General features: G+C 61.4%; 9 protein-coding genes, 1 long non-coding RNA gene and 1 other non-coding gene across 15 annotated transcripts; 4 read left to right on the forward strand and 7 right to left on the reverse strand.

Annotated features, from left to right (window-relative positions):
* Nucleotides 1–21,323: 21,323 nt before the first annotated feature.
* Nucleotides 21,324–32,219, reverse strand: MYMK (myomaker, myoblast fusion factor). Its single transcript, XM_045562418.1, has 5 exons — nucleotides 32,021–32,219; nucleotides 28,243–28,357; nucleotides 27,458–27,606; nucleotides 22,465–22,581; nucleotides 21,324–22,022 (listed from the first exon to the last, which is right to left on the reverse strand). The coding sequence occupies exons 1-5, from the start codon at nucleotides 32,153–32,155 to the stop codon at nucleotides 21,873–21,875; spliced, it is 666 nt and encodes a 221-aa protein (XP_045418374.1). The 5' UTR covers nucleotides 32,156–32,219; the 3' UTR covers nucleotides 21,324–21,872.
* A 9,366-nt stretch (nucleotides 32,220–41,585) lies between these two features.
* ADAMTSL2 (ADAMTS like 2) lies at nucleotides 41,586–72,614 on the forward strand. Of its 3 annotated transcripts, XM_045563024.1 has the most exons (22): nucleotides 41,586–41,776; nucleotides 43,456–43,546; nucleotides 44,070–44,212; nucleotides 44,966–45,041; nucleotides 46,300–46,402; nucleotides 47,141–47,286; nucleotides 47,405–47,528; nucleotides 49,346–49,426; nucleotides 51,652–51,827; nucleotides 55,110–55,458; nucleotides 56,323–56,695; nucleotides 60,990–61,087; nucleotides 63,398–63,524; nucleotides 64,636–64,849; nucleotides 64,935–65,090; nucleotides 65,586–65,756; nucleotides 66,456–66,632; nucleotides 69,213–69,357; nucleotides 69,889–71,328; nucleotides 71,733–71,898; nucleotides 72,013–72,198; nucleotides 72,322–72,614. In XM_045563024.1, exons 2-19 carry the CDS (start codon nucleotides 43,457–43,459, stop codon nucleotides 70,005–70,007), a joined length of 2,868 nt encoding a protein of 955 aa, XP_045418980.1. In that variant the 5' UTR covers nucleotides 41,586–41,776; nucleotide 43,456; the 3' UTR covers nucleotides 70,008–71,328; nucleotides 71,733–71,898; nucleotides 72,013–72,198; nucleotides 72,322–72,614. The 3 variants fall into 3 exon arrangements, with proteins under 3 accessions (XP_045418980.1, XP_045418977.1, XP_045418979.1); XM_045563021.1 differs by lacking the exons at nucleotides 41,586–41,776; nucleotides 43,456–43,546; nucleotides 44,070–44,212; nucleotides 44,966–45,041 and having other exon boundaries at nucleotides 46,319–46,402; nucleotides 47,141–47,281; nucleotides 72,322–72,613; XM_045563023.1 differs by lacking the exons at nucleotides 41,586–41,776; nucleotides 43,456–43,546; nucleotides 44,070–44,212; nucleotides 44,966–45,041 and having other exon boundaries at nucleotides 46,319–46,402; nucleotides 47,141–47,281; nucleotides 72,013–72,183; nucleotides 72,322–72,613.
* A 1,001-nt stretch (nucleotides 72,615–73,615) lies between these two features.
* Nucleotides 73,616–79,819, reverse strand: FAM163B (family with sequence similarity 163 member B). Of its 2 annotated transcripts, XM_045563064.1 has the most exons (3): nucleotides 79,751–79,819; nucleotides 74,716–74,831; nucleotides 73,616–74,266 (listed from the first exon to the last, which is right to left on the reverse strand). In XM_045563064.1, exons 2-3 carry the CDS (start codon nucleotides 74,806–74,808, stop codon nucleotides 73,859–73,861), a joined length of 501 nt encoding a protein of 166 aa, XP_045419020.1. In that variant the 5' UTR covers nucleotides 74,809–74,831; nucleotides 79,751–79,819; the 3' UTR covers nucleotides 73,616–73,858. The 2 variants fall into 2 exon arrangements, with proteins under 2 accessions (XP_045419020.1, XP_045419021.1); XM_045563065.1 differs by lacking the exon at nucleotides 79,751–79,819 and having other exon boundaries at nucleotides 74,716–75,057.
* Nucleotides 79,820–113,236: 33,417 nt separating this feature from the next.
* On the forward strand, nucleotides 113,237–129,971 carry DBH (dopamine beta-hydroxylase). The gene is made up of 12 exons (XM_045562734.1): nucleotides 113,237–113,584; nucleotides 115,916–116,062; nucleotides 116,502–116,759; nucleotides 117,685–117,861; nucleotides 118,427–118,529; nucleotides 121,371–121,537; nucleotides 123,785–123,928; nucleotides 124,117–124,155; nucleotides 124,682–124,741; nucleotides 128,183–128,310; nucleotides 128,675–128,834; nucleotides 129,748–129,971. Exons 1-12 carry the CDS (start codon nucleotides 113,237–113,239, stop codon nucleotides 129,877–129,879), a joined length of 1,863 nt encoding a protein of 620 aa, XP_045418690.1. The 3' UTR covers nucleotides 129,880–129,971.
* On the reverse strand, nucleotides 123,413–127,718 carry LOC123646087. Its single transcript, XR_006737788.1, has 3 exons — nucleotides 124,712–127,718; nucleotides 124,195–124,321; nucleotides 123,413–123,835 (listed from the first exon to the last, which is right to left on the reverse strand). It is a non-coding gene; the product is annotated as an uncharacterized LOC123646087 (long non-coding RNA).
* A 6,059-nt stretch (nucleotides 129,972–136,030) lies between the features above and the next one.
* Nucleotides 136,031–191,046, reverse strand: SARDH (sarcosine dehydrogenase). The gene is given in 23 exon segments (XM_045562561.1): nucleotides 136,031–136,482; nucleotides 137,996–138,131; nucleotides 140,013–140,181; nucleotides 140,696–140,858; nucleotides 151,481–151,574; nucleotides 155,352–155,499; nucleotides 159,371–159,484; nucleotides 160,764–160,902; nucleotides 166,168–166,281; nucleotides 168,082–168,165; nucleotides 171,076–171,217; nucleotides 173,930–174,020; nucleotides 174,291–174,377; nucleotides 176,230–176,359; nucleotides 177,499–177,603; nucleotides 184,871–184,971; nucleotides 185,166–185,289; nucleotides 186,101–186,280; nucleotides 187,012–187,092; nucleotides 187,094–187,191; nucleotides 188,280–188,630; nucleotides 190,448–190,498; nucleotides 190,900–191,046. Coding segments are annotated over 21 exon segments (2,757 nt in total). The 5' UTR covers nucleotides 188,611–188,630; nucleotides 190,448–190,498; nucleotides 190,900–191,046; the 3' UTR covers nucleotides 136,031–136,356.
* Nucleotides 191,047–196,054: 5,008 nt separating this feature from the next.
* On the reverse strand, nucleotides 196,055–343,084 carry VAV2 (vav guanine nucleotide exchange factor 2). The gene is made up of 27 exons (XM_045562303.1): nucleotides 342,772–343,084; nucleotides 311,267–311,383; nucleotides 265,104–265,162; nucleotides 253,142–253,210; nucleotides 238,294–238,396; nucleotides 234,889–234,987; nucleotides 233,488–233,556; nucleotides 232,395–232,495; nucleotides 226,004–226,103; nucleotides 224,992–225,087; nucleotides 224,251–224,319; nucleotides 221,538–221,624; nucleotides 219,455–219,540; nucleotides 218,536–218,668; nucleotides 215,961–216,070; nucleotides 214,176–214,277; nucleotides 213,775–213,863; nucleotides 213,035–213,051; nucleotides 212,321–212,342; nucleotides 211,179–211,306; nucleotides 210,036–210,110; nucleotides 208,825–208,877; nucleotides 207,518–207,634; nucleotides 204,084–204,171; nucleotides 201,906–202,029; nucleotides 200,159–200,313; nucleotides 196,055–198,038 (listed from the first exon to the last, which is right to left on the reverse strand). The coding sequence occupies exons 1-27, from the start codon at nucleotides 342,973–342,975 to the stop codon at nucleotides 197,991–197,993; spliced, it is 2,520 nt and encodes an 839-aa protein (XP_045418259.1). The 5' UTR covers nucleotides 342,976–343,084; the 3' UTR covers nucleotides 196,055–197,990.
* A 13,613-nt stretch (nucleotides 343,085–356,697) lies between these two features.
* Nucleotides 356,698–358,790, forward strand: BRD3OS (BRD3 opposite strand). Its single transcript, XM_045562279.1, has 2 exons — nucleotides 356,698–356,875; nucleotides 357,169–358,790. Exon 2 carries the CDS (start codon nucleotides 357,708–357,710, stop codon nucleotides 357,960–357,962), a length of 255 nt encoding a protein of 84 aa, XP_045418235.1. The 5' UTR covers nucleotides 356,698–356,875; nucleotides 357,169–357,707; the 3' UTR covers nucleotides 357,963–358,790.
* A 1,703-nt stretch (nucleotides 358,791–360,493) lies between these two features.
* On the reverse strand, nucleotides 360,494–393,470 carry BRD3 (bromodomain containing 3). The gene is given in 13 exon segments (XM_045562280.1): nucleotides 360,494–363,722; nucleotides 364,711–364,839; nucleotides 366,026–366,318; nucleotides 369,479–369,714; nucleotides 370,849–370,965; nucleotides 370,967–371,041; nucleotides 373,824–373,952; nucleotides 376,263–376,634; nucleotides 378,409–378,623; nucleotides 379,417–379,564; nucleotides 380,672–380,809; nucleotides 381,422–381,746; nucleotides 393,358–393,470. Coding segments are annotated over 12 exon segments (2,181 nt in total). The 5' UTR covers nucleotides 381,635–381,746; nucleotides 393,358–393,470; the 3' UTR covers nucleotides 360,494–363,606.
* Nucleotides 393,471–420,752: 27,282 nt separating this feature from the next.
* On the forward strand, nucleotides 420,753–442,541 carry WDR5 (WD repeat domain 5). 2 transcript variants are annotated; one of them, XM_045562304.1, is made up of 14 exons: nucleotides 420,753–420,815; nucleotides 423,756–423,920; nucleotides 424,941–425,049; nucleotides 425,433–425,506; nucleotides 426,056–426,145; nucleotides 426,340–426,429; nucleotides 426,648–426,731; nucleotides 431,255–431,310; nucleotides 435,228–435,274; nucleotides 437,859–437,934; nucleotides 439,335–439,368; nucleotides 439,704–439,778; nucleotides 440,503–440,590; nucleotides 441,767–442,541. In XM_045562304.1, exons 2-14 carry the CDS (start codon nucleotides 423,840–423,842, stop codon nucleotides 441,865–441,867), a joined length of 1,005 nt encoding a protein of 334 aa, XP_045418260.1. In that variant the 5' UTR covers nucleotides 420,753–420,815; nucleotides 423,756–423,839; the 3' UTR covers nucleotides 441,868–442,541. The 2 variants fall into 2 exon arrangements, with proteins under 2 accessions (XP_045418260.1, XP_045418261.1); XM_045562305.1 differs by lacking the exon at nucleotides 420,753–420,815 and having other exon boundaries at nucleotides 423,686–423,920.
* A 3,319-nt stretch (nucleotides 442,542–445,860) lies between these two features.
* On the reverse strand, nucleotides 445,861–445,987 carry LOC123646797. Its single transcript, XR_006738046.1, has one exon. It is a non-coding gene; the product is annotated as a U6atac minor spliceosomal RNA (small nuclear RNA).
* Nucleotides 445,988–528,128: the final 82,141 nt, after the last annotated feature.

Here is a 528,128-nt window from a genome sequence, read left to right on the forward strand (position 1 = left end):
CACAGTAAGGCTGAACCTGACTTTCCAGCCCCAGGTATCTCTAGGGGGAAGGCCAGGAGGTGAGGAGTGAGTGCCAGGGGGTGGTTATGTCATGTGATCCTTAACTTCCCCTGTGGTCTTCTTCACCCCCATTTTACAGAGGAGAAAACTGAGCGTTGGGGCCACTGCCCATGGTCACTTCTGGGGCACCTCATGGCCCCCTGTTCTGGCCTGTGCCCCCCATCAGGCCTTCCCCAGGGTGTGGGACGGGAGGGGCAGGCAGAGGGTGGGCAGGTGGGGCCCTTCGCAGAGGGGCCCCTGCCCTCCGGTTCCTCCTTCCTACAGATGGGCCGCCCAGGGCCCCCCGAGGAGAAGGTCTCTGCCACGCAGCTGTCCAATGTCCCCGACGCCGGCAGAGATGGCCATGGTGATGCCCTCCCTGGCCCTGAAGACTCGGACATGGTGCCCTCCGTGGCCCTGGCTGTGGCCCTAGTTCTGCTGTTCCTCCTGCTCTCGGCCTGGCTGGTGTGGCCCCACCCAGGCCCCCCCTAATGTGGGTTCCAGGGCACGGAGGGGGCGACCCCGGATGGGCCTGGCAGAGTCGGGGAGGCAAGCAGAGTGACACCAGCGACCTCAGGGCGTCGGGCCTCCCAGCCACACTGAGCGGAAGGGAACAGCAGCCCAGGCGGGACCCCAGGGGGCTCCCAGGCCCCCCGCTGGAGCCCCAGATGGGCAGTGCACTCTGCCCTCCGTGCAGAGCCTCGCTCCTCGGCCTCGGGCGGGGGTTTCAGGCAGGTGGGGCTGGAGTCCACCTGCTCTCCCGGCTTCCCGCAGGGCCCTGCCTGCGCCCCGGTGCACGAGCGCCTTTTCCGCTCAGCGTCTCGGGTCCCCAGTGATCAAATGCGGGCGGCAGGACCTGCGTCCGGGCACCGCCGGGAGGGCGACCGGGGGCGGGCACTCTGTGGCCATCTCTGCAGCAGGCGCTGCCCTGTGCGCTGGGCCCTGCCCCGTCTCCAGGGACCCAGGAGACGCGGGGCCGGCGGGCGAGGCAGAGGCAGGACGCGCGGGCCTTGGCTGCCACCTGGTGGCTACAACCAGGATTGCACCGTCTGCTGCGCCGTCCCCTCGGGGTGGCCCCGGTGGGGGCAGAGGCGGCCCCGGCTTTGTATTTTTTAATGTGGAAAACTTTGAGATTGTGGATGAGCACAAATCTCATTCCCAGAGAAAGCTGAGTTTAACATTTGCTATTTATCTTCTTTCTCCATAGTCTCCTTACCAAAAAACAAAACAAAACAAAACAAAACAAAACAAAGAGAAAGAAACCCTAAGGGGGAGGGGAATTGTGAGTTCTCGTGGTCTCTGCCTGGGGACGTGAGTGCCCTGCTGTCTCTGCCCTCCACAAGGAAGAGCTTCATGTTGGGACCCGGAGGCTCCAAGGGGCCCCTGTTGGGCTGAGCAGGTGCTTGTCGCAGCCCTGCTGCGTGCCGGGCCCGCGGGGGACGCGGGGGGGACAGGGCGGACAGGACCCTGGAGCAGCTGGGGTCTGGTGGGGAAGCAGGAAGGCGGCTGGTCGCAGGGTGCTGAGGCCGGCCTGGGGTGAAGGCGGGGTGGGGTGGGGGCAGGCACAGGGTCCCAGGTGCAGGAACAGACCGTGGGGAGCTCAGAGGCCGGCCTTGTGCTGTCCTCCTCCAGCTGCCAGCCACCCCTGGGGGAACCGAAGACCTCTGGAGCACCCCAGAAGCAGCCATGGGGAAGGGGAGTGCAGTGGCAAAGCCACCTGCTTCCAGGTCCCCAAACCATGCTTCGTCCATCCCAGGGTCTGGGACTGGGGTCCTTCTCTCTCCTCCACCTTCCTGAAGCCGAAGTCCAAGCCTGGGTGTCCACACTGGGGCAGCCTAGGGGCCGCGAACTCCCTCTGCCCCCGTCTGCAGCTGGACTTCAGCTGAGTGCCTTGCTGCCGTCTGCCCTGGGGGAGGCAAGCTGGGAATGGGGGCCTTAGAGACACTCTGGGGGACAGGGAGATCGAGGTGCAGCCCAGAGTTTGGGGAACCTCCTGACGCAGCCGGGATGGGCATTTCAGGGACGAGGCCTGGTGGCTAGACCACGTCGTAGTCAGCAGGGCAGGGCGTGGCGGTGGCCCCAGCCTCCTGGCTCACCTGACCATCCTGCCCGCCACTGCCTCCCTCCCCAGCAGCCTGCCTGTGGGGAGGCAGCAAGGGTGGCCCCACCACCCCTGGCCTTCTGCCCTGGGCTCTTCTCTGGGCTCCTCCGCCCACCCCTGCCCTGTTGCAGGAGGAGGGAGGCCCCAGCTCCCTGCTCCATTTCCCTTGGCGTGCCTTGTCAAATGGAGACCCCATGGCCCAGCTTCTGAGGCCGAGGGGGTGGTCTTTTTGCCAGGGTGGGCTGGCTGGACTGGGGGCTGCAGGGGCCCCCAAACCCCACGCCCCTGTCTCTCTTCCCACCATCTCAGCCTCCTTCCTCCCCCTAGGAGCCTTGGGGGGTTGTGGGGAAGCCCAGGAGCCAGCGAGGAGCCAGCGAGGAGCCAGCGAGGAGCCAGCATCCTCCCGGGAGCAGGGCGGCAGGAGGAGGCCTCGGCCCTGCCTGGGGCCCAGTGCTAACGAGAAACACAGGCGGCCAGGGCGTGTGTGTGCATGCTCCGCGTGTTTGTGTTTCTGACCAGTGTCCGTAGCAAGGTGTGTGGTTTCCAGCTCATTCCATCCGGCCTAGCCCGTGTGGCTGTCCACGCCTCTGCTTCACCAGGAGGGCCTGCGGCGAGTGCAGCTTGGCCAGGACGGAATCGCATCTGCAAGGAAAATACCGCTGTATGATTCAGTGACCCAGTTTATGAACACTGTGGTTCCACCCTGGAGGTGCTCCTGAGGTCCGGAACATACCTGCTTTTGGTGGGTTGGGCATTGCACAGTCCTCTGTGCTGGCCCATCAACCCCTGCTTGGGACACTGCCCGCCCGCCCTGGGGTCCCGGCAGGACAGTCCATGCCCGGGCTGGAGTCCTCACTGCGTGTCTGCCCTCCCAGAGCCTCCTTCTGCTCCTCTGTGAAATGGGGAGAGGTGAGCACCGAGCCTGGATGTCCAGTGTACTCACTGTGCCCTTGTCACCTTGACCTTCTGCTCTAGCAGCCTCGGTTCGTGGACGAGGCCCTGAGGAGAGAGGGTGGCTGCCTGGGACGGGGACACAGCTCTAATTCTGACCTCGTGAAGTGAGTTCCTTCCCCTCTGGGGCTTCCCAACTGGCATAAAGGGAAGGGCCAGACCAGGTCCCCTGCCCTGGCCAGGTGCACGGTGACCTTGGGCCGTGACCCTGGGGGTTCATGTCCCCCACACCCCGCTGTTGGGACTGACCAGGCCTGGGGAGACTAGGGGGAGTGAGGGGCTGGGACTACCATCCGGCCAGACACCGGCCAGACGAGGCCCGCGCCCGCCCTGCCAGCCTGGCTTCTACGCCTCTTCCCAGGACGGCCAACACCCGCTCCCGGGACTCCGCCAACTATTTGTGGGCCGCTGAGTAGCACGACAGCTGCTTTTCTTGCTAAAGTGTGACATTACATTTTTCCGGATGGCCGGACGCTTCCTGGCCTGCAGCGTGCTAATTGCCAGTCCCACTGTCCCACCATGCCCCAGCGTCCCTGCCTGTCCCCCACGTGGTCGGGGCCGGCTGGCGGCAGGGTCAGGCCGGCACACTCCTGCCCGTGCTCAGGGCCTGCAGGCGGCCCAGGAAACTTCCCTGGGTTATTTTTGGCCCCAGGCTGGCCTTGGACTCCCCGCCGGAAGCAATCGCGGGTTCTCATCCTGTTTCTTGCACGGTTCAGAGTCTGTCAAGATGCCCCCTCCCCGGAAGACCCCAGGGCACTTGGGCTGTGGGGAGGTGGGGCAGCTGCGGCGGTCCCAGGAACAGACCTTTGGTGTTGCTGGCGAGGAAGAGGGACCCGGCCGCGGCCAGGGCTGTTTACTTCTAGCTGCCACTGGCTGCTGGCTGCTCGTCTGTCCTTGTCACAGCAGTGGGGGTCCTCCTCTCCCATGTGCACGGCAGGAAACGGGCTCGGAGAGGGTCTGCGGTTGCCGCGTGCGGTGCCCCTGGCTCCACACTCTGTTCCGTGGGCTGCTACCTTTCCAGCCTGGAAGGGCTCACCCTACTCAGTGGTGGGCAGGGCTGGGGGCCAGGGCCCGGGGGGCCGGGGAGGGGCAAATCGGGGGCTGCCCCCAGGGTCTCCTCTCAACACTGGAGGGCTGCTCAGTGGAGCAGAAAATGTGACCATTTGCTTTTAAACGTCTGTGTTGCTGCACTGTTCATCTGTGCTGGAAGTTGCCCAAGTGCAGCCCGGTGGGCTCAGGGACTGTGGGCAGCTGGGGGTCGGTGGGGGCTGCCCTGAGGGCTCCCATCCCGCTGCTGGGGGAGCACCACAGCAGCACATCTGGAGCGCCGTGTGCCCACATCTCCCAGACCTGCCATGAAACCGCTGGCCCTGGAGAAGCCCAGGCAGGAGGAGGCGTACAGCTTGCGGTGCCCTGCAGAGGGTGGTGGTCCTCGAGTTTGCACCCTGGCACTTAGACCCCAGCACCACTGCTCGGAACCACAGTGCCCTTCTGGGCCTTGGGCTGGCTGAGCCTGCAGCAGGGACAGCTGTTGGCTCTTGTCCCAATTCTGGCCCCATCAGGTGGACTCTCCTCCGCCCCTTGAGCTCCCCCTGGCTGCCCTGGCCAGAGCACCTGGAGACCGCAACGCAGTCGCTTGCCACACTGACTGTGGGCAGGGGTGCAGGGGAGGCCTGGGCAAGGGGTATGTGCATGGGGGGCTCGGGTGTGCCTGGTCTGCTGGAGGCCCCCTTGTTCCTCGGCTGTCATCTGGGAACCAAGGAGTGTTCGGTGTGTGCTCCTGCTTGGCTGTGCTTGCCGGAGCCCAGGGGTGTTGTGGGGACGACACCTGAGGACAAGCAGGGCCCCAGGCGTGCGGGGGGCAGTTCTGGGGCTGGGTAGGTCCTGGGGCTTAGGGTTGTGCTCACCCTGGGCAGGGTGGGTTCTGCCTGGTGGGCTTTGGGGAGGGAATGAGGGACTCTTTCCATCTGGGCTGCTTGCCCAGGGCACCCCAACTCCTCCTGCACACCTCCTGGGTGCCTGCTGGTCACAGGCTGGGGCAGCAGGAGGGGCCAGGCCACCGGTCCTGGAAGCCCAGCTGTCCTGACTCGGCAGCTCCTACCCTGATCCAGGAGGACACCAGGGGCCTGGCCACTGCCCTGGGGGTGGGGGGTTTCGGACCCTGAGCCCTCTCCCACCCTCAGTGTCCACCACAAGGGGAGTTTCTGGAAGAGGGTTGGGGTGGGACTCTTGGAGTAGGGGAGTTTGGGCCATGTCTGAAGGTTTGCAATTTCCCGTGTCCTGGGACTTCACTTGTCTGCACACCCTGGACTGCCCCACCCGGGTAGGGGGATCCCTGTCCGTGCAGAGCTGGTGCCCACCGCGATTTTCCCACCCACTCCCCTCCGGGAGCAGAGAGCTGCCTTGGCCGTGCCCTTGCCCAGTCCCGGACGATGAGCCACTCTGCAAACAGCTGTGCGTGTCCAGATGCGTGTGTGCAGTTTGTGTGTGAACGTGTGCCGTGCACCTGTGTGGCTGCACTTGAGTATGCGTGTGCACACACAGGGCACACGTGTGTGTGCATGTTGCTGTGCTTTAACAAAGTCCAGCGCTTCCCGCCTGGCAGGCTCGTCCGGCCCCTCTGAGCATGGCCCCACCCCCAGCCCAGCACCAGGTGCTTCTCCTGTGCTTGCGCCCAGCTCGGGTGCTGGGGTGCAGGACAGGCCCTGCCAAGGAGCTCCCGGGCCAGCAGGGGACTCAAAAACTGAAAGCCACCAAGCTGGTAGCAGGCAGGCGAGGTGGAAGTGTGACAAGATACTGGGGGCACAGAGGAGCCAGGGCCAGAGGGCTTCCTGGAGGAGGTGAGGCCTGAGCCAGTGCTGACACCCTTGTGGCCGTGGAGGTGGGGTGAGGGGTCCAGCTGCCCCAGGAGGCGGGCGGCAGGTTTGGGGTGAGTGTGGGGTGTAAGCCGCATGTGCGGCCCCGCCTTGGGAGCTCAGCACTGGCCTGGGTGTGGGTGGCACCTGCAGATCCCAGGTGTCTCGTGTTCCTGTGCCCGCAGGCCCCGGTCTGGCCTGGCACAGGTATTTGTAATTACGTCTGAAATTTCAGGGGGAGAAGGCGGTGGCTGCTTTGCCCCTGTTCGAAGTCTTCATATTGGAAGAATGTAGAATGTCTGAGAGCTCAGCCCACACCAGCCCTGTGACCCGGAAGGCCAGGAGAGACACCGAGGTGGCCTGCTGTTCCACGTGTCCTCGCGTAGTGAGTGGGGCCGCTGTGAGCTGGTGGGGTAGCTGCCAGAGGACACGCTTTTCCGAGAAGCCCCGGCTCCCTCTTGCAGATAAGGAGAGGGATTTGTTTTCCCAGGCCTGGGGGATGGATACCAGGTCCGGCAGGCTCGGCCGCAGGAGGGTCATGCCCCGGGAGCAGCAGGGGGCGGGAGCCTTTCCCTGTGTGGGGCAGCGGAGCCTCCTCTGTCCTGGCACCGTCTTGCTGCAGGGGCTGGGGAGGGGCTGGGAAGTGTGAGGGGGATCCTGCCCCCACAGCTGGGACACTAACCAGCCCTGAGTCCCCAACCCGGCCACCCCTGTGTCCGCCAGGCAGGTGGCCGTCCCCCTAGGGCTGCCTGGGCCTCCCTCGCAGCTCCTGGCCTGTCTCCCGGCCGGTGCGAGTGTGGCCAGGTGAACACACCGTCTAGGTGGAAAGAGGGGCTCGCGGCACAGATGCTGCCTCGGGACAGGTTCGGACTTGAGTGCAGCCCCTGGCCGGGGGAGGACGCCTCAGTGTGCTGCACGACGGCGGTCGGGGGTCCCCGGGGGGCCGGGTCCGTGGTAAGTCTGCGGGGTCCCGTGACGCGCCCAAGGGCCCCCGCTCTCAGGGCCAGGAGCAGAGGCCTCAGTCTGGGACGCCGCCCTGGGTTCCTCCGGGCCGTTGCTCGAGGCCCTCGTCTGGGCATCTGCTGGGATAACAGTCGCGTGCCGCCTCGCGGTGTGTGCCCGAGGGGCCTTGCCCAGCGGGAAGGTCCCAAAGCGCGGGGGCTGGGGTGTGCGCACGTGTGCGCACGCGCATGCGCAGCCCCGGAGCCCCACGGCTGGGAACCGCCGCCGGCGGGTGGAAACCCGGCCGGGCCGGCGAGTCCGTGCGCGCGGTCGGGCTCGTGGCACCCGCGCTTCTGGGCACCCGGGGCGGGAGGTGCTGAGGCTCCTCGGGGCTCGAGCCGCTTCGTGTTCCCTGGTCCGCGAGCCCTGGGTCGCCAGGTGAAAGCCAGTGTCCCCCGGCCCCCTGCCGCTGCCGCGGGCGGGCCCTCCCCGGGCCGCCTCCCCAGCGCGCCCGGCCGTTCTCCCTCCTCCTTTCAGAAGTCCAGACGCGACGTCTCCCTGGAGCGCCAAGCCGGGCCGCCTGCAACCGGCCAGGCGGGCGGTCTCGGTTCAGAGGCGCTCGGGCAGGGCTATGGGAAGAAGCCCGGGATCCGCGATCCGGGGGGAGCCAGCCCGCTCCTCTCTCCGGGGGGCTGAACCTTCAAAACTCACAGCTCCTCAGGCTCGGCTGGGGCGCCTCACCGTGGCGAGGAGGGGACCCCCGGGAGCGCTGCCATGGGGGCCCGCGGCTCCACGACCCTGCGCTTTCTCCCCCGTCCTGCGCGCGCCGTGCCCAGTCTGTGTGCGCTGGCTCGGAGGGGCAGGAGGGTCTCGGGGGACTAGAAGCTCACTGTCCCGGGGCCTCCCGCACTCCCCCCGCAGCCGGTTGGCCTGCAGTGCAGACGCGGTGACCTGGAGCCGCCCCGGCCTCTGGGAAGCCGAGCTGCAGCTGCCTTGGCCTCTCCTCCGTCGGAGCGAAACCCTTGACTCGGCCAGCGGCGGGGGCGGGCCGGCGGCCCGGCCTCCAGGAAGGGTTCCTGGGCCCCGGCGGACAGAGTGGGCAGCCCTCCCGGAGCTCCTGTCCACCCTGTCTCAGCTTGGGCTGGCCTGGTGGCCTGGGATGTGACAGGCTGCAGAAATGACAGTGAGGGGACCTGGAAAGTGTTGTGAGAGCGGGCGTGCTGGGGCGGAGGTCAGGAAGGACAGTGCCGTGTGATCCCAGCCGTGCCAGGAAGTGGGTGTTGCCGTGGCCAGGAGAGGGGCGCTGGTCAGCACTGGGGCCGCGGCCAGGGTCAGAGCCTGCTCCGCCACTGTCCCGCTGGCCTCGCCTGGCCTTGCGCCTCCGCGGCCCCCGGCGGTAAATGGGACGATGACGACCCCCGCCACTCAGGGCTCTGTGAGGGGACTGAGGACAGCAGCCACGCACAGGTGACTGCAAAGACCAAGTCCACAGCTTCTGGGGACTTCAGAGGTCCTGTCCTGTGTATCTGTATGTCTGAGGTTTTCTACAACACGAGTGAGTGACCCGGGCAGTTTCTGAGGAAGACAGTGGTTGCTTTGAGCAGACCTAGAAGCATCGCTGACCGACGTGTTGCTTGTAGGGTAAAAAAGTAAAATAAAAATGAGTCAGAAATGCCTGAAAGCTCTCAGTCCCTCACACACTGACAGGGCGGCAGCTGGCTGCCGTGCTGAGGAGCTGGGGGGAGACCGAGTCAGTGGGACTGTGTCCTGGCTCTCTGGGGACTCTGTCGCCGGGGGAGACGCCCGCAGGGGCGGGACCCTTCCCGAGATGCGTGCCGGGGGCAGGGGCAGTTTGCAGGGCAAGTGAGGGGCCATGCGAGGGGCGTCTGAGCCGGGTCCTGGCAGGCGGGTGGGATTTCGGCTGGGGGCAGAGGGCAGCGTAGGGGTTGACACCTAATGAGGAGGCCAGGCCAGAGAGCAGCTGGGGCTGTCCTGCGAGGAGGCGTCCAGGCGTGACTTGGTGGCAGCGGGTGCCTCGAGAGATTCCCGCATGGGAATGGTGAGCGGAGGCAAGGGGTGTTCTGCCTCCCCAGTGGGGTTTCCGAACCTGAGGACGTCTCAGTCCGAGTGGCACGTGTGCGGGATTTGGGGGCAGCCTTTGCTGGCTCCTCAGATTCCCAAAAGTGGCTCCGGAGCAAGTCGAGAGCCACAGCACGGGTTCTAGAAGTTTCACGGCCCTCTCCAGCAGCTCCCCAGCCACTCTGGGAGATGCCAGCTCCCTGCCCCTACCTGACCGGCAGCACCCAGCCTGCGCAGGTCGCAGGGAAGGGCTCTCATGTGCCTCTGGTGAGGAGCTGGAGACGTCCTCCCAGCCACCGGGCTGAGGCGGGTGGGAGGCTGCTTTGTCAGGCTGGGACGGGGCCAGCCAAGCACCAGGACACGCCGTCCCCTGGCCTGGCCTGCTGGAGTGGGGCCCATGCTGGGAATGGCGTCTGACCCTGTGTTCCCGGCGGGGCTGGGGCAGTGTCCTCAAGATGCAGCTGTGCCCAGCTGTTCCCTGAGTGACACAGTGCAGAAGGTCCACCTCCTCCGTGCAGCTCTGCTGACCAAGGGACCACGCATCACAGGTGTCAGGGCCTTTCTGGGGACCCATGACCCTTGGGGTAGCGGGAAAGAGGCCAAGACCTGCTTGGCTTGCAGAGTTTAGGAAGATGTGTTGACTCCCTAAAGGCATCCCCGGGACACGGGGAGCTAAGAAGCTTTGTCTACAGTCCAAGTCGACGGGACACCCTTCGTCAGGCTTGTGACGTTAGGGAAGGTCCTGGCTTCCAGTGGAACAGCTTGTCACTCCCTCATCTATCTCCTCCAGGGTCATTGGCAGAGAGAAGTCACTGTGACACTTGCCATCCCTGAGTCCAGAGGTGTCCTGCCAGAGGCTCCCCCTGAATCCTCACTGCAGCATCTGCCTTCAAAGGAGGGGAGCGGAGCTCGGGCTCGAACGTCAGCTGAGCCATGAGCCTTGGGAAAGTTGCAAACCTCCTCTGTGCCTCTGGCTCCCCAGTGGCCGCGGGGCACCTTCCTGTGGCTGCCTCCTGCAGGCCCAGGCCCTGTCTTGGGGACTTAGCGGAGGGGCTCAGCCTGGAGACCCAGGGCGGATGGCAGTGTGGGTGAGTGTCTCCCTGCCTGCAGCTCCCCCTGCTGTCTGCACGCGCCGGAGGGGCCCAGGGCACCCCGCACCCCCACTGGGAGGTAAGCCCTGTGGGACAGGAGGCTGTCCACTTCTCACTGCTGTCCCCAGGGCGCATGGACGGCCCTCAGTAGACAGTGATGAACGAAAGAATGAATTCGGTAATGACTGACTCATTTGTTTGTGCGGCAGAGGTTAAGGTGACGGCCCTTAGCACCAGGCTGCCTGGCTCCCGAGGTCTGAATCGGCTATGCTGGCTGTGCAGTTTTGGGTGAGTTACGTGATGCCCCCGTGCCTCAGTTTCCTCATCTGTGAAATAAGAGCAAGAGGTTTCTGTTCGTATCTATAGGGACGACTAAGAAACTGTACAAACCCTCTTGCTAAAAGCAGCTAAAATCTCTGGATAGAATTTTAAAAATGCCCATCTGAGCATTGCCGTGACCCAACTGGGAAGTGGGGGATGTTTAGCCATGTGGGTGGGACGCGGGGCTCAAACAGGGACAGGGACACCGAAGCTGGGTTTGCTGTGGGCGTGGAAGGAGGCACCACTTCTCTGTCTCTGAAACAAAGAGCTGAACTTCTTGTTTGTTAGCCGAGGGAGGGCTGCAATCGGAAGGCTCGGGGTCCCTGGGCGAAGCAGACTGCTGGCCTTGCCTGGAGTTTCAGGCCGTGCGGAGCTCAGGCTGCCAGGAGGGGGGGCGCTCAGGGGCGGCTAATCTTTAGGGAGGGGAGAGCAGTAACTGGACAGTGCCAGCCGACTGGTGACTGAAGCAAGTCGTCACCAGTAGATCGAGATGAATTTCAAGTTGGTCTGCTGTTTACTTGTGCTATATCCAGAGAATAGCCACTCTTTTCTTTCTGAATTTGGAGAACTGAAACTCTTCTATTCTCATAGGTAAATTTGCACATCATTTAAATTTAATTAAAAACATTTTTTTTTTTTGAGAGAGTCTCACTCTGTTGCTCTGCACTAGAGCACAGTGGCATCGTCACAGCTCACTGCAGCCTCCAGCTCCTGGGCTCAGACGATCCTCCTGCCTCAGCCTCCCGAGTGCTACAGGCTCACGCCACCACGCCTGGCTGATTTTCCTGTTTTTTGTAGAGACAGGGTCTCGCTCTTGCTCAGGCCAGATGAGCATCATTTTTGGCTGTCTGTGGGGCTAGAGGGCCGAAGACAAAGTGCAGCGCCTGGCCACGCTAGAGGGTCTGCTGGAAGACCACCCCATCAAGTTGGGGCTCCAGAGTTGGGCCTACACCTCACTGTCTTGGTAAACTGGAAGATTTGTCCCCCCACTGGGTGCTGCACCAACACTGCCTGGCTCAAGCTTTGGCGCTGAGTGGAGGAGGAGAAACATTCTCTAAGAATTCGTAACTGAGACCTGACCCTTGTGTGGGCAGCCTGGACTCACAGTTCCTCAGTGATCCCACAGCAGGGGACTCAGCATGAAGGATTCTTGGACTGCAAGTGCTTCAGCTGTTGGACAGAAGCAAGTGCACATACTCTCTAAAGGAATCTGCCTTTCCCTGAGGCCTCAGAAAATTTCCACAAAGTTCCATGGCAAACGAGCAGTTCTGAGTCAAAAATCACTTAATGCACAAGGAAAGCAGGTACCATGAGTGAAAGCCAACAGTATCAGTAGGCAGTAGACTCAGATCAGCCACAAAACTCAGATACTAAAAGTATCAGGACCAGAAAATAAATATATTTTATGGAAGAAATAAAAGAGGCTTGAATATATTAATGAAGAACAGGCATATTTGACAAAGAGCCAAACATACTCTTAGAAATAAAAAACATGATACTTGAAACGAAAAACTCAAAAGATAGTTTAACCACAGTTTAGACACAGCTAAAGAGGGACTTAGTGAACCGAAGGACAAGGCAAAAGACATCAGGACAATCACACTCCTCAAAGATAAAGACCTGGGAAATATGAAAAAAAAAAAAAACCAAAACATGAAGAATACAGGGCAAAGGTAAACCTACTAATGGGAGTTCTAGAAAATGAAGAGAGATGGGAGGGGTGGGGGCAGCATTTGAAGAAGATTATGGCTGAGACCGTTTCAGACATAATGAAACATAGGAACACACAAATGTAAAAAGTCCAGTGATTCTCAAGCAGGATTAAAAAAAAAGGATCCTGGCCGGGCGCGGTGGCTCACGCCTGTAATCCTAGCTCTGGGAGGCCGAGGCGGGTGGATCGCTCGAGGTCAGGAGTTCGAGACCAGCCTGAGCAAGAGTGAGACCCCGTCTCTACTAAAAATAGAAAGAAATTATCTGGCCAACTAAAAATATATACACAAAAAAATTAGCCGGGCATGGTGGCTCATGCCTGTAGTCCCAGCTACTAGGGAGGCTGAGGCAGTAGGATCGCTTAAGCCCAGGAGTCTGAGGTTGCTGTGAGCTAGGCTGATGCCACGGCACTCACTCTAGCCCGGGCAACAAAGTGACACTCTGTCTCAAAAAAAAAAAAAAAAAAAAAAAAAAAAAAAGGATCCTACACCTAGTCACATCAGAGTAAAAATGCAGAACACCGAAGACCAAAGAAGTCTTGAAAAAGAGACAGGGAGAAAATACAGATTACCTCCAAAGACAGGCTGAGAGTGTACTTTTCAGTAGCAACAATGGAGCTAGAAAACAGAGAAGTGGTATCTTCCAAGTTCTGAGAGCACATGATTGTCGGCCTGGAATTCAATATCCCATGAAAAATGTAAAGATAATCAAAATCAAGATGGTGTCCCACGCAACCTGCTTGAGGAAGTCTCGGATACATTTGAGGCAAAAGGCCGGTGACCCCCCGTGCAAAGACTGGGGTATAGGAAGAGGTGAAAGCCAGAGAGATCGTTGTATATGTTGGCAAATCCAAACACGTATCGATGGTGCAAATGTCACGTGGGGTTTAGATGAAGATGGAGTGAAAATACAAGGTAATGATGGTCTTAAAGTTAGGCTGGCAATAATTGGAATTAAAAGGTTCTAAAGTCCTCGTGATGTCCAAGGGGAAGGTAAAGATATGAATTTACTGTAGACTTTGATGAGGAAGCACTGAAGGAATAGAAATAGTGTGTAAATTCTAGCCCAATAGAGGAGAAAGTAGAATTAAAAAAACCCAATAATCCCAAAGCAGGCAAGAAAGGAAAGAAAAAGAGATATAGTAAAGGCAGAATAAATAGAAAAGACAAAATAAGATGGTAGAAAATGGTCCAACTATATTGGCAACGACAACGTGTAGAACCTAATAGAATGTGATAATTAAAAGACAGTGATTTCAGGCCAGATAAAAAGGACAAAATTCCGCAATAAGCCCTTAAAAAAAAACATATCTGAAACATAAAGATACAAAAATACGGGAAGTAAAAGTTTATGCAAATACTACGCCAAAGAAAACATCAGAAAGACTATAATCGCATCAGAAAAATATACTTTATGTCAAAAAGAACTACTAGAAATAAAGAATTCATTGCTTAATGATAAAAAAGTGTGATCTGGGAAAGTACAACTGTTCTTATCTTGAATGTGCCTAATAACAAAACCTCAAAATGTATTAATAACAAATGAAGCAAAATTAGGCAGAACTACAAGGAGAAAGAACAAATCCACCATTGTAATGGGAGAGTAAAAAAAAATCATTACCTAGTACAAACTCATCCATTGCAAGTTCGGTGAGTTTTGTGTTTATGCTGTTATGTGGCACCTGCTACGGTCGGGGTTGGGGCACCCCGTCAGCCCCCGGGCACTGGCACCATCTGTAGCCAACCCCTGCTCCCATGCCCAGCCCAAGACAACCAGTGAGCTGTTTCTGTCTCTCTTGCTTTTTTAACCTGTTCTAGAAATGGTCTGATTCTACTTATATGAAATTTCTAGAAAAGGTAAAACTACAGCGCTCTGTGGCTGTCTGTCTTCCTGGTGGCAGCCACCCTCATAGGTGGGACGTGACATCTCAATTGCTTTTGACTTGTGTTTCCCTGACGACCGAAGACGTTGAGCATCTTTTCACGCACTTGCTGGTCTCTGGCGGCGGTGCCTGTTCAGATCTTTTGCCCATTTTTAAAATTTGGTTGTTTATCTTCTCATGATTGAGTTTTGAGAGTTTATTTATATGCTGTGGGTGCAAGTTCTGTGTCGCGTGTGTGTTTTGCAAATATTTCCTCCCAGTCTGTTTCCCAATGATGCCTTTTGAAGGGCAAAATTTTAAATTTTGATGGTCTAGTTTATCCATTTTTTCTTTGATGGATCATACTTTTGGTGTCATATCTCGGAGATATTTGCTCAATCCAAGGTTGTAAAGGTTTTCTGGGATGTTTTCTGCTAGCAGTTCCCTGGTTTTCCAGTTAATGGGGGTACGGCGTGAGGGTGTGTGTGTGCGTGTGGATGCCGTGTGTTCCGGCGTCGTCATGGGAGGTTTATACCCCTCGGCAGTTGGCAGCAGGGAGGCCGTCACTCAGCAAGCAGGCAGAGGATTTAAGCAACACAACCAACAAGCTCGACTCACGGCTCCTACGGAGGGTGAGGACAGGTGCTTCTAGGCGCCACGGGGCGGTCACGGAGCGTGACCACACTCTGGGGCGAAGAGTGGATGAGCCACTGCGAACGGCTGTTGTGTCATCACCTGTTTCCTGACCTCAGTGCCAGTTAGAAATCAGTAACAGTAGTGATGATAAAATAGCTTGAAATCCCCCTTTTCTGCAAATTAGGAGAGAAGACATCGTAATGAGAATGGAATGAGGACGGTCCTAGTACCTGCTGAGCGACCTGAGTTACCGTCCGCAGAGCCGCTCACAGCGTGCGGCAGGCGCCAGGAGCGCCGGTGGCTGGCTGCTCCTTCCTCCTGCCCCGTGTCCTGCGCTGCTGTCTCCTGACTCTCGCACTTGTTTGTTTGCCGGCGCTGCCTGTGTGATCAGTCATGCACCAGGCTTGGAGGGGGTGGCCCAGAATTCCCGTCCTGCCGCACGGCCGAGGCAGTGAACCCAGCGGCCAAGTTCCCCGAGTTCCCGCAGTCCCGCAGCTGTGCCCAGTGGCTTGGATGGTCCACAGTGAGGTCCTCCATTGCGCCAAGAGATGGCAGCACACAGGACTGGGACCCCATACCTGGGGCCAGGCTCAGCTCTGTGTGAGGCCCCAGCCACGCTGACACTTAGCTGCCCCTCAGTTTTCCAACCTGTGAAATGGGGACAGCCAAGATGGCTAAGATGATGAGGAGCTGGCCACAGGTGGGAGAGCCCTTCCAGGCCTGCAGTCCGTTGTGGGAGTGGCCACAGGCGGTAGGACGCGGGCACCGTGGGGCCCGGCACAGGACAGCAGGTGTCTGCAGACTTCTCGGGCCTCTTGGGGCTGCCTTTCGTGCTGACATCTTCAGTTCTGCCGTTCCGTGGTTTCTGGAACCGGCAGGCAGAGCCAGTTCCCGCTGTCCCTCCTTCCTCACCCCTGGGAGGCTGGAGCAGCCAGGGCTGGCAGGCTGAGGCCGCGGCTTCCCGGAGCCCTGAGCCGGCAGCAGACGCTTATCAGCCTGGCGTGGTGTGGGGGCGATCTCTGCCCAAACGTCTTCCAGATGTGGCCACGGCTACCCGATAGCCCGGCTCCAGCTGGGGCCCTGGGCCAGCCGGCTCCCGTTGGCCAAGCTGCGAGGAAAACGAAAGCCAGCAGCAGCACAGGAGGCCTGGCTTCTCGGAAGGGAAGGGAGCGATGGGGCAGGAGCCCTGGCCAGGCCCGGCAGCTGGCCCTGAAACGGGGGTGGTCACAGCTGTCTGCTGCCCCCTGGGGTGGGCCCGGCTAACGGGGCTCCCGGCAAGCAGGATGGAGCTTTCATCTCTTCTGCTTCCCCCAGGTCACATCCCCTCACCCCGGACGACAGGGCGGGTGGACGACGTGGCACTGGTTTGCCCGTGGGGTCGAGGGCAGGGTCAGGACGGATCCTCTGCACGGGGGCGGGGGGCCCCTTGACCTCTTTTGTCCCCTTGGACGGCCCGGCAGGGTGAGCAGGTGTCACTACCAGGGCTGTTGGAGGCTGAAGGGCCTTGCCCGAGTTTGCACAGCCCTGGGGGGCACTCAGGGCGGGTTCCTTGCCCGGCGCGTGGGCTGCTCCGCCTGCTGCCAGCGTGCAGGTCAGCGGGGCCGAGGCTGAGTCGCTGTGGTCGCCAACGGATTGTTTTTGAGTGTGGACGAGTCAAGGAGGCAGAAGCCTGCCCTCGCCAAGACAGATATGGAAAAATCCACTCGTCCATTCACTTAACAAATATTTGTGGCAAATATCTGCGCCTGCCAACGGCACGCCAGGCAGAGCGCGGGAACACGGCTGAGCCTGCCGCAGCCGGCGCTGAGCTTCCGGACTCCCGCGGGCGCCACAGCCCGGGGCTACGCCCTGTGCCACGGCTGTCCCTCCCGTCCCCTTTCCCACCCTGCAGAGGATGGGGGAGAGGACGACTGGGGATGTGGGGGTGACCTTGCTCCTGCTGCTTCGCAGAACAAGTCACCCATCCAAGGCCGAGAACTGCCGTGTGGACACATCCTGGGTGCCGTGGTGACTGATGACCAGGCTTGGTGCCACCGGGAGGCACAGGGAGCGGGGAGCCGACGAGGCCCCCCCAGAGCCCTGCTGATGCTGCCCCTCGCTTAGCAGCACCCCTCCCCACGCCCCTCCTGGTGGGGCTGGGCTCCCTCCCGCACGGCGGGGGCCTTCCTGGGCTCTCCCCGCACTGCCCCGCCGGCTTCCCGCCTGAGACCCTCAGCCCCGCAGCCCTCCCGGCCACGTTGGCCCTGCAGGTCCTGCATGGACCCCGTTCTGTCTTTCACCCTCTCCCTGGGCCGCTGTCCCCTTCTCCTTCAGGTCTCCCGATGGCATGGCCCCCCCGCCACCGAAGCCTTTCTCACTCGTCACCTCCCCCAAGGCGAGAGCTCGGCGCTGTGTCTGCCTCCCCACCCGGCTGTGCGTGGCTGGAAGGCGGAGCCCAGGGCCGGCCGGCTCGCCGGAGTCCTGGACGCTGGGGGAACCTGCCCAGCGCGTGGGACCGCCGGGAAGGGCGGATGTTTCAGCTGGAGAGCTGGGCCTCGCTTCCTGCTGTCCGCGTCAGGCATCGGGGAGGGACAGAGAACCCCAGAACAGAGCTGGTGACGTGACCCAGGGCTGGGAGGGGAGGGGTCACGGCTGTCTGCCTCCCAAGTCCCGGTCACATGCCAGCTGACCGCCAGCCCTCCCCGAGAGTCGGGGGGAAAGCCTGGCACGGCCACCTTCTTCCTTCGCCTTTGGCCACAGGTGACTGCGAGCACCAGACAGACTGGGGCAAACTGGGACAAACCTGTCTCTCCTGTCCTGGGGCAGATGCTGAGACGGCAGCAAGGCCAGTGTGCTGCTGGCACCGTTCTCTCCACCGGGGCGGTGGCAGCGCAGGTGGTGGGGAGGCCCGGGGCACGGGGCATGTGCAGACCAGAGCCACGGAACTGTGCCGACATCATAGACGTGGCCCGCGTGCAGGTGTCTGCAGGCTCGCAGGGTCCAGTCGCTCTTCTAGTTTCAGTCTTGCACCTGCCTCTTCCAGGCAGCCTTCCTTGCTTCTTCCCTAACCCTAATCCTTGGGCACTTGAAGTGTTTTGTTTCCTCGGCAAGTGGAGTGTTTGGTGCCTTCACTGTGGCGACTCCCTGAAGGTAAGGACAGCGCCGGTGGACTCCGGAGCTCTCCCTTCCTGCCCTTGAACAAGGGCAATGACCATGGCCATGGCCATTTTAAAATACCACGCTAGGTGCTTTGTATTAAGTGGTCTTGTTTATCTCGACAACATCCATGTGAGGTGGCCACTGTTACAAATGGGGAAACTGAGGCTGAGCTGCCTTTTACACCCCCCAACCCTTCCGATCAGCCGGCTTCTGACTTAACTCACCAGCAGGGGCCCGGGTGGCCCGAGGCTGCTGTTCCCACCCGAAGGTGAGGACGCTGGCTGCAGAGATGGGAGGAGCCGGCCCGAGGTCACCGAACCATCGGCGGTGGCCAGGGGCTCGTGCCCGCCACCGCTGTCCTCAGCTCGCTTAGCTAACCCGCTAACGGCAGGAGAGGTCGACACCCAGGCGTCTTGCCGACTCTGCAGAAACATCCTTGCCCCCCCGCCCCCCCGGCCCTCCCCGCGAAGACCCTGCAGCTGAGCCGGCCCGGCAGCCCCCCTAACGCCAGCCCCGGCCCCGGCAGGACAGTATGAAGTAGATGGGCAGCTGTAAAGCCTCTTTGAAAGGGCAATAAAAGTTTTGGGTTTCAGCTCATCTTACTGGAGAGGAGAATACCAGAGACAGGAAATGTCAGTAGCAGACACGACAAAGGCCACAGCGCGCAGACTGGCCTCAGACGGAAACACCCGGCTTGTGCAAACAGGACGTCCTGGCGCTCCCGCCGTGCCAGCCTCGCACCAGCGGGGGGTGGGGCGGGGCGGCTGCTACAATAGACTGTTTTGTCTACGTTGCTGTCAGTGTTTATAGAACTTGTCCATGTCAGTGCTGCCGAGGTGTGCCGCACGCACCCCCCCCCCCGCCAGCCACGCTCCTGCCGCGTGTGCCAGGAGGGGTGTCGGGTGTGCCTGGGCACGGGCACACGTGTGGTCGGGCTGGGGCCGAGGCGAGGCTGACCCTGGGCGCTGGGCTGGGTGGGGCGTGGCCAGGCCAGGGGCTCTTGCTGGGTCTGCGCCCACCTACCCCCCGTGTGAAACGATCGAGCTCGGAGGACAACACCGTCTGGCTCCCTGGTCCTGGCAGCGAGGCCACAGCCAGGACTGGACCCTGCGGCCCTCTGCGTGTGTCCCCGGGTTTAACCCAGGGTTTCCCAAACCCGTGTGCGCGGATCTGCCCGCCCGCTTCCAGCAGCCGCTAGCCGCACGGCAGCGTTGCCTGACAGAACGCAGGACGCTGGGTTACGTTTGGGTTTCAGATAAACAGCGCATCATTTCTTAGTGCAAGAGCGTCCCCAGTGCTGCATGGGACACAGTTATGCTGCGTGGCCGTCTCTGTGCATCTCAGGTTCACATGCAACTGGGCACCCTGCATTTTGTCTGCAACCCTTCCCATGTGGCATTTAAATTTAAATCAGGTAATATTAATCAACATTTAAGGATCCAGTTTCTCAGTCGCACCAGCCACGGTTCAGGTGCCCAGGTGCCACGTGTGGGCGAGAGGCCGCCCCGAGCATCTGCACCATTAAAGCCAGTTCCAGGGACAGCACGCCCTGGGACTGCAGAACATCCGGAACTCCTCTCCTGGGGGGAACTCGCAGCACTCAATCTCCCTAGGCCCCCGCCAGGGCTGGGCAGGAGAGGGGCTTCCGTCCGTAGCCCAGGGTGGGCTGGGGTGATGGGGAAGGCCCCTCTGGCTTCAGGCGCCGTGATTCTCGGATTCCAGGGACAGGAAGACCCGGGCTCCACAGCACTGGGGTTGGGGGTGCTGTGTTTGTGGGCTGCACGTTCTTTCCTGTTAGCCTCGAGGTATCTGCGTGGCCGTTCTGGGTGTCTACGGAGCAGGGTGGCCCTCCTTCCGGGCACTCGCCTCCTAGGCCCTGGTCAGAGCCCCCCAGATGTCAAAGTGGGCTTCAGTGCCTGAGGCCCCTGGAGGAAGGCGCTGCTGAGGTGACTGGCAAGACTCTGGCCCCGTCACGAACTCAGCAGCCACCGTCCAAAGCTGCCCGGCCTCCTTGGCCCTCGGTGGCCTCATCTGCAAAGTGGGCTCAGGACTGTGCCCTGGGGCCCCCGGGGGTCGCTCTGGGGGCTGACCCTGCTGTGGACGGGGGAGGCTGGGCCTGGAGCCCGAGAGGCCAGGCGGGCCCGTGGCGGGCAGGGCTGAGGGCTGGAGTGCGCCTCCTAATTGTCCGTGACTTACAGACTTGGCCGGGCTCCCAGACGGCCTTCATAAATCAGCGCCGCCACAGCGAAGAGCCGCTAGTGTGGCCCTTACGCACTTGGCAGGGCCGCCGCCTCCCTGCCCGGGAGCACCCTGCCGCCTCCAAGTTTCCATGTGTCGCCACAGAGCGGGCGGGGCTGGCCTGCCTGCTGCGGGGGCGGGGCAGCCGGGAGAGGGTGGGAGGCGGGAGGTGACCCGAGGCCGAGGCCGGCCAGCTTGCATGTACCAGCTCCTGCTGGGGTGCCCCACCACCCCTACCTGCGGGGTCCCAAGTCTGCCGCTTCCCTCTCGCTTGGTGTGGAGACTTACAGCGTCTACGCCGGCCAGAGAGGAGGGCACTGGTTCTAGACAGCCTGTCTCTTCCCGGGGTGTGTGTGGGATGTGTGTGTACGTGTGTGTGTGCATGCGTGTCTGTGTGACATGTGTGCACGCGTGTGTGCACCCCCCAGGCAGAGTGGAAGCCAAGAGAAGCAGTGCCACACCCCCACAATGTCAGGGCACAGCAGCTGGGTGGGCGGACCGGGACGTAGGACATGTCACTGCTCCCCTGTCGGGGTGGCTTGGAGCCCTGACTGTGGAGCCTCAGCTTCCTCATCTGAAAGGCAGGGGTGACGTCCTCCCCTGGCCCCCGAGCTCAGTGAGGACCCCTAGAGCCAGGAGGGGAGGGTGGGCACCAGGCAGTGTCAGTAGCAGGGATCTGTCCTCTGTGCCCGCCCTCTGCTGCCAGGAGGGACGAGGGTTGAGGAGGGGGCAGGCCAGGGCCCCCAGGACACGGGGACTTGGGGTGGCCAGGCCAAGGAGCCACAGCAGACAGTGTGCCCACCCCAGGTGTGCAGCCGGCCCTCCCGAGCCCCTGAGGCCTGCAGGAGGTGACTTCAGGACAACCCCCTCGCCTGTGGGGAGGGGACCTGGGTGGCACCGTCTGGAAATACAAACAGGCCCTGGACAGGTGTAGGTAACTTCCTCCCCGGCAGCTGGGGCCGGGGCCGCTAGGGCAGGGGGGTGGGTGCTGGGAGGTGCAGGTTGTGAGGTGATGTCTGGGAGCCCGTCCCGCCACCCCCGGACTGGCGCAGGCAGGAGCCCAGAGTCTGGGCCCCATGACTCTGCTCAGGGTCACAGCACCCACACACCCCTTTCCCCTCTGGGGGGCAGCGGGCAGGGCTGAGAGCCAGCGTGCAGGGCGAGGGCAGGAGCGGGCGCTGGGCCTCCCGCACGGGCTGCCTCGGCGAGTGCGGGCTCAGTGTGGCGCCTCCCGGCTCTGGCCTTGCGCTCGCTGCCCGCCCAGAGCCCGGGCGTTGGTCTGCAGGACGGGAGCCACATGGCCCCCTGGGGTCTTGTTTTAGGCATTAGGACGTATACAGAGCGTCTGGCACACGGTGAGGTCAATAAATCAAGGCACTTCTTACTAGGTGTCGTTACAGAAACGGCTCAACTCAGCCCGGCTGGAAGGACGGGTGAGGGGCAGGCCCGGGCCGGGGAGACAGCTGGCTCCGCTGGCCCCGGCTTCCTAGATGGGCGTGTTCAGAGCCCCAGGACACAGGACAGAGGGGTGATGCCAGCTTCCAGGAGAAAACAGATGACACGGGGTGGGCACAGGCCCCTGTTCGCGGCAGGCACTGGGTCTCCAGCTGGCGGTGGGTGGGTGGACGCCGGACCCAGGGCTCCCAGGACACATCTGTCAGTCACGGTGAGGCCAGGAGGAGAGAGCCCTTTCTTCCGAGCGCGGTGCGCACCCAGTGACACAGCACGCGGGTCCTTCAGAACCACTCGGCGCAGCACGGTGGGCGCTTCAAGCATCCCTGGGGACCTCTCAGGACACCCTAGAGACCGTGTCTGCTGGGTGCCCAGGGCTGGGGAGGACGGGAGGAAGCCCAGGGAGAGACTGTCGCCAGGGGTGAGCGGTGGGGACGGGGCTGGCGCTGGGTGCCAGGTCAGACGCACGCGCAGCACAGGGTGGAGCAGTCCAGCTTGGCCGGGGTCCCCGCGGTCCCCGCCTTCTTGTTGACCTTGGGCAGCAGCAGGACAAAGGACATGGCCAGGGCACAGTGGTAGAAGCTGTGGACGTAGGTGTAGTCCCAGTCCTGCAGGGGCGGGGAGTCGGTCTGCAGCCTCGGCCACCTTGGCAAGCCCCTCAGTGGCCCCTGCAGGGGGGGCCTCCCCCACCCCACCCAGGGCAGCGAGGTCTGCGCTGCTCTTTGGGCTGCTGACTAGAGGTTGGGCTCCCTCCCTCCCTCCCTGCCTCTGTCCCTCTGCCCCTCTGCCCCGTCCTGCCCTTCCCCCCTCCCCCTCCCCCCTCTCTTCCCTCCCCCCTTCCTCCCCACCCCTGCCTTCTCCCCCCTGACCTGCCCCAGGCCCCTCTCGGGCTGGCGAGACCTCTGAGCCGCGAGCTCCCTGCAGGCAGGTCAGCTGTGGTCTCTACCACCCCCAGGCCCACACAGGCTGATGCCCCTGACGCCACCCCCCCAGCAAGGCCATGCCAAGCTGGCCCGGGGGGACGGGGCACTTCCCCGCTGGGTTCGGTACCTCGAAGAAGAAGCGGAGCATGAGGGCCAGTGCGCCAAAGCAGAGGCCGGGGCCCAGCTGCTGGGTGTAGACGCTGGCGTCGGGGTACAGGCCCTTCTTCTCCCTCATCTTCTGCAGCTGCAGGGAAGGGTGGTCACAGTGCGCCCCCCCCAGGCCTCAGCGCGGCCCCGGAGCTGGCCACCTTAGGTGGAGACGCCTCGACGTGTGCAGGCTGCAGGGCTACTTCTGCCCAACCCGCCCTTCACCCAGGGCTGGGGAGAGCCCAGCCCTGACGGCAGGCTGGGACCCTCTGCAGCCAATGCGCCCCACGAAGACCCCTGTTCCCCTCCCGCCTCTGCGGCATGTGACAGGTCACCCTGCACGCTGCCATCTCCTGCCAGAGGGGAGCCCAGGGACCAGACGTGGCGACTGTTTACAGCGGAAGGGAACTGGTGTACTTGGCACCAGCCAGCCAGGGTGGCCCACGGAGGTGGCACTTGTGGTGGTCCGTGGGACAACTTTACTTGGCCCACAAGCATCGTTCGCTTTACTAGTTAAAGGACCTGTCTTAATCTGTCAGACAAACGCAGCCAGCACCAATTCTCAGATACTGAATCCTCGGACGCTGAGGTTACAGCAGGGCCCAGGTGGGTAGTTAAGCCTAGAAAGATGGGTCAGTGGGCAGAGAAGGGTGAACTAGACGCAGGTCGCCCTCCTGTGCCCCGGGCCTCGGGGACAGAGGCGTTTCAGAGCTCAGGATGTTTGGATTTCAGCAGAAACCATCACACACAGCGTGAGGCGTGGGGTACCCGAAGACCACACAGCCCACGCTCGGCCAGGGCAGGTTCTGCCACCACATGAATCATGAGATGACGCCCAGTGCTCCGTGTTCTGGAACTTGCCCTGCACCAGCGTGGGGCAGCCAGACAGCGTGACCCTGGGTGCAGGTGACCCGGAGCCCCCATCTGACCACCCCTCAGTGGCAGGACTGGGGCTGAGGGTGGGTGCCACTGAGGTCACCCAGTGGGCCTGCCCCACCTGAGGGCACTGCCACCCAGCTCTTATCACTTGTCACTTCCTCCCCTGAGGGTGACAGCTCCCAAACCCCTCCCAGGAAGAGAGGAGCCACCGGGAGAGAAATCCACCCTCATTCCAGGAAACAACTGCCCTTGAACTTCCAAAATAAACTGCACGTTAAATGAGCTAGAAAACATAATTCGAGCCCCAGAGGCAGGCGGGCCGCCCGTCTCCTGTTCCCGTGGCCAGATGCTCAGCTCCAGGGCCCTGGGGGTCTCGTGGCACTTTGTGGGGACAGCGACAAGCGCATCCTGTCCGGCTAATTAAAACCCGAGGAGGCACAGCCCCAGGGCAGAGCCAGAAGTGAGGCGGTGTCTGTCCAGAACCCCGAGCCCTCGGGTTCCACAGGTGCATTACCGGTCCTCGCTCGGGGACAAGTCACATCTAACACATTCCCTCTCCCTTCTCGGGGCAGCCCAGGGGTCCCCTGCTTCCCCAGGGTGGAGAGAGAGAGGCTCCCCTGTGTCACCTGTTCAGAAAGTCAAGTCCTGGTCTGGCCACGGCCCTGCCCTGACTGCCTGTGACGTCGCTGATCTCTCGGTTTCTTCCTTAACCAAATGGCGAAATAAATCCTGTCCTGCTTGGCTGTAGAGCATAGTGGGACAGGTTTTGACAGCTTGCCACCAGAACTTTCTTATCCCTGTCCAGAGCTGTGAAGCAGGTTAGTGGCCCCTTCTGCACGACCCACCCTGCCTGACCCCCTATTCCTGGGACCGGCCCCTCTGGCTGGCGTCTGAGGCCTGGCCATGCCTGGAGGGGCAGTGTGGCTTGGGCAGGACCAGACCAGGTCTCCTCCCAGCACTCAGAGGGGGACCCCAAGACCCCGGGTGGCACCCCAAAGGGGTAAATGTGGCAGAGGGACGTGCACATTGGGGAGAGCCAGCCCAGGCTGAAGCCCTTAGGTCTGTGTGTGGCCCCTGACAGCTTAGCTCCCTCCTGTCCCCAGGACTGCCGTGCCCCAGGTCTGTCCTGCCCCTGGTCTGCCCTGCCCCAGGTCTGCCCTGCCCCTGGTCTGCCCTGCCCCTGGTCTGCCCTGCCCCAGGTCTGCCCTGCCCCTGGTCTGCCCTGCCCCAGGTCTGCCCTGCCCCAGGTCTGTCCTGCCCCAGGTCTGCCCTGCCCCTGGTCTGTCCTGCCCCTGGTCTGTCCTGCCCCAGGTCTGTCCTGCCCCAGGTCTGCCCTGCCCCTGGTCTGTCCTGCCCCTGGTCTGCCCTGCCCCAGGTCTGCCCTGCCCCTGGTCTGCCCTGCCCCTGGTCTGCCCTGCCCCAGGTCTGCCCTGCCCCTGGTCTGCCCTGCCCCAGGTCTGCCCTGCCCCAGGTCTGCCCTGCCCCAGGTCTGCCCTGCCCCTGGTCTGCCCTGCCCCAGGTCTGCCCTGCCCCAGGTCTGTCCTGCCCCAGGTCTGCCCTGCCCCTGGTCTGCCCTGCCCCAGGTCTGCCCTGCCCCAGGTCTGTCCTGCCCCAGGTCTGCCCTGCCCCTGGTCTGTCCTGCCCCTGGTCTGTCCTGCCCCTGGTCTGTCCTGCCCCTGGTCTGTCCTGCCCCAGGTCTGCCCTGCCCCAGGTCTGTCCTGCCCCAGGTCTGCCCTGCCCCTGGTCTGCCCTGCCCCTGGTCTGCCCTGCCCCAGGTCTGCCCTGCCCCAGGTCTGCCCTGCCCCAGGTCTGTCCTGCCCCAGGTCTGTCCTGCCCCAGGTCTGCCCTGCCCCAGGTCTGCCCTGCCCCAGGTCTGCCCTGCCCCAGGTCTGTCCTGCCCCAGGTCTGCGCTGCCCCAGGACCGCCCTGCCCCTGGTCTGCCCTGCCCCAGGTCTGCCCTGCCCCTGGTCTGCCCTGCCCCAGGTCTGTCCTGCCCCTGGTCTGCCCTGCCCCAGGTCTGCCCTGCCCCAGGTCTGTCCTGCCCCAGGTCTGCCCTGCCCCTGGTCTGCCCTGCCCCAGGTCTGCCCTGCCCCTGGTCTGCCCTGCCCCAGGTCTGTCCTGCCCCTGGTCTGCCCTGCCCCAGGTCTGCCCTGCCCCAGGTCTGTCCTGCCCCAGGTCTGCCCTGCCCCAGGTCTGCCCTGCCCCAGGTCTGCCCTGCCCCAGGTCTGCCCTGCCCCAGGTCTGCCCTGCCCCAGGTCTGTCCTGCCCCAGGTCTGCCCTGCCCCTGGTCTGCCCTGCCCCAGGTCTGTCCTGCCCCTGGTCTGCCCTGCCCCAGGTCTGTCCTGCCCCAGGTCTGCCCTGCCCCTGGTCTGCCCTGCCCCAGGTCTGCCCTGCCCCTGGTCTGCCCTGCCCCTGGTCTGTCCTGCCCCAGGTCTGTCCTGCCCCTGGTCTGCCCTGCCCCAGGTCTGCCCTGCCCCTGGTCTGTCCTGCCCCAGGTCTGCCCTGCCCCAGGTCTGCCCTGCCCCAGGTCTGTCCTGCCCCTGGTCTGCCCTGCCCCAGGTCTGCGCTGCCCCTGGTCTGCCCTGCCCCAGGTCTGCCCTGCCCCAGGTCTGCCCTGCCCCAGGTCTGTCCTGCCCCAGGTCTGCCCTGCCCCTGGTCTGCCCTGCCCCAGGTCTGCCCTGCCCCAGGTCTGTCCTGCCCCTGGTCTGCCCTGCCCCTGGTCTGCCCTGCCCCAGGTCTGCCCTGCCCCTGGTCTGCCCTGCCCCAGGTCTGCCCTGCCCCTGGTCTGCCCTGCCCCAGGTCTGCCCTGCCCCTGGTCTGCCCTGCCCCTGGTCTGTCCTGCCCCAGGTCTGTCCTGCCCCTGGTCTGCCCTGCCCCTGGTCTGTCCTGCCCCAGGTCTGTCCTGCCCCAGGTCTGCCCTGCCCCTGGTCTGCCCTGCCCCAGGTCTGCCCTGCCCCTGGTCTGCCCTGCCCCTGGTCTGCCCTGCCCCAGGTCTGCCCTGCCCCAGGTCTGCCCTGCCCCTGGTCTGCCCTGCCCCAGGTCTGCCCTGCCCCAGGTCTGCCCTGCCCCTGGTCTGCCCTGCCCCTGGTCTGCCCTGCCCCAGGTCTGCCCTGCCCCTGGTCTGCCCTGCCCCTGGTCTGCCCTGCCCCAGGTCTGCCCTGCCCCTGGTCTGCCCTGCCCCTGGTCTGCCCTGCCCCAGGTCTGCCCTGCCCCAGGTCTGCCCTGCCCCTGGTCTGCCCTGCCCCAGGTCTGCCCTGCCCCAGGTCTGTCCTGCCCCAGGTCTGCCCTGCCCCTGGTCTGCCCTGCCCCTGGTCTGCCCTGCCCCAGGTCTGCCCTGCCCCTGGTCTGCCCTGCCCCTGGTCTGCCCTGCCCCTGGTCTGTCCTGCCCCTGGTCTGCCCTGCCCCAGGTCTGCCCTGCCCCTGGTCTGCCCTGCCCCAGGTCTGCCCTGCCCCTGGTCTGCCCTGCCCCAGGTCTGTGCTGCCCCAGGTCTGTGCTGCTGTGACGTGTATCTTTAGCTTGGGCTAGTTTGAGTGGGTTTCGGTCCATGCAACGAGAGGGCCTTGGTCCCTCAGAGGCTGCAGGAGCTCTGGGGACGTGTGCGAAGGGCCTGTGGCTGCAGCTCCTGGGTGCTCTGCAAGGGCCATCAGTGGTGAGGACTGCGGCTCGGGCTGCTTCGGCCTCACGCCACACCCTGCGCCCCGCTAGGGCCAGGCTCGGGCTCACTCCCTGCAGGATGTCTTCTCAGGGCAGCCCCGGCCATTTTCAAGCCGAAGCTGCATCTCTAAAGCAGCGCTTGCCCTCACACAGAATGGCCACGGCGCCAGGATGAGGGGACACATCAGAAGGCAGGTTTTTGGCGGCACCTCACCAGGTAGGCACGAGGCTGGGGGCCGGCGACTGGCGCTCAGGCCCGCGTGGTGAGGACAGACAGGATTCCTGCCGTCCGCGTGGCTGGAGCCCCGACGCCGTTTCTGTGTTTCAGCTGAGTCCTGTGTCCAGCCGGCCCGTGAGGGCAGGAGGAGGAATCCCAGCCAGGAGCGGGTCACGGGTGCCCGGGTCCCCGTCCGACCGTCAGCGCGCACGCAATACGCACCCACTTTGCGGCGATGATGAGGACGGCTGTGCCGATGGGGCCCGAGTACACGCCATAGCCAGAGCGGTCGTGGTAGACGCGCACAGCGACAGTCAGGACACCGAACATCACCAGTGTTGACCTCTTGGGTTCGTCGAAGTCAGCCAGGGCTGGGGGCGGGAGAGGCGGGAGGTGAGCGGCTACCCCGGCCCCTGCGGCCTCCAGGGCGCCGTCCCCGGGTGCCCTCTGCGAGTGAGACCCCGAGACCAGCCGCGCACTGAGAGGCTTGAGTTCCCGCCAGTTTTGAAGGAACAGAGCAGGGCAGGGGGATCGGCTCCCAGCAGCCTGTCCCTCTACGCAGGTCTGCACGCGAGGGAATCGGGGCCACGGGGGAGGACGCCGGGAGGCACAGACGGCCGGCTGCTTCCCGGACGGCGAGGAAGCCCCTTGGGTGATGGGGGCTGTGTCTCCACGTCGCCACGGGACAGCGGTGACTGAAACACACATGCAGGAGGTGGGCTCTGGACGCCCGTGTCCTCACGAGGCCCCGCGCTGCAGGACGGCCTGGGCGGAGCAGCGTTCTCCGGCCTCGGCCGTTTCAGTTTGCACAACAAGCTTTGTTGTCATTGTAAAAGGATCTGAGAAACGGGACTCAGGCATTTAAGGGCTGCATGTTCTCTTTCACAACGAACACGGCTCTGACACCCAGAAAAGGGGGAGGTTCTTCGGGCTGGGCTGGCTTGGGGTCGGTGCGGATGGCGGGGAGCCCCCTTGTCGGCAGGGCTGGGCTGGGGGTGACCACTCACCCATCAGGGACACCCACATGCTCAGCGCTGTCCCGTAGATGCTGAAGTACTCCAGGATGTCGTGACGCATGAAGCACAGCACGGACAGGCCCGGCCCGCTGCAGGCGTGGTGGAGCTGCCGGAAAACCCACGGGGTCACAGGTGGGGGGACGGGAAGATGGGGCTGGAGCCCAGGGGAAGGGCTGGCCCCCAAGCCGCAGCCCCCAAGAGCCAGGCCACTAGCTAGCTGAGAGACCTTGGGCAAGGCACTTAATGTCTCTGTGCCTCAGTCTCCCACTGAAACTGGGGGTCCGCCAAGGACTCCCCTCGTGGGGTCCGTGGGGATCAAGTGGAACATGTGCGTGAGGGGTTCAGGGCCTGGGTGCGCCAGGGTCTCAGCGAACGACTGGGCGGAGGCTGAGCGGTCACTCAGGTGGAGCCTGCCGAGGTGGGGCCTACAGAGTGGTCTGTGTGGACCTTCGGCGCCGGCCCAGCATGGCTGCGCTTCCGTCCCCGGGAGCCGGCTTGCTCTCGCGGCCTCTGCGGCCTGACCACACGCGGCGCTCCAGACCCGCGTGGGCAGCAGGGCCCCAGCCCACGGCGGCTGGTTCGGGCGTCTGGGCCGGGGTGGAGGACGGGCACTCTTAGATTCTCAGGGGCTGCGCGGGCACCGCCCGCTGAGAGTTGCTGGTCCGCGGCTTCCGGTTTCTGCTTCTTTAACGTGGAGGACGCTCTCGAGCCTGGCAGGTGTGAGCACGCAGCACCCACCGCCTGCCCGCGCCCTGCGCCTCTGCCCAGCACCTGCCGCCGCGGCACGGGCCGGTGCGGAGGGCTCCAGAGCAGGCAGCGTCCTCCTCACAGAAAACAGCTCTCTCTCCTGTTGCGCTCACATTTCATCATTTTAAGTAATATTTAATTACATGACATAATTATTTTGACAAGTTCAACTGGCATAAACAGGCCTGGAAACCAGCACAATCGACTCTTGGTGAGCCCAGCTCGGCGGGCGGTTGGCGGGGGGGGGGGGGTGGCTGGAAGGCAGCCGGGTCTGGAGGCGGCAGGGACGCCATGGAGGGAGCAGGGCCCGGGTCATCTGGGGAATCGGGCCAGTCGGGTCGATTTAGAGAGCGCCTACTGCCTGCAGTGGTACGCGGCCTAAAGTGACAGTGCACCTGGGAGGCATTAATAGAGATATAGCGTCCAGAACAAGGGAGGAGGTGGTCGGCCCACGTGTGACAGTTCTCCCAGAGAACTCTGTGGAGCTTCAGGCAAAGCGGAGGCCAGAGGAGGGTAACCAGGTGGCGGGCATGACTGTTTAGCTTGGAGAAAGAGGAGCTTCAGGTGGGGCCTGGTCAAGCTGTTTAAACATGGGCTGGAGGAGGGAGGAGGGGGCAGGGCCTATGGTGTTGTCCTGCTCTCCCGGCTCCTTCCAGAGCTGTACCTGCCACTCCCGTCCCGGCCCCCAGTGCCGCTGTCTCTGTGCCGCCCCTTCGTAGCACAGACGGCCATGTGTGGTGAGACTTATTCACGGTGAGATCCTGTCCCCATTGGAGCAGGAGTGGCCTCTGCCTCGTCCTGGCTGCCAGGTGGTGCCCAGTGTCGACTGCTTGCTGTGTGTGTGCAGGGTCGGGAGGCAGCTGGCCCACCCCGGCCTCTCCCCACGGCCCTTGGTTCCCTCCGACCAGGGAACTCAGCTCTGTTCAGCACCACCTGCCCTGTGGCCAAGGGCGGGGCTGGGCTGGCTCTAGGCTCCAACACCATGGTCACCCTGCAAAGCGGGCAGGCCTGGCCCAGCGAGGGCGCTGGGGGAGGGGGTGTGGCTGGGGCAGCAGTTCCAGCAGGAGCTCAGGCACGTGGCTGGCCCTGTGGAGCCTCCTCTGTCGAGGGGGGATGGGAACACTCCCCCGTAGGGCTCGTGTGCACAGAAATGGCGACTGTGGCAGGAGGGTCCTGGTCGGAACTCGAGAGGAGCCCTGGGGAGGGGAGAACTCCGGGAGGCACAGAGTGTGGCTTTGAGGCTGGAGCACATTTGTCACAGGCGGCAGCTGCCCCTGACACTCTGGGTGGGGCAGGATGGGGCCGGGCAGGCCTCTGAGGCAGCTGTGAGGCCAGCCCAGGCCCACGCCGGGGTGGGGGGTGGCCCGGCTGGTGCCTGTGGTTTGCTGGGCTGGGTCTAACGTGGGCCTTGGGGACAAGACCCCGGGTTCTCTCCCTGCCTAAGGCCCGTGTGCCCGCAGAGAAGTCCTGTCTCTGCTCTGGGCCTTGGTTTCTCATTCTGCAGAAAGACCCCACCCCGAGCCCCAACCCAGGCTGGGGCTGCGGAGCAGCACACGGAATGGCATTTGGAAAACGCCTTGCGTGGGCTGGGAGCCCCAGAGCATGTTTGGTGCTTACAGGGCAAGTGACCCAGGCTCTCTGGGACTCAGTTTCCTCACCTGTCACATGAGAATCGCAACACTAGGCTCATGGGGGGGTGAAAAGACTAAATAAGACCCTCGTAGAGCGCCTGGCCCAGTCCCCAGCCCGGACGCTGGCTCGTGGGTCCTGGCGGCTGTGGCTGGTGTCCCTCCCGCCCGGGGCATCTGGTTCCGCCAAGGACCCAGCCTGTCCCAGGTCACTGCTACTTACGGGGGCAGCACAAACCGGAGAGGGTGTTGGCCACCCCCGCCCCCCGCCATGTGCACACTCGGCTTCTTCCATTGCAGGCAAAATCGGACTTGACCGACTCGGGACACAGGCGTGACGTGAATACGTGTCTGCAAACACGCATGTGCTCACGGGCCTCACCTGCTCAGGCTGTCCGTGTGCACACGCGTGCACTTGGCATTCTTGCCCGTAGAGGCCCTGCTGCTGGGCGGGGGCTGCCTGGGGGCTGCAGGTTGTCACAGGGCAGGCCTGGCACTGCCACCAGGAGGCCGGTGGGACGCTCGCCCCCCAGCGCAGGCGTGTGCCGGGGCTGGGCCGCAGGGGAGACGGGTCTGGCGGAAGGCGGGCGAGGGGGAGAGGGCAGGGGCGTTGGAGACAGGTAGGGAGGAAGGAGGGCACGGGGATGGAGAGAGAGGGTAGACGAGCCAGAGGCAGATCACAGCCAGACAGACAGACAGCAGCAAGCTGCGGGATGAGGGAGCCAGAGAGACACTTGCAGGGTCAGGGGAGCACAGCTCGAGAGAGATCAAGAGATTTAGAGAGTAAATGCCATGGGGTTATAGTTCCAGAAATCAAAATAGAACCAGACATAGAAAAGAAAAGGGAGGCAGAGAGAAAACTAGACACAGTCAGAGACACGCAGAGGGAGGGAGCCCCGGGGTGGGGGGCAGAGAGGGAGGGGAGAGGGAGCCCTGGGGAAGTGGGGGGGAGACAAGCGAGGTGGGTGGGTCCCCCCGACGGGGCAGTTCCAGAATCTGGGGCCAGCCCCCATCCGTCGTCCCAGCCACCTGCTCTCGGCCCCTCTGCTTAGCCAGGAGAGAGGTGGGGGAGGGGTGGGCACCCCGGGCAGCCTTGGGGGGCTGGCTGAGGAGGGGGCTCCCTGGAAGGGCTTGTCCTCAACTGACTGACTGTTCCGCGTGCGCTTGGCCTCCCCCACACAGGCAGTAAGCCCAGAACAGCTTCCTGGCACAGGTGGGAAAACTGAGGCTGGGGCAGAACTCCTAGCCCTCCCTCTGGTCTCTGGACCCCACTCTGGGCTCTTTCTTTCACTTCCAAGTCACTTTTCTTCGTCACTCAAGGAAGCGGTGGCAGGACGGCCCCTCTCCTCCATCCCTAGGAGGGCGCCGCGGGGTCTCCCCGGCCCCAGACTCACCGCCAGGAAGAACGTGGTGAAGAGGTAGACCATGGCCTCCATGTGGAACCGCCTCTTGGCGGCTATGCTGGCGGTGGGCAGGAAGGCCAGGCTGCTGAGGGTGGGCAGGAGCAGCTTGGCCACCAGCGTCCCCATGGGCTGGGAGGGAGGCTCTGGCCGGCCGCAGGCCTCCAGGCCCCAGGCAGGGCTCGTGACGGAGAAGACCCCGATGGCAGCTGCGGGGCGCCCGCAGCAGGGTTTAAATGCCCTGGGCAGAGGCAGGGACACCAGAGCACATGTCGAGGACACATGGAGAGGGGCCAACAGCTGATGTGCCACGTGACCAGCACTTGCCTCTGAGGGTTGTTTTTTTTTTTTTGAGAAGCCGGAGGCGTTGACTCAAGGAGGCCACACGGGTTTGCTCTGAGGCCACAGCCTTGGGGAAAGTCCCCGAGCGCAGTCTCTGACTTCCGGACGTTTCCACCCCGGCTGTCTCCCCAGAATGAGGCCAGTGGGCGCTGCTGCTTGGGTCACGTGTCTGCAGGTGGCACGAGGCGAGAGAACCAAGGTTTCGTCCGCTGCAGCTGCAGCAGGACTTTGTGGGGAAGTTCCAGGCACGTCCCACCCACAGCCACCACCCCAGCCCCCTTTCGTTGTGCGGGACTCGTGAAACCGACTTTCTGTCCCACTTGGTGGCAGCGTTTCACACCGACAGTAAACAGACCGGACCTTCCTGTTGGTGCTCCAAGCACAAGACTGACGCTCTCTCCCTCCCACAGTGGCTCCTTGGCGAGCCTTCCGGAAACCACCTTCCCTTGTCGCACGAGGAGCTGGGGAGCTGTCTGGCGGGGTGCCCTGTCCCCAGCCAAGCAAGGGTGGGTGGGTGTGTGGTCCGAGCTACCCAGGCACACTCTCTGTCCCCGGATGGACGGATTCGTTGTCAGCAAAAGGACGGGTCCTGCTTCCATTCTGTTTCCCTCGTGGTACAATTCGCACAGGACAGAATGCAGAGATGCTGTGTAACCCCACATTCCAGGGTGGCCCCAGCAATAGCCGCTAATATGATTCCTGCCCCGGGACCCGCCTTTGCCTGTTCTAGAACTCCACACACATGGACGCGCACGTTTTGGCTCTGCTGCTTAGGCCCCGCGGGTGCGGCGTCTGTGAGCTGCGCCGTGCCGTGCCATGCGGGGCTGGCTCCGGTGCCGGCTGGGGGCAGGTCCGCGCGTGGATGGCCTGCGCGTTCCTTCTCCTGGGAGTTGGAGTCTGGGTGCGGCAGAGGCCGCCCGGTTGCTCCTGCTCTGTGCGGCTTACCTGCTCCTTCCTTCCAGCTGGGGGCCCTGCATGCCTTTCCAGAAACCTCTATTTTGTCTTCAGTCGCTGGAGCCGGTTGCTGTGGTTTGCAGGGAAATGTCTGAGGCGATGCGTCTGGTTGGGTCGTTCTTCCGCTTAAGACCCTTCCCAGGCACCCACAGCCTCAGGGCAAGTCTAAGTGCGGACGGAGACCACCAGGCATTCACGGCCCAGCCCCGTGCCCCAGCCCCTGCACACCGGAGCCCCTCCGCCGCCCCTGCAGGGAGGCACTTCCTGCCCCTCCTCCGTCCGGTTGCGGGTTAGACCATCTGCAGGGAAGGCTTCCACGGCAGACGGTACCCTGCCTCCAAGGCCAGCTCAGGGGCTCCTGTGTCATGTCCCCACGTGCCACGTCACTCCCGTCTTGGCACCTGCCGCCTGTGGCTGAGCTGTTGGTGTTGGGATGCCTGGGCCGTGTCCCCCCCGCACAGCAGGAACCGGGGCCAGGGGCTCTGGCTGGCTGGAGCCCTGCCCTGACCCCCACGCCCAGGCCTGGCACGTGGCGGGTGTTCGGCAAACCTGGCTGAATGAATGACGTTGTTACAGGAATGAATGAAAGCCCAGAGAGTCAGGGCTGCCGCGCAGTCCAGTCTGGTCTGTGCGGAGCCAGCTCCCTCTCCAGGTGGCAACAGCAGAGCCCGCGGTGTGCAGCTCCGGGTGGGAGGCACACGGTCCCCGTGGGCCTGTGACGGCCCCACCCAGTGGGAGACAGCGGTGAGGACACGGGCTGGGGTCGGGCGCTGAGCGGTGCGGGAGAGTGCTCGGAGCCACGGACCACGCAGGGGCGGGAAAACAGCCACAGTTGGTTCTGTGCGTTTGTGCGAGTGTGTGTGTGAGAGAGAGTGTGTGTGTGGGGGGGGGCTGTGTGTGTGTGTATGTGTGTATGTGAGTGTGTGTGTGAGAGAGAGAGTGTGTGTGTGTGTGTGTGAGTGTGTATGTGTGTGTATGCGAGTGTGTGTGAGAGAGTGTGTGTGTGGGAGGCTGTGTGTGTGAGAGAGTATGTGAGAGTGTGTGTATGTGTGTGAGTGTGGGGCTGAGTGTGTGTGTGTGTGAGTGTGGGGCTGAGTGTGTGTGTGTGTGAGTGTGGGGCTGTGTGTTTGTGTGTGTGTGTGTATGTGTGTGTGTGTGTGTGTATGAGAGTGTGTGTGTGAGTGTGTGTGTGTGTTTGTGTGTGTGAGTGTGTGTGTTTGTGTGTGTGTGTATGTGTTTGTGTGTGTGAGTGTGTGTGTTTGTGTGTGTGTATGTGTTTGTGTGTGTGAGTGTGTATGTGTGTGTATGTGTGTGTGTGTGTATGAGAGTGTGTGTGTGTGTTTGTGTGTGAGTGTGAGTGTGTGTGTGTTTGTGTGTGAGAGTGTGTGTGTTTGTGTGTGTGAGTGTGTGTGTTTGTGTGTGTGTGTATGTGTTTGTGTGTGTTTGTGTGTGTGAGTGTGTGTGTTTGTGTGTGTGTATGTGTTTGTGTGTGTGAGTGTGTGTTTGTGTGTGTGTGTGTTTGTGTGTGTGAGTGTGTGTGTTTGTGTGTGTGAGTGTATGTGTTTGTGTGTGTGTGTGTATGTGTGTGTTTGTGTGTGTGAGTGTGTGTGTTTGTGTGTGTGTATGTGTTTGTGTGTGTGTTTGTGTGTGTGTGTTTGCAGCTGTGAACTCCAGGACTGGCCGTCCGCCTGGGAGGGACGGAGGGCGGGGGGTCAGGTGGGGTGGGGGAGCGGTACATGTGCTGCAGCCATTAGGGAGGAAGAAGGGGCTGCGAGGGACGGTCCCAAGCGGGCAGACAGGTGGCCGGGCCGGGGTGGCCAAGGAGCCCCGTGGAACGGCTGGAACTGAGCTGCCCCTGAGGGCCGGAGCGGTGCAGGGCGGGGGTGGCCTGTGTGTGGCTCCCGCCGAGGCCTGGCCGCCTGGACACGGACCAGCTGCCTGCAGGGCAGGCGTCCAGCTCTGAACAGGACTGAAATGACCCTCGGCTCTCCCGGAGCAGGAAGGTGATTGGCCCGGGGAGCTGGAGGGGCAGAGTGGAAAAAGGCTGGCCGGCAGCTTTGGGGGTGTCGCTGCCCCTGGAGACGCGGGGGGCAGGACGGGGCCAGGCTGGGAGCCAACTCGACCTGGGCAGGCTCTGAGCCAGCAGGGACGTGAGCTGGCACCCCGTCCCTCCCGCCCCCGGAGCCCTCCCTCGGCCCCCACCTGCCAGCCCGCTGTGCAGGACCCATCCTCCACCCTCCCCTGCCCCGCCCAGACCAGACCCCAGCACCACTCGCCCTCCGCGCTCTGGCTCTGCGTGGCCTGCCAGCCGCCCCCCGGGTCATCCTGGAACCTCAGCCCCTTTGACCCCCAGTGGGGCAGGACTCCCCCTTCTCAGAACCCCCAGGGCTCTGAGTACATCTTGAAAACCACTTACATGCACGGGCACGTGTCCAGCGCCAGCCGTGTGCCAAGGACTCATCATGCCTCGTCATGGTGGCTGGGGTGGATGCCTCTGCTCTCCCCATTTCACAGAGGCGGAGACTGAGGCCCAGAGAGGAGGGGGCTTGCTGGAGGTCACCCAGCAACCTGACTCCCCTCCCGGCGCTCCCCCTCGTTGTCTCTTCACCCCGCACCCCCAGGCATCCCTCCTCCACCCAGCAGACAGCACCCATCCCAGTGGGACGCGGCAGGCCAGTCCCGGGCCATGCAGCTGCAGAGCGCCTGGTTTATAGAGGTGCTGACAAGCCTGGGACACCTCACAGCTCCCGCCTTCCAGACAGCTGTCTGTCTGCGGCCCACGGAGCTGGCCGCTGCTGCACCTGCATCCGCGACATATGAGCACAACCCCCAGCACTGGGTCACCCCAGAGCACAGTGGCCCTTGTGTCTTGGCTCTTGTGTGGGGCCCACCGAGGCTTCCTGCACCTGGGAGGGGGCGTAGGCTTTGCTGCTCCGACTCCTTCCTTGGGGTCCCCATGCCTGGACTGGCCTTCAGGGCCTCCGTCTCGCTCAGTGCACCATGCGTGCGACTGTGATAACCAGTGATAGACAGTCAGGTGTCTTCAGCTGTTGGTGGAACCTTAGCAGCTCAGGCCACCTCCAGCTCCAGACCACCTGCCAGTGAGCCAGGCAGGGGGCTCCACCCCTCCCAGCCCCAGCCCTTGGCAGGGCCTTTCCTTGTGAGCCTCAGTTTCCTCATCTGCAGAATGGAGCCATCGCGTGCCTGCCTCCCGGGTTGTGGCAGGTACGAAGGGCTCCGGGGCTGCCTGCCCTCGGAGAGGCGGGTCTCAGCCTCCGTCCACAGAGAGGCCAGTGGCTCCGTGCTGGCCCTGCCCGGGGCAGGCTGGGATTCCAGCCCAGGCTTGTCCGCCTGGCACGGCCCGTGCCGCTACCTGCTGCCCTGGCAGCGCCGCTGGACTACGCCTGGCAAGCGCCCTCCACGGGGCGAGGCTGAGAGGGGCCGGCCATACGCCAGGTCAGCAGCAACCACGGCCGCAGTCCCCTGTGGCCCGGGAACCCAGACTGTCACTGCCACAGTGCCTGGGGACTCAGCCTGTCCTCGGGGACAAGACCTGTGGCAGGGGACAGGGTTGGTGGGCAGGAGACCCTCCTCGCTGGCTTTGGCAGGTTTGCCGGGAGGTCGCTCACCTCCACTGTTGCCGCTGCTGGGCCTGGGCAGGCTGTGAAATCCAGACACAGCAGAGACGCGTGCCCGGCCATGTACTGGCCCCCGTGCCGGGCCGGTCAGTCCTGCGTGGCCTGCCCTGCAGCGCAGCGAGCTTGGCTCCCGGCCCACCACGCCACGGCCCCCAGGCCCGTCCTTGCTCCATATCCGGGACAAAGACCCTCTTTGTCATGGGGTCTAAGACCAAGAGTGGCCTGGGCAGCCTCTGCCAGCCACGGGCTTGGGTGCCCCCCCTGAACTGCAAGCCCTGGTCCTACAGGAGCCACTGCTGGCCGAGAGAGCCGGAGGCCAAACTGAGTTCTGTGGTCCGGCCCAGGGGGCTGCGGCCTCAGGGCAGGCTCTGAAGGGAGGAGCGGGGGCTGCTCTCCAACGTGGGCTTGATGCTGGGGAGGGGACACTCCCGGGGGAATGGAGGTGCCCGAGTGTGCGGGGACGATCCTGGAGCAGGCCAGCCCAGCCCCACCTCACAGCAGGCTGCCCCTGCCCCCTTGGTGGGGGCCGTCCCCTCTGCTCCCAGACACTTGGCTGCCCCGCCTGGCTTCTCTACATGAAATCGTCCCCAACAGTCCTTACTGGGAAGCTCCGTGCAGAGAAAGGAGGGCTGAGCCAGGGGATGTGTCCGGGTCCCGGTACTGGGGTCCCGATGCTGGGAGCAGGGACTATGGCTGGCTGAGCACACCCACTGTGCTTGGCGCCTTTGGGACCCAGGTGTGCCCAATCCTGGACTAACAGCGGCGGGTCAGGCTGAGAGTCAGCCCCCAGTCTCTGTCCGGACGTGGCAACACTACCCACTGTGGTCTGGTCGGCATGGAGGGGACAGTGTGCTGGAACACGTGGCCCAGTGTCTCCCCCCACGCCCCCATGCAGCTTAGAGCAAAGCCGCACGCAGCCCCTCCCTCTGCCGGCCACGCAGGCACCTCTCCCGCAGGACAGTGACCCGGCGTGGCCCCATTTCACAGGCAAGCGAGTGGGGCACAGAGAAGTCTGAGTACTCGCCCAAATCCCCCCACGAGGAAGAGGTAGAGTCGGGATTTGAACCCAAGGAGCCTGGCCGCAGATGGACAGTACATGGCGGAGCCAGCGCGGAACCGTGTCAGCCTGGGGTGCAGCTGCGTTCTGCTGGGCCTGTGTCTAAGCCTCCAAGGTGTAGCCCCTGAGTGTGACACCCGGGGCCTGGGGTTCCTGCCTCCCCAGCCCCCTTGTCACCATGGGTCATGTAGGGGCTCACTGATGGGTGACTGTGTGACTGCCCCCCCAGAGTGTCCCTGGCTGGGGGCTATCTCTGGAGGTCACGGCTGCGGGCAAAGGCCCCGAGAGGTGCCGGGAGCCGGGGGCTGCCCGGTGCAGCCGCTCTCAGACAGCGCTCCCAGGAGCCCAAGAAGGGGCCTCGAGGGCGGCTGGGGTGGGAGAGGGCCAGGAGCCCCACCTCTGCTTTTGCCTGGGTCGCCCTTTAGTTGTACTTGCAAGATTTCTGTGGCTGACAGAGGACCTTGACCTTGTCTAACAGACCAGGAGAGTGCCAGTGGCTTTTGGGCTGGGGCCGTCCCCCGTGGGGAGGCCCTGGGGGGCCAGGCGCTCGCAGGCCAGGGGCGGAGCCTGGTCTGGGGAGAGTGGAGGGGGACGCCTCACCCGCTCCCCACAGGATGAGGAGCCCTGGCCTCAGGAACTGCCAGGCAAACCCTTCATGTGTGGAGCACCTGCCACAGGCCGGGCGTCTGTGGCCCTGGAGAGGTGGCCCCTGCTGCATAGGTCCCGGCACCGCCAGGGGGGAGGCAGTGCCAGCCACACTTGAGAAGCCAGCAAAGCGCTGGGGCCCTGGGGGCTTCCCAGAAAAGGTGGCCTTGGAACAGCACCTTGGGGGTCTGAGCGTGGCGAGGTGGGTGCAGAGGAGGGGGCTTCTGAGGGCCGCACGGGCGGGGGCGGCTGGGGTGCAGCTGTCGTTCCCGACAGCCGCTCTGCAGGCGCCTGGACGTGGGGGGAAGTGGGCAGGGAAGCAGCGACCCCGGGGCCGGCTGGGTCATGTGTGGGGCTCCGTGTAAAATGTGGGGTCCCTTGTCCAAACGGCAGGACGAGCTGCTCTTTCTCCCAGCAGTGTCTCTTGCCCCGGCGTGGGGAGTGTCCTCTGCCGCTTCGTGCCTCGCTTTTGTGGGCTCGGGGATGCTGGAGGGTGAGTGCCCACCCTCAGCGGTGCTGGGAGCCCACCAGAGACCCAGCCTGACCCGCTGTCCCCGCACTCGTGCCGAGGCCCCGCTGCAGGCGAGGGCGGCTGCTGTGCTGGGAGCTGGGCCTTGCAGCGAGCCGTGCTCCAGCCCCCACGCGCCCTGCGGGCCCGCTGGACTCGGAGGATGACATGATTCAAACTTTCAAGCCCCAGATGCAGGCCCCTCTGAGCGTGGGGCCCTGTGCCACCGTCCTGGTGGCAGGTCTGTGCAGCTGGCCTGGCGACTCCCCAGGCACGCTGGGCCCGGGGGGCACTGGGGCGCAGAGGTCACCCGAGGGCTCGAGAGAGGAGAGAGGTGCCGCCTGCCCGACGGGGGGCCTGCTCCGGCCTCCTCCCCACGGGGCTGACACATTTGGCTCGTGGCGCAGGCTTCAGAGAGGCTTCCTGCCCCTGCTGAATTCTTTACTGTCCCCGTCCCAAATTCCCAAGGGTTTTCAGGTCCCCAGAGGCCTTCCCCGGCTGCTGGTGTCTTCCCTGAGACCCCCAGGCCATGAGGCCAAGGCAGCAGCCACGGCTCCCTGTGGGCCTTGAGTCTGGGGCTCCCGGAGCCGTGGGCGGTGCTGGCGTGGCCAGCTCCCCGCCTGGGGGGCGCACACCTGCAGGTCACACAGCGGGGGTGGCTGGCCCGCGGCCCGTCTCCCAGGCAGGTGGCCGGGCGGCAGCCTGTGCCGTCCTGCTAGCTGGGAGAGGACACGGGGGGTGTTTGTGTTGGTCGGCTGTGGGGTCCCTCCCAAGGGAAACCGTTAGTCACCCTGGCGCTGGCCGGACGTGGGAGCCAGGACAGCTCGGGGACTGTGCCAGGGTGAGCATGGCTGGCCGTCACCGGAGGGGAGGGCAACGGGGTGGCGGAGGCTTCCCGAGTGAGGGTAATCCAATCACGCGAGAGGGCCCATGTGTGTGTGCACGTATGTGTACGTGAGTGCGTGTGGGTATGCCGGGCGACAGGTGTTGTCACGTCTGTGCTTCAGCACACCGACCCCAGGGGGCAGTGTGGACCCGGGTTAGGGTTGGGATTCGGGTTCGCGCTGGTTCCGTGTGGCCAGGAGCAGCCACCGGTGCCCTGCGGGGGCTGAGCCGAGCAGGAAAGCAGCGTGCGCCGCAGAGACCCAGCAGGCGAGGGGACCCGCACCCCAGAGCGCTGGCGTCCCGGATTTGCCACCTACTAGATGTGTGGCCTTGGGCAGGTCACTCGGGCCCTGAGCCTCCGTCCCCACCTGTGAAATGGGACGATGAGGATGCTGGCCTGGCAGCTCTTGGTACGTGGGACGGGCGCGGCGAACGGTCGCAGCGCCGACGTTTTTACGCTGTTGCTGGTTCCGGCCTTTCTGGTCAGTGGTCAGACACGGAGCAGAACTTTCCCAAGGCTGCAGCTGGAGGAGCTCGTCACCGGCCCTTCCGGCCTGCTGGAGGGGAGGGAGGCGGGAGGGTTCTCCAGGGGCCGCCTTGGGCCATGACGGCTGCTGCAGGGAGGCAGGGGCCCGGGGCCCAGGTGACCTTTCACCCCCACCGCATGTGGAGGAGCCTCTGTTTCCCAGGGAGCGGGCTCTGGGCAGGCTGGTGTGCAGGGTGGGCGCCCGGCCTGCTCCGGGGGCAGGCTTGCAAAGTCGGGGGCTGCTGGGGCTTCCCGGAGGGGCTGCAGCCACACTGCCCGCTCCCTGCCCGCTCTGTGCCCTGACTCAGCAGGACCGAGGCCCAGAGCCCCAGACCTGGCCTGCCAGGGGCTGCCCAGCTGGCCCGGGCCCAGCCAGGCCGCTGTGCCCGGCCAAGCTGGTGCTGAACATCTGCACAGAGCTCCCTCCGCCTCTCCCGCTGGCCCTGGCCATTCTGGCTGTCTGGTCAGCAGCCCACGGGCGCCTCTGTCCCTCCCTGGAGCCCCTCGCTGCACCCTCACTGGGTCTGCCTCAGTCTCCCCACCTGCTCAGGCCCCTGCTCCTCAGCAGCTTTCCCAGCTGGTGACCTGGGCGCATGGTCTCCCGTGGGACTTGGTCTTCCCCTTGTAAACTGGAGCCTTCGGACTGGCCCTCCCGCCTCCCTGACCCCGTCTCAGGAGCGTCAGGGCTTGGGCCCCACTCTGGGGCTCAGCTCTGCCACCGCCAACCGCCCCCGACCTCAGGCTAGCAGTGGCTCCGTCTGGACACCCGACATGTGGTCCCCAGCTCCGGACCCGGGAAGGCCCGGCCTCCCTGCTCGCGGCTCCTGGGCCGCCGCCGCCACCACCGCCTGCAGCCAGCAGGCAGCTGGGCCGGCCTGGCCGGGCTCCAGAGGCGCGGAGCGGGTTAAAGTGTGCGCCAGGCCGGCGGCGGGCGGGGGAGCGGCCTGGAGGGAAGTGTGAGTTCCTCCCCGTCTGCCTGACAGCTATAAAGGCCGCCGCCGGCCCAGAGCCGCCACTGGGCTGCGCCCCTCCGGGAACCCCCTCTCTTGGACGCTCTTTGAAGTGGGAGAGGGAGGAGGGGAGGCAGAGAGGCAGAGCCGTCTGCACGCAGCCTCCTGGCCGCGCACCTGGCCCTCCTGCCCTCTGCAGCTCTCGGCCTTTTCTCTGGGAGGACAACCTGCTGACCCGGGGCCAGGTAGGCCACCGTCCCAGTCCCCGTCCCGCTCACGTTGCAGCCCTCCCAGGGCCAGCCCGCTGCTCAGAGTGCGGCCGGGGGCAGGAGCGCCCCGCACCCTCGGGAGCCGTTACATAACAGGAGGGGCGTGCGGGGTGGGGGCGGCCCCCAGCCCTCAGCCTCGGGCGCCTGAAGCTCTGCCTGCAAACCTCTCCTGCCTCTGGCCTGCCGGCCGGCTGCTGCTTTTGGACCCCAGGGAGGATGGATCCCTGAGAGCAGGGCCTGGCCCCCGGCCAGCCGTGTCTGGGAGCCTTAATGAAAACCAAGTGTGAGGCCGCTGGCACCTGTCTTCAGCCTGCAGGCAGGGCTGGGGCGCCCATCAGCCAATGGGACTGCCGGGGGCTCCTTCTCGTGAGGCTGGGGTGCAGAGGGAGAGCTACGGAGGGCGGCCAGGGGGACAGGGGCAGGCAGTGGGGGGGTCTCAAGCACTCGGCTCCCGGCCCCGGGGTGCACTGCCGCATCGTCTGGGTGCGAGAGGTCTTGGCGTGGCTCCCGGAAACCTGCAGGTGCTTGACCTGCCAGGAAACTCGAGTTGGATGAGGCTGCTGAGAAGGGAGGGGCAGCCCTGGCCTTGGCTTCAGGGCTGGCAGGGGTGAGGGGTGACCTCTATACCTTCTTGCTCTGGCATTAGCTGGTGGGGGGACACATCCCTGACTTCGCTGGTTGGCAGCCTTGCTGTGTGGCTTTGGACAAGTGGGCTTCCCTCTCTGGGCTCCGGAATTTGGGTCTAGGCTTGGTGGTTTCTGAAGCCCCTTCTCTGGCGCCTGGCAAGTGACACTCAGGACCTGAGACAAACCCCAGACAGAGGCCACGAGAGGTCTCTGTCCTTCCCTCTGAAAGGGCAGGGTCCGTGCCCAGAGGCTGGAAGCCCCCCTCCGTTGGGCTGGACCTGACCCTGGCAGGTGTTTTGAGCCGGGGTGCCAGCTGAGCGGGAGGGAGCCAGGGGGCCTCCACCGCGCCCTGGGCTGCGGACAGGCCGGCACAGGGCTCCTCCCACCCCATCCCACCCTCTCCCAGGAGCAGGCGGCACAGGCCCTGGGCTCTGCCTCCCCGGGTGCCAGCTGCCACCAGTGCTACGCCTGAGGGTGCCCTGGGAGGGCCAGGCTGGGGCTGCCCCAGGGCCCTGGGCCAGCCTCGGGTGGGGTAGCTAAGGCAGGGGCTCTGGCACAGCCCACCCCCAGCTTTGACCTTTTCGGCTGCCTCATGCAGTGGGGGGTGGAGGGTCCTTCTCCCACGAGGCCAGCGGCAGGTGGAACTCCCAAGGTGCTCCGGCTGGGCGATGGCCTTGGTGCCCCTGCCCTTCTCTCGGCAGCCGCTCCGCGGGCCTGGCCCCCAACCCCTCAGCAGTCCCCGGTTCTCTCCATGGCTGTTCTGGGAGCTCAAGCCCTCAGAGGCAGCTCGCAGCCGGCCTCCCGCAGGCCTGGGATGGAGGGCCGTGCAGCCCTAGCACGCACACCGCCCTCCTGTCTCAGGCCCCTGCAGGCATCTCCAGTCGCTTGCCGAGCTCCTGCTGCTGAGCCTGCACGGTGGCTCAAGGCCTGGGGCGCTGGGTGGATGCCAAGGGCCCTTCCCAGAGTGCACCCTGCTCTGCTGAAGAGGAACTGGGCCTGGCCTGGGGTGACAGTGGCCTTGCTTTCCAGGATGGACGGCAGATGGCAGCATTCTCGCTGGGCCTGGTCCCTGCTGGCCGTGGTGCTTGTGGCTGGCGGTGCAATGTCAACAGAGGCCACGGTGAGTGGGACGTGGCCGGGCCCTCCCCAGGAGCTGTGCTCACTCCCACATGGGCCGGCTGGGAGGGGCTGCGTGGAGTACGTGCTTAGGGGTCCCAGAGCCCCCCTCGGCTCCCCAGAACTTGTTCACAGAGCCAGTCACACCAGCCCTGGCGCCCCAGCCACCCTCGAGCCCCTGGACACTTGTGGGGGGGCTGAGGCTAGCAAAGGGCCTCCCTCCAGGCAGAGGCCGTGTGGGGCCTGTGGGCGGGTGGGCTGTGCCTGTGGGACGCGCAGAGCGCCCAGACTGTCCTGGATCTGCAGGTCAGGGAGGACCCAGGGCCCACGGCTTCCTGGGAGTTCCCTCTGAGACCACCCAGCACCCAGGAGATTTGAACCCAGGCTGCTGGGCGACCCCCGGGGGGCCCAGCCAGGGGGCCATGTCCTGCTGTCCAGCTGACAGCAATGCCCTCAGGCAGGGGGTGGGGCAGCCCCGACCTGCTGGCACTTGAGCCTTCTGATGTCTGTGGGGGCCTCTCACCCAGGACAACAGCCCAACGTCCAACAGCCTGGAGGGGGGCGCTGACGCCACGGCCTACTGGTGGGGGGAGTGGACCAAGTGGACGGCGTGTTCCCGCAGCTGTGGGGGCGGGGTGATGTCCCAGGAGCGGCACTGCCTGCAGCAGAGGTGGGAGTCGAGCGTGTGGCCCGAGGGGCTGGCATGAGGGTGGGGCAGCGGACAGGAGAGGGTGGCCTGCCCTCCAGCCTGGTGGCTTCTCACCCTGGGAGGGGGCTCAGTCTTCTACGGGGCTATGCTGGGACATGACTTCTGATAGGTCCCTGGCCCTGGTGTCCTGGGGTTCCTCGTGCTCCCGGGTGATGGAGAAGCCTTCCCTTCCCTCACTGAGGGGCCGGCCCTGGCCTTCTCTCCTGGAGACTGGAGGGGAGGCGCGGCTACAGCAGCTAAGAGCCTTCACAGTCAGGCGCGCCTGGGTTCAAATCTCGCCTCTGCTACTTCCCGGCTGTGTGACCTTGGGCAAGTCACTCAACCTCTCTGAGCACCAGTTTCCTCGCCTGTGGCATGGAGAGCATGCTGGAGCCCAGCCTGTGCTTCTGAGGACGTGTGAGCTGATGTGTGCACACACGTGAGTGCAGGCACACACGTGGCTCCTGGCAAACGTGCTTATCACTGTCACCGATGCCGTGTGTCGCGCCCTGTGCTGTGTGCCGGGGACAGAGAGGTGAACGGAATAATCTCAGAATGTCGTTCCTGTACTGCTTGGGGCGGGGGCAGGCGTCAAGTGGGAGGCAGGAGCCCTCTCGGTCAGGGACCAGGGAAGGCGTCTGCAACCCGTGGGGCAGCCCAGAGGCCGTCCCCGAAGCAGGGTCAGGGCCCGTAGCCCCCACCCCAGCCCCTCTCAGAGCACGCTGTCCCCGCCAGGAGGAAGTCCGTCACAGGCGCCGGGAACAGGACCTGCACGGGCACCTCCAAGCGCTACCAGCTCTGCAGAGCCCAGGTGAGGCCGGCCTGGCTGGGCTGGGACACCACCCACCTGCCTGCCCTTCCCTGGGCGGGTCTCAGGGGTCTCCCTGGTGGCCTCGTGCCTCCTGGACGTTCTGTCCCGGGCCTGCCCCTGCAAGCAGAGCCGAGCCGGGAGCAGCGCTGATGTCCTGCGGAGGAGAAGCTGCGGGGCCTGCGCCCGGCCGAGACCAGGGCCTCTCTCGGGCAGCAGACCACGGTTCATGCCCACGCATGCATGGCTCGTGCAGGGACAGACGGACTCACTCTTGCTCATGGACTTCCAGTGCAGCCTTGAGGGTTGGGGTCTCTGGCTGCAGCCCCCTTTGCTCACGACATTCACGTAGCAGGCGCTCGCTGGGGGCCTGAGCAGTCACCGGGCTTTCCCGTCCCCGCCATGGACACCCCCCTGGGCTGGTTTCCAAGCCCCCATGGGTGTCCTCTGCTGCCAGGCGCCTCCGCTCTGGGCTTCCTGGTCAACCTGCGCCGGGCCCCAAGCTCTCAGTGGGGCCACAGTCAGTCCGAACCTGAACACCCAAGGCCCACGGGGGTGAGGCCGGACATGCCGACCTGGGGTCTGGGCCCCCCAGATGGCTTGCTTGGCTTGCCTGGGCCGGGAAGGCTGAGCTGCTGGGGTCTCCCTGTGTCTGCACGTCTCTGGGGACAGGTGCACACACCTGCAGGGAGTTAGGGGCTGAAGGGAGGCAGGTGGCCCCAGCGTCTGTGTTGGTATCGCCCCTCGGTCAGCTGTCCTCTTGGGACGGTGCAGCCAGGGCACAGGGGACACTCATGAGCTCTGGAGTGAGACAGACTCAAGTTCTGGCCCCCGTAGGACTCGGCTGGGCGCTGGGCAAGTCTCTCCTCAGCACTGCGGGCCCATCCTCCTGATTCAGGGCGCACGGCCGTCGCGTGTGCCGGGGCCTGCGGCACGCAGAGGGTCTGCCGAGGACGGTGGGCGGGGGGTGCCCCTGCGGCAGAGCCCCCGTGAGGCCAGGGTGGTAGGGAGGCGGGAGGGCGTGTCCCGAGCACTCAGAGGGCCTGCCCGCGGTGGCGTTGGGGGTCACCCGCTGCTCTTCCGCTCCCGAGAGTGGGTGGGCGCGAGGGGGATCTGGGGAATGGGAGTGCGGGGGGCCACTCGTGGGCCGTGGCCCTGCCCGGCCGTCCTGGGCTGCAGCCACTTCCTGCTCAGCCTGGACGAAAACGCCTTTGTCGGCCGAGTCCCCGCTGGAGCCTCCCGCCTGTCTCCCGCTCCCCAGGAGTGTCCGCCGGACGGGAGGAGCTTCCGCGAGGAGCAGTGCGTCTCCTTCAACTCCCACGCGTACAACGGGCGGACCTACCAGTGGAAGCCTCTGTACCCGGGTACCTGGCCCTGGGGACCCCGTGTGCGCCAGAGTGTGGGGGGCCCTGCCAGACCAGGCCCAGGCCCGAGGGGTGGGCAGTGGGGGCGCTGCGGTGGTCAGAGCCGGGGCAGACCTGGGTCTCCCGTGCCCAGGCCCGGAGGTCGTGCCCCACCCCGACCCGTGGCCCACGACATCAGCCGGGATGGGTGACAGGGCCGCGTGCCCTGCAGGCCCGGTCTCCAAGGGCAGAGGTGACTCTCCCACTTGCTAGGTCCTGGGCACAGACGGGAACCAGCCTAGCTGACCCCAGATGGGGACATGGCCACACTGTCCCACGGGGCCTGGGGTGCCCAAAGTGGCCATTCTCGCTCTCCCTCTCTCGTGGGGGGTGAGGAAACAGTTCAGGCGACAGTAGGAGTGAGTCAGCCTCGCCCGTTCCCCAGGGAGGCCTGGGGCTGGGGTGCCCAGGGCTGGCCGCCAGGGTCAGCGAGTTGGCTCCGTCTCCCCGGACCCTGTGTGGGTCCCAGGCGTGGCCCCTGCTCACAGGGAGGCAGAGGCTGCCCCTCACGGAGCCTGGGCTGAGCCAGATAACCTGCGCCCTGGACCGTTTCTGCCGCTGAGATGCTGGGCACGTCCCTTCTCCTCTCCAGCCTCAGTTTCCCCGTCTGTGCAATGGGCACTGTGTCGGGGAGGAAAGGGGAAGTCCCTTGAATCCGCACTCCCTCCCCAGCTGAGACCTGTCCCGTCTGCCCGCCAGATGACTACGTGCACATCTCCAGCAAGCCCTGTGACCTGCACTGCACCACCGTGGATGGCCAGCGGCAGCTCATGGTCCCCGCCCGCGACGGCACATCCTGCAAGCTCACCGACCTGCGAGGGGTTTGCGTGTCTGGAAAATGTGAGGTTGTTAAACGCTGTAGCAAAAGTACTGCCGGTCTCACTGCGCCTGCCCGTCCGAGGTGGTGGCGGCCCCGGGCCCGGCCGCAGCGCCCTCCCAGCCGCCCCTCCTGCCTTCCTGCAGCCCATCGGCTGTGACGGGGTGCTCTTCTCCACCCACGCGCTGGACAAGTGCGGCGTCTGCCAGGGGGACGGGAGCAGCTGCACCCACGTGACGGGCAACTACCGCAAGGGCGGCACCCACCTCGGTAAGCGCCCGCGCTCTCCTCCCAGCCGGGGTGGGCTGGCCTGGGGCTCCCAGGCCTCTGCTGGGTAGCCGTGATGCGCAGCTGCCACGTGCCCCCACGTGCCCCCGTGTGCCCCCGCGTGCCCCCACGTGCCCCCGCGTGCCTGCAGCTTCCTGGCGTGGGGATCACGTTCGACCCTGCACACTGAGCTTGGAGAGGGAGCCGCCGAGGCGCGAGTCCCAGCCCACAGAGGCTGTGAGACGCGACCCTGGGTCGGGGTGGACCCCCCTCAGCCAGGCTGGCTCAGCCAGAGCCCGGCCTTCCCTGCAGCGCTCGTCCCTTTTCAAAGCCGTGTGCGTGTGGCCACGTGCCTGTGTCCAGCTCCGGCCCTGCCCTCGCGGGGATGGGGCCTGAGCAGGTGACAACGCTTTATAGTTTGGGGACGACGGCACCTGCGGTGCGCAGCGGTAGGCTGGGTGCATTTCTGGGTCTCGAGAGACGCCGGTGGGATTGAGCTGGGCTGCCGCAGCCTCCGGATGAGCAGGCAGGGCCGCGCAAAACCGCCTCACAGGCGGGGGAAACCGAGGCCCAGGCGGGAGTAGCCTGCTAAGGACCCCAGGGAGGCCGGGGGAGTCTGGGCTGGAGCCCATCCTGCTGGGGCCACAGACGACCTGGCGGTCAGACCCTGGTGGGGTCCCGAAGGCTGGGGACCACCCGCACCCCACGTGAGGGATAATCGTGGGGTTCGTGGCAGCTCTGGGAGGCCCCACAGGAGGGCTTGGGTTTGGGACCGGGGATGGGCCTGGGGACTGAGAGGGACAGGCTGGGAGGGGGCGGTGTCCACGGGGCAGCCAGACGGGTGTGAGTGCTGGGCACGAGGGCAGGTCGGGATCTCCAGGGACCTGGGGGTGTGGTGGGGTCAGGGCAGGGTGACGGGTGGATGCCAGGCTCGCCCCGGCGGGCACACGCTCTCGGGCTCTGCCCCTTCCCAGAGGAACCAATGACATGAGCGTCAACCCCCAGGAAAACTTTCATTTCTGCCAGCGCTTCCCAGGAGATTTTCTATCCTAGAACTTAGGATACCCTCCTTCCTCCCTGTCGGCCCCCACCCCCGTGCAGACCCCTGGCTCCTTTCTGTCCGGGGGACTTTGCGGCTGCCCCTCTCCCCCCGCCGGGCTGGGAGTTGTGGCAACAGCCTCTGGGCCTGTTGACGTTGCCCGATAGGGACCTCAGCCTGGGGCTGGCACTTAGGAAGGGCTTGGCGGAGTTGTCAGTTTCTGTTTGCACTTCCTGTACTTTTCATCTGCGTCTTGGTGTGCAGTAAGCCTTTAAAATCAGTGTGAAGTCAGGACAAGCTGGGTCTGATGATAATACTAATGGCAGCGGCAAAGCAGTTGTGCCACTGGGAGCACACAGGCTGCTGGGGCTCCAGCGATTGCCCCAGGTCTCCTGGGTGATAACGTGGCTGAGCCAGACTGAAGTCTGCTGACTCCAGCAGGTTCAAGGTCCCTGTGTTCCTCAGTGTCCCCCTGGCAGGGCTGGGGCAGGCACTGATGTGCCCACCCATGGCCTTGGTAGGAAAGAGTGAGCCTGAGTGGGTACCTGGCATGGTGGGTCGGCCCCGGGGCAGGACAGAGCCCAGGTGAGCCCCACACACCTGCAAGGGGGCAGGCCCGCCCTCAGACCCTGGGAGGTGGTGAGTCAGTCAGGGGCTGACTGCAGTCGGGAGGGGTGGTGGCCTCTGGGCCTCGCGCCTTCCTCGGGATGCACCTCAGCTAGGGGCTCCCCTGCCGCCAGGGACGGGCCGCTGGCTCTCACCGCCATCTGTCTGCCTCCAGGTTACTCTCTGGTGACCCACATCCCAGCCGGCGCCCGAGACATCCAGATCGTGGAGAGGAAGAAGTCGGCGGACGTGCTGGGTGGGTGAGCTGTCGGCCGTGCAGCGTCGTGGGGCATCGTGGGTGGTGGGGACGGGGCACTTGACCCTGCGTCCCCTTCAAGAGGGCACGGCTGGGTGCCGTGGGCATGGCCTGGGAGCCAGGGAGGGAGTCAGCTGTAGGTGTGGCTGCAGGGGTCACAGGGAAGCAGATGTCACCCCTGCGTGTGGAAGGACCTTGTCCTCAGAGCTGCCGACGGCGGCAGGGCTGTGACGGCAGGTGGTGGAGCTGGGGTGCGGGAGCCGGGGTCCCTGCGGGGCAGGGAGTGAGTCTCGGGAGGTGACAGTCAGGAAGTAGGAAGCAGGTGGCCACCCCAAGGTCACGAGTGACAGAGAAGCAGAGGTGGGGTCTATACGCAGGTCTGGGGAACCCATGTTGATGTTCTAGCCGAGGGGCGGTCTCCGCTGGGCAGGTGTGGGCCAGGTGCGGGACGGCGTGGTGGCCTCTAACTGGAGGATCCTGGGACTCTGTGCCTGGTGGCCAAGGCGGTCAGGCCCCATCTTGCTGCCAACTTCTGGAAGGCTCTCTGTGCAGCCGAGCGTCGGCCTGGCCTGTGCCACGTCTGTACCTGAGGAAGTGGCCTGAGGCCCCTTGGGCCATGGTGGTGGGCAGGTGCCGACACCTGTGGCCGCTGTGTGCTTGGCCCTGCCCTGTCCTGTGCAGGCCGGGGACCCAGGCTGTGCGGGGCACTGTGCTCAGGGGCAGGTGTGTTCCCCACCCCGCACTGCCAGGGCCCATCCTCCCGCCTGCCTTGTCTTGGGCCTCAGTGCCCGCGCGGGAGCTGGGCCTGGCAGGGCTGCTGGGAGGGGAGAGGCTTTGCTGAAGACCCTCGGGTGGGAACGCAGCCTCAGGCCCCAACACCCGCCACCCCGGAGCTGCCCCTGGCCTGAGCGGGCGCCGCCTCCCGCCAGGCTGGCTGCCTTGTCACTCGCCTGCGCCTGCGGGGCGAGCGGAGAGGCCAGGAAACCCCGTGCTTCCTGAGCTGGCTGCGCGGCCCCACTCTGGAAACAGACGTGTGGAAGCCCAGGGACAGCTCGGAGCCCTGCGAAGGCCGCAGGAAGCGAGGCCATTCCTGTGGGAGGCAGGTTTGGACAAGGGCCTGGGGTTCAGGCCTGGCACACGCCTGGGAGCTGCGCTGAAGCAGCCGGGCCCGGGCAGCCCCCGCCTCGCAGGACCGGGGCCCTGGTTTCCGTTATCTATGACATCGCCACGCGCAGGGCATCTCTCCAGCAGACACCCCCCCGCCCTGCCCCCGCGCTGTCTGTCTTGTCCCAGCTCCTCTGTTCACGTTACATCAGGGACTTCGGAAGCCGAAGTCCTCTCTTCCCATGGAATTGGCGTTAAGGACTCCCTTTGGAAGACAGAGCGTCCCCGAGTGCCCGGTCTGTCCCCTCCCTCCTGTCCCAGCCCTGCAGGCTCTGCCTCTGCTCACGCCCGCAGTCCCGGGAGGACGGGCACCCCAGACAGTCACAGCGGCTCTGGCAGCTGCCCCAGCTGGCAGGGCTCTGCCGCACACGCCTGCTGTCCTGAGCTTCCCTCAGGCTCTGGGAGTGTCCGTCCACCCATGCCTGGTCAGGGCCAGGGTGGCTGAGGATGCCAGGCCACCCTCCTGCCTGACGGGGCCCCGCAGCCCGGCCTGGCCAGCTCGGAGTGGGCCCAGGAAGGCCTGGGGTGTCGCTCCGTGTGGTGCTGCGAGAGGCCTCGGGGCCACCCTCGCCGTCCAGGTGGGGAGGCTGGCGGTGGGGCCTCGCCCGGGCCACACAGCGAGTGTGCACAGAGCCGGGCGGTGCCACCCGCCCCGTACCTTGTCCACACTGGCCGTCGGACACGCACCTGCCACAGGCGCTGCCTCGCCTGGGCCGGGTTGGGCCGCCTGGTCCTGGTGCCAGTGTGTCACTTCCCAGCCCTTATCCCCTTCCAAGGCAGCTGGAGGAAAGGACCAAGAGGATCCCCAGACAGCTCTGTTCAGTCGTGTAGACACGTCCCAGGTGTCTGTTTTAGGCCGAGAGGAAAGAGCGTTAGCATCTCTGGGCCCGTCCCTGGCCAGGACCCCGCGCTGGCTCAGGCAGACGCCGGCCCCCGGCGCGAGGCCCCCCTCCCACACAGGCAGCGTATCTGGGGCAGGACTGGCCGTGGCCTCCGAGGGTGCTGTGCTGGTGTCTCCCCAGCCTGCCTGGCCCGTGTGACAGGCAGCCGCGCCCTCTCAGCCCTTGCAGACGAAGCTGGCTACTACTTCTTCAACGGCAACTACAAGGTGGACAGCCCCAAGAACTTCAACATCGCCGGCACCGTCGTCAAGTACCGGCGGCCCATGGACATCTACGAGACCGGCATCGAGTACATTGTGGCCCAGGGGCCGACCACGCAGGGCCTGAACGTCATGGTGCGTGTGCTGTGGGGGGGGACCATGCAGGGCCTGGAGGTCATGGTGTGTGTGCTGTGGGGGGGGGACCACGCAGGGCCTGGAGGTCATGGTGCGTGTGCTGTGGGGGGGGGGGACCACGCAGGGCCTGAACGTCATGGTGCGTGTGCTGTGGGGGGGGACCATGCAGGGCCTGGAGGTCATGGTGCGTGTGCTGTGGGGGGGGGGACCACGCAGGGCCTGAACGTCATGGTGCGTGTGCTGTGGGGGGGGACCACGCAGGGCCTGGAGGTCGTGGTGCGTGTGCTGTGGGGGGGGACCACGCAGGGCCTGGAGGTCATGGTGCGTGTGCTGTGTGTGTGGGGGACCACGCAGGGCCTGGAGGTCATGGTGCGTGTGCTGTGGGGGGGGACCACGCAGGGCCTGGAGGTCATGGTGTGTGTGCTGTGTGTGGGGGGGACCACGCAGGGCCTGGAGGTCATGGTGCGTGTGCTGTCGGGGGGGAACCACACAGGGCCTGGAGGTCATGGTGCGTGTGCTGCAGGGAGCGGGGATGGGGGGTGGGCCTGCTGCCCCACACGCTGCACCTTGTTTACACCTGCAGACACGGTGACGTCTGTGCCAGTCCTCAGTGCCGGGGACCAGGCAGTGCCCCCTGGGCTGTGCGGGGCTTCTGGGCTGGGGCTCGGGCCAACGGTGGCAGGAGAGTTTGGGCCTGTTGTGCTCAGCTTGCCCCGGGCTCCCCCAGGGCAGCTGGTGCCCCAGCACCTCGAGTACGTGAAGGATGCGTCACTGTGGTCAGGGAACATCGGGATGGGTGGTTCTAGTGCCGGCTCTCGTGGTGGCTGGGGGCAGTGGCAGGGAGACAGCCCAGCCCCGAGCAGTTTTGATTTCCTGATGCCACCAGGGTGGGTTTCGTTGCCTGAAACTTGGTCACAGATTGGGGAGTCACTTGCTCGGTGCCGGAGTCGGGAGCAGCACAGCTGGGTGTGGACCAGGCCTGCCCGGGGCGGAGCCCGGCCCTGCTGAGCTGCACCGTGGGGGCCTCTAGTGGGGCCCCCGCCCCACGCTGCCTCTCGGTGGCAGGGCCTCCCTGGGCGCCCCAGAGTCTATTCTGTGACTGTGCTCACCTGACCTTCCCTGGGGCTGCCCCTGAGGTCACCTGGCTGGCTGGGTCACTCCCAGTGGGGGGAGCCAAGCTGCAGGTCAGAGTCCCTGCGGGTTGCGGGAGGAGGGCTCTGCGGACGGTCGGGAGTGCTGGTGCGGGCGCGAGGGTGCAGGACTGCACCAGGGGCAGCTCAGCGGGTGCCACCAGGGTCCCTGTTATCTGAGCAGTTCCTGGTGTGGCTGCCCCGTGGGGGGGCACGACCCTGGGGGAGACGGCTCCCTGTGGCCAGGGAGGGGCTCAGCTGTGCCCTAACGGCAGGCCCCACCCCGGGAAGCTCGCGGAAGGGTGCGGTCGGGCCCTGCGCAGGGGCTTCGTGCAACGAGCTCCCCTGGCAGGAGACGGCTCCTCCAGGATTCCGGCGGTTTCCTTCCCGGGAGCCTTGCGGGGGGCTGCTGGGTGACTGCAGCTGCCAGGGCTGCATGCGATTCCCCTCTCCTGCCCGTGCTGGGTCCCTGTAGCCTTGCTGGTGCCTCCGCTGGCCCCCGTGGCTCACCTGGCAAGGTGACCCTGGTCTCTGTGCCCTTCCCTGCCCCAGGCTGCTGTCCTCATCCAGTTGCCATCACAACTGGGCAGGGGATTGCCAAGAGACGTCCCAGGGGACCCACAGGGTACCAGGTCCATTCTTGGCCCCTGGGGTCAAACAGCGCTGTCCTCCTCCTGATTAGGGTCCGTTGCCCCTGCGGGACGCCCCCCGCCTTCCTTGCTGCCAGAGGGCTCTGCCCTGCTTCCTCAGAGGGAGGGAAGAGAACATGTTTCCAGACCAGGGGCTGCACAGGGCCAGCCTGGGGCCACGCCGGTCTGCTGAGGAGGCGGCACAAGGCGCCTCTGCAGGGTTGAGGGTGTGGGACGCTGCTGCACCCTGATGGCAGATGCGAGGGTCTGTCTCGCTGCTGCAGGTGCCAAACTGCTGCATCAAGCGCAGGTCTGATGGGCTCGCCGCCCTGCGCCCGTTAGGCTGGACTTGGCTCTCTCTGCGCTTCCAAGAGCCGCCCTAGTAGCACATGAGCCGCGTGTCCCAAAGTTCTCACCATGTGCGAATCCCCCACGTCCCTGTTGGCAGCCCGGGATTCTGTGGTGTGTGGTCCCTTCTCTCCCAGGACTGAGATGTGACCGGGCGAGGAGGGTGGGCCCGGTCCAGAGAGAGTCCAGGGGGTCGAGGGGCAGAGGTTTCCAGCGGGGGCAGTGCCGGCCATACCAGGGAGGAAGGGGCCACTGTTTCAGGCCCAGAAGATTGGAAGGAATCAGGGATTTGAAAATTTTCAAGCGTATCGACTCAGATCCCCACACCCCAAGTCCCAGGGCCCCACTCTGGCTGGACTCCGTGCTGGGCGTGGCAGGCCCGGAGCCAACCTCTCTGGTCCTGTCCCCTGCTACAGCACACGGCAGCGGCTTCCTCTGCCATGAGCAGGCCTTTCGGCCCAGCCGTCAAGGGTGGTTAGGTGGGGGCTCCTCCCCTGTCCTCGGTGTGGTTCCGAGGTCCCTTATGACCTTCTAACCCCTGTCCCTGTCCCCAGTGGACTCGCATGCCCTTGTGCTATTACCCCAATAGTGCATTTCCTCTGCTGGTGTCACCTCCCCATTCCCCATTGGTGACCTTTTTCTCTGTGCCCATGGTGGCTCCCACCGTCCTGCTGGCAGGTGGCCCTGCTCCTCCAAAACCCCATCCTAGAGTCCGCGTCCCAGGCCTGCCCCCACTGACACTGCTGGTTTTGGCTGGAGTCCCTGAAAGGAGACGGAGGACGCTCCCCGGGAGGGGCTGCAGGGGTCTGCCTCGGCCCACCCTACAGGACGGCTGGAGCGGGGCAACCTTCGCTTGTCCCAGCTGAGGCGGGGCCTGGGGCTTTGGGCACCGCATTGGCCTGCCGGGCGGCCCTGGCTCGGAGGGTGGCGGGAGTGTGACACGGTTATCACGTGGGATTTCTGGCGCGTGGCGAGAATCCAATGCTGGTCATCGTTTGGATGACAGCCGCTCCACGCCGTGTGTCCCACATCGCCAGCCCCCAGGCGGGCCCCTCCTGCCGCCCCTTGGTGTGCTGGCCCCGGGCCGGGTGTGGCTTGGCGAGGGACCCGGTGAGCCACAGCCGCTGCAGGGGCTGGCGGGAGGGGCCGGGGTCCCACTCCTCCTCCCTCCCCAGGTGTGGAACCAGAACGGCAAGAGCCCCTCCATCACCTTCGAGTACACGCTGCTGCAGCCGCCGCACGCGCACCGCATCCCGCCCGTGTACTTCGGCTTCCCCGAGCCCGGCTCTGACAGCACCGAGAGCCAGGAGCTGGACGGGGCCGGGCCGCTGGGCTTAGTGCCTCACAACGGCTCGCTCTACAGCCAGGCCTCCTCGGAGCGGCTGGGCCTGGACAACCGGCTGTTTGGCCACCCGGGCCTGGAGCTGGAGCTGGGCCTGAGCAAGGGGCAGGAGACCAACGAGGTGTGCGAGCAGCCCGGGGGTGCGGCCTGCGAGGCGCCAGCCAGGCCCAAGGGCTTCCGAGGTACCCAGGAGGGGCGGGGCGGGGGGCTCCAGGGACGGGGCCCCGGGGAAGGGTCTTCAGGCCCCTCTGCGGTCTGCAGAGAAGGTTAATGGGCCAGGAACAGCAGACCCACCCTAGGCAGGCACAGGGCAGGGGACTCCAGGTCTGTCTGTACCTATAGGCCTTCTCTGTGCCGGATGTGATTGTCCCCAGTGGACAAGTGGGGAGACTGAGGCTTAGAGGGTGGGAGTGACTTGCCCAAGTCACACAGTCTCTTAGGGAGGATGGGCTGAGCCCACGGCCACACCCTCGCTCACTTCTCTGTGTCTGTGTGTCCCCGAGTGTCCTCTCTTATGATAAGGATGACAGTCTTTGGATTTAGGGCCCACCCCAAATCCATGACGATTTCATCTGAAGATTCTTAGCTAATTACAGCTGCCAGGACCCTGATTCCCAATAGGGCCGTATTCTGTTTGTGTAGACGTGTGGGTGTGAGCACAGTGTTGTTCCGTGCACACGTTGAGCCATGGTGAAGTGAGGGCTTTCAGGGGGGTCTGTCCCCCAGACACGTGTGCTGCGTCTTGTCATCCACCCTCCCCCCGCCACCCTGCAAATCTCCATCGGTCCGTCCTGCCTCTACGTGCACACACGAAGGCTCCCGCCCCAAGGTGCCCACTGCGGATGGTGACTGTCCCCTCACACGGCACCGTCCAGGCCCCCACTTGAGGATCTCGGCCAAACCGTGTCCTTTAATTGGGCAGAAACCTGCCTTTTGGGGGCTTCCCAGTCCAGCCGCTTGAACTCCACTTGTCTAGCCCGTCCCCCGGGCAGCCCTGACCCGCAGGGCCGGGAGGCTTGGGCTGAGCCGCCTGTCTCCCTCTGCAGCCCGCAACACCACCGGGACCGCTCTCGCGGGGGACCAGGATGACCGAGAGGCTGATGCCCGTCTCGCCTCCCAGGAGTTCTTCTCAGCCAACGCCATCTCCGACCAGCTCCTGGGCGCGGGCTCCGACTCCAGGGAGTTCCCGCTCAACGAGACGGTGAACAGCATCTTTGTGCAGGGCGCCCCGCGGAGCTCCCTGGCCGAGAGCCTCCACGCCGACTACGAGGACCCCGAGGAAGCCGGTGCCTACCTGCTCAACGGGTCCTACCTGGAGCTGAGCAGTGACAGGGCCACCAACACCTCCTCCGAGGGGCCCGTCCCCAGCATCAGCACCAGCCTCCCCACCTCGGCTGGGAACAGGACTCACAAGGCCAGGTAGGAGGCGCTTGTCCCCAGCCCCGTCCAGGGCCCTGTGGGGCGGGCTGGTGCCAAGGCCCGGTGGGCAGCGAGGCCACCCTGCAGGGTCTGGCCGGGAGGGCGGGGACCTAGAGTTAAGTGAGGGAGGGCCACTCCTTCCCAGGGCCCCACCTGCCTCCCCGTGGATCTGAGCACGAGGCCAGAGGCTGGGCTGCAGCGCGTCCGCCCCAGAGTTAGGTCCACGGGTCTTGGCCTGTGCAGAGCTGCTGCCCGGGGCAGGAAGCCAACAGCGCTGAACACCCTGCGGGAGCCAGGGACAGGGCTCCACAGTTTGCATGTGTGCAAACGTGATGGTTGCCACGACCTTAGCGGGGCTCGGAGAGGGTGCGTGATGTACTCAAGGTCATAGAGCCCGAGGATTTGGGGCCCCTGGCTGTCGGGCAGGAGGCGGGTGCCCCAGGAAACCCTCAGGTGCACAGTGGGCCAGCGCCAGCCTCCAGCGCAGGCAGAGAGAAGGTGGAGAAGGACCCAGGGGCTCCTCGCCCGGAGGCCAGACCCCAGTCAGGGACTGAGAACGAGACTGGCTGCAGCTGGCATGGCCGTGTGAGACTCTACCTGGGGCCAGGCCCCCAGAGCCAAGGCCGCAGCTGGGGACACCTGGGCAGTCACAGCTAGGCTTGGAGGGGCCTGAGGTTATGAGCCTCCCTGGGTCAGGCGCCCACTGGGAGCAGGTGGTGGGTCCCAGACCTGGTGTGTCCCCACTGGAGGACGGTCCCTGGTGATCAGCCCCCTGGGCAGAGGGTGGCCACCTTGCAAGTCCCTGCTCTTCTCCCCAGCAGCTCAGACGGGCCAGGAGGCTGTCTCTGGTCAGACCGAGCCCGTGCCGGTCCCCACTGGGCTGGGTGGGCCTGGGAGCAGGGGTGGGCCCACTGCTGGTTGCTTTCTTTTGTTTTCTGAGCACCCACCCAAAGCTTGGTTTTAGACCCAAGCAGGATTTGACCCCAGCCAGGCTGGGGTGCTGAGGTGGCCTCCTTAGCAGGTTTGGGGTTTGCTCTGGAGGTGATGTGGTTTGGGGCACCTCTCATCCATCCCTGGCGAGCCAGGAGCCGGGGTGCCCGCCCTTTCTCCGAGTGCTGGCTGTGGTCTCTGGCTCCCATGGGATGCCGGGGCTACAGGGCTCGGGGCGAGTCCAGGGCACTTCCGATGTGCTCCCGGCGGACAGAGTGGGGCCTTGGAGCCTCCTCCGGCTGCCCCTCTTCCCGCACGGGTGGCCCCAGGCTGTCTCGTCAGCTGCCCCGGCACCCCCAAAGCCTGCAGGGAGGGGCCTCTGGCTGGTGTGGGGGACTCGGTAGCTGGCAGGGACGGACGGGCTTTGTTCCGGGGGTGCAGGATCTCAGCCTGAGCAGGGTGCCCAGGCTGGGGGGGGGGCAGAGTCTGCCAGCCCTTGGCTGTGTGACTGGGTGTCACTCAGGCTGTGAGCCTGGCTTCTGCACCATCAGAGCGGGTCACGTGTGTGCCGAGTGTGACACACGGTGGGGACCCGGGGAGCAGAAGCTGGTGACATTGACGATGAATAATACACTGAGCCTTGCTGGGGGGGCTCCCAGGATGTGTGGCTCGGGTGGCAGAGCCAGCTACTGGGCCTTGTCAGGGTGACCAGGGTGCTCAGGGCATGGGGAATGCAGGCAGCGACCCCGTGTGAGAGGGACACGTCCCTGCCCTCCTCTGGGCCTCAGTTTCCTCATCTCTCAGTGCAGGGCTTGTGGGGGGGGGCTGCCGGCTCAGATATTCAACGATGCCCAGGATGGGGGGTGGCACGGCTTTCAGACCCTTAAGCCACATGTTTAAGTCTGCCTGCCCCACCGCCTCACCGCGGGGACAGCAGTGCCGTGGGGACAGATTGGTTTGCAGGGCCTGTCTGGGGCGCAGCATCAACAAAATAGGCTGTCAGCGCTCGGAAAGGCCCGGCCTGGGGAGGCGCAGTGGCTCCCCCCGCCGGCTGCCATCAAAGGATGCCACGGCCGCGAAGATGTTCTGGAGAGATAAAGGGCAGAGGGGAACTGCCAGGCCGAAATAGCCACGTCTCGGCCGAGCTGTCCAAACACAGGAAGTCGCGTCTGCTCGCGGAGAAGGCGGCCCAGAAAGGAAGGGCTATTTTCATCTTCCCAGAAAGGCTTCCAATAATCAAGGGAGGGGCCCCTGTCACCAGACTCAGACATCAGGAGCGAGCGTCTGAGACCCAGAGTCCCCCAGTCGGGGAGGGACAGACACGGGCACTTTCTGTTTCGTTTATAAACAAACACGGTCATCTCAGAGCCGCTCCCGCGCGGACTGCCTGAGCCTGCGTCTGGCCCGGGCGGCTGGGCGGGGGACCCCGTGCGGCGACAGGCCACTGGGAGCGTCGTCCCAGCGACCCCACAGCCGTCACCAGCCGCGTCTGGCGGCCCTGACTCTCGCGGCTGGGGGGGCCGTCTCCTGCCTCCCACGCGGGCGAGGGAAGGGCTGGTGGTTCTGCGATTTCCTGGGTGTCTTCTTCTTGGTGCCACTTCCAAGAAGGGGCCCGTGAGGCGCTGCGCTGCTGTGCGAATGTATGCAGGGTTCCGTTCAAGAGCTGCACGTGCCACGCCGCACACGCGCCCGGCGCCGCGGAGAGTGACGAGTAGGCAGCCCCTCCAGAAATACCTTTGGTGCTTGACATCCAGAGGGTTATTTTGAACCGGGCGGCTCTCTCGAGCCGAGGATGAGTCACGCTGCCTGCTGGCCCCGGCGTAATTAGAGAAAGATGGGGCTTCTCCGTGGCGGGTGGAGGGGCAGGGCTGGGATCCTTTCGTCCCTTTTCTTGCTGGGGAGGATTTAAAGCTGTTGAAAGCCGGGCGGGGGCCTAATCAGCAGGGTTTGCTGTTTTCTGAATGAAGATTAGGGGCCAGTCTCCGGGCTCCTCCTCCCCAAAATGATCTGCTCACCGGGCCGGGTGCGCGCACGGATGTCCCCGGGCAGCTCTGCGAGTTCCCACAGCCCTTTGTGCTGACGTGACAGGGTCTTGGGACAACCCCATTTGAAGAGTTTCCTCTCATTTTTACACAGGGGAGAGGGCCTTCCCTTCCCCTTGACACCTGGAAAAGGGCTGAACAGGCTCCTGGTTTGCGGCTGCCGGGTGCGGGAGGCCCGCCTGGCTGCGGACAGATAGTGAGACCAGCCCCCAGCTCGCCGGTCCCCCCTCCGCTCTCTTCTCCCGCCCTGAGTTTAGGAACCTCATCGGTGAGCTCGCTATTTAAGCTCCCGTCGGTGGGTCATTCCCTGGGTGGCAGAGGTGCTTTAGGGCAACGTCCATCCCTGAGGTTCGCCAGCCCCAGGCCGCTCTGGGAGGGACAAGCAAACCTGGGAGCTCTCCCCCCGCCGACTGCCGTCCCCAGTCTAGAGCAAGCCGCGGTCTCCATCGCAGAGTCAGCCAGGAAGGCTTTCAGGACGGGACGCCCCATAGCACCCTGAGCCTGACCGCCCAGGGGACAGAGTGTCCCGAGGAAAGGACCTGTGAGGGCCGTTAGCTCGCGGTCGTCCTTGGCCAGCCGGGCTACCCGGAGCAGAGGGGGGCTGGCAGCACGGCTTCACGGCGTCCGGTTTAGCATGGAAGGAGAAGCCTGAGGCCCTGCTGGCTGGGCCGCTCTGGGGACAGAGCAGACACCCGGCCACGGGGCTGGTCTGCTTCCCTCCTTCCCTGCTGAGTCCCAAATGCGGCTGGGCCCGGGCACACCTACTGGTTCAAAGCAGCAAACAGTCCTAACAATAGTGGCTTTGGCTGCCCGAGTTCCGGCCAAGAATCATAGCTGGTGGCTGGCCGGGACTCAGCCTGCCACCCCCCCCGGGGGCCGTGCAGCCTTCGCAGACCTGAGCCACCACGCGCGCCCTGGCCACGCCCCGTCTGCAGCCGGGTGGCTTTGCTTTGATCCTTGGAGGCTGAATGGCGAGTGTCCCCCTCCGTAGGTGTCTGGGTGGGCCGGAGCTCTGCCTGCCCAGGCCCCCTCCCGGGAGGGCAGGAGCCGCCAGCGGTGCAATAAGGTGACGGCAGAGGCCGTGCGAGTGGGGTGTCACCTTGCTGGCCCCGCAGTCTTCAACGCGCTCCCCGCGCCCGGGAGCTCCGGCCCCTCGGTGCCGCTGTGGAGTGAAAAACTTGCCAACATCCGCTCAGCCCTGAATGTGCCCCCCCCCGGGCGCGTCACCCCTGCTGCCTTGGACAGTGGGACTCGCAGGGGCTCGGGCAGACCCCCGGTGGGCACCGGGGTTCTCACCACCTTCTCTCCGGCCTCCCGCCCAGGCCCAGGCCCAAGGCGCGCAAGCAGGGCGTGAGTCCCGCGGACATGTACCGGTGGAAGCTGTCGTCCCATGAGCCCTGCAGCGCCACCTGCACCACAGGTACTGTTGCGGGCCACCCAGGTAGCGTGGGTGGGGGCTGGGGGCCCACCCTCCAGCCTGGAGCCCCAGACTGCCCTCAGGGCACTTGTCTGGTGGCTTCCTGACCCAGGGGCAGGATGTGATGGGAGTTAGGGTGTCGAATGAGGGGACCCTAGTTCTCATGGTGCCACGGCCGGGCCTGGGCCCCGGGGGGCCACCCAGCCACCGCAGTGACCGCTCATCTGCTGCCATTCATGTTGCATCTCACTGGGGCACACGTCCTCTGGGTTAAAAGTGAGAGACCCAGGCGGTGAGGACTTTTGTTTACAGCAAGCGTGGGAAGACAGAAATAGACCCTGTGATCTGGGAGTGACCGAAGAATCAGCCATATCCTAGGACCCGACCAGCAGGGGAGGAGTTGGGGGGCAGCGACCCACCCTCTGGTGGAGCCTGGACAGACACACACCTGCGGTTGGCAGCTGTCGGGCTGGGATTTGAGCCCACGTCTGTCGGGCTGTGGTGTGGCCGGCCACCCACACGCTGTGACGCTGGCCGAGGCTCTAGGGCAGGGGCTGCACCTGCCGCCCCCCCCAGCTCCCTCCCCCAGGGGTGCTGCAAGGTTAGATGTCAACCCCGGCCCAGGATGAAGGGGCGATGGCGGGGAGAAGACGTGGGGAGAGCCCGAGTGTCGGCTCTGAGGTCACACGTCCACCTGGGACTTCATGTTTGTGTGTAGACGATGCCCGGCCACCCCGAAAATGTAGGATGCTCTTGGCACCCCGACTGGCCAGGGCTTGGCCCTGCATTCTCTGAGGCTGCTGGGCCGTGGGTGGTCTGGGCTTGACGCACCCCCACAGCTGTGCCTCTCAGGGGCTGGGCCCGCAAGGGGGGAGGAGAGAGGTGGCCCCGGCGGCTGTGAGCCCCAGGCTCTGCTCACACTGGCCCTGCCGCTCTCTGGCTGGAGAAGGGGGTTCTTCTCCAGTTCCAAGAGGCTCCGAGCAGGGTGCTGGGCGCAGGGCACAGACATGCCCAGCCTGTCCCCGCACTTGGCCTTCTGGAGGGGAGGGGCCGGCTTGGGGGCTGCGGGTTGAGCCCTGCTGCCACCACCTGGTAGTGGGGGTGAGACGGAGACAGAGGGACACACGGGGTGGGGGGCAGAGCTTCCACGCTGTCATCAGCTCCTGCCCCTGCGTCTCACAGGTGACCTTAGTAGAAGGTTCCGTTTCGGGGGTGAGCAAGTGAGGCCTGAAGAGCCTGGGGGTGGCTGTGTCACCCCCGGAGACGCTGAGCTGGGACTCGAATTGCAGCCTGTCTTGACCGAGGCCGGCTGTGTCTCCACTTGCCGGCGAGGCAGGATGAACAGTCAGGCTCCTGGCGGGCTCTGAGTCCAGCCCCGAGCCCTGGGCCCTGGGCCCCAGGCTGGTGTCTCTGAGGCCCGGAACATTCCAAGCAGGCTGGCCAGGAAGCCGTCTGCCCTCAGAGAAGGCTAGAGCGTGCACAGCGCAGCTCTGGCGGGAGAGGAACCAACCACGCTCGCAGCCGGGCCGGCCTGTACGGAAGGAGAAGCCCCGCGGCAGCGGCTTCCCGGGCCGGGCCGCTCCGTCCGAGCTGGGGCTGGGGAGCGGGACATGCAGCCTTCAGACACGCCGCTGGGAAGGGCACGAGGCTGGCCCCTCCACGACAGGGAAGCTGATTTCCTCCTGGGGGCGTTGGCACCCGCAGGAGCACTGCTCCTCGATGCCTGTCACCCAGGAAGGCCGGTCTGTCTGTCCCTCCCGCGCACGCACAGACACACAGCAGCAGCGAACCCCAGCCCCACGCAGGCAGACACAATGATGACTCGAGAAAGGCTGAGATGACGTTTGTTAGGGACTGAGAGGTGCCACGGGAGGGCAGGGAGGGCTGCAAACCGGGCACGACGTCTGAGAAGCTGGCAAGGGCTGATGGCTCACCCCCCACTCCCCCACCGCCCGCAGATGGTGGCTGCTGGGTGACAGAGTGGCACCTGCTGCACTTGACTCTGCGAGGGCCAGTCTGGGCTTAAGGCCCCGGGGTGTGACAGGGACCTGGGTGCCCAGCCTGGGCTGGAGGGGCTGGGTGGGCTGCAAAGAGAAGAGTCAGACCGTGGGACACAGCAGGCGGCCAGCTGAGGCCACAGAGCTGTCCCTGCCCAACTGCCCCAGGAGTTGGTGACTGTCATGACCCTCAAACCAGGAAGCCGGGCAGGCCCTGAGAGGTCAGGTGACTTGTCCGCGGCTCCCAGGTCTGCTGGCCTCCAAGGTACTGGCTGTGAACCATGTGCCTCATGGGCCCTTCCCTGTCCTGACCCAGGGGTCATGTCGACATACGCCATGTGCGTCCGCTACGATGGCGTTGAGGTGGATGACAGCTACTGTGATGCCCTGACCCGTCCCGAGCCCGTCCACGAGTTCTGCGCGGGGCGGGAGTGCCAGCCCAGGTACCTGCCGCGAAGGCCGTGGGCGGGGGTTGGGGGGCCGCGCCAGCTCTGCTTCGCCCTGCCCGGAGCAGCAGCTGGACTCAGCGTCCTGCCCCTTAGCGGTGCGCTGTGGGCAGGGCCGTGGGGGCCTACAAGCAGGGGCACAGCAACCCGGATTTGTGTCACATCTGTCACTGTGCCTCGCACACAGTAGGTGCTCGGTAAATGTTTGCCACTGGAGATTTAGGAAACATTGTCAACGTCACTCTGGACTACAGTCCTGTCTTTGCCCCCCAGCCTACTTGGCGCATCTTGGGTATTTACAAGCTAAAGGGGTCACCCCTGAAGCTCCGTGCCAGCTGCTGTCCCTCGGATGGGGTGGAGGCCACGGCTCTCTGGCCCCCAGGCCTCCCACCTGGCCTGGCAGGTGCAGGCTGAGCCCTGAGCACACCTCCCTAGTGACGACCAGGGTCCCCAGATGAGCCCGAGGGTGCCGGTTCCAGCAACAGGAGCTGTCCCTCCTCAGAGGCCGCACACTGCTGCTCCCGCAGGGTCACACCCCCTCTGTCCTTCCAGCCTGTGCCAGCCCCCTGCACATTTTCTGGGGAGGACAGAAGGCCCCAACTGTCTCCAGAGCGCTGCCTGGGCCCACCAGGGTGTGGTCCGGCTGGGCCTGTCCTTCCGCTCCGAGCCCCACTGGCTTGGCCCTCTTCTTCCAAGTCCCCCTTCCTGGAGGACTTCGGGGTCTTGTTCACAACCCGGCTGACTTGGGTGGGGACGAGGGGTCTGTGCTGGCAGCTGGCGAGGCCCCTCTCTGTTCCCTCCCCCGTCACTCAGCCCTGTGGGGGCCGTAGCCACCTGTGTCACTCAGCAGGGCGTGAAGGCCACAAAAGTCTAGTGCAGGCTCGGGCTCCCACCCACCACCCCACGTGGGTGCCCCCTGGAGACCACCGGGTGTGTCACAGCAGCAGCCCACGCCGCTGGGCCTCGCCGCCTTCCCGCTGCCTGGCCTGTCGTGGTTTTGGACCACAGGGGCAGGGGAGGAGGGGCCGCATCATCTTTGGGGGTGCGGGGCTATAGGGGTCCTGGCCACGAAGTGGGGGTCGCTGAAGGCCGTGCCCGCCCGAGGCAGGTGGGAGACCAGCAGCTGGAGCGAGTGCTCGCGCACGTGCGGCGAGGGCTACCAGTTCCGCATCGTGCGCTGCTGGAAGATGCTGTCGCCCGGCTTCGACAGCTCCGTGTACAGCGACCTGTGCGAGGCGGCCGAGGCCGTGCGGCCCGAGGAGCGCAAGACCTGCCGGAACCCGGCCTGCGGGCCCCAGTGGGAGATGTCCGAGTGGTCGGAGGTGAGCTACGCAGGCGCGGCCGGGGCGGGCGCTGGCAGCTCCAGGTCGGGCGTCCGCGTCATGCCTGCCCCCCCCTTCCTCGCAGTGCACGGCCAAGTGTGGGGAGCGCAGCGTGGTGACCAGGGACATCCGCTGCTCGGAGGACGAGAAGCTGTGTGACCCCAACACCCGGCCTGTCGGGGAGAAGAACTGCACGGGCCCCCCCTGCGACCGCCAGTGGACCGTGTCCGACTGGGGGCCGGTGAGGGCGGGGCCTGTGTTGAGGGGGGCATGAGGCTAGTGAGAGGGGACCCCAGAGCTTTGCCTTGATGTGCCTCGGTTTCCCTATTTTTCTGGAGCAAAGGCGGGAAGGAAGAATGCCTGCTGGCCTTTCTCCCCCACTATTGTAAGAACCAAAACCTTTATCTAAAAGCAAGTGGCCACCAGCACATTCCCCTTTTATAAGCTTTCCGTCTGCCTCTGTCTCTCACCTGGGAGGGACAGGTGCTCAGGTGTTTGCTAGGGTCACCTCTGGGCGGTGCGTGCACAGATGACCCTTTTAGGTTTGCTTTTCTCTGTGTGTTTTTCACTGAGCACGCATTATTTCTGTAATTAGAACAGAAAATGCTATTTAAAAAATGGTTACTGCGGCAACCGCTTCCCCACACCGCCTGGGGAGCCAGTCCTCCCCCGGGGCTGCCGTCTGGGCCGTGTGGAGTGGCCGCCGCCCCTCACCGCTGCCCCGTGCCCCCTGCAGTGCAGCGGTAGCTGTGGGCAGGGCCGCACCATCAGGCACGTGTACTGCAAGACCAGCGGCGGACGGGTGGTACCGGAGTCCCAGTGCCAGCTGGAGACCAAGCCTCTGGCCATCCACCCCTGCGGGGACAGGAGCTGCCCCGCCCACTGGCTGGCCCAGGACTGGGAGCGGGTGAGTGCGCCGGAGCACGCGGGCCTCCCTCCGTCCCGAGCGCGGCTGCTGCAGCCAGGTGGCTGGGAAGGCAGATGGGGAAGATGAGGAATTGATTGCACACGACGGAGGCAGAGTCGCTAGGAGTTGATTTAAACCACCAAAGGCCACACAGGTGCAGATAACTTACAGGTTCCCAGATCGGAATTGGCCTGGTCTGGGCCCCCCGACTTCCTGATAGTTGGAAAACCGGGGAGCGGGTTGTTCAGCTGTGTGTGCTTTTGGCCCGAGCAGCCTTTCGTCAGTCAGGACCAATTTGTCCTCCCTGCCCAACCGTCATTGTCACCAACTTGTCATTTCAGACGACTTGCTCTCAGACAGATTGCTTTCAACCGATTGTTCCAGGCAGATCACTGTTAACCAGATAGTCGTGGGCCAAATTGTTTTCTGCTAAGTTGATTTTGGCCAAATCATCGTCGGCCAAATTGTTGTTAACAAATTGGTTCCAAAACAGATGGTTTTGTGTTAAATTGCTTTTGATCAAATCCATCTGGGGCCAAACGGTTATCAAACAGTTCTCAGCCCGTTGCCGTTGATCTGGGCATTTGCACCTGCTCGCCGTCGACCACACTGTTAGCAGCAGAGTCGCTGTGGGCCGTGCGTCTTGGTCGTCCGGGCTCCGGCCGCCGACCCGTCCCCTGTCCCCCTGCCCCGCTGCAGTGCAACACCACCTGCGGGCGCGGGGTGAAGAAGCGGCTGGTGCTGTGCATGGAACTGGCCAACGGGAAGCCGCAGACGCGCAGCGGCCCCGAGTGCGGGCTCGCCAAGAAGCCCCCCGAGGAGAGCACGTGCTTCGAGAGGCCCTGCTTCAAGTGGTACACCAGCCCGTGGTCCGAGGTGAGCTCCCGCCTGGCCTGAGTGCCCACCCCGCCACGGTGCCTCCCCTCCGGCCCCAGATGCCCCGAAGTGCCCCAGCCTCTGTCGTGGCTGTCTGTCCGGGAAGCCCTCTGACCTCTGCCAGTCAGCTGGCACGAGGGCCACTCGCTCCGGAAACCATCCTGATCTCACCCTGGGTTCCCTGCGGCGCCCGCCCTGGGTCTGTTTCGGCCTAGTTGCTCTGGCCTTGAATCGCGGCCTCCAAGCTATGCATTTGGCTGCACGTGTGGCTGACGCGCCACGGGGCAGGTGGGCCCCAGGGGTCACTGGGGTCGTCCAGGCTGAGTCAGACACAGGCCTGGCCCCTCGTGATTCTATGGGCTCCTCAGTCCCCAGATCCCGCTGCCTTCAGGATGTCAGGTGGGGCGGGCTGAGTCTCCCCTCTCTCTGCAGAGGGAGCAGGGCCCCCACCTGCAGGGCCCCCAGGCCTGAGGCAGCCCAGGCTCAGCTTTTGCCCCCGGAGTCTTCTCTCTCCCCAGCGCGCCGTGAGGAGGGGCCCTCTGCCCAGTTCTCAGGGCGGGAACCTGGAGTTCGGAGATATCCGACCACTCAGGGTTCCACGGTTCCTGGGGGGACGGACGCTGGGGCCCTGGTCTGTCTGTTGCCCTGGGGCCAAGCCCAGGTGCAGTGAGTCATCTGCAGCGGGAAGGGAGGCCCCTACCAGCCTGCCCAGGGTCCAGGCAGGGAGCCCGAGGTGGGCGAGAGCCCTGGCTTCACGGCCTGGCGGGCAGAGCGCAGCAGCGGGTCCACCTCTCCGGCCCCTCCTTGCGCGGCTCCGGGGTGTGTGAGCCCCGAGCGTTCCTGGCACCGTGGCAGCAGGCGTGTCTGGACGGCAGTGCCCACAGCGCACGCCAGACACGCCGCACAGCCTCCTTGGTGGCAGTGCTGCCCGTGCCCAGCCGTCCCCGCCTGGCAGGGCCGTGTGCTCCAGGGGCCCCTGGGGAGGTGCCCGGCTCTGTGAGCGCTACTGGAGAGCAAGGGCCGGGGCCATGTGGCCAGGCAGTGTGACCTGGGCCTCCGCCGCCTCTGGCCTCAGTTTCCTCACACCCAGGGACAAAATAGGTGTGTTGAGGGGACTTGGAGCCCATTCGTGCACTGAGACACTCCACAATGTGTCCCAGACCCTGGCACCCTCGGCCGCTCTGGCGGATAGATGCCAGATCCTAAGCCTGGGAGCTCAAGGGGAAGATCCCAAGAGTCTGCAAATGGGGCGAGTCTGGGACCCCAAGAGTGCTGCTCCTACTCGGGGTGTGGGGGTCCAGGACCCCCTGCTCCCACCCAGGCCTGGCATCTGGGCCCCGCCCTGCCCTTACCACACGTGCTTGTGCGGGGTGACATCTATCCCTGTGGCCCACAAAAGGAACCCTAGGTGAGGAGGGGCAGGCTGGGGTGCTGGGGCTTCCCGGGCAGAGCGGGCCCTGCAGGAGGAGCAGGTGCCAGCCCAGAGCCAGCGGCAGAGACCGAGGCGAGCCGGGAGCGAAGGTTCCCTCCTGGAATTGAGGAGCCCAGGGGAGAGTTGTGCTTGGGAAGAGCGTCGGCTTCAGGTTGGGGGCCACTGTGGGGTGCACGTATCTCACTACGTGCTGGACTACGTGCTGGGCTGGGGCAGGAGGGAGAGCCGTGAAGGGGGGTACCCCAAAAAGGAGGCCAAGGGCTGTCCCAGAGGCAGCCCCACTGCCCTGCGGAGGCGGCTGGCACAGATGCGTGGAGGGCACGGGGGCCTCTGTCCCTTTCACCCCAGTCGGCTGCCCCCCCTTCCCCCATGGCTGCCCCCACCATGGTGCTGGGGCACAGAGTGGCTTGGTGAGTGTTTGTGCTTGCTACCCCACCCTGTCCACTCCCTTGGGGATGGAGGAGCTGGCACCAGGGCCGGCCAGGCGTGCGTGGTCTCCAGGGGCACGTCCAGAGGTTCCTTGGGGCTCCCGGCTGCGCCAGCTCGGAGCGGGCAGCCTTTCTGCCCAGTCGTGGCGGGGTCTCCCTGCGCCTCTGCTAACAGAACTGGAGCGGGGCCTGGGCTGGGACCTGCCACCCTACCCGCCTGAGGCGACCGAGGGCTTGGGTCCCAGACGTGCCTGGGTGACGTGGGGTCACTGTGTTGGGAGAGTGTGAGGGAGTCACCGCCCAGGATCTTGGCAGGACGGCAGGGTGATCGGTGTCCTGGGAGCTCAGCCGGGTTTTCCGAGGGGAACATCTGGACGGGGGAGCCGCGCTGGGGTGGTGGCCTTGGAAGACGTGCTTGGCCCACGACGAATGCTCTGCGTCACAGACCCAGCAAGCGGAGTTGAGGGAGGAGGGGACACCCTCACCGTGCACCGGGGAGACCGAGGCAGGCAGGGCGGGACGAGCGTCGGTCTCTGGCCGCCTGCACGCGGCACTGGGCTGCGGGCTCTAGGTTCAGATGAGCTTCCGCAGGCCCCCCGTCAGCCTGGGAGCCGGCAGGGCGGGGAAGGTTGACGCCAGGCAGGGTGGTGGGGTCTCCTGGCCCAAACCCCTGCCCCGCCCAGCCGGGGGCCTGGCTCATGCCACCTGTCTCCCCACCAGTGCACCAAGACCTGCGGGGTGGGCGTGAGGATGCGTGACGTGAAGTGCTACCAGGGGACAGACATTGTCCGAGGCTGCGACCCGCTGGTGAAGCCCGTCAGCAGACAGGCCTGTGACCTGCAGCCCTGCCCCACGGAGCCCCCAGGTGAGGAGGGCCGGGATCCAGCAGGACACACCTGGGACGGCCAGGCGCTGGCACTCGGGGGCAGGGAGGGAGGGCTGGAGCAGGTCTCTGGCCTGGGCACCTGGGAGAGGGAGGAAGGTGCCAGGCCGAGGTGGGTGCAGGGCAGGGCAGGGCGGGCGATGAGTCCTGCTTTGGGCGTGTTGCGTGGCCGGCGGGGGAGGCGCCTGTGCACTCCCGGGGGGTGTTTGGACCCCTGGGTGAGACTGGCAGCTCCTCCCCCTCCTGGCCCCTGGGGGTCACCCCGCTGGCGCACAGATCAGACCACTTGGCAGGATCTGGGACATCCGGGGAGCAGAAGGGAGCGGGAACCGGGGCCCCGTCGGGGGCAGGCCCGGCGCCCTGCACCTGGGCACAGGCACATGGGGCCAGCTGTCCAGGGGTGCTGCTGCCGGGGCCGTCCTCTGGCAGTGGAGGGCGGAGGCGGAGGGTCCCGGGGGTGCTCGCCCATGGCCGCCTCCTGACATGCCTGCCCCCACCACGGTCCTTCCGCAGACGACAGCTGCCAGGACCAGCCGGGCACCAACTGTGCCCTGGCCATCAAGGTGAACCTGTGCGGCCACTGGTACTACAGCAAGGCGTGCTGCCACTCCTGCAGGCCCCCCCACTCCTAGGCCGGCAGCTGCAGCCCCTTGGAGACTGAGACAGAGCACCCCACCCTGGGGCTGCTGCAGATTTGGGGGGCCCTCCACAGGCACCCTCCCGCAGGGCGCCTGGGCTGCGAGTGTGACACTGCGCCTCGGCTGTCGAATGGGGACACCCCGCAGCTCACGGGCCTGTGCGGGGGTCCCAGCGCCCATCAGCCCCTCCCCGGACAGAGCCGCCCCGGCTGTGGGAACCCGCACATCTTCCCGTGTGGCTCCTGGGCTGTGGTCCCCACCCCCAGCCCGGCAGTCCCAGCCGAGGGGCCCAGGCCCGGAGCCCAGCGGTGTGGGGGTGGCCGTTTGCTCTGGGGGGGCAGGGCCTTCTCAAGGAGCCTGCAGGTGACCCCCACCGGGGAGGGCGCTGGGGGTGAGGAGGGGGCTCGGGCAGCTGAGGAGGCCAGGTGCACTCCTTCCAGAGGATTCTCTCACAACTTAGCCTCTGCTCGGCGTCCCCTGTGCGGAACCTGTGTGTGCGGCGGGGCCGCCACACGCCCCGCCCCGCGGGAGGCTCTTCCCCACGGTGCGTGGTCATGGACAGCGGGCTCCGCCCCAGCGCCGTCGGTGCTGGTCTGTGTATGTTAATAAAGTGGTCGTATTTATGGCGGCATTGTGGGCTCTCAGTGGCTTCTGGCCCGAGGGGTGGGCGGCCCGGGGGATGGGGAGCCCGAGTGCGGCCACGCGGGTCTGTCCAGCTCGCCGAGGCCCGGTGCAGGGCAGGCGGGCGTGCGGGGACTGCCGCACCTGCTCCAGGACGGCATCGGGAGCAGAAAGGACAAAAGGCAACAAGAGAGCGGGGCCTGCGGGAGCAGCGTTCGGGGGCATCAGGATGCGGGGCCCGGAGTCTGGAAGGAGCTGAAACCGCAAGTCCATAATCACGGGTGCTAGGGGCACAGGGGTGACCTGGAGGGACGTGGCAGGAACTGCTGCCCCCGAGCCTGACCCAGGAGCTCCCCCTGGGGGTGTGCGGGAAGAACAGGAGGTGAGAGGTGGCCCCGGGCCCAGAGGCAGCAGCCACCACTGTGTCCTGGGCCTCCCGGGGCTCCGGACCCGGCCTTGCGGGCGCAGGGCCAAGACGCTCGGAGCCGCTGTTCCGGACAATCCCGCAGCAGGAGTGGCTTTTCCCAGACCAGAGGGTGGGAAGAATGTGAACGGAAGGAAACAAACAGCTGCCACAGAGCCTCGTGGAGGACGCAGTGGACAGAGGACCTGGCAACCCGCCACGGGACAGCAAGTCCGTCTCTGGGCCGAGCATGGCATAGAAGTGTCTCCTTTGGGCGCCGGCAGCAGGGAGGTGAGGGCCACCGGGCCACTTGCTGTGATTTGGGGCCAGCCCATCCCAGACGGGGACCTGCACGGGGTCCATCACGCACTGTTTTAGAAGGACGGCTTTCCAAAGGACTTGGGGCTTTGGGGAAACGGAGGCAGCAACCCCCCCACCCCAGTAGTTCTTGTCTGTGTGTGCCCCCAGGGGGCCGCAACCGGGTGAATGCCCTTGAAGGTTCTTTTCAGTCCCCAAAGTCCAGGAGTTGGAGGCCGGAGGGACGGGCCTGCCGCAGGGCAGCAGCGTGGCCTGCGGGGGGGGGGCTGAGCACCCGTGGCCCAGGGCTCTGGGGCGTCTGCCCACACCTCCTCCCTGCCCGTCATCACCCCTGCCCCCCTTTCTCCCCCTCCCCCCCATTCTCTTCCTTACTGTAGCTCTCCCTCCCCACCCTCCTTTCTGCCAACACTTATTGTGCACTTGCTGTATGCCGGGCTCTGTGCCAAGCACTGCGTCGACACTGTCTGGTTTCATCGTCCTAAGAGCCCCGTGAAGCCAGTGTCATCTCCATCGTGTGGACGTTAAAACTGAGGCTCAGAGGAGGTCAGTCACATGTCCCAGGTGACCCAGCTGGTCACCCCCAACCTGCTCTCCAGGAGTCCACGCTGGGGGGGGGATCCTAATCTTGGAAGATCAACACAGCCACCTGGGGAACAGGAAGCCAAGCGTGGCGTGCTGCAGTGGGCCCTTGCCCGACAGCCCTGGCCCGGCCTCCCACCCCGAGAGGGAAGGCGGACGCTGCCCAGCACCAGGTGGGACAAGGTACCGCCCGGGAAGCTCCAACGGGCTCTGGACTGGCCCGCACCCCGCACACTGAAGACTCGGCAGGTCAGTGGGAGACAAGTAAGTTTTATTGGCTTTCGTTTTCCTCGGGGAGCCAGCAGCTCCCCGGCAGGTCCCCACGGTGGAGCGGGCTGGGCTGGATGGAGCTTATGTCATTTCAAAGGGGCCTATGTGTCTACACAGAGAGGACAGAGACCAGAGAGGACGCAGGAAAGGGAGACAGAACAGCCGCAGGAAGTGCCACCTCCAGGCCCCCGCCCCCCCCGGGCTGATGCATCAGAAGCAAACTCCATGGGGAGGGGACCAGAGAGCAAAAGCCCCAGGAGGGGCTCAGGGCCTTGGGATGAATCCATGAGCATGTCCCGACCAGGCAGGAGAAGAAAAAGGAAGAAGAGGAGGAAAAATCGAGAACGCCACACCTAGCAAGTCTTCCCCTGCGCCTCTGCATCTTGGGGTGAGAGCAAGAACCGTCCTGCTCCGGCCACCCCCGGCTCAGGGAGGCCGCAGCCCCAAAGCGTGTCTCTCAGGAAGGGGTTCCAGGCCTGAGTGCCAGGAGGGAATGGTCCCTCCCTCTGGGTGGGGGAACCATGCTGCCCATGCTGGTGCCTGGGGCTGGGCCCGTTTCTTTAGCCGGAGGGAGCTGGGGATGGGTGGGCATTCCCCGGGAGCCCGTGGCCCAGCTGGAGCTGGCAGCGAGCGGGCCGGCTGGGGTTTCCACGCTGGCTGCCGGGGGCCATCCTGGCTCCCAGATACTGCCGAGGAGCCGGAGCAGGGGGAGAGGGTGACCTCGTTCCGGATGAGAACAAGGGCTCGAAGGGCTGAGACCAGCCCCTCACCACACAGGGGGGGAGACCGAGGCCCAGGGACAGTTGTGGGGGTCCTTACCCCTGGGCCATGGCTCTGCCCATCCCACCCAGCCTCAGGCTGTCTCCTGGGGGTCCTACCTGTGGGCTCCAGTTGGGGCTGAGGACCAGGCGATGGCCTTTCAGCCTCTTCCCTGTCCCTGTACCTCCTTTCACCAAAAAGCCAGTCAGGCTGAGCATTCCAGAGACCCTGCTGCCCTGGAACGCTCCCTCCTGGGGGGACCCATCCACCTGCAGGGGGCTCAGCACAACCAGCGTCTCAGCCCTGGAAGCTGGGGGCATGTGCACGAGTGTGTGTGTGTGTGACTGTGGGGGCGGGGGGGTGGATTAAGAGAGAGGGAGAGATGGGGAGAGCAAGGGAGAAAGGAAGGGCAACAGAGGAAGAGGAGGGGGCTCACGTGTTTGGGACTGGGGGTGCACAAATCCTCGGTGCAGGGTCCCAGGGAGGCCGTGGCTGCAGTGGGCCCTAGTGTTGCTGAGGCCGCCCCATCCTGGAGCAAGTAGGAGGCTGAGTCCCAGGGTAGGGGTGTCACACCAAGGCCACCCAGCGATGGCCGGGTGGTGGGGCTGAGACGGGGCCACACTCCCACTGCACCCGCACGGTGGCCTCAGTGCCTGAGTGCCCAGGCCCACGCCCAGCCCCCTGCCTCTGCAGTGTCACCTGGGCCTATGTCCCCTCCAGCCCCTGGCCCCAGCTGGCCCTACCCTCCAGGACAGCCTTATCCCCGCAGGGTGCCCGGGGGCTCCCAAGCCTGGGCCGGGCTGAGGACAGGGATGCAGGTGCCGGCCCAGGGCCAGGCTGGTGCGCCACGGAACCCCGCCATGGTCTCAGGGTGCCTGGGCGTGGCGCACGCCCGTCACACGTCGGTGCTGACGCTGCGGCTCCGCGAGAAGGCCTCCCGCATGGCCGAGAGGCGGTTGGGGTTCAGCGCCTGCAGGCCTCCGAAGGCCGCGGGGGGCAGCCCCACGTCCTCCTGGCTGAGGCTCTTGTAGACCACACGCTCGCCGCCGTTGAGCACGTCCTCGTCCTCGTCCTCTGGCTCCTGCAGGAAGAAGGCGGGTGGCTCGCGGTGGGAGCAGCTGCGGCAGAGGGCGCGGGCCTGCGGGGACCGCTGGCTGAAGGAGGTGGAGGCGGCCGGGTAGAGCGCAGGGCCGTTGGTCAGCACCAGGTTGCGGTTGGAGTGCAGTGGCGGCAGGTGCGAGTGCACCTCGAAGTCCGGCTCCTCCTCGTCCTCCTCGGACCCGTCCTTCTTGCAGCAGTAGTACTGCGGGCAGGGGAGGGCTGGTGACCGCACCGCCTGCCACAGCCCGTGCTCTGCCCGTGGGAGAGCAGCCCAGCCCAGACACCTGCTCGTGTGCACTGGCAGGGGTTACCCACCAGGCAGCACCCAGCACTTGCCATCATGCTCAGCCCCCACTCCATTGTGCAGGTGGGAAGACTGAGGCAGAGAAGGACAGGTAGCTGAAGCCACAGAGCCGGGTTTGTGGGCAGTGGCGGTGCGCCCGGCCCTGCACGGAGGGCTCCCCTGCCCTCCCGGGAAGACGTGGGCCGGGGCAGCCTGTGCCGTTGGCCACTCCCTTCTCCGCTCGGGCGAGGGTGTCCGGCGGCCTGGGCCCTGCCGGGGCTGTCTGTCCTCACCTCTCCGCCCCCTCCCGCTTCCTGGACCTCGAACCTCATGGCCTGGGGGCTCCCGCTCAGGGCCCCGGGCAGTACCTGGAGCCGGCAGTAGCACAGCACGGCGATGATGCAGAGCAGGATCACAGTCGCCAAGATGCCCCCGGTGATCACCACCGTCCCGGCTGTCATCCGCCCCCTTCTCCATCAACGGCCTGCAACACACGCCGCGGCCTCACAGCGTCACCCTCCTCATTGCGAGGGCCCCGCGCTACTTTAGGAAACTGAAAGGACAAGGCTGAGGGGAACAGGAGACACCCCGGGACGCATGCGGGCGGCAGGAGCTCGGCCGGGCCTGGCGCGGGAGGAGAGCCAGGCCCGGTCTGCCCTGCCGGCCGCTCCCCCTACCTGCATCAGTTTCCACATTCACAGAGGTGGGCGCTGAGGGCGTGGGTTCCCCGACACTCACGGGCGCGTCTCTCAGCGCTCCGTGGCACACGGGCGGGACGCGGCTCTGCAGACTCACACGCCGTAACATTTACCCAAACGCATCAAGCTGCACAGACGGTTTTGCAACCCGCTTCCCTGCATTGGCACCGAACGAGATTACCCTTATTGTTCCATATCATTCAATCTTCCTCTGAACATAATTTCTAACCATATTCCACTGTTTAATGTAAGCGATACCATTGCTTTTGAATTTTTAATTGTGGTAAAATACACATAACATTTCCCATCTGCACCGTGTTGAAGGGCACAGTTCAGTAGCACGACGTCTACGCACACTGCTGTGGAGCAGATCTCCAGCCTTCTTCCTCCTGCAGAACGGAAAACCAACGCCCTCCTGTATCTGGGTGGCTCACGTTAACAAATACTTCCAGCAGTGTTTCAATTGGCAGCTTTGCAGCTAAGCAATGTGAGCTGCTTGAAGTACAGAACATACTTCAGTGACTTTTTCAGGGTAAATTCTTAGCAGGGGGTTCGAGGCCTGAGGCCATGCGGTGTGCAAACCCTGCTATGGGAACGCCCAGTACACGCAACATGGCAGGGCCGGACAACGCTGCCCGCCGCCGCTGTCCCGCCGTGTGCGGAGGAGACGCGCCCCGACCTGCAGGAGTAGCTGCTTCCTGCCGTGGGTGTCCATGCCACCGCCTGCTTCGGCCGCAGTGGGCTTGCACGGCCGGCTCACAGAATTCCGGAACGTGCACGGCCGCTGCTCACGGCCAGGGGGAGCTGGTCCCTTCTGTCACTTCGATCCTCTGGCCTCACCCTTTCTCGCAGGGCCTCGGTGCAGGGGTGACATGTCAGGGCCAACCAGTTCACCCACAAAGGCTGCGGTGCCAGGTCTCGCCGATGAGGCCTGTAAGCAATGCCCGGTCTGCGTTTAGCGTTTTCCTGTCACACCCAAAATGCCTTTTCATGTTTGGTGCATCCAAATCAGGCTCTGGTGCGTCCAGCCCCTTTTGCTCGAGACCCGTTCAGCTCCGGCTCGCCCTCCTCTGCCTGGTCCCAGCCACTTCACGTTGTCCACCGAAGAAGCCGGTTGTTCATCTGACGGAGTTGGCTGGGTTTCCCTGCGCGGCGTCCGACGTGTTCCTTCCTCGCTGTCTCACGTCACACCCAGGGGCCTGATGTCCCTCTTGTCATGACGTCGAGGTTGCCCAGTGGACTCAGCCGCTCCCGGCCGCGTCCCCACCGGCCTCCCGTGGAACCGCTGCCGTGATCCTCGTGCACTGCCTGGAGCACGACGTCCTGGGGAGTCACAAATAGTGACTTTCCAAATGCTGCCATTTCTTCCACACTTATGGGCTCTGGATCTTCTTAAAAAAAAAAAAAACCCTAAAGAACTTCCCCTTATTCCCTACATGGTTACCCTAACATGTGGTCTGCAGAGGAAAGGCGTGGACGCTCAGCGCTGACTGCTCTCGGTCTTCAGGGAGGCTGCGAGGTTTGCGGTTGTTTTGCAGCATCACTGTGACCTCACGGATTTTGTAAAAATACCTTCAATGTGTCTCAAGCCGCTGCCTGCCGCGCGGCCCCCGTGTCACTCGGCGACACCCGCCACGACTCGGCGGGCTCTGCCCGAGGACAAGTGGCTCGTAGAGAACACGGCGTGGGCGTCGCTCCTGCTCCCGCGGTTCTGGGTGTTTTCAGCGACGGGGGAAGACTGTTTCATTTTTCAGAAAAAGAAAAATGAACATGAGTTCATACTAATATTTCCGCTAAAAATTAGAGATTACTGGGTTACTTGTTAAAATTTGATGTCTATGTGACTTTTACAGTGAAAATCTTGTTCCTAATAATGGGAACCTATTTACTCTTTCCAATGACACACGATAATTTTGAAATAACTTTACCAATATCTTTATTAACAAGTCTACTGGGAGGAATCTGGTTTTCCTTTACCCTTTTTGTTCTTATCCCTTTAGAGATATGTAGTAAAAAGACTGTTTCAAACTCATTTGAAATAATTCTTAGTGTGGTTTTTCCACCAACTTGATACTCACAGGTTTATCTTTCAGTTTGTTTTTAATTTTAAAAATTTATTTACTTTTGCTTTTTAATTGTAGAAAATATTTGGTTCCGAAGTCGGAGCATCCAAGCAGGTGCGTTCAGAGGGGTCTTGCTTTGCCCCCACCCTGCTCCGCCCCGGAGGTCACAGTTCTCCTTGGTGCTGGGGTTCACCCTGCCCTTGCCTCTTGCTAGAAATATAAGCAGAGACGTGTTTCCCTTCCCTGACACTTCCTTCCCTTCCTGCCGCAGCCGGCCCCGCGATGTCACAGCTGTCCTCGGCGTGGGACGCGCAGACCCCTTCACGGCCGCCTGTGCCCTGCGTGTGGGGCAGCCCCAGCACGCGCACCGGGCCCCTGGGCGGGCACTCGAGTGGTCCCCCGCTTTGCGCTGGTGCCAGAACATGCGAGGCAGAGCTCTGTGGGATGCACATTTCTAAAGTTTTTGGTAAATGCTGCCAAGGCCTTGCTGGAATTTGGGCCAATTTATCCCCTTCCTGGAATGTGTGAGAATAACTGACAGATGGGGTTTTTGTTTGGAAACTCAAGGTCTGGGTGGTGGGCGGGTGGGGACCGGGGGTGCGGGGAGGCATGTGGGGGAGGTCGCAGGCATCGTGGTATCCCTGCAGACTCTACAGCCGGAGCTGGGAGGGTCGCAGGCCTGGGACGGCCCTGGGCAGGCAGGGAGGACGGGCGGGGGGTGCGGACCTGGGCTGACACGGGACTGCCCAGGCAGGGCTAGACCCGGACCCCAGATGGAGCGGCAGATCCACACAGGCCCGGGGCAGAGGCAGACACAGACGGAGAAGGAGCCCCAGGACCCCGCTTTCCTGGGCTCCTCGGCCTCCCGGGTGGCCGTGGCCAGCTGGCCCGCCGGGCCCTGCTGAGGGAGCAGGGAGCAGGGAGCAGGCTGACCCCGGGACAGGCCCCAGGGAGCCGGGTGTGCGGAGCGGCTGGGGAGGGGCCCAGAGACGTTCCACGCTCTTCTCCAAGGACAGACAGCACAGCAGGCGGCTGCTGGAGCGCAGGGCTCTTCCCTTCCAGGGTCCCCAGGGACACTGCTGCAGCCCCAGGAATGTGGGCAGCCTGGGGAGGGCAGGGCCACCCACGGGTGACAGAGCCAAGCCCCAGCACCCCCAGGGCAAGGCTGGTCTGTGTGCGTCATCCTGGCAAACGGCCCCCTCACAGCTGAAAGCCAGGACATCAGGGCCACACACCCCACATGGGCACAGAGGCCATTGCCGACCCTGTCATCCCATCCAGCACCTGCCGGCGGGTCCTCCTGAGACCCCAAAGCAGCCCCAGGGTGTGTGGCCCACTTTGAAGACGCAAACGCCACGGCCTGGCGAGGAGATGCAGCTGCCCAGGCCCAGGGCCAGCAAGGTGAGGGGTCGGGTCAGGGCCGGACCCGCCGCTACCTTCCCTGAGCGCCGCCGAGCCCCCTGCCCCCGTGTGAGCGTCCCGAGTCCCGCGGCACTTTTAGGGGAGCACACTCTGTGCCGGTTTGGGGGTGTAGCCAGCCCCAGCCGTCTGCTCTGTGCCCTGCCCTGAGCCAAGAAGCGGGAAGCCGCCTCTGCCCACCTCTGCTGCCCCTGTGTCTACAGCCGGCCGGGTCGGCACGGACGTGTGCCTGGCTGGGCCATGTCCCCGGGGCATGGGACACTGGCTGGTCCCTGTGGTCACCTGACCTTGTGGCCAGGCGAGGCATTTTCAGCCGTGTGTGTGGAGAGCCAGAAGGAGCCAGTCCAGGCAGGAGAGGGGAGACACACGCAGGGACGCCGGGCTGTGGTCCTCGCGCCCGGCCCGACCCCCGCACTGCAGAGTGGCGCCTTCTGCTCCCTGCACCCGGACAGTGAGGGTCCCGCTTCACCCGTGAGGGTCCGGGTCCTGTCTCAGGGCCCTGAGGGAGGCGGCCACACTCCCAGAGTCTCCCTGCCAGGCCCGAGACACAGAGGGCCCAGTGCGCCCCCGGCACTGCAGGCCCCAGGCCGCGGCTGCTCTGGGCCCAGGTCCCGTCTGGCGGCGGGCGGCCTGGCGGCGTGACGGGAAGGGTGCTGGCTCGGCCGGGCACCCAGGGCTGTCAGCAGCCACCCTCCGACACCCGGGCCCGCCCAGCTGGAGCGTCTCAGCCTCGCTCTGCAGATACGCGCAGCAACGCCCGCGGCGGCGCCGGGTCCCAGGCCAGGCCCGGCCGACAGACGCACCCGCCACTGGCAACTCCGCCGGCACCGGCCTGACATCAGTCCACAGTCAACTCCCAACAGCCCGGAGAGTGACACAGCCCCCGGGACCCCACCCTCCTCGTCCCCACACTCGGGACGCCCTTCCCTCCTGACCTACCCTGGCATCAGAGCCAAGCCCGTGCCTTCCTCCTCCAGGAAGCCTCCCTGAACTTCTCTCATGCACCTCAAGTAACCTCAAAACGCCAGTGCCGGAGGGACCACGTCCCCCACCACCTAACAGGGAGGCAGGACGCCGACCCTGGGCTGTTTCCCCTCCCCCGCGCCCTGTGGCTGCTCTGAGCCTGCAGACCTCGGTGGGTCCTGGGACTCCACCCGGCTGCACCCCATGTGACATGAGTCCTGCCCAATAGGGCAGCAGGTGAGGGGTAGCCGGACACATACCTGCTGGTGACGTGGGCGGGGGCCTTTGTCTGGGCTGTGTCCTTATCTGCAAAGTGCGTCTGGGGCGGTTTAGGCAACTGACTTCCCCTGGCTCTGCGGGGCTTTATGGTTTTAAGTAGCCCAGGGAGGCTCCAGGTGATGTAGATGCCCTAACAGGGTTCGAGGATCACGTGAAAACGTGCCCGCGGTGAGTCACGATGGCCCCTCCCAAGGGTCGGCAGAGGAGGAGTCAGCTGCAGACACTGATTCATACCTGCCTGGGGCCTTTCTCGGTCAGTGGGGCTGACCCAGTGTCCCAGGGACACTTGTGTTCTGAGAATGCTGGGTGCCTAAGAGAGCAGGGGGGATCCCTGGGGCTTTGGGCTGCAGATGACGGTAATGGGTGGGGGGTAAACCAAGGGGAGCTTCCTGGAGGAGGAGGCTCTGACCCAGTCCTCGAGGAGGGCTGTCTCGACTGGCTGGGCACGAGAGTGGGGAGAGGGGCTGTGGGTGCAGGACCGGCACAGGCAGAAGCTCGGAGGCAGAGAGGTGCCAGGCAGGCCCAGGGACGGCCTGGCGGGGGCTGCTCTGCTGCCTGGTTGCACCCGGGCGCACCCTCCTCCAGCTCGTGCCAGCCAAGACGATTTGGCGAGAATAGCGCTGAATTGTTAATCTGCCCCCTGGGGCCATAAACGGTTTTTAAAGCTTTATAAACGGCTTTGCTTCCCTGTTCCCACTTTGGATTTTCAGAGACGGGTTGTGAGATGAGCCCTTCTGTGCACCCCCTCCCCCCAGAGTCTGGGGGGCAACAGTCCCCTCCGATAGCCCCGCGCCTCCTCCCGTGGCTGGCGAGGACGGCCAGCCGCGTTTACAAGCCCGGGTTGTCTCCCGTGGCCCTGGGGACCACATGGCGCGGGGCTGGCGCGGCAGGAAACACCTGGCCGCAGGGCCAGACACCGGCCTCCACCTGCCCCCCCGCAGGCCCCGCACCCCTTCCCCTGGCAGAGCCCCACCTCGCCGCCATCTGGACCACACGTCCTGAGCTCAATTCCAGATGCTTCCATTTTTCTGTCCCTCTCACTGCAACCCCAGCCCTCACCCGCCCTAAAGGCAGAGGGGGCCGGGCCTCCCCGACTGCTTATTTTGTGCCAAGGCCCAGCCGGTGCCTTGCGTGGCGCAGGGCAGGCAGCCATGCTCAGTGGAGGCTTCTGTCCGCCTGGTGCCCTGAGACCCAGCGCCCTGGCAGGCGCCCAGGGGAAGCCACGTCCCGCACCCTCTGCGCTGGCCAGGCCCTGTGGCTCACCCAGCCCAACGACTTCCACACCTGCCGGTATCAGAGCGGGGCAGCCTGGCAAACACGCCGGTGCCCAGGCACCGTGGGCCCTGGACTACGGCGGCTTGACATGCGCCTTCCAACCAAGCATGGAAAGTGTGGCTCATGTCCAGACGGGGAAACCAAGGCCGGTGGAGGGTTGGTCCTGGGGTGCGGGCGGAGCCACCTCACACTCAGACTCTGCCCCAGGCCGGCGTCTCTCCGGGGCTTGGAGGCCAGGACGCCTTTCCCTCCACACACGTCTGTCTGGGCACAAAGCGCTCCTGCTACCTGGAAGCCCAAGGGCCCCGTCGCCCGGGTGCGGAGCGCGGCCCACAGAGTTCCTGTCTAGACCTCCTCCACATTTGTTCCTAATTTCATGCTCCGCGGGCTCCCGGATTCCTGCGTTCCGTAATAAACAGGCGAGGAAGTCTCGGCTGCCGCGGTTGGTCTGGAGACATTACCCAGGGCCCAGCGGGGTGGGCTGGCGGGGGGCTGGGGCCGGGACGCAGCTGCCAGCTCCCGAGCGTCTCCCACAGGCCCGTCCTCGGCCCGAGCAGGCCCTGGGCTCGGCCGTGCCTGTGCCGGGGCGGGAGCCAGGGACGCCAGCCATGGCCCGACAGGGCTGGGCTGGGGGCTGGGCTTCAGGAAACTAGCGGGTGCCCTGGGCCGGCCTGCTCGGTGGCCCGGATTCCTTGAGAGCCCCCCAGAAAGTGCACAGGGACACCATCTGCCGCTTTGTGGGTGCTCTGCACCACGTGCCCTGTCTGCTGTGCTGACCTCACGGCGCCTGGGCTCCCCTGGGGGAGACAACCTGCCCTGGTGGCGGAGTCAACTGAGGCAGGGTGCAAAGCCACCAGCCAGGGACATGCCCTGGGCCTTCTGGGGAGCCAGGCTTCGACACAGCTCTGCGGGGAGCTGACCTGACACATCTTCCAGGCAGTAAACGGAGGTCAAAGAGCAAGACCATCCACTCGAGGAGCAGAAAGCCGGCCTGACAGACACCCTGTCTGTCCTGCCCCAGGAGCCGGGCTGGAGCTCAAAGCCGGTCCTTGTCTGGTGACCAAGCCACAGAGGACACGCTCAGGGCCAGCTCCCGCTGCCCAAGGCCAGAGCAGACCCAGGGCTGGAGCCCTGCCTGGCCCACCAAGGACATGGCTTGGCACTGGGGAGGGGAGTCTGGTGGGTGCTGTGGCCCCAGAAGGGAGGGGCCGGTGCAGACCCCAGGGCTGTGGGTGGCCGGAGGCCCCGGTCCCCGACCAGGAAGCAGGAAACTGGAAGGAGCAGGTGTTTGACCCACCTGGGCTGGCCCGGGGGGCTCAGCCTCCCACTACTAGGGAGAGAAGGCACCCCAGGTGGGTGGCCACCCCTCCTGGCACAGTCCCCAGGCAGTGACTATCCCCCAACCTCAGGAACCTTGGGGTGGGGCAGCGGGTGTCAGGAGCAGGCCCCCCGGCTTCCATCACGGGCTGCGCCGAAGCTGCGTGGGGCTCCCTGGTCAGGGCCTGTGCAGCAGACCCGGGGCCGCTGCCTCCGCCGGCCACCGCGGGTACAGAGGGCCCGGGCAGGTCACGCCGGTGGGAGCCCTGCTGCGGGGCCCTTTTGTCAGGCGGCTGCCATGCCATTTGAAGCCCTCAGAACAAGGCCCCGCGAGGTGGCTCACACCTGTAATCCTGGCACTCTGGGAGGCCGAGGCAGGATCACGTGAGGTCAGCAGTTTGAGACCAGCCTGAGCAAGAGTGAGACCCCCCTCCCGCCCCGTCTCTAGTAAAAATAGAAAAATTAGCCTGGCATGATGGTGCACACCTGCAGTCCCAGCTACTCCAGAGGCTGAGGCAGGAGGATCACATGAGCCCTGGAGTTTGAGGCTACAGTGAGCTATGATGATGCCACGGGACTCTAGCCCAGGTGACAGAGTGAGACTCCGTCTCAAAAAATAAAAAATAATACAGCCCTCGAAACAGAAATCTTGGGAGATCCTGCAACAGCCAAGCTTGGGCTGTCACCACTGCTGCCAGGCCTGGAGCTGTGGCCTCTGGCTGGGGTCCTGCTGGCCCGGAGGGCAGCCACTGGGCTGTGTGGTCCAGGAGGCTGGATCCTCGGCTCTGCAGCCAGGCCCAGTGGAAGGATCTAGCATGCTGCCCACCCCCTCGTTGTGCAGATGGGCACTGAGACCCCAGAGAAGGGGCTTGCCCAGGTCACCTTGCATCTCCGCTGCAGAGTGAGGGCTGGACACAGCCCAGCCAGCCTGAACTGCCTCCGGCCCCAAGGTGGTGGTGGGGGGGTAGGAGCGGGGAGGGGACAGGCTCCTGGGTGCTGAGCTCAGCAGACTCTCCCAGAAGTCCCCAGGGCTCCCCTGGTCCCTGTACCTCATGGTCCGATGTGTTTACGCACGTCCAGGAAGCAGCTCACGGTTCCTGCCCGTGTCTCTGGCCAGCCCTTCAACCGCTGACGCTGTGATCCCAACGGCGCAGAGAAATCTGCTCTCAACAAAGAGAACGCTCAGAAAAATCCCTGGGACCAGGGTGATGCCCTGACTGGGGCTCCTGCCCCTGCCATCCTGCGTTGCCCCATGGGGGTTCCTGAACCACAGTCTGGACAGGACGCTGCCTCACTCAGACGCCCTGGAGGGCTCCCAGTGCCTCTTCCTAACAACAAGCACGTCATCCCGTACTGAGCAGCACTGCCTCTGTGCCGTGGTGGGTGACGCCTGTCACCAACGTCTCCTTTAACCCCCAGGACCGTCCAGGCATTTTGCAGACCAGGAAACCGAGAGCCAGGGAGCTCAGCATGGGGAGTCCCCCGGTGAGGGCTGGGGCGCCACGGGGGTGAGCAGGGTGCGCTGCCCCAAAGCGGACGTCTCGTGCCCCCACCCCACTTGTATGCAGCCGGGAGGGTCGCGGGTAAGCCCCGCTGCCCCGCCCCCCACAGCCCTGGGAAGGGGGGCCCTGGTTTCCCACAGCTCCTAGTCCTCCGGCCGCCAGGGGTGGGCGCCCACCAGCACACAGTAGGGCTGTGCACCCGCCGGGGGGTCCTGGCAGCTCTGCCGAGCTTCCCAGGGGTCCCGCCATGGGCCAGGCCAGGGCGGCGTGGGGGAAAGGCCGACACAGGGCCCTTGGACAGCAGAAGTGGGGAACAGGGAGCCAGACAGGTCCTGGCTCGGCTGCGGACGCGCTCGCGTTTTCTCCCCTTAAACATGACTGCGGGCAGGAGCTGGGTTCTCAGAACGCTTTCTCCTGCAGGACTTAAGTTTTCTGTTGTTTTTTTTCCTCAACTTCCCCTTCCGAGAACAGGGCCCGGAAGGCAGACGGGAGGGAGGGTCGGGCCGGGACCCTGGGGTGGTCAGAGCACCCTTTACCGCACACTGTGTCCCATGCTGGGCTGGGGGCTGCGCCCGCGTTGCGGTCGGAAGAGGGACCCGTGGGGCCAGGTCGAGAGAACCCTGGACACCACTGCTACCTTTCAGAAAGGAATCGCACACGGGGGAGCCGGCTCTGCACTAGCGCCGCCCGCCTATGGAACGTGGCAGGCAGACCCTCCGCCAGTCCCCCCGGTCCCACGGCAGGCAGGCAGCTCTGGGAAGGGCAGGCCCAGCTCCCGGGACGCCGTCGTCTGTCGTCCAAGGACCCTTCAAGTGCCCCGACCTGCCCAAGCCCGGCCGACCCTGCCGTGAACATCTGTCCCTCTGCGCCTACCGTGACGGTCGCTGCCAAGCACTTGTGAGGCAGTATCTGCTGCGCCTTGGCACCGGCCCCGCCTCCCACCCCGTCACCTTGGTCCCAGCACAGGGGGCTTTGTGTCTCGGGGGGACACCAGGCTACGCTCAGGGTGCTGCCCACCTGCTGCCGGGGCAGGAGCTGTGGCTGAGATGACACGCGCAGGTCTCCTGTCCCCTCCTGGGTGGTCTCCTTTTTGGGGACTCTGCAGGGTGTGTGCACGGCTGGTATGAGCCTCTCCGGGGATGGGGGTCTGTCTAGTCCTCCCCGGGCCCCAAAGATGCTGCTCCCCGTGCCTGGCCGTGCATCCCCCGAGGGCTCTGAACCCCGACTCGGAGGCCCAGGTGGGCTGAGAATGCACATTTCCTGCACGTTCCCGGGGTCCAGGGGCCGCACTGACAACCGCCTTCCGTGACGATGGGTCCCACAGCGAGTCCGGCTCAGCAGTGGCTCCTCTGAATACGTCCTCACCCCTTGGGACCCTCCCTGACCCTCACCCCAGGCCCGGCCCCTGGGAGCTGAGCACCCGGGAGGGGGTGCCCCCTCGTCTCCTGACCTCTGAGTGTCAAGGGCCCAGGGGCACCGGCCTCAGACACCCCTTTCCCACATCTGCCCCCCTGGGGGTCTTGCTGGCTTCACAATTTCCAGACCATCTACTGAAACGCACCCCCATCTCCACTCCTGGGCCTGCCGGGTGTGCGCCCTCGGCCCCCGTCACCTCACTGGGACACTTTCCTTCACGGCCCGTTTCTTCCCGCTGGAGTCGCAGCTGCTGAGGGCCGGGGTTAGGCCTGGCCTGCTGTGTTCTGGTGCCTGGACCGGCGTCCCTGCCCCCGCAGGTGCCCGGCACCCTCAGTCGATGAGGGACGAAGGAATCCGGGAGGCACCTGGGTCCCTTCTGCACTTGGAGAAGCCTCTGTGGCTGCCGGGCGGACGCTGCTGTGGTCACCAGGTGAGGGGGCCGGGGCCGGTGGGGAGGGGCACTGACAGGGCTGGGTGGGGGCCACAGGGGGCGGGGAGGAGGCCCGGGAGGTCTGAGGCTTCTGGCCCAGGGGCTGTGAATGGGGCCACCGAGTTGGCCACTGCTGTCCGGGAGGCAGTGGGGGGACCTGGGCGTGGATCTGGGCTCACAACACCTTGGGTGGGTTTCTCAACTCCTCGCGCCTAAAGTTGACAAGATGGAAGTGGGACTAGGAGTGACCTCGTAATCAGGACTAACCCTCGTCGAGAAAAGCAGCATCAGCTGCCAGCTCCGGCCACAGTGCAGCCCCAGGGACCAGGCCTACCCTCCTGTGGGAACAGTGTGGCACCCAGGACAAAGGTCTCTGGAATGGCCCTCAAGGTGTTGGACATCAGGTGACAGAGGACAGTGAGCCTCACGGGATGGGAAAGAATCGAGGCCCCGTGACTGCCCCGCTCCCTGCCCGGTAGGAGTCTCTGGGCTGCAGCACAGGGAACCCGGGCAGAACCTCGTGACCTGCAAGCTGAGGACAGAGAGCTGAGGGGCCACGGAGGCCAAAGTGGCCGGAGGCCGCAGGACGCAGACTGGGCAGGAGAGAGAGAACCAGGGCGCTCGGCACCGTGAGCCAAGCACTGGTCAGTATGTGAGCAAAGCCACCAGAGAGGGGACCAGCCGGGGACACCAGGGACAACATTTGAAGCTTGCACAGGTCCAGGCATAGCTCCTGTCCCCACTGACCCGCCAGGAAAGTGGCATCGTTCACAAAGCTCTGGTGCCCAGGATGGTTTTGACTAGAAGCTGCTCTGGTCTTGTATAGCCAAAAAGCGAGACCTGAAAGGGTCCGACTGTCCCATGACTGAACCGCAGCCCGGAGCAGAGCTCACGGGGACGTAAGGAACACAGAACACCCACGGCCAGCAGGGTAAACCCACGACGTCCGGCAGCCACAGGAAGTCACCGGCGTGAAGGACCAAACAGTCCACAGGGAGGGGAAAACCTGTCCCCGGAGCCAGCAGAGACGGCGCAGGAGACACGGGCGTGAAAACAGCTGTTCACCGCAGCCGCGGGTTCCAGAGTCTACAGGAAAACTGAGCACGTTGAGTAGAGTCACGTTAGATATTGAAAGGAACCAGACCAAACTTCTAGAGATGAAAAAACAACAATGCCGCAGATGAAAAACACACTGGACCTGACGTGACCTCGGATTAAATGTCGCCAAAGACAGGACTAGTGACACGCAGGCAGCAGCACAGACCGTCCGACGTGAGGCACACGGAGGGAAAACCCTAAACAAAAGCTTCCGGGAGACGTGGGCGACTCCGGTGTCCCCCGCACGTGGAACTGGGATCTCACAGGCCTGTGCAGGAAGACGATTCAGAGAACTATTGGCAGAAAAATGTCCAGGTTGGGTGACAATGACAGACCCAGAGGTCCACAAACCTCAGCAAATCACAAATACAAGAAACATGAAGAAAACACCACCAAGGGATATTATAACCAAACTGCTTAAATAGGCTACAAAGAGAAAATCTAAAACAGAGAAAGGGGCGCACGACCCACAGAGGAGCGAGGATGAGGACGGCGGCTGACTGTGTGTCGGGGACAGTGGAAGCTGGGGACAGTGGAACAATGTCCTTCCAGTACTGCAGAAGGAGCCGCAGCCGTCAGCCTGGAATGTGCTCTGCAGAGAAAAGTCGGCGACTTTCCACAGTGAACGGGAAATAAAGAGGCACATTCGTGTCTTCTCCCTTCTAGACTAGCGCTTTGGGGACCCTCCCGGTGGGTTCCCAGTGGGTTCAAACACTTTGGACCCATGCCTGGTTCTTACTTTCTCACCAGGTTTGGGTTCCCAGCGGCCCAACCTGAGCAGTGGCAATGGCATCCGAGTGGGCCAGTCTGGGGCTCCCTGCCGGGCCTTCGGGCCTCATGAACCCCAGTTCTGTGGACCCTCCAGGGAGCCAGCTGGGCGCAGCTCTGCTCACGGGGCCCTGGGGGCAGTGTGGCTTGTCTTGCGGAGGCCGGGTTGAGGGGATGGCCGCTCTGGAGGGGCTCTCCCTCCGAGACCCCGGCCCTTTGCCCTGGGTCCTTCAGCGTGAGCGTGGTGTAGAACAAGGTGGAGGGCTTGGGGCGCATGGTGACCTCGTGCCTTACACGTCAGCCAAACCCGTCACCACAGGGGCATGAAAACAAAGGAGACACCCATGTAAAACATTTTTTAAACAACAAACAAAACAATGTATATTTTAGCTATTCACGAGGTTACAGGCAGTTTCCATGGCTACAGCCGCGTGCCGCGCGGGCTGCAGTGAGGAGGTGGGGCACGCTGGGGCGCTGGACAATCTCTGCTGCTGGAGGCGGAGGGGCCACTTGTCCCCAGGACTGTGACGTCAGTGGCTAATTGGAAACACACCTGTGTTCCTCAGCGCTCTGCAGTTCCAGCGGAGTTTTCGGGGGTAGCATCTCCCTGGAGAGCAGCCCCGAGGGTGAGGGAGACAGGGGTCCTCACCTTACCTCACAGGTGGCACTGGGAGGGGGACGGAGTCACCGGCAAACAGCAGACGGGGAAAGGAAAGCCTGGGCTGCTCGGCACAGACAGGACGCCCTGAGGTCCCTGCCGCGCCGCAGAGAGCCCGGGCAGACGAGGCTGGCATCGCCGGCCCTGCGGGATTCGGCCGCGCCTGCCCCAGGGTGCTGTCCCTCCCCTCCCTGGGAGCAGCCCTGCACCCTCCGCCTGCACCTCCCGCTGCCGTCTCCACCGGCCTGGACCTCCCTCCCTCGGCTTCCACCCTCGCCCTCCTCTGGGCCCCACTCCAGGCTCCAGCCTCTCGGCCCTTCTGCGCGGCCCCGGCCCTGCCTCCTCGCCTTTGCACTCGCGGTTCTGCCCGCCTGGAGCCGCCATCGCCCCTCGCACGGCTGCCGCGGGCTCTTGCTCGGATCTCAGCTCAGACGTGACTTCGGGGAAGCTCTCCTGCCCTCCAGGCCTCCCTGCGCCGTACCCAGCGGAAGCTGTGCCACGGGACCCCATTCCAAGCCTGGCAGCCGCTGAAGCCTGCGTGTGCCTGCGTGTCTGTGTGTCCGTGCGTGTCTGTGCACGTGTCTTTGTGTGCGCGAGTGTGCGGTGCTGACCCTGAGTGAGAGGCAGAGGTGACAGCGGAGTTGGCAGCCTGGTCCATCCCAAGGGACTGGCTGGCCGCCTGGCAGCCAGGGCAAGGGTGTGCACCGCGGGCACCGGTTTCCCAGCTTCGCCACCCCACTTGAAGTTCAGTGGACTAGCAGGGCCACCCCAGCAGGACCCTGCAGCTGGGACTCGGTCTGAGATCTTGGCCTTGGCTCCCCCCGGGGCCACCCACCCCCAGCTGTGCCCAGAGAGCCTGGAATCCAGCGTCACACACCATTGTCACACGCCCACCGGGCGTCCGGGATCATCCATGGGTGATGACAAAGCCGCATCACCACCCTGCGGGGGAGGCTCCGCGCCCGGCTCTGCAGACGGAGAATCTAGGGCACAGAGAGGCTTAGCAGCCTGCCCGCGCTCACCAGCCGCGAGAGCCCCGGGCGGGTCCCACCACGGGGGCCTCCTCAGGGCACCTGTGGCCCCTTCTCCTGCCTGTGGCCCTGCCCCTCCCCTGCGCCTGCCCCGGGGCTCCCGGGAAGGCCAGGCCGGCAAGCCATGCGGCCCAGCCCAGTGGCGATAAAAACAGCCACAAAACTGATTTCCCAACACGCCGTGCGGTAAAACAATTTTTTTTTGAAATGTAATTAGAGGGAATTCTTGTGTGAGAAGTTCATGAAGGTAAAATTAAAGTTGGACTGACTGTATTTTTAATTCTGCAAATGGGTCCCCGGGAGCCAGGAGCCCTGCACGGGGGCTGCTCCGGCCAGACAGACGCCAGGCGCAGGTGGACAGCGGCGGCTCACGGCGACAGCGCCGCGCACGGAGGCCGCCGTCTCCCCCTGAAATATCAGACCCTTCTTTTCACCGTCTTCCGACCCACCGGAGTGGGCCCCTCCAGGCAGCGGCCGGCTGAGGCGCTCAGAATGGCCTGAGACGGCTCCTGGTGCGTGCAGGGTGCGGACGCCCTCGGCCGGCAGGCTGGGCTGGGGAAGGGTCCACGCCGTGCAGGGAAAGAGTGTCTGGAGGGCACCTGCCTCTGAGCCGCAGAAATGAACATCTTCGTGTCGCCTCAGGGAAGCTCCTGGTGCCAGCACAGCCCGGCACGGGTGAACGGTGCAAATGGGACGTTTCAAACACCAGGGCGAGGCCTCTACAAATGCGCCGCTGCTGCCCCTGGCGGCCCTGGCATGGAGGGTCCGCCCCTTCCCTAGGGCTCCCCACCACGACCTTTTCCTTCCCTGCCTCCCAGCGCTCCTGGCCAAAGGAGGAGCTGACGCCAGGGGGATGGTGGCAGGCCCTGGGGGGGTGGCAGGCAGGGGAGTTGGGCTGAGGCAGAGCCGGGTACAGGGCCCCTCGCTCCTCTGCAGTGGGCAGGGGGCGGTGGCAGGGGCAGAGGGGCAGGAGGAGGGGAGCAGGGGACAGGGCAGGGGACCCAGCCTCAGCCACAGCACGGCTGTGAGACGGCAGGAAGTGGCCCGCTGCTCCCTTTCACCCTTAAAGGGAGAGGAGAAAATCCAGGGGCGTCTCTGGCAGGTCACCAACTACCAGCCAACATCAACAGACAGGTCCTCCTGCCCCTCTCTGTGCCACGCCTGCTCCTCCCCCTCCACGCTCATCCTCAGGGCGCAGCTCCAGCCCTGCCTCCAGGAAGCCTTCCTGACTGCTCCAGCGCACGCTGCGTGTGCCCTGGGCTCTGGCCCTCTGCTGCCCACAGAGCTGCGCTGGCACTGCTATTTCTTTCTGTTCACAAGTGCACGTCCCCGCCCAACACGGCACCCCGGCCTGTTGCGATCACACCCCTGACCGAGTCTATAAAACGAGCACAACGGAGACCAAAGCCTGTGGGTGACCCACACGCCCGTTTGCTGACAGGGCTCCAGGCAGGCTCACGGGAGAACGGCTGTGGACACGCAAACACGACCGAGACCTGTCAAGGCAAGGGCAGGAGGCAGCACGCACAGCCTGGTCCCTGGTGCCCTCTGCAGCTGACACACAAACTGCCACGGCGCCAAGCACTGGGGTCCACGGCCAGGAAACGGGGCCTCACTCTGCAACCGACCGTCAAATGCCGGATTGCCCGGCTTTTCTTGTACAGAAAGCATGCATTCCTTTCATCGAAAACCCTTCAGTATATTGTAAAGCTTAATGTTACTAATTAATCACGTAAGTAGCATGAAGGAGACGCGGTTCCCCACAACAGCTTTGTGCAAACAGAACCACCCTGCTGTGGGGAGCACAGCGCGTATCACACTTCACGGAGCACAGGAATCACCCACGGCTTGTTCGGATGGGGCCTGAGAGCCTGCATGTCTCGCAGGTTCCCAGGGACACGAACGCTGCTTGTCCTCGGGCCACGTCTGCAGTAGCGCCATTCCGGATTTATAAGACACATGCAACTAAACACAGCACACACGAACGACGACAGTAAGAGGGAGGTCTATTCTCCAGGGACTCGGGACCTGCCTGCAGGCCCAGCCCTCACCCAGGGCCAGCCTGGCAGTGCCCCGAGGGGCCAGCTCCGCCACCCATGCAGAAACCATGACCCGGTAGAAGAACCGAGACGCAGGAGGCCACGGCTCTGCCTTTTGTGAACACCGTGGTCAGGGAGCCACGGCCGTCCCACAGTGTGGGGTGCGCCTGCTTGCAGCCCGGAGGCCACCTATGGCCGAGCTGGGAAGGGAACGCCGGCTGGGGCTGTCCGAGGCAGACACGGCCTGGGAGAGAGGGCTTTTCCAGAGCTCAGCAGTGCATGGACGCTCCTCCCGGTCAGCTGGCCCAGAGGTAAGGTGGCACATCCTGCAAGGTGGATGCCATTATTGCTATTTTATGAATTAAGAACCTGGGGCCCAGAGAGGCTAAGTAACTTCACTGAGAACACACAGCATGGGCATAAACACAGCTGTGCTTTTTTCCACTTGGCCACCCTGCCACCCTCAGCAGCCAGGGAATGTGACTGACGAGGCTGCAGCTCTGGGAGCCTGGCTTCTTCCCGGGCCACTGCCCAGGTCCCTGCCAGCCCCCACCTTGGCCTCCCAGCTGGTGCAGCCTTCTCCCACCTCTGCGACCCAGGAAAGCCGAGTACAGGGTACAGGTGACTGGCTGGGCCTGGCCAGGGCACCCACAGACACCCTCCACGGCGGCTGGCAGCACCTGGCCAGGCGGGATGCACGGGCTGGCACGTGGCTGCGGCTGAAGGAGGCCTCCTCCCGCCCTCCCGCGGCATCCTCACTGCTCACGCGTGGCCATCCCTGCCGTCCCCCGCCCCGTTCTCTGGCCAAGGTGGGCTCTGTCGGAACTCGGTCTGCAGGAGCGTCACAGAGGGGGTATTTGCTCAGTCCCGGGCCACTTCCCCTTGCCCCAGCACACACGTCACCACCCGTGTGCCTGGCGTCTGGCCACCTCCTACAGCACAGCCCAGGTCTCCACGTTCCCCTTCGGGCTGATGCAGAGGCCTTGAGCCTCCCCGCCCCACATGCTCCCTCCCTAGGTGGCCTCCCTGTTGCAGCCTGAGCCTGTTCCCTCCAGGCTGGAGCTGGCTGCCTCCCTCCCGGGCTCCCGAGGCCTGTGGCTCCTGTGGGATCTCAGGGCAGGGCTGACGGGCGGCCTGATCCCGCCTCCCCAGCCCCCGTCCCCGTGTGAGGCCCCAGGGAAGTAGGGGCACAGTCCCCACGTCACAGCCAGGAGCCCACAGCCAGGGAGCAGCAGAGCTGGGCTTTGAACCCCACCTCACTCCTCGGTCTGCGGGTCCTTCATAGCCCCCTCCCCGGCGCAGGGCGGTCCCCCCACCGCACCCCTCCACGGCAGCAAGGGAGTCTGGGCCAGGGCTGGGGATATTCAACAGCTTGAGCCTGTTCAGGGTCCTAATTCCGAAGGGAACAAAGCTTTGGGAAGGGGACCAGTGCAGCCCACGCACGAGCCTGCCTGACCCGCAGTGGAAGGGGGGCCGGCAGGGCTGAAGACAGAGGACCTGTCCAGTCCCCGCTGGAGCAAGCCCAAAGGGACGGAGGCCTGCAAGGAAAACCAGCGCCAGGAACAGCAGCAGAGCCAAGCTGAGCAGCCCCCAGGCCCCCTGCGGCCCCAGCAGGGTGGGCCCTGACACTGAGTGCTGGACGCCCACAGCCTCGGGCCCGGGTTCACAGTGGCACCCCCAGGATCCCTGCAGATGGGGGTGCGGAGTGACCGGCCCAGGGTCTGCGCCTGGAATCCACTGTCCACATGAACTGCCGTCTCACTGACACACAGATCAGGACTTGCGACTTTGGAGAGGTGGGTGGCAGTGGGGCGGGAGCTGAGTGGAGAACAGGGCGAGGGCCGGCTGCCACCGTGCCCCGGGAGGTCAGAGTCAGATGTAACTGCCTGAGATGTAATAAATCCCTCCCGGCCGAGTGCTGCAGAGCAGGCCCACGTGGCAGGAGCCAGAGGTCCCCCTGCAGGAGTAGGTCCCCCTGCAGGAGTGGGTCCCCGTGCTGAGAAGCCTCACCCAGGACCAGCACCAAGAGCCAGGGATTTGCAACTGGCCCCAAACGTGCAAAACTGGGGTGATCCCGTGAGTGGGGAGTGCGATTGGCAGGGATTGGGGGCTTGGACTCAGGTCAGCCCGGAGATTTCAAAACCACTCAGCACCCCAATACCAGGGCAAAAAGAGAAGGATGGCACTCGCCCGCCTCCCCCACTCCCCCGAGGCTGAGAGGGACAGAGCTGCAGTGACCAGTAGGGACATCAAATGATCCCCCTGATCATCTCATAGAACTGAGGTCTAGAGAGGGAAAGTGACTGGTCCAAGGTCACCCAGCAAGGTGGACAGACCTGGGCGGAACGTGACCTCTCCATCCGTGCCCACCATTTCCCAGGCACCCGTGTTCGTGCTCACCGGCTGTGCTGGCAGAACCCGCGTGTGTTTGGGGGCTCAGCCTAGAGGCCGGGAGGGGCTCTGTGTGAAGGTGCAGAAGCTGCGCACCGCGTGTGCCGGTGTTGGCATACCCCGGGGGCCAGCCGGTGCTGCCTGGAGCTCCCGCCACCGTCCCCGTGATCTGGGGTGCTGAGGCTGGGACGGCCTGTGGGTCCTTCCCAGACCCCGAACCCTTCAGCAGGCCCTTTCCAAGCTTGCCAGGTGGGTCCAGACCAGCCAGACCCATAGAAACCAGCTGACTGGCAAACCAAAGCCCAGCGGGGTCCAGGGTACCAAGACCACCTGTCCGCCTTTTTCACAGCATCATGTAGTTGCTCAATAAACCTGCGGTCACACACAAGGACGAGTGAACAAACCCCCACGTTTCCTGAGCCCCCTGCCTCGAGGCGGGAGGGATTTTTCCCAGGCTGCCAGCCCCAGGCTATTTAGAAAGCTTGTAGTCAGCGCACAGAGCAAAAGCCACCGGCCCCAGCCCAGGGAGCACTGTGCCCACCTGCTCAGGTGGGAAGAGCCCTGGTCACCCTGGCTGCGCTCCACTCGCAATTCTGTTAAGCAGGGAAGGTGGGAAGATGGGCACGGGTGCTTCCCCAGCCTGAACTTTTGGGGCGTTGGAAGTTCTCACTGTCCCTGGGAGCCCCCCAAGAGCCCAGGCTGGCAGGGGAGCAGGGGAACGCAGGGAAGAGGGCTGCCGGAGCATCTCTCTGGCACTCCCGAGCTCCGGCTTCCTGGGGAAGGTGCCAGGGGGACATGCTGGGCTCTGTCTCCAGGACACTGTCCTCATCCTAGAGAAGGGTCCATGAACTTGGCCCCTAAATTTCTTGTCTCAGAGCCCCTGGGGCTGCTGCCAGATGCTCTCTGGCAGGGCCACTTGTGCCCAGGTAGTCCCTGGGCACAGGATGACAGGACACTGAGCGGGGTGAGGCGGTGGAGCCCGAGGATGGATGTGAAATCTCTCTTGGGTTTTTGTGTTTGGTCTTTTCATTTCTGGCTGGGAAACCCCAAAGGCCAGTCCGGTGCCCCCTGCCTGCCGGTCAAGCCCAGAGTCCAAACAGACCGAGGTGGGTGTGAGGTGGTGGTGACAGGCTGGTGGGTTCGAGGCTCGCTCTGCCCCTTACTCTCTGTGCGACCTTGGGCAAGAGACCAAACTTCTCCGAGACTCAGTTTCTGCATTTGTGAAGTGGGGCCAATGTCCCTTTTCTCACGGGTGTTGGGTGGGTTGAATGGGGGATGACAGGCAGACCAAGTGACCAGGATGGGGTCTGGCAGAGGCAAATCTGGGTGAATGAAAAGGTCTCAGCTCCTGGCAGGGCAAGAATGGGGCCAGGTCACCCGTGGGCTCTTCTGGGAAACTTTCCCTCCCCAGGACCCCCGCCCCAGGCCACTGCTCATGGAAATGAAGCCTCCCTTCCTACCGTGGGTCCCTTCCTCTCCCTTAGGCCCGCGCTGCCCTCCCCGGGCTCAGCCTCCGCCACAGCGGTGCACTTTGAGGGGGGCCGCGTGGGACGGGTGACGCGGCGGGCAGCTGCGCAGGGCAGGGACCTGGCGCACGGCGGCCGGGCAGGCTGCAGTGGGCGCTCCAGACGTGGGCACCGGGCAGGTGCTCCCCAGCCTGCGTCGTCCGCCCCCACACCGCGTGACCCGCGCGCCCGCTCGGCCGGCCCTTACCTTGAACCATGGGAACGGTGCTGTCCCGGCGGCGGCGGGGACCTGGGCGCACGTGACGGGGCGGGCGGGCGTCTGTCCCGGGCAGGGCGCAGCTAGTAGCGGCCGCTCGTGCCCAGGCCGGGCTGTGGCGCCTGCTGGGGCCGGCGGGCGAGGCGGGCGCCGAGAGGCCCCGGGAGGCCCGGGGAGGCGACTGCGTGCCCGGGCGGGAGCCCCTGCCAGCTGCGCGCTGCGGCCCCGCTCCGGACGCCCGGCTGGCTCCTGCGAGCGGCGCGCGCGGCTCCAACCCAGTCCCGGGCGCAGGGCGCGCGCTGGCGGGGAGGGCGCGCGACCGAGGCCGGCGGGAGCGCGCGTCGCAGGCCCCGCGCGCGCGTCGTCGGGGGATGCCGGGAGCGGCTGGGAGCTGTCCCCGGTGCTGACGGCTCGTCCTGCGGGGCTGGAGCCGGCGACCTCCTGCGGGACCGGGGGTGCCCCGAGCCCCGCCGCGCCCTGCGGGCTCCCTCTGCTCCGCGCCGCTTTCGTGGCTTTTGCCGCGTTAGGATCTGGAGTCGGGCCGAAGCCTAGCCACAGTGCGACCCTGGGGCAAGTCCCTTTCCCTCGCTGAGTTTCTGCTTCTCCCCTTTAAAATGGGGTTCACAGCAGCACCTCTGATGTTGGTCTGAGAATGAAATTCTACCCTGTCTAGCGTCCCCGCACAGCGGAAGTGCTTAATAAGTGCCGTCCCGTGTGACCGGGTTCCATTGTCTGGGTCAGCAGGCCCGGCCGTTGGGCCAAGGGCGGTGCTACTTCTGCCCTGGCCGCGCGGGTGTCCCGGGCAGTGGCTGCCCTCAGACCCCTCCGCATCCGCCGGGAAGGGGGCAGACCTCTCCCGCCTGGCCCAGAGTGCAGAGCCGCGGCCACTCGCTGGAGGTTGAAGCAAGGCAAACCTGGGCTGGGGACAGGGCAGAACTTTCTGACCCCAGGCCTTTCCATCTGAAAGAGGGGCCCCAGCGAGAGGCAGTGGCCTCTGTTCCTGTACGTACCCCTGCAGGGGCTGCAGTCACAGGGACCCTGGACTGAGCAATCTGGCATGAAAACGGCTTTGGAGTCAGAACATGTGAAGTACTGAGGGCTGTGCCTGGCACACTGGGACAATATGTCAGTGTCTGCCTCTTTGACTGTTGGGCTTTAAGTTCTCTCTGAGACGCTGTGTTCTGGTAGTGCCCACAACCGTGCTTCACGCCCATTCTAGAGATGACAATGCTGAGGGCAGACAGGGGTGACGTTACTGCCTGGCGTCCATCTCCCCTTCACAGCTGGGCTGGGCACAGGAGGGTGAGCAACGTGCTCAGGTGCGAGCGGTGGATGCTGTCACACCAAACAGGGCACGGACAGACATGGGGCGGGTGCCCGCCTGCCGCCCCCCTGCTCGGCCCCCAGCAAGGGCCCCTGCCAAGTGTCTCAGAGCCGGTTAGGTCACGTTGACCATGGAGCATTTCCTTATGGCCAACTGACAAGTCCTTCATTCCTCTTAACTAATGGGAAGAGCTGGCCCCAGCCCTGTGTGTATCTGTGTCCCTTCCAAGCAGGGTAATTAAAGTCACCTGCCTCATTTCCCAAGGGACCAGTGGCTGTTTGATTCACTAATCAACTGTGAGCAGTACCTGCTTCCACCAGACACTTGTCTCAGGATAAGCACCTCTCATTATGCACTTAATACATTCCAGACACGAGGCTGAACACCGCGCACGGGCTCATTCAGTCCCCTCAGCGACACGATGAGACGTCAACACTGTCGTTACCCTGGGTCTGCACATGGAAACTTCAGGCTTAGCAGCAGCAGCCCTGAGCCGGGTCTGACCGGCTCCCAAGCATTGCTCCTAACACCCTTCCTCCAGAGCTCCCATTTTCTCCCCAACTACTGACACCTAGAAAAAACAGTGGTGAACACTGGCAGAAATTCCATATAAGGAGAGACAGAGAGAGAGCGCGCAAGCACTACTGCCGGGGAAGACGCACAGCAGCAGCCCCGGCCCCAGGAGTCGGCGCAGGAATCCTTTAAATCAACATTTTTAGTCAAAAGCCCCATTATGACAACTGAGCAACTTGTTTTTTATTTTGGGGTTGCTTAGATCCTGGCAAACGTGTGCCAAGAATTTTAAAAGTGGCGTTGCTGCCAACCGTGTCTTCGCCATCCAGCCCCGGCGCTGTGCTGCCGCGTCTCGCCGTGTGCGCTTTTCATTCACCCTCTGCAGACTCGCGGCTGTGGGTCTGCGTGGCTGAAACCTCTGCAGAACCAGCCTGGCGTCTGGGCGCCTGCGTTTCTTTCCCGCGCTGTGCAGAGGGGTGTGTTCCTGAGGCCTGTGGTGACGCAATCTCAAGTAAGCGATCTTACTTAAAGCCGGGCCCACTTTGTCTAAACCAGGACTTAATATTACCCAGGACACGGAAGGTAGATGCCTGTACCATCTTCACTTTATAGGCAGTAACAGAGGGATGAAGTGACTTACCTAAGGTCACACAGCCCGCAAGGAGGTGGCCGCACTCAACAGATGTCATTTGGGTAGTGGTGCCGGAGAGTCACCACCTCACTCATCCTCTGTGTACAAAAGCATGCCCTGATTTTAAGCAAAACTCGATTTCCAAAAATAAAAATGGGTGGGGGGAGACAAGAAGGAGGCTTTTGTCTGGCTCGACAGAGACAATTCACCACCAGGTTTCCATAAATAGCCGGTCCTCCTGGTGTGCGCCAAAAAGGGTTCCAGTTACGCGCAGTTCTTTCGGGTTGGCCAGAAGCGGGCCTGGGGGCGGAGAAGCAGCATTCTGCCACCCTGTTGGCACCCCTTCCACTACAATATGCTTTTCAGTCTCCTGGCAACTTGGGCGGGTGGCAGCTACTCTGTCCTCACCCTCAGTGTCTTTCCACAACACAGCGCTTCGTGGATGTAACCCAAAGCCAGCAGATGGCCAAGGCGGTTGAAAAAGCCCCAACACGTGGGAAGATGTGGCGCGGTTTACAAAGGTTCGTTTTCCACTCAGGGCAAATGGGGCTTCTGTAAGATCAGCCTGACACTATAGAAACGGAAGCTTTGTGTCCGCCCATTTCCCGGGGGTGAGGGGGGATGCCCCATCGCTCACAGGCTCACGACCCCCGGAAGGGAGGCACCGCGTCTGTTTCTCTGGGGGCTCCCTGTGCTCTGGGTGTGCGGGGACCCAAAGCCAGCGGTGAGGGACCGTGACCGCCAATCACACCCGCATGCCACGCACGGCCGTGCACACACTCGTGTGGAGGGGGCTGGGTTCTTGGGGGCAGAGGGCAAGTGCCTGCTGCTGTTTACGACCCACAGTCTCATTCTGCAGAGGCAGAAGGAGCAAAGTGCTCAGGGAGTACAGCTCCTGCCAGGATCCGGGGCACCACGGCCAGGGGCTCTTCCAATTCCCTCTCTGGAAACCCTCGAGAAGGGGCGAGTCGCCATCTCTAGACACGTCCAAGCAGAGGTGACCATCCACCGTGGCAGGGCTGGCACCTGGGGACCCCTCCAGTGTGGGGGTCTGTGAGGTTTCAGAAGGGGAGCGTGGCTGGCCGGTGCTGGGCCGCCCTCCCTGGCCTCCGGTCCGGCTGCTGGGCTGTCCCGTGCTGAGAGAGACGCCCGCGGGTTTCCAAGTCCTTCTTCCCCCAAACTGGCGCCAGGCCAAAGGCAGAAGCGGCTGCTACTTATGGAAATTGCCCATCAGGCAGTTACTAAATTAACCTTTGTTTGGCCATTGAATTGTTCTCTTATCTCAGTCTGCAGTGGTTGGGGTTCAGCAGCTCACGCACTGGGCCCCGTGGTGGGTCCATTTATGTCACTGAACCTGGGTCTCCCCAGCTCCGGACGACCTGCCCAGGTCCAGCCCATTTTGAGAATAGGTGGGTTTTTAAGAAACACTGGGAGATGGGCAACGGCAAGAAATCTAGATTATTTTGTGATGTTTGGTAGAGCGCACTTTGCCTCCCAGGTCAAGGCTTTTAGGTCGGGCATCCTTTAGGCGGGACAGGAGCTGAGGCGCAAAGCGTGCGAGAGGCCGGGTGGCAGCACGTGGGCGTGCGTGGGAGTGCGGGCTCACGTGCGGTGTGTGGCGTGTTTCCATCACCCTGGTTGGGAGGCAGCCTTCCCTGTTTGAAAAGAAATTACTGGCGGTTTTTAATTACTGCAACAATTTAAAACGTTGTGACAGCGGCTTGATACATTCATTCTCTAGACATCATTGCGGATGATGGATGAGGAGGAGGTGGCGCTGTGCGTGGCTCCCGGGATCAGTTAGGGGCTCCCAGGCTCCTCTGGTGAATCACGGCTCGTCCTGACAGGTCCCCACGGCGCGGGGGAGGCCGCAGTGGGAGTTACGGAGGATTTATTGTTTCAGAACCGCTCTCCTTTTCGGGCATTTTTTTACTCCAGAGAAGCACCAACCGAGTACTCCCGGTCTGTCTCCACGTTCCCGGCCGCACCGCTCCTTCTCGCACGAGCAAAGCCAGGCAGTGCATTCATTCATTCATTCATTCGCCACACACCGTGGGTGCGGGGACAGAGGCCGGAGTCCTCGGTGTCTGGGAGCCCAGGGGTGGATGAGGTTTCCCGAGGGCGTCCCCTGAGGTGAGCAGGCCCAGGGCGCGCGATTGGTAGCTCACACTTGTCTTGTGACTGTCACTAATCTGTCCTGATGGCCAGTGTGGCAGGAGCTGTCTATTGCTCCTCCCACTGCCGGCGGGGACCCTGAGACTTGGAGAAGGCAGAGACCTGCCCGATGCCACACAGCGGCCAGGACCCGCCGGCCCCGATGTCCACACTGACCACATATCTGTGCCCGAGGCACGACCCTGAATCTATCATGACAAAAAGTAAGAAATAAAGATAACAGATTGCCCATTTGGACAAGGCAAACCTAAAATTAAACAGTCTCCCTGCAGCCTTTCTGCGACTGTCAGCGCAGGCTGGCAGAGGGTGCTGAACCCGGCTTGTTTGCTACAGGATGGAAATAGAACCCCCTCCGTGACCGACACAGGCCAGCACCATGACACGACAGCAAAATGTCAGCAGGCCTGACACCCTTTCATTTCAAAGGGGAGGGAGCAGCTCCTCCCCTCAGGACAGAGTCTCTGAGAGTGCCACAGTGGCCCTGCCACCCACTCACCCATCCCACAGACGTGGTCTCTGCTCGGGCACAAAGGACAAAGACCTGGACTTGCCCCCGCTCTCCTGTCAGAGTCTGTCAGAGCCACCAGCCCCGGTGTCCGGCTGACAGCAGCAGATTTGGAGCAGGGGGAGAGGAGGGCACAGGAGGAGAGAGAGGGGATGGCGGGGCCGACAGTGGGATGCCAGGGCAGCATGGCAGGGCAGGGACGCAGACCCGCGCCAGGGGTCAAGGGGCAGCCAGAGCTGTGGGGGCCTTGGGGGCCGTGGGGGCCTGAGCTCCCCCCTGCTCTGGCCTCAGCTGCCACCTCCCTCACCCTTGGTGGCCTGGGGCAGCTGAAGGAGCACCGGTCTGTGCAGGAGTGGGTGGCCCCCGTGGCTGGGCCAGTCCCCCAGCTGTGAACCGGGAAGATGCCCTGGGGGAGAGCTTGCACTGGGCTCTCCCTCCAGCCTCTGCCTGCACCGCGCCTGCGCCTTCTCCTGACCACCCCGGTGCCTCTGCGGCGGCCATCCGTCTGCTCCTCCCCTCTGCTCTCTACCCGCGGGGCGGGGGCGTCGCTCGTGCTCTGCTGGCCCCCAGCACGAGCCGCACAGCTGTGTGCTGAATGAATGAATGATGTTCTCCTGAGAGAGCATCTGGCCCAGGCTCTGTGGAGTTGGATGCGGTGTCCCCTGCAAACACAGGTGGCCCCCGGGTGCCCGTCATCCAGATGTGTGTACCCCACTCTGGGGCCACCAGCCACCATCATTCTTCCTGTTGGAAGGAGGGGGACACCGAGGCAGCAAGGGGCAAGTGACCAGCCAGGCGGATGGGGACGATGAGCAGCCTGGCGGTGACTGCAGCCCAGAGCCCGTCCCCACACCCCGGCTCCCTGGAGAAAGGGCAGAGCCAGCTCAGTCAGCTGCCCTGGGGACACCGGACCATCACCAGCCCCCCAGGTGGTCTTTGGTGCCCCCCACTGCCTGTACCCTCCCTCACCTCCCCAGCCCTTCCCCCACGTGTCTGGAGCTCCCTCAGCTGAGGACCCTCCCCTGCAGGAGCCCTTGGCACCTTCCCCCACCAGGATGGAGTCCAGCCCTCCGCACGCCAGTCAAGGCCCCACCGCTCCTCCCCAGGCCTGGTGCCCCAGCCACACCCAGCAACTGGACATCCCCAAACTTTCACACCTTTTGGGACCCTCTGCCAGAGACGCCCTCCCTGCCCATCCCTACCCAGTGGTGAACTCCTATCCACCCTGCAAGGCCCAGCTCCAATGCTGCAGTCTCTCGGAGACCAGGAGGGTCAAAGACATCACATAACGCCTTGATCAAAATTTTAACGTTGCCTTTTCTACTACTGTTTAACTCTGAGCACGAGCACCTTAAGCCTAGGACCAAGAAGACTGACTCACACATTTGTTGAGCACCTACTGTGTGCAGGCATAGTGTGGGGGCTGGGATGCAGGGGTGACCAATCTTGTGCTCTCAGGGTGAATCCCATGGATGTGCCGTGTCTCCTCCCGGCCTGCCCTAGGGTTTGGCCTGCACTTGAGGCAGGTCTGGAATTTGGGCCTGGAGTTGCAGATCTGGGGGTGCCCACCCCACCCTGGGGCAGTGCAGTGGGAAGATGGGGCGTGGAGTCCAGCGGAACAGGCTCCAGCTTGGCCCCGATTATGAGACAGGTGAACACGGGTCCTTCACTCAGCGTCCCCGAGCCTCAGTCTCCCCATGTGCAGTATGAGCTGCGCAGGGTGGTGTTGCGGGTGACCCTCGGGCTCACTGGCTTGGCTGGGGCTGACCCAGCAGGTACCATGTCGGCCAGAGCTGGAGGACGACCCCGCATGGCAGCAGGGGCCACACTGGGCCCGAGCCCCACCTCTTCCTCCTGGTGCTCCTGCCACCCCCGCCAGTGCTGGTCTCAGCACCCCGTCGTCCTGAAGAGCTTGAGGGGTGGGACCTGTGGGGGCCTTGGCAGACGGCGTCCGTGGCTCTGGCGGTGGGCTGCCCTGCCCCTTGGCCCTCTGCCCTGGCACCCACCCACCCACCCACGTGGACCCTTGGGGCGCCCCTCCTGCCCCCCAGGGCCATCCCTGCTCTCCGGGCTACAGAGCGGCCTGTGCATGCTCCGCCTTCCCCGTGGCAACGCTCTGGCTCCCGCAGGCGGGGGTGGGGAGCAGCACACGCCTGGGGCGCTGAGAACATCTGGAGGCGCAGGGGCGGCGCGTGGGCGGGTGAGCTGCTGAGCATGGTGGCTGTGCCTCCGTGGCCAGCTGATGCACGGGCTCCCTGCCATCCATCTGCCCTCAGCATGCGGCAGGGACGCGGGAGCCAGACAGGAACCTCCGCCGCTCCCCTCCCCCCACCGCTCAGCTTGGTCCAGTTGCTGACCCATTGTCACCCCCCAAATAGGGTCAGCGCATTACAGAGGGGGGCCGACCTCACACATGGGGAGTGAGCGCTCTCGCTACTAGAGCTTCCTGCCCCTCCCACGCCCCCCAGGCACCGTCCCTGTTAGGAAACCAGAGTCGCAGCCAGGTGCCCCCCACACTGCCCCCCCCCATTCCTGACGCCTGCCCAGCCTTTCCCAGGCTTGCTGTTGCTTTGTTTTGATGACAAGTTTGGGGTCATTATATCCCCCCAAAACCAACAGAACCACAGCGTCTTATGAGATGTAAGCTTCCCCCTCGGAGTGGCCAGGGAGGGGGCTCTGCGGCCCAAGCCCCCCATTTCCCTGGAGGCCCTCTCTGGGGCTCCCTCCTGGGCCTCGTGTCTGGGACTTGGACCAGAGGGGTTTCCTGGGCTGCCCCTGAACTCCCTCCCCCACCTCCTTGCCATGGTGACTGGGCTCTAGGGTGGGTGACAGCTGTCCTGCGAGCAGGTTAGGGACGGACGGCTGCTTTCTGCCCGGGAAGCCGTCCTGTCTGGACGTCATCGACTGGCTCCTGTGGCTTCGTCTCCCCCTGGGCGCGGCTGATGGGGACCCCACAAGAGATGAGTGGGGGAAGGGAGAGGGGGAAGGGGAAGGGAGAAGGGGGGTGTTTGAGGTCCCTTCTGGTGGGGTTGCTGCTCTTGACCCAGGATGCTGCATCTGGGCTCTGGCAACTTTCCTCCCTGGTAGCGTGGTGACAACGTGGGTGCCTGGCCCCACTCACTCCTCGTAAAAGCCCGGTTCACTAAGCCCTCCTGCTGTCCTAGCTTGAGTGATCTGAATGACCCGTCTGTTTCCTCCTGGGAGCCTCCGGCACCCTCACCAGCGGGTGTCACCAGTCCGCTGGGGGGACAGTCGCCTCTCAGGGTGGACCTTGCCTTGCGTGTCTGCTACTGCAGATTCCCTCACACACCCGCCGGCTGTCCCTTTTGTCCCCTTCCTCTGCGTCTTCACGCAGATCTGTAGATACTCTGATGTTTAGTTTTTAATTCATCCAGGATTTTTGTGGGTAGAATGTGAGTCAGGGGTTTAACTATTTTTGCTTTTATTTTGTTTTGACACATAAATAGCCAGTTGTCACGTTTTCTCTACTGAGGTGAAAAATCGCGCTCAATCGTAAACCACATTCGCTGCCCGCAGGGCGGGTCTGGACGCTGCATTGCCCGGTCTCCTCTCCCCACCCCCACCTGCAACAGGTACGCGACATACAGGTATGCAATTGCAGCTCTGCCCAGCGAGGTCAAGGTCCCCGGCGACGTTCTTTTATCTGACAGATTTTTCTTGGGTTTTCTTTCTGAATGACCTTCATAGTCAACTTGTGAGGCCGGGTAACCTTTCGGGGCTTTAATTAAGATCAGCTTGAGTTCCAGATTAATCTGAAGGAGTTTGTTCCCCCGAGGGGCGAAGCAGAGTGGCAGAGGCTCCGGGACCAGACGCTGCGCTGCCGGGCTGGGCGATCTGGGACGGGTCGCTGCGCGCCATGCTCAGCTTCCACACCCGGGCGATGGGGTCACACCGTCCCGGACAGCACTTGCAGGGCTGGTGCTCGGAATAAATAAGCTAAGATATGCACAGGGTGTATTAAACCAGACATCATCTCTTCTAAGATGAGTCATTGCATTTACTCCCAGAAGGCAAACCTGCTGCCAGGTGAGCTACGACATGCCCCATTGTAGAACACGTCTGGGTTTCAGAGCGCTCCAGCGTGGAAGGAAGAGGTGGTGTTAGAAACACGTGCACCACGTTACAACAGCCTCCCGCCAAGGACTGGAGGGTTTGTCTTGATGTATTTAGGTTTTCTTTTTTTTAATCCTTCCATAAAACTGTATAATGTTCTTTATGTAAGTTCTTTAGGGTCTTCAGTAATTTTTAGGAACAGGAAGGAGTTCTGAAGCCAAGAAGTTTGAGGTGAGCAGAGGTCCGTGAGAGCAGAAGGGCGGGGAGGCGTCCGGACCGTCTTGGCAGCTGCCGAGCAGTGTGGGCACCGCCAGTGATGTGAGGAAATGGAGAGACCCTCGCTAGCCTGGCACAGGGCACCCAGTGGCGACCTGCGGCGGGCGTCCTAGCAGGGAACGCCGACGTGCTCGCGGGGACAAGCTGAGCTGTGCATCAGCCATGGCTAGGGCGAGGGCACCCTGGCGAGGGCTCGAGACGGAAATGGGCGTGGAGGACGCGGCATGCAGCCGGAGGAGCGGTTCTGCGGCCGCTCACTGGCACCTGGACGACTTCATTTGGTGAATTCAAACAAACCCGATGAAGATTTATTAGGATAATTATGAGTCTAGCAAGTTGGCCAGATACAAAATAAAGATACATTTAAAAAAAAAATCAAAGTTTTTATACCCATTACCATAACCGAATTAGACATGTGATGAAGAATCGATTGCATTTGAGAAGAAATACAAAAGGGACTCAATTGAATTTGATTTTTTTTTAAATAAAGCAAATAGCATAATAAACACAGGGAGCATCTGGGAGGTGAGCAAAGGAATATTTGTGGTATCATTCTCTGTATTTTTCTCATGTTGGAAACGTTCATACAGCAAAGAAGCAGGGTGGACGGCAGCCCCGTCTGTCAATAGAGCCCGAAGCCACAGATAGCACCAAACCCTGTATATGCCACGCACGGGTTTCTTTTTCCTTCTTCAGTGTTTCGTGGATAAAGAATTTGTTCTTACCATTGAGAACTTTCACTTTCTCACTCAAAGGAAGCACTGATGGCTTTCCTGTGGTGCATCTGAATTGCCAGTGTCACCACTCTGTGCTTTGGGGCCGTTACTAAGTAATAAAAGGGTGACTTGAACACAAGCACCACGATTCCTGGACAGTTGATCTGATGACCAGGACGGCTGCAGACTAGACGCGGGACAAGGGGAGGACTCACGTCCCGCCCTAGGTGGGATGGTGGCAAGATGTCATCACACGGCTCGGGATGGTGTGGATGAGGGGACCACTGTGGGTCCTACTCCGGATGGCAACAAAATTACTTAGACTTAACTCTACATTTTGCCGGATTTTTCTCTCTCTAATTTCTTCTGTCCCTTGGCTCCCTCTTCCTTGGGTTAAGATTTTTGTTTTGTCGGAATACATCCTTGAGTAATTCTTTCAGAAAAGTGAATGGTGGTAAAATTTCTGAGCCCTTGCGTGTTCAAATGTTTTCATTTCACTCTCAAACTGGAACGCTGGGTTTGGAATCGCAGACTCCATAACGTTTTCTCCCTGGACTTGGAAGGGGAGGTCGGTGGTCTCCTGTCACTAGGGGTGGCTGATGTGAATAAGCTCATACTTCTCCACAGGCAGCCTCTCTGCTCACGCCCATTCTCACTCTCATTCCGACTTTGGCTCTCATGCGCCTGCCGTCTCCTCCTTGCCCTCTGTCTGGAAGCAGCCAAACCCTCACGCTGTGTCTGGTTGCCTGGCAACGGGCCGCACTGCATCCACTGCAGGCCTGTGTCCTTTTGCTCCGCGTGGCACCCGGTGGGTTCACGGACTCTGAAGATGGACGTCCTCCCATGGCCTGGGGCGCTTGGCCGTGTTCTCCCTCCCACCCCGCCGCTCTCCCCTTTGCAAATGCCCATTACGCGGGGGTGGGTACCTGGAGCTGCCCCGTCTCCCACCTCTTCCCTCTAATTTCCCACTTCGCCCTGTAAGTTCCTCGAGCAGCACCTGCTGTTCCCGCTCTCTAATTTGCTCCGCAGGGGTCTCTTGCTGCGTTTCAGCCCGTCTATTTTAAATTCCCACGATCCTAACTAGCTCTATACAAAAGCCCATTCTTGCTTCATGAATAAGATAACCTCTCCCCGCTCTCCAAGGATAGTAATTAGACCTATTTTAGAGCTTCCGCTGACTGGATCAGCACGGCCTCCTTGGGCACGGAGTCTCTGAGACGACAGCTCTGCTCCGTGGCTGCCTCTCCGGCACGGCGGCCACGTGGGCGGAGGCCTATCTCTGCTCCGAGACACCCCGGCCGGCTGCCTGGGCCGCCGTGTCTGCGCCACGCCCCTGGCGGAAGATGGGGCAGCACGTGTGACCCATCGGGTGGCGGGGAATCACTGTCCCTGGATTGGGGGTCCCTGTGCTTCCCGGAGGTCAGCAGCTACCCGGCCACTGCCCTGCTGTGGTGCCCACGCTCTGCCTCGGGCTGGGGCTCAGGCTCTCTGCTGCCTGTCACAGCAGGGGAGAGCACAGGGCCAAGCTCCTGATGCGGATGTGACAGCCAGATGTGACAGCTGGACACGCCACCCCGACCGTTGTCCCTCCCACCCCCAGCCCTTGTCCACGGCTCTGGAGAGCGAGCGCAGCGGCGTCCGCAGCCGTCTCCCAACGCCGTCTGCCACGTGGTTTCCCCCAAGTCTGTTTCTCCACATCCTTCTGTGACGCGTACAGAAGCCTGTCGAGCTGAACAGACTCTTTCATTGTTTAGAAATCAATACTGTTATGAATGTTTTTCTCTCAAAAAATATTCCTGACATTCTGTAGGACTCTGGGGGGAGTTTGCCCTGACCACAGCCCCAGAGGATGTCACTGAACACACCCGAAGGGCAGGTGCGCGGGTGCCCGGGGGACCCCTCTGCAGGGCGAGGGGGGCTCCCCGGGGTGCAGGTCCTCTCGCTCGGTGAGGCTGGGGGCTGAGGGACACGCTGAGACGCACAGCAGGAGCGACACCTCCCCCGGCACCTCCCCCTTCGTGTCCCCGCCCACCCCAGACTGTCACCTGGGTCTAGACACCAAAAATGCTTAAAATAGAAGCACAGCCGATAACTTCCAGGGCCTTTCTCTGAGCCGGGATGTGCCGTCCCCTCCACTGCCGGGGACGCCAGCTCCCCGGGGTCCCCTGCCCCGCAAGGTGCTGTCCCTGTAGCTCCCACGTCTCCAGATGCGGGGAGGGCTGTGGGTGTTTTGGGTTAAAAAGCCGCCTTTCCGTTCCATGCTGAGATAGTGTCAACAGCAATGGATGATTTCGGCTGTGGGGGTGACCCTGTTGACAGGCCAGACAGGGAGGCCAGCACTGGGGTCCCCAGAGCTGCTCATCTGCAGGCCCTTGGAGTGGGCCAGGAGCCCGCAGCAGTGACCACGCGGTGACCGGGGCCGGCATGAGACGCCGAGAGATTCAAACACAGACTCGTTCTCCCAGGACGGAACAGACCCTTGGCACCGACGCCCCGTGCCATGCCCGCCCGAGACACGCCGCGGGCCCGGGTACTGACCAGGTGCCACCCAGAGAGCGTCCTCACCCACACCCGGCACGTGCCGCCTCCTCACTGCCTACGTGCGGCAGACGTCTCTGTCCTGGTCACTGTAATTCTCCCTGTCCCCGAGGCGGTGTGGGGCCGAGCATCTCCATAACTCGATCAGCGGTGGGGAAATTGGATCAGGGTGTGCAGGCCGGGCTGCTGCGCCTCTCACTCCGCGAATGTCAGAGCCCCCGGGGCGTGGAGACTGCCCGCTGCCTGCATCTCGACTTTGAAAAGCAAATGGCTTTATCAAATTTGTGCTTACGTATGTGATGCACTTGACTGTAGCTGGAGGGGGACTGACTGGTCCAATAGCTAATTTGGCCCATCAACAAGGTTTAGACCTACTTACCTGCAAGGAACTATTTGTTCCATGGAGGCAGTTAGGTCTCTGGCCGGCGGCAGAATAGCCATTCGCTGACATCCCCTTGGCCTCCCCTCTTGACCCTGGGGGCTGACTTCAGTCAGGAGGCGCCACTGCCTCTGGCTCCACCGTCCACGTCCAGGAATCAAGGACCCAGGATTGGCGCACAGGGCATGAGCTGCACCCTTGTCTGTAACAGTTTAACAAAGAGGAACCCGATCCACACGTCTGTCAGCCGCTGGCCGGACCCACGCGAGCCGTCTGTCGCAGCACACGCTCCGCAGATGTCCCAACCCTGCACGGAAACGCCAGGCAAACACTGTGCACAGCAGGCCGTCGGGAAAATGGTGATGGTTCCTCAAAAATCAAAAACAGAATCACCATATAATGCGGCAATTCCATGTCCGGGTTTACGCCTAGAGGGATCGGAAGCAGGAGCTTGACACCCACGTTCCTGCAGTGCAATTCACAGGGGCCAAAAGCGGGAGCCCCAGGCGTGCACGGTCAGGCGACGGGTCATGTGTGGTCCGTCCACACGACGCAAATTACTCCGCCTTTCAAAGGAAGGGAGTGCTGACACATGCTGCGACCTGGGAGGACCTTAAGGACATTATGCCGAGTGAAATGAGCCAGATCCAAAGGACAAATGCGTGAGACTCTTCCTCTAGGGGGTCCCCAGAGCAGTCAAAAGCTGGAAGACAGAGAGTAGAATGCGGGGGCGGGGCCGGGGGCGGGGCGTCAGTGCTGGGAGGGGCAGTTTCAGTTTTGCAGGTGCCGAGGGTCGGAGACATCTGCACCACAGCGGAAATGTCCTTGATGCCCCTGAGCTGCAACCTTAAACAGCGGTTAGACGCCAACCGCTAACTTCTGAAGCCCTGGTGGGTCTGTGGGGACCGAGGTCCTGGACACAGACAGTCACTGTGGCCTCAAGAGACGGCAGCCTGAGCCCATGGAAGCCAGTCGGGGCGAGACTCCTGGACCACTCGGGGCCTGCTGAGGGGGTGTCCCCCGGGGCCCCAAATCCCAGCCCCTTCTACAGTCAGGGACCCCTTGCCCTCAGCACAGAGCTTCAGGCCAGTGGGCACCTCCGGTCCTGCAGCCTTGGGAGGCCTCGCATGGCTGTGTCCCCAGGCCCGCGAGCTGATCCCCCGGGGGCCACCCTGCTCCAGCCCCAGGCCCCAGATGTCTCAAGCCATGGCTTGTCCCCTGTGTCCGTAATCTCAGGGCCATAGCACCTGTGCACAGGTAGGAGAGTGGCTCGGCCTGTCCTGGGGGACACCTGGGAGGACACACCTCTGCAACCTCACGCCGTGGCCACGGTGCTCAGGATGAGGGAGGGACACAGGCCAGCTGTCCCGAGCTCCCCAGGGGGAAGAGCTGCCCTGCAGGTGGGCTCTGGGGTGGGTGGTGTCGCACTCAGCCCCTCACACCAGGTTCACTGCCACCGTCAGCCTGATTGTCGGATTTGTCCCTCTAAGGGACCCGGCTGTCCTGTGCCAGGCCCTGCTGTCCCTAGGGAGCAGGCTGGCCTCTTCTCCACCCACCAATCGCTTCGCTCCCGGGTCGTCTCCGCGGAGCTTAGGAAGCCGCCCGGCCGGCCTCGCGTGGCGGAGGTGACGGCGCAGCTGCAGCTCGTGAGGCTGACGCATGAGTGACGCGGGGACGCGAGGGGCTTATTAAATGCTGAAGTGGTTGTAGATGAGGTCAGCGTCAATGTGCCTTGGAGGGAAGCCAGGCACTGAGCGCCAGCGAGCAGGGTTTACTTCCTGATGTGGTGTTGGTGACACCCGCGTGCCCCAGCCCAGCCCCGACCTCTGCAGGGCGACTTGCACCCGAGACCGCAGAGCAGAGCCGGCCGGGGCTGGGAGCAGGGGAGACGGGTGCTGTGCCCCCACCCCCAGAACCAGCGCCCCCGCCCTGCAGACACCCCAAGGAGGCGAGGCCAGCTCAGCCCTCTGGTGCATACGACAGAGCACCTGGGCGGCAGGTGTCACCTCTGGCGAGGAAGGGCGCGGGCAGGACAGTTGAGGGCTGCTTCCTTAGCCCGGGGTCGGGTTGCTCCTGCCGAAATCGTTAGTGCAGGGAGGGCGGGCGCAGGCCACCCGATTGGGCCGCTCCCCGCTGCCGGCCCAGCCGCTGCAGATTTTCCTCTGTGGTTGCACTTCTTGTCCGAGCGTCCCTTCCTCCTGACGCCAGTGGAATTTTTCTGACCTTGGCTGCCACAGCAAACTGTCCCCTCCCGCTAAGAGCACTGGCCTTGGGGTCCCTGCCCTGGGCGTCGGGCCTGCCCTGTCCAGATGGCTGTGTGACCTCAGGTGTGTTGCCTGACCTCTCTGTGGCGCCATCTCCCTCTGCATGGGATGGGGCGACCGCAGATCCCGCCACCAAGGCTGGTGAGGACGAAGTGGAGCCACGCGGCGGGGCTGGGCCTCGTTTCTGTCTTTTGCTAGTAGCTAGCGCTTGCTAATTATTATTTCTGAAAACAGCTGAATCACTGCTGCCGCGTTCGAGGGGAAGGCCGGCGTTCCAGTTCTGAGTCGGAGACAGAAAAGGTCTTTGATTCCTGTTGAAAATAAACGTGTGTGTGTAGCACTCTGCTGTTCATGGCCGCACGGCCTTCCCGCCTCGGGCTCCGGCGACCGTGGTCTCGTCCTGCGTCCAGGAGGGGCGAGGCCGGCGGGTGCGGGGAGCCCACTTGGGTCCGGCTTCTGTTCCTGGGCTTGCCCGGCCTCTCACCCACAGGACCGCTGGGCGGGAGGAAGCCACAGGGCCTGTTTTCCTTGTCATCTCCAGGTGGGGCGGAGGCTGCGTAGGCAGGTGCTGCTCTGAGGATGGCCAGCCGGGCACCAGGAGGGCGGAGCAGGATCTGACCCCAGAGCTCTGACCCTGGCAGGGACGCGATGACCCCTGACCGCTGCGGGGCAGAGAGCCCACCTCCAAGGCCGGGGAAGGCTAGAGCTGTCTCCAAGTCCACATTCACGCACAGACACGACTACTGCTCTTTGTGGCGTGGAGCTCGGGGCAGCTCCAGCTTCCAGGCCTGCCCTTGGGAATATCTGAGCACTCACATGTGGATGCCACCCCGCGACATTAGTGTGCTCCCGAGGCTGGATTCTTGGTCCTTCCAGAGGGAGGAGGAAAAGAAGAGAAAAAAACAAAGAAGAGAGAGAAGGGGGGGGCTCTGAGTCCAGCGGGAGTGCTCTGTCCCCCGAGTAGGGTACGGGGTCGGGGCCGGAGTCCTGAGGATCAAGCAGTGTCTTGAGGCGGCTGCACATTTGGAGTCTGCGCTGCGGGAGAGGGATGGCGGGAGCCAGTGCAGCCATGAGACTGACGCTCAGGGCTCCCGGGGATCCGTGCAAAGGCCCTGTGGCCAGTGTGGGTGACACAGTGCGGGGGCCAGCTGCCCGGAGAGGGCTCAAATTTACACCAGGTCCATGCTAGGCAAGAGGAAGCTGTGGGTTTGGGAGCTTCAGAGACAGGGAGGCCTGTCACCTGCTTTTCTTTAAGGCTGTTACCCCAGCACTGCACCCTGTGGCCTGTGCATTCGCCATGCACCTCGCTTTCAGTCTGCCCCAGAGATGCCCCCACCCCAGCGATGCCCCTACACCCACCTGCCCCCACCCCGAGATACACCTACACCCATCTGCCCCCCCTACCCCAGCGATACACCTACACCCATCTGCCCCCCTACCCCGGCGATACACCTACACCCATCTGCCACCCACCCCGGTGATACACCTACACCCATCTGCCCCCTACCCTAGCGATACACCTACACCCATCTGCCCCCCACCCCAGCGATACACCTACACCCATCTGCCCCCCTACCCTGGCGATACACCTACACCCATCTGCCCCCCACCCTGAGATACACCCCACGCCCACCTGCCCCCCAGCCTGAGATACACCCCATACTCATCTGCCCTCCACCCCGGCAATGTACTCCACGCCCATCTGCCACCCACCCCGGCAATACACCTACACCCATCCACCCCCACCCTGAGATACACCCCACGCCCACCTGACCCCCACCCCGAGATGCACCGGCTCCTTCTGGAGCAGCCGTGGTGCCAGCTGGAGTCTGCGGGGACACAGAGAAGAGACAGCAGTGGAGCAGCAGCCGCGGGGAGGGCATCTAACCACAGGGACTATTTGGAGATTGTCTGTTATTTGGGGTTGGAATCGGCCGCCCTCTAGTATCGTGGACACGGCAGGGCTCGCTGGGCCAGGCCCGCAGCAGCGAGGGGCCCATCACTCACTGGCCACCTGGGGGCCCTTCGAGCCTCACCAGCTCATCCCTGGGTGGGGCGGCTCGGGCCCATCCTGTCGGGGACTGGGCCAGGCCAACTGTGAGGTGGCCGCGGGCCCGGCTGGGGGGCGTCTGCAAGGCCTGCCGGCTGCAGGGGAGACCTGCTCCTGGGACAGCTCCTCGGAGACGGGTCCGAGAGGACGGAAGGAGCCTGTCTGCTCCAGCTCCCGCTGACAGTGTCCATGTGTCATTAGTGCCAATTAGGGGAGGCGGAAGGCAGAGTGCTGGCCTGGGGCACCGGGGGCGGGAGGGCCGGCGGGACAATTGAATTGCCCACCAGACAAATGCGATTACCGGTGCAGCCTGGGCCCACCCCGTGGGGGGCCAGGGCATAAATGGCCAGGCGAGGCCGGCGAGCTCACCCCGCCATGCAGGCCCCCAGCCTCCCGTGTCGCTGGGCCAGCCTGCCCAGCCCCAGCGCGCGCGAGGCGGCCTCCATGTACGGCACGGCGGTGGCCGTCTTCCTGGTCATCCTGGTGGCTGCGCTGCAGGGCTCCGCGCCCCCCGAGAGCCCCTTCCCCTACCGCATCCCCCTGGACCCCGAGGGGGCCCTGGAGCTCTCGTGGAACGTCAGCTACAGCCAGGAGGCCGTCCACTTCCAGCTCCTGGCGCGGCGGCTCAGGGCCGGGCTCCTGTTCGGGATGTCGGACCGCGGGGAGCTGAAGAATGCCGACCTCGTCGTGCTCTGGACCGACGGTGACAGCGCCTATTTTGCGGTGAGCCTCCCTCCCCGCCAGCCCTCCCGACCTCGGCCCCAGCGCCCCCGGGCCTTCTCTCCACACCCCCTATCCCAGCAGAGGGAGTGTTTCTACCGCCTCCCGCGGTTTGCCTTACTGCAATCCGGGCCAGGTCTGTGTCCCAAGCTCGGGTGTCATGGGGACGCCAGTCTGAGGACAAAAAGGGAGATGGACGCTTTCCATGGTCCACGACGGCACAAGCTAACAGCACGCCCGATGGTGGGACAGCCCCCGGGCACTCACACAACACTTAGGCCCCCGGAACCCCACAGCTCACCCCTGTGAGGGCACAGCTCACCCCGCGGCCCCCACGCTCACAAACCACGCCCCACGCTGCTCCCCAGCGCACACACGCCACAGACATGGGCCGGGGGTGGCACGTGGCCAAGCACAGCACGCAGCTGTGCAGCCCGGGCAGACCTACTGCGCTCGCACACGCGGGTGAGCTCAGCGCTGGAGCTGAGCGGAACGGTCGGGTGGCTCTGCACACCCTCCTCCAACACCGCCGTCCCCTCCTGTCCCAGGGGTGGGGAAAGGGCAACATCTCCCTTCAGACGGGAGAGGGCGTTGGGCCCCCCACAAGCTGCAGGGAGTCCCCAGAGGAGGGAGGGCCCTTGCCCACCGTCCTCCCCAGGTGGGCCTGGCCAGCAGGGCCTTGCAGGGATGAAGCGCGACTCCCCCCACGAAAACAGACACAGGCAGCTGCGACGTCCCCTAAGTCAGGCGGCCTCTCTTCCTCTGCGGAAGGGGCTTTGCTGCCACAAGGACTGACAGTGAGTCCCGGCCGAGCAGTGGCTGCCGGCCCCGCCTCTGTCGCACGTCTAGACGTGGGGACAACCCATCCACCTTTCTGGGTTGCGGTGAGTGCGCAAGGAAGGGCCCACGGTGCTGACCGCTCCGGGGCTGAGTGGTCCCGCCAGTCCCACAGCTCGGCCCTGCCCACTTCCAGGCCAGGCCGTGAGGCTGGGCCAGCCGGCAGGACGGGGCGGCACAGCCTGGGCAGGGCCCTGCTCGGGCCCCGGGGCTGTCCTGCCTCCCGCGCCGGAGGACACTCAGTGACCCAGGGGGTCCCCACAGAGAAAGACCCGGACGCCCCGGTTCTGAGCCGCCAGCAGTGGGGGCAGCAGCCGAGCCCCGTTGCTCACACCAGGGTCATTTGTGAGCCCGGCTCCGAGGGGCACTTGCTCCTCTCAGGGCTGCTCCCCCCCTCTGCCTGCCTGCTGGCGTCCACTGGCTGCTTCCAGGGAAGCAAGCTGGGGTGGCTTCAGCCTTCGCACTGGCGAGATTAATTTGCACAACAAATCCCTGTGAAAGCAAATATCAGACTTGTGGTTGCTCCTTTAGCAATGCGTGCAACTGATGCATTCTGGGCTCGGCTGAAACGTCACACGCGAACTCTCTGCCTCTGTCTAAGGCTGCTCCCTCCGCAATCAGCCACGTCCCTGGCAGGAGCCGCACCGTGTTGCTTCTCTCGAGGGAAAAGTTTGCAAAATCTCTCGCAGATTTGTATTTTGTCAAGGAAATGAAGAAAACATGTCCTAGCCGTGGATATAGGATTAAACAGAAATAACCGAAAGTCCTCACGGCCGAGGGCCCGCGGTGTCCCGAGAGGGGAGCAGGGCTGCTTGCTGGCGAAGGCTCTCTGCTTCCCCAGCCCGCCCAGAGCCCGCTGTGTCCCTGCGCCCTGGCGCCTGTCCAGGGGAGCAGTGGGGCTGGGGTTCCAGATCCCGGGACACACCCTGGGGAAACACAGCAGGGCCGTTTCCTCCCCAGGCCTCAGTTTACCTTCTGCGACAAGGCTAGGACCAGGGTGAGCGGCGAGGTGCTGGGTGCAGCATGCCATGTTTGCAGGGGCTCACTCTCAGGCCCGTGCACTGTGCCACCTTAGATACCGTGCCCTGGTTTCTCTTGTCCCCCGTCCTCATCCGTCCTGTCTCCCTTTCCTGAGGAGCCGTCACAACCCCTCCCTGTTGGCAAACGGCGGCAGGGCTGGTCTGAGGCCACCCTGGCGAGGCCTAGGAAGCCTCAGGCACCTTCTTAGCAACACAGATTCCTGTGTCCCATCCCGCCTGAGACCTGGCAGGCATCTGAGGGCCGGGCTCATGGCTGCAGAGGGAGTGAGTGCCCTTGGGGTTGGGCTCTGCTGCCACCAGGCAGAAATGGACTTAAGAAGTGTGAGTGGGCCCCCAACCCAGGCAGGACCCCAGATCCACAGGGCGTGAGCCCGGCGGCCCCCCAGCCCACTGGCGACACACAGGGAGCTCGGCCAGGTCAGAGCTGCAGGTCAGTGCCCAGCACCTGTCTCTGCAGGACGCCTGGAGTGACCGGAAGGGGCAGGTCCACCTGGATGCCCAGCAGGACTACCAGCTGCTGCAGGCACAGAGGACCCCGGAAGGCCTGTCCCTGCTCTTTAAGAGGCCCTTTGCCACCTGTGACCCCAAGGATTACCTCATTGAGGTAGGTGGTGGCCTTGAGTGCCTAGGACAGCGTGGGCTGCGTGGATCACGCTTACTTCCTGGGCCAGTGTCAGGCTGTGACCCTTTCCTGCCCGTGAGAAGTCTGGGGCCTGGGCCTGGGCCAGTGACAACAGAGAGAAAGCCAGGGGGTCACCCAGAGGCAGCTGGCCAAGGTCGAGGCAGCTCAGGAAGGACCAGCTCTGCTGTCAGCCCCCGAGCCTGGGAGCAAGCAGCTCCTCGCTGACGCGTAGCACTTAGCGAGACAAAGCGCGGCCGACACGCGGTGCAAGTGGGATCCCGGCAGGGGCCACGTTGAGCCTCCAGGGTCCCCTCCCTCACAGAGGCCAGAGCGAGGGGTGTCACCTGGCTGGTGTGGGCGGGCAGGGACACGGCGTACACAGAGTCGCCAAGGAGCCCGGCTTGCCGTGTCTCTGCCTCAGGACGGCACGGTGCACCTGGTGTACGGGATCCTGGCGGAGCCGTTCCGGTCGCTGGAGGCCATCAACACCTCGGGCCTGCAGACGGGGCTGCAGAGGGTGCAGCTCCTGAAGCCCGACATCCCCACCCCGCCAGTGCCCTCGGACACCCGCACCATGGAGATCCGCGCCCCCGACGTCCTGATCCCCGACCAGGAGACCACATACTGGTGCTACATCACCGAGCTGCCCAAGGACTTCTCCCGGCACCACATTGTCATGGTACGCGGCGGGTCCGGGGCCCAAGTCCTCGCCCCAGCTCTGCCTCTCACCCGGGGCCTCAGTTGTCCCCGACCCCAGGGAGCTGTCCGTGGTCCTAGTTGGACCTTCAGCCTGAAGTCCTGCAGGATTAGCAAGTGTCCTCTGGCCCCTGCCACCCTGTGCACCCTCAAAGGGCCTCTGAGCCCCCCGCTTCCCTGCCTGAACCAAGCCACCAAGATCTTGGTTTCTGCACCTTCCCTGGGGACTGGAACTGCTGTCTGTCTGTCTGTCTGTCAGGCCACGTCCCCCTCCACGAAAAAGCAGCTCAACTCAGAACTCCGCTGCTCTAAAACACCCCCCGGAGCTGTAACAGTGATGACAATAGCTGCTCAGTGTCCACTGTCTGCCCGGCCCTGGGGAAGGGCGAGGTGGTTGCCCACTTCGGCACAACAGTGCCCAGCACCAGGCATTGTCCTTGTCTCCACAGAGGAAGTGCAGCCCAGAGAGGTTGTGTGAGTAGCCAAAGTCACACAGCAGGGAGTGTGCTGGCCTTGGGGTTGTGCCTGGGGTGCAGGCTCTAACCTCAGGACCACCCTGCCTTCTGACGGAGCTGCAGGCAGCTGGCATACTTGCCCGGCCGTTGCCCCAGACAAGCGAGGACTGCTGTCCCCACTGCATCAGGCAATGTCCCATCTGGACCCTCGTGTCCTTCGTTCTGGGGCTTCTACACGCCTCTGGCGGATTCTGCCTGGTTCCAGGTGGTGACTCCACCCTCCAAGCCCTGAGCCCCGGAAGTGCCCTGGAAATTGCCTCGCCCATCCCTCCCATTTTGCAGATGGGAAAACAGAGGCCCACGGAGGGGAGGAGCTGGACAGAGTCCAGGCAGCAGTGGGGGGCGGGGCTGGGGGTCCGGTCGCCACACTCAGTGGGCCGCCTCCCGCTGCAGTACGAGTCCGTCATCACCGCGGGCAACGAGGCCCTGGTGCACCACATGGAGGTCTTCCAGTGCGCCGCCGAGTTCGACAGCTTCCCCCACTTCAGCGGACCCTGCGACTCCAAGATGAAGCCCGAACGCCTCAACTACTGCCGCCACGTGCTGGCCGCCTGGGCCCTGGGCGCCAAGGTGCGTCCCCGAGACCCCGCAGGTCTCCCAGGCCTCCTCTCGTGTCTCTGGGGCCTGGGCCCCCCACACCTCTGGTTTCCAGCTTCACCATCCGAGAGGCCCCGGCCAGGGCCCCGCATCCTCCGCGATGCTTGAAATCCCCCCAATCCCTCGGGCCGCCTCCCAGCCTCTGTGACTTTGCTACAAACCCAAATGCCCATGAGCTGACGCACCTCCCGGTCCTGACTGTGTTTCCCACTGGAACTGGAGGGTTTTGTGCACAGGGTGGTCCCAGGGCTGGCTGGGGGTGCGGCCCGTTGTGGGGGCCTCCATGGGCCTCATCTGGGAGGGTCTCATCAGCCCCCTTCCACTGGTCCAGAGAAGGGGGCTAGGGGGAATTGGGGGTGAGGCTCCGCCCAGTGTGTTGGGGGTGGTGACGGCTGCCCCTCGTAGGAGGGGGTCACTCCCATCCCGCGGCCCCTCCACCCCACCCACAGCTGGGCCCCCACAGCTGGGCAGGTTTGCTCCCAGCCCTGTCTGGAGCTCTCATGACACACGGACCCTCTGACACCCCTTCCGCCAACAGGCATTTTACTACCCTGAAGAAGCCGGCGTCGCTTTTGGGGGCCCTGGGTCCTCCAGATTTCTCCGCCTGGAAGTTCACTACCACAACCCGCTGCAGATAAAAGGTAGGTGCTCTGCCGCCCTCCCTCGGAAGCCCCAGGGCTCTGCTGTGTGGGGGCTGGGAGGAAATGTCGCCTGGGGTCCGCTCAGTGCAGACCCCACTGCTCACAGTCTGAGGCTCCTGGATGGCCCGGCCAGCAGTGGCCCTGCGGCCCCTCCTTCACTCCCCACTTCCTGACTGCGGTGGGCTCCCAGGGCAGGGCCTTGTGGGTCCCTCTCTGGCTCCCCAGCGGCGGTGGAGGGCAGCCTCACACCCCCCTCCCGTCCTCCCTGCCCGGTCAGCCCATCGACACGGTGCTGACCCAGGGACCACCCACCTGGGAGTGGCCAGGTGGAGGTTTCTTGCAAACCCATTCTGCAGTTGAGGAACTGAGGCCCAGAGGTGAAGGGACATTGCCAGCAGGCAGGGATTCGAGCTCCAGCTCTTTCTGTCTCCACGGCCTCGGTCACGAGGCCTTGGGAGGGCTGAGCCCGCACTTGACCCTGGCTGCCACACTGCCTCTCCCGACCGGGACCCCTCAGTTGTCGGATCAGTCTGAGTTGACACCCCGCCCCGCGCCAGCACCAGCCAGAGCAGGAGGCCGGCCCTAGGGCACTACCCACAGGCCCAGGCCAGTGGCGAGAGGTGCCCGGCTGGAGCAGAGCCCGGGTGCCCCCGGCAGTCTAACATCTGCGAGGCTGCTCAGATCCCTGATTTCTCCTCTCTAATGGGGTGACCTGCCAGCACCCACGTGCTATGGCTCTGCCCTCCCCAGACCAGGCTGGGCCAGCACAGGGCACCTGGTGCCACGGTAGGATGGCAGGGTACAGCGTAGGGATGGGAGGGGAGCTGGGGGCAGACAGCAGTGGCTGCTGGATCGCCCCGTGCCTGATGGTGGAACAGGCAGAGTTGGTCTTTAGGATGGCAATACCAGTTGATACCGAGTCAGAAACTCCCTGTAGCACCAGCATCTTCCCCCACGTATAGTTTCTCTGTTTTCCGGTGACTTATTTTCATTAGTGCAAGCGAGGAGCAGATAGCCTGACAGATACGAGCTTCGGCTCCAGGCTGGGTCCTAGCCTGTGCCCCACCGGCTTGGTGGCCCTGCTGGGTGACCTGAACCCCGTGCCCATCCTCTCACCGCCCATAGCTGCAGCGCAGCTGGGAGAAGCTCACGCACGCAACACCCCCAACTCGGAGTGGGCACGGGGCTCTGCTCAGCTAATGTCACGGGCAGTTTTTTCCAGGTGGCATAAGTAATGCTTCTGCCACCGCTGGCGTTATCTACACTGCGCACAGAGACAGGCATAAGTCAGCGTGGGCCCTAGCATGATACAGGATTTATTGCTCATTTAAAACCTGAAAGCAAATGGATTTTTGAAAACTCCTTAAGCATCAGTGAAGTCTGTCTCCTTCTGATTATCTGGCTGTATTTATGGATCCTTTGCCAAATGCAAAGACATTCTTGTCACTTCACAAATCCTGAGATGGGCTGCTTTTCTATAAATATCAAAATCCCACCATTACTTCATTATTTAATCCCCATCTGAATTCTAACCAACTGCAGCACCGTTTATTATTATCTCTGATGTCATCGGCCCAGAGACAGGGAGCCGTGCGCGTCTGGACGCTGTGGGCGTGTGGGGTGTGGGAGGCGCAGGCAAGAGGAGGCGCCCGAGCTGAAGCCCTTGCCACGTCCACACTCCCTGCCGCCTGGCGCCTTCCCCACAGTGGCCCGGGGTGCAGAGTCCCCTGACCACTATCCACCTCTGATGCGCATACAGGGCTTGGGGCCGGGGCCAGGCCTTTAACCCCGCCATGGGCTCAGCCTGGTCCCTGAGCCTCGAGCTGGCAGGTCACTGGAGGTGGCAGTTCAGGAGGGGGGGACGCATGCTTGTGGGGACTCCCAGCGGGTGCCAGTGTCCCTGGGCCTCTGTCCGTCAGCTCTGGGCGACGCGGGGAGGCCTGCCCAGGGAGCTGCAGAGACGCTCCAAATGGCAAACTGCAAGGACTGGCGGGTGTGGCCAAGCCTCAGGCAGGGACAAGCTCAGTCTCCGTGACTGGAGGAAGCGCGAAGTTTCCTTTGGAAGAGGCCCTTGACTGTGAGCTGAGGTCCAGAGAGGGACAGGGAGTCCCCGTGGACCAAGCGGGACCCGGACTGTGCACGAGCCAGGGCACAGATCTTTCGTGCTGGCCCCGCGCCTGGGGCCACGTTGCTGCTCAGCTTCTCCTGAGATGTGGGCTCTGCGGGCGGCTCCCGGGTCTGCCCGGTCCCGCAGGACCCAGCAGCCAAAGCAGCAAAGGGAGGCTGTGCTTTCCTGTCACCCTCAGCACGGAGATGCGCTGGCACTTGGCCGTCTCTGACGTGAGTCCGGCTGTGCGAGTGGGGGCAGACGGGCGCCCCGACCTGCTTCGCCCCGACCACGCCCTGCGGGTTCCCACCCTGCAGCTCAGGTTCCTCTGAGCGTGGAGGAAGGACACCACGGCCCCTGCCAGCAGCCGGGCGCAGGCCCAGGCTGTTCACCAGCCTCCCGAGCCCACCGCGGGCATCTCACCTGGTTCCACGGCGTCCTAGGTCCCCGGCTGTCTCGGGCCGATCCACAGCGCTCAGCTGGTTTTCGTAGAAAGAACAGCTCTTTCTTCCCAGCGGGCATCGCGTGGCCGGTGTTGATTGATTCTCGCAGCTGCCTGGCGCCCACAGGTGTGGGCACAAAGGCGGCGGCTCTCGGAACCCCGGCAGGTGGGAGCAGGTGGGGGTGACCGGCTCCGCCTCCTGGCCGAGGGCGGCTGGGGTCTTGGGGCTCTCAGCAGGGGGGCTGAGAAGGCCTCCAGCCTCGCCCACCTCCATCCCCGCCTCTTCTCCCAGACCGGCGCGACTCCTCGGGCATCCGCCTGTACTACACGGCCACGCTGCGGCGCTTCGACGCGGGCATCATGGAGCTGGGGCTGGTGTACACGCCCGTGATGGCCGTGCCCCCGCGGGAGAGCGCCTTCGTCCTCACCGGCTACTGCACGGACAAGTGCACCCAGCTGGTGAGTGGCCCCGCCCCCCCCGCGTGCGCATGCGCGCGAGCGCCCTGCCCACGAGGCTGCTTGTGCCTCTCGCCCCACCCAGCGCCAGCCACGCCCCGGGCCGGCTTCTGCGCCTGCGTCTCCAAGTCCGCCTTCGCCGCGTAAGTGACAGACGCAGGCCCCGCAGCTGGAGGGAAGGTCCCGGAACCACCTGGCCTCACCCTGAGCCATCTACTCACTGGCTCTTTGTGTCCTTCCAGACTTTTCTCCTAGATGTTTCTCCCTGTCCTCACGGGTGATGAGGACAGGTGTTTTTTCTTTTTTGAAAAATCCATATTGAACAGTTTGCAAATTATTCAACAAATGGAATCATCTGTCCTGTGATTTGCCTTTTCACTGCTGCGTAGTGCTCCGCAGCCCGGGGCTCTGCACTGTGTCCTTGACCACGGGGTGCCGTGGCGCGAAGTCTCAGGGGCACCGTCCTCGGGCCGCGCACAAGGTGGCGGCGTAGATTGGTGGGTGGACTCCAGCACCAACGGGGGCCCTGGTTCTGGAGGAGCCGGACGTGACTCCCAAAGCCTGTTCCTCCGTGCCGGGCCTGCCCCATCTGGATCCCAGCCTGTGCACACCTGTTCCCTACCGGCCGCTGTCCAGCAGTGGTCAACGGTTCACAGAGGGAAAGAAGGTGCCGGAGCCCTTGTGCAGGCACCATGCTGATTTCTAGAGGTGAAATTGCTGCTCAAGGACGTGAACTTTCCTGGAATAAACCTTGCAAAACACCCTCCAGAAAGCCCGGTCCATGGCACGTGACGCGAGAGGTGCCCGGTTCCCCACACGCTCACTGACCCATCGGCTTGTCAGTGGGTAGAGTTTTCCCAGGCGTTCGGGAGAAAGACGTTCCGCCGTCATTCAGCTTGAATTTTCTATTTGTGGAGTTTGGGGATTTTTTCCTCTGCCTCTTGGCCGCAGGTTCTGTTCTGTAAATGTCTGTTCCTTTCTTCGCTCCGTTTCCCAGCGGGCTGTTTTCTCTCTTTCTGTACGATGGCTGTTATTTCACAGTCCGTCGTGTGCGTTGCAGTACTTTCTCCTGCACTGGACTGTCCCTTCTCGCGGTGGCCTGCCAGGTAAGCGCTGTCTGCCCACGTCGCAGATGAGGAAACTGAGGCTTGCCGCGGCCCCAGGCCAGCAGGCACAGAGCCAGGGTTCAACACAGGTCTGACTTTGAAAGCCGCGCTCACGACAGCAGATGCTTTGTGAGGAGGCTTACAGTGGACTTTCCCCGCAGTGGGTCGGTCCGCTGGGATTTGTTCTGCAAGTGGGTGAGCCCAGAGCTCCCAGCCCTCCTAGGGTTGGGCCGGCGAGGTTCCCGGACGCTGGGGAGAGACGGTGCCGTGGGCCGGCAGTGCACACATCCAGCAGCTCCTTTCGTCTGAGACCGGGATGAGAAATCTTACCCCACACTCTGCGGCCGACGCTCTCTCACGCTCCCCAAGGCCCTCCGTGGTGAAATGTTTGGCCGTGTCTAAGCTCCGTGGCCAGGGCCCGCAGGGAAGGGCCCAGCAGCTATCACTGCCCGTCGCAGGGACACAGTGGCCGTGGGAACAGCTCTTGTGCCTCCGAGCGCAGACCTGCCCTCCGTCGCCGGCGTCCTCGAGTGCTTTACACGCAAAATGCGTGTCTTGTCTCTTCTGCAGCAGGCAGGAGGGGCACAGGGTCTGCAGTCAGAGGCACAGGCAGATGTCCTGGTCAGAACAGTCAAAAAATGCAGCTGAAGACACTGGAATGTTCTCTGAAATGATGGAGAAAATATTAACGACGCTGATATCTCGAGGGGTCAGTAAGTCCACAGGGAACCAGGCGCCGTCTTGTACTGCGTGTGGAAGGAAGCCACGGAACTGGAATTGTGCAAGATTTATTCGAAGGAAAAAGAAAAGAATATTGTTTTGGCCCCAGAAGAGCTTATTCCTCCCTGCACTGCCAGGCACCCGCATCTCCGGGCCAGCGGTCGGCCTCTGGGGGCCACAGCGCCATCGCAAGGCCCAGGCCCCCGTGCGGGCTTGCCTCGGAGGCCTGCTGGCTGAGTGGGGGTGAACCGACCTGCCTCTCGGGGCTCAAGAGGGGCTCAAAGGACCACGGGGGTTCGTCTGCTTCTGAGCGTGCCTGGGGGGCCCCGGCAGGTGCTGCCTCGCTCTGCAGGAGCCACTCTCTGCCGGGCTTTCTGACGGGCGCCGGGGGCTGGGTCCTGACGCTGCGGCTCCTGCCCTGCAGGCTTTGCCCCCCTCGGGGATCCACATCTTCGCCTCTCAGCTGCACACGCACCTAGCGGGGACAAAGGTGGTCACGGTGCTCGCCCGGGACGGCCGAGAGAGGGAGATTGTGAACAGGGACAATCACTACAGCCCTCACTTCCAGGTAGGAGCCCCCTGCCCAGTGCACTTGACCTTCTTGCTCTGGTCTAATCCCCTCCCGGCCAACCAGGAACAGACACCCCAGATCGGAGCCTGTCCCCTGGGAGGGCGCAGAGCGGACGGGGGGCTGGGTCGGGCCTGCGCTCCCTGAAATCTCTTCTTCCCTCCCCATCCCGGCTCTGCCCACCCCAGGAGATCCGCATGTTGAAGAAGGTCGTGTCCGTCCACCAGGTGAGTGCCCAGGTGGGACAGGGAGGCCACTTCACTCACTGCCACCAGCTGGGAGCCAGGAGGGTCTGATGCTGCCTCCCAGGCAGGCTCATGCGGGAGTTCCCAAGGGACACCAGACGGGAAGGAACCAGATGGCATGGCGGTGACCTGCGTCCTCCAGCCTGACCTGCTGAACCACAGATGCTGAGCATTTGGAGAGAGAAGCCCTCAATCATACAGAAGGGAAAACCCGGGCCAGGCCCACCCTTGAGCTGTGACACGACCAACCAGCCCACACAGCCACCGGCCTGGGCCCTGTCCGTGGCCTGTGTCCTAACGGGCTGGCACCCAGTGGGTCACAGGAGCAGATGGGTAATGGCTCCCTGGGACACCCAGATTGTGACCCTCGTGTTGGGGGCCAGGGGCCACCGCTGGGTTCCTCGTAGCGGCTGACACTAGCAGGCGCTGTGGCACGCAGTGGCGAGGTCCCGTGGGCTGTCAGCACCAGGTGGCAGATGCTGATGGGGTCTGTGGGCTCCTTCCCCAGGGAGACGTGCTCATCACTTCCTGCACGTACAACACGCAAGACCGGGAGCACGTCACCGTGGTGAGTCACCGCCCTCTCCCTGGCCCCAGGGCTGCGCTTGGCCTGGGGCAGCTGAGGGAGGATTCTAACACTCCCTCGGGGACCGCAGTGTCAGCGTGGCTGGGAGCCTGTGAGAGATGTGACATCTTGGGCTCCACTGAGACCTGTTGAGTCAGAGGGGTGGGTGGCGATACCGCAGTCTGTGCTTGCACAGGGCCCCAGGTGACGCCTGTTCCAATTCGAGAGCCAGAGCTCCAGCAGGCCTTTCTCAGCTCCGGTGCTCCGCCTCCCCGGCCCGCGAGGGAGGGGCCCTGGGAGGAGAGGTCGCCAGTGCCCCAGGCGCTCAGGGCCAGGGAGACAGGGCTGCATGCAACACCTGCAAAGGTGACGGCAAAACTGACAAAACCCAAACACCAGGTCAGGAGCTGCAGCAGAGCAGGGGCACCTGGCCAGGGAACTGGCTGCCATGTGGGTGCAGAGCAGGTGCAGGGGCGCGGGGTGGGGGAGGACATTCTCCAGGGGGAGGGGAGCTCCGGGAAGGTGGAGAGGTGGCGGGGTGGGGACGCCCAGCCCACAGGCGGCTGGCGGGGCTCGTCCTGGCTGGACGGGGACAGTCCCAGGAGGAGGCTCTGGACCTGCAGTGGGGCTCTGCTGCTCGCTCGGGCGCAGGCGGCCCCAGCAGACAGGTGGCCAGGTGAGGTGTCACCTAAGCCAGCTGCTCGCTGTGCCAGCAGGTCCCTGCCAGGTGTGGCGCTAATCCCTGTAGCTCCAGCAGTTCTCCTGTGCATTGTGAGGTTCAGAGTGGGTCAGCCCCCGGCCCCGAGACCCCTGCCCTGCCACGGCACGGTCCTCATGTCTTATTCCGTGGACCCAGCTGCAGGGTGTCGAGCTCTGGCCGTCAGCCGCACTCACCTCTCTCGGCGGCTCCACTGAGATACGATCCACGAACGATCCACGTACTCAGAGTGTGGCTCAGTGGCCTTTAGTGTGTTCACGGACACATGTGACCATCAGCATAGTCAGTGTTAGAGCAATTTCATCCCCCAAAAGGAAACCCCGCACCCACTGAGCAGTCCCCATCCCCTGTCCTCGGCCCGCCCCCCGGAAGCCGCTGATCTACTTTCCATCTCTAGGGATTTCTGGACATGTCGTAGACACGGAATCAGACACTGTGTGGCCTGTGTCTGGCCTCGCTCAGGCAGCACAGTGCCGTCCGGTTCCTGCACGCGGTAGCCGGGTGGCGCCGCCTTCCTTGCTGTGCCGGATGGTGCCCCGCTGTGTGGGTGGACCTCGTGTTGCTTATCCAGCCATCCGCTGATGGACATTGCAGTTGTTGCCACCCCTCATTTACTAACAGTTTTCACGTCAGTCTCCAAAGTAGGAGTTTTTGTGTGTCTGTGCACAGCTGAGCTGTGAAGGCTCAGAGAAGGCAGGCACCTGCCCAAGGACACACAGCCGACAAAGGGCGGAGCTGGGATTTAACCCAGGGCTGTGGCCTGAAGAGGTCTAGCCACACCCACCCTGTCTCCCTCTGGATTTGGGTGGCAACTGCTCTGGGCCATGGTCACAAACGCAGGGGGCAAGAGAGTGTTGCCAGCCCTTCGTTCTGTGCGGAGGAGGGGCTCTGTCTCGCACAGCAGCAGCTGATGTGGCGTGTTCAGCACTGCTCTAGTAACATCCTAACCACGCTAAGCCTCACCCGGACCTCTGAGGCAGGTGCCACCAGCAGACTCAGTGAGCTCTGAAACCAAGAGCACACAGCTCCCAGGCAGCAGGTGCCAGACAGCCTGGCGCCCGAGCCCAGGTGCCAACCCCGACACGTGCTGTCAGCAGAGCGCTCTGTGCGATGTGGGAGCCGAGCTCTTGCAGGTGGCCCCACTCTGCAGGTGCAGCCGCCGGAGCCAGGGCGGGAGGGACCTGCTGGGCATCCAGTGAGCAAACCCTGACCGGAGGCCCCTGGCCACCCCTGCAGTGACGCTCCTGCCAGGGCCACGCTCCCTGCCCACGGCTTCACGAGGCTGAATTGATGCCTCCTCCCAGGACCTCCAGGGCTGGGGACGCTGCTGGCGTCTCAGACCCTTCGGCTGTTCTGGGGCTCCCCCTGCCCACGCCCTCCTCTGGGGTGGCCGCAGCACTGTGCCAAGCCCAAGCGGCCAAGCACTGAGTGGATCAAAGGCTCCGGCAGCTTCCCAGGCAGAGCCGAGCCTCTCACTCTCCACCCCTCCCTGCTGATCCGAGAGACAGGGGCCTTTGAAATTTGATTTTCTCCCCAAGGTAAAAGACAGGAGGAGGACAGGCGTGCTGGGGTTGGGACTCAGTTCCCCTTTGATGTCTGGGGCGGCAGAGGGGTGGGGAGGGAGGGAAGTCAGAGGAGGGTGACCCTCCTGACCTGACATGTGCAGGACGGTGACAAAGGCTGGGAGATGAGGAAGCAGGGCCAGGGAACTCTGTGCAGCAGGTGCGCTCCAGGGACCCATCCGAGCCTGGTCCCGTTGGAACTGCGCCTTCTCTGTCTCCCTGGGCGGGGGAAGCCGAGAGAGGCGCCCGCTGTGCTCCCCGCGGTCCTCTGCTCCGCTGTGAGGCAGTGAAGGCCCTTGTCCCCTGGAGCATCCACCAGCCACAGGCAACCCCCAGACCCACGCCCACAATGGCAGGTGCAGGGTTGCGCCAGGGCCTGCCCACGGGTCAGCCGCCCGCGTGCCAGCTCCCGCCAGCCCGGCCCCTCCGCCCTGCCGCAGCCTCTTCCTCCCAGCCAAGGTTCCGCGGGCACCAGCTGTGACAGCAGGGACCCAGCCAGGGGCTTCACGCTGGTGGTGGGGACTCGGAGAAGGCCTGCTCTTCCCCCCACGCTACGGCCAGGTTGTGGGGTTGCCTGGGAGGCTGGAGGCCATTGTCACAGCCTCTAGTCAGGGCCTCTTCCCTGGGACCCCCTGCTCCTTCCAGCACAGTTCCAGGAATGACGGGGAAGGGCCCCCCCGCCATTGTCGGCGGAAAAGAAGCCAAACTCTGTAAAATGACTGTAAAATCTGTCCTGAGCCACATGTATTCACACCGCCCTCAGCTCCAGGCCCTCACTGCAGGTGGAGGTCGGGAGGCCGCGTCCGCTCCTCCTGCACCACTGACTCTGCGGCCACCACGGGGCTTGCGTTTGTCCTGAGGCTCAGTTTCTGTGCCCAAAAATGGGCGCAGCAGTGCCCGTCTGCCTGCCCGCTTGCATTTTGCTTCAGGACATGATCGCCGCCCGCTAGTTCACTGGTCAGAGGCTTGTAGCCTCCCCCTCCCCCAGGGTGGGACCCACGTGGGCAGGGACGCGGTCCCCGTTCCTCCCGGGGCCCAGCACATGGCCGGCTCCGTGCGGTGCATGAACGGACGGATGCAGTGAGCAAGTGGAGGTGGGGAAAGCCGCTGGCCAGCAGCATCTGAGAGCGACAGGCCTGGTGACGGGTCCTCTCTGACGTGCAGGGGGGCTTTGGGATCCTGGAGGAGATGTGTGTCAACTACGTGCACTACTACCCCCGGACGGAGCTGGAGCTCTGCAAGAGCGCTGTGGATGCCGGCTTCCTGCAGAAGTACTTCCACCTCGTGAACAGGTGAAGCGCCCACTTGCCCTCCGTGCCCGGGACCCCGGCACAGACATCCCCGGCCCTGTCAGGCAGCGGGGTGCCCGGCAGGCGTCCGGGCTAAGTGCTGGTGCAGGGCGGGCTGGTGTGGCCGCAGCCCCCGGCCCCTGACCACCTGGCAGCGCCTGTGGCGGGTGAGCCAGGCAATGCCGTCCCTCGAGGGGATTCCTGCCGAGCCTGAGCGGCTGTCACCAAGCCGCCATGGTGACAGGAGACCCGAAGCCCCTGCTGGTGTGGGTGGGGGGAGGCAGGACCTTACCCATCCTGCGGAGGCGTCTGTGCCCTGTGGGGCTCCCTGCCTGTCCACCACGGCCCAGTTGCTCGTTCCCGCCAGGTTCAACAATGAGGACGTCTGCACCTGCCCTCAGGCTTCCGTCCCCGAGCAGTTTGCCTCTGTCCCCTGGAACTCCTTCAACCGAGACGTGCTGGAGGCCCTGTACGGCTTCGCGCCCATCTCCATGCACTGCAACAGGTCCTCGGCCGTCCGCTTCCAGGTACGCCCGCCGCGTGCGCCTGCCGCTGGGGGACGCTGAGGCCGCCCCGGACGCAGGCCTGGCCCCTGGGCACGTCCTCACCCCGTTTTGGTGCCTGTGGACGGGTCCCACAGCTGCCCAGGCCTCTGTGCCCAGATCTCCGAGGAGGAGCCCGCTGGGGCGCGGGGGACTCGCTCCAACCTGCCGGCAGGAGGCAATGACAGACAGGCGGCTGCACAGGGAGCGTGGCCGCCTCTCCTGGGCGTCTCTGCTTGGGATTAGTCTCCTCAGTGGTGTGAGCAGGACGCCAGCAACCTCCCCCAGAGCCTAAAAATAAAGCGCTGCGGGAGGGGAAGGTGAGGCCTGGGGCTGGAGCTGCCCCCCGGCTCCCCCTGCTCCACCCAGAGCCGCCGATTGGAGGCAGCTGGGCCGGCACTAAGGCCCATGCGGGGTTGCACGGAGCGCTGCAGCGTGGCCACCTGGGAAGACCTGTCCCGGAAGCGGAAGTGTTTGAGAGCTGGATTAACGGCCAAACCAAACACTCCCAGCGCGAGGAAGGGCTCGTGCTGGCGTGCCGGGCAGCGGCGTGGGGCGGGTGTCTGACGTGGTTGGAAACAGCATTCGATGTAGCCATGTCGGAGAGAAATGGCCTGTACCCTGGGGCTCCGACTGGCACGGTGGGGGATGATTAAACTGGGGTGGGCAGGGAGGGGAGAGGCCCGAATGGCCCCCCCCCCGGTTCCTAACTAGGTGGTGGCGTCCCCAGGGGAGGGGACACTTACTGAGATGGGGACCCTTGAGGAGCAGCTTGGGGGAGGAGGGCGAGTCCATGTGGGACAAGGCGAGTTTGAGGGTAAGAACCCAAAGGCTGCTGGGCGATGGCAATCTGACGCACTCTCCAGCCTCAGTTTCCCTCCTGGTCCCTTCCTCGCAGGGGGATTGGAACATGCAGCCTCTGCCCAGGATCGTCTCCACGCTGGAAGAGCCCACCCCGCAGTGCCCCGCCATCCGGGGCCCCAGCCCCGCCGGCCCCACCGTGGTCAGCATTGTTGGGGGCCAACGTTGAGGGTCCTGCTCCTGCCACCCCCGCTGCCCCGTGGGCTCACACCAGCTCTGTGCACCCCGCTCCGCCAAGTTCCCTGGGGAACAGCTCTGTGTGCCCAGGATGAGGGGCGGACCGACCCCTCCCTGAGGCCATGGTGCCTGCCAGCCCCCCCCACTCAGAGCCCCGCATGTCTGAGAGGCCCCAAAGCTCCCACGGCCGCCGGGACTAGCTGGACCACGGTCCCCCCCACCCCGTTGCTCACTGTCAGGATAACCCCCCGTGGTGGCCCAGGCTCCAGCGCAAAGCCTGGCCTCCCTTGCTGGGTGGGGCTGGTCCTCCTGGGACAGGAGCTGTGGGGGGCACAGGCTCGCCCCACATGGCCCCGCCCAGCCGGCTGGTCCTGGATGAGTTTTGCCGGTGCCGAGCCTGCTGGTGCCAGCGCTGCTAAGCGTCTCCCCGCGAGCGGCTCCTTTCGCAGTGGGCGGCTCCCCTGCCGACGGAGGCAGGACACGGCACTTAGCTAGTTAGAGACTCGCCTGTGGAAATTGCTCTGTTGCAGAGTAAATAGATATTTCCGCCCACCTAAAGGGAAGTCCTGACAACAGCTATCACCACTGCCACAGCCAGACGGGGTGATCCCGGCTCGGCTCCCGGGCACGGGCTCGGGAAATGGACCTGTCCTGCCCAGGCTGCGGCTCCTGGCGGGACAAGCGGGGCATAGACCTGGCTCTGGAACCGACCGCATTAAAAGCCTGGCTCTGCCACTTATGGAGCTGTGACTTATGTCATCTCACCTGCCTGACCTTCACTTTCCTCCTCTGTTAAATGGGCTGATGGGATGACAATGCACACACAGTGGCACCCAGGGGATGTGGAGACGCTGGCCGTCAGGGGTCGTTGCTCCGTGAGTGCCTTGTCCCGAGCCACCTCCCTGTGCCAGGTGGTGCCATGCGCTCTGCCCGCAGCACGGCTGACGCTACCCTCAGGCCGGTCTGGGTGGCTCTTCCCTCCCTGCCCTCTGGGCCGACTCCGGCTAGGGATGGTTTCTGGGGGGAGCGAGATTCCACTCCGTTGAGCCAGGTCAGCAAAACACACAAGCTCTAGGGAGAGGGAGATGGATGGGCCTGGGGTTCCCGCCCGCCCCCGACAGCAGCTACGCGGCTGCTTCTCCTCCCGTGGGCACTTCATCACAGACGGGAGCTGTCGGGCCAGACGCGTGCTGTAAATCACAGCTGCTCGTGGCCCATGAGTCACGGGGCGGAATCGCTGTGAGATGCCAGCGCGATGCAGCCTGGGCTCCAGCCCTCTGTCATCTTTACGACCTTGGTGACAGGTGGAGGTCTGTGGGGGATGGGCGGGGGAGCAGCCTCTGGCCTTGGTCCTCTGGCCCGAGAAGCCCTTCCCCTGACCCCGCTGACTGTAGCCAGAGAAGGGTCCTGGGCCGCCTGGAGCTCCAGGAGAGGGCAGGGGAGACCTGCGAGCTGGGGGCAAGGTGACCTCCTGCTCCCCGAACACCCAAGAGGCCTTGTGGCCGGCCAAGCTCATGGATGAGGGAAACCGAAATTCACAGAGGGGAAGAGCCTCGCCCAGGTCCTGAGAGATCAGTGACCAGGAATCCCACCCGGGGTTCAAGGGCCTCCCAGCGACAGCCCACCCCCCTGGCTCTCCCACGCAGCTGGTCATCCGCTTCCCCCAGTGGGCAGCCCGTGGGAGGACCCCAGAGACCATGCCCCACCCCCAGCTGCAGCAACGCCCACACCCCACTCTGGGTCAGCATGGGCCACCATACAGGTGGGAGCCATCCCCTGTGCACCCCAGCTCTGGGCCAGTCCAGCACACCTGTGAAGGCTGCTCTGTCTGCTCCCCTCGACAGGTGCAGAAACTGAGGCCTGGAGACCCAAAGTGAGGTGCCAGGGTCACCCAGAAGTGAGCCCAGGTCTGACGCCAGCATCTGGGCTGTCAACCCCCACCTCTTATTGATGACCAGGACTTGCCCCTGGGGCCCTCGAGGGGATTACATAGGAGCCGTGGGGCCAGTGCTGTTACCCGAACGACCTGTCAGGGTGAGAGTGCTCCTGCCCAGGTCTCTCCTGTGTGCCCCAAGCCAAAGGGACTCCAGGCCCACCTGTCCTCTGAGTCACAGGGGTGGTGGGGGGAGGCTGGGCATGAGACTAGCAGCCCAGTCCCCATTCCTACCTCTGCTGTGTGACCCTGGGTAAGCTGCTTTCCCTCTCTGGGCTTGGGTCTCCCCATTGTGCCCTGAGGAGAGGGTTCCCTAGTCTCCCAGGGGAGAGGGGTGCTAGGGTGGCACAACCCATCAGCTGTGAAGTGCCAGGAGCTCCGGGTGAGGAGGGCTCATGGTCAGTGTTGGGGGGCGTCCCAGGGCAAGGCAGAGGTGTCCGTCTGAGCAGGTCCCAGGGTGCTCTGGGCCTGTCCTGTCTGGTGGCCGATAGCCTCATGTGGTATTTAAGCTTAATATTAAGTTAATTAAAATGATATAAGCTGGGACACTCCGCTTCCCGGTCACATTGGGCCGTCTCAGCGCTCAATGGCGACATGTGTCCCGGGCTGCTCTACCAGACAGTGCAGGGACAGAGTGTTTCCACTGTCACGGAAGGTTCCGCTGGGCGGTGCTGGCCGGAGTGCGGCTCCAGACAGCGCAAGTCGGCCGAGCTCCCCGGGCCAGGCCCCCGGCGGCTTACGCCGGAGCCCCCAGGCAGGCCTGACTGCGTTAGGTGAGCGCTGCCCGGAGGCTGCCTGGATGGCCGCGGGCACAGGGCTCTCCCAGGGCATCTGGGGCAGGGCCAGCTGCGTGGGAAGGATCGCCCCTCGGGCGAAGGCTCAGCCCCCTTGGCAAAGGGTCAGCAGTGCCCCCACTGGCCACTGCAGCCACCAAAAGGCCCCAACAGGCTTCCTAATGGCCCGTGGAGAACAGGCTTGGGACAGAGACTCTTTCGCTCCCCAGCTGTGACACGATCTCCCAGTCCCGGCCCCCTCCGGCCTGCTGAGCAGGGGGAGGCACTGAGCCCCGGGCTCCCTGGGTGCTCCCACCTTCTCCGTGCGCGTGGCAGCTGCATGCAGACCCCAGCCCAGGCGGGGCGGGGCACGGCCCTTTCGAATGCACTGAAACACGGGAGGGTCCCTGGGGCCAGGTTCCCTCTCTCTCCCCGCCCCCGTCCTGACGTGCACATTCATTCACCTGCGCTTGCTGCATGGTCGGCCGCTGGGCCCCGTGAGCCCCAGACCAGACACTTCTGCTTTCCTGGAAGATTCCCACTGGGGCCTTGGGGAGCTTTCAGGGAAGATTCTAGAGTGAACCCAGGCGGCTACAACACCTCACTCCGAGTTTCCGAACCTCAGGGGGGCTGGGTCGTGGGCGCCCCCAAGAGCCTGATGTAAGTGGTGTCCAGAAACTGCCCCAGCTCATTTCACGCACGAAGAGAGGAGGTGTCCCGCTCCGAGGCCATTGCCCGAGGCGGCCCCTCTGCCCCAGACGTCACTCTGGCCCTGGTCTCAGCCCCTCATGCCACCACGCCTCGTCCAGCCTGAGATCTTGTCGAGAGCCAGTGTGAGCCAGGCCCCATGGCAGGCACGGGGACAGCCCCGGGAGCAAGACCTGCTGCCGTCACGTGGCTCATGTCCTAGTAGGAGACAGCTACAGACGGACACAGGAAGAAGGCCTGGGGCAGGTGGTGCTGGGGACGGGGGTCAGGAGGGGCCAGGGTGTCGGGTGCAACTTAAATTGGGCTGCCAGGGAGAGCCTCATGGGCAGGTGTGCCCTCAATACCCTGAAGGGGGTGGTATCTGGGGGAGGGTCTTGGGGCAGAGGGAGTGGCCGGCCATGCAAAGGCTCTGGGGTCAAAGGGTTGCAACCGGGTGGCAGAGTCCAGCAGGACCAGCGAGGTCACCAGAGGCCAGGGAGGTCCAGTGGAGGTGAGAGATGGGACCAGGCCCAGGTATACTTGGAAGGCAGAGCCAGCGAGAGGTGCCGGCAAACTCTATGATGTGAAAGACAGAGGAGGTGAGGGCCACACTCACACAGCCCTGCATGCAGGACAGGAGCACTGCCCAGGTCACACGGCAGGTCAGCCCCGCCCCGGGACCTTAGCACCACAGGCTCGTTGTCCACCACCACTTCAGTCTGTCCTTGTGCCTGTCCTTCACCCCTGTCAGCCAGGTTCTTCCCCGTCTCCCACAGGAGGGCCGGGGCCATTGCGTGCTACCCTTGCCCTGATGCATCGCATGCTACCCTTGCCCTGATACACGCAGCTCATAGGCTCTGACAGGGAACTGGGACAGGCGTGTTCCTGACATCCCTGGTGCAGCCAGCCCGGGCTGCCTGCTCCAGCTGACGACAGCAGGAGCCAGCAGAGGCCCCGTGCACCTGCCCTCCGCAGGGGTGGGCGAGAGGGGCCCGTGCACCTGCCCTCTGCAGGGGTGGGCGAGAGGGGCCCGTGCACCTGCCCTCCGCAGGGGCAAAACCCCACCCAGGCCCCTCCCAGGGGCCTCGGGACCCCAGGCACAGTGGCGCTGGCACGGGGGCTGCGTCAGAGGCTCAGGCCCCTTTTCTCCTCCCTTGACTTCCAGCCAAGCTCTGCCGTGACAATTAGGCTCCTTCAAAGCACAGTTTGCCCGAAACTCCTGACAGGTAGGACTCAGCCACAGTGAGGGTCACGGCCCTCATTTTTTCCCAGAAAAATCTTAGAAAGTAGAGATATGAAATGGGGTGTCTTTAGAATAGAGCCCAGGAGGACCTGGCCCAGGACCAAGGGCAGTGGGTCTTCCAACACCGACCCTGCCGCCCGCTTGGGGGCCGTGGCACGGCCAGACTTCCCGTAGCCGGAGCTGCGGACCCTGGGAGGTGACGCCTGCGGGCTGCTCTCACCGCTGGGCTATTTGTCCTCAGCTGAGGAGGAAACACAAAACAGGGGGCAGGCACAGGACAGCGTGTGCCCAGCTGCAGTCTGTGACAGCGAGTTGGGTGGAACCGGGGCTCGGACCTCCCTCATCCTCAGCCTCTCCCGGGATAGCCCAGCCCAGGGTTGTGGCCAAGCCGCAGACGGGGGGAGCAGGCCAGGCCATCTGGGGAGCCGCCTCCCTTCCCTCCCTTCTCTGGCCGCGCACAGCCATCTCCTCGCAGCCAGGCCTGCCTGGGAGCCGGGGCGGCTGCAGGTGTCCCCAGCCTGGATCGCGTGGAAGGCAGAGGCCCCCCCACAGACTTGGGGGCAAATTCTCTTTCCAACGGCCATCTGTAACCCACACTCCTTCCCACGGCTTCCACTTTATTTGCCTGGCCTGTTCCAGCGCAGCCCCCAGCGGGGGCCGTCCAAAGGCGGCCAGGGCCCACCAAGGACCACCTGCACCCAAATCCCCTCGCTGCTGCTTGTGTGGTGCTGTGGGCACCGGCTCCACTGTCCCCTGAGCACCTGCCACCCGCCCTCATTACACCGCAGGGCACGCGGGCAAGACCACATGGTGCAGCTTCCCCAGGGCTGGCCTGGCCCCTTGGTGGCCCAGTGGGCAACAATGTCCTTCCACCCTGAACCAGGGCGCGAGGGCCAAGGATGGGGCTGGGCTCACCAGGGACAGCAGGGGCACCCCTGAGCAGGCCAGGTGCCCCTCATACCCGGGCAGGCCATAGCAGGGACAGCATGCAGGGCAGTGCCCACGACCGAGTGCGGCCCCAGGCCCAGCGAGGGTGGCGTGGGCAGGAGCTGCGTCCCCATCAACAGCAAAGACAAAGGTCACCCAGGAGAGAGGGGCCATCAGGCTCTTGCCCAGCGGCACGCCCCTGCACCCGGGCCTGGTGAGCGAGGGGCTCCAGGGGAAACTAAGGCAGGAGCCTGCACTTCTGCGTGGGTGAGGGCGGGCATTAGTCTGAGCCCCCACCCCCTGCTTCTCACCGATTTCACGGGGGAACAGGGAGGACAGGCAGGGCGAGAAGAGCTCCCCGGCTCCCTCCCCAAGAGCCGAGAAGCGACCACCTGCAGCACCCGCAGCGGCCTTGATCTCAGGGGCAGGGCGATGCCACCCATGCGGTACCCGTGGCAGACGGTGCCTGTCAACTGCCGTTTCTCCCCGACCACAGACGCCACCGCATACCCTTTGACCAAGCCCCCCGGGCGGCCCCCTGCCCAGCGCAAGTCAGAATGAAGCTGGAGCCTGTTGCCTCTCAGCTTTTACACTTTTTATAAGCGTCTGCTAAGCGCCTCCTGGAAGCTCCAGAAGACTGAAGGCACGATCCCCGAGCCCCTACATTTACGGGAGAACGGGGGTGGGTTAGAGCCCACCCTCTGCCGTGACCACAGGATGGCCCACCTTGGTCTCTCTGTTCGTGTCTGGTTTGGGGGTTTTGGCAGGACCAGGCCTAGACTAAGCAGGGCCCAGGTTGTGGCCGGGGTCCAGAGCTTGGGACCCAGGGCCATTTAGGGCCCGTGCGGTGCGGGAGGCGTGGGCTGGGGCACCAGGTTTCTGCACCAGGTCACAACTGCAACCCTGTCAGTAGATCCCCTTCACCCTCTTGTTCTCGGGGTCGAACGGAGATTTCAGGTGAGCCCGGGCAGCATAGGTCACCCCCATCCTCTCCAGGGCATAGTCACCACTCTTCACAAAGTCTGGCGAGACCTAGGAGCAGAGGCCAGAGAGGGTCACTCGGTGCTGGCGGGCGCGGGGCTTCCCCCACCTGCCGCCTGTGTCTGGGCCTGGCGCCCCGCCCTGCAGGCAGACTCGTCCCTGGGCCAGAGCCTCCCGCTCAGAGCCCAGCACGGCCCAGAGCAGGCAGAGCTCGCGCCCACGGGCCCTGCGCGGGGCTTGCGGATCTGGGGTCCGGCACAGCCAGGTCTGGTGGGGGGCAGGATTCGCCTACAGGACAACAGCCTCCCACCCCAGCGATTCCGAGTCCCTGGGAACGCAGCAGCCCGTTTCCCCGGAACCTGGGCGAGCGCAGCGGCTGGAGCACTGCCGGGAGGCCGGCGGCCAGCGGGCTGGACTCCCGGCAGCAGGGGTGGCTGGAACGGCTTCCCAGACGGCCTGGGCCCCGCGTGCCCCACCCCACGCCTGGCTCGGCCTTCCCAGCGAGCCCTCGGGAGCGGCCAGCCCCGTGTTCCTTGGGCAGGAGGGGTGCCACGGCCAGCCTGGCATGAAAGATGAGACCCGGTGCCTGCTGCTCAGGGAGCCTTTTGTCCCTGTACGGCACCTAGACCCGGCCGGGGCTGCAGGGGTCTGTCCTGGGGCTCTGCCCTGGGAGTTAGAGGGCCCCCTCATTCCTGGCAGCTCAGGGCTGGATGAAAACAACGAAAAACAAACAGAGCCTTTTGCGCCCGGAGCTCCAGGAGGGTGCTCTGAGCTGTGGGTACACCTGCAGGCTGGACGCTCTGCCCTGCCCGGCGGCCCACAGGCAGGGGACACGGGGAGCTGGTGGCCTCAGATGCCGGAAGGCACGTCCAGGAGCAGATAACTCAGAGCTGCCACATGGTCCTTGCTAATAAGTATCCATCAGGCTTGAAATTCTGCCCCTGCCTTCAGTGGCTGTCCCTTCAGTCTTGTGCAGAAATGTCCGTTGCCCCTGGTGTGCTAGACAATGTTGAACTGCCAGCTCTTGGAGGGTGGGAGGGGACTGTGGTTGTAGCTTCTGCCCCTTTCCCTGGTGTAAATGCTCCAGACACAGCGGGGGGTGGGGGTGGGGGGGTAGGTAGGGGGACAAGCACACAGTTGGCTCTCGCTGCTGGCCCGAGCCGCCTGGGCAGGCCCCAGGTTCTCCCCAAGTGTCCTGGGCCACCTTTCTGGCCACTGCTGAGCCTTTGCTGACCGGCAGGAAAGGCGAGTGTTGTTCGAAGAGGCAACTCAGCCTTCACTGCACTCTGGCGCGGCACCGGGCTGGTGGCACCACCTTGCTGGGACCCGGGCTCTGGTCTCCCCAGGTTCCAGAGGGGCCTGTCAGCGGTGGGATCACCCCATCACAACCCTGCTTACTAAGGCCATCTGGTGAGGTGGGTGGCAGGCTGTCCCCATTGTAGAGACAAGAAACCAAGGTTCAGAGAGAGGCCCTTTGTCCAAACTCATCGAGCAAGTAAAGGACAGAACCCCCGAGGTGGTGACATTAACCTGTGTCCTGAGTCTCCCAGGGAATGGGACTCACCGGCCCGCCGTGGGGGTCGCGGATATAACCGTAGGCAATGGTCTTGTCCATGGCGAACCCGAAGCCGGCCCTGCGGGTGTGGCCCACCACCTGGCCGTCCCTCCAGATGGCCTCCAAGCCGAACATGGGCACCTTCCTGGGGGGAGAACACACACAGCTGGGTCCCCGAAAGCCCGGGCGGAGACACGTCTGCTTCGGCCTGCAGGAAGGGGCAGGGCAGCATGGGGGCACGGGGGGTCTGCAGGGACCCCGCCCACCCCAGGGCCAGCCTGGCACCGGGCCAGGGTGCAGCTCTGCGTGAATAGACTGAGTGGACAGAAAACAGCGAGACCAGGACCCTGCTGGAATCCCGGGAGTGAGCGCTTGTGTGCGGGGACGGCGGCCACGCTTCCCGTGGGCTTCTGAGCCGCGGCAGCACCAAACCCCGCCGGGTGCTCGGCTCTGGCTCATCATCACTCGAGACGCGCCCTTTATGGAAAGGGCTTTATTAGGCGCGATACGTGATCGCTCACTGTGATTTTTGCAAATTCACAGTAGGAAGGTCAATGAAAGATGCAAACTAAAACCCGCAGACGCCGGTGTGGGCGTAACTGCCGACACCGCGGTGCCGGTCTGCAGGCTTTGCCTGAGGTCTGGTCCTCGCAGCTGGACTGCGGGAGGGAAGCCCACGCGGAGTCCAAAGCACCCGGCAGGGTTCAGTTTGCCTCCTGGGCCTGCACGAGTCAGGGATCAGGGCGAGGCTCGAGGGAGGTTCGGTGACGTCCCTTCCTCCCTTTGGTCTCTCCCCGGCCCACAGGCAGGCGCTGAGCTCACTCTCCAGGTGCGGACACGGCCCAGAGCAACGTGGCAGGGCCGCTCTCCGCCACTCCACCGCCAGCACCTGACCCGGTCTCTCCTGGGGACCGTGACAGCCCAGAGCTGCCACGCGGGTGCTTATCTTGCAGCCTGACATGAAACCCCTGAGTAGAGCTCACTGGGCGGGGACAGGTGCCGTGGAGGCCACCCCCGGAGCCAGGCAGGTCGCGGGGGGTCGGAACACCAGGGCCAGGCAGGCGGAGGGGCTGCGGGGACCCTGCTGTGCCCGAGAGCTGCTCCCGGGAGATGTGTGAGCACCGTGTGAGATGCAGCCCGACAGCGCCCAGAGGAAGCCATGGGACGAGGACGGACCACGGCTCGCTCCTCTCCCCCACGCCTCACTCCCGACACTTCTTTAGAAGGTTCCAGAAATCTGGGAGGAGCGGTACGGTTTGCAGCTGGCTGCCAGCTATATGTCAGCAAAGCCCAGAGACACCTGGCCTTCCTGCTGCTGCTCAGAGCCCTGCGGGCGGCACAGGTGGTCTCCAGGCCCTTATCGTCTCAGAACTGCCGGAAGCTCCCAGGGAGACTCGGGCCCGGCTCTCATCAGCTCCAGCCGCCCCTCAGTGGGGGGAGCCAGGGTCAGGCCCCCCAGGCGGGTCTTTCCTTCCACCTCTGCCGTGTGGCTGGGCCTAGTCCCTGTCCCTTGGCTCCCCGTGGCTCCTCTGCAAGGGTGGATGGCAGCCCCAGCCAGGCCCTTTCACCCCGTCGCAGGGCTGGGGGAGGATTAACCAGAACAGGAAGGGAGGTCCCAGCGTGGTGACTGGGAGGCCAGGCTCCAGGGCAGGGCTCCCCCGCCCACGGCACTCGGCCACGACCCACGCACGGGGGGCTGGCCTGGCTTGGCAGAGCCCTCCTCTCTTAAGATCGGTGTTCGAGGAGGGTGTGGCTTCCCCACGGCCCCACACCTGCCCCCGGACTCTGTCCTGCCCCTGCCTGGCCCGGGAGGGGCCCGGGTCTGCAACCTCAGCTTTGGAGTCAGACCAGCCTGGCTCGAAGCCCAGCTCTGCCTCTGACAGAGTGGGACTCGGTTTCCCCATCTGTATCGGCTGTCGTGTGCACTCTGGGGGGGTGTGGCTGGCCCGTGGGACATCTCGGTACCGGGGGCTTTGGCTGCCATGGGCGGTCACTTCCCGAGGGCCCAGGACCCGGGGACACTCACTCCTCCACCGTGAAGCACACCAGGCGCCGGCGGAGGCCCACGGCCAGCTGCTGCTCCAGGGCCTCGCGCCCCAGGAAAGGCACGGGGGACTTGAGCTTGCAGGTGAAGGCCAAGCCCGCCTCCAGGGGGCTGTCGTCCGGCCGCAGGTCCGCGTGCCAGTGCCGGTAGCCTGTGGGAGGGGACAGCAAGTTGGTGGGAAGACACAGGCAGATGCTGCCAAGCCCACCCGCCTCTGCCCCCAGTCCCCACACTCAGGGCGGCCTTGTGACCTGCACAGCCCAGGCACGTCCGCTCCAGAAGGTTCCCCTGGGCGGGGCAGCACCCCAGCCCTTGGCACCATCGGGCCGGGGGCACCAGGTGGGACTTGTGAGGGGCCTGGGTGATGCCAGGGGAGCTGCCCCTCCGTGGGGTGAGGGAGTGGGCTTCGTCCAGAAGCTGCGGCGCCTGCTCTGACCTGCAGGTCTCGCAGATCCCAATGGGGCTCTGGCCCCGCCCCGGTGCCGTCCCGGTGTGTGCAGGGGTGGTGACCCCAACACCAGCTCTGGGCCTGGCATGGAAGACCCAGCTCCTGGGCAGCGATGAGGTCTGGGGGCAGGAGGGTGGGTGTGGGGGAGGCAGGCAGCCGGAGGGGAGTGTCGAACAGCTGCCTGGCCTCACCCGGGCCGTCCGGACCCCGCGCTCACCTTTCTCGATGCTCAGGGAGTCGATGGCGCGGTACCCCGCGTTCACGAGGCCGTGCTGGGCTCCCGCCGCCATCAGCGCCCGGTACACTGGCACGCAGGACGCCCTCGGCACGTGCAGCTCCCAGCCCAGCTCCCCCACGAAGGACAGCCTCACGGCCCGGACCTGGGGGACGAGGCCACAGCTCAGACACCCCAGGGCCAGGTGACCGAGGCCAGAGGACAGTTCCTGCCGTCACCCTTACGGCAGCGGGATGTGTCAGCCAGAGGACCACCGAGAAACGCAGTCTTCCCAGGAGGGCTCACTCCAGCCGCCCTGGAAACCCTTAAGGGGAGGGAGAGACGGAGACGGCGGTTTTGGGCTCCCCCTTTGCAGAGCGCAGGTCTAAGTGGGTTAGTTTTTTGTCACAACAAATGACCACAACTGGGTGGCTTAAAGCAACAGAAATTAGCTCTTAGTTCCGGAAGTGCAGGGGCCACTCTTGCTCGTCCACCCCACGGAGCCCCCAGGGGCAAGGCCTGAGCGCTCAGCCCCGGGACCACTGAGCTCACAGAAGGGCCACGGGGAGCCCCGACGGCGGAGGAGCCCGCGAGGTCTGTGCAGGAACACGGAGGCCGCTGTGCCCCCGCAGACCGGCTCCTTGTGAACCTGACACGTTGATCGCACGGCCGCCAAGGGGCTGGTTCTAAACAACTTCGAAACAGCATCAGTTTGCTCTGAGTTCCCATTGGCCCAGACCTCTGAAAAAAGTCAAAATTGATACTGAAAATGTACTGTTGACATTTCCCTGCGTCCCTGGTGCAAGCTGTAGGCCCCTGACAAAGATTGCCTTGTCGTCCGGGTTCTAATTTCAGACAGTGTATGGAGGAGCTTAGGGCTCGAAGTCAACCTCATCGTGAAACAGGAAAAATAATTTTTAAAGCCACGCCCATTAACGCCCCCGCGATTACAGATTCCCGTTCAGACGCACACTCCTCACCTCACCCAGCCAGGCGACGGGGCTGGCGCTCAGGGGTGGGACGGAGCCGTCCCCTCTCCCGGCTCCCGGCAGCGCAGCGAGGCCGGCGTCAGCTCCACAGCACCCTGTGCACAGCCGGCCCACGGCAGGCACCCAGGACAGACCCTCACATACAGTCGAGTCCTTCTCAGGGACACCGAGACCGCTCAGTGGGGAAAGGACAGTCTCCCCAACAGACGGTGCCGGGAAAACTGGGTCTCCATGTGGGGAGGCGGGAAGCGGGGCCCTTGTCTTGTGCCACATCCAGAAATTTACTAGAAATGGAACAAAGACCTCACCATGAGATCTACGACTGTACAACCTCTAGAAGAAAGCGTAGCGGGACCAGAAACGGCAACGGTGTTTGGAGTGTGACACCACAGCCAGGCAACGGAAGCAAAAACAGCCAGATGGAACTGCATCAAACATAAATATTTTTGTGCCCGAAGAAACACTAACAACAGAGCGAGAAGGCAACCCACAGGAGGGGAGAAAATATTTGTGAATCATGTATCTGATAAGGGTTTTTATCCAGAATAAATGAAAAATGCTTATAATTCAACAACCAAAAAAATCAAATTCCCCCATTAAAAAAATGGGCAAATTACTCAAATAGACATTTCTCAAAGGAAGAAATACAAATGGCCAGGAAGCGTATGAGGAGAGGCTCCACGTCCCTGGTCACCAGAGAAACGCAAACTAAAGCACCGTGGGAGATCCGCCCACAGCACATCAGGACAGCCACAGGCGGGAAAAGAAGATAACAAGAGTCGCCGAGCTGCGGAGATCGGAGCCCTCGTGCACGGCTGGCGGGACAGCGCAAGCGCCGCGGAGACAGCAGCACAGAGCTGCCCAGCGCCCTGGCGACCGCGCTCCGGTGTGACGCAGAGGCAGGGAAAGCGGGGTTTTGAGGAGGTGTCTGCACCCGCACACAGCAGTGTCACTCACGGCAGCTGGGGGGGCAGCCCAAGCGTCCATGGGTGGAGCACCGTGCAAAGCGCGGTCCGTCCACAGCTGGGATGCTGTCGGCCTCACACGGGAAGGGCGTCCTAACACGGCTGCAACACGGACGCACCCGAGGACGTTGTGCCGAGTGAACCGAGCCAGCTCCAGAAGGACAGACGCCGAGAGACCCCACCTGCGGAGGGCCTGGGGTCTCCGACTTCGCAGGAATAGCAAGTTGAGAGGGATGGTTGGGCAGGGGGCAGGGAATGGGGACTTGTTCCGTTTTACAAAATGGAAACGTTTTGGAGGTTTGTTTCACAACAATGTGAACACACTTGACACTACTGAACTGTTCACTTCAAAATGCTTAAGATGGTAAAAGTCAACCACCGACCAACCAGCCGGCCACTGACCACACCCCTCTTCTCCATGACGGGAAACCGAGGCCGGAGGGACTGAGTGACCTGCACTTTTGCAATGTCCTCATCCTGTCCAGGCGCCAGGGACAGAGGAGCAGGGAGGGGCCTGGGACGCGGACGCAGGCGCTGTCCCTCCACAGCACAGAGAATGCCGCCCGCCCCCGGCACTCACTGCTGGCGTGGGACAGGTGGGGTGTGAGGCCACCCCGCCAGAGCAGGCAGTGGAGTGGCTGGGGGCTCTGGGGAGATGCAGACCTGCAGGGTCTAAGTCCAGCCCACGTTTCACCCCTGCACCTGGCCTTCCCTTCTGTGAAGCCAGGCGCTCGGGTACGGCCACCATGGGGCTGCGGGATGCGCTCAGCATGGCACTCACTGCAGATGCAGCAGGCGCCTGCTGCTCGGCAAGGCAGGTGCTACTGGCACCCCCACTTTACAGACAAGGAAATGGGACTCAAGAGGTTATGTCACTTGCCCAGGCCCAGGGATGTCCTGGAAAATGCTTCACATCCAGCTCCGGGGAGGGCGGGGGGAGTTCTGCAGCATTTACCGATTTCCGTGGTATAAACTCTCCCGCCCTGGCTGATTTCAAGCCACCAGGAACTCCCAGCCAGCTCGCTGGTTTTCCTGTAGGTTTAGCTATTTAGAGCTGGCGTGGCGGCCAGCACTCGCTGAGAAGGCCTCGCCGTGCTACGGCAGAGCAAGCTTCAGCCAGCTGCTCCCAGCCCTGGAGCTGGAGCCGGCGCTGCGGACACTCTCCCGCCCCTGACTTTGAGCATTTCTGGATGGGAGAGGATACGCTCAGGTTTCAGTAAAGCACAGGTCTGGGGGATTCAATGCTGGGCATGTCACTGCACTTTATGCTAGCTGTGTGGTGGCGAGGACTTGGGATCCAGGAGATGCCGGCCCCAGCTTCGGCTTGGCCCCAGGGCCATGCTGGCGCCCTGGGCGGTGGCGGTGCTCTGGCCACGTGCGTCATTGGAACCGTCCCGGAGTGTGCCTTTCTGGGTAAACACCACAGGAGGGCTCGAGCAGATGTGCCCACAGACACAGGCTGATGTGTCCGACCTTTTCAGATCACATTAGCTCATGCGGTTTTATAGGGTTCCAGGGCATTTTGTTGTGTAACAACACCCTCGACACAGCAGGCGTATCCTCCAAACTTGGTCATCTCTGAGGATGGGAGGACTCCGGGCACCCCGGAAATAAAGGTGAGCAGAGATTAGAGCATGTGCAGCCTTCTGCAGGGTCTGGGGCTCCAAACCCACAGGAGAGGAGAGAAGCAAGTTGGTGGTAGGATTGGAGGAGCTTCATTTTCCAACCTTCTGGAGACTCCCCAGACACCCGTGATTCTAAAAGCATCCCACTGGGGGAGCGCTCGCTGTCTCCCATTTGTCTGGTGCAGAACTTAGTGTGTAGGGGGAGGTGATGAAGGGAATGATGGTAGTAATGACATTGGCAGTGGTGGTGATGGTGGTGGTTGGTGATGGTGACGGTGGTGGTGGTGGTAATGGTGGTGGTGGTGGTGATGATGGTGATGGTGGTGGTGGTGATGGTGATGGTTGTGATGATGATGGTGGTGGTGGTGGTGGTGGCGGTGGTGGTGATGATTATGATGGTGGTGGTGATGGTGCTGGTGGTGGTGATGATGGTGGTGGTGATGGTGATGGTTGTGATGATGATGGTGGTGGTGGTGGTGGTGGCGGTGGTGGTGTTGATGGTGATGATGGTGGTGGTGGTGATGGTGATGGTGGTGGTGGTGATGATGGTGATGGTGGTGATGGTGGTGATGGTGGTGGTGGTGATGATGGTGGTGGTGGTGATGATGGTGATGGTGGTGGTCGTGATGATGGTGATGGTGGTGATGGTGGTGGTGGTGATGATGGTGGTGGTGGTGGTGATGGTGATGATGGTGGTGGTGGTGATGGTGGTGATGGTGGTGATGGTGGTGATGGTGGTGGTGGTGATGGTGGTGATGGTGGTGGTGGTGATGATGGTGGTGGTGGTGATGATGGTGATGGTGGTGGTGGTGATGATGGTGGTGGTGGTGATGATGGTGATGATGGTGGTGGTGGTGATGATGGTGATGATGGTGGTGGTGGTGGTGGTGCTGGTTGTGATGATGATGGTGATGGTGATGATGGTGGTGGTGGTGGTGGTGGTGATGGTGATGGTGGTGGTGCTGGTTGTGATGATAATGGTGGTGCTGGTGGTGGTGGTGATGGTGATGGTGGTGGTGGTGATGATGGTGATGGTGGTGGTGGTGGTGGTGCTGGTTGTGATGATGGTGATGATGGTGATGGTGATGGTGATGGTGGTGATGGTGGTGGTGGTGGTGGTGGTGATGATGGTGGTGGTGGTGATGGTGATGGTGGTGGTGGTAGAAGTGATGGTTGGGGGGGTGGTTATGGTGGTGGCAGTGATAGGGGGGATAGCGACTGGATAGTGACCAATTTTCCAGGAATAAGAATAAATAAAATGTGTGATGCTCAAACCACACTCTGTACACTTAAACGTCTCTGAGGATCTGCAAGGCTGTCCAGGAGCTGGTCAACCTCGGGGTCCATCTCCCAGTCCTCGGGACCGCTGGGTCGGCCACAGACTCACCTCCAGTCATCCGTCAGAGGACAGCTTATCTCCCCAGCTGGCCCTGTCCCCAGAATCCCAGATTTCTCACAGCTGGTCAAAGCCTTGGGTAACCCCGGGACACCTGTGTGCACTCACAGACCACGGCAGTGGGCTGCAGGGTGGGAACCTGGAGAGGAAGGACTCCGTGCCGCCCTTGATGAGCCCTGGAGTCTCTGAAGCATGCGCCTGGGGTCACCCAGGGACACCCAACCTTGTTCCAACCAGGCCTCGTCCTCACACTTTTATAAAGCACGCAGACTTCACTATCTCTCCACTGGAGCTTGAACCGTGGCAGGGCACATGTGCCACCGACTGCAGCCACCAGTGCTTCTCAGCTGCATCACGGAACCTGCTTGTGATGTCACATGTCTGTCTAAGGCCTTGGCAAGGCTGTGCACAATCCGCAAAGCGAGTTTTTAGGTGGTGGCTGAAACCCAATTGGCACATGAACGCTCTGTGAATGCCGCGGCGTCTCTGACTGGCGTGTCATGCTTTATCTAATGTGTGTGGGCGCGAGACTGCTCTGTCCTGAACTAATCGAATCCTAACGGCATGCCGTGGCCAGGACTTCTCACCGCCGGGAAAAGAAATCCAATTTCCTTTTGAGCTGAAATTAATTTTCAGAAGAAAATCGCTTTATCACTGCGCCACAGGATGAGTTCCCGGCGCCTGCTGTTTGCAGAGGGGCCCTGTCCTCGGCGAGGCTCCGGGAACACCGTGTCTGCACAGGCTGAGCTCTGGAGACGGCAGGAGAGCGGGTCCTCGCTGGGAATCTCGCTGGCCCCGAGGCAAATATTTGGGGAGTGAGGACAGCGGGGCCGCTGGCTGCGGGTGGACAGTAACTGCTCCCAGCCGCCTTGTCCTCCGGGGGTCCAAGGATCAAGGAAGCCTGGGGCAGGTCCAGGCAGCTCCGAAAAGGATGCTTGTAAAACAGCAGCCCCGGACATGCAGCTGGGACTCGCGCCCAATCTGTCCTGTGAGCAGGGACCGCCGGGTGGCAGCAGGGGTTCCGCTGTCCCACCAGGGCCGGGGCTGCAGCTCTTGGCTCCTGCCACGACGCTCCTCGCGGTTCCTTTCTGCCGGCGGGTTGCCGACTGCGCGGTCACACACATTCCTCTCCCGCAGCTGCTTGGCTGGGGTCCCGCTGATCTCCTATAAATGCTTGGCCCTGCCCCATGGTCCGGCCGGCATTTCTTCACATCGAGGGATATGTCGTCAACACGTTTTTAAGCCAGCACAAGACATTATTTAGAAGAAGATGAAATTCTCCCTGGATTCAGAGAATTCAGTGTCTGGACAGACTAATGGGTGGGCCAGAAGGAATTTTAGACATTGTCTAGGCTTTATGTTACAGATGGGGAAACTGAGGCCCGGAGAGGCGTCCCACAGAAGGCTGGGGCAGGTCTAGAAGCCAGGTTTCTGGCTCCCAGCTCTACTGAGCGCTGGGCTGACAGGGAGGCTCTGGGCCCCAAGACCCGTCAGTGTCTGTGCTGGCCCAGCTCCAGCTCCCACCTGCCTGGGGGACACACCGTGGGACAGAGGGCGGCGCCGGCCCCAGTGTCCACAGCCTGAAGTCCTGCCAGTGGCTCAGTCCCCACCCTTGCTGCTGGCCAGGGCCTGGGGAGGCCACGTGTCCCAGGCTCAGACCACCGAGAATGTGTGGCCTAGGCCGCCCTGAGGGACAGACTTCCAGGCCAGGAAGATGTGTGACATCAACACCAAGGGACCAAGGCCCCTGCTCTCCTTTCCCCATACCTCGCTCCGGCCCTTGAGGTGGCCACAGCGGACAGGATCCCGTGGCCGGCCACCACCTCAGGTGCACACCATTCCTCAACGTCCCCCGCCCTCACCTCACGGGAGCTGGACCCCCCAGCCACCCAGCAACTCCAAGCCCAAGACACGTGCAGACCCCACCTCCCATCCCCCCCTGGCCGCTCCGGAGAGCCCCAGGAGGGCGGGAGGAAGAGGATGGGAGCCGGAGCTGCCGCCCTGGCGCAGGGTCTGTGGGTGAAGACGGTTAAGTTCAGCACTGCCCCGACCTGTCCCCGATGGCCTCACAGAGTGCACAGACATGAGCAGTGAGTGACCCCACAGAACTGGCCACTTAGCCCTGGTGACAGTAAATCGTGTGCTCTGAGGTTAGCTGGCCTTCCTAAGGATAAGGCCCAGGGGGTGCCGGGGGGGTGGGGAGCGCTGGGCTGAGCTCTGGCCGAGGCCGGGACAGTGTCCCCTTGGCACTGAGGCGTCCGTTCTTCCAGGCCTGCCAGGGGCCCGGGTGGTGCTGGGTGCAGGGACGGGGCCTGGGTGCTGGGTGGGGCAGGGGGCGGGGCAAGGGGTGGGACTTGGCCAGCTGCTGCGGCCCCGGGCTCACCCACCAGCCCCGTCTGCTCCGTCCCAGGGCACAGGGTCCCCCGCGACAGGGGCTGCCAGGCCTGAGAGAGTAGCACTCTCTCTACCGCCTCGTCCTCCTCTTGCCACAACCCCATTCTCCTCTGTGACTATCTCTGGGGACTCTCCCCTCCACGACAGTTCCTTGGCCAGTGGTCACCACTCACTCACCCAGTGGCACTCTGCCGTGCAGGCTGGGCTGAGGCTGCGGCTCCCTGCCGGGCCCGGACTCGACTGGGGCGTGTGCCCACGGAGGGCAGGGCCCCTGAGCCCGGCGCCCAGCGGGCTCCCAGCCAGCGTGTCCAGAAGTCACGCTCGAGCCAGGCGACGGCCGGCGGAGGGAAGCGTGGGGGCAGAAGGCTCAGTACGGGGAAAGGACCCTTCAGTTCAGAAGAAAATGCTAGAACTCAGCTGAAGGTCCTACAAGGTCCTGCAAGGTCCGGCCGGAGCTGACGGTGCCTCGGAGACTGCGTGGTCCAGGCTGTCACTGTTCCCCGTGGTCTAGCCTCTGCCACCTGGACCCTCCGCAGCCTGCGTGCACCGGGCGGCTGCAAGGGAGGAGCCCACGCTCCCCACACGCGTGTGTCTATTCCTCCGTAAGCGACACTCGTGTCTGCCCTGCCCTGTGTTTCCAACCTCCCATCACCACGACCCCTCCAGCCAGGGACCCCGGCCCAGAGCTCTGTGCCCGTCTCCCGCCTGCCAGAGACCTGGGACCCCTCTGTGTACAGGGAGAGGCCCAGCAGACACCAAAGGACAGAGAACACACCATGGAATGACCTGGAAGGCTGGGACCACGTCCGTCCCTCAAACATCTGACTCGGTGGACCCAGTTCTGATCTCCATCTTAGGTTGATAACCAGAGACCCATGAGAGGCCGTGTTCAAGGCAAGCTGCTCACAGGGCTGTTTCCAAGGTGAAGAAGTGGACCCAGCGAGCACGTCCAAGCCCCGGGCACTGCCCACGTCGCCGGGAGGTGGCTTTCAGGGAACTTTTAAAGGGATGAGAAAACGATTGTGACATTCCAAGAGAATAAAGCAGGGTGCACAAACTATGTACAGGTTGGTCCTGATTTTGTTTTCAAATATCTAGACGTGGGCCACAGAAGGTCGCAGGACAGACACTCGACCTTTAACCACGGTTTCTCTGAGGTGGGGCTGGGGCTGCACGGACTCATTCATGCTCTGAGAACGGCGCGAATTCCGCAGGGAGACAGGCTGGCCACCACGTTCTCAGCCAGACGGCCGCCGGCGAGCTTCACACAGCATTGCATGGGGCCTGGGGACCTCCGATCCGCATTCTGGGGCTGACGAAGGCAGGCGCAGAGAGGCCAAGGTCGTGCCCAAGGTGGGCTTGCTAGAGGTGAGGCCTGCGCCGGGCCCTGCACTCTCAAACCCATGGCGCACGGTCATGCTCGGACACAGAGCACCGAGCCCTCCTTCATAAAGCCACGGCGCACTTAGTGTATGACACAGTGAGCTAGGAGACAGCCTCCCGGCACCCCGCCTTGCTCCTGGCCCTGCCTGTCACCCTGGAAGCGTGGCCTCTGTGCCAGCTCGGCCAAGACCTGGCCTGGCCTGGCTCCTGGGCCCCACAGGGGCAGGTGGCTTCAGGCAGCTGCTGCCAGGCAGGGCCGGCCCCTGGGACAGGGGAGGCAGCTGGAGCCACCTGTCTGGGCTGTCTGAGAACCAGTCCCAGCGGCTTGCTGGGGGCTGGGCCTCGGGTGGGAGCGGACGCGTTCCCACCTGGTCTTCTCCCCGTCCAACAGCCAAGCCACACACAGGCTGAGCCGACGCCAAGCCTCCGCAGGGTGGGAGAAACCCACCGCTCCCCTCCCTTCCACGGATCAGAGCTCAGCCCCGAACAAAGCTAGACGCTGCAGGGACCCCACAGGTGGCCCGAGCTGGAGTCGGGGCAGTCTGGACGCCACCACGGCCAGGGTCGAGCTGTGCTGCTCTCTCAGAGAGCCCACCCTCTCTGGTCCCGGCAGGCAGCTTTGCACAAGGAGGCAGGAAGCGAGCTAGACAGGGCGGCCCGGCTTCCTGCCACCGGTGCAGCCTCTGGAGCGCGGCTGCACAGCTGCCTTTCCCTCCTGTCCCTGGCAGCCTCCTCCCCGCCGTCACCACCGCACTGTTCATTTGCTAGCAGGACGCAGACTTGTCCCCCAGGCCCTGCAGCCCTCTGCAGCCAGGACCTCATCCCAACCTTCCTCAGCACCGAGTTCTCAGATGAACACACGGGCCGTGGACGCGGGGGAGGCGCACCCAAATCCAGCCACCCACCCCTGCAAAGCCACGTCGGTTTCAGCCACGCGCACTGTGGCTCTGGAGCTGGCATTAGCTGGGTGGCCTTGAGCAGCCAGACGCTGAGCTCAGTCCAGGTAATGCCCATCGCACGGGGAAACGTCTCCTCCTCCGTGAGCGCTGGAGGGCTCCGCAGGCCCGGCCGGCCCCGAAGCCAGCGCGGCCCACACCGCGGCCCACACGCAGGGCAGTCACGTGCTGAGGTCCTGCCCCCGGGGACCTTGGCCTCGTGGGGATACACTGTGGTTGCCACAGCTGGGGGTGCTGCCGGCACCGAGCAGGCAGGGGCTGGGGAGGCCGCAGACACCCGGCCATGTGCAGGAGACCCGCCGCAGGGGACATCGGCTCCCACACGCCAGCCGTGCTGAGGTCGGAGACGCTGCGACGGAACCTTCCACGTCACGAGGGCCACGGGGGGAGACCGTGTGCAGTGTTAGAACCGAGCCGGGTACGCGGGAGGCCCGCCCCTGCCAAACAGGGGCTGGTGTCATTTCTGCCACCCTCACCTTGGCCTTGAGGAGTCAAGACAAGGTCGTGGTGCTTCAGGAAAGTGCCGCCCGGGGGGGCCAGGCTGGCCCAGAGCTGCAGCCAGGACCCCGACCCCGGTCTCAGGAGGGGCTGCCTCGGCCCAGGCCCCGGACTGTGTGGAGCTGGTGGGTGGGGGTGGCTTCGGGGGCCGGCCGTGACCCCCTAAGCAGCCCCTCCTGCCACGTCCACAGTGCGGGGTGGGAGGGCGCTCGGACACGGAGACCTGCCCTGTTACTTGCGGGGGATCTCTCTGACTTGGGGGGCTGCCCGTGCCTGCGAGGAGGGGGACACGGAGCGGGGTATGCAGACGGCCAAGACGGCCCTCCCTGGGGCCGAGTCCCTGGCACCTGCTGGGTGCCGGGCGGAGCGGGGACGTTGCTGCGACGGTGGCCCCGGCACCCTCTGAGTTCCCAGCAGCCTGCAGGTGGGGCTGCCTGGTCCCCACCGTCCCTGCTTCACAGTTGGAAACTGAGGCCCAGGGAGCTACGGGGACTTGCCGAGGGCCCTGGGCTCCCAGGACCCAGCCGAGTTTGTCCCCTGCTGCCACCCACCACCCAGAGGACGCGGCCAGCTGGTACCTACCTGGTGCCCGGCGGCTCTCACCAGCTTGTGGGTGGAGAAGGGGAAGGCCTCATTGCCCAGGTCCGTGTCCAGCACCTCCTGGAGGACGGCCCGGCTGTGGGACAGAGCAGAGGTGGGCTGTCAGCCAGCCGGCATCACCCCGCGCACTGGGGGCCTGGGCAGGGAAGGCCCTGGGGGCTGCAGCTGGCAGGACAAGGCCCCCATCATGGGGCAGATGACACGCATGGATTAATAGAAACACCCAGACAGACACATGCCACCAAGGCCATCAGCTGAGAAAGCCACCGTCAGCGGGACCATGCTGGGACCAGCAGGACCTTGGGCGGAGGCCAGACCTGGACACCTCTCTCTCGGGGTGTCACTTCTCGGGAGGCGGAACTGAGGCCAGGGCAGTCATCTGCCATCACACGCGCCCAAACCCCAGTGGTCGGGAGGAGCAGAGCTTCCAGGGGGGCTCACGGGTGCCCCCCTGCCCCGAGAGACGCTGGCCATGGGGCCTCCGTGTTGCACAAGGCTCAGAGTAACCTGTGTGAGGCTGGGCTGGGTCAGAGCCGGCACCTCCCACGCCCAGCAGCAGGTCCCCTCCCGGACACGTCCCTGAGTCTCCCGACCTGACTCTCCCGCAGGCACCTTGGCCCCCACCCTGTCCCGAGGTGGGTGGGAGACGCTGACACTGCAGACTGGGGGGAAGGGGAGCACCAGAGACAGACCGTGCATCCCTGGGGGACTGTCACATAAGGATCCTGGTGGGCTGCACCCCGCTGAGCACTCAGGCTGGCCTGGGTGGCGGCTCCTGGCACCGTGGGGGGTGGGGTTGGGGTTGGCTGCACAGGGGTGGAAGTGGGGGCCTGCCCTGCTGTGCCAAGCCAGGGCGCTCTCAGTCCGCCAAGATCCTTATGCGACCCCCACCCAGCACCCACGTGGTGGGGACCCTGGAGAGTGACATGGGGCTCTGGACCTCAAGCAGCATGCGCACACGGAAGGGGCCGTGGCCGGGGCTGCTCGGGGTGTTGCCCAGAGGGGAAGGAGCCTGGGCCGCACCAGGGCTCGGACCCGGCTGTGGTCTGCATGGGCACCTGGTCCACCGAGCCGGAAGCAGGAGGCAGCAGGTGGCCGGAGGGCACAGGTGTCCCAGCAGAGACCCGGGCTCTCGTCCTGGCTCCTTGACTTCCCTCTCACCCCACCCAGCCCCAGTGCCCCGTCCGCTAAATGGGGACAGTGATGCTGCCCCACAGAGCCATTGCAAGGGGTCCGTGTGGAGACACACGCAGAGCACCGCGGTGTCGGTCACGGTCACGGGGCCGCTCAGGTCTGGGCGGAACGATGTCGCCTCCACTGGCCACGTGAAGCTATTTGAATTTAAGTTCACTAAAATTAAAAATCTAGTTCCACTAGCCACGTTTCAGGGGCTCAGTAGCCACACAGGGCTTAGTGGCCACTGTACTGGGGCTGCTCGGTTATGGAACATTTCCAGAAAGTTCTGTGGGGCAGCAGTTTGTATTGCACCTGCCACGGTCCAGGAACAATGCTAAGTGCTTCCCGACGCCAGCTCAGAAAGCCGGGCTCTCGTCAGCCAGCGGTGGCAACGTTATTATTCATATGAGACTTTGGGTTATTTTTGAAAGAGAGAGGACGTTTTCGAGGAGAAAGTTTAGAAATTTCCAGAAGGAGGCAGCTCTCCCTCCCCCGGCAGCTGTCACTTCCTGCCTGGAGCGGCTAATAATTAGGCTGGAAGAAGCCGCTGTCCCCTGGGGCTGCACTTTGATCTGCCTGTCTGCCCCCTCCTGCCCACCTGCCCCCCCAGCCCACCTGCCCCTCTCCTGCCCACCTGTCCCCCAGCGCACCTGCCCCCTCCTGCCCACCTGCCTCCCTGATGCTAAAAATAGCCCCGTTCCCAGCCTAAGGTTGCCGTGGCAATGAAGCCAAGGAAGCCAAGCTAGAACATTCCTAGGACCCAGCTCAGCCACCAGGCACCCCCTCCTCCCCAGAGAAGGGCGTTGGGCCCACCCAGGGCAGGAGTGAGAGCCACACGCATGGTGACAGGGCTTTCTGAGGGCCACACGGGTGAGCTCTCAAACTCCTCTCCGGCCTGCTGCCTCTACCACTGGCCCAGCAGCAGATGCCCTGCTGAAGCCACATGTCCCTTGAAGGAACAGCCTCCGGACCATGGGATGTCGTCTGCCACCCTCTGGGCACACCCCTCCTGCCCTGCGCCACCTGGCCCTGACGCTCTTGCTCAGGTACGCAGGCGTGTGCCTGCCCCAGGCCTTGTGCCTGCCGTCTCCCCTGCCAGGAACTCCGTCCCCCCAGAGAGCCCAAGGCTCGAGCCCTCCTTCCCTCCAGGGCTCTGCCCAGATGGCACCTCAACACGCGGGTTCCATAGCAGCCTTAAGTCAAACGTTCAGCGGAAGCGGATCGGGGCTAACGTACGTGACCGACTGGGTTCTATTCATCCATGAGCAAGTGTGCGCCACGTGTCCACCGCGGGCCTCTGGGCCAGGCAGCGCACGTGCACACGCCACACCTCCGTCCCCGACCCCGCTCGCTCACAGCCGGGAGGGGACACCGGCCAGTCCAGGGCTCAGCTGGGGGCCGCGGGTTTGCTGGCACCAAGGTGCCAGGAAAGTGGACCCCGTGGCAGGGTCCCAGCAGGACCCCAGGCTGGCAGGACGTCACCCAGACACGGCGAGCTTTGCCAAGGTGCTCATCTTGGGGTCTTCTGCTGGGTCGCGGCTCTCTCCCCACCTCCCGCTCCCCCCGCACCCCCGCTCTGGGCAGCTGCGTCCGCCATTTTCCAGGAATGTGTCTCCCTGTCACCCCCCCCAACCCAGTGCTGTCCCTCCAGCCTCTTCCTCCTGCCCCGTCCCGCGGCGCCCACCGCCCTCCGGCCCGAGGGAGGCCCACGGAGATGGCAGGAAGCACCTGGATGAGTCCCCGGCCCCCGAGGTGGGACTGGGCCCTGGTGGGCAGTGGAGAAAGGCCTAGGCCAGAGGGTTTTAACTGCCAGGAGGGCGGCAGTAGGAGCGTGTCGGTTTCTGAGAGCTCAGCGGGGCCACAGCCCCTCAGGCTCGAGTACTCGCTAGCTGTGTGACCTTGGGCAAATGTCTCCACCGCTCTGGGCCTCACTTTCTCCAGCAACACAAATAGGAAACACCGTAACCACTGCCGACGACTGCTACTGGGATTGGAGATGTTGGCTCAGGGCTTGGCAGGTCACGGGTGCTCTGTTGGTGGCCATAAACTCGATGTGCTGCGCCCTCTGTCCCACTGCCAGTCCCCTCTCTGAAGCTCTGCCAGAGGGAGCTCTCCAAAGGGCACACCTGCTCGGGTGGCCTTGTGCCTAAGCCCCTTCTGTGTCTTGCGCACAAGCCAGCGTCTGCGGGTGCTCACGGGGTCCTGGCCCCTCGCAGGTGGGGAACACAGCGCAGCAGCTGCAGAAGGACGCGGGACAGAGTAACCCGCCCGCAGACCGGGCCGGGTGGTGCTCAGGGAGGGCCAGGAGGCCTGTCACTCTCTCCAGGGTAGCAGGTGGACCCCTGGCCTGGCTCTGCCCACTTAGCGACGGGGGGCTGAGGTTCCCAGGCTGCTTCAGGGATCCAGAGACCGCCCCTGCCCCTGGGGTCCCTCCACGACACATGGATCCCCAACGCCGGCCACTGAAGTTCAGTCTGATTCCCGTGTCAAGCGCTTGTCCGGTGCCTTGAAGACGATTTGTCCAGAGCCACATCTCTGGGCTGACCAGAGCGGTTAACTACTCAGAGTGCCCCATTCTGGGCCAGTAAGTTGTGCCCATGGCCCAGCTGGAGGGCCTGGGGCCAGGAGCCAGCTGTGCCCAGGTGTGCCCAGGTGCTTGGCCCCGCCCTCTCCTCACCTGGCTGGGCCCTGTATGCTGATCATGCCCAGGTCCTCAGAGCTGTCGATGAGCTGGCACCGGAACTTCTGGTCCTGCAGCACCGTGGCGATGTGGGACCAGTTGTGCTGGGCCACAGCCCCGCCCACGGCCAGGTAGTAGCCGTCCCCTGGAAGAGAAGCACCTGCACTTAGAGCAGGACTGCAGGGACGGGGACGGGGACAGTCAGGGTGGCCTGAGGGCCGCCCGTTTCTTGAAAGTAAACAATAAAAGCCAGAGCTTAGCGACCCCCCAAGGGGCCCTGGGTTCCCACGGAAGAAGAACAAAACTCAAAACTCAGGTCCTTCGCTGAGGCCAGGCTGGGGCGCGGGGCTGGGACCCCCGGGACCTACACAGGCCAGAGGGGGCGTCTGAGGCTCGCACCCGCTTCTAGGGGCTTCCTGATCCAGACAGGTTGAGAGCCCAGTGCCACCAGGGTGTGGGGAGATTCTGTCCCACCTCTGCCCCCAGGGCTGGGGGACCCTGGATTGACTCTTCCCCTCTGAGCCTCAATGTCCCCACTGGCCCCCTTCACCCTCTACTCCCACAGCCCCAAGTCTCTAGGTTCCCTGCCTTGGCCATTTCAGGGCTTGCGGGGCCGGGCTCTGGGTCAGGGCCCTCACGGGCAACACCCTCTTGGTCCTACTTGGGATGCTGAGTCATCACCATCCCTGGGTCTCAGAAAAAGAAACTGAGGTTCAGAGAGGTTACACATGGTGGGAAAAGGTGGAACCCCGTACAGCTCAGATCCACAGCTGTGAAACACCCACTGGGCCACACTGCCACCCAGGTACCCACACTCAAAGGGCAGCCCACCTCAGCCCAGCATCCTGGGGGAGCCACTGCCCGGGTTCTGTGGCCTCCTCTCCACCCCCTGTGCTCTCATGTGACACTCGGCTCTGACGAGCTTCATCCTGGGCCCGAGCAGGTGCCCCTCGGGCCTCACACTCACTGCTGCCCCTGCAGGACCTGGGCCACCCCTCCCCCCCACAACCGGCTCAAACACCGTCTCCCTGGGGAGTCCACCTGCCCCTCCCACCTGCAAAGCACTGTGGCAGCCTATGCCTCGGTGTGCCCGGGGACCGTGCCCCGCACAGTGTCCTCTGAACCATGGGGGTGGGAGAAGGGCCTCTTCCCAAGCCCTCACCGCCCTCTGGGGACACCTCACAGGGACACTACCCCATCCCTGGGGGGGTGCTCTTGGGAAGCTCACAGGCCGTGGCCGTCCAGGCCCAGAGGCAGTTCTGCAACTTGCTGGCCTCCCTTCCCACCCGCTTCTCTAAGCCTCCGTCTTCTCATCTGTAAAATGGGCAGAGCCACAGCCTCTGGCCCACGGGGCTGTCAAGAGCATCCACTGGATCAGGGACCTGTCAGGGTGCCAGCCAGCCTCCTGCCTCCCTTTCTCCTCTTGACACTAATGAGCACAAAAGGGGACTGAGGCCAAAACCACAAGCCAGTCCCCACGGGCTCCCTGATCCCTGGGCTGGGGTTACGAGAGGACGCTGGAATGCCGGACAGCATCCTCGGCCTGCGCCAGACAGACACGCCTGGCCCAGCCCCGCACACGCGCACTCCCGTGTGACTCTGGCACCTCCACTCCTGTGTGGCCCCACCAGTCTGCGGCCACCCGAGGCTGAGCCAGGAGCCTGTCCCCATCTGGCCGGCCTGGGCTTGGGGCTGAGGACCTGCCTGTGCTTCTCAGCACTGCTGGGACGTTTCCCAGCAGCACCAAGGCCTTCTGTGACATTTTTAAAAATCAGTAAAGATCATTTAAAGTGACTCTTAAGATTGACAACCGCTTTGTACACGGCCTTGATCACATGGAAATCATCACGCTCCCTGACCTAATGGATCTGACATAGCACGTATAATTAGCACGCATATTAAAAGCATGCATATTTAACACACATGCATATTCATGACAGAAATGTGCAGTTTTTAAGCCTGAAAATAAAACAAAGTCGCAGCGGTTTTCTCTTGTTTAGCAGCGTCCCCAGGACCCACAGAGCCACCCTGGGGGACGTGACTCATTTCCCCGTGCCCGTCACAGCCACGGAGCACAAGCCTCCCACAGCTCAGCGCTGCCCAGACTGCAGCCCCAGGAATCCAGCAGAACCATCTGGAAAGGCACCTCGCTGTGCACTGCTGCAAGGTGGCTCTGTTTGCAAAGCGCTTTCCTGACAGCTTCCCTGCGGGGGAAACTGAGGCCCAGGGAGGCGAGTCCCAGAGCCAGGCAGGGCAGCACCTGGGTCAGGGCTTCGGTGACCTGCATCGTCACTGGGGTCCCGCTCTTGGGCCTCCCTGCTGGGCCTGCTCGGTCAGTCGGCAGCTCTGGGCCTCCTCCTCTGGGCCGCCCCCACCTCCTCGAGGGCTCGCCCCACATGCCACATGCTTCTAGCTGGTGGCTCCCGCCATCCCTCAGAGCCTGGGGCAGACACCGCCTCCTCCAGGAAGCCTTCCTCACCCCGAATCAGCTGCTTCCCAGGCCACCCCCTGCACTTTCCTCCTGCACCCGTCTGGGAGTCCACTGGGGGGCCCTGAGACCCCACCAGCCTCGTCTTCTCCTTGCACCGTCTGCCCCGGGTCTGCCCGATGGCAAAAGCCCCGCTGAAGGAAGGAAGGAGTGGACATGTTCATTAACGAATTAAGTACACATGCTCAGGCTGAGCCTGCCGCCCTGCAGCCTCCATGACACCAGCGGAGGAGGAAGGGCCCCTCACGCACATGCGCGGCCACGTGTCCCCGTCAGCCTTGCGTCTGCAGGCTCATCGCATCACGTCTTGTTCCAGCCGCACCCGGAGGCCTGGAGGCCCCCAGCCCCGAATCCACCCCGAATCCACCCCTAAGGCCCCTGGGCAGTGAGGCCACCTTGTCCCCCCCACGGCCCCAGCCTTCGCTTTCCTCTTGCCACATCTAATACCCTACACGGTCCCCTCATTCTATTTCCCTAACCCTGCGTCCTCCCATCACAAACGTACAGTCCGCACAGCCGGAACCTTCTCCAGCTCATCACTGGGGCCTCAGTGCCCCAAACAGCCTGGCGCACAGTAGGTGCTCGGGAGCTGTCGGGGATGCAAGAGTGGCTGCCCCGATACATGCATGAGCCCCCTTCTCCCCGGCCTCTCTCCCCCCATGCCCAGGCCCAGGCTCGGACCCCCAGGGGACGCTCGCTGGGGACATAGCACCCAGTCAGGCCAAGGCAGGAGGCCGCTGAGTTTTCTGAATGAGCTGAGCCCTCCCTGCTGGCCGCGGCCTGCCCCGGACGGCAGCATGGAGAGCACAGCGGCACCTTTCCCTCTGCAAGCCCAGTCGCTGGGAGGTGGCAATGGCCCTTTCTAGAGAAAGAGACTGATTCCCACTCTGCTCTTTCCTCCTCCCCAGGGGAGCCGGGTTACAGGACTAGAGACCAGGTCACTCCCGTGTGACCCAGGACACAGGCTCAGGCAGCTGAAGCAACGGGAGGCAGACCCTGGCTCAGGTAACAAACAAGGAATGAAGGTGCTGAGCCACCCATCACCCAGGGCATGCAAACAGAAGTGGAAGGAGGCAGAGGGTATCAGCGTGGACTCTGAGCCAGACACCCTCTAAGGACCTGGCCAGGCCTGAGACTGGGGGTCACGCAGGGACCGGAAGCCGACCCAGCACGGACGTTGGCAGCAGAAAGGAGCCGGCTTCCCGGGTTGGGGGTGCAGCCTTGTCCTGGCTCACTGTGTTCCCGCAGCCGCGCTGAGCACGCCCACCCTGGGGCCACTCTGCAGTGCCGCGGTCCAGACAGGTGCAAAGACACAGTCACCGCATTCTCGGAGGCCCAGCCTCTCTGCCCGAGCAAACCCAGCATTAGCTCAAACAAGACCTGCAATCTCCCGGGCCCTGGCACGGCGGGCGTGACAGCCCATCACAGAGCAGCCCTCAGCAGCCCGTCCCGTCTGGTCTGCCACCGTGGCACCGGTCCCCAAGAAGGCTGTAGTCACAGACCCACTGCACCCAGAAGCAGCTCTTACCTTCGAAGGCGGGGGCCAGTGGGGAGGCCTGGGGGCCAGGGGCCAGGCGGCTGACAGTCAGGTCACTCTCGGTGCCCCCGCCGCGGTTCAGCATGCAGGTGTACACCGTGGAGCCTGCGGGCAGGAGGAGGAACCCAGGTCTGTGCCCGCCCGGAGCCCAGAGCCACCCGCCTCCTCGCAGAGCCTGGATACCCCTGAGCCGGAGGCCCTAGTGGGAGGTGACCTGGAAAGGCCCTAGCTCAGGGAACCCACTGTGGCTGCGTGACCCAGAGAGGGCCAGTGACGGGCAGGTCACCCCACCACCGTCTCCCTTGGGGAAGGAACCTTCTTTCTTCCTGAGATGCCCTAACACTGGCTCCCCCCCGCCCCCCACAGCGTTCACGTCCTGCACTCATCTGGGCCCCGGCGCTGAGCCCGGCACAGCAGGAGACCCTGTGAACGTCTGTGGCACAAGTGGCTGTGCCGACGGAGGACGGATCCACGGAGAGAGGGAGGGGACATGCGGCAGGAGGGGAGCGGGTGCGAGTGGCCGGCAGGGCTGGCAGCAGGCGCACGTGACGGGGGTGGGCTCGCTGGCTGGGCAGCCCCCAAAAAGCTATGTTGGAGTCCTAACCCCCAAGACCTAGGAATGTGACCTCATTTGGAAATAGGGCTTTGCAGATGCGATCAAGTCACATGAGGTCATCGGGGTGGGCTCTAACCCCATACGACGACTGTCCCTAGGAGAAGGGGAGGGTGCAGGGAGAAGCTAGGTGACAACAGGCAGAGGCTGCAGTGACGCAGCTGCCAGCAGAGCAAGGCTGAGGTTCCCTGCCACCGCCAGAGGCCAGGGGAGGGAAGGAAGGATCTCCCGGAGTCTCAGGGACAGACACCCTCACTTGGACTTTGGCTGCCAGACGGGGAGACGACACATTTCTGCCGTGTGAGCCGCCCAGTCTGCGACGCCCTAACGCAGCCCCGGGACCCTCTGAAGACGGGGATGGGTGAGTTTCGGGGTGTGAGGGTGACAGGAGGGGAGATGAGGACCACGAATGTTGCTCAGGATAGACCCACGCTGAAAAATTATTCATTATTTATCTGAAAAATCAAAACAGCATCCTGTGTTTCTGTTCAATTCTGGCAATGCCACTCGGGGGACGGCTGGGCCCTCAGTCCCAGGGCAGGAGACTGAGGGCCAGCTGCCACGCGTCCTTCCTGGAGCAAGGACGGAGGGACGGAGGTGGGGGCAGGGACGGGCTTGGGGCGGAGGGGACTAGGCAGGGCCCGGCCCAGGCCGAGGTGGGGGAAGCCACGTGCTCAGGTTGCCCGAAGAGGAAGGGTCAGCTGCCGGGTCGCCTCAGCGCCCAGGGCCCCTGACGTGACAGGACCGTGCCCCCCAGCCCTGGCGCCACACCTGGGGGTCGGCTGACATCCGCAGAGAAGAGCCAGTCGGCAGCCTTCCTGGCGTCCGGCCCCAGCAGGTAGAACTTCCCGAAGTAGGACATGTCGAACACGGCAGCGGCCCCTCTGCAGGCCAGGCACTCCGCCCCGATCTGAAAAGGCCGGGAGGCGGGACGCTGTGGGGGCTCCTAGGGTTGCTTCCTCCTCAGGACCGTGGGGGCCGGGGGGGCTCCTTCCAGAACACCTGCTCTGAGCCTGCCCTGCCACCCCGCCCGCCTGCTCAGGACACGTCAGGGCAGCAAACACTCCCAGGACAGGGCACGTCCCAGGCCGCAGAGCAGGGCTCAGTAGCTCAGACGGACTGAAACCACACCAAGCACGTCATTTAACCACAACGAAACTGAATCAGAAATCAGTAGCAGAAGAAAAATTGGAAAATTCGCAAGTAAGCGGAAATTAAACAACACACTCCTGCAGAACCAACGGGTCAGGGAAAACCCACAGGGGAAGGAGAAACCGCTTTGAGATGAAGGGAAATAAAAACACAACACACAACCGCTTGGCGGGCGGGGCGGGACACTCACGGCCAAGCCCGGGTCACGACAGGAGATCCCAAATCAACCCAATCTTCCTCTTTGAGAAACTGGGAAAAGAGCAAATTAAACCCAAAGCAAGAAGGAGGAAATAAGTAATACAGATTAGGACAGAAATTAATACGAATAGAAAAATAGAGAAAATCAACAAAATCAAAAGTGGATTCTTCAAGACGACAACAAAATTGTCCAAGCTTTGGCTACACGGACAAAGACGACCCAGCGTGACAACTCTGGCGTGAAGGCAGCACGTCACTGCCACTTGCAGACGCAGGCACCGCGGGAGACCACTGCGCACACGTGCCCACAGACTGGACACGAAACGACACATGCCCAGAAACACGCAAACGCTTGCACTGAGACAGAACGAAGAAGTCACGGAAAATCCCCACATAACTGTACCTCAAAGGAGACTGAATTAGTAATTCTAAAACTCTCCATCGGCCCAGGCCCAGACGGCTTCGCTGGTGAATTTTACCCAACATTCGAGGAAGAATTAATACCAATTCTTCCCAAACTCTTCAAAACATGTAAGAGCAGGAAATACTTTCCAGTTCATTCCGGGAGGCCAAGGCTACCCTGCCACCAAAACCAGATACAGATACAAGAAAACCACAGGGGACTGATATATCCTCTATGAATACAGACACAAAAATCCTCAGCAAAACCCCAGCAAACCGCATCCAACAACGTAGGAAAAAAGATTACACACCACGTCAGTGGGATTTATCCCAGGAGCGTGAGTTAATAATTTAGCATCTAAAAATCAATTGCTGTCACGCACATTTGGGAACGAAGGACAGAAACCACCCGACAGATGCAGAAAAAGAATTTGACAAAATCCACCTGTTCACGGCAAAAACACACAACAAACTGGGGATACAAGGGAGCTCCCTCGCCCCGACAAACACCACAGAGCTAACGTTACACTTAACGAGGAAAGACTCAATGTCCCCCCCAGATCAGGAACAAGATGGGCGTCCGCTCTCACCACTTCTATCCGACATTGCACTGGAGGCCCCAGCCAGGGCAATTCGGCAAGAAAACAAAAACCAAAGGTATCCAGAATGGAAAAGAAAAGAAAAAATATCCCTATTTGCAGATAACGTGATCTTACATATAGAAAATCCTAAGAAATCCACCAAAAAACTGTTAGAACTAATAAAATAGCTCAACGAGGTTATAGGTTCCAAGGTCAGTACGTAAAAACACAAACAAAAAAGTATTGTATTTCTATATTAGCAACAAACAATTTGAAAAGGAAATTTATAAAATAATTCCATTTACATTATCATCAAAATAATAAAATCCTTAGAAATAAATTTAACAAAAAATTGCAAAACTTTGAAGGAAATTCAAGAAGACCAAAATAAACAGAAAGACATCCCACGTTCATGACACAAAAAACTAACTATTCTAAGTGCCAACACATCCCAAATTGAGCTACAGATTCAACACAATCCCTATCAAAGTCTCAGCTGGCTTCTTGGAAGAAATTGACAAGCTGATCTTAAAATTCCTATGGAAAAGCAAGGGACCCAGAATATTTAAAAAAACAATCTTGAAAAGGAAGAACAGAGCTAAAGGACTCACACTTCCTGATTTGAAAACTTCCTGCAAAGCTACAGCAATGAAGACCATGTGGCCCTAAACATGGGTAGACGTAGAGATGAATGGAACAGAAGTGAGAGTCCAGAATAAACCCTCATGTTTATGGCCAGTTGATTTTCCACAAGGGCGTGGAGACAATTCCACGGGCAAAGTGGTCTTCCCAAAAAACTCTGCCAGGATAACAGGATAGCCACGTGCAGAAGAATGAGGTTGGACCCTTTCCTCACACCATGCACATAAATAAATTCTAATCAATCTTAGACTTACATGGAAGAGCTAAAACTATAAAACTCTTAGAAGAAAACATAAGAGTCAATTTTTGTGACCTTGGTTTGGTTTCGTAGACATGAAAACAAAAGCACAAGTGGCAAAAGGGAAAATACAGATGAATTGGTCACTGCTGAAATTTAACAAGCTGTGCTGCAAACGACGCCATGCAGAACCGAAACCACCACCACAGGGCGGAGAAAACGTCTACGTGTTCTATGTCTGGTACGTGACCTGTACCCAGGCCACACGAAAGGCTTTCACTGCTCAATAATAAAAGCACAACACGATTTTAAAATGGGCAAAGGATCTGAACAGACGTTTCTCTGAAGACGACACGCAAGTGGGCAACTGGCAGGTGAGAAGTGTGCACCATCACCAGACGTTACAAAACGCAAATCAAAACCACAGGAAGCCACGTCACGCCCGGCAGATAACAGCAGGCATTGGGAGGCCGTGGGGAAACGCAGCGTCGCGCATCCACTTAGGAAAGCAGTTGGTGTTTCCTCAAAACGTTCAGCAATCACCGCATGACCCAGCTGTCCCGGTCCCAGTTATGCGCCCACAAGATACAAAAACACGCGTGCAAACAAAACGTGTCCATGCGTGTTCACAGCAGCGCTATGCATAAGAGCCAAAAGTGACAAGACCTCGGTGTCCACAGCTCATGAGTGGCAAACACGACGTGGCATATCCACGCCACCGAAAGGGAGGAGGCGCCGGCACCTGCTACCGCACGGGTGGGCCTTGGGAAAGTCCTGCTGAGCGAGAGAAGCCAGTGACAAGGGGGCACATGTGTTATGATTCTGCTTCCATGAAATGCTCGAACTGGGCACATCCACAGAGACAGACAGCAGATGAGGGGCTGCCTGGGGCTGGGGTGACTGCTGACGGGTGTGGGGTTTCCTCTGCCCGGACACAAAAACGCTCTGAAACCAGCCGTGGCAGATGCACAACCCTGTGAACTCATTAAGAAACACTGACTTGTACCTTTAAGTGGACAAGTTGCGCGGTGTGTGAATTGTATCTTAATAAAGCAGTTTACAAAAACCACACATCTCTCCCTAGTTCCCTCCCCAGGGCCTCAAAGGCCCCGGCCAGGCTTTCAGAGTCTCTTGTCATCCACTGTTATTCCCTGGTCCTCCCTCTCATTGTGGGGCACATTGCCCGCCGGTGAGCAGATAGCCCCCCTCGTGGTCAGTATCGAAAATAAAGATGACAGCAACAGCCACCCGGTCCCAGGCAGCTGCTGTGTCTCATCTCCTTCCAGACCCACCGCCACCCCCCAGGCAACCTCCATGGGCCCCTGTGCTGGGCACTCCCTGGGGCTGGGGGCTGCACGGCCAGGACCTGTCAGTGCTGCACCTGCCGGGCCTCGCAGGTCCCCTCCCACCTCCCCGGTCAGCGAGCCACGCTGGCGGCTGGGACTGGAACCGGCGTGGGGAGAGCATGTACATCACGCCAATGGTCCCACGCTGCAGACCCCGCATCCCCGCAGGGAGCTGGTTGTCACACAGCCACCAGCACACCACGGGGCTGTCGCCCTCCGCGCCCTGCCCCCGGCCGCTCCGGCCCCACCAGGCATCGCTGTCCTTTAAGGAGCTCCCACCCTCTGTCGGGCACCTCTGCTGACGCTGCTGGGGCTGTCACCAAACCCAGAACAGCTCCCTGGGCCGACGCGCGTCTACCCGGGCTGGGGAGTTGCCAGCGCTGAGAACCGGGCACGCTTCACGCGTTGCGGCTGCTGCCGGCGCTTGCGGAGGCTGGATGGAGCCACAAAGCCAAGTTGGCATCTCCCCCGAGCTCCCACATCCTGCAGGGCCACGAGTCCCCCAGGAGGTGCCAGACGGAGCCTGTGCTCTCCCGCGAGGCGGCCGCGAGAGACTGGGGCGCTGAGAAGGCCTGGCGCGTGGCGCAGTCCCCCTCCCGAGGCCGGCAGCAGGTATTTTACACTAGAGCCAGCTTCGGGGGACGTGGTGGAAATAAATGTTTCCTTCCTGCAGGACCGGCGGCAGGGCTCACAGGGCCCGGCGCAGACTCGGAGCCTAGCGGCTCGTTTGAAAAGCACTAAGGGCTTCAAGGCAGCGACAGCAGAGCATCAACCCCCGTGCGGGGCCATCGGGGCGCGGGGCCCCCGAGTGACTGCGGTGTCCAAATTCCCAGAGGCCACTCTTGCTAGATGCCTCCCAGCTGCCCCTGGGCTCTGCTCCCACATCAGACACTCGCGGTGACACTTCACACCGTGTCTCCGTGCGGGACACGCACACAACAGCGAGGTCCCCTCAGTGATCGCGTGACTCAGTGGCTGGGCAGGCCAGGCTGGACGCGGGCACTGTTGGCTCTGCAGAAGCTGCCTGCGATGACACGCCTGTGCAGTGTGGACGCTGGTGGGGTCCCGGTCCCCAAGACTTGCCACCCCCACCCGGCGGAAGGAGGGAGCCAGGCCCTGGGGGAGGCAGTGGGCGCCTGCTGCCCGTCTGACCGGCCTCACACGCCCACTTTCGGAACAAGAGGCACAGTGAACAGACCACAGGCCACAGCGCGTCCCCAGCTCTGGTCTCCTCGTCCCCTGGGGGGCCCACGTTGTCCTGGGTCTACTCTGCAAGAACTGCCGGTGGTGCCCTCTGCCTGGAGCCCCGGGAGGGACGGAAGCCGGTGCCGGCCTCAGAGCAGCTCCCGGAGCCCCACGGCCCGACTTGGCCCCAGCCCCTGCCTGGCGGGAATGTTCACCCCAGGCCTGACTGCCCGCAGGGCCCCGTGCAGGTGGGGGGAAGAGAGAGAGGAAACATCACGGGGTTCCTCCTCAGAGCCGAGCCAGCCCCAAAGGACGGTGCCCACAGAGCTCGGGGACCCCTGGGTGAGAGCCCCGCGGGCCCTGGGGAAGCTCAGGGAGCTTTCACTTTCACCGGGGACCGGGGACGGGGACGGGGACCCTGGCCTACGTACCGTGTGGTGGTGGGGCGGGAAGTCGAAGGTGTACTCGTCCCCGAGCAGCCTGCCGTAGGCGTAGTCCTCGAGCGCCCGGTGCCCGTATGCGCCGTAGTAGTCGTACTCCAAGACCTGGGAAGAGGAGGCGTCGCCACGGCCCCTCCCGGCCTCCTCCCTCCCTCCGCCCCCGAGCCGTGTCCCGCAGACGCTGGGACACACAGGACAGGCCTGGCCCTGCCCTCAGGGCCCCCCGCTGCGGGCGAGCGTGTGGGCACGGCGAGGGGCGTGAGGTGCTCAGGCACAGAACGTGGCACAAATGGCACCCGTGGTGGTGGGGCTGAGAGCCCGAGTCACGGCTCAGGGCCCAGGAGGCTGGTGGAGAAGCCTGGTCACCGTGGTGGGGCTGGAGAGGACCTCGGGGGCCACTGTCAGGCCTCCCGCCCGACGCCCAGGCTGTGGGATAGAGCCCGGGGGCAGCTGTTGAAGGAGGCGGGCGGGGTGGGGGGGTGGTAGGTGACCACAGTGACAGCTCCAGAGGCTGGTGCGTGGCGCCCACTCGGGGCCAAGCCCTGTTGGACGTGCCTCACACTCTGTCGAGGGCAACCCTTGCTACAGATGAGGAAACTGAGGCACAGGTTAAGCCTTGCCCAAGGTCACAGACAAGTCCCTGACAGCGCAGGAGCATGAAGCTGGGCAGACACATGGGCCCCAGGGTCTGTCTTCTCTGCTGTGGCCTCAGCCCCCCCACTGCGATCTGCCCGCCTCTCTCAGATGCCCCCCACCCCCTGCACCTCCCCCGCCTCTGCCCCCTGCCCTCCCCTTGCAGCGCACAGGTGTGATTAGAGGTGCGGGCAATTCTTGCCTCCCAGAGCCGCAGCCCTGAGCTGCACCCCCCCACTTCGCAGGGAGGGCCCAGTGAGGCTGCTCCCCCTCCTAGCTCTCGCCCTGGCGTCCAGGGAGGGCCTGCACTGGCATCCCTGCGGGGAGTCCTCGCCTCGCCCACCAGGCTCAGCTCGCCCTGGCCCCTGAAAGCCCAGCAGGGACGTCCCACCGCTGCAGCCCTGCTAAGGCGCTAGGGATTGGGGAGGGTCACCTAGTGGCTCCCAGGGTGGCTCCGGGGTGGGGGTGCAAAGTCTGCCTGTCTTGGGACCAAGGGCGAGTTCCTGACTCCCACACTCCCCACCCCCTGCCCAGGGCAGACCTGGGGGAACACGGGGCTGTGCCTAAGGCAGGGTCTGGCAGGCCCACCCTCCCCACATGGTCCCTGGGCCAGCAGCAGAAGGGACAATGACAGCGTGGCCAAGGACACCAACCCAGAGCTGACGCCCATTAGCCAGCCTTGGCTCCCGCCTGCCCTGGTGGATGCCCCGGGCTCTGGACCTCGTCCTGGGGCGGGGATGGAGGGGATGGGGGTGACAGCAGCAGGAAGGAGATTTTAATTGGTCCAAATCTGGATCAAACGCCACCCCAGGCTGGCCCTGGAGTGTCACACGGCTGGTTCCAGAGCCCTGCCCAGGGTTCCCAAGCAGGACCGTTTTATTCTTCTCCCCACGACCTGGGTCCCCGGGAGGCCCCAGAGGCCAGGACTCGCTGAAACCTCAGCTGAGACACGCAGCGCACTGAGCACAAACCCGCCCACGCAGCACCTCCCGGAGCACAAACTAACAGCTGGAGCTGCCAAGAATAGACGCACAAAATTATGGGAAGATGCACTTGATTCCTCCTCTCCCGGGGGTGGGGGGCCTTCTGCGCTGTCCCCCCAACATGGTCCCCCAACCCCAGCTCAGCCCACGGCGCTCGCCTGCACAGGCCGAGGAGGGCACCAAAGGGTGTGCGGGCAGGTCCGCGGGGCCTGGCTTCCCGTGTGCAGAGTAACCGACCCGCCTCCTGGGCCGGGTGGGCTCCACTCCACGTGCAGCAGGCGCTACTCACCGGAGCCGTGCCTCGCGGGTGAAACCATCCCGGCCGCTCCCAGCCGTGCCGCTCCTGGAACACGCAGCCTCGTGCGAGGAGCTCCTGGCAGGGGGACAGTAGCACCTTCACGCCCCGCCAGACACCGTGGAGGGCGGAGGCCGGAGGGCGGCAGGGGCAGGCGGCAAAGGCCCTCGGTCTCGGGACCAGGACGCCAGCCCAGGCTGAGGCACCCTGCAGTGCTCCCCAACACCCCTGCCGCGCCCTAGGGCCCCCCATCTCTGGAATCCCATCTGCTATGGACTGAGCTGTGCCCCCAAATCCCCATGCTGAGGCCCAGCCCCCAGCGTGGCTGCCTTTGGAGACAGGCTCTTTACGGCCAGGACGAAGGTTAAATGAGGTCATGAGTGTGGGGTCCTGGGTCGGGTGCCCCAGAAGAGGAAGAGACGCCAGCGCTCCCTCCCGTGTGAGGACACAGCCGGGAGGTGGCCGTCCTCGAGCCACGGGAGCCCTCGCCAGGTACCAAATCCACCAGCACCTTGATCTTGGGCCTCCCAGTCTCCAGAGCTGAGAGGAAACATTTCTCTTGTTCAGCACATTGACTGCCACATGAGTTGCATTTAACTCACGCTAGCTTTGAGCCCGGGGCCTCGTGAAGCACCTGTAGCTACAGTCGGTTCATGAAAATCTTACTTGTGGATGTTCTTACTGTTACAATTAATAGTGATAATTTGATTGTATGTATTAATAACTCATATACAGAAAACAATAAAAAATAATAAATGTTCAATTGAACTAGAAACGATCATTTTGTTTTTGAAGTTTTTATTCCATTTTCTTAATAAAACACTGTGGCCCCAAGGACAAAACTTTTTTCTCGTGTGGCAGTCAGTGTGCTAAACCCCTGTCCATGGCTCTCTCAGACCAGGGCACCTCATGACCCAGCAAGCCCCCTCCCGGGTGTGCCCACGAGGATCAAGAGAGGGTCTCACGCAAGTACTGCCCACAGCTGCCCACAGCCACCGAAAGGTGGAGACCAGCCAGCAGCTGCCCCTGGTGAGAGGATAGACCAGTGTGGTCCACGTGGACGGTGGAATGTTATTCAGCCCACAGGGAAGGGAAGTTCTGACACGTCCTACAGCGGGTGAATAGAGAACGTGCACTATGCCAAAGACGCCCCATGCAAAAGCCCACACGCTGGTCCATTCCTTCTGCACCAAGTGTGCGAACAGGCAGGTCCACAGGGAAGGGCGCTGGCCACGGCCAGGGCTGGGCAGGGCGAGGCGTGACCTAAGGGCACGGGGTTTCCTTACGGGGGATGAGCATGTTCTGGAACTAGGTGGTGGTGGTGGCCGTGCAGCGCCAAGTGTACGTAATGCTGCTGGCGTGCGCTTCAAAAACAGCCAAAACGGAAAACTTGGACTTGCGTACTTTCCCACAATAACAAATACAGTGGGCATATAGAGTAATAATATAGGGGCCAGTTTCTTTGAAAATTAATTTGGTTTGCAGAAAAGAATCCCCACTCTCAGGGCTGGAAGGGCCCTGCTCCAGGACCACCGCGTGCGACCAGCCAGGGGCCCGGAGCCCAGGGCTCGGGGGGCTTCGGAAGCTGAGTCTGGCGCGAGGGGCAGGGAAGGCAGAGTGGGGAGACCAGAGGGGAGGAGAGGCTCCCAAGGTCACGATGCCAAGTAGGGACACCTGACAGGTCCTCTCTGCACCTGGGGACCCAGAGGGCAGCAGTGGAGAGCACAAAAGCCACCCCCTCAGGGAATGGCGGGGACACCCCATGGGGTACCTTCCCAAGGAGGAACATGCTGGTCTCAAGATCCCACTGAACGGGGGTAGGTTCCTCTACTTAAAAAGCAGAAAGACAGACAACAAGCTTAGGTGGCTGTTAAGTGTCACGAGAAGGACCCCAGCTAGGAGGGAGCGAGGCATGCGGGGAGGGAGCTTCTGCTCAGAACTGCGCGGGCAGAAGGGCACATCTGAGCCCACTGCAGGGTGAGTGGACCCTCGGTTCTTTCAGGGAGGCTTCTGAGCTGCCAGGACTGGCAAGGGGTGGGGACGAGCTTGGGGACAGACTGGGGAGCCCCTGAGGCCATGTGCGGCTTGAGATCATAGTTGCCCCCTCTGGCTGGGCCAAGGGCCAGGCAGCCTGGGAGCCGGCCTCTACCACTGATGTCCCCAGGTCTCTTCCTGGGAGGTGCAGCTAATACTGGGGTCCCTCTTGGGGCCAGGCACTGGAGTCCCCGATGCGGGAGGCCCTGAGCCCCTCCTCAGTCTATGCATTCAACAAACTTTCCCCGAGTGGCTCAGTGCTCAGGAACCAGTGTGACCGACACAGCCCCAGCTCCCAAGTGAGCAAAGCAACAGGCCTGCAGTGCCTGCTCACTGCTCATCTGCCATCCCCAGATGACCGGGGGCAGTGAGGGGGACGGAGACAGGGCTGGGAGCACAGGGAAGGAGCACCTGAGTCTTCAGGGGCCCACGAGAGTACACAGGGGCAGACCTGAAGGAACTGAGGGAAGGGCACTTGACAGTGGGTTTCATCGTATATGTAGAAGCTCACCAGGGTGGAAGAGCACCCCCCCCCCCACCGCAGGGTGTACAAGCAGGGTCCCACCTCCTCAGCACACCATGATCTGGCTGCTCCCCCAGCCCCCAAGGTGCCACTGCACTCGCCCACCGTGTGCCCCCCACATAGAACCTCCATCGGGCAGCGCTGTTGCCAGCTGCCAGGAAGGCCCCGGGTGTGTGTTCTTGAGTATGTTCTGTCTGCTCCGCTAGACATTAGCCCCTCAGCGAGAGGGGGCCATCTGCACCGTGTCCCCCAGGTGTTCCCAGCCCTGAGCCCAGCGCCCGGCACCTGCGTGGTTGGTCAGTCCCTGGGGAACGAGCAGCTGCCTCGCCACCTGCGGTTGGGGTGCCCCTTGCATTGCTGTCACCCCGGCACCCCGAGGACATCCCAGGGAGTCCCGGCAGCTGGCACATAGCGGGAGCTCATGGGGGTACCTCGTGCAGGGGGCCTCTCCGCATGTTGCGCCCGGCCAGTGGCTCGTCATGGGGGAACACGACGGAGTAGTTCTTGGCGTAGGACTCGTGGCTTCGCTCGCGGATCCAGCGGCGGTTGTCCGTGAGGGACTGATGGAAGCGCCTGCCGTGGATGAGGGGCCTGGTCACTGCTTTGAGGACAGCCTACCAGCTGGCCAGGGACCCAGGGAAAACCCGGGCGCTGTCCCCCACCGGAGGCCCCCCGGGCCAGCATCCTGGCTCTCCAACTCGGAGCTCAGCATCGTTATCTGCAGCCCCACCCCGATGGCCCCAGGAGCAGTGAGTGGACAGTGCAGGCCCAGGGCCAAGCCGCAGCCCCCATCCCGATGGGGGCAACATCACCTTGCTGTCTCCTGCCCAGGGTCCAGTGTTGGGGAGTCCCAGGCACCCCCACACCAGGGGAGGGAGGGGCCAAGAAGCCCGAGTGATCCAGGAAGGTCAGTGTGAAGGACCTTTAACGTTTAGGGTCGGCGGCATGTGGGGACGCCAGTCCCCTCCCTCTTGGCAAGAGACCCCCTTTCCCCCCACCAGCGTGGAGGAAGGGGCAGGGGTGCAGCCCCTCCCGTGAGGAACCCCCCGTCTGCAATTCCAAACTCCAGGGGCCCAGGAGGCCCAGTGTCTCTGGGAGAAGTCGCAGCTGTGTCTGGGGAACAGCTGCAGAATCCAACCCCTGGGGCCAGAGATGGTGTGACCATGATCATTTCGGGTTGTCCCTTGAGGCTGGGGACACAGCATGCAGCCACTGAGCCCCCTGGTGGTGTCCAGCTCCAACCCGGCGGGCCCCACGCTGCTTCCCACTGAGCTCAGAGGCTCCGAGGCTGCACCTGTGGCCCAGGCCTCTTCGCAGCCTCCGCACTGGCAGAGCAGCTGCCCCCACCGCTCCCACCTGTCGGACTCACTCATCCTTATCCTCCTAAGCCCCCTCCTCACAGCTGCGCCCTCAGTGGAGTGTCTGTCCTCAAGGACGCCTGTCCAAGCCTTTTCAGGGCCGACTGACTCTTGGTTTGCACATAATTCTAGCAAGCGGGTGGGGGCGGCGGTTGCTAGAACCCCAATGTGAGGGTTGTGAGTCATTATATCTAATGAGCTCTGACCCAGTGCGGGCCGGGCTGCGTGCCACCGGCAAGGGGCCCTCCCCATCAATCCCCCGGCTGCCTGCTGCAGGGCCCCAAGTTTGACTCATTTCACATGAGAGGAAACTGAGGCCCAGAGGGGTCCCACAAGTGTTCGTGGTCCCACAGTGAGGCCACGGCAGAGCCGGCCTGCACCTGCGCCAGGCGACGCCGGCCAGGAGCTGGAGGCGGGAGGGAGGGGCCCGTGAGGGCCGGGGCGGGACTCGCGGAGGAGTGGCAGAGCACGCAGCGGGTGTAGGATAGGGGCAGAGCCAGGCAGCCACGCTCTTGGGTTAAACAAGGAACGGCCCATCCCTGGCTAACCCGGACCCCCAGGACTTTCCCTGGAAATGGCGCCCATGCCCCAGAATGACCTCCACCCTCTGGCAGGCACTGGGCGCAGCATCTACATGCAGGGGCCTCGGACGCACTCTGACCGCTGCTCCCATTTCACAGGTGGAGAAACAGAGGCTCGGGGACGGGGAGGGACCGGCCAAGGGCCACACAGCTAACAGGTGTGGGGCTGGGGCAATGGGACCCGTCTGACTCCCAAGGGGGCTCACAGGAAGCCACGTGCGAGGCGGCTGCCGTGGCCTGAAGCCAGTGGCGCGGGGTCAGCCCTGGGCCGGGCACATGCGCCCAGCGCGGGCTCTGACTGCCCGTCCGCCCGGCACCTCCCTCATGGAGGGTGTCTCCTGGGTGTCAGAGGAAGGAGTGACACAGGCGTGTCCTGCCCTGCCCCCGAGGTCTGTGAGCAGGGGACAGGCGGGGAAACGTGGCCGTGGGAAGCTGGCGTTGGCTCCCGGTGGGCTGAGGCAGCCGCAGAGCAGACCTCACAGTGCCCGCGCTGGCACCTGGGGAAGGTGGCAGCCAGGGGACCTCAGCGTCCGTCTGAGGGGTCAGACACCACCTCCCCAGGGTGCAATGTCCTCACCAGGCCAGCAAGGGACGAGGACGGCAGAGGTATGGGACACCTTCTCCACGCGCCCCCTCCGCCTCCGGGCGGCTGTGCAGAGTGGGCTGGTCGGCCACCGTGGGGATGAGATGCAGGAGCCCGGGTCCACCAGCCACCACCCGCCAGACCCCGCCTGAGTCAGGGAGCGCCTGTGTCACCATCCTGCGCTATTTAAGAGATGGTTCTGACGTGCAGAAGGTCACCAGGCGACAGACGCCTCCCGGCTGTGGCCATCAGCACCCCGGCCCGTACCCAGCTCTGGTTACTCAGTGTTGTGTCCAGACCCAGCACGAGCACCCACCACACAAACACGTCCCCACGCCTGCAGCCACCGTCACTGCCCCATGCTGCAGACCAGGGACTCGCCCAGCCTGGCTCTGACTCACTCCTGCCGCCCTGTGACCGCACAGCGGGGCAGCACGGGCGGCCGGCGGGGCTGCCTGGCTCCAGGGCGCCGCACGCACGATAGTGATCGGCCCAGCCCAGCCCTGTCCCTCCCGCTCCCAGGCCTCAGTCTCCCCTGTCGTAAAGGGGATGGCTCCAGAGCTGTCCACAGGTCAGGCAGGACCCTGGGACAAGACAGCCTGGAAACCGCACAGCGCAGTGGAGCCGCCAGCCCGGGGCCCTCAGCGCCGCCTCCCGCTGCCTCTCCCGAGAAGCCACGGGATTCCAGGGAAGGCTCCTAGTTGGCCCTGGCTGTTTACCGCACCCCACGCACCCTGCCCGCGGGCCCCCCGGGCACACTTGCCTGATGTCGTAGCCGTGCATGTCCTTCTCGGGGCGCCCGTGGACAATCCAGTGTGCTAGCTCCTGCCCACAGCCGCCACCCAGCATCATTCCTGGCAGGGGAACCGCAGGCCTGAGGGCTGCTCCCCGTGGTCCCCGGCCTGTGCCCAGGTCTCCACGGGCACACACAGGCCGGGCCCTGAGCCCACTCCTGGGGAGCTGCGTACCTCCTAACCGGACGGCACCCCTCCCCGCCAGCCTCCTCCGCCTCTCCTGTCCCCACGGCCACCAGGGGCCTCACTGCTCCTGGGCCTGTCCCCCGGGAGCTCTGAGAACTGGAGGACCACGCACGGGGTGCCAGGTGGGCTGCTGCCCTGACTCACCTGCACTGTTGAAGCCGCAGCCCAGGAAGAAGCCACGGAGCTCAGGAGCCTCCCCCATCAGGGGCTTGTGGTCGGGCGTGAAGGATTCTGAAAGGGAAGGGGAGGCTGGAAGGGCCCTCCAGTGCGCATGCCTAGGGGGCGGGGTCTCCCGGGAGAGCAACTATCTGCAGGTGGCTCCTTCCTCCAGGTGCCCCATCCTCAAGACCCAGCTCAGTGCCACTTCCTCCAGGGAGCCTCCCTGATTGCCCCGGCCGAGTTCCCCAGGGCTGCTCGGCATTTGCCAGAGCCAGCGACTATGAGTGACCAGGCTCTCTCTTGGGGTCTGGCTCTGTCTCACGGCCATTGCTATTGGACAAGGACCCTTCGCTGACCTGGGCACAGGCTGTGCTCCTGTCACATACCCTGCTGTCACCACCAGTGACTACGCCAGGGGAGGGCCAGGTTTTGCTCACCGCCCTGTCCCGAGGCCTAGGCACAGGCAACCCGGCAAATAGGCTCCTGCCGCGTCCTCTGAGGACGCAGGCCCGGGTGGTAGGTTCTCCAGGAGAGGGGGCCGCGCCCTGCGCTGTCTGCTGCCCGCGGCCTCTCGTAAAGAAGGCGCGGCAGGGTGAGGTGCCGGCTGCTCCCAGCAACCCGTAACGGCGCACTGTGCCCACCGTCACCAGCATGTTACGGTACCAATGAGGCCACCATGGGTCGTCGGGTCTGATGCGTGCTGGTTTCTCTGTGTGTGGGGGCATGGGGGTGGCCGGCCGGGCTGGTGCTCCAAGCCCGTGTGGTCAGCCCTGCACCTGGACCAGTGGCAAGTGTCCTCCTGCTCCCTGGGGGGTGACCGGGAGCCATGGGGAAGCTGGGGAAAGCTCCCAGGCAGCAGGAGGGGACAGCCGCAGGGCAAAGGGGCAGGGCCACGTTCAGTCTCGAGGGCAGGGGCTCGAGGAGGGCAGAGACCCTGGCCAAGTGTTCCGAGCTGCCCGGGGCCATGAGAGGCTGGGCTGTGAGGGGCACGGGCAGGGGGCAGAGGCCAGAACGGCCAGAGACGGAGGGCTCTGGAGGAGGCGCTGTCGGGTGGGAAGAAGGGAGCCTGGGTGAGGTCTGGGGACAGCCAGGGCACTTCTTCGGCAGGGCTGGGACTGTTTGCGGCCCAGGGCAGGCAAGAGGGGCCCTGAGCAGGCTCCCAGGGAGCTGGAGGACAGAGCCAGCGGGGCCAGCGGGAGGGCAGCTGCGAGGACAAGGGTCTCTGGGATGTTTCACAGATGACTCAGCGGGATTGAGCAAGCCGGGGACGCGTGGGCCTCCGGGCAGTGAGGACGGGCTGGGCTCGCGGCTCCCACCCCCACCAGCCCTGACCCCCATAGTCCCAGACCGGGAGCTCTGCTGGCCCTTGTCCCCCTAAGTCAAGGGGGCCTGGGACTTCCCTGCTCTTTTCTGCAGGCCAAAGGCCACTGACCGTGCCTGGCGAGGAGAAATGCTGATTTTCCCAGGAAACCTCCCAACCCGACTGGGAGACCAGACACAAAACGTCCTCGCACGCACGTCTCCCCGACATAGGGCTTCTCGGGGGCGACGCTCCCCAGGCTAATTAGAACGAGAGCCGCCGGTTCCGCGCACCCCTGGGATTCTCCCAGGCCTGCGTTTCTCACTGCCAGTCCCACGAGGCAGAGTGCGCTGGGGGTGGGGGCAGTGAGTCACGGCCCTCAGCGCCCACTCGCACCCCGCACGCTGTGCCGTCTGTCCCCCACCCCCGCCCCCGGCAGCTGCACCTGGCAGCAAAGGCCGCCCCGGGAGCCGAATGGATGGGAGAGGCTGACTGGGCCAGGACAGAGGCCACAGCCCCCTGGACCCCTCCTGGCACAGCCGGCCTCAGCACGGGCATCGCACCGACGGTCTCAGCCCAGAGAACCCAAGGATGTCGCACCCCAGCTCCACGGCGCCCACTCACCTGGGCCGCAGACTGTGGACTTGATGCCTGTCTTCTCCAGCACGGGGACACGGTTGATGGCACCTTCGATGTGCTGGGTGAACACGTCCCAGTCCAGGTCGAAGAGGCCGAAGGCAAACTTGTCTGACACCTGCCGGGCCAGGGCAGGGCAACGTCTCCTTTGGCCCTGAGAAGGGCGTGTGTCCCCGCACCAAACCTGCCCTGTGACGGCTGCCCAGGCCCCGGCTGCCAGGTGGGGGCCAGGCCAGCCTCGCTGGGTCAGATGAACCCGAGGGGTGGTCACCCACAGGTCCCCGCAGTTTGTCTCCTGCGCATCAACAGGGGGCCCGTCTGTCCCCTCCCCCAGCCTGCCCAGGTCCCACCTGCTCTGCCTCGAGTGTCACAGTGGCCTCTGCCTGGTCTCCCTGCTTCCCCACCGTCCTTCAACCCCTCTCCTAAGTCACACTGTGCCCTCCATGCTCTCAAGCCCCCTGGGGATCCCTGTGGCCCCCAAAGCCCTACGTGTGCCAGCCTTGCCCGCCTCTACTGCTGGCCCCGCCACTCCAGGTAGACAGAGGCAACGTGATCACAGACGTTGGGCACGTTCTGGAAGGCAGACCTTCCCAGTGCTCGCCGGGAATGGTGAGCTCAACCTGACTCAAGGCCTTCACCTCTCACCGGGCACCTCCTCGCCAGACCTGCCCGTGCTGGCTTGTCCTCTTGGTGCAGGGCTCCGCTCGGTCCCCTCCCTGGGAAAGCCCGCCCTGACCGCCCGCCTGAAGGGCATCCTTCTGAGCCAGTCTCCAGGCTGACCCTTCCCCAGCTAGCTGTGCTCAGTGCACAAAGTAGCCACGTGGTCCTTCAGCTTGCGGACTAACTGCGGAAATGCAGGAGGGGCCGCGGGGCCTCTGCCCCCTAAGCCTCCAGGGGAGCAGCCAGGCTGGGTGATGCTGCTGCAGGCAGTGGGTGGGGGAGGTCACAGGGTCCCCTGCTGGTGGACAGAGGACTGAAGTGTCCTCATGATCTCAGCCTGTGCAGCCTCTAACTGCCGACGCTTTGAGGCAAAGCCCCCGCCTGCCCGGTTCTAGCTGTGCCTGTGTGCCACATCTTCAGGGGCAGGCCAGGGCACCTGCGGTTTCAAGCCCGGCAGGTCCAGGGCACCTGCGGTTTCTCAGGTGTGCCCCGAGGAGCTTCGGGAGGGTGGGCTTCCTGGCAGAGGCCCTCTCCACGCTGAGACGCAACCCCAAACCCTTCCCACCGCCCCAGCCCCCTCAGTTCCAGATGTCTCACCTCCTCCCAAAAGATGGGGTTGGCCTCATAGCCACCCACAGACAAGGCATCCCCTTGGAGGCGGAGGTAGACAGAAGCGTCGTGGTCACGGACATTGGGCATGTTCTGGAAGGCAGACAGAGCGGCCCTGCATCAGCAGGGCTGGGTGGGGCTGGTTCCCGGAGCCCTGTGGGCCCAGCACCTCTGCCAGGGAGCATGGGCCCAGGACGGACCCGCGGCGCTTCCTCCTCGTTTTAGGACCCTGAGGACAGAGGGGACACAGGGCCTGAGTTACACGCAGGGGAAAGACACTCCCACTCAAGTCTCTGCTCCCCCAAATCCTGCAGCACAGCAGCCAAGGAGCGAGGAGGAGGAAGGCTGGATGTGGGGGAGGAAGAGAGGAAGGGGGAGGGGAAGAAGGTGTGACCCACAAAGACAAGGAATAGGACACACTGTGGAGGAGGGAGGGTTGGCCACACGGAGGAGGGAGGGTTGGTCAAGAAAGAGGTCTTTAAATTAGATACGATAGTCAAAATGCAACAGAACGGTCAGATAAGGCTGAGCCCATCATCCAGCTATTAGGCTAAAAGAGATGAGGAAACGGAAATTAGGAAGGGGAAAAATAAGAAAATCAGGTCAATCCTGAAAGTCCAACGTCCATCTTACAGGGTTCCAGAAAGAGAAAACAGAAAAACAGAGTTGAGGAAAATGTCAAAGCAACAGTCCAAGAAATCTCAGATCGAAAACCACGAGTCTGCATGGAGTGCCCACGAGTGCCTGCCAAACCCTGGCACTGGGCAGAGCCCGTGCCCTGTGACACATCAGGACACCAGTGACCAGGAGGGTCACAAACAAAGTGACCACGTCGCTGGAGACTGGAGACATGGAGAACATCTTCAAAATCCTGATGGACACTGATTTTCAATTCCAGACCCCGTCCAGCCATCAGTCACGTGTGAGGAGAGAATGAAGACTTTTGCAGACGTTCATGGACATAAAACATTTACTTCCCACGTGCCCCTTCTTAGTAAACTGCCAGAGAACTGCTTTGACAAAAGTAGGAAAATCAACTAAGAAAGAATAAGCCACGGCTAACAGCAGACCCCACCAGAAGGGGAGGGGAGAAGGTCTCAGGTGACAGCTTAGCAACAGGCAGAGGTGGTCAGTCCCCAGCGGAGCAGGAGATCTGAGTCCTGGGAGGGGAGGGGACGAGATTAGAGACTTGATGTGATCTATCTGGTGCGTGTGAGCATTCAGAAAACACTATCAGTTTGACAGAGTTGTTGAAACATCTGGGGAAAAACAGTGACAGTTATCAATATAAATGCAAATACCCTCAACAGAACACTAGCAAAGTGGATCCAGCAGCATATAAAAAAGGGAGGACACTGTGACCAAGTGGGATTTGCCCAGCAATGCAAGGTTGGTTTAATGCATGAAAGCCAATCACGATAATATTACACATCACATCAACAGCAAGAGACAAAACAAATAATCATTTCAATAGATGCAGGAAAAGCCTTTAACAGAATCCAACACCTTTCATGATAAAAACCCTCAACACACACTCAGCAGACTTGGGATAGAAGGAACCTCCTCACTTGATAAAGGGCATCTACAGAAAACGCACAGTAACGCCAGACTTCATGGAGGAAGACCGGCTGACTTCCTCTAAGACTGGGAATGAGGGCAGGGTGTCCCCTCTCACTTCTGTTCAACGCTGTGTTGGAGGCTCCAGCCAGGGCCGCAGGGAGGTGACAAGAATAATAAAAGGCATCCGGATTGGAAAAGAAGAAGTAAAAAGATCCCTATTTACAGATAACGTGATCTCGTACATAGAAAATCTTAAGGAACCCACTAAAAAAAAAACTACTAGAATTAATAAAAGAGTTGAGCAAAGTTGCAGAATATAAGGTGAATTTACAAAAACAAAAAAACCAAAAACTATCATATTTCAATACACTAGCATTGAACAATGTGAAAAGGAAATTAAGAAAATAATTCCATTTACATTATCATCACAAATAATGACATGTTTAGGAATAAATTTAACAAAAGATGTGCAAAACTTGTACTACTCTAACAACCAGAAAATATTTTTGAAAGAAATTAGAGACCTGAATATGTGGAAAGGCATCCCATGCTCATGAAATAAAAGACTTACTGTTTGTTGTTCAGGTGACAATGCACCCCAACTTGACCTACAGATTCAACATGACCCCTATCAAAATCTCAGCTGTCTTTCTTGCAGAAATTGACAGGCTAATTCTAAAATTCCTAAAGAAATGCAAGGGACCCAGAATATTTTAAACAACCTTGAAAAGGAAGAACAAAGCTAAAGGACTCAATAGTTTCAAAACTTACCGCAAAGCTACAGTAGACAAAACAGTGGGACTGACACAAGGACAGACATTACCTCACTGGAGTAGGATTGAAGGTCCAGAACAGACCTTTGTATTGACGGTCAATTGATTTGCAACACCAGTGGTAGGAAAAGATAAAATGGTCTGTTCAGCAAATGTTGCCGTGACAACTGGATAGCCACATGCAAAAGAACGAGGTTGGACCCCTTCCTCACGCCATACACAAAATCTGACTCGAGATGGATCCCAGACATAATCGTGAGAGGTAAAACTAAAAATTTCTTAGAAGAAAATCTTAGGTGTAAATCTTTGTGGTCTTGGGTTAGAAAACATCTTAAATACGATATCAAAAGCACAAACAGCAAAAGGGGAAAAATAGAGATGAATGGGAAGTCATAAAAATGTAAAACTTGTGCCGTAAACAATACCATAAAGCAGAAAGACAACCCTCAGCATCGGAGAAGCTGTTTGTAAACCGTGTATCTGGCCGCGGACCTGCAGCCAGAACACGTAAAGGACTCTGACAACTCAGTAAAAAGACAAGCACCTCTCTCTAAAGACGGGCAAAGGGTCTGAGCAGATGTTTCCCCGAAGAAGGTGCCAAATTGCAACAGGCGCATGGGAAGATGCTCCCCGTCAGCAGGGGATGCAGACGGATGTGATGCCACTTCACACCGTCTGCGACGACCAGAATAAGACAGACAGACATCAGCGAGAGCTGGCGGGGATGTGGGGACAGTGGATCCCTCCTGCACCACCGGTGGCAAAGTGGTGCAGCTTCTCCGGAGAACAGCACGGCGGTTCCCCAAAATGCAAACACGGAGCGCCACATGACCCTCACTCCCACTCCTGTGTCCGGGTCCAGAATCCCGAATCTGGACTTCGTGGGACCAGAAGTGTTTTGGATTGTGGTTTTTTTTCATATTTTGGAATATTTGCATTATATGCTTACCAGTTGAGCATCTCAAACCCAAAAAGCCGACATCCAAAATATCCCAGTGCGCACTTCCTTTGAGCATCATGCTGGTGCTCAGAAAGGTTGGATCTGGGAACACTTCGGATTTTGAATTTTTGGATGCCCAACCTACGTATGCTCGAGAGAAATGAAAGCATACGTCCCCACAAAAATTTGCACACTTATATTCACAGCAGCACTATTCGTAATAACAAAAAGTGGAAACCACTCAACGTCCATGGATGGATGAACGGATAAGTAGTAACAAAACGTGCTGTATTTGTACAACAGAATCCTGTTCAGCCGCCACAAGGAGTGTGGTGCTGAAACCCGCACCACCTGGTGAGTCCCGGACACCGTGCCGAGGGCAAGACCCCAGACGCCACGTGAGATTCTGTCTGCAGAACGTCCGGAGCCAGCAAGTCCTGGGGACACGGTGGGGAGTGGGGAACGCCTGGTAGTGGGTGTGGGTTTGGGGCATGAGGATGACGTCACACACACCTATAGTGCTGTACACACGCGTGTGTGTGCACACACACATACGTGACAGTTATGCAGGAAACTGAGCAGCTGGGAAACCGCAGGAAACACAAAACGCTGGACGCCACTTGTTCAGGAGATAACAGTATTTTTGCAGCCGTATGTCACACGCAGGCCACCAGCCTAACAGCAAACAGCAGAACAAACCACGTAGAAGACAAGCCCGCGTGGGAAGAGACCACCGCCACGGTGGCTCCTCTGCGTGTGGGGAGCCGCCTCTCCTCAATGTCTCCTCACCACCCCTGCCCTGGACAGGAACGCGTGACCCTGCGTGCCGGCTCTGAGCACAGACGGGGGTGCCCTGGCAGATGCCCCCTCCAGGCTCCGCTCCTCTAGAACTGGAGCAAGAACATCCGCATAGAGGGACGGTTGCCAGGAGGCACACTGACATTCTCGGTAACTGATTGCTGGTTAAAAATAATAAGTTACAGCATTGCCTCCACCAACACGACTGCTCCAAAGACCAAACAAAGGAAAGCCCAGCACTCCCTGGAACAGGGCGGTGGGGACACCTGGCGGCCAGGGAAGCCCCTGACATTTGTCCCAGCAGGACCAGTGTCCTGACATTCCTGCCCTGGCACGGCCCCGCTGCCTCTGAGTGCCCAGCGTGCCCAGCTCAGCACCAGGGTGTCCACCTGGCACCTGGGCTGCTCTCTCCATGCGGGAGCTACCCTGCTCTGGCTGTCCCCAGTACGGCCCTGTGCCATTGACGTCCCTGCCTCCTGACCTCAGCCCACTCCCCTCCATCTGTTCCTGCTTCTCCCCCACCCACCCCATCCAAGTCCCGCCTGATGGCCCTGCCTTCCTTGGCCTCTCCCGCCAAGGCACTGGCCGACTGGACCGTCCCCACCCTCGGTCATCGTCAGGGGCAGCACAGCTATGACCTCGTGTGCACCTGCTGCAGGCGGGCACCTTGCTCAGCTGCCTCACTCCACGCTCCCCTCAGCTCAGCCCTATGCCACAGCAACAGTGATTGCCCATTTTGCAGAAAAGGAAACTGAGGCTCAGAGTGATAACTGCACTTTTCTGGGCTGGGCAATGGAGGGGTCGGCATTCCAATCCAGAGCCCGGGCTCTTGCCCACCACTCTGCCCTGGGATAGAGCTGCCACCCTTGCTGGGAGGACGGTTGGCATGGGAAACGTCTGGGAGCCCGAGCCCACCTGCCTTAACGGAGGCAGAGACCAGAGAGGGAAGGGAGTGGGGACAGAGTGCTGGGACCCAGGCCCGGGATGGCTCCTCAGAATGGAGGACGCTGAGACAACAGCCCTCTGGCTGCCCAAGAGAAAGACGAACAGTGTGTGAGCCCCGAGCCCTCACCTGCCCTCCGGAGCCCCCATGCCCATGCTGTGAGGTGGCGTCTGGTCTGGGCAGACCGTGTCCCCCAGCACAAGGCCACCAGCCAACAGGGAGGGGTGGACACCCCCCCCCCCCCCGGACACCGCCTGGCTACGGGACCTGCCTGGGCATGAAGAGCTTGTTCTCTGGCCTGTCTGGGGTCAGACCACGGAGGTGGGCAGGTCAGAGTCAGGCCGCTCCCCGCCCAGATTCAAACCGACTGCCCCCTGCAGCCTCTGGAAGCCCAGACTTCCAGACACCTGCACGTGGCCAGCGGCTGCAGGGGGCTTGTGGGACTTTGCCCAAAGCCCCAAATCTCCAATCTTCTCCTACTGAGTCTCAGAGGTTCTGGGGCTCGTAGCCCTTTCCTTGTGCCCAGTCCCCAGAGGCACATGGGGATCCCAAAGGGCTTTGTAAATAACACCCCCAGCTTGGCTCTGACCTTGAAATTTACAGGAGGGGGCGGCTGCAGAGGCCCAGGCTGAGTGCCGGCTTCTTCCCTGAAAGGTGCCCCCAAGGCAGGAGTTGGGGAGTCCAGCCCGGGGGCTTAGAGCTGCAGCCCTGGGCTCCGTGGACACCCTGCGGCCATGCTCCCTGCAGCCCCGTCCCCAGGACTCAGCCTCTGCCCCGCCCTTCGGGAGCCTGCTGCGGTCTGAGGGCGCCCCCTCGCGGCCACCTGGGGGAGCGGCTCTCCCCATGGACCCCACAGAGGCCTCAGCGCTCGGCCTCAAGCAGTGAGGTGGCTCTTGGCCCTGCACACCCAGCACTGCACCAGCGGCCCTCCGTGGGCATCTGCTGGACGTCGCACTTGCTCTATGATGGGGGCTGCGTCCCGGGGAGGGGCTTGCCCGGCGCACACCAGGACCCAAGCCACCCCACCCTCTCCATGGCTCTGGTCTACGCAGCCCCCAAGCGTGGCGCCTCTGCAGCGAATGGAGGGATGCCAGGCTCACGCAGGGTGGCGACGGGCCGCTGCAGGCCTGGGGCTCCCACTGCGGGTCCAGGCACCCCGCTTTGCTGGGCTGACCCTAGCGAGGGCAGGCTCTCACACTGTCCCCACCCTGCAGTCTCGGCCCTGCCTCACCCGGATGCGGCCTCCTCCTCCGGGAGCCGCCCTGGTCCATCAGGGCTGGGGTCCCATCAGAGCCCCTGCGGCTACGATTTGGAATTGCCTGTTCGCTGGTCGGTACCCTCCCCAGCTCTTGTCCTGTAACGGCCACAGTTTCTAGAACACAGCCTGGAACACGGAGCTCACACAGTCGCCACTGGATGGAGAGTGGGAGGGAGGTTGGGTGGAATAGTGGGGAGACGGGTTCTACGTGGGCAGCAGGGAGGGATGGATGAAGGGAGACCCCTTGGAGCTGGCCCCCAGCCCTCAGGGTGCGGCTTCTCAATGACGTCCAAACCACAGTCCCCGAGCCTGTCCTGCGTGGTGCAGCCCGCCGAGCTGTTAGCCATGCTTTGTTCCCAGGAGTTTCAGAGACCCTGGCATGCTTGGATGCTCCCAAATGTGCCCGGTGCCTGTCTCAGAGGGCACCGATTCCTGGCACTCAGAACCTCTCCGCAAGCCCTCCGCCAAGGGAGGCCGGGGGGCCGGGGTGCACCTGCCAGCACCTGGGGCTGGGCGCCTCCTGCCCTCTCTCCTCTCCTATCCTCAACTCCCCTCTGCTGTGGTGGGGGCTAGGAGCTTCCTGCCCACTGGCCACCGGCTCTCCCTCCATCCATCACACAGCCACTTGCTCCTACCCGTCTCTGCCCCGCCCTCCCCCATCCGTCTCTCCATCCGCACGTTCCTCCTCCTGCTCGCCCCCTTGTCCCTCCCTCCACAGATCCACCTGTCCACCAACTCCCTTCCCTCTATCCACCTTGCCATCCTTCCATCCACTCTGCTTCCCTTGGTCCCTCCCTCCATCAGTTCATCCACTTACTCAGCTATTCATCCACCCACGCGTCTGTCCGTCCCCTCTTCCGTACTTCCTTCCACCCACCAATCTACGCATCCTTCTAGCCGTCAATTCATCCCTCCCTCTACAGCCCTCTCAGTCACAGCTGAGGTGACTGAGGCTCAGGGCAGTGAGGGAACCCAGGAGGGTCACGCCACCTGCATGTGGCCAAGCTGGGATTCAGGGCCAGTTCCCTGCGCCACCACCACCCCCACCTCCCGCCCAGCCTGACACAGAACCTGGGCTGTCCACCTACCTGGATCCCCTCGATGCGCTCAGTGACGACGTAGGCATGGTGCATGGCCACCAGCGGGACCTTGACTCCAGCCATCCGGCCCACGGCACTTGCCCACACTCCTGCAGGCAGAGCAGAGCCAGCTCAGCTCCGCGGGCACCGGGTGGGGGCTGCCGCCCCGCTGGGCCATGGGTACTCTGCAGACCTGTCTACCTTGCAGACTCCCTGGCTCAGAGAGAGGCCCTGCAGGGGTGGGACCAGGTTTAGGGGGCAGCCAGCATGGCTACCCGGGAGTCAGGAGAAATGCCATTCCCACCTGCACAGTTGACCACGCAGGGTGTCTGGATGGAGCCGTGCTCTGTCTCCACAGCCGTGACCCGCCGTGCCCCAAAGTCATCTGTCCGCACACGGATGCCAGTCACCGGGCAGTTCTCAATGACCTGGGATCAAGAGGGACCACTTCTAAAGCCACACCGGGCTCCCTGAGAGGGGCTGACCACCTACCCTGAGCAACCTCCCCTCCTGGCTGGGACCCGAGGACACTGTTCTGCTAGCAGCAGGTCTCATGGGATACTATCCGGGAAATGGGGTAATCACGGCACCAGAAAACTAAAATCCACCTGTAATTTGACGGGTGAACTTGCCACAAATGGGGGGACCCTTTTTCATTATGTGAAAAAGTAGCCAATTTTCTTTTTTTAAGCAAGACATTTGATTAATGAAAAGACGTCTGTGGTCTACTGTTTGTTCTTTTTTTTAAAAAATAAAAAAAGTCCCCAAACCATGTAGGGCTTGGTTCCATGTTGTACACACAGGTCTTTACAGAAAACAACACCTGGAGTGAAACACACTAAACTGTCAACACTGGCTACTGCTGGGTGATTTTCACTTCTTTTTTGCTTGTTTGTCTTCTTTTTGCTTATTTTAAATGTTTTACTACAACTACCTGTGTAATTCGGACAAAGGAAAATAAAAATTGCAAGAAGGGATTTTAGGGGGATTCACTCGTTCGGCAGAGTCAGACGCAGGGGAAGGAGGCAGGAAGGGGCTGCACCCGCGGACGGGACTGACTCTCCAAACAGACCCCGGGCACGGCCTCCCCGCTGCAGGAGTGGATCAGGAGGCCCAGAGAGGTCCTAACCGGCCCAGGTCACACAGCACTCAGAGAAGGCGCCTGCCCTCTTGCCTTCTGCTCTCGGGGCTCTTAGGCAGGAGGGCGGGCTGGGAGTAGGGGACCAGAGCCGCCGGTACCTGCGCTCCCCGCGCCGTGGCCGCCCTGGCCAGGGCGGTGCAGGTGCCGGCGGGGTCCACCGTACCGTCGTGTGGCACGTGCAGGGTCCCGTAAAGGTCGTCCACGTTCATCAGCGGGTACAGCGCCTTGGTCTCCGCGGGGCTCAGCACGTGGGACTCCACGCCATAGGCCTTGCCCAGCTGGGGGGACCCCAGGGGATCGCCCAGCTGTGGGGAGCACGGCCGCAGGCCCCTCCCTCCTTCCTCCCAGGTGCCTCCCGGTCCCCACGCCGCCCCCACGCCGGCCGTCCCTGCGTCCGCTCGGGCTCCAGGCTGGAGGAATGTCCCCTCCGCTCAGACACGCAGAGCTGCTGCAGGGGCCTCCCCTCTCCCCGCCTTCGCCCGCTTCCTCCCGGGAGCCTCCCGGCCCCCACGCCCCGGCTGGAGGAGGGTCACCCGGCTCGGACATGCGGGGCCGGGGACCCGGGCAGGTGGCCTCCTCCACCTCCCGCTATTATGTCATCGACAGGAGCTTGGGCCAGTGCGTGGCACGCGGTCTGTCGTATGAAATAAGCCGCCCACAAGCCGGGGAGCCCAGCCCGGCATCTGGCTCCCGGTCACCTGGTTCCAGGTAGACCACGCCCCACCACACTTGATTGGCGCAAGCACAACCAATCAGCGTCCTCAGGTGTGGCCTATCAGGACAGGCTCCGCCCACTCAGGGATAAGCTCGGCCAATCAGGTTCTCCGGGAATTCCGAATAAAGGGTGGCAAAGTCACTTGCTCCCGGTGGCCCAGCCAGCAAGGGCAGCGCGGGGTTGGAACCCAGATCTGTCACCTGTCGAGGCTCCTTCCCCCGGGGAGCGCACCCCCTGACGCGAGTCCCCCCCAGGGAGCGCACCCCCGACGTGAGACCCCCGGAGCGCACCCACCGACATGAGCCTCTTGTACTCGTCCAGGCGCTGCCGTTTGGACGCGATGAAGAGGCCCCCGTTCTGGATCCAGCCCGTGTGGCAGCCCCGTCTCCTCCTCCAGCTCGCGGCTCACCACGCGCCGCGTGTGGGCCAGAAGCTCCACCTCCACGTCGCTGGGCCGCAGCTGCCACAACAGGCCTGGCCCGGGAGGGAGGAGCAGCAGGTCAGTCCCCAGCCCCCGGTGAGGGGAGCTGCACCCCTTCCCCACCCCTGCAGCATATCCCGCAGCCCCCCGGGAGCCCAGAGAGGCTGTTGGGCGGGAAATGACTGGGTCAAAGCTGAATGTTAGGGCGGACCCCCGCCCCTTGAGTGGAGAGTGACAATATCCACGCTCCCACTTGGGGAGCACCTGCTGTGTGCCAAGCCCAGTGCTGAGCCTGTCCCGGGTGATATCACCGAACCTATGGGGGTGGGCATGATTATTTTATAGATGAAATGAAGGTGGCACCAAAGGGCTCTGTCCCAGGGTCAGAGAGCAGGTGGGCAGTGGGCAGCTCCCAGCCCACATTTCTGCTCTTCACGACAAAGGCTGCTCCCTTCAGCGGCTGAGTCTGGGCAGTGAGGCTGGGGACGTCGCTGGGGTCACGTCAGGGGAGAGGCTGTGACAGCCCGCTAAGATGGGCGCGAGAGGGCAAATGCAAGGCCTAGAGGCAGCAGAGTATGGGAGCGGCTGGCGTCTCTCTCGCGAGTGGGTGTGCGCCTCTCCCCGGCTCCGCGGCCAGTGGCCTCACACTGGGAGCTCGAGGTTGGCCAGGGGCAGGGGGGTGTTTACACCACAGGAACCGGCAGGCGCTGCAGACCAGGACACCCTGGCTGAAAGGGTTGAGGCAGAAGCTCAGCTGCCCCAGGGACTTGCATACCATAGGTGCTAAATATATGCCCACTGGTTAATGAAGTGGCCCTGTCTGTCCTCCCCTGCTCCCAGGACAGTCTCGTCCCTGGTGGTCCATCCTGGAAAGGGGCTTCTGCTCTTAGTGCAGACACTGCCTGGGGCTCCTGGCCCCTCCAGGGCTACACGGGCAGCGTCTGCTCTCTTCTGGCCACGCAGCTCTTCAGAGACCTGGGGGACAAGCGGTCCCCCAGATGTGCGGCCTGCAGACTGACCACACAGCTTTTCTCAGCGGTCTCTCCCCTCCGGCTCAGCTGCCTGTGACAGGCCTGTGGTTGTCAGCCCAGGCCTGGCCCCTTGCTGAGTCCTGTCCCTCCCCCCGGCCCCTGGCTCCTACCCGCCGTGTGCCAGGTGGTCCCAGAGGTCAGCCGCTCCCGCTCCAGCAGCACCGCTCCGCTCACGCCCAGCTTGGCCAGGTGGTACAGGGTCTGGCAGCCCAGGCTGCCCCCGCCGATGACCACCACATTGGCCGTGCTGGGCAGAGGCCGGCTGGGGCCTCGGGCCACTGCCGAGGGGTCTTGTGCATCCTTCAGGGTCTGCTGATACGGCACACTCTTCTCAGCCGTGGGGCCGGCTGCACGGGTCGGGGGCCGCAGCCCCAGGCCCCGGGCAGGGCTCCAGCGAGGGCACGCAGCGGCCACACGCAGGGCTCGGCTCAGCGAGGCCATGGGGACTCCGGGCTTCAGCACTGCAGGGAGCCGGGGAGAGAGCCAGACTGGGTAGGTGCTGAGGGGACACAGTGGGGGCTGTGCAGAGCGAGTGCCCAGGGGAATTGGGCCCCCGTGGGGATACCTTCCAGGGCCTTCCTCCTGCGGCCTTCCAAGACATTTGTTCATTCATTCATTCATTCTACATACACATTTTGAGGGCCTGGTGTGCAGCAGGCTCTGGCTGCGCCCAAGGGTGACCATGGTGGGGCCGGGCCTCTGCCGGCCCCCGAAGACAGTAAGGTCAAAGCTGGGGCCCCAGGAGAGGCAGAGAACAGGGCCTGCCGTGGCTGCAGTTGTCCCACGTGAGGCCTGGGGGAGTGGGGCCACTGATGAGGGAGGGCAGGGAGGACAGAGGGGCCGGGACAGAGGACCAAGATCAGCAAACCGGGAGCTCCGTTCTCGTGGGACCCTCAGCCCCAGACCGCAGTAACGGATGTCGGGGGGCAGCTGGAGCGCGGAGGGGCCCATCCGCCAGCCCTAGAGCACCAAGATGCTCCCGAGTGCCTGTGACCCACACGTTGTGGGGTGGGGGTGGGACTGGGGAGGCAGGAGCCCCAGAGGAGACAGTGGTGACAGCCCAGCAGGGCTGGGGCTTGTGGTGAGGGTGGCATCACCTGCACACACACGGGGAGACCGGGAGGAGGGAGAGGTGGTGTGGGCAGGGAGCCGGTGGCCCAGGGCGCTGGTGGCAGTCTAGAGACAGGACACCCGACCCTCAAGCATGGAGCCAGCACGTTCCCCGGGCAGCCCCTTCCCAAGCCCAGGTGCGAGTCGTTTCTCCCTCACTGGCGCCAAAGCCCCCGGGTCCCGAGGTGGAGGCTGATATGGTCCTAGCCCCACCCTCCCAGAGCCACCCCAGAAGCCGGACTGAGGGGCCTCCCTCCTTCAGCATCTTTGCGGCTGGCCTTCAGGGCTTGCCTGGAATCCCTCCTCCTTCGGGAAGCCCTCCCAGACCTCCCAACCAGAAAAGTCTAATAATAATGAGAGAAGGAGCAGGGGGCCCCGTCTCAGGAGAGAAAGTGCCACCTCCAGGGGTGGGTCCTGCCAGACATGGGGAGGAAAAGGACCTCAAAGGGCTTCCATGCCCTTCTCTGGGCACACCAGGAAAAGGGAAAGGGGTCTGGCTGTGACCCGAGGTGCCCAGGCGGGCTGTGCTGTCCACACTAAGCGTGACGACTGATACGGATCAGCCAAAGAGTGGAGAAAGTCGCATCCCTTTCCCAGGGGGGACCAAGGTTGAGCACGCTGTACTCGCGCTCGCTGGCCACCTGCAGTGACAAGACTAGTGTCCCCGTTTCATGGGGAGAAGTCTGAGGCACAGAGGGGCTCCCTCAGGTGGCCGGGGCCACAGGGCCACCATGCCGCTGCACTGGGGCACAAGGCCAGGCCTGCGAGGATCCAAAGGCTACACACCTGCGCCCCTCCCCCACCACCCTTGGGGCTGGTTTCGGGGAGGCTGGGGACCCTCTGCCACACCCTGTCCCACCTGCACCTTGGGTGCTACCCGAGCCCTTGCTGGGCACCGACCCCTGTCCTGGGCACAGTGGGGGATGAGGGAGGGGCCCAGCTCTCAGGCTGCACGGGGCTGCCCTCAGTGTTCCCCACCCCCCACCAAGGGGAGGCAGCTGTGATCCGAGGGGAGGGGCCTGAGGGGGTTGCTGGCGGGAGCTCGTCCTCAGCCTCCCAGTCCCCATTCTCAGCCACCCTTCGCCCCACAGTGTGACAGCCCGCCTGCTTCTGCCCGCAGAGGTGGCCCTGGACAGGGAGGCACGCCCCTCTGCACCTGTCTGCTCACCTTCGGTCCTTGAAGGTCCTTGGTCTCCCAGGAGCCCCGACGAGTGGTGTCCTACTGGGGGAAAGTCGTGGTCACCGAGGAAGGCTCTCCAGGGCCAGGACCTGCCCCTCCTCCCCACTCGGCTGAGCAGCGCTGCCCGGGGCACAGTACACCTGCTCTGCTTCTGGGCCAAGCCTCCTCCCCCAGCACCACTGCCAGCGCAAACACTGCTGGCCGGGAGCTGCCACTCGCCCCTCAGGGGTCTCTCCTGGCCTGGGGCTGGGCCTGGCAGTGGCCCCAGTGCTCCTCCCGCCTCTGCCTGCCCAGAAGCAGCTGCTTCAACATCTCCCTGCCCTCCTGCCCCCCCCAACTCCCCACCAGCCCAGGAGTGAGGGCGCGGGACAGCCCTGAGCTTGGGGTCAGGCAGACGGTGGGGGCTGTCACAGGGTTGAGGCCGTCGGCAACAGCTTAACCTTGTAGAGCAGGCAGCACAGATGTGCCCTCCTGGCAGGCTGCAGGAGGAAGGGTCAGGCGAGGAAAGCCTGCCCGGTGGGGGAGAGCGGAGGGGTGCCAAGGCCCCGGCTGCCCACCCGCCAGATGGCTCCGCAGCCAGAGGCAGCTCCCGCCAGCTCCAGGCCAGTCCCAGCCCCGCCCAGCCAGGGAGGCCCCAGCCTCACCCCTCCCGGGGCTGTACCTTGGGCCAGCCCCCTTGGCCCCCAGAGCCACAGTGGCAGTGTCTGTGGTGCCCTCAGCTTCTTCCTTCCTGAGCAGCGGCCTGGCCGGAACCCGGGCAGCCCCCGCCCCCAGCCTCACTGCCAGCCCCATGTCACCGCCCAGATGTGGGCGGGGAGGCACCGCCCACCACCAGCGAGGCCTCAAGGTAGCCGAGCTGCAGCCAAGTGGACAGCCCGAGGGCCGCGGGGCAGGGCTGTGAACCCTGCGCCCCGGCTGCCTGGGTGACCTGCCGGGTGACCTCCCCATGTGACCCTCACTCCCTGGTCTCTAACCAACAGGGGTCGCAGGGTTGCCGCGGTGAACCTGTGCACCCCTGCCTGCCCCAGCTTGCCGGGGAGCTCCCGACGCCCCAACGAGCCCAGCGCAGGCCCGGAGGGCAGAAGTGCAGCCCTGTGCCGCGGCCCTCCGCCATCGCACCGGGGCTGCCGTGGGGACGACGTCTCGCACGACTGTGCTCCGGCCTCAGTTTGCTCACCCCAGGGAGGGGGCGCCTGCCTCCAGAGGCAGGTGAGAAAGTCCGTGTCAGCCTCTTTGGGGACAGTGCCCTGAGCTGTCTGCACCCCATCCTGGGCTCCTGGGTTCCCCCCGCTCTGGCGAGTGGCCCTGAGCCACTTGCTTTTTGGCTGCACAGAGCCCAGGCCCAGGGCGGGGGCTCCTGCCTCCATGTGGAGGTGAGGGGACAGCAGAGCCACAGACGGAGACAGCTTGCTCCGGGCCACCGGCGGAGGTGGACCAGAGGCTTGGGTCTGACTCTCAGGACGAGTGAGCAGACACAGCCTGCTGGGGCCCCCGAGAGTCAGAGTCGGCACCGATACGGAACAGACCTCCCGCCACCGGCGGGTCCAGTCACTAATGCGGCGTGCCGCTGCCAGTGCCCGAAGTGACCATGGCATTGACGCTGCTGTAACTCATGCTGCTCAAATGGTTGTGCTGTGCTGTGCACTGATGCCACCTGCCTTGCTGTCAGCTTGTCTGTCTTCTGCATTTACTGAGCACCTAATGTATACAAAGCACTGCTGGGGAACCCAGAGACACCCAAGGCCCAGTCCCTGCCCTGGCGGAGCTCGGGGTGCAGGAAGCAGAGAGATCCGGGCAGAGGAGACACCACATGGCTGGCTGTGGCCGCTCTGAGGGGGTCATCCTCCCTTCCGGCGGGCAGCCCAGGAGGGCCTCTCAGAGGAGGGGGGCCTGACCATGTGCTGTCCCTGCCCCGAAGGCAGAGAGACCACTGCCTGGTCCCCTGGCCCCGCCAGTCTGAGGCTTCCCTGGGGTGTGTGGGGGTCCTGGGCAGGGGAGACTGGCCTGGCCCGTCCACCCAGCAGCCCAGGTAGGGCCGTGCTCCTCAGCAGGGCGAGGAATGGGCTAGACAGGGCGGGGGAGGAGCGTGGCCCGAGTCCCCCTAGGAGCCGCGTAGGGGTGCACAGGCAGGAGACCCCGCAGTCGCCACAGTCCAGGCAACGGCTGGGCGGCCCACACTCTCCTGGCCCTGAGCTCAAAGACAAGCAGAGGCTATTGCAAAACTCACAAGCCAAGCAAGCAGTGCAATCACCCTGGACTTCGGACGAGGGGCGGTGGCTGGGGGGCCGGCCCTGGCTGTGTCAGCATCGTAGGATCCGTCACCCACCAGGGCCGCTTAGCGCCCTAAGCGGGTACGGGATGGGGGAAAGGCTGTCTCTCCCAGGGGGCTGGGGACGGCCAGGCTCTGACCAGGGAGCCCGAAACAGGATCCTATCACCAACCCAGACGACTTCGGGCTGTTCTCATCACCTCTCCCTTCACAGAGACTCAGTTTCCCCATCTGGGATCAGAGGCTGGAATCCCTGCAATGTCAGTTTCACAGGAGTTTTGTGACTTTCCCTGAGTGCTATGACTTTCTGCTTCTGCTTCTAGTGTACTTTGAAGAAAACTGGTGCAAATCAAAGTCACAGGCGATTTTACTTTAGGGGTGAGGGCTCCTCTGGGCCCACAGATTGGAGCGGGGGCTGTGGTGGGCTCGGCCCTCTGCCTCATGGCCTGGACACAGGTGGGCCAGCCTGAGACTGTTCCTCTGGCTGAGGCTGGCCCTCTCCGCAGGCCCCGGCAGCCCTTGGCCCCCACCTGCTGTCCAGGCTCCCGGGGCAGAGGATCTGCAGGACACCCTCTGCGGGCAGGTGTCCGGGTGGGACGGGAGAGGTCCTAAGGGAAGAGGCTCATCCACCAAGCTCCGCGTGTGCCCTGCGAAGGGAGCACCAGACAACACCCCGACCAGTGACCCGCGGACGTCCTGCTGCCGGAGAGGAAGGTGGCCCTGCGGGGGCAGGCGGTGGGCTGGGCACTTCAGTGTGTCATCTCAGGTGAGACAGGAACGGCTGCTGCCCACTGTGCGGATGACACAACCGAGGTAGAACACAGCCAACGGGTGTCAGCCCCAGGCAATGCACGGGCCAGGGAAATTTCCAGAACAATTTTCAAGACTGGGCTTATACTGCCAAGATTTTATTTTCCCTATGAGAATCTTAAAAGAAAATCACCATATCCCCGCGATTTCATGAAGATGGAATGTTGTGTCACCCACCAAAGCAGAAGGGACACACGGTCCCCCCTCTGCCTGACACCCACACAGGAGCAGGTGGACGTGGCTCAGGGCCTGTGGCCACCTGGACACTGGCATCCCCAGGAATGAGCAGCTGAAGTGACCCCCCCCCGGCACAGTGGGAGGGGCAGCTGTGGGGCCAGCACGTCCCGGAGAACCCGTTCCCTCCTTGACCAGTTTCCAGCGTCACCCGAGTGAAACCAGCGTGGCAGTGAAAGGTCACCCCCGCGCTGAGCCTGTGCGGGGCGGGTGCCCAGCCTGCCTCGTAAACCATCAAAGGGCACTGTGTCCACAGCTGCGGCCACTGCCGCAGTCCCACGGGGAGACAGGACATGAAGTTTTGGCGGGGCATCCTGCCCCTGGTGGGTGGCTCTGGGCTGTCCTCAGGCCCAGGCACAGGTCCCCAGTCCACAGGGGCGTTTGGAGGGAAGGATGAAGCAGCAACTGAGACCCCACAGCACCGCCCAGACCCCTTGGCCAGCAGCCAAACCCTCCAGGGCTCTCATGCAGGCCGTGGGCAGGGACCCCAGGCATGACCGAGCTGTGCTTCTCATCTTACTGTGTCACCTCCCAGGTTCCCAAGCTTCTCCGCCCACGGGGGGGCCCACCCCTTGTTGGACACAGCGGGCAGGGCCCATCTTGTCCACTAGGGCTGCCACCCTGCCCTTTCATTCCCCCTCCCCGCTGGCATCCAGGAGCTCTGCCTGTCCCACAAGGCCTGGGACACCTGGCTGCAGGGTCTCCTGTGCAAACTGTGGTCTCACAGGGAACACAGGGTGGGAGACCTGGGGGCCGGCGGGAGACAGGCAGCCCAGTGCCAAGGAACAGAGCCACAGCCCGAACAAGAGCGGGGGCTCTGGGGCCAGGCCGAGCTGGGCAGAGGTCATGTGTGACCTTGGAAAAGTCGCATAACGTGGCTAAGCGTTTCCACCTCCTAACACGGGCTGTTTCCTGCGTTCCTCCCGGGAGTGTTTCTAAAGCTGACACAGTGGCCTCCAAGGCTGTGCCAGCCCCTGCCCATGGGGAGTCCACGGTTGCCAGAATGAAGGGCCTGGGGCCCTGGTCCCCCTGTGACCCCTGCGGGCAACAGTTCTCAGTGAACAGGGGTGTGTGGCTCTGACCCTTTCCAGTGTCACGGCTGAAGGCACTGCCGGGGAGTCAGGAGCCCAGGGTGCTGGCATCCCCTCCCTGCTGGGCCTGTGCCCTGCCCCGGGTGGCCCTCCAGCGTCCCGACTCCCGGTCTGGGCTCGGACCCTGCAGACGCCTACCCCAAGCTCCCACAAGCCCCCGGCTCTCTGCTCCTCAGCCTGGGGTCTTCTCCAGGGCTTGGCTGGCAGCTGGGAATGCCCACCCAGGGCTGTCCAGCGAGTGTTCAGTCTCCCCATGTGTGGGCCCCAGAACTCAGAGCTGGAGGCTCCCAGGGAAGGTGCTGGAACAGGTGGGCCTCTTGGGCCTGAGAAATCCCCCCAGGCCCTCCATGGGGGTACAGGAGAGGGGCTGCCCTGGAGCAGGTGGGGCCTGAGCCCGGGTCTGTGCTGACCAGGGTGGAGCAGTCTCACCACTCTCTGGCTGTGCCACCTTGGAAGCACAGCCGGCCTCCCCGTGTGTAGCCAAACACCGACACTGGCCCAGCACTTGGTCTCCCGTGGGTCGGCCTGAGGCAGGGCTGCTGGTCACTCGCCCCAGTGGCCACGATCCCGTCTCCTCTCCAGGGCGGTGCAGGCTCAGCGCAGACCCCACGTTCTCGTGGCCACTGCAGCCGGGAGTGGCCGCAGGGGCCCCTGCTCCCTCCAGGGCCTCCAGGCAGGTGCTCTGGCAGCCTTGGACCTCGGCTGACTGCCAGGGAAGCCCACGCTGAGGGAGGCCGGGAGGGAGGAGCTGGGGTCCTGACGGCAGGGCCCAGGCGGTAAGGCAGACCACCGGAGAGGAGAGAGGAGAAATCCGTCTCTGCTTGGTTCTCCTCTGTCATACACCGTGGCCCCCGCCCTAGCGGAGAGATTCCTCCCCCCTCACACACACGGAGGAACAGAGGCTCGGGAGGGGACAGATATCCAGGGGTGGGGCTGAGATTGGGCCCCCGTTGCTGCCCATGCGGCATCCTGGCGGGCTCTGCAGGACGCTGCGTGGGAAGCCCGGGGTGCTGTGCCGGCAGGGGAGGCGCCGGGCTGGCGGCCGTGGCACCATCACCTCCTTTAGACCCATGGCCTCTGCGAAGGCCAGGCCACCCTGAGGCGCAGCACCCGGCCAGGACAGACCCTACTGGGCTTAGGCGAGGAATCCAGCCACTCCCTCCTCCCCCGGCATGAAAGGCTGACCACCGCTGCAGAAAAGAACTAGGTTTATTTGCAGTAAAAACTGTGGTCTGAAAAAACCCATTGGCAAGTGTACAGTCCGTGTTCCACTGGGGTCACCACCAGCCGCAGGGGCCCGGGGCCCCCGGCCCACATGCAGCCACTCCTCTGTTCACAGCTGATGTCGGCCCCAGGTGCTAAGCCCCCCCCCGCCCGGGGACGTCCCCTCTCTTGCTGACACTGCGTCCCAGCCTGCCCCAGTCCTCCAACCACCCTGCTTAGTGCAGTGCAAAACAAAACCCAACTGAACACAAATTTCAAAACAAACACAAAACAAAAAGATTCACAAAATCCAGGGTTCTAAATTATTTTTCTCAGTCTTTCGTTATCATGACGACTTGTTTCCTGACAAACTAAAATATACATCATTTTCTTGCCATTATAAAATCTCTTCCTTATTATTCACAGATATATCACGGGAGATTTGGATGAAATAATTACAAACTTTTTTCCCCTTAAAAAACAAACAAGCCAAACAAAACACAACAAAACAAAAATCCCAAAACCAACACACAGGAACTTTCTGACAACAGTAAACACAAAGGGGGCTGGCTGGTCCCCCTGCCGTCCTGGGCTCACGGCGGGGCTGAGGGTCCCTCCAAAGTGCTCCGTGCACGCGACACACAGGCCTGGGCGTGCGCTCCCCGGCCAAGGCTCCTCCACGTCTCCAGCCTTTGCAGGGCGTCTCCCCCCGCTGGGCGCCCCCACCCTCCTGACCCTGCCACCTGGTGCCCAGGCCCCGCCCTCTGCAGGGACCAGTCTCCCCAACACCTGGCCTTGACTTGGTCCCCTCCTCCCATAGGCTGCGCAGGTGGCTGAAGGAGGGGGCCCCAGGGAGCCCAGGTCTCAGCAGAAGCTTTGGCTCGGAGCTGGGAGGGAGATGGTGTCCCTAGGTCTCATGCAACATTAGGGTAGAGAAAACAGGGTCTGGCTAAACCTGCCAGAGGTCAAAGGCCAGGAGTCGTCAGGAAGGGGGAGCACCCCCAAGAGCACTTATTCTGGGTTGGCCACAGGCCCAGTGTGGGCTGCAGAAGCCCCCGGAAGCAGGTCCCGCCACGCTTGAACCGACATCTCTTACAAAGGCTGGGCAGGCCCTCCGGGACCACCTGGCAGGGAGAGGAGGCCCAGACCGGCCACCCCCTGGACAGGCCCGTGAGCCGCAGGGGCCTCTCAAGGGAAAACTCTGTTTCCTTCCCTGCCCGTTTCAGGGTCTGCAAAGACGTATATGCCTGGCCTCAGGGCGGGGCAAGCAGGGCAAAGAACAGTACCATCGACTGGGCAGCAGGTGCAGCGACAGCCCCTTCCTGAGCCCCTCCCGGGAGAGGGGGTGCCGTGGGGTCTCTGCACGCCCCTGGCGTGGAGGGAAGTGAGGGGGTCTAGGCAGCCCGGGGGAGCCAGGACTGCAGGGCCCCCATGCAAGGCTCTCTCCTCCCACGCCCAGGCACAGCCGGGCTCCCTTTGCCTCTCCAGGCCCGAGGCCTCCCCCGGAGCAGCAGGAGCAGCAGGCTGAGGGCGGAGGCTGAGCAGAGGGGCTGGGGCAGGTCCCCTTTGCTGTCCCCAGGCCTCCTTGGACAGATCTGCTGTCTGAACTGAGGCTCCTGAAGGCCAGCTCGGCCCGAGGGGCGAGCACCGAGCTCTGTCACCCAGGGCCACACAGCACTGCCGGCGCTTCGGCTCCTTGCACTCTGGGGGGCTGGCCTAGGTTTCCTCTATGTACAAGTAGCGCACCCAGCGGCAGACTGATGGTGAAACGGTTCGTATTCAGAATTTTGAACACCCTCCCCCTCCCTGTGGGCCGTGGGAAGTTGGAGAGCGTTTCCCTCTGAGTCACGGTGGAGCTGGAGACAGACTTCTGAGCTGGAGCAACTCTCCCGAGGAAATCCGCGAGGCTGCTGCGCTCCTGTGGTCACTGGACGCCCTCCTCTTCAACATACGTCGACGGAAACCAACCGATCTGGAAAAGATGGCAGGATCATGTGCGTGTGCGTGCGTATGTCGGGGTGGGGTGAGTAGAGGCTTGTGGACATCAGGGACCCTTCCGGAGCCCAGAGCTCTCAGCCAGGGCCGCCACACAGAGCCCGGGGGAGCCACAGCCCCGGCACAAGAGCGACCCACGAACACACCAGCCTTGGCCGGTGGAAGGGGATCTGCCTGCCCTCCCGCTGCCACTCAGAACAAACGTGAGTCCTGTTGAGGAAAACGACATCGTCCAGAACGTCTGTATGTGACCTTGGCACTCAGTCTGGACCAAATGACAAAACCGAGAGAAAAGCAGGCACAGAAAGCAAGCCGCAGGGGTGGAAGCTGTCACGGGATGTAAATACTCCAGTTTGTATGGTTGAGAGAACTGATGGAAAGGTACACGGTTTTCCCAGAGAACTGAAATCAGAAATTAAATAGAAATCCTAGAGCTGAAAAATACAATGATTGAAACTAAGTCTCCAACAGAGGATTTAACAGCAGAATTGACAGAGCTGAAGAGAAGATGAATAAACTGGAAGACGGGTAGATAGAAAGTACGAGATGGAAAACCAGAGAAATAAACAATGGCGTGAAGAACATAGGCCACGGTAAACAGATCTGCCACCCATGTGGATGGAGCCCTAGGGGAGAAGAGCAAGACGTGAGCAGGTGCACTACCTGCACGGACACTACACCGGCTGGGGAATTTCTAAAACCAAGGGACACTGAGCCACGGATTCAAAAATCTCTGCAAATCCCAAGCAGAGAAAATCACACCTAGGAACACTGTAGCAAAACTAATGAAAAACAAAAGCTTGTTTTTTCTTTCCCACATGGCCCAGTGGGGTGTGGAGACTTTCCTCGAAGAAGCGACACTGTGAACGTTGACTGAGGCCAGGTGCAGTGGCTCACGCCTGTAATCCCAGCACTCTGGGAGGCCAAGGTGGAGGCTCACTTGAGGCCAGGAGTTCGAAACCAGCCTGAGCAACATAGTGAGACCCCATCTCTACAAAAAATAAGGGAATATATTTTTAAATAAAAGAATCTACGCTGACTTTTCTACCAAAACAATGGAAGCCAGAGGACAATGGAAACATGTCATCAAAATGCTGTTAATAACGTGAAGCACCTGCCAACCTGGATTTCTACACCCAGTGAAAATATCCTTCAAAAATGGACTCAAAACAAGTCCTCACCAGGAAGGAACTAGGTCTCCTCAGGAAAATGGCTGGTTCCTGGGGAGAACTGAGTCGGAAATGCCCCTTTCCAGCCACGATGGTGACGGTGGGGGAGAAAATGACTGAAGCGAGAGGGACGTGCGACGAGGAACAGGATGCGTACCTAGTCTCAGTGTCACCCTGCAAACGACTTATTAATTACAGCAACGTCACAGAGGCAGGACCTGGCAGACACCACTTTACCCAGGTGGTCAAAGGTGTTAATGTGTCACAGATAGTGGGACACACTGAAGCACACACCTGACAGGACACCGAGAAGAGACAACCTGCCATCGTGGGCTGCCACTGTGACCTCAACCTGACCACGAGGAAACCTCAAACCAACCTCAGCTGAGGGACACTCTACGAACTCTTCAAAAATGCCAGTCGTGAGAGACAGAGAAAGGCCACAGGGCAAGTAAATGCTACTCAGGATCCCAGACAGGGCCGCGGAAGGGCTGGAGGAGACGTTACTGGGACAAGTGGGGACAAGTGGGGACACTGAGCACGGATGGCAGATCAGATGATTGTCTTGTATCGAAGCGGAACATCTTGACCGTAGGAAAGACTGAGGCTAAACGAACACGACTGCTGTGACTTACTCTCGTGGCCCAGTGGAAGACAGGTACACATGGAGCACAAGTGACAGTGAAAGTGCGAGTGACAGGCAAAGCACGAGTGCATCAACGCAAATGCTCAAGTGCACGGGGCAAAACACTCGAGATCGGTAAATCTGAGCGGATGGGAGCTCTTCATGCTTTGAACCGTGTCAAAATTAAAAGTTACAAACATTTTAAAACGAGAACATGACAAAACAAAGTGAAGTGAAGGTGTCTGTAGATCCACCAGGAACTGGGGATCCGTGTCCTGCAGACAGATCCCGGCGGCCACTCACCCGTCCGCTCGTCTCGCCCTTCCACCAGCCCTGGTCCCCGCCGACGCGGCTGTAGATCCGCACCACGTCGCCTTCCCGCAGCGAGAGCTCCCGCATGTCCCGCGCTGCGAAGTTGTACCTGGCCACAGCCGTGCCGATGACCCGGGGTGTGAACACTGTCGGGGAGACGGGCAGCGTCACACGCTGCAGGAGGGGCCCAGGCAGGGCGGGGACAGGCCCTGGGCTAGGCTGGTCTCCCTGGTGCCCACCAAGAGGCTCTGGGGGGCACACTGGCCTCCGTTCCCAGGGCGCGGGCCCCTATGTGGGCGGGGGCACGTGGCATATCCCAGTCCCCATAGTGAGTGTGCTCTTAGGGACGAGAGCAGGTGCCCACGCTTTGGCCACGACAGCTCCTGTGGTTCCCCGATTCCAGGGCCCAAACCAAATGGGAAACCTGGCTAAACCAACTCAGCCCGGGACCCAGGAGTCCTGATGGACAGGGGACAGTGACCATGACTGAGGGGACACACACAGCTGGGAGGGGTGTTGACTCTGGCAGCAGAGGGCCATTCGGTCAGGGCTGACCAAACCCCATCCTTCCTGCTCCCGAGCCCCACACAGCTCCGCCCCAGGCCACGCGGCTACCAGAGGCCAAGCCCGCGGGTGCGAGCAGGGAGACGGCTGGCAGGGCTGGGGAAGAGGCCCTCAGGGTGGGCACGTCCACGGGGGTCGGTGGCAAGAGCAGGGCCAAGCCTGACGTGTCCGCAGGTGCCGGCAGCAGCCTCCGCCCAGCCCCCAGCCCACTTCCCTGCAACCCCTCGGCGGGCTGCGGCAGCCGTGGCCACGTCAGGCAGGGCCCAGGGGCCTCCCAAGGCCGCCGCCGCGGGTCCGGCCCCCCCACGCCCCGGGCAGCAGCGGTACCTGACCAGAAGGGAGCGGAGGGGCCCTGGGAAGCAAAGCTGAGGCCCTGAGGGCTGAGAAAAGAAAAGTTGTAGGAAGCACAGGAAGCTGCAAAGAGGCGAGAGAGGAGGTGAGACAGGCCGGGAGGGCGTCCTCGCGCAGTCGCAGGCAGGCACAGGCGGGGACTCGGGGACGGGGGGTGGCCTAGGGGCCAAGGCGGTGGGACAGACGGCCTCCAGCCCCACCCGAGCAGCACAGCCCGGCCACACCCGAGCTGCCCTCCAGCCACTCCGTGCCCCGCTCCTCGGCAGAAAACAGGACCCCCCACCACGCGGGGTGCTACCGCGGCTGACAGCTGTGCTCCTAAGGCCGGTCCACCCTCTCCTGTCCCGCTCTGCCCGGGTGGGACCCCCGGCCCTGCAGGCTGCGGGAGGTGCGGCAACTCTGCGGACAGAGTCCTGGGCTGGAGGCCGAGCGCTCTGGGCCTCCCCTAATTGCAGGGGGCCTTCCCTGTTCCTGCCCTTGGGGTCCCCTCTGCAATCAGCCGCATCTCGAACTGGCAGCCGGGGGCTGAGCACAGGGAGGATCCGTGGACGGGGACGCCTGCCCCGCTGCCTCCCACCAGTGCCAGCGACAAGCGTGTGGTGTCCGCGAGGGCAGGCCCTCGCGGATGTCTGGGCAACGGAGCCCAGTCACAGAGGAGCAGCTCAGAGCAGGTGCTGGGAGTCCCCGTCTGTCACAAGCACAGGTGGGTGTCACTGGACATTGCCCGTAACGGGCTGGGCAGGGCCTGGGCCCTGGGAAGGGGCCGCAGCGGCTTCCGGTGGGGGGCGGGGAGAGCTGGCACACTGTCAGGCCCCGGTGTTACCTGGGGACCGGCTGGAGGCCCTGGAGGTGGAGCGCTCCCGAGACTTGTAGGGGTACTTGAGCGTGGTGTCCAGCTGCTTGAAGCTCTCCTTGAGTGAGTGGCACTGGTAGTACTCCACCAATTCCTGCAGGCGAACACAACACTGCCACCGCCGCCTCCAGGCAGTCCTCCCCTGGGGACCTGGTTACCTAGCCCACCTCTCAGGTTCACATGGGGTAGACTTGTCTCCTTGACGCCCTAGAACTCCCACCACCCCTATGCCCAGCCCACAGAGGGTGGCAGGATCGTGAAGACCTTCGACCGAGCAACGACTATCCCAAATATTTCTAAAGAAAATAATAGCCAAATAATACCAAGACTGACTAGCACCGATGCCGATAGAAACGGCCGTTAGGACAGAGAAAACTGGAAACACCCTGTGTCTAGTGCTACAGCCCCGCTGCTAGAAACACCAGAGCGCGGCGTGGCCATCGGCCAGGGAAACAGGGTTCCTCAAAGGCCACTGCCTGCTACTGTGAGGAGCTGCTAAATGTCAGGTGCATGTGCCCACTGCTCTGCCTCTCAGAAGGTGTAGGCTGCGCCTGAGCAGGGGTGTGTGGGCTGGGCCTGAGGGGTATATGAGCTGCGCCTGAGCAGGGGTGTGTGGGCCGGGCCTGAGGGGTACATGAGCTGCACGTGAGGAAGGGTGTGTGGGCTGGGCCTGAGGGGTATATGAGCTGCGCCTGAGCAGGGGTGTGTGGGCTGGGCCTGAGGGGTACATGAGCTGCAGGTGAGCAGGGGTGTGTGGGCTGGGCCTGAGGGGTATATGAGCTGCGCCTGAGCAGGGGTGTGTGGGCTGGGCCTGAGGGGTATATGAGCTGCGCCTGAGGAGGGGTGTGTGGGCTGGGCCTGAGGGGTACATGAGCTGTAGGTGAGAAGGGGTGTGTGGGCTGGGCCTGAGGGGTACATGAGCTGCAGGTGAGCAGGGGTGTGTGGGCTGGGCCTGAGGGGTATATGAGCTGCGCCTGAGCAGGGGTGTGTGGGCTGGGCCTGAGGGGTACATGAGCTGCAGGTGAGGAGGGGTGTGTGGGCTGGGCCTGAGGGGTACATGAGCTATAGGTGAGGAGGGGTGTGTGGGCTGGGCCTGAGGGGTACATGAGCTGCAGGTGAGCAGGGGTGTGTGGGCTGGGCCTGAGGGGTACATGAGCTGCGCCTGGGGAGGGGTGTGTGGGCTGGGCCTGAGGGGTACATGAGCTATAGGTGAGGAGGGGTGTGTGGGCTGGGCCTGAGGGGTACATGAGCTATAGGTGAGGAGGGGTGTGTGGGCTGGGCCTGAGGGGTACATGAGCTGCAGGTGAGCAGGGGTGTGTGGGCTGGGCCTGAGGGGTACATGAGCTGCGCCTGGGGAGGGGTGTGTGGGCTGGGCCTGAGGGGTACATGAGCTGCGCCTGAGCAGGGGTGTGTGGGCTGGGCCTGAGGGGTACATGAGCTATAGGTGAGGAGGGGTGTGTGGGCTGGGCCTGAGGGGTACATGAGCTGCGCCTGAGCAGGGGTGTGTGGGCTGGGCCTGAGGGGTACATGAGCTGCGCCTGGGGAGGGGTGTGTGGGCTGGGCCTGAGGGGTACATGAGCTATAGGTGAGGAGGGGTGTGTGGGCCGGGCCTGAGGGGTACATGAGCTGCACCTGAGTCCAGGGTGGAGAGGTCATACACACTGTCACCTCAAGTGTGAAAGGTGGTTTTTGCTTTCTAGTGGCAGGGTGGGGGTGGGACTACAGACAATTTCTGTGTGGTCTTGTGCTTTTCTGTGGCCAGAGTGGGGACCCTGAGCAGCGGACACTCATCAGATGCTCTCAGTACAACTTGTGTCGTTAATAGTAGGTATAATTTTAAAATCACTTTAAGAAGTTCCATGGCTTTAGCTGCACTGACTGGGCGGGGCAGTGCGGAGGTTGGGGATGGGTTGGGAAGGGGCTGTGTGAAGCCACATGGGTGTGACCTTGGCGACATGCCAGGCCCTGGCCGGGCCCTCCGCACTGCCCGCCAGGGTCCACAATGGGCACAGGCTTGAGGGGTCAGAAGTCTCGACTCACGGCTCAGACCGGCCCTCCCATCCCTGGAGCCTGACAAACCACCCGCTCTGGGAAGAACCGTCCCCCCTCAGGAAAAGCCGCTGGGAGAGCAGGTGGGGAGTCACGCACCAAGAGGCTGTCGAATTTCTTGGCTTCTGTGATGTGGATCCAGTTGTCCTTCTCCACGACCTTGATGTGCTTCACCTCATCGTTGAACCTGGGCAGAGGCATGGCCCAGTGGTCACGGTGAGAGGGCCACGTGGTCCCAGCCCCCCGGTGTCCAGGCGTATTCCGTGTCTGCCCTGACTCCTGCCCCACCCATTGGCCGCTCCCTTTCGGTCCTCTCCTGCCCCACGCCACGGGGCCACCGCCTCCCTCCTCGCCCACTGCAGACAAACTCCTAGGTGGGCTGCAAGCCCCAAGACCCCGAGGCTCGGCCACCCACCCTCAACGCCGAGGCTTCTGCTCATTGTGTTTCTGTACTGGGAGCCGCCTCCGCCTCCCTGGGGGGCCATGGGCCCAGCCCCCACATCACCCCCCAATATACTCCCGGCATGTCACTCCATCCAGCGGCCTCCGGGCTGCCTCTCACACAGACAATGCACAGCACCCAAGCCCCGACACCGGCCAACTCCTCTGCCCGGACACTTGCCTCCTGCCTCCTCATGATCCCCACACCCTCAGGCCTGAATTGGAACATGACCTTACTGGAGAGCTTCGAGACCCCTCCCCCAAACAACACTCCTACCTGCCCCCCCCCACCAGCTGACACCAAAGCCAAAGACATCACAAGAAAAGGAAACTACAGAGCGACATCCCTATGACTACCAATGCAGAAATCCTTAACCAGCCACCGGCAAACCAAAGCGCTCTCACCCTCCCTCTTTCTGTACATGTACAGCCATGTGTGTATATATACGTGCTTAACAACATGTCCCATGCTTAACAACAGGGACACGTCCTGGGAAAGGCATCGACAGGCCATTTCGTCACTGCGCAGTGCTGAGCACCAAGTACTGAGTGTGCGTAGACAAACTAGAGGGTATAGCCTGCGCCACGTGGTCTAGCCTGTTGCTCCTGGGCCACAAACATGCACAGCTTGTCACTGCACTGAATGCTGCAGGCAACGGCGACACAACAGTATCTGTGTGTCTGGACACATCTAAACACGCAAGGAAACATGGTATGAAAGACAAACAGTGGAGCGCCTGCGTGGGACACGCGCCACGACGACGGAGCGCCCGCGTGGGACACGCGCGCCACGACGGCGGAGCGCCCGCGTGGGACATGTGCCATGGCGGTGGGGCGCCTGCGTGGGACACACGCCACGAGTGGGTGGGTGAGCCGGGCAGTGGTGGGGAGGGAGCGGGAGGCCACGACGCTACCGTGGACTTTGTACATGCAGCACGCGTGGAGTATGCTAAATTTATAAAAAAAATTTATTTCTTCAACAATAAATTAGCTTACTGTAGCTAATTCCTAAGCTTTTTAATTGTTCTAGCTATGCGACTCTTCTGTAATAACTTAGCTTGCGACAGACACATCGAACAGCCGTGCGCGTTTTTTCTTTATATCCTTATTCTCCAACCTTTGTTTTTAATTTTTTTTTCACTGTTTAAACTTTTTTTGTTATAAACGAAGACATAAACACACACTAGCCTAGGCCACACGGGGTCAGGGCCATCGGTGTCACTGTCTACGCCTCCACGTCTGTCCCACTGGAAGGTTGTGAGGGGCAGTGACACACGTGAGCTGCATCTCCTGGGACAACACGACCTCCTGGAGGACCTGCCTGAGGCTTTCACAGTTACCTTTTTTTATAGTAAGTGAAACGAGTATTTTGGAATAATAAAAAGCATATTATAGTAAACACATAACCCAGTAACAGTCACTTACTACCAAGTGTGGTTGGTCCCTGGGTGGGGATACATTCCCAACAACGTCTTTAGGTGGAACCTGCATGTCACACGGGCCCCTGACAAACCGTGCGCACATGTGGTGGCAGTGACAATAACAACAACAGCAACACAATGGCTCGTATAGTGACAGCGACACTGTGTGACGCCACAGCAATAGTGACATCTCTCTGCTACAGTAGTGACAGAGACTGTCCTGCTCTTCCAATTCCTAGGCCATCAAGGAATAGCCTAGGAACGTCCCTATTGAGGAATGTTAGGTTTACGTTGATCTTCTAACCAAATCAATACCCTTCCCCGTCAGTGGCAATCCCGCGCTGCTTGGGAATAACTGGCGCCTTCACGGAGGCACCGCCCTCCCGTGTCCCGCCACCCTCACTGCATCCTTCCTAACCGCCCGGCGGTTGGCGATGCAGCCTGACACTCTCTGTACCCTGCGGCCGGCACAGCTGTCTCAGGCCCCAGCATGTCAACTCCCGGGCAGGGGAGGGGCATGGCCGCCTTTGCCTGTCAGGGGTTGGGGCTGGTGAAGACTCAGGGCCTCGTCCTCAGCTCAGACATCCCGATCCCTGCTGCCCCCACCCTCAGGCCGGGGGTCCTTCGGTAGCCGTTTGTACCCTGGCCCTGGATGCCGGGGCAGGGCCCTCTGCCCTCCTCCCAGGCATTTGGAATGCGTGTGCCGGTGACCTCTGTATGTGCTCAGGCCAGACCGTGTGTCCCAAACTGCTGGGGACAGCCACAATTTTGGCCCTCCTGAGTGCAGACGTAGAGGAAGCTGGTGCCCAGAGGAAGAGGAAAAAGAAAGCTAAGATGATGAGAGACGGGCGGGGGCTGTGTGTTCAGGACTGGGGGGCCCTGCTGAGTCCGGCCCAGCCTGCCCTGAGGGCCACCAGTTGCTCCTGCGTCCTGCAGAAAACCCCTTCTGTGCTCGTGCTGCCTTCTCCCGCAGAGCACCCAGGCTGTCTGCTGCCGCCACCTGGGGCCCAGACCTGCCCGGCAGGCCAAGGAGCCCCTTTCCTGGACGCAGACCACCCTGCTTGGGGCTCTCAATCCCGCCGAGGTCATGACAGACCAGACCCCGCTATGTGTTGGCCTAACACTTGTCCACGGGTGCCCTTTGCTGAGGGTGACAAACGACCAGTCCAGGTCTGTCCCTTGAGGATGCTGACTGCAGCCTGCAGCAGACAGCTCCCAGAGAGCGGTCACGGGGCAGGGGCATGTCCAGACGGGAGGCCGTGTGCCGAAGCCATGAGGCAGCAGCCGCCACAGGAGACGCTCTCCTCGGGCCCAGGTGCCAAGGAAGCAGCGGGTCGGCCCCGTCCTCCCCAGGGCCCACCTCGCACGGTAGCCCACCCGCACCTGCGCCCGAGCACGTCTGGCGCCTGTGACCCAGGGGGCGGCTTTGGCCGTGTGAAGCGGACGTGGTTCGCTGGTGCCAGCCAGGCCGCGGGCGCCGTCCAGCGGAGCGGAGACCCCGGCGCCCGGCACTGGCTCCCAGCGCCGCTTCCGTCTCACAGGCGTCCTGGCTCGGGCCGCAGATGACGGGGTCACCCGACCCAACAAGCTCAGGACGCAGAGGGGACAGGGGCTCCACGGTCCAGAAGCGCGTCAGGCGAGGGTCCCCTCCAGCCCAGGGCCACCACCTACTTGATGCTGATGGCGAAGCGCTCGGCCTCGGCGGGCCGCTCGCGGATCAGGTAGGTGCCGCTGGCGTGGGCCTTGAGCAGGTTGTCTGACTGCTGCCGCTCCATGCTGCCCGCGAACCTGCAGCAGCGGGAACGAGCCGTGACACGACCCTGCACCACCCCGCACTCATCTTCACAGCTTGAGGGGCGCGGGGTGGGGGGTGCCTGGCACCGAGCACGGCACCCAGGGGCCCACAGAGATCTCTCCGGCGGGATAAGAGAGGGGCTGCTTTCTGCTCGACAGACCCAGGCCCGAGAGAGCAGCTCTGCGAAACACACGTCCAGATCATGTTTCTTTTCTAAAATATGTATTTTCCACTATTTAAAAAGCAGCAATGACGTGGCAGCCACGTGGGTATTTTGGGTAAGAGGCTGGAGACCATGGATACCTACGTCAACCGAATCTCCAACAGGCTTTGAAGCAAAGCTCTGGGCCAGCTCTGCCGCAGTGAAGCCCACCAAGATGGCGCAAGCTCCCCCAAGACCTGCTACTATGCGTGCCTACTTGCCAGGGTGAACTGGGACTTCCGGAATACTGAGCACCAGGGCAGGGGCCACGTTTAAAAACCGAAGTTGTCTGCTGCTCCTCCTAGTGAAGCCCCAGGTTGCAGGGTCACCCCCTACAGGACCACGCAGGTGGGAGAGGTGCCAGCCAGACCCGTGGGCATCTCAGAGAGACGGACGGGGCAGCCGTGGACATCACGCTGGGCACAGCGGACCCTGGGTGGCTTCAGGAATGAACCCCAAACCACCAATCTTGAGGACAGTATTCCTGGGGTAGAGGCTGCCATGCCCAGAAGCTGTGTGCCACATGTGGCTGCCATGCGCTGAGCCATGCAGGGAGCTGGGGGGCCGTGCATCTGCTGGGTCTAGTCCTTCAAGCTGCCCCGTGACAGCGGGGACAGAGTGAATGCAGGTGGCCAGTGGCACCTGTGGCTAATCCCAGAGCCTCATCGTCCTCACCAGGCAACTGTATTAAGTTAGTAAGTGATTACAAACTTGCCCTTAAACATACTGCTTTTGTATCTTTTAAATAATGAAGCTCAGTTAAGACCACTTTGAAAAGGTGTCTCATCCTCCAAATACTCAAACATGCTGAGCTGTGTCAGAGACGGGTTAGCAGCTGCCTAGGAGACGCTCCTGGCCGTGACAGACCAGGAGGGAGAGGGGGTTTGGGAGCCGCTGGGTTCTGTGCTCAGGGATGAGGCTGGCCACACCCCCAAAAAGGAGCCACCAGACACCCATGTCTGAGCCCCGTGATCCACTTACCAGGGGTACACAGTGTAGTCGATCTCCCGGGACGGTGGCCGGTTGATGGGCGGCTGTGGCAGAGCACACAGGTGTTAGCCTCTCCCGGGGCTGACCGCAAAGCCAGGCCCTGGCTGCAATGGGTGGGGACCCTCTGTGCACTCAGCCCCCGCGCCCTGGACCGTGGGGGCCCCAGGGGCAGCGGCCCGGCCTCCCTCACCCGAGAGACGCTCAGGTTTGACTGAGCGACGCTGAGTGGCCACCACCCAGCCGTGCACTGAATCCCTGGGAGGGGGAGGGCAGAGGCTGCCGGAAACGCCCAGCAGTGGATGGGGCACACCCACGGCTGCTCCCGCGGCCCCCGGGCCCTGACAGAGCGCAGGGTGGGGCCCCACACGCAGTCGGGCAGGCGCTGCCGCTCCTGGGAGCTGGTGGCTCCCTGGCCAGAGCCCCCACCCTGGCCTCCTGGGCCACCGCCCGGGCGGCGCCTCAGAGACCACCCATCCCCCCTACCCCATCCATGTGCAGGTGGGGACACTGAGGGACGTGCCCCAGGGACAGCTGGTGGCACTAGTCCTCCCCTGCTGTCTGGTTCCCTTGGTCGTCCGAAGCGCCTGAGTGCGTAACACCCCCCTGCCCCCAGCACAGCAGCGTGGGGTGCACGGGCCGGGCAGGCCCAGTGGGGAGCTGGGGCTCGGGGTGGTGCTGGGCACCTGTCACCTGCACCTTCTCTTAAGCCAAATTGTCTGGGGTGTGTGGCAGGTGGGGGTGTGACGCAGTTTGCTCAAGGCTGACCGCTTGCCGCCCCTGTGACAGAGCCAGGACTTCCTCACACTCCTCCGATGAAAGGAACGCCACACAGTGGCCTTTTGCCTAAACATCGTCAAGTCCAGCCTGGAATCCTGACGCTGGGGGAGCTCTCCCCCCGCTAGGGCCGTGCCACAGTCCGAGGAGGCTCAGAGCGTCCCCGAGTGTGGGGAAAGGCGGCCACTGCAGCTCGGCAGACGCCCACCTTAGCGTTTAAACCACAAAGGAACAGACCCCCGGGAGGCTGAGCCCTTTAAACAGGGGGTGCGTCCGGCCCTCGGTCCCCGCCCTGAGCTCCAGCTCCGAGAGGCAGCTCACAGCAGCCTAAACCCGGCACGGACGTCCTGAACGAGCCAGGCCACCCAAGTGAGGAGACCGCGCCCAGGCCAGCATCGTTCCGGAAGCTTCCGTGGGAAAGGACTCACCCGTCCATCCACAGGGCAGGGCTTCACAGATGAGCTGGGGAAGTACCCAGACTTCCTGGTTTGCACGAGCCGGCCCTGGAAGAGGAGGTGACGTCAGGAAAGCGGCCGGGGCTGGACGGAGGAGTGGGGCCATCTGAGGTGCTTTCACCAACCCCGTTGCCGACACGGCAGTTACGGCTGACGCATCTCGACCCTGCTGTTGCCTCAGCTGACCTGGTCACTGCTCTGGGCAGGGAGGTGACGGGGTGTCCCCCTCCATAGATGAGAACACTTTGGCCTGGCCCATCAGCACAGCACCAGGCGGCGCTGCTCTTACCTGGAGGGGCGGGGCAGGCGGAGACTTTGCACGGCACAGCCCCGCCTGCACCTGTCGAATCTCCAGTGGCATGTGTGTGCGTGCGTGTGTGTGTGTGTGTGTGTGTGTTTGCGCACGCGCGCATGTGGTGCAACACACTCATGACTGAACATGTACCGATAATGACCGTGGTAGAAGCACCACGGCAGCGCATCCTAACACGGATACTGAGCAACATTCAGCTCCAACGTCAGCCCCCCGGAGGGAGCCCGGCTGGCCAGGTGCCCCCGAGCCCCCAGGGCACCGTGCTGGCCAGCGGGGCCCAGGGCTGGGCGGAGGTGCCCAGGAGTGGCGGACGTGAGGGGCAGGTCCACCATCGCAAAGGGCTCCGCGTCTGTGGGCCTCGTGAACAGAGCACTGAACTCCTGCTCGGACCTGCAAACTGCACCAGGTCGATGTCATCTGCGCCCACATCTGTCTCCCTCCCCAGATGTGGCCCCTGGGGGAGGCAGTGGCAGTGCACAGGCTGTCTGAACTGAGGGGGGAGGGTGGGCGTGACACAGCCGGAGCAGAGCCTGGGGAGGACCCAGGGGACACAGCCGGGGCCAGAGGACAAGGTGATGGGGAAGGGCCTGGTGCCGGCAAGAGGTGCCTCACACCACACTGCCTGCCACGCAAGAGCAGGGTCCCCAAGGACGGCCAGGCTAGGCGAGCCCCACCCACGCCACGGTGCAGGGTGCAGGCAGCAAAGGCCTCGCTGAGCCCCTCCTCCTCTTTACCCCCACCTGCCTCTGCCCGGGGACGGGGAAAGCAGACCCCACCCTCCCGGGCCAGGGCGCAGGACCCACCTCCCACCACTGGGACTCGGGGTCTCCTCTCAGCAGCTCAATCACGTCCCCCGTCTGGAAGGTCAGCACAGGCTTCCCGGGAGGAGCCGGGTTGCCATGGTAATTCTGCACGGCCACCATCTTGGGACCTGCGGGGACAGGGAGGGGTGGGGGGAGCTCACTCAGTGACTTTGTCCAGCCGGCAGCCCACCCATCACCAAACTCGGTCTCCGTCTGGGAGAGCTCTTTAGCGAGAGACACCCCCCAACCCCGCCGCCCCCTACAGCCAAGCCCGAATCATCCCTCCCTAAATTCCTCCCCTGAGGTGCCCGTGTCTTTTTGACAAATGTCATAAGTAAATTTATGCGATAAACACATTCAGGGTGTCACTGTGGTCACAGCGGCTTATTTCCGGAGGGCACCTTGTGTGCCATCTTCCAAACACCTGTCCAGCCTGGGACCCGCGGAGCAGGGGACGGGGGACCCCCAAGTGTCAGAGATGGGCTGACGGGGCTGGGTGGCCAGTGACTTGCCAAATACCACATGGCTGGTCAAAGGTCACTCAGGTCTGCAGCGGGGGTCCTGGCCGAGCCCCCAGAGAATCTGCAGCCGCTTTCGGGTGGGCCCTGGCTCCAGCCCCACCCTGCCCGGAGGCTCTCAAAGAACCGAGCCACCCCAAGCCCGACTCCCGCCAGCAGTGGGTTTTGTTTTCTCCTGGCGAGGGCTGGGTTTTATCCAGCCTGCCCAGGCTGCACTGAAGCTTTCCCAGACCAGGGCGCTTTCCATTCTCAGAACTGAGCAGCCGTGGTCCCACTGCGCAGCCCAAAGCAAGGGGAGGAACGGCCGAGTGACGGCCGACACCTGCTCTGCTCGGGGGCTTTGGGCCACAGCCAGGTGCCTCTCCCTGGGGTGAAGGACCTTGACCGCCTGCAGGCGGGGCCCTGTCCCCACAGGCCTGCACAGCTGTCCCACACACTCTCAGGGAGGTGGCCACGGGGGCGGGAGAGGCAGGAGGGAGGGGCCTCGAGGCAGGACAGGTTCTGGGAGCCAGGAGCGGAGGACGGACGGCAGAGCAGAGCCGGCAGCACCGGGCCAAACCTAGGCCCGGCTCCCAGGGGACCGCTGACGTGGACACAGCAGGGGGCCAAGTCCAGCACACTCACCTGGTCCCGCTCCAGAGGCATCCTGTGAGGACAAGGACAGAGCACGGTGATGAGGGACGGCTGCTCCCCAACCTCTGGCCTTCCCTGACCCCACACACCCCCAGCTAGAGGTGGAGGCAGGGAGCTGGGGGGGGCTCTGCTTCCTGTGCAACACGCCCCCCCACCCAGTATCCTCAGGCACAGCCTCCACCTCTGCTCAGCTCCCCTCCCAGGATGCACGGCCTCCCTCTCCTCCAGGAAGCCTGCCCTGACCACCCCCGAGCCTGGGGCTTGCGGCTCTGTCTGGGTCTCCCTCCTCCAGAGGCATCTCTGTGCCCCACACGGGGCCTGGCATGTGCCCCTTAAATGCTGGTTCAGTTGGACCCTGCAGCTCGGGGAGACACAAAGTCCCCATAAGCAAATTCAGTGACCTCATCCCCACATCAGCCAAACTGAGGGCTCAGAGCCACACAGGGGCTTCGGGGCGGGGGGCTGGCACATGCCCAGAGCTGCACCCACAGCCGCAAGCAGGATTGGGGGGCAGCTGAGATAGGAAGATGCCACCAGGGCCCAGGACGTCCACGAAGGAAAACAGGCCTCCTGGGACCTGAGTGGCGCATCCAAACCAGCACGTGGGTGGTGACAGATGAAGGACCGATCTTTCTGGCTCCGGGCACATGTGTGACCATAGGGGAAAGGGGTGGGACGGAGGGAGGGACAGTTTGGGGGACTTACCAGGTCTGCTGGAGAACCTGGAAAGGAAGTGAGGTGGGTGTGAGGGGGAGCCGTGACACCGGGCCCCGTGGCAGCTGTCACACACCGATGGGAGCCGCGGTTACTTCGGGACGCGGATTACGGACATGCAGACCTGAGCTCATGGCTGTGAGTCTCAACGACTTCTGAGGGTACATTCTGAGCCCTGGATTTAGGGGCCCCCAGGAGAGCTCAGAGGGGGTGGCAGCCCCGAGATGGCAAACAGTTGCCCCTGCCCAGGCCAGCTGTTTGGGGGGCAGCAGCTGCCTCCCTCCCCAGGTGGCACGTGGGGCTCACGGGGCAGATGTCCACAACTGACCAGTGATGCCTGCCGGGGCAGGTGCGGGCAGGTGTGGTGCGCAGGCCACCTATCCCTGTCCTCGCCTGAGACACACAGGCACCCACACGCCCAAGGAGTCGGGGCCCCTCTGCTGGTCGGACTGAAGGCAAACTCCCCAAAGACTCTTTCCGCCCAGCCACCTGCCAGCGGGGCTGCCACCCCCCGCCAGACAAAGCGAGAGCTACAACGGCCAGCACATGTGGCAGACGTGACCTAACGTCACCTAACACGCACTGGTGCAGGCTACTCTGTGCCGACACATGCATCCAGTGGACACGGGGGCACAGAGGCTGCAGCTCTGTGGACATGGGGACAGAGAGGCAGGCTGTGCGGCAGGGTCGCCTGTGAGCGGGCAGGCCAGGGACACAGGGCAGGTACTCACTGATCTTGCAGGGAGGCATCACCTCCAGGCACTCCTTGTGCGCCCCGACGCCACACTTGGTGCACAGGTAACCCTGGTAGAAGGTGCCCCTGCACAGGGTGGGGGACGGGGGGTAAGGTGAGGCTGCATCCTACTCTTCAGCCAAGGTCGGGGCCCCTGTCCCCACCCCTAGACCCACCTAGCTGTCTGCCCTGCAGGGCTTTCCCCCACCACACACGGCGTCCCTGGGCACTCAGGGACAATCACCTCCTGGCTAGATCTGAAACCCCAAGCGCCCTGCTGGGCCCGATGCTTCAGGGACACCCCCCAGCCCCTTGGGGCCTCACATGGGGCCCAGAGTGGGGCCAGAGGGATGAGGACCTGGGACGGATGTGGCGCTGAGCTCCAGCGGGGTCCCTCACCTGAGGAACATTTTGCAGGCTTTGCAGTTGGTGGTCTTGTCGAACGTGTACATCTGGAAGCTGTGGTGGTTGGCGTTGGCCTTGTCTGGCTTGATGTTTGACCTGGCCGGGCAAAGACAGCAGGAGCTGCGTTTGCCAGATTCCTGAGCCCCACGGACGCGGTCACCACCCCAGGAACCAGCCAGACTCGGAACCCGGCTGTGCAGTCGGGACCTGGACGCCAAGCCTGGCTCTGTCCCCGACACCCGGCAGACTTGGGGCCCGGACTCCCCACACAGGCAGGAGGGCCAGGGTGGAAGCCTTAACATTAAGCCGTGTGGGCACGAGGGAACCTTCTGGTGAGGGCAACGGTCTAACGTCTTGATAGGGCTGGGTGTGGGCAGGTGCGGGCGTTTGTCGGAACTCAGCAATTGTATACCTAAGGGTTGCACACTTCATTGTACGTAAGCTCAGAAGTTCAAATGCTAAACAGATACTGGGCTCTAGCTCCTGATGAGTCCCCTGGGTACGGGGGGCAACCCCGACGTCTGCGGCTGTCTCTGACACGGACGCGCTGTCAGACAGCCGAGGCCGCGAGGCCACACGGCGACACAGACCAGCAACAGCGCTAGACGCAGACGGGCCTGCGGCGAGGCGGTGGGTGTTCACCACGACATTCTCTCAACTTCCACAATAGAATGTTGGGGAGCAAGAAACCAAGGGGCCCGGTGCTGCCCACACAGCCTGGTAACAGACTAGCTGTCCGCCACCAAGCCGGGTGCCAGGCCCCACCCCAGCTGCGTCCAGAGAATCCCGTTTGACCGTCCCCACGTTGCCTCGGCAGGGCCCTCCCCACACCCCCTTCCGCCAGGAGGAAGCGCCAGGCGAGGAGCGCACCCCCCAGCAACCTCCGGCCCACCTGCCTGCAGCACCCAGGTGCAGGCGACCGTGCCGGCTGCTCTGGCCTCCGGGCCTGATGTGCCCAGGGAGCCCACCGGCTCCTTTCTCTGTCTCACATGGGAATGGAGTGTGGCCCAAATTTCACGGAAAACCAGTTCTGTGGCTTTCAAAAACAGGTGACGAGGCGGGGCGCGGTGGCTCACGCCTGTCATCCTAGCACTTTGGGAGGCTGAGGTGGGAGGATCGCTCAAGGTCAGGAGTTCGAGACCAGCCTGAGCAAGAGCAAGACCGCATCTCTACTAAAAACAAAAAAAATTAGCTGGGCAACTAAAAACAGAAACAAGAAATTAGCCGGGCGTGGTGGCACATGCCTGTAGTCCCAGCTACTCGGGAGGCTGAGGCAGGAGGATTGCTTGAGTCCAGGAGTTTGAGGTTGCTGTGAGCTAGGCTGACACCACGGCACTCTAGCCCGAGCAACAGAGCCAGACTCTGTCTCAAAAAAAAAAAAAAGAAAGAATAGAAAAATACAGATGACACGCCACCAGCCTGCAAGGCCCTAAAGATCAGGGTCACAGGAGTCCTCTGGTATCATGGGCACCCCTGGCCGGTCACTGCTCTGCTGGTCAGGTGTGTGGGGCTCAGCCTCCAGGACAGCCAAACCCATTCCAGCCAGGCACGGGGCACACCTGGGACAGGCTGTGGCAGATGGGGGCCCTGTGGCTCCAGGTAGACTATAAGGCAGCTCGGATGCCGGCAGGTGGGCTGGAGCCCCTCTCTGCCTCTGGTGTTCCAACTCCGCCTCCCGCCACCCTGCTCCAAGAGGGTCAACAGACCAAATCCAGTTGGGCTTCCAACCCCCCACACCGCACATCTGGGTGGGGCAGGGGGCTGCGTCCCGGCACTCACATGGCCATCTCGAACTGCTCCATCCACTTCCTCTTCATGTCCTCCGTCTTGCAGAAAAACTGGAAGCCTTGCTTTCCTTGAAGGTGAATCAGGTAGAAGCCATAGGACCACTGTAGGGGGGACAGGGACACACTGGCAACTGGGATGGCTTTGGGCACACTGGCATGTGCACACGTGCATGCTTCCCTGTGCTGTGTATGCACACATGTGTGTGTGTGCATATGCACACATGCACGGGTGCCTTGCCTGTGTAAACACACTCTCACGTGCATGCACACATGTGCCTGTGTGCTCACAGCCTCTCCCATGTGTGAGTATATGCACTGGTACAGGCATGCTGTGTGCATGTATGTGTGTATGTACTTGTGCCTGCATGCTGACTCTGCAGTGTACCCACGACTGTGGCTGAGTGTACACACCACTCTCGTGCCTGCACACACTTGTGTTGGATCCTGTGTGTGCAGGTGTTCTACGTGTGCCATGCATGTGCCTGTGTGTCCACATGCTGTCACACGGGCACATGCACATACATGGGGTTATCTGTACTCCTTCCAATGTCTGTGTGCAAGGATGCTCCGCTGTATGCAAACATACATGCGTGTGCAAGCGGGTGCAGGTCCCCAGGGAGCGTGTGCTCCAGAACTTGCCCAGGGCCCTGCCATAGTCCTCACCACTTTCATTTCCTAAACATGATGTTACAGACACTCCTCTGAAGTAAACAACAGAACAAAAACGCAGCGGATGGCCCTGGGCAGGCGCCCTGTCACCTGTCTGCAGCTGCCCTCCCCTGCCCTGCTTCCCCCGCCACAGCAGGCCTGGCCCTGTCTCGGGGAGAGGTTCTCAGCGGCCAGAGAGGGTTTGGAAAGTCTGAGCCCACTGGGTTAGAAAAGATGGAGTGGGAGAGGGAGGGAGGGAGAGGGGAAGAGGGAGGGAGGAGGTGGGAGGAGGGAGGAGGTGGGGAGGGAGGAGGTGGGAGGTGGGAGGAGGTGGGAGGTGGGAGGGGGTGGGGAGGGAGGAGGTGGGAGGGAGGAGGCGGGAGGAGGGGTGGAGGAGGAAGAAGGGAAGGCAGGGGCAAGAGGACGGAAAGAACACAGAAAAGCAAAGAGGCTGACAGGGCTGGAGAGGTCAAGGAACCCCGACAGGCTCTTGGGCAACCTCTGCCCCTTGACCTCCAGGGACTGGGGGTACATGGGGCTTCGTTTCTCACTTTCGGTAACGGGCACATTTTTAACCATGGATACACATCATTCCATAACTAAGAGACCGCGGAGAGTGACCTAGAGCCATCGTTTTGAAGAAAGAAAAGAAAGAACCAAGGGGAGGAAGAGGGGAGAAAACTGGCCATGGCCCCACGTTGGGCGGTAAGGTCAGGCCGGGCGGCAGGGCCTGGCGCGGTGCTTACCATTTTCCCGTGAGCCTGGGAGGCATGAGGAAGGGAGGAAGGGGAGACGAGGTCAGCGAGAGGCCTGGCCCCACGGGACACTGGCCCTGCCACGTGGGGCACCCAGGAAAGGGCTTTCCTCCCCCGGAGGGGCAGGTGTTGGAGGCTGGGACCCAGGAGGCCGCGTCCTCAGGCCACTGCCTCTTGGGCCTCGTTACTTATTTTGGACATCAGGACCCTACAGCTCCCCGGGTCCTGCATGCGGGGCCTGCACCCTGCGCTGCACACTCCAAAGGCCGGGCCTGGAGTTCCAGCGTGTGGGCTCCTGGGCCCCACACCCAGCCAGGGCCAGAGGACCTGCTCAGCGCCCTGCAGGAGCCTCAGCTGAGCAAGACTGAACAAGAGAGGGAGGGAGCGCACCCCTGCAGCCACGGCCATGCCCCTACAGCTATAGGGCCCACCCCCTGCAGCCATGAGCCCCACCCCTTCAGCTATGATCCCGCCCCCTGAAGCCATAGCCCCGCCCCCACACCATGCCCCACCACTATAGCCATGAGCCCCACCCCTACAGCTATGATCCTGCCCCTATAGCTATAGGGCCGCCCCCTGTAGCCATAGCCCCGGCCCCACACCATGGCCCCGCCCCTATAGCCATGAGCCCCACCCCTACAGCTATGATCCCACCCCCTGCAGCCACAGCCCCACCCCCTGTACCCATGGCCCCACCCCTACAGACATGAGCCCCACCCCCACAGCTAAGGGCCCAGGTCCCCACATCAGAGCTTTTGACAGGCCACAGCCAGGCCCACCCACAGCCGTCTTCCAAACAGGGCAGAGGTAGAGAGGGGAGAGGAAGGCGCCTGGCTACAAGGGACAGCATGGGCTGGAGTCAGGCTGGTCAAGGTCAAAGGGCCCACTCTCACTACAGGCCTCATGCAGGGCCTCTCCCCTCTGCCTCAGTCTCTCCATGGGGGAGCCAGGATCCTGATGGTGCCCACCCCCTGGAGAATGCTGGGCCTGGCACACGCGGCCGGCACGAGCAGCAGTCACAGTGACAAGGCGATGCCTGGGGAGGCCTTCTGCTGCCCCTGCCCTCGGTCAGGGCATGTCAACTCGTTTTGCCTGGTCTGGGACCCAGTGCCTGTCCCCAAGGCCACCCCAGCCGAGCCTGGCCTGCGAGTCTGCAGGGCCCACCTTCTTGATGTCCTTGTTGTTCATGGGGTCGTCCGTCATCTTGTGGAAGAGCAGCTCGATGATGTCCTTTAGCTCGTAGCTGTAGCCCCTCCGTTTGCAGATGATGACCACCTTGTCAAACAGGAACAGGTACCTGGCCGGACGGTGCGACCAGGGACCGTCAGCTCACCAGTGCAGGCTGCTCAGGGGCGCGGGACAGCCGGCGAGCACCTGCCGCCCCACAACCGGCCGAGCCTGGGAGCCTCCGCACAGGCCACCCGCTCCCGAGGGTGAGCCCTGCCCTGCCTGGCCCACCCGCTAACTTCCGTCAGTCTGTGTCGCTCCCCCAGGAAGCCCTCCCGGCCCCCACCCCTGCGACTGCGGCTGGTCCGCAGCCCTTCAAAGGGGGGTCTCTTGGACACAGGCCGTCCTCACAGCACCCTGAGGGTCACAGCCAGGTCACAGCTCCACCCCCACTAGACGTGGGGCCCCTGAGAGGGCAGGACCTGTAACTGCCGTGGCCCCAGCCCTCGCACACATGGGTGCACATGGAACACATGGAGCAAGCACGGATCGTGCCGGTGTGTCCCAGCCTCCAGGTCACCTGCCCACGCACCCCCTGCAGACGTCGCACACAGAGCTTGCCCGGCCACTCTGGGTCTGCCTTGGCAGAGAGATCGCAGGGCCGGCCCTGCTCTTGGCCGCCCCCGGCCCAGTGCCCGCCACAGGCAGGGCAGCCCCACCCCGTGGCAGCTGCTCCCTGACGCTCTCAAAGGGAGGAAGCGATTAAAACTGAACGACACAAAGCCACCAGGCAGGCCGCTCCTTCCCCAGGAAGGCTCTGTTTCCAGAACCACTTAGGAGCGGGGCTCCCGGGATGCAGAGCCAGACTGCCACGGGCGCCAGCCGGCCCGCAGCCACCGACCCCCGCCCGGCTCACCTGTCTTGCTTGGTGTGGTTGACTATGGACCGGACTTTGAGCTCCCCGTCAATCTTTGGCCTGCCATATTCCTCCAGTTTCACTTGCTGGAAAAGACAGGAAGAGGCATCAGCATGGCCTGCCGGAGCGTCCCTCGTCCTCCAGCACGGAGCAAGGGCAGGCGTGCACACGCCCACTGCGGTCGTCTCCACAGAAACCAGAGGGAGAGAAAGGGAAAGGAACCCAGTGGTCCCCGGCTGGTGCCTAGACGGGAGGTGCAGCAGCTGCAGGAGGGACGGGCCCTGGGGCCTCGGACCCCTCCCTGGCCAGCGTGCGGAGGATGCCCTTCAGCTCTGGGAACGCAGAGACCAACGGCGCAGTCGCGTCCACAGGCCGCTGCTGTGTGGAGCTGGAGCAGGATCTGGCAGGAAGAGCCAGACGGCCAGCCCCGCGCACCAAGTGAGAGAGAACAAACGGCGCTCATCACGAAGCGCGGGCGGGGGCCTGCGGCGGTCTGCCTTCCACAGGGAGAGGCTTCGCGTCAGCCCACCCCGCTGCTGAGTCTGCTGAGATCCTGCTTTCTCTTGTACTTGGTCGTATCTCCGCTGCTGTCCGGACGCAGGCAGAGCTTCCCCTTGACACGCTCCCCAGGGGAAGCGTCTATGCAGCCATGAGGTGGAGGGACACACTCCCGAATGTAAACAGGGCTGAGGGACGGTCTCGCTGAGGGTGCTGCCCAAGGGCGGCTCTGGTGTCACACGCAGCAGAGTGTGTACCTGCTGGCCCCTCCGTTCCTCACCTCTAAGGTGCGGAGGCCAGAGTGCCACCTCGCCCGCAGGGGGGTTTGGAGGCAGCGCCAGGGCCTGGCTCACGGGACTGCCCCACCCCTGCTGACGGCTGCTGTCTTATTCTGGTTATTGAATGAATATGCATCACTCGTGTGTGAAAACGTGAAAAACAAAACCAATTGCATTCCTCGTGTTCCAGAAGCAAAGCCCGCCCGCTGCGCAGTGTTCAGAAATGCCACGTGCGGAGCAGGAGGCTAACCGGGCCCCGCCTGGCACCAACGGCTCGGGCACAGTCACCCTCAGTCTCCGCACTCAGACGTTTTTATTTCTTTCTAAAACAAAGAAAAAGGGGCAGAAACATAATGCCATTCGGTGACTTCTCTTCTTGCTTTCACTGACGGCACATCGTGGACATTTTCCGTGTGCACGGGGAGTTCTCTCTGGGCTCTTCGGGCCCCGGGCCCCAGAGCTGGCCTGGGCATCTGGGGCCTTCCTCTGCCAAAGCTGCCGGGCCTGCGAAACTCACCGCAGGGAAGATGTTGGCGTAAAAGCCAGTGGTTCCCGGCCGGGTGGCTGTGCACCCTGGGGACATCCCGCAGCGTCTGTAGATACAGCTGACTGTCATTGCTCGGTGGGGCTGGGGGCGGGAGTGACGGGCACCTGCAGGTGAGGCCAGGGAGCTGTGCAGTGTCCGTAGTGCACAGACGGGTCCCATGACCAAGAACGGTCCGGCCCAGATGTCCAGAGCATGAGGTGGAGAAACACGGGTGGACAACCAGCCGATCCCAGAGAAGCTGGCACTGGCTGGCATGCCCTGTGGAGCATGCGCATCCCACGATGCACCTCCTCTCCCAAGTAGGACGTGACAGCCTCCGACGGAGCAGGCTGGGGACAGCGTCCCCTGAAGCATCACCCTGCCTGATCAAGTCCGAGGCGCAGGGTGACCGCAGGCCCCACCCTCTCTGGGACCCAACCCCCTGCACCGCCTCCTGCAGGCGGCAAGGTGAGGGTGGGCTGGGGTCCGTGAACGCCGGGAGCCGCAGCTCTCCTCCTGGACCCGAGGCGTCTCCGTCCAGTGGCCGGCGGTCAACACCATCCCCTGTCCCTGCCCCTTGGCAGAGGGCCGTCCTCCACGCACTGGCACCGGGGTTGGGTGACACAGGCGAAGAAGAGAGAACACCACATGCCCCAGATGGGATTCGGAAGCTGCCGGCACCACCCTCTGGCCGTGGGACACGGTGGGAGTTGGGACTGTGATATCATAGACACACTGTCCTGGTCACCCTGTTCTGGCCCGAAGAGTCAGCTGCACTCACCAAGTTTTCTATAGAACTCTGAAATTCACTGATTTTCTTTAAGGTCTCCTTGTCCCGTTTAACTTCGTTGATGTACATGGCCAAGTCCTGAAACAACAGAACCGGGTCAGGGGTGCTGGCGGTGTGAGGGGCTCAGCCCGGCCCCCACGTCCTGGTGGGCTGCCTGGAGACAAGGTGAGCCTCACCCGACAGACGAGAGACCCGGGGCAGGGGGGAACACACCACCCCAAAGCTGCTCGGCTCGGGGACAAGGCCAGGCCCACACTCCCAGCCAGGGCGGCTTCATTCTGCCCTGACACGCCCCTCCTCGTGGTCAGAAGAGGCACGTCAGGCCACGAAGAGCCGACTAGATGGGACGGACCCACGTCTCCACTCTTGCGAAGCCCCTGGGCCCCACAGAGCACCACCTCCCCTCGGGGCCTGGGCGGAGCGAGGGCTCAGCAAGTCCCTCTGCTTGGGTTTGGGTGTCCCCACTCTGGAGCCCATCCGCCTCACTGCAACCTCCCCGCCGGCCGCCAGAGAGCAGCACCCACTTGGGAAAGTGCGCAGCGTCCGGGCAAGGCGGGCAAGGCACCAGGGCCCCGCAGAGGGCCACCCAGCCCACGGGGCTGCAGGGCGGAAATCCTGTTCTGGTGGGGGAGGGGCCGCACTGTCTCCATCCGCAGCTGCCCTTGGGCCCAGGGTGGGGAGGAGGTCACCCCCCCTCCCCCATTCCTGGCCCTGGGAGACCTCACTGTCCGCACCCCCAGCCTTCACTCCTGGCAGGACAGAGCCTCCCTGAGGGAAGGGAGCTGCTTCTCGTCCATTTGCCTTTAAAACGAGAAACAGGTTCCCAGAGACAAAGAGCCCGATGGCAGGGACAGGATCTGAGCTCCCGTGGCAGAAACCATGGCCAGTCCAGCCACTGTGGCCGCAGCACCCCTGGCGTGGGGCAGGGTGAGTGGACGATGCGGAACGGGCCAGCGGGTGAGAGGAACAGCTGCCCTGACACACACGCAGGACTAGAATCAGTTTACGGAGCTCAGACCTGTCACTGCAACGCCCAGGGGGACAAATCTCGGGTCCAGAGAGGCAGAGCGGCCACCCGAGACACTGCCTTCCGAGGACTGAGCTCTCAGTCCCCAGGGGAAATCAAGCTCAACTACAGTGACAGCTCCCACGGCATGCTGGGAGCGGGTGGGGAGACTGGCAATCCCTAGCCCTCGAGTCTCGCGCTGCGGTCCACCAGCTCTCAGGACACGCAGGGCGGCCAGGTTCTTTGTGGGGCACCGTCAGCTACACTCTCCAGGGCCCCGAGCCGCCTGCTGGCGAGAACCCCAGCACTGGGCATGCGGAACACAGGCGACGCTCGGGCTCCGGCCACAGCCCACCGCACCTGCTGTCGCTGTCTCACAGCCCGGATCCTGGCTGGCTCACACGCCGTGGGGCTCACAGCACATAGGCCAGGCGGGTGCTGGCGGGGACAGGTGGATTCAGGGCAGCACAGCCTGAGCTGAGAAAGTCCCCGTCAGCCTGTCACGGCAGGGGGCATCGCTCCCCTGGGGTTCTCCCCTGGGTGCTGCCAGGGGACCCAAGCGGCAGGGGATCAGAGATCTCTGACATCACCGCCCACAGCCACGCACAAGGGCACGTGATTGGGGCGAACTGTTCCCAGACCACGAGGCCGGCTCAGAGACATCTCCGCACAGACGGCCGAGCCGCGGGTCCTACTCCCCACCCCGGGGCCCAGTGGCAGCTGCAGGTGGAGACAGATTACAGCCCCGCCCCCACCAGGAAGGAGCCCCTTAAAGGGTACTTGGGGAGGGGACGAAGGCCCAGAGCCCAGGACACTGCTGGGGGGCAGAGGTCAGGGCTGCAGCCCTGTGGAGGAGCCGCTAGACGTCATCCTCCCATGCACTGGGCACTGTGCCCGGCCTGGGGACACAGGTGACCGGGACCAGCACAGTGGCTGGGGAGGGGTGGCATGAACAAGTCTGCCCAGGGGTCTGGGGCGAGAGTCCCTGGGTCCAGGGCCCAGGGAGGGGACATCCTCGCGGGGAAGTGCTGCGCTCATCGCAAAGGTCGAGGACACGCAAGACGCAGCAGGTGGCAGGAGGGAGGCGGCCTGAGCAAACGCCCGGCAGTGAGCAAGCCTATGGCATGTTCCGGAGCCCGGAGTCCAAGCCTGCCTGGAACCGGGCACTCGGGGCAAACACGCTGCAAGGTCGAGAGCGAGTGCCCGTGAAAGGCCTCGAGTGCCAGGGCGAGAAGCCCATGCCTGGTCGGGGCAGCAGGAGTCACAGAAGTTTCCTGAGCAGGGAGTGGCATGAGCCGAGCTTGCCGGGATGGGGGTGGGGATGTGACTGGCCCTGAGATAGGAGCAAAAGAGGCTCAGGCAGGCAGCAGAGGGAAGGGCAGGGGGCCCCCTTCAGAAGCAGAGCCTCAGGGCTGGGCACCCGGAGGGCTGGGGCAGCAGGGGGAGGAGGCTCCCGGGAGTCCTCGCTGGCCAGGGGAGGCTCGGGGGAGACCCTGGGGAGCACCCGGCCTGCAGTCCCTGCACCCGCCCCCTCTGCCTCCCACGGCTCACCCGTCATCTGCCCTGACGCCTGCCATCCAGGGAAAGGTCTAGGTCACAACCGCAGCTCGTTAAGGATCCCCATTCGAGTCCAAGTATGCAGGTGTGGTGTGGTTGGCCCCACGCTGGCCTGACCGCTCCCTGCCTCAGTTTACCCACCTGCATGGCTTCCAGTGCTTCTTTGAGCTGTTGCCTCTCGGGCCGGTCAGTAGAATGGCTCAGAAGTTCCTAGCAGGGCGAGAGGGGCATCGGTGTGACCCTGAGGGGATCCCGGCCCCTGCCTGCGCCCCCGCCTGGTATGGGGTGTGTGCACAGAGCAAGGTGGTGCTCAGGACCAAGCCACCCCCACCCCCATGGCCCAGGCACTCGTTTAGCTGCCCAACTCCAAAGGCCAGAGAATGCCGACCCCCTACACAGCGGACACCCCACTTAGCAGGGGCCCTCTGAAATCTTGTGGATAACGGGGGCGGGGGTGTACCATGGGAAGGGAATCTACGGCAGCCCCGGCAGGGCGCTGCGCTGGCGGGTCACGATGAGTCACAAAGAGCCTCGCAGAAACCAGGCCTGTCTCTCCTGAAGGCCTTCCTATTTCCATCTCCACTGTGGCTACCAGGAAGCTCAGAGACTTGGTTCACTGACCAACCACAGCAGCTCTCTTACTCCTGGTCTGAGGATGCTTTTCTGTCTTTTTCAGGTTCTCGGACCTGTTACTGACCTTCACCATCATTTTCCTGTATTTACTGTGGTAACGATCACGTGTGTTCAGCGTGACTACGAGCTAAGCACAAACCTAATCTGTTTACATTCATCTTGATCTGTCTGGGGGCTGCGGTTCATGCCCAGGAAGCTGCGCGTGACACCGGCAGGGACCGCCATGCGGGTGCCGTGCCGGGGCCTCACCTTCAGGAGGAGGTGGTACTTGAGCACCCTCTGCATGGGCACCACCAGCAGGTCTTGCAGCTTGAACTTCCCGTCCTGGACCTTCAGTGTGCACTCCTGGGGGGCGACCGGGCGGTGAGCATCTGCCCACACGCCGGCCCCCGGGCCTGGCCCAGACGTCTGTTCCTTCTCCGGCCGGGCTCCCAGCACTGGGCCACGAATGGGGGGGGCGGGGGGTGACAGCAGGGGTGGGGACAGGCCGCCCCTCCCACCCTGGGGCGTCTGCACTGGTCCGGCCAGACACAGCCACACACAGGGACTCCAAAGGATCCCCTGGCCTGGCGCCCACTGGGCCTGCCTGGATGTGGCCGTGTCCTCCTCTGGGCCAGGTCCTTGGGAGAGGGGCAGTGGCCTCCCCCAGCCACCCCCGTCTCCCGCCTGGCCTCCGGGACAGCCAGGCGGGGATCTCGGGCAGAGCTGAGGGGTCATGCTCAGGAACCAGGCACCCCCAGGGTGGCCTAGACTCGGGGGCATAGAGCATGTCCTGGGGAGCATCCTGCCCCCCACTGCCTGAGCACCGGGCGCCTCTGTGGGCACAGGTCTCCCTGACCAGGTGAAGCACAGAAACCGCGGCTGGGCACAGGGCACCTGGGGAGGGGCTCCTGGGAGAACCACAGACCGGCCTGGGGTGAGGATGTGGGGGGTGGCCCACAGCTCCCAGCAGATGTCACCAGGGGTCCCCTGGGTCAGCAGAGGCCAGGGTCAGGGGTGGGTCACAGCGCCTTGCCGGGTTGGATTTGGTCCCAATGCTGTTCCTCCGTGGCACCCTGGGGACTCAGGCTGCGTCCCCACCCAAGACAGTGACCTCGGCCCAGCCCGCTCCCCCCCAAACAGAATGCAAAGAAAAATAGTCTACAGAAAGCGATCACATCACCACCCCCATCCCCACCTCCCCAGAGAGTGGGCAGGAGAGAGGCTGGGGCTACATGCTCCAGCCAGCCAGCCGCACCCGCGGCGCCGGGGAGCCCCTCACCTCGACCTTCTGCCTGAAGTCCTCTCGGCTGGCCAGCAGCTGGTTCAGCGTGTTCTGGGCGTGCTCCATGTGGCTGCAGTACTCCCCGTAGATCAGGAGCCTGCAGGGTGCACAGGCGCACACGGTTAGCGAGGCCCTCACGGCTGCAGGGAGCCCGTGTGTGTCTGTCCCGACGGGTCTCTTCCCTGACAGCTCCTCGCCTGTGAACATGCCTCACGGTTTTGTTCTTCCCACATGGCTGCCTGCGGCTCCTTCTCCCCCTTCCTCAAGTGCCGCCAGGCCAAGGGGGCTGCCAGAGGCCGGGAAAGGGGGCTCTGCTCTCCCCGAGCCCGGGAGGACCCTTCTGTGGTTCTATCTCAGGTCATGGCTGGGCTCGGGGGGAGTTCTTGAGCCCCCGTCCCACCCCTGGACTCCCCAGGGCTGACGGACCCCAGGAAGCCTCGGACTCCTGCCCCAGGCCCTGAGCACGGAGCCTGGCCTGGCCGTGGCTCCCCGGGCGCTGTGCCGTGTTACCCCCTTGCTTCCACATGGCGAGGGGATTCCACGAGCAGGTGACGTCAGCACTGAGCACCCCACCCTCGCCCAGAGGAGGGGCGTGGCTGTGTGGCCCCCAGGGTCTGAGGGGAACCCTCCCGCGCTGTCCCTCCCGCGGCCATCACTGTCTCTCCCGTCTCTGACTCTCAACTCGGTGCCTTGCACGCTCTCTTTGGTCATAACACCTTCTCCTTTGTCCCCAACTGGGCCCACGAGCTGCCCCCAGGGCTGACATCTCTATTAACCGGAACCCCAGGTTCCTGGCCTCTGGAACCTCAGGGTTTCAGTTACCTGAAACTTCACCTTGAGAACCCTGTCCCTGTCACCCCACGACAGGGAAGCCCACAGGCTTCCTCGGACCAGCTGATGACGTCACGGCCACAGGATGAGAAACCCGCCACTCTCCAGGGCTACCGCTGCCGGGTGCTTCACTGACGGTGTTATGACCCCGTGACCCACTCGCAAGGGTGGGAGCGATTAGCCCCAGTCTTTAGGCAGACAAACTGAGGCCTCGGTAAACTTGCTAAGGGTCACCAGATAATAGGTGACAGTCTGGCCTGCAAGGCTGGGCCTATTCATGGCGTTCCAGTGGCACCCGCTCTGGGAGCGCCGTGTCCTCAAACGTCTGGCGTCCTCCCTGCTAGGGAAGCTCGGGGCAGTCTCGGGAGCAGGTCGCAGTGGTCTCGGGGCCATTCTCTGTCCAGCACAGGTGCTGTTCCCCCGGCGTGGGGCACCCGCCTGGGGCTCGGGGTGGCAGCTGGGCTGCAGCTGGCGTGGCTTCCGTGGACGCTGGCACACAGGAGCAGCACCCTGGTGGTACGTTCCTAGCACAGAGCCTGAGGGAGCCACAGCTCTGCCACACGTGTCCTGGGCACGTCTCCTCTCCCTCCAGCCTTGGGGGTTTGGGGCCAGGCAACCCCCACTGTCTCCCCAACTTTGGAGCTCTGAGCTCGTCAGAACAAAGCAGTAGCTCGGTGACACTGTCCCCCAGGAACACGTCACTTCTGAGCCGGCTCAGGCACAGGACAGACGTCACTGTCCTCACACACGGTTGGGGGCTCCCAAGGTCCCAAGACCCGTCAGGGCCCACACGTTGGGCCCCGCTACGGGCATGTTCTCGGCCACCCTGAGATTCTCCCCTGCACAGGCCTGTGGGGAAGCTTCCAGCACCGCGAGGCCGAGACTCTGACTCCAAGAAAAACGTGACTCTGGTCCCGGAGCCGCACAGGTGCGCCCCTTCCCGCCACTGCAAAGCAGAGCCCACGGCCAGGCTCTGCATGGGCAGATGGGGACGTGGGGCCCTGGTATGGCACCTGCGTGGACGTGTCCCCACAGCCACATGCACCATGGCTGGGTCCTGTGTCCACAGGCAGGGGTGGGGCCCTGGGCGTGGCACCATGTGGACATGTCCCCACACTGCGCAGGGCCCACCTCCTTGTCTGGCGCCACGGCACGTGCTGACCAGGACCCCAGCCCTGAGTCTCGTTACTAAATTGGGAATTTTAATATAAAGGTTGATTAAAACCCACCATCTCTGGAAGCCATTAGGGTAAAGGTTTCTTCCCCTTTTAAAAACTGAACAAAAGCCTCAGGAACCCCAGCCACAGCAGGAGGGGACGGGCACAGAGGGACATCTGCGAGGCCACTGGCCGGTCTGGAGGGAGAACCAGAGAGGACACTGGCACGGCCGGTGGGCTCTGGCCTCCCCCCAGCTCGGCGTGGCTCCTCCAGCCGGCGAGAGCAGCCGGTGGTGCCTGGAACACACGCTGTACCCCGTGCGTCACTCGGCACCTGGGCTGGATGCCCCAGGGCTGCAGCTGTCACTGGGCCACCAACGGGGACGTGGAGGCTCAGATAGGACTGGAGACTTGCCCAAGGCCCCAAGGCTCTCAACAACCAAGAACGGACTCAGATGAGCTGTAACTGACCCCAAAACCCAGCTCCCTGGGCTGCCCTGCGCCGCCTCCTGAGCCATGCTGCCCACTGAGGAGGGCCCAGAACCACCACAGGGAACCACGGGGACCCTGCCACCCTCAGGACCCCAGCCCATCCCCTGGCCCCTTGGGAAAGAGTCTCCTGGCCCGGCCTGGGGACTAAAGTGTGGAGGCCGGTGGGGGGAGCGACCTTCACCCCATTCAGAGCCCCCCAAGGCAGCGTGGAGGTGGGAGGGTGGGTCAGGGAGGAGGAGGCTGAAAGGCGAGGAACAAGCCCCCTAACGCAGCAACCCCCACGCAGTGTCATTTGTGGGTGCTGGGGACATGGGCAAAGCCCACGGGGTCACATGGACACCCCACCGCCTGCTGATGTTCCCACATGCCCCACAGCCACTGTACACTCAGGCACTTGTCTGCAGGTGCAGCTGAGCCGGCCCCAGTGACAGCCTGGCCCTCCCTCTCCGGGCGGGGGGCTGAATCCTAGTGGACGTACGCCCCGTGACAGCAGCTCCTGACTGGCTGAGCCAGCCTGAGCCCCTTAGATGCCGCGCTCTGCCTGGTTAGTCGGGGCCCAGGTTAGGCAGAGAAGGGGCTTTCCTCACACCACACCCACCAGGGCCCCCACACCGGCCACAGCATGGCTGAGCCAGCAGCCTTCTCCCCCTGGCAAACTTCTATACATCCCTCAAAACCCTTTCCTCTCACTGCCTTCTCCATGTCACCTTCCCCTCCCCACCCCTAGGCCCAGCAGGGCCAGATGCAGAAGCAAGGACAAGGTCTGGGGCAGCAGGGCAGAGGCCTGTCCCTCTGGGTGGGAGCCTGTGGAGGAGCCCACGCCGGGTCACCCCCACCCCTGCCTAGTGGCTTAGCGCTCCTGGGACGATTCATTCCTCCCCTTACCCCACATCCCGCTTGGAGCCCGGGCCAGCACCAGGCCCTCACACCGCACTGCGTGGCCGTGGCCACAGGCCTGCACACAGGTCCTGCCCCCGCTGGGTAAACAGACGGGGAGAGGGGACACGACCTGCGCAGGGAGGGGGGAGACGCGGCTGGGGAAGGCGGGGCTCCGCCAGGAAGCCGAAAAGCCCGGCGCACTGCCAGGCGGCCTCGCTGCACCCTCGGAAGCGCCACCTCCAGGACAGGCACTTCGGCTCAGAGGTGACGGCATTCTGAGGTCGCCCAGCAACCAGGTGGCAGAGCCAGATTCCAAAGCGAACCCACGTGGCTCCCAGGCCCGGTGCTCCCGCCCCAGGGGGAGGCCTCTGCAGGGACACTCTCAGCCTTGGGGGCCTGAGCCCTCGTCCCCCAGCCCAGCTGCAGCGCCGATGGCAGCGGCCCCGTGGGCTCCTGAGGGAGAAGGAACCAGACCAGGACCAGCTGGCCGGCCCCGTGACACCTGCCTTGTGCCTGGTGGACATCGTGAAACCAGTGTAAGACTCCGCCTCCAGCAAAGCAGCCCCCCTGCGTGAAGCCACTATAGTTGTGGTCACTGTCACAGCCACCCCAGGACACGCACACGGATGCTCGCGCCCCCCACCCAGGGCACAGCTGTCCTGAGCACCTGCCCTGCGCCACGCAGTGGGGGCCCCAGGGTCCCAAGGGGGCATGGTTTGACTTTTCCTCAAACATCCGGAGAAACAGACAGTGAGTCTGAGCCCACTGGAGGAGACCGTTAAGGAAGCAGAAGGCCACAGGCCGCGTTTCAACCCCGAACATCTGCTGTGTTGAGAAAAATGACCCCACTTGGACATGAGGCCTCGCCTGGAGCCCCGGCCTGCCAGGGCGCCGGACCGGATGGCAGCCCCTCTGGCACCGGCTGGCTGCGCCACGCACACGGTTCAGGTGCAAGTGACAGCTGTCATGACAGAGAAGACCGAAATCGCCCCCAAGACCCAGGCGCCGTCACCTCGTGAGGCGCGAGCGACCCGTGTCCACGAGTTAACGTCTGACGCAAGCTCAGTCTGTCTGGAGCAGGGTCGCGTTGTCTGACCGTGACCGCGGAGCTCTGACCTCCCGGACGGCAGCGGGAAGGCATCTCCTGGGAATGCCTGCGGCGGCCGTTTCCTCTCCCCGCGCAGGCCCGGCCTCCCCGCTGCAGGGATAGGCCACTGCAGGGTCCTGTGCAGGTGCAGGGACGAGCCGGGACCACGTGGGACACGGGGACTAGACAGAGCCGGAGCTAAAGGCCTCCCAGACTCACAGGCCCTCGGGCAGCCGCCCCGCCTGCGTCCCCGGGCTGGCCCCCGTGCGCCTGCAGGTGCCTCCCCAGCTCACCTGCTCACCTGCCCTCTGTCCACGGGCACTGCCTGCTCCCGCCACAAACCCCCAGCCCAGGGCCCCGGGACAGCGGGCTCTGGGACCGTCCCCTGAGGAGGGGAGATGGCTCCTCGCCGGGGGCCACAGAAGCACCTCTGGGTTCCCTGGGGAAGGTGCCTGAGAGTCCAGCCCTGGGACTGTCCCCGCTGCCTCTGCAGTGACGGTGAGCTGAGCGAGGCCCCCGGCAGACAGTGCAGGGGCCCCTCCTGCAGATGAGGGGCAGATGGACCCGGGGACCCCACGTGTGGGCCCAGGACCACGCGGCCAGGCGGCCCCCAGACCCCACATCAGACCCTTCACGTAGGGGACCCAGGAAGCCCCCAGGCGGCTCCGTGAGCAGCCAGGTCCGCGAACACAGATCCCTGCGGCTCCTTCTCCAGAGGCTCTGAGGGACAGGACGCAGGGCACCGTCTCCCGAGGGGTCTCTCAGGATCCCCGCGGCTGAGAACCCGTCTCCAAGCTCCTCCGTCGACCCCTCACCCTCGCCGGCATCCGCGCTCTAAAGAAACGGCCGCCGAGGCTCGAGAGCGAGAAGCAGCAGCCCGAGACCTCCGCTGGGGAGGCAGAGCCACCCTGACCCCCGCCCCTCACAGCTGGTCAGAAGCTTCCAGAATCCCACTCCTTCCCCGCTGAGTTCCAGCAAGACAGTCTGGTCGCACTCCCCCCCCCACCCCACCCCACCCCGCATCAAGGCACCGCACATGGACGGGCTTAAAGCCAGACCCAGATAAACACACGGAGGCCCCATACAGTGACGTTTTCTATCCAGGCGACTTGTGACCTCCCCATGACAAGGGCACGGGGGCGTCGGAGGGGCCACCGAGGGGCACGATTAACGCGGTGGGCTCTGACAGTGTTGGGCCAGCCCCACCTCTGCAGCTGGACACAGGCCAAGTCCCCGCTGCAGCTCCAGGGAGGACTGGGGGCCGCCGGTGGGTCCCTGAGGTTATGGACCTGCCACGGCAGCCTTTTGCTGGGCATGGGCAGCCACGTGGGCAGCACGGCTCAGCTGCAATTCACCCTCGGGCACCCCAGACTCAGATGCCACTCTGCCCCTGACTGACGGTGAAGAAAGTCGAAGTTTGGTGTCACATGTCATCAGCAGAGTGGGGAAGGGGCCCAGCCCGGGAACCCCAGAACCCGAGGCCTCAGCCACGGCACAGTTCACTGCCCGCTGAGTCACTGCTCTGTCCCTGTGTCCCCAGACCCCTCACTCAGGCCCGCACGGAGCAGGCAGGTCTCTGTGTCACCAAAACCGGATGGGACACACTCATCTCCCCATCCAGGTGGACAGCCCTCGGGGTGCCCGATGGCCCCAGGACCCTTGGGCAGATGCACTGTGATGTCACCAACGTCAGCCTGCCACCCAGACCCCACATGAGTGAGAGGCGGGGGTGCTGCTGGAGCCCCCGGGAGGCCCCCCAGGCTGGCACGGGTGGGGAGGGCAGTTTGCAAGTGCGGAGGGGTCCGGAGGGGGGTGGCAGCGCCACAGAACGCCCCAGAGCCTGAGGCTCCCGCCCGTGGAACCCCCACTGCTGTCCCGTCCCCAGGGCCAGTCTTGAGAGGAGCCAGACACTCTCCCACAGACGGAGGCCACAGCCACTCACCTTTCCTTGAACTCGAGGAAGACCTTGGCCAGAGCGCCGCCCCCCGCCGTCACGGACACGCCGATGGCCCTCAGGAAGCTGTGGTGCACCCTGATCAGGTCCTGGGACAGAAAGGGCCGTCAGCGCACCACCAGGCCCACCGAGGCGCGAGGGGCACGCCGCCATGACACACCCTGGCAGCTCTGCTGTGTCTATCGGGGGTATCTGCGTGAGGGGGCTGGGGCTGGGCTGTACCTCCATCCCCACTAACAGCGGGTGTGACCCGGTAGAAGGTTCTACAGCACAGTGGCGCCCGCTGTGTGGCTGGAGGGGACGCCCACAGCCGGCATCAGCCCGTCCGACACAGCATGGCCAGCCCGGGGCAGGCTCCCGGGCTGGAATGGGCAGCAATGCGTGGCGCTGCTTCTCCCAGCCAGCACCCTGGGGCGCCCCCTTCCCACCCCAGACCATTCCTGTCCATTGGTCATCGTCCTGGCCAGGGCTCAGGGCAGGACGAACCCCGGGTCAGGCAGGGCACAGAGAGCGGGAGGTTCTGGGGTCTGGGTCGGCTTCATCCAGGACAGCGTGAGCAGAGCCCACCCCTCGAGCGGGCCAGAGGCCGAGGGAGGTGGGACGGAGCCACCCACAACAGGAAGAGCCAGGGGCACTGTGCTCCCAGATAAGCCCACCCTGCGTGGCCTCCAGAGCCTCGAGCCAACCCGCCTGCTCTGCCACCGGGTCGAGGCGAGTCTCCACATGGGGACCTGCCTGTCACACGTCCATGTTCAGCGTCCAGGAGCAGGAGGGTTGCTCACAGGGGTGGGGGCACATTTCTCCCCGACAGCCCACTTGTGGGGTTCCAGGCCTCTCCCAGGGCTGTGTAGGCCTGTGCTGCCGCAGTGGGCAAGCAGAGCACCTCTCATGCCCTGCCTGGACACCCCCAAGTCCAAAGTCCCTGGAGAGGGGGCACGGCTCTCCTCCTTCACCCTGCCGGCCATGAGCCACCGTGGAACCGGCAGGGACGGCAGCGCCTGAGCCGGCCTGACGTCCAAGGAGCAGCCAGTACCGGGGGAGGACCCAGGGCCTGCCAAGCCCGAGCCGGCCAGACCCTCACCTCCAGGTTGATGAAGACGGCTGCCATGTCCGCCGGGCTCAGCACCAGCCGCAGGGGGCTCATGTAGTTCTGGAAGAGAAAAGCCTCCACTGGGCCTCGGCCAGGGGCTGCCCACCTCATCAAGGCTGCGGCCACCGGCAGCAGGGGCCCTGGGGTGGCTCAGCAGGCCAGGCACAGGGGAGCCCTAGGCCCTGCCTGGCTCGGTCCTACAGTGACAAGTGCCATGGGGGACCTCTTGGGAGGCGGGTGGGATGGCGCCCAGGCAAATGTCCCCACACCCTGGGCCATGATGAGAGTCCTGAGGTGGACGCTGGTGTCCTTGGCCACCACGTGGGGCAGAGAGCTCTGTCCAGAGGGACAGGCACTGGTGGCCGCTGTGTGTGGCCCAGTGGTTCTACCCGTGCCGAACAGGGGCTGGCTCTGGCCTCTCTGGGCCTGTTTCCTGGCCTGTGACGGGGGCCTGTGCTGCCTACCGAGCGTGGTCTGGGGGTGGTCCACAGGGGTCTTTCCTGAGCACACCCCCTGCCCCACCTGAGACAGGCATGGCACCCCCCACAGGAGCCGATCTCAGAGCTTCCGCCAGGGAGGACGGGCAGGGCTTCAAGGGGACAGAAGGGCCTGGGCCAGACTGTGCAGCAGGGGTTTGTCTCCCGGTTACAGGGCAAGGGCTGGGGACGGGCACCAAGGGCTGGGGACGGGCACCAAGGGCTGCGTGGGTCAGAAGCAAGGCCCGGCCAGAGCAAGGCGGGCCTGGCCCAAGGGGCACCCCAGGGCTCCTGGCGAGAGGCACCACAGTGCCACTGCTGTAGACAGTGAGGGACTCGCTCAGGTGTCCCCATCACAGCCACCCTGGACTCCACAGCCAGTCAGATTCCACCTTGAAAACGATGTTGTTTTTCTTGTCCCAATACGCACAGGCAGTTGGCACTGAGGACACACAAGTGACAGGGCAAAGCCCCAGAGCCAGGCCTCCTATGGGACGGGGGCCGGAGTGGGTGGGGCAGGTGAAGGCCGCCTGTGTCCCCAGGAGCTCAGCAGGGAGAGGCAGAGAGGACTTTGGGGGCCGAGGGCAGGACGGCCGTTCCCGGAGCTCCGAGTCTGCTGCTCAGGCCACGGGCCCGACCGCATTCCACGCAGGACACGCCCAGCTGCCCGGGGCGGCTGCTTGGCCCTCACAGAGGGAAGCGGAGCAGAGAGGTCAGGCACGGCCCTCGGTGGCGCGCACACGGGCTCACAACTACGGGCGCCGGGACAGCCACCTCCTCTGCGCGGAAGGCACCTGACGGCAGGGCTGAGAGGGCCACTGGGCCCCCTGGTCACAGCTGCCCAAGTCCCGGCCTCACGACCGCAGGAGACCTGACATCAGGCAGCCGCGGCCACTGTCCGGTGGCCCACACTCACCTTCTCGATGTCCTCCAGCGTGCGGTAGTACTTGGCCTCCGTCTCCTGTATCTCCAGCAAGCAGCAGCTCCTCTTGTCGTCCTCGGTCATGCCCATCTTCTGGAGGGGGGACAGGAGACACGTGCCAGGACCCGCAGGCCCAGCCACCAGCGCCTGCCCGGGAAGGCCCAGCCACCCGCCCCACGTGGCAAGAGAACACCTATGGGGCTTGGCCGCGAGATCTCTGGGGGTAAAACAGTGAGGCAAGAAGGGACATAGGCGGCCCAGGGCCTTCCCATCCATCTTGCCCATGGGGAAACTGAGGCACGGGGCAGGGACGTGACATGGGGACAGAGCCGAGGAAGGTATGGAGGCTTCTAGAATCCCAGGCTCCTGTTCCTCTGATCTGAGTCTCAATTCTTCACCACACTGGGGCGAGGGCCTCAGAAGCCGCCCCCGCCAGCGCGTGTGGGAGCGACTCGCCGTAGCACCCACTGCCCTCCCAGCGGGCCACGCCCACCACTAGGCAGGCGTCCCAGCGCCGATCACCCCACAGACCAGGCTGCCCCACCACGGGTCCACTGGCCTCCACCCAGGGCACCTGAGGTGACAGGGTCACTGGGGTGGCACCTCTAGAGCAGGGCCTGCCCCGGCCCCGGAGGACACAGCCGGGCAGCCTGACCAGAGCCTGCCTGGCCGCCGGCAGGTGGGGCACGGGGGCAGGGCGGGTTTTCCCAGCACTTCCCGTGGGCTCCTCTGCGCTGAGTGAGCCTTCTCTCCCGGAGGCTCTGGGGAAACGGTGCTGGCAGCTGTGACCTGCCACTGCACTTATGTCGGCCCTGAGACCGTCACTGTCCTCCAAGCAGTACCCAAGGTCCCCTTGGAGTCGGCCAGGCCCTGCTCCTGGGCAACGTGCAAGATGAGGCCCAGCAGGAGCCCCCGAGGCTCCTTCCCAAGCCCAGGCCCTGCCCAGCAAGGGGCCTCACGGGGGGTGTTGGGGTGCACGATCCCCGAAACCACATGGGCCAGACAGCGTCTCCCTGGAGACAGGGTCCCGAGTCTTCTCAAAGAGGTCTGAGACCCCCCCCAGAGGTCGAGAAGGTGGTGTTGGCAGAACGTCTCTGGCCACCCCTTACGGGCCACTTACCTGCATGTACCTAATCTGAGAGCATGGGAGATAAACGAGAGACAGCACCGGTTAGTGGGGGCCACTCTGTCCTCCCCAGCTGTGCCTGGGACGTCCAGGACGCCCACCCCACAGTTAGCCAACAGTCCAGAAGTCAGGTCGCAGCCCCTCTGCGGGCCGGGCTGGGTGGAGAGGAGACAGCTTGGGGACCAGGGCCCCACAGCACCTCCCTCATGTCTGGGCTCTGTAAGTGGCACCTGCCATCCTCTGGTTTTCTAAGTGTCTTTGAGGAAGTCACCATCTCATGACCTTCCACTTAGACTGTTCAGGTAGTTCCAGACATGACATGGGAGGGGATAAAACCAGCTATTTTATCTCAAAGGACCCTGGCAGGAAGCAGGAGTCCCGCAGCCCCCAGTCGCCTAGACAGCTTGAGAGCCCCAGCACCGCACTGGGCGCTGGGACCGGGACTGGACGTCAGAACCAGCACCGGGCGTTAGGACCGGGACTGGACGTTAGAACCAGCACCGCACTGGGCGTTGGGACCGGGACTGGACGTTAGAACCAGCACCGGGCGCTGGGACCGGGACTGGACGTTAGAACCAGCAAACCAGCACCGGGCGCTGGGACCGGGACTGGACGTTAGAACCAGCAAACCAGCACTGGGTGCTGGGACCGGGACTGGACGTCAGAACCAGCACCGGGCGCTGGGACCGGGACTGGACGTCAGAACCAGCACCAGGGGTTGGGACCGGGGCTGGACGTTAGAACCAGCACTGGGCATTGGGACTGGGGCTGGATGTTGGGACTGGGCGTTGGGACCGGGACTGGACGTTAGAACCAGCACTGGGCATTGGGACTGGGGCTGGATGTTGGGACTGGGCGTTGGGACCGGGACTGGATGTTAGAACCAGCACTGGGCGTTGGGACCGGGGCTGGACGTTGGGACTGGGACTGGGCGTTGGGACCGGGACTGGACATTAGAACCAGCACTGGACGTTGGGACTGAGACTGGGCATTAGGACGCTGCGCTGGGTGAGGCAGGCAGGACACAGGAGCGTGGCTCCCCCTCCAGCAGGCTCTGCAAACAGCCCCGTGTCCCCTCCCACGTGCTTCAGAACCAGGGACAGCAGCAGGCTCCAGGACTACCTGCCCTGTGGTCTCTGGCCAGGCACAGAGGGGTCTCCACAGAGAAAGCCTGCTTGTCCTGGGGGCGGGGACCCTCCGAGCAGCCCCCCAGGCATGGCGCTCACATGTACCCCAGGACCCCAGCCTCCAAGGAACTTGGAAGTGAGGGCCCCGCTCAGAGCTCCCGGCCAAACCCAGAAGGCTCACTAGGCTTTCACAGGACAGTCCGGGCCAGCGCTGGGGAGTGACGGGGCCTCCAGCAGCGGGGGCCGTGGCTCGGCCTTCCTACCCCACCAGACTTTCCGGAAGGCTCAGGAGCAGAGCTGCCCCTCCACTCCCCAAAAAGGGCCCCTCTTCTGCGGAGCAAGGCCCTGGGGACGGTGGGGACGGTGGGGACGGTGGGGACGGAAGCCACCACCAGGCCCTTCAGGGCAAAGTGGGAAACCTGCTCTTGGCAGCAGGGCCAAGTGTGGGGACCCACTGCCCGCGTCTCCTCGTCACTTCCCGCGTGCACCGGTGGACATGGCAGGGCACCAGCTGTGGGGGGCAGGGGGTCCCTGGAAGTCCTTTAGGGATTTGTTGCCCGGCTTTTTTTCCCCACCCGCCACCGGCTGGTTACTCCCACACGAAGGAAACGCTGCGATTTGCTTTTCGAGAGATTTCCCTTTTCTCCAGGGAAGGCAGAGGGCATGGAAAGCCCCACGGTTGGCCAGTGGCATCTTGCCCACCCCTCGGGAGCCTGGGGGTCCGAGGGCACCACAGCCTGCCCCTAGGTCCCCACTGCCCCACCCCCGCCCACCGGCCCCCGCCCCCCACACAGCAGCTGCTGGCAACACACTGGCGCGAGGTTACGGCCAGCGCCTGCGTGGGGACAAACACCCCCGCAGCGTAAGGCACGCGGCCGCTGACCGCGCCAGCACCGCCCCTCGCTCTCCGCAGAGGACCAGACGACGTGTGCCGGGGCACACCCAGCTCGGAGTCACCACCCCAGGGCTTCCCGGGCAGCAAGGACGAAGAGCCCCACGGCAGCACACCTGGGCACCTCAGGACACCTCCACGGGGTGGGGTGGGGCGCTCCCAGCATGCCCCGACCCCCAGACGACCCCCCAGTCCTGCTGAGCGAGGCAGGTGCCCTGCAAGGGAGCGGTGGGGGCGGGGGGCTTACCGCTTACCATGGGCTGCTGCACCTCCACCTTGATAATGTCCTCGTAGATGTCGTCCCCTCCGTCCTCGCACGGGACGCAGTCGTAGATGTCCTCCCCCAGGTCATGCTCGCTGCACAGAAGGAGGCTGGTCAGCAGGGGGGCGCAGGGCGGGCCCTCCAGGGACGCAGACGGCCGCGGCCTAGGTGCAGTCCCCTGCTCCCACCTCAGTCCACAGAATGGGGACGGCGCCCACTTGCGGGTTCTGAGTCTGAACCAGCGTCGGGAACGTCGTCTTGCTTTGCCTGCTGCTCACACGACAGGTTTTTGAAGGACCCTCCAGGAAAGAGCCCGATGTCCCCAGCCCTTGGGTCAAACTGGGACATACACCAGATGCCCAGGGCGGGACCCTGCCTTCTCCCAAGTCTACGGCACCGCCCGGCTCCTGCCCAGCCCAGGGTCTCCCAGTCCTCACAGCCAAGGTGCAAAGGTCACGGGTGCGCAGGGAGGGACGCGGAGCTTGAGACGGACCTTCCCAAACCAGCACCAGGAAATCACCGCCTAATTGGCCATGCAGAAAGCTTTGTTACAGCTCATGACCATGGCTTGATTCTAGTCCAATGAGCTGTCCTCTGCCTGCAGGACTTAGTTCAGGGGACACCTCCCCCAGGAGGCCCCCAGAACACCCCACTTCATCTGTGCTCCAGGCTTCCCGGTTCACTCCCGAGCAGGGATGCAATTCCAGTGATTCTGAAAGCGGCTGCTGACCCACCTCTCCCCTGGACCAAATCAACTTCATCCCTTCTGAACCTCCACCCCTGGCACGGGCAGGTGCTCAGCAAAGTTTCCACAGAGTCGGCAAATGAGCCAGTCCACCCACCCACCTGCTTGGGGGGGTCACTGTGCTCGGGGGCTCAGGCCCAGGAACACCCCAAGGCCCAGGCCAGCCGAGGTCTTTGGCTCTGCCTTGGGGTGCGTCCAGGGGAGGCCGGGCCCGGAGGCTGGCCCTGCGTGCCCTCAGCTCGGTGCAGGGATGCACCTCACAGCCTGGGCTCAAGGCGGGGCCCGGCAAAGCCCACTTCCAGAAGGCACACAAAGGCCATGGAGCCCCCCACCCACCCCCAGCGGCCAGTGCACGGAGTGGGGGAGGCCAGGGCAGGGTGAGACCGGCACCCGCTTTCCACCATCCCCTCTCACTTGCTCAGGCTGGGGGGATGCGGGGTGTTTGTGTTCAAGGACACGCACGCAGCCAGAGGGGTCTCTGCAAAGCCCTCGCACCTTCCCTGCGGGACCCTGAGCCTCCCCACACGCTGCGCCCAGGGAAGCCACCCCCCCACTCTGCCTGAAGTTCGCAGGTTCTAGGCGAGCAACTGCGGGGGCTCTTTCCAGCAGGCGCAGCCCCTAGACGCCTGCCGCACGGCAGAGCGAGGCTGGCGGCAAAGCCCGTCGGGAATCCTGACACCGCAGAAGCGAGGCGAGACCGGAGCTTCCGGGCTGCTGAGCAGGACAACTCAGAGGCAGGTGAGGCCTCCATGCCCTGGTGACAGGCGATGGCTTTGCGCAGTGTACAGAGACAGACGGCCGGCGGACGGAATCGGGGCGGGGGTGGGGAGCTGGCTGTTAAATATTCCAAGAACCAATGAAATGGATAAAAATGGCTGCAAGTTGGGCCAGGAAAGGGGCCCCGAGGTCCCCCAGAGTGGGATGGCAGACAGCCATGCATGGGGACACCCTGGGTCTGGGACTGTCCCCCCAACCCCACTCGGAAGCCTTTCAACAAAGACCTCTGTGCAGCCCCCACCACGGATCACCCACAGCTGGTGCCCGAGATGGCCAAGCGCACCCAGGCTCATCGCCGGATGGCAGGGAGCTGACAGGGACGCCCCCTCGCCCCGAGCCTCCCGCCTGTGCCTGGTCACGTGTTCACCTGCTGTGAGTTCACGGCGGGCGCAGCTCTGCAGGCAGGCCTGGGCGGATGGGGGAGACTGGATGGATCCGTCGGTCTCGGGGGAGGCTCCAGCCCCACCAGGAGCCCAAAGGAGCGCGGTGGTGTTGGGCGGGGAGGGGCAGTGACAGCCCGAGTGTCAGGGGCTTCCCGGACAGATGAGGCTTGAAGGAGGCTTCGAAGCCGTGTGGACCTGGACGGGGTGCTAGGGGGACACAGGCCCTCCCCCACCCCCTTCCCGGGCCCCGTGTGTAAGTCAGCACTGACTCTGCGAGTCCGGGTGCAGACCTGCACGTACAGAACACCTGCGGGGCGCCAACAGGAGGCAGGCCGCGTGCAGGGTCTCCACCATGGCTCTGCTGAGGTTGACAACAGCCAAAATGCACCATAGCTGTAAGGTTTGGACAAATGGACACACCTGTGTAGATCACACCTCTACGCCACTCTGGAGACAATCTTGCCTCATCTCCCCTAAAAGTCTCCCACCTTCCGCAGTCACCACCCGACCACTCTGCACCAGAGATCAGTCCGGTCTGCGTGGAGCGTCGACCGCCGCGCCTGCAGCCGCCTTTGTGTCTGGCTCCTTTCCCGCCACAGCACCCGGTCGCCACGCTTACTGCTGAGTGCTGATCCCCAGCACAGCGACAGTGTGTCATCCACTCTGCCGTCTGTCGGACGTCTGGGCTGCTTCCAAGTTCGGGTTCTTGCGAATAAAAGCTGCCACTGAGCACTCGAGTCTGGTGTGTGTCGGGGGACATATGCTTTCATTTCTTTTGGGAATGAGATTCCACTAGGATGGGAGTTGCTGGGTCAAAGGAGAGGCGTATGTTCAACTTCCCGAGCAACCGCCAAACGTGCCCCCGAAGCGGCGGAACACCCCCGTCCGGCAGCGTGCGCAAGTCACAGCTGCTCCTCGTCCGCCGTCTCTGCGGGCTCAGACACTGAGTGGGGTGCAGTGAGACAGCGCCGTGGTCTCACCCCGCACTTCCCCCGTGACTAATGCCACCGAGGAGTCTTCCACGTACTCATTGCTCAAGACTTTTGTCCACTTCTAAAAACGCGCTGTCTTTTGTCCTCTTGAATTCCAGGAGCTCTTACATCATCTGGATACCAGTTAGATGTGTTTTATGATTTCGGCCCCTGTCTCTAGGTCGGCAACTTGTTTTCTTAATGGTTCCTTGACAGGCCTCGTTTTTAATTCCATGGAATCTAACCTGCCCACGGTGTGCGTCTGCCATGGAACCATCATTCTAGTTGGCCGACCAGCCGTCCCTCCTTGTGCCGACACCCCTGGGTCTTCACTAGTTTTACACAAAGTCTTGCAATCAACGCAAATCCTCCGGCTTCGTTCTTTGACAAGACTTTTGGCTACTCTGAGAGCCTTTGCATCTCCACACAAACTTTAGAACCATCTTGTCAGTTTCTTAAAAAAAAAAAGAAAAAAAAGTATGCCGGGATCAGAAACTGCTGGAATCCACAGTTTAATTTGGGGAGAACTGACATCTTCATACCATCTTCCAATCCGTAAGCACAGTCTACGCTTCTGGGTATTTAAGTCTTCTTTAATGTCTCTCAGCAAAGTACAGTGGTATTATCACAGAGGTTTGGGATTTAGGAAGTGCAGGGTTTCCCCAATGCTTTTCCTGCCTTCCTCACTCTTCCTGACTCTTCTGGGATCCAAACCGCACCTGCTAGACCTGCCGGACGTGCCCCCCACACAAGGCCCCCGTTCCCCAATCCCCCTCCCTCTCCAGTGCGCAGCTGCTGCGACGGTCTTCAAGCTCCATGCCTCTTTCCTCTGCTGTCTGCGACCTGTCATCGCGCTGCTCCAGCGACTGCTCGTTTCGGAAATTCTGCTTTTCGGTTCTAGAATTTCCACCTGACCTGTCCAAACAGTCTCTCTCTGCCCAGGCTCCCAGCTGTGTGTTCATGTGTCACACACTTTCCTCCGAGTCCTTGACCGTGTTTGTAAAAGCTGCCGCGGTGGTTAGTTTGACTGAGCTAAGCGATGCCCAGATTATTTCTGTGTGTGTCCGTGAGGGTGTTTCCAGAACAGCTTGGCATGTGAATCAGACACCAGGCAAAGAAACTCCTCCCCCGCCACTGAGGCCAGCGCCATCCCCACCGGGGGCCTGGGTAGAACAGAAAGGCGGAGGAGGGGCAGACACGCTCCTGACATGAGGCATCTGTCTCCTCCCAGCCTCAGACACCAGAACTCCCGCCCTCTACGCTGGCTCTGTCGGCTGTCTGTTCCCGAGCGTGACTCATTTTTCCATTTCCTGCACTTGGTGGTTTATTTATTGGTCACTGGACGTTATGAATGAGACACTGTGGAGACCCTGCATCCCACCAACTCCTGACACTGTTGTGAGTGCGCAGCCAGCCGGACCCCTCCCTCCCAGGAGCACCTCCCTGAGAACAAGCCGGACGACACGGCCCTGCCCACCTCTGCTGGAAGGCGGGACAGGACCACGGGACTGAGATGCTGGGCACACGCCCAGGGGTCACCCCAACACAGGACTGAGACGCTGGGCACAGCCCCAGGGGTCACCCCAACATGGGTTCACTCCCACGTTCTGAGCTTGCTTTTCTTTCCCACATCCATGATGACGGGGACATCCGTCCCCCCGGGCCTGCTCTCCATGCACGCTCCCCACTCGTCCCTTGTCACTGAGCAGGGCACCGAGGCTGAGCTGCAAGGCATGAGCGGCACAGCTGTGTTTTGGAATCTTAACTGGGACAGAGAAATCTCAGAGAGCAGACAGCACCCTCCTGCTATCCGCAGCCTGAGGGACACTGGGCAGCGCACCTTCACTCTCTGCTGGGGACACACGTGGCCTCCCTTCCCCTCGGCCTCGAGCACTGGCCGTGGGACTCTGCGCGGCAGCGGTTCCCAGCTGTGCAAAGGACTCCCAACCATTATTGATTCAGGCCAATCAACACTGCGAAATACAGCCTCGTGCGTGTTATTTGAAATTATAAAACAGTAGAACTGAATTTCACTAACGCATGCTCCAGATTATGGGAGGGGAATAAAGGGAACAGCAAAGAAGTGGTTTTCTAAAATGTAAACAGAATTATGCAAATAAACTTGGAGATATTTATAAAATAAATGTTAGTAATATAAACTTAGTAATCAAGATAAAAAGACAATCAGATTCAATCGGTTTAATCAATTTTATCCTAAGACCAACTCTGCTCCAGAAACCTGTTGGGTCCTTATGACACAGAGATGACAAAGGTCATCTGTCCCAAGGACCCCACAGCCCCGATGGGAGGTGACAGGGCAGCTTCTGTGTCCTAGTCCTTGTGCCAGATACCACTGTGACGCCATGTGGGGGTGACAAGCTCTGGCCCCTCACAGCCCTGCGGCCAACATGGACATGGAGACCCCATGGCTACCTTGCTTCTTAGCGAAGGCGTGTCTCCAAAATCCAACGTCTTCAACAGAGAGGTGACACATTACACGTCTCAGTCATCTGGGCAAACAGATTCGCTTATGTCAGGACCAGCTGGGCCCAGAGCATCTGCCGTCCAGGGCTGTCGCCGCGAGGAAGACGCAGGTGCTGGGTGGGGGAAGGGTGCATGACGAGGCCCACGGAGGGGTCTGAAGTGTCCTGGGAGGGCAGGGCAGTGATGGGGGAGGGGGGTTCTGATGGTGGGAGGGTCCTGGCCGCTGCCTGCTCTGGAGACGGGAGCTTCACGAGAACCCGCTAGGACCCGGCACATGGAACCGGAACCAGCCCAAGGCCCCTGCACACAATCCCCTAGGGCACAGGCCAGGCTGTCACACGTCCCCACAGACCCCGCCCCAGCCCAGCCCCACCCCACAGTCCATGAAAAGCGCCCCGAGGCCCCACCAAGTGGGAAAGTGCCTGTGAATCACTGAGGCACAATCCCATCGTGCCCTGGTTCTCTCGGGCTGCTCTGACTGCACCCTGATCCTTTGCAAACCAGTTTCCCAGGGAGACAAAGGTGTGAGGAGGTTCCATATGATCAGAGGCCGCACTTCACGGAAAAACTCCACGTCCCGCCACGCGGGGGGCTGGACCACAGTGCTGGGAGTCCCCATCGCCTCCGGGACGGGTGGGGCACCATGGCTCTCCCGCTGGTGGGACTTCGGGGGCAGCCGGGAGAGCCCGAGGCGGATCTCAGCCCCTCCAGTTTCTGGCTCTGTAACTCGGGCAGAGTAACTTGAGCCTCGGTTTCCCCATCTGCAAAGGGATGGCTGCAAGGAGCCACCACCGTGCGAATGATCGGCACAGCCCTGATGGCAGCAGGCAGGTGCTCCGTGAGTGGGGCCCGTGGCCCATCCTGGGGGGAGAGAGGCTTGCTCAATGAGACAACACGGCCATGCTCAATGGGTAGGCGTGGCCAGCACTGAAAATGACAGAGGCCTGAACCACAGAAGCCTAGGACGCCAGAAGCCGGGGGAGCCAGTGCCAACTCGGTCGCTGCTCAGCAGAGTGGCCTTCGCGGGTTCCCAGGCCGCCCTCTGTCCACGGCACAGGAGACAGCCTGAGACGGTGTGAACGGACTCAGGCCCGGGCAGGCACGCGGACCCCAGAGGCAGACGGGCCCCCGCGGCCAGGGAGGGGCTGCAGCCCGGCTCCCCCAGCTCCGGCCCGACCGGGGACAGGACGCCCCCCGTCCTGCTGCGTCTCATCCTCCCGCGCCTGCTGCTTCCCGGCAGTCAGCTGCGCCGACAGATGCTCAATCCCAGCCATTATTTCTGTCCTCACAATAGCCTGAAATCTCCCAGGAGGGGCCCCGGGCACGCCTGCCGCCCCCCAGAGACGACAAAACCTGTCACCTTCCCCTCCTGCCCGAGACCCACGCCCCGCCCCCGGCCCGGCAGCCTCACCCACCCCGGTTTTGTTGCAGGACGGCAGCTGCGCAGGGAGGCCCGTGCCCTGCCGCCCGCCGCAAATCAAAGAGACGCGAACAAACTCTGCTCTCTGCCTCTGGCGAGCCTGCGTTTACAGGGACATAAAGCATGGCTGCTGACAGGCTCCATGCGCTGCTCTGGCCCGGCTGTCTGACGCGGGCAAGCAGGCCGCCAGCCGCCACGGACTCGTTACCAGGAGACCACGTCGGGCATGTCTTGACCTTGGTCCGCCCCGCGCCGTGGTCCATTTCCAGGGGCCTGGGGTGCAGCAGCACAGAGAGGGCATCCAAGGCCCTGCACATGGACAGATGGACACACAGCCCCTTCCCACGTCCGGGAGCTCAGCCTCACACGCCCCCGGGCAGACCCCAACCACGGCCTGTGGAGGAGGCCCTGCTTTCCTACAGGCGGGACAAACCGGGCTTGTCACTCAGGGTCACAGAGCCATTTACAGGCACAGCTGGACAGGACCCTGTGCCCTCCCAGCCACAACTCCCTCTTTTCTTGGGATTCCACGCAGTGGAAAAGCCTCTCACCATCTAAAACATTCAGGAACCAAAAAGCAGTAGCGCCCAGGGCTGGGTCACAAGGGCTGGGCCGATGGCTCCAATCCCTCCTCTGCCATGTGAAGCAAACTGTGTGACCCCCAGCAAGTCACTTACCCTCTCTGAGCCTTAATTTGATCAACTGCAAACTGGGGGCTGGAGCACCCACCTGGTGGTGTGAGGGCCAAGGTGATGCCCTGAAGCCTGCCACTCGGGGGACAGAGGGGGACTGGTGAACCCCGGCTTGGACCCTTCAGTCTAAGAATTGTGACCACTCTCAGGACCTCCCACCCTCCGGGCACGTCCTCACACATGGTGTACCAGGCCCAAGTCAAGTCCTCTGTCCCTGTGGCGTGCCCTTAGAACCACCCTATGGTGAGACCACTGGGGAGTGAGAAACAAATGCAGGACAGTGAAAACCTGGCGACAAGGACCCTCCTGGCTACTCCCTAAGCACCTGGGCAAGGTGCACTTTATCGAGCCTGGAAGAAGCAGCTGGGGACGGGGCTGGGTTTTGTGGGATGAACAGGAGCTGGGCAGTCGGCGTAGACGGTCTGTACGTGAAGGACCTTCGCAGTAGGACCCAGCGAATAAAGCAGTATTTCTCCAGCTCCGCCGCTGGCAGGTCTGTGCTGAGTGCGCGGAAAATAACGTCGAAAAGGCCGAGTCTGTGTCTTCGTGGGCTTCCCGAACAGTGTCAGGAGAGTGACGTGGAGGGACCCTCTCCTGGCCACGGCCCGGGGGTGCCTGCGCCCTTCCGGAAAACGCTGAGATGAATGTGGACGTCTTCCAAACGCCCCTTCCCTGCCGGCCGCCTCCCCTGCAGAGCCACTGGCTGAGACCAGAGAATGGCTATGGCTGCCTTGGTCCCGAACGGACCTAAATGTAACCAGGGATTAAACACAAACATCCGTGGAGACCCGTGCGGTACATGCCGGCCGGCACACGGGTGAGCACTCAGCCAAGGCAGAGTGGTAACGGGGCGCGCTCGGCATCACCCCAGCACCGAGAATGAGCAAACCAGGCCTTTCCTGCAGTGCTGGGCTGGGGAGCAGGTTTCTGGGTCCCCGAACCCCACCCGGGGCCTTCCGAGACAGCCGAGGCCACGCTGGGGCCAGAGTACCAGGAAGGCAGGCCGGGGGCCTGGGCACGGGGAGCAGGGCGAGAGGCTGCTGTCCCACAGCTCCGGCCCGGCGAGGACAGAAGTGCCACCGAGACCAGTGGACGCAGCCTGGATAACACGTGCGGGTGGAGGAGCCGGAAGAGGGACAGCCGCAGAGGCCCCGACAGGGCTGTGACACTTGCCGACCGTGCTGCCGTGGCACCCCTGGGGTCGGGGAGGGTGGTTACGCCCTGGCTCTCCGACAGGCAGACGGGGGCGGCTGCAGTGCTGCTCCTGCCTGCGGTGTGACCCTGAGTGGTGTCTTCACTCTCAGAGCCCCGTCTCCTTCCTGGCGGGTGACAAGGCTCCAGGACCCGCCTGCCGGGCTCAGCGTGTGCGGCTGGAAGCGTCTGCTGGAGGTGTGTTCCAAGCATGCAGTTCATTCCATTCTGTCAGCCCCACGGCGGGCCAGGCTCACAGAGGACACGCTGGGGACCAAGAGACCCGACAGTGTTTGAGGAAACCACTTGCTGCCATGGAGAGGCCCAGGCCAGGGCTGAGCACGCAGTCTCAAAGGGTTTCGTGCACGAAGGAGGAGCCAACGTTGAGAGAGGCAGCTCCTGCCCAGTCCAGCCAGAGGTGTCCTTGTCGAAGAAGGACCATGGGATGGCAAAGGCCTTTTTGTCCCCAGCCGTCACCGGCCTTGAGAAGCTCAGTACCAGAGCCCTCAAGCAGGACCACAGAGCAAGGGGTCGGCTTTGCAGCACCAAGGGCTGGCCGGACGCCCGCCTCCCTCCGGCCAGCCTCCCCCCAGCCCAACTCTCCTCCCATGACACTAGGGAACTAGGCCCGCGGGGGAAGGTGCGAGGTGCCGTGCACAACTCTGCTTTGGGGAGGGTGACACCACCAGCCTCCTCCAGACCACGGTGGCTGGTTTGTGCTCCTCCCAGGGATGGGGCGGGGCAGCCGCAGGGCTGGGTGCACCTGCTTATTTATTTTTACTGGGGCTGTTTCCATGGAATCTGCTTTACCCCCTTTGGAAAAGCAATGCCTTGGGGTGCACATGGGCAGTTCCCAAACACGGAATCTCGCAGCCCACCCCAGGCTCCACACATGGCCGTCCTCCACGTATGTGGACCTCCCTGCACTGAACAGGTGTGAACTCAGGGAGGGTTTTTAGGTTTTTAAACAAACTTTCTCAGGGAGAGGTGAAAGCGTGAGGCCGGCGGACAGCCAGCGGCGAGGGTCAGGGGCACAACTTGCTCTCCGCCCTGCGTCCCCTGCTGCCAAAGGGCACCACACCGAGTGGCCTCAGCCGTTCAGGTCCCACTGCCGGCAGGCGGCCCCCACCCAGCCCCCGCACCCCCCTGGCGAAGGAAGCGGCCAAACCTCATCCACACTGGAAACTCCATCTGCACTTTATGCACCTTAAAAAATTATCCCAGCGATGCCAACATGACACATTTAAAGCTGCAAAGTCATTTTACGACGCGATAAAGCACGCGGCGCACACTCTGGGATAAATTATGCTCCCGCCACGCCACCGTCACATTTGTTTAAGCCTGGAAATCACCTCAACTCCAAGGAAAGTGAAATCAGTGTTAAGCAAGGCAGCTCCTAAATCACAGAACTGCAGATTCTTCAAGCTCGAAGGATCCACAGATCATCTGTGCGGATGCTCGCGTTTCGGAGATGGGAAACTGAGGCTCTCAGAGGGCTCCAACCGGCCCGGAGCCAACACAGAACCCCACCCCGAAGCCTGGCGTGGACCCGGCCTTTGCTGGCACCGGGTACCGGCCTGTGCTCTGGGAACAGCCCCAGGTACCAGATGGGCAGCAGAGGCCCCGGAGGAAAGAGAAGGTCACAGGCAAAGCCAGGCCCCGGGCGGCCCCAGCATCCGGCCACAGAAAGCAGGGAGCAGCCCTGGGCCTCGTGCCCGCAGAGCCCCCAGAGCCCCGGGCCCTCCCTCCCCGCTGGCACTCAGGAGGCGGCTGCCCCGAGGTCTCCTCTGTCCCTCCAGGGCCGCAAGGATGCTCAGGGCCAGATGCTCGGGGGAAAAGCCCTTCTAGACAGAACCTTGCTGCGTCTCAGAGCCTCACCTTCCTCCCAGGCAGCATCTCTGACCCCATAGCAGCCCACAAGGCCGCAGGGCCTGCTTGAGCACAAGCAAACTCCTGGGGGTGGGGGCACCTGGCCGGGACCCTGCAAACGGGGTGGGGTTTGATCCACTTGTCCCTGGCGCCCAAGGCCAAGTGCCTCCCACCCCAGCCGGGGCACAAGCAGGGCAGTTACTGGGCCAGGGGCAAGAAGCCGTGAGTTCCCCAGTCACCCCATCTAATTTGGGGCAGGAAACCTCTCCACGGGCTCCTGGTCCCAAGGCAGAGAAAGACGAAGGCTCCAAATCCCAAAGCGCCTCCCCAGACGCCAGGAGGGGAAGGCCCCCGCCCTGGAGGTGTGCAGGGGACGGGGCAGCAGGGGCGGCTCAGACTCACAGCCGAGCAGCTGGAGACGCCACGCGGGAATGTTTGCACCAGGAAAACTGCGACCAGGACCAGGGCACCTTACCCCACCCCTCCCAGAGCCGGTTGTTAAGCATTTACCAGCACAGCACGGGGAGAGGCCTGCGTCCACCACCCTCCTCTGGCTGCGCGGGGCAAAGCGCTCAGCTCAACAAGCCAGTCTCCATGTCCACGTCCCCCTGGGCCTCTCACCTGGCCAGGCAGAGCTTTCAGACTTCTCCTGTCCCTTCAATTCCCCGAGGAATCACTGGGGTCTCTGACGTGCCAGGCACCACGGGAGGGGGAGCAGAGGTGGACGGCCGGGCTCTGTGGGGGTGATACGAGCCGGCCATAACCCCTCACGGGCGTCCACGTAAGACACACTAATCACTGCATTTTGTTTGTCCCGTTGAACATGGGGCCCTGTCCTCACCTTTCTCCACCGGAGCCTCGGATCCCCAACAGACTGGAGCGGACCACGCCCGGCCTCGGTGAGCGGCAGCCGGGGTTGAGCACCCCTGGCTGGGGCGCCAGGAGAGGGGCAGGGGGCCCGAGACTCAAGGCCAGAGTGACCACACGGGGCATGTCTTGAAGCCAGAAAGAATCAGCACTGTGTCGCGGGCTGCTGTGCCCAGGCTGTAGCTGGTGGCTGAGTGCAGGTGTTGGGGGCACGCAGACCCGACCCCAGCGCCGCCACCCCCTGCAGCCAGCACAGGCTGACCCCGAAGCACCCTTCCGCACACCTAGTGCTCTCCCTCGCTGAAGCACCCTCCCTTTGGGAGTCGCAGAGGAATTCTGATTGGGCCCTGAGCCTCCTACGGTCTTCCCTGTGTGCCCCGGGACATGGATTTCTTGCTCTGTCCCACAAAACCACGATATGCCAGGCTTGCACGGGGCAACAGAAGCCATGACTCCGAGCTGGGTACCCCGGAGTCCCCTGCAGCCCGGCCCTGCTCTGCCCTCGCACGACTGCTCCACCCCCGCTCTTCAGCAAGCTTCTCCTTGGGCGCCGAAACCCAGCTGTCACCTCTGCTGAGAGGCCTTCCTTGCTTTCTGCGTCGGCATGCTGCCATCCCACCCTGCCCCCACGCCAACTATCTCGCCTGTCATTCTTCCCGTGTCACTCTTCCCGTACACACCTGCCTCCTCACCCTGGGCCGGGAGCCCCCAGGGCAGCACCCAACCCCGGGCTGCCAAGAGTCACAGCCAGGAAAAGGAGGAGCAGCCTGCCAGGGAGAGCCATTATGCAAATTCAAGGTACTGATTATTAGAGCAATTTAAAAAGAAGCCTCTCCTTTCAGGCTTATTTTGCTTGATAAAGCATTTTTAAGTGGCAATATTTTGTGTTAATTTTTTCAACCAGCTGCTCCTATTATTTGATTATACATCATTCAATGCTCTCAAAAGCCGGCGTAGAGCACTCGAGAAAATAACTTTAGTCTGGTATTATTCATTCCCGCAGGGAGACTCCGCTCCAGCTCCTGGAAGGATGCTGTGGACCCGAGTCTGTGCTGCCCGGCCCAGGGGCCACGGGCCACACGTGGCTGTACAGCTCACACCACGGCACGTGGAACTGGCTGCACCAAGTGCAGACTGTGCCCAGACACACGGACTCTGCTGCAGGAAAAGGATGTGCGGCCTCAGCGTGCTAAGCCCCCACCTGCACCCCGGCCACGCCCTGGCTTCCGGTCTAGGCTGTCGTTGCCCAGCTCCAGCCTTGAAAACCCACAGTTCTCTCCCCAAGCAGAGCCCAGGTAAGAAACGGCCTTTCTGTTTGTGTCTCGCAAATCGCCGTAACGGCTGAACAGCCAGCCCAGGTCCGCAGAGGCAGGGCAATGGCAGAGCCTGCTTGCAGTGAGAGGAGATGGGAAAACACAAAAGCATGAAAAATTTATTAAACTGGAGCCACTGGGGCCAAACTGCAAGTTGAAGATTCAAATTCACTCTCCATCCCTGGATCTATGAGCTGCATCTGCAGCGGCTGCGGCCGTCGGGAACTCACCGGCTCCCCGAGATCACTGGCCTGTGCGAAGCCACACGCCCGCCAGGCTCCCGCCCGGGAGGAGTCTCACGCCAGGCCCTGGCTGCACGAGGCCAAGCCTGCGGACGTTCCTGGAGGACGCAGAGCCCCGGCCTCAGGCCAGTGATTTAGGAGAAGCAGCAGGTGGGAAGCTCGGCCCCCCGCACAGGCCTGGGGCGCAGCAGCTATGCTCAGTGTGAGGTTGGGGCACAGACCTGGGGTACAGTCACGGCTCTGCCGCTGACCAGCTGAGACGTGGGCCAGGGGTGTCTCCTCTCTGGGCCTCAGTTTCCTTATCTGTAAACCAAGGACAACCACAGAGCAGACCTCCCAGAGCAACTGTGGGGAGAGGGAGGCCACGAGACGAAGCCCCTGCAGTGCCCGGCCCTGCAAAGGCAGGTGAGACGCTCGCCGTGGCTGTCCTGTTACTCGGGTGCTGCCGTTCCTCCTCCTGCACGAGGCGTGGGACCGGGACGGGAGGGACATGACGAAGACACGGCGTCTGACCCTCTGTCTGTGGGAGACACTTAACCCCTAATCACAGTGCACCCCTTGGATGGCCAAAAGCCCAAATGGGGGTGTACATGCTGGGGGTGCCAGCCGGGGCAGGGCACAAGAGGCTTCCAGAGTGGCAGGCACTTGGCCTGCACCGGGCAGGTGAGAGGTTTCCAAGGCAGAGAATGTGGGCCAGGGAGGGGGGCAGGCAGCTCCAACCCTGAGCTCAGCAAGCAAGGTGGCTGCAAGGCTGGTCACCCTTGGGGACCTCCCTCTGCTGTGTGACCAGCCGGACCCCTGAGCTCTCTGAGCCTCGGTTTCCTCGCCCCTTACAGGGTGGAGCGGGCAGCCCTGCTCAGCCTCAGGAGGCCCCGTGTGCCGGGGTGGCCAGAGCCTTTTGTTGGACTGTTCTAAGTCCCTCTCTGACTCCCAGGACTGGTCAGGGCAGCAGCGGCATCCAGGGGCGCTCCAGGCCCTGGGTCTTCTGGCCCCTCCGCTGCTCACAGCCTCTCACCCGCGCAGTCGGCCGGCTGTCCCAGGGCTCCCAGCAACAGGTGGGCCCAGGGCCCCACGGCCGGCCCAGGTTCAGGAAAATGGGCAAGAACTTTCTTTCACAGAATTGCCGGAGACAGGCCACCAGCATGGCGCTGACACGCTGATTTCTGGACGACTTAAATTGTTTATATAGACAGGGGTCTTGCGGAAGCGTTTTCCTGGGCCCCATCCCCTATAGGCAACCGGGGTGTGAGCGTGAGTGACAAGGCAGGTGGCTCAAACACAGCAGGCGCTCAATACATGCCCTTATGCGTATCCTTATTGCTATTCTCATCCTCAGCCTGTGCTCTAAGATGAAGGGAAAGAAATACAGCAAGAGTCATCCCAGTAGGAACACGCACCTCATCCAGGACAAGGAAACGTGCCTCAAACGGGCACCCGCCCCGCAGCCGGACGCCCAGGAGAGCAGTGGCAGCCTAGCTGCTCAGGCTGGCCCCTCCCCATGCCCCTCCGCCAGCCCCCCACGCGACCCCACCGTGGCCACAACTGGCCCCGCAGGCCACGCCCGGGCAGCGTGCGTCCCCTCAGCGCGGGGAAGGAAGGAGACGCAGCAGGGCCCACCTGGGGCCCCGACACAAATGGACCCCCCAGACCCCTCTGCTCTCAGCCTGTGCTCTGGGGCCTCTGCTTCTAGAAACGCCAGCTCCAGCCCTCGCCCACGCAGCCTCCGCGGCCAGGCTGGGGGCTCTGCCCCCCCGCCCCCCACACCTGAGCGACCCCTCCCCCAGCGCCAATGTGGCCACCAAGTTTTCTCCCGACTCCTGGACACCGTAAGAAACTTCTTCCCTCCTTCCTCCCTCTGCCTCCCCCCACCTCCCCCGGCCTCTTACTCGGCCAGCTCCTCCAGGCTGCGGTAGACGTCATCGTCATTCTCTGTGGTCTCCTCCGAGGGAAACGGCCTGTGGGAGAGAGAGAGAAAGGGACGTCAGCGGGTCCCACGGCACTGCCACCCCGGTGGGGCCCCGCCTGGGACCTGCCACAAAGCCCTGCCAGGAGCAGACAGGCTGTCATCTGCTCTCTTGAAGGAAACAGGTGCCTGAGAGGGGGGACCCCGCCAGCTCGCCCCAGGCAGGGACGCTGCTCTGGCTCCGGGCCCAGGGGATGCAGAAAGCGTCCCCCCCCGCTGACAGCTCTGCCTTCACCTTCCACTTCATTCACACTTCGGGGGACTCTGGAAGCAAGGATGAGGGGCTCCCTGGGCAGTTCGCGGTGTGGGCAGGGGGAAGCTGCCAGCTCCAGTCACCACAGGGGAGGTGGCAGAGGGGGTTCCGGAGGGAAGGGAGGCTTCTGGGACGCCGAGGCAGGGGCCCCCAGCAAGGACCTGCCCCCTCCCCTAGGAAGGGAGTCCAGGGAGCAGGAGTCCCGGGGGGACGCCCCAGAGGAGCACAGTGGTGCTCTCCCCACCCCCTCCCAGTGGGTCTCCACCTCCCCCACGCCGATGCCCCCCGGCCTTCCTGCAGCTCAGGATGGTCCATGAATACACACACACACACACACACACACACACACACACACACATATATAACATATAAACTTCCACCTGGCCCCTTCCGTGAGTCTCATTTCTGTGGCGCTCCCATGCAGATGTGCATAATTAAAATTGTTTCTCTCCTGCTCATCTGTCTTATGTCAGTTCAACTTGTAAACTGGCAAAGAACCTGGAAGGGTACAAGGGAGCAGTCCCCACCCCACCGAGGCATCGCCCCGCACTGTCCTCTGCCCAGATGGGCACGGCCCCAAGCGGACAGGCCTCCCTGCACGGGCCATGCACAGGCCACTCGCCAGCCACTCGGAGCCCGAGATGCCGCGGGCCAGCCTGGGGGAGGCAGGTGGCAAAGGTGGGAGCGGGCACCATCTGGTGAGAAGCCGGGAGCCAGAGCGACCCACCTCCGGAGGAGGGAAAGGCCCCTTGTGATTGAACCAAACACTCCCTGCAGCCGGGGCCGTGTGCTCTGGAGGGAAACCTGTCACTGAGGGTCTGGCAGGAGACCCCAGCTGGGGTTTCTTCCTTGCCTGGGGTGGGGCTGACGTTTGCTCAGCCTGGTGGGTCGGCGGGGGAGGAAGCCCGCTGCCCGGCAGCCTCTGCCAGGGAGGCTGGGGGCTCTGCTCTGTGGGGACGGGGGGTGGGGGGGCCCTGAGCTGGAGCTGGAGGCCTGGGTCCCGCCTGGCTCTGTCACAGGCCTGCAGGGACCCTGGGCCTTAGGTCTGAGGTCCCCAGACAGAGCCAGCAGATCACTGGTCCACGACCCCCGTGGCTTCCTGGCAGCAGCCTGTGTCCAAGCCTGTGTCATTTCCAGTGCCCACCTCTACAGCCCAGGAAACTGCCCGACGGCTCGCCAAGAGCCCAGGAGCCCCATGCCCAAACTACTTCAGTGTCTTGTTTCCTAACAGGAGCTTGGTGCCACTAACACAAGACACGACAGTAATTTTCAAACGTCCTGTCTCTTTTCTTAAAGACCTGACCTGCAGGTAGGATGCTCCTGGGTTTCCCTTCCCGGGTCTGGCCCAGCCCGACACCCCCTCCACCCGCCGCCCCAGCAGGGACGGAGCAGGAACGTTAAAGCAGGAGAATCATGCTGCTACCCGTGAAATCTTCTCCACTCTTACTCCAACAGCCCTATTCGGGGCCACAAATCCCCTGGGAACTGAGCTGCAAATCCAATCAATTTATGCCACGAGGGGAGCGCAGGGGAGGGGGCGCCTGCGGGGACCCGGGGGCCTCAGAGCCTGGCTGCTGGGGCTGCTCCAAGATGGAGCAGGAGTGTGGCGGGTGGGCTCGCCAGGCCCCCGTCTCCTCTCTTTCTGCCCCGTCCACAGCCCCTGCACCTGCTCTGCCCTCCCCCACTCCCCGGGCCCTGGCATCGTTCAAGGTGCAGTTCAAGCCCCCCACGGGTGGGAGTACTCACCACCGTCCCAGCCTGGGTCCGCCTCTGCCTGGCACAGCACCTGGCACTAGGAGCGCACAGGCAGGTGGGCGGACAGAAGGTGGGTGCCAGGGGTTGGATCGTGGGTGCGTGGAGGGACGGGTGTCTGAGAGGGCAGGTGGGTGGGAGAGTGGCTGGATTTGGGGGTTGACAGATGGCTGAGGGGATGGATGGAGAACCAGTGGGTGGGTGGGCGGTAGCTGGATTGCAGGTGTACGGATGGGTGGACAGGTGGGTGGACGTCAGATAGTCTCCAACCGCTTCCTCCTGAAATGGTAGCCCGTGGCAGCCCCAAATTAGCTACGAGGACATATTCCCAGGGAGAGCTCGCGAGAACCACACAGGATTCGAGTCACCCCCGCAGGGCGAATTTATAGACTGACTTTGACCTCACAGTGGGGAGACACCTCGCACAGAGCGTCTCAGCAGCTTCTGGGGCCACGTCCCAGCTGTGACGTAAGGCCCAGGAGCAGGCGAGGCCGCTGGGGCTCTGGTCACCTGGCGACATCGTGTCTTCAGGCACCGGCTGATGTTCCACCCCTTCCCCAGCTCAACAGGACATCCAGACGCCGTGCCGTAGGGCCCACCGGCTTGTCAGGAGGGGACAGAAGCAGGGAAGGCCGAACTGCGCAGCACAGACCACCCCGCGGTCACCCCAGAGCCCCTCATTCTGCAGAACCTTCCTGAGCATGCAGCTCCTCGTGCAGCTTCTGGGAAGCCGCCTCCCCCGCACCGCGAGGGGACTGCGGACGTCTGCACAGAAAGCAGAGAAGCACCGAGTGCCAAGTGCAGAGCAATTCCAGGCCAGCCGCACCCGGCAGCAGCGCCCCCCTGAGTGGTCTGTGTGCCCCCCAGCTTCCTTCTCCCCAGTACCTGTCCCCGGTGAGCCCAGCTCTGGGCGGCACAGTCACAGCCCAGCACAGGGCCAGAGGAGGAAGACCTGACATCAGGACACCTGATAGGGGTGCCTGGACCCAAACCCCGAAGAAAGAACCGAGGAAGCGCAATTCCAACATCCGAATGTCCCCATTCTCCTTCCTCCCTCAGGTGTTCACTGAGCACCTGCTCGGAGCTGGCCTTCGGCCGCGTCTACACTGGTACGGGGAGAAGAAGCAGCTCGGATGCAGCTCTGAGTCAGGCAAGCCAGGCACGGCCTCTGCACAGGGCCCCCGTGTGTGACCGTGCCTGCAGGGGTACAGGGACAGGCCCCGTGACCTGGAAGGAGGCGCCCACCAGACGCCCCAGGGGCCCTCGAGCCCAGGCCCACCCTGGCTGGACCCGCAGGACCTCAGTGGATGGAGGGCGGCCTGGGCTTGCTGGGTGGGAAGGCCCCACAGAGCCGGCAACCACATTCGGTTTTTAAGACAAAGACCGAAGTAGCCAAAGAGAGGGCCCTACACACAGCCGCCCTCCTTCCAAGGCAGGGTCGGGCGTCTGGGCTCTAAGGGGAGGGCCAGGTGGCCGCACCCTGGCGGCACGCACCCTGTCGGTACGCAGCCTGGTGGCACGCAGCCTGGTGGTACACACCCTGTTGGCACGCAGCCTGGTGGCACACACCCTGGCAGCATGCACCCTGTCGGTACGCAGCCTGGCGGCACGCAGCCTGGTGACACGCAGCCTGGTGGCACACACCCTGGCAGCATGCACCCTGTCGGTACGCAGCCTGGCAGCACGCACCCTGGCAGCACGCACCCTGGCGGCAGGCACCGTCGGCGTGCAGGGTGTGGGCAGCACACACCGTGTCGGCGTGTCCCGTCAGATGAAGGTGATCCAGGGCCTGAGACAGCCGGAACTCCTGCATTCTTTACTGGGCCGCAGGGACAAGGAGGTGGGATCTGCCCATAGGGGAGCAGGCCCAAGCACGACCGCCAAGGACTGCGTCTACGTCCCAGAGGGCGAGGCCAGCTCAGGGCCCAAGGAAGCGCCCTCGGCCTCAGAGGCCTGGGTGTGCCAGCCCCAGGACGTGTGCTGCATGGAGTGACCAGCTGCCCAGGGTAGCCTGGGACTGGGGGATGTCTCAGAATGCTGGACCCTCAGTGCTGAGTGCAGAATAAGTTGGCCACCCTCGCCTATGCATGGGAGACCACAGGGCTTCAGCTCCCAGTGCTGATGCTGCCTGCGGGGCCCTGGCTGTGCCTCAGTTTCCTGTTCTGTGACCAACCTCAGAATTGGGCTGCGCAGGGCCTAGCAGCGGGACACGACCAGGCTCAGCTGCATCTCACCCAGGGGTGAGGGGCCGGGGAGGAGGAGGCTGGCGTGGGAGGCAAGGCCATGGACCCCAAGCCCAGGCAAACGTTAAAGGCACATCAAGAACCGCAGCCTGGAGGCCCCCACAGGCCTGCTGAATTATTGAGCATCACCGGGGGCACTGCCTTCTAATTGGCGCGGAGGCCTTGAGGCACCAGGTCTCGCTTACTGAAAACAGCCTCCTGTGAAACAGCCCAGGGGTCAAAACAGGCCAGCAGGTCGCGTTTCCCTCCTCCGAGCCCCCCCATCCAGTCCAGACAGGGAGCGCAGGCTGTGGCTCCCCACCCACGGCCACTCCGGCTCGGGTACGCCCGCATCAGAGACGAGCATGACCTCACTGACACGGAGCCTGGGCCGAGGACGCAGGGAGCACGGGGACGACTTGGGCACAAAGGCAGCCTTGGCCTGGGGAAAGCGGGGAGGGCTTCCCGCAGGAGGTGGAAGGGGAGCTGGCCTGCAGAGCAGAGTCTAACTCCGAGTTCAGAGTCCCAGCCTCGTGTCAGGCAGGCTGGGAGGAACCCTGGCCATGCAGCTTCCTTGCCTGTGAGCTCGCCAAGCGACCAAAGCCCCCGGCCTCAGCTACCTCATCTGTAAGATGGGGACAAAACCACCACCTGCAAGGGAAGGTGATGGCGGATGGCGGGCACAGTCATGATTTAGGGGCTGAGGGGCGGCCGGGCAGAGAGGACGCGAGGGCTTGGTGCAGCTGGGGTGGAGGTGCATGGAGACGCAAGTGCCAGGTGGGACAGGAGGCTGATGGGGGCCGGAGCGTGGTGGCCGACAGGACCTTAAACCAAAGCTAGTGGGGGCTTGGAAGATGGGGGCAGTGACCCTTGACGGCCACCAAGGCAGGTCCAGCAGAGGTGGCTGCAGCCAGCTCTGAGGCCACTGGGGGAGAGGCACACAGACCGGAGTCCCCGGAGGAGAAATCCCAAGTGACCCTCAAATCCCAGCAAGGCTGTTTGTGCCCTTGTTTCCAGAACCCCAGCGAGGGGGGAGGGGAAGACACTGCAACCTCACAGGTAGGGAAGAGTGGTCAGCTGCCGCCCCCTGTGCCTGGGGGAGGGAGGTGCCCACAGCCTGGCCCCTCCATCCACAAGGACACCAAGCACAGTCCCACCCAGGCAGCTGCCCAGGCCTCCCTGGCTGCCAGGGACAGCCTGGTGAAGCACATCGACCACCGTGTCGGAGCGGCTCCGGCCCCACCCGGGCTCTCTGCCACCTCCCTGTGACTGGTCTCCCCTGGCACCCAGGGCACAACAGGTCCACAGACGGCTGACAGGCCGGGACGGCGAGAGGGTGCGAGCTGCCTGCCCCGTGCTCAGGCACCGGCCGCTTGGCAGGGGCTCCCGGCAAGTGTGAGGGTGGCCCTGGCTCTCCCCCACCAGGAAGGCGGGCTCGGTCGCTTTGGAGCAGAGAACTGGGCCTTGGCTCTGCTGGATGGCGCCAGCCCTGGGCCCGAAGGCGGCCAGGACGGGGAGGGGCTGGGCGAGGCCCACCGCGGAGCCTCAGGGCCGGCCGCAGCCAGAACAGGCTGTGCCCCACACTGGCCTCCTGGACAACAGTTCCAGCCAAACCTTCCCTGCCCCCCGATTTCCAAGCTGGAGCGACGTGTGGGGCACCCCCACATCCGCCCTGGGTGCTCAGGGAAGGGAGGGCCCGAGAACAGAATTCTCCAAATAGCAGAAACCCAGCTTCCAGCAGCCACCGACCCCAGCAGGGGAGGAGACGGAACAGGAGCGGCCCTGAGCTTGAGGCGGGGACCGAGCCGGGCTGAGGTTGGCCCTGCCGGACGCCGTCACTCACTGAGCTGCCACCTGGCCTGCGGTGGGTTGTGCGCTGTGGAGTGGACACCGGCTGATGGCGCAGGCCAGCTGGTGACTCGGTGACGGCTGTGCACGAGCCCACCCGTGAGAGACTGGCCACACACCCAGGCGGGAGGGGACCGGACCCCAGCCTGTCCACAGCAATCCAAAGGTGGCCTCTTCCAACCCCTCCCCGGGAAGGGGCTTAGTGTCTCCCAGCCGCTCCCCTCACCGTTACGCAAACGATGCTGCATCGTTACCGCAATGAAAGGAAAGGAAGAAAGGGCTCTCCAATTAGGCTGGCCTGGGGATTCACAGGGCCGCTGTCCCCCTGAGCAGATGGACCGAGGACAGGTGGCCAGGACGTTTGATATCACCAGGTGGGACGATTAAAACCGTCTTGCTGGCAGGAAGAGCTGCTAAACATGTAAAATTGCCACTTGCCATGCAAATCTCCTCTCTCGTGGCCAGTCCAATTACCTGGAATTAACCAGCCAGCACCAGATGGGGACAGAGGAGAGAGCTGGGGATGTCGTGCCCAAGAGAGAAGACTCCAGGAGCCACAGGAGTGTTACTCCTGCGTTTGAAGGCCGGGGCTTCTAGGGACAAGACGTGGGCGTACTGACCCTGCACCTCGCCGGGGCCCCTTGGGAATCGGGGTGGGGGGCACCTCCCCAGAAACTGCCAAGGGCATGGGGGGTCGCACGTCCCCCCAAACCCACCCACAGCCCCTCCGGTTGAGGTGTCTCCCTAGGAAGGTATTTGACACCTTTCAGGTGACTCAGGAAGGCAAAGCTGGGCTCCTGCGACCTCCAGCCACGGGAGGAGCCACGGCCACGCCTTGCTGGGGCTGGAGGGAGAAAACACGAGGCAGTGAGGCCAGCGTCCCCTCAGGCCACGTGTCCTTGTGCTCTGTGTCCCATGAGGGTGCCCGGCCTCTACCGACTCGAGCCACACTTGGGAAGTCCAGTGCCTGGGAGCTCTGGGGGGACCTGTCACCAGCTCCCCACACAGGGGAGACGGAAGAATGTGTTCTCTAAAGCCACCGATGGAATTTTAGTTCTAATGTTTTGCTGTACTTGGATTTGATGTGGGTGTGTCTGATATTCTCATCTCCCGAGTGCTGGGAGACGTCCAGTTTCTCTCACCCCAACCTCGGCCTGACCCCGACCCCTGCCCGGCTCAGCAGCACTGGTCAGTCGCCAAAAGGTGGAAACAACCCCAAGTCTGCCCAGTGACACGGATGAGCAAACTGTCCGCAGTGACACAGCGGGAATTACGGAGGCTCAGGAAGGAATGGCGCTCTGATGCACGCCAGCGCGGTGAGCCTTGCCGGCATCACTTGAGGAAAGCCGCCAGGCACAGGGCACACGTGTGACTCCACGGACAGGAGATGCCCGGAGCACGCGGGTCAGAGACAGAAATCGGACTGGGGCTGCGGGGCTGGGGAGGGGTTTCCCACGGGGCTCCTTTCAGGGTATGAAAACGTCCTGAAACCAAGAGGTGACGGCTTCATGTTACTGCCAATGTCCCAAATGCCACTGAACTGTGCATTTTAACAGGGTTAAATTTATGTGTGTGAATTTACCTAACTAACACCGGCAGAGAGCGGACAGGGCTGGGCAGGGACAGGAGAATCGAAGGCGGAAGCTGTCCCTCGTCCCGGGAGCACCAGCCCAGCGCGGAGCCAGAGCCGAGTTCCCCACGGCCCCTCGGCCACTGAGGCCCTGCAGACGCCACCCCTGCCTTGTGGCCAGAACAAGTCGCCACAGACTTCGTGGTTTCAAACAACACAGCACCCCGTGTCCGCAGTCAGAAGTCCCAGCGGGTCTCAGCGCTGACGTCATGGTGGTAACAGGGCTGGTCCCTTTTTGGAGGCTCTGGGGAGAGTCCAGCCGCTGCCTTTGCCAGCGCCTGAAGCCGCTGCATGCCCACCTCAGCCTCTATCGCGATGTCTCCTCCTTCTGACTCAGCCCCTCCTGTCCTCTTATAATTACAAACTTATTTGCATCTTCAAATTCGCATCTATCAAAACCCTTTTCCTGTCACACTCACAAGGTCTGGGGTGGCACTGACATGTCCAAAGTGCTGAGCTGCACACTCCCGGCACCCTCACGAGGCAGGCAATGCTCCCAGCCCACAGAAAAAGAGACAGAGGCTCCGAGAGCATCCCTGCCTCAGGTCACTCAGCTAATGGAGGTGTCCTTTGTGGCCCTGATCTTCAGTCACAAAGAGAGTCCTACCCTCTACTGCCTCCTCCCTTCCAGCCGTGCAGAGCCGTGAGGACCCTGAGTCAGGACACCCCTGGCCCAGAGGGCAAGCTCTGGCCCCAGCAGGGACCCAGCTCCGCACATACCTCCCTGGTGCCCTGCCATGGAGCCCTCCCTGCCCCACAACCCCCCCATACTGCCGGCACCAGGGTGGGCTCTTGGATTAAGTCTCCTATTCATCAGCCTCCGAGCAGCACAATTAGGGCTTTTATGGAAAATCAGCTCATTATGCGAAGTGCAAGGTGGTAAAAATGATTTTGTAAAGCAGCACGTTCATGAAAGGCAGGGGGATTCCTCAGGACTGCAGGCTTGGTTTGTGGGTTTTCAAAAAAGAAAGGTTTTGGCTAAACTAAGACCTTTTGCTAATGAATAACACTATGAAATGTGATCTTGTGAAGTGCTGGTGTTCACCCCAGAATGCTCAGCTCCCCGTGAAAATCTCAGCCGACGTGGAGGGCAGGGGGTCATTCAGACCCGTGGGCCAAACAAGAGCCTGGGAAGGTCACCTGTCCCCAGAGCTCACAGGCGAGCGCATGATGACGGAGCCTTCGGCCACCAGCAGCTACGGAGGGAAGAGAGGAGACGGGAGCAGCTCTGGGCGGGGCTCAGACGAGGGGCAGAGGGGAGGAGGAAGACGGGGGGCCTCGGGGTGAGGACGGGGCAGGGAGAAGCCGAGGCCGAGGACCGGGCAGAGAGAGGCCAAGGCCACACCCTGCTCCACGCCCGGGAGGCCCCACCTCCCCCCTGGTCTCTCACTTCCCGTCCTGTCCTGCGTGCAGGGAGGGGCAGTGGGGCAGACGTGGGGTGCTCAGCCACTGCGCGTTCCACAGAAAGGACTGGCTCTCCCAGCTGCAGGCCACCGCCAGCCTAGCCCTTGGTGTGTCCTGCCTGGTGAGACACTCTGATGACAGGGTCTTTGTACACCTGACACCTTGGCCACACGGGGCTGTGCTGATCACGGGCTGGGGGCACGTGGAAACTGTGACCTCGGAGGGGCCGGACACTGAGCCACCACGGTCGGGGAGCGGGCGCCCCTCGCCGATGCAACTGGCCACCAGTGAAGCCCTCGCACGCCAGGCTGGGGGGGCTCCCCGGCTGGCAGTGCTCCGTGCCCGTCACACACCACTAGCTCAGCTCAGTTAAGGGGTCTCCAGGAGACTCTACGGGGGAACGATTGGGGCCCACCCAGGTGCTTCTGTCAGCTGCTGACTCTAACTGTGTCCTCTGGCTGTAACAAGCTGCAGCCGCCAGCAGAACGCCTGTTCTGCATCCGTGAGTCCCGGTGAATCGCAGGGCTCAAAACACACCTTTTACCGTCATTAGAACTATTCGGTGAGCCCTTCTCTGGGCCGAGCACCGGGCCGAGGGACGTACAACGCCTCATCTCAGTAAATCCCGAGGAGCCTGTGCCATCCCCGTCGTGCCGGAGCACGATGGGCCTTCAGAAGGACGACTCCGGCACAGGCCCTCGCTACCCAGGACACGGGTTCAGACCTGGGTCTCACCAACGCCGCAGCCCAGCCTCCTGACGCCTCCCGTGGAGCTGGGGTCTCCATTCCCCGCCAGGGGGCCGCTATGCCCACACACCGCCTGGGCAGTTCCCAGCCCAGAGAGGGAAGGTGTCCACTCACACCGGCCAGCCTCGGGGCCCAGCAGGATGCCGACTGCCACTCCTGCCTGTCCCGAGAGGAGCAGCTCCCAGAGCCCCTGCAGTGCCCACTCGGGCCACAGGGTAGAAGGGCCAGGGGACATGGGGGAACGCCAGTGGCCAGGAGGGAGGGTGCCACCCCAGGCTCGAGGGGCCTCCATACTATTCATAGCAGGACATTCACCCGGGACAGATGCAGGTCCAGCCCCCTCCACGATCCTCACCACCCTCTAAGGGGTCCCATCACCACTGTCAGCCCCCGGGAAACAGGCCCTTGGAGCCTGCGGATGGGGCACCAGCCTTGGGAGGGCCCGGAACACAGCTGGGACCGGGGGCCGTGTTCAGGCTGCAGGGAAGGGACACAGCCATGGACGCTCCCTGGCACGGCCACGCCAGCACCCAGCCAGGCCGGGTGACTCATCCGACCCCGGCTCTGCTCACCAGGCCTCTCCGGTTTGGGAAGAATGTTCAGTGGATTTGGAGAAGAGATCAAAGTCTAGTATTTTGTGCAAGAGCAAATAAAACGACTCATTTTTGTTGCACGAATTTCATTCCTGGCTGAAAACGTCACAAACAGGCGAGGAAGTGTGACCACAGGGCACACAGTGTGGTCACGGCCGGTGGGAAGAAGAACGTACGATCGCACTGTCTTTGGATCCGGAAATGACACACCCTTTTTCGGTTAGACCTTTCTAAGCGGAGCCTGCTGCAGAGCCCAGAACAGCTGGAAGCAGCCCACGCAGCGGGGCAGGGCTGCCAGGGCCTCCGCGGCTTGGCTGTGTTCTAGACAGTACTCACCTCTCTGACCTCTCCTCTATGCCCTAAATGTGTTAGACATATTCTATGGCACGTGCTTAATACTTCATTCTAAAACAGTCTATCCTATGTCTCACGTTTATAAAAAACCCCAAAACCTCAATTCAAAGGTATTTCTGTGTCCTCTTAGAGACCACCAGCACCAGAGTTCCCAGTGGGGTCTCCAACGTTGACACCTGCCGGTGACTCTGACCCTCAGCAAACAGCCCTCACCAAGGGGCAGCCTGTGCTATCCCAAAGCTGGCACCGTCGCCCTGGGATCCCCAGCCTACGAGCATGCACGGCACCCCAGGGGGGGGACATCGGGTGAAAGCCCCAGCCCACAGCTAGAGCACACTCACGATGCCACTGTGCCCAGACGTGGCCCCATCCACTTCACTGACTCCCTGTGTCACCCCACGCCTCTTGTCCACACCCGGTGGCCCTGTCCCCCAGGAGCCTTCCAGACACGTCAGGGAAGGGCACAGGCTCATCCCCACCCAATCTGGAACCTGGTCTCCCTGACCTTCATCCATGGGTCAGAATCTGTAGCGACCATCCTCGTGTGGGGCTGCCATCCCCTTTCCCCACTGCCCACCTGCCCCTCCACATGCCGGAGACCGGAGGTCAGACCGCAGGGCTCGGGGGTTCTCTGAGACTGAACTCGGCAACATAAGCAAAATCAAACCGCGCAGGGAACCTCCTCGGGGCTGGTTTCTCCAGGTGCCCTGCAGCCCCCAAGCAGGGCAGGCGCCCTGGGCCCTGCCCCCTACTAGAGGCAGCGCCCGCTCCTCATTCAGGCAGAGCCCGCGTGTGCGTGTGGAGGGGGAATTTAGGTCGGCAACGGTCTGTGAAAGGGTTAATTTGCTGATCTTACTACTTCAATCGAAAGAGATTTTGCAGCCGTCAGTAACACACTTGCAAGATTTCCCTGGTGTGAGCCGGGGCACCCCCACCCTTCCAGCCACCACCGACAGTCGCCTGGACCACACGCTGGAAATCCATGGTGAACACACAGTGAAACTCCGGTGGCCTCGACAACGCAGGCTGGTGTTGACAGAGAGTAACCGACCCGGCCTTCGAAGCGCGGCCGGAGAGCTCACCTGATCCCTTTGTTCTGCGCGATGCTGTGCAGGGACAGTCTGGACACCGCAGAGATGACCTGGGGAGACAGGAAAGACACTCCTGTAATTTCACAAGAAACAGGGAAGTGACCGTGCAGCTGGAATAAAGTGTTTCGTAAACACTGAGAACTGTTAACCACACACATCTCGTCTTGGTAAGAAACACGGTGTTCGACAATTTCTAAGGCCGGACACCTATTTTGTATTTGTGGTGTAGAATTTGTCATTTGGAAGCACTCATGTTTGCTGAGGTTTGTTACACTCCCAGTGTGCTGCCTCGGAGAGGGGCGGGTCCCAGCTCAGGTGGCCGGGCTGCTGCCTCCCGGGCCAGCCGTTACGGACTCCTGGGGTCCGCTCCCACCAGGGGAGGGTCTGCTGCGTCTTAACTGAGGTCACGCTGGCAAAGGGCTCGTCCCAAACTGCTCTTCTGGAAGTCACCATACGACTAATAACAGCTCACGTTCACATGAGATGCCAACTCATTTCAGAGACGGGGAAATGGAAGCCCAGAGAGGTCAAGTGACTTGCCCAAAGTTGCACAGCAGCTGGGCACCAGGCAGATGCAGACATCCAAGTGCAGTGCTTGCCCCCTCCAAGCCCCTGTGTAGGACATTTAAACGGATGCCCGGCCCCCAGGGGGGTCAGGAAGGACAGCAAGGAGCTCCCGGTGGAGACGCAGACAGGACTGCTGTGGTGTCTCCCCAGGAGGACTCCTCAAAATGACGGCTCTGAAACCTTCCGCAAGGAGTGTGGCCAGTCCTTCTTCCTCTGCCCCTCACCCCAGCCCTCCCCAGACTCGCAGGGTGCACCTGCCTCCTCCTCCGCCTCGAAGCCCCAGCACAGCTACTCCCCCCAGCACAGCTACTCCCCCCAGCACAGCTACTCCCCCCAGCACAGCTACTCCCCTCCCCCCCCCCAGCACAGCTACTCCCCCCAGCACAGCTACTCCCCCCAGCACAGCTACTCCCTGGACCTTCAGGTCAGGCAGCAAGGCGGCGGGGGTGGGGCACAAGGCTCCATCAGGAATATGGGAAACGGGGTGGGGGGGCCGACCCAGAAGGAGAGTGGAACACACCAGGCGGCAGGAAGCTGCTCGGGATTCATCCCGCAGCATCAATGGGGAACATTTAGGGGGAACAAAAATTACGGAAATACTGCTGTAACTGCTTATTGTTATGCGACAGATGCTAGAAATGTCAGAACTTGAAGGGTCTGGCAACTCTAGGGCCCACGAGCCCCTCCCCCGCCCCAGACAAGGCTGATGGTCTGGCCAGTGCTCCTCCCCAGGTGTGGATGTGGGCTCTGCTCTCTCAGCAGTCCCAAGGGGGCACCAGGACTCGGCCAGCGGTGACACAGGAGATGACACCCTCTGCAGACCCGAAGTCGGTGCCAAGGCCTGTGCTGGACGGGAGGAACTCAGGACACAGCGCTGGCAAGGTGACAAGGTGAGCCAGCCGTGGCCAGGACACGGGCCTCCCGGTTCACAGACTCGCTCCTACAGCTGCTGTGGCCATGGCAGCCCTCGCCCGGAGCTCGAAGGCCCTGCCCAGGACGGAGGTGTCACCAGTGGTCCGTGAAGGGCTCTCATGGGCTCGCAGTGCAGACGGGGTTAGATGTGGCCAGCTATGCTGTGTGCTTCCTGGCTGGCGTCCACGTGGGGCAGGGGAAGCTTGGGGGCCCACCACGGGGGACCCCGCTCCAGTGGCCCAGGGCAGGGGCTGCTGGGAGCAGACACGGGACCCCTGAGATGGCCGTGGGGTCAGACCTGGGGTGGAGGTGGCCCCACGTGACCCCACTGCCGTCCTGAAAGGTTAGGAGGGGGAGCCACCTGCCTGTGGGGGAGGGACGCCCACGGCGCTCACCCAGGCCCCTCTGGCTGTGGCCGGCCCCACACCCAGGACAGAGAGCTGGGTGTCCCCAGGGGCAGCGCTCTCAGCCATGATCAGAAGCCTCCCGGCCCACAGCCCCAGCCGGCTCCTCTGAGAAAGTAAATGTCAGCGGGTGACATTTTCCCAACTTTTATTATCTCCTCTCTGGGCCGGTTAACAATTGAATGAAGACACACCCCCTCCCCCTCCCCCTCCCCGACAGACGCCAGCCCTGGCCCAGTTACCACCAGCCGGCAGAGCTCACCCCGGGCAGAGGGAACACGCGTGTGCTGGGGGCATGACAAGGAGGAAGATGTGCCCAAGAGGACCAGCCTGTGGGGTCCCCGGTGTGGCTGACCCCTGACGCTGCGGCTCTGTGCTGCTCACCGACATCTGCCCCGGCCTCGCACACACCAGCTGCCCAGGTGGTAGGAGCTTGGAGGGGACCGGACAGCCCTGAGGACGGTGGCGGGTGGGTCTGGGTCCTGGAAGACAATCCGGGCCCCGCCCCCACCCAGCCCTCCTGCTCTGACCGCAGGTCCCCAGACGCCAGCAGCCACCAGCTTCCACCACCCACGGAGGAGCCCTAGGAGGCAGCCCCAGGCCCCACCCAGAGCCTCCGGGACCCAGGAATCTGCATTTACCGTTAGGCCCCACGTGGCTGAGACGTGCAGCCCACACAGGGCACCCCCGTCCCCGGGGAACTGGGTCAGACAGGTAACGCCACAGACCGGGTCAGGGCGGGAGCAGGTCCCGACTGTCCACCTGTCCAGCTGTAACTCCTGCCTAAGAAACCTTTAGACCATGGCAATGTAAACACAGAGCCCCAGGTCTCAGGTTCGGTAGAAAATTGTAAAAAGCCTCAGTGACCCTCTGACTCGAAGCCCAGGCCCTGGGGGAAGGCCAAGGTCAGGGGATCCTCTGCAGCAAGATTCAGCACCTTTGCTTATCACAACAGATGTCGCAGCTGAGAACAGAGACGCTACTCCCACACGCATTGTCAATTTGACACTCACAGTAAAAACTCAAGACAGGGCCAGGGAGAAAATGGAAATGTGCACAACAGACTCCTCTTAGGAGGCCTCGCCCCATCTTGCACGGCCTTTCGTGAAGACCCCGAATGTCTAGCTAGTCCCGTAGGGTCTCCCCCCACTGACCTTCCCGTCTGGACTTCTGTTTCACATCTCCCAGGTCCTCGTCCCTCCGTGCTGTTTCTCAGTGATGTCCTCGGTTCCATCTTCTAATGCACTAATTCTCCCTTCAGCTCAGCCCAGACCACTGTTTAATCCACATACTGAGTTTTCCATTTCGACAGCTACAACTTTCATTTTGAGAATTTCTATTTAGTTTGTTTTTCAAAATCTGCCTGTTCTTTTTGTCCTGTTTATTTGGTCATATTCCCTGTTCTTTTCCTTTGCATTCTATTTCTTCCTTTCTAGGGTAGAAGTTCTCTCATCTGTTGCAACTGCTGACCCCCCACTCATGCGGATCTGTTTCTTTTGGAGCACCAGACAACGACCGAGGTAAACGTCTGCAGGCACACAAGCATACGCGTGTTATGTGCAAACACACAGACACAGTCCTATGCTGTAAGTTCATAACAGCTTTCCGCAGGCGGGGGGATCCCAGGGGCTCCGAGAGGCGCGGCCGGAGGCTCTGCGGGTTTCCCTGCAGCTCTCAGACCCCACCCCGGGCAGAGCATCAGTGCAGGGTGGGATCCCACGAGACCTGTGGTTTTCCTGCCCAGCCCGGGGTGGTCGGCTGCCTCTGTGCCGGGGCCGGGGTGCAGCCGCCCTAATCCCCACTGCATGGCGCCCCTCCTGCCTGGCACAGCAACCCGCGGGGGCCTCAGTCCCAGCTCTCCAACCGCCACATGCTGCCGCGGCCCAGGCTGCAGAACTCAGGGGGACGCGGGCCTTGGCGCCTGCTTCTGGCTTTGATGTCCCTCTTGGTTCCTGACAACTGAGGATTGCCCTTTCTGGCTTCCAAGTCTGGTAATAATTTTTAAATGTGTGTTATTTCATTTAAACAGGAATCTACGTGTTGGGGGCGGGGGCATGCTCACTCAACCCACTGTATTTACCAGAAATCTCCGGACCTTCAACAGTACAAGAAGAATCTCCAAGAAAAGCAGTCAAATCCCCACTGGGAAGTGGCCCCCGTTTAATCAGACCCATGGCAGGAGCGAGGACACAGCTTGGGCAGGACCAGCCAGTGCAGGCGATGGCACTGCTCTGCTTCAAAGACAAGCTGCCACTTCTGCCGTGGCGATGGCAGGGAGGATGCCGGGTGCTGCTCGTTTTGGTACACGCCACAGGGTGGTGGCACGGGGTGGCAACAGGAAAGTGACAACAGGCCAGGCCCTCTGGGTCACACAGGTGCACCTCTTACAGCTGGGCAAGCTCTCAGCCTCTGGAGCCTCCGTTTCCTCACCTGTGAATGTCGGTCCCAACGGAGCCCCCCTCCCGAGACCACGGGGGCCTGGACAGGACATGCCCCTGGAGGGGACACTGCACAGCGAGCAGGTGCTAGTCACGGGGCTCCTCCCTGCCGAAGCCAGAGGCAGCCCCTGCGGCTCTCTCTGCATGACGCCCCAGCAGCCTCCGCTATACAAAGACCTGGCACATGTGCCCGTCGGGAAATGCCGCGACCTGGTGGCCACAGGGCCCTCTGTGCATGGACCGCCCACTGTCCCCAGCTCCTAACACCAGAGTGGGTGCTCAGCGACTCACGGGCCGGGAGGGACGAGCGAGGTGCTGAGCGGTGGCTGCCCCCGACAGGAACTCTGAGGATCAGTAGTGAAGGAGCTTCGCCACCATCTGGTCCAAATTCTTCAATTTAGCAATGGGAAACCGAAAACCCAGCTAGGAAGACGTGGTGACTTGCCAAGGCCACCCAGCAACTTCCAGGCAGAGCCCGTCTGGAACGGGGCTCCCGTCTGACGCCCCAGGCTCCCTCCCGACAGGGCTCACCAACGATGACAGCTGACATCCGTCTAGGCCTCCGCCAAAGCCCTACCAGGTTCCTTTCATTTCAATACCTTAAACAGCCGTCCCCAACCTGGGCACCAGGGACCAGTTTCATGGAAGACAGTTTTCCACGGACAGGGGTGGGGGCCGCGGAGCGCTGCAGCCTGGTCCCTAACAGGCGCGGCTCAGTACTGGTCAGCAGGCCGGGGGTTGGGGACCGCTGCCTTAAACCCCCAGAAGACATGTGGCTCTCCCCGCTTTACAGAGGGTAACTGAGGCCCAGGGAGAGCCAAGGCCGGCCCTCCTGCCTACAGAGCCCGGCTCTGCCCGTCCTGGCCAAGAAGGCCCCGTCCGCCCTGGACTCAGGCTGACGGGCAAACTGCAGCCTCCAGGCACAGAGCGTCTGCCAGGCCAGTAACCCGCCCAGGCGCGACGGTGGCTTTGTGGGGCTGGCTGGGTGGGCCGGCCGGGCCACTCACCATGTGCAGACGCTGCTCCCCAACTCCCGACACGCCCCGCCCCTCCCAGGCCTCTCGCAGCCGCGGCTGAAGGGGGGCACAGACCCCCAGGTCCCAGGGGGACAGAGGCAGGTCCACGGCAGGAGGCAGCACGGTCCCGCCCTGACCAGCCGCAGGGCCACAGACCGAGACCCAGGTCGGCTGCCCGGTGCGTGAGTCACTGCCTCGAAGGCACAAGGATCCCCTAAGGAAGCACCTGGCGGCCTGCCCTGGCCTCGATGCCAACTCGGAACTCCAGGAAGAGCAGCGCAGGGCGGAGGGCGTGTTCCAGCCTCGACCCCACCACGCTCCACCGTGTCCTGCCCTCTGCACAAGACCCGGACTCTGCCTTCCCCCTGGGCCCCTCCCTCTTCCCAGCAGCAGACGGCAAGCCGAGGGCTGGAACGCAGGCGTCTACACTGGCGGCTTCCCACGCGGGACCCCCGGCCCGCCCCCCCCACCGCAGCCTCTGCCTGGCACGTTGGCCACCTCCCGGCTCGGCAGCCACGGTGTTTCCCCCCAATCCTGTGGGGTAAGGACCACCACCACCACTGTCCAGGTGAGGAAACTGAGGACCAACATGTGACCCCCTGGCCAGGGACACAGCTACCAGAGGCAGCACCAGGACTGGAACCCGGGTCTGTCTGCCCACAACCCTTTCCAAGGCGCCTTTCGCATTCCCCCCGGACGGCTCTGTTCCCTCCGGGGACACAAACGTCATCAGTCAGTCAGTCAGTGCACCTCCCAGGTGCGCCGGCCCCAGGGCCACTGCCTCCACCAGCCACCCCCGCCCCTCGCTGCTCTGGGCCCAGGCACCGCGCTGTGGCCTCACAGACACATCCAGAGCCCTCACCTTATGAATGGGGAGGGCAGGTCCCAAAACGGGTGTGTCTTGTCCAAGGCCCCACGGCTCGCGGGGGTGGGGCGGGGAAGCAGGCCAGGAAGAACAGCAGTGGGACCACAAACGACCACCATGAAAACATTACGGGCTGGACGCGGTGGCTCATGCCTGGAACCCCAGCACTCTGGGGGGCTAAGGTGGGAGGATCGCTTGAGCCCAGGAGTTTGAGACCAGTCTGGGCAACGTAGCAAGACCCATCTCTACAAAAAAGATTTTAAAAACAGCTGGGGGTGGTGGCGCACACCGGTAGTCAGCGCTGTCGCTGGAGCCCAGGAGCTTGAGGCTGCAGTGAGCTACGGTGTGACGGCAGACCCTGGCCTGGGAGCTTCCTGGATCCACCTGCATTTCGTTTCAGGGCCCCCGGGCTGTCCCTTCTCACCTGCCTGCCGCAAGTGCCTGCCAGGCGGAGGGGCGGGGTCTGCACATGCACCTGGGGCTCCCAGGACACCAGACGCGCAGCCCAGAATCCTGCAGAATCCCGCGTCCCAAACAGTCCGAGCGGTGCCTGGCGGGGGCCCTGCAGGAAGCCGGGCCCTGCAATGAGGAAACAGAGCCGGGCAGCCCCTGCAAGGCGCCGGCCCACCCAGAAGGCCGATGGCAGAGTGGGGCTGACCCTGCGCGTCCTCCTTGCGAAAGCTCAGCTTGCCACAGCTCTGCGTGGGGACCAACCCATGGGAAACACACATGGACCCAGCCCTCACAGACCCCACCTAGTCTGAGAGGCTATAAAACAGGTGGACATTGGTGACAGTTTCATGTCACCTCGACTGGGCCGCAGGCTGCCCACATAGCTGAAGATGGTGTTTCTGAGCGTGTCTGTGGGCTGTGTCTGGGGGCGCAGCATGTGAGCTGAGAGCTGCAGAAAACAGACACCGCCCCCCATCTCCTCAGTGCAGGGCCCCCCCAGCCCCCCAGGGCCCAACAGAACAGACAGTGGGGGGGGGCCGATGTGCTCGCTCCACCCTCGGCCCCCCGTGCTGTGGTTCTCAGGCCCCCGGACTCGTCTGGGACTCGCAGCGCTGGCTCAGGCCTCGCGCCGGGGTCTGGACGGAACCGCACCACCGCGTGGGCCCCAGCCTGCACACGGCACATGGTGAGACTTCCCAGCCTCCGCGATCGCATGAGCCAACCCCTTGTAATAAATGTGTTTCTCTGGAGAACCCCGACTGGCGCCATATGGGGGACCAGCGTTTCCCTCTCACTTGCGATGGTCCCACGCAGGGCCGTCCCCCCCAACCCGCTGCAGGGGCAGCGTGGGTGCGAGGGCAACAGGGATGGGGTCCGCTCACCAGGTCAGGGAGGCCCAGCCCGGGCCAAGGCCAAGAGAACGTTCCAGGCTGGGGGAGGGCACGCACAGGTCTGGAAAGAGGCCCAGGGGAGACACTGGGGGCCGTCCTGGGCGGCCGCAGGGGAGGGAGGAGAGCAGAGGCCTGGGGGCCGCTGGGCCCAAGAGCTGCCGTCCCGGGGGCGGCGGGAACGTCAGGGTGGGTGGGTGCTTGAGAGACGCTTGTGGCTGCAGAGCGGATGGAAGCAGGCAGGACCTCGGAAGCAAGGAGCCCTGAGGAGCCTCTGACCAGGCCAGGCACGAGCCACAGGGTGGGCCGGAGTGGGCACACCCACAGCCGTTAAGAGCACAGAGCATTTGTGGACTGGACGCAGGGGTGGGAGACACACGTCCTCGTCCTGTTGCCAGACGCGGGAGAGCTGGGCCGCCCTGAAGGAGGGACACTGAGGGGGGAAGACCACTGGGGCTGGACTCAGTGGTCAGCCAAGGTGGGGAGGGCAGGGACGCTGGGGTGGCACCCGGGCCAGGCTGAGCTTAAACCCTTGGTGCAGCCTTGAGCAAGTCACCGCCGGCCTAAGCCTTGTGCTCGGCCACCCTGGGGAAAGGTGAGCTTGGCTCACCTGGGCCACCGCCTGCCCATTTCTGCTTCCCAGAGACCCCCTGCCAGGCCTGTTGGACCCCCATTCTGCCACCCTCCTCTGGCCCCAGGATGTCCTCGTGTCGTGAGGACCTCTGTCCTGCACAGCAGGCTCCGCCGCGTGTCTTCCTGAGCAATTAACTGACATTTCCACTCTGCAGTGATGCCAGGCCATGGGGACCCACAACCCTGACACTCAGCCGTCCCTCGTCCCTGGGAGGACTGAACTCTGATCTTCTTCTTTGCCTGGTGAGTCACGTCTTCAAATGATAAAATCTCAGTAAACAGGTTTTTCTGATGTGGTTACTTCCCGACCTGAGTCAGGTATAGCATCACATGAAAGACGGAAGACCCTTATCTTAACTCGGCATTCCTTTCTGCTGACTCCTGGTCTTTGGACAAAGCCTAACTCTTTCAGCCAATTGTCAACTAGAGAATCCCTAAATCTGCCTACAGCTTGTAAGCCCCACTTCAAAATGCCCCACCTTTTCAGGCCAAACCAATGTATACCTTCCACGTACTGATTTATGACTTTACCTGGAACCCTGTCTCCCTGAAATGTATAAAACCAAACTGTAACTCAGCCACAGTGAGTCCACTTGCTCAAGGCTTCTTCGGCATGGCTCCGGGCCACAGCCCTCAAATTTGGCTCAGAATAAACTTCCTTAAATTATTTTACAGAGTTTGTCTTCTGTTGACGCCCTGGCAACCTGACAAGCCCGCTTGAGTCACTACCTACAAGTGGTGCTCAGAGCACCACACCACCAGGAGCTCTGGGTGACACGATGAGCCTGAGCCCTGACGGCCTCCCTGAATCCTCAACCACCGAAGGAGGACAGTGCTACTGTGCCTCTCATCAGATGAGGAAACTGAAGGTCAGAGTGGTCACCTGCACATATCATCTGGATAGTCTGATACTGCACAGGAGCAGTGAATGCCCTGTGCCCTTTAAGGAGAAGCATCCAGAAGGAACTGGCTCGGCCTCCCACCTGAGCCTTGCCCCAGAACCCCTCTCTCAGCATCTCTGGCTCATGAGCTCCACACCCCAGGCCCCACCATCGACCCGCGCCTGGCCTGCTCCTGGGAGAGGGGAGGGCAGCCATCCTGGAGGGGCTGGCGGGTTTCAGAGCTGCTTCACTGGCCTACCTGACTAATGGCCATTTTCACGGGAAGGGGACAAAAACTGTATCTCTTACATCACGGCAATAATTTCCTAACACACACACCCATCTCTGAAGCGATGAGTCAGTAACGGGGTTATTACGTGCAAGCACAGCCCAGCGCTCCGAGGCGGAGTCTCCCCCGCCGCACCAGCCGCACCCCTCCTGACCCCCAGCCCGCCGGAGCACCTGGGAGGGCTGGCGGGGCCCTGGTGCCCGAGCCCCCGCGTGCTTTCTTCTGAGCTGGCGGCTGGCGGCGGAGGACGTGGGCCGGACCTGGGGCCGTGCTCAGCACTGGCCACGCGCTCGCGTCTCATGACGCTCCCGGCACCTCCAGTGACACCCTGCGGGAGGGTGGGGAGGGACCGGCCGGGCCACGCGGGCCCCAGCACCACGGCGGCCACAGGCCTGCGTGAGGAAGGCGTCGGGTGCACCATGTAAATTAGCGCACACCGCAAATCTGAGCCTGCTCGAGGCTGGGTGGGTGTTTCCGGAAGGAACCTGGCTCTGGCCCCTGTCTCAGCTGCAGACTGTCATGGGGTCTCAGCACAGCCTGAAGCTCTCTGCGCCCCAGGCCCTCACCTGCAACAAGGGGACACCCCGCAGAGGGTCTCTGCTTCTTCACTTAGGTGTGGGACAAGCTTTCCTGGAGCAGCTACTACGGACCAAGCCCTGTGCTCGGGATGAGAGGCCGGAGGGGACCCCGGAGCCCCTCGGACCCAGCGGCATGTGATCACTGCCACGGGGTAAAGCGTGGCACACCGGGCGGCACAGAAGCACCAGCAGGGCCCACCCGAGGGCACGACAGGATGGCCCCCTGGGGGAGGTGTCCCCTGGGGGAGGTGCCCCCACCTGGGACGCCAGGCTGAGTGGCGAGGGGGGCCGTGAGCTGGGCGACGGGCTGGTTTGTGTCAGAGGCTTGGCAGGTGGCCCCAGGGCACCACCACGGCCTTTGGCACCTGACACACGGAGCCACAGGGCAGCCGAGCGCACATCTGAGTCTGCTGTCACCGACAATCTGAGCAACAAGCCGCAGGCACCAGGACAAACAGCACCACCAGCTCAGACGTGCCGCGAAGAACCCGGTCCCCAACCTGGAGCAGCACCGGTCCCAGCCTCCCCCCGTCTTGCAGCCTGCGAGTCCCATCTGTGCAACGTGAGCCCTCGGCAGGGACAAAGCCCAAGGCGCTCTCTCCTCCCTGCGCCCCGTGTCTGTGGGAACAGAGACCAGCCGTGACACAGCGCTGGCACCCAGACCTGCTCCGAGTCAACGGCTTCACCCTGATCACTGCTTAATCCGCGCCCGCAAGGGACTTCCCGAAACAGTTTCACTTCACGGATTTTTCCCTACCTGAGGGCAGGGTTCAAAAAGGCGTATTTCCCAGAATAGATTCTCTGAGGCCACAAGGGAGGCAGCACAGGTAAGACTGAGCCGTCCCGAAATGGAGGAGAAAGCAGAGGGACCCTGCCTGGGGGAACCGGCTGGGGAAAGACCCACACGCCCGGCTGGCCCCCCCAGCCCCGTGCCCACCCACCCTCACCAGCAGCCCCAGGTCAGCCCCGGCACCAGGCACGGGTGCTCCTGAGGAGCTCTGTGTGCCAGGCACAGAGGAAGGAGCCCGCAGGCAGCGTGGGGACGGCGGGGCGGCCACTGAGCCGGGAGGGAGCTGAACTACAAGGACAGGGCGGCGTGTGCAGGATCCGTCAGCCGGGCTCAAGGACACTCAAATGGAAAAGCTGGGGCAGGGAGGACAGCTGGAGAGCAGCCACAGGGAATTCCTACACCAGACAAGCCTGGATCTGACCAGTCACCTCACAGAGCGCCGGGGCCACCTTGCCCGGTGGAAATCCTGTAAATAAAAGTAAAAGGATGGAGGCTGCCAGTGTCACCAGCAGGAGTCCAGGGAGACGCGCCCGGGGAATGTGACACGGGGGAGGCGCACTGAGGGGGCCCAGGCCCAGTGCGGCCATCAGTCGACACCAAAAGTGTCACCACAATGTGCCGGCTGGGTCCTTGGTCACGGCCGAGCACCAGACTGATGTGCCGGCCGTGTGGGTGACGGGAAGTGGGTGAGGATGCGGGAACTCTCTGCACGACCCTCTCGGTCCTGCTGTAAACCTAAAACCGCTCTGAATTACACCAGCTACTTAAAGAGGGGCTGTTCCCTTGGGTGGGCAGCAGCTCAGCCTCCACCTGTCGGCCCCCGGGGTGCCGGCTACGGACTGGACTGGGGCAGATGGGGTCCAGGGGCCCAGGCGTCGGGGGGGTCCCGGGGAAGCCGCAGCAGCCCCGCTCCTTGCGGGGGCAGGTCCGGCAGCCGGAGCAGAGGGCCGCGGCCCAGCCCACCCCACAGAGTGGCCGGGCAGGCGAGAGGCCTGGCCAGGCACAGGGCCTGGAGCGGCTGGGCCAGGACCTGAACCCGGGCCATCGGGCACCCCCACCCCGTGGTGTTGCCTCCAGTGTCTCCCCGGGGCAGGGAGACCCCATCCCCATGAAAACCGCCTGCAAGACGCCAGGCTCCAGCACACAGCCAGACGCGGCCTTCCCACTGGCCCCATGCCGTCTGTCTGCCAGCAGCAGGCAAGGCGCAGACTCGGGGACAAGGCGCAGACTCGGGGCAAGGCGCAGACTCGGGACAAGGCGCAGACTAGGGACAAGGCGCAGACTCGGGGCAAGGCGCAGACTCGGGGCAAGGCGCAGACTAGGGGCAAGGCGCAGACTCGGGGACAAGGCGCAGACTCGGGACAAGGCGCAGACTCGGGGACAAGCCGCGGACTCGGGACAAGGCGCGGACTCGGGACAAGGCGCGGACTCGGGGCAAGGCGCGGACTAGGGACAAGGCGCGGACTCGGGGCAAGGCGCGGACTCGGGACAAGGCGCAGACTCGGGACAAGGCGCAGACTCGGGACAAGGCGCAGACTAGGGACAAGGCGCAGACTCGGGGCAAGGCGCAGACTAGGGACAAGGCGCAGACTCGGGGCAAGGCGCAGACTCGGGACAAGGCGCGGACTCGGGACAAGGCGCGGACTCGGGGCAAGGCGCGGACTAGGGACAAGGCGCGGACTCGGGACAAGGCGCAGACTCGGGGCAAGGCGCAGACTAGGGACAAGGCGCAGACTCGGGACAAGGCGCAGACTCGGGGCAAGGCGCAGACTAGGGACAAGGCGCAGACTCGGGACAAGGCGCAGACTAGGGACAAGGCGCAGACTCGGGGCAAGGCGCAGACTCGGGGCAAGGCGCAGACTCGGGGCAAGGCGCGGACTCGGGACAAGGCGCGGACTCGGGACAAGGCGCGGACTCGGGACAAGGCGCAGACTCAGGACAAAGCCCTTCTAAATGTGTTCGGGGTTGTCCTGCAAGGCTGCTCCCAGTGAGACAGGGGCTCACCTACAGGAATGGCCAGAAACGACCCGCCTGGCTCACCTGTGACTCCAGGCAACACGGCATCACGCCGCGCTGCGCTGCTACCGCGACACGAGCACACACGGGAGCCGAGACCAGGCTCTGCTGGACCCCAAGACACCCCAGCCTTCTGAGGGCTCCAAACTTCTACTTCGAGTTCTCCCTGGAGGCTCAGTAGAGGCAGTGGGCAGAGATGAGGGGCCGGCAGGGCCTTGGCCCCCCAAACAGCGTGCCCCGCCTTCCCCAGCCCACAGCCAGACACACAGGGAAGGGGGAGGGTTCGGGCACAGAGAAAGGCCCAAGGGCCAGGGTGGGCTGCCCCCGCCCCCCAGCAATCGCCGAGGTCCCAGAGCCCCTGACAGTGGCCTGGAAGTTGCCGGGACATTAAAGCACTCCTGAGTGCATCTGTCTGATGGAAAATGTACAATTTAATGTTCTATAATTTCATCCCAGACAGGAATTAATTATTTAATGTCCTATCAAAAGGAATCCATCCTTCAGACTAATTCTGGGCAGACTGTGGGGGCGGGGGGGAAGCGTCCGGTGACCCAGGCTGGCGTCACGGCACAGGAGGGAGAAGGCGGGTCAGGCTTGCAGCAAGTATTTGCCGCGAACCCACAAAGTGCCAGAAGGCCCTGCTCCCCGCGGGGCACCTGGAACACAGTCAAACGTCACACCCCCTGCGTGGCAGGTGCCCAGAGGAGAGTGTTTGGGGTTACAGAGGAGCGTGTCAAGCTTTCGACCCACGCTCAACTGACTTTCCACAGAGCTCCTGCCATTTGGAACACATCACCAGAGACACGGGCATGAAACAAGGGAGGGGAGAGGAAGTCACCCCCCGACACGGACGTGGCACGGCCCAGGCTAGGCTGGGGGTGCACCTGGACAGACAGCCCCAGCCCGTCCCTGTCGGGCTCGCGGGGATTCCAGGGCGGGACGCAGACTGTCAACAAACAGGAAACAAGGAGAAGCGCGTCAGTCCAGACCGTGAGCCGCGCAGTGAAGGGAACGAAGCACGCGGCTCCCCAAGGACACAGATCCGGTCTGCTCTGCTGTCACCCCCCCGGAGGGTGGCGCTGCCCGAGTCTGCTGCTGCCACTGCCAGCTGACATCTGTGCTGGGCTGGAGAGTGGCCCCCAAAACTCACGTCCTTCCTGGACCTCAGAACGCGGCTTTGTTTGGACGCACGGTTGTTGTAGCGGGTTATGACGCAGTCACAGGAGACTGAAGCCGGCCCTTGATCCGGGGCGACTGGTGTTCCCAAACGAGAGCAGGAAAGTCGCAGGGAGATAGGCGTGTGAAGGGTCGGCGTGACACAGCCACAAGCCAAGGACACTGGAAACGGCAGGAGGGACCCTCCCCTAGGGTCTCTGGAGGGGGCGTGTCCCCACCAACAGTTGACTTTGGAATTCTGGCCCCAGGAGAAGCCAGAACAAGTCCCTTCGGTCTTGTGGCACCTGGCTGACGTGCTGTGCATGGCAGCCAGGGGACACAGTGTAGAGTGAAGAGCCACATGTGGGGGCTCAGCCTTCCAGGGCAGACAGACACTGCAACACTCCGGGATAAGGACACCCGACAGTGACCCAAGGGACCCTGGGCCCTGCGGCAGAGGTAGGACTCCTGCGTAGGCAACAGCGGAGAGACCGGGGAGGTTGGGGGGACTCTGGCCGGCATCACGACTGCAGGGGACGAGGATTCAGCCTTCCCCAGAGGCCCCGCCCCCACCCCGCAACAGGCCTGGCCCCGTAATGCCCCTGCTTCCCAGGGACACCCTCCTCGGCTCCACCCTGCCCCCCAGCCCTGCCCCTCTCCCTGGATCCGTCCCTCCTAACTCGCAGGGGTCCCTGCGCCTGCAAGGGGACATCCCCGCACTCCCCGCACAGCGCTCAGCCTGGGACAGGGAGGGACCCCCACATAAGCCACAGCCTGCAGGCACCTCGAGGACATAAGTAGGGGGAAGGGGCCACCACAAAGGACAACGCCTGTAGGATGCCACTTACACAGGTCCCAGGGCCACCAGATCCACCGGGCTGGGGCAGGGCCGGGGAGTCTGCTTCACAGGGACAGAGCGTCCGTGTGGGAAGATGGAAAGTTCTGGACATGGATGGGGGTGGTAACTGAACAACGGTGTGAACAGACTAATGCCACCGAACCTATACTCAAAAAGGGTTAAGATGATGAATTTTACATTGTGTGTATTTTACCACAATAAAAAAAAGCAGCCGCGTATGGGGACACACACAGCCTGGCACCTTCCGGGGCGCCTGCGTGTGTGCACCGAAGGCCAGGGACCCTGGTTCTCTCTCTTCAGGACAGGACAGGGCAGACCCAGACACGTCCCTCCCTCCACTGCAGGCCCTGGGCCACGCGGGAAGTGTCCGTGGGAACCACTGCGGGCCGGAGACAGGTCAGTCTCCCGACAGACACAGTCCAGGAAGGGCCCTGCCGTCTCTGAGACCCCATCTCACCCGGGTGGGATGAGACTGGCACCCCCCAAAGAACGCCAGGGCCGAACAAAGCCTGGACTCTGCCCAATTAGCATCATCGCCTGAGCTGTGCGATTTGTTCCGAAGGGGACCGTCCACCGGCCGGCTGCAAGACACTTCGCGTTTGGTTTCCAGACCCAGCGAGGCTGCCGGCAGCAGCATCAATTGCACACACAGTTTAACCCCCCTCTGCAGAACCAACAGTGACACTTACCCCAGTGGGAGGACGCTGAGCTCTGGCAGGACAGCGGGTCACGCGGGAGGAGGTGGCACGAACGGCACTGGGATGAAACACCCGCGGGGCGTCTCCCTGCCAGGTGCCCCGACGCGGATGGACACAGGGCCCTCCAGTCCCGGGGGACACTGCGCCCACCCCTCATGTTCTCTGCTGAGGGTGGGGCGGCCCGGGGCAGGACATGGAAGGCCCTAGACTCTGAGCCAAAAGGAGTCTCAGCCATCACCTCCTCCTCTGCCCTCTATGTGGGAAACCGAGGCCGGGGAGGCAGAGCCTTGCCTGAGGGCACGCGCAGGAAACCACAGGCAGGGCTGGATGCCGCGACCCCAGGCAAGTACCCGCCTCCCATGTCTGGGCCTCGGCTCCTTGTCCAGGAAATGCGAATGGTGACAGTAGCCCCTGCGAGGGGAGGCCGCGGAGGGGCTCAGGGTGCGAGGCTAGGACAGGCCGGGCGCATGGAGGCAGCGTGACCACTCGGTGTTGCTCCTGGGCTGTCCTGACTGTGGCCTGGCGCCTCCCGAGAGGGGCCGGGGGTTAAGGGGGATGAAGGCGGGACCTCACAGTGGTCTGTGCTTGCTCGTTCCCTCCTCTTCCCAGTGCCACCCTGAGACGGTCCCCAACCCACAGCCAGAAGACGGAGGAACGCTCCAGGAGGCCGAGCAGCGGGTCCAGTGCACGGCGGGGCACACGCTTCCCAAGGGGGCAGGTGGAGGTGCAGGCCCCCCGCTCCCGTGCTGGGCCTGTGCAGACCCACTGAGCCAGCAGGTACATCAGCACCTGCCCCCACAACGGCCGAGCGCGTCCTCAAACACCAGGAAACTCCCCGGGGCGTCGAGCGAGGCAGGGCTATTTGTTTATAAGATGATTCGTCTAGAAAAAAGTTTTTTCTTTCTTCCCTGTCCCCTGTTAAACCTAATCGGGCTTTCCTGAGGTGGTGGTGTTTTATTAATGTTTCGATCGTTAATATTGATACAAGGGTGGAGACTCCGCAGCCTCCACCAAGAAATAATTCCAGGCTGGGATATTGCTATTTCCCATGAATAATGCATGACCCGAAGGGCCTCTCCTGCAATGACCCCACGATTATGATCTCTGCGGTGGAAGGACCCATCCTGGCTGGGAAAACGGAGTTGAGACTAATTAGCGGTATCTGCACAGGATCCAGAAGGCCGCAGTGCCGGGGTGTGGGACAGTGACCCCCCCCAAGGGACTGGGGAGGTGGCCAGAATATGGGCAGCAAGGACCCGGCCAGCCTGGCAGGTGCCCGGGGCGTGGAGCTCTGCACAAGGGCCCGGGCTCTAGGGGTCTCTGCCTGTAACAGGGGACGACGGCACCACATCCCTGGGGAGCCCAGCAGGGGACAGACCGCAGTCTCTGAGCCCTGGGCAGAGCTCTGCCCTCCAAGAGAAGCAGAGAAGCTGCCCCAGAGAGGGCGGGAATGGGAGGACTGTGGAGGCCCAAGGGGCACCCCCTCCCCAGCTATGGGAAAAACCACTAGAGGCGAGTGTTTGGTGGCTAAAACCGGCATTTGCCATCCCCCCTGAGGCAAGGCGTGGCCTCACAGTGTTCTAGACTCTGGGAGCCAGGAAGGGCTGTGCTCTTTAAAGGACAGAGCTACTTCCCCTGCTTCTTTCCTGCCACATGGAACCCAGACACGATGGCAGGAGCCGAGCAGCTGCCCTGAAGCACGAGGTGGAAGACACGCACTGGGGACGGCAGGAAGAGGCGACGCGGCCACCCTGGACGTGGGCACTAGACAGAGGTGTCCGTCTTGCTGGGCGGCTTTCCCCTGGGGGTCTCCTGTTTCACAGCCGAGCCCATCTCATTACAAGCCACCCTTCTTCCCAAGGATTGACCCACTACCTTCTGTACCCAAGGAACAAAAATACTTTCAGGTCTCCTAATGCCAATTTGGGCATTTTCCAGCTGAAAGAAGGGAAGTTCAGATGAAGCAGGGAGGGGAATTCTCAGGTGAAAAAGGAGAGGGCCTTTCCTCTGCAAGTCTCTGGGGAATGAACCAGCATCTTCCCCAAGGTGGCTGCCCAGGCAGTGGCTCACTGGGGACAGAGGACTCCCGGGACCTAGGCAGGAGCAGGCACGGGGCAGGGAGACCGTCAGGGCCCAGGCACACACACCGTCCGGGGGGGCACATCTCTGGCTCTTGGTTCCACTCACCCACCCATTCCCAAGCTCCCTCTCGACTGGCCGCCTCTGCCCACTCACGGCCCAGCAAGACCAGCAGCGGCCTCCCTGCCCGGCCTCTGAGCTCCCGGCCCACTCCCAGCCCAAGTCCCCAGGAGAAGCTGTGGCCAGACCCCGTGCACGGTGCTGAGCCGGGACATGGGCCACAGGCACCAACCAGCCTCAGGAGTGTCCTGTCCTAAATCTAGTGCCCGCCGGGCCCAGGCAGCCACGGCCACAGTGGGGCAGCGAAGGAGAGAGTCTGACCCTGAGCCCAAGGGCAGAAGTTAGGAGTCCCAGGCCTCAAATCCACACCGAGGACCAACCTGCACCAGGGCATGAGGCCTGAGCTGGGGCATGAAGCCACTGCCCCCGAGCCTCAGTTTCCCCTCTGTGGAGGGAAGGGGCCAAGCGATCCCCAACAGCCTCTCCAGCCCCCGAAACAGAAAGGAAGAGGAACAGGCGTGACGACCGTCCCCTGTGTGGTCAGCACGGGCTGCAGTGGCCCCGACGCCCTGGCCCCGTGTGGCCCTCCCTCCTGCTCTCATGCCCGAGTGTCAGCGGCCGTGCAGACCCCCCGCCCCCGCGCTCGACAGGGAGGCTGCTGCAGGCCCGGCGGGGACAGGGACACAGACCAGAGATGCCCCAGCCCAGCAGCCACTGCAGACACAGAAAGCAGAGCAGGCTCGGCTTCAGCAGTTAAAAAATTCCTGTAAGTTCTTTTGATGTGAAAGTAAATCCAGGAGGAGAAGACAGGAATAAGCAATTCCTGCCCGCGTGGATCGTGCCCAAGCTCTTTGGTGACCGCGTCTAAGGGGGGCTCGGAAACCGACCCCCAGGACTACAGCCTGATGACATCAGACTAAGAAACTTCAAGGTGACCCGCAGGGAGTGCTGCAGCTCCCGGGAACCCCTCCCTCCCTCGCCAGGAAGAACGGTTCTGCTGGTGGCCACAGGGCTGCAGAGAGGCGCCTGCTCAGTGCCCCAAGGCGGAACCAGGCTACCCTCCGACTTGGGCTGTTACCGGCGCCCGGCTCAGAAACTGTGGCCCAGGCAGGGGGCAGGGGCAGCTGGCCCGAGGCCGCACCCCAGAGACCCAGGGGCGTCCACTTCAAAGCCTGGGGTGACGCCCCACAGACACCTGGGCTCCACAGCCCTTCAGAAATCCGTGAAGCTGGGTGGGCAGAGGCCGGTCCCCTCACCCGACTCCCCACCGTGACCACCGTCCCCCACCTCCAGGAGCGGCGGCTGTCAGAGCTTAAGGTCGGCGTGAGCACACCTGGGGCCATAGATATACAGGGGTCCCCCCTCCCAGCAGAGGACAGAGGAGCCGGGCCTAGACGAGCTGGGACGGAGCAGCCACAACCAGGCGGACTCAGAGGGCCCCTGAGCTCTGTCAGCGAAGGCTGACGCGGAGAGGGTGCTGGGTGCACCCACAAGGCACCAAAGGAGCACCCCGGCCACGGGAACCACAGTGCCCCGAGCCCCGCGGAGAGGCCCCCAGGGCCCCTGGACTCCCGGGCAACGCTGTGCAAGGCGGCTGCTGGGAAAATCCTCCATTCCGTGGAAGGTCTTCCCAGGCATGATGCCCAGCGAGTCTCCCTCCGTGCAGGGAGGCCTGAAGGACAATCCCCTGTGCCCAGGGTGACGAGTGAGGCAGACGAGCCCAGAGAAGTTCACCGGCTCCCGGGAAGCAGCCCAGCGGGGAGAGAAGAACCAGGAGGAGGAGGCAGCGGCCAGAACCTCCCCCGCCACTCCAGGCAGATTCTTAACCACAAGGGGACCACGAACGCCTCGAAGAACCTACGAAGGCTACAGGCCACTCCCCAGACGCAGCCCACCCCAGGAGGCCCCAGCCCCGGCTGCCCACCCCGGGCCCCCAGGGAGTAAGTCCTGCCCCCGGCTTGGCTCCCCACCCCCACGGAGCCTGCAGCGACCGGCCCGTCCGAGCCCAGCACTCTGCAGCACCCTCCACCCGCGCCCGCCCAGGCAAAAGTCAGCGCGGTGGGAACAGAAAGCCTGCGCCATCAGCCTCACGGCCGTCCAGAGATGCTGTGGCGACAAGTGCTGCAAGAGGGCTCCGCTCAGCGCCAGCACGAGGGTGGCGCAGAGGGTGAGACACCGGCACACAGTGGAGGTGCAGGCAGGCGCCACCTTCCCTGGCAGGCAACACAGCCTCGGAGTCAACGGCTCGAGAGCCGAGCCACGTGCAGACCACTGGGGGCTCCCAAGGTGACCTGGGGAGAGTCACAAAGCACAGTCCACCGTGCAGCCCCGGGAGGCGGCCTGGTGGGGGGCGGGGGGTGGGGGGCAGGAGACCACTGCTCACTGCAAGACTGTCCGTGTGACTTGATTTGCTTTTGCCATGTGCAAACGTAATTACTTTGGCAAAAAAATAAATAAAAATCAAAACAAGGAACTCCAATGTCCATCAACAGATGGATGGATAAACAAACTGTGGTGGATCCACACGATGGATGTTATTCAGCCTTAAAAAGGAAAGAGGCCGGGCACGGCGGCCCACGCCTGTAATCCCAGTGCTCTGGGAGGCCGAGGCAGGAGGATCGCTTGAGGCCAGGAGTTTGAGACCAGCCTGAGCAAGAGTGAGACCCCCGTCTCTACTAAAAATAGAAAAATTCAGCCAGGCATGGTGGCACACGCCTATAGTCCCAGCTACTTGGGAGGCTGAGGCAGGAGGATCCCTTGAGTCCAGGAGTTAGAGGTGCAGAGAGCTGTGATCATGCTGTTGCACTCCAGCCCAGGCGACAGAGACCCTGTCTCAAAAAAAAAAAAGGCACTAAGTCCTGACACCTGCCCAACACACCAGGTGGAACACACACAAGCCAGACAGGTGCGTCTGACTCCATTTACGGAGTAACCAGAGCAGGCAAATCCAGAGACAGAAAGTGCCGGTGGCTGCGGGGGCTGGGGCGGCGGGCAGCGGAGAGAGTGCTCACCGGCGTGGGCTTCCTTTGCGGGTGAGGAAAACGTGCTGAAAACAGCAGAGGGTGCACAGCCTTGTGCACACGCTAAAAACCACAAACTGCACACTTTAAAAGAGCGAACTCTGTGGCATGTGACTTGTATCTCAATAAAGCTGTTATTCTAAACGAGAGTGAGGACATCAGCTTTCCACGTCCCGGCAAAAGCTGCCTTTAACGGCCGGAGCCGCCTGACTCCGCGCTCGAGTCTCTGTGGAAGTTGGAGGAACGCTCAGGGCCGAGTCTGCCGCGGCTGCAGCCAGCGCTGGGTCACTCGACGGACTTGGGTTTGCAAGTAAAGTGACTCAGTTTAGCACGGATCCCCTCCCATTCCTGGTGACCCCACAAGTGCGGACGTCGCTGAAAAGCAGCCTTCGAAGACGCCCTGGGCGGCAGCACCCGCCAGGGAAACAAAGGCCCGGAGCAGCGCAGACCCACAGCAGCGTCCACGCGGCTGGGGACGTGGAGACCCGGCGTGAAGGCCACGGGAAGTGTGAACAAATGCGTTTCAGGGATTGCGGGTGGGAGTGAGCAATTCTACAGTAACACGCTATTTTTATAATGTGCTTTCAAAGACCTGGATAAATTAGCAAATTAAATATTTAAGTGAACGTTTGACTGTTTCACCTACCCCTAAAACCTTATAAAATCACATTGACCAAGAAACTTAAAATCCTCTTGCTGGGAAAAAGGTGCAATCAGCTTGCATTGGGCACTTCTGCCCACGTGGGCACGTTCTGTACCCCAGATTACACACAACTGGAGGGGGTTGGAGCCCGTGCTGTGGCCGCCGGGCCCAGCCCCAGGGCCGGCTCCCGCGGGGCCCACGCTCAGCGGGACCTCGCTGCCACCCGCGGCTTTGTTCTTCTGAGCGACTCCCCGGAGACTGCAGAGCAAATGCTTTTTCCAGACGCTCTAAGGCCTTAAAAAGGCAGAGAACGACCCAACTCTTCCCTTTCAAAACCTCAACGCATCTAATGTACCAATAAAAGCAAGATCAATGCCTCATTTTCTGAGTTCATGTCCTCGGGGGTCCTATGAAATTCAAACCAGGAAGCACCTGCAATCACTCCCAGACGACCGCGCGGAATTCGATTAGTGCCCACGCCGGGGGCAGCACACACACTCGCAGGAAGCCAGCCCTGCGACGCACAGCCCACCCCACACGCCCCTCCCAGACACGGCAGGGCGCAGCCGGCCCCAGGCTCCCCGGGCGGGTCCTACCTCCTAGACCCCCCGCCCTCCTGCCCACCACCACAGTCCACCCCCGAGGTCTCACAGTGGCTGTGGCATCAGTTCCAATAAACTCCGTCCCCGCTGCCCTGCACCAAACCGCCACCACACCCCACGTGGGAGGGACACGGTCACTGCCATTTCCAGGAGAGGACACAGGCAGGGTCCCTCACAGCTGGAGTCCACGGCCAGGAGGACCCAGGCCCCTCACCCTCGAGGGCCCCCCCCTGCACAGGGCTCGGGGAGCCAGGACTGCAGCCAGGGCCCCGTCTCCCCACAGGGCCCCTCGGTGGCCCTGACCACGGAAGCTGCCGAGCCAGCCACTGAGATGGACCCGAGAAGCCCACCTCCTAAGAAGCCCCCCAAGCACTGGGGTGTGGAAGGAGGCCCTCTCCAGGCCCCAGGGTTCTAAAACTCTGTACATTTGAGGGACCCCAAAACCCTACAGGAAATGGTGGCCCACTCAGCCCTTGTCCCACGCCATTATGCTGACGGTCACTCTCAGGGGCCTGGCACAGAGGCAGACACGAGCGGGCGAAGGAGTGGGGGCAGAGGGCACCGTGTGGCCCAGCCAGCGCCACAGGCAGCGCCGCAGCTTCTCCTAGGCCAGCTGCCCCGTGCACAGTCTCCCACCGAGCCCCGGCCCATGCTCCGTGGGACCACGACAAGGACAGCAGTTCTGCTGGGGGCAGGGCCCCTGAGGACACTGTGCCCTGCTGAGCCCAATATGCCCGTCCCCTCTGCCCAGGTGCAGCCCACCTGGACCCGGCCACCATCATCGTTCATCCCACCCCCTCTGAAGCGGTGACAGCGACACCGGGCAGATGCTCAGGGCCCCCTGCTGCCCTGGGGACAGCCTAGGACCACTGACCGCCTCTGTGGGGGGCTGCCCACGCGAGCTTCCTGCAGGGAAGCCCCTGCCCGCAGCAGGCACGGTAAGTTTGGAGGCACCAGCAGTCCCGGGGCGGAGTGAGTTCCCGAAAGCCACAGGTGCTGGCCCCTCCACGGCTGGAGGCTCTGTGGGGACGTTCGACATCCCACAGGCCACCCGCACCAACCCCGTGTGCTGCAGTGTCGCGGTGGACAAGCTGCCCGACAGAGCACTGAGAACACGGGGCCGTCTTCCCTGCAGGCGCCTGCCCCTGCCCGGAGGAACCGCGCCCTGTGAAGGTGCGAGGCCTCCTGTTCACAGGTGTGCCCTGAACGCGGACTCCAGGCCCATCCTACTCAGGGGGCCCGGCGCCCCCCACCCACAGCTCAAGCCATACCCTGCAGGGAGGCGTCAGGAAACAGAGCCAGGCAATGCCACGGCAGCCACCGGGCCGGATCAGCCACCCAAGAAACCAGGTCTACAAAAACACTGGGGGGGCCACGGCTGGAGGATGTGAGGTGCCCCCAAGGCCCAGAGACTGACCCCACACCCAAGCCCTCTCCACTCAGACTCAAGTCTGTATCTCCTAGGTCTCAGGCAACCTCGTATTGCAGAACCCGGCACAGCTCACAAGCCAAAACCACACACACGAGGCCCACCAGGGCCGGGAGAGCTGGGGGCCGTGGGGTCCCTCGGAGCCCAGGCTCTCAGTGCCCCTCGCCCCTGATGTGTGGAGTCCCAGATTCCGCAGCACCACACCCACCCAGGTCACAGCACCTGGACCCCCGGCCCATCCCACCCCTCCCCACAGACAGACACGGAGGCCTGTGGGGGTGAGGACCCCCGGGCCGGCCAGCAGGGCCTCGAGCCCCTCTGTGAGCCAAGACGGAGCTGCCCTGCGAGAGGAGAGGGTCTGGCTGGGCTTTCGGCATCCGCACGACTCCCACACCCCCTTCAACCAAGCGTGGCTGGAAACACACAGGCCACGGCACTTCACTCCCCTGCGGAAAGGCAAACCCCAGCAGGCCCCGGACACCGAGCCCGACCGCCAGCTTCAGAGCCTCCGTGCCACGCCGAGGACGGCCGATCCTGCCCAGGGGTGACGGGAGACCTCCCGCGTGCAGCCCCATCCCGGGTGCCGGACACGCCACCCACGTCATGCTCCAAATCCCAGCTCGGCTTGGCCGTGTGCGGAGACTGTCCCCTGAGTGAAGGACTGAAGGCGCCCGCCGACCTTGCCGGCCTGCGGGTGCAGCAGGGCGGCTCTCACCGCCACCAGCAAAGCCAGGAGACTCACTGCCCAGCAGCGGCTGCTCCGAGCTCACCGACGGTGGGGAGGCCTCGCGGAGCTGGGAATGGGAGACGGCCTCCCCGGAATCAAAACTGATTTATAGACTCGGGAGGGGGAAGCTGACATTTCCTAGATCCCGGCGCCATCCTCGTAAATCAATTCCCATTCTCTGCGCAGCCTGGGCCACGCCAGCCTTTGTAAATAAATGCCAAGCCTAATGAGTTTCCCAACAGCCGGGCTGAACGCAACAAAGAGAATGACAGTCGCAGACAACCCGACAGCACAGGCAGCGGGTGCAATGGGGAGCCCGGGGGCTGCCGCCCACCCCAGCCCCCTTCTTTCACGTCCCCTGGAGAGCAGAGGAGGAGGGGAGGGGCAGCCCCCCCCCAGCGGCACCATCGTCCTTCAGTGTCCGGGACATGGACGGGGCAAGGTGAGCCTGGGCCCGTAGCAGGAAAAGGCAAAGGGAAGCCCCCCAAAAAACAGGAGGCTCAGCTCCCAGGACTGCTGCACCCCAAGCTGAAGCTCCCCAGGTGAGGCCAGTGGGCACCTCGTCCTCCCCCCGTGGCCTCCCTGTCACTGTCCCTGCCGGTCACTCTGTGCGCTGGGCAGGAACCCCATTTCCTCTCCCCTCCTCTCAGACCCTTCCCCTCCCTGACAGCCCCAGGAACACACGAGGACCACCCCCGCCCGGTGTCCACCCCCAGCTCATCCCAGTCCTCCCAGCACCACCCGGGACTCGAGGACGGGCCACTCTGCACATCCCTGGGTGACAGTCCCTGGGTCACCACTGTCTGACCCTGCTGCGAGCTCCCCAAGGGCAGGACAGTCTCTGCTCCGGGCGTCCACGTGGGACAGACACACGGATGAGCCGCGGCTGCGGACCCGAAGCCAAGGCCCAGGGAGGGGCCCCGCTGGAAGGCCAATCGCTCTCCCCTCCCCTCCACGTCCACGGCAGCTTCTGAGACCTGGCGGCCACCCGAGGACGAAGCTCTCTGGAGGGGTCCCCGCTGGAGGAGGGATGGCCAGGAGCACAGCGGCGCGGCGGCACGTGGGAGGGAAGGGGGTCGAGGCCTCCCTCCCTTCTCACCTGGCCGTGGGGAGCACAGGGCTGGTGCGGTCGCGGCACCTGAGTCCCCACGCTCCTGGTCACGACTGTTTCCATTCACACTTCACCATTTCCTAACGTCTATTTCTCAACAGCGCCTCGAACCCCCTGTGCAGTGAGGTGGGGACTAGCTCTGAATCCAGGGGCAGGTCACGCTTTCTCCCACGAGCCACGTCTGATCTGTTCGTGGCACCACTCACTGACCGCGTCACAAAGCAGCCTTCTCCAGCACTTCCAAAAGAGGCCAGCGTGGGCGGCGGAGGCTGTCAGAGAGCAGGGCTCCCACGCCGGGGGACTGGGCCAGTAAACCCCTGCAGGTGTCACCTCCCCCGAGGCCCAGGCTCCCCGCCCTGGGTCCCTGTCGGTACCCACAGCAGAAACGTCAAATCTGCGCCACCTTCCAGGCCAGGAGAGCCTTGACCAAGACCAAAGCCTCCTCGGAAATCCGGAATCTTTGAACCCACTGGCCCAGGAAGCCTCGGGAGAGAAGGGCAGCAGCCTTCAGTCCAGCTGGAATCCCCTTTAGGGAAAAGCAGGGGCCCTTCCCACTTCCTCCTCTCTCCGAGGCAGATATATCTACCAACCGTGCGGCACGAGCAGGCCCCAGGCCAGCGGGTTGCCTGGGTGGGCCTCGCAGCCCCTGCGGCTCCGGAGACACCGTGCAGGACCCAGTCCCCAGCGCTGTGGCCACGGCGAGGCCCTGCCAGCCCAGTAGGGCACGTGGAGGAGCTCCGCTTCCGGAATCCTGCGCAGACGCTCACGCCTCCCACTGACAGGACGGAAGAGAGCCGGCGTGATCTGGTAAGAACCTCAGACTCCGAGTTACACAACTGCAGGGCAGGGCCCAAGTCCAGGCACCCGCAGCGACCGGCAGTGAAGGGTGGGCCTGACCAGCCCCGCCGTGCAGAGAAAGCTGCAGGAAACAGTTATGGGATCGCCCTGAGGAACCGTCTCCCGGCCAAGACAAGTCTGGACACTGGGAAGCCAGGTCTGTGCCTTCCTGGGAGTGAGGTGGCAGTGGGGGACGCCACCTCCCAGTCCCGGGCCTGGAAGTCACTGCTGAGTCTGCACCCTGGAGCCCAGCGGCGGGTTCGAAACTCAGCTCCTCCGCAGCTGACGGTGACAACCTCGCTGCCTCAGTTCCCTCAGCAAGAGCGGCCGGGCTAGGCCGACAGCGCAGCACACACAGCCGGGCTCTTAGACACATCCAGCAGGGCCCCCTGCCCGGGCCACACAGACGGCGCCGAGAACACACCGGCACAAACCCGTGCTCACTCAAGGTCAGCAAGGGTCGGGGGACGTGCTGGCCACAAGCCCAGCCAGTGCCGCCCGTGTAGCACTCGGCCAGAGCCTGCAGACCGGACACAGGTGCACGGGGCCCGAAGACACGCTCTGCCTCCATTTTGCCACTGCACCTGCAGGTTGTGTCTCCATTTATTACTGTGTGCTCTCGAGTCCCAAAACGTGTTAACTTCACATTCTTTGTGTGCACCCACAGGAAGAGCTCACAAACTCACTCTCCCTCCTGCACTCAGCTGCTTGCAGCGCAATGACAGGGCCGGTGGCCTCCCATCCTCCATCCTTGCCTTCATCCTCGCCAACTACACTGCCACACCAGAACCCCCATGACAAGCCACACAGTCCACGTGAGGCCATGTGACTCTGATCTGGCCAATAAAGAGAAAGTAAAACAGTGAGTGGACCTTTTGAAAAGTCTGTTTAAATGAATCGGCTTCCCTCCACTCAAACCCTCCCTATTGCCTGGATTGGAGAAGTGATGGCTAGAGCTCTTGCAGCCACTCTGGGCCACGACTGTGAGGCTGGAAGCCAGTGCTGAAGAGGCAGAACAAAAAGATGGGAAGTGCCTGGGTCCCTGAGACAAGAGTACCCTCACACCTGCCCTGGACTGTCCACCTCTGGGCTTTCAAGAGAGAATAAACCCTTGTGAGTTTAGGCTAATGCTGTTTTAGGTTGCTATAAGCAGTCACGTCTATTCTTATTCACGCAGGCTACAAGTTCAGGTCTTCCCAGTGAACACACAGGACTCAAAGGAGCACTGTGCCGCAGGCTCGCTTACCTACCCGACGCTGACCAAGGATCCATGACTCATCCCAAAGTCACACTGCTAGAAAATCAGGGAAGGACATGGAACTAGAGCTGTCAGACAAGAGCAAGCAGGGGCATGGAAGAAGACACGAGTCTTGGCCGGGTGCGGTGGCTCACGCTATGATCCCAACACTCTGGGAGGCTGAGGCAGGAAGATTGTTTGAGCTCAGGAGTTTGAGACCAGCCTGAACAAGAGCAAGACCCTGTTTCTACTAAAAATAGAAAAATTAGCTGGGCATGGTGGCACGTGCCTGTAGTCCCAGCTACTCAGGAGGCTGAGGCAGAAGGATTGGTTGGGCCCAGAAGTTTGAGGTTGCTGTGAGCTAGGCTGACACCACTGCATTCTACCCATGGTGACAGAGCAAGACTCTGTCTTTAAATAAAAAAGAAGAGGATGTGGGAAGTCTAACAAACTCCTGTAAAGAGCAAGGCCACCTCAGCGCACCTGTGTTCATCTACAGAGATGTCAGTGCAGCAATGACAGAGCCAGAGGTGACGGTGCAGCTGGAAGGGCCCTGGTCCCGACGGCCCGGACCCTGCTAAGGCCACGCGGGCCGTGGGAGTCGGCTGGGCACGCCACTTCTCTGCAGCACAGGTCTGACCTCTGCCGCTGCAATGTCTGGCGGGAGGAACACACTCACACGTTCGTGGTGTGACTGGAAGCACATTCTCAATACCGAAAAACGAAGCAGAAGGAGCAGGCCTCACGCGCCAGGCAGGTCCCAGCTGGGAACACCTGTCCCCTGGCCCTGCCCCAGAGCAGCACTATCCCGGAGAACTTTCTGCGATGATGGAAATGCTGGGTCTGTCCTGCCCGGGGCGTGAGCCATCAGCCACACGTGACCACGGCACACGTGAAGTGTGGCTGGTGCAACTGAAGAACCAAATGTTTAATTGGATTTACTTTTTTAACACTCCATTGCGGTATGGTTGGCACACGGTAAACCGCACACGTTTCGAAGTGAGTGCCGTGATTGTTCCGACACACGCACGCACCCATGAAACCATCAACAGAGTCGAGATGAACAGGCACCGGCCCCAAAATGTTTTCTTGTGTCCACTGGTGACACCCCCGCAACGGCATGGCCAGGGTCACCCTGAGAGTCCCAAGGTCCACCCCGGACCGCCAGGTGCTTTAGCTGAGCAACCAAGAAACAGCACGTGTCCCTCTCCCTGGCCAACATCAACCTCTCTGTCACTCTTACATTAAAGACACCACGTCGAAAAGTAACTGTGTCAAGCAATGTCCGGCTGGGCAGGGAGCGAGGCTCGTGGGCACAGGCCTTGAGCAGAAGCCCCGAGGGTCCCAGCTGCCGGCACACACCGAATGTTCACCAAACCCACCCACGGGTGGCCAGGGCCCCAGGGGTCAGGGCCATCGGGCCAATGGAAGAAGTCTGGTCCTCAAAGATGGGGTGTGGGCCGAGCTCAGGACGGCCACAGCTCCTGCTGGTGAACGTGCACCAGCCACGGCCACCGTCGGGGGCTTTCAGTGCCAGCCTCCGGTGCAACACCGGCTTTCAGTGCCAGCCAGGAGCATTTTAACACAGGACACAGCACAGAACCACGAAGATCAGCGATGGCGGGAAGGTGTCCCCTGCCGGGAAGACGAGACTCGGGCCGGACGCCAGGCTGTGTCCCCACACTCAGACCTCCCGCACAGACGGGCAGCTCTTCCCGAGGGCTGTGTGCCCTGCAGGACACAACCAGCACAGGGCGGCACTTTTCCACCTGTACCCTGACGTTCCGGGACACATTGTCCCCAGTGTTTCAGCGGTGCTGGGCCTGGCACGGCAGCTGCAGCCAAACACTGCGGGTGGGAAAAGGAAGGGAGGGCCTGGCTCCTCAGTCTGTGTCTCCAGCCTCGGCCCACTTCACCCAGGGACAGCAAAGCCCACGGGGACGCTGTTCTCAGCTCCAAGTGCATGGACAGCGTTCCCGGGACAGTCGCCAACGCTGCCGCCTTCAGGGACGGCAGTCACTGCCCCAGCAAAGCCACAAAGGTCCCTGCTGAAACAGCAGCTGGCTACAGCTTGACATTAACCCTGAAACAGAAACCAACACCCAACCCAAGACAACGACAGCTTGGCTTAAATACCTTGGACCTGACACCCAGGAGGTGACCTGGGCAGGCACATCGAGTCAGAGAGGAGATTTGTGCAGACGTGTCCCGCGATGGGAAGGGCAAACTTTAGAAGAGGCCAGTGCTCGCTGAAGTAGGCGCAGAATGACCGTGCCGCCCGGCACTTCCGCTCCCAGGGATGTTTCCAGCAGGACGGAAACCGGCGTTCAAACGGCACACCTGGACACGAGCGTGCACAGCAGCCAAAGGTGCAAACACCCCAAGCTCCATCAGCAGACGAAAGGACAAACAAAACGGGCTCCGTCCGCACGAGGGAATGTTGTTCAGGCACAGAAAGGCGTGAGGCCCCTGCACGCCACAATGCGGGCGAGCCTCGAAAACATCACCACAAAACCATGCATCTGAGACTCTATTCACATGAAATGTCCAGATGAGGCAGAGCCACAGGGTCAGAAAGCAGATTAGTCCTCGCTGGCTCGGGTGACACCAGGGGCTGCTCCCCGTGGAGGGCAGAGGGGGCGTCCCCACAGCTGGAAGCCACAGCCGGGGCCACACCACCACCCCTCCCTCTTTGCAGCTGAGTGGTTTAACTACCGACTTCTCCTGTTCCCTGCAGCCCCCACCCACCCCTCAACCTGAGGTTTCCAAGGGGCCAACGTCCCGCTGACTTTCTCCCCAGGAGGGGCCCCTGCTGGCTCTATGCAGCACCCTAAGAACATGAGTCCCTGGTCTCCAGGGAGAAGCCCACCGAAGTGGGCTGGAGTTCTGAGGATGCAAAACTCACACGCACATGCGATGCACACGTCTACACACACGCCTCTTCCCTTCCCTTCCAGAAGCCAGACAGGAAACACGCACAGGCCACGGCCACCCCCACGGGAAGAATGGAGGGAGGGAGGGTCTTTGCGGGGACAAAGCCTCCCTCGTAACCCCTGGGTGGCCACGGCTCCTGGGGGGCGCCGGGACGCAGCACAGAGCTGGGCTGGTGGCACCCAGATAAGACGGAATACAGGAGCAGGACGCACGGCACGCGAGCCCAGGCTGGCGCAGGACGCTAGCTGGCAGTGATGCATGTGGCAGGTTTCCCTCCCCGGGACAAAGCCCTCTTTGTGGGAGGGAAGGGGGCGGGCACTGACAGAGACCCGAGCGGTGGCCACGCCGGCCCACGCCCAGAGCAAACAAAGGCGCTGGCTTCATGCCCTCCCGGAGCCGGTGACCAGAGACACCGACTGGGGTCACCCTGGGAAGTGGGCAACTCTCACCGCAGAGTCTGCGCTTTGAGGACGTGGGTGGGTGAGCAGGAGTCTCACCGGCAAGATGGGGGCCAAGGAGGGGCGGGCAGAGAAGGGGCAGAGGGGCAGCCGCGAGCCCACCTGCCACTCCAGGACTTGCCTTGGCCGAGCCCAGCTCTCAGACCACCGCTGCCACCAGGCCAGCCGCAGCTTTGTCCGTCCCCTGCACAGCACACCTCGGATGTCTCCAGCCAAGCTAAAAGCACGTATTACCTGCCTTCTGTATGCAGACCTGGGACAAGCTGGGTCGGGGGTGGAAAGGAAGGTGCCGGCGCAGCCCGGGGCACCGAGGTCCCGGCGCTGGCTCTGCCTGCGTGACCTGCCCTCGGGGCCCGGCGCCTGCCCACCTCGAGGGTTAGACGAGGGTTCACAGACAGAAGCCAGAGCTTTGCAAACACTCGGCAAAGGTCGGTAAGAAGGATGAGGCTGCCGCTCCTCACGGCTGGTGCCCTGCGAACCCCACCCTGGGCAGGTCCCTCCGCACAGACGCCCACCCAGCAGGCCCAGACCATCCCTCCCCGCCCGGCCGACAGCCCTTAACTTACCTGCACCCTGAATCTTTTCCCTGGGGGTCCCCAGCCTGTCCTCCCCCTCGAGGAGCCCAAGTTCTTCGTCTGTTCCTGATCAGGACATTCTCAACTGCTGGGCGCTGCGACATGAACAATGAAGCCTAACGGATTACCTACATCGACGGGGACAAACTCTTAAGTCAAAGGAATGATTCTCTAATGGTGGAGTGTCAAGTTGAATATTTTTTATGACTTATCAGAGAGTTGGGAACCCACCATGAGAAAAACAGAACACTCATGTTGTTTTTTATTTGTTTGTTTTTTGCTAGAAGGGCTTTTTTATGTTTACAAGAGATAGAGCTATCATTTTTAGTAAGCTGCAAAGACACATAATCTCCAAAGCACCATCAGCAGCTCAAAAACAAAATACTTATCACACTGAAAATGTAAACACAGCACGGAAGGGCCACGTCTACTCCCACAGAATCGACCCAGACTGCCCCTCGGGGGCTCCCCACTTTTCAAGCCCACCTAACATGGTGTCACCCTCCCTTCTACTGATGGGGAAACCAAGGCTTGGGGGGGGCAGCAATCTGCCCCGCTTGGGTATCTGGTTAAAGGACTGAGTTGGTTCCATCCGACACTGGCCTGTCTTTGCCCCCAAGAAAAGAACCCAGAAGATCCTCAAGAGAGAACCCTAGGGACAGAAAAGCCTGGCTGGACCCCAGCCTCCGAGAGAGACCAGCGGAGGGAGGGAGCACGGCCCTGCGAGACGCTGGCCCCCCCAGCTGCCCGTCCACCACCCCGCGGAGCCCCAGTGACGCCCCCACCCGCCCCGTGGCCGGCCAGCGCCACGTCTATCGTCCTCGAGCACAGTCCGGACTCCCCTTCCCCGGCCGCCTGGCGAAGGACGTCAGCGGTTTCTCATTTCCCTGCTTCACCAACTCCATCTTCCAAAGTGGTTGAGACTCTAACACCATTAAACATGATTTAATTTGCTTTTCTTAATGATATGCCCGCAGTATTAGGACATCTCTCCCCTTCCACTTGAAAGATATCTCGGGGCGATTTCCTCCAGTTAAATTAATGGGACAGCCATTAGAAATGCCAAGGAGGAGTCGGGGCGTCCGCCCAGCACAGAGGAGGAGCGGGTGGTGGCTACAGAGAGAAACACGGTGTGGGGCAGAAAGCCAGCGCCTCCCGTCCGCACCCGCGAGGGCTCCTGTCGTCAGTCCTGAGCCCGGCCCGGCTGCTGCCCCAGCCACCACCACCCCCAAGAAACATCTGGAAATCCAGGCGCAGCCCCGGGAAGAACGGTGCCTTCCTCCTCGCAGCACCTGCCGTACAAGTCGGCGCCGGTGCCAGGACAGTGCTGGGTCCTTTACAACTCACTTCGCTGCCCCCGCTCAGCTCCACGTGGCCGACACCAGCGCTGTGCCCACCCTGTAGGCACAAGGGCCTACAAGGTCATGTACCAGGCCCAAGGTCACACATCCAACAACCACAGGGGCAGATCTCAAATCCTGGCCCGTCTGAGGCCAAAGTCCCGACCTGTGGGACCCACGGCCCCACCACCTGGCGGCCACCCTTTCACGTCTCTGCCAGCACACGGCACAGTCCCCTCCACCGGCCTCACCCCGGCCTCCTGGTTTCTGACTGGCCCTGTCCACAGCCTCCTCCCGGACCTCCCTCACCGCCATGCCTTGACATCTCTAACACCCCCACTGACGGGTAAAAACACGACTGTGTGCTGTTCTGGAACCTTCCACCTGAGGTCAACAGCAGCCCTGCAGAGCGGGTATGAAGGGGGAGATGAAGGCTCCTAAGGGCCTCGCCACCACCAAGGGCCCCGCTCGGGTCTCGAAGCTGCAGGCCTCCTGCCCTTCGCTTCCCTGCGCCCCCAGAGCCCCCTCTCAAGACGCCCCCAAGCAGCACAGCCCCGGCAGAGGGGTTCCTGGGACCCAGGGCCTGGCCGCCCGCCGTGGCTGGGCAGCTGGCCAGTTCCCCTGCCTCTCCAAGCCACGGGTCAAGGGTTGCCCGCTCAGCGAGGGGACACACCAGGACACCAGATTTGTCTTGAACATTCCTCCCACCCTGGGGGGAAGAAAGGGCGCTCGGCCATTTTTGCCACCAGCTACAGTATTTCAGTCTTGGCTCAGAGAGGAATGCAGGCGGAAGGCGCACAGAGCCGGGGCCAGATGGACAAGCTCTGTCTCGGGGAAGCAAAGCAAACAGTCTCTCGGCATCCCTGGAGAAGTGAAGGCCCCATGCGCCCACGCCCAACCCTCCCGTCTGTCCACGGAGCCTGGAGACGGTCTGGGGACAGCGCTGGCCAGGCCCCTGGGTGGCTTCCGCTGCCCTCCGCCCTGCTGCGCCCAGACCCCAGGCGTCAGTCAGCACCACGCTCTCTGTGCCAAGCCCTGCGCCAGGAGGCCAAAGAGGCCACCGTGCAGGCCAGGCCGTGAGCTCCGCCACACAAGGGAACTAATATGGACCCACTCCCGCTGCGTGCCGGGGCCAGGCCTCCACTCCTGCACACGCAGCCTCGCAGATACCCGCCTGGCGCTCAGCAGACAGAGAGGCTGAGCCGAGAGCCTCATTCCACTTGGCCCCAGAAAGGCCTGGACCCGAGGCTTGGGGACAGAAGAGAGAGCCCGGGCTCTGCCTCCAGCCCATGGAGGGCCACGAAGCCAGCCTGGCCCTCCCCAGGTCCCAGTGTCCTGCTGGCACAATGATGGGCCGGGATGGAGGATCGCTGGGGGCTCTTGCCACCAGTCACTCCCAGCAAGCTGGACCAACCCAAGCTGGCTTCACAGAGGAGGCGGCAGATGCTGGGCTGGCCTAGAACCACACTGCTGGGCAGGCAGTGTGAGAAAGACCCTGGTCACCGGGCAGAAGTGCCAGTGCCCTGCCACCTTTCCAGCTGGCCTGGGAGGCCCGGGCACCAAGGTCCACGCAGCCACCTGCAGAAGCCTGGCTGACACCAGCACCGTCAGGGCACCTGGCCGAGCCTCTCAGGACCAGGCCCCGCCCACCCAGTGGCCCCGCAGCACAGGGGCCTTGGCTTGGCCTGGGGGTGGGGCGCTGCCCGTCCCCTGCCCTGCCGCGGCTGCCTCCTGCCGAGGGGCTGTGCCTTCACTAGGGCAAGGGGCCCAGACTGGGGCCCCTGAAGGGCCTCGTCCCTGGAGTCTCCAAGTACCCTGAACACAGCCAAAGCCTCACTCACACTTACTGCTCACCCGCTGCCCGCTGGCCTCGACTGCCCTCCTCGCAGGGCACCGCTACCCGCTGTGGGTCAGAAACTCTAATTGCAGATATAACTCATAATTAGTCTTTGATTAATTCAAAAATGAGAAAACTAATTACTTAATGTCATTGGTTTAATACGCATAATCTTGGAGAACATGGGGCCCTATGAGGAGGGTCCTTGGAGGGCACAAGGCTGGGGGTGCTCACTCAGTGTGCTCCCCGGAAGACTCGGCCCTCGGCCGCCCCTGTCGGACTCTCGGGAGCGATTCCCCTGCCAGGCAGCAGCTCCGTCCCCTCCCCACGCCGTCCCCCCTGCGCCTGGCCGCAGCAGGCACTCCGTAAATGGCTGCTGGATGAATGAACAAATGAACGGCTGCTTCACACCAGTGAAGTCCGGAAGGAAACTGAGTCTTTACAAAGCCTGGCGTCCTGGGTCGGGAGCAGGGACCACATCTTCTAACAGCCCCACCCCCACCCAGGGGCCGCCGCTGAGACGCCAGCAAGTGCCAAACTCCCTGGAGCCCCAGTGCCTCAGGTCTAAGAAGGAACCAAAGGTGCTCACAGTCCCTGCACCTGCCAGCACCACTGCGGTGGCAGAGGGACCCCGCTGGGAGCCTGCACACTGCATGGGAATGGCCTCAGAGGCACCAGTGCCCGCGCTGGGGCTGCAGGTCCTAGGGGGGCGTTGTCAGGGCCCAGGGCCACGGTGCCTCACTCCATGGGAGGACCTGGACCAGTGTGACCAGGACCGGGACTGCCCTTGGCCCCCACACACCAGACTGTCTCATCCATAAAACCAGCCCTGCGTCGGCCGCATCAGTGCATTGGCCGCCCCTGCCCGTCCGCACGCGGCACCACCTCTCCCTGGAGAAGCAGCTTTACCTTCAGGCCCTCCAAGACTTCAGAGTTGGCCTCGCCACTCTCCCTCGAGCTCCTCTGCGACACCTGGCTCTGTGGCGAGGCCACAAGGCCGCCCTGGGGCTGATCAGGTACCAGAAGTCACCTGCTGACCCGTCTACAGGAATGTTCATCCTTCATGGAAAAGCAGCGCGGCCGGGAACTGCCCCGTGACCCAGCGCTCGCACTTCTGGGGGTGCAGCCCAAAGAACTGGAAGCAGAGTCGCGAAGAGATGATTCGTACGGTCACAGCAATCACTGTTGTCCCCAGCCTCACCTTCTCTAGGATCTAACGTGTGGACCAACATGCACAGCAGCAGGCCTGCCCCAGGGCAGGGAAAGGGACGCAGCGGTCTGGGACCAGCGTCTCCAGCTCTGCCCCTCGAGAGAAGAGCCTTCGGGGTGCCAGGGGCAGCATCCCTGCCTTGGACCGACCGTGGGCTTCACTCCATAGTGAGGGTCCCCTGAGCCCTAGGTGGGGAGGGGGCTGTGCACCAGAGGTTCAGGACTAAAAAGTGGCAGAAGGCGGAAATAGCCCAATGTCCGTTGATGGACGGTGAACACACGAATCGTGGTAGAGCTGGCAATGGAATACTACTCGGCCATGAAAAGGAACGACAAACTGACACACGCTCTAATATGGAGAACCCTGGAAACACCACACTCAGTGAAAGGGGCCAGACACAGAAGGCCACAGGCTGATTACGTTTCTATGAAATGTCCACAACAGGCAAATCCACAGAGACAACAAATAGATTAGCGGTTGCTTCATTCGGGATAGGGTTGGGGGAGGAGGAAACAGGGTTTTGAGGGGATGATGAAAAAATTCCAGAACAAGATAGTGGTGGTTGCACAACACTGTGAATATATTTAACGCCACTGAATTGCACTGTTTAAAATGGTTATGAGAGTAAATTTTAGGTTATATTGTCTTATCACAATAAATTTTTGTTTTAAGATGGAGACTCAAAAGGATGGCTTAGGGTGAACGTCCCAGGCTCCCACCCTGAACTCCCCAGGGCGGCGCGGCCCAGGAATGCGCCTGCCCGACCACCAGCCTTGCTGCGGATCTGGGAGCAGCTTTGGGAACCACAGCCGGGCCTGCTCCCTGGGTCCCGCCCACACTCTGTAACTCCGGAGGGGCTGCTGCCCGGTCACCTCTAGAAAAGCCATTATTCCTTAAGAAAGGTCTTCCAGAGGGTGCCAAGCCGTGACACTTTGTTACAATGAATTATTTATACTTTGCTATTTTTTTCTTTTCTCCGTCTTAGCCTCATTCAGCTTTTTTGCTGCAAACATCAAACTGTCAGGCTTCAACAGATACAATTACTGTCTTGGGGCACTGGGAAGAAACAATCTGCCAATTAAAACTTAATTAACTTTGGATGTGGACAAAAAAGAGTTACAGGAAGGGCAGGCACCAGGACGGGCTCTCGGCCACCGGGGCCGGGACCCACAGGGTAGAAAGAGACGCAGGAGAGAGAAATGACACAGACGTGTGTGGCCTAAGTGATACCTGTGGGGACAAGAGGGCACCCCTGAAAACCACCATCCATGAGGTCACCCAGCCAGTCCAACCCTCTATTCCCAGATGGGGAAACTGAGGCCCAAGAGGCGAGCAGCAGCCAGCCCATGTTCAGGAACACATGATGGCCAAAGCAGGACCTGACACATCTCCTCTGTCTCTGGCTTGGCCATCGGCATGGATGTGCCACCACAGGCACCCAGAGTTCCCCCTTCCCAGAGCCGAATTCTACAGAGTCGACAGGCACGATCACCAGTGCACCAGTGAGCACAGAGCCTCAGCAGGTGGTTCTCAGCCTTTGTCACCGATCCTAGCTGCCCTGGCTGGCAGATCAGGATCTCCCTTTTGAAAACCCTAGGATAACGCCCCAAATCTCTAATCAGGCTCCCTGGCCCGCCCTGCCTTGCGCTCTGAGCTGACCTGCCCTCCAGACCCGAACATGCCAGGCCGCCTCCGCCAGCCTCCAGTCAGGAGTAGCCACGTTCTCGGCTGGGCTCCACCTGGACAGACGGAGGCACCAAAGCCCTGGGAGGAGACGGGAGGCCACCCAAGGTCACGTGGCCCGGCAAGGACTCAGCCCAGCCCCAATCGATGGGGAAAGGACAGTCATTTCAATAAACGATGCCGGAGAAACTGGACATCCATGAGCGAGGCTGCCCTGGAGCCTGGTGCTCGCGGACACGCTGCACCCCAAACCTCGTATCGTCCACTCACCTTGGCCTTTCCGTCTGGGGTCAGCCCCCAGCCCAACCAGCTCCCAAACCCCTTCCTCTGCATATACCCCTCTGGTTTATGGTCCTTCAACCCCACCCCACCCCACCCCCTGCAAAAGGCCAACAGTAATGACCAGTGTTCGACCCACACCACAGTCTCTGAAGCAGCAGTGAGAGTCCCTCCCTCAACAGCTGACCCAGGGATCAAGGGACGGACTCCTGGGCCAAGGGCACGTCCCAGGGCTTGAACTCAGGCCTGGGAATCACTGCCTCCCTGGAGCCCTATTGGGGGTTCGAGGCAAAGAGCTCAGTGCTGCCTGGCCGGGGACCAAGCTTGGCCATGTCACATGAAGCACAGGTGCTCAGCCCAGATCCCAGCACACGGCCTGTCAGATGCCGAATCTCCCCTACCCCTGCCTGGCGGGAAGGTAACGGTGGGAAAGGCTCCCACCTGGAAAGGCATCAGGAAACCTGTCCCGTCACCAAACAATGCAGGTCAGCACCTGATGGGCTCACTGGACTCTGTGTGCAAGTACACATGCACGCCTGTGTGTGTCTGTGCACACGTGTGCAGTACGAGTGCATGTGCATGCCTATGTGTGCACACGTGTGCAGTGCGAGTGCATGTGCACGCCTGTGTGTGCACACATGTGCAGTGTGAGTGCACATGCACATCTGTGTGTATACATGTGCAGTACGAGTGCATGTGCATGCCTGTGTGTCTGTGCACGTGTGCAGTGCAAGTGCATGTGCACACCTGTGTCTGTGCACACGTGTGCAGTGTGAGTGCACATGCACACTTGTGTATATACATGTGCAGTGCAAGTGCATGTGCATGCCTGTGTGTGTGTCTGTGCACACGTGTGCAGTGTGTCGGGTTGTCAAGTTCTTCTGAAAGTGGGTGGGCTAACGATGTCCCGAAGTGACACAACCAGCAGATAAAAGGAGGAAATGTTTTCCTGCAGACGTTCAGCCTTTGCCAGCAGCCCCTGTGCCCCTCCCGCTCCGCCACTCCCGCTCCACAGCGAGGAGCAGCCGCGTCTGAATAAGTAATTAGTGCAAGTGGAAGCTGCTGAAGACTGGCACTCTCACCGCCAGCATTAAGTTGCGGAGAGCAAATGACTCACCACAGCATCCACATCGGAGAGTCACCAGGCCGGTGGCAGAAGTACCCCGAGTGAGTGCCAAGTCTGCACTCAGCACACTGATGAACAAACATTGGGGGACAAGCAGACACTGGGGCCTGGGCCTGGTGTGCAGATAAGGAGTGTGGGATCAATGCCCCAAGGTTACTGCTATGCCCGCCCGGGCCAGGCAGGGCCTGGGGGACACATTCAGCGATATGGCTGTAAAATGAAGAGATCCATGTCATAGCTGAGACCACATCTCAACACGCTGTTGAGCCCCTGACACAGGACAGGTGGACAGTGGGGGGTGGGGCAGCACACGGCAGGTGGGTGAGGCCGACACTCCAGCTAGCCAGAATGTTCCGTCACCTGCCTACTGAGGGGGGTACACTCACAGCCCCTCCCAAGAGCCACCACACACGCAGGCACGAAGCTGCCGCACCTCGAATCTTCTGCCAGCAGCCCTCAGGTGGGCCGACGTCAGGCCCACGTCACAGGTAGGGAACCACAGCAGCCAGACTCGGGGCAGCCTATGGTGCGAGCCCAGTGCCGTCGGGTCCGGATTCTGTCCCCAGCACTCAGTGGTCTCTCGACCGGTCCACTCCTCCCTGGCTCCAGAAGCACCAGCCGTCTCCAGCCAAAGCCCTCGAAGTCAGGACGTCCAGAGGACAGTGGCAAGTGGGTGTCCATGGGGGGCCAGGGGCAATGCATGGGTTATGGCCTCAACAGGGAGCAGACAGGACATCTGGGATGGGAAACTGGCATCCGTGCTTGTGCCAGCCCAGCTGACGGTGAAGTGGGCTGGCTACGCCTGGCAGGTGCTGGTGGGCGAGGCCAGGCTGTCCGGTGAGCAGGCTGTGCGTGGCTGGCGTTGCAAGCGGCACTCTGTCCAGCCTCTGTAGTTTGAGCAGCGCTGTTTGGGTGACACATGGTCAAGCGTTGCCTTGCAAGAGGATTGGCCTGTCTCTGTTGACCAATCTCAGGGGCTTAATCGCAAGCATCCTCATCATTTCGTCCAAATGGTTGCAGCACACACCAGGGTAATCACCTGCCCAGGTTTCATGAAGCTGTAGCGGATAATACCAGTGCTGGACCACCAGACACACACCAGTGGCTTTTCTGGATGAATATTCGGTTTCAGATTGTGTTTCGGCACTTCGTCTTTATCCAACCGTTGTGCCCAACGCGGTGATTCCCAAAAAAGAATCTATTTTTCATCACATATAATAACACAGTGTAGAAACAGTTTCCCTTTACGTCGTGACAGCAAAGAAGGACAAGCTTCGAGACGATTTCTCTGCTGGCATTTGTTCAATGTATGCAGAACCCGTCTATCCAGCTTCTTTACCTTGCTGATTTCTTTCCAATGGTCCAATATTGTTGGAATAGTACAAACCTCACTGCTAATTCACACACAGATTGAGACGGCTTCACTTCCACTACAGCTTTCAGCTCATCATTATCCACCTTGGTCTCAAGGTCGCCCACGTGGCTCATTTTCAAGATTAAAATCACCAGAACATAACTTCTCAAACCATCAACGTACTGTGCGTTCATCAGCCACATCCTTCCCAAACACTTCATTGATATTTCGAGCTGTCTGCGCTGTATTGGTTCCAAGACGGAACTCATATCCGAAAATGACACGAATTTCTGACCTATCAATGATTTCAGAAAAATTGCTCTAAAAAAAATGTGAAAGAAAATCACAAGCCAAAACGCGTATTTGAAAGACTGAGGATGCACCTTCACAATAAGCACAGAACAAGAAGTGACGAAGGGCAGTGTCAGAGACACCAGCTGTCAGACTTAGTACCCACGCAGGTCGGACGTTTCCCACTGGACAACCTGATGCCAGGGACGACAGGGGTGGCAGCTCCACGGCTCGCTGCCCACCCCGTGCCAGCCCCACCCCAAGGCTGTCCGTGACACGCCGCCGTGAGCCCCCCATCAGCAGGGAAGGCTGGTGCAGGCACTCTCATTTACAGACGAGGAACCTGAGACTCGGCCCTGCGAGGGAGCTGGACGGACCCAGCGCTAAGGCGGTGACCCGGCCCCCGGGGGAGGACGGGAGGGTGGAGGGGGTGTGGGGTGTGGAGACCCGAGAATCTCAGGCCTCCTGTCCCTGAGCAAGCTGCCCATCACCTCCTGTTCTGTAGAATGGGCAGGAGTCCCATCGTCACAGGGCACAGGGATGGTGAGGGAGTGACTACGGTCCCTGCTCCAGTACGGAGACGGGGCTGTCACCGGCGTCTGTGTCACCACCTGCAGTCTCCAGGGTCCAAAATCCCAGAAGCAGCCACGGAAACCCTGAGGCTTTGCCACAGTCCTCCCTCCAAATTTCCAACCAGATTCCAAGCTGGGCAAACAAGTCCCCGGAAGGAGCAGCCCGCGGCCCCATCAAGCCCTCCCACATTCCTTCCCGCCCGCCAGGACTGGACAACCCGGCAGGACTGGACAACCCGCCCAGAAACAGGGCACTCAGAACCCAGACGGGATCCGGCAGGGAGGGAGCAGGGCAGCCGGATTCCACAGCAAACGCGCTCGCTCGGCCGTAACCCAGCCCTCGGCACAGGAAGCCGGACACCACTTAATTTGACCCGAAACCTAATATCCTTAGTGCAACCCTTTGGAAAAATACCGGGGAGGGCGGCCAAAAAAGAAAAACTTCCGGAATCAACTTTCTGGACCCTTCAGGGCCTGCTGGAGCTTGCAGATGGGTTAAGAAGAGAGAAGAAAATACTAATAAAAATGACTAGGACTTGCATGTCCATTTCCTCTCTGCGTCCCGACAACAAAGCCTCCCCTGGGACAGCCACGCGCTTCGGTCCCTGCAGAAATAAAGGCTCAAGAGACCCAGCGCTTGCAGAGTCCGGCTCACACCCCGGTCTGACGGGCGGGAGGCCCTGCTCTCTGCCACCCACCTCCATCGCCCACCTGGCTCCACAGAACCGGATGAGAAGGCCCCGGAATGCAGGCACAGGGGACCGCCTGGTGGGCTTCCAGGGCTCCCACAGCTGCTGCCCAGGTCTCGTGGCCGGCTCATGGGGGTCCCCTCCCAGAGCTCCTCCCGGGTTAAGGAGACCCCCTGTACCTGCCCCAAGGGGCAGGTGGAAGGAAAAGCCCAAAGGCCGGGGGCGGGGGGCTGCCCCCAGACAGCAAGTGAGGGCCCTCGTCTGGCCCCAGGAACAGGAGCACCGGGCAGACCCCGTGTCTGCTCTTTTACCCCTTTAACCCACGGAGCAGTGGCTGTCACCCTCTTGCAAGTGCATGATCCTCTTCCCAGAAAAACCACAAAGGAAGGACACCAGTGTCACGGGCTGAACGTGGCCAGAGCCACCAGCGCGGCGTGAAAAGTTCTGGAGTTTTTACCTTCTCACTTCTCTTTTCTAACATTAACTGTGCGGCGGCTCAGCCCAACGTCCTCTGAGGGCAAGGACCACGCGAGTCTTCTCCCAGTTTACTGCTAGTATAATAAGCGCGTAATAAAGACGCACTAAATCGTATGCTCAGCAGACGGAGGGACGGAGGGGTGGAGGGAGGGATGGAGGGACGGAGGGGTGGAGGGGTGGAGCGGTGGAAGGGTGGTGGGGTAGAAGGGTGGAGGGAGGGAGGGACAAGGGACAGAGGGATGCCTTGTCTTCCCAAGAAACTTGAGAAGCTGAGAGGCTGCTACTTACAAAATGAAGGGCCTCTGGCCTTTGGACTCCAGGACTTTCACCGACGGCCCCAGACTCAGGCCTTGGGCCCTGAACTGAGTGTTTTCTCGTTCTGAGGCCTGTGCCATGGCCCGAGCTGCGCTACCGGCATCGCTGGGTCTCCAGCTCGCAGATGGCCTGTCGTGGGACTCCTCAGCCTCCACAAACGCACGCACCAATCCCACAGTGACTCCCCGCTCGCCTGTCTGTACCCCACGGCTCTGTCTCTCTGGGGAGCCCTGACTAGCTCGCCAACTCCCCTGTGAGGGTCCCTGTGAGCTCTGGGTCCTGCGAGTGTGGACACAACCAGGCAGGGAGCGGAGAGAGAGACCTCGGCTCACACAGCCCCCCGGCAGACCACGGCCAGCAACCCCAACCCTTCCACCCCTCCTGGAACGAGCCCTCGTCATTCTCGACACAGGCTCCAGCGGTGCGGGGTGGCCGCCATCGGAGGAAGCTTCGGCCGCCACTGCCCTCGTCCCCCAGGGCCACAGCTCAACCAACTTTGCAGAGCTTCACGTTCGGGAGAGGGACAGATGCCACCTTCCTCACGGCGGGGACTCTGGTCACTCCTCAGGGCCGGGGGTCAGGGCCACTGATCTCCATGGTCTGACATCGCTAAAGGCCACCGGGCTCATTGGGAATGGCCAAAGGCCGTCCTCCCGGGCTGAGCTCATGAACAACAAAAGATGAATCTGGACACGCGGAGACGCCCGGCAAGTGTCCCTGAAGAGGTGAAAGGGGCCACTTGCCCTTCATCCCTGTGGCCAGAGGGACGACAACAGGCTGAGGACGACCCCTGGCCAGAGCCCAGCAGCTCAGCAAGTCCCCTCCCTGCTCCGGCCCATCCTCCTCCCCAAGTGTGGGCAGCTGCGGTGTGCCGAGGAGCTGGGGCCTGCTTGTCTTTTCCCCAGACAAGCCAGGGGGCACCGGCCGAGCAGAACACCCAGGCTCCGGACAGCGGCCCCCACGTGGGTGCCCGTCCCACAGCCCCCAGGCTCCGCTGGCCCCACGTCAAACTCCGCTTGGAAGCGCCAACCACAGATTCACCGCGGTACAGACAACACACAGAGAAGGGAGACGGCAGCAACACGGAACTCGGCCAGACCCCAGGGCAGGCAGGGCCAGGCCCGGACTCCGCACCCCCGGCTTCCACGACACCAGCGCCCAGCGCACGGTCCCAGCCAGCCGCACACCACACACACGTGTCACACAGGCCGCCGCACGCAGCTCAGGCGGGGACCCAGGAGAGGCACAGCCACGGAGCAACGGAACCCCGGGGGCACACGCCTGGCGCTCAGAACTCCACAGACAGGATTTTACAGAGGGGACCCGGAGAAACACTCACTCGGGCAAAGCTGCCCCCGGTGACGGCAGAGCTGGGTCCCCGTAGGGCCCCCGGCCCACGAGCTCAGCTGCCCGGCTCTGCCTCCCAGGTGCGGGGACTGCATCTTTACAAATGAAGCAAAGGAGGAAAAGTAACAGAGAGGCAGCTGCCACCTCTCCGTGAAGCCGGGGTTTGTCTCAACCCGCACTGGTGGGGAAACAGCTCCAGTCCATGAGCACCGGCTCGGCCAGGCGCCAACCCCCAGCCCAGCACGGGGACCCGAGCAGTGACGTCACCTCCATTCCCAGCACCCACACCATGACTCACGGTCCAGACCACCGTCCACTCCCAGCTGCCCGCAGCAGAGGCCACGCCTGGCAAGGCACTGCCACTGGCCACCACGGTGAGGCGTGGCCAGGCCACAGGCCAGCGCAAGAAGCAGCCCCCGAGGTGCCCTCCGTGTGCCACTGGCTCAGCGCACCCCGGAACCAAAGCCGCCTCACCGGGAACCGCAGGCGATCACAGGCCCTGTGCACACCCCTGGCCACAGGTCAGAGGATGAGCTTAACCCACGTGTGTGAGCGTCTTACGCCACTGCATTCCCCTGCAGCAAATTTAAAGCAAATGAAATTACAGACTGAACACTGTGCATTTGGACTGTTGGCCAAGGAATGGGTTTGGCCAGGGCTTCCCTGCGTTTTTCTCTGCACAGTTATTTTAAATACGTCACGTGTATGAGCCTGTTTGTGAACATGTGAGAGTCTGTGTGTGTGTGTATGTGTGGTGTGTCCACAGCTGTGTAAGTGTATGGCTATGTGTGCGAATTTGTGTGTGGTTGTGTGAATGTGAGTTGTGTGTAGGTGCAAGTGTGCGTGTACGTCTGAATGTGTGAGTTGTGTGTCTGTCCGAGTGTGTGTACGTGTGTATTCCGACGGCCCTTCCACAGAGTCCAGAACCATCCGCCTCTCCCTGGCCCAGGGCCCCACGGGCAAATTCGTCTCTGCTGTTCTCAAAGAGAAAGAACAGAAGTGAGTTCCAAACCGCTTCAAAACAAACCTGTGGGAACTGAGAAGCCACTTCAGGACAGGAAACCAGCACAAGCCACTCGGGCTTCCATTGCTCCAGCCCGGCAGACGTGCCCTGGCAGAGGAACGCATGACCCTGGATGGGGTGTGACACCCCAGCAGGTCACCGGGCAGAGGGGTGCGGGTGAGTCGCTTAGGAGACAGATGGAAACCTCTGAGAACTGGATGACCACACAGAGATGGGCTCTTGACTAGGTCCCCAAATCTCACGTCTGGAGAATTCCACGACTGACGACGAGAACCGCCAGGCCCAGGTGCCTCACGGGAAAACCCCAGTTATCCAGGCCGACCTGACACTTTGTAGCGCTTCCAAAAAGGGCTCCTCAGTACTCTGGTTTCTCTTCAGATGGTATAAATCTTTCGCCTTTTACCAAAAAGCGCTCCTCTCGGGACCAACTGTCAGCATTTGCAACTGCAAATACAAAATTCCCTCTGCATCTCACAAATCACATATTCACAGAGTATTTCCTTAAACACCAAGTCCCAGATGATGGTCCTCAAATAAATCAGGCAGTAAATATCTGCTACTTCCCATCAGCAGGTGAAATCCACTCTCCCCGTAGTCCAGGAAGAGGCGGCGTCTCGCAGAGCCTGCGCCAGCGCCAGGGAAGGCCAAGGGCAGGTAGGGGCCTCAGGCCTCCTCCGTAGGGTCAGCGCCTCCAGCTCCCAGCCCCCAACCAGGCAGGAAGACATCACGGTACCGACCCCATCGGTTTAGGAGTAGCCGGGGACCTGCTGGGCTCCAGGAGGCAGGCACGTGACAGACACCCTGCACCACTCTGTACCCAGACTCGCCAGGAAGCCACCAAGGGGCCACAGCCACCCAGGGCCTCTGTACTTGCCAGCCTCCAGTTCCCTCCCCTGTGCCAGCTAGGCTTCTGTGGGACAGCTGCCTGTGACGTTTCCTGGGGATAGGGGGACACTTCCCCAGGTTGTCTGCCATGGACCAAGGGGGGTCACCTCCTCGGAATCACCCCCTCCTGGCCCAACACCTGCCCAGGTTGGACAGGGCTCTGCTTGTTTCAGGTATAACCAGGAAGGCTCCATGGAAGAAGCGCCACGATAGCGCTTTAGCTGCGACACCTCTCCAGCCCCTGAGGAGGTGGTGCCGACATCACCCGTCCTCTGGTGAAGAACTGGAGGTTCGGGGTCCCCGGCTAGAGAGGTAGAGCCGGGGGCACCCAGCTCTGCTCTCCCACGTCTGCCGGATCCACGAGGCCGACCCCGCCCTGACTGGAGGGAGGGGCCACCCCGCTGCCCCCAACCCCCAGTGCAAGAATCTAGCTCCTGCACTCTCCTGTTTGTGACACAGCCCAGCTGCACCCGCCAGGCACGAGGACAGGAAGTCCCTCCGCCCCACGCTGGGGTCGCCACCACTGGCCCTGGGCTGGGTGATGTGACAGGGGCGGGGAAGCGATCACTCACCTTTCCGAAGTCTCGGACATCGAAGAGGTCAAAGGGGTCGAACAACTCGCTGTTTCTTAGTCCAAATTTGTCGTGGCAGACTTTAAGGAAGGTGCGTATGTTCTTCAGACACAGGAACTAGAGAGAGAAGGAGAAATTATTAAACCTGCAGGTCTGTGAAAATCGTCACAGCGCATTCCAGCGCCTTCCTGTTCTGCAGGAGGACATGGGCTCCGAGAGCTGAGGACACCCCTTCCCACGGCAGGGCTGGGCGGCCTGGACCGAGCAGGCAGCAGCTCCACCGCCTGAGTTTCTGACCACCACGGGCCTCTGGCACCCCCGTCACAGAGCTACAAAACCCCCGGGGCCTTCACGCCCCAAGACACGCCACTCCCCGGCCTGACTGGTCCCCACGGCACAGACAGCACCCTGCCCTTTGTGACCGTCCAACCCACCCCTCCAGGTGCGTCAGCACATTGCAAGGCTCACAATCACGGCTGGGACATGCTATGCTGGTGTCAGCAAGGATGCTGGAGCACGTGCACGTGTGCACACGCACACACACACCCAATTACAGGTGACACGGCCCACGGCCAGGAACTGCCACACAGGAAGCCATGGCAGACTCAGGGAGCGGCAGGTGCCAGCCACAGGGGCCGAGTGCTGGGAGCACAAAGCCAGGGTTCCCCACTCAACGCGCAGGGTGGCTGCCCTCCGCCTGCCGTGCCACCAGCGCAGCTGAGCTCCCGGCCTGCACCAGGCTTGCCGTGCAACTGGGCAGGGGATAGGGTGGCCGTCTTCCCAGTCTTCGTGGGGAAATAACTGATAAAGAAACTTTCGGGGCAGCAGGTGAGGTTGCCCGGAGTGCAGGCTTGGGAGTCGTTCAGTCACGGGGTTTGAATCCTGCTGTCGGCTGAACACGCGAGATCAGGGAGAGCGGCTTGCGCTGGGCCTGGTTTCCTACCACCACCTGCCTCACCGGGGTAATCACAAGCCCTGACGGCACAGAGTGGGCGCCGCGGACGGGAGCCCCAGCTCAGCACAGCGCTCCCCAGGCAAGGACCTTGGCACACGCTGCCAGGGATACCCCAGGACTTCAGACCGGCCCTTGTCATTCACAACCATCCGCTAAGGACAAGCTCCCACTTTCAAGAGCAATGCAGAGAGCCTGCCCCTGCTCACCCGAAATTCAGACAGATTTCGACATAGGACGGGGCGGAATCGGAGCCTACAGGCAAACTCGAGCACATGCTCACTGCGTAAGTCAGGCCACACTGAGCGCACGGCACCCCCTCCTGCCAGGACACACCCCGGCCTGCCCCGCCCGGGAGCTCCGTCTGCGCCGGCCGGCCCTCCCACCCTGGCTAGGGCTGGCCACTGCTCACTCATCCGGTCTGTCACAGCCATGCCCTGTCCCTCCGTGTGTGATCATGCGTACGATTCCTCTGAACATTCGAGATTCACTGCAGACACGATGCTCTTTACCCCCAAATACCCAAGTGTGTCCTCCCTCAGAACAAGGATTTCCCCTCCATGACCCCAGCACCAGTGTCAGACTCAGGGAATTAACGGGGACACCACACGGCCACCTGCTCTGTGGACCTGACTTACATTTCTTCAACAAACACAGACAAGGGACAACCAAAATGTCTATAGCAAACAGGGAAAAAAAACTGGCTCAGGGTCCAATCCAGGACTACACACGGTTTTAACTGTCATATCTCTAGTCTCGGCTCACCTAGCACAATATTCTCCAACAGAACTTTCTGGAAGGATGAAAGTGGACACCCTGCATGATACCCAACAGGACGTCATGTGTGGGCATCTCAAGTGCCCCCCAGACACATGTCCAATGGGTATTTGAGTGGTGGTTAGTCCAACTGGAAAACTGACTTTCTAATTTAACTTACTAATTAACTTTTAAACCTACACGTATTAATAGCAAGTAACTGCTGGTTTAGACGGGATCTAAGGCAATCCATAGTCTTCGTCTTCAACGACCTGATAATTCTGAAGAACGAGACACAAAGGGATAAACACCGTGTGGTTTCTCAACACACACATGTGATTCCACTTACACAAGGTCCCCAAGGTCCTCAGAGCCACAGAGACGGGCAGTGGGAAGACGGGTGCCGGGGGCTGGGGGAGGGGAGTGGGGGTCAATATTTCACAGGGACAGAGTGACAGTTTGGGAAGACAGACAGTCCTGGAGATGGAGGGTGACAATGGCTGCACAACAATGCGCATGTGCTTAATGCCACTGACTGTGCACCTAGAAATGGTTAAGACGGTATATTTTATGTTATGTGTGTTGTAATTAATAAAAGAGATTAATTAGAGAGAGAGATGCAGGGACAGAGCCGCAGGGAGCGCATGAGACAATGAGGCAGAGGCCGGTGCCAGCAGGGACGGCCGGCAGCCCCAGAAGCTGGCGGGGCACGTGGGCAGCTTCTCCCCGAGAAGCCCGAGAAGACACGTGCTGCGGGCCCTGGTTTGGACACGGGCCCCGGTGCTGTGGGACAGCGGGTGTCTGCTGCGTGAAGCCCCCAGGTCTGTGGCGCTCTGTCACGCAGCCCAGGACACTCAAACTCGGCCGGCCTGGAAGCCGGGGCTCGGGGGCTCTGCACGGAGGAGCCCCCCGGCCGCCCCCGCTGCTCAGCTGCGCGGCGGGACACGGCGCGGCTCCCAGCCTGCTCGGCTATTTTTTGCACGAGGCTCGTCTCTAATTTCCACTAAGCATTTATTTTAATTCCTCCGCAGCCTCCCAATTTTAGAGTTAATTACACAGGTCCCAGCCATAATCACAGCCCGCGAGGCCCAGAACGCGCGGGTGCCCTCGCCCGGGGCCCAGCGTCTGCCCTGCCTGGCCCAGCCCCCGGCCACTCCGGCCAGCCTCACCTCGGAGACCCCTGGGAGTGGCCCTGTGCCACACCGGGCACCGGCAGCCTCTGAGCCACACGGGCAGACGCAGACCCCAGGGACGGGGGAAGAGCCCTGAAAGGACGCAACACGCTCGCCACCCCGCTTTGGATGCTCTGCCTGCCTGGTGCGTTTATTCTCATCTCTCTACAATTCGTCCCATTTTACCAAAGGGAAACTGAGGCACTGAGAGTGAAGGACTTCGGCTCTGGACCAGGAAGCGTTTTTTTTAAGAAGAAAACAGCACTTTGAGAAGTAAAATCAGGTCTGGGCAGAGGTGACGGGCAGACACTGGGGGCTTGAGGGGCAGGCCCACCTGCAGGGGGCGGGGGCGGGCGCCAGACCGATTTCTGTGCAAACGATAACTAACGGGCACCAGCCCACACTCCACTTTTATATCCACACTTGATCCATCCTCACAATGGACTTTCATTTTGAGCCCAGTTTGCAGATGTGGAAACTGAGGCATGGGGGGAGAGTGGCCCGCGATCTGAACCCTGGCCTAGCCCCTTTCAGGGTGCCCTGGCCTCCTGCAGGCCCATCCCAGGGGCAGTCTCTGGCCGCTGTCCAGCACGTCAGGAGGCCGACAGCCCACTCCCAGCAGTGACCCTCCTCGAGCACAGGGGCCCTGCAGGGACAGCCCCCGGCTGGGCTCTCGAGACCCTGCCCAACCTTCACAGCCTGTGTGGACTGTCACCCACACTTGAAGCTCCTCTGGCACCTCCCAACTACCCACTCCCCCCAACTCCCACCTTCCCCCCACTCCCACTCCAGCCCGGACCCCACAGCAGGTACGTGACAGCCTCGGCCTGGCCAGCTGTGCTCCAACTCTGCTGCTACCCGATAGCTACATGGCCTCCCTGTGCCTCAGCTTCTCAATCTGTAACGTGGGCAGAGAGAACCCTGCCCTCTGACTTCCAGGATGCCGGGCCCCTCGCTGGAGAAAAGAGACAGTGCCTGGGGCCCTCTCCCCGGGGAGGTCCAGAGTCCCCTGAGACTCCTTCCCGGCAAGAGCAGAGGCAGGCGCTGGCCCCACAGCCTGCAGGGGCCTGTGCTCGGCACACAGTCAGCTGGAGCTGAGGAGTGGCCACAACCCACACGGACCTGGGCCCTTCGTCACCCAGACTGGTGAGCCTGTCACCTTGCCACAGTTAGTTACCAGCAGGACTTCTCAAAGGGGCCGCCAGCGGCTGGGAAGGGTGACAGCAGGCAGCCAGAGACCTCCAGGGACCTGCCTCACGCTCTCAGCTCGTGGCCAAACCAGCCCAGACAGCCGGGAGGTGAGGAGCCCCACGCCACGTGCCCCCTGCGGCAAGAGGGCACCCGGACACCACTCCCCAAGAGAGGTGGGCACAGCAGTTTCTGGGCCTTGAGAGAATAGGAACTTTCTTTTAAAGCCTCTGGATCTTTCCGAGAGAGGTGAGGTCTCCATCCCACCTCTCACACTCTACAACAAGGTTCCAACAAGGTTCCAACAAGGTTCCAAAAAGTGCCCCTGGACACGTGAGTTTTCGTGGAATATTCCAACAAATGGCGCTGAAATCGCACCTAAGGACACCGGGTGGCAGGCTGCTCTGCTTCCGGCCAAAGTGGCGTTAAGTCCCCAGGCCACGCTGCCGGCCGTGCTGATCGGAAGCTCTGCTGGCAGCTGAGGACGTCTTTGATCAATAAAGAACGGGAAAGTGAATTAATTTCTTATTTTATTTATGCCACGCTTACTCCCAAACCCATTTAGAAAGGCTGCATTACTACCTAATAGATGCAGTTTGCTGGGATGGATCAAATTTGGGGCCATCCGGTAGAGGAACACGTGACCCTGGGGTGACATCTGGCCAGACGCTCCAAGGGGACAGGTGCCAAGGCCACTCGCTCCTTGTGGGTCCCAAATGCCCTGGGCAATGCCCAGCCCGTGGCATGGGCTAGATGTCTGGCGAGTGAACGAAAGAACAAACGAATACTCAAGTGCGTGGATGAAAGAACATCTGTGACGTATTCCTAGGGGCCCCCTGCGTGCTGACACCTCCCAACCCACCCTGCGACGCCCCCAAGCAGCACGGCTTCCACGGCACCTTCAGAGGCATCCTGGGTGGCAACCCTCAGTTCCAGAAGCATCTCTTCCAGAAACTAGCAGGCAGGGGGATCTGGGGTCTGGCCACAACCACTCACTCCTGCACACATCGGCACTGTCTCGTGCCTCTACATGCCCCCGACGGGGCGCACTGGCCAGCGGAATCCAGTAACAATCTACGTGGCAGGGACCCTTTATCACCATTTTACAGACAAGGAAACTGAGACTCGGGAGGCCCAGATCTAGACTGAACTGTCACCGTCAGCACCGCAAGGCTCCCAGGCTGTCTCCAGGGCCCCACACTGAGCCCGCAAGGACAGCTCTGATGGCGGTGGCCGGGCTCCCTCACCCGCAGCTCTGGGCCGGGAAAGTGCAGCTCAGCTAGGCATCGACAGAGGAGTGTCGGGACTCGGTTATGTCTGGACGATTTAACGCGAGCGCATCCTTCCTCCCCCCGGGCCCATTTCCCAGGCTGCGGGTACACAGGGACAGGAGCCCCTGCCAGGCCGGGCTGCTCCTCCTGCTGGGGGGTCCTCCAGGGGCAGGCGACGGTCTGAGGGAGGGGACAGCCGGGTCAGCATGGCCCGGGACCTGCTGCCCTCAGGAGGGGACCTGCCCACCAGAGCAGCAGTGTAACCCACCGCGCTAGATCTATCCACCGCAGTGACAGACAGGACCACAATGAAAAGGTGTCCTTTGCACCATTTGGCGAAGGTTTCCAGTATCTTGGGTCTCACTAGCGTTAAAACATCAGGTGGCACTTTCACCTTCTCCGGTAACAAACAGCATCCGCCGAGCGCTCAGTCTGCACCAGGTGCCGCCGCACCAAGCCCGTGACTCAGCCTGGTAACCCCACTAACGTGGTCCACCAGCCACCACCTATCCCTGGTCTGCAGGTGGCGAAGGGGCTAAGGGACCACCCCACTCGGCAGGCAGTGAGGGGAGGGCCCGGGTCTAACCCAGGTGGTCTGGTCCCGTCCCCGTGGGAGCCGCAGAGCCACGGGCAAAGGGCAGCCCCTTCTGGGAATGACTTTGGAGGAGGAAGGGAGCCGTCCGGGGTGGAGGCAGAGCTGCAGGTGAGCTCGCGGGCACTGCCCCTCTGCTCCCTCTGACCGCAGCAGTCCGGGCCCTCGTCCTTCCCCAGGACGTACGTCTGTAGAAACCAGGCTCCCCCAGGGATGCCAAAATGTGATCCAAGACATGCCTGCGCTGGAAGGGGGGCCCTCCGAGTCAGACCCACGAACACCAGTCCCAGCCTTAGTGAGCTTCCTGAACCGACCTGTCCTCCCTCCCCCAGGGCGCCCTGACCCATCCCCATGCCCTCTGGCCGCCTCCATGAGGACTCCAGGCCACTGCCATCCCCAGCTCCCCGCTTTGGTCCACCCAAGGGGGCCGGGGGATCGGGACCATGTAGACACACAGCCGACACCCTGGCAGCCTCTGGGCTCCAGGCCTTTGACTGTGCTGGTCCTGTGGCCTCAACACTGTCCCCTATCCCCGCTTCCCGACCTCGTCTCAACCCTCTGAGGCCCAGCTCCTGAAAGGACAAGTGGCCTTTCCCCTCCACTGTGCCCACCTCCCCCCCAACTGAGGGTCACAGTTACCTGGGGCCACCTGCTCACCACTCGACAGTTGGTGTGAAATGGGGAAGGGGCTTCCCAGAGTAAATGGGGTGCTCAGCTAGCTGTTTGGAAATAGGGCCCTGGTGACGTGGATTTGAGGACTGTCACCAGAGCCAAGACCTCAAATCCAAACCTGCAGCAAACAGCTGCCCTAGGCCTCGAATCCCAGGACCTCCCAGAAAAAGGCGAGAGCGAGGGTGCTTCGTGCTCACGGTCCCAAAAGACCCTGGCTGGGACAGAGCACCTGCCCTCAGCCCAGGCATCGCCTGCTCATTGGGGACTTCGCTCCCCGCTTTTCCTGGGGTCCATTCCTGCGCGGGCCTGGTTTCCAGACCTCAAGTGCCCAGCAAGCACCAGTTAGAACCAGCAAGAACCAGCAAGAATGAAATCCTGGGCTGAGTGCAGTGGCCATGCCTATAGTCCCAGCACCTGGGGAGGCCGAGGTAGGAGGATCATCACTTGAGCCTCGACATTCGGGTCACAGTGAGTTACGATCACACCCCTGCACTGCAGCCTGGGTGACAGAGCGAGACCCTGTGCCTTAAAGAAAAGAAGAAAAAGTCCAAGAAACCCAGTGGCTGGAGTTCCCCACCGAAGGCAAGGCCAGGTCAGTCTGTCCGTCCGTCTGCAGGCCCTGACCAAGGGAGGTGGGTTCTGGAAGGTGAGGTTAAGCTCTCAAGCAAACAGGAGACACGCTGGCGGCCAGCGCCCGGGCACAGGCGCACAGGGCCCTGCCAAGCTGGGCAGGCATTCCTCCCCACCCCGACTGTAGAGCACCTCCTCGTCAGCACTCGAGGGGGAGCCCACCACGAAGAACAAGTCCGGAAAAGGACTGGTTTGGAAGTCTGGGCGGTGCAGGTAGCCGGCTGGGACACTTAGTAGGCACCTACTGTGTGCCAGGCCCTGCCCCGGGCGAGAAGGACGCTAAGGTCACCTCCCAACGCCTGCCCCCTGCAGCCTCAAAAGACCCGCCGGGGATAAACAGCAGCTCCTGTTATCAGGACTTCAAGGTCAGGGTCAAACCAGAGGTTTTCTCCAAAGCTAGCAGGAAATTGCTTTTCTGTATTTCTGCGTAACCAGCTTCCGAAGGCCGGAGGGCTCGGATCCCACTCCGCAGCTCCCGGCTCCTTCAGGCAGGCCTGGCTCAGAGAGATCAGCACCCCCTCGCCCTCACCGGGACCCTCCTCTCTGCCGCAGCCCGGCGGACAGACCACTCGCGCCGGCCCAGCCGCCTGGGAATGGCCCCTAGTCCCTGCTGCTTTCTCCATCTCCTTCCCCTTCCGGAAAGCGGCCTCCAAGGTCAACGTCAGAGTCTTCGCACGCTCCTCCCCACGGCCCTCTCCCTGCAGAAAGCCCCACGCCAGCCACGCTGCAGCCCCTCTACGGGGCCTGGGGACAGAGCTGGCCCTCGGGAAGGTCAGAGGGGACCAGGTCAGGCTTTGAGGGACTTTTCACTCTGAAAGGGGCCCCTTCTCCGGCCATACCCCCATCTGGAGACCCCGCTGGGGTTGCCAGACCCACCCTGGAGACCCCCTGCGCTCAGCCTCCTGGGGGGCAGCAGTCACCCATGGGGCAGGCCTCAGACGCGACGGGCATCCCCCCTCCTCCCCAGCCGTCCACGTGCTGGGGGAGGCCCTGGCCCTGCTCAGCCTGGACACCCGGGACCTGCCACTTCACCTCTCAGAGCCTCAGTTTCCTCACCTGTCGCAGAGTTGGCAGTAACACCCACAGCAGCTGTTCCCAGACCGTGGGAGGGTCACTCGCCTTGTGCCAGGGCCGTGCCAAGGCCCTGAGGCTGGTCGGCTGTGCCCTAGGAACACGCTCCGCAGAGCAGAGACAGCTCCCACACTCCCAGACGAGAGTGAGGCTGCAGGACGTGTCACTGGCTGCCCCATGTCCTGGTCAGCTCGGGCTGCTGGGGTAAAACACCACACACTGGCGGCTCACAAACAGGGATCTACTCCTCACAGCTCTGGGGCTGGACGGCCGAGACCACGGTGCCAGCACGGTCGGGTTCTAGTGACTTCTCCCCGCACCCTCATGTGGCAGAAGGCAGAGAGCAGCAAGCTCTCCCGGGACGCGTAAAGGTGCATCCACCAAGGCTCCACCATGGTGACCTCACGGAAACCTCGCCACTCCCAAAGGGCCCCACCTCCTAACGCCACCACATTGAATTTTGGGGCGACACAAACATGTAGTCCATAACACCAAGTGTAACGGGTCGACTGGCGGCCCCCCCAAAACATGTCCCTGTCCTGCTTCCCAGAACTTTAGCTGTGATCTTATTTGGAAAAAGGGTCTTCATAGATAAAATTAAGGATCTCAAGACAGGATCATTCTGGATTATCTGCTGGGCCACAAATCCCATGACAAGTGTCCTCAGAAGAGCAGACACAGTAGGAGATGGAGGCAGAGACCGGGGTGATCCGGCCGGCAGCCAAGGAGCACCGGGACCACCGGAGCCCAAGGAGGCAGGAAGGACCCTCCCTGAGCCTGCGCAGGGGCACAGCCCTGTGACGAGTGGCTCTCGGGCTCCGGGCAGGCCTGGGGGCCGGCTGGGGGGAGGGGCCGCGCTCACCCAGCTCAACCCACAGGCCCTCGCAGCGTCTGCGGATGAACGAGCGAACTGGGGGACGAACGAAGCTTCGATGAGAAACTGAAGCAAGAGCCCCTGGTTCCTTCTGCCCTCCGTCCCAGCTCCCTGCCATGCCTGCCCCTTGCGGATTCCCCAACACCGTCATCCCCATCCGGACCCGGCTCACTAGGGCCCTCTCCAAGTGTGTACTTGACCCCAAGGCCTGATGCAGGCCTCCCCGGGGAGCAACGGCCCCGAGGGGCTCCCAGTGGGCTGGGGAAGCCCCTCCGAACACCACGGGCCCCGGCTCCAGACACCCCTGAATGGGGTGGGGGGCTCAGGCACAGAGGTGGGCAGACCCAGCCAGCTTTCAGGCAGAGAGATTCGGGTTCAAATCCTGACTCTCCTCCCCCGCCACACCCCTGCGGGAAAGCCGCCCCCACGACGCCGCGCCAGGCCGACCACATGGCTCAGGCCCTCGGGCCTGCCTGTCCGACCGCGGCCTCCGCACGGCCACCGAACACACCGGCCTGAGCACCTAAAACCAAGACTCTAAACGGGCCCGGGGTCTCCACCCCAGGTGTCCTCCCTCTGTGGCAGCCACTCACCAGTGCCCAGGTGGAGCTGGCACCTGCAGGCAACCCCTCCCATGACCCTGGCACAGGCAAGTGGCCCTCCCACCGGGACAACCCAATGCATTATGCATGGCACTCGTAAGATCCCAGCCCCATAACCGCCAAGGGACATAAAGCATCCTTCTCCAATGTGTGGCAAATGCCGCAGAAGCTGTCACTCAAAGCAACATGCCCATCTCCTTCTGAGGACTCGCTCCTGCGGTTAGTACACATTTCAAGAGGAAACAGTAAAATGTTACACTATTATCACCTCAGTCGCTGGTGGGGATTTCTGAGAGGCAGCGTGGGCCCCGGGTAAAGGGGCTGCCCCAGGGACACACACGGCAGCTAACAGCCATCATCGGCCTGTCCATCCACCCACCAGCCACCTGCTGAGGGCCCGTGGCCCCGCACACACGGCCAAGGCTGCTGCATCAGCTGTCACCGGCGCTGCTCCAGCAGCCTTGGGGGGCAGGGGAGCCACAGCGGAAGCAGCCGGGGTACCCAGTGAGTGGCATGTGCAGGACACCCGAGGGAGAGGCCTTCTCGGGCTCCTCAAGCTCCACAGGTGCCACACGGTGTCCCAAGGTGTCCAAGACCGGAAGTGCCCAGGGCAGGAGCGGCACAACCAGCAGGTGCTCTGTGAAATCTGAGCCAGTAACGGTGAGTGCCGGAGCCTTCCGGAGGACCCAGCCCAGCTCCAGGAACAGGTCCCGGAACGGGGAGCAGGGATGTGAGCACCCACACGCACACACTCCTCCACCCCCAGCGCCCCAGGCGGAGCACACGGCCGACACCCCAGCAGGGAGAGCAGAGCACAGGCGTGCGCAGGGACATGCTTGTCTGTGTGTGTGCGTGTGGGTGCATGTGCACATGTGTGTGGTGGTGTGTGTGGGCATGGTGTGTGTGAATGGATGTGTGCAGGCATGCATGTTTACATGTGGCCTGCTCCAGCACATGTGCACTCCAGTGTGTGATGTGTGTGTACATGTGCACGTGTGTGGTGTGTGTACGTGTTACGATGAGGCCGCAGAGGGGCGGCCCCCGCCCTGCTCTCCACCCCCCCGGCACCCCCAGCCTGGGGACTTTGACCGGCTCCTTTGGCTTCTGCAGCCCCTCAGCTCCTCTCGCACGTGGGAAAGAAACCTCGAAGCTCAAGTAGACTCAGCTGGCCTCAGTCCCCGCGTGCTCACGGCTCAGACAGGCCGTGGGCCCTGCTCTGTGAACCCACTGCAGGAACTCTCTGGAACGGGGCAGCGGCTCACTCCCCCCAGGACTCAGGCCAGCAGGAGCAGAGGGCACCAGAGGTAACTCCACCTAGATCCCCAGGTGGCCTTGGGCAAGCCCCTGACCCACTCAAGCCTCAGTTTCCCCAATTCAGGGAACTGAACACATTCCCTGGAGTCCAAGGAAGAGGAGGGCTTCCTCACAAGCTCACAGGGAGGGGGAGGGAACGGGGTTCTGCCACTTAAAAACTGGTGAGAGCACCAGGAGCACGGCCTGCAGGATCCCCTCATGTATCCGCTCTCCCCGCAGCCCCTCCCACCCCACGGCCCTCAGACTGGCCTCTGGGGAGGGTCTCTGGCCTCAGCTCCAGGGTGGGCCCAGCAGGCCTGGGGTGCTCTGCCCTTCGACCTCCCTGAGCTGTTTCTTCTACTTTTGTTGGTTCATTGGTTTTCTGAGACAGGGTCTTGCTCTGCTTCCCAGGCTGGAGCGCGGTGGCCCCGTCGTAGCTCCCTGCAGCCCACCCGGGAGCTCCTGGGCTCCAGCGATCCTCCCGCCTCGGCCTCCCAAGTAGGCGGGACTACAGGCGTGGTTTTCCCGATGAGTAGGCATCACTTTTAGAATTTCTTAAAGAGGCGTCTGCACTGGGAGTCGGGTTTGAGAGAAGCAGGTCCCACAGACGTAGGAAAAACACGGCCCCACAGCCAGCACAGCGAGTTTCCCGGAAGTCACCTTCTCAGACGGTCAGAAAATGTGAAGTTCCACTGAGAAGCGGCACTTTCTGGAAATTCCAGCCAGGCCCCTGGCAGGCAGAGCACCAGGCCTGGGGCAGAGCCGTGCAGGGGAGGCAGGGGAGGCGGCCGGTGCTCGGGCAGGACAGCTGGCCGGAGCTGGTGCCTCAGCCCCAGCAAAGCTCCAGTCCTGGGCCCTGTGCACGGGGTCCCGGGAAGGGCAGACGGCAGGGACCGGCCCGCCCACCTGCCCCGGGGCACCCAGGGCCTCCAGGTGGGCCAGGGCTGACGCCAAGGCTGTGGTGTCTCTGGTCTCTCTCTCCCTGAAGGCCCCTCCAATGCTCTGTGGGCTGGGATGACGTGGGTGGGGAAACCAAGGCTCAGATGGGCACTCAGGGCCCCCCAGCCCACGTACCAGTGGCCGGCGGGTCCCGTGTCATTTCACCAGGGAAGGAAGTGTGCCTCGGACGCCACTCCACCAGATAGAACTGTGGTCTGTTTCTCCCAGACACAGAAATAACTATCCCAGATAAGGGAAGGGAAGTGGAACAAAATGGCGCTGACAGGGCCTCCCACCCAAACACCACCAACCGCCGGGACTTTTCCGTACAGTCTCTGGTTTCTGTTGTTGACTGCTCGAGTCCTGGCTTCCCCTGCTGACAGCCTGGGCGACCCAGCCCCCTGCACCAGGCAGCGCTGGGCGCTCAGGAAGGGGGGGTGGCCCTGGCCCCGCCGACCTGCCTCACCCACCCCCTGCCACTGGGCGTCCGGGTCGTTTCCAGTTCCACTGTTACCCTCTGCGTGACCCTGAACGGCTCTGTTCTCCAAGGGCTGGACCGTATTTGAGGGTCTTTCCTTAGGGGGCATCATGGTGGGCCCGCTCTCGACGGGGGTCAGGGGGCCGAGGCGAGGGGGAGGCCAGGGCAGGGCACAGGGACGTCATCCCGCAGCAGAGCAAGTCCAGTCCCCCAGACACCAGGCATCACGGCCAACCACAAGGTCCTCTGCATCCCCCCACAGCCGGGACACCCTGCCCCAGACACACTAAATGACTGTCACCAAGAGAGAACGGCTGAGCCAACTCGGACCTCAGGGCACAGCTCCATCACCACCTTTGTTCGTTCATTCATCCTTCATTCATTCATTCATTCCTCAAACTTGTGTCACAATCTATGTTGTGGCAGGCACAGGGCACCAAGAAGAAAAGCCCAGGCCACAGTCACATAGAGGGTCCCAGGCTGGGCTTGTGAGGCGCTCCCTGCCCCACGCACCCCACCCCAGGTGTTATTTTCGGGAAGGGGGCGGGGGCAGCCACGGGAAGTGAGAGGGCAGCAGAGCGACTCCAGGGGGCGAGAAGCTCAGCACAGCCCACCGGTCACACCCACGTGTGGCCTGGCCAGGGCGGGGCTCACAGCAGAGACCAGCCCCAGAGGACGGGGTTCGGTGGAGTGAAAACCGCAAATCCAAAGGCATCGCAGGGATGGTCTCGCTGCCCTGGGACCCTCAGAGCCAGGGTGGGCAAGGTACTCAGAACCCCCCGGGCCGAGCCCCTCCGGCTGTGCCCTGGGGGGCATGTGGAAAGCCCCACACGGAGGCACAGCTGGGAGGCTCAGATCCACCAGACCTGACACCCGAGTGCCCCATGGGCTTGTCTCTGGGCTTCCCCTCTTCCTCCTCCTCCGCCGCCTGCCTGCCCTCTGAACCCGCCCTCTCCCTCCTGGGGCCACCCCCTCGCCCCTTTGCACCCCGCTTCTCATCTGGGCTGGGCTGAGCACTCCAGGGCAGGGGCTGGACTCTCCACTCCCCCACAGGGGAGCCCAGGGCTCGGAGGTACCTGGCACCCAGCAAACGTCTGGACAGAAGAAAGAGGAAGCAGTGTAGGGGGCTGAACTGTGCAACCCCCCAAAAAAAGATATGCCCACGTGCTAACTCCCAGAATGTCAGAATGTGACCTTATTTGGGAAAAGGGTCTTTGCATTTGTAACTGCGGTAGGGACCTCAAGACGAGGTCATGCTAGAGCAGGGTGGAATAGGGTAGATTAGGGCAGGCCCAAGATCCAACCAGCAGCGTCTTTTAACAGACAGAGGAGGAGGAAGATGCAGGGGAGAAGCCATGTGCAGCTAGGAAAGGCCCGGGGCCCAGTTTGTGACCGTTTGCTGCGGCAGCCCCAGGACATTCACACAAGGAGAGCTGGGAACCCTGACGGCCCAGACCGCTGGGCCGCGTCTCTGGGCATCTCCCACTGCTCGCTGCCCTGCACGCTGTCCCCTTCGCCCTCTCTCCCAGGAATCAGGGGAAAAGCAGCGGCTGAACCAGGGCTGGGCTGGCCACCCCTCAGGCCGACATTCCAGCGCTCTGAGACCACGAGCCCCAGCAAGCACCCCTGGTGCCCCGAGAGCCCAGCAAGTCACCTGCGAGAAAGTTCACCACCTCGCAGCTGAGATTCTCAATCAGGAGTGACGCGGGTTTGCGTTCCAGCTCCCCCGGCTGCCTGCTCCCGGGTCTCTGGCGAGGCCAAGGGGCCAGGGGACCCTCGCACCCTGCAGGGTCACCCTGAACACCAGCTGAGGGGACTTCCCACTGCCCCATGCAAGGAGCTGTCGAGAAAACAGCTCCACAAATCCTCCCTCAAATCATGTCTCCACTTAATAGCGACCACCAGTCATTTCCTCGAGCAGGAATCAAGGGCGGCTGTGCTGGAGGACGGGAGCGAAGGGCCTCATTTGTCCTCACTGGGAGCGGCCACCGCGCCGGCCAGGCTCAGAGAAGGGAGAGCCCGGTGCCGAGGCTCCTTCCTCCCGCCAGACAGCTGACGTGGGTGCGCGGCCAGCCCCAGCGTGTGCGGCTTTGTCTGCCTGGCGCTGACTCTGCACACCCTTTGTTGAACAAAGGAGTCCCGGAGCCATTCCACAAGATGGACTGCTAAAGAAAAAAAAAAAAAACAAGTTCTAAGACCACAGAGGTGTCCCGGGGAAGAAGGGCCCCTCCGCGGTGAAGCTGGGCAGGGCACCAACCGAGCCGGCTGGTGCCAGGCCGGGGCATGAAGGCCCACAGGACCAGGGCCAGCAGGGCACGGCAGAGCCCTGGGGCGCAGGGCAGGCGTGGCCAGCCCAGGATGGCTGCGTGGGCCAGCCTTGCAGCAGCCCAGGAGGACGGTGAGTGTAGGAGGTGACATGAGCCTGGCTCAGGGAAGAGCCGCACTCACTGGCTGGGCCACCCTGGCCCTGGGGGCCCACACGGGAGGGACAGTGAGGGAGTGTGGGCTGCCTCGGCTGGCCACACCCGGGCAAACACCACCGATCCCTCTGACAGCTCTGAGCTCTCTAGGCAGCACCTGCGAGCAGCCACGGCCGGCCTGAGACGGACCAAGGCCACCTCCGCTTCACTCAGCAAGTGTCCCCAAGAAAAAACTCTGCCCGATCAACTGAATGTCAAACGCTTTAATCTCAGATGAGTGACCAGTAAGAGCAGGGTCCCCACTCGTGTCACAGGCCGCTTGGGGACCCAGGCCAGGTCTCCGGAACCAGCCAGCGAGGGCTGAAGATTCGGCCTGCAGCCAAGGGACAAGGGCGGCAGAATGGGAGACGCGGTGGCTCTGCGTCCAGAGCCCGGGCCGGGTTCCTCTGATGAGAACTGAGGGAACAGGAGCCTGAGTCCCCCCCCAACCCTGGCCGGGCCTCGGGGGGCCTGGGATGCAGGGCACCGAGGGAGCATGTGCCGGCGCTTCCCCACCCCCTCGCCGGCGGAGGGAAAAGGCTGCTCCTTCCTCCAGGGGGTCTGTAACGCCCCTTCCAGACACAGAGCCAAAGGGCCGGCTGGGGAGAAACTGGCCACGAGGGCACGGCCAGGCCCGGTGGCCCGGCCACAGCATCCAGGCAGGCCGCCTGGCCACTGGGAACACTTGAGCCTGGGCCTGTTCTGTTCCCATTTCTAATCCCCACGAGGGCCTGTCAGGAGACCCTCCGGGCCAGCAGCACACTCGCTCTGCAAAGACAAGAAACAACCAATCCTGGCCCCACTGCTCAGGGAACAGCCCGCTGCAAGCCACCCAGGCGCAACACGGCAGCAATGACTGGGCCCGCGGGAGCCAGGAAGGGGCCTGCCCTCCCTCAGAGCGGCCCTGATCTCGTGCCCACCCCTGGGCCTAGACTGGGAAAGAGGACATCCTAACTGTGCACCCCTGCCCTGACTCCAGGCCAAACGGGGTCCATCCCTGGCACCATCCCCTGCCTCAGTCCTGGAGACACCCCCTCCTGAGTAGTGCTCGGCCACTGTCCTCCCCGGCCACCACCATCCATACCTGGATGGCCTCAGGGGAGCCAGAGGCCGAGCAAGGAAATAGCAAAGCCAGCCCAGTGCAGGGCGTGGAGGGAGGGGGTGAACAGGACGCCACAGGGGCCCCCAACCCCAGCCTGCCCACCAGCTCCCCTCCAGGCCCCTCACGGGAACCTGGGAGCAAAACCTCCTGGACACACCGCGGGGCAGAGGGGGTGAGGAAGGCACCAGCCAGCCCAGCCCCACCCTAGGGACAGCCGGTGCTGGCACCCCTGCAGAGCGGAGCTGGGGGAGCAGCTGGGTCATCCACACCCCCTGGGGCTCCAGGACACACGTCCAGCCCCCCGGGTGCCTGGGCTGGGTTTGCAGGGCAGGGTGCACCGAGACGCCTGCCCAGGCCTGACTCCAGCCCTCCAGGCACAGGGCAGACATGCTCCCGCCCCGCCACACCTCTACAGAGCTCGCCAGCACTGGGATCAGGGCCGTGAACACTGACATTCTAGTGATAATTTTATCAACATTGAGGAAATTGAAAACGCCATTTGGGGTGAGCTCCACTGAGTCAATTAATTCCTTGAACGGTTTTCTAGACATCACTGTTTGATTGTGTTTGTTTCAACTTCGCAGTTTATTTCTCTAAGTGTCTTTTCTGCATCAGAACCCCAATGGAGACTTGACTCTAACCCTCCAGACACCTTCTCCCTCTTCCGGAAGCTTCTTTCACGGCTGCTCATCTTCTAGTCTCTTTTTTCAAAGCAAATTTTGCAGATCTCAATGGTGTCAAAAGATTTGATTTTTCATCCACTTTACTATTGATGTCAATAATAGACATCATCACGTACAGCTTTACTGATGGCCACTTTTATCTCTGGACTGATTATTTCCACCAGTAAGACCCTTAGGACTTACGCAAAGGCAGACGGTGTTTATGGTGTGGAGCAAAGACCGTTCGCACGCGGCCGGAACGGTGCCAGGCAGAGTGGGGGCTTTACCAGGACCCAGCACAGGAGGCCGGTGAAGAGATTGTTCCTTCAACCATCACCAATCAATAGCCAAGCAGTCAGGGATCCAAGTTCCCGGCAGAGTCGGCAGCCCAGGATCAATAGGCACGGCCAGGCCAACCCAGGAAACGCCGCTGCCAGAGCCCAGAGAGCGGTGTGAGGACTGGCGTGCAGGGAGGGCAGGCGCCCATTACCAATGAGGCCAAAAAACAACACGCTGTGGATGACGAGGGAAAGGAGGACGCCCCGCCATCGGGGGACGGTGGATGAGTGCGGCCACGGTGGGAGACGGTGTGCAGGTTTCTCACAAAACCAACAATGCGTCTATGCCTCACCCAGCAACCCTCTGCTGGGCACAGGTCTAAAAGAACAGAAACCGGCGTATCACAGAGGTACGTGCGTGCCGTGTTCACTGCAGGACTGACTCACAACACCAAGACACAGAGTCGACCCAGGCGTCCGTCAACACATACATGAACACGTTTACATACACAATGGAATACTAGCCAGCCATGAAAAAGAATGAAATCCTGCCATTTGCAGCAACACAAATGGAACTGGATGTCATTTTGTTCAGCGAAATAAGCCAGGCTCAGCAGGGAAAACGTCACAAGTTCTCACATGTGGGAGCTCAAGCGGTCGACCTCACGGAGCAGAGGGCAGCAGGAAGGTCGCCAGAGGCTGGGGTGGGAGGTGTAGGGAGAGAGGCTGGTTAATAGGTACAAACGTGAAGTTAGAAGGACTAAGTTCTAGAGTTCCATAGCACAGTAGTATGAATTATATAAAATTTATTGTATATATCAAAACAGCCAGAAGAGAAGATCTGAAATGTTCCCAACACAAAGAAATGATAAATATTTGAAATAATGGACATCCTAATTACCCTGATTTGACCTTTACACACTGTACGCATGGATCAAACATCGGCCGGGCACAGTGGCTCACACCTGTAATCCCAGCGCTCTGGGAGGCTGAGGCGGGAGGTTCGCTTGAGGTCAGGAGTTCCAGACCAGCCTGAGCAAGAGTGAGACCCCATATCTACTAAAAATAGAAAAGTTATCTGGGCAACATGGTGTGCGCCTGTAGTCCCAGCTACTCGGGAGGCTGAGGCAGGAGGATCGCTTGAGCCCAGGAGGTGGAGGTTGCAGTGAGCTACGATGACACCACTGCACTCTAGCCCAGCTGACAGAGTGAGACCCTGTCTTAAGAAAAAAAAAAATCATGTACCCCGTAAATATGTGCAAGTATTATGCATCAATCAAATAAATAAAATATTCTAAAACATTGTGAAAAAACAAAACCCACAAAAAAGCAAGGGAGTCTCAGAGATGCAATTCTCAAAGCTCTGGTGCCTGCCCCCCTCGCCAAGACCCAAAGAGCAAGAGAAATGTGCTCAGAGCCAGTCCCACGGTCCCCCAGGTCCCTACCCTGTGGGTCACCCTGGGGACCTGGACAGAGCTGTGTCCGCCCTGGAGAGGGCAGAGCCTGCACCAGGCAGCAGACGGCCTCCTGCTACACACCTGTTACAGAGCTGGCGTCTCAGGCACGCAGGAAGCGGTGGCCCGGACAGGGAGCCACCCTTGGTCTCTGCCTCCCCAAGTAGTTTCAGATAACGGCACTGTCCCCCGTCAGCCCTGGACCCACTGCTGGGGTCTGCCGGGGCAGGGCAGTGGCCCAAGCTCGGGGCTGGAGGCCGAGACCCCCAGATACTAATAGCTGGCTCCCCAGCTCGCGACGTGTGGCCACCCTGACTCGCAGCAGATGCGTCTCGCTGAGAAATCGACGAGGTTAGCGAGTTGCCCTCAACATAAGCACGGCGAGGTTCCTTCCCGATTACAGCTTTACCGGATCAATAGCAATAAAGGAGTCCCCGAAAAATCAATCCACGGCGATGAGCTTTTTAAGAAAAACCACTCTTTCCACAGCAAAACCACTTTGAAAGAACAGACTCCACTGTTTGGGCTTCAAGGCAGTTTAGCCAGGTGTCTGCAAGGCCGCCTTGTTACCTGACTCGAATCCCACAGGAGGGATTCACACTCCCCGGAGAGCCGGACTCCGGCGCGCCCGCCCTGCCACGAGGGGGGAAGGTCAGCGCCTGCTTGTGACCTGGGCCTCTGCAGCAGAGTGTCGGCGTGGCACAGAGCGCACGGACACGGAAGGAGCAGGAGTGCGGACACCAGCCCGGGACCCGGCTCTGCAAGAGGCGGCTGAGTCTGGCCACCCCCAGGCTGGGGCCGGCTCCACCCCCCACTACGATCCCCCACCCACCGTCAAGTCCAGCAACCTGGACACAGCCACAGTCTGTGCCACGGGGACAGGAACGGCAGCAGAGAGCTCAAGGCCAGACAGGGACACCCTGGTGGAGCCAAAAGGTCCCCCGAGTCTGGTCTGGGCAGACTCTGGACAGAGGGTGGGGAGAGCCGCCTCCGTGTACCGCCGGCCAATGGCGAAGCCCGAACCCCAGAGGCCGACTCCAGAGGGGCCCCGCCATCCCCCGCACTGCCCGAGCCTGACACGGGACACCGTCTTCATCACGCATGTCCGTGTCCAAGCCCACCCCCACCCCCGCCCCAGGGCAGGCCCCTGCCCGGATGGCCACGTTTGCCCCCAGGGCTGGGCCTGCCTCTCCAGCCGGTCCCAGCAGAGCTTTCTGAAGCCAAATCCCGGCACTCCATGTTCTCACCACCAACCCCTCCCTCTGCTCCCTAGCACCCCCAGGATGAAGCCACCACCCACCACGTCCACCCCTGCCTCCCTGCAGCCTTCGAGGCAGTGGCTTGGAGTTGCTGTCACCTCCCCTAGACGTGCAGGGTGGTGTGGCCCCGTGGCCCCGGCACGCCCTGCTCCCACGGCCCTGGGCCTCCACCCCAGCCCCTCCAAGGCTCCCCAGGAAGGCTGTGCCCATGCTCTCCCCCAGACTCTGCAGCACACGGGTCTCACCCGCCTCTCCCTTGCCCCAGGGGCCAGGCACTCACAAGTGACACGTCACCAGCACACAATGCCCTGGAGACCCGTCCCCCACGAGGAGCCAGCCCACGGATCACCCCACACGGCCATCAACTCGGATGCAAACCACTGTCCAGCAGGCCCTGGGGACACCTGTCATGTGAAGAAGCCAATTCCAAGGTGGAGACGGGAACCACCCGCCACGCCCAAGCGCCCGCCGGGAGCCAGGGACGGCGGCACCCACGCCCACACCCGCGGGGGCTCCCCAACCTCCTGGCAGCCCGTCTCACACATGAGCCAACTGAGACTTGGGGGTGACCAAGAAGCTTTCCAGGGCCGGACAGGGGGCCAGAGGGAGGAAGCCCCCTCCATGAGGGAGGACGCTGGCGGGAGCCATCCGGGTCTGCGGGTCCCCTGGACAGACAGAGCCAGGGCAGCTCTGCTCGATTCCCGCCGGGCCCTGCCGTGGAGCAGCCTCAGCGCCGGCCCCTGGTCCCGCCACGCGAAAGGAAGCCGCGCCGGCGACCGCGCCAGCTCCAGCCCACACACCTGTGCCTGCCCCACGCGCTGGTGCCCAGGGCTCCCTCCGGGACGTGGGTCTGACTTGGCGGCCACCCCTCGATGACAGTAACGCAAACGACTCCCCCGCTCTCCTGTTTTAATCTACAGCCGCTCTCCCAGGGCCTCGCTGGCGAACAGATGTTTCATTTAAGCAGCTAAATTACCACAAAATACACCCAAAGAGATGACAGGCCGATTTCTCCCAAGGTTTATTTGCATGAGGAGGGAGTGGTGTGTGAAAATTCTATCTTCCCTTTTCTGAGAAAAACACGTTTTATTACACACACGAGTTCAGAGAAAAAGAGCGCGGCTGGCAGCACATGAATCACGGGCGGGAATGTTTAGACGGATACAAATCCCGGCATCTCAGGAGCCCCCGGCGCCAGGGAGAGGGCGCCAAGGCCACGGGGCCGCGAAGCCACGGGTTCGAGTCCTGCCGTCGCCTCCCCCCGGCAAACCCAGGCAGGATCTTCGTGCTCTGAGCCGGTTTCCACAGCTTTCAAACGCCATGGTCCTAACGGCTACTACCCTGGGCTGTCATGAGGACAGCCCTCCGCAGGGCCAGGCCCCTAGGGAGCCCTTCGGGTTTAATCAGTGGGGACCATCTCCGTGGGCCTCTCCACGGCGGCCGGACACAGCCCAACTCCGCCATGCCCCAGCGCTGGGGGGCTGAGGTTCGAGTGCGCCCGGCCAGCGCCTCCCCAGCATGAGAAGCTGTCCTGGCGGGGCCCACGGCCCGCCCGGCACAGACAGGCGCGCGGGCACTGGCCCGCACGTCCCGGTCCTGGGCCACTGGACGGTAAAGCCAGAGAAAGGCCGAAGGCCGCTGGGGGAGGCAAGATGTGGCTGTGAGTCTCTGGCCTCCTGCCCGGGCTGACCATTCCCCACCCTGCAAAGGACGATCCCCGCCGGCACCTGGGGCCCCGTAACTCGAAGGGCTGAGGCCCAGGCGGGAGGGCCAGGGCGGGACAGGGACCCCAGGAGCTGGCCCAGGTGTGGCTGAGCCACAGTCGGGGTCTCTGCCTTCCATCAGCAGAACCCGCCACTCAGGGGCCAGCTGCACCCCTGGGCCCTGACTCACTGTGGGGAGGCGGCCAGGGCTTCCCCCAGCAGAAAGGGCAGCTCCTCGTCCAACGTAGCGTCCCCAGAGGGTAGACAGAGCCCTGCGGCAAAATAAGGCCCCTTCGGCTACAGAAGCTCAGAGCCCTCGATCGCTTCAAAGAGAGCAGTGTGAGCCCCAAAACCAGTGAGGGGGGCGCAGATGGCATCACCCAGATTGGTCAGAGATGCAGACAATCACAGACAGGGAGGCCTTCCGCCCAAGGTCACACAGCATGGACGGCAGAGCAAGCCCAGTTTCCTGACCCCAAGTCCATTCTGATTCATTCACTCCCACACACCACTCAGCCCTGGTCCCAGAAACAGAAACAGCACTGCCGGGAAGCCCCGCTGCTCAGCTCAGCACACACACACACACACACACACACCCTGCGAAAGGTGAGGTTTACAGCCTGGATTTATTGACTTGGTTATTCACTCCCAGACAAGGCATCTGTCCTCGCCGGGTGCACCCTCGGCTTCCGCTAATCAAACAGTCCAGAGGTGCGCTGGCCCCACCCGAGCCTCACCAAGAGCATCTCCAGGGCTCACACCCCGGGGCGCCCCAGTGCTGCGGACGGGGTGCGGGCAGGGGAGGTGCCGGGAGCATTGCATCATTAGCGCATGTCGACACGTCGAGATTCTCCCAAAGAAAGCAGCAGAAAGCCCACGGCGTTATTGAAAGCAGACGCTGCCTTCGCCTGCCAGTTCCAGGAGACAAATGCAGAAGCCCGAGCCGCCACCGTGAGAAAACGCCTTCTGAAGAAACAGCAGAAGCCGGGACTTGTCAACCAGAGCACGGAGACTGGAGCCTGGAGTCATCGGCGGGGCTGCTTCCTGCAAGAGTGACTGCACACCCCGACCCCGCAGAGGGCAGCTGGCGTTCACCCCAGCGAGCGGCACTGACTCACACACCCTCCATGCCCACCTCCCGGCCACTCCTGCAGGCGTGGGGGGCAGAAACGATGGCCCCATTTCCAGGAGACGCAACGGAGGCCCAGACGTGAAGCAAGTGGCCCGAGAGCCGCCATGCCCACTGAACCCATCTCCCTCCATGCCCTGCCCTGAGTTGGGCGCGGGTCACCGGCAGGAGGTGGGCAGGGCCTTTTCCCTCTGCAACTCAGACGAGGAGCTTGTGGGGCCCACAGTGGGGACGGTGCCAGGCTGGGGCAGGGTGCAGGGGAGGTGTGCATTTGGGGAACCGCTGCCTGCTCACCACCACCCACCTCACTCCCGGAGAGAGAACAGGAGCCTTAAGGACGCCCAGGTGACTCTGGCTGGGTCACCCGAGTCGGCAAGCAGTGAAGACCCAGCACCATGAAAGGCCCAAGAAGTGTGCCAGAGAAGGGCCCGTGGAAAGCCATGAGGGCCAAGAGGAAGGCACACGGCCCAGGGCATCTGGGCAAGTCCCCCCTGCACACAGACGCGGACCCCACCGGCACCCTCTGTCTGGCATCGGGCCCTGCCTGGGCCCACGCTTGGCACGCCCAGAGCATCCCCCCCCTGCCCCCTCACCCACCCTGAGCAGGGGAAACCTGCGCTGCCCCACGAAACTCAGAGCAGTTAAGAAACGTGCCAAAGCCCCACAACCAGCCAAGAACGGGCTTCTCGGGCACGGGGACAACTGCCTCCCTGTGACAGCCCTGGGGAGGAGGGGCTGACAGGTTACCCTGCCACCTGAGCATCCCTACGCAACTGGCCTCTGACCCTGGAGGGGCCCCAGCAGGCCCTCTGCAAAGGGCAGCAGCGCAGAAAGTCACCCCCAGACAGGAAGGAGACCCAGAGAGGCCCGGGGACGGACGTGCCCACGGTGCCCGGCCCACACGCTTCAACAGAACAGGGCAAAATGTCCAGAGGAGACGTGCGTCTCCCCACCAACCCCAGTGATGGGGGGGTCCTAGGTGCCCCCACACAAGGGCAGCTCCCTCGTCCCTTGTCCCAGGGACATTGCCGGCTAGTGAGACTCTTGCCCACCCATCAATGCCCCCCACCAGGAAAAAGGACACCTGTGTGTCCCTGAAGAGGAAGAACAAGATGCAAGCTCCCCTCACCCCCCACACCGGGGTGGGCGTCAGACTCCCACCCGCTGACTGCAGAGAAAGCACAGCTGACAAAGGACCCCGGGACATCAAGGGGGAGGAAGAGGAGGATAAGGCCTTGTGGGGCCAGCAGCCAGCAAGGTCTAACCTGTCCTAGAAACCCCTCACCTGGCTCACTCCCAGGCTCAGCTAAAAGGCCACTTCCTCCAGGAAGCCTCCCAGCCCTGCCCTACCCACGCGCTGGACACACACTCCTGGGGTCCCCAGCACCCAGGGGCACTGCTCCCCATGCTGCCCGTGTGACATCTGACTGTGTCCTCCCAGCCACGGGCAGCGCTGCCAGAGCCAGGCAGGTGTAGGGCCAGCAAACGCTGGGTGGATGCATGAACCACCCAGGCCCACCACAAGTCCTGCGCCCGTGTCACAGGAGCTGTTATTATCTGCATCGTGCCCAATGTACAGACAGACAAACGGAGGCTCACAGAGTCGAAATGATTTGTCCAAAATCACACAACTGACAAATGACAAAGATGGAACACAAAATCAAGCTCCCTACAGCCAGGCTCCCCTCACCCCATCCTGCCAGAGTGGCCCCGGGAAGACCCCACGGAGTTGACTCATCCCCCGGGCACAGCAGCTGCGGTCAAGGGCGTGCCCCCTGGAGTCCCGAAGTCCAGGGCCAAGTCCAGGCCAGCCTGTCACAGCGGAGTGGCCTTGGCAGGTAGCTGGGCGCTTCAAGCCTCTGCTCCTCGATGAGCGAAGGGGAAGTGGAGTCCACCTGCCCTGGGGCAGCACAGCCAGGCCCCATCTCTACAAAAACTTAAAATGTTGGCTGGGCCCGGTGGTGCTCGCCTGCAGTCCCAGCTACTCGGGAGGCGAGGCAGGAGGATTGCCTGAGCCCAGGAGTTGGAGGTTGCTGTCAGCTGTGATGATGCCACTGCCTCTAACCTGGGTGACAGAAAGACACTGTCTCAGAAAAAAAAACAAAACAAACAAACAAAAAAACCTTCCCTACCCCCATGCAGATGACAAGGAAAAGGGGGCTCTAAGGGAGCCTTGGGGGGCCTGGGACAGGCTCCTCCTTCCTGGAAAGGTTGAGGCTAGTGATTTCCAGGAGGGGACAGGAGGACCCCACGTCTGTGTGCTGCCTCTGAAACCAAAAGTACAAAACCAAACAAACCAAGAGGAACATTTATGGCTTCAAGGTTAAGTTGGCTCAGTGGGACGAGGAGCTGGTCTGGCGACGTGGTTTTTCTTAATCCTGACACAAACGCCACAGAGACCGACAAGCGAACCCTCCCATCACAACACGACCTTCCCAGCAGCACCGGGAACCCGTGAGGCCGCGCCGGCAGCTGGCAGCCTCCAGACACCTGAGTCGGGGCAGCCTGGCCTGGCCCTGGGCCCAAGCTCCCACCGCACGGACCTGTCCCCTCCGTGGCTGCGTGCCTGTTTCCTCTGTTTGTCTTTTGGATTCAGAAGCCCAAACAGTCACGGCGGCCCAGGACGCTGTCCAGTCGAGGGTCCCTCAGAGCTCGGGACTTGCATCGACCAAAAACACGGCACCTGAGCTGGGGCCTGCCCCCCTGCAGGGCAGACCACCAATGCAGACACCCCAGCGCCACTCAGAGCTGCCCAGGGGCCCGTCCTGGCGGGGTCGAGGGCCCTCTGCCTAGCTGCTCCAGCCCGGGATGTGCTGGCCGCCACCCGCTGCCCAGCTGCACACACGGCCAGGCCCCGGGAAGCACATCCCCAGGCGGGGGTGGCACAGAGATGGCCCAGCCGGAGTGGGCAGGGCCGGGGCAGCCCAGGGCACCAGGAGGGAGCGGATACCGTATGGCCATCCGGAACCCGGACAGAGGATGTTGACAGGCAGGGGGACAGGCCTACAGGACACTTCCTGTGGCAGAGACACAGAGCCAGGGGCCACGGCCGCTCCAGAACACAGCCAGGAGCGACCTCAGAGCCCAGCCCAGCCCCTGCTTCATCAGTGGAGCCCCATCTTAGCCTGAGCCCTTGAGGACCCCTCCCCGGGGACCACCGACCTCTCCAGGACGTGCCCTTCCCCGAAGGCCCCAGTCTGAACCTCACGGAGTGGCCTGCGGGCCGTGCACAGACCCACTGAAATGACATTCGGGGAGCGCAGGTGCACCTGGCAAGGGGGAGACAGGGACAGACATGCAAACCCAGCAGGCAGGAAGCCACTGGGCGTCCCCCTGGATCACTCCCCTGCCTCCTGCCTGCCCTCTGCGTCTGAAAGCGCCATCTCTGTCTGTCCCGGTCAGTCCTTTCTGTCCCTCCTCCCGAAAGTCGGCAGCACAAAGGCAGAGGTTCTGCCTCTGCCGCCAAAGCCCAGAGCCAGGGCCCAGCCGACGGGAGCTGAGTAAACCAGAGTGACCCCGGCCAGCCCCCGGGGGGCAGGGGAGGCACAGCCCGAAGCCAGGGGCAGAGGGCAGAGCCGGCCAGCCCGGGGCCATCTCCAGACTCGGGCACCGGCTCTCTGTCTCCCAACCCGCCCCCCACCAGGCGAATGTCCTGCCGCACCAGAACCTGCCAGCGTAAAGCTCACGTCCACATGCCCCTCGCAGCTCGAGGCGGTCGGGACATGAAGACGCCATGCACATGTCAGCTCTGAGCGGCTCTCGCTGGTCAAGCTGTGACAATGTGAGCGCCAGCATAAATGATGTGAGTAGTGACGGTGACAGATTATAACGCATGGAGTGAAACAGAGAACCTCAAGCCAACGTGGAAAGAACGGGGGGGGGGGGGGAGGAGGGAGGGGGAGGGGGGAGCGGGGGGGGACACTCATATGGTCTCAAAGTACCTTCTTTAAAACACGTGTTAACGGCAAAGAGCAGCAGAGCAGCTTCACGGTGAGGTCGAGGAACCCGTCTCAGTCCCACAGTTAAACGTGCCCTCCCCAACAATGGGACAAAGGTAAAGCTCAAGACACCTGCCAGCCGGTGAGGAGGGGACACCTGCCAGGAGGTGAGGAACGAGCGCAGCACGGAGGCTGTGCTGTTCCCTACAGGGGCAAACCCCGAATGGGGTCAGACAAACCCACACGGGGGACATTCTGCAAAAGGAGCCTGGACCTCCCAGAGTGCCACAGCCACCAAAACCAAAGAAGGGCTGGGCAGGGTCCCAGGCCGAGAGGCGGAAACAAGGGAAGGCCGCACAGGACCCGAGGGTGCCCTGCAGCTGAGGGCATTTATTGGGATGCCTGCAGAAGCCTAAAAAGGGATGACGGATCGCTGTGGCCTCCCGGGTTGAGATGGCCGCGCCCTGGTGACAGAGGAGAGGGCCGTTGTTCGTAGCACACTTGGTGAAACCTCCAGGGATGCACAGCACCAAGCTGCCAACTTACCTTCAAATGGCTCTAAAAAACTTATTTGTACTGCACTTACAACTTTTCCATGAGTCAAAATGTTTTTAAAAATAAAATCTACCAAAAAAGACAAAAGAAGAAAAGGCTTCCTTGTCTCCTGACAGCCTGCCTTCCTCTGCCCCCCGCCGCCTCAGTCTCCTGCCTCGGCCACACCAGCCCAGCACCTCCTGCCTGCACTGGGGACTCTCCGGGTAATTGAATGCCTCTTTCTCAGTCAACAAGCACGTCACCCACACCCACTGGGTACCCTTGCTTGACTGGAAGCTCCACGAGAGCACGGATGGACCCAGCCTGCTCCTCGCCCCTCACTAGGCACAAACCCGCGTGGCCCGTGGCAGGTGCTCCGGGATTACTCCTGGATGAAGGGAGGGAGCGGAGGAGGCCAGGCTTGCGAGACCGGAGAGGGGCAGCCGCGCCACAGCCCTGCCTCGGGGGACTCCCAATCTGCTCTGGGTTCTGCAGAGCGAGCAGTAAGAATCCTCGCGTGGTAAACAGTGGACCGTGCAAGGCCACAGATATACCCACAACACTGGGAGCCGAGAGCCAGGCTTGGGACACTGAGGGACCAGCTGGGGAGAGGGTGAGCTCAGAGGCAGCTTCCCCGAGGGGGGCCCCTAAGCCCCCTCCTACAGGAAGGGCCGGGCTGGAAGCGGAGTCTCCCAGCAAGGGCACAGCACACGGTGGGCATGGATGGAAAAGGCATGGCGGGAGGATGCCGAAGGTGGCCAGGCTGGAGTGTCAGGGAAAGGCAGGAGCAGGAGCTGAGGTAGCAGACAAACCCCGGCCACACCGGGTGGTGTGGGCAGGTCAGAGGCCAGGCAAGCGGTGCCCCAAAGGTGTAAGCTGCAGACCGCCACAAGGGCGGTCTGCTGGCACAGGCCACCTCTGGACCTCCCATCCGAAGCTGCTCCAGACACACTCGGTCTCTCATCAGCATCAGCAGATTGTGGCCATATCTAATTAGTTTAATTAAACCCACGGTGGCTCCCAGGCATTTTGAATAAAAAAATGAAATAAGGTCAGGCGTGGTGGCTCACAGCTGTAATCCCAGCACTTTGGGAGGCCAAAGTGGGAGAACTGCTTGAGCCCAGGAGTTCAAGGCCAGCCCGGGCAACATAGCGAGACCTCATCTCTACAAAAAATAGAAGAATTAGCCGGGTGGCACAAGTACCTGTAGTCCCAGTTACTTAGGAGGCTGATGCAGGAGAATCGTTTAAGCCCATGACTCTGAGGCTGCAGCGAGCCGTGATCGCACCACTGCACTCTAGCCTGGGTGACAGAGCAAGACCCTGCCTCTAAAAAAAATTTTTCTTTAAATAAAGCATATCCTGCCAGCTCCAAGAGGGCATGACCAGGTGGGCAACTGGTATCTCTCTGTGACCACCTCCTAGTACCTGGCTCTGTACACAGCAGGAGCTCATTAAATGCACATTGCTATTTTGGTGCTTTAGGGCCATTAACTCAGTTAAGATAAACTCAAAGTAGGAAGGGCTCTCCAAATCCTCGAAAACAGGGTGTCACCAGGAGAAGTTGGTGGGGCATTCTGGTGTGGGCATCACAGAGGCCTCTGAGCTGGACAGTCCCACACTCTGTGACAGGCAAGGACATGGGAGACCCTGCTGTGTGCCTGGAGGGGCCCTGCCAACACACCAGGACCCACATACCCATGAAAACAACACACACCCCCTCACCCCACCCATCCCATGACAACAGACACACACCCCTTATCCGTCCATCCCATGACAACACACACCCCTTACCCCACCCATCCCAGACAACACACACCCCTCACCCCACCCATCCCAGACAACACACGCCCCTTACCCCACCTATCCCATGACAACACACACCCCTCACCCCACCCATCCCAGACAACACACGCCCCTTACCCATCCATGACATGACAACACACACCCTCACTCCACCCATCCCATGACAACAGACACACACCATGAAAATCCAAGAATGTGGCCCGAAGCATCTGTCAGAAAGTCAACAAGATGGCCTACGAAGTCTTTTAAAGTTATAATTTATTTAAACACTCTTGGGAGGGAGACCTGGGTAGGTCGCCACCTCTCTGAACCATCACCGTCTCATTTACGGAACCGGATGGCACCCAGGATCCTGCCTAGCCCACGGCAGCACGGGTAAGCAGGAGCAGCTGCGATGTCTCTTGAGCTCCAATCACTGTGGGCCGAGGTGACATCTTCCCTTCCCTCGTAGGAAACGTAAGTTTCCTGGAGAGCAGAGAACAGCCACAGAGAGGCTGTGAAGTCCCTCTCCCGAGCCTTGTTCAGCCACACGTGGTAAAGAAAGTGGTTTCCTTACCTACGAACACACAGACGGCTGTCGGGCCAACCAATTCGGTGTGAGTTAAAGCAGCACCTGCAGCTGTCCCTGTGCCGGCAACAGATGCACACAGGTGGGCATGACCAGCCCACCCCACGTGAGAGGAGGGGGGAGTGGAAGAGGCGACAGGCTCTCAGCTACAAAGGGCGAGACCTGCCAGTGTTTAGACCGTGACCCTGGAATTGCTGACGTGCCAGGGAAACACAGCACCTTCCGCCAGCAAATCCCCACAACATGGCTATGAGGTGGTGACCACGACTGCCCTCATCACAGAGACTGGGAACTAAGGCCCCGCAGGTCCCTGCTTACCTGGGAGGTGACAGTGCCAGGATTCAATCAGAGCATGTGGCCACATGGACCCTTCACCATCTGGTCCTCCCTAGCACCCAGCCTCCCAAGCCCCCTCCCCTGGGCCAGGGGCGGCAGGACTCCAGAGGACTGTGTCAGTGCTGCCCTGGCAATGGCTCCAGGGACCCGGGAAGTCTCCGATTTGAACTTGCAGCAGAGGCTGAGCAGAGCCACCTGCCACAGCCAGGGGCCCCTCCTCCTCCCACCCTGCCCAAACCACAGCTGGGGAGGGCAACTCCAGGCCCAGCCCCCTTTGTGCAGACCCAGCGCTGCCTCTGCCGGAGCCCTGCCTCTGCCGGAGCCCGGGCCTTCCTGCCAATCAGCCGGACCCCGCCTAGGCGGCCCTGAAGTTCAAACCACATGCAGAGGCTCCTACCAGAGCCAGCTGTTCGCCCACAGGACCCTTCTCCCCTCGGTGTCTCTAGCCACGAAACGGGGAAAGTACTTCCCAGCCGCCCGCGGGGCTCTGAGCAGCACTCTGCAGTGGGCGCCCACCGCGGGGAGGTACCGCTGGGGCAGTGGTGACGGCTGGGACGTGCTGAAGGATGACCATAGGGCTCCCTTCGCGGCTGTCATTACCGAGTGGGAGGGCGGCCCCCTTCCCCCGGGGCTCTCCTTTGTCAGCAGCCACCCCATCCCAGAGAGGGCCCATCTCCTAGGAAACACGGGTGTCCCAAAGGGCAGAGGCCTGGCGGCCTGGAGCGGCTCGAGCCCTGACTCACCCCATCCCGCCCTCCCGGCCCCGCGTCCGCCCAGGTCCCGCCGCAGAACCGCCTCTGTCCGCAGTTCGAGGGCAGCTGGGGAAGGGGCTGCGGCTGGGGCACGGCGCGCCCAGGCAGTGCGGGCCGGACCGGGCGCCCCCTCCTCTCCCTCGGCTCCCCCCACCTCTGCGCTGCGCCGGGTCGGGGTTTCGCGACCCCCGAAGGGCGGGACGGGACCTCGATTCTGCTCCATTCTGGGCCAAGTTCCCTCTACGGGGCCAAGAAAAGCAGCTCCGGCCGGCGCAGCGGACATTTTCCTGCCCGGCCCTGCGGCCACACGCGTGCCTCCTCCGCGACAAAGGCCACCCTCAAGGGCCCGACGGAAGGGTGGGGGTGCTGGGGAGGCGACGAGGCTCCAGCTGGCGCCAAGTAGAGCAGCCCTGGAGGCCTCTGAAGCGGCTCGACCCGGGCCCAGGTCCTGGGGGAGGCGGAGACCGACAAAGGAGAGCCCCGACCCACCCGCTCCGCTCCCGCCCGAGGGCTCCCGCCCCCGCCCCACCCGGCCCCTCGGCCGCACCCGGGGCAGGCGCAGTGAGCCCGCCCGCCGGTCCTCCGGCGTCCAGTCTTCAGTCGCAAAGCCCGAGAGTGCGACCCTCGACGCGGCCCCCCGGCGCGGCAGGCTTCCTGGGGCCAGCAGGGACAGTCGCAGGGCCCCGGGCCAGGGGAGCGGGCGGCAATGCCCAAGTCTCCCCGCATCCCGGGAGGCTCACACCGAGGAACGCGCGCACCCAAGCAGTACCCGCGGGCAGCGGAGGATCGCCCCAGGCTTGGGGGACTTTGGCCAACTTCGCACCTCCGAAGGTCGCCACTCAGAGGAGCCGGCTTGGAGGCCCCGGGCGCGCCCTCTCCCTGCCGGCCCTCCCGCTGCCCGCGACATCCCGCGCATGGCAGCCCCAGCTAGTGCGATCCGGCCTCCCGCGGCTGCGACCTCCGCGTTCCGGTAAGCGCGCCCCTCGGCGCGAACGCCCGAACACCGGCGCCCCTCCCGCCGCGCCCGGACGCTCACCTGGGACATCTGCGGCCGGAAGTTGATGTCCTTTAGGTCGATGGAGCCGGGGCAAAGGTTGTGCAGCAGCTGGCACAGAAGGACCCCGTCGCGCAGCGCCTGCGCCAGGTCGAAGACCACAGCCGAGGGCCACACGACGCGGTGGTTGGGCGGCAGGACCTTGCAGTCGATGAGCCAGCGGCCACACTGCCGCCACTGCTCCATGGCGTCCGCGGCGCCGCGCGCCCGCCGCGGCTGGGCCGGCTGGCTCAGGGCAGCGCGCGAGCCCAAGTGCGGCGGCCTCGGGGCATCCCGCCTCCCGCGCGGGGCTCGGCGGCCGGGGCGGGGCCTCACGCGGGCGGCCCTGGGTCCCCGCTGCGCCTCCGCGCGTCCCTCTTCTTCCTCCTCCTCCTCCTCCTCTGGCTCCTCGCGGGCCGCCGCTCCCGCCCACGTGCGGCCGCGGGGCGGGCGCCGGGCAGCGCGCCGGGTCCCCCTTCACGCACTCGAGTGCCCCGGGGCCCCGGGCCGAGCTCCTAGCCGCCCGCCGCAGCGGCGCTCCCCGATCCGCCCCGCGGGGCGCCGCATTCTGCGCTCCGGGCGCCCCGCGGCCGCTGCCGCTCCGGCCCCGCCCGAGACAAAGGCCCGGCGGGTCGCTCGCTCGCGCGTCCCGGGCCTGGGCCTCCCGCGTCGCCGCCGCTTTGTCCGCCCGCCCGCGGCTACACGCTCCGCGCCGGACGCTCCGACTCGCTGACTCCGCGGCTCCGGGGGCGGGGGGCGCAGGGGGCGCGGCCACGGCCGGGCGGGGGCGGGGCCTACGCGCCCGCCTGGCACCGCCCCGCGCCCCCAGCGCCGCCCCCGCCCCCACTTCCTGCCCCGCCGCAGCCCACGAAAGTTGCGGTGGGCGGGGCCTGCGCGCCAGCCTGGGTCCCACCGGCTCGCTCCCGGGGTGCCCGGACTTCTGGGGCCCTTCTCCCGGGGCGAGCGACCGCGCGTGGAGTAATGGCCGGGCGTCCCTCGTGGGTGCCGCTGGACCTCCGTGGTGGTCAGGAGGTGGTCCCTGTCGCGCTGGGCGCCTGGGCATGGCCGTCTGGGAGGAGGGACCGGGCTAGGGACCGGGCTAGGGCCCAGGCTTCCCGCCTCCCCTTGGCGCATCGGGCTGCCCTGGCGGGATCACTCGAGGCTGCAGGCACAGGGGCCAGGGCTCCCCAGAGCCCCCTTCCCGCCCTCTGCCCTGGCTGGGGACCGCAGGAAGCCATCCGACCCCACACAAAGGCCAGGGGATTCTCCTGGTTTGGGCCCAGAGCCCTGGCCACTGGCAGCTGCCCGGAGGGCAGATCCCGGGGTCCCAGACGGAATATGTGAAAATAGTGGGAGAGAGGGAAGGAGCCCTCCCGCCCAGGATCGCAGCCGCCCCCACGCTGCCTCGCCCTGATCTTTCTGGGCCACGCCCTGGAGGGGCCGCTTTCTGTCCAGCTGGCAGGGCCTGACAGTGGGAGGGACTCCGAGGACAGCAACAGCAGATCCTGCCATGGAAATTGTGTGGGTCTGGCGCAGCTGCAGGAGCCCTGGGTTCCCACTGCTGATGCTCGGGGGGGCCCTGGGCAAGTCCAAGCCCCTCTCTGGGACTGGCTCAGTCATTGGAGTTGGGGGCAGGAAGGGGAGGCAGAGAAGGGGAGGTGACCAATATGCCAAGGCCTCCCACCCAATGGCCCAGTACCCTTCTCCCCTGGCTTACATGGGCAGGGGCCAGAGCGGGATGGTACCCCCTCACTGCAAGCCCAGAGAGGGTCCTCTGAGCCCAGGGGCCCTTCCTGGGGTCCTGTTCTGGGAATTGGCCTCTGCAGAGAGCCAGACCTGCCCCTGCCCGGCTTGAGGAGGAAGCATGGCATCCAGGCCCAGGTGTGGCCCGTGGAGAGAAGTCAGGAGGGAGCTGGCCCTGCGGGGCTGACAGGTGGGCTGCAGCTGCTGTCCCGGCACCCTCTGAGGAAGCGGCAGTGGGGACTTTGTGGATGGGCACTAGGAAGGAACCCTGGGGGGCGGGGTAGAGGGGCCTTCCTTGCCTGAGGATGAGGGTGGACCCTCCAGCACCTCCCTGAGAAATCCTAAAGCCGGGAGCGCAGCCGAGCCCCAGCCCCTCGGCACCCCCCGCGCAGGCCCCCTGTGCAAAGCCTGGTCTCCACTGCAGAATGGGGAGGCTCCCCCCTCTGCCCGTGAGGAATCCCCAGAAAAAGCGAACCAGGGGCCTTGCAGGGCGCCTGGGCAGAGGGGGCTCTGAGGGGAAGGGCTCCCCACCCTCCCAGCCCCCGCCTGGGGCCCCGTTAATGCCTGTGTCCCTCTCCCCAGGTAGCTCCCTCAGCAAGAAAGGGGCCTCTGTCCTCACTGCCCTTGGCCTGCCTGCCTGGGCAGGGAACCAACACAGAGGACCAGACCAGGCCTGGAACAGGCACCACCACCCCCAACCCCCCCAACCAGGCAGATGTCCATCTGCCGCCCCCTGGCGGTGCAGAGGGTGCTGCCGCCACCTGGCCGCCCAGCTGCTCCGGGGAGAGGGCCCTGCCCGGGAAGAGCCTGCACTGGGAATCTGGGCTCTAGCTTGAGACCAGCCAAGTCGGGAGACCGTGGCCAGCCATGGGGGGTCCCCAGCCAATCTCTAGGCCACCCTGATTCGCAGGTCCTGAACCAGACAATGGGGACATTCGCCTGCCCTGCATACCTCACAGGGTCCTCGGGAGGCTCTGCAGGCAGGACGGCTGTGAGTGAATGAATGAATGAAACCTGGCAGAAGCTCTCTGGAACGCTTAGCGTGGGTACAATGGGCACACTCTGAGCAGAGTGTGGAAGGGGACTGCTCGGACTCGCTGAGGGTTGCTTGCGGGAACATCATGACATTTAATTCCTTCGTGATTTAAAAACCGACACGGGATTGTGTCAACTCAAAGCATACATCAGGGAGACTCACCAAGAGGCCACTGTTCCAGAAGATCCTACTCCATCCACATCCTGTTGGACTGGGAGCCGTTTGCTGGGACTGCCTTCTGCACACCCCCAGGGGGCGAGATTCCCATCGCAGACCACCAATGAGCAGAGGAAACCTGGGGGCAGGAGGTGCCAACACCGGCCACACTCCCGACATGAAGGAGGCCACAGATGTGGGAAGAGGGTGTGCGGGGCAGCCTGGGGGAGCTTCCTGAAGGAGCTGAGACTTGGGTCAACAGAGATTGAGCATGCTTGTGACGAGAGGGGTGACATGAGGGGTAAGCACAGGAGAGCTGTGTCCACCCAGAGTGGGGCCTGGGCGAGTGTCAGCTTTTAAACCACGATGAAATTAAATGTCACCATGTTCCTGCAAGCAACCCTCGGCAAGTCTGAGCAGTCCCCTTCCACACTCTGCCTAGTGTGGCCACTCCGGACCCTCCCCCCAGGTCCAGGCCACTTCTCCATGGCCTGTTTCCACCCTTCAGCCCATCCTCAGCAGCCAGGAGGACCTAGTCACACCTGGGGTAGACTCTGTCACCTCTGCACCGACGGGAGCTCCCTGTGGCTCCCACCTCCCTGGAGAAAAAATCTACTTTCATTACAAGTGCCCCTCCCTCACTGACCGCATCCGTGGCAGCTCTCCCTGGCTCCGAGCCCTCCAGCATGCCCTGCACATGTGTGCCTCGGGGCCTTTGCACACGCCATCTCGCCACCTGGGCCCTTCCTGACTTTGAGCCCACCTTGCCTTTCTTCTCTGCACTGTCACCACCATGTGCGTAGGTTGCTTTGTTCATCCCATCCCTCAGCATGTGTCCCCTCTGCTGCAGCAAGAGCCACCTCCAGCCTGTCCCGGCCTCAGGCCGGGCTCAGCACATAGCAGGTGTTCAGGAAATACTCGGTGAACGTGTCACCAACAGCTTGGCAAGTCACTCTTACTACGATTTTAAAATCCAATATGTTCTTATGTAGAAGCCACAAATGTGTTAAACTGATTGAAATGTCTTAAAAAAGGCAATATAATCTATTTATTGATCTGTGGCATATTTTAACATTATCACTATGTAAATCAACACCACACTACATAAGATTTGCACTTACATAGCACGTTGTCACCTTCAGCTCCTCTTACTTTAACAGCATTAATAACTGTGATAGCCACTCCTGTGTCACGAGTCTAAATGCCTGGCCTAAGAGATGGTCACCTCCCATAAGCCTCCAGCCACTCCAGCCACTCCAGGTGCTGGCCTTGTCCTGAGTGGGCAAACACAGAAATTGACACACGGAGCCCACCAGTGGGCTGCCCAGGCACCCAGCAAGGCACCAAGGAGGCCAGTCCAAGTGCCAGGCCTCGCTGACGTGTGCACGTGCAAGCGAATACTGCCGTCGGGAGGGGTCTCCCTGCCCGGACCTCTCGGCTGTCCCTGATACACTGACGTGGGAGCGGGGGGCGGGCAGATGTTGGGGGACAGGAATGTTGTGGTATGTGAAACACATAGATACAGAACCAGCCACAGAGCAGTGCCTTAAAACACACAAGCACGCACACGCACACACACACCGTCCCCCCACCGCAGTGCCAAAACGGGCCATCAGTGCCGACTGGAGCGGCAGAGTTGGGAAGTGGGAGCAGAGGAACCAGAGTCCACGTCCGGGAGGGAAGCGTGGCTGGCATGTTTCACATGCCCTCCAGGCCGGGGAAGCCGCAGACAGGGACCATTGGGGCAGGGGCTCAGGCAGAGAGGCGGCAGCGGCTGTGTGCGTGGCACGAGGACTTCTGTGCCCAGCAGTAACTCGGGCCATGAGAGATGCTCCAGCTGCAACTCGGCAAGTCCTTCCTGCTCCCAGGCCCTGGGCAGGGGCACCCACACCCCGGGACGGAGGCGCTGTCATTGGATCTGTGGTCCAGAGGAAGACGGTTTCAGCGCTGGAAGGGCTTGGCCGAGGTTATGCGACTGGCGGAGGCTGGATTTAAACCAGCTCCAATACCGAGTCCATCTTCTGCGGTGCCTCCTGCCAAGTGCTTTGCTTTTGTTTTCTGCTAATGCTGTCGTGGCTGCAAGGGCGGCGGCACAGGAGAAAGCTTCGCCCTCATCCGGTCTCGTCCTCGTCACTGGGCAGCCGCGGGGCCTGGTTTCTGAACAGCAACACGTGGGCCTCTGAGCATGTCGCCTGCCACAGTGGAAGGTCCCTGAGAGCTTTTCACACCCCCAAACGTCGGGACCGTCCCTCACACACAGCCAGGCGGGCGCTTTGTCAGCCCAGGTCTCCCCACTAAGCACCAGGACCTGCTGCGAGGTCTGGAATATTCATCAAAAGGGCGGAGGCCGAGGGGCCCTCATTCCACAGCCGGGGTCCGGACACAGACTGAAGCTCCCCATTGAAGGGGCCCCACCCAAGGCCACTGTGTGTCTATCACCCCTCCAGCACCCCACATCCCGCCACCCGTCTCCCTCCCTTCCGACGGGGTGGGGAGGTGAAGGTTTTGACCCTTCCCGATACGGCGGGGTGAAGGCATTAGTCTCATGTCCAAACCATATGAACATACATTTGGCAAATTCCATTTATAGCCACATCATGCAAATTCAGCTGTCACAATTTCCCGGGAAATTATAGGTGTAGAAAGAGACCATCTGGCCCCCTGTGGAGTCAGAGTACGCCTGACTAGGGTGTTGGGTGTGGGCTTTTTACATTTTGTTTGAAAAGGTAAAATATAGACATTTTACTCCTTGCTGCTTGAACTTTCAAAATGAAGTCAAATGCTATAATCCATAGATTGCACCCTAAACTGTGACCTTTGACATCTTGCTGCCAAATGGCCATGGTCTGGCGTCTCCCAGTGGCTGTCTAGTGTCCTCCGAGCCGGCCTGGGGCTCCTTGTGTTGAGCCCAGGTGTTCAGGGTCACATGGTCTAGGCTCCAGGAAGGGAAGGGGTCCCCAGAACTTAATTAACTTGGGGGCATCGGGCTGGGAAGCGGACTTAGGGCAGACTCAGGATTTCTGCGGGACAGAGAGGAGGGGTCCAGTCCAGCCAGGGAGAAGCGCCAAGCCCCACGGCCGGCTGTAAGTTATGGGACATGAGGGGTGATGCCCCTGGGGCACCTGACGTCACTGAACACGTTCCTTGGCAGGTTCAGCTGACCGCACTCTGGGAGCTTGGGCTCTTACTGAAAGGGAGGCAGCTCATCATGGGGTTAGGAACACAGCCCAGGAGAGCCCCCACCCTGAATAACGTTCCCTGCCTCCCTTTGCCCTGGGCAACAGGCACCCCCGCCCTGGGCCACCCAGCTCGCTCCAGCCACAGCCCCTCCAAGGGCAGTAAGTTGGCACAGCCAAGGGGACGTGCCCACCCCACCCTACTGGGCCACATCCCTGCCTGACCACAGAGCAAGTGCTCCAAGCCGTGCGACCTTTCTCTCACCCCCGAGAGAGACCCCGCATCCCCTGGCTGCCATCCCCCACCCCCACCCACCCTCCCACAGCCACTGATCTGCTGTCTCTGCGGATCTGCCTGTTGGGGACACTCCATATAGAGGGATCATGTGACGTGTGGCCGTCTGTGTTTGGCCTCCCTCCTCCAGCCCGACGCTGGCCTCAGTCACACTGTGGCACGTCCCAGCGAGCGCCTTGGTGCTTTTTATGGCTGACTAATGATTCACTGTACATGGAACCCACTTCAGTACTGCCTTTTATTTCATTCAGTATATTCAACATCCTATCATTTCAGTATGTAATCAGCACAAAAACCTATTAAACAGACATTTTACATTCCTTTTTTCTTGCTAAGTCTCTGAAATTCGGTGTGTATTTTATACTTACAGAACATTTTCATTTGAACCCGACATTTTCATCAGAAGCATTTGATATGCATTCAGGTTCATAAAATTCACAGTTCAAAAAGTAGGTCTGCATCCCAAGTTGTTTCAAATATACTTAAAAGTTTGCCAAAAATGGAATGAGTATCAATTTTTAAATTAATTAAAATGAAATAAAATTAGCAGTTTCTCAAAGCTACATTTCATGGTCTCACGAGTGCCAGTGCCTGGTGGCTCAGGACTCACCCAGCACGAGACGAGCGTGAAGGGCCTGGGGTCGGGGCAGCTCTGTCTGAAGCCTGGCTCTGTCCCCTGTCTTGTGACCTTCTGTTTCCTCCCCTGTGAGTGGCCATAGCGAGACTTGCCCCATCCCGGTCAGGAGCCATGTGAGACCAGGAGGGAAGGGGTTTAGCATCGAGGCTGGTGCCCAACGCCCATGGAAGAAGAGAACTTTCTCCTCCATCATCTCAGAATCCGGCAGGCTTTGCCCGCTCCTGGGAGACATTCCACACAGGCAGGCTCTGGGGACTGCCCAGCTGCACGCACATGCGTGTGCACGCCTGTGCTCGTGTGCGTGCGTGTGCGCCGGCAGCCGGGGAGAGGGTGGTGATGCTTCCCCAAGGCTCGATGGAGGCTTTCTGCTCTCTCTTCTCCACCCGCCCCTGCACCCGCCCCATCCCCGCTCTGCGGGAAGAGAGACCACCCCTGCTGTCCTGGCCATGCCCCTGCTCCGCGAAGCCCACCTGTGTCCGTCCGCACAGAAACCTGCACGGCCATACTTACAGCAGCGCTATTCTTATAGCCAAAAATATCCACCCAAGACAAAATATAGACAAACAAAATGTGGTCTATCTGTACAGTGGAATATTGTTCAGCCTTAAAAAGGAAAGACATTCTGATCCACGCTGCACGTATGAACCCTGGAAATACTCTGCTGAGCGAGAGAAGCCAGACACAAAAGGCCACACCTTGTATGATTCCATTTGTATGAAACGTCCAGAACAGGCAACTCCACAGAGAGGGAGGACATCAGGGGCTGCTTGGGGATGGGGGGAGGAGGGATGACTACCAATGGGTACAGAGTGTTAGCGGGGGTGATGAAAATGTTCTAACATTGATTGTGATGGCCAAGCGTGGTGGTTCATACCCGCAAACCCAGCACTTTGGGAAGCCGAGGCAGGAGGATCGCTTGAGGCCAGGAGTTTGAGACCAGCCTGGGTAACATAGCAAGACTTCATCTCTACAAACAATAGAAAAATTATCTGGGCATGGTGGTACGTGCCTGTAATCCTAGCTACTCGGGAGGCTGAGGCAGGAGGATGCCTTGAGCCCAGGAGTTTGAGGCTTCTGCGAGCTCTGTGGTGATGCCATTGCACTCTAGCCTGGGCAACAGAGCAAGATCCCATCTCTAAACAACAACAACAAAAAATAAATTAGAAGGGATTATGGTGATGGTTGCACAACTCTGAGGATATAACAAAAACCACTGAACTGTACTTTAAGTGGGTGGACTGTGGGACATGTGAATTGTATTTCAATGTAGCTGTTTACTATACTCAACACAAAAACAAAATCCTTGGGTCCCACTGTCCCCTGAGTGCATCTACCTTTCTGGGCACAATTCTCAAGGCCCCCTGACCCCCACGCAGCCCCTCAGTCTAAGTGCCACCACACCTCATGCTCCTGCAGTTCTCGCCGCACTTAGGTGTGCCAGGGGTCCCCCAGCAGTAGGGTCACGGGATCCTGGCCCCCTGGGAAATGTGTGTGTCTCCTAAAACCCAGCTAGCCCACCCCTTCCCCCGTGGCCATCTCCTGGCCTCCCCAGTGCCCTCTGCACCTTGCTTGGAGACCCTGCAATGTCCACGTGGATCTGGGTGGCCTCCTGGGAGCCTGGCCTATGGTCTCACCCCCTGCGTGTCCTCCAGGCACGGTGCCCGGCATGAGTTCATTCCTCCCATCTATCCAGTCCATCCAGAAAATGCTTCCTGAGCACCCGCCCTGCCTGAGGCCTGGGGACACACCAGACATGGAACTAGCCAGAACTGCCACAGAGTGAGGAAGGAGGTGTCAGATGTGTCGGGGCAGCAGAGGCTGCCAGTGCTGGCCTCTTCCCTCCTGGGGAGGTCTCAGGGGTCCTGGCAGGCGCCGTGTTGCTTCTGAGCAGAGCTCAGCCCCTGCAGACACCCTGAGACCTCCCCGCCCCCGCTCTTCCTGAGCCTCATCCTGATGCCATGTGGCAACTGCCCCAGCCTAGCAGAGGTTCTCACGGCCAAGCCATCCCCAACTCCGATCTGCCAGGTCACCAGGCTCAGCCCGGTTCCATGGGAGGGGGCTTCGTGCGGGGCCTTTGCAGGTTTCTTGGCTCCATCTAGCGGGAGAAGACGAGGTCCCGCTGCAGCACGTCGGGCTGGAGCACACAGCCCTGCTCTCGGCTTCCGGCTCCTGGCTTCACACCTGGCTCACCTGGATTCTAGGAGGTCCCTCCAGCAGCCCCACATCCCTGAATTGTTCAGCCCCTACAGGCTTACTCTGCAGAGGGCAACCGTTTCTCTCAAACACCAGTGGGTCCCAGCGCCATTGCCACAAGGGGCGGGCAGTCGGGAGGTGGATGCCTGGACACTGCAGGCCATTTCTGTCACCAGGGACCTTTGGCTCAGATCCTGGCCCAGCTGGCTCTGCTCCTCCTAGGCCCCCCGCTGCCTCAGGCATGGACTTGGAGGTGGCCACCCCGTGGTTCCCACACACTGGCCATTGTTCTCTGCACACGGGGTCTGTGCCATGGTGGCAGGTGTGCCCACCGACACAGAGGCGGGCTGACCTCTCCTCCTGCCAAACATTTAACTTGCGCTGCGCCAGGCGCTGCTCTATTACTGCTTCTGCTCTGGCCTGAGGCCCCCTACCGCCATGGCCAGAGAGGCCCAGCCACACTCCAGGAGGGGCCTGACCCTCCCTCGCCCCCCACCGCCTCTCTGCCAGGTCCCGTGGGCCCCTCCCTGCCCTCCCACCAGCCGGGGCGACTACAGAGCTACTGTGGACCGGCTGGTGACTAGAACCCACTGCTGATGGGAGGAGGGGTGCTGGCGTCCCTAACACGAGGAAGCAGTCATTAAAACTCTCCCCAGCGGGGAACCGGGCTGAGATGCCGAGCAAGGGAACGTATTTGGTGGTGGGATGCCTCAGACGATTGAAGGGTCGGAGGGAAGGGTGATCGTTAGAACTCTGAAATGAAGGCATGGCTATTGCAGGGAGCCATGAATGCACTGCAGAAAGTCTGACCAGCTGAGGGTGATTAATCACCCTTTTAAGGCAAAGCGTGACAGCCAGAGGACCTCCTTGGCAGCATGCACAAAGAGGCTTTCGTCTCCGGGAGCTACAAGGCAGGAAAGCTGAGGACTAGCCCCAAGCCCAGCCAAGGAGCTCCAGGGAAGGCCAAATCCTCAAGCCCAGCAAGTCTTCCTGGCCTGGAGCCAGGCCTGACGGGGCTGCAGGGGCCACAGGACTTGGGATGGGGCATCAAGGGCAACGATGCACTCCGGAATCAGCTATCCCCGACCCTTGGAAACCTCCGGGCCAGTAGAAGTGGCCATCCCCCTCCACCAAGGCTGGCACTTCCCCACTTACCTGATGCCACCTGATGCCCTCCTCGGATGTCACACCTCTGCTGCAGGCAGGCAGCATCCTTGGGTGTTGCTCTGTGTCTTGAACTAAAATTTAGGGACCTCAGGTTTTTATTCTCTAAGAGCCACATAAAAAGTATGCCATAGCCATTGAATCCGTTTTTGGTACAATTCCTGGGTTCCCCAGAGACTTTCACTGGGCTCATTGTCCTAGGTGACCACAGGGGACAATTTATTGTTTTGCCCCTTTGTCCCGTTCCCTAAGACAAGCAGTATTTTCATTGCTTCAAGCCACACCCTAGCTGACAACCGATCCAAGGTTTTCTCCGTTTCTTCTGCACCAGTTTCTGTGTTGGGGTTCACAGTGGGTTGAATGGTGGACCCCAAAAAGATGTATCCACGTCAAATTCCTGAAACCTGTGAGCATCCTCTTATTTGGAAAAGTGGTCTTTGCAGATGTAATTAACTTAGGATCTTGAGACGAGGAGACCTTATTCAAGCAGCCCTCAATCGAACGTGTCCTTATTAAGAGACACGCAGAAGAGGCCACACAACCACAGGGGCAGAGACTGGGGTGATGCCAAGGACGGCCAACGTGGCTGGGAGACAGGTACGGAACATAGTTTCCTCCAGAGCCTGTCAAAGCAGGGTAGCCACGCCAGCAACTTAATTCCGGACTTCTGACCTGCAGAACTGTGAAAGAACAAATTTCTGTTGCTTTGAAGGCACCAAGTTTGTGGAAATGTGATACAGTTGCCACAGGAAACCAATGCAGAGCTCCTCCCTGCAAGTAAAAGAGGCCAGTCTTGCACGAATCAGTCCGGAAACAATACTGGTGGCTCACAGGCTCTCTCGGAAGCTCACACACCCGGCCTGGAGTGGGCAGCAGTGAGGGTGGCCGGGAGAAGCCCCCTGCCGCGGCCACACCGTCTTTTATGGGCCTAACTTTAGGAGTCATGGAGTGTTTCTGCCACCTACTCCGCCTTAAAAGAGAGTCACCGAGACCAGCTCACATTGGATGGGAGGAGGATTCCATGGCAGTTTTGTCTAGAGCCAAGCCAGGGAATTTGAGGACAAGTTTAGTTAGTCCTCTGGCCGTGAGTTGCTCATATCCCTCCCGGCCCCCACCAAAGCCTCATCTACTATGGCCTCATGCTCTTGTTATTTAAATTAGGTCCACGTGCAAAACAGGGTCCTCAGGTGCAACTCACTGTGTACAGTTCCTCTCCATGCTCAGACCCGTGGACTAAAAGGCAGATCAGCTGCCCCTCCTGCACATCTGTGAGGTGGGGCCGAGATGCGGAGCTCGAGGAGTGGGCTGGGGGACACAGCGGCCCACGTCCTAACCTTGCTGAAACCTGGCTGGGCATTTTGCCACCTTCGTTGCGGCCCTGGGAACGATTCCTCTTGGCTCCACCCTCCGAATCCTTGTTCCCTCCTGTTCACGCAGGCTGTGTCTGTTGTTGTGTATTTGGATGTGAGCTGTGATGACGCCACTGCACTCTAGGGGTGACAGAGAGAGACTGTGTCCAAGAAAAAATTATTAATATTAGTTCTATGTATCTTCTTTCTTTTTTCTTAATCAGAGGCTTATCATTTTTATTAGTTTCTTTAATGAGATGAACCAAATGTTGGCTTTGTTGGACTTTGTATGTTTGTCTTCTATTTAATTCATTTCTTCTTTCATCCTTATTCCATCTACTGTCTTTTAGTCAATTTTTGCTGCTCTTCTTCTGACATCTTGAGATGGATGCTCAGCTCTTTAGGTGTTTTTTTAATTTTTTTATTTTTAAAAAATTTTTGTGACAGGGTCTCGCTCTGTCACCCAGGCTGGAGTGCAGTGATGTGATCACAGCTCACTGCAACCTCCAACTCCTGGGCTCAAGCGATCCTCCTCGCTCAGCCTCCTGAGTAGCACAGTGGCTCATGCCTGGCTAATTTTTTTTTTTTTTTTAATTTTTGTAGAGACGGCGTCTTGCTCTGTTCCTCAGGCTGGTCTTGAACTCCTGGCCTCAAGCCATCCTCCTGCCTTGGCTTCCCAAAGTGCTGGGACTACGGGTGTGAGCCACGGTGTCCGGCCAGCTCTTTAGTTTTTAACTATCTTTCTTTTCTAATATATGCTTTTAAGACTATAAATTTTCCGCTAGGCATGATTTTAACTGCATCCCACAAGTTTTTGATGTGCTGTATTTTATCATAATTCAATTAAAATATCTAAAACTTTTTATTGTGAATTCTTCTATGATTCATGAGAAGTTTAGAAATATATTTCTTAATGATCAAATGTATGGGTTTTCTTCGGGTTATCTTTTTATTATCTCTTTATAGACTAATTTTCTTGTGGCCCTATTTATGTAAGATTTAAATGCTTTGAAATTTGTTGAAACTGATTTCTGGTCCTGCATATGGTCAATTTTGGTAAATGTCCTGTGTGTGTGTAAAGAACATGCATCCTACAGTTGTGGGTTTAGTGTTCCTTGAACATCCATAACAGCAATTTTCTCAATTCGCATTGGAGAAAGCCATAAAAATAAAACTTCAAGAAGGAAAAGAACAGATACCAAGTGAGAGCATTATGGGAGTACCCCAGGAGATGGGTGCAGAAGGAAATAGACCTAATCGTCAGCGGGCTGTTATGGGAGTTCAAAGGAGCAGTATGGGGGCCTGGCTTCCTTGGCAGAAATGTAGAATTTAGAACTCTATTTTTGATAGTATGCCTAGGACACTATTTAATTAATTAAAAATAATTCTATCAATTATTAGGAATAGGAATGCTAATAGTAACAGCAAGAGCACCGGCTCCTCCTCCTCCCCAGCTCCTCCCCCAGCTCCTCCCCAGCTCCTCCCCCAGCTCCTCCTCCCCCTCCTGCTCCTCCCCCTCCTGCTCCTCCCCCTCCTGCTCCTCCCCCCTCCTGCTCCTCCCCTCCAGCTCCTCCCCCCTCCTGCTCCTCCCCTCCAGCTCCTCCCCCTCCTGCTCCTCCCCCCTCCTGCTCCTCCCCTCCTGCTCCTCCCCCCTCCTGCTCCTCCCCTCCAGCTCCTCCCCCCTCCTGCTCCTCCCCTCCAGCTCCTCCCCCTCCTGCTCCTCCCCCCTCCTGCTCCTCCCCCTCCTGCTCCTCCCCCCTCCTGCTCCTCCCCTCCAGCTCCTCCCCCCTCCTGCTCCTCCCCTCCAGCTCCTCCCCCCTCCTGCTCCTCCCCCCTCCTGCTCCTCCCCCTCCTGCTCCTCCCCCCTCCTGCTCCTCCCCCTCCTGCTCCTCCCCCCTCCTGCTCCTCCCCCTCCAGCTCCTCCCCCTGCTCCAACTCCTCCTTTTCCTCCTCTTCCTCCTGCTCCTCCTGTTCCTCCTCCTCTCCCTCCTGGGGGTCTCTCCGGCCCTGTCCCGCGGAGCGATCGATGACTCGGGCTCGTCGCGCCCGCCTGCAGGCTTCGGCGCTCGGCTGGCGCTGCCTGCGACGTTGCTATGGAGACGCGGCCGCGGTATCGCGGCCCCGCCCGGCTCCGAGCCCCAGCGCCCCGCCCCGCCGCCCGCGCGTCGCCGAGAGCCGCGGCGGGTGACGGGGCGCGCGGGCGGGGAGCCGGGCCCTGCAGGGGCAGAAGCATGACCCTGCGGGTCCGGGAGGGCGTGCGGGGAGGGGTCGTGGCTGCTTCCCTACGAGAGTCGCCGGACGTCGCCTGCTTTGGTCCGGGGGCCGCCGGGGCGCTGCGAGCGGAGACGCCGCCGGTGGGTGAGTCCCGAGCCCCTCCCGCCGCCCGGACGGTCCCCGGTGCCCGGGCCTGGGGCGCTTGGGCCTCGGGGCCCGGAGAGGACCCCGACGCGCAGCGAGCGCCGTCCCCGCGTCACCCGGCTAGTTTCTCCCAGCACCGGGGTCGCGCACGCGTCGCACTCCCAGTCTGGGGCCGGGACAGTGCGATGGATACAGGCCGGCTGGCTTGGCCGAGCCCGCTGGCCCAGGGTTAGGATTCTGTGCCCCCCGGGGCCCTGGCCGTCCCCACCCACAGCATGTCCCTTTCTTTGTAGCGGCGCCTTCGGGAAGACGCGACGACGACTAGCCGGAACAGAACAGGCGCTGGGTCCACGTCCCGACGGGCGTCAAGCGCCACCGCCGGCATGGACAGCGCAGAGCCGCGTTCCGCCTGCGTCTAAGGCGACGATGTCCTTTCCTTCGAGACACCGGGTACCTCTCCTCGAGCCCAGCAGTCCAGGCCGTGGCGTCAGAACCGCGCTCCCAAGGCCCGGTGCCCGGTCCCTGTCAACCCCCAGCGGTGCGAGGAGCGTGGCCAGGCGCCGCCCTGCCCCGCGCGCGGCCTCCGGGATGGCTCTCCGCGTCCGCACAATGCTCGGGGCGCCGCGGGTTCCCTGGCAGCACAGCCCTCCCGAGCACTTTCCTGCGAATGGTCCGGATCTCTCGTTTCTACCATTAAGTTAAACGAGGTCCCCTCAAGCCCAAAAGCTGGAAAATGTATCTGATGAGTTAATTTAGTGCCAGCCGTCGGCAGCTGTCCGCCCGCCAGGGCCGTGCCAGCGGGGAGCGCAGGAGCCCGCGGGAGCGCAGGGGCATGAGTGGCCGCGTGCCGCTGGCAGAGAAAGCCTTGTCCGAAGGCTATGCCCGCCTCCGCTACAGGGACACCTCTCTGCTCATCTGGCAGCAGCAGCAGCAGAAGTTGGCGTCCGTGCCGCCTGGGACGTACCTGAGCAGGAGCCGAAGCATGTGGTACTCCCAGTATGGAAACGAGGCCATCCTAGTCCGGGACAAGCACAAGCTGGAGGTCTCCCGGGACACAGGCCAGTCCAAGTTCTGCACAGTCATGTGATTCCAGTGTGGGAACCTGAGCCCAGGTGCCAGTGCCGAGGAAAACAGGCCTGTGTTTCACGCAGGTGTTGATTTCTAATCCTCACTGGAAGATTCTGAATAAGGAACATGAAGATCCAACTGTGGTGTAAAAACCCATGCCCTTCAGCACACAGCGGTGTGACAGGACGCTTTCCTTCTGCAGTCCCTCGTGGTCAGTTGTGGTGACATTTGAATCCTCCAGGCGCTGCCAGATGTTTCTCTGTTATGCTTCCAAGCAAGCAAGAGCAACCCCTCCGTTCCCGTGACAACCCACCTTTTCAAGTTTTTGTAGGCTGTGTTCAGTATTCACTTCTGCCCGGTACAGAAGGGGTCAGGTCTGAGGAAGATGAGGGACGTCCATTGGTCTCAGATCCATTTGCTCGGCCAAGATGGAAGCCGACTGTGCCGCGGTCAGCGCGGACAGTGAGCAGCAGCCGCCCAGGGGAGCTTTGCTGCACTTGCATTTTGAGTCACCAAAATGGCTGTTCTGTGTGACACACACACATAGCTTCCAGACACTTGAGTCGCACCAGCAAGTGCACCCAGGACGCACTGAGGAAACCCAAAAGCTTGAAGTCCCACACGCGCTACCTGCAGTGATTTCAAATGTAGTGATATGGCTCGCATGGCAGGTTCCGCTGGACATTGTATTTTAGCCTCTGGGGCCACAGCTTACACCGCTGACGGTTTGACATGTCTGTCACTGCTGCCCACGTGCAGCCAGTGCCCACCCGTGTGCACTGTTTTCATGAGCCGTTTTGAAAAGATCTCCCCTCTGCTGTGATTAAAGTCTGCCTGGCTATGCAAATGTGGAACGGTCTTTTGTCAACGTTGATTTTTCTTTTCTAAATGAACTTCCTTTAGGACTCTCCTTCCCCTGCTCAGTCTCTTATTTTTATCTTTGTTCATAATATCTTACTTGGCTTTCAGTGTTTTTATAACAGTAGTATCTAAGGATTGCTAAAAACCCCGACACAGAAATGCACAAAGCTAAGCAAAGGTGCCCCTAGGGACAGCTGCTGCCAGTGTCCCCTGTGACTTGTCCCTGTGCGTGTGTAGTCTGCACCATCCCTCTTGCTCTGCCCTTCTCTTTCTGGCTCAACTGTACAAATGGGCATTTCCTTCACATCTGACGAGCAGTTCTGTGGGCCCACAGGTGGGCACAGAGATGGCATGAGGCTGTCATCTGTGCAAACAGCATGTCCTGAACGTGGCTGTACATATTTCTCTCTGCAGCTGTGCAGGTTCATCAGCAAATAAATGTCCTAAAAGTGGCACTGCTGGGCCAAACTACATTTCCAGCCGAGACCTGGTCAGCGGCAGCCCCCCGCAGCCCCTGGGACTTTCTGCTGCCACAGGCCAGGAGGCTGAAGTCAGACCTGAAACAGCGTGGGGCTGGAGCTCCTGCCCTGCCTGTGGGAGCGAGACTTCAGCAGGAGCCCCAGTAGTCGGGACGTGCTCCAGGCCCACCGGACCGGTTCTGTCAACATCTTTCATGCTTCAGTGTAAGTCCTGCTTGGGAAGAAAGCAAACTTCACAGACTAATCTGGAATGTCCGTGTGCCACTGGCTCACTGCACTTCAGACTAACCTGAGGACGGGTCGTGGTCAGGTCGGCCCATGGAGACAGGGTTTGAAGTCACACACAGCGCTAGGAGGACGGGTGTGCGCAGGCCAGTCTCCACGGGGCTCAGGGGTGTGTGTGGGATAAACGGGCACTGCGTCATGCATAGGACAGCTGGTGCTAAGCCGCTTAGGCTGCAGGGAGACACCATCTGCCTGAGGTGGACAAGGCCCTGTCTCTGTCCTCAGGGAGGCTGGTCTGGTTGAGAAGGGTCAGTCTGGCCAAGAGTGACAGGATGCCCTGGACCCTGTCCAGGATGGACATGTCCCCAGGCCTGGTTCCAACACCAAGGCCGTTCTGCAAAGCATTAGAACTCTCTCCATTCTTCACTGAGCCTCGACTGCACGCCAGGCTCTGCACGGAGTGGCAGCAAACCTCCGTGTGGCAGCCCATCTCACGTGGTTTCACTCGAATGTCCGTTTGGGCTGGCTGGACTTGGGTGTTTGACACCTGCGTCACAGCAGTCATCTCAGGGTAGTGTGAGGTGCACAGCAGGAGGGCATGAGTACTGGGAGGGCTAAAAGAGCAGAGGTCTGCCTGTCTACGGAGAAGCCAGCTTGTCCCAGAGCACCAGTTAACTGGCGCCTCTGCCCAGGCTGCGGACAAGAGCTGCTTAGTGTCTTCTGAACCCCTCCTGGACGCTCCGGGTATTTCTGCCCAGTTAGGGGACACAAGGAGGCAGGAGTCACCACCCTTGTGTACCAGGGAGGGTCCTCCAGACCAGCGTTTCTGGAATCTCCTGCCCAGACGCAAGCCAGGGCAGCACAGAAAGCAGGAAAACGCACAGACGGTCTTTCTTTCCTTTTTTTTTTTTTTTTTGCTTTTTATTATGAAAACAAAACAAATGCCCCAGGAGCAGGGTTCATGATTACCAGGAACATCAAAGAGTACTTTCTACCATTTTTATTCTGTTGTGTTGAGGCCAGCATTGCAATAAACAAGCTAAAACTACTTACATTGGACTCATTTTCAGTAACTGACATTTACAGGAATATACTAGAAACGGCACTAAAAAGTTTAAGAAAAGTTACGGTAAACTTGCATGCACATCATACAGAAAAGCAACATTTTAAATATAAAAAAGAAAAACTTCCTGGAAGTGTTACGCCAGTATTAAGGGACAGCGCTAAACTGGATGTGACACATTGTTTACGTGGGTGTTGTTTTTCCCCAAAAGACTGTAAAAGGCATGAGTGCTGCAAAAGAACAAAAACAAACACAAACACAAAAGAAAACGTGTCCTACAGTCTGTAAGCAAGGTGACCCTGCCCGGCGTGGGGCGGGGTCTCTGGGGTTCCCTCAGCGCCCAAGCTGCCCCTCGGCCTCCAGGGGCCGCTCAGAGCACTGGGCTCCACTCCTGCATACGACCGGCCTGCGCACGACCCGCCCGTTCCTTCCCCTTGAGAAAGCACGTGGAAAGCTGCCTACAGTTCTCAGTGCTGGGATGACCTAACTGAACAGCTGCATCTTCCCAACACGGAAGATGTGGAAATGGCAGTCACTGCAGCCCGACATCCAGGGTGCGAGGACATCATCGATCCTCCACACCTCTGCAGAGAAATCAGTTTTGAAGTCTGGACAGAAAGCCTTAAAAAAGTTACAGCACCAATGGACTACAGCTGCTCTGTGCGCCCTCGGAGGCTGCCAGGCCAGCGCTGCCGTCTGAGTGGCAGGAGGGGAGGTGGGCGGGACTCCACCGTGGCAGAGAACCAGCGGGCAGGAACACGCCCAGGCCAGGGCCAGCCACCTCCCCGCCCAGCAGCTCGCACAGGTGACACCTCGCTCCCCTGCAGCTGGAGGGGCGAGCTGCAGGAGCACCCCACACCCCGGCACCCCCACCTCAGGGTCCGTGCACCACCCAGACGTGCACTGCGGCGCGTGACCAGTCAGATCCTGCATGAAGACCCATCAGTTGTCGTGTGTTAGTTCCTTAAACTCATAGTTTAAATATTCCATTAAAGATCTATTTAGAAAATACCTTTGAAAAACAAGGGTAACTTTAAAAAATGGAAACTTTAAAATCCATTCATATTTTTATTATAAACAAAACTTAATGAAAGTTTAACAAACTGGCTGAAAACTCACCAAGTGCCAGAATCACCGGCAATTAGAAAAGCTAATCTGCCTCCCGTTCCCCCCTCAGAGCTCTGTATCCACTGTGGGGACATCCGTGAGGGCTGGTGCGATCGGAATCGGTTTTATGATTTCTACAAATTGCCATGCGTCAGGTTACTGACTAGTCCCTACATCCATCCAGAAGTGCTGGCCACCAAAGGGCAGACCACCGCACAGCTCCACGCCCAGCACCCCCCTCCAGGGTCCTCTCAGAGGGAGGCTGGGAGGACGCCTGGCTTCTGTCATCTCTGGGCTGTGACAAGGCCCGAGCAGGGAGCGTGGTGCAACCTCCAGGAGGGGACCTCCCGGGGCCAGACACCACTCCACCTGCAGAGCAGCCAGGCCAGGCCCCTGGGGGCTGGGAGCAAGACCCCACCCGCAGGCCCGGGCTGGCCCTGCCTTCCGGGCTGAGCCGAGAGGCTCAGGGCTCGGCTGGGCAATCTGGGGCGTCCCTGCGCACACAGGCCACACGGCAGCCTCCGGAAACACAAAACCAAAACGTAACCTTCTGTTAAACTCTGTATATTATTATTATTTTTTACAATAGAAAGTTAAAAATCAAGACTTAAATTTACTATACATTTCTCTCAGATTACAAAGTTTATATTATATAACTGGGGTTCCCTAAATTGATTTCTTTTAAAACAGTCCTAAAGAGACCAGAAGTGGATACAAAACAACGAAACAAACAAAATAAAAAATTAGAATATGCTGCAGCTGAAAGTCGTCTATACCTGTAAGTCTCCAATGTCACACAAAACGAAAAGGAAAAAACCAGAAAACTCAACCAACCGGGGAAGAGAGCGTGCACGCAGCCGTGAGCACCGCACGGGCCACAGAAACTAGCACCTGGAGGGGGAGGGCCGCCGTCCGGCAGAACCGGGTCTCCTTCTCACTGTTCCAAAGCCCTGCATCTCTGCTATTTTTTTAATGCATTTCTTCTGCGATTTTGTTTTTCTTTTTTTTTTTAAAAAAAAAATGACCAATGGTGTTAATAAATAAAGTATTTATATTTACATAAAATGGAGGAAACGGTTCCAGAGTGTGCAGCAGCAGGGGCACGCTAGCAGGTCCGGGACACACGCTGGGCTGGGCTCTCGTAGAAAATTGCTGAACCTTACAAAAAAGTCTCCTTTTGTTTGTTTGTTTTTTAATCTTTTCTTCTTTTTTTTTAAGTTGAGGTAAAAGCTTCAGTGTATGGAAACCTGCACGGTGCACACGCAGCAGCCGTGTCCCCTCCCGGGAGGGCCTGACGTCACCACGCTCAGAGGACGCAACATCCCTCCCTGCACAGGCCCCCCCGCCGTTCCCGCCCCACGAGCTCCGTGCTCTGGGCTGGGCCACGATGACCCTTCACTTGGGCCCAGCCCGGTTCCCATGAGCAGGCACTGATGTCCTCAGCCCCTGCAGGAAGAGGCAGCCGCGTCAGACACGAGGGCCGGAGCCTGAGGCCCAGATGAGAAAGACAACACCTGTTTGCAAAGGTAACAGCCTTCAATATGGTACCCACTGCAGAGAAACTTCCGTGACATTCCTTCTGGAGCCACTGACCAGGCTGGGCACACAAAAGGGATTCTCGCAAGGCCATTCAGATCATCTCTCTCGCGGCTTTCTATGGCCACCGGGCTCACATCTGAAGTTGTCTCCGAGCGCTCGGATTCGGTTATGACAAAGGGACTTTACGCAGAGTTCACACCTTCTCATCACGCCTAACGCACACACGGGACAGATCTCTGACCTACGAAAGCAGAACTGGGAGATATCGTAACACTGAGTTAAAAAGAAGACCTGCACACCATGGAACAAAAGTAGTATATTAACCATAGGAGGGGACACTGCAGAGTTTCGGCGTGTGCGACATCGTTTGTTCTGTTCTGGTCCAGCGTCTACTCCGAGTCGCTGCTGTCGGAACTGGACCCGCTGGAGCTGCTACTGCCCGACTCGGAGGAGCTGCTGCTGCTGAGCCTGGACGGGCCCCCCGCGGGCGCGGAGCCGCCTTTCTCTGCGGGAGACACGCAGGGAGGGCGCTCAGTGCCACCAGCCCGCGCGGGCCTCACGCCACCATCCCATTTCATTCAGTAAATATTTGTTTAATTAAACCACCCAGCCGCCTAATAAATGTTTGTTGAAATGAAGTAATGAGGTCAACAAGGCTACTTAAATATGCCCCAGATGGAAAGAGGTAAACACAGCCTACTAGGAGAGTCACAGGACGCAGGGGAAGGTCCCCCGTGAAGAGCTATCCACCCTGTCACGTGCCCACGAGCAGTGACCACACAGGTGCCAGCAGGTGGCATTTCTGGAGCGCTTACTCTGTCCAGGCCACCCCAGGGATGATGGGGGGAGACCGCTCTCGCCTTCCGAGGAAGCAGGCAGGGTCACAGGCCCTGTGTCAACGACCCTGGGCAGACAAGGCCCAGCAAGGTCACGGCCCCAGCTCCAGTCCAGAAGGGTCCCCGACTCTGACCACAAAGCCCACAAGCCTCTGACCACCACCCAGACCCTGATGTCCCTGTACGCGTGTCTCAGGGGCCTGTTCCTGAGGCCGGGGAGAAAGGTATTTGCTCTTTCCCATGAGCTCCAGAGAAAGATGCCCCAGTAGCACACGCACAGGGCCTGGGGCCCCCCACCCTTGCTCTCATGTGCCCTGGGGGTGGTCAGGAAGCTCGATGCCAGGGGCCGGGGCTGGCCACAGAGCCAGGGCAGGACCCTGTCACCTCCAGCCACAGGCCCGGCCCCCCATGAGCCGGCTCCGTCTGTCCACAGGGTCTGGAATGTGTGCGTTCACACACCTCACGTCTGCATGACCTCCCTGCCAGGTCAGGGTGTGGCCCCCAAGGAACAGGTAAGGACAGGGAGCTTTCAGGAGGTCGACAGCCTCATCTGAGAACGCAGAGCCCGTCACGCGTGGGCCCCCACACGCACGCTTGGCCTGCCGGTGCCCGGACCCTCTGGACACCGGAGGTGGCAGGCCGTGGCCCTGGGGGTACCTTTCCGCGCAGGCTTCTTGCTGCTGCTCAGCTGCCCGCTGACGTCCTGCAGACGCTTCTCCAGCTCCTTCTTCTTCTCCTGCGCAAGTTCCTCCTTGGACTTGGCCGCCTGCTTCTTCCCGCTTGCTGCTGTGGGGACAGAGGGTGCAGACGCGGCGGAGAGTGGGCAGGCAGCCTCCCTGCATCTCTTGGGGCCACTGCCTCACTCCCTCAGCCACTCCAGGAGCCGGGGCTGCACCTAGGGGGCCCCATCCCTGCATGCAGCATTGCACCCCTGCCCGCACTTCCCAGGCCTGTGCACAGACCACTGCAGAGCGGCCACCTGAGCCCCCGGGCGGCAGAAATGGCGGGGCTGAGCTGGACCCTCCCCAGCCCCATTCTACTGAGCTCTCACCATAGGTGGGAGAGGCCACTCCCGCTCCACCGACAGGTGCGCAGAGGGGACATTGTTGGCCAGCACACCCCATGGGAGGGGCAGAGCCTCCAGCTTAGCCCTCCCTCCCTGGGGCTGCCCCTTCTGGAGCCCGGCCTCCACCGCCAACACTCCTGAGTCGCCACCTCCAAGGTGATGACTCACCGCAGGTCAAGTGTGCCACGACCACACAGGGTCACACAGACACTCGATCCAGGTAAAACAGGCTCCCCCTTTCGGAGTGAGGGGGGACCGAGCCCACCCTGCGGCCACACACAGGCTCAAGTGAGCCTCGCCGTGCCCTGCATGGGCTGTTGGGGTCACCAGGAGGGCTGCCCCGACCCAAGCTCCAGCACCCGCAGACCCAGCGGTGACACGCTCCTGTCCAGAAGGCATCGACTTCCAGGGCAAGCCCGGGCCAGTGCCGGAGTGCATCCTGTGAGGCCTCCGGACACATGACCCCAAAGGGAGAGTGTCCTCGTGTCACAAGGGAAGCTGGTCTGCTCTGGCAAGGGACCACTGGAGAGGTCACTGTAGCCAAGGCCCCAGACGGAGCCTCAGGAAGGTGTGTGGCGAGGACCCTACACGGACCCTGCATGGATGGGGGCGAGGGGCCGGCCCCGGGTCCTGCCTCGCCCGGACAAGGTTCAGGCCAAAGCACACGCGTGCTGCCCACCTCCCGACAGCAGGGGAGAGGGCTGTGGCTGGGTGGGGCTCAGGCCAGGGCTCAGTCCCGGCACCCCTGGCCCTGGCCGAGCACAGACAGACATCTCCCAGGAATGAGGGGGAAGAAAGGGCCCGGGGGGCGCGGCAGCCCTGCGCCCCACACTGACTCTGAGGGGGCCGTGAGGACGGGCTGGGGGAGAGGGGCTTCGAGCACCACGCTCCGCCTGGACAACTTACAGAACGGTTTCCTTTGCTTTTTCTGTAAACAAGACTTGACATATCTCTCCAGTTCCCGCAAGGTGGTGGGTTTCAGAGTCTCAAAGTCAATCTCAATCTCATCGGGATTGGAGTCCCTGAGCGAGGGCTCCCGCGACTGGATGATGTGCACCACGCGGCCCAGCTTCTCCCCGGGCAGCCGGTTGATGTCCAGGCTGAGCTGGCGCTTCTCGTCGTAGCTCATGGGCAGGCCCTCCTCCTCCTCCTCTGAGTCGTAGGACGCAGACGCCTGCCTGCCGCCTTTCTTCAGCTGTCTGAGGCAGGGGACAGAGAGCAACGTGGCGGCAGGTCCCCGTCTGTCGGCCCTCCAGCCCACTGCGCCCCCCTCTGCGCCCCCACCTGCCCTGCCTGGCTGCCTCCTCCAGGCAGCAGACTGTTTCGGGGACCAGGCTCTCCTCTTGAGACACACACCCAAAGTGGTGCCCTGAGGTGGAAAAGTGCAGCAGAAACCGAGGCTGCCCGGGACAGCCCTGCTTCAGAGGCCAGAACAGCTGCTGCCAGCCAGGGCGGCCAGGAACCAGCGCAGAGTCTACTCCTGTCAACACACACAGGCCCCACACACCCACCCCCACGTGCAGGTCATCGAAGAAGGCAGGCGAGGGGCAACAGAGGGACAAAAACCAGAGAGGACAAACAGAAAACAATGAAACAGTACACCAAATCCAATGACATCAATAATCACATTAAATATAAATGATCTAAACACACCAACTAAAACAAAGGGATGGTCAGGTTGAATAAATAACAAGACCCAATTACATGCAATGCACACAAACCCCACTTTAATATCACGTTATAGGTAAGTTAAAAGGGAAAAAATGAAAAAAAAAACCAATGCAGACACTAATGGAAAGAAAGCCGGAGTGTCTCCACTGATTGCAGACAAAGCAGACTTCAGAAAAGGACGATCATCAGGAGGACAGAAGGACACCGCGTAATGACAAAGGGGTCAACTGAGCAAGCAGACCTCACGGCCCGAAAGCGCGCGCAGCAGAAACCCAAGCTTTGAGAAACAGAAAGCAAAACCTGACAGAACTGGAACAAAAGGGACTACGAAAAAGTCCAGAGTTGGAGATTCCAGCAATTCTCTCCTGCTACTTAACAAAGTAAGGAAACCAGCAAAAGTGAGAGCAGACCTGGACAGCACTCTCAGCGTGTCGGTCTGGGGCCCCTCTTCCCACCGCGACAGACCGCGTTCTAGGCCGTGAAAGACCCTTCACAAAGCTAAAAATACTCAAGTCATCCAAAGTATGTTCTCTGACCTTAAAGGAATTAAACTAGAAGTCAATCGTCAAAACATCTGGAAAAGTCCCCAAGCACTGGGAAGTCAAACAACATAATTCCAGATAACTAACTGGTCAAAGAGGAAGTCTGAAGAAAAACCAGAAATTATTTTGAGCAAAATGAAAATAAGGTCACAACATACAAAAGTTTGTGGGTCGCAGCTAAGGCCGCGTTCAGGTGGGAATTTACAGCATCAAACCTCCTGGTAGAAAAGGTCTCACGTCGGAAATCTAAGCTTCTGCCTACGAAACTGAGGAAGAGCCAAGTCTGAAACAGACACAAGGAACCAGCGAAGACCGGAAATGAATAAAAGTGAAAACACAGAAAAATCAATGAAATCCGATGACGATTCTTTAACAGATCAATAAAATTGATAAATCTCTATCCAGATTCACCAAGGAAAAAAGACACAAATTGCCGACATCGGGAATGAAAGAGAAGACCTCACCGCAGGCTCCGTGGACAGGAAGTGGTGACAAGGCACCCTGCACACACCTGGGTCCACACACGGGACAGCCCGGGTGAATGGGGGCAGTCCCTCGAAAGGCAGAAACCACCGAAACCCACTCAGAAAGAAACTGATAACCTAATAGTCCTGTATCTATTAAAATAATCAAATTCATGGTCACAACTCCAGGACCAAATGGTTTTGCTGGTGAATTGTACCAAACATTTAAGAATTAACACCAGTTCTATAAATCTACCCCAGAAAACAGAAGAGGGGGCACACTTCTGAACTCATTTTTTTATCGGCCCTTGTCACTCTAGAGTATCATATTCCACCCAATTCATTATTGAGGTCAGCGTTACACTCATACCAAAACCAAGACAGCACAGGCTGAACATCCCAAATCCGAAATGCTCCAAAATCCAAGACTTTCTGAGTGCTGACATGATGCTCAAAGGAAATGCCCACTGGAGCATTTCGGATTTCAGATTTTTCAAATTTGGGATGCTCGACGGTAAGTATACTATAATGCGAATATTCCAAAATCTGAAAAAACCCAAAATCTAAAAGACTTCTGGTCCCAAGCATTTCGGATAAGGGGTGCTCTACCTGTGTAAGGAAAACTGGCTTTTGCATCCCCCTCCAAAAAGAAGACAGTGTGAGGGGAGAGGAAAGGGAAGGGAGGAAGGAAGGAAGGAAGGAGCCCCCCCCCACCCCCCCCCCGCTCTGCTCCGTCTCTGTCAGCGGCCTGCCCGGCTGCCGCCCACCGGGACTCCACTCGCTCCTCGCCTCCCATGCCAAGCACCAGGCCTGCCCCGCTGGCCCCCAACAGCCCTCAAACCAACCCCATTTCCTCTGCCTGGATGACCACAATGCCTCCGAGGGGCGTCCCCTCTCCCATTCCCAGTTCCCACCAAGCTCTGCTCCACGCCGGCCAGGATCTGACCACTTCCAGCTTAGATCCTCTCTCACTCCCCTCCATTGGCTCAAGAATAAAATGCAACCTCAGCAGCCACGGCTCACCTCTTTCCCCACCTGGTTCTTCTGCAGAGGTGCCAACCCTGGCCTAACTTCTGGAGCAACATGCTCTGCGGGCCTGCATGGCCCCGTGTCTGCCATTCCTGTTCCTGGAACCCCTTGGAACCCCTGACCCTGCTGCTAAACCTGCACCTGCACAGCTGTCACCTCCTCCGTGGGAAGGGAGAGCCCCACCACCACAACTTGCTTTCCCGTTCCGTGTGTCCACGGTGGCCTTCCTCAGGGTGGTGCCCAGCCGTGGCAGGGGCCGAATAAAGCTGCATAGACCAGGCGCTGAATCTCTGCTGGGGCACGATTTCACCACCCTGGCCCCTGCCTCCTGGGTGAACCAGGAATGAAGCGCTACCCCAATAAATATCCTTGGCCCAGGTCAGGAAAACCTCCCAAAAGCTTCAAGATGTGCAGACCAGGCAGCACGAGTGCTTTGATGCCCAGAATCAAGGCCAGCCCTGCAGACGGCTGAGCGGCACCCCGGAGCCCTACCTCTCCCAGCAGGGGTGTCCCTGGGGCCTCATGTCTCCCCGCAACCCCACCCCGGTTTCCACATGGCTAAGGCACAAAGCCCCATCCCGCACTGCTGCTGCATGAGAACCACGACGTGCCAGGTGCTGGGCCTCGGGGGCCCGGGCAGGGCTGGAGCCCACCTGCTGGCCGCGGTCGTGCTGCTGGCCTTCTTGGCGGGAGCCTTCTTCTGCTGGGCCTGCTTGGTGGGCGGGGCCACCTTGGCCTTCTTCTCCTCCTCGGACTTGGCCTTGTGCTTCTCCTTCTCCTTATCCTTGTCTTTCTTCTTCTTCTCCTTCTCCTTCTTCTCCTTCTTCTTCTTTGGTTTGTTCACCGGGGCCTGAGACAGGGCGGCCAGCTGCTCGTGCACGGCCTTCAGCTGTAAGAAAACGGGCAGCTGAGCGGGGCCGCACCCCGAGGGGCCCGCAGAGCTGCCTTGGTTGGGTGAGGAATGGGCCGGAGCCCCCGTGCCCCTCTGCCCTGGGGCCAGACGGATCTGGGCGGACCCCTCCGAGGCGCCACTCTGCCCTCGCCCCCGCGTGACTGCTGGTGAGCCCAGAACCTCCCAGAGGGACGAGGTGCCTGGGCCCAGCTCAGCACGGGCAGGTGGCGCGACACGGACTCCATGAGGGCGGCTAACATTTTTGTTGTTTTTAGTTTTCAGAGGAGGAAGACTCCAGAGGCTAAATGTCTGAGCAAGGAGCGTTCCCACGGCTTCCTCGGGAAGCCTCTGCCACCACAGCAGGTCTACAGGACCGTGAACCGCACCGTGCGGCTGCGGGAGGCCGTCCCAGCCTCCAGGTGGAGAAGCCACTGGCCCCACGGCCAGGCCTCACGGCCATAATCCCTGCAGTGTGTCCTCGCCAGCCAACGTCCAGCCCAAAGCAACACTGGTGACTGCAGGGCCGTCCCTGTGCTCAGGGCCCCGAGTGCCCCTTCCTGACCCGGCAGCCCTGCCCCACCTGCTCCTGCCTGCGGTCCCGGAGGCCGTGCCCGCCGGCTCCCAGATGCTTGGGACAAACAGTTTGCATTTCCCTCAACTCATCCTCAAAACAACTCAAAGAGGTCATAACGCCCCAAGTTGCAAACGAAGAAACCGAGGCAGAGAAGGGGAGGAAGCGCAGACGGGGCTGGTCAGAGGCGGAGGTGGGCGGCCGAGTCCCCACAACACCGCAATGCCTGTGCCCGTCCCCCGACAGGCAACAGCTCAGACGGCAGAGCCACAGCCTCTGCAAGTGCCTTCCAGACCTTTCTGGAGCAGCATAAGGCGCAAGTGACCACTGTGCCCTCACCCCACCCCAGGGCACGTGTCCACACAGCCGCCCACGCATGCCTGTGGGTCAGGCTCCCGCCGCCCCAGGGCTGGGCAGGGTGCTCTGAGCACCTTCACAGTGCCCCACGCACGCCGTGCGCGGAAGGCCGGGAAAGGAGCAGACCTTGGGCCGCCGGGCGGCTGCCTGTCCCACCGCAGCCCCCACCTGGCCTGCACCCCAGAGCCCGCCACCGGCCCTACCTGCTCCTGCAGCTCCGCCAGCCTGGTGGCCCGCTCCTCCTCCGAGTCCGAGCTGCCCGAGTCCGACGAGCTCTCCTCGCTGCTGCGGCTGCTCTCGGCGCCCTTGCTCACCGCGGGGGGCCGCGGGGGCCGGCAGTGCAGGTGCCTCCACCGGCTCATCTGGCATCTTGGCAAACCTCATCTCAAACACGTCCTGCGGGAGAGCAGGGCCGCCCTGAGGACCCGGATGCCCAGGCGGCACCCCTCGGCGCGGCCCCCAGCGTCCCTGCAGGAAGGTCGGCCCTGCAGGAAGGTCGGCCCTGCGAGGACACTGGGCCCCCCACCGACTGGAGGGCTGTGGCCGCTCCTGGACTTGCTCTCCCGCCCTCCCCGCCCCCTCAATTCCTGAGGGCAGGCCTGGGGACCCCACATCCTGGGCTAACTGTGCAGGCCTCCTCCGGGAGACAAGTGTCCCAGGGACCCCGGCTGGCGCTCTGCAGGGCTGCCCGTGCTGGAGCAGGAAGAGAGCCCTCCTTTGGGCTCTGACAGGGCCACAGGCGTCTGCGAGCCAGTTTCCATCCCCCGACCCCGTACCCTGCAGCGTCACATCTCATGCAGGGTTAACTCTAAACGCCGGCTCCACAGACAAATGTCACACCAGGCCTTGCACCTTGGAAACCCCTCTCGGGGAAGGGCCCATCCTTGGGGCAGCCCCGGGGGCATTTCAGACAGGGACGAGCAGCCACGAGGGGAGATCTCGCTCTGCCGAGCTCACACTGTAGACCCACGCTCGTCTACACACACGCAGTGCAACTCCACTGGTCAGCCTGGAGTGCAGCTTCCAGAAGAGCCCACTCCGGGTCTTAGCCTCCCAGTCTGGGGACACTTCCCCAGAGGCACGCCCGCCCCGAGAGCCCCAATCTAAGCACCGCCACTCAGCATGCTCTTGGCCGACCGCCTGGAAGCCTGGTCAGGTCAGGTCGTTTTGCTGTTGGGCTCAGTTTGCAAAATTGATGGTGGCAACTGCTAGCTAGTCTCCAGCAAGGAAGGTTCGCCAGCCCGAGCCCACGCTGCTGCCCACGTTCTGCAGGAACAGTTAGAGCGGTGGGCCTCCACGCTCTGTGTGCCCACGCAGAGCTGCCCACCCCGCTTGGCTTCCTCGTCAGGCTCAGCCAGGAATTAGCACATCAACTGCCTTGTGAGTTGTGTTTAACTCAACTCACGCTAGCGCTGAGCCCGGGGCCTTGTGAAGCACCCGTAACTCACACGTCTCTCCACCTTGAGCCGCCCGAACTGTCCAGTTCCATAGAAGTCACACACAGAAAAAAACAAAAAATAACAAATTTTTCATTAAATTAGAAAGGATCATTTTGTTTTCGAAGCTTTTTTTTTTTCTTTTTGAGATGGAGTCTCATTCTGTTGCCCAGGCTAGAGTGCCTTGGCATCAGCCTAGCTCACAGCAACCTCAAACTCCTGGCTCAAGCAATCCTCCTGCCTCAGCTCCCAAGTAGCTGGGACTACAGGCATGCGCCACCATGCCCAGCTAATTTTTTCTGTATATATTTTTAGCTGTCCATATAATTTCTTTCAATTTTTAGTAGAGACGGGGGTCTTGCTCTTGCTCAGGCTGGTCTCGAACTCCTGACCTCGAGCGATCCTCCTATCTCAGCCTCCCAGAGTGCTAGGATTACAGGCGTGAGCCACCATGCCCGGCCTGTTTTCGAAGCTTTTATTCTATTTTCGTAATAAAACACTGTGGCCCCATGGGAAAAAATTTTTTTCTAGTGTGGCAGTCAGTGTGTTTACCAGGCTCCAGGGAACGTGTCTTACAACCCTTTGGGTTCAAGATGCAGGAAGCAAAGTCTCAGGATAAAACTGGGGCTCCTGGTGGCTTCCTGAGGGTGTACGGGGACCTCCAGCACCACCGCACTGTGCTCCCCAGCGGGGCCGTGCAGAGCGGGTGGCAGCCGCAGAAGGGGCCTCGGGCAGGCCACACGCAGGAGGGTCGGAAGCGTGAGCAGGACCCCACAGCACAGAAGGAAACCTGTCCCTCGGCCCTCAGCCTGCGTAACCCAGGATGACACCGTGAACTGCTCAAGGTTCCAAAACGGTTCTGAGCAGGGGACAGAGAACGTCTCACACGACATTCCGCAAGAAAGAGTAAAAGCCCTAGAGGAGAAAAGATGTCCCTAACTTTGACTTTCTCCTCCAAAAGGAAAGTCTTTTGAACAGATAACATTTAAAACATTGGCACTGTTCTTTATAAAAGCAAACTCCCTACACGATCGGCTATGCAAGGTAAGACTAGATTCTGACACATTGACCCACGGAAACACGTGTGCAGCACCTGGACTCCGGCAGACAGGCACGCACACGCAGACACACGCAAGCATCAACATGGGAGAGATCACAGCCCGTGTTCACGAGGCCCCTGTGCCAAACGCAAGACCGAGATACCCCCTTGTCGTCCCTTGAGCCATCCCTCTGGTCACCACATTTTCTGTAACACGTACACCCTTTACTTTTGTGGTCAGAAAAGCAAAAGGCTACAAAAGAACTGTCACTTAAGTCAACATCCACAAGCCTCGCTGGCAGGTTTGTGACAAAGCCTTCCCTTGCCATAGACAGACATGCTGGAACCTTCAATTGGCAAAGCCACAAGAGGATGGACATCCACCGACCCACGGGAGCCGGCCCTGGAGGCACAGGCCGCCTGTGTGACACCGCAGAGCCCAGGCTGGGGGTTGGGGGGGTGGTGCGCTGCTCCTGCTCCGCTTGCCGGCCCCTCCCTCCCCAGCCACTCACCCTGCAGCCTCCCAGGAACCAGCTGCAAGCCTGGCAGGGCTCAGCTGCCACCCAGGAAAAATGTGTTGCAAGAACGAGGCTCCCCGGCACCCTCCCCGACTGGACGGACGTTCCCCGAGACGCTCACGCCTCTCCTGGCTGCCCTGAGAGCCTACCTGAGCCGCGAGCCCCACCTATGCCCGGCCTGTTACCTGCAGCTTCCTGGCCATGGCCACCACCTCGTGGTCTGGAGGGTTGTACTTGTAACAGTTCGAGAACATTAACCGGATGTCGGCAGCGAAGCCCTGTGCGTCTGGGTACTCGCGGCTGTCCATCTTCCTCTGTAACACACAGCGACAGGGCGCGTGAGCGCAGCCGGCGCCCCAGCGCTCGCGGCCAGACCCTGCCAGAATGACCCCTGCCCCTCAGCCGTGCACCGCCAGCCAAGGGTGGCACCCACTGCCCTCTGGACCGCAGACGCGGGAGCCCAAAGTGAGGGGACAAGAGGGTGACTCAGGGGCTTGGCAGGGAGAGGCTGGGACTCCAGGGACAGATTCCCGGGATGGAAGAAAAAGGTACTCGATGAAAAATGAAACATTTAATTTTTTTCCTGAGGAATCCAGTAGCTGTGAACCAGCCTGCTTCTTATAGAAACGCCGGACCGTCCCGGGAACCCCAGCTGGACTTAAGGGACACCATGCTGTGCCCAGCAGTAGCTCCTGACCCCTGCAGGGTGGAGCTCACAGGGGCATGCGGGGCCACCACTGGGTTCCTGTGTCAAAACCCAGTGCAGATCCCATCTGGCTTTGGCAAGCAGGGACTAAGACCAGGCAGGCAGTGCCACTCAGGGTGGGCACACAGGGAGCCCCAGACCTGGGGGCCTGGCACACCCCACACACGGAGGACAACTCAAGGTGGCCTCTGAGAACAAGCCCACAGTGGGGACAAGTGGAGGACACACTGCCTATGAGGGAGTGAGCCCCCTGTCCTGGGACAGCTTCGAGGAGAAACCAGTAGCCAGGGACCTTGAGGGGGCATGTGGACAGGGGTATGACGCCCCAACCCTTCTCTGGAGCCCAGGGTTCTGCTGGACTCGGTGCAAATGAGACGACAGCCAGGCTCGACCACAGGCGTCCTGCCTCGGCAGCCAGCGACCCCAGCCCCAGGGTGCTCTCCAGGGGGGCTGGCAGAGAGAGCTGGGGGCTGGGGAGCGGGGACCAGAACGGTTTCTGATGTTGGGAGAAAATCTTATCTTCTGTTTCCATGTGTGCCAGGACAAAATTTCTCCAAAACCTTAATCTCTAAAATCTACACCATACCGAGAGCATTTCTCCTCCTATCGTGTGCACTACTCACTTAAAAACCGAGACCGCCTCACGCTCTTTTCCCTAAGGTCTGCCCGCGAGCGGAGGCAGCAGCGGCTACCCACCCGTGGCTGGGCCCGGCGGGGAGCAGCTGCCCTGTGTGTGCACCGCGCTCTTCCCCAAGCCATGACGATGATGGCGACGGGAAACTCCGAGCAAAACAAATCATGACTTTAAAGTGAACTGATTTTCTAAAGCTTTTTTATTATGGTTTCAAGGGCAAATCAAACCCTTTGACCAAAACGCAACTGAGCTGACTGTTAGCCTAGCTCGATCACTGGAAACTCCAGGAATTCCTGTTTCTGTGTGGCAGTCAGACCTCAGGCTTCTGGCAGCTTCTGGGCTATGCGGCTCCGGCCCTCAGCTTCCCACCCCAGGGCGGCCCAGCAGCACCGTGGCCTTGGATGACCGGGTCTGTCCTGCCCCCCAAATCCCTGAATCCACAATCAACCCGGGGGGAGAAAAGGCTTTGACCGGGAGATTCTGCCTCAGCTTGGCGACACAGGAAAATGAGGCAGAGTGCCCGAGACCTGCCTTTGCCGCAGCAGACCCTGAGCATAAAAACGTACAGGCCCCCTGCGTGTGTGCGTCTGCCCAGGGCCACGCAGCAGGCCCGGTCACGGCCAGCTCAAGCCCACTCTCTGCTTGAACCAGACGCACTCTAACCCGGTGTCAAACACAGGAGACCCCAGACAGGGGCCGTTGCCCAGGAAGGCCCCGGCATGGGGCCAGGGCCGCCGGGTCTCTGGGTCTCAGCTCTGCCGCCCCACTCAGGGCCCACTTCTGTCTGGGTGGGGCCCGAAGGCAGCCATGGGGTAGAAGCCAGGCCAGTCCCTACCGGCCACCCCACCCTCATCTCTGCTGTACGGCGCCTACATCTGGGGCTGGAGGGAAACAACGTGCAGCCTTACAGCTTGTGCCAACCCCGGAGTGCGTCACCTCTCGGGGCCTCCTTGCCTGACAATGCGGAGGGACAGTGGGAAGGAAATAAATGAAACCACCACGCAAGGCTCAGCTGGAACAAATGACCATGAAGCTGCAAATCCGGTGACCGGCAGGGAGAGCACACCTTCCTCACTGACCCCCCAGACGGTGGCTGCGGCACGCGGGCCAGCTCTAGGGTGCGTCTGGCCAGTGCACAGGCCTCGCTCCCCAGTCGCCCCACTTGGTCGGCACAGACACGCAGGACATCAGCAGAGCCGGCTACGCCAAGCACCGCGGCCACCCGGACAGGGCAGGGAGGGCCCGGCCAGCTCACTGCCCACGGCCCGCTGCCCGGCCACGTACTTTGACGGTGCTGAGGTCCATGGGGTGTTTGATGATGTCATGGTAGTCGTGCAGCTCCAGGGCCTCGGCGTCCACCGGCTTGTAGAAGGGCCAGGCGTAGGCGGCGTGCTTCTTGGACAGCATCTCCCTGAGGATGCTGTCGCAGTGCCGCAGCTGCTCCGACAGCTTGCCCTTCTTGCCCGCGTGCTGGGGCACCTCGCTGTCCTCCAAGTCCTTCTTGGGGGGCTTGATGGGGCGGCCCCCACTCTCCCGCCGGGCCACCACCTTGGCCTGCTTGGGGTCGGACAGAGGCGGGGGCGACTCGCTCCGGCTCGCGGTGATGGCGGAGGTCGTGGGAGTGGTGGTGTCTGCTTTCCGCTTCACGCCCTTTTTCTGCAACGGGAGACAGGCGGTGAGCACCGGCAGCCGGGCCGGCCGTGGGAAGGGGCGTCGCCACAGCTGCGCCTCTGCAGCGCGACTCCCGGCCGGGCACGGACCGAGCGACCCCATGCAAGGCCTCCTTCATCCTCCCAGCTGCCCCCACAGCAGAGGACACAAGGCTCACAGGCCGAGGCACTGGCCCAAGGTCACACAGCTGGCAGTGGTGAGACAGGGACTCTGAGACCCACCCTCGCCTGAGCGTGGGGGTGGCACCTCTCTCCCTTGGCCCCGAGGGCTGGGCGGTCCTGGGTGGGCTCGCACATCACACCCAGAACCACGGAGGTGCCGCATGCAACTCACCCGACACCTAACCAGTCCCCCCGGCCACGACCGGGACACAGGGGCCGCAGAGACCTGGGGGGAATTCCCTGCTTTTACAGGCCAGCGGGAATCCCGGGTGAGGGCCTCAGAGCTGGGGCTCCGAGGACAAACACAAGTTGCGCAGGACGGGGGGAGGCAGGAGAGCATTCCGGGGCGGGGGCAGCCCGCCAGGAGACATGAAGCACACACAGCAGGTTTGGGACCAAGGGCCTCCGAGGACCACGAGTGAGTGGGCGAGTCTGGACTCGACCCCGACGGAACAGGGAGCCGCAGGGGGCTATTCCAAGCAGGGGGAGCGGTGAGACGACCCCAGAGCCTTCCGTGGGTGTGTCCTGGGGGCAGAGCTGGGCACCAGGCAGATACGCACGGCGTGCGCCAAGTGAGGGAGAACGTGTTTGGTGCCCGGGCATCCCGAGGGTGTGCGGGCTCTCTAGGAAACCCACAGGGCCCCAGGGCCACGGCTGGACCCTCCCTGAGCCCAACTCGGCCGCTTTTCCTGGTCTCGGCTCGGCAGGCAGAGGAGCCAGCAGGCGCTGCACACTCCCCGCCCACGGGACCTGCCGTCTAGAGCCACTCACGGCCCTGGCCCCAGCTGAGCCGCTGCCCTCAGACTGCCAGGGACAGGCGCTGGCTACCCACAAACACTTAACGGGCACCCACGGGATGCCAAGCGCCAAGCGCGTGCCGCGGAGGGCAGGGGTGGGCTCGTCGGGCCGTGGCAAATGGGACATGCTCCACGCACAGCCCTGCGCTGCGGGAGGCGCTTGGCCAGGTGGCGCCCGGAGGTGCAGGCGGTGGAGGCCACGGGGAGGGGAGCAGGGGAGCGGCATTTTACCTTGGGCGAGCCATTTAACCCCTCTGGGCGCCCGCTTCCTCATCTGTAAGATGGGGGAAATACTGCCTGCCCCAGAGGGCCGCTGTGAGGATCAAATCGAAGAAGATAACACACGTGAGTGCCAGGCGTGGGCCCTGCCCACGCTGAGACCGGCAGGCCCCGCAGAGAGCACCCGCTGCCAGAAGCCCCCAGCCAAGCGGGGAGCCGGCGCCTCAAGACGCACTGCCGGGGCACAGCTGGGCACCCCGCTCCCGGGTGAGCAGGGAGGACAGGGCCCCTCCTGCGTTCGCTCCTCTTCCCGCCTTCCCCGCCTTCCCCGCAGGCTGCAAAGGCCAGAGAAGGGGGTTCGAGTCCAGCCCAGCCCTCACCAGCTGTGCGACCTTCAGCGCCCCGCCAGGAGCAGCGGCCGGACCTCCAGGGCGCAGGGAGAGCCCCCTGGAACGGCTGGCACTCCGAGAAGGGTGGCTGAGCTCGCTGCCCGCCCCCGCCTGCCCCAAACTCAGGAACCCCGGCCAGGCTCGGCCCCCCAGCCAACCTTGCCCATCAGCCCCTCCGGCCTGGGGCGCTCACCTTGACGACGGGTGGCGTGGGAGGGACCACAGGGACGATGGGTGTCGCGGGTGGAGGTGGGGCGGCTGCTGGGGGGACGGGCACCGACGTGACATTTGCAGTGATGGTTGGAACGGGGGTGGCAGCAATGACAGGCGTCTGGGAGACGGTAGGGGGCACATTCTGAAAGGGGGTCGCCGGGGAGACAGAGGACACGGCCGCTACTTGCTGCGTACCTTCGAGACAAGGAAAGGGGCTTCAGCATGGTGGGCTCTGCTAATATTTCCAGAAGCTTCCAGAACCACACCCTGTAGCCAAGCATACCAGGGGCCAGCTGAGATGGGCCAGACCCCTGGCCAGAAAACTCCCAGGTCCTGAGACCCCTGGCCCTGCACCTTGGGGGTAAGGGACAGTCTAACGCATCTTGGGCAAGTGTTTGCTGCGTGAATCAGAGGACCACAGACCAGCAGACGAGAACGAGGGAACCAGCACAAGCCCCCTAGCCTGGCAGTCAGGAGCCAGCCCTGGGGTCCGAGAAACTTGGGACTGAACTCAGATTCCATTAAACTCACTGAGTGACTGAGGACAGACCCTCCTTAACCACCCAGCTGCTCCCAACAGCAACACTGGACGGCCCATGCACTGGACGTGTCTCCAACTCAGTTCCAGGCCTCACAATACTGACCACTGCCACCGCGCTCCCCGATGGGGAGATGCTGGCATACCAGACCTGGGGTCAGGGCAGGCCCCCGAGGAGGCAGAGATGTAGGGGACAAAGGCCACAGGCTGCACAGAGAGGTGGCCTCAGAGCTGGGGCTGGAAAGGGAGCAGGACGTGGGAGGTGGAGAACAGGAATATGGGGTCTTCCCAGACCACAAGCTCCTCTCGAGAGCGGGTCCTCCTGAACCCAGGCCAGCTCCCCGACACCACCCAAGGCCACACGGCCAAGACTGCCACGGGCCGGCTCACCTGCCCGCCTGCCATGCGAGGGGCAGAGGCCCGCATCCTCCAACCAGCGCCTGCCTTTACCTGCACTCTGGGTTCCTGCAGCTGGTTTCCGGCCTTTGCCCTTAGGAGCAGGGGGTAATAATTCAACTTCTTCCTGGGGCATCTGGGCCACCTTCTGCAGAAAAATTTTCTCTAAGGCTTGGGCCATTAGCACTATGTCATCTGTGGGCTGAAGACAGAGAGAGCCCGGTCACTGGCGGGAGGGGGCTGAGCACATGCAAAAGATGCAGTGGGTTGTGGCTTGACAAGACACTTATTTTAAATTTGTTAAGAGATTTGGTGGAGGCCGGGTGCGGTGGCTCATGCCTGTAATCCCAGCACTCTGGGAGGCCGAGACGGGTGGATCGTTTGAGCTCAGGAGTTTGAGACCAGCCTGGGCAAGAGTGAGACCCCGTCTCTACTAAAATTAGAAAGAAATTAGCTGGACAACTGAAAATATATATAGAAAAAATTAGCTGGGCATGGTGGCGCATGCCTGTAGTCCCAGCTACTCGGGAGGCTGAGACAGGAGGATCACCTGAGCCCAGGAGTTTGAGGTTGCTGTGAGCCAGGCTGACCCCACAGCACTCTAGCCAGGCAACTCGCCAGAACGAAACTGTGTCTCAAAAAAAAAAAGACAGATTTGGTGGAGCAGGAGGGGCCGTGTAAATAAATTTCCATGTGGAAAATCTTAGAATGCACAAAAGCATGAAAGATAAAGCTCAGCCTCTGTCCCATCAGATGGAGAGAAAGAGCCTCGACAGCTCGGCATGCCTGTGATCTCTGCTTTATTCGTGTCACCGCTGCCAGAGCAGAACCCCACAAGTCACGCAACTTCCCAAATCCGTTCCTCTCCCTGAACACCGTTCCGCAGAGGGCGGCCCTTGTCACAGGGCGTCTGCGGCACTTTGGGCAGATGCACATGGAAACCGCAATTTACGTGGCCAATCTCCTGCTGATGCGCGTGCAGGGGCTCTACTCTCCCACACCCACAAACCCGCACCGTGTTCTTTAGAACCGCCGAGGGGAGCATCCCTCGGTCTGAGGGTGAGGGCGTGTCAGAGCGTTTGGTGTGGATCCTCCGCCTCTGAAAGGCCTCACAGTCTCCACTCCCCGCAGCGGGATCTGGGCGGCACGTGGGGACCGTGGACCACGACCAGAGGACACCACGCTGAGGGTGTGACCGGCTCTGGGCTGACTGAGAGCTGGGCCAAGCGCTCAGGCCCACCTGGCACCGGCCAAGACTGCCCGGGGACCCTCAGGCACAGAGCCCGGGTCCTCACTGTGCGCATCTTACCTTGTTATAAATGTAACAGTTTGTAAACATGGTGTTGAAGTCCTGCATACATTCACTCGCACTCCAATAATAATTGTTTTCTAATCTCTTCTTAATTGTCCCCATATCCATTGGGTTTTTTATTATTTTATGATAATCCTAGGAAAGAGATTTTCAAAGGCATTACACAATTATTGTCACAATTCCCAAGACACAGCACGGTCTTCCCAAGTGAGCCGGGGACCGGGGCTGCAGGCTGGGGCAAGCCCTCGGCGCACTGCAAACTCCTGCCCAACCTCTGTCCTGCCCCCGGCCCGTGTGAAGGGGAGAACTGTGGACTGCGGATAGACCCTGGGGCTGGTCTACGTGCCAGAGATCCGGGGATTCTGAACCTGCAGGTGGCCAGGCACCAAGCAGGGCCCACAACCAGGCCACCAAGTGCTGGCCGGGGCTTTCCTGTAACCCCCAGGGAAAGTGGGCCTTAAGGTACACTCGTGCTTGGCTTCGAGCAGGCGGACAGGCTGGCAAATGGGTCATTCTGCAGGAGGGTGCACGACCACAGTCAGACCACAGCAGGACAGAATGAAAACGGGGGCCCTCTGCCCCAGAGGCTCCACCACTGTCTGCCCCTGCCCTGGAGGCACACAGGGTCTCCCCATTTCTACCCTCCCATGCCCAAGTAGCCCCGTTACCAGCCCCTGCCCACCAGGCACCACCTGGGCCAGGGCCAGGGGCAGCGGGCGGCCGTGGAGGACGGCAGGGGCTGCTCACCGGCAGGTTCAGCTTGATTGCGTCCACAGGCTGGTAGAAGGGCCAGGCGAACTGGTGTTTCCAGAGCGTCTTCACCACCACGTTCTGCATGTACTGCAGCTGGTTGGTCTTGCGGCCAGGCTTGCTGGGATTGGAGACCTCTGGGGGGGGCGGGTTCACAGGGCCCGGGGCCGCCGGGATCCCCGCGGGGACGACGGTCGTGGTGGTGGACATCCTCTGGCAGCTCACTCACTTCCTGTCACGGCAACGGCTCAGAGAGGCCCTCCGTCTTCTGTGCTCCCTGACCAGGCGCGACGTGCCATTTCTGGGCCCGACCAGGCAACGCCTGCGTGGTTGGGGGAGAGAGGCTGTCACTTCTGGGACCCCCACCACCCCTCTGGCCTCAGCGGGTTCCCTAGGGCACCCGTCTGGATGCCTCCCGCCACCCAGAGGTATAGCTGTCCAAAGTGCTGCTCAAGCCAACGGTCACCTGGCTTGGGAGGACTCTCCGACCACTGCTCTCTCCACCTGGGAGGAAGAGGTGGGCAGAGGGACGTAACTCAGGCACCTGCTCCCGGGTGGAGGCGAGTGTGCCGGGGCCTTGGCCACCCTCGGCTCCCTGGCCACCAACCACCACTTGTGGGGGGAGACTGGCTTCCACTGGACCGTCCCCTATTCTTGGCCGTGTGAAGAACAATCCACGCCCAGAGAGCTCCAACACGGACGCAACGTCCAGGGCAGCAGGGCCGCCGCAGCCCGGACGTTCGCAGACCCTCACACAGCGCGGGAGCCGGAGGCCGCGGATGAGGTTCTGCCGTAACCAGGAGACTGAGCTTGGGTTTGTGATGGTGGCACGGCTGTGACCCGGCCTGGCCTTGGCCAATCAGGAGGGCGAGCGTGGCTCTGACCCTGCTGACCTACACCTCGTCCAGCCCCAGCGTGGCTTCCCTGGCCACGTGCAATACTGGCGGGAGGCCCCCACAGCCCCGAGTCTCACCGGCAGAGCTGGGACAGTCCCGAGTGCCCCCAGGAACACTGCGTGGTAGAAGAATGCACAGACCTTCCCCCGGCACGCAGACCCCTGAGCTGTCTTCCGAGGAGGAAGCCAGGACAGCGTGTGCACGCCACGCAGCCCATCTCTGCCTGGACAGGTGCGGGACAGGCTCTGGTGGCCTTAACTATGGGCGGCCAGGAAGTCCCCTCCATCCCAGTACTTCGCTACCATTTGGGTCATCCCGCCCACCTGCAGGACACTCAGATGGGCCAGGGCTGGGGGCTCCCCATGCAGCACAGGCAGCTGCAGCCGCAGCAATGAGCCACCTGCCAGCCTCGCGGGGCAGACGTGCGTGAACCTGTCGATGTGCCGCCGGGCCCTGGATCTGCCAGGTGGGCACACTCCCACCAGAGATCGGCAAACGCCCACGCGCAGACTGTTAGCGTTCACCAGCGCCTGCCCTCCGCAGGCTCCTTTCTCATGCCCTCTTGAGCATCCTGGACACCAGGGGCTCCCGCCTGTGCCCACCCATCGTCCTGGAGAGCCCACCTGGTGCCAGAGCCCTGGCCAGGAGCCCGGCAGGGAGGGTGGCGATGCCCACGCCTGCCCCTTCACCACCGGGCAGAAGGCCCACTGGAGTCATCCTAACACCAGAGCCCGGCGGCTTCCACCCTCACCGCCACCCCTGCCGGTCTCCCTGCCCTGCCCTCCCCGGGTGGGCGTGGCCCACACTGCAGCAGCACCACGAGAAAGCGAAGCTGGACTGAGTCAGTCACTGCCCGAAACCCCCGGGGGTCTCCCTCCGACCCAGCGTGAGAGCCGACGGGGCCGAAGCCTGGACAGCGGGAGGCTCCTGCCCTCCTGGAACCCCCGGAACCCCCTTCCCTCAGGGACCCCAGCAGACAGGGCTGCAGAGCTGGTGCCAGGCCAGTGCCCAGGTCCCTGCCACTCACTGGCCACGCGGCCTGGTCCCCTCATTTCCCCACGCAGCTCTCTGAGGCTGCAGGAGGCACACAGGGCGCCCAGGCCAACGCCAGACACCCAGCACCACACAGCCCCACCGTCATGCAGTGTTGGCCCCAGCTCGCTCCTGCCACCTTCTGGGGCCTGGAGGTCACCCTAGGGCTCGGCTCTCAGGCGTCGGTCCGGGGATGTGAGGGTGGATGCCCAGCACCTAACGCTGCTGCTGCCCAGGCCCTGGGAGCCGGGAAACGGGGCAGAGACGGAGCTGGGGGGCACCGTGGCATGGGGAGGGGTCTCAGGCTGCAGGCCAGCCTCCTCCAAGCATGAGGACAGGTGGTCACAGTGCAACGTAGGGATCTGCTTACGCTGTGTTGGGACACAAGGCCTAGTACAGACGGCAGCTGCAGCCACGAAGGCCGGGAGTGCCCGCCCTGCGCTGGGCGTGGGCAGCCTAGCTCAGCAATGGATGGAGGAGCGCCCTGGGCTCGCCGGAACCAGCCCATGGATGCCCGGCCCAGAGCCCTCTTGGTGCTGCTGGGGGACCCAGATGACGTGACCAAAGCTCCGAGTGCTGCACCAGGTGCCCACATGCTCCCCGAATGCCAGGGGTCACTAGAGGCCACGGTGGCCTGAGGACACATCCCACCTCCAGCTCCGTCACCCAGTGAAACGCCACTGACCCCAGCAAGACCTGTGGGGCTGAGGAGCCTGTGCAAAAGCCCTGGCACACGGGCAGCTGGGTGCCCCACAGGCCTGGGGCTGGGCGTCGCGGTCCAGCCTCCCCTCGCCTGAGAACGTAAATGCTGCCCCCAACGTCACCACTGGGACGCACTCAGATCCCTGCACCAACTTCAGGACGACCCACGGGGCGTGGTGGGCTGCCTATGCTGCCCCCAGGAAGCCCTCCTCGAGAAGGGGGGCCACCAGGCAGCCTGGCGCCAGCGGGGCGGGGCAGGGAAGAGTATCCACAGAGCAAAGCGTCGGGGCCCACCTCGATCCCCTGCCACTGCCACTCAGGGTGCCGGGACCCACGTCCTGGGAAGCCCCCCCCCCCTTCCCTAGGCAGGGAGGAGACCAGTAGGTGACAGTTGGGTGAGAGTTCACCGTGCCAGCCCATCTGGGCCAGAGCTGGTCTTGCCCCCAAAGGGTGGTGGGACAGGTGCGTCCTGAGACAGTGAGAGCCACAGTGGAGCCTGGCTCCGCCCCGCCCCTCCACGTGCTGCCACCTGCCACCTACAGCACAGCTGAATACCCAGGGGACGTCTGTGCAGGGGAGCCCTAACGTGCACACTGGCAAGGACGAGGGAGACCCACAAACTGCACTGAAAAACCTCCCCTGGGGCAGCAGAAACGAGGTCGCAGGCCCCAGACCGGAAGGCAACGGAGGCTTCCAGGAAGAAATGACAATAGAAACAGACTGCCAGCCGGCCACCGAAAACCAGTGACAAAGGCACAAATTGATGTGGGGGCTCCAAACAGAACGGGGGAGGACAGCGGGACCCAACACCAGCCCCCGGAGCACCGTGCAGGTGGGTGGTCAGCTGGGATCACAAGCTCTCCACCTCACTGAAGACCCCACATGGTCCTCAGGACACCCACAAGGTCAGAAGGACCACGCCCACCATGCAGGTGACAAGACTGAGGCCCTTTCCTCCTGTGCTCAGGGACATAGAGCACTCACAGTGTGTGGCGGGGCCCTGTCCCATCCCAGGCTCAAATGACAGGCGAGCACAGCATGAGAGGACCCCAGGCCTCCTACCTCCCCCACCAGCCAGCAAGGACACAGGGCTGCCAGCACCAGGAACTGGCCCAGGAAGGGGCTGCTGGCCACCGTGCCCCTCCCAGAGCCCAAGTCTGATGGAGATTCCGAGGGTGCAGGTTGCGGGAACAGCACACCGGCCAGGGGACCAGGAAGAAGAGCACCCAGACAGAGGTCCTGCCGTGCCAGGGCTCAGGCCAGATCCCGCTGTAAAATTAGGAGACACTCGGTGCTGATGGGTGTCCCGGGTCCCCTGTGCCAAGATTTCACACTCACAAGGACATTTTACAGGCTGGGGAAAAAGGAGGTGCCCCCTCCATCCCTAAGTCCCCTGGGGGCTGCAGCAGAGGGATATGGACCCCAAGTCCCCTGGGGGCACCACGTGGGCAATCACATTTGGGGGTGAATCTGGCACACGGAGACGGTCAGTACGTGTCTGCTCCAAACCAGCATGCCTTCCACTTCTCCCAGCTTCCGGAGAGAGAGACAGCATCATGTGTGCAGACAGGGACCAGCCCTCGCTCACGCCCCTTGTCCCCAGGCCAGAGCCGGACCCCTCCGCATGGCCCGCGTCTCCTCAAGGCCATGATTGGCGACTGTAAACTCTGTGGGTTTCAGAGAGTGGAACCAGGGAGCGTTCCCGCGTCAGGGTACCTCTCCTGCACCACCCCTAGCCCCAGGGTCTGAGATGACATCCCCGATCAAGCAGAAATCCTGCAGAGAAACACAGAGGTTCACACCAAGGACAGCCTTTTATCAGCCGCAAAGGGCCAAGGTTTTGCTGCAAAAAATTATGAAAAGGCTTCATTTCCAGAGCTTGTTGGAGGGGTGGAGTGACGGATGGGGCCCTGTGACAAGGAGGGCGGCCACCGCCACCGGGTTAGTCCTCCGTGCTGCTGGGAGGGAGGGGGCTGGCGCAGGCTCCATCGTATAGCCCAGCGAGGGGGCCGGGGCCATGCTGGGGCTGGGGGCAGCGTCCTGGTCTGAAGCCAAGGTGGGTGCTGGAGCCCGTGCTTGGCCAATTCACTCACAACGCCCGCCGGAAGGTGACGGAAGGCGCTGGCTTCAACACTGACCCAGCAATTTCAGAACCGGTGTTAACAGCGTGAGGGTGATAATTTTGAAGAAGTCCTTGTCTTTTAGAGCTTTGTACTGAAAGTCCTACGAATGAGATATGTCTGGAGTTCACATCGCGATCATGGAGGTGGCAGTGAGCGGGCCGTGGGGGACGCGGAGCACCGGCCGTGCCACACCCCGCTTCTGCCTACAGGAGGAGAGGCACGCGCCCCCCTCACCCCGCACTGCGGGCCTTGGCCCTGCTTGGCGTCCTGTGCTGCCCACCCTCCACCTTCACCTGCCAGGGACGGGACGAGAGGACCCCAGGGAGAAGCCAGGACAGGGCTGGGTGGAACGATGCACAGAGGGGAGCGGCGGGGACACCCCCAGGGTGGGCAGTGGAGGGGAGTCTGGTCTCCTGGGGATAAACACCTGCCCTGTTGGATCCACCGTGTCCATGCCAGGGCCCCAGGCTGGACAGCGCGGCCGCAGCCACCTTCTCCCCTCAGCACCCAACCCCAGCACTGACGGGCTCACCACGCAGTCCCGCACAGTCTGGAAAACTCTCTGCGCAGACAACACCCCTGCTGGGCAGCAGTATGAGACACGGAGAGACTACCCCGGGAGGGGCGGTCCCTTTGGGGACAGGCCGGGAAGCTAGATGTGCCACTGCCACTTGGCAGGTGCCCACTATGTGCTGAGCACAGCAGGGCAGAGACGGGGCCCTGTTTCAACCAGGGGAAAGCAGAGGCTCGGAGACGGCCCCTGGGGCCCACCTCCCCCATCCCCTGCTCAGCTGCCCAGAGCCCTGGGGGACGCACAGGTGCGGCCGGCTGGGCCTGGTGCGGGCAGGGAGCTGCCGTGCAAACCAGGGGGAAAGGCGGAGTGGATAGGCAGCCTGCCTTTGACATAAGAGGATCCAAAACTGTCCAGAGCAGAAACTCTCAAACCACAAAAGTCCTCGAACACCCAACAGACTTCAGTGGGTTCCAACAGGGCCTCAGGAAAGACCTGGAATGCCACGGGGGAGGTTTCTGAGTCTGCAGCCAGCAGGCCAGGCAACAGGTGGGCCCTGCCCTGCCAGGACTGGCTGCACAGGGGCCCTGGGCATGCCTGGCCGCCTCCCACACGAATGGACAGAGGTGAGGTGGCCTGAATCCTGCCACCCTCCCATGAGCCGTGTGGCCTCGAAGCTGTGGGCAGCTCCCCTGCCCGCTCCCCAGACCCCTGGACTCTGCCTCCCGCTCCATGGGAGGCCACAGGACCTGAATAAAAGCAGGAGGCCGGCCCCTTGGATCCTGCCCAGCCCAGAGTCTCTTCAGAGCTGTGGACAACAGGCAGGCGTGCGGCCCGCCCAGTCGCCACTATGGGAAACACCCCGCAAAATCCGCAGCAGCCTCAGAGGCCCCTCCTGCCACCCACGAAGCACAAGCCACCAGCTCAGCGACTCCTTCCTTCCCCCAGAAGGGAGCCAGGTGTTCGTGGGCGTCCCACGGAGGGGAGGCAGATGCTCACTCACCCAAGGACGGTGCAGGGCTGCCCCACGCCGAGCCCCGAGGCAAACCAGCCACGGGGCAGTGGGTGACCGTGGGGGCGTTTGCAGGCTGGCCTGGCCCCAGAGCAGGGAGCCTTTACTCGGGGTCCAGGGAGGAAGGAGCACCAGTGTTCAGGAGAAAGACAGGATAGGGAGGACTGTGAGGAAAGGCCACTCCGGCTACGGGGTGGGGGAGGCAGGACACAGCCACACAGTTCTGCAGGGACTCGTGGAGGGCTGGAGGGCAGGGGGCATTTGAGGATCCGAGGGGTCCCAAGACACACCCAGGGAGGAGAAGCAGGCCCGTGGGGGCACCAACACGGTTGGGGGGCATCACAGGACCCTTAGCATCCTTAATGCAGGCCACACAGGGCAGCCACAGGGAGGAAGAGTCAGGCGTGGAGTCCCTGGATCTCAGTCGGGGCGGGGGTGGGGGTGGGCCCCGGCTGGCCTCGGCCTCCCCACCTGCCCTGCGCAGGGCCACTGTCGGCACCTGCAATAAGGCTGTCCCCTGGGGCAGGTGGAGGGGCTCACTCCGAATCACTGGGGTCTCTGTAGTCTGGGCCTCTCCTTATCCTGGGTCCCTGGGGGTCCCTGCAGCCCTGGGTGGCACACCCACCACACTCAGTCCTGGCACGGCATTGGTGAGCATCGCATCAGCTCTGCCTCTGGGCGGGGGTAAGGGGAGGTGAAGGGTCGCATAGGCAAAGCCAGAGCCAGGGAACCTGGCTGTCCTCCCACACCAGACTCACCCCCTCACCCCGAAAAACTCTCGGAACGGTGCTGAAGGTGCAGCAGCAGTCAGCCATGGCACCGGGAGCTGCGTGTCCTGAGAAGGGACCTGCCTGCCACCCCTGGAGACCAGTCTAAGCTGGGGCCGACCCAGCACCTGTCCCCAGGCGGCCCGAGGGGGCCTCCTTGGCCCACATGGTGACCAGCGACCACTCTGGGGCTACCCTCCAAGACTCGGGAAACTGGATCCATGAGGGCAGGGCTGCCTTCGGTGACAGACGGAGCCAACTGCTTCCTTCGGTGGAGCCAGGGGAAGAACTGGGACTTGGGGGCCTCCAGTGGCCCGAGAGGAGCCCTGGGGAGGGCAGCTGGGCAGCTGGGGCACCGCCCGTTGGGCGCTGCTCTGCGGGTGCGTCTGGCCAGTGCCCTGAGAGGGCCCGGTCCGGCCACACCTGCTCTCCAGCAGCTGCCCGGCTCCACCCCAGGGCCCCACCAGGCAGGCCCAGTCCCACCCTGCGGGGCCTCTCCACGGACCCATGGGGCTGTCCTAAGGCAGCAGCTGCTGCCACCACCTCTCCTCCAACGTCCCCTCAGCTCCGCACCCACCGGTGCCCACAGGACCCCACGACCCCCTTGCTTTTCCCACGTTCTGATCCCAGGTTCTGCACGACCCTCAGCTCCCCAGGGGAAGCCAGACTCTCGGAAGGTTCCCTCTCTTGCAGGGATGTCGTTCCCCCCCAGACCGGAGACACCCCACCACAGCCAGCACCCCGGCCTGGCCCCGCCTATCTCTCGACCCCCCAAGATGAGCAAGGAGAGATCACAGAAAGACACTGTACTCCAGCAGCTCCTCTGAGGAGTGTGCACCCTGCCCACGGGGCTGCTGGGGTCACACTCCCACGCAGCAGGACAGGGTGACCTCCGACCACGTGCACACTGCCCAGGCCACCCTGCTCTGATAAGGCCCTCCCTCCAGGGGGTGGAAGGCGGTACGAGTGCCCTGACTCAGGCAGGGGACACTGCAGAGGGGCAGTGAGGGAGGAATACGCTTTGCCCTGGAGAGAGAAGGGGCACCGTCCACTGTGGGTGGCAGCTGCACACTCAGGGGGAGGCCTGGGGCCGGCCGGCTGCACGGCCACACCGGCAAGGGCTCCATGAGCACCACGGCTCAGCATGCCTGACGCTCCACCGAGTCCAGCACTTTCTAGAACCAAGCTGCAGCGGGGCCCACTCAGCACCTGGTCTGCTCAACCACACGGGAGCCCCTCTCCTCTTGGCTGGCCTGGCCAGAACCAAGCTCTCAGCACCAAACACCAGGCCCCTGCAGCTGCGGGCCTCGCCTCCCAGAGGTCCAGCCCAGGGAGGGCTGGGACAAGCCGCTGGTCCAGTATGGCCGGGCCGGGCCCCAGCAAGACCAGGGTCCTGCACGGCAGACCCGATGCGTCCATCCACCATGCACCTGCTCGCCAGCCCTGAAGACATCTTCTAATCCACCCTCCACACGGGTGGGGTCCTATCATGGCGTGGTCACTTGTGTGATTTCACTCATGTTCTCTCCCCACCCCCAACCACAGATGCCCCAGGGTTGCAGGACCTCCCCCGCCAGGCCCAGCCGGACAGACCGGAGGCAGAGCTGAGGACACAGAGCACACGGAGGGTGTGCGGCCAGTCTGAGTCCACAGCCTGCAGAGCCACCTCTCTGGAACCTGCCTCGTCCCCGGGCCGGCCCCAGCGAGGGCCCTGTCAGCACTCCCAGGGCTGTGCTGGGCGTTGTGCACAGGCAGCGGGCAGCAGGGCTGGTGGCCATACGGCACAGGGAGGGCATCCTCTAGGCTGCCACAGGCCACCTTTCTTCCTCCCACCACACATCACAAGGTTCCAGCTGGGCAGTGACCGCCGTGACAGCAGCAGCTGCGGTTAACTTCTGACCAACTCTGTGGCACTTTGGGGGCCAGGGCAAGGAGGGAGGAGGGGGCGTTCTCCAAACTGCATTTTTCCAACTCGAGGTTACAAGGGCGCTGAAGAGGAGGCAGACTGAGAACTGGTTCTCTTACAGAAGAGTCAAAAGCTGGCGGAGGAACAGCCAGCAGCACGGTCACGACACAGCCGAGAGGCTCTGGCCACATGCAGGGTCGACGTCTCCACCCTGAGCTCCACCAAGAGTGACCAGAAGACATGAAATTTAAACCATCAACTTACGAATGACCCAAAATATGCCCTTTTCCCTTTAAAAGAGCCCCCCAGCATCTCAGACGTTGGAGCACAGGTGCTGGAGCAAAGTCGCAGGGCTGGTGACCAACAAGCACACTGGGCTCGGGGAGGGGCACGGCTGGTCTCGGCAACACCTGACCCAAACACACTAGGTGCTTTGCCACCTCCAGACTTCGGCTCACAGGAGAGGGCACAGCCTAGCGGGGCGGGAAAGCACCAAGCAGACCAAGTTCCGAAACTTTCCCACGGAAAAGAACACTGCGTTCTGCCACAATCCACCCAAGCTACCCTTTGAGGGTAACTGCTTCCACCCTGACGCCTGCGTGTGGGACCTAAATCCCCTCAGGTCAGTGATACCCTGACCAGTCGAGGAGGCAAGGGGACTGGCTGCTAACCACCCACTTTAACTGCTTCCACAGCCAAGTGACCCCCTTCCCTGCAGCTGCGTTGGTGGGAGCGGCCCCAGCACCCTGTGAGTCCGTAGGGAACGTGGCTCTTCCCAACGAGCACGGGACCACTGGTGGTTAGACAAAAGTGTAGGCAGACCCAGCACAGCGTCAGTCGGGGACCACTGACCGCACTTAGGAGACCCAGGCCCCCACTCCCAGGGAACGCTCTGCCACCACGAACCAGGAAGTAGACAAGGCAGTTGCCGCCGGCCTGGGCGCGGGGCTCCCATGGCTGGCACCTGGGTAGCCTGGATGGAGGAAGAGGGCGCAGGCAGCTGGCCGGGTTTCACTTTTAACACCCCCACTTTCACTTTCTGCAGACGACTGCTGTCTGAGTCTACATGAGGCAGTGGCATTTGCAGGTCCCCCGCTTTACTGAAAGCTCACTTCCGAGGCGTGAGCTGTTGTGGAAGGACGGTAATTACTTTCTAAAAACAAAGTGAAAACCAAAACAGTGCTGTCTGCCAGGAGAAAAGTTTTAAAATCCCTCCTCCCTGCAAGTCCCAGTGGCGGGGCCAGGACTGGAGTGGCCACAGGGAGCTCCTGTGACAGCCTCCCCAGAGGCCTGGTGCCCCTGGGGTTACCAGGAAGGTCAGAAATGCCCCTCACCGCGGCCTCAAGACAGTGTGTCTTCCCCCTCTCCGATCCCTAACCACCAGCACACATCAGGCCTCAAGACAACAAGGGCAAACACAGACCTTTATTTGCAAGTGAGAGGCTGCATTCAGGGCTGCCAAGGAAGGACCTTCGGGGGGGGGGGGGGGAGGTTCCTAATTTCTGGGGCCAGTCCCTCCAAGGGACCTTTCCTAGACCCCACTGGAAGCCAGTAAGAAACTACTTTCCCCAGAAAAACACCACGAACAACTTTGCATAGTTTTCAGAATCTCCCCAGGGCCACTCCAGAGACCCAGGTCAAGAATCTACATCTTAAAGGAAAGATTAAGGGAAAAAGTTTACAAACAGCAGGGGAGAGAAAACCGCTTTCTTCTTCGTCCTCACTGGCGGAGCAGGGAGGACACTGAAGAGTCGGGACTGTCACTCGAATTTCCTCTTGCGTCCGGCCCGGCTCCTCTGCCCACGGAGGCACAGTACCTCCCAGTCCCCAGGAACTTTGCAGACAATAACCAAGTTTCGCGTAAGTGGGAGAAACGCCAGAAATGTGCACTTCGGAGCAGAACGCTTTCAACCGCAACTGCGGACCGCACGCACTCGAGGACGGGGTCCGACCGAGGGAGCTCGCACAGGGGACTGCCAGGCCCGTCCGGGGGTCTCCGCCCGGGGGAAAGCAGGCGCTCCAGGCCTCCATCCGGCCCTGCCCCGTAAGAGCAACCGGTGGAGAGGAGGGCTCCCCCAAGCCCTAGCTTTATTCACGGGGAGCTCACAGGGCCGTGTGTAGGTTCGGGGTGTGCCTGTCCCCCAGAAGGGGCTGGTACCACGAAGTTACGCCGGTGCCCACCCCGAGTCGGAAGGAGGGAAGCACCCCTACGCCCCGCTCCAACTCGACCTCGCTTGGATTAACTGCTTTTCAGGCTGATTTCAAAACGGGAACTGGGTCTCCCCTGGCCTGACTGCAATAATACGGCAACTCAACGGGGCTCAGAGTCGGCTCCGGGCCCCTAACTCTGGGAGAGGCCGCCCCCCAGGCCACGCCGCCGCTCCTCGGGCGGCTGCGCTCAGCTCAGGCCCGGCCCGGCCTTGCCCCCCGCCCAGCGCGCCGCGACCGTCCCCAGGCCCGGGGCCCGGGGCGAGGCGGGCCGGGTGGGCGCGGGGAAAGTGGCGCCCGAGCGCACGGCCGCGGCCCGGGGACACCGCGCGCCTTCCCCGTCCGCGTCCTCCCTGGTCCCCCCCTTGAAAAGATGGCGGGCAGAGGAAAGGGGGAAAAAATCCCTCCCGCGAGGGAGGGCGCGCGGGGGCCGGGCTGGAGCGGGGCGCGCGGGCCGTGCCAACTCCGGGCTGCGCGCCCCGGCCGCGGCGACGCCCCCGAGCCCGGCACGGAGGCGGTCGGGAGGGAGCGGGCGGAGGGCGGAGGGGCGCGGAGCCCGCGCCGCCGCCGCGACCCCGGGCGGCCACCGCGCTTTGTTGCATCGTGGCCGCGCACAAAGGCGGCGGCAGCGGCGGCCCGGGGCGCCAGGCTCCCCCGGACGCGCCGGCGGCCTGTGCGGGGCGCTCGGGGCCGCGCTCCCCGGCCCGGCCCGGCCAGCCGCCGCCGCCGCGCCGCCCGCCGCCCCGCGCGCGCAAGGAAGCAAGAGAAAGGCGTACTTGGCCTCGGCGGCTCCGGCGGCCGTCCCCTCCCGGCCCGCGCGGCCGGCTCCTCTTTGGCTCGCCGGCCCCGGCAGCATAATAGACGCGCCGGAGCCGAGCAGGGCTCATGCGCTGCGCCGCGGCGCCTGGCGGGAGTCGTAGTCCGCGGCCGGGCCCGCGCCGGGGCCGCCCAGGGGAGGCCGCGGCGCGCGGACTACATGTCCCGGCCCCGCCGGCGCCGCGCCCCGCCCCGCGCGCCCCCGCCCGCCCCGCCGACCCGGCCGCGAGCGGGCTCGGCCCGGGGGGCGCGCGGGGGCGGGGCTCGGCGCCCGCCCATCTCAACCCCGCGGCGACACGGGGACCCCGGGAGGCCGCCCCGCGCCCGGGCCCGCGCGGCCCTCCCCTCCCTGCGCAGGCGACGCGCGCCTGGCGGCGAATTTCCCGGTGCCCCAGGGAGGTGCGGAAAAGGCAGGCGCGCAGCCAGCACCTCTGGCCTCCGCCTGGGCACCCCGGGGCCCGCAGGGTCCGCCCTCGAACCCCGGCCACTCACAGGCGGGGCGGCGCGCACCTGCCGGGAGCCCGTGTTTGTAAACAAACCGCGCGCCTAATTAAGCTGGCGGGGGCGCGCGCAGGAGGCCGGGGGGGGGCGGGGCGTCGGCGCGCGCGCAGGGCGGCCCCGCCCGGGGAGGGGCCTGGCTCGGCCGCGCCCCCCACGCCCCATTCCCCTAGCCAAGCCTGGCGCGCTGGGGAGGGAGCGCCAAAGTTTGCTGCGGTTGGAGTGGGCTCCAAGTCCCCAGAGCTGGGGAGGAGCAAGAGGTGTTCCCAGCTGTCGAGAGACCTCGCCCCGAAGCCTCAGTTTCCCCCTCTGCCCAGTGAGGGACAGAAACGGGGTAACAGGTTCCCAGCCTGAGATTCCGGGACAGGGCCACGAAGGTGAAAACAAAGACCTCTGGCCCTTTCTCTGCGTTTTGAAAGGCTCAGCTCGAGAACACGTTTTGTCTCTTTTTTTTGGGGGGGGGACGATTGCTTAGGTTTACACAGAAGTGAGTTTTTATCCAGCTGTAACTTTCGGCGGGTGCACGCTGTGCACGTTAGACCCCAATATCAACGTCAAAACAAGTTTTTCCTCGGTGCCCATTGAACCTGCCAACTGCAGGCTGGACCCATTCCAAGCCCCTGGGGTCGCCGGGTTTATTTCAGGGTGAGCAGGAGCTCCGCAGCCCGAAGTGCGCAGGTCTTTACAACACCCACAGAGTGGGTGCCAGCGCCGCTGAGCCAATTCTTCCCCACGTGCACCCCGGAGCAGGTGGTCTGTCCCAGGCTTACAGGTATGGAAACAGGCCCATGGAGGTAAAGGGGCTTGCCCTAGGTCACAGAGCCAATATGTGGGAGAGTGGAGACCCCAAAACCTCCAGTCCTTGGAAACAGTTTGCAGGAGAGGCAAAACCTTTCCCACCCCTTCTCCACTGTCTGCTGGGAGCCAGGAGCTTCTCACGCCTCCAGGCAAGGCTCCAGGGCCAGGTTCTGGCTGGGAAAGACCTCGCCTTTCTAGTGTGCAGTGGACGAAGGGCAGTTGTCCGGCGCGGAGGGCCAGGAGAGGGGAGTGTGGAAGGTGAGGACCTACAGGCAGGTTCCTTAGACCATCACCCCGTATGCCTCTGTCCACCCCGAAGCCGGGGGCAGTACCTGGTCTACAGATTTCTGTTTTAGCTCCTCAGAGGACATAGCCCATTCCTGCTGTCCAGATCTCATCTCCTTAGACATCCCAGGATGGGCCACCGTGCCATTTAAAAAGACCCTCCCACACTCCTCCTAAGGCCAAAACCAAAAGCTTCTCCACCTGGCCTTGACCAAGAAGAGCTTGGATGAAGTGCAGGCAGCAGGCTGCTCTGACCAGCCAGGCTGCCCACAACCCTGCTGCCCAACTTGGACCTCCCGCTGACCTGAGAAGACCCCCAGGAGTACGACAGGAACCTGGGCCCTCCCTAGGTGCCTCACTTTGGTGAGAGCACCCAAGTCCCTTCCTCTCCTGTCCCCTGCCTGCCTACTCATGCGTGGCCCAGATGGCTCGGGGCAACGACCTTTCCTGAGGCTGGGGAAGTCTCTGGGAAGCAAAACCTGTACGGGGAAGGGGACAGAAACTCTCATTTGAGCACCTCAGTCCCTGTGCTGACTACCCCTGAGGGCTGGTGCGGGGGCCACTCACTGGAGCCACACTAACAAACAGCCGGGAGCCAGCTGGGCTGCCATGGGAGGGAATCGGGGCGGGGGGGGGCCTGACTGCCTCCCACTTAGGAGCCCACCACCCTCTCCCCTCTCCCACCCCAGCTTCGTGGAGGTCACCACCACTGAGGTTGCCTCCACACAGCTGAGTGCCCCAAGTGAAGCTGCTTAATCTCCCCAACCAGGGTTTCCTCCTCTGCCAAAGGAGGATAAAAATAGCTCCTGATCCTCCAGCTCTGGAAAGGGACAGGGGCGTGTGTGAAGCTGGGCTCGTGGCCAGCAGCAAGCCTCTGCCTTCCCCTCCCCGGTCCTTAGTCACCTCTTTACCTTGGTGGCTGTTGACTGTCCAGCGTGGCAGCCCACGAGGGACTCTGCTCTGTACCCACTGCAATATCCCTAGGGCCTTGACGGTGTCTAGCACCTAGTGAGTGCTCAATAAATAGTTGTTGAATGAATAAATGTTCTCTTCCGCACGCACCCCTGTCCTGCCCTCCAGCTTCCATCTGCAAACTTCAGTGCAGCCTCACAGCAATCCTGTGAAGTACCGGAGCTCCCGGGGCTAAGCAGCCACCCTGCTCACCCCCCAGGGGCACTGAAGGAGACGTTAGAGCCATGCTCTGACCAGTACAGGACCCAGGGCCTCAGCTGCCTCCTCCTCCTTCACCCTCCATGCTCCTCAAGACACAGAGCATTTACATTATGGCATTAAAAATTTATACATCAGTTTCTTGAAAGTTTAGTTATCACGAGTCTTTCCCTAAGAAAGTGATCAGCTCTCAGCACAACTTTAAAAAAAAAAAAAGGGAGTTTCTGTATCCACCAAGCAAAAGCCAGGCTACAGAGAACTGGGGGTGGGGAGTGGAGGTTTCTAATCATACAATAATTTATTGACTGCCTACTGTGTGCCAGGTACTGTGTTAAGAGCTTTATGTACATCATGTTACTGAATCCCGGAATAATTCTATGAGGTAGGAATATTATGCCTACCTTACAAGTGAAAGTGGAGACACAGTGAGATTAAATTACTAGTTTGAGCCGTGATTTGAACTCAAATGTGGGTTCCCATTTCATCTGCAAAATACATTTCAGGAGCCCGCATTTTGGCAGGGGAAGATGAGGTGCCACTCGAGGAAGCAAATGCCCAAATCTGAGTTCGTTAATCAGTTCTCTTTGAAAAGAGTAGGGAGCCCCGTGGAAGGGAGGGCGCCTGGAGATGAGCCGTGTCACTTTTCTGTTCTTCCTGTCCCCAAAATAGAAGATCATTTGCACAAAAGCAATAGTAAAGTCTTTAAAAGCATAACGTGGAAAGGTCTTGGGTGTGACCTGGGAGATCAGGTGGGTGGAGAGTGGGTTGTGCAGCAGTTGCATTGCAGATGGTCAAAAGGAGGCGGGGCAGGAAGACAGGTCCCCCAGCCCCTACACATCTATAAGATGGGTATATGAATGCCTACCTCACACCTGGCAGGACTGCTCTGAGGACAAAGGCGGTGGAAGTATTCACTCTCGGCTGGTGCATTCATTCATTTGTTCCCTTCAGAGGTGTTGGTGGAGTGTGTACGTTCTCACCGGCCGACACTGCAGATCTGACAGGGAATAAGACAGAGCCTCAGCTGTCATGGAGCTGACGCACTCCTGGAGACAGAGAGATGATCACAAATGACTAAAATATACAGTGTGCCTGATGGTGTTCAGTGCTCTGGCGAAAAATCAGGTGTGGGAGGGAGCCAGGGAGCTGGGTCGGTGGTCACAGCAGCTACATGTGGGTCATGGTACTGTGGGCAATTTTAATTTATTTTTCTGATTGATCACTGGTATTTTCCATTTTTCTGTGGCAAACAAGTGCTACTACGTAATGAAAATTGGGGGTGTTTTTGGGAAGCAAGCATTGCCATACAGTGGAGACAGGGCTGGCCTGGGACGTGCTCTGGTTCTGGGGCTCTCCTGGGTCCTTGCTCACATTCTAGCTGCCTTTGGCATTCCCGCAGCTCTGGTGGTTTCAGACATGGTGGTGCCAGCCTGCCTTGGCTTTGCCATCCACAGGAAAGGGTCCTGCATTGATGTCCAGTGACACCATGGCTCTGTGTGTGTTCCCTCCCCATAGCCCCAAGCACAGAGAAGGAGCCCCAAGACTATAAGTGTGTTTAAAATGATTGGAAACATAAAAAAAATAATTTTTTTCGAAAAGACTAACAAAATTTTTGGAAGTTTTGAAAAAAAATCCTACGACTTGTAGAGATAAAAAAGATAGGCTACATTGGGCCAGGTACGGTGGCTCACGCCTGTAATCCCAGCACTTTGGGAGGCCGAGTCAGGAGGATTGCTTCAGGTCAGGAGTTCAAGACCAGCCAGAGCAACATATCGAGACCCTGTCTCTACAAAAAAATTGAAAAATTAGCTGGGCATGGTGGCTCATGCCTGTAGTCCCAGCTACTTGGGAGGCTGAGCCAGGAGGATCGCTTGAGCCCAGGAGTGTGAGGTGGCAGTGAGCTATGATCATGCCACTGCCCTCATGTCTAGGCGAAGTGAGACCCTGTCTCCAAAACAAAAGAGTTTTCTTTCTTGATGTACTAAAAAATAATAACAATAGTAACGTGTGTGTGTGTGTGTGTGTGTGTGTGCTACATCAAAATTTAAAACTTAGGGGAGGCCAGGCATGAGGGGTCACACCTATAATCCCAACATTTTGGGAGGCCAAGGTGGGAGGATCACTTGAGGCCAGGAGTTCCAGACCAGCCTAAGCAATGTAGCTACACCCTTGTCTCTACAAAATAATAAAAATAAATAAATAAATAAAACCCTTAAGGGAAGGGTTAAATAGCAACTTAGACAAAGCTGAAGAATTAGTTCCCTGAAAGGTCTGAGGAAATCAATCAAAATGAAGCTAGAACAGAAGTTGGAAAAGTCGGTGAAGAAACAGAGAAGAGGTGCTATATCACCCTCTGCAGTGAGAACAACCGGCGGAAAAGAACAAGTGACCCACCAAGGAATGGCCGTGGGACACAGCGGGGCTGTCTGCAGCAGGAACGGACCGAGAGCAGTAACTGTCCGCCTGGAGTGGTCACGAGGAGGGCAAGATGAAGGCTTGCCCGGACCACTGTGAGAGCCCTTGGCACACACAGACCCCGGGACACACAGGACCGCTGAGATCCACGCTCCAGTGAAAAGACATGGAGCCCAGAAGGAGCAGGAACGATGCCCAGGGAACCCAGAGACACAGGCAGGACCAGAGCCCACCACCCAGGCAGCACGTCCACGCTCCGGCCCTGGGCCCCCCTGGATAACCACATCCTACGTGGTGGGTGCTGTTACTGTCCCGCCTTGCACACGAGGAAACCAGGGCTAGGAGGAGACACGCGTTGGTCATTGTCACACAGGCTGGCACCAACGCCCGTGGGCATGACCACTAGGCTCCCCTGCCTTGTGGCCTTATGCACAAAGTTGTGTCACGACACCAGGGCATCCACAGAGGCCATGGAGGTGCAGGGCCAGGTTGAGAAACTGGTAGTAGAGCAGAGACTACATAATCATGGTGACTCCAGAGCTTTGCAGGGCTGGGGCAATGTTCCAGAAGGAGTTGCAGCCCTGCTGGTCTTCCCGGGTGCCTGGCCTCCAGGGCCCCACCTGTGCCCACGGCTGCCCAGGGCAGTGATACCTGCTGTAGCAGACAAAGAACGGAGGATGGGCACCTGCCTCCCCTTAGATTGCCACCTTGCTGCAATGAGCCAAGGCCCCAGAAGATGCTTTCCTGGCCAGACAAGGTCATGCCCCTATTCATTTAAAAAAAAAAAATCTTTTATTTTGAAATGGTTTTATGTTTACGGAAAAGTTACAAAGCACAGAAAGTCCCTGCAGAGCCCCTACCCAGTTTCCCCCATTGTAACATCTTATATCACCAAGACACTCTGGTCATAACTAGGAAACCAGTGCTGGAATCAGGAAGTGTGGTGCCTCCAACTTTGTTCTTTTTTCCTAAGATTGTTTTGGCTGTTCAGTCTTTTGTGGTTCCATATGAATTTTAGAATTATTTTTCCCACTTCTGTGAAAAATGTCATTGGAATTTTGACAGGGATTGTGGTGAATCTGTAGGTCACTCTAGTTAGTATGGCATTTTAACAATATTAATTCTTCTAATCCATGAATGTAGGATATCTTTCTGTTTATTTGTGTCTTCAATTTCATCAATGTTTTATAGTTTTCAGCATACAGGTCTTTCATCTCTGTCTTAGTCTGTTTGTATTGCTGTAAAGGAAATAGCTGAGGCTGGGTAATTTATAAAGAAAAGAGGTGTGTTTGGCTCCCAGTTGTGCAAGAAGCATGGTGCCAGCATCTGCTTCTGGCGAGGGGTGTGGGGGGGCTTCCAGTCAAGGTAGAAGGCAAGGGGGCAGGCCTGTCACAGGGTGAGAAAAGGAATGAGAGAGAGGGGGCAGGTGTCTTGCTCTTTAAACAGCCAGCTCTTGTGTGAACTGACAGAGCAAGAACTCACCATTCCCACGGGGAGGGCACAAAGCCATTCATGAGGGATCTGTGCCCATGACAGAAACACCGCCCACCAGGCCCCACCGCCAACACTGGGGATCAAATTTCAACATGAGGTTTGGAGAGGACAAACATCCAAACTCTATCCATCCCGGTTAAATTCATTCCTAAGTATTTTATTGTTTTTGATGCTATGGTAACTGCGATTGTTTTCTTGATTTCTCTTTTGGATGTCCATTTTTTATTTGTTTGTTTATTTATTTATTTATTTATTTATGAGACAGTCTCACTCTATTGCCCAGGCTAGAGTGCCATGGCATCAGCCTAGCTCACAGCAACCTCCAACTCATGGGCTCAAGCAATCCTCCTGCCTCAGCCTCCCGAGTAGCTGGGACTACAGGTGCGCACCACCACGCCTGGCTAATTTTTTCTATTTTCTGTGGAGATGGGGTCTCACTCTTGCTCAGGTTGGTCTGAACTCCTGAGCTCAAGCCATCCCCCTGCTTCGGCCTCCCAGAGTGCTAGGATGACAGGCGGGAGCCACTGTGCCCAGCCTGGGTATCCATTATTGATGTAAAGAAATGCAACTGATTTTTGTATGTTGTATCCCGCAAATTTGCTGAATTCATTTATTAGTTCTGACATATTATTTGTGGTCACGTCATATGCAAACAGATTGTTTTGCTTCTTCCTTTCTGATTTGGATGCCTTTTATTTTTTCTCGTATCTGATTGCCCTGGCTAGTATAATACCTCCAGTACCATGGTGGATAGAAGGGACAAGAATCAGCGTCTTGTCTTGGTCCTGATTTTAGAGGAAAAGCTCTTAGTTTAGTTGATAGTTAGCTGTTGCCCTCTCATAAATGGCCTTTATTCTATTAAGGGAGTTTCTTTCTATACCTAAATTGTTGAAAGTTTTTATCAAGAAAGGATGTTGAACAACTTTTTCAAATGCTTATTTTCTTTTCTTTCTTTTTTTTTTTTTTTTGCATCTATTGAGATGATCACGTAGTTGGTCTTTTTGTTTGCTTGTTTTTAGAGACCAGGTCTTGCTCTGTTGCCCCCCAGGCTGGAGTGCCGTGGTAAAGTCCTAGCTCACTGTAACCTCAAACTCCTGGGCTCCAGTGAGCCTCCTGCCTTGGCTTCCCAAAGCACTGGGATTATAGGCATGAGCCACCACCACCCTGCTGATCATGTAGTTTTTATCTTTCATTTTGCTAATATGGTGTATCACATTGATTGATCTGCATATGTTGAACCAAACTTGCATCCCAGGGATAAATCCCACTTGGTCATGATATATAACCTGGTTTCAAATTATATTATAAAACTACAGTAGTCAAAACAGTGTGATACTTGCATAAGAAGAGACACATAGACCAATGGAACACAATAGTGAGCCCAGAAATAAACCCAAGCAGATACAGTCGACTCATTGTTGACAAGGCCACCAGGAGGACACAATGGGGAAAGTATAGCCTGTTCCATAAATGGTATTTGGAAAACTGGACAACCACATGTGAAAGAATGAAATTGGACCCTCATCTTACACGATATACAAAAATCAACTCAAAATGGATTCAAGACCTAAAGATAAGACCTAAAACCATAAAACTCTTAAAAGAAAATAGGGGAAAAGCTTCTATGTGTATATATATATTTTTTAGAGGCAGGATCTCACCCAGGCTGGAGTGCAGTGGCTCAGTCATAGTTCATCGTAGCCTTGGATTCCTGAGCTCAAGTGATCCTCCTGCCTCAGCCTTCTGAGTAGCTGGGACTACAGGCCCACGCCACTATGCCCAGCCAATTTTTTTATTTTTATTTTGTAGAGACAGGGTCTGCTATGTTGCCCAGGCTGGTCTCAAACTCTTGGCTTCAAGTGATCCTTCTGCCTTGTCCTCCCAGAGTGCTGGGATTATAGGTGTGAGCCACCACACTTGGCCAAAAGTTCCTTGACATTGGCCTTGGCAATGATTTTTTAGATATCACACTAAAAACTCAGGCAACGAAATAAAAAATCAGCAGTTGGAACTAAACCAAGTTAAAAAGCTTCCGCACAGCAAAGGAGACAATCAACAAAATGAAGAGGCAGCCAGTGGACTGCGAGAAAGTATTTGCAAACCACCTGTGTCTGACAAGGGGCTAATATCCAAAATATACAAGGAACTCACACAACTCAGTAACAGAAAACCCACAAATAACCTGATGAAAAAACAGGCAAAGGAGCTGAATAGACATTTTTCCAAAGACGACGTGAAAACGGCCAACAGGTGTACGCAAAGGTGCTCAGCATCAGTTTCCCTCACTGACCTTGAGGGAGACACGAATGCCGCAGTCTACACCACTGAGGACAGCTATTGCCTAGACGCAAGAGATGGCCAGTGTCGGCAAAGGTGTGGAGAAAGGGGGACCCTCGTACACTGATGGCAGGTGTGCAAATTGGTACAGCCGGTATGGAAAACAGCATGGAGGTCCCCTCACAAATTAAAAGTAGAGCTACCATGTGATCCAGCAATCTCTTTTCTGGGTGTGTAGCCGCAGGAAACGAAATCGGCACCTTGCAGAGATACCTGCACGCTCATGTCCACGGTGGCAGGTCCACAACAGCCAGGATCTGGAATCGGCCGAGTGTCCACTGCAGGTGACCAGCCAAAGAAACTGGCCTGTACATACCATGGAATATTATGTGGCCTTACAAAATAAGGAAATCCAGCCTTTTGTGACACGGTGGATGGACACGGGGGACGTTATGCTAAGTGAAATGAGCCAGACCCTAGAAAAATACTCCATGGTTGCAAAGTCACAGTCACGTAGGACGGCTAAGCCTAGAGGTCGGCTGTGCGGCATCAGGAGTATAGTCAGTAATATTGATCATGCTCTGCAAATCTGCTGGGACGGCAGATTTTAGGTGCTCTTACTGCGCAGGAAAATGGTAACTACGTGAAATGATAGATACGTGACATTTTACGACGTATATCAAACCATCATGTTGAGCACCTTAAACAGTGTGCGTTTAAGTATATATTAAACAGTATACATTTAACAATGAAAAAGAAGAAACTGACGCTGGCACATTGCTATTAACTGCACTCAGACTGCGTTTGCATTTCCCCGGCTTGTCTGCTAAGGCCTCTTTCCGTTCAGGATCCGGCCCGGGCTCCGCTCAGCCCTGGGTGCCAGTCCCTCTGTCTATGACAGTTTATCCGTCTGTTCTTGCTGTTCGTGACTGCGCTGGTTTTGATGAGTGCTGGCGAGGCATTCTGCGGAATGTCCCCCAGCCTGTGGCTGTCTGAAATTTCTCCCTGATGAGTCTGGGGTTATGGGTTTTGGAAGGAAGACCACCAGGTGAGGTGCCCTCTGGCCATAAATGTCACATCAGGGGACCTCACAGCCTGGGGTCCTGCCGCCAGGGGTCTACACGGGGAAGTGACTGTTTTCCTTTTCCATATTTCTTCGGAAGGGAAGCACTAGGCACAGGCCACTCTCAGCAGTGAAGGTTTAAGCTCCACCTCCTGGAGGGGACGGTAACTGCATATATCACAATATTTGGGATTCTTCTAGTCTTCTGTAAGGAAGGTTTGTCTCTTCTCCGCCATCTCTCCAATCACTTATTTTTTTCAGTCTGGAGTCGTGTATTTTTATCTTATACTTTGGGTCATTAACCAATACTACATTATTTATTTACTTTTTGCTCAACTTGCTCCAGCTGTGGTCACTGGGCGCTCTTTCCGGTGTGTCCCTGTGACGTGCCCCGTCCTGTTGTTTCTTGAGCACTTCCCTGTCTTCAGGCAGTACACGAAGCTCCCAGATGGTTCATTTAATCTTGCAGCAAGTCTCTATCAAGCACCTGCTACTGTAACAAGGCCCTGCTCTGCCCCCAGGTTGCACTAGGCTCTGGGATCCCAGAGGACATGGCAGACGTGGGCCCCTCATGGAACTTGCATGGGGACCCCCGCGAGGCCTACCATGGAGGAAGTTGGGGGAAGTTTGGGGCCCTTCGTGGTAGACGGAGATGGTGATTCTCAGCTCTACCCTGAATCTTTGAAGCGAGCCACTGTTGCCATCCTCTCAGTGACTGTGTGGCACTTGACAGTGTGCAGAGACCTTTCTAGAACCTTCTCCCATTCCACAGGGGCCAGGGTGGGAGCAGGGCGTCCATCCCTACATCACATGGGAGGGGAAACAGGCTGCGTTCAGGAACCCAGAGCCCTCAGCCCTCTTCTCAGACCCTCTCCGCTGGCTGGGTCCCGCCTTCCAGACAGGAAATGGGAGAGGACCACATCTGGGGTGTAGGGAATGGCGCTGACTGGGGGGTCAGAGCAAGGGTCGTCTGTGCCGCCAGACACCTCATCCCAAAGTTGGGTCCACCACTGACAAGTCGGCCAGCCTCTCCGGGCCTCGCTTCCTTGTGTGTAAAGGGGTCAGTCAGCAGACTTGAAGACTGAGACGTGGGCCCAGCCTGGGGGCATCCCGGGCTCTGGCACACAGTAGGCGCTCTCTGGCCTGGTGATGCGCCTTGGACACTGAGGTGGGGAGAACCTGCACACCAGTCTGTCACAGTGAATGGCCCAGGTGTGGGATGGCAAATCTGGCAGACCCGTGTAACCATGGCAACCAGCCTCCAGCGGGACTGCTCAGCAAAGCCACGCACAGGGAGGTTGGCGATCTGTGTGGGGCGGGCAGCCAGGCCCTAGCCCCCCGGGTGTCAGCGCACCTGGGGAGTCTGGGGTTAGCGTGGGCTAGGATGCTGACAGCTGGAAATGAATGCAAGACCGGTCCCTTGGGCATTAGGAGGAGTGCTGCCGCACCTCCCCAGCCAGGGAGGATGGGGGAAGGCGAGGAAAAGGGAGGAATGCATGCACTTGTTTATTGGTAGCTGGGGACACTGAGGCAGAGGGGGCCTCAGGACCCACAGGAAGCCCGACCGTCTGGCTTGGTGGGCAGCTGAGTTTGCAGACAGCATGAGTATACCCCGCAAACGCACACGCAGGCCGGCTGAGTTGTAGAGGGTGCAGTCTCTCCCTCCTGAGGGGCAACTGCAGCCAGAGCTGACGTCCCTGGGAGCCTGGGGCCTCCCCCCAGCTTTCTCTCCCCCCCAGTTGCCCACCTCTGGTGTCTGTTGCTACTTACAGTCTATAGCACCAAAGGGCTGGGCATGGGGCTGAGCACCCAGTGAGTGACAGTCACTGGCTCTGCCCCTTTCACCCTTGACAGGGGAGCCCAGGTTAGGGAGAGAGTGATCTCAGGCCCTCTGACATCCGTGCGGCTGTTCCTGTGTGAGGGCAAGGACTGTGCCTGACCTACTGCTCATTGTCTCTCCCTGGCACCTGGCACAGGGCTCAGCTCAAAGCAAGCACTCAACACTTGTTGGATGCATGAATGTACCACAGCCTGGATCTCCATCTTGGGGAGAAGATTCTGGAATGTGCTAGAACTGACCATCCTCTGGGACAGGAAAACGCCTGACCGTCAGTGGGATGTTCTCACTTTAGTCATCTCCTTCTCATAGCTTCTGCCAGCCCTGCTGGGCAGCTGAGCAGGAGAGTGCAGTAGAGACATCTTGGGTCCACACCAGGGGCTCTCGGCTTGGATCCCAGCTCGGTACTGTATCTCTCTACCCCTCAGGCTCCTCCTCTTTCAAATGGTGATGATACCTTGTTGGAGGATTAAACTAGGTAATGTGGGTAAAATGTTACTATGGCGACTGCAAATCAGAAGAGCTGAATAGCTGTTATTTGTGTTATAGCCATCATTGAATCTGGAATCAGTCTCTTTTTTTTTTAAGACAGAGTCTTGCTCTGTCACCTGGGCTAGAGTGCCATGGTGTCAACCTAGTTCACAGCAACCTCAAACTCCTGAGCTCAAGCGATCCTCCCGCCTCGGCCTCCCAGAGTGCTAGGATTATAGGCGTGAGCCACTGTGCCCGGCCTGAACTTTGTATGTTAAACAAACACGGGAAGACTCTGAATGACAGAGAGAAGAGGACAGCTAGGGACCTTGGGACACAAGGAGCACCACAGTGGTGAGTCCCCTGGGTTTGGTTTCAGCCTGCTGTCTTGTATGAAAAAGCCAGCAACCCAGCAACGAACATGGGCACAGACGCTACAGCTCTCAAAAAAGCCTGTTCTCTCTAGCCAAAGGACCATAAAAATGGCAGCCAAGCAAGACAGAAAACTTCTAGACAATAATCACTCCTCTGCAGCCAAACATCACAGAATAAACAGTGGCTCCACCACCCAGGCCAGCAAAAGCCAAGTAGAAAGCTGAGACTGCCACTCTTACCAAGGAGAGGGTCACCTCACCCTCCCACCCCAAGCACCATGGGAATGGTGTCAGAGAAGGACAATTAGGGAGTCCGGACTTTGGTCCCTGCAGGGCAGTAATAAGCCTGCCCTCCCACTGCAGCATCATTCGAGGCCACGTGGGAGCAGTATTGAGGCACCCCTACTGCCCTCCCATGAGGGAGGGCTCAGTGGAAGTCAGCCAGGGAGCCAGAGCTCCTACCCTGGCCAGCAGTAAGTATCAGGGAGGGCTCAGGTAGGGCTGGAATTCTACCTCCACTTGGCAGCAATGAGCTGGTTCCCCATCCCATTCCCTGCCAGAGTAGTATCATAAAAAGCCAGACAAAACTGTTTTAAATAAGATCCATAGTCTCATAACATAATACCCAAAATGTCCAAGTTTCAATTGAAAATCACTCATCATGCCAAGAGACAGGAAGATCTCAAGTGAAAGAAAAAAGACCATCAATGAATAGAAGCCAACATTGACATGACAGAGATTTTACATCATTTTACAAAGATTTTAAAGCAGCCACCACAAAAAGACTTTAACAATCAATTGTCAACACACTTGAAACAAATGAAAAAAAATTAGAAAGTTTTAGCAAAGAAAGAAAATACATAAAGAAGAACCAAATGGAAATTTTAGGACTGAAAATACAATAACTGAAATTTAAAACTCAGTGGACGGACTCACATTCAACAGCAGAATGGAGGGGACAGAGGAAAGAATAATGAACTAGAAGGTAGAACAGTAGAAATCACCCAATTTGAACAACAGGGAGAAAAAACTAACAGAGCCTCAGGAACCTGTGGGACCATAACAAAAGATCTGACATTCATGGCACTGTCGGCTGTAAGGAGAGGAGAGAGAGAAGGCAGGCCTAAGATGTACTCAAAGAAGTCACGGCTGAAAACTCCCCAAATTTGGCAAAAGACAGAAAGCTACCTACAGATGCAAGCAACTGAGTAAACTCAAATAAATTAAGGAGACCCATGCCAACATACATCATAGCAAAACTACCAAAAGCTAAAGACAAAGAAAAAGAAATCTTAAAATCAAAGAAATAACCCTCATCAAAAAATTTGAAAAAATTTGAATGACAGCAGATTTCTCATCAGAAACCATGGAGGCCAGAAGGGAGTGGGACAACATTTTTAAAGTGGTGAAAAAAAAAGAACTGTCAATCCAGCAAAAATATTCTTCAGAAAATATAAAGGAAGAAGAGAAATGTAAGTATCTGGTAAATAGACAATCTCTCTCTTTTAAGTTCTTTAAAGTATATGTGATGTTTGAAACAAAAATAGTATTACATTGTCTAGTGAGATTTTCAATGTATCTAGATCTAATAATATGACAACTACAACATATAGGCAAGAGGGTAAAGAGACAAATATGGTGGTGAGGTTTCTACATTCCACTTGAAGTGGTAAATATTTTTGATGTAGATTGTGAAATCAATTTAGAAATCTACCTATTTTAATCCCTAGGTAATCCACTGAAAAAGATACACACAAAGACATAGTAAAAAAAAATAGATAAATTAAAATGGAACACAAAAAAATGAAATAATCCAAAAAAAGGTATGAAAAGGGAAACAGAGGAAAAAAGGAAGAGACAAATAGAAAATAAATAAAATGGTAGACTGAAGTCTAAACATACAATAATTACATTAAATATAAATGGCTTAAACACACCAATAAAAAGATAAATTGTCAAAATGGATTAAAATCCATGACCTAACGATAACCTGTCTAATAAACTTATTCCAAATATGATATAAGAAGGTTAATATATATAGAAATTTATATGGAAAGTGATATGCTATATAAATACAAATCAAAAGAAAGCTCAAGTAGCTAAATTAATATCAGACAAAGTAGAGTCCAGAGCAAGGTAAATTAAATTACCAGGGATAAAGAAGTACATTACAAAATGATTAAAGTGTAAATTTAGCAAGAAGATATAATAATCTTAAATGTCTTTGCACTTAATAACAGAGCTTGAAAAAACATGACACAAACATTGATATAACTCAAAGGAAAAATATACAAAACCAGGATTATACTTGATCTCTTGAACATTCCTCTCTCAGCAACTGATAAACAAATACACAGAAAATAAAAAAGGAAATAGGTGAATTGAGAAATCAAACTGACCCAGTTGGCATTTATAGAACACTTTATCCACCTAGAACTGAATACAGGTTCTTCTCAAGTGCCCATAGAACATTCACTAATATAGGTTTTACTCTGGGTCATAAACCAAACCTTGAAATCATACAAAGCATGTTCTCTGACCATAGCAGTATTATATTAGAAATAAATAACAAAAAAGAAAAATCCTCAAATGCTTTAAAATTAAATAATATACTTGTAAATAACCCATGAATTAAATAAGAAGTCTCAAAGGAAATCAGAACATATTTTAAATGTATCAAAAATGAAAATATTAATATAACATATCAAAATTTGTGAGGTGCAGCTAAAGCATGGTTTAGAGGGAAATTTCATAGCAGAAGAATGGTCTCAGATAAATAATATGAGCTTCCTTTTTAAGGAGCTAGAAAAGGAAGGGTAAGATAAAACCAATGCAAGCAGAAGGAAGGAGATAATAAAGAGCAGAAATTAATAAAGCTGAAAAAAAAAAAACAGAAAATCAAGGAAACTGAAAGCTGGTTCTTTGAAAAGATCAATAAAATTAATAAGACTCTAGCCAGTCTCTCTCTCTCTCTCTCTCTCTCTCTGAGAGTGAACGTAAATGACAAATATCAGGAATGAAAAAGTACATATCACTACAGACCCCACAGACATTAGGAGGATAATAAGAGGATACTACACACAACTCTATGCACATAAATTTAACAATTTCAATGAAATGGATCAATTCCTTGAAAAGCACATAACTTTGCCCAAACTCACCCAAGAAGAAATAGATAACCTGAACAATCCCATATCTACTAAATAAATTAGAATTCCAGTTTAAATTTTATGAAAAAGAAAACTGTAGGCCCAGACAGTTGCATTGGAAATCATACTCAACATTTACATAAGAGCTGGCACCAGTACTACATAATCTCTTCCAGAAAACAGAAGAGGAGGAAATCCCAACTCATTGTAAGGTTTACAAAAGGTATCAGGTTTAACCTGATATAAAAGTTGACAAAGACAATGCAAGAAAACTATAGTCCCATATTCCTATGAGCACATGTAAAAATTCTCAATATATATAATATTAGCAAATTAATTCCAGCAATAGTAAAAAAAAGATTAACATATCACAAACAAGTGGGGTTTTTCCTGGGAATTCAAGGCTGGTTTAACATTTGAAAACCAATTAATGTAGTATGAAAACTATATAGTCACATCAATTGATACGGAAAAAGCATTTGACAAAATGCAACACTCACTAGTGACAAAACCTTTGAAAACTGGGAATATAAAGAAGTTTCCTTAATGTAATTAAGGGCACCTACAAAAAACCTATTGCCAACTTCATACTCAGTGGTCAAAGCCTGGATGCTTCCTCCTAGGATCAGGAATGAGGAAAAGGACTCTACTCTCACTTCTCAGCATGGCACTGGAAGTCTGGCAATAAGGAAAATAGAAAGAAAGAAATAAGATCTTTTTAAAGAACTAACTTTTGGTTTCATCAATTTTTCTCTATTATTTCCTGTTCTCTATTTTTTTATCTCCACTCTAGTGTTTATTATTTTCTTCCTTCTGCTAGCTCTGGGTTTAATTTGTTCTTCTTTTTCTGGTTCCTGAAGGTCTAAAGTTGGATTGCTGATTTGAGGTCTTTTTTCTTTTAATGTAAGTGATCACAGCTATATAAACTTCCCTCTTAGTGCTGCTTTTTCTGCACATGTAAATTCTGTTTGTTGTGTTTTTGCTTCCATTTGTCTCAAGGCTTTTTCTAATTTCCCCTGTGATTTCTTCTCCGACCAGCTGGCTGCTTAACTGTGCTCTGTTTAAGTTCCACGCATTTGTGAAATTTTCCATTTTCCTTCTGCTGTTGAGTTCTAGTTTCATTCCATTATGATTGGGAAAGATACTTTGTGTGATTTCAATCTTTTTAAAATTTTTTTTTGTGGCCTAACACATGGTCTCTCCTGGAGAATGTCCCATAACTTGAGAAAAGTGTATGTTCTGCCATTGTTGGGTGAAGTATTCTATGTGTGTCTGTTAGGTCCAGCTGGCTTCTGGTGTTGTTCAATTTCTCATTTCCTTATGGATCTGCTGTCTGGTTTCTCCACTGGTTATTGAAAGTGGGGTATTGAGGTCTCCAATTGTTATTGTAGAGACATTTCTCCCTTTAATGCTGTCAGTGTTTGCTTTCTCTATCCTGGAGCTCTGGGGTATAGTGCCTGTAAGTTTATAATTGTTACATCTCTTTGATGAATTGACCCTTTTATCAATATGTAATGTCCTTCTTTGTCTCTTGTAATGGTTTTTTTATTATTTCAGCATATTATGGGGGTACGAAAGTTTAGGTTACGTATATTGCCCTTGCCCTGCCCCCAGTCAGAGCTTCAAGCGCGTAACAGTTTTTGACTTAAAGTTTATTTTGTCTGATATTAGTGTAGCCACCTCTTCTCTTATTGGTTACTATTTGTATGAAGTATCTTTGTCATTCTTTCATTTTCAATCTACATGTGTGCTTAGATTGAAAGTGAATCACTTCCGATTGATTTTTGACAAAAGTGCAGGGGCAATTCAATAGAGGATAGTCTTTTCAACAGGCAGTGTTGCAACACATTGTAACAATTATATGCTCATCACACAAAAAATTTACCTTAACCTATACCTCATACAAAATTTAACTCAAACTGGATCATAGATCTAAATGTAAAGCGTAAAACAGTAACATTTTTAGAAGAAAACATAGAAGAAAATCTTTGTGGTCATAGATTAGGCAGAGTTCTTAGATGTGATACCAAAAACACAATCTATAAGAGAAGTTTTTGTCAAAATTAAAAACTTTCGTTTCATAAAAGACACTGTTAAGAGAATGATCTGTGCAGAATGTATAAAAAATAAAATAGAAAGAAAAGAGGCCAGCACAGTGGCTCAATGCCTGTAATCCTAACACTCTGGGAGGCTGAGGCAGAAGGATCAGTTGAGCTCAGGAGTTCAAGACCAGCCTGAGCAAGAGCAAGACCCCATCTCTACTAAAAATAGAAAAATTAGCCAGGTGTTGTGGTGAACGCTACACTCCCAGCTACTCGGGAGGTTGAGGCAGGAGGATCCCTTGAGCCCAGGAGTTTGAGGTTGCAGTGAGCTAGGCTGATGCTACTGCACTCTAGTCTGGGTGACAGAGCAAGTCTCTGTCTTTAAAAAAAAGAGAGAGAGGATGAAAAGACAAGATACCAACTGGGAGAAAATATCTGTAAATTACATATCCTTCAAAGGGCTTGTATCCATAATATATAAATAACTTTTACTACTCAACAACAAGAAAACCCAATTAAAAAATAAGCAAAAGATTTAAACAGATGCTTCATCAAAGAAGATAAAGAGATGGAATAAGCACATCATTAGTCAGTAGAGAAATGCGAATCAAAATCTCAGTGAGACGCTCAGAAGAGCTCGAAGCAGGACTCACACAGATACTGATGGCGTCTATTGCCTTAGTCTCTGCTTTCTGTGGCTATAACACACCTGAGACTGGGTAATTTTTAAAGAAAAAAGGTTTATTTGGCTCATGATTCTGATGGCTGGAAAGTTGAAGATTGGGCACCTGCATCTTGAGGGGGTGGCTGCCTCCTCTCCTGGTGGGAGACAAGGGCGCTGGCGTGCACAGAGGCCACAGGGCAAGAGCGGAAGCAAAGTGCCTGGCTCTTTTGACAGCCAGCTCTCCTGGGAGCGAACAGCGCAGGCACTCGCTCATGGAGGGAGGGCACCAGTCTAGGTGATCCAAGCTCCTCCCATTAGGTCCCCCTCTAACACCGGGGGTCACATTTCAACATGTTAGCTACATGATTCACCATAGCCAAAGGTGGAAACAGCTGAATTACCCATCAGTGGATGAATGGCTTAAAAATAAAGCGGTAAGGCCAGGCCCAGTGGTGCACGCCTGTAATCCCAGCTACTCAGGAGGCAGAGGCGGGAGGATCATCTGAGGCCAGGACATCGAGGCTGTATTGCGTATAATCGTGCCTGTGAATAGCCATTGCACTCCAGCCTGGGCAACATAGTGAGACCTAGTCTCTAAAACACCAAAAATAAAAAATAAAGTGGTATATACATACAATGCAATATTATTCAGCCATAAAAAGGAATGAACTTCAGCTGAGCACAGTAGTATGTGCCTGTAGTCCCAGCTACTCAGAAGGTGGAGGTGGCAGGATCCCTTGAGTGCAGGGGTTCAAGACCAGCCTGGGTAACATAGCAAGACCTCATTTAAAAAAAATTCTTTTTAAAAAGGAATGTAGTTCTGAATACGCTACAATTCTGATACATGGATGAACCCTGAAGATATCTTAAGTGAAACAAATCAGACACAAAAGAACAAATATTATGCAGTTCCACTTACATAAAGTACCTATGAGAATGGGGGAAAACCCTGAAAATCCGACTGTAGCAAGTGCCAGGGAGGATGCAGAAAAGCTGGAACTCTCATAAGCTGCCAGTAGGAATGAAAAATGGCTGAGCCACTCTTGAAAACAGTTTTGCAGTTTCTTACAAAGTTAAACATATACTTACCAAAAGACCCAGCAATCCCGTTCTTACGTATTGACTCGAGAGAAAGGAAAATTCATGTTCACGCAAAAATCTCTACACCCGCGTTCATGGCAGCTCTGGTCACAATCACCAAAACTGGACACAACCCAAGTCCTTCAATGAGCAAGTGGCTGAGCAAACTGCACCACATCCACGCGATGCACCGCTACACGCAATACACATGCCAACTCTGGAACAGGCAGCAGCACGGAGCATCTCAAAGGCATCCTGCTGAACGACAGAAGCCAGCCTCAAGCGCTTACACGCTGTACAAGTCCAGGTGTGTGTCATTCTGGAAAAGACAACACTGTTGGGAAGTGGAGTGGGTCAGTGATCGCCAAGGGCCAGTGGGGGACGTGGTGTACAAATCTACACATACGTAAAGCTCACAGAACTCTATAGCCCCCATTCAATTTTAAAATTTATTGATTTAAGAAGAAAAAAGAAAAAAATGTTTTATAAAGAAGCATAAGGCCGGGCGCGGTGGCTCATGCCTGTAATCCTAGCACTCTGGAAGGCCGAGGTGGGTGGATCGCTCGAGGTCAGGAGTTCGAGACCAGCCTGAGCAAGAGCGAGACCCTGTCTCTACTAAAAATAGAAAGAAATTATCTGGCCAACTAAAATATATATTAAAAAAAAATTAGCCGGGCATGGTGGCGCATGCCTGTAGTCCCAGCTACTCGGGAGGCTGAGGCAGTAGGATCGCTTAAGCCCAGGAGTTTGAGGTTGCTGTGAGCTAGGCTGACGCCACGGCACTCACTCTAGCCCGGGCAACAAAGCGACACTCTGTCGCAATAAAAAAAAAAAAAAAAAAAAGAAGCATAAAAATTAGCTGGGCGTGGTGGTGCATACCTGTAGTCCCAGCTACTTGGGAGGCTGAGACAGGAGGATTGCTTGAGCCCAGGAGTTCAAAGCTGCAGTGAGCTATGATGACACCACTGCCTCTAGCCCAGTGACAGAGCAAGACCTGTCTCCAGGGGAAAAAAGAAAAAAAAAAAAAAAAAAAAAAAAAAGAACTGTACTTTTTAAGTGCTGGCTGAGGTCTAAAATCACCATTGCATAAGAATTCTTAAAATGCCCCATGGGTTGGTCTGACCATTCCCATTTTACAGATGAGAAAACTGAGGTGTAGGAAGGTGCTTGGGTGTGTTTGCCTCCAAATAAAACTCCTGCCTTCAGCTTGGCTCCATGGCACGCCTGTATTCCCGGTTACTTGGAAGGCTGAGCTGGGAGGATCGCTTGAGCCCAGGCATTCGAGTTCAGCCTGGCAACATAGCGAAAACTCATCTCGGAAAAAATTAAAAAGAAAAAAACAAAAAACCTCATGCTTTTAACCACTGCCTGGTTCAGAGCCTAGTAAAAGTCAAGTTCCATGTTCGTATCATGATTCCTGCGTGAGGACCCCATCACAGAGTGTGGGGCCCTGCCCCTGGCTGCATCAGGGGCAGGTCTGGGCTTTGATACAGGACACACCATCCAACGGGAGAGGGACAGGGACCGAGGGACAGAAGGTGGCAAGATGGCCAAATTAGAATTGCCTGGATGGACCGACAAGCAGGCTCTGGGTGTGCTGCTGAAGGGTCATCCCAGGATGGCCGGGACCGTCTGGGCGCTGTGCCAGGCAGGCTGAAGCAGCCGGTCACTTCACAGCTGCTCTGGGCTCCCCCAGCCACCACAGTCCCGGCTGCAGGGGCAGCCCTGAGCCAGGACACTGCCTCTCCCCCAGCTGATGGAGGGCGGCCTCACCCAGGCCTCTGATGGCCCATGTGGGATCTGCCGTGGCAAGATTCTCCACCAGGAAGGGGACCAGGCGGCTGTGGGGAGACTAAGGCCCTTAGAGGGACGAGCTGTGTCCGAAGGAAGGGCCCAGCGCCAGAGGGACAGAGGCTGGGAAGGAAGGGAAAACTCCAGGCCTGGCCGAGCTGTCAGCCGGGGGGAGAGCAGAGGGCTGCCCTGGGGAGGGTGGACTTGTGTCCAGGTCACAGCGGGCTGGACACAGAGTTTCTTCAAGTGTGGCCAGGAGCCTCCAGGCAGCTGGCTAGAACTGCAGATCCCAGGGCTCCACCCCAGGCCCTCCGGGGACCAGGGGGCCTGCATTTCCCTAGCTCCTCACATGATTCCGTAGCATCCTGAAGTTTGAGGGGCAGTTAGCCCAAGTGAGAGTCTGGAACCAAGGTCCTCGTGGCCTAGCCCATGTGCCACTGCCCTTTGGCCCCTTGACTCTCCACCAACCCACTGGCCTGGCTTCCTGGGCATGCAGAGCCCATTCTAGGACCCGGGGCCATGTTCTGGGACAGTCAGCCTGTGGGTCCAGCTCCCTGGATGGAGCACTCCCTGACGGCAGGGGCCACATGGGCCCACTTCCTGTCCACAGCGCCTGGCAGCACTCAGCAGAGAGACCCTTCCCGGGACGCTGGTGAAGGCGGGGACAGGGAAACATTACTATGGCTTTGTTGCCTGCTCTGTGTGCCCTTCTCCTGCTGTGGACAACGAGGCAGGCCCATTATTCCTGTCTTTAATTAAGAGCAGAACACCGGTGGGCAGCTGGCGGTGCCAAGGGAGGATTGAAAGCCCCTCACTCAACCCTCCCACTCCACCCCCGTGAGCAGGTTCTCGGGTCTCAGAGCCTCTGCCGCAGGCTCTCTCCTCGTTCTCCCCACACAGCCTTGTTTCACCAAATGGGATCATTCTGCACACGTTTTTCCAGGGCTTTTTCACCTGCTCCCCCACAGAGGGACATTCCAGCTGTCCCCAGTGATTTCACCATTGCAAGTCATGCTGCTGTGCACATCTGGGGGCAACCTCCAACCGCTCTGCAGGTGTTTAAGTAACTCTCTGGTCTCCAACAGCCTTAGCCTGAGACCCTGAGATGAGCAAGTTAACGTGTGGGGTCAGAACTATCCAGAACCAGCCACGTGGACCGTACCTCCTCTGCCCCAATCTCCAGCCTGCCCTTCTCGCAGCAGCCCACAGTGGACAGTGCCTGGCCACGTGCCTTTGAGGCTCTGGCTACCAGGCTGGGTGTGGTGGCCTGGCCGCCCCCAAGGTCGGGCGGCCCAGGAAGACAGCTGGGAGGGAGCCCAGGCACAGCCAGCCTGGAGAGCCTTGCCCTCCACATACCTGCAAATGCTCAGGCCTTAGCTGTTTCCCGGGTGAGTTAAAGACCCTGGAGGATGAGGGAGGGCGGGCAGGCCGAGGGGCCGCTGAGGCTCCCGAGGGAGCCAGGGCTGGGGGGAGCTGGCTGCAGCCCGCAGCTGAGCCTGGGCAACGGCCTGGACGTCGGCCCTGTGTGCTCCTGCGTCAGCTTCTCTGCTTCAGCCTGGCTGCTCCTCCTCCCACAGAGGATTCTCTGAGAGCCTGTGGGAAACCCAGAAAGGCCACCCCGTCTCAGCTCCTGCGCTCTCCTCCTCAGCCCCGGGCTGCCCCTTCAGTGCCCCAGGTGAGGGGCACACTCCAAGCTGGCAGGCTCACGCCATTTCCTTGGCTACCCACCCCTCTGCCATCGTTCCTGCTGCTCTACCCAGTCAGGGCGCTCCTGGATCTTATCCCAGAGACAATTCAGCCCCCGAAGTCCCGGACACAACGTGGACCTGCAGCGCAGGGCTGACTGCAGCCCAGGGAGAGGGCGGGAAGCTGGAGCAGACGTGGTGGGAGGGGCAGACCACAAAGCTGCTGTGGGGACAGTCATGCTGAGACCACGTCCTCACACGGAGACGGGCCGGAGCGACTGACAGGCATGCGCAGGCCACTGTCACTTGCTTGCTGAGTGACCTTGAGTGAGTCACAGAGGCTCTCGAAGCCCCCCTTTCCTCATCTGTGAAAGTGAGACTAGCTCCCCGGTTTGGGGTGAACGAGACTGAACCTACAGTCCCCAGGCGTGTGGAAGGCACACAGTGGCGGGAAGAACAGCTGTGGTGGATTTTAATGACTCGGACGAATGGAAATAGTTTGGCATGACCGGGAAGCACAGCTGGGACACTAGCAGCCAGATTTACAGTCCTTAAAAATGACCTCGTAACCACTGTTGCACTATCCAAATAAAACCCTAAACCATTTGAAAAATCCCTTGGTGCTCTGGGCCTCTGAGTTCTATCTGGCCTGTCATGGCGCCGCGCCTTCCTCGCGGGTCTTTGTCGGGACGCTCCCTAACCGAGGCGGCGACTTACCCCAGGACCGAGGTGGGAGCGGATGTGCAGACCGCTCCAGGTGCGCCGGGCTGTGGAGGCCAGGGCCGCATTCCTGGGATTCCTGCAAGGAGACCCGCCCAGCCGCCGGCTAGACTGCTGCCCCCCGCTTCGCTTCCGGGGGTGGCTGAGCTCCCCGCTCCACCTGGAGGCAGAGGCAGCCACCCAGGGAGACAGCCAGGCCTGGAGTCAGGTGGAAGGTGAGGGCGGGTGGGCTCAGTCCTGGGGACTTCGAAGCAAGTTTAGCTTAGGTTTGAATCCCACAGGAAGCAAAAGTGAACATTCCACGATTCATTTATCCCAGGATGCCAGCAGGGACTTAGGGGCCTTGAGGAAGGGACAGCCCAGGTGACCGACCGTCCAGGTTTACTGGGGACTGAGGGGCTGCCAGGGACGGGGACTTTACATCCTGAAACTAGCACAGTGCCAGATAAAACGGATTGTTGGTCACCCCAGAGGGGTCACCCTTAGAGGCGGCAAGGGGAGGGGCTTCCTAGCTGGTGGGAAGGAGAGAATCTGCTCTGAGGAAGAAACCCCACAATCTGTGTGTCAAGAGCAAGATGGGTTCTTCCCGTCAAACCGGCTCTTCCTGTGCTGGGGAAACTGAGGCCAGAGGAGGAAGAGAAAGATGGTGGCACACTGAAGACTGGGAAGCTTTCTGGACACCTGTGTTGAGAGCGGCCAACCTGACCCAGGATGAAGCTGTCGGCTGAAGGCCCCTAATGGGACACCACGGAGGCCCTGGGGACATGAATGTCCCCAACTGGCTGTCCTGGCATAGTGACCAGGGGAAAAGGAATTTTGCACGCGATCCCACTGACCTGGGCTGGCAGGGAGCTGCGGGGTCTCTGGGCGGCATCAGCAGCTCCTGGAACAGTGGCTGAGCGGAGGTGGCCGGCCGGTCTGGAAATCCAGCCAGCAGCCCCTGGAAACCCTGGGTCCTGGGCATCTCCCATGTCTCTCAGCTTCCACCGCCCTCCCTCATCAACTGCCCTTGGAACCCGCTACCCCTCAATGCTCTGGGCTGGCATTAAAGGGCCAGCGCTCCCCCAGCTGCCTGCTGCAGGGGCACCGTGGCATTCCCCAAACGGCCGTTCCTCTGCCAGTGCCTGCCTGGCTGCCCTCTCTGGGTTTGGCAGTCCACTCATCTCTAGGTGACAACATAGGGTTTTTCAGAAGCATCAAGTCTGATGAGAAGGCGATGTTCTTAATTTCAGCTCTGCCGTAGCCACAGACCCTCCCGCCTGCTCCTGCTCCCACAGTTCAGGTTCTGACGGTGTGCCCACTGGCTGTGGGTCCTGGGGCGCCTCTCAACCTCTCTGAGCCTAACTTTCCTCATTGTAAAATGGGGTTAATACAGGCACCCATGTTGTAAGCTTGTTGTGAGGATGCAAGGAGAAATGCAACAAAGTGAACACAGAATCCAGCACACAAGTGCTCAATCAATGCTAGATGTCACTCCCTCACTCCCACCCTCCTGTGCCAACTGGAGGCCCCAGCTCAGCCAGGCCCGGGGAACACTGACCCAGGCATTACGATGAAGCTTGTTTCCACTGAGGAGGAGCTGGGGCCATGAAGATACAGCTGGAAGACTCCCCGGGTCCAAGGACTGGGAAGGAAGCCCAAGTGGACACTGGCTGCCAGGGTTCCCAGGGAAGGAGAGCCTGGTGGGGGGACCTGGGCCAGTGGGAAGATGCCCAGGCAGGCCTAGACTGTGGGGATCAGAGAGCTTTGAGTGGGGGTGGGGAGGAACCTTCCCCCTTTTTCCAGAAATGTCACATTTATAAAAATTGTGCACAGAAATGGTTTCATTTACCAATTTGCTCCTGGTGGCCAAGGCACAGTTAATTGTTCTGAAAAGCAAATCTCCAACATGTTTTTCCTTCTTCTGTGGTTCTTATTCTCTTTTCCATTTGCACCTGTGATGTTTTTCTGAGCCTGACAGCATTTTGGGAGGGATATAAAAGGATTTAAAACTTAGGCAATAAAGCAAATTACTTGCTTTTGTTAAACTGGTCTTCACTCCGTGTCATTTGGTTTCGGAATTTTAGCTGTGACTGCAAGGATGGGGATTGCAAAAACACTCAACAGAATTAGAGGATTTTCTCATTTTCACTAGAAGGCTTCATCTCCCGGGGGAGGAAGGCCAGACCAATTCACCTGGGAGTGGATGTTGGGGACTTGGTTTGAGTTCTGAGGATCTGGGAGGGACCCCTGTCCTGCTCTGCCTGGGAGGTCGAAGGCCTGGAGGGACTTTAGCTTTGGGGCCAGAACCTGGGCTGCAGGAGACGGGGTCTGGCAAACTTGTCAGCAGAGTTTGGATTTGGACCGGAGGGCAATGGAAGGGTCTCATACTGGGGAGTGACAGGTCAGAGCTGGGTCTGGCAGCAGAGGCTCGGAAAGGGCCAGGTGGGAGGCGGGGCAGGGCCGGAGAGAAGGGGTCGGAGCTGAGAGCTGATGCGGAGATTCGTCCCAGCAGCCAGTGGGAGGAGGTAAAGGCGGCCTTACTTCACCCCAGCTGGCTGTGCAGACCTGCGATTGTCACCGCCTCAGGCTGCAGTCGCCCGGCCCCCAGGCCTCGTGGGCACGCAGAGCCAGCGGACCAGACAGGGACCCTCTCTGCGTCCTTCCTGCGAGGGGGACTCCGGACCAACGGCCCCTTCCGGCTGGCTCCTGTATCCATGACAACCGCACACCTCAGTTCCCCGGGCGTTTCCATTCCAAGTGCTCTGCCTCTTTGTTCGCACAGCACTCCGCGTTCCCATTTTTAGTGGGAACCAGGACGCGTCCCGTTACCCCGCCCGCGGGCCTGCGCCGGGCCGGGGGACCCCAGAGCCCTGCGGGCGGCGACGGGGGACGCGCGGGAGTCGGGGCACGCGGCCCGCTGCCCTGAGGAGGGAGGTGGCGCCGCCCGCCCGGGAGCCCGCGGGTGCCCGCGACCGGCTGTCCGTGCGGCGCCCTAGTCCCCAGGCCCGGGCGGAAGCAGGTGTGGCCGCCGTGGGCCCCTCGCGCCAGGAGGCCCGCGGGAGGGACCCTCGGCGAGTCTGGGCCTTTGAGAGCCGGGTTCCCGGTCTAAGGGGTGGGCAGCGTCGGTGCCTCTCCCGAGCGTGGGGGTGTCGCCTGGGACCGGCTCGGGCAGGTGCCGTCCAGGTGCGCGCCGGCCCGGACGCGCGGTGTGCGGGCGTGCTCCCTTCCTGCAAGTGCAAGGGGCACGCTGGCACTTTCCTGTGGGCGTTAGCATGCCTCCATCTTTAGAGAGTGAAGGAGAGGAAGGGTCTGCACCGGCCCAATTTTGGGTTCAATGCTTTGAAGCAGAAGTGCGCGCCGCACGCTGCCCCTTTAAGGCGTTGAGGTGCCCGAAGTGTTCCGGCCCTTGCCGCTGCCCGTAGCGCCCCTCCGAGAGGCCGGCTTTGTGCACTCGCCCCGCCCATGGACAACGCCCCTCCCCTCGCGCACGCGCATTGCCGCTCCCCACGCTGCCTGGCGCCCGCTCGAGCGCCGCCTCGTCAAGCTCGGTCCGCGCTCCCGCCCAGGCGGCGGCTGACGCGACGCCCTGAGCGCCCGGCCCCGCCGCCGCCGCGGCCCGGCAGGTAAGCGAGCGGCCGCCCGGCCCGGCGGGCACGAGGCGGGCGGCGGGGCGACGCCGGGGGCCCCCACACCGCCCCCGGCCGCCGCACGTGTTCCCTGCCGGGCCTCGGGCCCGGCCCAGCCCGGGCGCTGTCCCGCCGCGGCGGTCCCCGGGCGCCCGGACTGCGCCCTGCGCGGGACGGGCCCTCCCTGGAGACGCCCCTTGCCTTGCCGGGCCCCGCGCTCCCGCCCCGGCCCCTCCCTGGCGCCCCGCCCGCGGGTGGCCCGGCTCGCGTTCGCCGCCCGTGCCCCGCCGGCGCGCTGACAGGACCTGAGCCCGGGTTTGGGGCGTCGGAACTTCCTTTTCCCGCGGCCGACGTGTCCTCCCTCAAATGTCCCCGTTCTGCGCGCCCCATGGAAAGCCCCGGACCCCCGAGCGCACGCAGTTCCTGGACCGGGCGCGCTTCCCCGCCTGCGGCAGTGCCCCCAGGCCGACCCCGCTGCGCGGCCTGGCTGCAGGCGGCATCCTTTGCCGCGGAGGGTCTGGGGTGGGGTCCTCTGTCACCGGGGAGAGCCCCCCTTGTGCAGGCCTCAGGCCACTCCTGGTCGCGTCTGCAGAGCCATTTTGCGTGCTGTTACCAGACACTCTTTACTGTCCTCCTCGTGCAACTTTCTACCCCCGGCCCGTTTACCTCTCTCCCCAAAGGCTTTTGTAAGCTTTGAGTCTGGCGGGTGCTGTCCCAGCCCCATAGGGAAGGCAGGTAGGTGAGCAGACAGCCAGCTGTGGCAAGGTACGCGTAGGACGGGTGCGTCCAACAACCAAGGTGGGGAGAGTGATGGTCCCAACTCTGTTGCTGGCCGATTGCGAGTCACCTGGGTGCCTGTTTAAAATGCAGATCACTTCCTGTTTTTGCACACCTGTGGACTCCAGTATCTGGGCTGGAGCCCAGGGATCTGCATTTGACACGTAGTCCAGGAGAGCATGCTGATGTTTGGTTGCTCGACCTCAGGTGGTCAGGCGTACCTGGACAGGCTCACCTGGACGAAAAGCTGTGGCCGCTAAGAGGGGCAGCACCTGCTGTGGAGGCCAACTGCCTTGCATGCAACCACCTCATCTCATGCCTCTCCTTCATGAGATCAAGTCCCTAACCTGCTTCCCTTTGGCCTCAAAAGAGCTGTGCCACAGAAACACCTGAGTGTGGAAAGTGCCAAGCCCTGGGCTCCACCCAAGAAACTTGGTCTGTTGGATCAAGAAATCACATTCTTAAAAGTCAGGCTGACTTTTTTTTAGACATGTTAATGTTTTTTGAGCCCAAAGAGTTGGGCTGGTTGGGCACCATTTCTGTAAGACCACCTATCTGTTCCTCACCTGATGGCACCCAGGTGTTTGCAGTAGTCACCACTCACCTCCAGGTGAGCCTCACCTTATGCTAGTTTAGGTCCCCTGAGCTGCCTCTTGCATCCCTGAGAGTGTAGAGACCAGCCGCCACCGCAGCCTCTTCTGTTCCCTCTGGTGTTTGTCATGGGTGGGGCGCCAGCACACTTCGCTCAGCTCTTGCCCTGGTCTGGCTTCCTCACAGTAGGGCCTTTGAAACAGACTTGCCAGCTCCTTTCTTTGCTTGGGTTTCGTTAGCTCCCCTCTCCCCTCTGCTTGTACGTCCTGCAGAGGAGTGGGCAACAGTTGGGTAAAATTGGCATGGCCAGTTGCACTGAAGATAAGCACCGAGTAGCTGGTGTTGACTGAGCACCAGCTTCCTGCCAGCACCTTGTCCCCTGGGTAGCTCTACAGGACCTCCTGCCCCCCACCCCCCATGGTATTTGGCCTTTCGTGCAGCGTGGTCCATCCTTGGGCTGGTAATCTTTGCTGCAGGTGAAATGGAGCTGTGGCCACACCTGTTCTCTGTCCCCTGGGTGTTGTAATTTCTCTTCCTTCCTCTGGGATGAAGACTTTGAGACATGCTCTTTTTTGATGGCTTCCATTTCGCCTTATAAGGAGCCTGTGCAAGACTTCAGTTTTCAGCCCCAAGCTAGAATTGGCAGTGTGTAAAGTCGTTAGATTAACGGCAGTGCCAGCTTCTGGGGTTTGTATGGCCACTGATATTTGCAAGCATGTCTCATTGGCTCTCCTTTTTAGCAATGCTGTCCCTCGTTTCTGAATAATCTGGTGGCTTTATGAGATGTATTCAAGTAACGGGATCTGTCCCTGTGGTAGAGGAAACTAGTCACTGCACGATTTGGATGGTTCCCTGTCGTTAAGCTGAAACTGAGCTGCAGTCTTTTTTCCCTCCTCTGCAGCATGGGTCTTGCGTGCAGTGGCACTGCTGGACTCCAGGCTGTTTCCAGAAGGCAGGATGTGGAAACTCCAGCTGGTAGAGCTAGCTCTGGTTTCCTCTTGTTGCTGTCCTGTGGTACCTGACTAGGGATGAGAGCCCTGTGAACTGTTACCATTCTGGAAGGCACCTCGCCTCTGCAGCCTGTGCATAGCGACAGCGGAGCCCCCGGGATGCACTAGCTCCTGTTTTCAAACATGGTCATTAACATGATTGCCTCACTTGGGGAGCCTGTTAGGATTTGGACATGTTCCCAAACTTCTACACCCTGAAGCTTAGTCTTGTCATTTGGCATGTTAGTTTTCTGTCAAGAAACCTTTTGGTTTTTCAATATGACAAGGGCTCTTTGAAGAAAATTGCATGCTGTTTGCACAAACTGTGCCGCATCCCTACAAACATCTGGATGACAAAATAGGAAGCACCCTTGAGGTCTTTCATTATGATCAGGAAACGGGGAGAGCAGGGGTATCTTAGCGGAGCAGCTGAAAAGTATTAGCATGGAGTTAGGGTGATAGATTCCCCAGTTTGGAACAGTGGATTTGCTACAGGGCTCATATGGTGATCAAATGTTTTCTTGTTTATCCTTTTTCCTGGAAATCAATTTTTAAAAACACGATATGTTTATTGGCCTAGGCCCCCACTCTAGGTCCTGGTTAGCAGAACGCCTCTTTCCACTGTGACTCCAGCCACGTCCCCTGCACGGTGGGCTTCAGAGCCATGGCGACAGAGGAGAAGAAGCCTGAGACCGAGGCTGCCAGGGCTCAGCCGACCCCTTCCTCCTCTGCCACTCAGAGCAAGGTGCTTGCCTAAGGGTTCCTGGGGCACCTCCCAGGGGCAAATATGCTAAGGGACTCTTGGAAACATTAAGCCCATAAGTGGTCTCCCCTACTAAGTTAAACATCTCTGCCAATTTTTATTCATTGGTCACACACCTAATAAATGCTTGTTGCATGCTGTGTCAGGGATGCCCAAACCTGTCACCCAGTTTAGAGGAGGCTTTACCAGGTACAGACTCTTGGTCCTGATTGTAAGAGTCTGTGTGGCACTGAGAAACCATCTCCTCAGAAGCACCTCCACCCTGTCCCACGACGCTGACGCAGGCAGGCCTGCAGGCCCCTCCGTGGAGCTCTGACAAAGGGAGCAGTGCCTTCAGGGGTGCTTTGGGGAGGCCAGAGTTTGGGTGGGAGGAGGGCTAGGCTGGAGCTGGTGGGGACCCCTGTGATGGGGCAGGGTCGGAGGTGGGGTTCGGGTGGGGTGGTGCCTCGAGGGCCTTGAACATTTCTAGCTCGATGGTGGAAACTGAGGTGGGAACTAGAGGAGAAGCGGGGGGTTTCTGAGGGGGAAATAATGGGCTCAGATTTACACATGTTCAGGTTAACACAGTGAACGAGTGTGTGCTACACTAGAAAAAAATCTTTTTTCCCTGGGGCCGTGGTGTTTTACTAAAACAAATGATCCTTTCTAGTTTGTTATTTTTTAATCATTTTCTGTGCTTGAGTTATATACAATGCAATTCATGTTTTTAGAATTAAATTGTAGATATTGTAGTAATGAGAACATCAATAAGTAAGATTTTCATCAACCAACTGCAGGGTTTTTCTTCATGCGGCCCCGGGCTCAAAACTGGCCTGAGTTAAATACAACTCACATGGCAGTCAATGTATTAAAAAGTGACATCCAGATGAAGACTTCTGTTAGGCACTTGGCATGTGGATTTGGAGTGCCAAATATCTGAACTTAAACTTTAAGAGTCAAATCTGTTGAACTGGACAGTGGTGGTTACTGTTTGCTGATTAAGTTATGCTGTCTCTCCAACAGCCCACACCTGTCAAACCAAACTATGCTCTAAAGTTCACCCTTGCGGGCCACACCAAAGCAGTGTCCTCCGTGAAATTCAGCCCGAATGGAGAGTGGCTGGCAAGTTCATGTACGTAGCAGAGCACTTCAGCTGCCGGGGGCAGCTGGTCTGACCTGCAATCAGGAAACCAGGAAAGGGGCTGTGGGGGTGGCTTGCTTTTAGGACTGCCACTGAGTCGTCATAGCAAGCAGCGTGTCCCTTTGCAGGAACTGTGGAGAAGTCAGTCAGTGCCTGTTGAAATTGTGCCCGTTGCCCCTCCAGAGTGAAGGGGGGCCTTGGGGAGCGGGGAGGGGACTGGCCCTTTCCTGCGCTCGGCCATGCTGAGTGGGTTCCTGTGTGGTTCACCTCATGCTGATGACCAGGGGCTCACGTGGGGGAAGCCCAGGCTTGATTCTGGATGGCTGGACACCCATGTCCCGCACTGAGTCTCAGCCCCTTTTTATTTCTTTCAGCTGCTGATAAACTCATTAAAATTTGGGGAGCATATGATGGAAAATTTGAGAAAACCATATCTGGTCACAAACTGGTAGGTCCCAACCATGTGGGGTGAAGTGGACTGTTAACAGGGTAGCCCCTTTCGTCTAGTAGGGTCAGGCCTGTGTTGAGGGCCAAGTGTTCAGATGTAAGTTTTCCCCTGTGCTTTGTTGTACTTACTTGCCTCTTGTGGGTTGGCTTTTTTTTCTTTTTTATTTTGAGACAGGGTCTCGCTCTGTCACTCAGGCTGGAGTGCAGTGGCATCATCATGGCTCACTGCAGCCTGGAACTTCTGGGCTCAAGCAGTCCTCCTGCCTCAGCCTCCCAAAGAGCTGGGACTACAGGCATGAGCCACTGCGCCCAGCCCCCTTGTGTTTTTAATGCAAATGCTTTCGACGTCCACAGACGAGTTTCTGCTGTCTGTGAGGCTTGGCAGAGCCACAGAGTCTGCTTGTTCCTCTGGGGCTGTGCTGTGTGTCCTCCGTGTGGTTCACACTAGCCGGGGAACTTCTGAGGGGGTGGTGGGAGTTTGGGATTTTGACCTTTGCTGGCTGGGCGTGTCTTGTCCTGCCAAGATGGTGACCACGTTTTTTCTCCCAAGGGAATATCTGATGTAGCCTGGTCGTCAGATTCCAACCTCCTTGTTTCTGCTTCAGATGATAAAACCTTGAAGATATGGGACGTGAGCTCGGTGAGCAGCACTTGGTGCTCTTCTCCCAGGGAAGGCTGGCTGCGGGGGGCAAAGGGCTGGGGCTGATTTGGGGAACAGCCAGTCACCAGCGGGGTGTCAGGTGTGCCTTGAAGCTGTTGATGAGTGTGGCCGGACGCTGATATTTGGGGAAATAACCAGTGGGAATAACGTAATCTAATACTACTGTGTTTTAGGGAAAGTGTCTGAAAACCCTGAAGGGGCACAGTAATTATGTCTTTTGCTGTAACTTCAACCCCCAGTCCAACCTCATCGTCTCAGGCTCGGTAAGTGCGGCTGTTGTGTCTTCTCTGTGGGAGGCGATGTTGGGTGTGGGAGGTGGTTGTGTCTCACTGCACAGCACCACGGGCAGGGTGGGTGGGCTTCAAGTCCTTTCTGTGCCATTCCTGGGGAAGATGAGGTGGTGGCAGGTCTTAGTTCTGGGGAATCTCGTCTTCTCTCCTTCTTCCTGTAGAATCACTTTAATCTCTTCTTTCGTCTTCAGTTTGATGAAAGTGTGAGGATATGGGACGTGAAAACAGGGAAGTGCCTCAAGACTCTGCCAGCTCACTCAGATCCAGTCTCTGCTGTAAGTCCCTCTGATACCGGACATGGCCCGTGTCCAGCCGACTCCTGTTGCACAGCAGTCTAGAGTGAGGATCAGAGGTTGGGGGCTGGGGACCCGAGAGGTGTGTTGGCCCTATGTGCAGTGGGGGGACAGGTTAGGTGCCAGCGGGGTGCCCTGTGGAGAGGCCCTTTGTGTGGGCCGGGAGGCAGGTGGCCACAGGTGTTCGGGAACTGACACTTACAGGAAAGGCAGCCTGGAAGGGCGTTTGGGGCAGAGGGAGCTGTGTGTTGGGATGCGTGAGCACAGGGGAAGTGGGAGTTCTGAGCATGGTTGGTGTTGGTGGACCGGGTGGTGGGGCTGACCGAGTCGTGGGTGGGAGCTCTCAGAGCCCTCTGGAGAACAAGCTCTGTGTGTGGACGTGTCCTGCCGTTTTGCAGACGCCATCTGCAAAGCAAGTGGATGAGAGTTAAACTACACACAGTATCACAAATTGCTCCTTTTGAAAAAATGGCCAAAAGTTTCCTTTGTTAACAAAGAGCTTGAGGTGATTTCTTAGCCAAGCTTGCCTTTTTCAAGAAGTAGAAGGAATCATGCGTATGGTTTGTTCACTATTGGCCAGCAGATGTGCTTTTGTGTTCTAACGTCCCGGTGGTGCGTGATTTTAAGCACTTTTACCCTTGGAAGGCTTTTGCCGAGCTGAGACACCAGACAAAGCCCTGGTATGTACAGGACACATAGTGTATCTGGGCTGAGGTGGGGCTGTGGAGTCTGGGACCTGCACACGGCCCCTGCGGGCCCAGAGTCAACGCTGTCGTAAAGGCTGTTCACTGTGGAGGTGATGCCGTACAGGCCTGGCCCTTGCTACCAGTCCCCCTGCCCTCTAGGGCACGTGGAGTCACAGAGCAGAACTGACTTTCAGACTAGGGGTGGCAAACGAATACCCATGAAGACGCCAGAAAAATTGTTTTTATTGATGGCCCCTGAGTTGAAAGAAAGTGTTCTGTGAGCATCCTAGTGGTCCAGGGTGGCTGCAGGTAGGACTCCCAGATAATAGGTAGGATTGTAAATGTCTTGGTGTCCTACAAAAGTGACATTTGCTCATTTTAAAAAAATTCAGGCCGGGCATGGTGCCTCATGCCTGTAATCCTAGCACTTTGGGAGGCAGAGGCAGGAGGATTGCCTGAGGCCAGGAGTTCGAGACCAGCCTGAGCAAGAGCAAAACCCCATCTCTACTAAATACAAAAAAATTAGCCAGGCTGGGCATGGTGGCTCACGCCTGTAAATCCTAGCACTCTGGGAGGCTGAGGCGGGAGGATTGCTCGAGGTCAGGAGTTCAAAACCAGCCTGAGCAAGAACGAGACCCTGTCTCTACTAAAAATAGAAAGAAATTAGCTGGATAACTAAAAATATATAGGAAAAATTAGCCAGGCATGGTGGCACGTGCCCGTAGTCCCAGCTACTTGGGAGGCTGAGGCAAGAGGATTGCTTGAGCCCAGGAGTTTGAGGTTGCTGTGAGCTAGGCTGACGCCACGGCACTCTAGCCCAGGCAACAGGAGGATCACTTTAGCCGAGGAGTTTAGTGTTGCAGTGAGCTACGATGACGCCACTGCATTCTAGCTCAGGTGACAGAGCAAGACCCTGTATCCAAAAACAGGTGAGCAAACATAGAAAGGAGAAACTCAGAATCTCCCCAGCTCCCACCCTGTGTCAGCGGCCGAGTGGTTGGTTTGTTCCTCTGGGTCTTCTGCTTTGTGGTTTTGAAGCTGTGTTTTCCAGTCCAGCTCATTCCTCTTCGCTCTGTAGTAACAGTGGTGCTGCAGCACAGCCGCTGTTCCGCAGCCGTCTCTGCCGCAGAGGGGTGTCTGGGGTGTCTTTGATGTCGGTACCTGCCCCTGCCCGTGGGCTGCTGGTGCGGGCTGCTGTGTGGGGAGGTAACATTTGCCAGTCACCCCTCGAGTGCTTGTGTGTAACATTCACTTTTACAAAAAGGAGTGAATTGAACATCTTGTTTGCACGGCTTTGCGTGCTTGTGTGGTGGTTTCTGCAGGATGACTTTTGGAAGGGGAAACTCCGTGTCATTATGAACATTTAGTTTTTAACAGGTGTATTTTGCAGCTTTAGAGACTTCAAGGCAGGGGGCCACTCTGCTGCCTTCCTTCCGTCGCTGTCTACTGCTTTGGTGCAGGCCCCGTCCCCTTTTGCTCCTCAGCTGAAGGCCCCTCGGGCCAGGCATCTGCAGCCTCACCCCACACTGAGCAGTGGGCCGCCCCCTTCTCCAGAGCCTCTGCACTGCTCGTCTGCTCCAGGGCGCCCAGAGCGCCCTTTGGACTGTTTATCTGAGGCGACTTGCCGTCCCCTGTTGGGTTCTTTCCTGTTGCTTTGTTTATTTCTTTGCAGCGCTTACTTTTTGGCTGTCTTCTAGAATGTACGGTACAGGCCGTGTGGCTTCTCACACCTGAACTTTGTTTGAATGGAAAAGCCAGGCCATGTTTGCCAGTGGGTGGTATTTGGACATGGTTAGGAAGCTGGAGCCAAGCACAGCACGGGATTGGTGGTGTGAATTTTGGGGGCCCATGTCCCCTCGTTGCCATCTAGCACAGTGGCCTTGCTATGAGCCTATTTTACAAATTTAAGATAGGGATGAATGTGGTTAGGTGATCGCTGTGAGTTAGGAGAGTACTTTTGAGATGGTCACAGTTGAGATGGTCACAGGAGCTGTTGCTGCCAGAGCAGCCTGTCTGTAGAGCTGGTGGAAATAGGGTGCAAACAATTGCTAATAAGCTCTCCAGTGTCTCCTGGAGAACATCTTTGAGAGCCACACTGTCCAGCATGGCGGCCACCAGCCACATGTGGCAGCCCAGCACTGCACATGTGAGCTGCTGTACACCTTGAGGCTTCAGAAACCTAGGGCAGCAGAGTGGAATGTAAGGTATCTTGTCATAATTTTTCATATTATGTGTTGAAATAGTAATAATGTTTCAGATACATTGGGTTAAACTCTATTAAACTAATTTCTCCTGGATTTTTTACTTCTCTAATGCATCTACTAGAAAGCTTAAAATTATACCCACAGCTGGCAGTGTGCTCTTGTCGAGTCCAGCCTAGCGCTTTTCTAGGTGTGTTCCCCAGACCGGCAACGGCAGCATCCCCTGGGAGCGAGTGTGAAATGCACGTTCTGGACCGCACCCCAGTCAGAAGCTCTGGGGTGGGGCCCAGGAGTCCGAGCCTTCACAGCTTGCAGGTGCTTCTGGTGCGTGCAGATTGGCGTCTGGGGACACGTGGCAATGTCTGGAGACAGTTTGGGTTGTCACAACTAGATGCTCCTGGCATCTGGTGAAGAAAGGACAAGGTTGCTGTTACGCAGGACAGCTCCCCACGGCACAGAAGAGTCTGGCCTAAAACGTATGGTGCCGAGAGCCAGAAACTCTGGTCTGGACAGTAGAAGCAAACAGACGGCCTCAGCCCCATCCCTGAATAGCTAAGCCAGGGCTTCCTTGTGCAGCTTAATTTCACATAGAAAATGTTTCACTCATAGCGTGAAACCAGACAGTTTCAAAAAGGTGTGACTTGTTTGTAAAAAGGCTTATTCTGGGTCCCATCTGCCTAGGACTCAAATAAAAATGATAGAAATTGGTTATGATCCTTAGCTCCTGATGTCGTGATTACATTTATTCCCAGTAAGACTCAACTGGAAAAAATAATAAGAAAAACCAAATAAATTGGTTGTAAGAGAAGGACCATTGTCTGGTTGCAGTTTCTTTGTATATTAGGCACACAGATAAAACCAGTGATCTAGAAACACCGTAGGTCAGCGTGCAGGGACCCAGCAGTCGGAGCCTTGCCTATTCTGAGACGGAAGGGTTGGAGCAGCCTGGATCTCATTTCTGTCTCTTTGGAAAAGGAGGAGCTGAGCCTCCACCAGCCAGTGTCCCTGGACTCAGAGTGTCTGGGCCTCGGGCTTCCTGGTAGCTGTCAGTGGGCGGGTGATGCACGAGTGGGAAGCTCTGGGCTTCCCTTCCTATGATGGTGCCTGATCAGGGGGTGTTTCGCTCCTGGTTTTTATCATTTCTTTGTTACTGCTGGCTCAGGGAAAGCTATTCTGAGCCACATCGACCTTGTCGGGCTGTGTTCGTGCCAGTGTAGACGGACAGACTTAGAAGCTGCCCCTCTTTTCACGGAGCCGGGTGGGGCTTGGTTGGTGGTGCTAGTTCTTTTCAGCAGCACATTTCGTAGCTTTTACGTGATTTAAATACTCGAGCCATATTTTGAGGTTGATCTTTCTTTTTACGGTGTCCGTCATAAACCAAACTGTTTCAGACGCCAGGGGAGAATGGTGGTTGTGTGCGTTTGCACCTGTGTCTGAGCGTGTTCAGGATACCTGCGGAGCGAAAGCTGGAGCCGGGTCTGTGGCTCCAGTGTGCGTTGGGACGTGCATTTCCTGCTGTCCTGTGTGTTCCTGAAGAGCAGGCCCATTCAGGTGAGCAGCGGTCTGTTGATGGCTCGAAAGTAAGTTTCTTTTTTCCCTCCCACTCATTAATTCTCAGGTTCACTTTAATCGTGATGGATCCTTGATAGTTTCAAGTAGCTACGATGGTCTTTGGTAAGTAGAAAACCTTTACTTCATTTAATCATCAAATACTAACAGCCTATTCTTGCACTTTTCCAGCCTCTGGGGGTACAGCAGTGAAAAAAAGAGACGCAAGTGCTTAACGTCCCAGAAGCTTACACTCTAGCGGGGCCACAGACCTGTGCAGATATGATTCCGGGGGCTCTGAGGGGTCGGTGTGGCTGGGAGCCTCCGGCTGCAGGTAGGCGTGCACACGAGCTCTTCACGAGCTCCTGGAGAAGGGGCGGTTGGACCCCTGGAGGTGAAAGAGGTGCAGCTACGGGAGGATCTTGAGAGTGTATCATCTTGCCCCATTGAGGAAATGTCAGAGTCCTGGACAGGTGAATCGGAACAGATCCCGGCACAGGGAAAGGCGGGAGGCAGAGGGACGTGGTTTCCTGCAGAATCCCCACTTGGGGCTGAGTGGATGATGCTTGTGGAACTGGGCGTCTGTACTGTGTGTCCAGGGTCTGCAGGAGACACGGGGGAGAACGAGGAAGAAAATGTTTAAACTGAGCTCAGCAGCATTCATGATGGGGGCAGGTGTGGGGAGTGAGAGCATTTGGGTTGTATTTTGGGTGTGGAGGGCTTAGCGTCCTAGCATGTTCAGGTGTCACTAGGGAAGACGGGACCGTGGCAGCCCCTGGCCGAGTTGAAGACCTTAGTAGGACTTCCTGGTTGGGCTGCCGGGAACCCTCAGGTGAAAACATGCTCCGGCCAGGGCAGAGGGACGTGTGATAAAGCAGGTGGAATTTGTAGAAAAGAATTAGAGACCTCTGTACACTAGGTAGCATAGTAGCCAAAAGGTAAAAGATAGAAACTAGAAATATAAGGAGAACTTGATTTAAAATTGTTTGAGTGTTTTTAATATATTTCTTTTAGACTTTGACCGAAGAGGACTTGGGACTTAGCGAATCTGGGTGATACCAATAGCTATTTCTTCACTGCATATAGAGTATAGTGTATCCTACGAGCACAAAGTAGATTTTTTTTTTTTTTTAGTAAAAATTGTATTTAGCAATAAGGTAACATAATTCTTCCAAAATAAAAATGGGAAGCACCTTTAAAGCTTCCTTTCCAGCTGTGCAGGTGAGGGTGTGCACTGGGGCCCTGGACGTGCACCTCTCACTGAGTTTCCAGTCTGACTCTCCGAGGAGTGTTGGCGCCACAAGCCCCAGAGGGTCATGGTCTGTGGTCAGCATGCAGGTCCCATCGTGCGTCTTGGCTAGATGGGTCTGGAGGGAGGTGACTGCAGGTCAGTTACACCTGGGACGCCTGGTCACCAGCCTGTCCACAGGCTCCGTGGCGCACAGGTCCAGGCCCTCACCTGCAGGGTTTGAGCTCCGGGTCCAGCACTGTGACGGTGTTTGGGGCCAAGGTCACCAGCATGTGTGGCGGCACAAACGAGGTCATCTGGGGCCCTGCGCTGGCTGAGATTAAAGGCATAATCCACACTTGACCACTTACCAGTTTGTTATAACGGACACAACTCAGACACAGCCAGATGGAAGAGGTGCACAGGGCGGGCCGTGGCGTGCGAGGTGCGAGAGCTGCCGGGACTCTCGGGGCACAGTCTCTCGGCACCTGTGTGTTCCCCAACCCTTTCTTAAGAGCACAGAGCAGTCTCAGAATCACTTGTGGACTTGGCTCTCAAAACTTTCTAAAGAAATGAGAAAAAATATGCCAAAGAAACTGGGAGGGAATTTGTAAAATTAAAATAAGGTGTATTTTTTGATAAGGCCAACAGTTAAAACTATCATAAGCGCAATTATGGAAAAAGCAAACATAAGTAAGATTGGAAATAGGAAGTGGGTGGGAAAACTGCAGGTCAGGGAGGAGTCAAGAAGAGTGAGTGCGTCTGTCCCTGACAGCCCTGGGCTCTAGGGAGGCAGCTCAGCATGAGGCAGGACCTCGACAGGCCAGTCACCACTGAAGAGACTGGAAAATGGCATTGGAGTCCTGAAAATACTATCAATCCCTGGGATTTATACCTGAATCCAGTTAAGTGACAGAAACTCGTAAGGTCGTGTAAACTATTGCAGACCATAGGAAACGCCGAGGCTCCCTTATTCATTTCAGGGATCTGGCATGACCCTGCTATCCAAAACAGGGGACCTCACTCGGGAATATTGTGCCAGATTCCAAAGAAAATACTAGCAAACTGAATCCAGCAGTGTATCAGAAAGTAATATTCGATGAGTGAGCAAGTGTATCGACTAATGAAAGAATTATAGTAACAGGAACATCAGGAAATTTATAATCTAATTGTATCAACAAATTAAAGGCAAATATCCATATACTTTATCGGGAGAGGCTGGAAAGACACCTGATCCCAGCAGCCACTCCTGATAACCCTTAAGCGAGATAAGCCGATGTTGTTTGCTGTTTACTGAGAACTAATAACTTTCTTAGCAGATGGTGACATGCTAAGACTATTTCTGCTAAAGTTGGGCAAAACAGGCATGCCCGTTTCCTGTTACTCAGCGTTGTTGGGAGTTTCTAGTTAATGTGATAAGAAAATGAAAATAATTGTATGAAAATTGGATAGAGATTTATCTCTTTGTAGATGGTATGTTTGTGTGTTTTAAAAAATTTAAAAGCCACCACCATTGTGCTTTTCAAATATTCACTTGTTTAACTTACGATGTGGGTACTTGGCTATGGCCATCCCATCCCATCCCTACTTTTCAGCAGCGACAACACTTGCCACTTGTCCCTCAGCTGCTGACAGACCAGGTGGTAGCTCTGAACTCTGGGCTTAGAACCGCCAGGCTGTGCTGGCTACAAAATGTGATCGTGTGTCTGGCAAGGCCAATGCTTGAAAAGTGACTATTTTTCTCTGTACAGTTGGGGAAAACATTCAGCTAGCGTAACAGGGACGGAGATGCTGAGAGTTTTAGGAACATGTTTAATAAGAAAGCAGGACGGACCCATAGAGGAAGTGAGAAAGTCTAACTGAAAGGACACGCCGAAGAGTTAAGGCTCGGGAGACAAGTCACACGTCCACATCCTCGGTGGTGGCTGAGCACTTGCTGTCCTGAGCGCATCTGCTGTCGCACAGTTGCGTTTAGAATCCCTCCAGGGCATCTGTGGAACTGGATAAAGTGAATTTAGGATCTATAGAGAAGCATAATGGAGCTGTTTGCTGACAGAATTGAGAAAACGGAGTAAGGGGGAGAGCTGCCACTTTTACGTTTTAAAACCTGAGCTGCGGTGGCTGCAGCACAGTGTGGTCTTGTTCCCGGAGCATCTGCAGTGGCAGGAGTGACGGGGAAGAGGTCATTGCCCTGAGACAGAGTCAGTGCCCAGGGGAGGGCGCATGGACACTGGCAGACCGCGGGACGGGGACATGATGCTTGGCAAGTCGTCTGTTCCGAGCTAGCGCCACTGCTGGGGGCTGCAGAAGTGTAGGTGCTCACACACGCGGGCTCTGCTTCCAAAATGCGTCTGTTTCGGCAAAAATCACAGAAACCCTGAAACTGGAAGGATGGAAGGGCCTGGCTCCTCCATTCAGGGAATAGTGGTCTTCGACTATGTTCTGTTGCTACTTAACTAAAGGGATGTCTGGAAAATTGCATACCATACTCTAATTTTTATATTTGAAAGAAGCCCTCTGCCTCATGACTGCGTGCTGGAGTGTGCGCGGAGAGGCCTGCGAGGAAGGCTGTGGGTGCCCCCGTCGGCCTGGAGGGCCGGTGGGCAGTGCTCGTGGGCGAGACACCGTGGTCTGGGTGCACGGAGCGTGTGTGGACTGTGTACAGTCTAGTCCTTGGAAGAGAAGAGAGTAATTATTAAATGCGATCGAGGGAAAGCGTCTCAGTCCTAAAACTTGTCTCTGGCTCATAGTAGCGCGCACAAGCCTCCTTGTGTAACTTGCTTCCTCAAACTGTTTTGTTCTTTTTGCTTTGAAGTCGCATTTGGGACACCGCCTCTGGCCAGTGCCTGAAGACGCTCATCGGTGAGTGCTGGGCTCTCGCTTCCCGGCCGGGGGTCTCCTCTGTCCGCAGACCTGCCAGGGGGACTGCTGTGATCTCTCCTGCCCTTGTTCTTGGAGGTTTTCCTGGAAGCCAACCTTTTCCATGAGCTAATCTTTTGTCCTCTGTCCTGGGTCTGCTCCCTTTGGGAGGAATCTTCCTCCTTTTCTGACTGCTCCTGCCAGTTCTCTCCTGACGGCTAAGTCTGGGGCTGTGTTAGCGCCCACGCAGGCCTGGACCATCCAGCCTTGCTGGGGACTGCGGCAGTGACCCCCTTGAGCCCTCTGTGCCGGCAGCTCTGGAGCCCCTGCTGCTGTGTTCGCTGCCAGGGTGGTTCCTTGGGAGACACAGCTGAGCCCCTGCCCTAGAGCGTCCCTTTCTGCCAGGGCTGCTGCCCAGGTGGGCGGAGGTGCCCTGGGAGCAGGGATGGGCCTGAGGTCTGCGTTTGGGGATGAGGAGGGGAAGGAAAGACCCGTGTGGCCTGGGCAGCCGGCCATGGCGGGTGTGTGGCTGGAGGACCAGCGATGGGCCTTTAGGAGGGAGCTGGGAAGGGTTCTCATCGGGGCAGTGTTAGCATTTGTGAAGGTTGATGAGCTTGGGCCACCGGAGGTCAGAGTTCCAGGTTAGAAGCATAGGGTGGGGTGTGGTCTCCTGGGGCATCTGCCAGGTCCATGCCTTGAGGAGGGAGCTGGGTGGTGAGGCAGGGGGATGGGCCCACCTGGGGAGGTGCTGCCTCCTGAGCTCCTCTTCCCTCCCTAGGCTGTCGTGGGAACACGTGTCCACCTCAGTCTGCCTGGCCTGCTGTGATAAACTATCGCAGAGTGGGCAGCTTAAACAGCAGGGATTTATTTTCTCATGGTCATGGAGGCTGGAAGTCAGAGACCAGGTGTCTGGGGTTGGTTCCTCCTGAGACCTCTCTCCTTGGCTTACAGACAGCCGCCTCCTCCCTGCGTCCTCACCTGGCTGTGCCCCGATGTCTCCACGTGTCCAAATTTCCTCCTCTTAGAAGGACACCAGTAAGATTGGACAGGGGCCCACCCTAAGGGCCTCATTTTCACGTAATCATGTCTTTGAAGGTTCAGTCTCCAAATACCTTCTGAAGTTCTGGGGCTTAGGGCTTGAACATGAGTTTGGGGGGCACAGGTCACTGCTAACAGGGGCCTTTGAGGTTTTCTTGCTCTCTGAGGCCCTCCTCTGCTGTATGTCCTCGTTGTGACAGCGAAGTCACCCTGTGTCAGTCAGTGTCTTGTGCAGAGGCCTGGTGTGGGTGGCCCTGCCCGGCAGGATCGTGGCCCCCTCAAGCTGCCGCCTGGTGTGCCTCGTGTTGCTGCTTGCTGTCATGGTAACTCCTGCAGGTAGGGGTATATCCCCACCTTACAGAGAGGCCGCTTGCCCAGCCCAGAGCTACACGGCAAGGGCGTGCCGTGGCCGGGGCCAGCCCAGGCACCAGGTGGTTTGCACGCCCGCTGAGTGCAGGGCACAGGGTCGGGGAAGAGGGGTCGAGGGTAGTTTTCCATCTCATTTCTCCTTCGGTCTTCACTGAGACAGGTCAGCTGGTAAGTTTCCAGTCACGCTTTGCCACAGTAGCTTGGTTGGACGTAGTGGGCACTGTTTCGCACCACTGAATCAAGTGGGCCCTCGGCCAGGCTGCCTGATGCAGTGTGACCCCGGGCGAGGGCCCGAGAGCTTCACACCGACTCCTGTGCCTTTTCAGTGTGTTTGACCGGCCCGTGGGAGTGGAAGCCCCGGGGGCCTGGTGGGGCCCGGCGTCCCCCTCGTGGTAATGCCGTGTGCTGCGTCCTTTCTGGTGCTTGGGACACACCAGCGCATGTGCATGCTCAGGGGGCCCCGGTTGGCTAGACAGACCCACTCAGGGTGCACCTCCTTGAACTCCCTCTTCTGCACCCAGGCGAGGGGAGTACGCCTTCCTCCCACCCTGAGGATTAAATAGGATTATCACGTCCTGGAATTCTGGCCTTTGTTGGCAATTTCTGGGTGCGTTGACTCCTTCTCAACTGTGTGAGGAAGGGCAGCTGTCCCTGCATCCCCAGGACCCCGGGGTTAAGCTTTTTGCCTAGAGTGTTAGAGGCAAAGATGTGGGGGCAGCGTCATAAAGGTTGGATGGAGGGACGTGAGAGTCTCCTGCTGTCGTAACTAAGCAACAGGAGGGCGTCTGGGATGGTTACCCAGGTGACTTTGCTCCTAGTGGCGGTGGGGGAGTCCTCAGTCCAGCTGGGTATTTGCAAACCACCTTCCGTCAGGCAGTCAGTGTCCCGCGTCCTCTCATGTCCTGTGCTGAGAAGGGCTGGTGACCTGCGTGTGGCTTGCCGTGGGCTGTGTTCCTAAAGTCCCTTGTCAGAGGTGCCCTCGGGGCCATGGGCTTGAGGCATCGAGAACCCTCCGGTGCCAGTGGCAGGCGAAGGTGTGGGTGGCTCCGTGGTGGTGTTGGCACTGGTGGCACTGCCCTCACTCAGACGCCCACACGGGTGACGGGGAGCGGGTCCTGTCTCTCCTCCCGGCAGAGCCGCCGGCACCGACCCAGTGTCAGCCTGTCTGTTTTCGATGCAGATGACGATAACCCCCCAGTGTCTTTCGTGAAGTTCTCTCCGAACGGCAAATACATCCTGGCTGCCACGCTGGACAAGTAAGTGCAAGTAAGGTGGCCTCCCTGCTAGGGACGCCTGTCCCTTCCCAGCAGGAGACCTTGGAGAGGGCGCTGCTCTTGGTACCAGATCCGGACTCCTGCTGGAGCCCAGGCTGCAGGGATGTGGGCTGGTAGGCTGGAAGGAAGGCCCCCGTCCGACCGCTGGTGGCTGGATTTGTGGTCTGAAGAGGATCTGGGATGACCAGGGGTGGGCACAGCCTTCCTGCGTGGAGGACCGGGTAGGACGGGTATCCTGGAGGTCCTTTCTGATTCTGACCTCTGAGCACCTCAGTTTTACCTGTGACAAAACTATGGGACAGAGTTTTGGTTGTGTAAACTGTCACCCTCCCGGGTGGCCATTCAAGCCCTGGCCTCTCCCCTTGGGGGCCCTGTGAGGCCACCGTGCTGCAGCTTCTCTGAGGGCCGCGTGGTCGGCCTTGTCCCTGGCCAGCCCCTGGAGGTCGGGGCAAGTTCCTGCCCCTAGGATGAGTAGAGTGTTGGAGACGTCTATTCTGCATGTTTCTGGAATCAGGACGACTTCCATGTCCTTGTGAGGCTGACCATGGACTGATTTAGAACCACAACACCCAGCTGCTTCCTTTTTAAAAGTCTATCTTTGCTTGTCGTTTAATATGTGAAACTCTTTAGTTTCAAAGTGTAGACTGAAAGAAATTAAAACTCACCCCAGAATATGGCATTTTGACATGCTGGACTGACTAAAGGAGCCGCGAGGTCTCTGATCTCCCCACACCGTCACCTCTCCCCACGTGGCTGCTGCCTTACCTGCCTGAGATCCAGACCCACCGGGACAGAAGTTGTTCTTTTCTCCCCTCCCCGTGACACCAGGAATGTGACCACACCTGAGCAGACTCTTTAAGAAGATAATGTCCCATCTCTCAGACGCGTTTAAATAGTCCCACAGGGGGGACTATTCCCCCCTGTTCCCCACCCATTTGTCCTCCCTAGTATTCTTTTACTGCCCCTCAGCAGGATTCCTCTTTCCTTCCCATTACTCATTTCATCCAAAAGTTGTATAAGCTTCTGAACGCTGCGGGGAGTTGAATCTTCAGAATCTTCATTTTCTGGGGGCTTCTGTGTAGGGATGTTAAAATAAATTTTATAATTTTTCTCTTACTAAAAAAAAAGTCTGTCGTTGAACTACAAATATTTGGGGTTCTTATGTCATGTTCTTGGATGTCATCAAGTCACTGGACTTTGTGGACCTGGGGGGCCCGACCTGCTGTGCTGGGGACCCTCACTTTGATGGGGAAGGAGGTTCCAGCCCCACTGGCCTTGCACCTGACGCTGGGGGTTGCTGCGATGTGGGGGCAGCAGAGTGGGGTGCAGTGGTGAGGGATGCCCCCGGAAGCGACTGCTCACCCCCTCTCTCTGTCTTCCAGCACCCTGAAGCTCTGGGACTACAGCAAGGGGAAGGTGAGCTCCCACGAAGGCGCGATCGTCATGGAGGCCTGGGCCTGTGTCGCGTCACAGCCGTGGCAGTAGCAGAGCAGACTCCCGGCAGCCCCGCAGGAGGGAGCTGGGAAAGCCGCCCCCACTGAGTTGGTTTGGTGCAGATTTCTGAAAGGCCTGGGCTCTTGCACATTGCCAGTCTGCAAGTCAAAGCGTTGACTGTGTGGGCTTTGTAGCCGTGTACATTTAGAGTAATTTTCAGAACCAGTTAGTGGTAAAGTGCCCGAACTTAGAACGTAGAATTATCCAGCACGCAGGGCAATAGTGACCTGTGACTCGCCTGTCCCCTGCCGTTGCAGTGCCTGAAGACCTACACTGGCCACAAGAATGAGAAGTACTGCATATTTGCCAATTTCTCCGTCACTGGTGGGAAGGTGAGTTTCCCCCACCCGAGAAGCTTCTCACACCTTCCCAACTCGTGAGCGGTCACACCCGATGGGGGTTGTTGCTTTATACTCGCAGAGAGGCCTTTCTGTGCCCACAAAACAGTCGTTTTCTGTTTTAACCAAACTGAAGTCACACCGTGCCAAGTATTGGCGCTGCTTCGGCTGCGTGTGTCGGGGACACCTTCTCCCTCGATCTGCCTCACTGTCTGCAATGGAGACGAGATTCTGCCGTCAGGCTGTGCTAGAGTGGGGTGGCTGGCACATTCCTTGCCAGTCGGGAGTGACGCGCTGGCTCTGAGGCTGCTGCCCGCCTCCCCTCCCAGCCCCTTCCTGCCCCGGGGTGGTCGGTGGGGGGAGTGCATTTTCCTGCCCACCGCTTGGTCTCAGTGCTCTTCTCTCACTTTTATCCTCAATCGAGGGGATTGACTAAGAGTAGGGGTGACACTTGGCTGAGATATGAGTGACAAAGTCAGAAAATGGTAATTTGGGAAAACATCCTCTGGCCTGGCTGCTTTTCTGGTGGCAGGTGGGTCTTGGCCATCTGAGTGTGGCCAGGCGTGGGGAGAAGGGAGCTTCAGGCTGGGCTGGAGCCGAGTGGGGCTTTTGTTTGGGTTCACAGAGCGGGGTGAGGACTGTCTTGGGGTTCTGGCCCCTCTACACGTGTGGACTCTGACCTGGCTTTTCTCGTCCCATCCTCCCTGCCGTGGCCCAGTGGATCGTGTCTGGCTCGGAGGATAACCTGGTTTACATTTGGAACCTTCAGACAAAAGAGATTGTACAGAAATTACAAGGCCACACAGGTGAGCGCCTGCGTCGTAGGAGCCACATGCCACTCGCTGGTTTTGTGGTGGCTCATGAAGAAAGTTGTTGGTGTGCCACCTGCTCCCTCTTCCTCCTCAGCCCTCTGGTGGCCCTGGAGGGGCACTGCCCATTCTGGAGCCTGCTGCCAAGTGCCCTTGCCCAGGGTCACCGGGCAGGTCCTGACTCAGCCTGGCTCCTGGCTTCCCCCTCCTTTACGGGTCCTGCCAGGTGTCCTGGTCCGGAAAGTGCTCTGCGCCTGCCCAGGTGGGCGAGGTCATGCCTAGCTGTTTCCTCCGCCAGGGACAGGGAGGCCACCCGCGCCCTGTCCTGGAGCCTCGGGCTCTTTCAGGGCCGCTGGTTCCCATCCCCAGGCAGGTCCTGGCTTCACGAGGCTGGGTGGGCGCCTGCCGATCCCCGGTCCTGGCTGCCCTCGAAGGCCGCTGCTGCCTCCTCACTGCCTCTCCCTGAACTGGCCCTTCCCTGGGGTCGGTGAGGGCAGGGGCGCTGCAGCCCTGTGGGATTCTAGGGCAGTGCTGCTCTCCTTGCCTGAGATGAGCAGCTCCACCCAGGCTGGGAGGGGACTGACATCCTGGGGCCACTGGGCACCCTCCATGTTGGGCCTGGGCTGCTGCCACCTCCTTCACTCTTGCAGGAGACAGCGCTGCAGTTTATGGAAAAGCTGGCTGACCTCACGTGCCAGCCTGTTAGATAGGATGTCCCTGCTGAGGGGGTGGACGTGCCTTTGAGGGACAGACGCAGCCCCGCAGGGTGCTTTGGGGGCTAGCAGTGGTGGGAGGCGGTGGGAGTGGGTGGCCCTGGGTCTAGCTAAGAGAGGGGCATTGTCCACAAAGAACTGAGGACCGTAGTGGGTCTGTTGCCCCCATGGGGTGGGGTTCTGAGCCGGTGGTGCTGCAGAGCGCCTCCCTGTGGGCACCGTGGCTGGTGCTGCCTTGCGGCCTTGCCGCCCAGCTGTCCCACACTTGGGCCTGGTTCCTGCCCCGCCCTCCAGGCTGCCTGAGCGGAGCAGGAGGTGGGCGGCGATGCTCATTGCTGCCCGGAAACCACCTCGTGGTGCAGGGTGGTCAGGGCTGGGTGAGGCCTCGTCCTCCTGGGGGGCAGTTGGGTGGCGCCCCCCAAGGCGAGGGGAGCACTCTTGACGGTCTCCTTCTTTTCAGATGTTGTGATCTCCACAGCTTGTCACCCGACAGAGAACATCATCGCCTCGGCTGCACTAGAAAACGACAAAACAATTAAGCTGTGGAAGAGCGACTGCTGAGTCCTTGGCGCCACACGACAGACTGTCAGGAAGTTGACTTGGATTGGCAAGAAAAGTGGGTGTCAAGGGGCCCCCGGGTCTGGCCCGGGGATCTGGGCGGGGCCTGACGTGAGCCGCCGCCTCCTTGAAGATGATTTGGCCGCAGGGAAAGTGTGGATGACCAGAAAGTTCTAAAAGTTGCTGGTGACATTTCTTGCCAATTCGCTAACACTGTCTAGGGAGGTGTTCCTACTCTGTATCGTGTTCACACAAGAGTCAAGAAAAATTTTTAATTTTTTATTACAAGAAGGTGAAGTTCAATTTATGATGAGTTGTGTTTTTTCCAGTAAATGTTCTGTATCTTTGATATTCTCCGCCCCAGTGCGCCCGCTGTGACCCGTCTCCACCACCCGGCTCTGGCCTGCCGGCCTCTGCCGCCCTGTCTCCGTGGCCTGGCCCTGTCTGTCCGGTAGGTGCTCTGAGACGCGGCTCCCGCCTGTAGTGGTTCCCGGCGTATTTTCAAGTCTTTCTGGAAACACAGCGTTGTAAGATTATTTGTGTAGAGCCTTGTGTGTCCTGGGAGTGCGTAGTTCGTGCGCTGACAGCGTGGAGCTTGCAGTGTCCCCTGTTTGTCTCACCGATGTTCATACCACGGGCAGCACCACAAGCTGTAATAAAAGGAGGGATTTTGTGAACGGTGTGGCACCTGCGTCCTCATGCGAAGCGTGTCCGCACTTGGCCTTTTTAGAGAACGTCTCACAAGGGGCAGGAGGCTGGAAGGATTTCTCAAAAGGCGGATGCCCTGGCTGGTGCACTCACCCTCACTCTCAGGAGGCCTTTCCCTGCGGGGTCACGGTGGATAGGTAGTGGGGTGGCAGGAGCAGGGGGTGTCCCAAGGAGCGAGGCTGCTCAGTCCCCCTCGGGAGCCTTGGAGGCAGCCCCAGTGCAGGAGGCTCCCGGGTCCCCACGTCCAGGTCTGACTCCTGCTGGCCCGGGTCCAGTGCTATCTCTGGGCGGCCCCTGTGGGGGTTGGGTGTTCTTCACAGCCTGCCCTGCCTGCCCCCACCCGCCCTCTGCTCCTGCTGGGGCCTCCTCTGCGTCGTGCTTCTTGGTGCTCAGGGCTGGGCGGTGGTGGTGGCCCTGCTCACTGCACAGCGGGGTTGCAGCTGCCGCCCACCCGCGGGGGTGTGGCCCGAGCCCGACTCTGCTCACAGAGACTTTGCAGTGGAGGCTGCTGTGCGCAGCCAGGAGGGTGGCTCTGTCCCGCTGGCACCGCTGGGTGGGCCACTGGCACCTGGAAGGCAGTCAGTTCCGGGTCTGCAGATGGCACCGGCCTCAGCCAGCAGCTCCGCCTCGTCAGGGCCTGGAGTCCACGGTCGGGTTCTGGGCAACCCCGTCGGCCTTCAGTGGGACGGAGCGAGTGGGGCCCTGGCCAGGCCTCCTGGGGATCCTCTGGTGGCACAGGGTTAGGAAGCCCATCGAAGTCCTGTGGAAATAAGCTGCTGGCAGTTTCCCCAGACCCGCCTTTTGGAAGTAGGTGTGTAAATGAGTTAACTGAGAAATGAATTGCTACAGCAGCATGGGTTGGGTTTTGTCCTTCGCACTCAGGGTCTGGGCCCTTGCGTTTGCAGCCTGTCCCAACAGACACGGGAAGGTCCCCGAGTCAGTCTCCGTCACCCAGCTCCGGGACTTCCTAGGGGACCTTGAGGTTCTTCCAGCTTGGTTTGCTCTCGTGTCAGCTGACTCCCAGGAGGGGAAGGGGCGTGCTGCTGAGGGCTGTATCCCTGAATATAGTTTATTTTTTCTACATATGAATTCTCTGTTGTAGATTTATGTAAAAATACATTCTCTTTTTGAAAATAAAGATTTTCATGTCTTCTAATTTTGTTTCCTAAGAATTGCTTAACATTCCCAAAACGTAGCTGTCACTTTGGGGAGGGAGGGTGATTGCATGGGGCTTTATCCTAGGGGTGGGGCGGGCAGTGTCACCAGTGCCGTGGTGCTTTGTGAGAAAGTCCTGAACTTATTCACAGTAAACTTTTTGTAAAGTTCTACATTCTTGCTAAGCACCGACAACGTGAAGCAGGCGGCCAAAATACTTCCTCCTGCCACCGGTGTCTCAGGGAACGTCTTTTACTGTGCTCGTTAGAGACAAGCTGACGGAAGCTTTCCAACACACCCATGGGTCCCTGTCCCCACTGCAGGGACTGTGACATGCTGTTTCCAGTGCTCTGCCATGATTTTAGCACAAATCCCAGACATTTTGTCGTGTAAGCAGTGGATTCATGGTATCTCTGAGGGAAAGTCTCCAAAATTTTGATGGCCACAATACTGTTTCATACCCAAGTTCTTTAAATATCCGATATTCCCAGCTGTCCTAGTATCTTTTTAAAATGTGTGTGTACACATACATACAGGATACATACGTATGAAATGCGTCTATGTGTGCTCATGTCACACATTCACATGTACACAAGTGCATGAGTACATGCATACCTATGTGCAACATACACTACACATGCAAGGCATGTACACATGCATGTGAACATGTGTGCTTGCATGTACATGTGTGCATGCCTATGTACACGGTTAGTTTAAGATCCAGACAAGGTCTTCACCCACACCTGGTTGGTTTGTCTCCAGCCTTTTAAAGTCTCCAGTTTCTCCATTTTTTTTCCCTAGCATTTATCTGTTGAAACAGTGATTGATCCTGTAGACTCCCTGGTCTGGATTTTGCTGAGTGTCTCTGGGGGGCTGTCTCCTGTGTCCCCTGTAACTGGGCAGTGAAAGCTGGTGGCCACCAGACTGAGGCTCCACGTATGACTCAGAACACTCAGCAGGTGGTCGTGTGTGCGTGTTCAAACAGTGGAGTCATTGACCAGATTGGTTTTATTTAATTTGATAAACATCTTTCGAGGTCCTTAGCTGAGCCCTGCGTGTACAGGAAACATGCCCAGGGCAGGGTGCATGTATGTAATTTAGGAAGCAGGCTTGTGTGCTCCATCTGGGCATGTCCTACTCTTCAGCCTGCGCAGGAAGTGTGGCTGGACTCACCGTCCACGGCAGGAGTACCTTAGGGTCAAGGGAAGGTTCCAGTAAACAGGAAGGGCTCTCTGCTGAGCCGCCAAGGAGAACAGAGATTCAGGGGGGGAGGAGAGTCAGGCACTGCCACCCAGAGGAAGGGACAGTGGATACTGAAGCCTGAACAGAGCGACACCCACCCCCGAACCCAGGGCAGCCCTGAGTTCTCACTGCCTAGCCTGGCAGACTCTATTGTAGTAGATAGAGGTGAGATTTTGACTCACACGAATATGAGTGCTCAGCAAAGACTTCATGTATAAACTCAGTGAGGGAACCTGCAAGGTGTATGTTACCGCCAGTTTCAAGTACCACACTTTATACAAATTGCAAATAGATCCTCAACTGGCAAAAATGGTCAAAATACATCAGGCACCATCGGTTTCATACAATTGACACGTAAAATAGCAAGCAAGCCAGGGTGGAGAGGAGATGGAATGGTGCCTTAGACCGATGACCAGGGATTTTTGTTTTCATATTTCAAGGTCTCCCGATTTCTCCTGATGGACTCTTCTGTCAAAAGGTTCGCGTGCAGGAAAAGGGAGGGTTCAAATAAGGCCTTTTGGAGTGGAGATAACCAGAACATGGGATGACCCCGAGGGAAGGGGCCTGTGTGTGCTTGCTCGGCGTGTGAAGGGCGCGGGCCCGTCCCCGGGGCCCGGGCTGTGGCTGATGAGAGGCAGCCATCGCTGCTGGCAGGGCTCCACCTGTCCAGGTGCTGGGGTGCAAGTGCACGGTGCAGTGCCAAGAAGGGGAGGTGGCAAGCGCAGACTTCGTGAAAAACCCCTCACAACCATGAGCTGGCGCACCTGTGCGCACACCCTGTGCACGCAACGCATCCGCACGATGCACGGGCACCTGTACACACACACACACACCTGTGTCCGCGCAGTGCACGTGCACGCAGTGCAGCAGGGGAGAAAAAAAAAAAAAAAAAAAAAACGATGGTTAGATGCCACGAAGTAGGTGGCAATGCCTTAACCGTATGCGTGTTGTACAGGCCCGAGAGCCTCTTCCATCCTTGTCAAGGGGAGTGCTAACCTTCTCTCCTTTCATACAACACGCCTCAGCTGCCTCCCGCACATCTTTTATGAGCCGATATTTGGTTCGCCTTTCGGTGACGGTGATTTCCTGCCGGCCATCCAGAAGCACACTCGTGGAAGCACCTGAATCCACTAGGACATCACAGCTGTTCACATTCGATCATATTTGTTAATTTGAAAGATAAGAAAAAAAAAACCTATCTTTTTCACCTATAATGTATTCATAAAACCAGCCAATCAGAGACTGAGGGAAACAACCTAAAGTCCCGAGCTTCCCTCGGAGAGGCAGATTCCTCCGGAAACAAAACCTGGCGGACACGCACTTCCTTTGGCGACACGTCTTGCGGATGGCGGGAAGAGGAGCAGGACTGTCTGAGGAAGCGGAAGTGGCTAGTAACGAATCAGAGGGCGAAGACCGGAAGATCCGCTCCACGGCCTTCCGGACGCGGCCCTGCGCTCGGAACTGTGGGTGCTGGGGCGCGCCGCCATGGCCTGCGCATGCTCCATGCGGCCTGGGACTCGGGTTCGAGCCCGGCGCGGCCGCGTCCCTGCCGCACGCCTCGGGCTCCAGGTCACAGCGCCCCTGCTGGCGCCTCGGGCCGCCGCGCGTTGGGGGACGGCGGGCCGGCTCCCTGCGCTCGCGGGGCGGAACCCACGGAGGCCTGTCCCAGCAGCCCGCGGCGTTGGCGCTTGTGTGCGCACGCGCGTGCGCGTTTCTCCATGTCCTCCCGGGCGCGCGCCCGCACATGCCCGCACACGTATCACACGTATGTGCACATGCGCGTCTATACAAGCACGCAGTGGACAGGTATGCATATATGCACGTGTGCGTGCACGCACATTGCATGTGTCCGCACACGCACACACTTTTTTTTTTTTTTGAGACAGAGCCTCACTCTGTTGCCCGGGCTAGAGTGAGTGCCGTGGCGTCAGCCTGGCTCACAGCAACCTCAAACTCCCGGGTTCAAGCGATCCTCCTGCCTCAGCCTCCCGAGTAGCTGGGACTACAGGCATGCGCCACCATGCCCGGCTAATTTTTTCTATATATTTTTAGTTGTCCACCTAATTTCTTTCTATTTTTAGTAGAGACCGGGATCTCACTCTTGCTCAGCCTGGTCTTGAACTCCTGAGCTGAAACGATCCACCTGCCTCGGCCTCCCAGAGAGCCAGGATTACAGGCGTGAGCCACCGCGCCCGGCCTGCACGCACATTTTTACATGTACTGATACATACATGCCCAGTAAGGATGCATACATGTAGGTGTGCACATGCACTAGTGTGTACATGTGTGCAAACATGCACATGTCCATACACATGGTCGCTCAGGTAGGTGCACACGTATGTGTGTGCGTGCACATAAACACGTGTACACACGTGTGTGCACGTGCACACATGTCAGTACATACCTTGGTGCGTGCACAGACACAAGGGTGCATTAAGATGCACAGTGGCCCAGTCAGGGTGGCCAAGCAGTAAGGACTGTGAAGGAGCATGTTTATTTCTCTGAGCTATTTTGGATGTGTGTGTTCCCAACTGTGTCTGCTAATTACAAAAAGCAAAACTTAATTTGTTGGTTAGGGCAGTTTCTACCCCGAGAGGTGCTGTGGCCCTGAGGGGAGTGGAGGAAGGGGCGGCCGGTGGGTCCAGCTGGGCACAGCTGGAGCAAGCTGGGGTGGCCACAGCCCGGTAAGGCCAGCTCCACCCTGAGCCAAGTCGTCTGAGCAGTTTCAGGGCAAGCGGGTAGTCACAGATAGAAAACTAAGCTCGGAGGAGGGAAGAATGAGCCACCACCAGCCTGCAAAGGGTCGGAGCAGCTGGGGGAGCCAGGACCCTGGGGAGTCAGCGAGGACCCGAGGGTGGGAGTTGCGTGCCCCGTGTCCTTGGGTAGCAGGCGGCTGGTGCAGCCTGGAGCCGGGACAGTCAGGAAGGACTGGTGTCCTGAGCATCTGCCCTGCCGGCGTTGCCTGTGCCATCCACCAGCCTGCACCCTCCCGAGGTGGGGCCTGTCAGTCCTGGTCAAACACCCCTGGCCTTAGCATTTTCTGTTCTGGGCCCAGAACTCTGCAAAGTGCCAAAACTTGACCTCATTTTTGGGATCACAGTGGCCTCCTGAGGTTCAGAGAAATCCCTTCATGCCTGCCTGGCCCCGTGTGGCTCGGGATGTGTTGGAGGCAGGGAGAGGCTGTGGAGCGACCCTGGCACAGCCCCGAGCACGGACTGAGCGCCAAGGCCCAGGTGGCCCTGCACACGCACTCTCTCATCTAAAACCCAACTTCCCCAGGAAGATGCCATCAGCACCCCATTTTATGTCTGAAGACAGAGGCCAAGGGGGTTGTGCGCAAGATCACACCACTCTGGGGCAAAAACTGGGCTGGAAGCAGCCGGTGGGGCTGGGAGTCTGTGCTCTTTCTCCAGTCCGGGTGCTCCACAGCCGGTGGCTTGTGCACAGGAACCCCTGCCCTCCGGTTTCCTGGGCCCAGGTCTGGGTGCACGAGAGGCTCAGTCAGAGGCAGCCCGGGGTCCTGCCTCGGGCTATTCTGCCCAGGCCCCGCCCAGGCCACATGGGGCCTTGCCCTGCCCTTGGGTCTGCAAGTTCATGGGCTTGGAATACAGTGATTGCTGGCTCCTCAGGAATTCCAGCCCAGGCCTCTCTGGCTTTAAGGTGAATCAGAGCTACCTGGGTTTGTGAAAATGCAGATTCCTGCCTCCCCCCAAGCCCTGTCAGAATCTAGGGTCTGCAGTCAGGCCCAGGAATCTGTATTCGTTGCTTTGGGTGGCGGGTGGAGGTCATCCAGGCGACTTAGGGATAGTGATACAGAGTGAGGGAAGACGGCCAGAGGTCTTCGCACTGTGGGGAGGACCCGGTTGGAAGGACCTGGAGGCTGCAGCTCCCTCCCCAGCGTGGGTGCAGGCCTGGTGGGCGGCAGCGTGAGCTGTTTACTGAGGCTGCCTTTCCCAGTGTCCGCGGGCACCTTCAGGGTGAAGCCCCCCCCGACAAGCGCCTCCTGTCCTGCTGACCCTGCACCCCCGGGGCCAAGCCCGGCTGCACACTGGGCCTCCCAAAGTGGCTGCTGAATGAATGCGTGGTCAGTATGGGCACCATCGCTCTGAGACCCGTGCCTTCAGCCCCAATTCCGGCACATTCTCACCTCCATCCCAAGGCCCTGGGGCCAGCAGGTTGCTAGTTGGAGTGCCGGGAGGTGGACAGGCATCAGGGTGGTCACCCTCGGGGGAATTCACTGGCCCTCCCCCCGCGTCACCAGGAGTGCAACTCACTGGATGGCAGGTCTCTTTGCTCAAGGCCGTCCTTAAGGCTCCTGTAGGAAATCGGGGCTAACACCCAGAGAAAGCTCCGAAAGTAAGAAAAGGTGCCATCGCCTCCCCGGCCTGCCCATTTTGAGCACACAGAAACTGAGCCCAAGGGCACCCCACTCCCAGATGGTGGCAAGAGGGTTCCTTGTCAGCCCCAGCGAAGCCCCGGCCAGTGTGCGCCTTTCCCCTCGAGTGTCACAGGAGGGTTGCTAGACAAAATATGGGACACCTGTTAAATTGGAATCCTGGGCAAACAGCAAATAATGTCTTAGTGTAAGGATGTCCCAAATATTTCGCAGGACACACTTATACTAAAACTTATTTATTGCTTATCTGAGACTAAAATTTAACCCAGTGTCCTGCATTTTCATTTGCTAAACTCAGCTACCCTCGTAAGCGGGGGCTTCCAACGATTGCCGCGGAGCAGCACTGCCACAAATTGCTCCAGTGAGCAGGTGTCCCTTGAAATGCCCCCTGGGAGAAGGGAAGAAAGCTAGGAAATTCTGTGTTAAATGAAATTGCAGAATTCCTTTTTCTTTTTTAAGAAAAGCCTGTTGGCGGCTGCGGGGCTGTGGAAAGGAGGTCGGAGGGGTGGCGAGTGTCCTGTGGCCACCTGTCTTGGCGGATGGGATCTCTGGGCTACAACGAAAGGCAGGGCGGAGGGAGGCTGGGTGGAGTTAGCCCTCCCTTGGCCCAGCCCAGACCTGTGTTCATGCCGGGCACCCCTGGGGGCGGCCACCGTCTCTGCACCTCCAGCCCTAGCCCTGTCCACACCTGGAGGCCCCCAGAGAGCGCTCAACAAACCTGCTCTGAGTGGATGACTTCTGTCAGTGACAGATTATTCACAGCAGAAAGCTGCTTCGCCCCGATTACAACACAGCAGCCCGCCTTACCCTGAGGGGCCGGTTCCAAGACGCCCAGCGGATGCCTGAAACCAGGGCTGGTACCAAACCCTATATAACCAGTGCTGTGTTTTTACCGACACACACATGCATATGATAAAGTTTAATCCATAAATTAGGCACAGTATGAGACTAACAATAACAATGAAATAGAAACATGATAACAACACACTGCAATAGAAGTTCCGAGAATGTGGGTCTCTCAAGCATCTTGTGCTGCACGCGCCTGTTTGCAAGCCGCTGTTCACTGCAGGTGACATTCACTGCAGGTGACATTCACCGCAGGTGACTGACGCGGAGAGCAGAGCCTCAGATAAGGGCTGCTGTGCTCTCATTTCTGGGCTCACGTGGCTTTGGGGAGCCTGGATTTCCCAGATCTCTGAAGAAGCTGCTGTTCTAGGCCCCGGGGAACTGTCGGGGAATCCGAGACAGCTGGAAGGTCTCGGGCCAGTGTGGGCCCCTGGAGGTGGTCATCCCCCCCAGAAACCAGCCCATGCGGACGGCCCGGGGGTGCCTGCTGTCTTGCAATCCAAAGCTCTTGGCACCCGCAGATCCAGGGTGGGAGCACAGGGGAAATGCTCTCTCCCACCCGACAACGTCATCCTGCACAATTAGGGATTTGGTGGTGGGATTAGAACTCAGTCTTTACAGGAGAATTTCTCCTGGAGTCGCAGCTTGCTGACGGCGTCTGTGGGCTGCCTGGGTGGGGTGGGGTGGGGCGGGAGTGGGGGGCCGGCCCCGCCCTGCCCACCTTTCACCCCCGGACATCCGCCAGCCCGGGTCCTGGGAGGTTCCTGGGAGGCTCTCAGCTGGGAGCCCAGGAAAGCAGCGGAGTGAGGGCGACATTCCCAGGAACTGCAAAGGGCCCCAAGGACTCACTGCCTCCTGGACCGGAAAGCCTTGGTGACCCGGGACCCTCCTGGGGCCGTCACGAGTCTTCTAGAGTGAGCGCTGGGGCCCAGAGGGTCAGCTTCAAGGCCACTGCTAACAGCCACCACACTGACCAGCAGCCTTTGGAACGGTGGCCGCGGCCTGTGGGTGCCCCTGCCTGCCAGTCCCTGTCCTGCTGGCCCTGGAGTGGGCGGTGGGCTGACCCGGGTGGTGGGTTCCCACCCCCGAGTCTGCTTGGATCTCTTTCGGAAGAGGCGGGTGGGGGGGCTGGGGTTCCAGTGCCAGGCTGCTGGGCCCCAAGGCTTGGGTGTCCCCACACATCCAATAGGCAGGGGACATGGGGGACCCTCTCTTGGGCGCCTTGCTGGCGATGCCAGCGGCGTCCACCAGGGGGCGCGGCGGCACCGCTCAGGGTCGCGGTAGCCGGGCGGGGGCCCCGGGCGGCGGGGCGGGGCTGGCCGCCGTCGCGCAGTCTGGCTTCTCGGTGGGCCTGGGAAGCTGCGGGAAGGTTCTGTGCCTCGGTTTCCTCCCCCTGCAGGGACTGGCCGCAGAGCCGCAGAGTGCACGCCTCGGGCTGGGGAGGGCTCCGTCCAGGTCGCCGCTACCGTCCCATCTTCCAGACAGAGACCGGGGCGCGACGCGGGGCGCCCGGGAGCGGCGGGCGGTGCCGGGCGTCAGACGGGGGGTCCTGGGCAGGCGCCGCCCGGACGCGTCTGGCGTCGGTGTCCTCGGGGGTCCGTCTTCACGCACGTGGCGCCCGCCTGCCCAGCGTCTACCGTCGCGCAGAGAAAGAGGAAAACGGACACGAGCGGAGCCGACCCCGCCACGTGGCTGGGCCGCCCCGCACGTGCGCAGAGCCCGCGCCGCTGCGGGTTCCGGCAGGAGCTACGGCCCTGCAGGTGCGGCCCCACCTGCGGCTGTCTGTCCCGGCTGTCTGTCCCGGCGGGCGGCCTGGGGCCGGAGGGAGGAGTCGGGAGCCGCTCCGTGCGGCCAGGTTTCCTCCCTTCCTCCCGGCAGCGGGCGCCCCTGCCCCGCCTAGGACTGACTGCAGGGAAGGAGGACGGAGGGAGGGAGCCGTGGTGGTGAATAACTTTCCAGACTTTTCTGTGTACTAAAGGGCCCAGATGGTTTAAAATAGGACATTTCCTTGTGTGCAGACACTTTCCCGCTCACAGCCCAGCGTTCCGAGGACCGGCGCTGTGCCCAGCGTGGACACTTGGCGCAGTTCCTTCGGCCCCGCAAGCACTGCCCTGACACTGAGGCTGTCCGGAGGCCGAAGGTGTCAGGGAGGACAACATGGGATCCTTGGAACCTGCCTTTGTCCTGCTCTGCAGAGCCGGCAGAGTGGGGACCCGGCACCCCAGGGCCCCAGGGTGCCTGGAGCCTCTCGGCCAAGCTTGCATAAGGAGCCACCATTCTCCGCTTCTGCCGGGGGGCGACGGCCCCCAGGGTGCGTGGCCTCTTCTCAGGGCTCAGGGGCCTCTATTAATACCGTGACCACTGACCGCGGATGTGCGGGAGGGAGGAGGGACGGAGCGTTCCCAGGGCTGGCGTTTGGCGGAGACCTTGCTTGCCTGACCCGCCGGCCTCCAGAGCGCCCTGGCGCTGTCCCGGCCCCCACGACCCTGTGGCCGGAAGCCCTGTGCGGACCAAGTGCCAGGGCTGCCCTTCCTCAGGGACATGAATGTCCCAGGACCAGCTCCCTGCGAGCGCCTGAGGCCCAGGGAGGGACGACAGCGCCTCGGGCCTGCGGGATCAGGCGGGACTCTGACACAGGTCATCCACCCTCCAGGAGCTGGTTCTCAGCTGTTCTGGAACCTTCTCAGGCTGCCCTACTGTCTGGCTGTGTTTGTAGCCCCCAGAGGCAGCCAGAAGAGGGGTCTTGCTGTAGTTCTCTCTCATTCGGTCGTTTCAGCGGGTGTTTGTGGACTGGCCTGGGGACAGACAAGGGGACAACTTCTCTGACCACCCAGAAGCCCCGCCTGCGGCTGCAGAGGCAGGAGGGACGTGACCCAGGCCGTGTGTCTGTCCACGTGTGGTTCTCTTGGGCTGAGGTCCTCAGGCTCCAGGAGGGGGAGATAGACGATCGAACACGCCGTCGTGAGGGCGAGGGGGCTGCCAAGAGGTGGGCACTGCTGCTGCCCACGACTGGCAGGCAGGAACCCAGGGCAGACTGCCCAAGCCCACGCACGAGTGCGGGAGGCACCGGGCAAGCCACGAGGCTGCAGCAGGCCCTGCCATTGGGCACGTTGCTGCAACCTCCAGTGCAAGGTTTCGGGCAGAAACGGAGGCCCAGGCTTCAGGGCTGGTGGCCCGACCAGGAAGGGCTTCCCTGGTCCCAGAGCGGGGCAGGGCCTTGGGGGAGCAGCCCCGTGAGGGACAAAGGCCAGGGCCTGCCCAGACGGGGCACGAGGAGGGACACAGCCCGAGCAGAGGTGAGGCCTGGCAGGCGACGGGGGCTCTAGAGGCTGGGGCTGGAGAAGGGGGACCTTCTTGGGACTGGCCCCAAAGACCTGATGCAGCGTTGAAGTGTCGCCAACTGTGCTGTCCCTCCAGGTGACACCGTGTTGCTCAGAGTGGAGGCCCGCTCGGCGGCTCGGCAGGGCCCCGGAGCGTGGAGGGGCCGTGGTTCTCCGGGGGTAGAATGCCCAGCAGAGAGCCTGGGCCGCATCCCGGTGTGTGCCCGCCGTGCCCCCCACCCCACGCTGCTCCCCTGGCTGCGGGGTTTCACCGGGGTGGGCTCTGCTCCCTCCTGCTGGAGGAAGAACCACAGAAAAGACCAAACGCCTGGTGTGAATAACCGTCGCACCACTAACCACCGTCATTCTCCGGCTCCTGCCCGGCAGCCTGCGCACGGGTCCGTCCAGCCACACGCTGGGGCGCGGGCAGCGGCGAAAGGCCGAGGCGGGTACCGGTCCTTTCCGTGGGACGCCAGTGCTCGCCCTCGGAGACGGGGCAGGGAGGAGTTAGTTGTTTAGAAAACGCTGCCAGACGGATCAGGGGCGGCCCGGGAGGCAGTGGGTGGTCAACGGGCTCTGCCCCTCTCAGGCCTGCGGCCGGTCGAGGTCGCCCCTGCCTGGTGCCCGCTGCGTGCAGGCTGGAACCCGCTACTCACGCACGGTGTGTCGGCCCTGGGAGCTGGGCACTGCTCCCTCCTCGTGACTGAGAAGGCCCAAGTTCAGGGAGGACCCCAGCTAGGAGGGAAGAGGGAAGGAAAGTGAAGACAGCTCAAGGGGACCGCAAAGCCCAGGCCAGCCCTTGCTCTCTAGCAGGGGACCGAGGTTGGGGACCGATGTCTGCTGGAGGCCACAGCTCCTCTCATACGCAGGGGTCCTGTGACCCCCATAGCCCCTGTGGCCACAGATGTTTCAGAAATTCTGCTCACAGGTCTACCCCAGGGCCAGCGTGCAGAGTGGCTAAAGGCTCTGAGAAGTCCTGCATGGAAGAAGCCCTCACTCCCCTTGCTCACCCAGTGCTTCTGGACTTCCACCATCCTGGGGCCCTGCTGACAGCCCCCAGGGACCTGCGGGGACAGCCCCCTGCGGACGCAGACGTGCACTTTGAAAATCGCTGCTCTTTGGAGGACGAGTAGGCAGGACGTGGGTCCTGGGAGTGCGAGGTGCACTCCTGTCTCTTTCCTGCCACGTGCTCCATCCTGGGCAGGGACCGGGTGGCCTTGGGGGACGGGTGTTGCGCTGGCGGCTGTGAGGCCAGGTGGTGGCCTGAATGCCTGGCTCTGCCCTGAAGGAGCCTCTGGTCCTGGGCAAGCCCCTTCCCCTCTCTGTCCCTCTTTCCTCAGCTGCAAGGTGCAGATAGAAACGTGCCCACCTGCAGGGCTGGGGGGCTGCGGGTCTGTCTGGGCCTTGCCCGGGAGGCAGCTGGCTCTCCCCATAGCTGAGCTCCTGCCCTGCGGGATTCCACTGGTCCCCCGAAGTGGGAGATGCTGCTTTGGGGGACAAGAAGTATGGGGATGTTGGGAATTTGGAGGCTCATGCTGGATGCCTGTAACCATGTGGGGACTGCCACTGTGCCAACCCCCCGCAGGGTCTCATGCTGGCTGTGGACCCCAGCCTGGCCCTCCCTGCCTGCGTGGGGCCAGGGCAAGCACGGGGAGGCGGGGGCTGCCACCGGGTCACAGCCTCCCAGGGTGTCTGGGCCCCTCTCTTCAGCAAACAGGCCCATGGCGCTGCCCAGGCTCCCTGCAGGGCATGGGCTGGCTGATAACGCGGCATTTGCCCCTTTCTTCCTGCCCAATTCTCTTATTTATTTAGCCTGGAGTAACCCCTGCTGCTGCCTTTGCTCAGCTGGGAGCCAACGTCCTCCGTGCTTGGCCCTGTGACCTTGGGATTCTGGTCTGTGTGTTCTTCTTTCTTTCCAGGCCAGTGGCCAGGGTGGGCCCGAGGGACCCGTCCATCCAGCCCTGCGGCCGACTCGTGCGGGCTGTAAGCGTGGACTGAACACCCTGGCCTGGCGCTGCTGAGTCCAGCCCAGGTCTCTCCCACCTCATGTCTCCTCCGTAAAATGGGGTGACCCCTCCTATCTCGATTGCCGGGCCAGGCGTGGGCAAGGCCCCGTGTCACAGTCCGGGTGACACCAGCACACATGGTAGCTTCACAAGAAGACGGGAGGAGGGTGTGAGGTGCGGGTGCTAGGTCAGGGGCGATGATGCTGCAGGCATGTGTGAGCAGAGCACGCATTTCGGGGTTCCAGGGAAGTGTGCAAGCCCCAGGCGGGGCCGCCAGGACTGTCTCATGGCGGAGGAGGTGAGTGGACGCCTGGCATCGGTGACATTGAGGAGGCTGACGCTGAGCCCGGGAGCAGATCAGGAAAACAGGACAGGAAGCAGCTGGGGGCCGGTTTCGGTTGGGACAGGGGGTGACGGTGCGGCTTTGCTCTGAAGGACCAGTGGGAGCTGGCCACACAAGGACCCGGAGAAAGGGCGTTCCAGACCCTGGGGCCAGTGCGTGCAAAGGCCCTGGGGTGGGAACTAGCCGGTGGATGAGTCCAGGAACATGGAGAGGCTGGAGGGGTGTGAGGAGCCCAGAGGGGCCTCCTCGGGCAGACAGCTCCCCCCGCCCCGGCCTTGAGGAGGTGGCCCCGTCACTCCCGTCGGTCTTGGTGATTCTGACATCCTCGAGAGTGCTCCTTCCCTCCCTGGTGGCCCATACCCCTGACCTTGACCTCTGCCCGTCTCAGCCACTGACCCCTCGTGGACCTGGCCTTGCCACTGCTGCCTGCGGCCCTCGCTCCTCCCAACACCAAGCAAGCCACCCAGCACGAAGGCCACACGCGCCAGCGCCTGGCGTCTGCCAGCCACCATGGCCCCAAGTCCTTGTGCCCCCAACTCCCATCTCCTCCACACCCTCACGCTGGGAGCCGCCCGCTGTGGGCCCCACGGCTGGGTGACACTGGCCTGCAGTGTCCCTCTGTGACTGTCCCCCGTGAGGGCACGTCTCTCGCACGTCCTTGTGAAGCCGAAGTCCCACCCAGACCCAGAAGCCCAGGCCCTGCTCTCCGGCCGTCACGCCATTTCCCCGCCCCCTCCACAGGGAACCCCTTGAGAGCCGCTGTCCCCTCGAAGCCTGCCCCCCTCCCCAGTATCCTGCCACGAGTCCGCCCACGTGTCCCCTGCACTCCAGCTCTGCTCCCCTCCCCACAGGGCCCGTGGCCTTGGTGTGGCCGCGCTGCCTGCCCGCGTCTGCCCCGCCCTCTGCCTCCCCCAACCCTTCCGTCCCCTGTGGCTGCCCACTCCTTCCTTGGCCCTGATGGCCGCAGGCTCTTCCCGGCTGTCCCCACTCCTTAGGGGCACTGGGCGATGGCCCATCTCTCCCCACGGCAGCCCCCACTCTGCTGGGCACCTTCACCTCAGCGTGTCCCTCGGCCCCCTTGCCCGCCCGCTCCTCCCGGCCCCTGCTGGGTCGCCCTGGGGCTGCCGTCTGCCCCATCCATGAGGAAACCCCGCCGGCTCCTCCTTCCAGGTCCTGCACCCGGTCCTTCTGCTACGTCCCAGCCCCGGCTCTCCTTCCCGGTGTCCCGTCCGCCCGGCAGCCGGGCCAGAGTGTGCAGCGTCTCTGCCCAGACTTGCCGGCAGCCCCTCACTTTGCTCAGCAAACCCCGTTCCCCGCCCGGCCTCTGTGGCCCTGCAGGGTGGCGTCTGCTGTCCCCAGGCCTCCTCCCCGATGGCCGGGCTGGCTCCCCTGGGCACCTGGTGGCTGCCACTCCTCAGCCCGGACCACAGACCACCCTCCCGGGAATCGCCGCCCACCCAGCTCCCCGCCTTTTCCGCACCTGAGGCCCTTCCCGGGCTGCCCGCCCCACACTGAGCCCACGGCCCTGTTCCTCACTGCGGCTGCCCTCGCGGGCCCGTCTGTCCACTGCGTGTCCCGGGCCCACGGCAGGGCGCGGGGGGAACGGAAGTGGACGGGAGGAGGAGGCGGGAAGACCCCTGACCAGCCAGCCTGGCTCTGTCTCCGCCGGGACCTCGGGAGGACAGTGTCCCCTGCAGGAGGAGGGGCTCAGCTGGGACAGCGGCCTGTCTCCAGGACTCCCAGAGCTGTTGTTTGGGGGTCACTGGGCACCTGGGGTGTCCCGGGGTCTCCAGAGGTGCCGGGCCTGCTGCGGGGCCTGCTCCTGGGGTAGCGGCCGCGTGATTCCCGTGCCAGGCCTTGGAGGCTGCCTAGTTCCCAGGGTGAGACCGGGTCTCCTGGTGACCTCGCGGCCGCTGCCTGTAACTGAGCCGGGGACGGTGACGGGGCGCTGGCCCTTGGGCCAGGTCGCGGCCTGGCTCCAGTTTCACCCGGGAGGCCGCGGGGGGTCAGGTGTCACCCCGTGCAGGTGAGAGCGAGGCCCAGGGCCGCGGGGGTCAGCGCTCCCCAGGCTCTGTGAGGAGGTGTGGGGAAGCAGTCACGCCTGCCTTCCGTCGTCACGAGAAAAGTAAACCAGATTCATTACTCAAAACGTAGGGGAGCAGGGGAGTAGGAAAGGCGGTCGGTTCTACCAACCACCGCCCACCTGTGTCCACACCGGGTGCACTTTTGCTGCTGTTTCTGTGTGTGTGTGTGTGTGTGTGTGTGTGTGTGTGCTGTGTGTGTGGCATGAGTATGCGTGTGGTTTGCATGTGTGTGACGTGTGTATGTGTGTGCTGTGTGCACGTGTGTGGTCTGAGTGTGTGGCGTGTGTGTGGCTCGTGCGTGCATGTCTTTGCAGGGTGTGTGTGTATTTCGGCCACGAGGGCTCACACCTCACTTCTGTCTTCATCTCACTTTTTCGGGTGGTCTTTCCTGAGACCCCCACGCACGACTTGAACAAGTGTGAGTGTTCCACAGTGTAAAGCAAATCTGCCAGTGCCGTGCCCACTGCTCTGATTGAGCACGCAAGAAGGGAACGACCGGGTCGAAGGGGCTGCCCACGTATCAGACTTCGTGTGTGGGCGGAAATGGCCACCTTTCCTTCTAGAACAATGGTTGGGGGAACCGAGTGCCTTTTCCCTCGTCATTAATTTCAAGGATTAACATAAACATCATTGCCAGTTTGGTAGGGGTAAAAGAGACGTCTTTGGCTTTTTAGTTTTTAAATTTGGAGTTTTGACACACTTACTCATGTGGGAGCTGGTGCCCACGTCCGGGGCCCGGCTTCCCTCTAACGGGACAGCGCTTGCTGTTACGCATTTGCAGGGGCTCTTTACATATTAATAACATAAAATCTTTTCAGCCCCATGTGTTGCATATGTTTTTCCCAGTTTGTCTTTTTCTCTTTGTCTTTGTCTACTTTCTTTTGCATTTAAACATTCATTTACAGCACATGCCGCGAGGTGGCTCTTGCCCCGACCGTGGCGGGTGGCTGCGTGGCTGGGCGGGTCGCGTCCCTTCGTTATCGGGGCTTCCTGGCTGGGGTTGCGTGTCGGCCCAGTGAACTCTTCCTGGAAGTGCATTTCGTGGTGGGACGGTTCAGGGTCATCCCTGCTGGCTCTTGTCAACCTAAACAGGACATTCTGTTGCAGTAACAGAGATTATGTTTTGTTTGTTGGAAAATCAACAAGATTTTCGAGTGCGTGTGTGACTATGTGAGGAAATGGGGCAGGAGTCATCCAATTAGCGGTTTGGAAAAAGCCTTTGGACTCTCCTTAAAAATCCACGTCCTTTCGAGTGCTCGGGCCTGGGTGCCCGGCGCTCAGCTCTCTGGTGTCCTGAGAGCGTCGTTCCAGAGGGGACGACGAAGCGAGCATGAGTGTCCAAGGTGGACAGGACCCTGGCTCACCCATGCCTGTGCCTCCCCAACCCGGGGCCCCCAAAGCAGGCGAGGACGGGGGTCCTGGGGCTGTTTCCGGGGCATTCCATCTAGGTGGGTGGAGGTCGTGCCTGCTCCACCAGACAAGGCCACTGCTGATGGTGCCAAACCGGCTTTCCAGCACCACGCCCGGGTGGTGGCCCCGCTGGTGTCTCTCTGCAGACCCCTTTCATGGGAGGGGACACTGTGGGCCTAGTGCTCAAAGCCCAGGGCACGTGAAGGAGCGAGAGTCCCAGCTAGGGTGGGAGTCCCTTTCTCCCGCTCCTGCCTGGGCGCTTCTGCCCCGATGTCACAGCACTGCGGAGAGGCAGGGAGAGGCCAGCCCTGCCGTCTTCCCGGCCTCTCGGGAGAGGGGCCGGGGGCCACCAAGCTCTGACTGGGCAGGCCTCGCCCATCGACCCCACTTCTCGCTGTTGGGGTGCGGCAGTCTGTTCCCAGTGTCTCTCTGTGGGAGGGGAGGAGGCTCCCAGGCTAGGTCTTGACTGCAAGGTTTACGGTAGCTGTTGACACAGTCGCTGGCACACGGAGGTGCTTAGTCAATGACAAGGACAGGATAGAAAAGGGACCTTTTTTTGTATGCTGATTGTTTTGGCGTTGCTGATTCTGGGAAGGAGGCTCTGCGGCACTGTGCGGGGGTGGGTGGGGGAGGAGTAGTTTGATACGATGGGCCTGTTGAAAGTCGGCCTGCGATCCTAGCGCACTGGGAGGCTGAGGCGGGAGGATCGCTTGAGCCTAGGAGCTGGAGGCCGCAGTGAGCTATGACGATGCCACTGCACTCTATCCAGGGCGACAGAGTGAGACCCTGTCTCAAAAAAAGGAAAAAGAAAGTAGGCTCCTCCCAAACGTGCAAACCTTCAGCTGTCTGGAACGTGGTCAGGTGATGCTCCCAGGGATGCCTGAGTCACCCACCTTGCGTGTCCCCAACAACCTCCCTGGTGACAAGGATTGTGTCCAGGCACCAGGCCTTTGGAACAGAGGACTGGCACGAGGGTCCTGAGGCCCGGCTTCGAGTCCTGACTCTCTCACCAGCGAGGTGGTCACTGGCAGAGCCTCAGTGTTCTCCTCTGCGGTTGGGTCTGATGGACACTGCCCAGAACCACTGGACAGTGTCGGTTTCTGTGGTGACCCTTCAAGCGTCCCACGAATGCAGCGTGTCTTGACCCCAGGTGCTGTTCTGTCCCTCCTGTGGGTGTGCCCTCCCGGCCTCCCAGGTCCTGACCCATCGGTTGGTGGGGGGGTCTAGGCCTTGGATCACTGACGCCAGGCGAGAGCCCTCGGCGCCTACGACGGCATCTGGGGTGGCGCGGCCGGCCCCACGCCCCGTGCCCGCCTCGTTCCCCCAGCCTGGCCAGCGCACAGGCAGCCCTGGGCCAGCCCCGGACACCTTCCACGGCGGAGGCGTCAGGCAGGGGCTACATGCTGCTGCTCACGCCCAGGGCCCAGCCTCAGACACGCCGCTGCAGGGCTGCACAGGGTCCTCTCAGGACAGGGGCCCGGGGGCCCTGGAGGCCTCAGACGCCCCTGGGTGGGCAGCGGGAGGGCAGTCCCCAGACCTCCCAGACAGCGAGGGATGACCCGGCCGTGGAACCAGAAGCCTGAGCCCAGCAGGCTTGACGCTGGGTGTGGAGGAAGCTGTGAGGGCCCAGGCCCCCCCACCCCTGTGCACCTCGTGCCGGCAGGGTCATGGCGGGGCCCCGCCCCATCTGCAGAGCTTCTGGGCGCTCATGGGGTGGGATGTTCTCCTATCCCTCCCCGCCCGGAACTCAATCAATCAATAGAAGAAATCTCTCGTGTCACAGCTCTCCGAGCCCCGCAGGCCCTTACAAGATTGATTAACACAAACATCAATTTCTCGGGCTGCACGACTCCGAAAACACTGCACTTTTTCAGATTGAATTGCTACTGTGTGCCTGGTGTAAATAAAGGAGAGGGAATAAGACGGAAGATTTGTTACTGTGAACACGGCACTCGGCTTCCCTCTCCACGCGTACTATTAGCGGGAGGGTGGGGAGAGGGGAGGGACACACACGCACACACGAGCCTGGAGTGGAAAGCGGAGGGGGAGGGGGGCGTGTGTGCAGGTGGAAGGCGGTGGGATGGCGGGATCGCGGGAGGGCAGCGCTAATCGCTAATCGGCCACTCATTTTCTCCGGCTGTCTGGAGAGGGTGGGGCAGCAGGGCTGGGCACTGCTGGCCTTGAGGAGCTGCAGGGTGGCCGAGGTGGCCCTGCCAGGGAGGGATGGGCCCGACGCTCCCTCCTTCCTTCCGCCAGCGCAAAGCTGGGGCTGGAGCCAGCTCAGATGGACGCCTGGTGGGTGCGGGACCCAAAGGCCTTGCCGGGAGACGGGAAGCCCGGGTCAAGGCAGGGCCCGGGAGCAGGGAGGGGCTGGGGCTCCCGCACAGCCGCACCCCTGGTTCCGTGCCTCCCAGGGCGCCCCCAGCCTGTTCCTCTCCTTCTGGCTGCGCTGCTTCTGCACCTGGGAGCGCCGGGGCTCAGGCCAGTGCCCGGAGAGTGCGTGAGCTGCGAAGGAAAGTTCGAGTTCTCTAACAGCCACCTAAGACTAAAAAGAAACAGGTGGAACTAGTTTCAATAACAGACTTAACTCAGCACACCCCAAATACGCTCATCGCCCCAGGAAACCAGTACAAAGCGGTGATTCCCGCAAGTGTTTTTACGCTAAGTCTTTGGGATCCGGCTGCGCGTCACACTCGTGGCATCTCCGTGGGGGTCAGCCCCCCCTTGCACGTGAGCAGTGGCCAGTGGCCCTGCAGTGGGTGGCGTGGCTCTGGGCCCCGTTTCCCGCAGTTCCGTCCCCGAGGTAAACGCCGAGGCCTCCACGTGGGGACGCCCTGTTTGTTCCTGGCCACAGACCTGTTGGCGGCTGCGGGGTCCCCTCTTCACAGATGAGGGGCCAGCACAGCGCCCAGCACGGGAGGCTCGTGGTGGAGAAGGAACCGTACGTTTGAGGCCAGAATTCAACTGCGGTCCCCTTTCTCCCTGCTCCCAGCTGTGGAGGCCCCGAGCCTCTGCGGGAGGGGCAGCGGGGCCGGGCGGCCGGGTATTTGGGGTCGTTGTTCCACTGGCGGCGGCGGCTCAGCTCTCCGGCAGAAGCTGAGGTCGCTTGCCCGGCTCATGGTGGGCGGCCTAAGTGTGGGGAAAACAGGTGGGTTGTGAACGTGGCCTGGTCTTGCCAGTCCTAAGAGTGGTTGCAACCAGGGCCACTGCTGGCCCTGGTGCCACCTGTCAGTCCAGCTGGACGTGGCCGCGGTCTAAAGGACAAGAGCCTCCCACCTGCCCTCTGTGCTGGGGGCAGGGGGAAAGGGTGGGGCTGGGTTGCAGAAGCCGTCTGTCCGCCGGCCTTCCCTGCCTCAAGCCCTCCATGTCCCCCCAGTGCCCCCAGAGTCAAGCTGAAGCCCCTCCACCCCACCCTCGGGGAGGTGCCCGCCCGGCCTCACCTGTGCCTTGGCAGAGGCTGCCCCCTGCTCCTGGTGGAAGGGAGGGGCGGGTCTGCTCACCTCCCCCTTCCCGAGGCCCCCGACTCCTGCGGTCCTGTTCTCGTGTCTATCACGGTCTGGGGGGCACAGCCCAGGACTGGTGGTCGATGCAGGTCTGCTCTCCGCTGGGGGGCTTCTGGGGGCTTCCTGGGATTTTTAAATTGAGCTTTAGCTCACACAGGGCAAAGTGTGCAAATCCTAAGTACACAGCTATGTGAGATTTTACATAATTTTTATGAATAACTTTTAAATTTAACAAAACACAGATTTTGAAGGTTTACACGAATCATCACTGCTGTGGTAGGTAGCGAGGACATGATGCCACAGACCGGGACCCCTTGGCAGGGAACCCAGCTTTTTGTCACCTGGGCGGCTGTCTGGGGCCAGCAGGTGAGGAAACAGAGGCTGACAGAGGCAGCCGTCGCAGGTGGAGGAGGCTGGGTCTCTAGACTCTCAATCCAGTGCTCTCTGCATGGCTGCCTGCTGTCTGGGGTCCCTTCCCCAAGGAGCTTCCTGAGATGCCAAGGCCGCCAGCCCATTGCATGGAGCTCGGAGCACGCCGCCAGCCGGCCTGCGTCCACTCACTCAGCCGTTCTTCCGTGCGGTGCTGCACGAGCGCCCGCAGACTGCGTGGTTCGCAAGCACAGTGCCGCGTCCTTTGCTTCTCTTTCAACACCTCAGGATGTAGCGATGTGTAGCCCCATGTTATGGATGAGGAAACCAAGGCTCAGAGAGGGTCAGAGACTTGCCTAAAGTCACACAGCCGAGAGTGGTGGGGTGGGGACCCGAACTCGAGCAGATCTCATCTCAAAGCCCCTCCAACCTGCCTTCTCAGACTTCCGTCCCTCATTGGCTCTGCCCCTGCCAGTCGGCCCCCTCCCTGTCCATCCGTGACACCGGGCGCTCTCTGGGGGGTGACAGTACCGTCTCAGCAGAGCGCCTGGAGAAGCAGCCACGGCTCAGTCTGGCGGGCGGCTCTCCGCTGTGGGGGCATGTCCTGGCAGGGGCCTCAGTGGGAGTAGAGAGGTCTGGTTCACCCCAAATCCAGTCTCATGGAGGAGGAAGCGAGGCCCTAGCTCCCCGTCTCATTTCCTCCTGCAGCAAGCGTGCCCTGAGCTCCGGACACACCTCTGCACACGGAACTGGGAGGATCCTGCCCTGTACCCCTGTCTGACACGGAGCCTCCTGGCCAGGCGGTGAGGATGGGGAAGGGATCTAATGCTCTCCACTTTGGAGGGACTGTGTGCTCAGGGGAGATAATGATTGGGAGGTGCTGACCCACTGTCCCTGGAGAACACTGAGGGCTTCATGGCCATTGTCATCATTTGCTTGGGCCCGTGGACACAGCCACAGAGGTGAGCAGTCCTTCCTCCCGGAGCGCAGTTAGTTAAGCGCCCTGGGGTGCCAAGAGGTGCGTTCGCATCAGGAGATCTGGGCCCTAATGCCACACCAGGCAGGATGGGCCAAGAAGGACAGGGACATTCAGGGTGGCCTGATGAATCCCGACTCATCTTCTCTCCTTCAAACTGCTCTTTGGGATTGGCCTGGTCCTGAACGTGGAATCCCAGAGCCCTAGGTGGTGGTCCCCTCTGATGTGCTGCCCACAACCCACGCTCATCACATATTTCCAGGCAGCACAGCTACCGCAGGGGAACGGCTAAGAGCAAGAGAACTTATAAAGTATGTTGAATTGAATGAAAATTAAAACACAACATATGGACTTTGTGTGATACGACTAAAACAATGTTGAAGGGAATATTTATAGCATTAACTGCTTATATTAAAAAAGGAAATCAGTGATCTATGCCTCTATCTTAAGGAACTAAAAAAAAAAATAAAAAAGAAACAAATTGAATTCAAAGCACACAGATGGAAGGAAACATTAAAGATAATGGCAGAAATCCATGAAACAGAAAACAGAAAAGCAATAGCAAAAATTAATCAAGGAAACCAAAGTTGCTTCTGTGAAAAGGTTAATATAATTGACAAGTCTCTGATCAGACTGACCAAGAATAAAAGAGACACAAACTACCAACATTAGGAAGGAGAGAGGGGACATCACTACAGACCCTATAGATGGGAACACGAATTGGCAGAGCCACTCTGGGACACGGTTTGACGGTTTCTCATAAGGGTAAACACACACGTATGATAATGACCCGGCAGTCTCACTCCTAGGTGTCTACTCAAGATAAATCCTGTGAAAATCTGTGTGTGAGTGTTTATAGCAGATTGACTTTTAATTGTCCTAAACCAGAAACAACTTAAATATTTTTTAAACTATGGTACATCCGTATAACAAAATACTACTCAGCAATAAAAATGAATGAATGAATGATGTATTGATAAAACAAGAACACACATGAATTTCAAATGAATTATGCTAAATAAAAGAAACCAGACTCAAAAGTCTGCATACTATATGATTCCATTTAAATTACATTCTGGAAGAGACAAAGCTATAGTGACAAGCAGTAGATCAGCGGTTGCCAGGTACTGGGTGAGGGGGAATGAATTCACCACAAAGGGGCCTGGGGAATTTGGGGAAGCAGTGGAGGTGCTTCTGTTAATATGCCTTGATTGGGGTGGTGGTCACATGACTTTCAGTTTGTCAAAACAAACAGAACTATATGCTAAAAAAGGGTGAATTTTACTGTAGACAATTGTATCTCACTAAACCCGGCCTTAAAACAATCAGTTTGGGAGAATTAACATCTTCATAATGTTGAGTTTTCCGAACCATGAACATGATCATGTCCCATGTTTATTTAGGTCTTCAGGCTGGGCGCGGTGGCTCACGCCTGCAATACTAGTACTCTGGGAGGCCGAGGTGGGAGGATCACTTGAGCTCAGGAGTTTGAGACCAGCCTGAGCAACAGCGAGACCCTGTCTCTACTAAAAATAGAAAAAATCAGCCAGGTGTGGTAGCACACGCCTGTAGTCCCAGCTACTTGGGAGGCTGAGGCAGGAGGATCCCGTGAGCCCAGGAGTTTGAGGTTGCTGTGAGCGAGGCTGACTCCACGGCACTCTAGCCCGGACAACAGAGCGAGACTCTGTCTCAAAAAAATAAATAAAATAACATTTAGGTCTTCATTAACATCTATTAATGAAGTTACATAATTTTTTTCTCCAGAGGTTCGTGCATATTCTACTAGATTTATTTCTAGGTGTCTGATGTCTGTTTATATTATTGTTAAGTGGTGTTGTTTAAACATTATTTTCTATTTATTTACTCCCGTTATATGGAGATAAATCTGATTTTATATGTCGATTTTATATGCAACAACCTTGTGAAACTCTTGGTTACTTTAGATCCATGTGCACAATCACTCTGTGAAAAAGAACAGTTTTGTCTCTTCCTTTCCAGTCTTTCCAGGTTTTCTTTCTTTTTCCTACCGAGGCTGCTGACGTGGTGCTGACAGCAGTGCGGGAGCGAGACCCCCGCTCTGCTCCAGTTCCGCAGGGAAAGCTCGCGCCGTCTCACCGTGAAGCATGACGATCGCCGCAGACTCCACAGATATTCGTACACAGATCAGGGAAGTTCCCTTTTATTTTTGGTTTGCTAAGAGTTATTTTAGTTTTAATTATTAGATATTAAATTTTTTCAAACATGTTTGCTGCATGTAGTAAGATTCTAATCTGGCCAACATGGATTGCTTTTCTATCTATAGCTGAATCAGAATTTCTGACACGAATACAACTCTTTAACAGTGCACTGTCCTTCTCATTGCTGAATTCGCTTTGCTAGTCTTTTGCTTTGTATGTTTGCGTCTGTGCACACGAAGGGTATTCTCCTTTCTCCAGGTTGGGGTGAAGGGGAGGCCGCAGCCGTTCTCAGCCTGAGTCTGCGGCGTCCTTAGATTTTGGGTCCTCAGCCCCTCGCCCGCTGGCCGCAACTTTCTCATAGGTTTTTGTTGGGGTTTGATTTTAAATTTATGCTCTCCTTAGAAAATCAACTGTGGGCATATCCTCTTTATTTTCGGGTAAGTTTACACAAGATTGGCGTTACTGTAATTCTTAAGCATTTGGCAGACTATGCAGGTGAAGTCATCTGGACCTGGGGGTCTCTATGGGGGAAGTTTTTTCTTCTTTTTAAATTACTAATTAAATTTATGTAACAGTTATAGGACTACTTAGTTTTCTATTTCTTCTTGAGTTTGTTTCAATGAGTTATTTTATGTGTTTTATTCTTAAGAATTTGCCCATTTTATCTAATTTCCATATTTTTAGATGTATTGATATCTTATTCATTTTTAGTAGATGTTAAGCTTTTACTTATGTCTTTGTGGAACAAAAACAGTATTATTTGGAAGTCTTTGTCAGATTGCTACACAAAATTAATTTCTTCTTTCTACCATTTCTTGTGTTTCGAATGCTCGTTTGCTCGTGTTGATCGGAAGCATCTGGGGTTCGCTGCACCTGGTTTCTGTGTCTTTCACTGCTGTCCCTCCCCAGCCAGCCCTGACTAGTCCAGAGCCAGCCCTAAGGCAGTGCCTCTGTGGCTCTGGGCACTGGGCTTGGAGCAGCCTGTCCTGGAGGTAGAAGGCAGCTGGTCCAGGCTTCTCATTTTGAGGTGGGGGCATCAGACCTCCCCCGCCCCCCACCTCCACAGGCTACAGTGTCCCTAAACTGCGACCTCGGTGCCAGGGCTGCCTGCATCCTGGCCGGCCCCGACTCAAGTCCCCGTTGCCCACAGGAAGTGCCGGGTGTCCTGGGGTCTGCAGGCCGCGGTGCCCACTACCCTCCACCTCCTGTTTCTGATTTCTGGAGGGTGCCTTGTGTTTGGCCCGGCCATATGTTTTCCGTCACCTCCTGCACACTGCATTTGTCCCCGCCTGCGCTGGAGCAGTGGGTGTGAGAAGGTGTACGAGCACTTGGATTGGAAGTCCCCTCTGTGCCCGTGTCTGTCTCAGCTTCCCCAGCCCGGAGCAGGCGTGGCCTCCCCCCGGGGAAGGAAAGGCCTGTCCGCGTCTCCCAAGGCCAACTCTGCCCCCACCACCCTGGAGCGCTGCCGTGGCTGTGGGTTTTAAGCGGCACAGATTTCTGTATGTGCGTGTCTCTGCACGCGTGGCACGGCAAGGCAGTGTGCAGAGGGGCAGCCTTCTGCCTGTCAGCCACGGGCCCTGTTGCTGCCCTTCCCTGACCGAGACCTTCCCCCTCCCTGCCCTCCTTCCCCAGCGCCCTCCCCCACCGCCCGGGCTTCAGCCTGTGCTCCCTGGCCCTGCCTTCCCGGTGCTGGCTGTCCCTGTGAGCACCCGGCTTCCTGCAGGCCGGCCCTTGGGGGCAGGCCCCCCGGGGAGCCAATGCAGGCCTCCTTGCCATCATCCCACGCTGCTTCCAGCACAGGGAAAGGACTGGAATGAGACTGATTGAACCCCCCTCTCCCATCGCTGGGAATCTGGCCGGGAGTCTCCGCCACGCCCGTTCTGACATGGCCTCCTGCCTTGCCTTCCCTCTGTCCCCCTCCGAAGGGGGTGAAGCAGCTCGAATTTGGAATGTGCATGGTCTCTTTGAGAGGTCCAGCGTGACTTCCTGTTTGAAGATCTTCTAAGTTTATGGAATTTTAGAAACTCTCTGTTAATAAAGGCAGAAGTGACCTTTGACCTCCCCTCCCCCTCCATCCTGTGACAGGAAGCCTGCCCCACCTAGCAGAGGGGCAAGAAAACATCCCCGGGAGGAAGGCCATTGCCTTTGGCCCTCCATCCTTGATCTGGAAAGTTCTGTGCCCTCTTCCCGGGGGATCGGGGGGAATGACTAAGACAGCCGCGCGGGCCTGGGGGATTTTTTTAATAAGGGCCAGAGCTCTGCAGGGCCGGGGCTGGGGAGCCCGCTGCCAGTTGGGAGGCCGGTGGAGGGGCGGACGCCTCCGCGGTGACGGCCGAGTCCCCAGCCCAAGGGGGCCAAGGAAGCCCAATTCTCACCGGGGAGTGGGGGGAGCCATCAATTTAAGAGTTTTATTTACCTTGGACTACTCAGCCACGCAGACACATTATTTAGGGACTAGAATAAAAAGCCATTCACTTTACTTCAATTGACCATTTAGTTCAATTTGTGTGTTACTGCAGGTAATTACTCCAGTAATAACACGCGGTAATCGACGCTGATTGGGAGCCGGCCCCGGCTCCGTATTAAGACCGCGTGCCATATATACTAATTACCCGCGTGTTACCATGGTTATTTGCATGGACGCCGTGTTAACGACACCCTGGAAACATAAAGCAATAGTGGGTTTTGAATTAAATCTTTGTGTTCTCTTAGAGCTAAAAGTGCGTCTCACATAAAATAATCATGAATAAGATGAGATCATGTTGGCGGAGTTGCCAGGAAGCTGATTAACTGAACTGCATAAATGTGACTTTATCCTACTCAAGGATTAGAGCCTCCCCAAAGTTGTCGGGGTTGCTAGGCAACCCCCCCAGATGACATCACTCACACAAGCCAAGCTGCAGCGATGTCATCGCTACATATTTATGGCGCCTCTGTGGAGAGGGTGTGCATTATGGAAACGGCATTATTTTTCTCCCAGGTGATGGATGGCTACGAACGGCCGGCGGGCCTCCCACGGCTGTGCAGAGAGGGAGTTCGGGAATACCTGTGTGGCACTTTCACAGGGCGTGATAGATGCCTTATTTCCACCAGGTTACGCAAATAGGACCTAATGAAAAGGTGTGTGTCACAGCCGATGAGTGTCCTGAGAGCTTGCTCAGCGGGGGGCTGTCGTCTTCCTGCCTGTGAACGGCAGCTGCACGTGTGCCCAGGCCCCGCGGGAGGCGGGGGAGAGCCCCCCACCCCTGCACCACGACAGCCCTGGCTCCCTGCTCTCTCCCAGAACTGACACCAGGGGCAAACAACCAAGGCAGGGGCACTGCTGCTGAGTGGTGCTGAGCATGCCGTCACGGGAGGCATTCAAGGGGAAGAGGGACGACCAGAGAGGAAGGGGAGGGGTGGAGGTAGAAGGGTGACGGTTAGGGATTGGTGGTCGTGTCTGAGCCACGCAGCCAAAGCCTCTGGGGGCTCGAGGACGGCGAGGGATGAGGCCTGTCTTGGAGCAAGGAGGAGACCTGCCCTGTTCCTGGGGCTGAGGCAGCCCGTGGGGAGGGAGGCTTAGGAGGGCAAGGCCAGGGGACATTTGGACTTCGCTGGGGAGTCACAAGGGATTCAGCAGAGGCGGCAGCAGCTCAGTCTTCCCTGAGACTCGGCTTCCTCAGGCTGCAGCGGGAGGGGTGATTCGGGGTGGGGTGAGAGCCCAGATGCAGCCCACGTTCCCCGAGTGTGGGGTGAGGACAGCTGCAGAGCAGCTCTCGTCTGCAGTGTCGCCTCCCTCCGTGCACCAGTCCAGCAGCCTCTGGCAAGCTGCTCCGTGCAAACCCCGGGGCAGGAGAGAAAAACCACCCCTCACACTGAGGGGGAACCGAGAGACCGAGGAATGGCTCAACGAGACCAGCGTGGCGAGGTAGGTGAGTTATTGGGTCATTGCGAGGGGCTTGCTCCTGGGTGGCACAGGAATTTCCTCCAGGGGACCCTCTTGCATGCAAGATCCGCATCCGCCCCTCCTGGTGTTGTCCTAAATCCCTTCCAACCAGTAACGCGAAGTTTTTCATTGTATCTTCGCTCGCCCACAGTGAAACAAATCTGGCAGGTGCAGCAGCGTCATCACAGCCGTCCTGCAACAGTGTTACGTTAATGATGCTGCAATTCTCCGCCAGGCGGGATTTTGGTGCTGAGTGGCCAAGGGCGCTATAGGACAGCCAAGGCGGCTCTAGAGCAATGGGCTGGTCTGGACCAGCCGAGCCAGGGCAGGAGAGCGGGGGACACTTTTCCTGGGCCCGGTAGTAAGCTTGCCCCTGCCGAGTCTACTTTGTAGCAGTTGTGCTGAGCACCCCAGGCTGGCACGGGCTTTCTGGTACATGGTAGGGAACCTGCATTTTCCCTCCAAGCCTGCCCCACCGACCCCTCAACCCCCTTCCCAGCCATTTCTCTTTTTGGGCTGCTCTTCCTCACTCCCTGGAGTCCCTCGGGTGTCAGAAGGGCTGAGGGCCCTGCGCTGCCACAGCCCTGTCTGTGCTCTCCACTGGGCTCTGCCCTGCCTGCTGGGAGCCCCCATCCTCCCCACGTCGTCACACACCTGCTCGGTCCTTCACCTCGTCCCCACCGGGGGGTGCCTGGGCCTTGGCCCCTCTACGTCTTCTCCCCTGTGCCCTCCCGGCCCGGTCCCTTTCAGTGCCATCTGCGTGCGTTGACCCAGCCCTGACCGCCAGCCTGAGACCCAGACGTCTGTGCCTCCGGCTACCTCGGCATCCAGCCGCGTCCAGTGCACAGCACGATCGCTCAGCAGCCCACGCACAGCGTGTCCGAGCCAGAAACCTGATCTTCCCGTGTCTGCTGGTCCCGTAAGTGGCCCTGTCAATCTCCATCGGGCCTCACAGACCCTGTGACACCACCTTGGACACCCTGTGACGCTGTCCTCTGCTGGGTCCTCTGTCCAGCCAAGCAGCTCACTCCTACCCCAGGGCCTTTGCACCTGTTCCCCTGATGTCCTCGTGGCTCACTCCCTCGCTCGGTTCTGCCCTCAGCTCAAGTGTCCCACCCTCAGGGTCTTGCCCTCCCCTCCCCCCCCCTGCCCCCACCACTCGCCACCCCTGACCTGCTCCAGTTGCTGTGTAACGTCCGTCACATTCGTCAGAAACTATACTCTGTTTTCACTTACGTCTTGTTGGTTTCCTTTCCTGGGATGGAAGTTCCACTAAACCACTGGAAATTTCCATCTTGTTCATGTCTAGGTTCAATGTGAGTCGTTGAACGAGCAACACAAATTGGAGCTGGTTGTGGGGACAGGTGAGCCACCCAGAACAGCTTCCAGATGTGGGGGGTGGGCATGTCGGGCCCCACCGTGTCCTCCAGTCATAGCAGGACAAAGACCCTTTGTCCCCAGCCTTGCACAGGTGGTCCAAGACCCTGAGTGACTAGTGGCTTACCTGAGAGTGGGTTGGTCAGGGTGGGACTGTCGCAGGCACAGCAGCCCACACCAGGCCTGGGGGGTACAGTGCCCGGAGCATGAGGAACGGCCTCCGCGACCTGGGAGCTTGTGCCCTGTCTGGAGGGAAGCTCGGTGCCAGGGGAGGGCTCAGAGATGGGCTGGTGTTTGCTTGGGAGGGAACTTTCTGGACTGGAGTGTGCAGGACGGTGCCATGAGGGGCTGAATGTGGGTCTTGGCCCTATGGGATCTGGCTGGGGAGATACCCTCCAGGGAAACGCCGTTGTCCACGGTGCCAGGAGACCAGCCTGCCCCGTACGCGCTGCCTGGAGGGGAAGCAGCGGGGCTGGCTTATGGGGTCAGGGGCCCAAGGCGGAGTGGTCTCCCTGAGTCCCAGCATAGGGTCACCCTGCAAAGGCTCAGCAAGAGCCTGCTGAGACCAAGGGGCTTGAGTAGTCCCCAGGGAGGTGGGGCCAGGGCAAGGGGGCCAGGGAGACCCCCGGCCCGGGTGTGTGCAGGGAGGGGTGTGCTGTCGGGTGGGCACAGTTGACATGATTGAAGGTTACCAGGTCCCGTGATGCCCTCGAGCCACCAGTGGTGCAGAAGGCGTGTCACTTGCCTCTTGAGACGCTTCCGAGTCTCTCCTGTGAGTAAGCAGGTTCCAGTGACCACGGACAACTCACCAGGGCCTCAGTCCTCTGCTCCCTGGACCTGACACCGTCCAGCCCGCTCAGCCGTGCAGAGAGCCATCCGGGACCGACACAGAGCTGCTGCTCCTTAAAGACACTCAGACAAACTGCACGTCTCAGCAGCCACCCCCGTGGCTGTGATTTCCTGCAGCGAGGGCCCAGGGCGCAGCAGTGTGAGCTCAGAGTGGACCGCAGCCCGGCCACTTGGTTTTCTTGTTGGGCACCAGTCAGAGGAGACTTGTCACCACCAGAGCCCGGCCTGGGGGTGCCAGCTTGGAGGCCTGGGCAGGGGACTTGTCTCGGGGGGTGGTGCCAGGCCTGTGGCCCGAGGCCCCCACGGCGCGTGCCGTCCTGTCTCTGCCGTCCCCTCTCTGGCAGCTGGAAACCGCGCCTCAGTGCCCTCCCCAACTTCTTCGTCCGTCACCCACAAACATTACAGTGTCACACACAGGGCCAAAGTGCTCTAGAGGCGGCAAAGCCAGCCCAGCACGCGCTGACGCTCCACTTCCCGTTGTCTCCTCAGACGCGGCTCGAACGTGCTCTGCCAACTCCCTCCTAAAACCTGCGTGGGAAACTGTTTAGCAAAAGCTTCGCGCGTGCTGGTTCGTGAGCCGTGTGGGGATCCCGGGACCTGTTCCCCGGGACCTGGGCCTCCGCCTCGCGCGGCTCCAGCGTGTCGGGGAGCGGGGGGGCCCTGCCTGCCAGGAGCGACCCCAGGGCACTCTCCGTGCCACGTGTGGGTCAAATCGTCCTGCTCACTGGAGATTTCCAGTTCCTGCCTGAGTTCTTTCTGCCACAGACCAACCCGCCCACGTGGACTGCGTGTGGCCAACTAGGCCACAGCTCCGGGGAGGCCTCCCTTGCTGGCGGCTGCAGGCCGGGGGCTGCCTGGACTTGCCAGGGCCACGTCCACAGGGGCCCCGTGGATGGGTGGCAGCGAGCCAGAGCTGGTTCTTCGTGGCCACAAAGGGGAGGAGCTGAGACTCGGTTTGGTGGGGGGAGAAGTCCTGGGTGTTCAGGGCACAGGGGCGAGGTGCTCTCCCGCCGCGCCAGGAAGAGAACTTGGGACTTGTGCTGAGAGGTGGGGAGGCCGGGGGCTGTGGGTGACTCGGGGGAGAGCTGGGGGTAGGGCCTGAGCGTGCGAGGAGGCAGGGAAGACAGCGAGAACTAAGGTGGGGTGGAGGACGACGGCTCTGTGTTGCTGCCTCACAGAAAACACAGCAGGACCCGTGGTGTAGGCACCCATTTTACAGATGAGGAAACTGAGGCTCAGAGGTGACATCACTTACGAGCTGGCCATTAGCAGAGTCTGGCCTCTAGGGTCTGACTCTTTGTCCCTGTCCCTTAGCCACTGTGGAGACAGAAAGCAGGAGGTGGCCTGAGAGAGGCCCTAGCGAGAGGGTGGGGGTGACTCAGGGCTGGGAGATGGGCTGCCAGGGCCGGCCCTGGAGCGGGAAACAGGGTTTGGTTCAGAACAAGGAGGGTGCTGAGTCCCCCCACCCCCTCCCCTGGGGATTTGCTCCTTCCCTCCCCACCATGAGCTGCAGACCCCGAGTCTGCCTGGCCAGGCGGTGCAGGGGACAAATGGCCCAGGACGACACCCCTCCCAGCACCCCCGGAGGGACAGCCCCTTCTGAGATGGCACAGGCCAGCCCGGCCAGGGTACAACCCCCCCGCCCCCGGCAAAGGGGACGACACGTCTCTATTAGCTGCCGCTGGCACCGAGGCCTGGCCCATCAAGGGCGATTCATTCTGGACCAAACACACGGCCCAGCGCAGGCTGCCAAAACCCTGCGTTAATCTGCTGAGTGGAGGCAGCCGCGTTTAAGATCCACTTTATAAATCACGCCTGTGCTGCGCGTGAGGGATGATTAAAAACCCCACAGGGCTTTGCACCGCTGCGTGTGCGCAGGGCGAGGGCGCGGGTGTCCTTGCAGGCTGGCTGAGGACGTGCCCTCGTGCTGGCCTGGTGGCATCTGCCGCAGGAACAGTCTGCAGGGGCTTCCTGTCCTCTGCTGTGTGTTGGGGGGCTGGTGTGGGGTGGCGAGGAGAGCCGGCTCCAAACTGTAGCCTCGCCCAAGTAACCACACCTGTCACAGCCTCATTTTCCTAATCTGTGCCCGGGGGCCCACCTGGCTCACAGGTGAGGGTTGTGAGGGGAGGTGGGGCCCCAGGCAGCACACGGAGACTGCGGTTCCTCTGCCTTCCTCCCTGGGCCCGTGGAGCACGCCACGGGCGACCGGTCTCCAGCTCCACGGCAGGGCAGTCTCTCTGCAACTCCAGTGACCTGGTAGGTCAGCATTTTTTTTTTTCCCTCACTGTTCTCTTTATTTATTTGTTTTTTTATTTCAGCATATTATGGGGGTACAAAAGTTTAGGTTATGTATTTGAGACAGTCTTACTCTGTCACCCTGGCTAGAGTGCAGTGGTGTCACCATAGCTCACTGCAGCCTCCAACTCCTGGGCTCAAGCGATTCTCCTGCCTCAGCCTCCCAAGTGCTAGAATTACAGGTGAGCCACCGTGCCCTGCCAGGTCAGCGTTTTTGAGTGCCTACTGCATGCAGTGTGCTGTGCATTGTGCTAGGAGCAAGAACAAAGAGGACACAAAGACAAGGGCAGGGTTGAACCGTCCAAGCCCTCTTGTTGCAGTGAGAGTGAGTACATGTGGTGCCAGGCGAGGGCCCCGGAGGGACGAGGAGGGACGTGGGTGGAGGCTCCCTGGACGGGACGGGCGGCCGGTTTAACACGTTAACTGCCATGAGAGTTGTGTTTAACTCACACTAGTTTTGACCCTGGGGCCGCCTAAAGCATGTATAAAATCTTATTTGTTGATGTTCTTATTGTTATAATTAATACTGACAATTCTAAAAACGTGAATTAAATGAATAGAAGTCAATAAATTTCATTGTTCTATTTATTTACCTTCATATTACATTCGAGGTTTTTATTCTATTTTTCTAATAAAACGCTGTGGCCCCAAGGAAAAGTTTCTGGGTTTTGTGTGGCAGTCAGTGTGTTAACCCTTTGGGCCTCAGTATTTCCATCAGGAAAAGGGACTTTAAAAAAATGTTATCACTTTCTAAAAAGGAGCAGAAAGTAGTGGAGAAATGAGGAAGTGGAGGGTGGGAGGTGTTTGTGCTCACAGCTGGTGCAACAAGTGAGGCCGTGAGTTCTGGAACTTACCGTCTGGGTTCATATCCCATGCCTGGGCTGTGGGGAGGGAGGAGCCCCAAAGTCGGGGTTCAGCCTGGGAGAGCCTCACTTCAGGGCAGAGTCCCAGGCCTGGGGTGAAGGGACGACGGGGACATCCTGACTGAATGCCTCTCCCTGGCTCTGCCGGGTGCCGCTGCGCACCTCTGGGGAGGCCTGGGGAGGTGGGTACAGGAAGGCCCTGCCTGAGCCCGGGGCGCAGGCCCACTGCAGCCCCCGCAGCCACCTGCTCTGGGGCACGGCCGGGCCAGCCTGAGGCTGCTGTGTCCTTGTGTGTGTGCGAGGGGCTGCCTGGCCGTCCTTCCTGCCAGACCGCCCGGGGGAAGGTGGCTGGGAACCTCCCCAGCTTTGGCATCTGAATGCTACGCCGGGCGCTGTTCCCTGGAGCGGATGGTCCAGTGGTTTGGGGGCGGCTGTGGACCGCTGAGGGGAGGGCCAGCCTCGGGGGTCCTGCAGGGGCAGGTGCCGGCCCAGACGTGTCAGCCCAGACGAGCCGAGCAAGGGTCTGGGGGGGACGAGGTCTCTGGACACTGGACGTGGGGGTTGGGGAGAGAAGCCCGGGCCTGGGAGGAAACAGCAGGGTGAGGGCTGGGGGTGGGGTGGGGGCTGCCACTCCCTTTGCCGTGTGACCTTGGGTGAGTCACTTCAGTTTCCTCATCTGAAAATGGGCTGAGTGGCAGCCCAGCAGGGGTGCCTGTGAGGACAGTGGGGTCACATGTAGGCCTGTCACCCTCAGCTCTTACTGGGGGGTGGAAGGGTTGAGCTACCGGAGATGAGGAAACTGAGGCCCACCAGTGGTGGCAGAGCTGGCTGGGGCTCAGGGAGCCCCGTGGCCTGTCCTGGCACTCAGCGGGAGCCCCAGGTCTTTGTCCCGGCCCGTGAGGGGCCCTCCCCGCCCCACAGATTGTCGTGTGTTTCTTCCCGTGTGCTGTTGAGGCCTCGCACGGCAGGTTGGACCCAAGGTCCCCTGGGGGTGATTTCTTTGTCTCATCGGGGTCCCCCTGGATGGCGGCACAGGGCACAGGCAGCCGGGGGGATGGGTGGATGGATGGCAGCACGCTTGGCCCTGCCCTCGCCAGCCCTGCCCCTGCCCCTGCCCCTGCCCAGCCACAGTTGTTTCCCTAACACCTGATTTTTCATTAAAACGGCAACGGCTCCTGAGCTCTCCGAGGTCACGGGGGCTGCGCGGGAGCTGAATGAGGCCATTATGCCGGCCTCTAATGTCCCTGCGGCCGCAGCTCGCGAGCTGCCGCGATCAAGCACCCGGGACACTCCAATTTCCGCCTGTCCCGCGGCGATCGTATCGGGGCCTGAGTGATCTCCTTGCTGGCGGACTGCGGAGCTGCGAGGGCAGCGAGCGGGCCAGGCCCCGCCCACCCACACAGCCGCCCGCATCCGGCCATCCCCCCTCAGAAGAAAGGCTTGCGCCACTGCGGCTGGCAGGGCTGAGACGGCTGCCCTGGGCCGTCAGCCCCAGTCCCACCTTTGCCCTGAGCCGAGGTCGGGCACAGTCCGCGGCTGGCTGGGAACAGGCCATTCTGTTCTCTTCCCTAGGAGGGGCTGGGGCCAGGGTGGCGGTGGCGCCTGCATGTCACCCCCACGGGGAGGTGGGGAGTAAGGGGGCGGGGGACACAGCAGCCCCCTGGGGCATCCTCAGGGCCCCAGGCCTCCATTGCCCCATTTATTAATTAAAAGCTCCATGACCTGGAGGTCCGGCTGTGGCGGAGCCTCATGGCAGCCCACTTGGCCAGTCGAGGCAGGAACTGGAGAACGAGCTGGTGACTGGGTCCTGGGGCATCGTCACCCCCAGGGATTTCTGTGATCTCTGGGTGTCAGGACATGTGGCGCTCGTAGGGTGCTTTGTTCCCCAGCTGGTGGCTTTGCAATGAGAAACCGTATTTTAGAACTTGACTGAGCAAAAACAGGAAACAACCCAGTGTCCCCTAAGCGGGGACGGATAAACAAGCTGTGCCGCCAGTCCCTGCCGCGGAGCATCATCGGTGACAGAAAGACACCCAGTGCCGCGGCCGGACGCCTGCGCCTGTGCCGACTCCAAAGGCTGCAGTCGGATCCCGCGCCCAGCAGGCTGTCAGTTTTCCTGTGTGTAAATAAAAATGGGAAAAGCTTCTTCCCTTACACCCTCCGGCAGCTGGTTCAGGCCCAGCCACATGGGCACACCGTGGGGCCCAGAGGCAGCTCCATGCTCACCAGGAGCCAGGAAGGGGCCACACGCCAAGTGTCCCCCGCTGGGCCTGGACCCCAGGAAGGGCTGTGAATGCCTGGCTCTGTCCCCTTTCACAGGCAGAGATGCGCCTTCCTCTCGCTGTCACAACTGGGGGCCGCACCAAGCACACGAGCACCAGAAAGACTGAACCACCGGGGAGGGGCCGGAGGGCGAGGAGCTGCTGGCTCCCTTCCCAGAGAGTCGGCTGAGCAAGCAGCGGGACTCCCTTCCCTCCTGCACAGCGGGGGAGGCTCTGGGGAGGCTCCCCTAGGGCCGGTCCCTCCCTTCCCGCCTGCTGGCCCGGCTCCCCTCCAGCGCACGCGGCTGCCTCTCCCAGCTCCCCGACCCCTGACGCTGCGGTGGGGGGTGAGCGGTGAGCGGTGAGCGGGTGGAAACAGCTTCTGTGAGTGGGCCCCTCCCTGGGAACCTCGGCCTTGCTGTGGCCCTAAGAACACGCAGCTGCGTACGCTGGGTCCTGAGTCTTCAGAGTGGATTATCCCGTGACCAAGTGAGACCGACCACCTGTAACTGTGTGACGTCCCTGGGTGAACAGGGACTCCCCCGGATGGCGGGCAGGGGAATTTGAGGCACAGTGAAAGCCGCCGCTTCCCAGTGTCTGGGAGCGGCTCTGGGCATGTCTGGAATCTCATTCTCGGTCCACTGAGCCCAGGTCACCCACCCAAGGCAGGGCCAAAGCATCCAGCTTGGGGCCGCTGGCAGGAGAACGGCCCCTGCCCCACCCAGGCAGCTCCCAGACCAGGCGCATCAGGCTCTGGGGGCGCCTGGGCACCAGCATTTTGAAACACTCCAGGAGATTTCGTGGGCAGCCCGGGCCCAGGGTTGAGCCCTTGCTCTCACCTGCCCAGGCCGGGGCACTCCCTTTACCGTCTGAAATAAAAATCACAGGTGCTATAACTTGCCTCACACGTAATTTTGCAAAAAAAAAAAAAAATCAATATAAAGTCCTGATAGTAATACGAAGGAGGAATTAAAGGGAAATTATACAACGAAACAATACATGTTTGAACAGGTAAATGCCCGGCCCCGTCCCTCCGAGGCTTGCCCGGCTCCGGCAGTCCCCGTACCGGCCCCGCTGCCGGCGCGGAGCTCGGGGCAGCACCTGCGGGGTGTGGTGATGTGACTTTCTCCCCTCAGCTCACGCCGTAGGCGCTGTCCCGGAAAATTCAGTGGATATTAAACACGCACAAAAGATCCTCTGGGCTTGTGAGCGTCCACTTGGATAATTATAAATGGTCTTGTCACTTACCTGAGCGTCTGGTGGGACGGGGGATAGACTGTGCTGTCTCCGCTGGCCCACACGGTTACCGCATGTCACTGTGACAGCCCAAAGCAGCCCTTCCTGAATTTCTGAAATGCCCCAGGGGTGGAGCCACCTGGCATTCAGCCATTTCGATGGCGTGAGGAGCTGCTGCAGGGAGGACCACCTCTGGGGGCTGGCGGGTCACCTTATGTGACACTTGTGGCCGTCAGTGTGTCTGGAGGGCCGGCGGAAGGAGGGTGGGCAGCACCTCTGATGGGGCGGACGGGGCCTGGCCTAGGGCGAGGAGAAGGGGCACTTGTCCAAGGCTCCAAAAAACTCTGAAGTCAAGAAAAATTATGTTTTTGACACAGTGTTTTTAAGAATCGAAGCTAATGCAAAATCAATGTAAGACATCCATGGTGACGGAAATCCCCAAGTTTTACACGGAGATTGTCAGTGCTCCCAACTTTGCCTTCTGCCCTGGGCTCCACGGGGCTGGGCAGGGCCCCGCCGGGCACTCAGCTCCGAGGGCTGTCTCCGTGGCAGAGGCTTCCTCTGCTCCGCGTGGTGTGATCTTGGTCTCACGTGCAGCTACGCGGTCACGTCTGGGTGGTCGACATCTCCGCACAGGCGGCCACACGGCTCCGGCGGAACCCGAGAGGCGGCTGTGCTGCGCTGGTGTCTCTGGCCCACCAGGTGGTCTGTGGCCTCAGCCCCGTCCAACGCACAGAGGTGGGAGCCAGCTTGCGGGTGGCCTGAGGGGCATAGGTGTCGGGCAGTCCCGGCTGGAGCTGTCAGCCCTGCTGTACTCACCAAGTCGGTTCTAACTGTCCCCTGCCCAGGCCACAGCCCCCAGTAAAATCCAGGTCTCTGGGGTGGGGCCCAGGCAGGACTGTCTTAGAATCTCCCCAGGGGACTCCACTGTTCAGCCGGGACCAGAGCCCTGTGCCCTCACGGGGCCTGCGGACCCTGCGTCTGTAGTGGCCCGAGGTGCTTCAGTATGCGGGAGGAATTGTCACCTGATGAATGTGCTCCTTCCCACCTGTCTTCACACCTGTGCTGTTCCCTCTGCAAAGACCGGCATTCGAGAGTCCCAGGATTACGCCTGTCTCATGGACAGGGCGGCACTAACATTCTTAGACTCTTCACCTTGTTCCAGAACTTTCCAGGCATGTTCTCACAGAGCCTCAGGGCAGCCCCGGGTGGTCAGTGCCCCTGTGGCCCCATTTGACAGGCCTGGAAGCCAAGGAACAGAGGGGTGACGTCTCCTGCCCGAGCTCCTGGCAGGACTTGGGCTGTGACCCTCTTTCCCCTGCAGGGCAAGACCTTTCTGTGCCCTTTTGTCATCACCCAGAGTCGGTGACACCGCTTAATCTGTCTGGCTGGAACCGCCGCCTGGCCCCTCACCACGGTTATTGCATTTTGTGCCGAGTCGCTTGGATTTTCTGGGTTATTGGCTCATTTTTCATTTTGCATCTGTAGTAACAGGCTTGGAGATGAGGAGTGTGCGGTGCCCGGCCGTGATGGAAGAGCGTTGCGTGCGAACGCCCACAGCTCGGAAAGGGCTTTCGAAAGGCAGGGGAGCAGAGCAGGGGTGGCCCGTGGACTCAGCTGGCCCCCGGCCCCGTGGCCGGCATGGCGTGGCTGAGCCCAGCGCTCAGAGCGAGGAGGAGGGTTGTGCGGCGTGTGGTGGCCACTCCCTGCGTGTCATTCCCGTGGCTGTAACACGTTATAACCGTAAGGGATACCTATGAGTCATAAAATAATAGAGCTCTTTTATTTCGGGGATCTCTTAGAAAACACGAACAGGAGAGAGAAGCGCAAAACGGCTGACTTGAGACCGGCTTCCTCTCTGACACTGGATCACCCGCCGGCTCCCCTCGCGCTTGCCTGCAATCCGATTATTTCGGCTCCCACAATGCACCTGTGTCCACGCACCCCGCCTCTCCCGAGGGCCCCCGGGACCGAAATAACAGCAGTACCTGCAGCCCCCCTCTCTGGGGGCGGGGTGAGTGTCGAGACCCTCTACGACATGAGACCCCCTACGAAGCGGTTTCCTCCCTGGGCTCCGTGGCAGGCGGGTGGTGGCAGCACTCGACTGCGAATGCCGGCGTGGCCGTCACCGTCGGGGGTCGAGGGACTGGCACAAGGTCACAAAACAGCCCAGGGGCAGGGCCAGGACTCACACTCAGGTGAGGGATGAAAGGGCGTCTTCTGTCCCGACACTCGGGAGCATCCCGCACCTACGCACGGGGGTCCGGGGCTCTGTGCACGGGGTGGGGGCAGTGGCAGCAGGAAGCCAGGCCACAGGGGCCATGCTGTGACGGGAGAGGCAGGAATCAACGGAGCACGTCAAACAACAGGGTATAGATGCCACTAGGCTTTGGGGGGAACCACAGGGGTGGGGGGCGTCTGATGGGGGAGCTCTCTGCACGGAGGAGGGGCAGGGGCCTGGGGGTGGGGCAGGCAGAGCCCTGCTGCGGCCCAACAACACAGGCTTGTGATGGGGGAGTTTGTCCTTTGTTCAAGCTACACGTGAGTGCAGGGTACCGGAGGCCAGCTGCTGGCCACCGCACCGTCCCTGTCCCTCAGCGCCAGGTCCTGCTCAGGGCCTCAGGAACCCGAGAGAACCTGCCGCTTGTGCCGTGTGGGACATCTCTGCGTCTTCCTCCTAATTCTGCTGTGAACCTGAAACAGCTCTATGAAAAATAATGTTTTTAAAACAATTTAAAATCCCACAAAAAACACCTCCCCCAAATCTGCCCCTTGGAGAAGCGCCGGCCCGCCCCAAGGAAAGGCAGGCACGCTGGAAACTGCCCTTGCTCTGTTCGTAGGAATCCTCACGAGTAGGAAGGGATCGCATGAACTTTTCTGAAACGCTACTTCTCTGCCTTTCAGGGCTAGCTGCACCCCGAGGGGAATCTGAAGATTTGCGGATTTCTCTCACCTCATCCAGGTGAGGTTCCCAGTCCTGCGGGCTTCTGCCAGCCTGGGCCGAGACAGGCGTGGCAGGTGAGCCCATCGTGTCATGGTTCCCGAGCCTGGAATCCCACAAGGTCCCGGCAGCCCTGTGGCAGTGGTGCCTGCGTGGGCTTCCTGCCGCTTGTGCCTGGGCCCCTGGAGTCTGGTGACAGTGTCACCTCACCATGCACGGACACTCCTCATAGCAAGACACAAAGGTCCTCATGGCCTCTTTGTGTCCCTTTCCTGTGGTGGCCAAAAGCCCAGGAGGCAGGCTGGGGAGGGGCTGGTCCGTGGGGACTCTGGGGGCACGAGGGGCCGGGAGGAAGGAGCCCAGGATCCACCTCACTGGCGGCCACGTGTAGCTGGGCGGTGGCGGGTGTGTTCCTGGGCAGGTAGCCACGCACCATGCGTCACCAACTCAGCGACTGGGGCAGGAATTAGGACCGGGATGTCAGGAGAGGGGGCGCAGCTGAGGGAGGCAGGGTGAGGACCGGGCCCCCTGGGGGGCTGGGCAGGTAGGGTTGCTACTCTCTCCCGTGGGTTGGAGCACGTGGCAGGCACTCTCTGGCACCCACAGCCAGTGTGCCCGAGGGCTCGTCCTTGCAGCTGCCCTTAGCTGTTTGTGACACCCCGTCCATCAGTGGTCTCCAACTTACTTTAGCCCTTCTTTGGCCCCAGGAGCCAGGCCTCTCTGTCGCACTTCATGGGTGTGCCAACCTGCTGCCACCGTCCCTCCGGCCACGTCTGCTGGGCACAAGCTGCCAGTGTCGGGGGAGAGCCGGCAGCTTGCGCTGTGCAGCGTTGGGGGCCTGGTCCCGCGGGGGAGTTCACGCATCACGCTTGTCTGTGTGAATTTCCTTCGTTAAAAAATTGTTTTTATTTAAGTTAAATTCACGCAGCATAAAATGATCCATTTTAAAGTGTACAATTCAGTGGCATGTAGTGCACTCCCAGTGTTGTGCAAGCACGACCTCTGTCGAGTTCCAAACCACTGTCATCTCCCCAGAAGGAGACCCTGTCCCTGTGAGCAGCCACTCCTCCGTCCCCTCTCCAGCCCCTGGAAACCCCCAGTCTGCTCTCTGTTTCTAAGTGCTTGCCTATTCCGGTAATTTCACGTAAGTGGAATCCCATGACGTGGTCTTTTGTGCCTGGCTTCTGTCACTGAGCATGGCATTTCCGAGGTTCACTGCGTCGTAGCATGTGTCAGCGCCTCATCCTTTCTGTGGCCGAGTGACACCCAGCGCACGGCGGGCCGCGTGCTGCTCATCCGTGTTCTGATTGACGGAGCTTTGGGCTGTTTCCACCTTTCGATCACTGCGGACGGGGCTGCCGCGGGCCACGTGTGCGTGGAGTTGGGTGCTAGTTTCCAGTCTTTCTGGGCACACCATATCCTTAGGGCTGGCAGTGCTGGGTGACAAGGACATTCTATGTCTAACTTTCTCAGAAACCACCACACCCTTTTCCTCCATGTCGCTCTTTGGTAACACGTCTCGAGCACCAGCTACCAGCCGCCTTTCCGCACTTCACCCGTACGCTGACCCTGAGATGTCGGGGCTGACGTGATTCCCATTGGAAAGACTGGGACACGGAGGCTCCCTGAGGCGGGTGGCACGCTGGTCACTGGTGCAGCCAGGACACGGGGCTCTCTGTCCCTTCCACCGACTCTACAGCTCGCCCATCCCTGGAGCCCCGACCCGACTTCCTCCCTCCTGGGAGCCTTGGAAAAGGCCGCTCTTCCCAGCGCCCTCTGACCCGTGTGCCTGGGTGCGGAGCTCGGGCATAATTTTAGCTTCTGAAGGTGAGAACTTGTGTCCTTGTTCTTTGTCCCCCCTGCCCCGACCATGCACGCAGTAGGAGCTTTATAAATTTCCTGGTTGCGAGCTCTGACTGATTTGAGCCGATCCCAAGACAGGGCCTGGCCTGGGCAGATGCTCCTCTTTCGGCAGCCGCCGTGGGGCGCGGTGCCTGCGTGGGCTGCGGTGAACCGCGGGTCAGCCCCGGCGTGCTGAGCCTCCTTCCGACGTCAAGGAAAGTCGTGTGTTTGGAGAAGAGGATGCTGCCAGGGGAGCCCGAACCTCTTACCTCTCCTCTGGAAAAATAGAGCATTTTCTTCCTGCCCCCCACCCCCCAATAGCGGAGCAGATGTTAACTTTCCAATAAACAGGAGAAAAAATAGATGAGAGACATTTAGCAAAGTATAGCTGTGCAGGCCTGAGTTATCACTCTGATTTCAACTGGGACTATAAAATTTTATGAGCTATTAAATTGTCCTAAACCTCCTTTAACATACAAACTTGAGTGTCTGAGATTACCCATTAAGAAAAAGTAGGTTACATCAGGAGAACTTTTACTACTTACACTCAATTGTGTTCAATCAATAAAACTTTTAACTAGCCACGTTGCTCCGTGCAGTCTGGGTCCGGCGTGGACGGGCCATCGGTGCCTCAGGCAGGCCCCCGAGCTTGGCTGGAGCCGACGCAGGGCTCTCAGGTGGGTTCGCCTCCGAGCCTTCCTGCCGGCTCTGGCTCTGGGTTGGGTTTCCACAATAGGAGGACTGAGTGGGGGGTGGGCCCAGAGACCAGCACTGCCCACCCAGCACACGCTAGGGCGCAGGTCAGCCACACGTGAGGACCCGAACCCTCCTGGGAGGGGCGCGTGTGGGTGGAAGAGGTGGGCTGCTCATCTGAGGGTGCAGGGCCGGGGAGATCCGGGTGCGGAGCGGCTGCCCGGCCTGTCTACAGCCAGGGCGCCGAGGGGACCCTCCCTCCAGGGCAGCTGACCCCTTCCTGGAGAGCAGCCCGGGCGTTTCTGCCCCCCCCCCACCCCGTGTGAGGCGGGGGCTCGGTTCTGAGGGGTAAGGCCTGGGGGACAGCCTGGGGGGTGTTCCCCTCACCAGGGGAGTGAGTGGAGGCCTGGGGGCCCCTTAGGAGGGGTGGGGCGCTCCTCTGAGGTTGCCCGCCAGCTGAAGGACTGTGGGGAGGGAGGCGTCGCTGCACACACAGCTCTCCTGGGTCCTTGCAGAACCGTCTCCTCGAAACGCCCCCCTCCCGCAGGGGCCCAGGCAGGCTCAGGCTGCAGGGGCTCCGTCTGGCCGTCTGGCCATGCCCGGGGGCCAGTCTGCCTGTGCCCGGCCAGGGCTGCGGGTGGGGCAGGGCGGGGCTCTGGCTCAGGCCAGGGAGGACGGATGCTGAAAGGAGTGAACCCGCACCTGGGGGTGTGGTCCTGTCAGCTCCCTGAGCCTCAGTTTCCTCACCTGGAAAACGGGGTGGTGACACTTGCTTCAGGGGGACCAGGAGGGGAGAGGAGGTCGTATCCCACTGGCACTGCGTAAAGTAAAATTGTGGCTCAACCAAAAAATGAAAAAAGTCAGATTCTGTAGACGAAAGGAGAGGTCTGGTGAATGGCAGTGACAGGCATCGGGCTGGTTCTGCCTTTTGCCCCAGAGAAGGTTGGGGTGGGGTGTGACGGGGGAGAGGCCCGGACACCCGAAGCCGGGCCGGCAGCACGGGCTCAGGGCACCCCAGAGGCTGAGGCTGCATCTGTGGGGGCAGGTTTGAGACTGACTCGCTCCCCCGGGGCCGCCAGTACGCGAGGAGGGTGGGGGAGCCTTCCAGCGCCGGCACGGGCGGGGGTCTCCCTGCTTCCTGGGGGCAAGCGATGATACCTGGGGACCGTTCTTGGAGTGGGGAATGGTCTAGCCTGAGCCAGTCCTGCATCTGAGGCTCCATTTGCCCCGTAGCCCAGAGAGGCCTGGCCTCCCAGCCCCTGCTCTGCGGCCATCACTCCCCAAGCCCTGGGAGCTCCAGGGTGGCCGGGAGTGGGGGCGCCTGGCCCCGGCAGCATCTGGAGTCTGGCGCCGGAATTCAAAACCGTTGCAACAGACCCGTTGGGCAATTCCTGCGGGGAGGCGCTGTGTGCTGGGAGCTTGGTTTCCACATCCAGTGTTTGGATCGTTGCAGACGCAGTCCCTGCTGCTGTTTATGTGACCGTCCTCATCCCTCCCAGGCCCCCAGAGCGTGCGCGTCTGCTGGCTGCTTCCCTGCTGTGCCCTGGCTGCAGTGGTGGTGGGGGGGGACGTGCCCAGGCCTGCAGCTCCGAGCCGCCCCGCTGCCTCTGGGCTGGGCGAGGGCCCGGTGTGAGGCCTCCTGGGATAGCCCAGGTGGGACGGGGCTGGGTCAGCGTGGATTTGGGGGGTGTGTTGGGGTGGGGTCAGTGCACAGGGTGGGAAAGCCGGGCCTGCTGTCTGGGAGTGTGCTCTGCCAGACCCCAATTAGCCTGGTATGCGGGGCCGTGACCTCCTGCTTGCCTGGTGACAGGGCCGTGGGATCCACTCCCAGGCCCCTCTCTGCCCTTGCCAGACAACTGGAGTCCCCCACCCCAGAATGCTTCCGGGGGCCCCCCACTCTCCGCCTGAAGTCCAGACCCTGAGATTTCAACCCAGCCCTGCCAGCAGCTGGCTGAGGGCCTGGCCGGGTCACTGTCCCCGCGGGCCTTGGTCCTGAGCAGGGCGAGAGATGAGGGAGTGTGGAGGTCACACAGTGAGTTGGGCCAGGAGGTTAGCCCCGGCTGCTCCCAAGTCCAGGGGCCCTTCTTGGCTACAGGGTGACCGGGGGGGGCCCCAGGAAAACAGTGACGTGTGTCCAGGGACTCACCAAGACCACCCTGGACACAGAACTGGGGGGCTAGGACCGGGTGAGTCATCCGATTGGGGGGCAGACTGAGAGGCGCCTTGTGGTGAAGCTGGACGTCCTGGGGGTCCTGGGAGAGGCTGGGAAGAGGAGGTGCGACCTCAGTTTTGGGAGCTGAGTTGGGAAAGGGAGGTCGGCAGCAGGTGACGAAGCCGGCGGATGGTGGCTGAGAACTGCTCCCCCCACCACGAGAGCCTGGGGGCTGTGGGGGGCGATGCCAGCACCCTCAGGGAATGTGTGACAGGCTGGGGGTGGGGGAGACAGGGCAACCCTGAGCCCTGAAACGCCCACTGAACCCCGTGGAAAAGGCCCAGCAGAGGCGGGTGGGGTGGGGACATGGCCTTTTCTGTGGCCTCCAGGGAGCTGTGTCCCCTGCTGCTGAACCTTCGGTCCCTTAGCTGAGATGACAACGTGACGGTGATGTGGCCCTGCCGCATGGAACCTCACCAGCCTCAAGGCCCGGTGGCACCCTGACGCTCGGCTCTGGAGCGGGGGACACTTGGTGGCCCCAGGGCTCCCATAGCCGGCTCCGGGAACACCAGCCCAGGTCAGAGCGGTCTCAGGAACCCTGGCTCTGGCCACTCCGTGGCTTCGCTGAGGGGCTTCTTGAGCCTTTACCCAGCCCGGCCCCCCACCAGGCCTGCTGAGCACACTCGGTCCTCAAGCGTACGTGACCCTGGGACCCCAGTTGGGCAGGGCCCTGCGGAGACCCCCTTTGGGTGGCGCTGACCTGCGCCTGCCTCCAGCTGCGGGGCTTGAGCCGTGTCGGGAGGGCGCGAGGCTGGGCCGGTGCTGCTGTCCTCGCTGATCCTCACGGCAGCCCTGCGGGATCAGTGCTACAAGTGCGCCCATTTTACAGAGCGGGACACTGAGGCACAGGGCTGTGGCCCCCACCCAAGGCAGCCCTGCCTCTCCTCCAGGTGACTGGAGCCCCTCCCAGGCCTGGTTCCTGGGTGGGCTGGAGCGGGGTGGACCAAGCCCTTCTGCCCCACCCCTGCTGCTCCCTCCCCTCCTGTTTCCTCTCCTGCCTTGGTGCTCCCCCCGCCCACTGGCTGCTCTGTCTTTGGGATGCGGCCAGGTCCCCAGAGGGCCGTTCAGTTGTCCCCTTCCCACCCCTCCCAGCTCAGCAATCTCATTTCCCTCTCTTTTCCTTCAGTAGCCCCCTGGGGGTCTTTGCTCAGCGAGATTTCCTCGGGGGCCCATGAGCCCCTCAGCTTTCATTTCCACAGGCCCTGGCGTCTGAGCCCTCCCTGCCCCCGCAGCCCCACACAGCGCCGGGCAAGGGCTCTGCTGGGTTTTAGGGCAGTGCAGGGGTCACTGGAGTCTGCACCCGGGGCTCTGACCCCGTGGAGCCCCTGGCTTGGAAGGCGGCCCCACCCGCAGGTGCTCCTGCCCCCCCTCTGCAGGGTGACTGTGTGGTCGTGAGGTGGGGGCAGAGGGATACCAGCCGCAGAGGTTCCTTCCATATCTGCCGTCATTGTCACTGCCGGGTGCAGGTGCAGGCCCAGCTCCCTCTGCTCTGAAACGGGTCACCCCAGCTCCGCCCCGGACACCCCGGCAGCCGGGCCTGAGCCTGTTCCCGCCTGGGCTCCTCCTTTCAGGGGTGTGGGAAGGGAGGGGCAGGGGTCACCCAGCCAGGACGGAGCTGCAGCCTGCACTGTCCCACCCCACGCCCTCCTGCGGGCCGGCCCGTGGCTCTCTCTGCCTTCCCTCAGCCACAGCCTCCCCCAGGCTCCTATGGCCTCCCCTTTGTCCCCCCTGCCGCTCCCTGCTGGGGCTCTGTGCCCCTTCCTCCTTTCTTGCCTTTTTGGGAGGGGGAGGTTAGTGGCTGAGTCTTTGTGACCCTGAGATTTAGCTCTTGGGTACAGGAGCAGACCCTGCGTTCAAAGCCCTGTCCCTCCATGAACCGCGTGACCTTGGACACTTCTAGGTGACCTCACCCGGGGTCGTGGGCCAGCCCCCAGGTTACAGGGAAGTGGGCAGTACATGCCTGGCCTGAGGCCTGTGGCACCCAGAACAGCGACAGTAGGTCCAAGGCGCTGTGTGGGCACTGTGGCCTGGGGAGGGGACCACGCCCTGGCTGTGGGGAGACTGGGCCCCACCGCTGTCGTGGTGGCACGGCCAGGTCACTCCCTTCACCCTGTGCCTGCACCTGACCTCTGGCTGGGATGGTGCTTTGGGGCCTTTGTTGCTTTCCTGGCAAAGTTGGGACCCGGTGTTAGCAGACCCCTCGGGCCAGGACCAGCGTCGGACCCATGACACGGCATTCTGGCTGCATTCTTGTCACTCGCAGTCGGCCCAGGGCTGGGACGTGGGCAGCGCAGGGCACGTACCCCCACCCCCGCCCCAGGACTTCTGCTGCTCCGTGTGGGTGGGGCTGCCGGCGCCCCAGCGGCCATGTGTCCCTCTCACCGGCGCTTTGGAAGGTGGACCCGTCTGGCCTGTGGTGTCCGAGTGGTTCTGGCTCACAGGTAGCCAGAGGCTCCGCCCTACCGGGAGCCCCCCGTCCTCCCCCCGGGCCTGGGAGCCTGAGGGGTGGATGGCCTGGCAGCCCTGGCATTGGCTGGCCCTGCGGCGAGCTCCCGACACCCACTTCCCAAGCGGGCGCCTGGCCGGGCTGCCTCCCGCTGTGGCCAGCCAGCGGGATGCTCCGTGGCCTCCTGGGGCCGTCCCTGACGGTGCGGGCTGGGATCCAGGGAATTGGCCGTTCCATGCTGCCTGGCTTCCCACCAACTCCGAGGACACAATCGACATTGGTTATGAGCTCGGGACTCCGGGGACATGTCTGTAGCACGTGGGCGGCAGCAGGCTGTCGGGGGACAGGGCCCTGCCCTGCCAGATTCGCATCCGGCCCAGGCATGGGGCAGAGGCCTAGCTGGGGTCGGGCAACATGGGACACCCTGCCCTGCCGCTTCCCACCCGTGCCCTTGGGGACACCTCTTCTGGGTTCAGTCTTCTCCTTCTCACAGGGTTCACTCAGGCAGCCGGTGAGCATTAATTGAGCACCCCCTGTGTGCCTGGTGTGGCTCCAGTCCCAGTTCTGGTCGGCCAGCCTTCCCCACCTTCCCGCCTCTCTCTCTGGGATCTGTCCTGTCCTCCCCACCCCTGGGGCGGGCCTAGTGGCCTGCTGTGGTCCTCTCAGTTCAGCCCTGCCTGACTGCCCAGGCAGGTCCTGGGCCAGGGCTGGGTCTGTGTGGCATTTGCCCCTCCAGGTCACTGCACTGGGTGCTCACGTGCTGGGGCGGGGGCCAGGGGACTCAGAGGCAATGACAGCCGCCTCCCGCAGCTCCCGGCCTCCTTGGTGGGGCGTACTGATCGCCCCCCACGAGGTTGCGAACATGCCCCAGACCCAGCCAGGCTCCTCAGCGATGGCCCACGCTGCCCGGCCACAGGGCCTCTGGGAGGGACATGTGTTCTGCCCACCTTGCAGATGATGAAACAGCCTCAGAGGGTTTAATGATGTGCCCGGGGTCGACAGAGCGGGGTGTGGCCTCCGTCACCAGGGCATCTGTGTTGGTTTAACACTGTCCTGGGTGCGATAAGAGGCCAGCCCTGTGACAAGGTTCTGCCCTGAAATGTGCGCTCACCTGGCACCCACCGCTCCCTGGCTCTGCAGAGAGGTCCCCACGCTCCGCTGACCCTTAATCCTCCCTCTGGGGAGCCGGCTCCGGCCCCCTCCCCACCCGGGGGAGCCTGGCAGCCCTCCGGGAAGAGCTGGTGAGGAGGGGGCTGCTGTGTCCACACGTGGGAGCCCTATGTCTGCCCAGACACCCGCTGTGGTCACACAAGCAGGCCTGGGGCACTCCCATGGTGCACGTGTGCACACACACGCACACGCAGTCTGTCCATGCACAGCTCATGAGCGTGCACACCGCTGCAGTTCCGCCCAGAGCCGGGCAGTGGGCAGCCGCGTGCCCCGCCGGCCTGCCACCCCCTCCCTGGCAGCTGGGAGCCTCATTTTGCAATTCTTGCATTTATCGTACAGGCCTTTATATCGGCAGAAGCTTTCAAAACACTTTAGGCTTGTTTACCGAGCTGTGCGAGAACATTTTGTCTCGTCTCCAGCTCAGCCTTCCAGAAGGATCCGGAACGTGCCCGGCTCCTGCCCGGGCCAGCAATAGCCCCTGGCTTCTTAAAGGGCCAGCTGGGCTCACCTGAAGTGGGACAGTGGGGCTTGGACAGAGGCCAGCAGGCCGGCCCCTCGCCCACCCCGGGCTGCTGGGTCCGACTCTGGGTCTCTGACGAAATGATGCATTAGGGGCTGGGGACCGGGAGCCAGCACAGAGGTGACTCAGAGCCACCTCCCGCCTCCGCAGGCTGTTTAGGGGACTGTTGCGAGAATGGCCCCCATTATCATTATTACCTTGTACCTAGATTTGGCAAGACAGCCCTGCCCGGGCACCCCGCTCCGCCGCTCCCGGAAACAGGGCTGGAGTAGCGGGCCCGGAGAGACTCTCTTCCCTTCTGGTTAAGGCCTGGGCTGTGAGGGGCCCCGAACAGAGTCCCCAGCTGCTGCCCTGGGGACTGAGAGCCCGATTGGCAAGGGCCAGGCACCCCGCTGTCCCCAGGGCCAGCCCAGATTGCTCCCGGCTCTTGCTGACAGCAGCGAGTGGGGTCTGAGAGAGCAGAGTCCCCGGAGCCGTGAGCCAGGCGGGTGGCGGGCACCTGGCTTCCGGCCCCACCCTGGACACCAGCCGCTGTGAGCCTGGTCGGTCCCAGCCCCTCTGGGCCTCTGTCTCTTACCCCTGACCCACTCTGTAAAACCAGGAGGGCGATGGATCCACGCCTGCCCGGGTCCTTCTCATTCTGCCAGCTTCGGCCTGGGGACGCCGGGCACCGGCTGCCGACGGCCTGCTCCCCCTCGCCCACCGCCGCCTCCCCACGCCTGGCGCTCCGCCCCGGGCTGGAGGGAGTGGAAAGCAAACCATCCTGGCGCTGGGCACTGCAGCTTCCAGACGGGGCTGAACCGGTCGCAGGGAGGTCGAACTTGGTCGCAGGGAGGGCCCAGGCCCCCTGCCCCCACCCCACAGGGCGCTGCCAGAAGGGGCTGCCCTAGCTTCTCGCTCACCTCTGCGCCCCACCCCATGCACCCTCCTCAGCAGGGCCCCTGGACATGCCCCGAGGGGAGAGCTGCGGGTCCAGCCTTAATGGTCTCAGAAGGTCCCGTCTCATCTGCCTGCCCAGCTGGCCCAGGGCTTTCCTCTTGACCCCCGAGCACGTTTGCTCCCATGGGAACCCCCTGGCTTCACGTGTGCAAAGGTGCCACTGCCACGTGTACCAGGCAGGTATGAGATGGTCCCAGGACACCTCAGCCCCCTCTTGGCCCCCAGGTCTGGGCCAGGGTCTGGGCTGGGCCGAGCTCCCTGGGTCCCCAGCCGCAGCGGGGCTACATCAGGCTCTGGTCTGGCCTGACCTTGGGGCCCGTGGGACCCCTGGGACAGAGGCCACTCTGGACCCAGCCCACGTCTGCTGACAAAGCCTCGGCCCTCTGGGCTCCTCCCTTCCTCCTCCTCCCCTGCCCAGTGGTCCCACCTGGCTCCCCTGTCCCGAGGGCGGGGACTGCCCTGCCTGCTCCAGGGCCCGACCACGCGGGCTTCAGTGTTGACACTTGAAGGCAGAATGTCAGCGTAAGGGCTGAGGGGACAAAGCGGGCAGAGGTCTGTTGGGGGCAGAGACCGGACACAGCCGTGGTGGCATGCACAGGCCGAGCTCCCCGTGCTGGGGGCTGCCTCCTGGGCTGGGGCGGGGGCGTGGGAGGCAGCGCGGCGCCGGCTGGGTCCGGCCCAAAGGCTGTGCGTCGGCGGCCTGTGCAGGCCTGGGCAGGTGACTGCCTCCCTGTGCCTGGCTTTCCTCACGGCTCGCAGGGTGATGGGTAACGCTCACAGCAGGGCTCCGTGGACCTTGGGGGGCCGAGGGGTGTGTGCCGGTCCGTCTCCCTCCAGGGCAGGAAGAGGGACATGGGAAAGCAAAGCCCATCCCGGGTGCAGGGTCTCTGGGCTCCAGGGCCAGCCTGGGAGGACAGTGGCTGCCCCACAGGCTCCGTCCCTGGGCAGAGGAGGCCCCAGTGAGCTGTGCCAGCCATGCAGGCCGCCCACACGCAGGGCTCGCTCCTAAACTGCGCTGTGTCCCCCCCATACGCCTTCTCCTGGACTCATGGCCCCAGGGGGACTCCTCTGAGGCCTGGAGAAATCGGACAAGCAGGAGCCCCCGCCACTCCCGCCACTCCCGCCCTGTGCTTCTTGAGGACGGGACCGCGGGCTCCCCCCAGAGCAGGGCTGTCCCCCAGCCTGGCTGCCCATAAAGTGCTGGATCATCCCCGTGCTGGGAGGAAGGGCTGGCACCTCCTGAGACCTCAGGCTCCTCCCCACCCCCTCCGTTATCCCCGGATGGCAGGTCAGCTCCTGGCGGTCATTCGCCTCTGGCTTCCCCTCCTCTAGCCCTTCACACGGCAGCTGAAAGGATCTTTCTAGAACACAAATCTGATCATGTCCTCCGGGGCTGTGCAGCCCTCTGTGCCTGCCCATTGCCCTGCAGACACTGTGGAGGCCCCAGGGGACCCCACCCACGCTGACGTCCCCTCCTCGCCCCTCTTCCTGCGGAACACGCCAGGCTCAGCCGCTGCTGGCCCTTGACCGCCGCCCACACCTATGCACCTGTCTGTGGGTGTCCCCTCCCCTGCTCACCCCCAGCACCCCCAGCTCCTCCACGCCCAGCTCACGCGTCCCCTGCCCTGGAAGCGGGTGGTGGTGGAGGCGCGTGGATTCTTATTGCTGTCCCCACGAGCCGTGTCTCCTGGGGCCTGCAGGGACGGTCTCTCTTGCGCCTGGCGCTGCTGGCCGAGTGTGGCCAGGGTGGGCGTCCATCGTCCCAGGGTCTGGGGATTACTCATGGCTCATCCCAATGGCCTTTTCATGTCCCCTGCCGCCAGCGTCTGTTTGTTTCAGTTCCTATGGTGCTGCCCCGGCTGGGACGTCCCAGGACAGCCGGCCCCTCACTCCCAGGCTGTAAATTTCCTCTCTGAGCCTCCCTCCCACTGTCCCCCGCCCTCCATGGGGCCTGAGCCTGGGCTGGGGTCTGGGGCTGCCCGCCGGCCCTGAGGGATGGGTCGCTTGGATTCTGGGTCTGCCTGGCCATGCTGGGGTCTTCCCTGGCCCCCTTTCCCGGGCTACACAGCACCCTGGAGCTGCAGCCTGGTCTTTCCCCATCTCCCCACTGGCCAGTTAACCCCCACTGCCCCCTCCACCTCCCTCTCTCCCCCACCCCCATGCTCTGGAAGCCCCTGTGCCCCCCCAGTCTGTGCCTGGCCCCCGCCCTGACAGCAGGGTGGCCGTCCGGGCCGGGCAGAGGAGGCGATGTGCTTTCTAGCCGGCCTTGGCGCTGCGTGGCTGGCGTGGTGGAGGGGTGAGGGCGGGGCCCGGAGGGTGGCAGTGCCAGCAGGGGCAGCTTCACGTTTCTTTGGTTTCCAAGTCACCAAGTCACTGTGATGGAGGAAAACAGTTTGTGACGAGCTGATGGGGTCAGAGACTGTGGGTGACGAGCCTGCTGGTGAGGACACATGACCGCGACCTTCCTTGCAGAGCAGACGCGCCGTCCCCGTGAGGCAGTTGTGCCCTCTAGACAGGTGGGGAAACCGAGGCCAGGAAGGGTCCGGCAGGGCGGACTCCGGGGAGAGGGGCATCTGGGGCTGTGGGGCTGCCTCCTGGGGTGATTCATTGCCCTCGGCTGGGCTCGGCCCCGGAGCTGCTGTGTGTCCTGAACACACTTGGGGCCTCGGTTCCGGGGGCTCTGCGTGGGAACCGGAGCCGTCTGTGTCCCCGGCGCAGTGCCCTGGGTTCTCACACCCGCGGAGGCTGCGGGGGCTTCCTCGCCTGTTTCTCATTTGCTTGCACAAAACTCTGAGCAGCTTTGCCCCGGGCTCGATGGGCCTCCCAAATCTTTTATCCGAGACACAGGAAGCTGCGAATTTTGCCATAAGAAAATTAAGGGATTGGCCTCCGACCATCTCCCTGGAGCTGACCTCCGGGTTCGAGTGGCCTCCAGATGGGAGTCCAGGCCTCTCCCTACCCCAGGCTTGGGTGGGGGACCAGGCTTTGCGACCGCTGCTGGGGCTGCTCTGGCGGAATGGGCTCCGCGTGGTGTCTGGAACCTGGGGGTGCTGGGCTCCGGCTGGACCCGCCGTTTCCGGCTGGGTGGCAGGTCACACAGGAACTTCAGCTTTCTCGCTGCCAGACGGGGGGAGCGAGGGGGGAGCGCATGGGCCTTGGGACAACAGTGAGAGTCAGGAATAGCCAACGGACTGCAAGGGCACCGGACACCCAGGGGCTGCTCTGCAGGGGGCTGGGCCTGGCCAAGACCCCCGCTCCCCACAGCCCCACGGGTCTCTCTCACACCATCAGGGCCAGCTCACGGCCAGCGTGCAGAGATGGCTGGAGAGTGGCAGGGTGGCGGCCACTCAGCTGCGGGCCCTGAGGGCGGGGTCAGTGTGGGGGGTGGGGGATTGTCCCTCCCCCGAGGCTGACAGGCCAGCCCAGGTAGGAAAAGCAACACCCACCTGGGCTTCTGGCTCTGGAGACCACCCAAGGCAGAGCTCCGGGGAGGGGCCCGGGGTGCCAGGCCTCTGGAGCGGCCGCCCGCCGGAAGCCCACCCACCCCTACCTGGCTGTGCAGCCTGGGAAATGTCCTCCCTCTGCCTGGGTGTGGCGCTTGGGGCCTGCGTGGGGACGGCTGTCGTCCCTCAGGGCGACTCTGGCCTTGGCAGCCAGTCTGGGGCAGGGCTGTGAGGGACAACTGGTCCCCCAGCCCATCCCACCCGGGAGCCCGCTGGGCGCCAGGGCACGGATTTCCCTGAGGCCCCTCGGGGCTGGGGGCCGGGGCTCCGTGTCCTGCCCCCGCGGCCTCATTCCTGGGCCTCCCAGCCTCAAGCAGCTCCCTCCCCAGGTCCGAGGGGCGCAGGGGTGTCCGCACTCCTGGAGGGCTCAGGGCCTTGGGGAAAGGTCTCCATGGCGATGCCCGGTGTGGCGTCAGGACGAGAGGACGGCCAGCACCTCTGCCACTCGGCATCGTGTGACTTGCCGTGTGGTGTGTCTTCATGTTTACGTGGTGGCTGGAAATGGCATTCTGTCAGGGAGCCGGATGCCACTCTGGCTGGGGGGCCCTCGGGGGGGCCTCAGCTCCCCAGCAGGCCCCTCCTGGGTGGGCAGAATGGGACAGCGGTGGGTGGGGACTCCGCGGGGCTGAGGCCACACGAGCCGCCGGCCCCAGGGAGCAGCAGAGCCTAATTAGACCACGGCCGAGAGGGATTCAGTCAAGGGAAAACTCCCTTCCTGATGAGGCCAACGGTGTGGGTTTGATTTCCCACACTCCATTCAACTCGGAGAGGGTTAATTAGGCACCTACTGTGCGCTAGGCTTGAACTGGCACAGCGCTGCCAAAGAGCACTGTTCCGTGAGGGCCCCGCCGGAGGGGGGGCCCAGGCCTGCCGAGGGGCGGGTGGGGAGCAGCTCTGCAGTGGGCCCGGCCGGCAGCCCGTGGTACAGCGTGTGCCCTGGCACAACACGGCGAGGCACGTCAGTCACCTCTGGCTCTTCCTCCTGAGCCAGCACCGCAGTCTGACCACGAGCGAGGTGGCAGACAGAGCTCCCGAGGGACATTCCAGACATCTGACCGGCACTGCCCAGCCTGCCACAGTCATCAAAGTCACGAAGTCTGAGAAACCGTCCCGGCCAAGAGGAGCCCAAGGAGATGTGAGGACTAAATGTCCTGTGCTGCCCTGGATGGGGTCCTGGGACAGAAAAGGGACACGAGGGGAAGCCAGGGAAGTCGGCAGCAGCGTGGGTTGAGTTCAGATGCTGTGTGGATGCTGGTTGGCGGCCGTCAGCCGCGCCAGGCTCACACCAGCTGTGCACAGCGGGTGGAGTCTGCACGAGGTCGGAGCTCTGCACCATCTTCTCAATCGTGCTGTGACTCAGACTCTTCTAAACAAATACAGTTTATCACCCAAAAAGGGGTCCCAGGACCAAGCACACTGGAGGCTGCCGCCAGCCCTGTGTCTTTGCAGACTGTAGCACAGCTCGGGGCTCGAGAGATCGTGTGGTGAAGCCCCAGTTTAACTCAACCCACGGTTTCCCATCCCACCTGCCCGGACAGTGCCTTGCAGGGTCTGCCCCAGTGCACCCAGCAGGTGCGTGTATGGTGGGAACGAGGCGGGTGGTGAGCCATGGAGCTGAGGGTGTGGGTGGGGCGCAAGGCTGAGGCTCAGAGCTTCAAACCCAGGCTTGGCACTTAGTGACTATGTGGGGATTGATTTTATGTGTCAACGTGAATGGGCCACGGGGTGCCCACATATTTGGTTGAACACAATTTCTGGGCAAGTCTCTGAGAATGTTTCTGGGTGACATTGGCATTTGAATGGTGGACTGAGGAGGGTGGCTGCCCTCCCCAGCACGGTTGGGCCTCGTCCAGTGCACTGACGGCCCGAGTGAGTAAAAGCTCCTTCCTAGCCTTATGGTGGTGCAACGCTTCTGTTATTACAAAGTGTCCCCGTTTATTCCTATTCCTTGATTATACAGCTTCAACATATGTAAAGGAAAAACTCACTAAAATAAAAGGAAAAATAGACATATCCATAATCCTACTTTTTCATGTAACCAAAAGACTAAGCAGACAAAAAAGTCACTATGAATAAAGAAGATCTGAACATGATTAACAGACTTGAACTCATTGTCAAATGCAGAACACACTACCCAATAGCAGAGTACACGTTAATTTAAGTGTGCATAAAACATTTACCAAAACTGACCAAAGCTGGGCCACAAACAGCTATCAACAAGTTTCAAATGACTGAAATCATTCAGAATAAGTTTTCTTTTTTTCTTTTTCTTTTTTTTTTTTTTTGAGACAGAGTCTCGCTTTGTTGCCTGGGCTAGAGTGAGTGCCGTGGCATCAGCCTAGCTCACAGCAACCTCAAACTCCTGGGCTCAAGCCATCCTCCTGCCTCAGTCTCCCGAGTAGCTGGGACTACAGGCATGCACCACCATGCCTGGCTAATTTTTTCTATACAGATTTTTAGCTGTACAAATCATTTCTATTTTTAGTAGAGATGGGGTCTCACTCTTGCTCAGGCTGGTCTCGAACTCCTGACCTTGAGCAATTCACCCGCCTCGGCCTCCCAGAGTGCTAGGATTACAGGCATGAGCCACCGCGCCCGGCCCAGAATAAGTTTTCTTACCTTAAGACATTGAAGTTAGAAACTCATAACCACAACAACAAAAATAAATAAAATTAGAAAATACCCAAATATTTGAAAATTAAGCAATACACTTCAAAATATCCATGTGTCAAAGAAGAAATGACAACTAAATTAGAAAATATTAAGAACTATATGATAAAAATGCTGTATCAAAACTTACAGGATGTGGCTAAAGCTGTGCTTACAGGCAAATTTATAACCTTAGATACATATATAAGAAAAGAAAAAAGGCAGAAGATCGATTATCTAAGAATTTGTAGTGGATGCCATGATGTATAGTGTGTATATACACCACATATGCACCTCCAGACTGCAGGACCCATTTCCCAGCGGCCGGGAGCACCACCTGTGGATAACTCACTGCTGAGTTCTCCAGGCCTTCCCTCTGCTGAAAGGGCTGCCTCACCCAGGTTCAAGCCTGCACCCAGAGACTGGGGGGTGCACGTGTGGCCTGGGAGTCCGAGGGTGGTGGGCTTGAATCTTGGCCCTTCCACGCCTCCTCGGAGCATCAGCGTTCCCTGCTGTCACCTGGGCCAACACGCTTACAGCGCCTTCTGCTGAGGATGCAAAGAGACCATTTGCCCCTGGGGAGCTCTGGATGCAAGGGGACCATTCGGTGACATCCATCTGATGACCACCCAGTCTATGCCAAGGTCCGAGCCCCCCAGGGAACCATGAGTAGAGGCAGGCCCTGGGGCTGGGCGATCATCCCTTACCACGAGGGCCAGGGTGTTACCGTCTTCTGCACTGAACGGTAGGAAGGCAGTCGTGGGGTTTGCCCAAACTGGGGGTGAGAAAAATTGTCCTGTGGAGCGTTCAAGGCACAGGGCAGACCCATCCTGCCCTCCCTGTTTCTGAAAGAGGGCGTTTGTGACATTCTTACTTTTCAATGTGGCTGAGCTTCAAAAGCCAGGAAGATTCCATCTCCTGGGGCAAGACGGAGTGCTCCCCCTGGCAGGAAGTTCTGCCTCCTAATTCGTTGGGAACTGTCTCCAGACCCTCCTAGACTGGAGTCCTGCCTGCCCCGGGGACTCTCAGCCCCATTGCCGGTGCCCGACCACCGGGTCGCCTGCCTCTCCCGCCCACTGGTCCTGACGCCATGAGCCCCCGGAGTCCGGCTCTTGGCTCCCTGACTCTGGGCCCCCGAGGCTGGTTGTGCCTCAATTGCCTGCGGGTCGCTGGATAGGTTCTGGATTTTGGGGTTTAATAACCATGAATCCGGGTGCGAGGAGCTGCTGCAGAGGCCGTCCCGGGTCCTGCCCCGCGTCTGCCACTGAGGCACAGACAGCCGCGGGCTACCGGCCTGGCGCCTTCCACAGCAATAAACGAGTTGATTGGAGTCACAGCGCACGGGGAGGCTGACACAAATTACGCCTGTGCACTGGGTGGAAGAGATTTCTCTACGTTTAATTATAATTTAAGTGTAAAATATGCCTCTTGTGTGGGAGTTTCGCGCCCTGGCATAATCGCTCCCCGTTCTCTCCCAGTCAGCCCCTTACGACAGCTCTGTGCACCGTGAGCGATTAATTTATAGGCTGGTAATAGGCTAAAACAATGTTTAAAGTCATTTTACCCAATGTAGCATGTACGGAGGGTGGAGGTAATAATTATTTAAAGACCCATTTGATTACTCTGGAAGGGCCCCGGCGGTGCTGTTCCCACCCGACCCGTGCAGGTACCGTCAGATGCGCGGGGCTCCGGGGACACTCGCCGGAGCAGGGCTGGCTGGGAGTGGGCGCCCGCGGAGGAGGGGCCTGGCCTCCACTGGCCCCTCGTTAACCAAGTCAGGGCAGAATATTCCGCCACTCAGGAGGCCGCAGGCTTGGAGGCCGTGGGTGCAGGAGAAGACGTTTGGCTGCAGCCCTGAGTCTGGGGGAGGGATGGGGGCCGTGGAGGGCCAGTGCACCTGGGGCCTGGTCTCCTCTGCAGGGCCTGGAGGGCCAGTGCCTGGCGGAGAGGAAGTTTGCAGCAAAAATGCTGCAGAATTGAACCAATTCTCTCTTCAAAGTTGTTTGGGCTCCAGCCTGGGCTCTGAGCGGTGGGTGGGATGGGGCTGGGGCTGCAGAGGAGAGCAGGGCACCCCCATCTACACACGGGGGGACCCAGCGGGCAGGAGGCCTGGGGTCAGCCTTGGCCCTGCTTTGGTACCAGCTTGTCCCTGGGCCTGGTGTCCCCTCTGTGGGGACAGCCCTAGGGAGGGCCTTTCCCTCGAGACCTGGCACCCACCCTGGCCCGGGCTGCCGCTGGCCCCCACCCCTCCTCGGCCAACCCCTGCTGCCCCTCGGCGGGTGCCGCTGAGGCTGTGTTTACCCAGCTGTCCCTCTGCTTGACGCGGGCAAACAGGCTGAGGACAGGCCCGAGGGAGGGAGATAAGGCCCTGCTGGTGGAACAAGGGTGAAGGCTTCACCCCACCCAGTCCCATTTGCTTATTCACTGTCCCCAACTTGTCACCCGCCCTCCCTGGGAACACACTGGCCAAGGCCCCCGGGTGTTTTGGAAGGCCCCAGTCTGGGCTCCAGGAGCCGCCTCCCTCCTGCGGAGGTGGTCCCCTGACGAATTGGAATCTCAGCATCTCCGCGATGCAAACCCGGGGCCGGGCAGGCTAGGCCGTGGGTCCTGCGGTGCACCTTCAGTAGGATGTGGGGACTTCTAATCTGCTGAACGTAATCAATCAAAAGGGAGGTGGGGGGCCTGGCCTAATCGGGGAGCTCCTTCAAGCGAGTCCGGAGGGCAGAGATTTGAGGGGCAGATTCCCTCCGTCCTCCAGCCCGGCTGCGGGGAAGCTTCCCGAGTCCTGCGGCCACAGGCCACGCGTCCTGCGCACCCCGGGAGGGAACGTGGGGAGGGACACGGGCCTACGGGAGTCTTTGACTGTGAGCACGGCCCACCCTTCTAACAGCCACGTGACACTGTGGGAGGAGGACACGGCTAAGCCGCGCTTGGGCTCCCGACCTAGCGAAACTGTGAGGTCACGAATGGGTGTTCAGTAGACAGCAGAGTGGAAGGAGCACCGTGGGCCCCCCGCCACCGTGTGCGTGGGATGCACGTCTGCACACGGCACAGCGAGGTCACCGCTCCTGCCCCAGAGAGTTTTGCCCGTCACGCAGCGGCACCGATTAACCCATTATTGGAATTAATTTATGCACACGGGCACCCGCTGATCATTTTTAAGCCCTGATTGTGGATGGGAACTGCGTGGGTGCCATGCCCGCTCCACGCCCGCACTCCCCTGCGGATACCACTCCCCCCAGTCCGGGCGGCTGCGCCAACCCACGCCAGGCGGAGCGCTGTGCGGGCCTGGGGGACACAGGCCGGGAGGACAGGCGGGAGCAGAGCCCCCAGGTAGCGGTGGGGGGAGCACAGGGGCACACAGGGAGGGCTCTTCCTGGTGGGGCTGGCGGGTGCAGCAACGTGGGCGAGAGGTGCCGGCACCTTCCCATTTGCCCCCTTACTCTCTGTCCCAAGGTCCCAAGGTCACACAGCTGCTCAGTGGTGAATTTGGGGTCAAATCTGAATCCATCTGAGAACCAAGGACCCCAGCCTCCCGGACCCTTCCCCTAAATGGGGACAGGTGCCCAACAGCCCCTCCCATTTTGGAGGCAGAGCCTATATCAGGGCGTTCCTGCCAGCACCCCAGGGCCACTTTAGGTCCCTGTGTCAAATGTTGCCCAGCCCTGCAGGACAGGCCCTGGGAGGCCACTGTGGGAGATGGGCCTGACTCCCCCGACCCTGAGCACCCGCCGTGGGGACTCTGTTCCCTGACCCTCCCACTCCCTGCAGGGGGCCTGCTCCCCCTCCTCCACAACACGCCCCGGCCCTGCCCCAAGCCCTGTGCCGTCTCTGGAGGGCGCATTCCCCCAGGCCCTGCAGGGGAGAGCTGGCCAGATGCCCGGAGGCTGCTAGTCCTGGCCAGGCCCCGGCCCTGCCTGGAGCAGGTGACAGGACAAACGGTCCGGGAGGCTGGGTCATCTAGCAAGTGTTTTCTGAGCTCCGCAAGCACGAGCCTGAGCCGCTGCCTGCTGGGGGCCTCCAGCCCAGGAGGGAGAAGCCGTGTCCCCGGGTCCTTTGTGTAGCCCAGCAGACCCCCCGCTGGGCCTCCGGAAGCCTCGGCTTCGGTGTGGTCCAGCTGTGCCCTCGCCAGGAGCACCTGGCCCTGACTCCCCGGGGCTCTTGGATGCAGCTACCTCAGCTTCCTCACCACAGCCCTGCTGGCCAGGGTCCCTGCTCATTCTGGCCGGGCCACCAGGGCCTGAAAATGCCACAGTCTCCTGACACCTGGCGACTTTGCCAGCGCTGGCCACGTCCTGCTCCCAGGGTGGTCTGGCCCGAGTCCCACCCTGACTGGGGACTTCATTCCATCCCATTCCCTCGTTTACTCACCTGGCCCCGGGCCCCACCGTGGGCTGTGGGGGCAGCAGGCGTCTCCAGATCACAGTTCCAGGCCTGGCACAGAGGGGACCCCACCCTTGGACGGAGCCCAGATTCCACCCTGGCTGCTCCTCGACCATCCTGTGCTCTGGCCCCCAGCAGGCACTGAGTCCCTCCTCCTCCTTGTCACCTGGATAGCTCCGCCCATCCTTTATGTCTGCCCCTGGATGCACCTTCTTCCAGGCAGCCCTCCCTGATCCCCCCAGTCTGCATTGTGCCCCCGACATGTGCACTCTGAGCTGGGCCCAGCCAAGGTCCTGCCACACAACGTCAAAGCTGTGATGGACCAAAGTCTTCGGGGACCAGGACCCACCCACCTTCCCTGCCGCCTCCCTGGGGCCCAGCGCAGCCCTGCCTCAAATACTCAAGGAATAAATGAATGAAGGAGGGAATGAGCGAAGTCCCCACCCTCACTGCGACGGTGTCCAGCTTGGAGCTGCCCAGGAGGCCACACGAGCTTCCCTCAAGGGGCTGCCTGGGCGCCGTGGGGCCTGAGAGCCAGGAGGGGAAGAAGTACCCAGAGGGACCTGGCGTCTCCCAAGGGCCCACAGAGGAGGGCGAGGCGGTCACGCGTGACCGAGTGTGCAGAGGGGCCTCCCCGCTGCCTCACCAAACCTTGTCGCGGTCGGCACGAGGTCGGCGGGCGCATCTGGTGCCCACCATGAAGGTCTGGCAGTCTGCACCTGCGGTGCTGAGACAGCACTTCTGGAACAGGGTCAGGAGGGTCCCCAAGGCCAGGTGTCCCTCGACTGTTCTCCCAGGGCCTCCTGCCACGTGCCACGTGCCACGTGGAGCTTGGTGCGGCAGGTCCTCGCTTCCAGGGCGTGATGCTTGCGCCCAGTGTCTCTGCGGACAGCGCCAGGACCCTTGAGGGTATTTCGGGAGACAGATTTGGAAGAGTGTCCCTTCAGGAGAGCCATCCCGGGATGGACCAGCTGGCTTTGGGAGGGAGTGAGCACCCCGCCACCATTGGTAACCAAGCAGAGATTCGGGGGCCATCCCGCAGAGGTGTCATGTTGGATTCAAGGCCACCTCAAAGTGACCTTGGAACCCCCAGCCTCCGCGTTGACCTCAAGGCCCTGCGGGGCCCTGCCCAGGGGCGCGTGAGCCCTGCCTGGACGCCCCTGCCGCCTGCCCGGCTCGGGAAACCTGACCCTGGGGCTGCTGGAGAGAAGAGAGGAACTTGGGTTTGATGTTTTGAAGAAGTGGCTTTTTATCAGAAAGCCCCCGGGAGTCTGGGCCGCAACCAATGAAATTATATCTGTTGTCTCAAGGAGGGAAGAAAACTTGGGCTGATGGTTATTGAGATTTATGGCTTCCCCTGAGCCTAATCGCTCGGAATCTTTCTAACAGTTGGGCTAAGTGGTGCTAAGAAGGGCGACATGCCTTGGTGGCAGCCAGGCTCCCTCCCTCCCTCCCTCTTTCTGTCCCTGTCTCTCTCCCTGCACCCCTCCCTCTCTTCCTCTCCCTCCCACCCTCCCCTCCCAACCGCCCCCTGGAGCAGCCTGCAGGACACCCCTGCTCAGCTCAGGGGACCTGGGGGGCAGGGCAGGTGGGGAAAGCTGGGTGATTTTTGCTCCCGGTGCTGTTGGTTTCGGCTGCAGGGACGGGGTGGAGGGTGGCAGGGAGGTGGCAGTCCTGGCATGCCACAGGGCGGGGCTCTGACCTCAGCTGGTGGCCCTGCAGTGTCTGAGCTCCTCGGAGCTTCCCAGGACCAGGGAGTGGTGTCCATGCTGCGGGGGTGCCACCAGCAGGATGCTGCATTCAGCAGGTGCTCAACACATGCACACTCTGGTTGTGCCTCGGCTGGCTGAAGATCTGCCCAGTGGGGGCAGAAGTGGGACCCTGGGCAGCACCCTGGTCAAATAAGAAAGAACTTTCCAACGGCTGCCTCAGTGGGAGTGAGACGCCTGTGTCTGGAGGCATGTAAGCAAGGCCAGACAACCTCCGGCAGGGAGTGGGGGCAAGGTGGGGTCTGCATCAAGGTGAGGCTGACCCAGACTTACTGGGGTTCGCCCCAACTCTCAGAGCCTCCGGTTGGCCGCTTCGAAGGCCGGGCCCCGCCTGCCTCCCTGTTTGCTCCTCAGAGCAGTGGAGCTGTCGTCAGCCCGCCCAGCATTTCCACACCTGTCGCCTCCTGGCTGTCTCCCCAGCCTGGCCCCAAGGTGGGCTAAGGCACCTGCCGGTCGGGCCTGGAGCACCCGGGGCTCTGGTGACTGCAGTTGTTGGGCAGACGCAGGGTGGCAAGGCGAGGGCCACCCCCTTCCCAGGGCTGGCTGCGTTCAAGTCTGTGCTTCGCGGAGCCAGGCGGAGGTGAGGGTGGGCCAGGTGGGGGCAGGGGCCTCCGTCTGCCCATGGCCGCGTGGTGACAGCTCGTGTGTCCTGAACACGGTGCTGGGCACTGCACGGCCCCCTCATCGCTCCCGCCAACGCCTGTGACAGAGGCGGGCCTTGGAGACGGTGCCCCGGTCCTCCTGAGCTCTGAGGCCACTCCAGGGCCTACCGCTGGGGTGGGGCAACTTCCCTACCCTGTTCGTCTGTCCGTCCATCCGTCCGGCTGTCCATCTGTGTGGTGCTTGGCCTTGGCTCTGGCCTGGGCCCCGGGCGCGCGTGGACGTGAGGCAAGACAGGCCCCTGCGTGCCCCGGGCAGCTCGTTCTCTCGCCTGCAGCGAGCTGTCACCGAGGGGGTGTGCCCGGGAACCCCTGGTGCAGGCAGAGGGAGGAAATGTGGGGGGCTGACCTGACCCCCGCCTGAGGCCTGGGGCCAGTCACCAGCTGAGCCAGTGCCGCCGGCCCACAGACAGGGAACCGCCGTTTGCTGCTGTAAGTCACTGAGGCTTGGGCTGGGTCGTCACACAGCAAACACGGAACAGTACATACTACTGCTACCATCCAGTGCTCCCGATGAAGAAACAGAGGCTCAGAGAGGCCAAGGCACTCCCCCAAGGCCACCCAGCTTGCCAGCGGAGCACTGAGAGTGGAGCCCAGGCAGTCCGGCCTCTTAGCCATGGCCCAACTGGCAGCGCTGCTTGTTGAGTAGAGTGGCCGCCAGGCTTGGTGTGAACAGGCTTGGGCCAGCGAGGATGCCGTGCAGCTGGGAGGACCGTGGGCTTGGGGCCTGGGTCTGAGGATACTTGGGCTGTGGGTGGTGCAGCCGCCTCCCCTGTCCTGGCTCTGGATTTGGAGGCTTCTGCCCAGATGCCAAGACCAGACACGTTTATTTGCCAAATGCCTCTGCACTGGGCACCCGCCTCGGCCCTGGCCAGGACAGCCCCCTCTGCCCTGCGGTGCTGTGATGGCCCCGGCCGGTACCTCTGCCACTGCCCGCTCCCGGGTCGGCCTCCACCCAGAACCTGAGGGACTGGCCTAAATCATCAACCTGACCATGCCACATTCTGTGGCTCCCCAGTACCCTCGGGATTGAGTCCTGACCCCTCGTCACCTTATGGTGGCCTGCAAGGCTCTGTTGACCTGAGATTTGCATGAGACCTCTCTCACACTCACACACTCACAGCCACACACACACTCTCACACTCACAGGCACAAAACTCACATGCGTGCTCCCACCTACGCACGTCTCCATGCACGCTACTGCTCACCCTGTTCACGTGCTCACAGGGTGTCCCGCCAGACAGTCCTGTTACCCTTTCTGGGGTGGCTGTGCCGGGAGGGGCCTCTGCCATCCCCGTGGCCTCTGGGGTTGCAGGGTGCATGGCTCGGAGCCCCCTCTTCCCCTGGGACATTTTCTAGACCTGCCTTAGAAGCCCACAGACCCTGTTCCTCCCCATGGGGGCCCCTGGCCCACCGCATGCGTCCAGGGCCCTGGCCCTGGCAGAGGGTGGGGTGGGCGTTTTCGGGAGCCCCAGGGGTGGGCCACGTGAGTTCCCTCGAAGCTTGGGCTCCGGGGTCAAGTACTCGGTTTGGGGCTTCTCCACCTGCACAGCTGGGGAGGCAGGCGGAGTGCCCCAGGCAGGCCCCGGTGCAGGGGACAGGGGAGTAACTGGACAGGTAGCAGCCGGGCGCCCTGCCGCAGGATGGCTGAGTCCTGAGGGGACTTGGGGACACCTGTGTGTTGAGTGGGGTCCCTCCAAATCCCTGCCTTCTGCAAGTGCTGTGAGCACCACCTTCGCTTCCTGCCCCGGGACTTCCTGACCCGGTGGGTGTGGGGCGGGCAGGCACAGAGGTGCTGCCACAGTGTCTGCCGGGCACGTTGTGCCCCCCGGTGTGCTCAATGAGGCTGGGCTTTGCTGTGGTGGCATGTTGGCAGTGCTGGGGCCATTATTCAACCCCAGGTGTTGGGGTGGCCAGTCTCAGACCTCCCTCCTAGAAAGCACAGCTCTGGTGTCGGGCAGGAGAGTGGATCCAGGGTGGGGCTGCATTGTGTCGGGAGTTGGGGCAGGACTCAGGAGGCAGGAGACGCCAACCTGCAAATGCACCTGGAACCCCCCATTAAGGTCACCTCTGGGGTTTCTGTCCATGGCGGTAGTGAGATTCGCACATGCAGCCACCCGGCAATTCCACTGCCAGGGCCTGCCCAACAGAGACCCGTGCCCACGGGCGCCACGACGAGCGGGAGCTCACGCGGAGAGCAGAGTCAAAGCCAGACTCAGAATAAGAAGCAGGAGGTTACCCTCAGGCCTGGGGGTGACATGGGGACTTTGGGGCCATTTCAGGGGCTAGTAATGTCTGTGTTTTGCCCAAGTGGTGGCTGCACAGACCATTGCTTTGGGACAATTGGTGCATTATCCGTGCCCTTGGCTGTGTGTTTGTTATACCTTGATTTAAAAAAACTAAAGGGTTACGTTTAACAAGGAGAGCGGTGCCCCCAGGGCAGTCCCAGCTCCCTCCCCGGGTCTGGGCTCCAGGCAGGGCCCCTCCTCTGCCTTCCTCGCCTGTCGCCCCAGACGGGGGCGGGGTCTGGCCAGCTCCTCAAGGCTACCTGCACCCCCTCCCCAGGCAGGTCCAGAAACCCCTGTGGGGGGAGGCGAGGGGCAGAGATGAAAGCACCGAAGGGGGCTGCCCGGCAGGAGCCTGGCCGGGGAGGGGACCTGGGACGGTGCCCTGTGAGGCAGGATGCCAGTCTCTGCCGGACTCCTCCAGACAGCGCCCGGACGTCCTGGGTACCCGGCACCCTGGTGACTGCAGCAAACATTGGGGATAGGGAAAGTCACCCACACGGTCCCAGCGCCAAACACAGACTCAGCATGCAGGTGAGGCTGGGTGTCTTCACTGGGCTCCTGGGTGTGTGTGGTCGTGTGTGCATGTGAGCGCACATGTTTGTGCCGTGTGCGCACGTGTGTGCTCATGTGTGCATCCGTGCCCAGCTGACACAACGCACATAGTTGCCTGCACAGGGATGGGCTGTTCTTTGGAAAGAGGATGCTGTTTTGCATTTCAATCATCGGTCTCCACAATGTCCGTTAATTAGTGTGTGTTGAAGGGGAAATGAGGGAACATTATAACTCGTCGAGAAAATGGCTTGTACGTGCTCAGCTCTTCCCGCGGGTTCCGGGGGAGCCACCCCCAGGTCTGGCAGGGCCGGGCCCAGTGCTGTCCACGTGGCAGCGGGAGGGAAGAGCCGGGGACAGGGCAGGTGGGCACGATGCCCCACCCAGGTGCCGGCAGCGAGGGGCTGGGCCCAGGGACGGGGGCCGCCGGCAGGTGCCGCCTCTCTCCTTGGACTCTGTAGTTGTGGGCCCTTGCGGCACGTGGTTCACTAGAAAGAAAACAAGGGCCCACTCAAGGCCTGAGTTTGAATTCTGGTTCTGCCACTGTTGTCTGCCAGAACCAGCCAAGACTCAGTTTCCCTAGTTGTAAAATTTGTAAAACAACAGTGAGGGCTGTGAACCGAATGCAACGATGACAGAGAAGGGCTTTGTAAAGAGCTTGGCCTTGGGGATGTGGTGGGACACACCTCCAAGCCCCTGGGACCGTCCCGTGCAGAGCTGAGGCCTGGCTAAGCTTCTCTCCTAGTGCGAAACTCCCGCCTGCCTGGCACTGCCCGGGCGCTCGTGGGCACCTCCTGACTGCTCACGGCCATGTTGGGCCGGGAGGTTCTGCCCTCACCCCGGCTAAGGCTCCTGCTCCCCTCAGTGCTCAGACTCCTGAGCAGCCCCCACAGGACTCCAGGGACCCCGACGAGTGAGCGGCCATCCCTCCCGCTCCCACACGGGCCCGCGACTCCGCGGCGGCTCCAGTGCCCTCTCTACCCCACCGGCTCCTGACTCTCCCCTCGGGCTGTGCCCTGCCACAGAGTCCCCCTGGGGGGCGGAGGGTTGGCTGGCCAGGCCCCCTGCCACCCACAGCCTGAGCCCTGGCCCAAGGGGGAGTCTTGGGCTCCTCCTCCCCTCTCCCGGCCTCCCCCGCTCCTCTGGGCGCTGCGGCAGAGTGTGCCAGAGGTCTGCGGGTAGCGGTTGCCCAACTCGCTTGGCGCTCAGCTCCCAGCGAGGGCGGCTGCACACAGGGGTGGGGTGGGGAGGGTGCGGGGGCCCCGGTCTGCGGAAGGGCAGGTGGTGGGAGGCAGTCTGCGTCTCTAGGGCCCTCAGAGCCCCCGCTGCCGGCAACCCCGCTGTCTGACAAGGCAGCAGCTGCCCCCTCCTGAGCACCCCTGCCGGGTGAGGGCCAGACCCCCCATTCTCTGCTTAACAGAACTATGGCCATTCCATTCAGAGGCGGGGAAACTGAGGCCGAGCGAGGCAGAGGCTCTGGCCTGCAATGGCACCATTGGCATGCCCGGTCTGGGTCAGCCCCCACCATCTGACTCCAGAGCCGTCCCCTGCGCTGTAAGGCGGCAGCAAGGCAGGGGGCTTCCTGCAGAGCCAGGGCACTGGGCCACGGAAGACCCCAGGCCACTGTCCCCATGTGTGCTCCCCACCCCCTGCTCCAGCCCGGGTAGCGGTGGTGCAGTGGCCAGCGTGCCCACGGTGCCGTCACACCCACTCCCTGCCGCTGCTGCCAGCTCTGCCAGCTCTGCCAGGCGCTGGGTGCCGACAGGGTGCCTGCAGCTGCCTCCCCAGACGCTGGCTTCCCCAGGCCCATTGTTGGGCACCTGGGAGGGTTCCAGTTCTTTGCTGTGTGAATAGCGTTGTTATAACCATCTTGGCACAAGCTGCTTCTTTCCCCTCCCGATCACGTTCTTTCCCTCGCAAGGGTTTGGCGCTGTCCCCGACACGTCCGCTCTCTCACCCAGCCAGGAGCTGGCGGGACATCTCCCGAGAGAAGTTGGCGGCTGCCGCGGGGCCCTGGCCGCTGGGTGGGGACGAGTCTGTCCTGGGGCAAGGGGCTCCCTCCTCCCTGAGCACAGGTGTCCAGCCCTGTGCCCGTCACTGTGCGCACACTGCTTCGGTGAGGTGACAGTCACCTTCACAGGTAAGGAAGGCTCAGGGGTCAGCACACACAGGTAGCGGGGAGAGAGCCAGCTCCCACCAGGTCAGTCTCACTGGAGGCCAGGGCTCTGTCTAGGAACTGTCCTCGGAACCCCTCTGCACACACCGCGTCCTCGTGCCCACTCCAGTCCCCTGCTTCCCTGTCCTGGACGGCATGTCCCTAGGAGGCCCAGGAACCTCGCCAGCCCCAGCCCCTCCCCACTGCTGTCCCAGACTCCCTCACGGGGCTCGAGGGCCCTCCTGGAGCCACACCCGGACTGCGCCGCCTGGGCACCTCCGAGTCCTGCCACCTCGCCAGCCCCAGGGTGGTCTGTGTGGGAGGGGACTGGGTGCCTGGTGCTCCCCGGAGGCAGCCACATCTGGAAGCCACGGCTCTGCCACTGTCACCTTTGCCCCACAGGCAGACGGATGAACGAGTGGGCCCATGGGCGGGTGCTGAGGGCTGGCAGGACACGTCGCGGGAGCCTCAGAAAGCGCAACAGATGCCCTGAGAGGGGGATGGGAGGCAGCCTCGGACAGGTGGGGAGGGCCCACCTGGACCCCACGTCCCGGCATGCTGGAGGGCTTCTCAGGGCTGGAATGTCACCCTCCCCTGCAGGCAGGCCCTCTCCTGCACCCGTGGCAGACATGACTCCGCAACCCGGGCTCCTCTGGGGCTGGGCCCGGCCTGCAGCCCCCGGCACGGCCAGGACCAGTTGGCTGCCTGCGGCACGGGAGCCGGTCTCCCGGCCCAGCGCTAAGTGGTTGTCGAGAGCCCGCGGCTGACTGGCTGACACTCGGCTGACAGCCTGCGGTGAGGTGACAGGCCCTGGAGGGGAGGGGCTCAGACCTGTTTTACCTGCCCCCAGGAGCCGGGTGGGCACCACGTGGGAGATGCCACGCACCTGCAGAGGTGCTCACATCCCCACGGCTCTGTCCAGTGGGTCTCGGTGGGGCTTGGAAACCTGCATTTGTCACAAGCAGGTGCAGGGGCTCCGGGGACCACCCCCACAAGGGCTCAGTCCTCAGAGGTCCGGTCGGTGTGGCTGGCTGGGTGCTGCTGTCCCCCCGTTGGAGGTACCGACGCCTGGGGAAGTGAGCTGGCCTCGGACTCGCAGCCTGGAAAGCTCTCCTCCCCCAACCCCTGGGTGTCCCCAGACCCCCACCCCCTGCGCCTGGGGTGGGGGTGTCCCATTATAGCAGTCACAGCTTAAGCCTCACCAGCCTCAGAATCCTGTAAAGACTGACTCCCTGCCCCCCAGTGTCTCTCATGGTGTGTTCCTGGGGAAGGAACCTACAGCCATGGCCGGACCCCTGTCCTGTCCCTCTGGGTGATCCCACCTTCCCGACATGCCCTGGGCCCAGTCCCGCCTGACCAGGCTGCAGCCCCCCGTGGCCCCAGTGTGGGCTCCTGTGGCTCGTGTGCGCCTTTAGGTAGGAGACAGGGGCATCTCAGAGCCCTCCCGAGGCAGAGCCAGGTGTCAGCATCTGTGAATTCTGACGTCTCCTCCAGTGAAGAACCACGGATGACTCAACTCCCTTGTTGTTTTCATTTTACACCGTTTATTTATTGTTTTAAAAATGCCATATTGGTAAAGGAATTCTGAGAAGATCGAATGTGTGATCCCACGCCCTGAGCACACGGTTTTCTCACTACGCGCTCACCAGCTCCATGTGGGCCCCGCCCCTCCCCTCCCCCACCCAATAGCTCCATCAGCGAAGCTCCTGCCTGGGGCTCAGCCCTGCGGGACAGGTGGCCCCCGAGGCACTTGCAGCCCCGCGGGAGGTGGAGGGACTGGCTCTGGGGTCAGTGCACTTGGGTCTGAGTCCCAGCTCTGCCCCTTGGAGCTGTGTGACTTTAGGCAGCAACTCAACGTCTCTGGGTCCCGTGCCCTTTCCCTGTGGATGCAGGTATCGTGGCGCCTGCCCCGGGGGTTGCTGGGAGAATCGGGTGGGAGGAGGGTCGGGAGGGAGGTGCATGATGATGCCTTGCACCTCACCACGTGGGACAGCCACACCCCCAGTCTGAGTCTGAGACGTAACTAGCGCCCACTCGGGCAGTGCGGGAGCTGCCCTTAGCGGGGTGCCCGTCGCCTGGCGGGAGGACAGCGGGCAGCGGTGCGGAGCCTGGAGGCAGACCTGCCCCTGGCGCTCCATGCCAGGAGCTGCCTCCCAGGTCGGCCCCCGCCCGCCCACGGTGGCTGTCTGCAGCCAGCCCTGCCGCCAGGCCGGCCACACGCAGCCCGCGCCTCCCCCCAAAGTCAACACACCCGTTTTAGCAAATGTGGAAGCCACAGAAAAACAGAGAGGTGTAAACAAACTGCCCAGACGCCCCTCCAGCTCTGCCACCTTCTGGATCGTTCCTTCTTTTCTACACACAGTCGTGATGAGAGCATCGAGCCCTTCCTCTGGGCCAGGGCTGCGCTGGGGCCTCTGTCCTCAGGACAGCCTGGGAACCGGGGCTGCATCCGCACCTGGATGGTTGCACAGCCGCCCGCCCTGGCCCAGCGTGCCCACGGCGAGGGCTCCCACGTCTCACGTAGCCTCACTGTGCCCTCACCCACCCAAGGCCAGGCTCCGGGCTTCTCCCCACTGCGGCGGTGGCAACCGCATCTGACTGCAGCTGGCGGGGTAGCGGCAGGGTCTCGGCTCCGAGGAGCTCCCACGTAAATCACCCCCACGGCAGCAGGCCCGCCCGCCTCGCCCCACCCTCCGCCCTGCACGTCTCCCCTGGGCCTGCCTTCCCAGACAAGGCTGTCTTCCAGGTGAACATTCTTTAGAAAAATGACTTCATTATCACCTTCAGCGGCTTGGTGCTGGGGTGGGCTGCGTGTGGCCGAGAGGGGGCAGGCGGGGTGGACGTCCCCTCCCGTCACTCCTCCTGCAGCTGGGCCCGGGGTGGTAGGAAGGCCTGGAGCCCAGGCAGGCAGGGACCCCCACCCGGGCAGGCTGACGGAGACGGATCTGTGGGATTAGGGGCTGGAGGGAAATATTACATTATGATAACAAATCACTCAGCTGATTGGAATTTAATTACGGCTCTTTTATCTTGGTGACAGTCACGCACCTGGGCTCGAGGCCCTGGCTGCTGGAGCTGGGGCCAGGCTGGGGCAGGGTGGGGGGGCGTCAGCCCCAGGGGATTAATGAAGCTGAGCCCTCCCCTGTCCCAGAAGCCGGGAGCTGCAACCCTCCCCTTGTGCTGGGTGGGGGGCCACCAGGGGGGCTGTCCCTGCAGGAGGAGGGGACTCACCGGGACTTGGCAGAGATGGCTGGGCGGACAGGATGGCTGGGTGAGCCTGCCCAGGTCTGCCCGAGTCCCCCCAGGCCTGGGTGACAGAGGCCACCCCTGAGCAGCCCCATCACCATGCGAGTCTGTGGTCCACCCGTGACCTAGGAGCAGCCTTGGGTAGATGGTGCGACGTCTAGGCCAGGGTGGGGAACACGGACTGCCTCTCGGTGTGGCCTTTGGGGGGAGGTGGACCCAGGTGGCTTTGTGTCCAGAGGGGGCAGGGCAGGGAAGTGGGAACTGGCTCTGGTGAGGGGGCAGCTGCAGCTGGGCCTCCTGGGAACACCACAGACAAGGATCAAGCCCTATCAGAGAGCAAAATCCCACTAATAACCACCTCCTTTTGATATCTGTGGATTTGTTTCAAATGGCTTTGATTTTAGAAATTTTGTCCTAAGGAACCAATTAATTCTAACATTCTGGAGAGCCCATCGCACCCCAGGCCACTGAGTCCAGCCGGGGAGGTCGTCCCTGGAACGTAAGTCCCAACCACAGGGGCTTCATAGGGCACCTGGCCTGGACCCCAGTGAGGGCACAGACCGGGATGGGCCTCCCTGGACTTGGGTCCTCTCGGGGGGGCGGGTGGAGACTGGAGCTCCCGGGCGGGCGGGAGGCGCGTCAGACGGCGTCTTCGGTTATACGATGAGCCACGGGGAGCCCTCGCCCCGGCTGGACACAGGCCCAGCTGCTTTGCAGTAGGAACTCGCTGAATCCCCGGGAGGACCCTGGGAGGGGCCTGTGACTGGCCCCAACGAGGGCACAGGCTGGGGAGGTCACCGGCCCAAGGCCACACCGCTGCTGGCAGGCAGAGCCAGGGTTCCTGCCCCATATCTGCTCCTGAGGGCGGCCCTCTTGCCCTCGGTCGGTGTCTGGCTAATGCAGGTGCCCAGACATAGACATTGTTGGAATTGTCACCCATACGGTGGTGGGTGTCCCCGTTTGCTGTGCCAGCGGGACAGGGGGTGCGTGTTGAGAGGGGCGCATATTGGGGCTGGAGAATATGGTTCCCACACCAGGCTCAGGGTGCGGGTTGGTGACTCCAGGGTGACTGTGGCCCGAGGACCTCCTGATCCTCTGTGGGCTGTCTCTTGGGGTGGGGCTGCTCTGGGGGCTCCTTTGCCCCCTTAGCAAATGTGGGGCTGGGGCTGTCTAGGCTCTCTCCCTCCCACCTCCCGGCCTGGCCGTGGGTTTGGGTGTGGCGCCCTTCACACTCCTCCAAAGGCTGCCGTGGGGGCTGTGGGTTTGTCTTCTGACAGGCGCTGGGCGGCCCTGGCAGAACGAGCCCCCCACGAATGGGTGGGGGCTGCTGAGTCAGCGCACGGGGCCATCCATCAGCCCAGCTGCTAAGGGCAGGAACAAGGACGATGTCATTGCTTTAGGGACAGGGAGGGGGCAGGGTGGGCCTCTGACTTCCACCCAGTTCCCAGCAGGGGTTGGACAGTTGTGGGGGGTGGGGGGACGATATGTGACTCTGATCCCGCATGAGTGCATGTAGGGTGTGCATGTGGGTCTGCGGGTACACACGGGCCTGCATGAGCACGGAGGGTGCACAGGCCCATGGGTGCCCCTGGAGTCCCAGGCATGCGTGTGCGGTGTGCCTCGGTGTGTCTGGGGTATCTGTGGGCTGTGGAGACACGTACGTTTGAGGATTTGCACGTGGACCGTACCCTCTAGGATATTTGGGGCATGACCGGGCTGGACAGGGAGCCTCAGACCTGCCATCCACCACTGGCCAGGCCCTAAGACCTTGGGGACGGCAGAGCTGAGGTTACGCGCCTGCCGTGGGCACTGACTGGGACAGGGTGGAGCCCTAACGTGGGGACCCACACTGCACGGAGCTGATGTGACTGCCGGCTGTGCTGAGCGGCGTGTGTTGGGTGGTGGGTCACGGAGGGCTCGCCAGAGAAGCAGAAGCCACAGGACGCACATACGAAGAGATTTCTGTAAGGAACTGGCTCACGGGCTGATGGAGGCTGTCAAGTCCCACGATCTGCCATGTGCAGGGTGGAGACCCAGGAGAGCTGGTGGCACGCGTCTCAGTCCCGGTTGGAAGACTGAGGTCCCAGCTCCAGTTGGCAGAGACAGAACTCACTCCTCCTCTGCCTTTCTGGTCTTCAGCCCTCGGTAGATGGGGTGAGGCCACCCACAGCGCCTTCACGTCCCAATCCCCGTTTCTGGGGAGAAAAATACAAGTGCCAATAAGTACAGGGAGAGGGAAAATCTCTGTGTCACTCAAGCTGGGGCAGTTTGCCGGCTTGGGGGAAGCTGGTTGCCGGCTGGGGTCTGGCAGAGTCACAGCTTTGCTCCCGGCAGCGAGCTGGCTCGGGGTCTGGTGGGCCCCTGAAAACGCAGGCGAGCCCCTTCCCGAGGACCCTCTGCAGTAACCAGGCTGGGAGGCGGCACCCGAGCCAGTTCCACGGCCATGAGGCCGCACGGATGCTGTCAGGCACCTCAGGTCTCACCTGGGCTGAGGGGGCTGCCTCAGCCTTCTGGGGCCGCCAGGTGCCCCTCGTCCACTGCGGGCCAGAGAGAGCTCTCGGGCCGGGTGCAGGGCTGGGGTTTGAGTCCTCAGACAGACACCTGCCTGCCCACAGCCACTCCTTCCCGGCCCGGTCGCAGCCCAGCGACGCTGTCACGGTGTGCAGGGCGGCACAGCGCTGTCCCTCCCACGTAAGCTCCCTGCAGGCCGGGGCTGCCTCTGTCCCTTTGTGTCCCGGGCCGGTGGGAGAAAGGTTTCTGTGACACGTTGTGTGCGTAACAAGCTTGGGGGCAGCTCCGGAACCCTAACCCTGGCTGGAGTGGAGTTTGTGGGTGATTCTTGGGGGGTAGCTTTCACGGACGCCGGATCCCTGGGGACCTGACCCTCCGGTGGAGGCAGGTGCCTGGTGGGGAGGGCAGGCCTCACCCTCGGGCTGGACCCCACGCTGGGGGCCATCTGTGTTACCCACGAAAGGCTCCGTCTCATCCAAAAACACCTCCAAGAAGCACAGGATAAGGTTTGACCAAATATCTGGGTACCGTGTGGCCCAGTCAAGGTGACTCCTAAAATTAAGTGTCACACCCCTCACGGTGCACCTGCCTGGGAAAGAAACCCTCTCCCCCCACGGCCGCTCTCCCCCACGGCCCCGAACGATCACAGGAATACGGCTGCAGGGGCTTCACACGCCTCCTCCTGTGCCCACTCTTGTGACACTCGCAGGCCCTGGCCCCGCACCCTTTGGGACACAAACTCACGGCGCACCCCAGGCCGCCAGCTGGGATGTGTTGGACAGAAATCCCAAATCCCCACGACGGGCCAGCAAGGACGCGGCCCACCTGCCAGGGGAGGGAGGAGGCTGGTTCCTGGTAAGGGCAGAGCCCTGTAGAGACACGGGAAGTGTTCCTCTCCCCGTGCCCCGCGTGGCCTGGTCCGGCTGCCCTCCCTGTGACTCCACCTGCCTCCTTGCAGGTCCCCCTCTGCATCCTCCTACATCTCCACCTGGCCTCCAGAGCGTCTCTGCACCAGACCATGACCTTCCTCTAAGCCCTGCTGTGGCTCCCCAGTGCCCTCAGACAAAACCCAGACTCAACAATGTGACTGAACAGACCCCATGGGACCCAACCATGCCCCTCCTGTGCCCACCCCCAACTCTACCCAGCAGCCAGATAAAACCACCTGCTGCTCACAGTGGGTGGCAGTGGGTGGCATCCCCCAGGCCCTTGCAGGGGCGTTTCCTCTGCTCTCCTGACTGGCACCACTCACCCTCCTGGCTCTTGCCTCCTCTGAGAAGCCTTCCCTGACCACCCGGGCCCTGAGCTTCTACTGCCCCTGACACATCGGGGGAGACCCCTACGTCCCTGGCCCCGGAGTGCGAGCTCCGCAAGGGCCGGCCTGCTCTGTGGACCGTGCACCACAGGGGAGGCACATCACAGGGGTGGGACGAGTGAACAGGCGCAGCTGCAGCCCCGGGGGAGGGGCCATGTCAGACTCGTTGAATGAGCAAAGCTGACACTGGCTTCTCCCTCGCGCAGGCCTTGGTTTCCAACCACGTCCCCCAGGGCGGGTCCATGCGCAGCTTGCTGGCCGGCCGTCACGGGCAGCACCTTTGAGCGTCTGGGGAAGACAAACAGAGCTGGGCAGGAAGCCCCCTGGCTCTGGCTCAAACAGTGAAACCCGCGCTGCCCTCTCCTCTGAGCACGGCTGGGCCTCCCGGTGCTTAGACCCGTGGCCTCTGCCCAGAGATGGCAGATAGATCCCCACTGCCTCTGAGACGGGACAGGAGGAAGGAACTGGGACAGCCACTGTGGGGTTCGGCCTCTTGGCGGGCTTCGTCTCCTAGGGGGTGGGCACCAGGTGTGTCCGGGGGGAGCCTCTGCCTCCAGGTAGCTTTTCCCTCTCCCCACACTAGGACAGAGGCCTGGCTGCCCACAGGCCACTCCTGGTCAGCTGCTCAGGGTCCCACCTTGGGAACAGGACATGCTGGGGGGTGGGTGTCACCCATTGGCCCCCCTGCAGGAGCTGGGGACCAGCTTCAGGGGCAGGAACGAGCCGAGGCGCCAGCTTTGCAAGTGCAGCAGGGTGAGGTCCCCTGCGCCCTCCCCAGCCCAGACGCAGCCAGAGCCGAAGCCCTGCCCGGGTCTGTGGGGGCAGGCCACATCCAGCCCTGCCCAGGTGCCAAGGCAGCTGTGGCGTTGCAGGTGCAAAGGCCGCTGGCAGGGCCCGAGACAGATGCGGTGTGTCGCACTGGGGCATCTTCTTCCCACAGTGTCACCCCACTGAGCTCCGCCCTCCCCAGCTGGGAACAACAGCCCCAGGTCCCTTTTATCTCTCCTGCGCCAGGGCTCGGGAAAAGGGACAGACAAAAGCCAGGGCTCGGGAAAAGGGACAGACAAAAGCCTGTGGCCGCATCATTTTTCTCCCCCTTCAGCCTCTGGCCCACCCTTTTCTTCCTTTTATCATGTATTTTAATAGGGTTGGACCAAGATGGATGGCCCCGGCCCTGGGATGGGGCGGCGCCTGTCCCCCGCCGCCCGCTAGCCCGCACTGGCACTCTGCGGCCGGAGCCAGGGCGGACAAAGCCGCGGGAGGAGGCGCACCAAGGCTGGGGGCGGGCGCCTTCCTCGCCCTGGTGCCCTGCTACGTTCCTGGGGTCAGCCGAGCACCCGGCCTGCGACCTCCTGGGGCACTGGGCCCTGATTCCAAACTGCTTCTGCCCCTGCCCTGCCTGCCCCAGCTGGCCCACGGTCAGCAAGGCCATACGTGGTCCTGTGCCCGGCCCACGTGTGGCCGCCACACACGCAGTGCATCCTTCGAGTGTCTGATCCCTCGTCTCGGGGCCACGGACCCAGCGGTCTGCCCCAGTGACCCTGTCTATGCTCATCTGTGTTAAAAACAGATGGTCCCCTGGTGCTCGTGCCCTGCGCCCCATCTCCTTGGCGTCACCAGTCCTAGGACGTCGAAGGCTTAGCCCCATTTCACAGATAAGGAAACTGAGGACAGGGCCCACGGCCAGAGAAAGGCCAAGCCAGCATCCCAGCCCATCTGCTTGCTCACAGCCCCGCAGCCTGCCCCGCGGGCAGCACCGGGGGTGCAACAAGCTCTCCCCGCACCTCAGCCTGCAGGCCGTGGGCCTTTGGCGTGCGGGGGCGGGGGCAGACAGGGAGGCCGAGAGAAGCCTGGTCCTGGCAAGTGGCCCCCCTGGGCCCTGGCCTCTTGGAGCCTGCGCTGGTGTCATGTGACCCCACCCCTCAGGGGAGACTGAGGCCCGGAGTAAGTGCCTCTCAGTACTAAATGAGACAGGAAAATGTGCATAACTGAAAATTAATTTAAAATAGTTTATTAACTTAATAATGTAATTGAAAAGCTACATTTATAATAAATAATTAAGTAATTAATTTCAATGAATAATTGTATTGAAAATGGGGTACAAAGTGGGAAACATAGATCCCAATTATGTAAAAACATACATGTTTGTTTGCTCATGGTGAAAGGCTATGAAGGCTATGAAATAAATTATCACTAATGGTTATTTTGGCCGGGAGCGGTGCCCACACCTGTAATCCCAGCACTTTGGGAGGCCCAGGCAGGGGGATCGCTTGAGGCCAGGTGTTCGAGGTTGCAGTGAGCTGTGACTGTGCCACTGCACTCCAGCCCAGGTGACAGAGTGGGACCCTGTCTCAATAAATAAATAAATAAAATGAAATGAAAAGGTTATTTCTTCACAGTGAGGATGTTGGTATTTTTCTTTTGTCTCTTATCCTTCATCTTCCTTCATTTTCCAGACTTTCTCAAATGAGTTACATTTTTTGTTTAAAGAGGAAATGACTTAAAAGTTTGTGCCTCGGAGGACAAAATATATATAAAGGGCCATCTCGGGCAGATTGTGTACCAAAGACACCTTTCACGCACGCCACCTGTGCACCGCACTCTACAGTTTATGAGCAGCTTGTCCTGCATGGTCATCGGGAAAGACCCCAGCAGGGGCTGCAGGGACGCTGGTGAAAGTGACCACGAGCTGAAGCAAAACTAAGGAACGAAGCCTGGGCCACAGAGGGGGACGGGCCTCGCAGGGTCAGCTCTGGTCAGGTAACTCTGCTGATTCTGGTCCAGGGGTCACGGGCATGGATGTCAGAAAAAGGGCTTTTAAGAGCAATGGCGGGCACGGAGGCGTGTGAATGGATGTGGGCTTGTGTGACGCTAACGAAGCCTGGCCATCTTGTCCCTCACTTGCGGGGCCTTCCTCTAAGGCCTGACACCTAATTTCCTATTCCTATGTTTGCTCTGGTTTTCTTAAAGAGGCCTGCAAACTGCGTGCGCTTCCTGCCTCCCCAAACCCAGACGTGTCTTGACACAAATGTGCCCAAGCTCCCGGTGCAGGGTCCCTGGCTTTGGGGAGGCAGGTCCTGGGCGTGGCCCCCTCTCCTGCAGCGGGACCCCCAGGCTCAGCCCTTCCTCTTCCTTCCTCGACCCTCTCCTGGCTCCGGCCTTCAATCCTGTGGCTCCTCCAGTTGGAAACGCGCTTCCCTTCTTTCTGCTCCACCAACGTGAGACTTGTGCCACGTCCCTTCCTCGGGAAGCCTCCTCCGATCCCCAGCCTGCTTAACACCCCCCCATCGCCACCCCCACAACGCTTGTCATCTATCACTGTCATCGCTGAACCACCTTCCCCCGGGCAGGGGCAGTCGCTCGGCCACTGCTGCGTCCCAGAGTCAGGCACGGTGCCAGGCGGATGCTCGCCAAGGCTCTTTCTAAACGGAAACCAGAGTAAAGGAATGAGGAAAACCAGACCCTCCCCAAAGAGCCCCCGGGAGACCTGGGTGGAGGTGCCCTGCTGCAGGCCCCCACCCCGGCTCTCCTGCCCTCCGCTGCCCGAGCTCCCGGCCTGAGCAGTGCGCGGGCTCTGCGGGAAGGCCGCGCTCTGGCTGTCGCTTCCCATCTGCCCACGGGGTCCCCTCCCTGGTCTCCCAGCTGCCCCCTCTGCCCACCCGGGGGCCTCCAGCTGGGGGCTCACCCAGGCTGCCGGCCACCCTGGCTCAGCAGAGGAGTGTCTGTTGGCCTCAGTCTGTGCCCCTGCACCGTCCCCCACTGGCCCCAGAACCAGGCCACTGAGATCTCTGCCCCCTAGCCCAGCCCAGCTCCATGGCCGGCGGGCTGGCTGTTTCACTTTGGCTCGTCATTGTCGATGATACCCTATTAAAAGTTGAAAATACATTTTCCTCCTGCCGATCTTTTTCCTTTTCATTTAGCAAACATTGATTTTTCCCCCTCCTGCAGATGAAATAGAAATGAAATCACACACGTCTCTTTGGGGTGATTTAGTCATCAGAGCCAGAGGCCGTGGGCAGGTGCGGGGCTTCTCCCGCCTCACCCAAGGGTCGCTCCGTAACCTTGGATGGTCAATTGGCCTTGCTCCCCTGCCATACCCCCCCGCCCTCCGCTAGAAAAGGGAACCCTGGTGCCACAGCTGGGAGAGCAGGGGGCTCTGTTTACCAGCCAGAGGAGCCTCCCAGACAGGTCCAGATAAAAGCCTCTGTGAAAAAGCCAAGTGCAAGGTTGTGTCAATACCAACCCCCATGAAGTGGCAATTATCCAGTTAATTTGATTAGTGTAGACAGCACCGCCATCACCTGCTCTGCACAGCCCCTTGCTGTCTGCTCTCCATGCGTCAGCTTCTCAGGAACGGGGGGAATGTTGAAAGCAAGAGACTGGGGCCCTGTCACACCCAGGCTGTCCCTCGCTGTAACCCTGGTCCCCTGACTCTAGTTTGGGGATAATAAGGCCTCCCCTCCAAGTCTGTGGGGAGGACTGAGGGGCTGTGACAGCCACGTGGAGACCACGGGAGCAGGTGCTTCAGGAGAGACCACTTGGGAAAGTGGTGTGGTGTAGACCACGTTATAGCCAGGGGCTGATGCTTCTCTCAGGGTCAGTGTGGACAAGTCACTTTGTGCCTTGGTTTCTTCATTGGTTCCATGGGTACTCTAAGAGCACTGGCGTCAAAGGGGCACAAGCTCAGGGCTGGTGCTCCACACTGAGGGTGGTTGCCATGGTGATGAGGATGGTGGTGATGAGGAGGATCATGATGGTCGTGGTGATGATGGTGATGGTGGTGATGGTGGTGGTGGTGGTGGTGGTGGTGATGGTGATGATGGTGATGGTGATGACGGTGGTGGTGATGGTGATGGTGGTGATGATGGTGGTGGTGATGGTGGTGATGACGGTGGTGGTGATGGTGATGGTGGTGATGATGGTGGTGGTGATGGTGATGATGGTGGTGATGATGGTGGTGGTGGAGGTGGTGGTGGAGGTGGTGGTGGTGATGGTGGTAGTGATGATAGTGATGGTGGTGATGGTGGTGATGGTGGTGATGATGGTGGTGGTGATGATGGCGACAGTGGTAGTGATGATGGTGATGGTGATGACGGTGGTGGTGGTGATGGTGGTGGTGATGGTGGTGGTGGTGGTGGTGATGGTGGTGGTGATGGTGATGGTGGTGATGTTTCCATTTCCTCAGGTTTTACTCTTATCTTTATTATTTCCTTCCTTCTACTTACTCTGGATTTAGTTTGTTCTTTTTATCTTTTTAATTATCTCAGGTGAAACCTTAGGTCATTATTTTAGATTTGTTTTCTTTTCCAATATAAGCACTGAAAGCTGTACATTTCCTGTAAGCACTGCTGTGGCACCGCATCCCACAAATGTTGACACGCAGGGCCAGTTTTAGATCGCGTCTTTATTCCCCACTTTTGGAGACATCATGTGGGATTTCATTTCCAGGCCCCAGGGCAGACGCAGGGCCATACCTGGGTGAGTTTGTGCAGCGCTGGCCTGCTGTGGAAAGGGTGAGGAACCCCGCAGATTGCCACACGCCCCAGTTTCCCGGGCTCCATCCGCTCCACCCACTCCTCTCGGAAGCCGTCCTGTCCTGCCTGCGGCCCGTGCCCTCTGTCCACTCACTCTCTGTGGTTGCTGGCAGGACCAGCCAGCACCGCCCTGCTGTGCCTCTGATGTCATTGCTCCCGGCCACCGGTCTGGGACTCTGGGAGGTCCCATCTCTGGACCTCCACTTCTTCGTGCCCACAGTAACAGCCCCGGTCTCCGTGGCTGGCACGTGTCCTGCCCTTCTCTCCCCTGGGGATCTTTGTCTCCTCGTCCAGGCTGATGCCTGACAGTTACAGTAACTCGCCTCTTCACGCTGAGCCTTGCAGAGACATTACTACCCCATTTGCAGATAGGAAAGCAGGTGTGAGGTGCTTGGAGTGTTCCCAGGCCCGGAGTGGAAAGTCCCACACGGGTCTCACTGCCGCCAAAAGCTGTGGCCTTCCCGTGGGCTGGGCAGCTCTTGGTAAACTGGCTTGAGGCTGACGTGGACGCAGCATTGGTGTCCTCTTGCTCTGGCCGGAGGTGCTGGCCAGGGGCGGGGTCAGGCCCATGGTGGCTAGAGCGGCACCTCCTCCTGAAGAGACCATGGCAAAGACAGCAGGCGGGAGGCCAGCTCCAAAGTCCGGGCACACTGCTTGTAGGAAAAGAATCGGCCTCCTTCCTTGGCCACAGAGATAAAATTTGGGGAGTCTCTGGGAATTCCCTTTTCTTCCTCCTGCAGTCAAATTCTATTTTCTTTTTTAAGCAAACATGTAGTGTTTGCTCTGGATGTATGCTGTGCCAAGCTCTTTGGCCCTACCCCCACCCTAAGGGGTGGTGCCCATTTTACAGGTGAGGAAACAGAGGCTCAGAGCAGTGATGTGTCATGGGACACACAGCCCTGTGGCGGAGCCCAGGTCTGCCAGCCCCCAGGCCAAGACACAAATCCCTCAGCCACAGGGGGCTCCAACCTGTCCTGGCAGGCTCTGGGGAATGTGGGTCACCGAGGCATAGAGGTCTTGCCCTTTGGGCTCTGTTTTGGGGGAAAGAAGCCAAAAGTTATCCTGGGCCCCCTGGGGCCAGCCACACCCCCTGGAGGACGTCTCGCAGCCCCGAGCAAAGGCCTGTGGACACCCGGGGGCAGTTACAGTGCTTGTGGGCGCCTCACACGGGACCCAGCAAGCCCAGTGTCGTCCATCAGAGGGGCCACCTGAAAGAGGTTCCAGGCTGGGTTAGAGCCAGCAGCATCGTTTGCCGGCATCACCTGCCTGTCCCAGCGACAGCGCTCAGCGGTACTGCACACCTGCTGACCTCACACCCGCCCACGCTGCTCTGCCGCCAGCAGACCCCTGCAGAGCGGAGGCAGGGGGTGTCTGAGCAGCCACGTGCTTGCCTCCAGCCTCAAGGCATGCTGGGAGCTGGGCTTGGGCACCGGGCGCTCAGAAGACCCAGCTCTTTCTGCGCCGCCACCGGCCTGGGCCCCCAGCAGCAGCGCGGAGGCTGCCTGGCTCCCGGAGAGCTGGCCGTCTGTCCCGGCACCTGGGCCGGCTGGCCCGAAGTCCAGCTTAGCGATGACGGAGGCTTCACTGCAAAAGGAAAGTCCATTCGGAGCAGCTGGGGCGGGTGGTCCGGCCCAGGGGGAACAGCCGATGGTAACTCCTCTCCTGACTCCAAAGGGGGTGATCCCAGGAGTGGCAGGGCCCAGAAATCCTGTTAGGCCTTTGCTCAGCGGCCCCCAGTGCTCACGGTGAGAGGCTCCCAGACAAAATGCTGGAGGGCTTCGGGGACGCTGAGGCATCCTCCAGGCAGAGCCCCACAGGCACTAATCCCCCTCGACAAAGGGGAATCAAGGCGGGGTGCAGCCTCCATAGACTTGAGTCTGCTGGAAGCTTCTGAGGCTCAGGAGGCCTGTGGGGCCCCTGCCTCCGGGCCTAAGAGTCCCCCCTCCCCAGTGTAAAACTGGAGGGCTGCGTGTGGTGGGGGAAAGGGAGGCCTTGTGGTGTCGTGGGGCATCTTGCATCTTGCCAGGGGTGGGGGGCTCAGCGTTGCTCTGCAGTCCTCTGCGAGGCAGGCTGGGCAGGCTGGGCAGGCTGAGGCCGCTGGCTCTCCTTGGGTGCAGGCGGCATGGGCCCAGCGGCAGAGCTGGCCGGGGGCCCTGCCAGACTCCCCACCAAGGAGGTCAGGCCAGCTAGGTCCCCTGGGAGCCAGCCTTGGCGGCTTCCCAGGCAGGCCTGGTAGCGCTGCAGCGTGGAGCAAGGCACTCCCCACTGCCGAGCCTCGCTTCCCCCTCGGCAAAACGGGGCCAATAGTCTCATGAGTCTCTGGCCTCAGAACGGAGCACCTGGGAGGGAGGGCTCGGGTGGGAGGGCTCGGGTGGTAGCCCTGACATTTGTCACCCAAGTGCCCCTCAGCCTGGTGACCAAGGCCCTTCAGACCTGGGAAATCCCACCTTCGGAGGCAGGGTCCTCGCCCCTCACTGAGTGCCCAAAGTGCCCGCCGCCCCATGCCCCGCGAGGAGCCTGTGTCCGACACGGGTGTGTCGCCTGGGACGGGGCGGCTGCCTGGCCCGTGCACTGTGCTCCCTCCTCGCTCGCAGGCGGTGCCGGTGCCGGGTGCCGGGGTCCCCGGCGCTGTCCGGGACGAGCCCAGCCGCTCAGCCGTGTTGGCGAGAGAGAGCCGTGAACAAGCGCCAAGTCGCTTCTGCGTCAGCTTTTATAACCACTGAAATGAGCTCATTTGTCTTGTTGGTCCAAATATTTTGGCCGCTTAGATGTAACCTTGTGTGCTTGTGAAATCAGGTGTATTGTTAGTCTCGCCGGCCCGGTGACAGGTGGGCCGATCAGGTCGATACGCTGGCGGCGGGAGGAGGGAAGGGTGAGCGTGTTCTTATCGGTACAAAGTAGACATGGATGTTTCTGGAATGACACTGCGGGGTGGAGCCTGCCCTGGGGGAGGCATGGCCGAATGGTGGGGGGCTGGGAGCCCCACTTGATGAGGAGGGCGTAGAGCACAAGGGTTGCTGAGAGAGGAGAGGAGAAGGTTCCAGAGACGCAGCCAGGTCCAGGCGGCCCCTGGGGGTGACAGGGTGGGGCGGGGGCCTTGGCGGTGGCCAGCCGGAGTTGGCTGCAGGCTCGAGGCACCGGGTTCCAGATGGCACTCTGTCGTTCACCCCGGTTTCTTCTGATTATAAAAGTAATAAAAGATTCTTGTAGCAAACAAGAAAGTGCAAAAGAGGACACGAGACCCCCCGTAGCTCCAGCACTCGAATTCACCACCACTAACTAATCTCTCCAGATTTCTGTGTGTACATTTATAATTGGGTTCCTTCTGTTGTAATTTTAAACTGCCTTTCGTTTTCACTTAGCAGGATATTATTTCGAGTGCACGGGGCGGGGGACACTGGGGCTGGGGGCGAGGACAGCCTGATGCAGACAGGCTGGACAGAGCTGGGCACCCCACTGGCTCCGAAGCCCAGGACGGCAGGGGACAGCGCGCCCAGACAGCTCACATCTCTCTGCACTGGGCGAGCAGAGAGCACCCGTGCTGGGTGGCGTGTGCTGGGAGCTCGTGGGAGCAGACCATCTCGTGCAGGGACAGCCCCTCTGCCTGTGGCTCTCAGCTCATTCTCTCTCCTGAGTTGTGACATGCAGTGGGTGGCAAGGCAAGAGCTCACCTCTCCACTGAGTCCACGTGGCCACCCTGTGACCCCACGAACCGCCGGCTCTGTCTGGCCCTGGGGGCCCACTGGGCGACAGACACCTGCTGCCCTGCTGCCTGTCCGGGTGGGAAAGCTCTTCAGAGCCGAGTCCCAGCCAGGTACAGCTCCTGGGGGAGAACCCTGAACACAGCTCAGTTCTCGAGGACAGCAGCGACCCACCCACCGTCCCCTCTGTGGCTGGCCTCAGCGGAAACGGACCTGCCCCCTCCGAGAATCCAAGTGCCCTGGAATATCAGGGACGAGTCTATCAACACCAGGATGATCTGGAAATTGCTGGCCACATGGCTTAAAGTGGGCAACGCTGGGTCTGGCCATGGGCAGGTTTCCTTTCACAAACTGCGGGGCTGTCCGAGCGGCACGCCCGTGGGCGGCGGGGCAGAGACGCTCCCCAACGGGACCCGCCGTGGAGAGCTTCGCCACCATCCGCTGACAGTCCCGTGGACAGGACTGTGTACCAGGCACTCACTCAGGGCAGGCCTGGGCCGGTGGCTTTATGGACATTATCTCATTCGATTTACAGGAGGGTGCCACCTGGCCAGCCTGTCAGAGGGGGAAACTGAGGCCATTGGCAGAGGCAGCTTAGATGGGTCTGACCCCCGGGCCCCTCACAGCCAGGTTCCCTGCCCCCGCCCCGGCCCGGACTGATCACAGCTACACAGGTGTGATCAGCCTGGGAACATCAAACAGGAAACACGCGAACACCCCCAACAGCCACGGCCCGACGGCCACAGCAAACCTGCAGCAGCCGCACCGCCATGCACGGCACAGACAGCTGGCTCCTGGCACGCGGATGTCAAAAGGATTTCTGGTCTTTCCCTCGGTGCCGGCAGGGCAGGGGCTGATGGGGGGCCTTTGGCTCCCTTTCCTGGATGCCCCCAGCCTGCCTGAGTTGTTCTGAAAGCCTCGGGTCTGACACCACGGGGCAAGAGGCCCAGCCTGGGACACTGGGATCATCCTTCCAGAATTGGGTGCTCTGTTGCTCTGGGGGCCCCGTGGGCAGGCTCTGAGGCCCCCAGTGGCTTCAGCCAGGGTGTGGCTGCCCATGTGAAAACCCCCTTCCACATGGGGGGCATTTGAGGTGAGGGCCGGCTCACTAAGCCCCTCTGATGCCCACCAGTCCCGGAGGCTGTCCAGGGCATGGGGCCTCCTGGACCGCTGTCCCTGTGCCCTTCCCGGGTCTGCATCACCCAGGCAGGTGAGGAAGGAGGTACGGCCAGCGGACCCTCTGTGAGTGTGACCACTGCACGCAGGGCTCTGGCAGGCTCATGGAAGCAGGAGGAGGAGGAGGAGGCCCAGGGGCTGCTTGCTGCTCAAGGGAGGCCCTAATGGGGGACGGGGGGACCCTGCAGTCTGGGGGCTTACTGGTGAAGGGGCCTGGCAAGAGCCCCACACGTGGGTGCCTTGGAGACCAGCACTGCCTAGGAAGCAGGAGCTGGGCCCGTCAGTGGGCAGGGGTCCCAGGAGGACGGGGTCTCCCCCAAAGGGGAGCAGCCTGCCCCAAGGAGGGGTGCTGAGGCCAGGGCTGCAGACCCGGGTGGCCTTGTTTCCAGGACAGCCTTCCCCTCCCTGTGTCTTAGCTAAGAAGCTTCTTTTGGGGACCCTCGTTAGTGGGAGAAACAAAGGCCAGTTGTCACCATGAGCTGGTAATCCGTCAGCCCGAGCCCCCGCTCCCTGTGTGTCTGTCTGTTGGGGCCTGAAGGGGTGGTGGTAGAGGTAGGGTTAAAAGTCCCCCCGGCCCCCTGAGATTTTCTCAGTGTCACTTCTTTGGTGCTTTCCAAAGCACACCCTAAACAGCTTCCTCGTGGGGAACTGCCCTCTGGTCTTCAGGGGGCCTCCATCCCTGGGGCTGCAGGCTCATTGTACTTACAGGTAAACTGAGGCCT

This window comes from Lemur catta, chromosome 10 (genome assembly GCF_020740605.2).
Source record: "Lemur catta isolate mLemCat1 chromosome 10, mLemCat1.pri, whole genome shotgun sequence".
Classification (NCBI taxonomy): Eukaryota; Metazoa; Chordata; class Mammalia; order Primates; family Lemuridae; genus Lemur; species Lemur catta.

What these genes read in the sequence shown, in the direction of transcription:
- MYMK (XM_045562418.1), bottom strand. Translation starts at nt 32,155, where the DNA reads ATGGGGACGCTGGTGGCCAAGCTGCTCCTGCCCACCCTCAGCAGCCTG. An exon ending in TCATCATCGCCGCAAAGTGG is followed by an intron (nt 22,582 to 27,457) that starts GTGCGTATTGCG and finishes CCTTCCCTGCAG; the next exon opens with CTGCAGAAGATGAGGGAGAA. An exon ending in TGCTCCGCTTCTTCTTCGAG is followed by an intron (nt 22,023 to 22,464) that starts GTACCGAACCCA and finishes CCGCCCCTGCAG; the next exon opens with GACTGGGACTACACCTACGT.
- ADAMTSL2 (XM_045563024.1), top strand. Translation starts at nt 43,457, where the DNA reads ATGGACGGCAGATGGCAGCATTCTCGCTGGGCCTGGTCCCTGCTGGCC. An exon ending in CGGCACTGCCTGCAGCAGAG is followed by an intron (nt 44,213 to 44,965) that starts GTGGGAGTCGAG and finishes TGTCCCCGCCAG; the next exon opens with GAGGAAGTCCGTCACAGGCG. An exon ending in AACAGGACTCACAAGGCCAG is followed by an intron (nt 56,696 to 60,989) that starts GTAGGAGGCGCT and finishes CCTCCCGCCCAG; the next exon opens with GCCCAGGCCCAAGGCGCGCA.
- FAM163B (XM_045563064.1), bottom strand. Translation starts at nt 74,808, where the DNA reads ATGACAGCCGGGACGGTGGTGATCACCGGGGGCATCTTGGCGACTGTG. An exon ending in TGTGCTACTGCCGGCTCCAG is followed by an intron (nt 74,267 to 74,715) that starts GTACTGCCCGGG and finishes CCCTGCCCGCAG; the next exon opens with TACTACTGCTGCAAGAAGGA.
- DBH (XM_045562734.1), top strand. Translation starts at nt 113,237, where the DNA reads ATGCAGGCCCCCAGCCTCCCGTGTCGCTGGGCCAGCCTGCCCAGCCCC. An exon ending in CCCGGCACCACATTGTCATG is followed by an intron (nt 116,760 to 117,684) that starts GTACGCGGCGGG and finishes CTCCCGCTGCAG; the next exon opens with TACGAGTCCGTCATCACCGC. An exon ending in CCTCGGCCGTCCGCTTCCAG is followed by an intron (nt 128,835 to 129,747) that starts GTACGCCCGCCG and finishes CCTTCCTCGCAG; the next exon opens with GGGGATTGGAACATGCAGCC.
- VAV2 (XM_045562303.1), bottom strand. Translation starts at nt 342,975, where the DNA reads ATGGAGCAGTGGCGGCAGTGTGGCCGCTGGCTCATCGACTGCAAGGTC. An exon ending in AGAGTTCTATAGAAAACTTG is followed by an intron (nt 219,541 to 221,537) that starts GTGAGTGCAGCT and finishes TGTCTTTTCCAG; the next exon opens with CAAGTGAAACTGGAGGAATA. An exon ending in AGGGCGAGACGAGCGGACGG is followed by an intron (nt 198,039 to 200,158) that starts GTGAGTGGCCGC and finishes CATCTTTTCCAG; the next exon opens with ATCGGTTGGTTTCCGTCGAC.
- BRD3OS (XM_045562279.1), top strand. Translation starts at nt 357,708, where the DNA reads ATGAGTGGCCGCGTGCCGCTGGCAGAGAAAGCCTTGTCCGAAGGCTAT.
- WDR5 (XM_045562304.1), top strand. Translation starts at nt 423,840, where the DNA reads ATGGCGACAGAGGAGAAGAAGCCTGAGACCGAGGCTGCCAGGGCTCAG. An exon ending in ACTCAGATCCAGTCTCTGCT is followed by an intron (nt 426,732 to 431,254) that starts GTAAGTCCCTCT and finishes ATTAATTCTCAG; the next exon opens with GTTCACTTTAATCGTGATGG. An exon ending in TCTCCGTCACTGGTGGGAAG is followed by an intron (nt 439,779 to 440,502) that starts GTGAGTTTCCCC and finishes GCCGTGGCCCAG; the next exon opens with TGGATCGTGTCTGGCTCGGA.